This window comes from Parasteatoda tepidariorum, chromosome 7, assembly GCF_982258835.1.
Source record: "Parasteatoda tepidariorum strain Cologne lab strain chromosome 7, Ptep-v5.0, whole genome shotgun sequence".
NCBI classification, from domain to species: Eukaryota; Metazoa; Arthropoda; class Arachnida; order Araneae; family Theridiidae; genus Parasteatoda; species Parasteatoda tepidariorum.
This window is the reverse complement of record NC_141761.1, coordinates 98,685,710-99,262,425: the sequence shown is the minus strand read 5'-3', so window position 1 is coordinate 99,262,425 and position 576,716 is coordinate 98,685,710. Positions and strand designations below refer to the sequence as shown.

The following is a 576,716-nucleotide window of genomic DNA, read 5'->3' as shown; positions in this document are numbered from 1 at the left end:
AGAAATTGATAAAAAATGTTGTATATAAGGAGGTTTTAATTTTATCACTGTTTTTCCTTACTTTTAATTGTTTTTTACTTACTTTGAAAAAATCGATAAGCAGGAAATATTAATAAACTGTTCATATTTGTTTGAGATATTTCTTAAATAATGCATAAAAGTGCAAATCATTGTTACACAAAATGAAGTGAAAAGAAAAATCAATGAAAAATGTACATAGCTATGTATTCAGAGATCTATTGTAAATAATTTTTAATTTTATTGTTTTCACCTTATTTTTTTATAACAATTCAGAGATCTATTGTATATAATTTTTAATTTTATTGTTTTCACCTTATTTTTTTTATAACAATTCAGACGAAAATGTTTATTGGTCATTGATAACATAATTATTTCATTTTACATTTGTTTTTTTATTAGTATTAAACATGACAAAAAAATTAAATTGCTAAATTTAATTTATCGAATTTCAGTTACATAATATGGATCGCTAGTTAAGTATCTACAAAACTTTCTACCAAAAAAGAAAAATAAACCTTTAAAAAAAAAAAATTCATACATTTTTTTATTAGTGGTACACAGCGTTACGGAAAATTTAGAAAGGGTACACAAAAGTCATAAGTTTGGGAAACACTGCCCTATAGTAATGGGTTAAATAATATTGCTTCCTCCCTTTATATAAGTTTATAATATTGTTTGTATTAAAATTGCTTTATATAAGTTTATAATGCTGATAATAAGGACCTCTGACATTTTACAATCCTACCGTATTCTCTCTATGTGATGTTGGTGCAGAAAAATTGCCAACTAATCTCCAAGAAAACGACTTTAATTTTGTTCGCGAAGCGAACAAAAATGTAATTGCTTAGCAATTATCGGGGGTTGGCGAGCGGTAGCGAGAAGGGGGCGGAGCCTTCTAGTATATATATGCATATATATATGAATGATAAAAATAAAAAACGCCAAACAGCGGCGACCGTGTTTCTTTTAACATAGAGGGATTTTTAGACGTTTAGTTTTTATTAAAGGTAATTAATATTTTCATTACATATATGGCCTCCAGCACTCAATTTAAAATAAACTGATCAGATCTTTATAACTTACTCTACATCGTCTAAAATAGCATAGCTTACCATAAAAAAAAATTAACAAAAGCAATATTTTTAAAAAGATCGCTGAAAAATTTCCTTTTAACATCAAAGAATAAGTTAAACACAGGAAGAAAATAAAAACCTTTAAATTGAAAATTATTTTTGAAAGTAAAATTCAACTGAAATGAGAACAAAAATATATAATAATAAATTTTTTTAATAACTTCAAAAAATAACTCAGAAACTGTCGGTATGTTGATAGAACTTCAACGACAACCTCTTAATTAAAAAGACCACTCGGGCGTTGCCACGACTTTAAAAGTCGATGTTTACTTTGAACTTTTTTTTTCATCTTCTAAACCCTAATCATTCTTTCCGGAAGATGATGGATTTTTTTCAGCCCCACACTTTACCACCTCCACCATGTTTGAAGTCGCATTAAAGAGTATATTTAATTACTTTGAAAAAATCAAACCGGCTTCCACAGTTTTCACGCTTAATTTCTTCCACTAAGCTCCAAACATATTAGAAATTAGGGGCGGATATCAGAAAAAAAAAAACTTCTACTCTTAATATCGCCATTGCTGCAAAGTTGACATTGACGAAATCCTTGAATCAACACACTGGGCCCTAAAACTTATTTTTGACCATAGTTAACGCAAATATCCATAACTTTTCGAGTTTTTTTCGTTATTCATGTTTTGAAAATGCATTCCTTGAATTTCGATGGAAGTTAATTCAGTTGAAAAAGTCTCTTTTGACAAGTTGGACATTTTTAATTAATTCTTTCTGAAACTTGAATTTTGCTAAAGCTATAAGTAATTTGAAAAAGTTCGTATTTCTTTGAAGGGAAGTACTTTATCTTTGGTTTGATCTAATTTATGTTTACTTATATGAAAATTTAAACTCCTGTAAACTGATTTAAACCGAAAGTTAAGATTATTAATTTATTATCATTTTTTTTTTTTAATTTTTGGAACCTGAAAAAAAAACAATTTAGATTTTGGAGTCTTTTTACATAAAGACTAGTCGTCTTAATAAAGCTTTACTAAAATTATATAAACATACAATTTTTAAAAAATATATAAATGTATATGGGTGATTCTTTTTAAACATGACAATTCGGACCAAAATATTTCTTCAAATTTAAAGTCTTCAAAATAATCTAAAAATTTTTTTGTATACTCTTTAGTTACACTTATTAATATCTTACAGATAGCAGTGTAGTTTATTGACATTTGCCCGAGAAAAAAAAATAAAATAGAAATTCATCAAATCTTGAATGCAAGGAAAATGACATATTACCTTAGAAGTTTAAAAAACAGTCATTTTAAGTAAATAGCAAGTAACTCAACTTAAGCCTTTATGTTAGATGGACCATAAATTGCTTAAATTAATTCTTTTTCCCCATTGTATAAAGAATCAAAAATGATTTTGTTGCTGATATGTACAGTATAATAATCAATCATTAAATAAATAAATAACTTTGATTACATCCAAGCATATTACAATCATACATAAACTTGGTATTAGGTAAATATTTGCTTTCCCTCCTTACATTATTAGCAGTTAAAAAAAATTTCTGGTAACACTTCAATGTCCTGGCATTCATAAGCCAGGAAAATGACAGCCAGGATAATGACAAATTTGCCATTTTGTTGCATATAACTTTACTTTAATTTAATATTTTGGCCTAAGACGTTTATATTCTGCAGAAAACAACAGGATTTCTTAAAATAACTCAGATAAATCTATGTAGTTTATGTTATTAATGATTTCAAGAAGCCAGGAAAATGATCACACAAAAACCTACTCACCTTGAAAAATTTTTTGAAATAGATTTTGAAGCAAAAAATTGGTTCTTTATTCATGCAACAAGACATGTTCAAATAGGAGGGTATCTAATCTATCTATTAACATAAAATATTGATTGCTGGCTCTATCTATTTTGATTATAAACCACAAAATAAAAGTAGCCAGGAAAATGACAGATTTTATTGTGACAAACAAATTATTGACGGAAAAAAATTATTTTAAATGAAGTTTTTTATATATTCTAGAAATGCTTACACCGGTTGAGATAAAGAAAATTAGATATTGAAAAATTTATGGGATGTTTTGAAGCTAGTTATTATTGGAAATATTGTTTGTGACATACCAGGAAAATGACATTTTGAAATTAAATTAAATTTTTTCAATATTCAAAACAGTCAATGCTAGTGCAAAGTCATTTTAAAATGCTAACAGTAATGCTATTTATTAATTTTCCAAAAAAAAGTTCTTTTAGTATCATAGTATTAGATCTTGGAGCAAGGGACAGTCAATTGTCATATTTCGTGAGAATCTCCCATATAAACTATTATTGTATCCAACAAACTATTTGTCCCGCAGTGGACTGATCGTTAAGACACGGTTCCCAGCAGATCACCGAAGTCAAGCATCACTGGCTGCGGTCAGTGTGCGGGTGGGTGACCACTTGGATCAGTCTGCATAGGGACCGAGGGTGTGCGGTATTGGTCCTCATTAAACTGTTCTACCGTAAAGTGCTCGACTTCGCGAGCAGGTCGCCGGGCTACTGAAGCGGGGGTGCGATCCCCTCTGCAGAGGATCAAAATTGTGATAGCATGTCCTCGCATCATCCTCAGGGATGTTACCCAGACCATCGCCAATAGCCCATTGTGAGACGGAAATGAACTACAACATCAACAAACTATTTATTATGTCCTATCACAGTAATGTGAAAGGCTTAGTAGACGTCACTTTGATTATTGAATTTTTTTTATATTTCCCATGTCCACCTGAGTCAACAGTCAATTCAGGCATTTACATGGCAATTCGAACCCAGAACCTGCCCGATGCAAAGACAGTTCCCCAAACCCCAACACAGTCCGGTCGGCAAAATTATTGAAGTACATAAGAAGACTTCTTTGGTTCTACCTAATTTTTATTTAATCACATAAAAGATTAAACTTCAGGAAACTGATTTAAAATTGAATCATATAAAGATTGTTGAAGCTAAAATTAAAGTGATAGGAAAATTATTCTTTTAAATTGTATTATTATAATATTATTTGACGTAAGTTTTGGAGTAAGAAAAATTATGAGGATGAATGAAGTATTTTTATTCGAAATATTAGATCGCATTGAACAAATGAAATGATAATGCTTCTCATGAGTCCAAAGAAATATAATGTATGCTAAATAGAACGAATCGAAGAAAATATTTTAATTTCGAAACGGTTTAGGGCAGAAAAGTCATCCTTTTTAATAAGAATAAAAACGCCATAAAATTTTTACAATCGTTTAATATCTTCAGTTCACGCTTTGTACTTAAAATAAATGTAATTAACTGAGTGATGACACAACCCATGGAGGGCCAATGTCTATCCCAGTTTTCTTGACTTTCGACTCAGAGGTGCAGGAGCAGTTGTAGTCAACCGAACTCTTGGTGGCTCTTAGGTGGTCAGCCGTGAAACCTGAAAACTTAAAATTAATGAAAACTTGAAATAAAATACGCATTTCTTAAATTTTTTAAGATGACTAAAATTTTTGAAATAAACACCCTTTGGTTTTTTTATGCTTGTTTGTTGGTTTGAGTAGCCAAAGTAAATTAAATTCTCATAAGTTATTTAATTTTTGAAGCTCGCGAAATGTTTTAGAATGAACAATGTTTTATAATGAATGCTTTAGAAGGTTTCGAAATGTTTTAGAATGAATGTTAAGAATGTTTTCAAAATGCTTTAAAATGAAAGTTAAGAATGTTTTCAAAATGCTTTAAAATGAATTGACCAATTCTTCGAAACTTTCACCTACCATCTCTTCGTTCATCATGTTAAATCAGAACGACCCAGAACTCACGTTGAGTTCCACATACAAGGTGATTGCGTTTAAAATATACAATCTTTATTGGTTGACAGAATTTTGTTGAGAAAAACCACCTTTTTACTTTCGAAGATAAACTTCCAAGCTTCGGATTACTTTGAAAAAATCAATTTTATTTTATAACCGTCTTTAAACAGCCGACTCAATTTTGGGTTTACGACTACTAATGTTCAACTTAGGAGCCTTATAAGCTTAAACCCAATCCAAAAGACAAGAGAACTTATGAATAGAGTATTGGGAGAAATTTTGCCTTAGTGGAGGACTTTTTAATGGAGCTAACCAGCATATCTGTTACATGGAGAGGAAACTACGAAAACCTCCCACTGTTAGCTTGATGGCAAGGAGACTCTGACCCATGTCGGTGAGTCCCAGTGCAGACGTAAAATATCACTGAGGATATTTTACGTCAGCACTGTGGTAGGAGTGAGCCAGAAGCGCAATTCGTATTGACCAGCCATTGCTGGGATTCGAACCTGGTTCTATAAATATAAATAAATAAGAAAATTGTCTTAATATTTAATTTTTTTTATGCTTTTTTCCACCTCCTTAAAATTTTTTCGAAACATTTAAAAACACAAACACGAATTCAATTTAAGATTTTTATTAAACTAAGAGGCTCTACCCCCTACTAGCTACGCTCACCAAAGCTCGTGGTAGCCTTGCAATCATCTTTTTTATTTCTTTTAAAGTCGATATATTTCTACGAAAAAGAGATCATTTTATTCATAAAATATATAATTAGTATAACTTTATGCAAAAAAATTTTATTAATATGTTAATCGTAAGAAATTAAACTATTACTTGGACTAAAAAAAAAAAAAAAAAAAAAAAAGAAAAACAATACTTAAAAAAAATATTGACACTTAGAAACAGAGAGTGGTTGACAACACAATAAGAAGTAATAAATACGAGTTACATTTACTTATTAACAATATCTAACGATGACCTTATTTCATGTGGTAGTTCGAATTAATAACAATTTTTATCTCTGTTGAGTCTTTTATATTTTTAAAAACTTCAATACAAATGTCATTATTTATACCTGGCAACATCTATCTTCTTTCTCTTATTTTATTTATTTAATTAATTAATTTGTTTTGTTTGTTTTTTGTTACTTTTGACATTAAATCGAGCGTGTGCTTATAAAGTGAAGATCTCGAGGAAATAAACATAATTTTCTACAACAATTGATAAATAATCGTTATTTAAAGCAAAAAAAGGAAAAATTATTAGTGAAAAAAATACTTAAAATAACAATAACTTTCGGTCAAATTAGGATTTTAAAGTAAATGAAAATGGCTCATTCAGATATTCAATAATTAATTCCTAAATTAATTTCTATAAGATTGAAGCTATAGTTACTCTGTAAGCAAAAATGATTAATACCATAAATTTAAAATAAATAATTACAAATCAACATTAAATGTGCTTCTAGTTCTTACTTTGAAGCTAAGTTACTCAAACAATTTCTTGCTTTTATTTATTTATTTTAAAAAAAAAAAGGAAAAAAAAAGATTTATCGACGACATTTTGTTTTCTTTAAGCATTATTAAAAGTAACATCGGTGAAACTTCTAATTTAAATCTTCAGAATAAAAAAAAGTTATAATAATACGAAATTGGAAATAGAGCATAGATTGAAACAAATTATTATTTTTAAAATCAATATTGGAATTGATTCCATATAAAAGAGAATTTATAATTAGAATTTTATTTTTCATTATAAATATTCATATAAACATTCATATTAATACTATTACTTAAAATATGTAAAACAATTAAAGCACCACTTACTTTTCTGAAAAAAAGGTAACTCATTCCTTATGATTAAAATTAATTAGTTATTTTGAAAGTGAAATTGATTAATCCTATGAATTTAAAACAAATAATACTAGAACAATATTTATAATACAACTAGTTTTTACTTTTAGGCTATCTTACTCTAATATTTTGTTACGTCTATGCTCAAAATAAAAATAAATTTTAATTATCGACAACATTTCTTTTTATTAGGCATCACAAAAAATTCGTATAAAGGAAACAGATATTTCCATCTTTACTTAAGAAGCTTAAGACACTGTTTGTAGGGAAAGAAGAAAAAAAAACATAATCTTATCCAAAATATCACCTCTCCTTAATTCTTTTCCTAAATATCTTAAAAAATACACACCAATTCGTCGTGAAGAAATGATCCAACAGCGATCCAAAATGATATAGAAAAAAAAATGAGATTAAAATAGAATAAAAAAGACAGAAAGTCTTCTCCGTCGATATTATTCCATTTCTCCCTACTCACTTCACTTCTTTCCCCTTTTCTTGTTATCGTTTTCATTTTGTACGCACTAACATTCTCCGATATTACCTTCAGCAGCGAACAACCTAAGTGGGAAAATAGTTTCCTAAAGTGGAGATGGCGATAGAACGAACTACCCATTTTTTAATCTATTACTCCGGCGTCGCGGCTTTACTCTTTTCCTTTCTTTTGCGTGAGGATATATATATAGAGAGATAGATATATCTATATATACCAGAGTGTGAGTATATAAATAAATAAAGGTGGCCTTTGAGGGCTTTATTTCTTAGCAACAATTTAATTGGGAGGCTGCGGTTCTTGGCAGGGGCGGAACCCTAACAGAATCGGCTTATGGTGGTTGGTTGGTCTCCTTTTTTTTTGTTCCCAAAAAGAGGATATCTCGTGGAGTCACGTTGTCAACTTGAAACCTCTTTTTCATTAATCGGAAATCCTCTTGTAAAAGAATGTATTTTTTTCCTTTTTCTGGGATTTTCCGGGAAGTGGGTTTGTGTGTATTTTTCTCCTTTTCCTATAGTGACTGGAAAAACCCGCTTGTTAAATTGCAGTTATGTGACTTTATGATAAGTTTGTTTTAGTGGAATATTATGTTGAATTTTGAGAAATCGTTCGTGGAATTTTAAAACAGGATTTATTAATTATTCTAAGTTATAATTTGAAGGGGAAAAAATTTAGTATGTAAATAAATATAGTAAGAAAGATGCATCCGTGGTGTTCTGTTGTAACCAAACTCTGTATTTACTTTTAAATCTTTATCAAAAATGAAGTCCAAACTTCACATTCATTAGAGGTTACAAATAAATGTGCTAGCATCGCTATTGGGGTTCATGGCAATGTAAACACGCGAAAAGCTGAAGGACAAATATAAGAAGCATCTAGTTTAATCTGGCAATAAAACTGGTTATGAGGTTTTTACTCCCGCCTGCCTTCATTGGGAATGACTTTATATCGATACCGTTTCCAGCATGCTGCTTAACTATAATTTTTTGCATGTTAAATCAGACGGGGTCACAATGCCCTCCAAGTTTCCATAACAAATAAATATCTCCAGGAATTGGAGATTGATCGTTCGCTGATTCAGGTCAAAATTACGGTCTGTGGATTATGATTGGGTCCTCTCTGTAGAACGGACTGGGACTTGTGTGCGGTGGAAGTCGTATTCTTGGCCATAGATGGCGCCACTGAAAAACAAGAAACGCACTCTCTGCCTTAAAAATTCACTTGATTTCCCAAGAAGTCTTGCTTGTATTGGCAAGCTGCATAAGTAAAAACAACAACAGCATGTGGATATAAGCAAAAAATAAACACCTAAATCTTATCATTCCAATATAAGAATTTAAAGCAATAATTCATAAGAAGGGATTCACGACAGACAAACTTTCACTTTCACTTAACTCTGAAACATTTCAGAAGTTGACGTTCGAAAGAACATTTAAGTTCTAGTAGCTTATCCTGCAACCCGGATATAAAACATAAAAGGTGCGACTTGATTTTTGTAAAAAAAAAAAAACCTGCAGACAATGCAATAAAAAAAAGAAAGAAAGAAAGAAAAGAGTTAAAAGCGTCACATGAGCATGTGCATCTCTGTGGACCCCGAAAAAAGGTGAGGCATACCTTGATAAATGGCATTATCGTTCTCTTGACGAGTGGTCTAGGCTAAAGCGACCACCGAGATATATAATTAAAGTGCGATATTATCACGGATGCAACGACGAGATTGCGAACTATTTTACTACACTCAGCCCACGCGAATAAATGCATCAACCGAATGGTAAAGTGGTAAATTGGTTTTATCAAGCCGCGGGGGACATTGCTACATTCGTGATACTTACGTGAACTTTTTTTTTCTCCCTTTAATTTATGTAACATATACAGTTTATTTTATTATGCTCCCTCCGCCACGTTCCCGTTCATAATCTCATCGTGTTCACTGAAGGCAGTTTATTATTAAGTTTCTGTTTCAGTTTTTTCGGTGGAGTGAGCGTCAATAAGAACTGAGAGTTCATCAAAGGGAGTCGGGTTTCAGCTAATATTAAAAAGCTTTGATGCCAGGTTAGATGTCTCTTTTCTGAGAAATTATCAAAACAATTTTCAAAATTTATTTGTTTAAATTCACAAGTATTCTTATAACATTTGTTTAATCACTACTATTCTTATGCCGGGAAGTATATTTTTTTTTATTCTAAACCTAGATATTTGTCATGAAAATATATATATATATGTAAAAAAGGCATCTTTCAAAAAATTTACTCAACAAGTAACTAAAAAAACGTTTGAATTTCTTTTTAAAAAAAAAGCGTTAAAATGTTAACTATAAAACTATAACAAGATAAACAAAAGAAGAAAAGGTTATGAAGATGAAAGCGATAAATCTGGAAATTTAAGTAAAATAAAGTAAATCGCAAAACTTATGCGCCAAATCATTCAAGCAAATCAAATCATGAATTAGACTTTCGTAAAATTGGTATTAAAATTAATCTTTAAGACCTAAAAAAAAATTTTTTTTTGGTTATCCATTTCGTAAAAAAAAGCAAAATCTGTTGAAAATTGAAACTTATAAGAAATAATGAAGTATTTGCAAGTTCAAAGAATGCAAAAATTATATGCTACGATTATGAGAGAATGTTTTCCAAACAACTTTTCACACTGAGAAAAAAAGTTTACAGTGTTTCTGATTTCAAGGGAACTCCAAAAAGCTCGGTAATTTTTACTGAAGTGGTTTGGTAATGAGTTTGGTAAAATTAACAACAAAATATGGTTTCAGAATATATTATAAAATTTGAATGCGTTAAAATTTTGTGGTTTTATCATGCTTCAGAAAATGACATAAAAACAATTTATTCGGTAAAATTTACTTTTCAGTTTTGAATTTTTACTAAATATGTGGTAGTTCGAGCTATAATTTTGAAAACCGTCTTATAAACGGAAAAATTATAAATTTTTTACTGTTGAAGAAATGACACCTTAAAAAAAATTACTCCGGAATCTAAATTTCCATCCTTTATATTGTATTCAGCAAGAGGAAAAAGTTTTTCATGAAATTCTGATAAATTGCGAAAAATTAAAATTGCTTGGCTTTGTTTCCTTGGAAATTGCAATAAGAAAGTTATATCAATAAATCAGCCTTGCGAAATTTTGAAGGAAAATATTTCAAAAAAGTGTCTAAAAGAATTTCTGTTGTGCAGTTTCCTTCTTTCTTTCTTTATTTTCTTTTTTTTTTCGGTTATTTTTTTCCAGTTAATTGAAAGTTGGCAAAAGTTTAGCGTTTTGCAAAAGGAGTAAAAATTTAGTTTTCCAAAAACTCTTTGCGAAAATATAGATATAAGTCGACATGTTTAGTTTTGAATAAAAGCTCTTTTCTGGCTTCGATATCGAAAAGTCAATAATAGAGTTGCAATTTTTTAATAGTTATTATTTTTAAAAGCATAGTTATTGTTTCGTTTCTGCAGCTTTTTCTATTGCATATCATTATTTCAATTTAAAATTGTTTAGTTCAGTAACTCATTTTTGACCAAAAATGTTAACTTTTTAAAGAGGATTTAATTTTAAAGATTTTATTAACTGATTTAAACTTTCAAGATTTTACTCTAGAACACATTAAAAATTGGTTTAACTTAGTGGTGAGCGAAGCGAGCATGGTCTGCAAAGTGTGCATTGCAATCTTCGCATAGCAATTGCATAACAATCTTCGAATAGCAATTGCATAGCAATTGAATGGTTGGGGTTGGAGAGCGTCAGCAAATAGAAGGTGGACTTAGTATTTCCCCACTTAGTATTTCATATTTGCCATTAGCGCTTAAGTTATCATCAGCGTTTAGCTGTAATCAGCGTAACTTTGCCATAGTTTCTTATCAAGCTACGCAAAAAGGTCTTATTGTTTTGTATAAAATTTATTTGGCACACATTGTTGGTATATTTCAGTGAGCACAAAAATTTTAAATATCTGGTAAGATTTTTCAATTACTCTACTACTTTCCTTAAATAAAATCACAGGGCGAGCAATTTATCTCTAAGTTGATGAGAAATCAATAACTTAAAAAAAAATATTTAAACTATAATTTTGTAACCAAAGCGCAATAGACTAAATTTATTTTATATTAAAGTTTTTTTACTAGACAGCATTTGCCTATCAAAATTTCTTTTGCGTTGCTCGTGGCTTTTCTGGCAATTTTCTTATATTAATTTCCATACTCGTTTATCTTGTTCCTGATGTTTTTTATTTGAAAAATTTGGCATAGGTATACAGCATTAATCTTTTTAAAAGAATCTTAAAATCTCATGAGGGCTTTTGCTCCTCTGCATGGACAATATCTTAATCTAAATTATTCAATTAATATTCCACGCCAAGTTTCAGCGACAAATTACAGCAACCAATTAGAAAGGTAGCCGGATGGTCAGAAAGATTAATCTCTTCCTCCTAATCTTAATTTTTGAATGATAATTTTAAGCACGTGACCAATGGAATCACGTTCTCTTTAGCACGTTTCTGTCATTTTCTCCAACTAAGCAATCTAATGGATGTTAAAGTCACTGAAAATTATTTCTCATTTTGAGCATAAAATACTTTCTTCCCTAATTTCCTGTGACTTCAGGAAGTTGATCAGTCCATTAAATTGCGTGTACTGTTGCCACTTTTGAGCCATGTTTTTTTTTTATCGTTTTCAGAAAATCTTGAGAGATGTAAAAACTTATAGTTAAATTAAAAAGTTATATTAAAAGAGAATCTCGATTATTATGTTAAATTTTGCTTGCGTAATCAGAAAACTCTTTAACTGATTTTTATAGTAATTTAGTCACTTAGCTTTATTGATATTAAATCACTGAGACTTTCGAATCCAAGCATTATAAACATTCGAATCATTTTAAGTTCTTAATTTTGAAGTTCTTTTGTCATAGAGCATAGAAAGCTTTTTTGTCGATTGAAACAATAACATTTTTGGAGATTAGTACACATTATATTCTCCTTAACAATATATTTCATAGCTAATGGGGGTCCTTAAAAAGTTACGTTACAGAGTTTTGTCCATCTCCAACCATCGCTTTCTATTACAGATTCTGAAAATCGCGATAAATATCAATATGGAGAAAACCCACATATTTGTGAAAAGGAAAAGCATTTGTGACTCAGTTTTTTTAATATTTTAAAACTTACTCCAACGCTTTAATGTTTGAATTCGTGAAACTGAGCGGAAATTGATAGTTATTATTTGATTTTAATCATTTTATTCTAATTGGAAAAAAATCACGCCTTATTGGTGATTTTAAAATAAAATGTAATAAATTGTTTTTTAAATTTTTAATTTATTTTCAGTTTCAAGGCCGAGACAATTAATTTAGGAAGATGGTAGACAATTAATTTTAGGAAGATGTTACGGTTAAATCTAAAATTTGGTAAATCTTAGTTTCTATCAGCAAAACCTAGTGCCTTGGTAAAAGTCCATTTATGTCTTTGCCATAAAGCCTAGGAGTTACTAAACAACTTTGTTAAATACTAGGTTTTTCCGATAAAACCTATAATTTACCAGACTTCGAAATTTTACTGCTGTTACGGTACTGCTGTTAAGTCTCATAAATCCTAGGTCTTGCTGGTGAAACCCAGCTTTTATCAAAGAAGCTTGGTAAGCTTTAATATGATTCCATTTATCAAGTTTTTGCGGTAAAGCCAGGAAATTACCAAGCTATTTTGGTAAATCTTAGGTTTTAGTGGTTAGAATTTGCGTACTTTGAGCTTTTACAGTAACGTATATAGTATACATTAAATTAACCTACCAATGCACACAGAATAGTTAGTATTTTTATTTATTTATATATTCTAACTTATTTAAAAAAAGTTAAAGCATGACGTTTTGAAAATACTACTTTTACAGCATAAATATTTTTGTTTAATGCATTGAAATTTACATACTAATATATTTGGAAATAGTGTTGCTGTTGGGTACATTCAGATATATGTTGGATATATTTTTATCAAACATTTTTAATTCATATCATTTTGCACATTTCTAGAAAATTATAAGGTAATTAGTAAAAATCGCATGACATTTATTGACATTATTTTCAGATGCTTACGAATTACTCGTGAAAATTATTCCGTCGTAATTTAATTTAAATTATTAATTTTATGCGTCAATCAATGCGTTTAAAAATTATAGTTTTCTTATTTATTTTTAAGGAGAGGTATTTTTTTCAATTATATTAATTAAACAAGAACAATTGATAGTCAAATATAAAATATCTTAAAAAGCAAATTTAAAATCAATTTTTAATGAATGATGTTACAAAAATGAATAAACGTGATCATTTTTGAAATTTTAAGAGTAATGGTTGGTTGCTTTTAAAATCGATTAAAATTTATTTATTAGTGTGAGTTGCCCTGTTGTAGGGCAATAATAAAAAAACTAATAATAATCGAAAATTAAAATTATTTTTCCAATCGCCCCTGGGGAATGATCCTGCGTCATACAGGCATCTGAAAGGTAAACTTGTAAGCCGCTTCTTCAGGGACACCATGTTAGGTGGGCCAACGCTGCTCCCACAGTAAGAACAGATAGTACCGAAAATGAAAGAACATCCATGCCTTGACCGGGATTCGAACCCAGAACCTTTCTGATGCAAGGCCAGTTCCCTGACCTCTGGACAAGCTCGAAAATTAAAGTTATCGACCAGAATTTCCTCTTCATGCTGTAAACAAAAATTTTGAATTTAAAAAAAAGTTTAGTTTTTGAAAACAGCGACACAAGGTTAAAATATTTTTTCTCAAATTTTTTCATCATTTTTAATTTTTAGCTTTAAACAATTGTTTATTAAAACAAAAATTTGTTGAAATATTTTAAAACTCAGTAATTATTTCGTAAAACCAACAAAGTAAAAAAAAAAAATCATTCAGTTTTATACTATTTTGTTTTTTTAATTGTATCAAATGTTAGTAAAATTATTTAAAATTCAAACCTTTTTGTAGAATTCAGATAATTATATAAACAAAATTTTTTTTAGGAAAATTTTGTATTGTTTTAAGAGCGTAAGACAAATGTTTATATTGTAAAATATAAGCTATAGAATTTATAAAGTTTTTTTTATTTTCTTACATAATGATGATATGATTTAATAAAATCATAATACATGTTATTTTAAAGGACCTTATTTGAATGGTGGTTCAACATAATTTTTGTCCATTTTGAGACAAGCAACTTTTAAAGTCTAATAACAATTGTCTCTAGGATGATTTATGATGTCCTTTGCTTAATATTGAAGTGTGGTAAACCATAATATCTCTCGAATTTCTGAAACCTTCATGTTATGCTAAGTTGAGCAATATTATCCTATTCCTTAAACGTAATCAGTCGATATAGTCCCAATTTTAAGAGAGCCTGGTTCAATTTACAACTTATTAACTTTTAACTAAATTTGCACCATATTATGGTTCAAGGTATTCATATTATAGTTCAGAGTTTATTGAATAACAAAATTAAACCATAATATCTTTACATTTTCTTTAATTTTAATATGGAGCTAATTTGAATAATAGTATCGTACTTCTTGAACTTGATTACGTGATACTGTAGTCCCAATTAATGGGAAACGTAGTTAAATTTAACTCTTTATTAACTTTACCTCAAAATTTTGATCGCATTATAGTTCAAGGTATTAGAATTCAAAGTTAAATTTATTTCAAAATTAAACATAATTATATCTTTAAACTTTTTAATAATATCTTTAAACTTTTTAGTAAACTTAATATGGTGCCAATTTGAACCATAATATCGTACTTCATTGACTTTATTACATGATACTATAGTTCCAATTGAAGGGAATTCAGCTTAGTTACTTATCCCCAAAATTTATGGTTCAAGGTGCTGATATTATGGTTCATAGTTAATCAAATTTCAAATTTTAACCATTATATCATTCTAATTTTCTTCAATCTTATCATAGTTGTCGAAGGTTAAGCCATATTATCGAACATTTTGAATTTAATTACCCGATTATAAAGTACCAGATGAACGAATATAAGACTTTATGAATTTAAAACCTTATAAAGTTACTGCAACTGTGCACCGTATTATGTTTCGAAATACGATCATTACGGTTCAAAGTCAGACTGATTTTCCTGAAAGTGTTTGAAGAAATAAATAAGCTATCGAGAGACTATTTTTAAAATATAGAAATGGTTTGTACGAGCATGCAAATGATATTAAATTTATATTCTCTAAGGAGTAATTCACTCAAATTAAATGTGGATTACCGCGTCACACTTTTAAAATAAAGCCTTCATATATTGTCGGCATCGAATGCTTTTTCGAGAGGTTTTTGTAGAAATTTCGCCTAGACGTGGAAACATTCAGAAATGAAATGATTAAAAATATCGGGGTGTGGCACAATTGATGTTTTTTTAAGACAGTCTTGTTTAAAACAAATTATCTGTAAACTAGAATCCCGATGAATGCCAGACGTAAAAAGTCCATCAATTTTTTTCAATCTGTAATTATTCAATAAAAAGCTATTAGGACATAAAAGCTGTTGCGTATCATTTAATTTCCCGATTGCATTTACACACTACGAGTTGAATCCATAAGTAAGAAACCTTCCAGCAAAAATCTCTTCAAATCAAACGTTCAACTCGGTGAAAACATTTTCTCCGATCAATTGTTATTCTTCTTCCCCATAATTATACAATGAAACTAAACATCCCAACAATGAAATGCTGTTGAATTAACAACTTGATAAATCAGTTCCACTTGTCATTCCAGAAGTGGTTCGTAATCTGTGGACCTTTTAAATGAAATAAAAGAGATATTTTTTTTATATCTGCCAGCAATGATGCATTGCATGTCATATTGTTTTAAGAAGTGCAACGACTTCTTTTGTGTTTGTATGTTTTTAAGGTGATGTAAGATTTTGATCTTTCGTGTTGTTTATAACACATAGAGTGCAATTTTTTTTCTTCTTGTCATAATGTGTCCCGTGAATTATATCTTTTTTTTATCTTCAATTTTGTTCAATCATGCCTAATAGGTTGTGCTACCAGGTGATGCTTGAGATACGTGCTCACAGTGGGTCATAACTAAAGCCCGGAATTTCAGGCAATAAAAAATGCAAAAATAGGCAGGCAAAAAGGCATTTAAAAAGCTTGAAATAGGCACTTAAAATTGGAGCAAAATGGTAGTTGGTAATGCCTAAAAGCCCATATAGGTATCCAAGGTATAAAAAAAGTTGCTAGAAGTATCCGGTATACCTACATATATTTATTTCACTCGACTGTCGTAGCAATAGTACAAAAGAAGTGGACATAATTGCACAAAAAAAAACTCAACTGCGTAGGTGCGAAATAAAAATTGAAAACTCGTACTTACAATAATATTGTATGCAGATTTATTCTGATGATTGGTTGTTGTTGCACATCACAACTAGATGCTTTTTCAAATTTTCGAAAGAGAAATTTTGTCTCCTGTCAGTCAATATAGTTTTAAACAAGGAGAAGGATCTTTCTACTTCGACAGAAGTTATGGGCGCGTACCTAAAACAACTTGCCATGGTAGGTCGAATCACCAGAAAGTACTTTCGCAATGTCCTTGATGCATTCAAAGTCTGTATTTGCAGAGATGACGTTTTCACATTTCTTCCTTATTATGTCACCAGATGGTCCAGGCACAGACATTAGTTCTTCAATAGTATTGTCGAAAATCTTTAGTGACTCGGACAAAGACATATTTCTTTTTTCCATGTGTTCAATAGCTCCAGGGAGCTTCCCAAAATAAGTTGAAATAAAAGTCAGTTTATTTTTAATTTTAGAACTGCTAAGCAGATTTTTACTTTTTCTTATGGATATTGCCTCTTCATCCGAAAAACTGGTAAGGACTCGAGTAACTTCCTCAAAATTTGTGCAGTAGTATGAGACTGCTGAAATCCATGTTCCCCATCTCGTAAGGATCGGTTTAGGAAGTAATTGAATGTCTGGTGCAATTTCTTTGAACACTTGAACTCTTGAAGGGGCTTTCACAAATACTTTTTTCACACTAGAAACAAGCGAGTCTGCCTCAGGATAGAGATCTCTTACTTCCTCTGCTATCCTGTGCAATGCATGAGCAAGGCACGATCATATTAGGAAATAAAACTTTTAAGGCATTTCCAGCTTTTTTCATGTAGGAGGCTGCATCTGTAAGAAATAATAGCACTCTTTCATGCTCAGTATCATTTGGCGAAAGTAAAGCCAGTGCATTAGTGAACAACTGTGCTATTGTAGTACTGTTAGTCTTTTGCAACTGTTCAGATGTCAACAAAAAGATTTTATGTTTTTCAAATGGGTCCATAACACCAACAATAACATTCGCAACATATCGTCCAGTTACATCTGTCGTTTCATCTATAGATAGCCATGTGTTTTTCGTTCCGATTTCATTTTGAATAGCTTTAAGAACTTCGATATAACAGTCATCTAAATAAGTTTTCCTTAAAGTTGATTCACAGGGCACACTTTAATTCGTATATTTTTGGAAAAAAGCTCGTATACTTTTTTCAAGTTTCCACAGCGGAATGCCGGCATCTACAAATGATCTGCATAAATCCATTGCAAATTCCGATTGTCGAGAAGATAATTGAAAACAGGTGGGAATCAGAGTCGATGTTTTCCCATCTTTTTTATCTTTTGCTGTTTTATGCTTAGATTTCTTCAAGTGCTGAGATATAAAATACTTCTTCTCAAAATTTACTGACTTCTCGCATGCCTTACAAAACAGAATGCTCCCATCAGTAGAAAACACATCCGACCCAAATTTTTTCACAAAACTGTCCAGTTTTTTGCTTGTGCAGGCTTTTACTTCAGGCATTTTAGAAATAACTAGTATACTAGAAAACTTTTTCGTGCTCCTGCTACAATGTGCTCAACCAGCATGGTGAATTCGTTTTGTAGATAAGAGAGCATACGAGTTATTCGATGGTGTATGGGCCGCAAGTAAGAATAAATTCTATTGACTGTAAGTAAAAATAACTCCAATCTTTTTACTCCCTTTCTCTCTCTCCTTGCAAAGCGCATCGGGCGAAGGTGACGCCACGTTTTCTGACGCCACGACGAAGGTGACGCCACGAAGAGACGGAGAGAAAATATGAATAAGACAAAAGGAATAAAGTCCTAATCTCTATAAATGCATTACAATACGTTGGATGACAGTCAACCATTTCTGTACTTCAAAATTTCTTCATTTTGCGTTTATGCTCGGTCAAAAGCACAAAAAGCTTTGCATAAAAATTTTAAATTAGACAGAAATAGGCATTTATGAACAAAAGGAACGAAAAAGGCATTTTCAGAAGAAAACGTTTAAAAAAGGCAGAAAAGGGCATTTATGGCATTTTGCCTGAACTTCCGGGCTCTAGTCATAACACAAGATTATGTTGTATCAGCGCATTGTATGACGCTATGCATGTTTGTAAATTGAATGCATAACCAAAAACATTACAAATTAAAATCTGGTTTTTACATATGCTGGGTGCTTCGTAAATGCGGTTCTTAATAAGCATTTTTAGATTCCTAATCAAATATGAAAACAAGAAAAGGGCTGTTCATAAATGATGTCACACATTTTGTGTCAAAAGTGTCATACTTTACCGTACCCTCTACCTCCTCTACTCAAGTGTCATGCTATATTGCTTAGATATATACTTGCTGTTAATAAAAGTGCTACTTTACATATAGACCTTTGACCGTTTTATGTTTTATTAACTTATGTTATTTTAAAATAAATTTGATTTTGTATTATTGAAGTTTGCTTGAATAAAAATTAATTCTTTTAATTCAATGAAGTAAACTCTTAAATATTTTTGAAGATTAATCGAAATTGACTTGAAATTTGACTTGTGTACCAGATTTAATTTTCAATATACTTTACCAGTTTTTTTTAATCAAACAAAATATTAACAACGTTTTTAAAGCATAGTAAAATTTTTTAAAAAAAAAGTTCAATTATCTTAGAGGTCCAATTACTAAGAAAGACGCCTTAAATATTTTGTAAAATATATGTATATATTTAAAATATTTTAGACTATTTGCTTAAACAACTTAATTATCCTAACAGATTTGTAGCTTTGTAGTGATTAAAGCTTAATTTCCCGATAAATTTATTAAAGTGCAATGGCATATTTAAAATAAACTTTAAAATTCGATTAAATTAAATCAACAAGTGATTGTATCTTATTTGTAAAATAAAGGCTCTTTCCTTTTCAAAACAATATAAAAATTTAAAAAATACAACATTAATTTTAAGATCCATATAATAAGTAAAACGCGTTAGGTATTTAGCAAATAAAAATTAAAAAATATTTGAATTGACATGTTTTAACATTTTAATTATCTCAGCAGATTTGTTGCTTGAAAGTAATTGAAGTTCTCTGTTCCCTGGTAAATTTCTTAAAGTGCAATATTGTATTTAAAATTAAAATCCAAATTCGAAAAAATGTAATCAATAATTGATTGCATTTCATTTGTTAAAAAAAGGATAAAGCCTCTCATTTGTGAAATTAAAAGATCATCTTCCATTCAAATTTCTATTGTTAATGCAGAGACATTAATTTTTTCATTAATTTTTCGAATAAAAAAACTGCATCTATTGTGTACAAATTTAAAATTCCATGCAAAATATGAAGCATCGTTACAAAATCAACTGCACAATTTCTACGATTTTCCTGCTTTCCTGCCAAACCCCTTTTTTCTCCCGTGAAACATCCAAACGTGGAACACGCGTGTAAAGTGTGTTTGCGGGGAAAGCTTACATAAATTCCAGCTTGCGCATCGTTTGAAGAGAGGGTAACTTTTTTATCCCTTTCCAGAACAGCAAATTTCGGATAAAAATTTTAGTTGTTACTTACGCCACCTGCCAATACCAGCAATCAAACGATTTTTTAATGCAGAAATTGCTTTTCTTGTTTTTTCAGTGACGCCATCTACGGCCAAGAGAATAAAACTTCAGCCACACACAAGTCACAACCCTTTTATAGAGTGGACCCATCCATTCACTCATTCATCCACAGATCGTAATTTTTGACCTCAATCAGAGAACGACCCATCTCCTATTAAGTACCCCCAGAGATTTGTTATGGTAACTTGGAGGAGATTGTGACCCCGACAGATTTAACGTGCAAAAAGATTCAGTTAAGCAACATGTTGGAAACTGCGACCATATGTAAAGAAGATCGTATGTCAATGAAGACTTGAGCCCTTTGTCATTTAAAGAATAGGAATGACTGAAGAAGAACTGTCGTTACTGGCAAATAGTTTTACATATCTAGTGGCTCGTAATATTCTTAGATTAATTGTTGCCAAGCTAGACACACTTCGCCAGAAACGGTTAAATATTTTGTTGAACGCTATCGTGGAAGTCCGGAAAGTTGAGAAATGTAGTGTCGCACACTAATTGAAAATTACAGCATTTCGCAAGTATACGGCAAAACGCCTTACTTTTCACTGCATTTCCTGTTCATCCCATTGCTTCTCAGGCTCATAACAGTTCACCCATATGCCTTTAGGCTAATTATAAAAAGTCCGAAAAAGTACTCAATAATCATGAATTTGCTTAGGTTTACTACAAGGAGTCTTTTACTTAGACGAACAACTTGATTGCAAGCAACTTTGAATAAATCAGGCTCTTAGATGAATATATGATTTATTTTTTCATTAGCCTAAATGTAAATGGGCACATTGTAATAGGGCAACAGGCTGCGAAGCTGATTAGAAAATGCTAGTGGATTTTCCATTTAGTTGGCTAAGTGTCGTCAGTAATTTGCAAATTTTTAGATTTTCCAGTCAATAATATTCATATAGCTTATGTGGTTCATGATTTAGTTAGTGTTTCTTAAAATTGATAATTCTTCCTTTGCTCCAAAATATATTGATATTCAGCGTGTTGAAGATTCAATAAAAAAAACTATTATTATTAACTAGTGGGCTGCGCCCCCTGCTGGCAAACGCTCGTCAACCCCCGAAAATTGTTACGCAATCTTATATGGTTTGCTTCGCAAACCAAGCTCGCTTCGCTCGCTGCTAACTTAGGTACATTGCAAATGCACAAAATTCTAAGAATTCATAACAATCATTCAAATCCATATAACAACTTTTTTTTAAAAAAAAATTACATCTTTTTAGTAAATACTAAGTCATTAAAATAAATTTGAATTCAAATAAATGACATGTAATTCGTTAAACCTATTGGAAATCTGCTATAGCATAAAATCGACTGAGACTTATTTTTCAATGAATAACTAATATCAATAATAAAGCAAATAAATTCGTGACATAAATCAAAAATCGTCAAATAAATTCGTAATATATAAATTCGTGAAAAAAAAAAGCGCTTTCGACAAAATACTAAAATAGAGATCTTTTAACAAAAGCTACTCACTTCTGCCTAGCTTAATAATATGAGATTGCCGCAGCTGATAGGGTGAATTTCGGAAGAGATCACATTTGGTGAGAATGCTTTCTCTGGTTACTTCAGTTTCCGTTTCTAAAAGCGCTATATGTTGAGCCACCTCAGCTAGATTTGGCATGTGACATTTTTAGCGACAATCATTGGTCGATTTTCTAGCGTTGCCATTCGGGGAGTTGTAATGAGGCTTTTTTTGTCGTCGTGTAAGAGAAATATATATATATATATATATATATATATATATATATATATATATATATATATATATATATATATATATATATATATATATATATATATATATATATATATATATATATATATATATATATATATATATATATATATAGATTCGTAATTATAACCCTTCGATATGTGCATAAAGAACGTTGAAATTCGCTCATGTAAGTGTGAAACTATGTCGAGTTTCAAGTCGAGGATGTCGAGTTTCGAGATTTTCGCTCTTTCACAACAGCTTACTAATTTCCTAGGAGAAACCAATAAAACAAGATTTTCTAATAAACCTTGACAGTTTGCTCACTTGATCTAAAAACAAAATGAAAAGAAATTTAGTTCAAAAAAGTAATATCTAATTATTTTCATAAATTTAAGATAATCGTATTATAACGTAATATGCAGTTTTGGCGAGTGATTCTTTTCCGCTGGAAATAAAGAAATATATTTAACTCAATCGTCAAAATTACGTCAAAATGAATTTTCCAACAAATCAATATTTTTTATTTGGTTACAGTAATTTTCGGAAGATACTCCGCATAACCAATTAGAATTGGGTCCAAACAATATAAGCCTGAAACAAACCACTGTGAAATAGTTTTCTATTGGAAAAAAAATATTAATCATGAGTAATTGTTAAGATTTGCATTTGGCGAAGACTTCGAAAATTGGCGAATGCTTTTGATATTTGCCTAATTTACTGGCCAATAAATTGAAACCCTTAGCGCTGGCCCTGAGTAAGGAATCGTATATCTTGAGGATTTCTATTTGCAATTAAAATTTTAACCGAAATGCTCGAAACGAATTTTAAAAAAAGAGAAATAGAAAAAAATTGAGAAAATTGTTTTAGAAAAGAAAAGGAAAAAAAAATATTTAAATTTCAAAAGAGAGAAAATTAAGATCACGTTATTGGCGATCACTGGTTATCCATTGGTCATTTTTTTTTTTTTTTTGATAAACTTTCATAAACAACACATGATTTCAATGCATGGGTTGCAAAAACTGCATCAATTGATGTTTATCAAGTTGTCGTCCAATGAGCTGGATTGGTTTTCATTTCCAGCAAAATATACGTTTCTTAAGACGGAACAAAATTCTTTCCCTTTTTTCAGTATTCATATTTATATTAAAACCGCCGCCAAGGCAGTAATTATGACTAAGTCAATCATAAAAAGAGCCTAAAAATTCTTTAAATTAATATTATGTAAAAATGCTGGTGAAAATAGAAATAAAAAAGACTCAGTCTGGCAAATCGATTCGAAGAAATCATCCGTTTTTTTTTCTTTTCTTCTTTTCTTTCTTTTTCTTGTTGCTATTATTATTATTTCTGCATCTAGTTCTGGTGCTTTTTACTAATACTTATGTTAGCTTGATTTTTTTTTTACTCTTAAATCTCTTTATTTGTGATTATGGTGTTGAAGTTTATCTAGTAGATGAAGTTGATCAAATCGCGGAGTATGCGCACGTGACAACCCCAGAACATCACCCACTTCCCAAATGTGTAAAAGATTAAAAAATTTCTAAAAATGCTTGTTTTTTGATGAAAGTTCGACGCCAAAGGATTTTTTTTTCAATTACTTGCTTCTTATAACGTTTAATTATACATATATCATTAACAAAGAAACTCTCTAGTTATTTCTTTTAAAAATAAAAATTTGATATTATATTAAAAAAAAGATTTTTAAACACAATAAAAAATAATTAAATAGGGTTTTCTCGATAAAAAAGGGGATTTACAGTTTTTTGGATTGAAGCTTATTGTCGTTTTTAAAAATATGCCGGCATGAGCAGTATTTGAAAACGGTCCACACATTTTATGATAAGTGCAGTGCAGATTTTCAAAAAAAAAAATTTATACTTGAGAACATTCTAAGAGCTTCAAGAATTTGTAAAGAAATACACTAAGAGTATTCATTGCGTATCAGTATTACGACAGTACTCTATTGTATTAATGTGCAGCGCTTTTGCTTAAATTTTCGATCCTATCTACAATTTTGATTACTAAATAAGAGCACCGACATAAGTTACAAAAAATATATTGCATCATATTTTATTTGTAATTTTGAAGAGAAAAAAAAAGAAAAAAAATACTGACTTAAAGTCTTCTGCCCATTACTTAAAACTCCATGAATCATAATGGGATACCTGCAAGTGACGTAGTGCGGGTATATCAATCCTGATTGGTTGTTGAAACGTGGCATTTGCTTACGTTAACAACCGTTCTTTCCATATTCTAAATTTTTTAAATTGTGATTCTTTCGCATAGATTTCAATTCTTTCATTACATATTTACCCAGACTCAACACAAAGACAGGCATGAGGTCATGTAAAACATAAACAAGCTAATCATGCATTGAAGCTGTCAGATACACAAAACAAAAATATATTACGGTTACAATAAAATACATAAACAAATAATAAATCTAAGTTAAGTAAAAGAAGCAGACGAGAAAGAATTATATTTCAACTAATTCGATGTGCGATACGGCTCCGAATTTAATTAACTTATCGCTAATTAACATTCTTATTTATGTAGAGAAACTTAGCTCAACTTTAATACTCCATTTTGCTGATAAGGATTAGCTGGCGTCATAGGTCACATGTGTGGGTATGGGAGGTCTTTTTCTTCTTGAAGTGCAGGTACCCAATTGAAACAAAAATGGATGAATGTTTTCATAAAATTTAAGGATGCTTCTCAGTTTCGAGAGGATTAATAATCGCCAAACTATTATTATGCCACCGATTGCTTAGTAATTGTGAAAATAGATCATTCTTATATTGCGGTAATAGGCTTTTTATATTTTTTTAAACGTATGCGTACCTATTAAGATTTTGTTTATTAAGCATTTTCCTCTAAATTTTATGATAAAACATAAGTATTGTTAAATTGATAATTCCACATTGGCCTATATATCTCATTCATTTACGACTCACAAAGATAATTTGCCAATTCTAGCAACCCCATCCTATGCGCGTCAACCAGTGGTCCATGGCGAGCTTGCGATGAGAGACGGCTAATGCAGAGGTCCTAACTAGATTAAGAGAAGACCGCATTTTCCAGGGGCGGCGAGCAAATAATTTAATTTGGAGCAGCGGTGACGACGACGTCGTACTTCCAGGTGCCGCCCCGGCAACGTGTGGACAATGTCACCTGCGCGTCTTGTTCGCCAATAGCAGAAACTCGGCGCTGTCAAAAGTGTTTTAGGGTCCACCTGACATACATTGAGCAGATCACTTCAAACACACCCCCACCAATCTTCTTCAGCAAACGAGCACAAATTAGACACCATGTCGAAGAGTGTGCTCGTGTTGCCAACACAACAAAAAAGTTACAATGCAATTTCCCAAAGAGCGAACAGTGATTTGCCATTTCTCTCCGTGTTATTTTAGGGAATTAGAAGTTTTAAATTGTTTAATGATTGATAAAACTGTTAAATGCAATTTAAAGACTTGGAAATTAAATTAAAACACAATGTGCAAGTTTCATGAAGATATGGTTGATGTTGATTATGAAGCGATAATTAAATAAAAATTATTTCTGTCGAATCCTAATTATACTTAAGACATCTTGTAATTTTGATTTTCAGCTATATTGACTTAATTGGAAAGATATTTTAGTTCTTATTGATTGCAATTTCTGCAATTATTTAAGTAACTTTAAATAAAATTTTAAAAAAATGAAGAGGTATTGAATGTTGATTAAGAATTGATAAATAAATTTAAATTCTTTCTGTCGAATCCTAATTATACTGAAGACGTCTTGTAATTTTGATTTTCAGCTATACTGACTTAATTGGACAGATATTTTAGTTCTTATTGATTGCAATTCCTGCAATTTAAGGAACTTGAAATAAAATTTTAAAAAATGAAGAGTTATTGAATGTTGATTACGAATTCTTTCTGTGGAATCCTAATTTTATTAAGTCTCCTTGTAATTTTTATTTTCAGCTATATTGTCCTAACTAGAAAGATATTTTAACTCTTATCGATTGCAAGCTTTGTAATTTAAAGAATTGGAAATTAAATTAGGACAAATGGTATAAGTTTTACCTTGTAATTTTGATTTTTATCAATGTTGTCTTAATTGAAAAGAGATTTTAACTCTTATTGATTGCAATTTTAAGAGTTGGGAATTAAACTAAGATGCATTGTATAAGTTTAATGAAGATATGGTTGATATTGATTTAGAAGCGATAGTTAAATAAAAATTATTTCTGTCGAATCCTAAGTTTATTTAAGACATCTTGTCATTTTGATTTGCAGCAATGTTGTCTTAACTGGAAAGATATTTTAGCTCTTATTAGTTACAATTTTTGTAATTTAAAGAATTGGGAATTAAATTAGGACAAATGGTATAAGTTTTATAAGCACATGGCTGATGTTGATTTAGAAGCGATAGTTAAGTAAAAATTATTTCTCTGGAATCCTAATTTTTATTAAGACTACTTGTCATTTTCATTTGTATTCTTATTGTTTGGTGATAATTTAGATAACTTCACTTTGCATGCATGATGTGTTTATGTGTATGTGTAATACTATCATATAAGAAGTGTATGGGCATATAAGTATCGATTTAAATACTAAGTAAACATATTTTCGAAAATTTTGAAAATTTAATTTTCTTCATTGAAAATTTTGTAAAGAATATAAGCAGGGCCGCGATTTTCTAATCCAGTGGCTTTTAAAAACGCGAATTTTGAATTATTTTTTTTAAGTTTAAGTAACAAATTTTGAAAAAATAAAAGCTTGCATTATAATTGCGAGAACAATAGCCAAGAGGAAAATCTTCAGTAAAGAGAACGAGGCGTTAAATGCCGTAGGATTGTAAATTAGCAACCGATACCTAGGCAGTGATGTTCATCTTTTCCCTAACTTTGTGTTCGGTCTTGTTACACTCACATATAAATTTGCCATGGGGTATCAGTTTCTATCACTTAAAAAATAAAGAAAGAATTAGAAACTATACACTCATCCGTTTCGCAACCAAAAAAAAATTTATTTCTATATATATGCATACATAAACACCGGAGAAAAAAATGATCTCTTTCATCATTAGTTACCGTAGACGTGACTTTAAGAATCTTTCAACATTTGTCAAAACATTAATATCGCATGACTCAATCAAAACTAAATGTCATGAAAAAAAGCTTAATTTCGCCATTAGTATCTTATCTTCTTTTTTCCTTTTTGTAATTTTTTAAACAGGATGGGCCACGTGTAGGAAAGCATCACACATGTCACCGGTGACAAATAACCGATACTCAAGAACGCTTATTTATGATCAAAGAGTTATTCCTTAAACATGCACATAGCTTTTTTTTTTTTCGTTTTGTTTTAAGTTGCATTTGAATTATAACAAACCTTGACCTGTTAATCACGTGGTTTGCCGAACTCTGAGGGCCATAATTTACAGATATGTCAGTGAGAACTGCTTAAAAAAAGTCAAATTTAAAGTGAAATATATGTTTATCATAATTTCAAGAAAAAAAAATCGTTTACGTAATTGATACGGCATTTAAAAACAAAAATCCTTTACAAAATTTTCATGGAAGTAGTAAGACTTTGAAACCAGTACCAAAACGAATATTATAGAAGAATCCTTTTGAATTTAAATGGGCGTCATACTAACCTAGTATTTTTCCCTCAATGGTAAGTACTCCTTAAACTCGTAGATATTTTTTGTTTCTATTTTATTTTATTACAAATTACTAAGCATTCATTTTTGCGAATGGATATATTTTTACGAAATGAAACCAAAATATTGACTCACTTATATACTTTAAACTTTTATTTTGAATTTTTTTTAATTTATTTCTACTTTTTTAATCGTATGATCCCTTATGGGGCTTTTACTCAGATGTATGCTTTTTTCTTTAATTTTAAAGAATAAATAGCTTTAAACAGCAGTTCTCAAATGGTGTTCCGCTCTATCCCCTGATAGGGTGTTCCTGATAAGGATCGATAGAGTGTTCCGTGAACATGTGACATCACAGCTCGAATAAAAAGATTGAAGTTTATTTATTTTTAACTTCAAAAATAATTTTAACAGCTATAGTGATTGTTTTTACGCCTAGCTTCAGAACAGTTTTTATTAGCTAGTCAAGGAAGTAAATGCGGCCGGTGTGCAGAGTTTATCATCTTGCCACAATCAAGTCATGGGTCTAGAAATTGTGTCGCTTTAATCTCCATGAACCTTTTGAATAACAATTGGACGTTGAGCAGCGGTGGCTTGAGCAATATAGCTTTCGCCTCCCAATGAAGTGATCCAAGTGGCTGGTTGATGCGAATTCTGCTCCCGACTCGTACCGATTATAGTGCTGAAATAAAAAGCATCAGTGGTAGACGATCATGGGTAAAATCCCAGTGCCATCAGGATAACCATGGGACCCGATGTTTTTGCGATTTTCGCCTCCATGGAACGCAAATGTGGGTTAGTTCTATGACAAAGTCCTCCACGAAGGCTAGTTTGTTCTAATACTTGATCCAAGACTTTTTTGTCTTCTTGGTTAGGTTCAAAATTACAAAGCTACGAGTTTGAACATTGATAGTCGTAAACTAAGAATTGGGTTGGCTGCTCGGCACCGGTTACAAAAAAATAAATAAAAAAAACTGGACGTTACAGAACTTGCTGGCCCTTTTTATGAGTGTTTAGTATAATTAGGGATGATAAAACTGTAGTTAAATTATCGCCTAATAAGCATTGATGATCAGTCTTAGCAATTAAATTTATGAAATATATCTATATGGAATATAGAAAGTGTTTGGTTTCATTCAGGGTGTTCTGTAAAGGCCATTCTTTATATGTGTTTTCAGAACCTCTATCAGAAAACTAAACTAAACTCAGTGGCACGACAGCCCTTAGAGGGCCAGGGCCTACTGAGCCCATCTCAGTTTTCCTGACCTTGGGCCCTGGGGTGCAGGAGCAGATATTCCGGTCAGGTGGTCAGCAGAACGCGGTGTCCCCAGTGTTTAGTTCCCAAGCATGCTTGGTACTCATTTATCGACCCACTGAAGGGATGAAAGGCTGAGTCAACCTTGCCCGGCCCGAGGATCGAACCTAGGACCTGAGGCCCGGGAGCGCCTCCACTCAGCCACCGGGCGTAAAGGAAAACAAAAAAATATGCACATTGGGGGTTTCAAGCTAAGATTTAAAGGGTGAAAAATAAAAACTTTAATCCGACAAATCACCGTAAAGAAAGGCACTTTAATAAACTTCAAAACAGTTTTAATTGGAGGTTGAATCTTGAAGGTACTTTTCATAAGCGCTTTTCTACCTTTCTTTCTTTCTTTTCTCCGCAATTAAACTTAACATGTTGTTTATTACATACGCTTTTCTGTACTGTGATCTGACATATTTCGAATGCGTTTTTGTTTTTTCCTTGTTTAAATATCTATTGGTAGGCACCAATGAGTTTTTTTAAAAATTTATAAGAATTCTAAAAATACATATTAAGGAAGGTTTTCACGGAATACCTTGTATTTTTAAATAAACATATACTGTAAAAAATAGTTTTATTCTGCTGTGCTGATTCTTATATTTTTACAAACATATAAATATACATTTTTTGTCTATAATTTTCAAAATAAATAAGGTTTATGCGAATTTCTACTCCGAAATTATGTTTAGCTAAAAATGATCTTCAAAATTCAAAGCAAATACTTTCGTCACACGAAAAAATTTATTCATCAGTCAAAAGATTACAGTTCTTTATTTTTTCCTTCAAAAATGATTTTAGCAGTTAAGGCGATTGTTTCTTCGCCTCTAAAAAAGAATAAATATTAGACGTATGAAAAACAAACAAAAAATTGCAAAATTTCCATGAATTTCCTCTCACTCGGGAAATTTATTTGCTTTTGGAATCGCGCTCCAAGGATGCGAATACTCACTTTCTAATACGCCATTTTCGAACTTTTCTCCGACTTGTTCGAGTGCCTTGGGAATATACTGGCTATTTTTCAGGCATTTATTTGGCGAAAAGCAATCTCAAATTCTTCCATCCTGCTGGTGACCAGCGGCCGAATTCTGCAGACGTGCCAAAACAAGAAAACGTACGATGAGCATAGGGAGAAGAAAGAAAAAAAATTCAAAAATCCTGGAATCCTTCGGGATTCCAGGAGATTTGAATAACTGGAAAAGGGAGTGAATAGGATTAACACCTGGATCCTGAGGGTCGTTTGACCCCTTTTTGGAGGCTCTGATGATATCACATTTTATGTTATTGAGACGTTTTTTTTTCTCCCTCCCTTTCCACCTACGCAATACATTGATGTATCAACCCTAGGGTTACTTCAGTTGGAATGGTAATGCATATTATGGCTCCATATATATTTTTAAACTTCGCCAAGCTTTTTCCAATTGTTCTTCGATAAATCCGTCGCCGTATTTTATGATATTTTAAATTTTTACTGTTGTGGACCAGTATTTATTTATTTTCTTCTATTCGTTTAAATAATTCGTTATTTTTATTTATTATTCATGATTTGTAATACGAGTAATTATGGATTTTGCGTAAAATAAAATTTAAAAAAAAAATAGGTAGAGATTACTTTCTAAAATCAGCTTTTTGCATTTTAATGATACTGATAATTAGTAAGCGTCGGGGGCATAGTGCTGACACTAAATAACACTAAAATAACACTAAGTAACACTAATTATTGTTTTAAATCAATGCCTTCAATTGTTTTAGGAGTTTTCTAGTTCTAACACCGAAGGTATGGTTAGTTTGAGAGCAGTCTAGTGAAAGTATTTCTAAAGGTATAAGTAAATAACTGAATCCTAAGTAACGTATGCGTCATAGGCTAATTGATTAATTAGGCATATCTCAAGCAACCGTCGTTTTTTGTAATGCACCAGGAAAACTGGAAAGCTCTTCAATAGATAATTAATGTCATCAGATAATTTTATGACGGCATGCAATTATCTGATGATCATAATGCCGTCAGATAATTTTACACTTATTTAAATCAGCATTTTAGGCTAATTAGAAAATAGCCGAATTTGAATTAGGCTTATTGCAATCAACTGGATTCAGAGCTATTGAAATCAAATGGATATGTATCAGGCGTATGGCAAAGAGCCAGATTTGCATCAAGCTGATTAAAATAAACCCAGAGAAGTGAAGGCTTATTGTAAATAATTCAGGTAAATAAATTCAGGCTGATTAAATAATTCTTTGCGCAATCCCTAATGATCTTTTCGAGGTTTAGTTCAATTTGGTGTGCTAAGACATAAGTCAAGTTTCGTCGGAAAATGAAATAAAATTTTTTAACTCAAATATCGTGGAAGCTCATTGTGTGCAAATATTGTTATACTTTGAAATTAGATTTCTGTTTTAAAAAATATTTTTGTATTATTTACTTTGATCGTTAAACATAAGATTATAATCGGATTTTTGATTTTTGTTCAGCTTAAATCAGAAAACTTATTATAGAATACATTTCTGAAAATTTACGGTTTAATAAGTTGCCTTTTACAATGTTTTTTTTTCTTCTTCGATAATTTATAATTGCGCATAAGGAATGACAAAAATAGAATAATAAATTTCTAAAGGATTGCAATTCAGTAGGTTGCTTTAAGAAAATCCGGAGAAACTTCTTCAAACAGGAGGTGTAAAAAAAAGCTTCATAAATATGCTAACGATTTTTTAATTATTTTCAAAATATTCCAAAACCGTTTCAGAATTTCTTTGTTTTCAAATATCTATCAATATCCATCAAATACTTTTTTTTAAATCTTCCACATTAAAGCATTTCCTTACTAATTGTATGTACAAAGTTTAACATCACAATATTTTTAAATACTTTGCTCACTGAACGAATTGCGCCAGAATATAAGCATCCCGATACTGATAAATATCGTTTCGGAATTTTTTGTTTTTGTTTTTTTGTTTTACAATATCTTCCTTAAAGCAAATGTAGGTACAAAGTTTAATGTCACAGTTAGCACTTCATAATTTCTGTCTTTTCAAATATCTGGACTTCCCCATTAAAGCTTTTCTCTACCAATTGTATGTACAAAGTTTAACGTCACAATCTTTTTTAATATTTTGCCGACCGAATAAAATTGCGCCAGAGTATAAGCTCCCCAATCGCTCATGTGCTGATAATGTACTAAACGGTAAGCTAATTTACAATCCAATGACCTTTAACGACTCGCTCTCTTTTTTCGAGATTTTCCTCTTGGTTGTAGTTGGTTGCAATTATAATGCAAGATTTCATTTCTTTTAAAATTTGTTACCTGAACAGAAAAAAAAAAAAGCGTCTGGAATCAAGTTAATTTTTATTTAGGAAAATAACAAACAAGAGAGCAGGTCGTTAAAGGTCGTTGGATTGTAAATTAGCTTACCGTTTAGTAATTGTAAATTAGCTTACCGTTTAGCTTACCGTAGTAAATTATCAGTACATGAGCGATCGGGGAGCTTATACTCTTTCGCCACCCGGATTGGGAAATCGCAAAAGGGTATATCTCTCCGGTTAGTCGTCTAATTGTTAGTATTGTATAGAAATGTTTTTCACGCATATTAATCAGGAGACATTTAGAAAGCAGCTTTTTAATTTTTTTTTTAATTCATAACTTTGCTTAATTCAACAGATGTACTTGTGTGTAAAATTATGTCTAAACTAGGAAGTATATGAAGGTGGGAAATATTGGCTATTTAATACAGTTTTTATTAAAATATTTCTGATGAGTAGGCTTTTTTTAGTCTTTCATGGTCTTTTGGTGGTTCTTTGGATCTATTAGGAAACAAATAATAAAATAAAAATTTTCTCATGTGCTTGGGCCATAAATAACATATAGAAAAATGTCAGCATTCAAACTTTTTTTTCTTCCTTTTTATTCGTTTTTTATTCTCTAAGTGAATTCTGTTTTAATATGGAACTTTTTCCCCCTTTTTATTTAATATTTCCTTTAACATAAGTTATCACACTACAGCACATGAAAAACCAATCTCTAAAAGATAATGTGAAACATAATGTGTAGAAGGTAGTCAACAGAAAAGCAGCATTACCAAGGTAATTGTAATAAAACCTCTTAAAAACAATTTCGATGAACTCATCATACTATTTGTGTCGCTTAGAAGTATCGCTAGATGAAAAGATCCATATGCATTATCCACACCCTACTTAAAACCTGAAAAAAGTACATAATAACAGAAAAAATAAGTAATAATTTCAAAATTGCTTTATTATGCATCGATAGAATATCAGCCAAATCTGGTAACCCTATAGCTCATTCTTTTGGACATTAAGCAAACATTTATTCGTGGCCGTCACAACTTTTTTGCCTGACCCCTGCATATCGTTGGCGGATCTAATTTCCCTGCGGAGCGATACCCTTTACTCAGAGTGGACGGATGCGGATGAATACACAGGAAAAGATGAAAAGCAAAAAAATAAGAAATGGGATTGCTGCGTGACTTATGGATTTTGACAGTTGAATCCTACTCTTCTTCACTTTATCCCCCTCACCCCCTCTATCCTTTGGACAAAATTCAATTTAGAATGAAATTTCTACTACCTCCTCACCTCGAATTGTTTTTATCGTCATCCGTCATTGGAAGTCGAGCAAAAAATTGTAAAAGTTGAATTTAAAAAATTTTTTAGAACCTTGAAGAGTTAGAACAGAATAATTATATCCCAAACTTTAACTGAGAAACATAAGAGATTGAAACTAGCACAGGAAAAACAGTTTAAAAAATGTATCCCGATATGTGTTAGGAAAGCCTAAAATTCGAAATTCATCATTCCAATTTTATCACGATTGGAGTTTAAATTACGAGGAAGTTAATGAAGAAGAAATTAATTAAGAAAAACTGACAAATAAGCTTTCATTTTTAAATATAAAGAGTTAGAAAAGAATAATAATATCCCAAACTTTAACTGAGAAACATAAAAGATTGAAACTAGCACAGGAAAAACAGTTTAAAAAATGTATCTCGATATGTGTTAGCAAAGCTTAAAATTCGAAATTCATCATTCCAATTTTATCACGATTGGAGTTTAAATTACGAGGAAGTTAATTAAGACGAAATTAATTAAGAAAAACTGACTAATAAACTTTCATGTTTATATATTCAATGGTTGGAAGTAGTACACTACAAGTAGCGAAGCTTCTGTAGTTAATACTTTTTTCTTAGTCTGTAATGTAGTGTGCTGCTTTAAAAAGAAAATTGTGTGGTGAGTGGTGCTATACCAAAAATAGTAGTTTGAAGCAATTCTTGGCTATGATTTTTTACATTACTTTAGTAAAGGTAGGTACTTTATTTACGTCGCACTAGAGGTGCACGATGAGCTATTGGCGACTGTCTGGGAAACATACCTGAGGATGATCCGAAGACATGCCAACGCAATTTTGATCCTCTGCAGAGGGGATGACTCCCTTGCTTTGGTGGCCCGGTGACCTAGGCGCAAAGTCGAGCACTTTACGGTAGAACTGTTTAACGAAAACCAAAACCGCGCTCTCTCGGTCCTTACTCAGGCAGATCAAAGTGGTCACCCACCCGCACACTGACCGCAGCCAGTGATGCTTGACTTTGGTGATCTGCTGGGAACCGTGTCTTAACGATCAGTCCACTGCGGGACTATTAATATTTAAACTAGCCGTTATGAATAAAAGGTAGTAGTATATCACTTTTTCCAAGTTTTCAAAAATGAATGTACACTCATGAAAAATTGATGGTATATTAGCATATGTATTTTCTCTGTAACTATCGATGTACTTTATTTCTTAGAGGAAATAAAAGAGCATTAAACTCTTAACAAATCGCAAATATTCGATAATTTTCTAGCATTTCTTAAATTAAATATCCGATGTTGGAAAAGGGTTAAGAAATTGGAGGTTAAAAGAAAAGTTGCTCATGTAAACATGAATAAATATTTCTCAATAATTACTCATATAAAATAACTAAATTTTTCATTCAAAACTTTTTTAAACATGGGTGTAAATTAAGTTCTCAATCAAAGTTCGTCCCATAAAAGTAGTGAAGTAGTGACAATATTTCGAAAGTAGTTTTTAATAACTAGTAGTTTTTAATAATATTTAAAAAAAGTAATTGTAGTTAACTATATTGGTAAGAAAATAGATAGTTAACTATATATGCAATAATATATATATATATTACCATGTGTACTATCATCATATATAATTATGCTAATATGTTTGATATGCTTTAATGTTTCGGAGTCTAATAAACATAACTGTAGAGTCGATATATTACTCCGACTGGGGTCGGAAATATTTGTTCGACTTAAGACTATATAAAAAAAATAGGTTTAGAAGATTTTTTTAATTTTTTTAAAGTTTAGATTCTTGTAGAAATTATTTAGACACGTGATTATTTGATCACGTGAACGAAAATATAACTGGAATGAATATTTTAACAATCATTTAAATTAAAAAGAATCTTTATTTTATTTATTATATTTTATAGTTTTTGAGCATATGTTTGATTAAGCAAATGAAAAAAGAAAGCAGACAATTATTTATTAAGTAACTGATATCTACAAAGGAATGTTTAATAGTTTATTCTTGGATTTATAAACTCCAAAACAGAACTTACTAAGCCTAATTACAAAGTTAATTTAAAAAAAACAATGCAAGGGAATTTGATGGATCATTTGTAATAGTTTCTCAATTCATGAATGAATCAAAAACTACAATTTTTAATAAAATGTTTATAGGGTACGTTCGTGCAAGAAATTGAAATCTCTTTTATTATAATGGTTTTGCTGAATTTCAATATTTCTCAAAAATATATTTGTTATAACTTATTTCTTCAACTGTTAATTAAAGTATAAAATGCATTTTTAAATGAAATACCTTCATCTCTATTCCTAAAATAAAAAGAATGAAGCATAAAATTGAAATTAACGTTTTCTTTGTCATAATATTTAAATTTTCCGAAGAAAATTCCGTCAGGCTCTAAAATAAGATAGAAAAAAAAAGCCTGATATAGGAACAATTTCCCATATCGCCAAATAAATGAAATCTACGGATACACTAAGATTTTTTTTCTTATTTAACAGTTGTACCGTATTAAAATATATGCTTTATTTTAAAAATACAATTGACTCTTTCATTAAATTTTCTTAAAATATGCAATAACTAAATAATTCCGCAAAAGAGAAGAAATTAATGAAATACACTTTTCGGAATGATTTGCATGCAACTAAAATTGATAAACGATGAAGTAAAGTGAATTCACGATTTTCTTTTTCCTTTATCCCCTTTTCTACTGAAAAGCTCAAATTAAATGGAACTCGAAAAAAAAACAATAAAATTTAAAAGATCAGAAAGCTAAACTGCTGCAAAAATCTGATAAATAACTCAAAAACGTATAACACAAAAGGAAAAGAACCATTTAAGAAATTATGCTAAAGCAGAAAATGTATCCCAAACTTTGTTACGAAAATAAAATTCAAAAAAAAAGAAAAATAATAATAAAAAATAGGAATCTCAGAGCCAAACAGTAGAAAATATAATCGAAGTAATCTTGAGATTCAGTAGAAAAAGATTTTTTTATTTTTTATTTTGCAGACGATTGAAGCGCTCTTAAGAAGGAAATGAAGTGAAGTAAGGTGGGGTTCATAATGTAATTCTTGCACTCGCTATGTTTGTTTGTGCATTACACAGATAAGACTAATGAAATACTAGTCGAGTTTGGCGCTTAAATGTTCTGTTCGTCTGTTCTCCATTCATTACCCATCATAAGAAACAAAGCAGAGGTAAAAGGGTTGCCGTGGGTTTCTAATCGCCAACAATAAGACACTTTCGCCAACGTCTGAATAGACACTAAATGCTTGCAAACATATTTTTATTTTATAGTAGAAAAGTATATAAATGTAAGATGATTAGTTTTATTTGAAAAAAAAAGTATGATAAAAGTAAAAAACAATAATTATGGGAAAACGTTTCGATTTAAAATAATCCTATAGTTTAAGCGTCAAAATAGGGCGTACTTAAATGCATTGTTCGTATAAAAAACAAGGTTTTACAACTGTACAAGGTTAAAACAACTGTACAAGGTTGAAACAACTGTAAACATATTGTACGCTGCTTGCATGCATAGAGTAATCTTGAAAAACTAAAATTGAGAAATTTTTTGAACATTATAAACCTTTACAGAACTAGCTTGTAATGCTAAACATATTTTTTTCAAAAATAATGTCAAAAATGATATATACAGTCAAAAATGACTGTATAGGGATGAAAGTTGGTCTTTAACATAAGATTCACTTTAAAATGTGCAGGGAAAAAAATTAAAATTTAGAATATATAAACAAATTTCCTTCGTAACACCACGTAATTTAATACAAATTTTTAAAAAAAAAGCATTAAAAGAAATTATAATAATGGGCTTTACATGCATTGAAAATAGGTTAAGGAAAAATATATCTAACTTGGTCGATTGCCGAAACTGCAAATTAGAGGCTTATAATGGTTTTGCTTGGCTATAAACTAATTTACCCAATCACTGACTGATATATTGAATTACGTATTCGTCTACTCACTAATGTCGATTTACTTATTCGCCGATTAGCTGATTCCTTAGTTCCACGATTCTCTATTTGCTGATTCATTTATTTACTGATCTATGACTGACTGATAAACTGAATTACGGATTCTTCTTCTCACTAATAAGATAATTTACTTATTTGCCGATTAGCTGATTCCTTAATATCACGATTTCCCGTTTGCTGATTCATTCATAGCCACGTGAAACCCAAATTACTTAATCAAATCATCAAAATCTAAATTATTTAAATCCAAATCATCCAAAACGAACTATAGTCAAATTAATGGAAAATTAATATTGTTTTGAAAAATTAACGTTCTTGCTATTAAATGATTATTGATGTTAAATGACATTGGCTGAATCAAAGCTTTGGCTTTGTTTGGCTGTGGCAATATTGGCTCTTTCTTACACATTTGCCTCTCAGTCTACCTCTTTTCTACTTAAGAATAACTCAAATTATTTAAAAATATTTTAAAAAAATTTAAAAAGTGTTAAATACTTTCCAAATTACTATTTAATAATTTTATCGAGAGCAATTTTAAGCACAACCATAAATGTATCAATTAATATGAAATTAGGGCATGATCATTCCTCTAGAAACCATTGGAAGGAAAAAGAAGTAAACTACGGTCAAAAACTTTATCAATGAAAATGTAGGAAACAATTAATAGATACAAGTAGACAAATTTTAATCTCCAAATCATAATGTAATCTTCAGTTCAAATAACGAATCATAAAATGAATATTTCGTGGCGATAGTTTTTTGGTTGTTATTTTTAAACAGAGATCAATTTTATTAGAAAAAAAAAGCGATACTTAAAATAATGTGTTCTTTTCAATTGTTTTCAACCATGATATGATCTCATTCATTTTAGCATTCCAACCGAAGACTGCACTTTAATGCCTTTTCTGAATGGCTAAACACTAAACAAGGTTAAAGCAACTTTCTTTGCTAACAGTTCAATTCCTGTAGTGAACAACAGCTCAAAAATTTTAAAAAATATTAAAATTTGTTATTGCAAAAAATTGAACATCTTCTTCTATCAATAATTCCTCAATAGTTCAATCAATAACAATTTTAGCCAAAATATACACAATTTTACAATGATTAATTTATCAATAAGAGCCCGTTCAAATGTTACGTAAGCACCTTGCGGGGGATGGGGTTTCATGATTTGCTTATTTTTGCTGGCAAGGGGGGAGAAGGGGCATGAACTATCCTTACGTAAGCCATTAAAATACCGTTATTTTCCATTTTTTAAAAAAAATCAAAATAAAAATCCTAACAAAACATTACACATGGGAAAATTTCAAATGTGGAATGAAAGCTGAATTCGGAGAAAGAAAAATTGAAAAAGAATTTAGTCGGAGAATTTCAGAGGTCTAGAGTTTTGAACACAAAAGAGAAACACAAAAGATTCCTTAAAAATTATTTGGCACAAAAATTTAAAAAATTGAATTAAAACATAAGCTTGGTTTAATGCATAGTTGCATCTTTTTATGTGAATTCAATCCTAAAACTGGATAGCTATACAATAAGTCAATGTTAATGCCAAAATCAGAAGGGGTGTTGCACCTTTCTCACGTAAGAACGAGAGGTGTTTGCAAATTGATAATTTTTGCTGACAAGGGGCAGTTCGAAATTACCAAAAATATGCTTACGCAATATTTGAATTGGTCCCCCGTAGGAAAATAGTACATACAAAATCAAATTACAATGCTTCATCCAGTCTTTATATTAATTCTTGCTTTTTCTTCCACTAAAATCTGTTAATACGAAAAACGGACAAACATTTTATACCCAGTTGATAACCAAAATAAATGCAGGGCGATGCATTCAAGTTAGTGAAAATGGGAGTTCACATCCAGACGGTGTAGTTAATGATGACTGGCGCACGTTAAATCTGTCAAGTCACAAAAATTACCCCATGTTTCCATAACAAATTATACCTCTGGGGGTACTGTTTTTGAGATTGATCCTTCTCTGGTTCATTACGATCTTTGGATAAATTAATTAGTATACCCTATAAGTGACGTAGTTGATATAAGTTTGCCATAGATGGCGCCACTGGAAAACAAGAACAATCGCATACTTTGCTTTAATGGCCTACGACGACAACAACAACAACAACACTGAAACAAACTTTCTCAATGAAAATATAAACAGTAATAAAGCAAAATTAAGAACATGCAGACAGACAAATTTTAATCTCCAATTCGTAAGGCCGAGTGTAAAACCAAATATAGGGGTCTTTAAAAGAATGTATTCCGTGTTTTTTAATTAAAGACTGCAAATTTTATTATTAAACGAATTATTTAGAAAACGAATCTAAAAAACGCAGACGATTCTTTTCCGTTCCTTTCATGCGTGATGTAAAATCATTCATTTTAACATTCCTCCCAAAGACAACACTTTAATAATGTATTTTGCGGACAGGTAAAAGTCAACGTGGCTGTTGCAGGTTTCTTCGCTTACACATTTGATTTATCTTTCTTCATAATGTAACAACCACTTCTTTTCAAAAGTTTTCAAACGTTTTCGTTCGTTTCGAATTCTATTTATTTTTTCGAATAAAAGAAAGAAGATATGAAGACAAAATTAAAACGCAAGTAGAACAAAATACAACAAATACCAAACTGTGAAAAAGATTCTTAAATTACTTTTTTAAAAATGGAGAAAAAAAAATGAAAAATTCCCTCCCGCATGAAGAAATGAACAACGAAATCTAATCATTTCGTCTTCGCGTTTTGAGCCCCAACCCCCAACCACATTCTATTTGATTTTTCTGTTCTTTTGTAAATAGCTTGCTCTATTCACCCCCATGAAACCGATTCAGAATTCATTAAAAGAATATTAAAGTGGGATTAGAGTTTTCGAAAAAAGGGGGTAGCTAGGTATGGAGGGGTAAAAGAACAATAAAATTTTATGCCTCTACCTGCAAGACTTAGTTTTTAAAGAGGCAAAAATAGAAAAGGCATTGAATAAAAGCAACTGGTATATATCACGTAAAAGAAATTCTTACTAATGTAATCATCTGTTCAGGGGGTACATTTACATAACGCTACTTAAATTCCAAATGAGGCTTGGCGAAAATATTTTGTCTTCATCTTTCTTTTTGGCGAGTTTAACAAGATTTTTTTCAGATATTTATTATTAGTTTTTATTTTTGCATTGTATTGAATTAAAACTAGAAACTTATTTTTCATAATCGAATCGATAAGAAATGGAAGCTGATAAACACATCGCACTATGCGCAAAATAAAAAAATATTACCTTAAATAACTTTTGCTCTTTTATAAAGCAAAATATTTTCGCCAAGCCTCATTCTGTATATTCACAAACTAATTGCCAATCTTAATGATTCAAAATGGTGACTTAAAACAGGCTTATTAATTAGGGAACTATGAAGTTATAGAACCATAGGCAAAAATAAACTTTCTCTGAATCATGACAATCATGTGAAGTAGTTGTTATCTGGAAAACATTGGTCCCAATAGTTTCGACAAAACTTCCGAAAGTTAATTTTTACTTTCTGCGTTGGGGAAATCTTAAAGCGAATCAGAAAAATTTTACACACAAATATAAAATTCTTCCATCTAAAGATAATACCGTTTAAAAACTAATGTTTAATTTTTAAAATTCTTTTTTTAATATTTTTTTAATTATTTTAATGAGGATATAAAAAAAATATTGATATTTATGATACACAAATTTTTAAACTATGTTATTTTCAATGACAAAATAAAATTTGACGAAATCGGTTGAATAGTTTCTGAGAAACCAAATTTCAATAAATCTGTTTCAAAAGTACATTAATTTACAACGAAACAGAAAGAGCTTTGCTTGTTTTAGCTACACAGATTTGTTGAATAAGAGTTATTTTCTAGATAAAATATGAAAAGTCTTATTAAAAATGAAACTAAATGAATTCATGAACTAACTTTTCTCAGTAAAAAATGGCATTTTCTCCATTAATATAAGTTATTTCTTAGGCATTTTTACCTAAAATGTTTCAGTAATATTATTTTAAAAATTATATATTGGCTGATAAAGATATCTGAATCTAGTTACGAACAAAGTTTACAAAAACAAATAAGTTTACTTAATAAATATATTTATAAATATTTTTTTGCAAAAATTGTAGATTGGCTGATTGACAACGATATTTGAATTCTAAGAAAAATGCAAATTCTAAGAAAAAAAAATAAGAAGAAGAAAGCAATCTTGTAAAAAAGGCGAGAAAGTTGTGATCTCATTATTGCGATTACTGATTACTCATATATATATATATATATTTTTCTGCATCGACTATCATAACAGCCACACTTCAAAATCATGAATATGAGTATTTTATACCATGAGTACCAGAGCCACAATGGCTCAGGGGGTAGAGTGTTCGCCTTCCAATGAGGCGAATTGGGTTCGAATCCCAGTCGATACGAATTCTGCATCCGACTTGCATCGACCACAATGAGGACGTGAAATATCCTCAGTGGTAGAGGGATCATAGGTTAGAGTCCCTTTGCCGTCAGGCTAACCGTGAGTGGTTCTCGTGGTCTTCCTCTCTACGTCACGCAAATGAGGGTTAATTCCATCAAAAAAGTTCTCCGCGAAGGCAAATTTCTCCCAGCACTTGATCCAGGAGTTCCCTTGTCTTCTGGATTGGGTTGAAAATTATAGGGCTACGGAGAAGAACGTTAATAGTCGTAAACTCAAAAGATTTTGTCGACTGCTTACCGATGGTTATAAAAAGAATAAAAAGTCATGAGTACCATGAGGAATCAATTGATGTTCATCATTTTGTCGTCCAACAGGCTGGATTGGTCCAATGGACTCACAAAATTCTTCTTCTTTCTCAGTATTTTATTAAAATTGCCGTCAAGACAATAATGACATACCTGCAAGTAACGTAGTGTGGGCACCTAGATTCAGATTGGTTGTTGAAACGTGGCATTTGTTTACGTTAGCAACTGTTTTTTCCATTCCATTTCGAGTAAGCCAAGTCCGCCAAGTATCAATTCTCTTAAGTGATACATCCTATATTCTTACACAAAGGTTTCAATTCTTTCACTATATATTTCTTACTTAACACAAAGACAGGCACGAAGTCATGTAGAACATAGCAAACTAAACTAATTATGCAACGAAGCTGCCAGGTGTACAAAGCAAAAATATATAATGGTTACAGTGAAATACATAAACAAATAATAAATTTCAGTTGTGTAAAAGACGTAGACGAGAAAGAATTATATTTCAACAAAATTCGATGAGCGATACAGCGCTATATTTAATTAACTTCACGTAAATTAACTATCTAACTTATGTGAAGAAAATTAGTTCAACTTGAACGCGTTATTCTGCTTATAAACGATCAGCTGGCTCTGAAATCATGGGTCACATGTGTGGGTATACGTATATATATTTATTACGTGATCTTCTTCTTCTTGAAGTGCAAATATCTAATTAGTAATAAGTTAATCATAAAAATAAAATAAAAGTACTTTAAGATAATATAGTGTCAAAATATTAAAAATGTGCGCTGGTAAAAATAAAAAAATAAAAAAAACTTTGTCTGAAGAACAATCAATTCGAAAATTTTCCTAAATTATCCTCTGCTTACAATTTTTTATTTATTTATTTTTTGCTCTTGTTGTAATGTTTTTTTATATTATTACTATTAATAATGCTTAGATGCTAATCTAATCTTTTAAGACTCTTACTAATCTCTCTTGAATTACTGTTGAATTACTCTCTTTAATTACTCTTGAATATAAAGTCGAAAAGTGTGCGGACATGAACAACATCCATTTTCACAATTGGTAAAAAAATAAAAAAATATCGATTTCTTGTTCAATATGTTTTTATATATATTTATGAAGATATTTTATTTAGTCACTTGAATGGGATGTATAAACTTCAAATTTCTGATTTTAATTTTAAATTATTCTATTTCATAAAGTGTTGAAAGAGTTATTTTCTTTTTCTCGATAATTAATTAAAATATCAACAGGAAATAGCTTACTGTTTTGCAATCTAATAATCTCATAACTTGCTAAAGTTGCAAAAGAACTTGCTGTACTTTGAAGTCCAATAAATTTTTAATGATATATGTTAAATCAAATATGCATTTATTTTCAATGATATACATATTATTTCAATGATATATAAAATGTTGTATAGATTTTGATATGGGTCATTCTCACTGAAAAGGTATAAATAGACTAAAAAATTTTCTAAAATTAAAGTAATTAAAAAAGTGATAAAAATTACATAAATGCCTTTATTTATTTTTGTTATATGTCCTTATAATAATGGTCAAGTCTTCTATTATATTTTTTACAAGATTTAAAATATTTTAAATTCTGCCTTGTCCACGGAGGAGATATAACAGTCAACGGAGGAGACATTTTAAGTTACAAAATATAAAATGTCAATGACTTCTAATTCATTAATTATTGGGTACAACTGATATGAGTTTAACATTAAGTAAATAATAAAATATTTCATTATTGGAGATAGAGCTACTTCAGATTAATCATGCTGCTATGAAAGGAAATATTCATTTTCAACCTAGGTGTACAATTTTTTAAGTAACTCCTACTGAATATTAATAAATTAAAATGTGAAGACTATTGAAATAAAAATTCAGATTCCACGTGAAAGTTGAGTGTTTAGGGTACTCTTTTATGAGCATTTTATGCAAATTAAACATACTGTCATCCAAATAACGTTTTTGTTTTTTCTCTTTTCTTCTTGCTATTGTTTCTTTTTTCCCTGGCCTCAAACGGCTTGCTCTATCAATTTCTAAAAATTTAAGTGCATTTAAACACGATTTTTCTGTTAAACCTTTTTCTGATACAAATTTTAAAGTTTCTTGCTCTTTTTTTTTTTTTTTTTTTTTAAAAAAAAAAAAAACAAACAAACAATATAGGGTTTTCTTTTAATTTCTGTTTAGCTTGTCTCATACTAAGTTTTTTCTGTTCCCTTCTCTTTAGCATTTGAACATTTTAATGCTTTCTTTTTTTACATTTTTTTGTTTTGCCATTTTTTTTCTAAAATTTGAAGAGAAAAAAAATTTTAAACATCACAGAAATTATCTAGAAAAATTTCCAATATTTACTTCTCCGATAAGAAAAAGTTAAACTTAATTGATTTTCTTTAAAAATACAAACAAATTAACACATTTGTTCCACTTTAAAAAATATGAATTAAAAGAAAATAGTTTTTTAATTATAAAAATTGTATTATGGTTATCTAACACATTGTCGCTTCCATTGACTGTGTCTTCTCCTCCGTGGAATTGTCATGTCCACGGAGGAGACAAAAACTAGTTCTTGAATTTTACTGATTTTTAATTTTAAAGTTACAAATATGGGGCAATTCTTTCTATTAAATATACTATTTTTGCAATCTGAAATTCATCGATCAAAAATAAAATAATTTTCTCTTACCTTCTTTATGATGTCCACGGACCGAACTATATTAATTGTCCGTGGAGGGAGATTTCATTTTTGATGGACAAAGTTTACTAATCATTTATTTTATAAAAATAATTTTTTTTTTAAATATTAAAAAAAAAAGGTAATTAGGTAAAACTACAAAAATCATTAAAATAACATTTAAATTGTTTAACAGCAATTAAAAATTATTTTGTGTCACAGACGTAGGGACGTCCACGGAGGGGATATTGAAGTTATGTTTATTAAAAAGTAAGAATGAAATATTAAATACATTTAGCAGAAGTGCATATGATTTGTTAGTTAGAACTTTACGAAAAATGATGAAGAAAAATATTAAGAAATCTGCTGTATTTCCTAATATTTATTACTAAGGGACTTAAAAAATCACCTTTTTGTGAGAATGACCCAAATAAGAACAAAATCGATAAAAAAAATTTTCAATCGATACAAAGATTGGTTTTCAAAAGTTAGGATTGACTTGCTTTAAATAAAATTTATTGCTTACAAAATATTCTTTTTTTAATGTTTATGCAGCAGCTGCTATTTTTTAGTCAAACGATTTTTATTTCATCCCCAGTTGAATATCAATTTTATTTCTCTGCCTAGGTTGCTGTCACAGTGAGATGCAAACTTCAATTGTTTTTCAAACTTCATTACCTATCTAAAATAAGGCAAACGATTTTTTTAGTAATTAAATATCCTTTTGATGAAAATTCGTATTTTTAGTTTCATGTAACACCTGCTGTTAGGTTTTTGTAAGCAATTGCGATGTAGAAGTTTGATTTTATTTTCGATTGTTTGAATAATTACAACTGTGGATATTCAGTAGCACGTTAAATTTCTGTAAGTAATTTCCCTGGTTATTACAAGTTGTTAAAAATCTATCTCTACTACACAAGAATTCATCATAATGATTAAATTATGGTAAATATATTTAGAGCTTCTAATACTTTGATTGGTTTCTTAATTCTTGTGCACATTTATCTCAGTTATTAAAAATATATTCTTTACTTTTTATTTTTAACTTTTTTATATCTTTATACTTTTACTTTTTTATATTTTTGTATTTTATAGTTTTTATATTTTTTACTTTTTATATCTTTTTTAAATTAAGTTCCAAATACTATTTGAAATTATAATATCTCTATTATTTATAAATTTTTTTGCTCAATTTTAGTCTTGATATAAAACATTTATTAAAAAATTTCATTATTCTCAGTCGGATGGCTTAGAAATCTACAAAAAACGTACAGACTGGTATTCATTTTTATATAGAAACGCATGTTTATATTAATTTCATGTAAGCACATTTTATTAATGTATGTATGTATAATGAATACGAAATGAAAAGATAGCTGGATTTGAAAAATAATCAACTGTATTTAAAAAGAAAATGAATAATACAAAATGTGTGATACAATAGGAAGAAATGCTTAAAAAATAAATTTATTTGTTAATATTATAATGATAACCATGTATCATATAACAGATCACATTCGAAATAGTTTTTAGCTCTCTTCAGATTCGATGTTTTTAAAAATTTCGATATAAATGTTTCGAAAAAAAATCTGTCAGCATCTAAGCCCTCTCTTATTTTCTATTTCAAAGTTTTTTTTTTTTTTTTTTTTTTTTGCTTCTTCTGGCACCAAATCAAGCGCGAACTTATAAAATAAATATCATGACAGAGAAAAATTTGTCTACAGCAATGGACAAATAATTGCTATTAACGGTAAAAAATTGAAATAAAAACACGTAAAATTGCATTAACTTTCAAACAAATAGGAATTTTGAAAAAAAAAAAAAAGAACTCTTGTCAAGTTTATAATGTTCCAATCATCAGCACGTCAAATTTCAACTCAACAGTTACATTTCAACAGACAATAGATCAGCTAACATACATTTTTTTCCCCTACAAGTTTAATAGATACTAATTCTCAAACGAATAATCGAATCCTAATTTTTTTAATGTCTTCGAACTCCTTGTACATTTTTATACACACCTTCATATTTTCAAGTTTCTAAGTCTTATAGATTTCGAGCAGCAAAGCAAAATGTAACGTTAAAAAAAAAGGTAAGAAAAAATTCGCAAAAGAGAAAAAAACAACTTAAAATTGCAATAACTTTCGAACAAATAGGAATTTCGAAAGTTCTGAGTTTTCTGTATTAGTTCATAAACAAATATGGTCCTTTCAATCTTACGACCTATAGAGCGACATGCACAGTATTTTATTCCAAGTGTAACTGTTAAGAATTCTCAAACTAATCATCAAAGGTTAATTTCTTTATGCTATCGTTATCCCTGTGCACTTTTCTACTCACCTTAGCGATTTCAATTTTCTAAGTCGGATAATTTTTGCTCAGAAAATTAAGATGTAACGTTAATTTAAACACCCAAAACAGTGGGGGCGACAGAGATAATCTATATTCAGTTCCCTGATATAAAGCTAGGGATCCAAAAGTGGCTTTTTTTCTAATTTTCTCCACTGCATTTGTCTTACTGTACTGAAATATTATTTTAGCTTATTATTATTACTGATTATTTGTTATAATTATTATTACTGTTATTATTATTAATCACTACTACTAGAGACCGGGATAGCCTGGTTGGTAGGGCACTGAGCCAATGTCCAAGAGTTCGTGGGCTCGATCCCCGCCGGCCGAAGACTCCCCGCTTCGTAAATGGTGACTGATGCTCGTTAAATCTCTCGAGTCACAAAGTCCTCCATGTTCCTATAACAAATCTTACCTCTGGAGGTACTGATCCAGGAGTTTCCTTGTCTTCTGGACTGGTTCAAGATTACAAGGCTGCGGAGTTGAACATTAGTAGTCGTAAACCCGAAAATTGGGTCGGCGGCTGTTCAACGATGGATATAAAATCAATACTACTACTACTAATAATAATAAATAACAATATGTGTAAATAATAAGTGTAATACAAGCATTGCCCGTGTATGTATTACACTTTATACGCATTACATTTAGTAAGATTATTATATCTTTTACTATGCATCATAATATAGTCAAAGGCAAATATTAAGTTAAATACTCATTATCGGATTAAAATCTAGAACATAGACTTGAACATTATTGGATATAATGTCCAAGTACATTTTCTGGATAAAAAACTATGACTTTCTCTCGTTTAACATTATGCCAGTTTCGATCAATCAACTATTTGATAACCAAATGCAGTTTTTTTTCCTTACATCAAATCTATCATTACATAAATATCTGACTTATAATTTCATTTGGAATTCTAAAAGTAATACTACAGACATTGTTAATACATAAAGTGCAATGACATTTAAGAAATAAAATTAGTTAAAGAATTGAAAAAAAGTGTTTAAATATTAAGATACTTTTTTAATCTCGTAACTTAAAGCCAAAATATCGACAATTTAGATGCACAAATTTAGATTTTTCTTACTTCTACCATACATTTTTACCAAGATTAGTATTCCTTCGCATAACTATTTTATCGCAAACTTATGAAAAATGGACGTTTCATCATTCAGCTACTACCAATACGTGGTTTTTATTAATAAATTTAAACTTTTAAATTCCAGTTTAAATTCAAAAAATAGGTTTCACAACTGAAAAAAAGCGATAACATTTAATGTATAAAATGGTAAAAAATTTTATTGAAATTGGTTAGCACATCTTAGAGCTTAGTAATTTTCAACCAAAATGTTGTAAACTTATAACTGATCTGTTCAAGTCAAGGACCGAGCTTATATACCAGTGTGCCAAAAATATCCTGTACAACAAAATGATTTTTGCACTTTATGTTGTATCAAGCTTTCAGGATTGGTTAATTTTTCGTAACGATTATTTTTTTTTATTATTATTTTCAAATCTAATCTATACTCGTGTATTTCAAAATTATAAAAAGTGGAATTGGCTACTTTTTGCTAACTGTTTCTCGCAATTACAATTCATTTATTTATTTTTGCTACAACTCTTTTTTGGTTGTGCAACAATTTTTTCCTTATAATTATTTTTCAATGACTTATATTGTTATAGATGTGCTATGAAAAATAAATATTTATATTTATTTTTCATAGCGAATATATTACAATAACAATCCTTTTAAAATATCAATAAATATTATAACTTCAAAGTTTTTAAGCTATTAAATTAAAATTTCTTTTTTATCCTAAAAGTAATATTTCAGATTATCAAGTCTAAAAGGGGCAAAATGTTGAATTTATCATATGTTAAAAATGACTCACCTGTCTGTTTTCAAATATTTATATTTAGCTATTGTAACGAATCTAATAAAATAATTAATCATGCCTATTGAAACATTAATAAGAAATGCAATTTGACAATTTTTAACACTTAAATTATAATTCCGATTTTAATTATAAGAGTAATGCTTTATATTTTCAAAACTAAAAAGTGACACTACATTTAAAATATCAAATTAATTAAACGCTAAAAAATACTTAACCGAGAAAAATGTTTTTAAATTTGAAACACTTCTTGTAATTTTTGAACAAAAATATCGTCAACTCATAATTAATATGTTCAGATTTAGGGTTTTCCAATGTGTCAAAAATGATTAACTAAAGTATGAAATTTAGTGCTAATTACTCATATTCTCCAATTCATTATCAATCACCAATTCGTATGTAGGGTACGATTTTAATTAAATTTGTATTAACTCGGTCAAAAACGATCATTTAAAAAATCTGATGGCATTTTTTATATGCATGTGGGGTGGCAAAAAAAAAAAGAATTTTTTTCTCTTCGACACCCGACCCCTTCTATATTCAACTTTTTTTCACCATTAGCTAGGAGAACATTAATTATTTTAATCTTCTTAGTTTAAATACTTTTTTTCAGAAATAGGGTGGAGTAGTATGTAGGGAAAAAAAATAAACCGAGGGGAAAAGAAGTATCGAATTCTAAAGTAAAGTTTTAAGTTGCTTCAGCGAAAGCTTAAATAATTTAAGGGAAAAAATGCATGAAAACTTCATTTGTAAGAAGTCTTGTTTTCGGAGGAAAAAAAAGACAGGAATGCATGTTTTGAAATTTGAGAAAAGATGACTGTTTTAATAAGTTTGTAATATGTGTGTTTCAAGTTCTGGGTACAAATTACCCAAATGGAAAACATGCTAATTGTGCTTTCGCGAAACGAAGAGAATAAATATATAAGTACAATAACAAAACTCACCAAAAAGCAAGCAGAAACTTCTTCTTTTATAAAATTGAAATAATAACTTAACTTGTTCTTATTTATTCTGATCAAATGTATTTAATGATATGTAAAATTCAGCTTCTTTCAAAACTGAAGCTAGCTTTCTGCACATTTGGATTACTCAAAAAAAAAATTTGAAATTTGTTTATTTACTCCATTTTTCCCTGAATTTCGATTTTTTTTTCCTCTTTTCGCACGTATTTAACTTATTGATTTTTTTATTACCGTAAAATCAAATCACTTACGATCACTTTTGTAAAAGATTTTAATTACTATGAATTCGCTCCTGGTAGTTTTACTTATTTAACGTCGAATTTAATCCAATAATGTGATCTTTTCATTAATTTATCTTTCAATAACTAGCATTGCCCACCAAATCTTTGGCTTCTGGTTTGATTAGCAATGCTTGTCAGTAATTACATTCGCTCATTCAATTATCTGAGAAATAACTTCTTCCAATTAGGATAAATCTATACATAATAATAAACGCGGCTGTGTGTGTGTGTGTGTGTGTGTGTGTGTGTGTGTGTGTGTGTGTGTGTGTGTGTGTGTGTGTGTGTGTGTGTGTGTGTGTGTGTGTGTGTGTGTGTGTGTGTGTGTGTGTGTGTGTGTGTGTGTGTGTGTGTGTGTGTGTGTGTGTGTGTGTGTGTGTGTCTGTAATCACAATCTATCGCCCCAGAAGCCTCGCCCAGGCACGAAACTCGGCACATAATTGTGTTTTGACATAATGAAGAAGTATTTTTTTTCTTTTGCAAAAATTTGGATTAGTTTTTTAGTTATCAGTCATTTTGTAAGAAAATCTATGCTTTTTCGTCTTCAAAGAGCCATATTCAAAAAAATATTAAAAAATGCATATACTTTTCTCCACTCTTATAAATGTATGCTAATTTAATATATATACAGCGGCCTAGGCCAATAGGCCCATACGCCAAATACAATGAATCATTTAAAAGGTCAACAGACCCTTATATAAATAAAATACAAAAATTATATGTATATATACAATACAAAACTTATTAACCCTCATATAAATAGAATACAAAAATTATATATATATATATAATACAAAAATTGTGAACCCTGAGACAACCAGTAAAAACTGAGTGAGCTGTGAGCCAGAGCTGGTGGAACCCTTAATACAAGACAAAAAATCTAACAATTCACCAAAAACCGCCGTAAATACAGCTCATAAAACCGCCAAAAGGTGAAAGGATAAAATGACATAAATGAATATAGTGCTAAAATTGAAAAGTTAAAACTAAGACAAAATCACAGATGTATACACTTGCCAATAGGGCATTGAAAGGATCCAGCCAATCAAGCCAGCTTGAATCCTGCTGGTGGAACCAAAATAGTGAGGGTGAAGTAGTAACAGGTAGTTAAAATGAAGAACAACAAGTAAAGCAGAGTAAATTCAATTAAAGTACAAAAAAACAGAGGACAAAATACCAATAGATACTAAAAGGTAAGAGTTAAAAGGGGTGTATAACAATCTAAAAACCATATATAAAATACAATCGCAATGTAAAATACCAAATGTATTAAAATCCAAAGGTTGTAAACAAACCTAAAGCATGTATAAAATGCAAAGTCCAGTTAAAAGTCAAATTAAAACACTAAAATAGCAATGTGGTCCAAAAAAAAGTTTTGGCAAGGTGGTTAGATTAAGCAGGTTAAAATTTTAGTTATTGTCAATTTTGTTTATTAATTCCATTTGTTCCTCAAGAGTAGTTTTAATGATAATCTTGATAATTTCTCTACAAACCTTGTCTGCAAAAATTTGTTGGTCTGTTTTTTGGAAGAAATAATTTTTTCGGAGTGTTCGGTACCGATCACAATAATATAAAAGATGCTCTATGGTTTGTCTTTGGTTACAGTTAGAGCAAGTATCTGATTTATTAAAAAATTTGTTTTGGTGTACTCCGAACACTCCGTGCCCCGTTAGAAATTGGTTAAAATAGAAATTAGTTTGCAACCTTGTAGTTGACGGGGTCTTAATGAATTTAAATGTATGCCTGCCTTTCTCAGAATTTTCCCAATTGGTTTTCCACCTTGCCATTAAATATTGTTTGATTTCGGTTTTAGCTTGTTTGGGGGTCTTCAGAACCTGGAGATCCACACTGTCAGAACCAATGGCTTCCTTTGCTGCCCTGTCTGCCTCCTCATTGCCCTGGATCCCCACATGTGCTTTTACCCAGTTCAAAATAGTGTTCTTATTCCAAATTTTTTTGATCTCTTCTATGAGTTTGGAACTGGGTTCTGGGTCAGCCAGGGCCTGGAGGGATGATAGTGAGTCTGAAAAAATCGTTGCATGTGTAATATCATGTTGACGTAGCCATATCAGGGCAGACTTGATTGCCAAAAGCTCTGCAATAAATATGTTGGTGTTATCAGTGACTCTGGTGGAGGCTTTGAAAATCGTGATACCGTTGTTCTTAACTATCATTGCGTGTGAAGTCCTGAATTTATTCGGATAATCTGCCTCCATCCGAGAGCCATCAGTGTAGATCTCCACTCCCTGATCTTTAGGGCTGCTATATCCCCAGGGCAAAGCAATGTAATCTGAAGGGTGCCCTAGGGCTGGTTTCTCGAAATCTATGTTATGATCAAGATCAATTGGTAGAGTATAATTTATGTCCTCGAGTCTCCAGCCCCACTTCACCCTTTTGCAAAAGATGTCCTCCACGATTTTCAAACCAATTGGCATAACACCCGCCAGTATCTGGATTGCCTCTGTGCTCGTTGTAGCATAGGCCTTCGTGATGGTTAAGAGTGGTATTCGCTGGATACTGTTTAATTTTTCGTTAATTCTCCTAGTATTTCTGTACCAGACACTGGCGGCATAAAGTATAATTCTTTCACTTGCCTGGAGATATATGCGTTTCAACAATTGTGGTCTGAGACCCCATGTAACTCTGGCGACTCTCCTAATTCCCTGATTAAAACCTGTAATTCTGTCTCTAATATCATTTAAGTGTGGAATCCATGTCAGACCTGGATCGAGGGTCACCCCTAAGTATCTCATCGTACTTACATTTTTAATATTGTTCGTATCATCCGGTCTAAATTTAATACAGGGGAGTCTTCCCATCTTTTTTTTATTTTTTGGAAATGTAATAAGTTGAGTTTTTTCTTTCGAAAAATTTAATTTGTTGTTCTCGGCCCAGTCTGACATGTGGGATAGAATATGAGTCGCCAGTTTATCAAATTTATAGAAAATTGGACCACTTACCAACAGTAAAATATCATCTGCAAATGCAATGATATTGAAATCATCATGGTTAAAATCAATAAATTGGCTAAAATTTATATTACGAACTAAATTAAAAATGTCATTAACCAAGATCAACCACAAAATGGGTCCAAGCGACGAGCCCTGTGGTACACCAATGTTTAAGTTACTTTCTACTAGAGTATCGCCGTTATCTCCTAAAAATTTAGCCTTTCTATCCTTTAGGAAGCTAAAGACACAACCGGCCAAATTGTCGGGCAATGCCAATTTGTTTATTGCGTTCTTCAGGATTGTCCAATCTGCACGGTTGAACGCATTCTCGATGTCCAGAGCCACCCCAATGGTATGCTTATTCTCTGATTTCTTTTCACAGATGATATCAACAACTTTTTTAAGCGCCTCGTCCGTTCCCCTCCCAGCCCTGAAGCCATATTGATTGTCATTGATGAGGTTTCTTTTCTCAAGATGATATGTTAATCTTTTTGTAAGCATTTTATCTAATATTTTTCCCCAGACGGCTAGGAGCGAGATTGGACGGTAATTGTTTGGCAAGTTTAAATTTCTGTTTGATTTAGGTATCAGGGCGACTCTGGCAATCTTCCATGGTCTTGGAAAATAGCAGTTCATAAAACAAATGTTAAAAAGAGTTAGCAACCAATTTCTATTTGTAAAATAAATATCTTTAAAAATTTCGTTTGGTATACCATCAGGGCCCGGCGCCTTGTCTGTTTTAAGACCGTTGATAACCAGCTCCAGCTCACTTACAGTAAAATTTGGCTCACTTACATTTCTTCTCACAATATCAATTTTTTCACAATTCGTCTCCGGGAAGTGGTGCTGCATGATTCCCCGAACTGATTCCTGGAGGGACTCCGCTGCATTTCCATTAATAAGGATTGGATTTATGATTAGTTTCTCATTCAAAGTGCCCTTAGCTATTTTATACGGGTTGGAAAAGGCATTTTCCGTTGGGAGGTTGTTAATATAATTTCTCAAGTTTTCTGCCTTTGCTTTTCTGATAAGTTTCTTGTATTTAGCAAGGGAAGCTTTAAATTTAATCATGAACTGTTGTCTAGTCTCGGGATTTTCCTCTCTTTGAAATCTCCTCCGTAAGGCCCTAGTTTGTTTTCTATGGAGTCCCAGAACTGGTGTCCACCAGGAACAATGCTTTTTGATTAAGATTGGTTTTCGAATTCGCGACTCTTGGCAGGCCGCAATAATTTCATTGCTTACTTTGTCAATAAATTGATCAATTGTTGTTGAGTCGTTTAGCTTATCAAAATTATTTTTTTGAGTAATTTCATAGAGCTTTGGTCTCAATTTCAACCAATTAATGCTATTATATTTAATAGTGTGATGTTGTCTGTTTACATTGCTCTGTTGACAACTGGTATCAATTATGGCGGTGATTAATTCATGGTCAGAGCATGAGACGCCGTCGTGGACCTCAAAATTACCAATACTATTGCAGTTGGTGGCAATAATGTCTATCCAGCTCTGCCCGAGTACTGAATTGAAAGTAGGGGGAGAGTCTGGACTATTAACAATATCCAAGTCGTGTTTTTGCAGAAACTCCACGACAGCATCTCCTCTGGCATCTCTCTTGGGGCCCCAGACAGTGGATTTCGCGTTCAGATCCCCACACAGCACCACAAATTTTCCCCGAGAGGTAGCCATGATTGGCTCGAGAACATTCAGTACCAAGTCAATTCTATCGTTCGGAGGACAATATACAGAGAAGAAAATATAATTATGACAACCAAGTTTAAAATCTATTACACATATGTCCCTGGTGACTAGGACAGGAAAAATATCACATATATCGGGGTGTACCGCAACCGCTGCTCTAGGTTTGTCTTTCTTATAAATTAATCTAACACTGTTAGGAATGCCGGTAATAATACTATCGTTGTTATAATGAGGTTCATTTAGGCTTGCTATTTTAATTTGTTTATTAACGAAGTCATCGCTGAATTGTATGTTTGCAATTGAACTATGGTGAAGGTTTATGTGTCCCAGAATTGTATAATGTGTGGAGTTAGAAACCATAGTCGGTTCTTTTCATTTGATACCTAGCCGCTCTAACATACTGTGGACAGTCCCTGTCAAAGGGGCAGTGTTCGATGTTCAAGTTCAATTTGAATTTACGGTTTGCTGCATCACAGTTTCTACAGAAGCGGTCTTCATGACATTCGTTTTCATTGTGCTGCGTTGAAGAGCAGCACCTACAAATTTTCCCGCTTTTACAATCCCTAGCCACATGACCTATTTCAGCGCATTTGAAACATTGCCTGATGCTTAATGTTTCTTGAAAGCTGTGCCTTCTCCAACCAATATTCAGTTTCTCCCTATATTTGATTTGTCTGAAAGTGACTGGATCCAATTCTATAATTCTGTGGGCCGTACCGTTTCTAGGCTTTAGTTTGGCAACCACTTTGACCTCACCATCCTCCATCTCCGTATGCCATCTCCGTAATGTATGCTAATGCGAACCTTACAATTGAAATATTAATGTTCGACAACTTAAACCAATAATATACGAAGGAATTAATAATTTAATTGTAAGGTTCGCATTAGTTTACATTTATCAAAGTGGAGAAAAGTTTAACTTTTGTGTTAAAAATGTGGCAAACGTAAATAGATTTGATATATTTGATATATTTGTCGCTGTTCATAATTGTTATAATCAGTTTTTCTTCGTCTTTCCACGCTCTATTTTTTTTTTCTTAAGCGAAGACGATAATTTTTGTAGCGATATAGAAATAGAAATTGATACCATAAAAAATTAATTCGTCTTCGTGTTCTTTTCATGTATTTAGCATTTTAGTTTTTTTTTTCTTAAGCGTTGTAGCTATATAATATATAAAATAGGAATTTAATTGTTTTTGAAGGAACGATCACACTTACCTTGGATCTCTTTGGTTTTTCTATTCTTTGTTTTAACAGTTTTTATTAAATGTAATTAGTTATTTTCAGAAAGTTTCAGTTTGCAGGTAAGCACTTAGATTTTAATATTGAAGTTTCATGACTTGCTTTCATAGTAATTGTTGTTCTAAAGTATTCGTTGACTTCTTAAAAACCCGATTACTGACATGGCAAAACTGCCTTCCAAAAAACTTTGTATTTTGTCAAAGAAAAGATATTAAGAGATTCTCAAAGAAGAAGAAGGGCCCAAGAAACGTCTGTGGAACGTCAAAGAGGGAAGGAACATGACCGAATTTCGACAAGCAATTCTTGAGCCCAAGAAGTATCAGAGACGTCAAAGAAGATTAGAAGAGGTTTTCAGCTATTGGCCAATGATGATTTCGAAAGCAACTTTTGGGGTAGACTATACTTGAGGGTGCCCTCGCCAAGCTGCGATCGCGATTGACCGCCAAGCTGGGCGATGTTGAAAACCAATCGTGATTCTGATTAGTTTAGAATTTAGCATTGTTTTTAAATGAATTTTTAAATGTAATTTCAGAGATCCGTTAGTTCTACTTTGGATACCGGCTGGTAAGGTTATTTTTGCTTCTGGTACTAAAAATGAATACTGTCAATAAGATAAATCTAAAGTTTCTGTACGATTTGAATAACAATGAAAAAAAACAGTGATTGACTGGTGTCTGAATGACGGTTTAATTAGTAATAGATATAAATGTCCTGTTTGTGGGTTACCACGGCGTTCCGGGCAAACAAGTATGGCGCCAAACATAAGTCGCCAATTTCGCCAAGGGACACCCTCAAGTATATTTTTCCTGTTATATTATAGGTTAGATTACCATAGATCTTAGGTTACCATAGCAAAGTTACATCTTCAAACATCCTCAAGAGCTATAACACATCTGCAGCAGAACTGGATATGAAGACAAAATTGCAGGACAGGACCACTTTAATTGTCCACTAATCTTTAGATTTCCTGCTATGTTTTAAAAACTTTATTTGTGAAAACCTTTAGCGTGGCGGACAGCTGGCCGCCTTAAGCGGCTAGTTTTAAATAAAAATACCTGAAAATTTAAAAATGCTTTTATTTCCGAATTATCCCATCTGATACAACGAAAATGAAATAATTAGTTTTAAAATTCATTAAAAGCTCGTAATAAATCCTGTAAAATATATGTCAAGCTATGTTCTATAAATTCTATGAAATTCCGCTCTGAGAAAAAAAAATTTCATTTTTTGACCAGAAAGAAATTATGGTCAAAACTGCCAGAGTATGGTAAAATTTACTGTGTTTCTGACTCCATGGGAACGTCAAAAATATATAAGAATGCGGTTTTCTAAATGAGAGAATTTGGTAAATATGGTGTAATTTGGTAATTTTATCATACCTTAAAGCATGGCATAAAAACCATTCATTCGGTAAAATTTAGTTTTCAGTTTTGTATATTTTACTAAATGTCTGGTCATAAGAATTATAATTTTGAAAAACTGAATTTGTGGTAAATCGTTACCATATAAGCGAGAAAAGTTATGGTTCATGCAAATGAATGGCTTAAATACCGTATACTTGTGTTTCAATAACCGGAATTACGATTTTTTTTATTATTACCAGAAATGTCATTACTGTACAGTACGGTAAGTTCACCAAAATTTTATTCACTGTGTGGGTTTTTGTAAAATACGTACCCAGGAGTTGCAACTAACGAGTATGGTTCAGCTTGGTTTTTCCTCACTAGCCTTAGAAATTTTTTGTAAGTTTTTTTTATGACACAAAATAATTTTAAAATGCGGTTTTTAGTTAGTTTCGGAGCAAAGTAACCAAATATAGCCTGCGATTTAATTTAAAATGGATGACGCTTTCAGTTAAAACATCCTATGCTTAGAAATAAACTGCTTAAATATGCCCAAAAATGTTGGTTATTGAAACAATTAAGCGTTATATTTAAATTTCTTGTTTGTGCATATGCTCATACACATGATTTTTTTTGGGATTATGTTCAGAAACGACCCTTTTCTAATGTAAGAGAACAAATTAACATAAAGTGGCACGAGAGAGTCTGCCAATTGAAATAGGAAGAACACGAGTAAAAACGGGCAAAATTCCCCAAATATACAAATAGGTTATGTGTTGGACATATAAATACACTATCTGCTTTATAACAATCTGTTAAAAAGTACAAATAAAAAACAAAATGTACAAATCTAATTCAAGAAATATACACAACGAGTTTTGGCGTATGTATTTCAGCTAAAATATCCATGTTATGTTCCCGATTTCATTCTGTTCACGCGAATTTACTACAAAACGACCCCGTTCCATTTAACCCCCACTTTATCGAACAAGTTTGAAATCACATCGAGGTCTCCCGAAAATTAAATTAAGAAAAACCCAAACAGGGAAGAGGTAAATTTGTTAAATGGTGGGACAGAGTAAGGGATTCAAAATATGCAAAAATAAATTGCTGCCAGAAGATTGTGGGGTAAAGGGTATTTTCTGGAATCAGAACAAATGGATTTGTTTTCAATTCATGCGGCGATTATTCAAAATGTATGTAAGATTAAATGACATGTGGTAGAAGATAGGATTAGTCGTTTCTTTTTTTTTATGGATGATACATTGCTCCAGTTTTAAAAGTTTTTATGAGTTTTATCTTAGATGCTCTGATTAATGATTTCTTTTTATTTCTTTTACTTGTGCTCTGCATGCTTATATTTGGAGAAAAGATCTGTAGGCAGAATTAAACTTTGATAAGATTGGCCATTAAAAAAAAAATTAAATAAAGCCCCATGTTGCCTGAATGTGATATTTTGGTATTATTTTAATTAAATAAACTTAGTGTTTCTTTATATTATTATTTCGAATAAATTTACTCAAAATTTTGAGCAAAAAAATTTAGCACGACTTTATTTATTACATACCTGAAATTTTTAAGTGTACTCTTAATTATTTTTGAATGGTCTAACACTTGATATTCAACCATATATGGCAACGTTACTTTTAAAGAGTAACGAGTAAAAGTACAAGTATTTTTAAAAAAAGTAACGAGTAAAAAGTAAAAAGTTCTTATTTTAAAAAGTAACGAGTAAAAAGTACAAGTAAAAGTACAAGTACTAAACAAAAAAGTAACGATTTAAAAGTACATTTCTAGGAAGTCGAAAATTCAAAGTAACCTAAAATTTTATTGAATAATATTCTTATGTTCTTTAATGTTTTTGCAAAATTGTTGTTATTTATTTAATTATTTTTAATTTTGAAAGTTATGGACATTAATTTATTTTTAAATTCGGAAGAATATTATAATATAATTTTATAATATAATCGTATAATATAATTTTAAAATCAAATATAATTTTAATAACTTTTTATGGATTTGCACGAAAAAGAAATTTAATTTATTGATTTTAATTTTTAGTTTATTATTTTTATTTATTTAAATTGCCATTGATTTAAAATTGCTTTACTCTATAGAAGCGCGTTTTAAAAGCACAAACATAAACAAAGCAAACACGGAGTTTCAGATAGCTTTGTGATCTTTGAGCTAGTCAAAGATAATTGAATGTGCAGTATAAGTTGAAATAAAACAGTCTGCAGTTTTATTTGTAACAATGGCTAATGCTGAAGTCATGAGAGAAAATCATTTTCCGAACATTTTTGCCTAACGAAATAATTAAAATTTGCAAACGAATTTAAATATCAGCGTTTTCAATAGCACAAATAGTTCTGAAGTTCTTAGAGATTTGACTGGGCGTTGTTTGACAAGGTCGGGCATAAACATAATTTTAGTAAAAAATGTACTAGTTAAAAATGTATTTAGTAAGAAATGTATTAAGACAAAAATGTATTATTAGTGAGTTCAAAAAGAAAATTGAAAAACGTAATAACAAAATCCAACATTTTTTATTTAAAATATATTAAAAAAATGCATAAAACTCGAAAATGAATGAAAATAACTTGCTAATTAATATTTTTATTCAGTTTGCAAAATAATTGCATTTCGAAAGTAGTGTCACTGAGTCTGCTGAGAGAATTCTCAGAACGTGCTTACCAACGCTGAATAAGCGCTCCACGGGAGCACTAGAAGGTACTGCAGTATTATATTTCACATATAATTTTTTTACGATTGGATATCGATTCAAAATTGATATGCTTTCCGTTAATTAAAAATAAATCCGTTAATTATTCAATAAATTAAAAAAACATAAGCATTTTTTCAATATTTTTTTTTTTTTTTTTTTTTTTAAATGCTCACCAAGTCTTAGAAAAATGTAACGATTTCATTCGACATTTCCGTTACAAATACTTGTACTTTTTCCCAAAAAAAGTAACGAAAGTACAAGTAAAAGTACTAAATTTAAAAAGTAACGAAGTACAAGTAAAAGTACGTACTTTTTACTTGTACCGGCGTTACAAGTAACGAAAGTAAAAGTACTGCCATATATGTATTCAACTGCACAACTCGTTTATGTTACAGTGGATCCGGGTTTGATTCCGGGCCTAGCGTAGGGTGCTCGTATATTGTTGTCAGCTGACGCTGATCCCAGCGATGATGATAGTTAAGTCGCAATATAAAACTTTATACGTTGCTCAGAACTACCATTGCCTAAATTTTATTCAACGTTGTGGGAAACGAGGAATTTGTTGCTATTTAGTTGATGTTAACTATTAAATTTTTCAAGCATGCTTGTTTTAAAATTATTTTTATAGAGGCAATCAGAAATTAATTAACACCTTATCTTTCTCCTATAAGCTCTACAATTTCTGAAACATCACAAGGAGAATAAAACTTCTGTAAAATTACCGTACAGTATGGTGATGAAATTTCTAGTAAAAAAAAAAATATGGTTCTGGTTAATGAAACCAAAATATACGGTACGGTGTTGCAAATTCAGCTATTTTTATTTTTTATTTGAATAATGTCCTATAAGGTAAGAAAATAGCCAAAGTACAAAACATTTGAAAAAAATGCATTTATCATACATTTCTTTATAGAAATATCACAATAATCCACTTTTTCAAATACTTTTAAACCTCTATTTTAGGGAAATGTAATGTTAGTGTTGCGTGAAATTTTATTGTAATACATCTCTCTGAGTTAAAATCATTTTAAATTAGTAATGACATACAGAAATAAAACACTTTTATTAATTGTTCCCATAAACTAAAAAAAAAAAACGTATTGTTTTCCCTAAAAACCTACATTAAGTTAAAAAGCAAGCTTCTTAAAAGGATGACAAAGATTAGATAGCATCTATACACATTATTAAAAGTGTAATTAAGTTATCTCCTTATCGTAATCGTTACTAAGTGAAGTTACTAAGTGAAGCGCAGAAAACTGGCAAAGGTGGCAGAATTGAGTAAAAATAAAATAAAAAAAATTGTAAATATGAGGAAGAAATGATGCCAGATAAAATGAAGTCTTAGGGAGGAAGGAGATTACACTCCAATGAAACAGATTAAGCCTTCTTAATCAACTCTATCCACCCTCTTAGAACAAGATCATCATGATTATCAGTTCCGATAATAAGCTTCGCCAAGGTAGTAGCAGCCTTTAAAAGCATTTGCGAAGTTTCAATTAAGGGATTCTATGGAAAGTGGAAGAGGGGCAGTAAATAAACGAGTAAAAATCGCCAAAAGCTGGAAGAAAAATCAAAAAAGCTCTTTTTCTGGGCAGAAACGAGTTTGCGATCATCAACACTTTTCTCCAAGATTGGTTTAATGGGGAGTTTTGTATTTAGTAATTACACGAAAAATGAAGTTTTTGTGGGAAGTTAATTTGGCGCAGAAATGACGACAATGTGTAGCGAAAAAGGGTCGTAAGTTAAGAACGAAAAGTGTTTTCCAGAACTTTTTATAAACCAAAAAGCAGCGAAGAAAAATGTCATTTTAATACTTTCTTTCTACAATTTGTATTGAATTATCTGAAATAAAACAATTGGTGTTAGACTACCAGACTGACTATAGTGTGCGTTGAAACTTAAAACATGTAATTTTTAAAGCATTGTTCGAGGACTGTTTTTTAAGGGTCGTTTTGTTGCGCACACTAATAGGTGACGCGTGGTCGCAACCAGTGCTTGCGTCGTGTTTTGGCATTTTTTGGGAACAGCTGTGCTCAGTTACAGCTATGTAGGTAACCTGTACTGTTCCGCGTCTTTAAAATGTTTTTGTTTAAGAAATCGGCCACCACGTATGAGGTACGATCAGTGATGCGTTTTTAGTCGGTAAAAAATCTCTCTGCTCCATGCATTCACCGACAGATTTACGAAGCTTCCGACTAATATGCTGACAGGGTGTTTTGCTACTCCATGACAATGACACTGTCCACAGCTCAGTCCCGAGCTTTATTGAAATCTTTTGGCTGGGAAGTTTCGGACCACCCCTCAATACAGCCTAGACCTTGCGCCTAGTGATTTTCCTCTTTTCCGATGTTTCAAACATCATTTTTAGGGCGACCAGTACAGTGATGATGAAGACGTGAAAACGGCCGCAACCTCTTGGTTATCGGAGCAGGTGACAAGTTACTATGAAGAGGGTATTCTAAATCTAGTTGTAAGGTATGATAAGTATTTAAGCAAACTTGGCAACTATTTTGAAAAAAAGAGAAACGTATGTGGAATCAAAAAATAAATTTACTTTATGAAAATTTTTTTCGTTTGATTTTTATTTTCAAACGGCCCTTACTTAAAAAACAGCACTCCTGATAAGTGTCAGTTCAAGTGCAAACAAAAGGAAACTTATCTTATTTAATTAAAATTTTGGTCTCTCACTCCTCCAGCCATAGAGCTGTAATGTAGTTAGAGCTAGCGCTGCTGGATATTTTCGTCCTCGGAATAAAACCACGTGAGTGGTGGGTAAATTTTCTACTTTTCGTTTCTCCTTGTTATTTCAATAGAAGAAAGTCAATAAGGAATTTTAAAGAAAAAAAATTAAAATATAGTGGTTTCTTGTGCTGCGTTTGATTCTACGGAAAAATATGTTAAAGGCAGACCTAATGCATGTCAGAGGTATGTTAATTGGAACACTTTTTGGAAAAATAATTGCTTGAATTATTATATTAATGAACTTAGCACTTTTAGCATGGGCTTCTTCTCATAATGCACCTTATTTATTCCAGTTATTCCTTGTTTATTCATTCTAAAATCCAAATTTATAACTTTAAAACTATCTTTTAAACGAATATCTATATAAACGAATAAGAACACAACTTGACCATAATATAATGATTATATAGAATTATTTATTTTTCTTTTTTTTTCTTCTTAGTTTAGCGCTAATATATACTAAACAAAGTTTTGGCGACATTGTTTGTTTGTTTCTTTATTCATATTGTATTTATTTTTTTTACTCTAACTAAAATTTTTGAAAGAAAAAAAACTAATATTTTTTTAGTAATTTCAGTAGCTATTTTTGGGTTTGTTTTGCTTATAACTTACATTTGCTCAGAACGAAGAGTGGTTATAAAAGATTACTATAAAACTGTTTGATAAATAAGACTATGAGTAATAAGAATTTTAGAAATCTGTGATCTAGACTCTTTAAAAAAACAACAAAAAAATAAATAAATAAAAACTTTTGCCGATTTAAGAAAAAAACCATACATTATTACGCTATGTTTTTCCAATCAAAATCATTCAAAAATAGTGACCATAATTAAGTAATATTTTAAAAACCTATCGGTGTATTGTTTCTATTGTTTATTTTAGCTGCAATTTTTATTTATTTATTTATCGATTTTTTTGAATTAAACCCCAGTTTTTTTTTCATATTTTAATTGTTTTTCTTAATTTACAAAAAGAAGCGGTCTCTTAGCTCAAAAGGTACCGCTAAAGTGTAGAAACCAGTTCTACTACAGGTTATCTAGTGCAGGTTAACTAGGGTAATCCGTTTAACTGCTCAAAGAAAATTTTCGAAAGGTTACCCATTGGCAAAATGGTTGTTTCTAATTTTTTATTTATTTATTTATTTTTTTATTTATTATTATTATTTTGTCTTGTAAACCAAAGATTTTTGATGCGCATAATTAAAGTTTTAATGATCTTAATAAATGAGTAAAAAATATAGTTACAAACTTTTTCCGTTTTAATATGCGAGTAGGTAACATTGTTACTTGTAGTGGATTTTTCCTTTCAAATTGTAAAAAAAGAGTGATTCATATGAAACCATATAATCATATGCAAGCGAATTATTTTTACACTTCATCTTCAGCATAGTTTTGTTTTATACGATATTGTGGTATGAAGTTACAAAATTATGAAACGAATATACTCAGGAAAATAAAACGAAAAATGTTTTAGAAAATAAAATTTAAAAAAACTCATCAACTTAAATGCATAACAAAATAAAAAGTGAAAAAAAGAATTCCAAAAAGAAAAAAGCAAGGAAACCAATAATAAAATTTTAAAATTAAATTCAAATGTCAGTTCAGAGAGCTCTGAATTAATAAAATGCTTTTAACTAGCACAATACCCGCTCTCCATCAAAATAAAGATCAACCGCATTCAGTATTGTTTGGTAAGATACTTATTGATAGATGCTAATTCATGATAGTCAAAATTTACTCCAATCATGCTATTTTCTTCTGGTCTTAACTATCCCTAAGGGGGTTTAACAAAATCTCATTCCACAGTATCTTTAGTAAAAGTACCGAGTATTGAGACAATTTTAACATGTTCCAAATGTACTAATTGTACCTATTTTAGCATATTTCGTACGTATTGAAATTGCACTTTTTACCATAATAACGCAAGTGCCTATTTCAAAAATTAATACTATTGGCGTAAATAGTAGAATAGATATTTTTCTGAAACCACGCCTGTCATCCACCGTCCAGGTTTCTAGACGCGTAACCGGTTTTTGAATTATAAGACACACACGGGGACATTTATAGCCAGGTTAGCAGGGCGCTGAACTCACGTTTGTAAGAGCGGGAGTTCGAATCCAGCCGGCTGAAGATTCCCCGTTTAGTAAATGGTGACTGGAGATCCATACATTTGTTGGGTTACAAAGTCCTCCATGTAAATTATACCTCTGGGGGTACTGAATGGGAAATTGATCGTCCTGTGGTTCAAAATTACAATCTGTGGATGAATGAATGTGTAAATAGGTTCGCCCTATAAAACGGATGTGACGTATAGGTGTGGCATATGTCGAATTCTTGACCATAGATGGCGCCACTGAAAACAAGAACAATCACAGCTCCACTGCTTTAATGGCTGACTACAACAAGACACTTGATATTTAAATATTTATTTAGCATATCTTATATAAAAAAATATACGTTTATATATTTGAAAATAAGAAACATGATTCTTTTTTCAGTGATGAGCATATTTTTAATATTAGTAATTTTTTTATTTAATTTATTTATTTTAAAAAATACTTCTATTGATATTAAACTGTATTGAATACCGATATAAATCATCTCATAAAAGAATTCAAAGTCAAAAAGCAAAAAATAATAATAATAATAATGATTTCCAGATATTTTTCTGTATTTTAATCTAAATGCTTCTGTATATAATACGGTTAATTGTAATAATTACAGCTGAGAATTTTACATCTTAAATTGTAATACTAATAGAATTAAATAAAAAAACTAAATTAGCAGTTTGAAATTTTTTTTACGTTCCTATTCGTTTAATGCCGAAATTAAGGAAATGTCTTTTTCGAAATGTTGATTCGAAATTCCTTTAAATAAACATAAATAATTTTCACAGATTAAAATAAGCAAATAAGGATATTTTGTAATTCTTTTCTAATCAATACGTTCTTGAAAACACTAAAATTCCATTTCTCGGAATTTAATCTCAAATTTCATAATACACCATAATTTGCGCAAATTATAATCTTCTGGTTAAAAACTTAACCTATTTTTTTTCAAGAATTATTTATTTTCCTTACTATATTTCTAATATATCTTCTTTTGTGGCTTAAATCACAAATAAATTTTGTTTATTTATACATCAACACTTTCCGATCTCCGTCACGCCAAAATGATCGCCAAAATTATACATTTCGTAACCTTACATTTGGCAAAAAAAAAACTCAAAAACACCCTGTGCTTTGAACTTATTTGTTTGCTTAAAGCGGAGTTCAAAAATCTTGATCTAGATAAATCCTTTTGTCGGTGAATAAAATGATTCTCCTCTGCAACTCTTCGTTCTATTGTCTTGTATTGATGAATATATGCAGGAGACACATCATATCGAAAGAAAAACATCGAAAAGAAGACGAAACCATAATTATAGCGATTTAAAAAAAAAAAAAAAAAGAAGAAGAAGTTAATTTAAAGGAAAAAAGAAAAGTTGAGAAAAAAGTATTTTAAGGATTTCTACAAGTGTATTGGACAATGAAATGCAATGTAAAAGTTCATTGCAATCCGATCTCTAATTTCTTTTTTAAAATATAAGGAAAAAGAAGCATTGGCAATATTTTCTTTCTCTGTTTTCTTTTTAAAGAGTTGGCGACAATAGATGAGAATAGAATTTTTATTTGAATGGGGAAAAAATAAATGTGATTTGAATATCTCAAAAGACAATGACTCAAAAAGAGGCAAACTTTGATCTTGAAACAGACCTGAAAGTCAAGGGTTTCAGATTGTTTTTATTATACAAGATAAATTCTATGTTTTTTTATTGGTTTTATCATTCGTTTCGCGATATTCTTTAAACGAGGTCAAGTATTAAATGAACTAAATAAAAGGTGATTTTTTTTATTCTTATATACTTCGGCTTACCCGTAAAGATTAAATAATTAATTATTGTATTTTCGTTTCCTTAGTTTAAAAATATTTAAAGAAAACTTGATATAAATAAGGTTATTTTAGACCAATTTCTTGAGTTTCACAAAGCAATAGAAAAGGTACTTTTATTTTAGTTTCAAGACAAAGATTTATATATTTATTCTGTACTTATGGGAATAAAAAGAAGTTAAACTGGAAAAAATAAGGCTTTAAATTACAATTACAATACAAAATAACACCAGCGATAAAACATTATATAAAACTTTAAGATAATACATGTAACACATGCAATTGTGGTTTCAAATTACAACTATTATTCTGCAAATACTTTTGTACTAGCTAACTTTGGCGATCAACTTAGTCACATTTCAAAATTATCTTGTGAAACTTATAAGCTTTAATGGTACCCGAGCTAAGAATGCACAGCACAACTGTATTTAAATACTTGAATTCTTCAACCCCTTTTCCTATCCTACCACCTTAATTAGTTTTAAACAATGCAACCCACATAACCCACCGTAATAATTAGTTCGGGATTTTTCAGCATAGAAGGCTGCAAAAGTACAAAAGTATTAATATATATTTATATATATATGAAATAATGGTGGAGCCACACCGATATTTTTTAGTTAGTTAAGAGTCAAAGCAGCATGATGAACGAGTCTAGTTTCGGCATAATCTTTTTTATTTACTAACGATGGTGAAAGCATACATCTCTGCCCCCTCCAAGCTGGAGAGGGGAGACCAATATCCCGTCTAAGCTGACGGATTTTAGTTAGGCATGATAAACAACAAAAAGCCATGCAAAAACATTGCTCCTGCGTTTTATAGGATGATTGAAAAGTGTGAAGAGGCCAGTCCTATTGCCTTTTCTGTATTCTTACGCCTCATCAAAACTATTTATTACTCATATCAAATCGCATAATCTTTCCTTATATGGAAGTGAAAGATCTTAAAATAACTTCTCTTTTGAAATATAATTCTAATTATTATTCATTGGCATGTTTTTAGCCTTGATTCCCAAAATAGAATATCTGCATTTTATGAACACGAGTTTTCAATGCTTTTATTAATACAAAAGTATTTAATTTTTGTATTACATATATATATATATATATATATATATATATATATATATATATATATATATATATATATATAGAGAGAGAGAGAGAGAGAGAGAGAGAGAGAGAGATTGAGAAATACCAGACTTTATGTTGCCACATAAGAGAAAGATACGTAGATACGTATATATAGATTATCTAGAACAATCTATGTTCACTATCCTTATGTATTTTCAGGTATATTGTATAAAAATATTTGATAATTCTGAAATTATTATAAGTTATAGAAATATCAAAATTGCTAACATTTGTGGTGACCTCTCGCGACCCCAATTTGGGTCGCGACAACGTGTTTAAGAAACCCTGATTTAAAGCATTGCTATAATGTTACCTCCCGTCTCCACACCTTCAATATTTGAGTTCAATCGGTAGGACAGGCATCTTTGTAATTAAATAATAATATTAATAAGAATTAATAGAAAATTAAAGGAATTAATGCATAATCAAATTATCCAATAATTCAAATTATTCATTTACGAAATAAAATAAAAAATAAAAATTTTAGCCAATTTTTAGACAATCATTCCTGCCAAACGTGAGTCACAGCGCGTTCGATTCAATATCGATTATAACTCACTACATTAAAAAAAAAAATCTCTAAAAGAGTGGATATCTGAAAGTACTTCGCAAATAGAAAAATAGATATAGCAGCTCGTATTGTATCGATAAAATCATCGATGACTGATAGTGGGGTTGTAATACATCAAAATCGTATTTCCCCTTTGTCATTTTGAAAATTTAAAAGAAATTCCAGTTTCCTAGGGATGGGGAGAATTTTCAGCTTCCCGATAGTTTCTCAAAATTAAATTAAATATTTTCAGTACATTTAATTAAATTACAGGATTAAAATGAATATTAAATTATTTTGTTATAAGCCTTAAGGAACATTTTATAATTGAAAAAAAAAAACTGTCATTACAATTGGATGAATGAAATATGTTGTAACAATATGTCACAAATGTCACCATTTTCAGTATGCATGATAAATTTGGAATCCTACTAAAAAGTTCCATTTTAATATTCAGTGTCATTAGATAAATGAATAATAATATTTTTCTCCTCTCAGCTTAAAACAAAATGTTATTACGCTTGTTATTTCACCATATTTTTTTAATTTGGAAGGAATTAGTAAGGTTAAAACCATTGGACTAGATTATAGTAAAAACTTCATTAGATAACTCAAATAGATTGTTGTACAAAATTTTATAAACGTGCGTTATATTAAACTCCTACATATTGTAATTTTTTCTTTTCCATTTTAAGTAACACAGCCTTGACTAATGCTAAATTCCTTTTGGTTTTAAATTCATTATTATTATTATAACTAACATAGCGATTTTGCTCTTCTGTTAAATACTTCTTTTTTCCATGCCAATGAAAAAACCTTTTTTAAATGCATTATTGTCACATCAAGCTTATGCATTAGCATAAGATGTTATTAATTTATTTAATTTGTTACTTTTGAAACTTTTTTAATTCAAAGAAATTCCGAAAAAATTTTTGGCTTGTTTATGAAAATAACTATAAGAAAATCACCTGAATTAAATGATGTCTGCAATTTTTGAAAACAAAAAAATAAATGAAATGTTAATATTGAAAAAAATTAAATACAATATGAAAATTCGAAATTTTTTTGAATTCTGAAAAAAAAATTACTCCTTAAACAATTATAAATTTATACAGGATTGTTTGTACGGAGCCTCAAAACAAATAAATGAATAAATAGGCAAAATAATCTAAAATTCTCTTATAAATATTGAAAATTCAAGATTTTTTTCTTGCCCTCCCAAGATTCAAGACATTTTTCAAATGGAGACGTGATTTGCTGTTTTTAGATAAATCATATTATAATAACAGATTACTGCCCTTTTGATTTAACAACGAAATAAATTTATGTCATTTCAAAATTTTTAAATTATGTTTGCTATTATAGATATTCTGCAAAGTTTGTTGAACTATTTGATAAGTTCATTGACGCATTAAAGACTTCACGAAATTTTAATTAATTTGAAATTTAAATGAGAGTCAATCAACCGTGAATCAATCAATCAATCAATCAGTGGATCAAGAGCAATACAATACGTTAACTCAGAGCTGTTATAAACGATAATGTAATAAACGATAAATCCCATCATGCAGAACCATTTTTATAAATAGAAGTATAAGTTATTGTAATAGCTTTTTCTATAAGCACTGAAAGATTAAAATACATATTTTTGAAATAAACTTCTTGTTGCTGAGAGAAGCTTAAGAAATATTTCATTCCTTGATTTTATATTCCGCATAAAGATTCAATCTTGCAAAAGACTGAAGGACTTCAAAAAAAAATATAAATGTATGATTTTTCTATACTTCAATTGATAATAACATATTGATTAGTCATTTTGAATTCTACGCCTTTTTTCTTGTAAACAAAATACCTCTAATAAATTGTCCAAAATTTCATTTCTGATATGAGGGGGAATTTTTATTAACTAACATGGTAACATTGCTTTTCTATTAATTTTCTTTTACGTTGGAAATTTTACGCCGATGTAGAGATAAGTAAGATACGTCATTTGGGGATTAGTTAGTGATGTAAATAGTAAATAAATTCTTTACTTTTCTTATACTCATCATTATTTTTATGTGGCTTGATAACTGTTTAGTATGTTTACGACAGAAATAGGAAATTGGTTTTAGTATAGAATAGAATTTGTTTAGAGAAGAAAATGGAATAAAAATTTAAGAAAAAATTCTTTGGACCAAGCATTTTTCATACTGTTTTCCTCACATTCAAAAGATAAAACATTTTTTCATGATCAGTTAATAATAATTCAATCAAATCTATCGCTCAATTTAATCAAAAACAGACACAAATAAGTTTTCAAATCACAAAAATGTTTTTTTCATTAAATTGCGAAGAAGAAAAAGCTACCCCAGAAACGAAGAAATTCGAATACTTGTGTGTGGTGGGGTGTGGAAAACGGTAGCATCGTAAATTGCTCTTCATGGGGGAGGATGGGTTAGACGAGAAGCTCGAGATCAACAGAGATGATCCCACAGTCATGTGACTTCATTTGCATGCGGCGACACGGTTATCGTTGTCGTTCATATCGCATCGTCGCCCTTTTCATTTTTTTCCCCTTTTTCAGTTTTCGTTTCACCATTGAATATCAATAGGGTTTAGAAAGCACAAAAAGTGCCACAAAAGCTTCAATTACAATGCAAGCGATAAACACGTCCGATAAAGCGTGCAAGAAAGGAAAAAGTGGAAAAAATGGAAAAAATTAGAATGAAATGCCCGACAATCGAAATTCTCTGGAAAAACGACAACATCCTTTTTAAAAAAATGGATGAAAATAATAGAAAAGTTTTCTTTAGGAGATTTTTCTCACCGAAATTGTTGGATTTACGATGTGTCGATGTTCTGATTCTTATCTGCGAGATTCAAACATGAAACCATCAGTAAAAAAATTGACCAGGATTTGACTGAAGTGTAGTTTCTGCAGAAATTTGCAGCTGCATTTCAATTTCACAAACTCTGATAAAAAAAATAAAACTAAACAGCGACTAAAAAATGTCAGTTTTGAATCTGTTCAAATATTTAACTTTAGGAAATTGGGATATCAGTTTTGTGGTCAACAACAACAATGATATTTATGGCCGTCGGTAAACAGCAAATTCAATTTTGGTTTTGCAACTACTAATGTTCAACTCCGTAGCCTTCTAATTTTGAACCCAATCCAGAAGACAAGGGAACTCCTGGGTCAAGTATTCGGACAAATTTGCCTTCAGGGATGACTTTTTCTGATGGAACTAACCCATATTTGAGCTACATGGAGAGGAAAACCACGAAAACCTCCCACGGTTAGAATGACGGCAAGAGGACTCACACCCATGATCCTTCTACCACTGAGGATATTTTACGTCCGCGCTGTGGTCGGTGTGAGCCGGGTGTGGAATTCGTATCGATCAGCCATCGCTGGGATTTGAACCCAGTTCCCCTCATTGGTAGGCGATCGCTCTATCCCCTGAGCCACCACGGCTCAACAACAATGGTATGTCCATATTTTTATTAATTAAAATTAGGTCTTTTATTAAATAAAAGACCTAAGTAAAGACTCAAATAAAAGGCCTTTGGGTAAAAAAAAAATGAAGTAACTTGGACTTAGTAATGATTTTTTGCGTATTAACGTATAGTCGTGACTTTTAATTTACAAATTCATATTAATCTATTTATGATAAAGCGCAATTTTTGAAAATTCCATACATATGTCTGAGCGTTAAATGCAGTATTTATGACCACGAAATCTGAAACACGGAAAGTGAAAAGTGAGTGAAAAGCTGAAAGAAAATCTGGAATACCAAAATAAATTATCCAGCTGTGAAAATGTGGAAAAATTAATTTAAAGATTCTAGGAGTTGCCTGTCCAGCAACTTTGGCAATTAAAGAATAATATAAAGTTGTGGAAAGCTTATAGCACTGTAAGAAGTATCCGTTGTTTTTCCTGAATTTCTCCGTGTATGTAACGGCTTAAAATCGTTTTGTTCACAGAATGATTTTTTTATCCTAATTTTCATGGGCGGATCGTGAATTTGTGGGGCCCTGGGCTGAAACTACTTTGGGGCCCTAATAGCCATTTTGTCAAAAAACTGTTTTCTATAGTGATGTAGATACGTATATAGAAAAAAATAGGACAATAAAATGATTTATTAATTTTTTTTTTATTTATTTTTATTTGTCTATACAAACAGCAACTGTACAACATTATTGCAAAAGAAATTGACAGGTTATGTGTAGTTATGTTATATAAATTATAAAGCAACCTTTCCGCATTTTGTGCTGCAAATTCCTTTATTTGCTCATCACATTGTAAGTCCTTCGTTAAATCACAATTTATGGAAAGAACTGATAAATGATTTAGTCGATGGTTCGACATTGTTGTCCTATATTTGTTTTCTATCTATGACATCCTGGAGCGCTCAGCTTCACAGCTAGTGATTGGCAAAGTTAAAAAAATCTTTAAGATAGTGTAGCAATTTGGAAAAACATCAACAAATTTCTTTTCATAAATTAGCATAACAATTTCACTGCAAGAGGTGTAAGACTCTGGCTTAAACTGGAGTAAATAAGATTTTAACTGAATGCACTCATTCACTAAATTCTCGTCTACGTCATCTGGATAATAATCAACAATATTACGTACACTTTAGAGATCTATTTTTTCTATATTTTTGTCTTGCAAATCCATTAAAAATTGGAATTTCTTGCTATGCATCTCATAGATTTGGCTCCTTTTATTTAAATCCAAATTTAAATAAAAGGTTTACGCAACGTTTAGCGTGTCTCTTTTAAATTTTTCTGCGCTGTATACTGAGAATTTATCTGTAGACTTATCTGAAAATTTTGGAGTAATGCGTCTCTTGTTTATGTCATTGTAGTCTATTCCCACACTAATACTTAATTTTTTAGCTTTCTCTTCGCATTCAATTAGCTTCTGATCTGATTGGTGCCTTATGTTGTTCACGAAGTCTTTTAATGATACAATTAACTTGTTGCCTTCACAAATAACTTGTTGCCTTCACGTGTCAACCACACTAACTTTGATTTCTTATGTTCATTAGAATTTTCATGATTTTCTAAACAAGTTCCTATGTGTTTCCAATCAGAAAATCCGGTAGTGTATTGAGAAGGAATTTTAGAAAAAAGTTTGCAAGTCAAACAAAAAACAGTACCAATCCTGGTTGAATAACATAACCAAGTTTCCAGTGATAGACCATTTTTCATTTTCTTAATGAAATACCTATTTGAAAATGTTCTGTTTTGTTCTTTGTATTTCTTCACTGAAGCTGAATATATATTTTCGGATCTTTATTTTGAAAGTCAGTTATTTCAAGTAAGAGTATGTCATTAATAAAATCATTATTTAGCAATTCTGGCCACAAGCCCACGTCAACCAACATATTTTTCAAACTTAATATTCTCTAAATTTATTTCCGCCTCGGTATTACCGTCCTCTTGCTGAACACTAATATAGTTTTCAGTGGGATCAGAGGGTTTCTGGTAGTCAAGACAGTTATTAGTAAACTAAACAAGTTTGTCACTTTGACGACGAGAACAAAAAAGCGGGAAAAAAGAATTACGTCGGGCGTTAAGCGGAGCTGCGGGAAGTCCCCCATAATAGACGCGAAAAAATATACTGACCAAAAACAAGTGCCCCGTTCCGTTCGATAGACGCGCACATGCATGTTCGATAGACGCGCATCTCAGGGTTGCCAACCTTATAATGCATATATTTTTTAATATTTTTTTAATTCAAAATATCACCTATTGTTTTCAGTGGGGACTGGGGCCCTTTGTATCCACGGGGCCCTGGGCTGCAGCCCAAAAAGCCCTTAAGTAGATCCGCCCCTGCTAATTTTAAAACGAATTAAGAACGTTAATGAAAATTCTAGTTTTTCTCATGCGTTTCGCGTTCCACAATATGCGTTTACTTTTTTTTAATCATTTTAAATTATTTCCTGTACTTGCTCTTACTTTTTAGCGATTACTTTATGGTGTTCAACATCACATAAATAGAACTGTGATTTGAATGTCAAATTGATAAAGTATTGTAGCGAAATTCTCACTGTCGCAATTTCTTCTTAATGAAACAACTAAGCCTTAGTAGCTCAGAAGACAAAGTACACCCCTCTCACGGAAGTGTCCCAAGTTCGAAATCCAGCGATGATTGGTCGATACTAATTCCGCCGACATAAAATATTCACATCTAGTGCCAGTAGAGATTTACTTCGTAAACTTTCCCAGGGAAAACTGGTTTGCATATGTTAAAAGTTTGTTGAGACATCAGATTCATATTTCTTGTGAAAGCTTGTTTTGTGACGGTAAAAGAATCAGTTTGATGATGGATTTTCATCATAATTTTTACGAAAAAAACTTGTTCGTGAATGAAAAAAAAAACATTTAAGTGGCTGCTTTACTTCGTAAATTTTAGGGTTTTGCACAACCAACTCAGCTTCCGGTTTAAAACCGTTAATTTTAGGGGATTCTGTTTTTTTTACAGTGTAGCTAGAGCCAGAATTGTTTCCCTTGAAGCACACATAAACACATTGTTTTTCGTTGATCTCTATTGAAGGGCAAACAAAGGGAGAATTGGTATATATATATATATATATATATATACATATAATATATATATATATATATATATATATATATATATATATATATATATATATATATATATATATATATATATATATATATATATATATATATATATATATATATATATATATATATATATATATATATATATATATATATATATATATATATATATATATATATATGTTTTATAGAAAGACATTCTTGTTTATCCTTGAATAAAGCGTTCAGTTATTACGCCAATCTAACTGCATCAATTCGTAAATATAATCAAAAATTGTCGATAATATTTCCAAAAAATAGGAAGCAGTATATGGAGAGAAAAAATTTAAAATTCTCAGAAAAAGCCTGCTTTCTGTTGAATACAGATGAATCAGGATTCAATCACGTGAAGTAGATAAGAATAGGAAAGCTCTGTTTAAGGTTTTTAGGGGGTCATAATTCTCCTAGATGAGTGGGGCTGAAATACCCGAAATTTTCACTTCTTAACCCTTTGACACAAAATTTTTATTAAACAAGCTTTTTACTAATTTTTTATTAATTTAGGTCAAAATTGGGAAGGGGGAAATATTAAATTTTACATTTTGATAATTTATGGTTATGAGATACTGTATAAAAAACTGGTATATTTTTCTGTGTTAATGGTTAAATATTCCATGCACGGCTTTTCCATGTAAATGCAGGTAATCAAAAACTTTTGACTATATAGAAAATTTATTTACAAACAAGAAAATCCCAAAACTAATAATATTTCTTTAAAAAAAATTTGCAAATATTTTCCTTTCTCTAAATTCTTAAGAAAATCACGAAAATAATATTTCGTCTTTAAAAATTGATTTCCTTTCCTAAGTTTACTAACTCTACTGCCAAAAGCATGTATGAAGAAATTAATGACATTAAATGAGCTTAAGCAAGTCAGGATGGCCGAGCGGTCTAAGGCGCCAGATTTAAGCTCTGGTTCTCGAAAGAGAGCGTGGGTTCGAACCCCACTTCTGACATTCTTTTTGATACTGTCCAATGCATGATAATTTTAAACCCAAATTGTAAATACATAAAAAAGGGATAAATAAGCATATTTTTTACAGAAAAAAAAATTGGTATTAGACAAAAAAAATTTAATAATACTTTTATAATTTTTTCATTATTTTGTATTAATTTGGGTCAAAATAAAGTAAAATAATATTAGCATTTTAATAATGCTTGGTTATCAATCACAGCATCGGACCCTTTTTAAATTAAAGATAAAATTTTACAAACATGGCTTACTTCCAAACAATAATTTTTCCAATTTGCTTTAATTTGCAGCTATAAAGAGCGAAGAGAAGCAATTATTCATTTGCAAAATTTGCTATTAATAGATTTTGAATATGAATGGAGAAAAAAAAATTTCAAGCTAAATTTTTTGTATTTTATGTTTTAGCACAAATATAATTTCGATAATCTAAGAAATTTTTTTAATAACTATTAGACTGCTTTTTTATAATTAAAAATGTTAAAATATGCTTTTGCTTGTAGTTAGAGAAGAAAGTCCCTTATAAAAAAAAAATCTCTACTAGGGACACCGGTGTTCAATCTGCCTCAAAGGGCTAAGAGTTTCTGGTGGGGTAATTATGATTCAACAACAATCAACAGCCATTTCTTAACAGCCCAAGTCAATTATTAAAAGACATTTTTTTTCTTCTCTTTCTTAAAGAGTAAAAAAAAAAAACAATATCTTCCTAATGAAGTTGAACGGATAAGTATTTTGATCCTTTAGGCGGAAAATGCGTTTAGGAGTGCCACAGACAATAATATTCATTATATACCCCCACTTATAAACACGTTTGTATGATGTAAATATTAAAGCAAAGAACTTCTTATGTGTAAATTAAAATATTTTTCAAACAAAACTAGCACTTCTTTCTCTTCCTCCCTTCCCTTATCCTTCTACCACTGAGGATATTTTACGTCAGCACGGTGGCAAATGCAAGCCGGGTGTGGAATTCGTATCCACCAGCCATTGCTGGGTTTCGAACTCGGTCACATCATTGGAAGGAGAACGTTCTGTTCCCTGAGCCACCCAGACTCCTAATGTTGTGCCTCAAATTTATTTGACTCATTGAATAAAAAATAATTAAGTACTAAAGTGCTAGCAATAAACTCTTTTCTTGATCAAATAAAACTATAGGCTAGCAAATATATCTGGTGTTATGTTTAAAATATTTAAAAATCGAATAGTCTGTAGATAAATTTAAAACGATGGCTCACGCTTAGAAAAACAGATCGCTCTCCCCGGTCCAATGGTTCGTCGTAGAATAATTTAATGTCGACAATGACCTTTCTTAGGCTTCAAACTAACCGTATGCCAAATTTCATCAATTTCGATTGGATGGTTTAGGAGTCTATATAGGACGTATAGACAGACAGATATTTATTTATAGAGATATAGATTGAAAATTTTAAATTTTAAGAGATTGTTATTATTATTGTTGTTGTTGTTTTAATTGCAGACAGAGAAGGATTTTTATTGGCATTTGAGATTCATTCTACTTCCTTACTTTCCACCATTTTAATTTGTATTTACGTCAATTTTCTACCTCAAATAAAATTTTACCCCTGCCATACCTTGCTATATTCTCATTACGATACTTACCCGCGCTAATAGCTATGAGAAGGGAACTTCTTTTCATATTCGATATCAGCGAAGGACGTAAGTGGTTTTCGCTAACTTTCCCTACCCAAACGATCGAAAAATCGGCAAAATTGTGCGACAACTGTCACCGCTACCACGTCGCATCTGGGGGGTTAATAGGGGGAGGGGACACATTTTCTTATGACGTTTCCCAGAATTATTCTTACCCCCCTCCCTCAGCTCAAACTACATTTTCCTCGTAAGCTGGAATGACGGAGACTTTTATTGATTTATTGGAGGCCGAGGCCCGGACCATTACTCGGGTCATTAGGAAACTCACATTTATTTTCGGGATAAAATAATGACACTTTTCTCATTTTGGAGACTCACTCGGCGGACCTAGTCCTCCCTTCCCCCAAACTCGAATCTCTATTCCCCCCCCCCAACCGATCCCAATCCTTTTTGTTGCGTATTCCTCACTTCTTAGCTACTCGTCTTCCGCAAGAGGGGGAAAAAGGGGGAGAGCACGCGGGGGTGCGAAAGGATTGATTTGTCCTCGATTATTGTCGCCTTTCTCTGGTGGGAGACGGTGTCGATTATCGCTTTGCCGATGGGATCCTACAACTTTTCCGTCACGCTTTGTGGTGTTTAGTTTTTCCTTCTTCTTGAAGTTCGACTCGACTGTGAATATTAAATCAAAAAAGGAAGAAGAGTGTAAGTCACAAAAACACGATACGTAAACAAAAAAAATTTTTAGCGAAAAAAATGAAAAGAGAAGACGGAAAGGATTTCACTCAAGGGAAGAAAAAAAAGTAGTGAGATAACACCGCAAACTTTTTTATTCTTCGATATTAACGTCATATTTGTTCACGCATTATTCTTGAAAATTGAAAAAAGAGACAATAGATATTTTTGTTCGTAGCATTAATTTTAAGTTTTCTTTCTTTTTTTAAAAAATTATTTAACCTTTTTTTTCTCATTTATATATTTTTTATTCACATTTTAAAAAAAAAATTTAAAATTTAGAATTTAAACGTAATCTAATTTAAACGTAATTATAAATTTAAGCGCAATCTATAATTCTCACAAAAAGATTCTACTTTTCTCTCTCATGTACTGATTGTATATTCAATTTAAAAAAAAAAAAACTCAATGTAAACATCATTGTACGGTAAACTGGAAAACACCCTGGAACAAACCTGCTTCGTTTAAACATGCACTGTTAGAATTTTCATTCTAAAATTATGGTAAAATAACAAGCAGCAGTTCGTCCATCCGATTAACCGTAAGTTTTACGGTAAAGAACATTTTTTACCTTCATTGTTTTGAAACTATCTACAACTAATATGGTTATGAAATCATAAATGCAAAACTGTACGGATTTTTAACCATTTACAAATAGCATGGTTTCATAAACGTAGAAAAGAAATTTAACTGGACATAGGATCTATTCTTTTGCCAGGTAATGGTCATTGGAGATTGTAAGACACTGGAAACTCTTCATGTATTGAAGGGAATGGAGGAAATAGTGTGGTGTCGACGCCGGGACTCGAACCCCAGTACTGTCGGTCATGAGACAGACAAATTAGCTCTCTTGGTTATAATATGTACTCATATGTTAGGAACTAAGTGGCTTCATTAGATGCGCATATTTGATGCCATAAAATCCTGGTTGTTTAACAGCATTAAGTGAAAGCAGTTAGTAAACTGTTTTTCTCACAGATTATAATTTGGTTATTATCTTATTTATAGTTATTTGACTGTTTTGTTTGATTATGGTAGAATAACAATTAAATAATTTGTCATTTAACCATTTTTTCCGTGAAATTTCTAACAGTGTGGTTGACTCACCTCAGTGTAATTTATGTAATACTATACTACTCATGACTACAGCTCATCTCGACGAATGCTCCGATTTGAGAGACTTGACTATGTACTATGAAAGAGTATTGGAGAATCCGTAGTCAAATGGCATGATAGCCAATAGACTAACATTTGTAATATAAAAATAAAGAAATTAATATCATTGTACCACAGGCTTTAGAAGGTGTTTCGTAATTATCACCCTTAATATATATTTTTAAAATCCTTCTTAAAAACTAAATAAAAAATATGGCTATTGTGAATCTCAAACTGATATTTAAGTGATTAATAAAATAAAAACACAATCGAAACCTCACGAATAACCTTTGAAGAGGCCGGAATTAAAAATATCCAAACTGAGACGACTATTGCGCTGCCATTGGAACGCTAGAACTTCGATGTCAAGCTTTGTGGCTTAATATTTACATCTATATTTAAGGAGAAAGTATTACAAAAGCAAGTTTTTTCTTTAAAAAACAAAATTTTACCCTAGGAAAAACAAAGTTTTACTACAGGTCATTATAATAATGTCATTGAATTTTTTTCTACGATAATAATGTCATATTTTCTCACGCCTTAGTCTTGAATATGAAGAAATAAATTTTTTGCTTGACGTTTTAAATTATAAAATAAACACTAAATTGTTTATCGATAAATAAAAAATTTATTATTTATTTTATTTACTTTGCTGCCAAAATCATCTTTGAATCGTCAAAAAAATACATGGTTCAATGAAAAGTAATAGAAAAACTTAAGATTTTAAACAAGATACAATTGATATGCATTTTAACAACTAAGAATTTAAAACTCTAATGTGAAAAATTTTAATGCTTTTATAATCAGTGCACATAAAAACTAGTGAGCACAAATAAAAATAAGGAATGTGTTATAGATATTAATAATTTATCTAAAAACAATATTGGAATTGAAATAAAATTTCCTGGAATTCCATAATTACTTTAAAATGATAATTTTAAACTCGTCTTCATTGGTAGAAAACATCGAAAGTCCATCACTAAGACCCTTTATTTCTTTATTAAAAAATTTATAAATAAATAAACAAACAAACAAATAAATAAATGCTAGTCTAATGTATCATCAATGTTATTGAAACGGTATGCGTTGGAAAGTCCATGGCAGAAATGACACATGCTGCAAATATTCAAGTTTTTTAAATTTTTTTTATCAAAATATGGCAAAACGTTATCGAGATAAATCAGAAGATATGAATTTCAAATAATAAAATACTATTTATTTGCGAATGAAGCTTAAATGCAATCTTCTTTGTTAATGGACTGTGAAATTCCCTTCCGTTGAAGAAATTGAAAAAATAGCAACATAATTAAAATCTCATCATTATCATAAAATTAAGCATAGTGTCATATTTGTACCATAATATCATATCTCTATCATAATATCATATTAAAATGATTATTAAGATCAATCAAAAGATGTCTTCAAGCTATCAAAAACGAATTTCAGTAATTAAAAAACCAATTTATGTTTTGAAGAAAAGTACGTTTTTATTTCATTGAGAGCAACTTCCAGTTTTGTAAGGCAACTAAATTTGTCTTTGAAGAAATTTGCTCTATCTTTATTTTGATTTTTCTATTAATGGTTTCCCAATTTTTTAAATCGTTTTTTAATTGTCGTTAGCTGACCCAATTTTGGATTTTTGACTACCAATATATATTCAAATTTTACAGCGGCCTAGGCCAATAGGCCCATACGCCAAATACAATGGATCATTAAAATAGGTCAACAGACCCTTATATAAATAAAATACAAAAATTATATATATATAAAATACAAAAATTATTAACCCTTATATAAATAAAATACAAAATTTTTATATATGTAAAATACAAAAATTATTAACCCTGAGACCAGTAAAAACTGAGTGAGCTGTGAGCCAGAGCTGGTGGACCCCTCAATACAAGACAAAAAATCCAACGATTGCACCAAAAACAGCCGTAAATGCAACTCATAAAACCACCAAAAGGTGAAAGGATAAAATAACATAAATGAATATAGTGCTAAAATTGATAGGTTAAAACTGAGACAAAATAATACTAAATACTTTGCGATTACCAATGTTCAACGCAGTAGCCTTGCAATTTTGAACCCAATCTGAAAGACCAGAGAACTCCTAGATCAAGTATTGGGAGAAATTGGCCTTCGTAGTGGACGTTTTATGATGAAAATAACCTACATTTGCATTACATGGAGAGGAAAACCACGAAAACCTCCCACGGTTAGCCTGACGGCAAGGGGACTCTAACCCATGATCCGTCTACCACTGATGATATATTTTACGTCAGCACTGTGGTCAGTGCACGCCGGGTGCGGAATTCGAATCGAACCTGGTTCACCTCATTGAAAGGTAAGAGGGCTATCCTCTGAGCATCCACGGCTCATCTCATAAATTATTAAGATAAGACTTTTTGTGTTTTGAGAAAATTTGCAATGAGTTTTGTCCTCGGGCCCATAAAATCTGCCTCCTGCCTCGGTTCTGGCCCAGTGACGAAGTAAAATAAAATCATGTTAGAACAAACTAATTATGAAAATATGTACAATAGCAAATGTAGGCAAATTTGCTGCTATTTCTTTATTTGAGCACTAATTAATTCAATATATTTTGTGCAGCTTACTCATTTTTAGCTCTAGGCAGTACGGCAGTACATTGCTTAAAAATAACAATTATCATCAACGCCTTAAACACCTTATTCCGAATCGACACACGCTATGTTGTTGTTGTGAGAACAGCAAACTGCGAGTTAAACAGAATGAAATTTTAGCACCGAACAACTATTTAATAAGTTGACAGAATCCCCTTTTCATTTACGAACATGTAAAAAAGTTGCAATATTTTAAAAGTAAGGATATTTTACGAAACTAAGTCCGGGATCGTCAGTGTTCAGAAAGCAAAATCACGTGACAGTTTTTCAGCGATGGCACCCTAACCATGCTGGCACATCCATGGATTAAAAATGGTATCCTAACGTGATTCCATCATGCAAAAAATTCATTAAGAGAAAAACGTTGATTATAATCTCTGGAATTTACTAAGACAGTACCATGTCTTTGTAAATAATACATGTATGGATGGATCACTAACGCATGGTTATAGTCTTATATTCCATGGATGGATTAATTTTTTTGCACTAGTAGTAAAATCAAATTATCCAGCTTTACTAACAATAAAATACTATTTAAGCAAATGCTTGTATTTCATTTGTTGGTTATTTGTGTCACTAATTAGAAATCTTTTCTTCAGATTATTCATTTTTTAAATCGATCAAACAGATAGTCTATAAACAACGCCAATCATCAACACAGCTGTCTCTTTCAACACGACAAACTAGCGAGCTTATCAAAATGAGACTTTGAAAGAAGAATGATTCATAGAATCTCCTTTGCATTTATAAGCACTTATGAAAAAAATTGATCTATAAGGTATGAGGTGAATACTTTGAAAAGTTAAGTCCGGGATCGTCAGCGTTCGAGAAACCAAACAGCATGACAATTTTTCACAGATGAAGCCCTAAACATGCCATGGCTTCACCATGGATTCAAAATGGAATCTTAAAGGAATTCCAAGTTTTAAAGAAATCATGCTGCTCTGTGCCAGTAATAAAATTAAATCATCCTGGTTTCCTAACTATGAACGCAATGTAAAAGCAAGTGGTTGTGTTTCAGTTTTTGGTTCTTTATGTAATTAATGTGAAAAGTTTTATTCAATTTTTATCTGAATCAGGCAGATTGCTTAAAAACAACACCAAACATCAAAGCACAAATATTCTAATCTAAATCGACACGCATTTCCCTATAAGCTGTCTCCGTGAACACGACAAACTGGCGAGCATAGCAAAATGAGATTCTCCCAGTGAACAATGATTAATAGTCCATAGAATCCCCCTTTCATTTACAAACGCGTATTAAAAAAAATGTTCTGTAAGGTATTGCGGGGAGCATATTTCGAGAAACTAAGTCCGGGATCTTCAGCATTCGAGAAGACAAACCACGTGACAGTTTTCCAGAGATGGAACCTTAACCATGCCGGCACGTCCGTGGATTAAAAATGGTATCCTAACGCAATTCCATCATGCAAAGAAATCATAAAAAGAAAAAAGTTTGATTGGACGGGTAGAAATGGGGGATGGCAGAGTAAGGGGGGAGTTAAGGGAGTTCTGTTTATCACCACTAATCGAGTGGCCTTCCCGTCCTGGTAATTTCGTATAGGCTGGTGTGTGCAGGGGGGTCTCCCAAGAAGGGGGGCAGAAGCAATAGAAGGATTCTGTCATTGAACGTCAAGGGCTAGGGGCTCTCCTCATTTATAACCCAGGAAAACAATGACGGAATCCCGGCAGCAGCTGTTCCGATTATCGAACCTTTGGTTCTGTTCACTCGCCGAATTTCGAAAGCACGAACAGATTTTTCGTCGTCAGATCGGGGGCAGGGGGCACGATCAAAGAACGCGAAACGTTGGGGGAAGAGGAATCAAAATTTTAGAAGGGAGAAGGGGAAGACAAAACGTGGCTTTGTTGGTCACGAACTAGCTCTTTCTCTTCTTTTTTTGTTTTGTTTCTTTCCTTGCGAAATAGAGGCTGGAAAAGAGAAGAATTATGAAGATAGCCAGCAACAATTTGAAGTGTGAATAGCGTGTATTTGCTGTGCTATCGAAACAAGGTTGATAGTTTTAAAATTGAATGTTGTGCTACTTGTTATTTCAAGTAAAAAGTTATCAAATGGCTATTTATTTTTGAGGAGGGAAAAAAACAAATAGTATTATTGTTTATTAAATAGAACTCTTAACCTTTTAAGAAAATTTTTTGCTGAATTTTTTAAACTTTTCGACTAAGTAAAGGTAGTCAGGTTTAATTTGAGGGGGGATTTTAGTTTTCCCTATCTTATTTAACTATCAGTATAAATCTTAAATCTAACACGTAAAAAAGAATCAAATTAAAGAAGAAAAAAAAACATTACAACCCATAAAATTACTTTGTTTTTGGATTAAAAACTACTGAATGTCCTGATTTTCAAACTTAAATAAAATAAAATTCTTGTCTCTTGTTATCATCACAAAGAAATGGGATAAACTAGGTTCTAAAGAAAAATGGGTTCAATGGTGATTCATAATATCTGTACATTGAGCCATAATATCGATTTATTGAACCATAAAGCAATGCAAAATTGTTCACCCTTACTAAGGTGGAAAACTCTCCATGTTTCCGTTGAACTATAATATCGTGTAATCAAGTTTAAGATGATTTAATTTGCTCTATAACAAGACTCAGTTGGTACCGTTTTGAGTAAAATGGATGGAAATTTAAAGCTTTCAAGACGATCCATATTGTCACGGTTTATTACGATCCAAAATTATTAACAATGCAAAATTAATGATATTATAAAAGTGCGAAATAAAAATTAGTTATTCATATAATACTAAGTTTTTCTAAATAGTTTCACTTTTTTTAAAAGGAGGAACATACGAATTTCAATTTAATCGCACATTTGGGCTTATCTTTTCTCTTTTATTATTGAACTGAATCTGTGGTATTATTGAAATACAACTGCCGATAATCTGTTATTATTAAAACTGAATGTTAATAAATATTTATTTTAATATTTATATTAATGTTTATCTAAATATTAATTATTATTTCTTCGAATATTTTTTCAATCTAAAATTATCTTTCTTTGAGGGTTTTTGTTAAGTTAAATATTGTTCTGAATTACTAAAATTTTTTCAATCCCTTATTTTTCGAATTTTATTTCTTTATTTGTTTCAGCAATTAGATCTAAAGAATATAGTAAGATATATTTAGATCTTATAATAAGATCTTCTATAATAAGATCTAAAAAAAAAAATTTCAGTAACATTTTACGAAATGAAATGATCTATAATGAACTGTTTTTCTCCATGGTCCATGGTAACAACAATTGTTTTCTTTTCCTTCATTTTTCCATTTCTTATTAATTTATTTATTAATATATTCAATATTTTCAATTTCTGAGCAATAAGATTGTGTTAGATGATAGTATAGTGTATGACAGTGTTTATTTTATAGTGCTAAAATTAAAATGTTTATTAATAAATATTTCTATAATGCATTTCGGTATATATTTCTGGAATTTATTTCATCTAAAGTCTTAGATTTAAAAATTTCTTTACGGTTACGTCCAAATATTACATAAGACATAAGAAACTAAAGGGGATTGGGGTATTGTGATTAACTTTTAGTTGGCAAGGAGGGATTTTACCCATGCTCACGCAAAATATTAAAATCATATTTGTTTTTCAAAATGTATATATATATATATAAGTTCAAAATGAAGAATAAAACAAAGAAAAATTATAGACATATGAAAAAAAGGGAGTGGGAAATAATAAGTAAAAAAATAACAAACATCAAATTATTTAACAAAAAAAAAAAAAAAAAAAAAAAAAAAAAATTTAATTTTAATTAAAAAACCGGAAAAAAGCCGGAAAAAAAAGATATAATCTTTTCTTCAGCCCACACGATTATATCCGCAAAACAGAGTGCTTTCTGATATTGTATCAATAAAGCCAAAGCAAAATATATTAATACAATAGTGTGAGGAGCACTCAAAAAATTTTTTATAAAATAACTACATAAAAATAGATCATAAAAAGTAAAAATAACATGTAAAAACAGATAATAAAATAAAATAAAAAGAAAAAACATTAAAAAGGGGGGACTATAAAGTGAGTAGCAAAATCATAACAACTTACATGGACGGATATTTTTCAAAAATGATTTAAAAATTTTTTCGCAGAAAGATTGCCAGATTACAAAATATGAAAACAAAAGATGAAAGCAAAAGCGCAAATTGAGTGTAACAAGAGGGTTTTAAAGTGTCGTTCTTACTGCACTGCTGAAGTGATTTGTTATTCTGAGTTTTGATTTGTTAGTTACCAAGGATGGTCCCGAAATGGATGTGCGCAAGGTAATATTATACTGGATAATTTTAAAAATTGATCATAAATAGTTTTAGAAGATAGATGTTAATTTAAGAAAAAATATAAAATAGAAAATAGAAAAGAGAAACATAAATTGCCTGCTTTGCAAATAATTTTAGCCACGGATTTGCACGATATGGATTAGCACATAGAAAATTATTTAAATTATCAAAGAAAGAATTTTAATAGATAATTTTAACACGGATTTGCCCGAAATGGATTTGCACATGGAAAAATTAACAAAGAAAAAATTTTTAGCAGATAATTTTAACCACGGATTTGCCCGAAATGGATTTGCACATGGAAAATTGTATAAATTAATAAAGAAATTTTTAGTTTTGTTTTTCTTAACTTTCTTAGTGTTTTCTTGTATTTATTTATTTATTATATATATATATATATATATATATATATATATATATATATATATATATATATATATATATATATATATATATATATATATATATATATATATATATATATATATATATATATATATATATATATATATATATATATATATATATATATATATATAAAGTAAGAATTTAAAATAGAGGTTATTGAATAGAGGAGTATTGAATTTAAAATAGAGGTTAAGCTTGGGGAAAGAAAAAATTAGAAAAACATTTATTCCAGGATTTTCAGGTGTTTAGAATTTTAAACACTGGAGGAAAATACTAGTTAAAAATTATTATAAACATAAATTTTGGTTTCTGCAAAGAGGCATCCTTAATTCGAATGCAATCCTAAAATTAGAAAATTAGATAGGTACTGTAAAACATAATGCTACTTTCTTACCTAAACATAGGAAGGTGTTTGGTTTATGATTTGCTTATTTTTGCTTACAAGAGGGAAGGGAGATAGTCTGAAATTACCAAGAACATGCTTACATAATATTTAAAAGACCCTAATTGAAAGTATTTTTATTAAATATCAATCAAAATTTGAAATTCAGCAAAACATTTAGTTCTTTCTTAAATTTAATTTCATTATTTGTTAGTTTTTCATAATTGTTAAAATAAGTTTAAAAAAAAAAAAAACTTCAGTTAATTCTTATTTCTTCTTTTAATTTGTAATGTCAAACCCAGAGAGAAACTTTAAAAGCCTCATGTCATACGAAGAAATGTCATTGACTCTATAAAAAAATAAATAAATGAAAGAGGAACCGAGTTGGGGGAAAACGAAATTTTCAATTTGAGTCCGCTTTACTTCTTTAATGTCTGTTTCCATTCTTCTGTAGAGACACCTGACCAAATTGGTCAAATAAATCCCCCTGTGTTACAAACTGGCACTTTTTTTTTTAAAAGCCAACAATTTGCTCCTCTCGCCAAACAGTAGAATGACGCGGCCATCACATAGGTTAGACAGGTTAAAAGCCATGAAGAGCTTTTCTTAGCGATTGAGAGCTTAAAAAAATATCTGAGTACCAAGGTTGGTGGTAGGTAAAATGGTAAAAGAAAATAATAATAACAAATAAAATTGGGCTAAAAAGAACGAAAAAAGATTTTTCTAAAAGCAAGATTGTCGCCGTGTATGCCTCTTGTGGATATAAGAAACAGGGTGAGGTGAGAAGCGGCACGAAAAAAAGAATCATTTAGTGTCAGTTATAAGTCAAGTCTTGACTTTTGTGACTTGTAGGTAGCACACGTGACTGTGACGCCGTAGGTTCCTTTTTTGGCGCAATATTGCTCCATAGCATAATGTTCTATTTATTACCTTTGACTCAATATTTAATAAGTAGGTTTAAGAAACATTGAGAGCTTATCTACATATGTGCATAGTTCAATTTGAAGAATTTTAAGGAAATTACCTTCTTAAAAAATTGTTAGCACTTAGATAATTAATTAGATAAATACTGTGTAGTTAAATCTGACCAAAATAAGAATTTTTCCCTCCATTTTTTTTCTCAAAAATGTCCCTCAGAATTATATAGTACTAAAACTCTCAAAGGTTTATATTATAAATGATAATTTATGATGTTCATTATAAATACCTAATGAGTTTGAGTAACTAATTAACTGTTCAAAAAATACCACATTCAACAATGAGGTTTTTTTTCTTCATAATTTAAAACTAATTTAGAGGAAAATGAATATTTTGTAATAAAATTGCATGGAATTTAAATCATTGATAGTTAAAATTTTTAATGCATGTTAAAGATACTTGAACATTAGAAAAATGATTTAAGAACATATAATAAATGTAATCTAGCTTCGCGTTAACAGATTTGTAAACTCTAATAAATGTATCACAAATAAAAACACCTACACTGCTAGAATTTTAATTCCAAAATTATGGCAAATTAACCGGTAGCAGTCTGTCCATCCGATTAACAGTAAAATCTACGGTAAAGAAAATTTTTTATCTGCACGGTTTTGAAAGCATTTTCAATTAGTATGGTTATGAGACAGTGAATACAGAACTATACGGTTTTTTAACCATTTACAACTAGGGTGGTTTCAAAACCGTAAAAAATGAAATTTAATTGGACATAAGAGCTAGGCTTTTCGTTAGGCAATGAGCATTGGAGAGTGTAAGACGCACATTGGGGATCTCAGGACAATGAAAATCTCTTCATCTGTTAAAGAGAACAGAGGAAATATTATTGTGTCAAAGTTGGGATTCGAACCCCAGTACTGTCGGTCGTGAGACTGACAAATTATATCTCTCAGCCGTAATATGCAAGCATTTGCAAGGAACTAAGTGACTTCGTAAGGTAGGCTTATTTGGTGCGTCGAAATTCAGGTTGTTTAACCGTATTAGGCTAAAGTAGTTAATAAACGATTTTTTTCACAGTTCACAATTTGATTACCTTCTTACTTATGGTTATTTTACTATTTAGTTTTAATATGATAAAGTAATAATTAATTAAATTGTTATATGACCATTTTTCCGATAAATTTCTAACAGTCTTAAAAACATTCGCATGTTTGTATATCTTATGACTCGGAAATTCTTTATGATTGTTTGATGTTATTAATACTCTCAGAAATAAAACTCTCCCTTACCACGATTCAGCAATCCTTGAGCTCCCCAATGTGCGTCTTAATTTTATTTATGAGTATTTTTTCCTTAACTTTGAGAGTAATTTCATTACAAAATAGCATGATTTGTGACGAAGCGCGGACTCTCAAATATACGACATAAATGTTTTCCGAACTCAGAATCTCATTGCCGTGTATTATGTGAGATAGGAAACTAAAATGAACACTAGACAATCGGAATTAGAATGACGAAATAAACCGACAGGTTGCTATGGTGGTCAAGGAGTTGATCTCATACCAGGAAGATCCCGGTTTCGAGTCCCGCTTTGGGCATGAATATAATTTTTCTCTTAGTTCTGTTGGTCTTTCTTACGTTGTTGCGGCGACGTTGATCTACCCATATGGTGCTCAACAATACTGCTCGTTAGATAGCATAAGGCACTACGAGTGCTCATGATATTATTATTTATTTTTTTCTATTTTTTTTTTTATTGTAAATAACTTGAAAATATTTTTTATTCATTCATTTAAAGATTTTCCAATTCATTTTTGCTTTCCTAATGTATTCCGGCTTGTTCAATAAATAAATGACATCCATTTTTGATTTAGAATTTCTTAATTTTTGATAGCTAAGCAAACAATAAATAAATAAAAAGAGGAATAAGGCAAAAAGCAAAGCGCAGCAAAATTGAAAAAGAAAATTTCCATATTATATATTTTCTAGATTTTTTATATCATATATAACTCTCTAACTTATCCCAAAAAAAATGTTTTTATTTATTATTTGTTTATTTTATTGTAATATATATCTTGATAAAATTTCCAAATTTTACCACAGTTACCAGATTTTATCACAAGAACCATATTTTATTGTTCATTTTACCACAATCATCACCAAAACGCTTCGAGAAACATTTTTTGGGTCCCATAGAGCCAGAAACATGGTAAATTTTAACGTAATCTAGTAGTTTTGACAATACTTTTTTTCTCATTGTACTATTAATACTTATTTTTCAAAATAATGTAAAATTAAAAATAATTTTAATTTCAGTTAAAAATTACTTCTACTCAATGTGCCATTTGTATTAAAAAATGATTTCCAAAGAAAAGCGAATGCTTCGAATGAGTAGCAAAAAAAAAAAAAAAAAAAAAAACTGTAACCACATTTCATAGCAGGTGGGCATACCTAAAGGTCAAAAAACATTCGAAACACTGCATTTACTGGAGGAGAAAAAAAGTAGGAGTGAATTGATGTGGGGGGTAGGGGTAGCAATCGGGTGAAAGTTTGTGTGTGCCTTTCCCGTCGGTTACAGGGAACAATGAAATCCTTAAGTAGTTGTCGTTAAGTCCAGAGTAAATATCCCACCACCCAACGATGTCAGATTCCGTAGTCTCTGGATTGTTTAGGGAGGGGGAGGACAACCTCAAAAAAAGCGGATGTGTTGTCCAACACAATTTGTGACAAAGTGCTTCCCTTGGTCTACTGGAGCGCTATTAGATGAGAATGGAGGCAATTTTACCTTTGAATGATAGACAATCAAATTTACTTTTATTCCGTCGACAAGTGCATTTATTTTATTCGAGTCTCTATTATATTTCTTACTATTTCCAGATTGAAAGTTTTTAGATATAATTTTGGTTTTTGAACATTATTTTAAATCTGTTGATTGAAGGCTCTGTCATGAAAATAAAAACATTCTGACATGAAATGAGGTCATTTTTACGAATAATTTACTATTTTCACGGTTAATTGCTGCTATTTTCTTTATTTTTTGTTCTGTTACCGGCGTTAAACAGCTGACCCAATTCTGAGTCTGTGACTACCCATGTTCAACTCCATATCCATGTTCAACTCCATATCCATGTTCAACTCCATTGTAATTTTAAACCCAATCCAAAAGACAAGGAAACTCATGGATCATGCAACGGGATAAACTTGTCTTCGTGGAGGACTTTTTGTGAACAAACCCTCATTTGTGTTACATGGACAAGAAAATCAAGAAAACCTACCATGGTTAGCCTGTCGGCAAGGGAATTTTAAAGTATGATCCCTCTACAACTGAGGATATTTTATGTTATAACTGTGGTCAGAGAGATCGAGGATCAGAGTTCATATCGACCAGCCAAAATTGGGATTCGACCCTAGACTTCCTCATTGAGGGACGAGCTCTTTATCTTCTGAGCCTATGCGTCTCGCTGCTACTAGCTTGTAACACTTATTCATAACTGTTAGAACAAGTTTAATTTACCTTTTTATCCATCTGACAAAGCGTCAATAATAAAAAATAAAAAAAATAAAAAAATTAAAATAAAATACAGTTTTGTGAAAATGAAGAGCGTTTGTGATGTACTTTTTAACGTTTAAAAAGTAACTCAATTGCTGCACTATCTGGACTCGTAAAAATTTATAACGATAGAAAATTACTCATTGATTTTGATATATTTCCTCAAGGGGGAAAAAAATCCGCCAAAATCGTGATTTTGAAAAACGTTTAAGAACTTTTAAAATATTTAAGTTACTCGTCCGTTACTTGTCCGTCACAATTAAAAATTAGAGCTTTGTCTCAAATGAACTTGCACTTGAACTGTGGCTTTTTTTATTTTTCGTGACGAAAGAGCTGCGAAAAAACACTGTTGGTACAAAATTGTTACTTTCCTATTTTCAAAATTCCACAAAATACCTATCCTTTAGTAGCTATCCTAGATTTCATATGCGTTCTTTACTTCATTTTTATTGCTAGATAAATATAATACGTAATTTATAATAAAATATTAATTTAGGTACTCAAAAAATGTAAATTTTGCAGAAGGTTGAGATGCGATTAAATTCTGCAACAAATGTACGGTTTTGTCCACTCCGTATTTCCAATGCTAACAGCCTTCATTTTAAAAACTGTGAAAACGGTTTTATATTTAAGGAGAGGGGTTTATAGTACCTTATTTAGAACACTTTAATCTTCTATGAACATTGATAAAAAATATTTTTAATGAAACAACAGATTTATCTCATTAACGAAAGTTTTTTTTTTCATGCCAAATGTGACTTTTTTCAACCCCAAACCGATTATATGTGAACATAATTAAGATATTTTAATGTTTCATTGGTTTCTGTTTTATCACACACTGTTCGAAATTTCTCGGAAAAAATGGTTAAATAACAATTTATTGAATGGTTATTTTACCATATGAAATCAAAACAGTAAAATAACCATAAATAAAATGGAAATCAAACTGTTAAGTTTGAGAAAAACTGTTTATTAACTGCTTTCATCTAATATAGTTAAACAACCAGAATTTTATCGCACCAACTAGAGCCGCCTAATGAAGCTACTTAGTTCTTTACACCTGCTCGGCTACTTACAACTGCGCACTAGCCGAGCGGTTTTATCTGTCAATCTCATGACCGGCAGAACTGGAGTTCGAGAATTTTTTTTTTTTTTTTTACATTTTTGAAAAATACTAGTTGTAAATGGGTAGAAAACCGTATAAATGACGGTTCACAAGAATTTGATTATATATGAAAGTCTTTTTTTTTTCTTCCCCCTTAGGTAAAGTCGCGATATTTAATGTACATATTTCTTTTTACTACATTTTTTGACAAACGGTCTTAAAAAACAATAAAGAAAGTAATACGTTTCATTTACCTAATTATTTTCATCAGAAGGGAAATTATAAACATAATTAAGTAAATAGGCAGTCAAACGCGTCTGCACCTTTGTTGAAATTCTACAATTGTCTAATTCAACTTATATCGTAATTGTAATAGCTTACAAAGATAGTAAAGTTGCAATTGACTGTGATTTTATAGTTTCGAAAAAATTTTGTTCTTTAATTTAAAGTTAAAAAATTTTTTTATTGATTTTTAGCCTTTTGGTTTCTAATGAAATTGTAAATTGATAATGTATTAATTTAGTCTTATTTGCTAACATTAACTTATAGTTTTTCTTAAATTTGCAAGGAACAATTTTAGATAAAGGCTTAAAAAAATAATAATTAAGTGTTAAACTCAGCACAAAGTTCTTTCTATTTTGATGAGCACATTTGGGCTAAAAAATAATATTTTATTATTCTATTTTATTTTAAACATTTACAATGTTGTAAAAAAATTTTTTTGCAGCAATTATTATTTTTAAAGTAAATTATTCAAATAGGAAAAAGTATTTAAAACTGTGTATGAAAATTTAAAAATCACTTACGTTTATTAGAATTTTTTTTTTTTTTTTTTTTTTTGCGTTGTTTTTTAAAAGTTATCATTTTAACGAAATCAATTATTAAAACTAAAGCAAATTTTTTTTTTTTGGTTCCAAAATATTCGGCAAATAAAGAAGTTTAATTGTTGCTATTCTGTAAAGTCATAATTAAAGTTGCGATACAATATTGAGCATTATTAAAGAGATGTTGTTCGGGTTCTAATATGCTTGTTATATTCTAATTTTAAACACTAGAAAGATTAACGAAATGGGTCGATGATCTACAAAATATGTTCAAAAATTTGATACTTAAAAATTAATTTGGAATTTTTAAAAAAACTTATTAATTTAAAATTTAGAAGAAGTTTACTTTTAAAATATTGCAGATTTAGAAAGATGTGCGATAGATAAAGTTTTTTTATTAATTGAATTAAATTTCATTTCATTATCAGCATATCTATTCATATCAACTCATTATCGATTTATCAATTCATATCAAAATACTATTGTAATTGTTTTAAAGTTCTGAGTTTTGGGTGTAACCTTCATCGTATTGCAATGCCATGGGAGCCGTAAGCAGCTTACGTAAGTAAGACGGTTAAAGTTTGTTTATTTTTGTTGGGAAGAAGGCAAGAGGGAGTATTACCAATGCTTACTTAAGACACTAAAATCCTCTTATTTTTTTCTTAGATGAAAAAAATTAACGAAAAATTTAATGAAAATTTCACATTTGAAAATTTTTAAATTCGAAATAAAATTTAAATTTATAGAAAAAAATGAAAAAAATGTCTTCGAGTTAATTTCAATAAAATTTTATTCGATAAAATTTTTTGTGCAAAGTTACAACTTTTATTTGAAATGCATACGTTAATTCTAAAATTATATTACTGCTGCTTAAGTTAGACAGTAAGAGCAAAAAGCAAGGCCACCGCAACTTTCTTAAAAGGAGGAGGTTTGCAATTTGCTTAATTTTTTCATGGGAGATTATTTGTAATTTGCTTATTTTTACTGACATAGTGTTAGGGGAAGTCAGATAAACCAAAAATATGCTTCCGAAATATTCTAATGCCCCCTTACCTACCAACCAATATTTGTTTCAGCCAACAAATTATAACATAAAATACAAAAAAAAATATTATAATAATAAACGCTTTGTTATCTTGCTCTTCCCTTCTGAAAATTATCAAATTAATGAGAAATTTTATTGAAGTTACTCAAATTCTACTTATTAAAGGACTTCTAATAATAACATTCCAGATAACCCCTTTTGAAGTTTACCCATCGTTAAGCGGAAACCAATTAGGAAACTCCATCTGCTCCAAGTGGGTAAAGAGCAACCTGATAGGACACTGAAAAGCGAAGAGCTTGACAAGGACGACAATGTGTCGCTGTGAACTGTCACGTGGTGTCCTCGGTCGCTAAAGAAGGCGGAGCACAACTACTTTCCTATTGGATGTGAACGTGCAGGTAGAAGCCAGGTGAGACCACGCCCAGTTCTTTTGACATGTCCGGTTCTGTGACAACTTTTTTCCTTCCCTTTTTGAGGGAGAAAGAAAATTACTCTAACTGGAGTGGAAAAAGATTCTTTTGAAAACTCCCTTCTGCGCCCCGATTTTGAAGAAGCTTTGTTTCATTTGATTTACATATTCTCGCCATTGGCGCCATAAATATCGCCAGAATTCGGAGTTCTTTTTTTCTTTCTTTCTTTTTTTTTTTCCTATATCGAAACTCAGAAGTTGTTCTTGAACATATATATATATATATATATATATATATATATATATATATATATATATATATATATATATATATATATATATATATATATATATATATATATATATATATATATATATATATATATATATATATATATATATTCATTTCATTCATTTGAATAACGTACTTATGAAGTTACTTTTTTTGGGTATATTTTTTGGAGGTGATCAAATTGAGTAGTCAGCTATAGCTACTAAAATCTTAAAGGAAAAGATATTAAAATTAAAAAAAAGTATTTAAAAAAGGAAAAAAGTACGCTTTTTTTCTTCTTTTTTCTGAGTATTACAATTTTTATACCCTTACTCTATTTATACTTCTTATTGCTATAAATTTTATGAAATCGTGTTTTCAAATTGTGGCAATTTTTTTTTTTTAAGTGTAGATAATTAGTAATTTCGGATATTGTTTTTTAAAGCTGATGCACCGTGTCAAATATCTTGTTTTTTATTTTCCTATTTTTTTTTTCCCCCTCCTTCTTCCTCTTTTTTTTTTTTTTTTTTTTTTTTTTTAATTTTGTTGAGGAAACTTAGAAGATTTAGTTTCAATGTTGCGAGTGGAGTTTGGAGAGGTAGTTAATATAATCTCTCTGCCATCTCGGTTTATTTTGCTTGCATTTCAGAATATCAACATATTTTTCTATAATATTCATTAATATTTCAACGCATTGTATCATTCAAAAAGTAGAAAATCGTGTCAACGTTCCATTTTGTTTAAATGTTATTAAAATTAAAACATTTGTATCATTTGAAAAGTAGAAAATTGAGTTTTTTTTCTGTTTTTTCAATTTATTCTTTTTTAATTTGAAATACATGTTAAAAATGGGAAGAGAAAAAAGAACTAGAAGAAAAATCTTCCAGACGTTTCAAAAAGAAATTTTATTTTTAATAAATCAAAACGCAAGTTTCGTCTTATACTAAGTTATATCTTTTATTTAGTAATCCTAATTTCCTAAAATTCTTAAAATTACAATTAAGTTAAAGTTAAACAACACACAATGGGGGTAGTTGCAAACTTTCTTACGTAGGCAAGGAAGAGGCTTGTAATTTGTCTATTTTTGCTGATAAAGTGGGGTGAGGTCCGAAAGTGCCAAAGAGATGCTTACGTAAAATTTTTGCTATTTTCATTTCAATTATCTACGCAAAATTTTATTTAAATTTTCTTCGCTTCTGAAATATTATAAAATATTCTTGAATTTTTCTCGTTATTTCCCTTTATTATTTTTTCAACAACAAGTGTTATGCAATTATAGCTATGGTTTTCAAACAATGCGTAAAGAACTGTTACGAATTACATTTTAAGCTATCGATTCTGATGGAATTATATTTCTTTTCCAAAAACATAAAAACAGATCGGATAATCTCAATTAATTTGTTGTCTGTTATATCGATCTCTTTTAAACTTTATTTTTTTATTAATATTCTAATCACTTTATTATTTTATTTATCTTGTATGAAGTCTTGGTAATTTAAAAGAGAATAAAATTGATAGTTCGGTAAAACAAGGAAATCTTACATTCTAAAAAATTCCAAATCAAACTATGGTTAGTAGTATTAGCAATTTGGGAACATAATCAGTAAAATTCATTTTACAGTAAAATAGATTTTTACCATCGAATTTAATACCGTAAACTTTAGAGTAGTATTTTAATATTTATTTAATTATATTGATTCAGTGATTTTACAATAAATATTGCAGCAAAAATATTATGTAAGATTTTTTTGTTCTGTAAAATTTTACGGCCAAAATGAATTTTATGGTAAAAATCTTTTAATTCTTCCCATAGAGCCAGAAACACGGTAGATTTTATCATATTTTGAAGTTTTTTACTATACTTTTTTTTTTTCAGTGTATAAAAAGGTATTAAAACTTACAACGCTGACAATATAATAATGAAACTACTCGAATAAATGATAAAGCTTACACCACACTGTTAGAAATTTACCGGAAAAAATGGTTAAATAACAATTTATTTATTTGTTATTTTACCATATTCAAACGAAACAGTAAAAAAAAGCAATAAATAAAATGGTAATCCAACTGTTAACTGTAAAAAAAACATTTTATTATCATTTCACTTAATACTGTTAAACAATCAGTATTTTATAGCACAAACTAAGCCCACTTACTGAACCCACTTAGGTTCTTGCAACTGGGAACGTATTATAGCCAGTCGAGAGGGCTGACTTGTCTGTCTCATGAACGACAGAACTGGGGTTCAAGATCCAGCGCTGACACCACAATATTTCCTCCATTCCCTTCAACACGTGAAGAGTTTGCAGTCTCTTGTCCTCCCCAGTTTGTGTCCCGCTCTCTGCAATTATTACCTAACAAAAAGCCTAGCTCCTATGCCCTGTAAAAAAAAAAAAATTACGGTTTTAAAAACCATGCTAGAAGTAAATGTTTAAATAAACCCGTATAGTTTTGTATCCATGGTCTTATAACCAACCAAACTAAAAGTAGGCGATTTCAAAAACATAAAGATAAAAAATTTTCTTTACCATAAGCTTTACGGTTAATCAGATGGACAAACTTCCGCCTTTTATTTTACCATAATTTCAGACTGAAAATTCTAACAGTGTATGTGTTGTGGTACATTTAGGCTTCGGAGCATAACTTTTTTGTCCCCCCCCCCCTATACAAAGAAACTATGCACCCCACAAAAACAAATTGATAGAAATGTTCCACAGAAACGAATTGAAAGATAAGGCTTTCTGTATTCTAATTTTTCATAATTCGTATTTCCGTCTCTACAGACCCCTCGAGTGGTCCGAGCCACCATCCTGTAGCGTCCATCTTGTAAAAGGGACGCAATCAAAAATTATTTTTAGTTTACAAATTTTGTGGTTGGTTAGGTTTCATTCCTGGAATTTTATTAAATTTAATTCAAAGTTAATATGAAGATGATTACATTTATATGTTCTTAAATTATTTTCCTAACACACATTACAAATTTCCATTATCAATGATTTAAATTGCATGCAATTTTGAAGTGTTATTACGAAGTGTTAATTTTCATCTAAAATAGTTTTAAATAATGAAAAAAGAAAATGTTATTGTTGAATGTGGTATTTTTCGACCAAATAACTCAAGCTAATAACTGAAACTCAAATTCATTAGCTATTCATAATGAATATCATAAATTTTTTACAATGTAAACCAATGAGAACTTTGTGCAATAAAGTTCTGTGGGATGAAATTATTAAATAATTAATATTAGAGGAAATAAATATTAAAATATTTGAGGGAAAAATTCTTATTTTGTCATATTTAACTACACAATATTTATTTATTATGATCATTTGATTAATTATCTAAGTGCTAAAAATTTTTTAAGATGATAATTTCCTTGAAATTCCTAAAATTGAACTGTACACATATGTAGATGAGCCCTCAAAGTTTCTTAAACCTACATTTTAAATATTGAGTCAAAGTTAATAAAAATTAATAAATTGAGCGTTCAATTAACAGCTCAAACTCAAATGCTTCTACTTCATTCATGAGTTATTTTCTAAAATTTTGTCGTTATTTTTTTAAGTTGGACGATTGATATTTTTTGTCTACAACCGAGAAAATGAAAGTTTGATTTCGTCTCGCTAAAAATTTCACAGAAATAAATTCTCATTAAAAAGGTATTCGTGTTTTTAGTTGTATAATGAAGGTAATTCTGTTCTTATAAGAAGATATACATAAATCTGTTAACTAAATAATTTCATAATATTTAGTTTCTGTACACTTCTATTTCGTTAAGCCTAGTTCGAATTCATATTAATACTCTCCCCGTACTACATGTATGTTTGATTAAAGCACTACTTTTATTTTTAAAAATATAGAATGCATGCATCTCTCTTAAATTAATGATTCTTGCTTTAAATGGTATCGTAAAAATAACTTTATTGACTCATATGTGTATCTACTGTAATTTGAAATTTTAGTGTAACTGAATAAGAAAAATGGTGGGACTACTTTGCACCAAAATAGTGTAAAAGAACAGTCTTGGTGTTGTACAACACCTAGATTCAAAAGTTATGAATGGCGTTTCTCCACACAATTTTCATGTAAAGTGGTTGATAGCATTTTCAGCGTTGAGATGCACCAAAATTTGTTACAATGTATTTATTTATTCTAATTAAGATGTTATCAATTTTTCCCAGTTAAAGCTAGAATACTAGCTTGTTTGAAAATTAAAAAGTTTTCCCCACAGCTTTCCGCAGTTTAATAAAAGAAAAGAACAATTTTTTTATAAAATTTTTTTCTCAAAAATTTTTAAAAAAAATCCTTTAAACAGAATAATGTTTCAAATTAATACTAATTTTTGGTTAATGTAGTTTAAAATTCAATAAAAATTATTAATTTAATAAAAATATATATAATTATTATTTTAGGGTGACTTATGAGATGAATTATTTTCCTTCATAATTTTTTTTTATGAAATAAAATATGATTCCATCAATTGAAATATTTTTCAAAAATATTCAGTCAAAAAAATTTCTTTAACACTTTTTGTTAATTTATTTATTTTCATTTATATATATTTACTGATATATTTTCACTTATTTAATTATTTTCAAAAAGAGATCAAATTATCTGGAAAGAATCGCATTTGCAATATGTTTAGAAAATCTACTAACTTCATCTTTGATAAAGAATGAGTTTAAAAAATTATCGTATAACGTCTTTTTTTCACGGATTTCACGTGGACATACTTTTGTTTCAATTTCCCTAGAGTAATAATTGAAGTTTTTTTTCTTTTCCCTTTTTTTTTTTTTTCTTTTAACGGTTTTTATAATATATTCAGGGTTTCTATTCTCGATTCCATTTTATCCCTTATTTCTACGATATTAAACCCTTATGTACTTAATAAGTTTTAAGATGCATTGCTTCCGTTTTTACTCTTTTCTCGGTTTTGTTTTTACTTTTTTAAGGCATGGAAAATTGTCAGAAAGTTTTAAAAAAATCCACTACGGCAAAATCCTTTAGAGTTTTGGAAAAAAAGTTCTACAGTTGCAAAAAATAAATAATCAAATAAATAAAATAAATAGATTCAACGTTGAACCTTAAAATCGTTATCGTAAACCATAATATGGTTCAAATTTGATGCAACCTTAATAAAGTTTTAAATTGAACCATGCTTCGGTTCAAGTTAAAACTGTTTTTTGTATATATCTGTTTTCTACATCGATTCCAATTTGGAAAATATATGAGTTATTTTCTGTTTCCAGTGAGTGAGTTTCAGTATTTTTGCTGCGAACTTTGGAAGTTTTTTTTTTCAGTATTACCTTATACTTGGTGTCAAATAGAACGGCCTGAATAAAACAGAACATAACATATATTTTTCTCAAAAAAGAATCGAACATTTTTTTGGGGGATAAACCGTCTAGACCCCCAAACGAATTTTACCTTACGATACATAACTACCTAACCCTTTCGATAAGCTAAAAAAGTTTTAAAAGAATTTTAGAAATTTTTCCTGTGAAATCTTTAAAAACCGTGAAGCAGCCTCATTGAATTCGAAATGCGCGCGTGAATAAAATACTCACAAAAATTCTCCCCACTCAGCGCTATAACGCCAAATATTGCAATTCACCAACCCGCTCTTCCTGCTCCTCGATAACGCGCGAGAGAGAGGATGTTCTCAGTTCAGATCCTTCATTGCTAAGAATATCATTCAGATTTATTCGGGGGGAAAACAACTCATGCTGGATAAAAACCACGTGGATACGAAAAGAGGCAGATGATGTTTTTCGTAACCCTCTTTTTTTTGTTCGAAAATATATCAACTAAAAAAAAAGAATTTTTTTTTCACCCTCCACCGCAGCAGATAGAAGTCTTTTAATTTAAAGATGAACAATGGATTTGCATGGGAGAATCGCATCGGTGCGATGGAGATGACACCTCGACAAACGATTTCTCCGGACTCACCTGTGATCGGCCACCCCTTCTAGTGACGTCACAAAGTTTGGGGTGTCCAAGCAAGCGTGACGTAAGGGTCCCTGGCGGATGTCGCCAGCGAAGGAGGAGTAAAACGGGGAGTGGCTAAAGTTCCACTTACGACGGTGTGCTGTACGGTCGTGGAACCTCCCCCCTTGGAATCGTTTGTTTTCTATTCCTTTTTCTTTTATTTTTTGTGATCATCCTCCTTACCTTCTTGTCTAACTCTCCCCGGTCGAGAGAAGAGGTCTTCCCCGTCGTTGGCGACAGTGGTTGGCCGTGCTCTTGTGCGTGTGCTTTTTGTCTTCGTTCTGTTTGACTTGGACGGGTTCGTTTTAGGTGACGGCCGCCGTCACCGAGCGTGGACACATGACAACGACGACTTCTTCGGCCGAAAACGGAGGTGGCGGGGGCGCGACAGCTGCTTCGTCACCGTCACCACCTAATTTGCCCTTGCAACTGCCCAGTGCTGCTGGACATCAGAGATTGTGCAATCCGGGACATCCCCCGATGTCACCCCCTGAGGCGCCAACAGGAACGACACAGGTTCAACTGCCAAGACCCACGCTTCTTATGGACGTGGTAAGCATGGTTTACATTTTTATTAACAGTCATTTTTCGGTCGAGTTAGTTCATTAATTTAATTATTGTAAATAACTGTGATCATCAACAACTTCTCTTGTCTTCAACAAAGCAATACCGGAATTCACGTTTGAAAATTAGAAATTCGGCATACATATAAACAACAGCAAAGTAGATTGTAAGTAGTAGTAGTTGTTGTAGTAGTTGTTGTAGATTGTTGTAGTAGTTGTAAGAATAGTTTACACTTTACTAATCAGTCTTTCTTTTTTTTTGGGGGGGGGTGAGTTAGTTCATGCATCTATTTATTACAGGTAGTTGTGATCTCTCTACGCTTAATAAACAATAGGCAATACCAGAAGTCACGTTTGAAAATGAGAACTTCAAATCATACATAAACAAAAACAAAAAATTAGATGAAGAAAGTAGTAAGCATGGTTTACACTTCACTAATCAGTCATTTTTTGTCGAGTTACTTCATTATTCTAATTATTGTAAATAATTATGATCTCTACGCTTGTCTTCAACAAGGCAATACCCTAATTCACTTTTGAACATAAGAACTTTGAATTATATATACCAAAAAGTAGATTGTGAAAGTGGTAAGAATAGTTTACACTTTACTAATCAGACGCTGAACTGTCGAGCTAGCTCGTTTTTGTATTTATTTTAAAAGTTAACGGTTTCCTTCACAAAAAAATTCGTTCACATTTGAGTATTACTTAGTACTTATATAAATAAAATAAAAAAATAGATTTTGAAAGTGGTAAGCACTGTTTACACTTTACCATTCTGTCAATTATCTGCTGAGTTAGTTCATTAATCAAGTCCTTTCAATTGTTTATGTTTTCTACGCCTATCTTTAAAAAAAGTTAATAACTGAGATCACAGTTATGAGAACTTCGTACATAAATGAGCAAAAACAGTTGATCGTGAAAGTGGTTTACACTTTTACGAATCAATCAATTAAGAACCGGAGTACTTCAGTAGTTTATGTTTTATACACATAAATGTTACAAAACATGTGTTCATGATTGAACAAAAGAAGTTGGAGAATAAATTTAAAAAAAGTGGTCTGCGAAAGTGAAATTTCATAAAAAAATATTTGTAATTGTTCTGTCAAACTTTTGGAAAAACTGTATTTCAGTTGTATTTGGCCCTTCATTGCGTACAGTTCTTCAATCTTTGTAAATAATCTCGATTTGGAAAATAAAAAGCATTCTGAATTTTGAGAAAGAGCGACAGTTATTCAACAAAATATTCTCGAAATTTTACGACTTTACGAATGTTTACTTTTAAATTATTAGTTTTGTTTTGGAAAATTTAATTTTAACTTTGTTCCCTTAATAAATTATCAGAGAATTACGTGTGCCCAGCCCATTTCTTCAAAACTGAATATTAATTTTATTTTAATAATTCAACTGAACTGATTTTTAAAAGAATTTTTCCCCTAAATTGCCCCCTCATAGGAATTTAACTTTAAAATTATTCATTACGATTTTCTTACTTACGTATGAAACGAAACTTTTAATGAATGTTAGAAAATATAAATAAGAGTAAAAGTTTTTATTTCAGAAAGTTTCACAAAACAAAATAAAGTTGAACAAGTTATACATTAGTATTTTACGATGCAAGATTAAACTTATCATGTGTTCATTTACAATCAACAAAACAAATATTATAGGTCACTAAGAATATTATAAGATTGTTACATTTAGTTTTTCTTAGATAAAAATAAACCTTACTTAAAATCATATTCTATATATGTATCCTTATTATATAAAGATAGATTTTACATATTTATATAAAAATGTTTTATAGTTTTATTCAAATACTTTATGTGAAAAAATCCTTATTTAAGCCACATTGTTTACATAAAAGTCTACTTTATTAAAGTATTACTTAAACAAAACCTGTATACATAATTTTTATTCAAAATTCTATTTTACAATAGTATCCCTTAAATAAAAACAAGCTTTTCATACACATTCCTTACATAAATGTCTGCTTTACATTAGTATTCTTTAAATTTAAACAAATCACTCAGTCGTATTACGTGAAGATCTATAATTAATACCTTGCATAATAACAAACCTTATATAACACTTAACGTTGGTTACTTCTTACGCAAAAGCAACGATGACGTGATGTACCTTACATAAGTACTCTTTAACTGGTTTAGAACTGTTAAGCATATTTGATTATTTAATTGCAAACTCATAAATATAGTGAATTTGTCATAAAATAGGATATGTATAAACTTTTCTTAAAAGTGAGAAAATACAGAAAACATTTCCTTTGAAATAAGCAATTAAACCATGACACGTTATTATATTAAACTAAGAAAAAAAGTATGGTCAAAACTACCAGAATATTTTAAAATTTATCGAGTTTATGGCTCTATGGGAACATTAAAAATCAAGGTAATTTTTACCGAAGATCTTTGGTAATAATTTTGATAAAATTAACAGTAAAATAACGTTTGGTAATAAGTGTTAAAATTTGATACTTTTATCATTTTACTTTAGAGCGTGGTATGAAAACCATTTATTCAGTTAAATTATTTTTCAGTTTCGTATTTTTTATTAAATGTGTGGTGATGAGAATTATAATTTTAAAAACCAGAATTTTGGGTAAAACGTTCTTATATGAGCCGAAAAATTACTTAGTGAATGGTTTCAATTCCATATATTTTGGTTCCAATAACGGAATAATAGTTTTTTGTTCACCAGTAATGCCTTTATGATATACGGCTGTAATTTTACCAGAATGTTTTTCTCCGTATATGCCCAGTAGCAATTTGTTGCTGATGCTGATGAAAATAAAATTATAATTTTAATAATAATTTTACAGTAATGGTATTTTGAACTTATTGATATAACTATAAGTTATTACTTTTATGTAGTTGATGTTTACAATTGATGAGCTATTGGAAAAGCTGTTCTTGTGCCATTTTAATAAATTTAAGAAAATGAACTTTAATAAACATAGCAACATTAGGACGCTGTTCACAAAACAAACTTTTTTATTAAAAATCCTTTTTTTTTTTTTTAATTACCTGAGAGGAGTAAAGAAGTTAAAACATTCTTACTGACAATAAAAGGTGTCATTGTTAGAGTATGTTATACTAAATCTAAAAATATGCTAGCATAAAAATATTGTAATACTAATTATTTAATAAAATAAAACTTTAGAGCATGAAAGTAATTATTGGTTTTAGAATATTTCAACTAAGGAGATTCGTTTAAAAATTAAATTTAACAGTGTTTAAGTGCAATTAAATATATTTTTCTTTTAGACATCGATTACTCTTAATACACTTATCAGTGATATTGATACGCTTATTTTATATGAGGTATCAGATTGTATCTAAATAACCAAAAATAAAACTATTTTCTCTAAAAATTCTTCTAAAGATCAAATCCTTATCAATCTAAGAGATTACGAATAAAATTTAAAATTTAGTAATTTCTTTGAAGATTTAATTCTTACTATTTCATTTTAAACGTGTTTTGACAGATATATCAAATTTCTGGGAAAATTAAAAAGAAATTATTTTTTAATATAAACATGGGAACTAAACTCATAAAATAATTACAAATTCTTTAAGAATTTAAAATATTGATATCGAAAATTACTTCATTGAAAATTAAGAAAAGCTTGTTTTGCATATTATGTAAAACAATTTTTTTTTCATTATTATTAATTAAGAAATTTAGTTTCTAGTTTCAACATATAAAAGATGGTTTTGTCCCATACATATTTGATTGTTCAACATTTCAGGCAACGAAAACTATTTATTTCTTAAAATAAACAAAGAAACTGAATTCATAGAATAATTTGAAATTTTTTCAATATAAAAATTACTGCATTGAAGAATTGAGAAAACTTATTTTACATAAAATGTGTTTGCAATAGCAAGAAATTGACAAAAATACTTCCTCAATTAGAAATAAATCATGAAATTTTCCAAAATTGCTGCTGCCATATGAAAAATTTTTTTGCATCAGTTTAAGTAATTAATGTGATTTTCTAAATTTGAATATACTATATAATTGGAAAGTTTAAAAACAGCAGTCTTAAAAAAAGTTTTGTATTCATTTCATAATGTTTGTCTTTTCAAATTTTTCAAACAATTAAATTACTTTAAAATATTAATAATTTCTTTTGAAAAGCAATTTTATTTAGATATACAGTGAATGTAATATGATTTGTATTTTAAAAGCATTATTAATTCGTTAAAAAATGGACTTTTATCTTTTCTTTCGTAGTTATTTTCTCCTAAACTATAGAATACACGTTTTTTTCGGGAGGGAATTGTGAAGAATAATGTACTTTTGCATGCAAATTTAAATTTGTTTTGAAAAATGTTGATAGGTTTTTATAACAATCGATTTCTATTTATATTGAGATAATGTCCCTTAAACTTTTTCTTTCACGTTGATAAACAATTCAAATTAAAAAAAAAACTGGTATTTTTAATTTTTTATTTCAAAATATGACTGACAGTAAACTTTATTTTCCATTGTTCGTGCAAACTAAAGGCACTTGAATCAGTTTTTTAACTTACAATTTAAAAAAAAGAAAAACTCTAAAGGATTGTTTTGTTGATGGCAAAATGACGAGTTTGGATTAAAGTATAAGAACTAAATATTCCTTGCTATGTAGTACTGAATTGTTATGCAATCATTTAACTGTGACCTCAAAGATATTTTTCTAACATTAATATGTAAATAAATTTCTTCATTTACATTTTTAATGGGAAGTAAATTAAGTTTTCTTTTGTAGTTAGTTTCAAATGAAATTTGTAATTTCGGAAACTTTAATTTATTGCCAAAGAAGTCTTGATATTAGAAATAGATGCTATTAAAAAAGTACTGAATGAATTTGAGTACTATTATGTATTCAAAATTGTAATTTTTCTTCAAAAAAAAAGAATGAATTTTTATCTATTAATTAGTGTTAGTTTTAATTTAAAAGTTAAAATAAAGTCTGAAAACGTGACAAACATTTTAATTGAAAATAAAATATAAATAATATTAATGTGATTCAAATCATCGAAGAGATTTGATATCATTATTTCAATATCAATTCAAATGAGTTTTTTTAATATGTTGATTTAAATCACTTGATTTAAATCATTTGATTTAAAACTGTTTTTCGTATCTATTGAAATGAATCGAAAATTCGTTAATTTATTTCTAACCTCTTAATCAGAACATATGATGCAAAAAATTATATATTTGATTCAGGGATTCTTACTTATTGATCTAAGTCAGCTTATTTGAATCAGAGATTCGGTTTGTAATTCCAAACAAGGTAACCTTAGTGAATTGTTTCGTTTCGTTCGAAGTACTTTAAGGATTTGTTTTTCCCAGCTGTACTCGAAGAAACTCATGAATGATAACTTTCTGAGCAATTGATTTATTATATATGTGGGCTAAATGATAAATTTTTAAATATATTGAGTTTAATGATGAGTCACCACTTTTTTTAAGGGTGATAAAACTTTAGGGAAATTTGTGTTAATAACTTTTAATTAGTAATCTTATAATTTTTATTTGAGAAGCATGTAAATAATTTTTCTAACTTTAGTTCGAACTTCAAAAATTAGGTGATAATTCTCTCTTACTTTATACCAAATATGCGAGTTTTTTGGTTTCCAATTGAAAATTGTTCTCAGACACTGATTTTCGTTCCTTTCTTTCTGTTATAGCCAAGCTATTCAAAACGTTTCGATTTCATGAATCAAATGCTGTTTCTTTTATTATTATTAATTAATTGAACAGTTATGTTCATTATTGGTTCTAAGACTACTTTCTTTCTAAGATTACTCTGCCCCTTATTTTCCTTCTTTTTTTGTATAGCCAGTCCAGATTTTATGGGAAGATATACAAAATAGCATTTTTATACGGGGAAAAATTTCTGGTAAAATTATCGAACTATATGGTCATGACATTCCTGGTAGAAAAAACCATCGTTAATAAAACCAAAATATATGGTATTTAAACCCATCATTTGTTAATTTCCGTTCATATGACAATGGTTTACCTGAAATTCTGGTTTTTCAAAATTATAATTCTTATTTACCAAGCATTAATTAAAAAGACACGAAACTGACCGAATTAGCCGAATAATTGGTATTTATGCCACGATATAAAGTATCATGATTGTATCATGGCATCATAATAAAATATCATGATTTTATCGCAGTTTAAAAAATTTATTCTCATATTACATTATTTTCTTGTTAATTTTACCAAATTAATTATACCAAGTTAATTTTAACAAAATCATTACCAAAAGATTTCGGTAAAACTCTTTTTAAACCAGAATATGGCCAAAAATACGGCAAATTTTACCATATTTAGGCAGTTTTTAACTTACTTTTTCCCTCAGTGTATAAATTGAATGGTGATTCATTCATTTATTTATTTATTAAACTCTCAAATTCAGTACTTTTTTTTAATACTCCACTTTCAGTTGATTTTGCTGAATTGGTCCAAATTTTCTTCATAAATTTCTTCTTTCTATCATTAAGAAGTTATTTTCGTCTTTTCTTGTCTAAGTCCAAGTTTCACTAAGTAAAAAACTAACCTAGAAAAATTTCAAAAAAAATCATAATAAATAAATAAATAAAAATATCGAACTTGGTGTTTTATTTATATATATTTTATGTATGGATATTTTTTACCAATCTCAATCTTTCTTTTTTCGTTTTATCTCATTAATAATGCATGTGAGCGGTGAAAAACGTTTGCCTTCCTTTGTTTCAATTATTCCATTCTCCACAGATGTTCGAATAGAAGGAATTGCATGTTTTTATCTCGGAAATCATTTTGCATTTATACATATATTTTGAGACTTTATTTTATAGAATACTATTAAAATGTGCTCCCATATGTAGTTTACCGTTTTCAACACTTTATCATACAATAATTTTCGCATGTAAAGAAACTAAAATGCCAACTTTATTTTTCGTGTTAATTTTTTTAAATGAATAAAAGCGCTAAAAGTTTTGGAAAAAGGTTAAAATAGTGATAAAAAATATTTTGTAACTTCATTTTTAGCTATTAAAATATTCCGTGACATGTATTTTATCGTTTTCAGAAGTTTATAACACAATAATTTTCGCTTGTTATGAAACAGAAATTATAATTTTATTTTCAGTGATAAATTTTTTTTAAAATAAATTAAAGCATTTAAAGTTTAAGAAAAGAACCAAAATAGCTTTAAAAATATTTTTGCTATCAAAATGTGCTTTTGCATATACTATTTAACCCTTTCCAACAGTTAATCATATAATAATTTTTGCATATAACTGAAATCTGATGTTTATCTTGTTTTTTGTGCAAATTTTTTTGAAAAGAATTTAAGAGTTAAAAGCATTAAAAGGGAATCAAAATATTTTTTTAATATTTTATAAGTTCAATATCTGCCTATAAAATCTGCTCTCATATGTAGTCTACAACAATTTTACCGCTTACAACAATTTAAGTTTATCATTCTATTCACAAATAAAATTGTTTGATTAAATCAATTTTATTAATTATTTCCTAACTTAAATTTATAAGCTTATAAATTAAAAAGATTAAGTCAATATAATATTAACCTACATATTCAAATAGGAGAGCGTTTTGGGAGAAATAGACAACGATTTATATGTAAACAATAAAAAATATCTATGTATTTGGTGCTCTTTTCAAGTGGAAAATCTGGAAGTTTTTAAAGTATTTATCTGGAATAAATGACTAAGAAAAAATTCGATATAAAAATTTTACATTTGAAAGAAGTGTGGTTTCGTACTATAACACTCCAAACTCTTCAAATATCCAGAAATACACAAAAATTACTTTAGCTTTTATGCTAAGTATGATGTTCAGGAATCGCGAAATTAATGTAGTTGAATTGTTTTAGAAATAAAAGTCTTCTTGTTGAATAATTACAAAATCCCAAATAATAAGTCGCAATAAAAGAAACAATATGAATATGTTTCTGAAATATGGAAAAGGAATTCAATTTACAAAGTCAGTTACAAGCGATTATGATTTGATATATAACGCTGAGTATGTATTTAATGTTTAATAATTTACTATTTCTGTTGTATTTTGGGAGTCATATTGAGCAGAAATACGAATTAAATAGGAATTAAATAATCCTAGATAAAAAAAAACAATTTCAGGATTGTTTAAAAATGTGAATTATCTTTTTTTGAGACTGGAAAAATTTGGTTTTCATTGTTTCATTATGAGACAGTAAAGGTTTTTTTTTATTTTTTTATTCCATTTATTGACTTATTGTAATTTGATTTCATTATTCTATATTCATCCTGACAAGATCACGAATAGAGAAATAAACTAATAAAGTAAAATAAAATATAAGAAAATGAAATCCAAAGATTCTAGTAATTTATTTTTAATGTTTTCATTGTCATAATATAAAGAAAGAAAATCATTTGATTAAATAGACTGACTAATACGAACTCACTGTATAACCAATACTATTTTTTTTTCAAATGTTATAAATACTATGAGGCTCCGTTTACCAACCCCCGTAATTGATTCTCATTCGTCATTGTTTATTTTTTCTCAAACGTCAATAGTTTCCACAAAAACACAGATCATTTTCATTTCAAAATATGCAATTATTATTATGTAAGAACATTTCATTAATCGTAAAGAAATAGAAGATTATATAGATTTAAAAATAGATCATCTGTATTTCAAAATAAGAAGAAAAAAGAAAAAAATTAACCCGAGGAATACAGATGTAAAATTTAATAAGCAGAAACAAATGCGAAGTAATATAATTCATTGAGGACAATTATAACAATTCAGTTCATAACATATAGGGTACGGTTTTTTAACGCTATTGATTAAGTATTTTTTTAAACTTGTACAATGAATGTTAAGATTTATATCTGACAGCTTGTATTCTCTCTCTCTTTTTCCCTGATTTTGATTGACATCTACTCGAGCACGAGCTTTATAAAATAAAGATCACGTGAGGGAAATATAAATTTTCTACTACAATGGATAAATAATCAATATAATCAATCAATAATCAATGGATAAATAATCAAGCAAAAAGATAGAGAAAACAAATCACGAAATGATTTTTAAATTTGCCATAATTTTCGAATAAATGGAAATTTTGAAAAAACTCTAGTTAAATTTATAATATAAAATGGTCCTGTCAGCAAATAAAAATTCAACTCTGTTGTTGCATTTCAGTGGATCAACATGTTTCATTTCAGAACAACCAACATGTTTCATTTCAGATCAACCAACATGTTTTTTTCTTCTTTTTCCAATTTATCAGCTAATAATTCTTGAACTGACAACTGAAATGTAGTTTTTCTTTCACTCCATAGAACTCTTTGTACATTTTCCACATACCTTCGTAATTTCAAGTTTCTCAGTTTGATAGATTTTGAGCAGAATGTAACGTAAATCAAAGAAAAAAAATTTTTTTTTAAAAAAAGGCACTTAAAATTGCAATAACTTTCGAACAAATTTGAATTTCGAAGAACACTGTGAGTTAAATTCGTAAACAAATGTGACCTTTATATATATACACACAATAAAATTTCATCCTTATAGTTACCAATAGTTTCCTGCCTGGTGTTTTAGCAGTTAATAATTCTAGAACAAATTACTCAAAATTAATTTTTTTTTAATTTCGCAGTTATTCCAGTACACTTTTCTACATATGTTAAAAATTTCAAGATTTTAAGTCTGTTATAATTTCTGAGCAGCAAAACAAAATGTGACGTTAGGTTGAACATTCAAAACAACGTCGACCCAATTTTTTTAATGGAGAGAGATTTCATGCTTTTTTCATTTTTTTAAAACGAAATCTCTTATTGTCAAATTCTCAAATACCACGTTTCTAATCTCTGTATCATAAAAAATCTGGAAGGATGCATTTTTTGTACATACTATAGAATCATTAAAAGTTTTACTAGAACTTTCCAACTTTTAAAACTTAATTTTTATCGGAATGGTTTGAAGTTGTTAATGAAACCGAGAAACAATTATTTTTATGAAAAAAAATCTATTGTTACTGCCTGTTATATTTTTAACGTAACAATTTCCTTCCATTAGGAATGTTTGATATACTTACATGTTTTCGAAGATCTAAATAAATTACTAAAAAGGCGTGAAAGAAATGAATTAAATATTTACACAAGAAACTTAAGATAGTAACATATTTTGCAAAGTTGGTTAATTTTAAGATAAACATTTACTTGACCTTTAAAACTATTTAGATTTTATCTTTCAATTGATATTGAATAAATTAAGAATTGATAATATATTTTACAATATTTTAATTATTGATTTTTTATTGATATTACATTACTATTTTTTTATTGATAATATATGATATTAACTTAACGTTTTACGAAACTTTAACTGTTAGGATCAATAGAAAAAAATTGGTATAAGCTCACTCATGACCTAAACATTTTAGAAAAAAATTGATAACCTAGATATAGTGCATCATAAAACAGTATCAGAGGGGGGGGGGGCAGAGACAGAAAAAAACAGATACACAGAAAAAAAGCTCTTTAAAAGTTTTATACTTTTTTGCTGCGTTAAAATAAATTGTATTATTTAAGGCTAAAAAACAATAAATAAAAAATCGATTTTCGAAAATTCCACGTTTTATAACAGTGTTAATAATGTTTTAATTTATAAGAAATACTTAATATAGTTATTTTTAATTTTGTTTAAGTATTCTTTAACGTATAATATGTATCACGTTATATTATGTTTTAAATATATTGTAAAAGACTGTAAGGAAAAATTACTTTTAAAAAATCTCACGTTTTAGGTTTTGAAGAATTTATTGAAAATTGTATTAATAATGTTTTAATTTATAAGGAATACGAGATAATTTTGTTATTTTCAATTATATTTAAGCATTCTGAAAAAGTTATATATCTGATAAGAAATTAGTGGATCACGACGCAGGTATGATTTCCAAAATAAATAAATTAATAAAAATAAAAAGTAATAAAATAGTTTTGCCAAAGTTTTTTATAAAGAAAATAAATTTAATAAAAAGTAAAGTCTTTTTTTTTTCAATTTTTTAATTTATAAAACCTTCAATTTTTTATTACTTAGAATAATTTTTAGTTAGTTCTGAAACTGTGAAATATTAATTACTTTTATGAATTAATATCTATTGTAACTGACTGACTATAACTTTAGCATAAAACTGACTTTCCAATTCAAAACTTTTATCAAATTTGGCATAATAGCCCATAGTGAGTCAAGGTAACCCCTCCTGGATGAGAGAAGGCCTTAGCACGGATCAATTTAGTAGTCTGACGCAATGAACATAAACTGAGCAGTGAAGGAAAATCAGAAAGATGTCATTACGTTTGGACTGCTAAATCAAATTTCTTGCTTATGGTAACCCGTGCTGAGGCCTTCTCTCTTCAGGACGTATTGATCATGGTCTTCCTAGAGAACCTTTCCTTCAAGAAAACATTTTTTTTTTTACCCTAACTACTCTAAAATTTGATTCCATAGAATCGAGCCCTTGTTGTTCTAGTCTTTCTCTTTTTTTCCTACTAGTTAAAGGCTTTGATAAAAAAAAAATCAATAAAAGCATTTAATGAACCACATTAGTCACAGATATTCTAAACTCGTTTAAAACATGATGTTTCGAAAGGATTGCGTGTGTTTAATATATATATGTATATATATACGTATAACATTTTGTTTAAATTTTTTGTTCATATGGTAACAGTTTATCGAAAATTCTTGCTTTCAAAATTATTGTTCTTATTACCACACATGTAGTAACCAAATACAAAACTAAAAAGTAAATTTAATAGAATAAAAAGTTTGTATGCCATGCTCTAAGATATCGTGATAAAATTACAAAATTTTATCTCATACTATAATGCTAAGTTTTATCGCTAATTTTACCAAAATCACTACCGGAGTACTCCGGTAAAAATTACTGAGCTTTTTATGTTCCCATAAAATCAGAATCTCGGTAAATTTTACCATATTTTGGTAGCTTTGATTATATATTTTTTTTCTCAGTAAAATACACTATTTGTACTTAACAATTTTTCGTTGTAGTTTGAAACAAATGTTTTCTTGTCTTCTGAGTTTGGCCTATTGCATATGAAAAAGAAAGCGTAAAAAGAAATAACAAGTTTACTGAACTTAGCTAATTATTATCGTCAGTGGTAAAGGGATAAAAATATGTGCCATCAAACTATTCACTGGAACTAGTAAAGTTAAAAAATTAGTATGAACTCAATTCTCTTAAAAAAAATTATTCATTTAAAACTTGTGTTCGATTTTCTACCAGAATTTTACAAAATAAATAAATGACCTATTGCAATATATTTTTTCTCTCCTTTTTACAATTATTTATTATCAGAATAAATTAAAAACAAACATAGCTAACTATAAATAAATTTCACTGCAGTTGATTTATTTCTTATTTGCGGGTGGAAATAAAAAAAAATAAAAAACTCCACAGAAAATCCAATCTTTCTCAAGGAAAATCAAACAATTGTTTCTGACCTATAAATATCGGAGTACTCCCCGATGATTCCACATCCTCCATCACAAATCACACGATGGGAAATCGGTCCTTTTAAGGGTTCGACCCTCCCCGCACGCACTATCGGCGGTATTCGACTTTGAACACGAATCTTAATTAACGGTCGTGAATTAGGACTTTTCGGCAATTAAATTCATGGCACTCCAAAAAGAGTTCTATGGGTTTTTATTGTGGTCGGTGGCCGAACGGCATTTGTCGTAGCGATTGGTTTATTTATCGGTTACTGAGAATGACGCATCAAATCGGCGGCGTCGGACGACATGAAAGGATGACGGCTCATTACGCTACGACACACAAAAGTCTCCATTAATTTCGGGAACACTTGATTATTGTATTTTCTTTCCCGTGATGCCTTTCCAAAGAATCGGACAATGTGACATCTATTAGAAGGACCGACATGCAAATTTTTTCCTTGTTCTTCTTTGTGAGGTGTCATTCGCTGACAGTTTTTATTGTGATTTACCGTTGTTTTGCAAAAGGATAGCGACATCAAAGTGATGTACGGATTTCACATTAAAACAGGAAGTCGTCAAAAAAGTACAACTTTGTTTTGCTCTCAAGTTGATGCGAATGTTTTTCTATGTGATGGAGGCATTTGCAGATGCTTTAATTATTTAATAGTTATTATTTAAATATTAATTTTCACATTAATTACTTACTAGTTATTTTTTAATAATTTTTATTCTTTAAAAATTAATTTGCACGTTAATTATTTGCTAGCTTTCCATTTAATGGTTCAAATTTGCACCATATTACGGAGTTAATTTGAACAAAATCATTGTTCGACACGCTCCAAAATTTCTAACGACTGCGGTGCATAATTTTATTATTCCAAGTGCGAATTATTGCCTGTTGAACAACAGATAAATTTTTCTCTGAATGCAGCTTTACTTTAAAAAAAAAAAAAAATCTAATATAAATAAATCATATTTATGTTTATTTTATTTTATATGTTTACGTAATTATTTTTTAGTCGTTAATTGAAAATTAAGAATTGCTCAATACAAACTGTTAATGTTGTTTGTATAGTGTTGATATAAAATATATGTTCGTTATTTTCAATATTTTTATATAATTCTTAATTAAATTTGCATCGTAATGACATTTCTGGTTGAAAAAAAAAGAACAATTCTTGTTAATAAAAAAAAAAAAAAACATATGGTATTTAAAGCATTCATTTCGTAAATTTTCCGTTCATATGTTTACGGCTTGATGGAAATTCTGGTTTTCCAAATTACATTTCTTACAAATGTAAAACTTGAAAGTAAATTTAACCAAATAAGTGGTTTTCATGCTATGCTTTAATATAATAATGAAATTACCAAATTTTACCCCAGTGACAAGTTTTATCATACATTATAAAATCATGTTTTATTGTTAATAAACGCTTGTTTCCAAAACGCTTTGTAAAAATTTTCGTGCTTTTTGGCGTCCCCATAAACAAGAAACACTGTGAATTTTACCATATTCTATACTTTTTTTCTCAGTGTGCATCCAATCGCTGTATATACATCGTAAATACCGTGATGGCTCAGGGGATATAGCGTTCGCTTTCCAATGATGTGAACTGGGTACGAATCCCAGCGATGGCTGATCGATACGAATTCCGCATCTGGCTTGCACCGACCATAATGCTGACGTAAAATATTCTCAGTGGTAGACGGATCATGGGATAGAGTCCCCTTGCAGTGAGGCTAATTGTCTAAGTTTTTCGTGGTTTTTCTCACCATGTAACGCAAATGCGGGCTTTTTCCATCAAAAAGTCCTCTACGAAGGCAAATTCCTCCCAATACTTGATCCAGGAGTTCCCTTGTCTTCTGGATAGGGTTTTAAATTACAAGGGTAAGGATTTGAACATTAGCAGTTGTATGTCCAAAAATTGGGTCTGCTTATCAACGACGGTTATAAAATGAAAATATACATAGTAAAAACTTTTTTCAACTCATTTATAATGTTTCTTGATAAATTATGACCGTGATTTCCTGTATTTTTGACTTAATGTCAAATTAATGCCTGTGAATAAGCTACACGATTAGAGATAAGAAGAAGAAAAAAAATCGTACCAATTTTTTTTAATTGCAATAATTGTATTGAGAAAACACACTCAGAGTCACAAATACCGATTGATATCAGTTTTTAAAACGACCATCTAATACCACAGTGATTCAAAGACCGACATTAATATATATAAAAAAAAAATTATAAATAAAAAAAGACAAAAACATCCCTTAAGGGTTTTCGTTCTTTTTTTCCTTCATGATCAGCACTCTGAATTACTACAAATGGTGAGCTTTTCGCGAGAATAATTGGAAAATGTCCGACTTGCATAATTACTTGATGACGAAGGAACCGTTGATTATAGAGGACAGTTTTTTTTTTGTTCTTCGTTCTTTTAATCTTAAAGCTGCAGATTAAATCAATCATTTTCTTCTATAATGAAACTTTCAGTGGTGATATTTCTTCTAAAAGCGTAAAGGAGGAAGAGAGGGCACTTAAAAAAAAGAGATTGTGAATTCCTCCTCAGGGCAATTGCTCTGTTTGATACGAGAGGACTATGGACCCTGTCATCTGATACATGTATTGCAGTGTGTATCTATTGAAACTGTCAGTTTAGGTATGTTTATATGATAATAATTGATAAAGTCGTCTTGCTACAGCCTACTTTGTCCGCTAAGGTCATTTTGGGGATAACATCTGGACATTTTTTTTAAAAACTTTGTTGCTAGAGTGTCGTTTAAGAACAGGCCGCTGAAGTTTGTTTTTCATCTCAATTGATACGATAGTGTACTTCTGTCATCAAATAAGGCTTTTTTTTTTTTTTAACCGGCATCGATTCCATAGAACAATTTCAACATGCAGACTATTTTTATAAAATACCTTTCAAGCACAACTCTCTTTTCTTCATTATTCTATAGATGCTTTTTATTATGACTTAATTATATTTTCTCGAAAATATTTATATCGGATACTACGCAGAAAAACTGTGTATGATCAAAACTACTTGAATATGGTAAAATTTACTTTGTTTCTGGCTCTATGAGAACACTTAAAAGCTGGCTAATTTTTACCGGAGTGATTTGGTAATGATTTTGGTGAAATCAACAATAAAATTTGGTTTTGTAGTATGGTGAATGTGGTAAAGTTTGGTAATTTTATCATAAAAATTAAGCATGTTATAAAAACCATTTATTCGATTACATTTCCTTTTCAATTTCGTATATTTTACTAAGTGGGGGACAATAAGAACTATAATTAATAATAAGAACTTTGGAACTTAATAATACGAACTATAACCGAATTTCATGTAAACCTCTACCATATTTACGAAATAATTACCAAATGATTCCTTTAAATACCGTATGTTCTGTTATTAACCATACTTTTTTTTCTTTCCTTTTAAAGAAACAAACATAAATTTTATTACGATACAGCATCGTAATTGTCCCGGCTTTTTTTCTCTTCCTTTTAGACTTATGAATGATAAATATTTTTACACCGTTTTTTTATGACATTGTAATTCCATAAAATACGGCATTGATTTCAATTTAAATTGTTGATGCTTTTATACAATGCTTATTTATGCTTCAATACAATTCCATAAAATATAATTCCCTTAACTAAAATTCTCGAATACAATTCCAATTTTTCTTTCATTTTCTTTATAGTATTCTTTCAAAAGGTCTACCATACTGGATTATGGTGCATATATGCGGTTGAACTTTTTTTTTAACGTATTGTGATTCTATAGAATTAAGACCTAACTCTAAGATTTTCTTAAATACCTTTTCCCTTTGTTTTCATCTTTTATCAGTATTTCTAACGATGAATTTTCTGACATTTTCTCCGTGTATTAAGTACTAGTTTATTACTGTCATCAAGCATTTTTTAAATTTTTTATTTGACTGAATTTTATGGGGAACAATTGAAATTTTATGGCAAAAAAACCGTATTACAACTCTTTAAAATACCTTTCAAGTACTTCTTCAATGTTTTTTTACGATGAACTTCAATGTACATAAACTAAATGATAGTATACTTCTGTCATCAAATTATTTTAAATATTTCCTAACTAATCTGCAATCATATTTTATGATAAGCATATGCGCAGTAAATAAAACTTAGTATTATTTTTCTTAATTCTTCGTTAATTTCCCTTATCTTTTTTGTTTTTATTGTGTTTAGGCACTTTTTCAGTGTAAAAGAGTTTTTGAATCAATATTCTACAGCAAATTATCTTGTTTCGAATAAGTGTGCAAGTCACCTTTCAATAAATTAAAAGTTTTTCTTCTTCTTTTTTTACCTATTTTAATATTAGGTGACACTATTTAAAGCTAAAATTATTGTTGATCAGTATTAATAGCTTAAAATTTCTTTTAAATGATTATTTTCGTTGCCGAAGTTGAGTTTATTAGCTTACCTTAATCATTCTAATCGGCAATCGCATACCTTATATCCTCTCCTTTTTCGATTAAAACCAAATTAAAAATAAAACAATATCATGCAGATCGTATGAAACGACTGTCTATGAAAGTGCTTCCCAATAGCCAATTCCCCAGGTAAATAGCTTTCGCGTTGTCCTCTTAGAAAATACAATGAGAATCTCCTTCATTATTAATGATGCAGGCTTATTTTGCAGGATGGTGGGTCTTAGAAACGTGATGCCTTCAATCATTAACTTGATTGGCAGGATTCTGTTAAATCGTTTTTGAAAAATTTAGATTAGATGGCGATGGTTATTATTCAAGGTCTTGGCATTACTGCTCGCCAAACTGGATGAAATCAAAATATCACATTGTTGTATTGTTCTGATCTTCGATGTGAATAACCTGTTAAATCGGTTTCACAGTATATGAATTTAACCCCTCTGATAATTTTTTTTTTCTTACTGAGAGTATTGGAACTTTTAATGAATATGTTAGTTTCTCAATCGCAATTATTGTTGCGAACTAGTAATTAGTAAAGTAGTTGGAATAATTTTGATTTTCTCTTTGATGGGAAGAATTTGACTACCTAAAATAAATTCGTTTTGGCCTAAATTAGGAATTTCCAAAGTAGATCATTTTTTTTCCATCCAATTTTACCAAAAAATTTCGTGTGCAGTAATTATCACTTTAATTAACTCTAATTTAATTAATTAATTTCGTATTCTCCACTCTTCACAATTAGTACTGAATGACCTTAAATGAACTGCTTCATGATTGCGTGAATTGTTCCAGTAATCGAAAGAAAATGCAATTTCATTTTATCATACTTTTTTAAAATTTTATTTCTTAGGTTTTTTTTATCTAATCTTTCTTCATTTTGTCAAACGATTTTTTGTCTACATTCAAAAAAATATTCTTTTATTTTTAGCAGACAATATTTTTTTAAAAATAAATTCAGCAATAAAATGTAGGAATAAATAATATCTTAATTCATATAATTCTTTTTTGTCGTTGTCTTTCATTTTGATATAAAATATTTGACTTTCTTCAAATTAGTGACATTCCTTTTTCTAATAATATTTGAGTGGCAACAAGGGTTATTATTTATGAAGCATCCGCCCTTTTAAGAAAAACGCGCTCTTTTGAAAAGACGAACAAAAACTAGTATTAGCAAGCAAACAGACAGTGCAGACACCCGGATGTGTAAACTATGGGGACAAAAATAGTTCTTCGCATCCGGTATTTTGTCTTTGGCTTCAGTCCCTTTTGACAGGGTCTTACTCGCTAGCCAACCTTTCTTAAAAGCAGAAGCAATCACGCGCTAAATCCGATTGTCATCAGTTTTGCATTTTTTTCCCCTTATTGGCATTCGCCGATGGCGAGCAATCACTTTTCAATCCTTCAACGTAGGATGAAAACGCTTTCAATCTTTTTTGATACTAAAAATATTCAAGGGAAAGTTATGAATCTTTTGTGTTAACCCTTTCAGAACACTTTTATCACCAGTTTCACAAAGGGATAATATTAGAAAAGGTTACAAAAACTTTATTGCTAGATTTGTATCCCATTCAAAGAAAGTGCTAATTTTCATAGGAAAAATTATCGTAATCTCTTTTTTCTTTTCTGCTACGAAACCCTAGTTGGTCAACCTTCTTCTTGCGCAACCCCGACTTCGTAAATAAAACTCATAAGTGACTGTGAACATAATGACTAATAAGACCACAAATAATTTTGAAAATAATCAATGTGAAAAGAGAAAGTTACTTTAGTGTCCTATCAATAACAATCTTAATCATCAATAATAACTAATAATATCAATAATAATCTTAACAAAAAATCCGAATAATAATCTTTATAATAAATCCTAGTAATAATGTTAATAAATCCTTATAACATTAGTAATTATCAGTAATAATCAATAATGTCAATAATAATCTGAACAATAAATCCTATTATCTTAATAATAAATCCTAATAATAATCTTGTAATAAATCCTAATAATAATCTTATAATAAATCCTAATAATTATAATAATTTTAAATAACTAATCAGTTTAACGGGCCTGCATTGACATGAAGTCTGGTGCTAAATTTATTTTTGGTGTATCCGTAAACTATATGTCATATTAAAAACAGCTGTAATAAGCTTTAAGAATGGTTTTCAGACAAATATTTTCCTTCATTGTAAAATTTATTTATTTTATTTTTTAAAAAGGTTAACGGGAAAATACTAAAGCAGCCTTTTGCCAGTCCTTTTCTTTTCATAATTCAATCAATATAAATAGTTTATAAGGAGAAATATTGATGTACATATATAAGTTTTTTCACTCACATTTTGTAAAACGCTTAATGGGAAATAAATATTGACTAATGATTGCACTTAAATATAATTAGGTTTACAAATACATTGCTGGTTTAAAAATGTTTCTTATTTGAATTGAAAGTTTTGTAATGAAATAATAACAAGACACCCGAAAGAAAGATTCTTGAGAACATGAAAATGTTCCTTTTTTTCATCAGCAAAACAAAAAAACAGTTCTTCATTCTTTTCATCATAAAACCTTCAGTCGTTTGGAACATAACATTATTAAACATAACAGTCATTAAGCGGTATTTAAATATTTTAATAAATTTTCAAATAAATTTTCCAACATGATAAATCGAATTCATATAAGACAAATTTTCCAAAAATGTTAAATTTTCAAATGTGTTACACTTTTATAGCATTTCATTGCACGTTTAGAACTTTTTATTCTCAGAATAAGTAAAATCTCTAAGTTACAGTAATAATAGGATGTGCTTTGGCTCTTACGATTTACACAAGCACCTACTGAGTCATGTAGCTACCCTCTATTTTGTTATTCTGGTCCATTTCAATGTAAATTACTGCAAAAGTTTTACACCTGTTTATATAGTTCTACATTTATACACAACTGGTATAATTTGAACTTTTTTTCTTCCAGTTTTTGTAAATATATTTCAAAATGTTAAAATGGAGAATATTCTAATTGTGTTCTTTGTTTCGAATCTTTACTGAGAAAGTGTAGTATTTTAAGCTTTAAGCAAAAATCTACGTTATCGCTCCGCCGGGGTCGGTACTTTCAGAGCAATCTAAAAAGATATTCCCCTTAATCTGTTCGGTGGCCTTTAATACCCGACCTACACCACCCTCTTGACTTCCACTTCGCAATCAAATGTACAGGGGTTGAGGCAAGGGGTGAAGGAAGTCAAGAAGATGAAGAAGAGAAGCAATTGCAACACCGACTCCCTGAGAGTCGCAAGAAGAGGTAAGTCGGTAATGATTCATTAGTCAAACCAAGCTTTAGGGCTTATATGGGCTCTGGGAGGCCCATTACGAATCAGGCAGACGAAAAACGATAACAATTACAATTCCCCTCCTTCAACCACCCCCGCATAAAAGGGATATAGCCTTCAGGAACAAGGGGTCTTCGGTCACGAAGAAAGCAATGGCTCTAATGGCAAGGTGTGCTTTGAAAGTTGGAAGGACTTCTTTCGCTTATACAGTCCTGAGGTGTCATTACTTGGAGTGGGAAGGAATCCGGCACTATCCGGTAGTCTTAACCTTTCTGCCGCTCTCTTCACCTCATCCGGTATTCTCCCGGACATTAGCGTCCATTGTGAAAGTCAAATGGGAGTTTTGGGCTTTCTTTTCTCATCACTTTCTTGACGCGAAACTTTTCAAAAGATCCGACGTTGTCCCTCACGATGTCAATTTCTTGTTTCTATCTTTTTTCTTTTTGTTCTTTTTTTTTTTACCAGTTTTCTTCCTTTCCTTCTTTTTTTTCTGTACTAGTTGAGAGATCACTTGATTTTTAGTCGAAGTAAAGACTGTGCAGTTGTTTGAAAAAGTGACGCTGTACTTTCACGGAAAGTGCTTTTTGCGAAGCACGTATCATGGTTCTTCTGTCAAATCAATTCCACTTTTTTTTTCTTCTTCTGCTCTTTTTTCTTTCCTTTTTAGCCCACTTTTCCAAAAGCGTAATTCTCATGAAATAATAAAATGGAAATGGAGAAGGAAAAAAAAAGTTTCGAATTTGGTTCGATTTCAGTTTTGCTACGTGATGCCTTTTTTTCACCCTTCATTTTTTTTTAGTTGATTGTAAATCGCAACTGAAGGTGTATGGAATCCAAAAAGATGTTTGTCTTTAGGTTGATGAATTTTAACACAGCATCGACAATGATGTTAATTAAGTTTAATTTGACTAGTTAGAATTTTTTTAAGCATTTGAAAGACGACCGGTGGATAAATAATTTTTTTTTTAAATTTTTGCAAAATATCCATATTTTGATAACTTTGGCAATATTTTACTATGTAATACATATGCACATACATTTTTAAAAACGACGAATTAAAAAAGTAATGCAAATCTGTCATGGTTTGTAAAATTTGAAGAAATTTCAAAAGTGAAATTTTTTTTTTAAAAAATTGACATGTATTTCTAAAGATTACTCTAGTTGAAATTAGACAATATGCTAGGTGATTTTCAGAATTTTTAACTCTTTTCTTGGGCTCACGCTGAATTACTGGATACAGCTTCTTCAATTGAAGATACAGCAGTGGAAGAATTGAGATAAAGAAATTGCTAGTTAGTCACAACAATTAATCAAAAGAATACGAGAAACGAAATTCGGAATTAGTAGTATAATTAGAGTAAGGTCTTACGTAAGAGGGGAGGGGGGAGGAACAAATATCCTAGGGTCCAGGACCTCTGAAAAACCGTTCAAAATTCCTTTCAAAAACGTAGGTTTCTCTTAAACTAATTTTTTAAAGGAAAGTTCCTGTAAATTCCATTATTTATCTGAAAAAATTACAATTTAGAATAAAGGATCTTAAAAAATTCTATGAAATAAAACTTTTTGTGCTTTTAATAAAGGGTGCCAAATTGATTTTGTCATGGGCCTGTAAAACCTGTATTCAGCCTTGAATAAGAGATATACTGTTTCTTACAATGAAAGTATAATAAGATAATATAAAAAGAGACAAATGTATGATAATATAATAAGCATAATAATATATGTATAATATAAAATATTAGGTATAATAAAATAATAAGTGCAATAATATAATAAAATGATAAGTAGTATTATAAAAGACATAATAATTTTTGATGGCATGCTATGAATAGTTCGTCATCAAACATTATTTTGAAAATAAAGAATAAGAATATAATTTATAAATATTCAAATAGTTTCAGTTTTTCATTCCATTATCTTATTTTTTTTTACATGAATTTACGATAAAAATTCCATAAAATATCAATAAAAATAATTTAAGAACATCTCTATTATCTTCCATTGGTCAATCTGAGGGAATAGAACGATTCCGAAATGCGGTGATGAAATTATCCCTTTCATTCCCCCTTTCCCAGACTCGAGTCATTACCCACTCTAATTCTCCTATTTCCACTTCATTACGTTGCACTCTTCTCACTCAAGATCGCTTGTCGCTTTCCGATAGGCTCTTCAACGTTGCCATCCCTTCCAATTCAAGATATTAATCCAAATGTTTAATATTTCAACAGGCTTTTGATTAATCGTCTGCACATCAGAAGTAGAGAGGAAAAAAAGCTTAGTTACCATTTCATTTTTGTCGGTATCCTGTCATTCGGATAAGTTGAAAGATCTGATAGATTTTTTTTTCCTAGGGGATCTTAGATTTAAACTTAAATGGATTTTTCTTTCATAATCGGAACTCCTGATTTTAAAATCTCTTTGCAAATCAACGCAGTTTAAAAGATCATGTAGCAAACGGCAAATTATTAAAGTTTAGACATTTTCCGTATAAAAAAATATGGAAACCACTGAGAATAAATTTTGTTTCTGGGTCCATAAGACTTTTGCCTTGAATGTATTTGTCGTCTTCCTCCGTTGCACTGCAGCTTTTAGTTATCGTTATTGGTTTCAGTTAGTTATCGTTTTAGAGAGCAGAAGATAATTTTCAAACAATCGAGGTACACAGCCCTACTCCACTCCTCCCTACATATTTGAATAACTTAAGAAGGCGTTATAACGGCGGGAACACGCCCACATAATTAATTTAAAATTTAAAGCATTGAAAAAGTAACTTTTGTTAAACCTTAAAATAATAATAATAATTATATATATATATGTATGTGTGTATGTATATATATATACAGTGGAACATCGTTTATACGACGCCGAAGGGACCACCGAAAAACGTTGTATAAACGATAACGTCGTATAATCGATTTTTACTTCTAAAACTGAAACTCACTCTGTTTTCAGTTAATTTTAATGTTTATCGTGTTGATTTACATAAATTTCTAAATTAGACAAAGCAAAACAAACAATTAACCAAAGAAGAAAAATTGCAGTGAGCAATTTGAATGTATGTTAGCTTTAATTATATTTTCTTGCTATTAGTCTCTACAATGCTTTGAATAGCGAGTTGAACTTATTTCTTTCTACTTGTATGATGCAATTGTAGATTTCTAATCACGGCCAAATCTAACGGCTGAAGTGCACTTGTGCAATTTGCAGGAAAAGAAGAGAGCTTTAGCATTTTCCAAAATAATTAGTATCGATGGGTGCGCTGGACATTGGTTGATGAATAGCAAAATTTTTCGTTTTTGCCTCTTCATAACATTGTTTAGTTTTTTCAGTCATCTAGTAAAAATTACGGTCGTCATCCAACATTCTTGTTGGCACCCTTTTCTGTATCAGTCATGATGGCAAATTACGCCAACACAAGAAAAAATAAATACACAAGAAAAAAGAAAAAAAATTAATGAACGTGAACAAAATCTAAAAACCGACGTATAACCGATTCTGTGCGTCGTATAAACGATATATTTTTACATTAAAATGAATAGGAATGATTTGGGACCACACTAAAACGTCGTATAAATGTAAACGTCGTATAAGTGATCGTCGTATAAACGATGCTCCACTGTATATATATATATATATATATATATATATTTGTATTACTATATATATATATATATATATATATATATATATATATATATATATATATATATATATATATATATATATATATATATATATATATATATATATATATATAGTAATACAAATATATATATATATATATATATATATATATATATATATATATATAGTAATACAAATATATATATATATATATATATATATATATATATATATATATATATAAACAGAATTTGTCATTAAAAGTTTCTTACTTGTTATAGTGTGCTCTTAAGGAATAATTGCAGAAAAATATTATTTTGAAAACTTTTTCAAAACTTCTTTATGTAAAGACACCTTATTTTTTCATATGTTTGCAAAATAGCCCCCCCCCCCCAAATAAAAAAGTGAACATGATTTTGCTTGATACTGCAAGTTTAAAGCAGGTTGGCGACCTGAGAAGTAGCGAAAAAAAAATTCGCCATCTTTGGAAAGAAATCTGATATCATTTCGAATCGAAGTAGTCCAGCAGTCAAGAGATCACTTGTGCTATCCAAATCGAGCTGTCTTGTTCCTCATACCACCTGAGCAAACGACGACACTATTAACTTTAGCAGAGACTTGAGGACCTTCGAAAATGGCTAGTTGCTCACTTGTAAAAAGGTTTTGTCCTTTTTTTTCGATGTCAGAAGTGGTAAAAAGGCGTGTTGTGTTGATATAAGGTCCTATTCAAACTCCCATCTATAAATAGTTTTCTGGGAGGTCCAAAAAGCATTGGCTTGTTGAGACGACGCGTTGTTTACTCCGTGCGTCAAAACGTAGTAAAATGACATTACGAGTTTTATATTCTTCTGTCAAACACCTGGTGTTTCGGTAAAAGGTCCTTGAGATCTGTGCTTTCCCGAAGAGCTGTCATTTCTATATAAATCGAGGCAAATTTAAAGCCAAAATTGAATATGCTTAATTTGAGTGTATGTTGTATGTTTTTAAGAGAAATTTTGCTTAACTGAGGACAGTTAGATTGTTGCGAAAATTATTTATCCATACATCTGAAGAAATCAAATTTTAAAAAATAATAAAATTAATAGTTTTTTTTTATTATTTTATTTGCATTCTGCTTTTTCTTGGTTGTACTGTTGCTGTTTATTACATTTTTATTAATGTGTTCATTTTTTTTCACACTTTATATTTAATCCTGTAAAGGAAAAAGTATTAGATTTTTTTTTCTCAATTAAAAATTGAATATTTATGCGCGTGTGTTTGTTTTTAAGAGAATTGTTACTTAATTAGGTATTTGTGCTGTTTATAAGAGAATTGTTGCTTAATTAGGTATATTAGCGACTCGAGAAGAAGCGAAGTAATTATGACTAGCCATGTGATTTGAATTAGTTTTATTTGGATAACTGTAAGTGGCATCACGCGTGTGTATCGAACCTGATTGGCTTCTGAATTGAAAAATGCAGAATTTAACTTCAATGACATCATTTGCAGGTATCCAATTGAAAAGTCTTATTTCTCTGACGCGTTTTGAATGTAAATAAGATGGGAATGTTACGAGATATTTCTTATTTTACCACAATACTTTTTCATGACTACTAACTCCCCTTGCATTTAAGTATATGTAAATTAAATGATTACACACTAAATTTCTTAAAAAACTGTTGTTTAACTGAAAAATCATATTGTTACTTAAATGTTTTTTACACTTTCTGTAACACAATTTATTGCATTTTATTCTACATTAATTAATTGATTACGCATAAAATTTTTTACTGAATTATAATTTAACTGGAAGGAAAAGTTATAGCGCTGCATAAATATTTTACCCAATTCTATGACGGCTTTAATACACAAAAGTGGAGACATAACCAAATATTGCTCAATTTACCTCAATACGTTTTCATGACCACCATCCTTGCATTTTATAAAACTTTAATTCTATTACAGATTAAATTTATCATAATTTCATCTTAATGGGTTTGGATGCGGAGAAAAGTATTTTTAACGGATGAACACGAAATTAACTTAATTGTTTTTGCTTGTTTGTTTGTTTTAAAGCCGATTTCAGTGAAAACAATAATTAATTCAAAAATTCATAAAGTAACGTGGTTTGAATTCAATAAAAGGATACTACTGCAAATAAAAACAGCCTATTTCTTTTTATTATACTTTTTTCATGACTACCCATAGCATCTCATAGTTTAATTAATGATGCATTAAATTTTTGTAATAATGCTATATTCAGTCTTGGCGTGATACAACTTGGATTCGAACATGACGCCAAACTGGAATGCGTAAACACAGTTTGAATCTATTAAGAGTGGAGACAGGGTATTTGAAAACGAGAATTTGATCATTTATCTATACTCTTTCATGGTTTTATTTATTTATTATTTTTTTTACGCCAATACTTTCACAGGAAATAACTTTATTAAGTAAAGAAAAAAAAACTATACAAATTCTAGATTATAATTCATGTCTTTAGCTTTCATTAATTCTTAATTGCAGAAATTTCAAAGAATTGTTTTTTACATACTCGATAATTAGTCACGTTTTACAAAAGTTATACTTAAAAAAAAATATTGTTATGGGAAAGTCAAAGATTATATTCGTCGATAAAAAAAGTATAGGTAATTAAATGTCCTCGTGTTTCACGAAGCCCTAAACAATTCCACCTCTTTTAACACTTACTTATATCAAGTGATATAGTAAATACTCTGACAAATTTTTTTTTCAACGCTCTTTTCTTCAACCCAATCCTACTTTATGTCTTTATCTATGTCTTGTTTGAATCTTGCTTCGTCGGCTCTATTTGATGTTTTTTTAGGGGTGGGGAAACATATGTATTCCCATACTTGTGTTCTATAGGATAAGGGAAAAAGAGATAGGGGGATGTTTTAATTTTGTTCCGACACGCACATGGCCGGGTGGTGGGCCACCCGATTGAATTTATAATCAACTCAAGTCTTAGTATAAGAAATAAAAAAAAAATGTATTATTTTCCTCCGTATCTCTTTATTATATTTTTTTAAAACTTTTTTTCCGCAATTAGTCTGTAGCAAATGCGTACAACTTTTTCGTTTTTTATTTATTTATTTATTTTTTTGCTTTAATTTGCAAGTTGTCAACATATCTTGACCTTTTTATAACCACTTTCAGTTTATATTTTTTGCAAGATTAAATTAATGTTATTACTCTTTCCTAGAAAAAAAAAAGAAAAGATGTGAAACAAAATGAAGCAAGAATAACTTCAATCAGAAAATACACATAAGCTTGTGAAATAGAAATTTTAGTTTGAGTTGCGAATACGGGAAACGCTAGTTATACTTTGCGTGCGCTATCTTTTTACAGGATATTTTGAATTTTAGTTTGATTAGCAAATATATGAGATACTAGTTATAGATACTTTGACCATGCTTTCTCTTTTATAAGAGGCTTTAAATTTTAGTTTGAATTTCAAATAAAGGAGACATTAGTTACACTTTGCACATGTTTTTACTTTATAGTATATCTGGAATTTCAGTTTGAGCTGCAAATACAGGAGAAATTAGTTACAGATAGATTGAACATGCTTTTACTTCACGAGATGCTTCGAATTTATGCTTGAATTTCACATATTAAAAATTCTAGTTGAAAATGCTTTAATTTTACAGCATACTTTGCATTTCAGTTTGAGTTGCAAATACATGATACACTAGTTACAGATTTTTTCGGACATGCTTTTACTTCGCGAGATACTTCGAATTTCTGTTTGAGTTTCATGTACAGAAGATCCTAGAAGGAAATGCTTTGAACATGTTTTAATCTTACAGGATACTTTGAATTTTAGTTTGAGTTGCAAATATAGGAGACAGTAGCCATAGATCATTTAAATTTTCCTTTGTTTATTTTTTGAAAATTGTGTTCCAAAAGATGACAGTTGGTCCAAGTGTGAAAATGCTTTTAAAGAAGAAAGTAACGAAAGTAACGAAAAATTCGTTTTCAAAATTGATTTTTTTTGTTTACTTATGTTATTTTGCACAGACCGTAATTCAGATTATTTTTTGACTTTGTTTTTAGCAAAATTTTTTACACTAAAATATGTTGTCTTAAAAAAAAGGGGGTGGGGGTGGGGAATGCATTATTGAACTTTGCGATTCAGAAAAAATTAAATAAAGTACTTACAAGAAATTTCAGTAGACTTTTAAACTGAACTCTAAAAAAATTTTATCTGAACTCTATCGCTCTTGCTTTTTACGCTTATAAAAGAACATCGTAGCTGTCTTCAATTACTCTATTATTCATGGATAGAAAAAAAATAGGCATTTGTCCAGATCTTGACCTCTCAATCATTGGCGCGAAGTACCTTTTTTTGAAAAAAAAAAAAATCTGACCATCGATTCTATTGGAGATGTTGTCACGCAGCGAGCTTTAACAGTTTTCCACTGGCCATAAAACTCACGCCAGAAAATTCTTCCAAACCCAGAAGGACCAACTTAACGGATGTCGAGTTTATTTAGTTTTATTTTGTTCCATCTCCCTTCAGTACCTCCTTTCATCTTTATGCAGCAATAGAGCATGTAATACGGCTTATTCTTTGTCATATTTTGGGGGGAGGGCTGAATAATTTTTTTTTTTACAAAAGAACTACTTTGTGTCCTCCACGCATGGAGGCCTGTTTTAAACACTGCCATATATCACAGCAGTCCACCCCCTATTTCAGGTGGAAGTATGCAGGTATGACTAGGCAGTAACAGACGGGCTGTTTTCACGAAGGCTACGTCGCTATGGTAACCAGCGTGCAAGAATGGAGTAAATTTGAGTTGACATTTTTTCGGCGATGCAACTTTTGGAAAGCTGCATAAGGATGATATTGAAACCCATAAAGTCCTATCTTGTTTTCTTACACTTAATTATAGTACTTCCCGAAAAATAGTTTTTTTTTGTTATTTTAATTATTCATTTTTATTATTATTTCATTATTGAAAAAAAATGCCCTATAGTCTTCCAGTAAAATCTTCAAAGTTCAACTAATAAAATTGAATTTTTGACGAGATCTAATAAACTTAGTCTTAGTAAAGAAAAAAGAAGAAGAAAAATATTATTTTCCTCTGTATTAATTAATTTTATTTATTGACTTTTTTTTCACAATAAGTCTGTAGCAATTTGTACGACTTCTTTCTTTTCTTTTTTTTATTCAAAATTCTTACTCTATTCTCATTAATTTTTCTTCTTTTTTTTTTTTACTTTTAATATCCAGAACAAGTATTATTTTACAACAAGTATAATAATTTTTTTCTTCACAAGGGATTAGTTTAGGGAAAATTAATGCACAATTTTATTTGATGGCAAAAAATCTCGAAAACATCTTACGGTTAGCTCAAACGACAATCGAAGATTATCGTAAGAGAACAAAATGGAATAGAATTAAAGAATACTGGTTTAAAACTGGTAATGTTAGTAAATGAATGTGGGATCGTAGCATCATACAACACGGGAATTAAAATAGCTTCATAATTAAAAAGGGGATCATTCAATTATTCCATAATAAAAAATAAATGCATGATTCCATAATTCAAAATTAAATAAGCAAAATAAAATAAATAAAGCAAATAAAATAATTAAATAAATAAATAAGTAAATAAATAAAAAAAAAATAATAAATAAAAAAAAAATAAGAATTTCACACATTACCCAACCATGGCCAAGCACCTAGCCCCATTTTTAGGGCTCTATCTTTTAACAGCTATGGTTGGAGTGCCACGTAATTTTGACCCCGGTTAGGTGACGTGAACAGAGCCTGAACTGGTATCCCTGTCTGCAGCTTCCCAGCCAGCCAACGGTGTGAATTTCATTTAAATATTGTGTTTATTATTATTTAACGTATTGTTATGATAATTAACTCATATCATATTCTTTAAAATCATTTTTAGTATCTAAAGATTGTGATTGTTAACTAATATTAAAGGTTTCATTTTTCTTCCTGCCCTTTTTTGATTTAAAATCGCACATTAAAATTTAATATTGTTATTTAAATCTGCGAATATTGATGATGCCGTTCAAGTTAGTGATTAAACTGATTGAATACAGAATGAACAAAAACTGCAATTCATTTGAAAAAGAAATATACATGTAAATAAAAAGAAATATGATTAATGAGTAATATGTACAAATTATTCATCTTTTATATTGAATATTTGTTTTAAAAAAAAAAGATGTAATTTAAGAAACTCAAATTATAAATTATTATAATAAATAACATGTAACTGGTACCTTAACATAATAATTAAAATTGTCAATTATAGTTAAACCTTTTAAAAGTCATTCATTTTCTCATTATTATTGCTGTCGATGTTCCTATGTATCCAGTTCCTATGGCCACTTGAAACCAACTTTAATCTCTACTGAAAATATTAAACTTATGAAAACTGCATTTTGTTGATGTCCGATTCATGTGGCACTTTAGTAATGTTTTGATAATTGCATACACTTTTAACGTCATAAAAATGGTTTTTTTTTTGTTGCTATTCAATTCTCATGAATACTTGAAACCATCTTTACTGAAAATATTGAACTAAAAAAATTGCATTTTGTTGATATTCGATTGGTATAGCACTTTAAGCCAGTTCTGCTTTTTGTAGAAGATTTTAACGTTAGAAAAACTCCTTTTTGTTGCTATCCAATTCACATGGCCACTTGAAACCAGCTTTAGTGAAAATATTGAATTTATAAATACGGCATTTTGCTGATAAATTGTATAGCACTTTAATCCAGTTTTGATATTTGCAGAAAATTTTAACTTTATAAAAACTTTTTTTTTTGTTGGTATCTAATTCATATGGCACTTAAATCCAGCTTTAACGTCTTATGCAAAGATTAACGTTATAAAAAATACTCTTTGGTGCTATCTGACCCATCTTGGCGGCACTTACTAACTTCTGAATTAAAACCTGCAGAACCATAATCGCCAAAAGGATGCCGACAGCTTTTTATCACACTTCTGCCTCAGTTCCAAATTCTCTAACATAAAGTAAAATAGGTGATCATTCATGAGAAAAAAAAGTTTGTAGAGATCTGGGGGTTAATGCTGACCCCCTCTCCAAATCGCACAGTAGCCAGGACAGATTGTTCTCAGCTATAATTATAGTGGTCCCTCCACCCTAAAAGAAGCCAAATTGGAGCTAAAAACTTTTTAACTTAACCCACGTGCGTGTTTGAATTAAGTCAAAGATTAAATCCTCCGATAGGAAAAGTTTTGCCTCGGGCTAAAAGTATCAAGGGTGACGAAGATTCGGAGAGGTAAATTGAAATAGTCACCAATGATATTTTTATTCTTTATTTTTTTGTCCATTTCGACACCCCCCTTGTATCATTCTAAACCCCCTTTCTTTCATGCACTTCTCTATCTTCATTATAATCATTATATTACTTTTTTTTTTCTTCATTTAATAATCTCGTGCCCAATGCCTGGAGGTAATTTCTTAAATCCATAGCAAGAAAAGCGACGTTCCGTTAAAAGGAAAAGTGGTGGGGGTCGAGATTTAATACTCGGTAAATGGAGTCGAACTCGGGAGTTAATTGCGGGTCGCGGGGACACAGGAAAGCCCGTGAAGCCGCCACTTAGTTCGGCGGTGGTTATTTTCCATCCATGATTATTGTATATTTATATAGGCACACACATACAATCGAAAACCCGGATCTGGTTCTTTTATTTTTGACCCGTCTACCTGACTCCGTCGCGATCGTCACCAGTCAGGTGTCATTAGATTCATGGTCAGGGGATGTCCTACCTGTCCGTGAACTTTTTTTTTCTTCCTCTCGAGGTATTCTTTCTTTGAATAACGTAATTAATACCTAATGGCTCTTTTTGTAGCTTAGAAAACGGTTGCCGAAAGAAGTTAGGGTTTAAGTGATACTCTGTCAAGCGTCAGACGATAAAATGAGTAGGTTTTTCTTTTTATTCGAATTTATATACTTTTTTTTTCTTTCTTGAGGAGTCGTGACAAGTCTAAATCATTAAGGGTAAACTTTCACCTTTTTTTCGAAGAAAGACATTATTCTTAACTGTTTTTACCATAAGATTTCCGAAGTCTAAAGCAATTCGTAACCTTTTAAATGATTCATTGAAAATACTATTCCATGAAAGTCTTAAATGGTTCTTCTTACTTTTAGTAAAAGAAAATAACTCAATGTTTTTATACCATTATTCGGAAATTTAAAGCTAACTGGTGCTCATTACTCCAAAACATCCCATTTTCTTATCAGTTAGTTTTATAAAAAAATGATAACAATAGACTAGATGAAAACATATTTTTTTCGGAGTTATATGCTAACAAGCTAACATGCCGAATTAGTCCGATCTCGTTTCCTGTCTAGCTTCCTGTCCGATTTCCACTTAATTTACATAAAGATCAATTCTTCGCAGGATCTGTCGTAGTATGAATTAAAGCTTTTAGTGAATAAAATGCTATTTTTATAGCTTTAGTGAGTTCGCATTTTCAGCAATTATTACTCGTGGCTGTTCGGTTAGGTTTTGTTCATATTTAGAAAGCACCATCTACGGCTTTAATCATCTGTCGTTTTATTGAAATAACGTATTTTAGTGAAATAATATGCTATTTTTATAACTTTAGTGAATTTGCAACAGTTATTCCTGACTGCTAAGTTAGTTTTGGTCTGTCTTTAAATAGCAACCTCTATGTCTCCAATGCTGTCGTCATATTGAATTAACACTTTTTGGTGAATAATATGCTATTTTTATATTTTTAGCGAATTTGTAACAATTATTCATGACGGTTAAGTTTTATTCCATCTTTTGCTAGTGCCCTCCATGCACAATAATAAAAATGTCGGAAAATGTCAACATAAAGAAAGACCACAGTTTTGGGAAATTGAAAAACGTTTGTGATCTAAATTTTTATATATTTGCAACACTGCACCTCACCTCAACCAACATTGCGAAAACATAACCCCATTTTATGGACTTCTTTCGACAGCCTTGTTGTTCGTTGTCCCATAATCTTGATCCCAATCAGACGATGTTATGGATAGTGTTTTATATGATACCGCCTGCACTTCAGTCGACTTCACTACAACCAATGACAGCACTTAAAGCCAAGACAGATTTAACTTGACCAATGTTGTGTATTCACCAGTTGTTTAGCTGGTTACCATGATCGAACTTTAGACTGAGCTCCAGCTTTCGAATTAGCTCAGCATTGGTTGATTTTATAAAAATTCTCAAAAATTAAGAATTGCTCATTAAATTTAAGGATTTTAATTTGGGTGTAAAAATATCTCCACTTGGGCAGTTTTTCAAAACGTTGAAATAAGTTGAAGATAAAATAAATATTTAATGAGTCTGCATGCTAATTTAAGATACATTAAATCCAACTTTTATTTATTACAAAGAACATATTCGCAATTAAGAGAAAATTGGTAAGTCTAGCTTTAAAGAGATTTGCATGACGGTTTTTCCGTTTTTAAATTCGTGTAAACTGCCAAAACAGAAATAATTTAAACCTGCAATTTCTGAAAGACTTAACTTCAAAATGATAGATGCATTTTAGTGATTACTGGTTTTAATGACTCAAGTCCTGTGATCAGTGTTTAGAACACCAAAAGCTACATTTTTATCTCCGAATACAATTAAACCAGCAATTAAGAGGAAACTTTTCACCATCCATCTTCGACTAGTCACACTAAAAAAAGACACCAGATCGTAAATTTCCACCAAACGTCCAGCGAAATGGCTAAATAATTAAACTCAAACACCTTCTAAAAATACGGCCGACCCCACCCCCGTTTATTTTAAAAAAAGATATCGTTTGACCTCTCGTCGCGACGTTTCGGGAATTTCATTACTCTAGGTATGTCGACGAATGGTCAACGGGGGATATCACTGAGGGTTGGTCCGAATGTTTCAGGTGGGAGGAGGCTGTCAGACGATAGCCGCAGAGCCCCTCAGGGTGGTCCACACTAACTTGGACAGAGTAAATGCATTATGAAAATTAACCGGGGAAACCATGCGTTGAATAAATGAAAGGGGGGATTCCATTAATGCAAATTTCGAAATATTTATACCGGGACGCATGGCTAGACAGGTGAGTTTGACCAATGGACGCATTCTAGACGTCGACCACAGGGGGAAACTAGCGATTGACAAATGACCACATCCTTATATTTGATGCCTCCGCGAAAGTTATTAGCTCGTCCATTACACTTTGTTTGAGTGCTTGGTCCGAAATCTAACCAACAAGTATTAAATTTCGACTCCAGGGGATGGCAGGGAGTGGACGTTATATTTATCTTCACCATTCTAAAACAAGTTGAGCGATAGAGATACAGATATACCACTGGGTTGGATTAAGTCCGCAGAGAATTACGCCAAACGCCAAGCTTAATACTTCCTAGTGCTAACGAGGCCGAATAAAGTGGCGAGTATTTGCGGTTAGGAAAATTTGAAAAAAGGAATTAAATGTAATGAGCGATCCTAAAAGATCAAAAACGAAATTTTATTGACACCTTAATTTTGATAATATGTTGTTAATTAAGTACTTTTAAGTTAATCATAGATATATAAAAATTTCAGCGATGTCATTTAAGTTTTTAAAAGTGTTTTCTGAATAAAATTTAATATTTTTTTTTTTAATTTTGTAAAAATTCTCTTTCCTTTTTTCTTAATAATTTTTTTTTTCTCTTTTAAATTTTTTTCCCCTCTTTTCACTTCATCCCTTTTAAAAAATTGTTTTAAAGAGCGAAAAAGAGGCCATTGAAATAGTAATCCTTTGATAAAAAATTTTATTTTTCATGTTCTTTTACTTTTATTAAAACTAGGGCGAAACTTGTTATTTTATTTTTTATTTATTTTTTAAAATTAAATTTTCACGTAAAAAAATTCGAAGCTCTCTCAACTTCATTTTTTTTCTCCAATGGATGTAATTTGAAGTATTAATGAGAAGTCAGTTAAAGTAAAATAGTTAGCTCATAAAAATATATTAATTTGTTTTAGATCAATTCTGTGATAATAATGCTTAAATTTTTTTACTTACATTTTTTTTTAACAAAAATGTTATTTTTTTAAACTCCAAGTTCCTTTTTATTTTATTTCGCGATTCTTATTTTGGTTTTGGTCTTTGTCTCTTATCTTTCATTACTTTTTAAAGATTTGAGTTGTGAAATAAAATTGTTTCAAAAATATTTTTTATCATCCATTTAATATGCTGTAAATTTGTCTCATATTTGCGCTTTAAAAATTTAAACTCTATTATATTTAGAATGCTTAGATGCTTCCGCGTGGTTTAGACCTGCTCTTACCAATTTTTTTCTGCCGCAGAACCTTAAATAATCAATCTTCTTTCGGCAGAACCCCGTCTTCATAAATAAAGTTTATTAAGATAACTGTGAACGCATTAACCTATAAAAGACTACTTTATTTCTAAAACATTTATTTCGAGGAATGAAGATTTTTCATCATTTTATCATTAATATTCTCAAATTAGGTTTTGTGTCCGACAGATAAATTTTTAGTTCTTGTGCTAAATTTCTAGTTTAGTCTAATTAATTTGAATAAGGCAAAAATGAATTTAAAAAAAATCCGAGTTATAGTTTACTTCGAAATCATAACTAACTAAAAGGAACAGCTATGAACGTTGAAAATGGTTATTATGAAGTCAGATTTCTCTATTATAGAATTTAGGTATTTTATTTTGATTTGAAAAGCGTGACAGCAAATACTAATCCAATATTTTAGAAATGCTTGTTCTTTTCATTAGTTGTTCAATATATTATTAGAAATATCATATTTTGTTTTAAGAAAATCCTATTTCTATCTCATAGGCATTTTTCTAGATATAATTACGTAAACGAAACCGAAAGAGTAAATAAATTATGAAATATAGGTTGGATCTAAATGTAATCAGAGGTTTTAAACTCATCACTTATTATTAGAAGTATTAATTCGCGGAACCCAAGAGTTCCACGGAACCATTTGAGAACCGCTTGATTTACACGATGCTTCCCACGGCGCCGCGACGCACAATTTGGTAAAAAACCATCCACTTCATAAATCTGCATTTTATCCAATTTGTTCTTCGCCACTGGTTGAAAAGTTTCTCAACTATAACGGGTATTTGGTTGAGCAGAGCACAGATCCTATTCCCTGATTGGGCCATCAACCAACGACGCTTGTCATCCTTTTAGTCTTATTGGGCGCGAGGTACACTTGTCACGGTCATGCAGTGTGTCCCCAAAAAACTCTTAGGGTCCACTGTCCGATAACATGTGTGTTTTAGTTCAAGGCCATGGGAATAAAAGCGATAGAGTGTATCATAATTTAAAAACGCCTTTACATCTTCTTATCCAATTGAATGGAAATATTTAAAAATCCTTAATAATAATTGCCAAGGTTCCGTCAGCAGGCTTCTTTTTTTTCTTCTAGTGGTTCATTCACAAGGACTGCTAATGACGTTGACATTGTTGGGTCACTTGTTGATCGAAGAAAAATCTCTCTCTCTTTTTTTATCACTGTAATTGAATTGGCTTGACTTGCGAAACTGTTTTAAGAGCCTTGTGTCCGTAATCTAATTAATATGTACGCTTTAATTGAGACTTTTTTCTTCTTTTTTTTATACTTATCTTAGATATTTATTGCCAATTCTTTCGATTTATCTTGAGTGCTATTTTATATCTATGAAGAATTGAAAGATATTAACAAATAACAATTTTATTTGATTTATATCTTCTGGGTCAAAAAAAAATTTTTTTTTGTTCGTTGACTGTTTTCAAAGGCAAAATGTATGTAACAAATCATGATTAGCTATTATTATTATTTATTTTTCGTTCACAGTTTTACTTATAATTTATAGTTTCTATTGCTCCTTTTATGATTTTTTTATATAATTCTTTTCTTATAAATAGGAAATTACTGTTTCTACTTTCTCAATAAAGTCGATTCAACCTTGAACTATATGATATGAATAGCTTAACCTGTAATACGATGTAAATTTGTAGGGAGCTTAGTAATTAAGTTTAAGTAGTACAAAATTAAGGTTCAACTTATATCAAGCTCCTTCACATTTGAATAATATTATGGTTTAACACGCAGTTTTGTAATTTTCCTTGAAATCAAAACATGAAATTTGTGTTCAGATGTTCATAAATGTGCATTTATAAACATGAAAACAGTTTTACATTCATATGATACAACTTTACGCATTTTTTATTTTTTAATCGTGTGATCCTTTGTTAGCATAATATGTAATATATCTTACTAATTTATTATATGTAAAAATAGCAGCACGTGAGGAAATATTAGCAATGCATTTTCGTTAACTAGCTGTAAATATAGCATATATCCTAAGTGCAAAGTTTTTATTTTATTTAGTTGTTTATATTACCTTGGTTCAAAACGACGGCTCTCTTTGTAACGTTGTCTTTAAATAAATGTGAAAAATAATAATTAATAATCACAGCAAGTTGTGTTATTATTGTTATTATTAAGCATTCACTGTTTTTCTTAATTGACTTTATAATTATATTTAATTACAACATTAGTTTGTTTTATAGATTAACAATAAATGTGAGTCGCGATGGCTCAGTGGTTAAGACAATGATTTGCAGTTGTAAAGAACAGGGGTTCGAGCCCTCGTGGTGGTTTGAAGTCCACCCAGCTGCAAGTCGATGGGTCTGTATTGGGAAGTAAGGACTGATGGTGCGCAATACCGATCACATATCTACAATTATGTGGCTGGTCATGAAATTGTAGAGCCTTGAAGGCCATGAACCTATTAGGCCACATAATGATATGTTGAGGAAATGCTTTACAATAAATAAGAAAAGAAGAAAAATGATGATAGAAAATAAAAGAATCAAGTTTGGAAATTTTAATTCCAAAATTCTCACAACTTTGAAAACTGGTGAAAAATTCTTACTTGTGAAAAATTCTATTTTAAAATAAATAAATAAAAATTAAATTAAATAAAAAAAAAACGTTGGATTCATAAATCTCTTAAGCAGACGAATTTTTTAATCGTTTGCCTGCCTTCGAAATAATTATATATCGTTTGCTGACAAAAGCATTATGGCGGACAATTACAAGCATCCTTGCTCTCTATTCCATGGCTGCAAGAACAGTTTCAGTTTTTTTTTTTAGTTCTTGTTCGGGAAATAGTAAGAAGAATGTGGTGGATAAAAGAGAAAAAAAAAAGTGTTTTTTTGATCCCTCTTCTATCTCTGAATTGGTCATGTTCAACCCTAAGGCCGTGCGTGCTTTGAACATCACGTTTATACGATTTCACCTAGAAAACAAAGAGAAGTTATAGATAGGGGGCACACAGAAGCTACCCCTCATTCTGTCCAATCGAAAGAGTCTATTAGTGCAGCCCCTGCTGGCCAGGTGATCTTTTTGATTTGATCACTTTTTACGTAATAATTTCTTCTTTATGTTTGTTACAGTTTATATCGTGTAAAAATTTTCAGTTAGTAATTATCTAGCTGATTTGCCTTGTACGAAAAGTTGTAAAATACATTTTTGAAAAAGTTTTGTTGAACACATTTAGTACCCTTTTAATATTAGACGAAGGGTCATAATGTATCTTCTTCTTTTAGATTTACAGCCAATTTCTTTTTATTTCAGTGGTTTCTTTCTTATTCTACTTTGTTAGAAATTGTGAAACCATTATTATTCAAATTCGCTACAATCTTAATATAGCGATAAATAGAACGTACTTCTTAAATTTGATTGCTCTTCGCTATGGTTCAACAAATTGAAGCATAAATTACTTTTACGTGCTATTAAGGTTGCTTCAAATTAGAATTATATTATGGTTCAACAGTGGATAAATTTTTTTATTTATTCATCGAAAAAGCATAAATATACAGCTATTCATGAAAACAGTTGTGGATCAACTTGAATGGAAAGATAGTTCAGTTTAACACCTTACTAAGGTTCCACCAAATTATTGTTCAATGTACCGATATTATGTTTAAATGTTCAGAGTTTTCTGAGAGTGTAAATTGTATAATATTGATTCGATTGGAAAAGCATAATTATACAGCTGTTTAAGACAACAGCTATTTGCTAGAAAGCCACTTTAATTACATAAATTGTTCGTCAGAATCATTAATTTTTTTCTTGGGTTCAACTAGAATGGAAAGATGGTTCATCTTATAACATCTTATCGAGATTGCAGCAAGTTTGCACCGAATCGTAGTTTAACTTTGACCGATATTATTTTTTTCACATTGAACCAATTTTTCTAATAAAATCGTTGCAAAAACTTAAACTTCGTGCAAATACAGCTGTTTATAGAAACAGTTGTTTTGCATCCAACCTACTATTATCACATTAATCAATATATCAACATCTCATACCATCACTTGCGATTTCTCAAAATATACTGATACCTATAATTGTCCTCTCAAAGTCCCATTTTCCAATTTCGGAGGAGATAATACCACTTAGGATGAGATCCTTAAATAAGGCACCGCCTTGTTATTCAAGATGTTGTTGTTCGAGAAGACACGCCTTTAACTTTTTAACATTTATACGTTCGTTAAGTGTTCCAAAAAGCTATTTTTATTGATTTGCTATGTTTTGTTAGAAAAGAAAAAATTTTTTTTCCATGTCATATTGTTTTTTTCTTTTTTTTTTTTTCTTTTTTTTGTAATTTTACATTTTACACTTACTTGTTTATGAAGTAGTTATGTTCTAAACAGTACGATAGCGTTGGAATTACATTTTCAATAAATTAATTGTATAGACAAATTTCGATAAGTTAATTGTATGCATATATTAATTGTATTAATTGTATATGGAGCAAATACGTTTAAGATGACTCTGAAAGCGTCCCAGAACTATTAAATCCCTGAAATATTTGACAGCTCTTGTTATTTATTCATTTATCCGGTTGAGATAAATGATTGATAGTGATAGTATTTCATTTCAACCTTTCTTTTCGAGAGAAGTTAACTAATCATAACTAGTACTACTTTTTAATAATTAAAATATATAAATGAAGTAGACTAATTAAAACTAATTCTTTGCAAATCGTTATTTTTTATTATACATATTTATCTCTTGTTATACATACAATAATAAGTCAGTGTTTTCAGAATTATTATAACAAATTGATTTTTTTTCTAAATATCAAGTTTGTAAAATTATTATGTGTTAATATTAACAATGTTAATTGATGATAGATTAAGAAGTCAGGAATTATTTACTTCCTTAAAGTTCATTTATATTTATGTAAATTTCTTATTGAATGTTTGTTAGAAACATTAATCTTGAGAATAATGTCTGTGGGATGTCAGATTTAATAAATGAATGCTGTGACCACTCAAAATTTAATCTAATGATACTGGAGACACACCAAACACTAAAATTGCCGTATAACAGCAGATAATGGCAGACACGTTTTATTAATTATTTCTGTAATTGATTAAAAATGTTTTTTAAAAATAAGAGTATTAGTTCTTGGTTTTGCGTAATAACGTTAAAAATGAAGAAATAATTATTAGATTAATTCGGCCATCATTGTAAAGTAATAAGATAATAAATTTGCTATGTAAATACAATTAATGCAATATATATATATATATATATATATATATATATATATATATATATATATATTGATATGTAATTAAACGAAACACCCTTAATAACTTTTATTCTAATAAAATGATCAGATTTAAACATTCTAGGACTCAATCTTAATAGTCTTAAGGGGTGATCTCAAAATTGCTAATGCAGTGCAGAGGATATTTTAAGTTGCGAAATCAGACTCAAAAAGTACTTTTTCTGAATAAAGGTACTTTTTTTGTGACAGATTTGTGTTCTGTACCCTAAAAATATGGTGGGAGGGGCAGCCGTAATCAGGGAAAGTTTGGCCCAATAGTTTGGCCAGGAGAACTGTCCTAAGTTTGGATCCGTATATGTTAATTTTAATTTTTGTATATTTCGCTATGTCTCAAAAACTTTTAAACTGAATTGAAAATTTTTTTGCACGCAATTATAAAATTCGTTCATCTAAAAGTGATTCCATGCAAAAATAGTTTTTAATAATTATTAATTATTCTTCATTATTTTATGTTATAAGCGTGGAAAAAATTCGAATTCAAAAGTGTACAATTTCTTACATGATTTAAAAATAGGTAATTATGTATGGTAAAATAATTAATTTGAGCAAAATTAATCGAATAATTCCTAAGAAAGCGAATATTTAAAATTTCGTATATTTCCCTGCATCATATTTCCCAGATTGCGGCTACCCCCCATAATTTTGAGGGTAAAGAATCCAAATATGTCGTAAATAAGGAGTGTTCGTATAGATAAAGTACGTTTTAGGGTCTAATTTCGTAACTTAAAATATCGCCAGTGCAAATTAATTAGCATATTTGAGGTCACCCCTGTGAACCATTAAGGTTGAGTCCTGGTGCGTCAAAATCCAATCATTAGATCAAAAGCTATTCAGGGTGCTTTGTTTGCTTGTTTACTTACTTATTTATTTATTTTTTTGCACACTGTGCATAAAGTTATGGAAGTATTTCTTCTTTATTCACTTTAATTTGGAAAAACATAATCAGAAACATTCGATTCTCAAATCAAAACGAAGTACTACTAAATATTTCTGATTGTAGCAGTAGACGTAATCACTTATTGCCTGCCCTATTTGATTTTTGGACACCAATTACCCGGAGATCATTTTCCCGCCGGAGCACACGCGAGTTAGATAATCTTTTTCGGGACTTCGAACATGCATAATTATCGCCGGACGTGGCTCCGATTTAATTACTGGACCTGGGAAAGATTAATAAGAAGGAAAAGGCATTAGCATAGGTTAGTACAAAAGCTGACCACACCTTGCCGAAGATCGCGTTGGAGTGCTAGAAAATGGCTGTGTAGATGATTTGGACACACAAACGTCTTCCGCATACTGATGACCCCTTGTCCGGAATGCGATATCAACCCGATGACTTATTAGGCGCAGGCGGGTCCACAAAAGGAAAGGGTCTGGCATTGTGTCCACTTCTGTCGTATGATTTTTTGGATTTTGTTTCTGTTTGGCTACACTTTGGCGTTCTTGCATATTTAACGACCTGGTTACGATGCATAAATGATGCTCCATAGCGGAGAAAGAAGTTATGTTGGTAACATTTGATTGGCTCGTGGAATGAATGGAGGACGATGCGATTAAGTGTCTTCCCTTGCGGAGAAAGAAAAAAAAATTCTGATTGTTGTAATTTTTTCTTTTCGTACTTTTTTTTTTTTTGTTAATAAATTGATGACCATCACTAAGTCTGCGTGGGTAATTTTTAGAAATGCATGACTGTTAAGATAATTTCGGAAATATCGAAATTAGAATTTTTTTTTGGTTAATGTCTGCCCTTAATTGAATTGTGATTACTGGAAAATATAAGCAAAAAATTGACTAATTGGTTGAAGGTCTTCCATTCCGAAAAAAATCTTAACGTTCAATATGCTTCTTTTCACCCTTTCGTACATTTTTGTTAATAAATTGATGAGCAACACCCAGTCTGAGTGAATTATTTTTAGAAATGCATGACTGTTAAGATAATTTCGGAAATATCGAAATTAGAATTTTTTTTTTGGTTAATGTCTGCCCTTAATTGAATTGTGATTACTGGAAAATATAAGCAAAAAATTGACTAATTGGTTGAAGGTCTTCCATTCCGAAAAAAATCTTAACGTTCAATATGCTTCTTTTCACCCTTTCGTACATTTTTGTTAATAAATTGATGAGCAACACCCAGTCTGAGTGAATTATTTTTAGAAATGCATGACTGTTAAGATAATTTCGGAAATACCGAAACTGCGAATTACTCTTTTCTTAATATCTTCCCTTAATCGGAATGTGCTTAAGGGAAAACATTAAAAAAAATTGGTTAATTGATTGCAGCTTTCCCTTGCGGAAAAATCTGAGTATTGTCATTGCTTTTTTGTCAATAAATTGATGACCAACAACACGTCTGGGTGACTAAGTTTTTTTTTTTTTTCTTCTTCTTCTTTTTTGAAAAAAAAAACGGCATGACTATTAAGAGTACGCCATACCGTGAGAGAAACTTTTCATCGCTAATTCTCTCTCAACTCCATGGATAATTTAAAATGTATGATATAGAAAAAGCGAGTTCGAGCAAACCTAGAATAAGCTTTGAAGTTACAATTGCTGAAAAAAAAATTTAAAATATAAAAATGCATACAAATTATTAAAAGAGAACTTCCTCATTGCGTAATCTTAAGTTAACTTCTCAAAATTTATTTTATTTTTAATACTTAGGAAGTTTCTTTTCAGTATTTTAAACTTCAAGGCTTACTCTAGGTATGTCTGAACTCACTTTTTCTATACCATACATTTTAAATTAGTTATGTAGGTGAAATAGAATTTGGGATGAAAAGTTTCTCCAATGGTATGGCGTCCTTTTAAGATATTTTCAGAAATAACAAAAGTTCAAGTTACTTTTTTTTGGAAAATTTTCATGTAAATTGGAAATTTACTTTTTTTAATTAAAAAATGAATTGAGTGTATATTCTTAAAATAGGGAAATTTTTAACAGGGTAAGAGATTTAACTTTATGATACAAAACCTCAAGAGAAAGATAGAAGAAAATAAGATCATTACATAGTTAAATATTTTGGAGCACATTGAGCCAGGATTATGGAGCAAATTAGCTGAAACTTTTATATGGTGTCAAGGTGAACCATATGCAAATTAATCTTTGAAATTTGATTTCATGGTACTGGGGTTTCATTTAACCAGGAACAATTTAACACTTCATTTGCCATATTAGGATTTTAAAGTACCAATATTATGGTTCAAAATACCAATATTACGGTTCAAAACTTCAAGAGTTTGGCACAGTGTCTAATAATTTTTCTACGTTACAATAAATTCTTGATTCATTTCTTGATTTATAATGAAAGTTTTCTAATTAGAAGGAGAAAAATAAATTAGAAGGAGAAAGAATAACATTTTAAAAATAAATAACGATAGAATTTGTTATTTCACACAAATGCATTGTAGAAAAATATTTTTTTATGATCAATCAAGCCTGTTTTTTCTTTAAATATTCTTTTGCATTTTTGAAGATTATATAAACAGGATGTAAAGCAAGAGTTATTAATACTTATCTCCATTTTTCTTCCCATAAAATTCTAATAAGAGAATATATCAAACAAAATTTAGTAAAATATGATTGTAAGTAATTTCTTTAAAATGTTAAATTGAGCCTTTTTATTTTGCGTTTTAATTTTTTATTATGCTTGTACTAATGCTTTATTATATTAAATGTGCCTGTGATTATAGTGTTAGCTCAAATTTAAGTTATAATTTCATCAAGCATTAAATATTGCAAACTGAAAACTTTTAAACTAATTTAATTTAAATAAATTACAAAGTTAAAATTGCTCTTTGTTCGAATTTTTATTCATATTACCTATAATTGAAAAAAAAATTACATAAAATTGTAAGATTTAACATTTATGTAATATTCTTCAAAAAGAAAATAATGAAACAAGTATATGTATTTATTGCCAACAATGTATATAATTCGTATTCCGTTAAACTGGAAAGTTAATTTTGTGTGGACAGTTCCATTATTTTATATGTAAAAATAAAATAACGGGGGTGACTTTTTGAACGGTGAGTTTATTTTTATGTTTATATTCATGAGTACATCAATGCAACAGATACAATAACTGTAAAATCCAGTCAATTGTTAATCCACGAAGTGTGGAAAAGATTGAACGTTTTATTTCGTGCTAATTCCTCATTGCACGGTTATTCAGATTCGTATACTCAATACAATAAAACTCAGAACAGCGTAACCGAAATAGGTAAATAGTCTTTTATTGTTTATCTACATTCTCCCTCGTTCGGTTTTAGATATCGTTATCGTATCACCATCAGAAGCAAAAGGAACTGGATAACACATTTAACCTTCTGTTTTTGTTGCGTGCTGGTAGCGTCAACGACTTGTCTTTCAGTATTTTTGCCAGATTCTCACTTTGGTATTTCTTCGATTTCTTTCTTTCTTTCTTTCTTTTTTTCTTCTCTTGACTGGTGTCGTTGTTTCAGATCATCGTAAGGCGGTGTTGTTGATGGATTATGTGTGTAAAGGTCTTGTTAAGGTTTGTTTAGGTCCTGGTACTACAGCTTTTTTTTCTTCTTTTTCCCATTTGACGCGACCGATTCCTGTCCAATTCCCTGACAGCTTGTCGGTCGTGGTTGTATAATGTTGCGATATACATCAAGGAGACATTCCTAGGCGATATGTTTCTGCTCTTAACAGAGATCCCGACAACCTGCAAAATATGCTAAGATAGTGTGTTGTTGAATTGATGTTTCTGACATTATTTATGAGATGTTTCTGACAGTATATAAATGAATTTCCCCTTAAGAAATCTGTCTCTTCTTTTACTGTGTTTATATAATTAGTAAAGAATTAAGTAGTTGTAACATGAAATGTAGCTATTACAACTTAGCATGCAATGCTTGTAACTTACTTTATTTGTTTTTGATATGAATTAGATTCACAATGATTGTAACTTCCTTCATTTGCCTTGAAAACCTATTTATTATTATATTATATGTTATTCGTAACATATTTTATTTGTTTTGGAAATCAACTCGACTTGTAATTGTAAATTACTAAATTATGTTTCGAAAATGCCTTAGACTATTTATTTCGCAATTCGAAGAATTTAAATTATGGAGAAATATTATTGATCTGCGTATCTTTTTCCGAATTTAAAAACCCTATTTTGTGAGAAAATTTGTAATATTTTCCATTAAAATAACAATTATTCTGCTTCCTATAAGTGTTCAAGATTATTTATTCAACAGTCGGCTATTTATTTTTGACAACAAACCAAGTTTAATTTGCCCTTTAAGTTTTATCCAGTATAAATACTTAAAAATGTTTCAACTATGATATTCACTTAGCATGACTTCTGCGCCGCTTTTCTAACTCTTGCAATTGTTTTTTTTTTTTTTTTTTTTTTTTTTTAAAATCTCGATTTACTTTAATTTTTATATTTTAAAGAAATATGTTACAAAAATTTCATTGACATTTTTTACAATTCATAAAAAAATACTTTTTTTTTTTTTTACTTATTTTCTTAAAATTTATTCATTTATTTATTTAATTACCTATTTTTAGTTTTTCAAGAAAAAATGGTGAACTATTTTTTTCTTTAAAATTGCTTCCTTTTTTTTCATTAATATATATTTTTTTAAGTAATTTCAAACGTTATCAGAATAAAGTAATTTTAAGTACTGATCTAAATTTACTGATCTAGATTTACTGACCAAGAATACGCAATCTAAATTTACTATTTTAAATATGCTTTGCACAAAATTAGCTCATGAAAAATATTACGGAAACGAAAGTATAATGTGAATTTTATTATTTTTATGATTCACAAATTTACTTCAAAAAGACTCTTTTTCATTTATTATTTCATTTTATATTTTTTATGCATTTATTTGGAAAAAATTACTAAAGTATTTCTATGTATGATTCCTAAATTTACTTTAAAAAGACTCTTTTTCATTTATTATTTCATTTTATATTTTTTATGCATTTATTTGGAAAAAATTACTAAAGTATTTCTTCCCTTAATTTTGTTTTCTTTTTGTTAAAATAAATAAATAAATGAAGTAATTTCGAAGCGTTATTTGACAATTACTAAAGCAGTTTTTCGTATTAGTATTGTGTGTAAATATTTTTTATTCAAACTTACTTACATTTTTAAATTGTTTTGCTTGCTCAAAATCAACACCTGTAAAATATTAGAGAAATAAATATGTCACGAGAATTTTATTTGATTATTTATTTATTTATACTTTTTCTTTTCGTTTTGGAGAAAATTAATGTGGTATTTACCCTATAAATGATTTTCTGTATTTTTTTTTTTTTAAATTGTTTGCAAATATTTATTGCACGCAACTAAAACGCTTATTACAACATAGCCCACCTTTTTCTTATTAATAGTTTATACAACTTGTTTATGCGCGTTTTTTTTTCTTCTCTTTTTTTCTCTATTTTGAGCTCCCGGTCTTTAATCCGGTAAAATTATCCAACGCCATAACTTGGCGGCCTATTTCTTATACAGCATTCACAGAGCAATAAAAATTATTACAAAGACGGCCTCTTCTTTTAACAACACCTAAAAACGACTGTTTCTTTTTCTATGAAGCAGGGACATAATTCCGTATCGTAAAAATGGAGATAAATTCTGAGCTTACTGCCTGATTGTCACGAATTGTCTTCTGGAATGCGAAAAAAAGACATTTTTTGTTTCTACTTTTGCTGAGCGGTAGAGAAATTAAGAAGAGTTTCTGTATAATAATTAAAAGAAGAAAAATAATAAGGATAAAGTCATTTGATTTGGTATGTATTGAATTTTCGAATCGTACATTGACTTGAGGATTATAAAAGAAAAGTATTCCATTAAAGTGGCTACATGCTTGCGTCGAATGTTAATCTGTTTTGTTATATACATTGTATTTTCCAGGAAGTTAAAATTATACATGATTTTGTCATTTTTTTTGAGGGGGGGGGGATATTATTGAGATTCAAGGCAATTGGAATAAATGCACGCCGAACATTAAAACTGTTATCAAAATCGACCAATCATTAAAATCCAAAAATTATCAAAAATTAATTTTTACTTCCTGTTTTGAACTTTATTTTTATGTTTTACGGCATGTATGTAGAAAGTTTAATTATTCTTTATTGGTTTATTATTATTTTTTTTTGCATAAATAAGTTTTTTTGCGACGTGTGGCTATTAGTTTTCAGGTATGATCGAATTACTTCTGAAAATATTACTTGAATTTACCCTTCTTCCCCTTGACTCTTTCTGTTTTACCCTTTGACACAGAATTTTCATTTTTAATAATTTTTCAATGTTTTGTAATAATTTAAGTCAAAACAAGTGACAAATATCATATTTAGTATTTTAATATGATATTTAAGTTCATCGGACATCCGTTTCCATGTTTGCATAAAAGGTAAAATTTTCCAAACATGGCTCACTTCCAAACAATAATTTTTTTCAAATTTGCTCATATTTGAGTTATTTAGATCAAGGCGAAACAGTAATTTATCATTTAAATTTCTTTATTTAACAAAATCAATTATCTGTAAAAGTTTGAATATAAATGAAAAAAAAAACCACACTAGATATTTTTGGATTTTATATTTTAGAGTAAACGTGCTAACCAAATGCAAACGTGCTAACTATAAAGCATGGTAATTTTACACGAATTTTTTTTCTTCTCCGTGAACACATATGTGAAATATCCGAATTTTTATTAATGAACTAGACTATTCAAATGGAATCAGAAGTTATTAATGATAAAAATAGAAATTATTATTCAATTAAACGAAAAAATAACCCAAGTTAAAAATTCATTTTGAATTTAAATCACAATATCGCTTCAACAATGACCCACTAATTATCCTCTTTGTCTTACTTCATGCACTGACTTTCAAATATTTTCCAATATTGAAGTTGTCGTGTGTAAACGAAGAACACCCCTTGTCATGTTCTACCTCAAATAAAGAACAAAAGTTACCTCGATTATGAGGCAGAATAAAAGCAAAGTTCCTTCCTCAAAATTTCGCGTGCAGGAATATTTTGTCCCTTCGAACCTCCCACCGTTCAATACATGTAAACACGACGGTCGTAGTGAAGTAATGCACGCCAAAAAATAAAGCGAAGGGCGAAGAGAATAAAAAAAAAAAAAAAAAATGCTGGGGCGCACGCGATCTCTCGTGATGCAGGGGCGTCGGTGAGGCCACCGCCCCAGCCCCACCGTGGGAATTATCCATTCTAAGTGGCGCTTGGAATAAGCTTTTGATTTCATTTACTTTCTTGCTCAAGATGTCAAAGAGATGCCAGCGTTCTTGTAATGTTTGGCACAGTTTTGATTTGAAGCATTATGATTTGTTTTCGTTGTTTAACAAAACATTATACATTCTTGTTAAAAACAAAAGCAAATAATAATAAGATTTATCGATTTTGATGTAGTTTGAATTTTAATTTGTTTGGGTCAATCAAGCTGTTGAAAATTGTTTATTTCCAAACAGTTCTTGTTAATTTTGAAATCTGAAGACGTTGAAATTGTTTATTTCGAAATTTTTTCCCGCTGTTTGCGAAAAGTCAGATCATATATATTTTTTAAAAATAATTAATAGTTTGTTAAGTGGATAGTTATTATTTTTATTTTGGTGATGGTTGTATTTGATGACTAAATAATATTTATTTTGAAAATTTCGGTTCTAATATTAAGTTTTACGCCGTTTGGTTTGGCGCAATTTTGTTTCGAAGCAGTATAAATGTTTTAGGTGTTAAACAAGACCTTATGCATTTTGATAAAACCAAAAGCATATAATAATAAGATTCATCGATTTTGTGGTAGTTTACAGTTCAATTTAAATCTAGTTGTGTAATCAATTTAAATCTAGTTGGGTAAATCTAGTTGTTAAAAATCACTTATTTTGAAATATTTTCCGTTATTTATTTTTATTAGCTTGCTATTTATTTATTTTGTTATCTTAAAACGATTAAAATTTACTCCATTTTTTTAAAACTATAGGTGATAGTTTTTTTAGGTATAAAATTGTTGATACAGTTTTTATTTTTATAAATTGTTAATGGCGTTATTTGGTGAGAAAGTAATAGTTTTTTTGATAGTTTTAATGCTTATTTTGAGGTTTACACCTTTTGCGTTTAATTTGAAATGCTTGATGGTTAACTTAGTAATGGTTAAGGCTAACAAGGAATGCAAGAAAAAAAATCCTTTACAAAACATAAAAGAAATGAAAACTCATGGTTTATTAAATTAAAAATAATGCCTTAAAGTAAAGAAATAATATTGTCTATAAAAATTTTCATTCGCATTCGGATTTACATTATTACGTATTACATTACTTAAACATTCGTATTACTTTAAATTATAAATGGTAATTTTTATTTATGAACTTTCATATATGAATTTTTATATGTGGTAATTTTTATTTATTAAAAGTATTAAGTAATAATTGAAATGAATATGTTATTTATAAATAAAGTAAAGTGCTGAATAAAGATAAATCATGACATATACATATTGACTTAAAATTTCATAGAATCATCCTAATTTTCTAGATTTGCATTGCATTGTTGAATTTTTTCAACGTTTTTAAAATGAAAACAATGCCTATTATCGCAGAGCATATTCTCATTCTTTGTAGAACTTCGTTCAACATCAACAATTGTTTTTGAAGTCATATTTTAAATAACAGTATTCGGTAATGGAAATGTGTTTTCTACTTCAAATATTTGTTTTACTCCAGGCAAAATGCCCGAAACTTGATCAAAGTTTGAAAGCCAGCATTTCTTTTTTTTTCTACAGCGTTTGTAATTGAGTAATAATTTCCACTTACCTTCTTTTCTCTAGTTTTTCTCAGAATTTTAAACAATTTCCTGACAAAACACACAAATTTTACTAAATAAGAGCTAATTTTGCTTCAATTTTCGCATTAGAAGATAAACATTGAGCAATTCTGTTTTAAAAAAATATTTATTTCGAATAATTAATTATGTTTGAAATTCATTTAGAATGTTTTAATTTAAAGTGTTTAAAGAGAAAATTAAGGTGAAATTTACAGTAATTTACTAAGAGAAACGTTAATTCACCAGCAAAATGTTCTTACGATATTATTCGAAGAGAAAAAATTATAAAAAAAAAGAGAAAAAATTATGAAAAAATTTACGAATTAATTTACCTATAATGGAAAAATTGACAAAAAAAAGTGGAAAAAAAATTGTTAATAATAAATAATATTTATTGTTAATAACCTAATCAGAAATACTATTTTTGAAGTTGTTGAAATTCAAATATTTCAATTTCTATTGGTTTGAACTTACTAAGCTGTGGTGAGATACTTACACGGAAAACAAAATCTGGTAAATTAACCATACTGTATTTACCAGATGCGCTTCTGATAATAAATAAATAAATAAATAAATAAATAAATAAATAAAAACATAATTTTGTTAATAAAACCAAAATTTACTGTTTTTAAACCATTCATTTGGTAGCTTTTCCGTTCCTATGGTAACGGCTTACCGGAAATCCTGGTTTTCAAAATTATAGTTCTTATTGCCATACATTTAGTAAAAAATACAAAATTGAAAACGAAATTTAACCGAATAAATGGTTTTTATTCCACGCCCTAAGGTATCATGATAAAATAACCAAACTACACCACATTTACCAAATTTTATCACTCATTTTAAAACCGTTTATTATTGTTAATTTTTCCATAATCACCACCGTTACTCTGTTTCTTACCCTTCAAACATAATAAAAGTGTTGTTTTTTTTAAATTGTTAACTTTACATTCCATGCCTAAAACATTCTAGCATATTTTTTTATCGAGTGCCTTTTTTATATTCCTGTGGCATATCCTAAACTTCAAACTGACTATGAAACTGCTTGACGAAGTGCAAAGCAGAGATTTAAGCCGAAATTCCATTCAATTTTAACTAGGGTTACTGCAGGATTATAACGCTAACTTAAATGATTCATAAATTCTAACCATACCCGTAAAACTAGTTATAACTGTGACAGGTAATTTCTTCCCGTTTTGATGAACAATTTTCTCGCTTCCCGATGTCCACTCTAAGTCATACCTTGGAGGATTTACCATTTCCCCATGGGAATGTCCACCATCACCATAGAATAGCCTTCTCTGGTAATAACATCGGGAAACCTTTTCTAGGTTGACCAACGGACACATCCACACCTCCCATGTTGTAATCAGAAATTATCCGTCCCTTTCTTTCCGCCACCCCCACTTCTGGTCACTTCGGTTATAGCGGATACAAATATGGCTTTGTTGAGTGCTCTTTGGGGGCACGGTGCCATCAGCACGTCCCATTCCCTGGACGGTCATAACCCCATCCTGCAGCTCTTGTTTGCCGGTGGTTTTTGTGGTTTAACAATCCGAGCTAGATGAAAATGGGAAAACCCGTTAACTATGTCCCGGGAATGAAAGATTCTTCGTTGGACAAGTCTCTGAGGATTTATCCTAATCCCATCCTCCGTGCTCCCGGACAGGTGCCTGCTTAATTACGACCCGTCTGGGATGGAGACAAGTTGGAGTAATGAATTGTTTATTTTTTATATATATTCTTGTAGCTGTGTAGGATTAGTGGGTTACCTACGGAAATTGGTTAAGGCTGTTTTTCCCAAGTAAATTAAAAATTTGCGTTAATTTTTTTTATGGGACTAGCTTTTAAATTTTGTGCAGCTTTTTAACTATTACTGTAAACTAAGTTGTTTCTACCCTAGTATTTGTGCGAAGTCAACATGCTTTTATTTCACTATTAAGGGAGAACGTTGTACCTTTGGACAGTTATACCTTAGGACGAACAGCATAACTCTGTCATTAATTGGCGACTGACTAAACTAACCTGACATGGTTGCTTGTAGAGTAGTTAGTAACTTTAAAGTGAAAGTTGTGGGAGCTAGAAATTAAAAGAAAAAAAAAATTATCGGAAAGTAAATTACTATTATTTTGTTTATTTTTCTCTCAATTTTTTCTTAATTGATTAAATTACTTAATTAAATTGCGTTCTAGTTAATGGTATGGTTAGTTAATCTAAACAACTAACCGCAAACACTTTTACAAGCCATATTTTTAATTTTTTTTTTCAATGTGTTTAACCTTGAATGGGGGACTAAAACTTTTAAAATGGGACCAAACGGAATCTTGTGCTTGTTAGAACGAGAACGAACACTTTTCTTTTAAGAAATGAAACTATATATATGAAATAGAAGAAGCAGAAATAATATGTAATTTGCCTCCACCCTAAGCAACAGGGTCTCCTGTGCGACCGAAGCAATCACTGAATTTCCCTGTGAATTTCAGTACATATGACGGACAGTGCTGACTTAAAATATCCTCAGTGGTTGTCGAATCATGGGTCAGAATCCTTTTGCCGTCAGGCTGACTGTGGGAGTACTCCGTGTAAGAAAAATATCAGTTAGTTCCATCAAAAAGTCCTTCATGAAAGCTAGTCATGTCCCAATGCTTGATTCTAGAGTTCTCTTGTCTTCTTCTTTTTTTTTTTAGTTCAAAATTACAAGGGCACGGAGTTGAACATTGATAATCGTAAACTGAGAATTGGGTCGGTTGTTCAACGCTGGTTTTAAAAATAAAATAAAAAATATTTTTGTATCTAATTTTAAAATTTTTTCAGTTAAAACTGAATTTAAAGTAAAAAACAACTGGTAGCCTGAATGAATGCCATCATAAAATTTAATTAACATTTTGCCGTGTTCGACTCGTAGTTTACAGATTTTTCAAAACTTATTTTTATTTAGTTATAATTGACGAAAACGGAATTTGATCTTCGTAATTTTTTCAATGCTAAGAAGAAATAAGCAAGCAAATTATTAGTAAAAAATCGTATTATTGTAATTTTATTAGAAAATCTAAAGAAATTCTAAAATGGCATTTTTCTCCATTTCTGATTGGATGATGACAGGATTATATGTTTCGAAAGATATTACCGACGAAATTAAACAGCAATTTTCGATTTATTTATGAAAAATAAAGATTATTTAAAACATACTAAGCCTTTTCATCTTGCATCCACATTTGAGTTCTTCCATGACGTCATATAGTCGTGACATCTCTAAATTGCGCGTTAATAATCATAAAATGAGCAAACTTAGTTTCTTAAAAAAAATAATAATTATTGAATGAATGAAAATAATAATAATTGCTCTATATTGCACTAACATTTATAAAACCAAGCAGAAAGTTGCCGCTAGAAAGGCCAATGCAAGAAGCCCAACCACATGCTCAATTTGTATGATAAAATGCATATTAGACCTCTTTTGGCGAAGTTTTGATGGAAATCGGCGCCGTAGGCGATTACACAGTAGCAAAAAAAATGTCACGCACCTTCTCTTACGCATCATATTATTTACCTGGAATCACTGGGGTGGTTAAAAGTGCTTTTTTCCCTCTCCCCTTGTCCTCAAAGGTGATGTAGTCACCCCGTCTGATATCCGGGTTAGTCGGCATAATGGCTGTCATTGCTTTTTGTCCGGGGGCTTTGGTTACGCCCCTTTTTTTACTTTTTATTATTTATCCCCTTGTTTAGAGTGCCATGTCAATGATATCATTTGTTTTAGACTGCTTAAGTGAATTTACCTAATTTACTCTTGCTTTCTGTGGAGATAGTTTCCTGTGTGGTCGAGCAAAATGTAGGAAAAAATTTCGTTCTCCTCTTTGTGTGGTTGTGTGTGTCATAAAGGGTTTTTTTGCTTGTTTTAATGGTTCCCTTTAATTGTTATAAAAAAAAAATTATAGCTGTTTTCTACAGAAAGATGACTTAAATAAATGTTGAATAATTTTTTTAAGTTTTAAAAGTTGTTAGAAGAGTATTTTATAATTGTTTTCGTAGATTATTTATCATTGATTGATTTGTCTAAATATTTGCTTATAAAAATATTTAAGAGAAATGAAGTGCAAAAGAAAATAAATATCGATTTCAAAAAATACAGCACAGATAAATTTTGTTTTGAAAAGTATTATTCTCTATGTGTATTGACTTATATAGGATTTATGTTAAGGTCAGTAAAATAATAATTTATTAATATTTGTTCTTTGCAAAATAAAAATATTATTAATATATACGTATATTCATATATATTAATAATATATATGTTCTTTGCAAAAAAAAAAATGTTTTATGTAGCTTTACTTTAAAATAGTAATACTTAATAAAACACAACAAAAAAAAAATTGCTGTTTTTTTCTGTTTTTGTGAAAGAAATTATTACAATAAGCTTTTGAGGGGATAAAAACCGTCTCAAATATAGCATTACCTAAATATTAATCCCATTTGCTTAATACAAGAAATATTTGTCATTTTCTAAAAACAATAAAATCAAATCGAATTGCCTACAGTTTATTATAACAACTCAAAATTGCAACATCATTTGTTTCTTTCTAATTTGCTGTTTTTTGGAGTTGATTCATATAAAGGTTTTCATTATTGTGGATGCAGCAAGATAAGATTAAAATAAATACATACTGAAATTAGTGTTCACGGAATGGGGTCAGGATATTTGTGTTGTCAACACACTTGACGCTGTCGCAATGCTATAAAAAAATGATTGAAATATCTACAAGATCTTTCGCCACTGTCTGTCTTGCAGAGGACAAGACAAATTGATTTACAATGTCCTAGATGTCGTTGTTGTATTTATAACGAACTGTACATACATTTTAATAATTTCGCTAAGCGATAGCAGCTGTGTTTAGTCATTTAGTTGAATTGTGCTTGTCTAAATTAAAGAATTATTTTGAATACTCTCTACTTTTGTATTGTGTAAAGCTATTTTAAAGAATATAATACTTAAAATTGAATCATACGTTGTTATATATCGTTAAATATATGATTCACGTGTTACTTAACATTTGAGTATGATCATTAAATTTTCATATATATTCAATTTATATTTCTTTAATGTCTAAACTAAAACAACTAACGCTTCCTTTAAGGAGAGTTATTTTAAATACTTATCAATATTTAACTAGCTGTTGCCCAAGGCTTTGCTCTTGCGGAAGTTCACTTAGTTTTCAGATTTAGCTGTTTTCAAGAAATGTGCGTGGAGTCGTGGTGGCTCAGGGTATAGAGTGCTTGCCTACTAATGAGGTAAACAGGGTTCGAATCAAAGAGATTGTTGGTCAATGCGAATTCCGCCCCCGGCTCCCACCGACTACAGTGCTGACGTAAAAATATCCTCAGTGGCAGACGGATCATGGGTTAGAGTCCCCTTGCCGTCGGACTAACCGTGGGAGGTTTTCATGGTTTTTCTCTCTATGTAACGCAAATGGGGGTTAGTTCTATCAAAAAGTTCTCGATGAAGACAAAATTTCATCCATTACTTGATCCAGGAAGAAAAAGGCAAGGCCCGTCGCCAACAATTGGTATGACCAGTATGTGGCACCTTAGCCCCGTTTAAGTTTAAGATTTCTATACAGCTATTTCAGAAAGGATTAAAGATACATCGAAAAGAACTAATGAAATAAGAAAAGAATTATTACAGATGACTTAAGTGTGGCCAATTTAGATCAAGAAATACACGCGTTTTTGATGTCACATAAGAGAAATAAATGTATAGATAATGAATAATTATTTTGAAGGGTAATTACTGAAAAATAATTATTATTAATACACATATTAATTTTAAATACAGTTATTATTTATAATTAATTACAATTAATTATAGTTTATATTAATAATGCATTATATATTGTGTTAATTATTACTTATATAATATTTATTGAAGGATAATTATTTTGAAATCATACTTTATGTAAAACTAATTTATAAAATAGCAACAAACGCTTTCTTTAAAAATAACTATTTTGAATTTATCCTAATTATGTTTATTTTAATAATATGCCAAGAAATATTAATATATTTAAATTCATTAATACGCTTTCATATATTGTTAAAAAAATTGATTACCATAGTTTGTTATTACTAAACCATCTTTTTATAAAATTACTTTATGTATAATTTATTTATATCTTCTAATATCTTGTTATATATTTTTTTAAAAAACACTCAACAGATTAAAGTGATAATATCCTATTTAAAAACTGACAAATATTGATAAGCTTCTTCAGGAAGAACTAATTTCACATTGAGAATGCAAACAAAAGCGAATATCACGGCAGACAAAATAATTTACACCTGAGTCACCCTTCCTCGTCACGTGACTCAAAGTAGAGGCAAACTGAGTACTAAACACCGGTCCCCGAGGGAAGTACCATAACTCGTGACAAAGGACTCTAAGAGGGTGTTGTCCAGCCTGGTGCCGAGATTAACGTGCCGTAATTAGTGGTGGCAGCGGGTAATTAAAGAGGGCCTCATATTTAATTAAGCGACCCTTAATGAGTGGGCCTGCTTTATCGGCACAAATCCTTCTTCGTCATCCCCTCTTTTCCGAGAAAAGGGGTCGATAATTCTACGTCAGATGAGGAATAAAGGGTTGTATGTTTACTACGGATCGTTTGCCAGGTTGGGAATCTGAATTTCGCTTAAAAGTAATTTGATATATATTTTAGGGATATATTTTTTGCAATTGTTTTTATTCATGTAGAAAAAAATAATTATTCATTTTTGTTACTTTTTACTTTGCAACTCAATTGAGAACTTGTATTTTATATTATTATTATTCTGACACTACTAGGAACTTAGTCGTTTATTAAGTTTAGAATTAATTATTTTGCCAATAATATGTGATGCATTTTACTTCTCTTTATGTCAATATTTTGATTTGAGTCGTGATGGCTCAAGGGGTAAAGCGTTCGCGTTCCAATGAGGTGAACCGGGTTCGAATCCCAGCGATGGCTGATAGATGCGAATTCCGCATCCGGCTTGCACCAACCACAGTGCAGACGTAAAATATCCCCAATGGTAGACGGATCATGGGTTAGATTTCCCTTGCCATCAGGCTAACCGTGGGAGGTTTTCGTGGTTTTCCTCTCCATGTAACGCAAATGCGGGTTAGTTCCATCAAATGTTCTCCACGAAGTCAAATACCTCCCAATACTTGATCCAAGAGCCCCCTTGTCTTCTTAATTGGGTTCGAAATTACAAGGCTACGACGTTGAACATTAGTAGTCGTAAATCCAAAAATTGGGTCAGCTGTTCAGCGATGGTTATAAAATAAAATACAATATTTTAGTAGATTATTTTTATTCTATCCTTTTTAAATAAATAAAAAAAATCAAGAAAGAAACGAAACTTTAATTGAAAATTTTTGTTTCATGTTATCATTACCTAGATTTACTAGCAATTAGATCGTTTGATACGTTTGGAAATAAGTAGCTCCATGCAGGCCCAAAAATATGTATTATTTGTTTATTCATTCATTCATATTCCTTCCTTCATACTTCACATTATTATTTTGTAACTCAAATGCGAATTTCTGTTTTGTATTACTGTTCAATTTGATTTTCTTTTACAATGTGATTAAGAAATAAAAATATGCAAATAAATTACTTTTTTCCTGTGTTAAATCACTCGTTTTACTTCAGTATTTCTTTTAGCCTCAATTGAGAAATTCTGTTTTATTTCACCATTTGTCTGGCACGACTAGCGACTGGATCATTTGCGAAGTTATAATTCTGAACCATTAAACTAATCTGGCTGAGATTTTATGTTCACAATTTTTATCTTGTTTTTGAGAATTAAAAGATATGAATATATTGGTTTTTACCTTTTAAGTCCTATAACTTAGTTTAATTATGCTTTAGAAAAAAAATAATAATTCCTCATAATAATTCCTTCTCAAAAGATAGGAATTATTATGAGATAGGAAGATAGGAATTATTCTTTCTATCAATCTTTCTATCAAAACACAAACAGCAGTTAATTATAAACTCTATTTATAATTATCTCATTTGCCCAAATTATCTTAAAATCTTCAAAAACTACTATAATGATGAATAAAAAAGTTTTTAGTGCTTTTTTTTAAATCTATTTAATGTTAAAATAATTGCGAGATTTCGTATGATACGTTCTTTTAAGACTTGTTTCAAAACACTAAATAACTTTTTGTATAATAGGTGTAAATATTTTATGTAAGTTCTATACTCCGCTGTAAGTTAAGAAAAGACCATTGAGGTATAGAATTTAAGTAATCTTCCACGACTGCATATAGTTCCATTTTATTTCGTTATATAATTAAACAAATATGAAACAATATAAAAGATTTTAAAACTTAAACAAGCCAGACAGAAATTTAATTCGTGCCATATTTTACGATATATATCATAGAATTGTTTTTTTTTAAAAAAAGGGTTATTGTTTTGTAGTCTTACCGAAATCCTAGATTTGGCGACATATTTCAATAAATAAGGAAAATAACCGTTCTTGAAAAGAAGACAACTATATGACGTTGCAAGAGCATTGGATTTGATTAGACGCGCGCCTTATCAAATGCGAAATAAAATTTTTTTTACTTTCGTTTCGTTGTAGAAAAATTAGTCTGCACGAAACAATATTTATTATTCTTTCATCCGTTTCTTTAAATACGAACAGAAGGGCGTATAATTGTTGCGAATTTCAGGTATAATTTTTATTAATACATATTACTTGTAAGTTGATTATTTAATAAGTTTTGTTTTCCTCATTTCTCACTATTTAAGAAAGCAAATAAAAAGAAGGCTGTGCAACGTCGTTTCAAGAGTTGGCGATGTTGATATTCGTTCGCGCTTGCTGCTTGGCATCCATTTAGCGTACTCTTAGATGCAAACAGGCTCTCTCCATAGAGATAATGGGTTTTTCTTTACTTGCAACAGAGTGCAGAAGTGAAGTGTTAAAGTAAACTTGAGAAGACGCTATCCCGCGGGAGAAACCCTTCATGACAAATTCTCTTTCCCCTACATAAATAATTTAATATTTAAAGAAGATAAAAAGCGAGTTCAAGTAAACCTAGAATAAACCATAAAGTTTCAAATGCTAAAAATTTATTTTTAAAAATATCAAAATGAAAACAATGGCAAGGGCAAGACTACTCAGAATTAAGGAGCGGGAAAATAATGCTGCATAATTTGTTTATATTTTGATATTTTTAATTTTAATTTTTTCAGCATTTGAAGTTTCATGGTTTACTATAGTTATACCTGCGCTGTAACGAATTCCTGAAGCAAATTCAGGATCAAATTACGGAAAAAAGTACCGGCACTCAAGATACCGGTTCTTTTCAACTTAAAATGAATTTTTACTGGAACATGTTACGGAAAAAAATCTGACTTACAGTAATTTTTACAGTAATAATTACCGCAAGATCACTGAGTCACTCTAATTAAATAAACATTATTGTAAAAATTATAATATAATATTTAGCAGTAAAAATGGAATTTTGGGATGATGAAACCAAAGTGCCAGTACTTTATACCGTAGTTTGAACAGGAATTTAACAGTCTGAGCTCAGTTGTCTTTAAACTTGATATTTCCGAATACCAATACAAGTGAAGCAGAGGCCATGAAAAGTTTCTGACACGATATGGCGTACTTTTTAAACTCTCATTCTTTTTTCAATTTTAATTTGATTAAATCAAATTTAAAAAGAAATAATCTTTTTGTCTATGTTTCTTCTAGTTTGTTTATTAAACTTTTAATATCTATTAAATTGGAGGGAGCAGTGCATAGACTTTAAAACATTTCGTTCTGCAAAAGTGATGAGAAATATTTAAATTTCTTGTACGATAGATGATACATTGTAAAAAATTCCGGATAAAATCACGGTATAAGTACGGCATTTTGAGGGCATCATCCGTAAAATCCATTTTTACCGTAAAATATTACACTATAATTCTTACAGTAATATTAATTTAATTAGAATGATTTAGTGATTTTATGGTAATTATTACTGTAAAAAATATGATATGACAGATTTTTTATTCCGGTAGAAATAGATTTTACGGTAAAAAGTACCGCCACCCTGAATGCCGGTATTTTTACCGTAATTAGATCAGGAATTTCTTAGATTGTAAAAAATATTACACTATAATTCATATAGTAATATGCATTTAATTAGAATGATTTAGTGATTTTATGGTAATTATCACTGTAAAAAATATGGTATATCAGATTTTTTGTTCCGGTAGAAATATATTTTACGGTAAAAAGTACCGCCACCCTGAATGCCTGTATTTTTATCGTAATTAGATCAGGAATTTCTTATATTGTAGATGTAAACATTTTATACAAAGTGCTTGGGCCAGAAATAGTACCCCGATTTGAACCTAACAAAAGCACAAAAGAAATGTAGCCTTCACTGACGACAGCTTTTTACCTCCAAATCCAGAATGACATTTCATTTAGTATCACCGTCCATCAAGGTAATCCCTGGCTTGACCTGTTATCTTAGTTGTCCATGTCTATCAATGGAACTTGTCTGAATGATACCCTAAACCCTTTCTTTCCCTGATCGGGAGGTGGGAGTCAGAAACCAGAGCCTCGTTTGTGTCATCACAAGAACTCCATCTCAACCAGCACCTCGATTAGCTGTGTCATCAAACGAGGAGGGATTGAAAGCATCCCCAATAATCTAGTTTAGGTGTCATCTGCGAGGGTGACGAACATAGACATTTCTTGTCCAACGTAGGCAGGGAATAGGCTTCTGTCTCCTCAATTGAACCTGACATCCCCTTGTATTCGGGGTGAAGGGTCACTGATTCCAGAAACTGATATATCCTCTTGATTTTATTCACCCTTTCCTGGGTAGGCTTTTGGGAGAAGGGCTTTTTTTCCCCTACAATCATGTGTTTCTTTAGTTTCATTTGGGGTTTAATTTTTTTTATAAAGAATTTTTTGATATTGATTTGACTTAATAGTTTCATTAAGTTCAATGCGTTTTTGTAGAATATTATTATTTTAGCGGCATAAAAGTTTTAAAAGTGTTGGATACATTGCAGACATTTCAGATTAGTTTGACTTAATAATTTCATTAGCCTAATCTCTTTTAACAAAAATTATTATTAATGTTATTTGTGCTATATAATTTTTTAAGATTGCTGGATAAGTCCAAGTCTTTTAAGAATTGATTTACTTAACACCCGAGAACTGCTACATTAACAAATGCTCATAATTTAATCAGATACAGCTACTTTGTTTAGCTCATTCGATGAAAATATTATTTATTTAGAATCAGCTCATTTAAATATCTTTACAGTCTTACTTTGAATCTACTATAATAGCATAGTATAGTAATAGTATTGTAACCATTATTTGTTATTAGTTGTACTTTTATTGTTAATAGATATAAACTCTCAGGAAAACAGATTGAATCTTTGAACATTTTATTGATGCATTTCATTTTATATTTTATAACAGTCGTTGAACAGCCGACACAAGTTAGGGCTTACGAGAACTAATGTTCTCCCTCCTTAGCCCTGTAATTTTGAACCCAATCAAGAAGAAAGAGGAACTCCTAGATCAAGTATTGGGAGAAATTTGCTTTCGTGGTGGACTTTTTGATTTCACTAACTCGCATTTGCGCGACATGAAGAGGGAAACCTCCCACGGTTAGCCTAATGGCACGGGTACTCTAACCCCTGATCAGTCTACCACTGAGGATATTTTTCGTTAGCACTGTGGTCAGTGCTAGGCGGGTGTGAAATTCGTATCGACTAGTCATAGCTGGAATTCAAACCCGGTTCACCTTATTAGAAGGTGAAAGCTCTATTCCCTGAGCCACCTCCTCCAATGGCCCTATATTGCAATGATGAGTCGTGGAGACTCAGGGGATAGACACGGATCTCCTCCAATTGCGGTGATCCGGGTTCGAATTCCAACGATGGCTGGTCGAAACGAATTCCACAACCGGCTTGTACCGACCACAGTACTGACGTAAAATATCCTCGGTGTTAGACGGATCATATGCGAGAGTCCCCTAGCCGCCAGGCCAACCGTGGGAGGTTTTCGTGGTTTTCCTCTCCATGTAATGCAAATTTGGGTTAATTCCATCAAAAAGTCCTCCACGAAGATAAGTTTCCCCGAATTCTTGATTGAGGATTTTTCTTATTGATTGGGTTCAAAGCTGCGGAGTTGACATTAGTACTACAATAGTAGTCGTGAATTCAAAACCGCACAGTTAAATTCAGATTTATTTACCTCATTTGTAAGGTTCATTTATGTTATGACAAATTTAGTCTTTTTTTCGTTTTGTAAGTTTCTTTATAATATTTTTAAAAAAAATCCATTATGAAATGATGCAGTCTATATATTTTTTTTTTTTAAAAAAATTTTACACGAAAAGTAAGCAATCTTCAAACCATTCTCCTTTCCAAATTTTCGTCAATCATTTTATTTTATTTATTATTAATATTCTTTATTTATCTGGTAAAGCTAAACATCCCATCTGTCATTCAATACAAGCAAGCATCACAAATATCTTTTGACCCCGTAACCATATTTCAAAAATAAAGTAACATTTTTTTCCCCTTATTCATGTTGTTTTTCTATTTCAGTCTTTTCCGTTGTCCACTCCTCAATTGAGCTGATAAGGATAAGGAACGTGAGGTTAAATTTTATAATAAAGCTGTCATTTTTATAAATTGATAAAAAAAATGTCCTGAAATTGACTCGAGAAAAAAAAAACTTTTTATTTTCAATTTTGGAGATTATTTATCGACTATCTTGTGTCAAGATTTCAACACAATCTCTCACAAATTTAGAGTTTCATGCCGTTTTGATCTAAATGTTATAAATCAGAGATAAAAAGATATTTTTATTCGACATATTTTGAGAATAAGAATACTATTTCTCTAATTGCGTCAAAGTTAAAAATGAAAAGATTCTTATTTTTGGATAAATCAACTGAAACATAAAAATGGCTAAAAACTAATATTAGCAGCTGTAAATCTGAATATATCATAAATTTAAGACATTTTAAGTACCTGAATAACGATGATTTAAATAAATAAGGCCTAAATAATAATGTAAATACTATAAATCCAACTGTAAATCAAATATTAAAAAATATTCTTTATTTACTGCATTTGAAGAATTTTTTGCAATTAGAAATGAAGATATTTTTTATGAATTGATTTAGAAATTTAATTGGAAATAATAACCGTAACTTAATAACTTAATAATAACCGATACCAAACTAAATCATAATTTCTAAGCTTCTTGGTATAAGTAAATAGCGAGGATTTAAATAAATAACGTTTTTACAATTTTTAATTTTGGATTTTTCCATCTGCAATCAATTGAATCATGTCTTAATGCTACTAGCCAATTGAAATAAAATAAAAATATAAATCTCTTTTAGTCATTCAGCTCACAAAAATCAATGAAATTAATCGGATTCGCTCAATAACTTTAAAAAAATGCTACAATTTTTCATAAAATGTTGAAAAACCTATGCTGTTAGAATTCAAAGTTAGAGTTTCATTTTTCTTAATATTGTTCGAGTTAAAAGTTAGTTTCCTCATTTTTTAAGCAAGTGATACTGTTGCTTTAAATACCTTTTTTTTCTATTAATCTTTCCACGCTCCGCACAAAAATAAATATAATTAAAAAGCAAATAAGGAAATAAATAAGTTAATAAATAAATAAATAAATAAATAAATGAGTAAATAAGTAAATAAATAAGTTAATAAATAAATAAGTAAATAAATAAATAGTTTTAAAAAAATCTTAATGAGAATTGAAATAAGCTTGTTTTAGATACATTCTTTTTATTTTTTTGTTTCTTCAGGAATCGTTTTAGCTTGTTTAGTTATTTTTGTTTTAGCTACTCCCAAATAATATAGTAATGGAAAAATAATTAGTAGGAGCATCCCAATGGGATTTTCAATTCAGAAAAAAAAAAAATTTGAATGCTAATAACGCAAAAGATGCTAAAGACAATTTAAAGCAATTCTCCATACATTTCTGATAATTTTTGAATCATATTCAGAAAATTCCTTCAAATATCAAAGTGTAGTTCTCAGCTTCAATTGAAGAAGGAAATTCTCCAAAACTCTAATTTACTTGCAGATTAATTTAAATAAAATTAAATCACTTTAAACGATTAAAAAATTAAAAAAAGAACTTTTTTTTTGTTCGAGAATATTTAACAGAAAAATTTTGTCACGCTGCAGTAACAGTTTGTTTCACCATTATAAAAAAAAAACAAGAGTATGTTTTGTGTCTCACGGGATATTAAGCAACGGGTCTGCTGCTTTAGGATAACCTTAACGCAAGACTACCCCCGACCACCCCAGGGGCGAACCTTCCCCAGGAGCAGACGGAAAAAAAATTTTATCTCAGAAAAAAAGGAAGAGAAGAGAAGAGTATATAAAAACTGAAAGTGTCAAAAAGGATCCACCCCCGCGGGAACGATTAAATCTTTAGTTTGGGACAATTCTCCAAAGAGATTCATGTGGATCGTTGTCTTCTTTAAGGGAACTTTCTCTCATTTTTATAATCCGCTTCATTGTAGAGACCAGACGAATCCTCAAAGTGATTTAAAACAAATGACTCGGTGTTTCAAATTAATGAATCAAAATTCAACATGTATTTGGTTTGCTGTTTCTCATTCAGTTGGCTTAATTAATCAGTTTTGGAGAATGGGGGCAAAGACAACTCATCAAACATGATTCGATCAACTGAATTGTTTTACAAATCGATATCGGTTTACTTAAATCGATACCTCGAATCAGTGAATATACTAATAATTTTTAGGATTTTAAACAATTTTGACTAATTTCGATAAAATGATTATCATTTAGTCAGCTGGCAGTTTAGTCTGTTCTCTTATTTAGCTTGTTCGCAGTAGAGTTAGGCGAGATGATTTATCAACGTGATTCGAATCAACTAAATCAGTTAACTTATCGATATTAGTTATCGGTTTGCAATAATTGGTGCTTGGAATCTGTGAATCAAATAGCAAGTTCTAATGTTTGTAACTATATTTATTTTTATTCTAATTTTTTGGCAAAAATAATTTTTGTTTTGATTCTCCAATTTTTGGCAAAAATAATTTTTGTTTTGTTCTAGTCTGTTCTCTCATACGATTCGCTTCGCAGTAGAGTAGGTCAAAAAATATTATCAAACCGAATCGAATTAACTAAATAGAATATTTCAGTGACTTGAATAGGTAAATAAAAACTTAGCATTTCAATAATTCTCTAGCTTATAATCATCTTCCAATACTGCAATCTTCGCTAACATTTTAATCATAGAAAATACTGCTGAAATGTTTGCATGCCTATTTTATTTTTCGGGATTTGATCATGAAAAATATTGAGCTCACTAATTAAAGAAAAAAAGGTGGTAGAATTAAAAGTCCGCATTTTGTGGAATATATATATATATATATATATATATATATATATATATATATATATATATATATATATATATATATATATATATATATATATATATGCTGAAATGTCCCGAACTCATACTTGCAGTGGTCTGTATGATTTAATTGCTGTCCGACAAGTTTTAAATTATTACTAAAATTAAATAAATAAAAAATAAAAAACTTTAACAATATCTTTGGCATCTCTTGAAAGTTAATCTCTTGCAGTTAATATTGGGATCAAAGTACTTTCGCACTGGCATAGACGCTGGGGTTAATAAATTATTTAAGATCGTTTAGGATTTGAAGAAGGGTTGTAGAATTAGAATATTTAAAACCAGTTGTGCTGTGCATTGGACTTTGTTACCATCGATTTTTTTATGTTGTACAAGATATTTTTAAAAATGAGACCAAGCTGGTCGCCAAACGAGGCTAGTATATTTTTAAATTTACTATTCAATATTTGCAGAAAAATCACTTCATCTTTTTTTCCCCCTCAGCCAAGCTCTCTTCTAGTTTGAGAGCTACGAACAAGACAGTCTCGCAATTTTGCGACGTCCTCTTTTTCTTTCAGAGGACCGCGACGGACGATGTGATCCGATGGGGGTTGGGTAAAGTACCGTGGCACATTTTTATCTCCACCACTATCAGTGTCGCAAAGATGACGAGAGTGAAACTACCCGAATTTTTTTATATCATTTTTCTTTATTAGGTGATACGTTTTTTTCCCCTAGACTTCTCCCCTCTCGAGTACATCGATAAGAGGGGTAAAAGGGCAGATCGGGAAGTCGTGGTACTTTATCTCTAGCCAGCAGATGCCTTGGACCGCCAAGTGATCGACAACAAATTATGACATCCTTTTACACAAGTCCCCGATAATCTCAGAAGAAAAGTCGGTTCCTTTGATGCTTAAATTCTGCGCCCACCCTTTCAGAACTCTCAGAAGGAATATTCTCAAGGAATATTTCTTAAGTGATTCTCACTTTGGCGGCACTTTTTGTTACATTGTTTTATGGATTTCTGACGTCATATTTAATTTTGTGTCGTTAAAAATTACGTTAAATTACGTAAAATAGTTTTTGTTTACTGTTTAATTGTAATATTATGCATAAAGGATTTTGTTGTTGCGCAAACATTTTCTAAAATTAAAATACTTGGGGTAGTAATAGAGAGTTACCAAGGGGAGATTAATTGGCGTGCATATGTCGTTGACCAGTGTATTTCTTATAACTTCTTTCAGTTTGTGCTGTCTATGCATGTTACTTCAAAAAAAAAAAAAAAAAAAAAAATTATAATAATAATCTGGGTAGGTACTTAGCAAATTTTTGTTATTTTCCATATGTAAGAGCACAATACACTAAATCAGATTTTTCACCATAATTAATGTCGTATCTATAATTTTCAGTGATTCGGAAAAATTAATGTCGCATCTATAATTTCTTCTTTCATCACTCTTTGAATGTCATACTCGTATCCATCTAAAAATTATTTTTTCAGTACAATTTGAAAGTCATTGTAGTACCATTAGTTATTTATTTAGCACACTTTGAAAATTATTCTCGTATCTGCAATTTTCCGTGCAAGAATTTTTCTGGTGTCTATAATTTCCGTGCACTTTAAAACTCAATCTCATATTTATAATATTTTCTGTGTGCTAAAAAATTTTTCTCGTCGCCGTAATTTCTTTTTTCGTACACTTTGGAAACATTATCTTCCCTTGTCTATAATTTCTTATGAAAAATTTGCTTATTTATATATATTTTTTTTCCAGGCTATCCGATGCACTTCAGCTAATTGTTCCTGTGATTGCTTCTCACCTTGTAAATCTCGAATTCGAACTTGTGATGGCTGTGGACATGGATGGGTCAGCCACGGTAAAGCAATTTTCACCTATTTGCAAATATATATATATATATATATATATATATATATATATATATATATATATATATATATATATATATATATATATATATATATATATATATATATATATATATATATATATATATATATATATATATATATATATATATATATATATATATATATATATATATATATATATATATATATATACATCAATTCTTCAAGTAAATTGAAAATAAGAGCAGCAAAAATATACCGGAAAATTTAAAGAATAATTATAATTTTGGTAAAATTTAGTTATTTTAACCCCAGATTAAAAGTTTTTTCTTAATAAATTAATACTATAATTAAAAACAACTTCTAACACTAATATTAGAATTAAAATCTAAATTGTCCCATGGTTTATTAAGAAAACTCTCAGAACCTTCCCTCCCTAAAACTCCAAAATCTCCTTTGTTACTTTTTCTTATAATGTAAGCATAAAGTGCATGAGTTCAGAAGGATAATGTATTCATATTCTAAAAATGCATGTAAAGTTATTTGTTGAGCTGAATAAAACTGCGAATGCCAATATCTATTTTCTTTCTTCATGTAATATCAAAGGCCTATTTAATGTTAGTTCGTTATTTGATAAACAGGTGGCACCACAATATCTTAACATTGTAGATCATTTTGGAAGTATTAAAATGATTTAGGATACTTTATGGATATTTTTGATGCTTCAGAAATATAAATTGAACATTTTGATAGTTATCAAAAGAAAAGGGAGGCATCAAGGATGCCTCTTTATTTATTTTATTTTATTTTAATTTATTATTTTTTTTTTATTTCGAGTAGATTTCATGAGGTAAAACATTGATGTGACTTTGAAAGTCTTATTTGTTATTTTTGTCGTAAACCCTATAAAGAGTGCCATTCTTATGGCGTGGCTCATAAAGTATATACAATGAAGAGAATAAAATAATAATATTTACTTATTAAAATAAAATCTTACTGGATACTAAACAAACTATTCCGTTCTTTGTGTACCAAAAAAAAAAAAATTATATATATATATATATATATATATATATATATATATATATATATATATATATATATATATATATATATATACAGATGGGTGACAAAATAATACGAACACCTGTGAAATATCAGAAAATCTTTATTAATAGGGAGTTGGACCACCCTTTGACTGAATTACAGATTTAATACGACGTGGGATCGATGAATAAAGGTCATGGACAGCGTTTAAAGGAATATTAAGCCATTCCTCTTGCAAAGCGGCCTCTAATTCCAAAAGATTTGATGGAGGTGGGAATCGGGAACGAAGTTTAGACTCTAAATAGTGCCGCAAATGTTCAATAATATTTAAGCCCGGAGACTGAGGGGGTCAGGCGAGATGCTCAACTTCATTGTCATGCTCATCGAACCATGTTTGAACGCACCTAGCAGTGTGGATAGGGGCGTTGTCGTCTTGAAAAATCGGTCGCTCTCCAAGGAATACAGTCTGTACAAAAGGATGAACATGGTCAGCTAGAACGCTTAGATAGTCATTAGATCTGATTCTTCCATGCAGACGTACTAGTGGCCCAAGACCACGCCAAGATATGGCCCCCCAAACCATAATGGAGCCACCTCCATGTTTCACAGTTGGTAAGAGGCATTCAGGATCAAACACTTCATTGGGTGATCTCCAGACATAAACGCGTCCGGTGGTCTGAAATAAGGTGAAGGATGATTTATCGGACCATATTACTTGCTGCCACTGCTGTGGAGACCAGCCTATGTGACCTCTGCACCACTGACGGCGCTTGAAAGCATTGGTTGCTGTCACCAAGGGTTTACAAATTGCCACTCTCCCATAAATGTTCGCTGCATGAAGTTCTCTTTGAACAGTTCTTGTTGAAACGGGGTCTTGAAGATGACTGTTTATGTCTGGTGTTATCTCGGATAACGATTGCTTGTGTTTTCGAGCTACTACGCGCTGCAAGACATGTCTATCCCTATCATCAAGCTTTGACTTTCGGCCACTGTTTTGCTTTGAAGACTTCGTCTTACCTTCTTTCATGTATGCTGTCATAACGGCTGATACAGTACTTCTTTCAAACCCAAAAAAGTTAGCTGTTTCTGTCACCGATGCTCCACTTAAACGCGCCCCAACAATCATCCCTCTTTGGAATTCAGACTGGTCAGACATTTTACCTTATAAAAGCTAGTTAGATAAACTCATGCAACACAGGTGACTAATGTTGAGAGACAGATAGCTTCCTCTTCACGCTCACTAGGTGGCAGACTTCTGTTGCAGGTGGCGCGGCTGTACTGCAGGTGTGAAATAAGTCACACTTTTTCACAGGTGTTCGTATTATTTTGCCATCCATCTGTATATATATATATATATATATATATATATATATATATATATATATATATATATATATATATATATATATATATATATATATATATATAAATAAACATTTTTGTAAATATAAGCAGCATTTACGTGCTTTCAACAAACTGAATTATAAACCATGATGTAAGAAAAAAGCATTATTAGAATCAGTACATACTAGAAATAGGTATTATTAGAAATAAAAATTACTTAACATTCATAGTAAACAGCACCATAAATTTTTATTGCAAGTTTATTTATAAACTGTAGACTTGAAAGCAAATTTTATTGCGATCTTACCAACAAAACTAATTATTCATTGTTATTCCCCTCAGCGTTAATCCGTCGATATCACAACTACTTAAAACACAAGAAAAACGTTATCGTGTTTTTAAAATTGCGTGTCGCCAACTTTCGTGTTTCTTTTCTCCGGGCATTTCATTACAGGCAATTAATACCTAGCCCCGAAGAAGTACAAAATACTTATGCTGGACGCCATTTTAATCCTGAGCTTACATGAACATTTAAGGTGGCCTCTGTAACAAGGCGTCTTGTTGGGTCTTTTTTTCTATTGGTCGGGTTCTGCATTTCTTCTTGATCCGCGGGGTCGGTCATCATTTCGTAATCCGATAAGCAGCACCTACCTTTCCTCGGATGGTGTTAGGGCAACACGCAAACATCAAAGACAAAAGCTGGCGCTAAATCATCTGCTTAAAAAAGCATGCATCCAATTGTTATCTTTTTGGACTATATACTTAACACTGACTGTCGGCTGAGTTAACAATCGCATTATTGAATATTGTTTTTTTGGCGATCGTTGGCTTATAAGAAAAAGATAAGAAATGATCTGTAAGAAAAGTTGAAACTATGAAAAAAACTTTAGGTCATGGTCAACTTACTACACAGATTGCTGTGCCATATAGAGTGCTCTAGTCTAAACAACTTATTTACCATTTCCTTCCCTCCTCTTTTTAAAAATTCTTATAAAAGTGTAATAATCATTTGGCTATAGAAAACAGTAGACGATAATAGTAAATATTTATTGGCAAATTTAAAATTGTTGACATATTATAAAATTTACTGACAAATATTTAAAGCAAATGTTTATTGTATCCGGAATTCAAAAGATGATGAATCTTTAGTGTAAAAGATTAATTTATGCCAACTAACTTTGAAATAGTTAAATAATTTGTAACTGACAAGTTTGGTAAAGGAATGAGATAAATTGTAATTTAGATAATTGTAGATAAATTGCCCGAAACTGAATTCGAACTCTTGATCTTCTTGGTGCGAGGTCAATTCCCTGACCACTATACAGAATGTAGGCTTGGTCTGGCTCGTGAGTTTCGACCGTCTAGTCTTCATTCTAATATCGTCATTTTAATTAGCAATCTCCCACAATGCACCACGACGAGGTTTCCAATAAAGGAAACTTTTTAGTCACATATTTGTGAATTAGAACTCCATCACAAATCACGTGATCTCAGGCTCTAAATTAACAAAATACGGCTCAATGATTGCTGAATCGTAAGAAGAGAGAGTTTTAGTTTTGAGAGTTCATTTGTAGCTTCAAGGTATATTCTTGATTTATAATTCCTTTTTTACTATTTTTTAACTTTTAAATTACTTATGGGGGTGAAATAGAAACCCCACATAGACGTGTTTTCAATGATTGTTCTCTTTGTTTTATAAGATGCATGCCATTTTTTAAAATTAAAAATAACTTATGCAGATAAATTTAAACTCACTCAAAAAAAAAATAATAATAAATTTGTTAATAATGAATGCACCAATCTTTCTTTTGAATTATTTAATGACGGAAATAAAACTGGAACTTATTCTAATAGAGTTCCATAAAAGGGAAAAAAAATTGATTTTATTTTTCTGACTCAATTCAATGAATATAATACTTTCTTTCTTTATTTTTTATCATTAACTAAAGAGTATAAATTACTTATTTAAATTTTTTTTTTTGAACTGAAACACAACACTTAAATGAATTTTAAGTTACAAAAAGTAGCTTTTTATTGCTTTTTTTATGGAAGGGAGGATTAAACAAATGTTTAATTATAGAGAGCTTACATCTAAAAAAAATCAGTATTAAAGCAGAAAAACCCAAAAAATCTTCAGGTGCTAGTAAAAACCTCCCGTTTTCCATTCAAATGAATATTATCTTTCGATTTTTTCCCCCCTACTCATTTACTTTTGCAACATTGCATCGTTCGTCCACCCCACCAAGTTTCTGTTTCCTCTTCGAAACTTTAATCCTAAGGTATCCCAAAGAAATTTATTTCATTCTTAAAACTTTGTTTTTATCACCATTCTCTGCGGAGCAATTAGGTACGTACGGCAGGGAAGTCGGACACGAGGTAAGCCCTTTTTAATGATGACCTTGCCCTAACCCCTTGAGGGGGACTTTTATCCATTTAACCCCTTCGACCTAATTTGCATAAGATTTACCCTTACTACCCGTCCGCTCACTGCTAAGTATTGATACGTTTGCGGGGATATCGATACGATAGTCGGATAGTCTCATCTTCATAACACCCGAAGATGGCCTTTTCCCATTACACTCCTCAATTCATCTCTTTCCGCAACAAAGTCGTCCTATTGACCTTCCCTCCCGCCCTGTAGCGAAATTCCGAAATTTTTAACCACTTTGAAGCTAGATCGGGAGAGTACTGGAGCTGCATTTTTTTTCTTCTTTTTTTTTACTCTATCATTCTTGTATCTTTTTTCCCTTCTCGTTTTAAAGCTGCAAGACCAGGAAGATGAGTGTCTCCCTGGTGGACAATCTGACAGGGCATTTTCGGGATTCAGATTTATCGTAGCAGGGCCACGTGCAAATCAATTTTTTATAGAGAGAGTGGGTGTGCGTACGACCCATCCTGCGTCCCGTTTCCTGTTCCATACTAGATGGATAGAGAGTTAGCTGTGTCGAAATTGACAGAAAGTGCTTTTTTTTCCCAGAGACTTTTTCCGTTGCACATTTATTTACTTTTCCACTGCGTTTAAGTCCCTGTATATTTTTTTTCCTCCATCCATAAAGTCCCTTAAGAGAAACGTCGAGAGGACTTAAAAACCTATACATCCCCTTCGTATTACCCCTAGTTCGTAGCTATAGTTATTTTTTTGTACCACTTGGAAAGTAACTTCGGTGTCTATCCAGGAGAAATGGTTTTTTTTCCTTCTTTTTCTTCTACAACTTCTTCAGAGAGTAGAGTAAAAAGGAGGGTTCTTTTCCAAGGAGCTCCGTCTTTTACTTCGCCTAGCTTAATGATTCCACCGGAGGATTTCTTTCTCTATTTTTCGTTTGGACTACTACTTTGTGGTCTAAAAGCAAAGCTTTTTTGTTAGTGTAAAAAGTGGTGGGAAGTTGGCTTGGCAAAACCACCCAATGTAAAAAGCAGCTAGATAAAGGATTATTTTCCCTCTAGTCCTTTTTTACCGACAAGCTATTATTCTTACTTTTCAAGTAAAAGAATTTCAAAAGTGTCAATTTCTTAGAGCGATTTAGATCTTTATGGAAAGTTTAAATTAAGTCACAGAAAAAAATTGATTTCATAGTGATTTCGTAATAATATTTTCCCCGTTTACCTAAATCATTTGACTTGTGGCATAATGTTTTATTAATTTCTAGTATCAGCAAAAACTTCTCTAAATGTATTTTACATTTATAACTTTTTTATGGCTGTAAATGTAGAATATTAGTTCTTTGTTGGTGGTGTTATACTATATCATATACTTTTGTTTCTGATAAGCAAGGATAATTATAATTTATTTTTTTTAAACTCTTTACCACTCTATCTTTCTATTCTTTTCTTTTTGGTCCACTTTTAAGTTTTAGAAAACAAAAGAAATAAGTTTCATTTATTAAAACTGTACTGCGAAAAATAAAATTTATCCCTCTTCCCCTCCAAAAAAATAAAAAAATTTTTTTTAAGAGAATTAAAATTTCTTCACAGAATTTTCTTTTTTACTAGTTTAATATATTTTTTTAAATGCTTTAATAATCATAAAATGAATTTTAATGAACAATGAGCTCAAACTATCAAATCAAATAAGCATTTCTTATCATAGTTGCCTATTCTGTAATCTTTCACAATAACAGTACTAAAAATTGTCTTATTTTAAAATTTCTCCTCTCTCCAGAAGCTTGTGAAACTCGGCTCTTCGACTTTTCCTTCCTAAGATAGCCCCACAATTTGCTCTGGCAAAAAGTCTCTCATTCTACGTGCCCATAAAAAACGAAGAAATAAATAAATAAACAGAAGTATAAAAAAAATAGCAACAAAAAAGATGGCAGACTAGAGGTTAGAAGAGAAAAATTATCCGAGGACCTCAGAGCCGATTACTCTGACCGTAACTGTGGCTGGCATGAGATGTGAGGGGAGGGGGCTAATAAACGTGTCCTTTTCTTCTTCCTGTTTTCTTGTGCCAAGGCAAAAGGTAGGGAAAGTACCTGGTGGTTCGCATCGATTGCTGCTTTTCACTTGCTTCTGCTGCTTCTTATAATAGATGTCTCTTCTCGCCAAGTGTAATTAGGTCCTGGCAGCACACAAGTCCTTTTCTTTCTGTCCAGACACTTTTGGCCTAAGAAATTCTCGCCATCCGGGGACCATCCTGTGTATGATTGAGCTGTATTTGTAGGTTGATAGTCTAGTTCGACGGTTCCTTAATGGTGTTCCGTGGAACCCTACGGTTCTGTGAAAGGGTCACAGGGGTTCCGAATGTTGGAAGTGTTTTTTTCCATCAGCTATTATTTTTAAAACCTGTAATTAAATTTATATCTGATAAATTACCCATTATTGATTTAATATTTTCGTTATTTTTATTAAATTATTCAATTAAATACTTGTAAAAAAAGGCAAAATTAAAAAAACATTCGAATGATATATTGAATGAATAATGAAAAGGACACATTTATGAAAAGTTTAATTTGTAGAAGGGGTTTTTTTTAAACCTGTAATTAAATTTATATCTGATAAATTACCCATTATTTATTTAATATTTTCGTTATTTTTATTAAATTATTCAATTAAATACTTGTGTAAAAAGGCAAAATTAAAGAACTTTTGAATGATATACTGAATGAATAATGAAAAGGACACATTTATGAAAAATTTCATTTGTATTTTGTATTTATAAAAAATAACGAAATTCAGCAATGAAGAAATATATGCCTCTACTAATCAATCTCAACGTTTGTTTCCGTCCTTTTTCGTTTCTATTTCAATGAAAACAAAATTTTAGCTCTTCTATATTTGGTCTATGCTTAGCAAAAATCAAATTAGAGCCGCTCCAGACCTCTAAATTTAACTGTGTGACATAACAGTATTGATAAAGGGATACGATGAAGAAATTTCCTTTTTTATTCATTCATTACTTATTTTCATGATAATCAACAAAATTTGAATCATTAAACATTTTTATTCATTTATAAATTTATTTATTAAGTCTCGGGTTTCTGCGAAAGGATGATCGATCATTTAGGGTTCCATAGCTTAAGAAAATTGGTAACCACTGGTGTAGTTCCCCAATCCACTAAATTACGTTAGAACTCCTCAGTAGGTACTGAATCAGTTATGATTCGAATGAAATAATCATTTTGACACTGATTCAAAGCGTTGATTTGTCAGTTGTTCAAGGATAGCTGTTCAATAAACTAAGTTAAGAATTTCCCTTCTCTGTAGAATTGTGATTTATTGGGTTATTCATTGGAGTAGAAATACGGATGTGATTCGTTGATTTGAATAATAACTAATTCGTGAGTAAGTACGATAGCTGTTCACTAAATTTTGTTAGTCCTGGTGTTGGCAAAAAGTCTCGTAGGGGAAGGTTAAAAATTCCAGCATTTTAGGTAGATTTCTCTTGTTTAAAAAAGGAAAACATGTGTGTAGAGAGGGGTATTTATTCACCATCTGCACCATGAATCGTAAATGATTCTTTTGAATTTATGATGATAGTAGGGGCTTAAAAATGATTTTTAAGTAGATCCCTGGCATTGGTATCACGCGTCAAATAAGTCTGCAACAAGAAATGATCTTGCATAGGTGCACACTCAGCTTCAACTCTTTAACCAATTAAAAGTACACAAAACCAAAATTAAAGACAATTTACGATGTATAAAATATTACCTGAATAAATAGTAAGTCAACAAGTAAAAATTTTTAAAATTAATAAAAATGGAAACTGCGAAATTGACGAATCAGAGTTATTTTATCAAATAACCATTGGGGGTGGGGGTTGAAGTTCTTCACTCCAGCACCCCATTCACTACACCCCTGTAGAGCTTCTACTCCCGTCAGAGTTGCATATTTACGGGGTTATATGATTCACCGAAGTGATTCGTTGATTTGAATAATAATTGATTCGTAAGTTAATATAGCTGATAACTATGCAACGTTTGGGCTCCCATTCCCTTTAAAATTATAGCATTGCGGGTTATTCAAATCACCCAATTAATTCGTTAGTTCTAACAATAAACGATTCTAATAAGTTGATTAAAGTCAACTGTTTCAACCAGTTTATTACATTGAATCTGATTCATTTATGATATATTGAATCTGATTCATTTATGATATATTGAATCTGATTCATTTATGATATATTGAATCTGATTCATTTATGATATATTGAACCTGATTCATTTATGATATATTGAATCTGATTCATTCATGATATATTGAATCTGATTCATTCATGATATATTGAATCTGATTCATTTATGATATATTGAATCTGATTCATTTATGATATAGTATATGGATTTGTTTTTTTACTCTTTTATTTTGCCCTCTCTTTTCTTCTCATTGAAATTTTATTTTTCCCCCCTCTATCTATATATCCATTGAGAATTTTTCAATTTAGCAAAGCAAGCTTGTTCTTTTTTTTCCTCTCTACTATGCTGAGGCATTATCGTCACATATTTCCAGCGACTTTCGAAAACGATAATTTCAAGAATATTTTTTACCATTATTTATCAAAAAAGAGCCATTTTCAACAATAACCGACTTTTGGTCTTGCGAACTTTTTCTTTCTTTTCTATGGAGAGATACCGCAAAATATTTTTACGTCACGAAACATACGATATAAATAAATATTTTATGCAGGTAGATCAACCTTGATATTCAATAAAATCTTACTCATTTATTAAATGGGTTTCCCTTCTTGCAGAAGCTATTTTATCGATTTAAAAAAAAAATTAATCCTTATTCATCAAGAATTTTTAGTTTATCGCTTAACAAAAGTCACTTTGTCGTTCTACAAAGCTCTTCCTGAAAGAAAAAAAAATTTGCAAACCCAACTATCATTCTATTGTTGATAATTCAATTGGACTAGTGCGTGCCTTTGAAGAAAGTCCTACCAATAAATAAGGTCGCTGTCCTCGACTTTTGTCTTCTTTTTTTTTTAAGTACTCTTCTCTGCGACATTCTCAGAGCTATGCATTCATATACATAATTGTTCGTCGAACTGTGCACTATGTACGTATGCACCAAATCCCCTGATGTCTTGTTTGTTAATCTCACCCAAAAAAGTGGAGGCACCCCAGAAAACCTTTGATATTTCGTATAATAGATATGGAAAAGAATATTCTTGTTTTGGTCGGGGTTGTCATTTTATTCCAATGTAACTTGGGTGGTCGGTCTAGTTCGCTTTGTTAATCTGGTGCAAGGTGTTGTGTGCGAACATGGAATACATGAATGAAATTAGAATTTGTGTGGGATTATTTTTAATGAGCTAAAGATTGTCCTAAGCTGATGAGGATTACAGATCTAGGAACATATTCTTATCATAGATTATCTCATTAACTATCTGGATGAAACCGACTAATTGCTGATGCAGTGTAGCTGGTTTTATTTTAATGCTGATGCTCTGTAGCTGGTTTTTATTCCAATCATATTTGATTCCAATTTATTCCATTTATTCCAATCATAAGTTCTTGCATGAGATTCTTTTTAGTTTGAGAGAAATATTGTTCTCAAATTTGAATTTTCATCATTGCAAATGAATTTCATTAAACATATACTCTTATGTAAGTAATTTAATTATAACATTGAAAAATAAAAGAATATAAAAATAAAATTTTGTTACATTATTACTCTACTGGAAATTTTAGAGAGTGCTTAACCATAAAATGGTTTAAATTTACTGAAACCTTTATATGGTGCTAAGTTGAGCCATAGTATCATACTTTTTCAACTTATGAAGATATTATGATTCAACTTGAAGTAAAAATATTATTCAGTTTAACATAGTATTAATACAAGGAAAATTTACTGCTAATATGATTCAGTATTGAGTATATTTTTTTAGAGTACATAATAGTTCTAAAAATCAAGTTTACAACATTCTAAAATTATCATCCGTTCAAACTGGTTCTTCACTTAAATAAATAGAATCGGAAATATTTAAAGAATCAAATCAATTATTCGAATCCCGAAAAAAATCAATCTTTTTTAAATTCCGAATCAACAGATAAAAACTAACAGATCTTATTCAAACCAATTTGTTCTACTCATGATATCAACAATAAATCATTGTAATCGATTGATTTAAGTAAAATAAAATAAATGATATTAACAATAAATCATTGTATTCAATTAATTTAAGTAAATTAAAATAAATCGATTAAAATCATCGATTCGGTGAGGTGCCAAAAGAATTTTATAAAATCAATCCGAATCTCCATTCGAATAATTCCCAAGCGCTTTATTTAATCGTTGAATTTTATTGAAATAAACGAGTTAGAAATTTGAGCAATTAATTTCAACATGCAGGTTAGAATAATCGAATAACATAATTAAATCTAATTGTTAATTAATTAAAATCCTAGCTATTAAAATCAATTGATTAAAAAAATCATTTAAATAACAGAGTAAAGAATATATTCGAGTAAACTATTCATTATTAAAAATATATATTTTTTATTATTAGTTTTCTTTCCACATTTGTCACTTTCAAACCTACTTGACTGTTTATTGTTACTTTTTTTTTTTAACCCGTGTATTTGAGACGTATTAAATGAAGTGTTGGGCTGTCGGCACCAAGCTATAATCATTTAACTCTTTTTATTGTTTCCACGCTTTATTTAATCATATCATATGATTTTAATGAAATAAACGAGTTAGAAATTTGAGCAACTAATTTTAACAAGCATGCATATTAGAATCATCGAGTATCATAACCAAAAGCTAATTGTTAATTAATGAAGCTGTTAAAATAAATAGGTTAGAATAAATTTTTCATATAACAAAGTAAGGATTCAATTCACTAAATTCGAATCAACAATTTATCATGAAAGATATATATTTTTAATTTTGCAAAATTTTTGTCACACGTTTTTTTTTTTTTTTTTTTTTTTTTTTTTTTTTTTTTTAAAAAAAACTCTTGTATTTGAGACGTATTAAATGAAGTGCTGGACTGTCGACGCCAAGCTATAATAATTTAAGCACTTTTTTATTGTTTTCACGGTTGGTTAACGACGAATATTTTCTGTCTTTCAAGCTTGTTAGCTAACAATACCTTTAAAAAACTACCAGATTTTTCTCTACATTTTATGCAATTTCATAAGTAGAGATGTTGTTCAAAATTTATGTTTCATTTTATTTTTAGTTTCGTCTATAATCAATAGAAATATTGTTTAAAATGTGTGAGTTTATTTTCCTTTCGTCTGATGGTGAGTTTAGGATTTCGTCGGATATCGATAAGATTAATAAATTTATTTTCATTTCACTTGAAAACAATAGAGAAATTGTTTGAAATTTGTAAGTTCATCATTTATCTTGATATCAAGAAATAAAGTTTTTTTGAAATTTATGATTTTATTTTTATTTTGTTTGAAATAAATGGTGTTATTATTTACAATTATGAATTCATCATTTCATCTAAATTCAATAGAGATTTTGTTTAAATTTTATGAGTTTATCATTTCGTTTAAAAGCAATGAGATATTGTTAAAATCGTATGAATTTATTTTCATATTGTATGAAATCAATACAAATTAGTTTAAAATTTATAATTTTTTTTTTTTAAATGTAAAAAAATTTATTATTTTGGCTAAATATCAAGAACACGATAGGAATTTCAATTTTCGGAAACTTTGGTAAACATTTCGATTCTTAACATGACAATTGATTTCACACCTCACTTACTTTTATTTAATTATTTCAGTGATAATTTAGATTCGAGAAAACGAATTTCGATCAATTCCAATCAATATATTTTTTAAAGAGCAAGAAATATAAAAAAGGGAAAAAATGTTTCAAGAAATCAAATTTCTCGAATAATATATAATATATATATATATATATATTAAAATTTCTTTGGTGATAGTGAAAGTGTTTTATTTCAAAATTCATTACAGGTTAAGTTACTTGCTTTATAAGAAGAATTTGTATTTATTTATTTATTTATTTATTATTATAATTACTATTATTATTATTATTAGTATTATTATTTTTTGAGAAGATACGAAAATAATTTCTCATTGATTATATGTGGGTTTTAAAGCTAAGCCTAAGTTCTGTCTAAAATTCTTTAAAAATATTCTTCCTTCGATTTTTTTTCTTCTTTATTCTTTTTTTTTTCCTCCAAGAGTCAAAGAAAAACCTTTTAAAATGCATTCCCCTCCCTCTCTGTTGATAACATATTAAATTTTCGAAATATAATATAGACTAGTAATGAATTCTTTTACTAATATACGTGATGTTTTAGAGTTTTAGCGCGATACCAGTTCACCTCGAATATAAATTTAAAAAAAAAAACGCGAATAAAAAAAAAAAAAAAAAAAAATATGAATTTTAAAAAAGTTGCATGAAATAAAAAATAAATTAAAAATTAAATATTAGGTAGTTTTTAAACAAAAAAATTACTCCTTTTTTTTTAATTTTGGGAACCAAAAACTGTTTTAAAATATAAAAACAAGACAAAGATATTCCGATACCTAATCTGCTATTCTACTCAGGTCATAGCGGACTTGTATGAAATATGATACTTTTTTAAATTCTAATTTGTATATGATTCATAAATTACTTTCTTTTCAATTATGGAATGCTAAGTAGAGTAATATTCGTGTTCTCACCAGGAATATGAATTAAAAAAAACAAACATGAATTAAAAAAAGTTATATGGGAAAAAATTAAACATTAATTAATTTTTTAAAAAAAATTCTTTTTTTTTCTTCTGATTTTGTGAATCAAATACAGTTTTAAACTTTAGAAAAAGGCGAAGAGATTTTGACAACTAATCTGCTATTCCATTCAGGTCTTAGCGGACTTGTATAAAATATCGGATTTTTAAGATTCTAGTTTGTATGTGATTCATAAATTACTTTCTTTTCGGCTATATAATGCTAAATAGAGTAATGTTCGTGTTCGGAAGGTTTAAATATTCCACCCACGCGTGAGTCTGTTGCCCTTTTAGTGACGTCATCACATTTTATTCACATCATTATCATCAAAAATTGTCTATGCTGACCACTGATGCTCTTACAAAAAGCAGCATGGTGTCGTCAATCCTTGGCTCTCCAGCTTGTTAGTCTGTCTGGAGAAAAAAAGAAGGACCCCGTTAAGTTTGTTTCCTGCTCTTCATAACGGAAAACCCAAGTAGGTTTTTATGACTTTCTACAACATTAAACAATTAAATGGGTGTACAAGCAGGTAATAGATTTATGCACCGTATATTAGTTAAAGTTAAAAATGACATTCGCATCAAACAAAATTATGCAATAAATTGTCTTGATCTTTAAATAAAACAAGCTTCCTCTGAGGATTGTTAAAATTGGCGAGGATTACTGCAAGGAAATTATTTAAAACTTGCTACCTATAATTAATATTGATTCTGATATTTTAAATAATAGTTATTTGGTAAACGAATTAAAATTCCTGAAAAAAAAATTGTCTATGTCGATCTCGTATCTTCATGTTCTGGGTCATGCTTACCTCGTTTCTCAATGCAATGTTCTGTGTTTAACTCATTCTTGATGCAATTACTCATGTTTTCCCCAATTCCTGATGCAAGTTTCTATTTGTAATGTCCTATGTTTGCATCGCTACTCTTTCTTCGTTTTTTATACAATTGTCCATGTTTACCTCGCCTCTGAAATGTTTGCTCGTTTCTTTATGAAATGGTCCATGTTTTCTTTTGTTCTCAATTCTCTATGCAATGTGATGCATACATAGTTTCTTTATGCAAGGGTCCGTGTTTATCGCGTTTCATTTTACCGTTTCTTTATATATTGTTACATACTTAGCTCGTTTCTCGATGCAATGTTTAACTCATTTCCCTTCGTTCGTTTCTTAAATAATTGTCCATGTTTCCCGCGTCTCTCCTTGCTCTCTTCTTCAAGATATGGTTCATGTTTACCTCTTTTCTCAATTCTATAAGCAATTATTTATGTTTGCGCCGTTTCTTCATGCAATGGTCCATGTTTACCTTTTGCTCAAACCAATTAAGATTCCATAGCAATCGTTAAGATTGCTTCCAACCAATTAAGATTGCATAGCAATCGTTGGGGTTGGGGAGTTAAAATTTAGAACATGAAATAAATTCATTTTGAAATTTTATTGTAACTCATAAGCCATTAAAATTAAATATTTATGTCAAGACTATAATCAATTAAGACAAACAACTAATGGTTTAAGAAAATTTCAACTGTACCAAACTGGCTTATGATCCTTGTGAAGTAGTATTTGTGTCTTTTCAAAATTTGGGTTTAACAGTATACAAATTTTGAAAAAAAAAATTTAATTTCTATCATATTTTTATTCGAATGAACCAATTGAGCTCAAGTTTTGAAATGGTTTTAGTGATTGAAAAGCAGAATTAAAATGTTTTACGATATTTTTTTTTTTGATTAAAAATACCTCCGGCAATTTGTTTCAAATGTACATGTTGTGAAGTAAAATATATTTAAAAAAATTCTCGATAAATAATTTTACATTTTTAATATCATTAATGTAAAATGAAAACTCCCCATTCAAACTTATTTCATTTTGTTATTGCACAAAACTCAATAATGAAAAGGCCAAAAATTGTCTCACTCAGGCATTTTGATCAAGATAAAAAACCGCCAAAAAAATTAAAAATTGCGATAAGACGGTGCAGTGATGAAAAAGGCGAAATATCTTTTGTTTGTTAAAGGGGGAAGCTTGTCGGCGAAACTATTCCATTAAACGCAACAAAGAAAAAGTGAAAATTCATATCCTTCGTGCATAAGAAAAATGAAAGAAAAAAAAACGAGGAAAAAATTGGAACTAAAAAGAAAGATTGGCGTATAATTGTTTACTTCTCTTTATAATAATCACTGTGCAACATCTTAAAAAAAATTAGATTATATATAAACCAAGATCTTCCGGCATACCTGTCCTAACGATAGTTCTCTGGCGTAAGGCGGAGTTTTGGCGCTTTTCTTGATGACTTCACCTTTTTCATTAAGAAAGCCTTTTGTGTATCACTTTCTTTGTAATATTGGCCCTTTGAGGAATTTTTTAAAGGAAGTAATTAGAAAGAAGGAGACTTTAAATAAAACGGGGTACTTTGGGGTTTTATGCGTTCTCCCCGTCTTATGACTTGGCTATGTTTTTGTAATAAACGAGTGAGAAAACAATTTCTCGACCAAAATGGAAGTCATTTTATTTCAACTTTAAAAATGGAAGAAATAATCACCACAGCCTATCGCCAAAGTCGTTGTGGTGAGAAAGATCTTTTATTTATAAGTGCTCCTATTGTTGGCGTAGCTTTGTTACTGGTTGTAATTTGTTTTCCGTTTTGATAAATATTATGCTCTCGCTTTCACACATTAGAAATGTTAATTTTTCATAAAATATTTCATACTTGTATGCTTTGCGTGGTTTTATGTTTATTTTCGTCGTTATTTTGTTACTTCATATGCGTACTACGGGATTTAGTTAATTCAGCATTCGTTTGAAGAAAAATTTAAGCATTTTGTGGACGCGTTTGAGACAACTTTATCAGTGTACGTTTGTTTGCTTACAACTCAAATATTTAGATTCAGATTAACTAAAAATTAGCATTTAATGCTACAAAAAAAAAAAGATTTTTTATTACTAAACAATTATGTAGTTTTTATTTCCCTAAATTTTAGTTTTTATTTCCCCACTTATATCTTTTTTGTAACTCAATTATTGTAAAAATTAACATTTTAATCCTCGAATAAGCATTTAGTTCTTCTAAAAATTAACATTTAATTCTTCTAAAAACTAACATATAGTTCTACCAGAAATCTGGATTTAGTTCGGTTTATTATTCATAAAAACACTTATAATATCATAAATTGATGGTAATATGAATAATAAATTCAGAGTTTGAAATTCTGTTATGTATGAGGAAATCTTTTGCAAAATACAGGTGCAACATTTCCATTGTGGTATTAAGTCTTTTGTTTACTGTATTTTTGGAAAGCCACTTATATATTATTTTTTATTCGTTAATTTTAAAATTAGTTCATGATGATTTATGACTTGCTTTCCGTCCTTATCGATTAAAAAGATTTTATTTACTTCCCAATGTTTAATGACGTGAACTATCAATTATATTAAAACGAAATGCGTAGAATCTGTAGAAACTGCATTTTGCTGAGTCGGGTGGCTCATATAAATTTTAAAACCTCTTACGTTCTATACTTGATGCCATCCCCCGCCCCCCCATGAATTTTTCTTTCCTCTCTAAAAGTGAAGCTATTGTAATAATTCTGAAATATATCTGTTCAAAACATTTGTAATATTGTTGTTTTTGTTGTTGTTTTTTTCTCCAGAAAATCAAAGTTTCAATTTAATTTTTTTATCATACCAATCTAATATTGATCAACACAGAAAGGAAAGCGATACGCAGCAGGGGGGGGGGGAAATGAAGAAAAAAGTGCTTCGTTAGGGCACGGAGAGGAAAAAATTATTTTGCTTTAAATATGACTTAATATCTTCGCAGGATTAATGTCTTCCAATATGGGGAATGATATCGATCGATCTTACACATATTGAATTTTCAGAAGACGAACTATCGATCATTTCTTTATAAACGCTTTTTCATCGATGTTGTGATTCACAGATAGATAAATTAATTAAGACCTTAAAAGTGTTGCCCAAAGACTTACTTGAAGATGATTCATGTACTATCCACTGTGGTGGGATTCCTGTAGGGCGCGATGAGGGCGTGGTCCTGATCAGCCCCCCTTGGCCGGGCCCCAGATCATCCCAGTCAATAAACTCATTACGAAGCAACTGACCCGGCGAGCTTTATGGTCATTAATGATAGGTATTTCATTTCTAGGTTTCATCCCTGTTTGAAGGTAACACCTAGTAAAGCGTTTTATTGATGGTCCAAGATATACGGACTTCCAGGTGTTGGATGTCCCCCATTGCCCCCCCCCCTCAAACCCTAACATCTTTGATAACATCAGGATCTTGATTTGTCATCCCATTTTTTGAAGACCAGAATCTGTCTTCAGCTAAATCTTGAGACAACATTTAATTCTGCTTTGTTCCATGCATCGAACTTATAAAAGAATATGTGTTCCGAATTACCAGCGTATAGATTTGAAAGAAAGAAAAAATTTATTTAGCAGTGTTTTTAAAAGATATAACGCAGACATGTGTTGCAATTATGTATGAAACAACATATTTGAAAATGCTATCTTCTCCTTTGCTGTTTCCTTTATCATTCAAACTTTACTGTCGAATGGGGGGAGACAGGGAGGGAAAATTTTAAATATGATTTTAATCCTTTTCAAAAATAAACTGATAATGGATTATTAATCTATTTGGCACTATATTTCGATACATGTAAAATATAAGACTATCACCCTAATCAAAATTTGAGATGTAAAGCGAGCTGTTTTTTAGATTCTCTATTATTTTCTTCTCACAAAATTATGCCACTGCAATTCTGCAATCAAAAAATTTTGAAAAATATTTAAATAGTTCAAAATTCGGGTTCGATCCCAGGTAGCAGCTTGAATCCTACCCTGCTTCAGATCAATGGGTATCAGCTTGTCTGGGAAGTAAAGGCGGCCTATACGCAGTGCTGACCATTTTACCACAATTATGTCGTTGATTTCGAAACTTTAGAGCCTAAACCTTTATGACCCCCTAGCCCACAATGGACTATTGCGGGAATGTTTATTTAAGTAGTTAACATTTATTAATTTTAGAATTTTAGCAAGTATCTTAATTTTTATGCAATTAACTTTAAACGAAAATTTAAGGGTCCTCTAAATCGTGTTTCCTCAATTTAATCTGCAACAAGATTATGTTTCAAAAGAATTAAAAATCTGATAAACGTGTAGTCTTAAATTACTTACTAAAAACTACAAATCGCATCATTTTAATGCTTTAAAATTTTAAGGAAAATTGTCAAGCGTTATTTCTTCTACTCAAATAAAGCGACCCCTTTATTTTATACCTTTTTCAAAGGTATTCTGTAGTTTAATAATACTGCATCATCAAAAAAAAAAAAAAAAAAAAAAAAATTTAAAAATTCAACCTAGAATTCAATCACGTACAAAAAATTCTGATAAAAAAAAGGAAAATTGTCATATTAAATTTTTAATTAATGTATTTAATTTTGCATGTAATTAAAGTTTTCACATGTAAAAGTGAGCTTACAAGCTTGAGTCACCTGTAGAAGTAAGTGACTTCCTCTCTAGATTCACTTTAACCCTTTCAGATTCAGATCCAACTGATTTTAAAATCGCACCCCTCATATAAATTTTAATGGAAATAAATATTCTGTTTGATAAGTAATAATACCTTAAAATGAAATTAATCGAATACACAATATCATTGAATATTAAATGTATTTTTAAATAATAACTTGTTTAAAAATTTTAATGTTGAAGTTTGCCTACGAAGATATTTTATTTGTCTCATTGACCTTTCCAGACATTTATAGATATGTACTTATTAATCAACGCATTAAATATTTCTATGATAAGTAATAATACATTAATATGTAAATAACAGAATGCACAGTATTATTGAGCATTAAATGTATTTTTAAATAGTAACTTGTTTAAAAAATTTTAAGTTGAAGTTTGTTTACGAAGATATTTAATTTGTCTCATTGTCATATAGACGGGGAGACTTATAGAAATGTATCTATTAATTAAAACATTCTTTGGTAAAATCTGTCGGGTTACCACCTATTGTGCTTTTAATTAATTTTCTCGCTAAATCAATACCGCCAACTGATTCTCAAAGCCATCACTTGAAAGAAGTAAAGGAAAGGATATTTTGCCAATATGAAATGTCTAGAATTTTATTTGTCGCCATAAAAGAAAATCTATTACACTATTTAATGTTAGGTCTTTATGATTTCATTTGTAAATTCTGACAATTTTTTTTTTTTTTTAATAGAAATAAAAATTTTGAGTATTCCTATTAGAAATGCATTAATATTATAAAGTTATGTAGTATCCATCTAAAATGGGTAAAATTTATTTCCGTATCCACTTAAAAGTTTTTTTTTTTGTTTGTTATTTCTATTATATTTTATTCAATATTTTTGATACTTAATTTTTAAAAGGTAATTCTATTTTTTTTTTTTTTAGGGTGTGTGTGTTTGTATATTTAATATAAATGATTGGCCAAGTTCGAGATTCGTCTAGAATATTTTACAAATTTTTAAGCATTGCTTCTTAATAGCTTGATACTTTAAACTTTTCCAAGTGCAAAATGATTTCGATCTAAAAATTACTTGTATTGACTACTTTATCTTTAATGCTAAATTAAAATTTTATGGTTAATATAAGAATCATTTTTGTCCCTTTGGGGTATGGGGCATCGTTGTCCCATTTATTTTTTATTTTTCTGACACTCTAATTGCAAGTAAAAATATATTTTGTTAGTTTTTAATAATAGAAAACAGTATAATAGTTACTAAAAAATTGTTAGATTTTTATTCAAACATTTATCTATAATTGTTCTTGTAAATAAAAGAAATTGCAATGGACAACTGTTCTTTTCTTTTTTTTTTAAAATTTTTAAATAAATACAAATAAGTGCAAATATATTTTTTTTAAAAATAATGTATTGAAGAGATAAAAATATATATTGTCAGAAGTGGGGTTCGAACCCACGCTCTCTTTCGAGAACCAGAGCTTAAATCTGGCGCCTTAGACCGCTCGGCCATCCTGACTTGAAACTTTCCTTGTTGATTTTATACACACAGTTTCAGCTCGCATGCATTGTTCATAAAATATTATTCTTAAGCTTAGGGATAGAAAAATATTTATTTATTAAAATATTTTCTCACTGATTTTTCTTGTTTAGGGATAAATTTTTTCTTATGCATGATTTTCTACAATTAAAGACAATATTAATTTAGATTCAAAGTCAGTCATACACTGAAAAGTAATAAAAGGATAATGTCAGAAGTGGGGTTCGAACCCACGCTCTCTTTCGAGAACCAGAGCTTAAATCTGGCGCCTTAGACCGCTCGGCCATCCTGACTTACTTTGCCAGAATTTATTTTCTATATTGACATTGCACGTAAAGAAATTTAAGTTTTGTTAGTTTCTCGTTCTGAAGTAAATTTTCTAAGCAGTTAAATGTTTCTGCATGTCTGCATTGACTATAGTATCAGTATATAAAGGAAAAATAAATTTTTATTTTACTTAAAGAAAGAATTATTATCATCATGATTCTGTACAGAGAACAAAAATTCTTTTTTTAAAATTAGGTATAATTTTTTTTATTTTATTTCAAATATAATCACACACTAAAAGGCTTTAAGAAAAACTTTTGTTAAGTGTGGGATTTATACTAATTGAATGTGTCCTGTTTTAATTATAAATCTAATCATGATATTAATTAAAATATTTATTCATATATTAATATAATATTATTCTGATTTTCAAATATGATGTTATTCTATGCATCAAGAGACCTGTGATAGGTTCGAATATGTTGAATTCGAACCTACCCTTTCTTTTTTGATCCATGTGACAACGTCGAGTTAAAATTTTAAAGCGAGTTCCGCTTCAAACTTTAATATATCCATTTCATAAAAAAAAGAAGGATTAAATTTCTTATTTAAAATTTAGGTTTTATTTTTCGAACTTTCAAACAAATTATTCGTTAAAAACACACAGACATAAGTAAAAGATTCCTGTTTTATTCACTATGTGTTCCATGATCTGCATTAATGTTCTTAAAAAAAGTCATAATGTCAGTAGTGGAGTTTGAACCAGAATCTCTTTCGAGAATCAGGGTTTAAACCTTGCACCTTAAATGGGTAAGCCATTCTAACAACGCTCTCTTGGAATTTTAAAGTCAGGACAGTTTTAAATATAAATTTAATTTTGAAAAAATGATTAGAATTTCAATTAAAAAATTTAGGACTTGTTTTAATTTTTATAAAATTAAAGTATGATGCACCAAAGCGGCTGACAAAAAAAAATTCCTTGTTTTACGTGCTATGTTTTCTGCGATCTGTACTGCTATACTCAAAAGTAAACGTCATGTCAGGTCTAGGGTTTGAACCCATGCTACTTTTGGGGAACCAGCGGTTGCATCAAGTGCTTTAGACCTCTCGGCAATCGCGACTACTTTTGTAGAATTTCTTTTTCTTTCTAAATAAGCCAGATAAAGTAAAATGTAATAACTTATCATGCATAGATAAGATAGAGATTAAAGAATGCCAGGTTTCACAATTGAAAGGAAGTAATTCGGTATAAAACAATAATCTTACTAGAAAATGTAAGTTTTTTTTAATTTAATTAAAATATTATTCCAATTGAGAGTTATAAAATTATATGTTAGGCAAAAAGCTGATTTAAACACTTGTCTAACTTTCTATTTATCCCTAGCTATGATCTTGACTCCAAATGCGTCGGGGGGACATGATCCACTCGCTGTAAAAAGGAAGTTCATGGCGATTGTAAGATTCGTATCCCCACGTTTCATTTTCATGTATCGTTGCTCCAATGAGCCATTCCTAAAAAATGTTCAATAAATTGAAATCAATAACTTTAAAATTTTAAATTGCTCTATTGAAAATTACCTGTTTGCACTGCAACTATAAAAGCACTTTAATAAAAACTGATTATTTTTTTCTTGGATTTAAAAAAAAAATGACTGATTGCAAAAATAACCCTGAAAAATAATCATCCATGCTTATCAGTGTAAGATTTCAATAGACCTAAGTTCTGCCATGCTCCATTGCCCAAACACTTTCTCTGTCCTTTTTTTCAACTGGATGAAGTCCAGTAACAAGATCGCCATTGAATACTTCTTTTGTGTACCGCTACGGTACACTGGACACTGTTGGTGAAAGGATGGAATCTTATGATCTGATGGTCCTCCCTCTTCATTTTTCTAACTCGACACTCGCGACAGCCAAATTATAAAGTGCCGCCTGAATGACTGATGTCACGCCTTTGTCTAGACCATTGGTGTTTCAGGCACCCTTTCTCTTTCTCTGGGCACTTTAATGCACCGCCTATTTGTGCAACCATAAAAGTTGGTTTTTGTGAGTATTGTTTGCCGGGCGAAGTTTTCTTTATTATTGCCACTTTTTGTAGTGCTGCTCTTTTGTTGAGTGTGGTCAGTGATTGGCACAATAACTTGCTCAGTTATTATTTTCTGTAAAGGTTGGCGCATTTAAAGGGTACTGGCTTGAAGAAGAGTGTGAAGTTTGATAGCTTAGTTTTGTTATCTTATGTAATTATAAAAAAATTCTATATTTCTATCAGCTTTAAAGTTAGAATTAAAAAAAAAAAAATTGGGTCGTCGACTTTTTATTACAAATTATATGATTATTAAGTTATTTTTCATTTACTTTTATTTAAGATTCACTAACTCATCTTGTCAATTATTTGCTTCCATGCATTAATTAACTCATTTACTGATTTACAATTATTGAATTTAACAGAAAATATTAAAAATCTTTAGCATTTTTCAAAGCTTAAAAAATCTGCCGTGAGTAATGCTCTCCCTTTTTGAGAACTGCCAACATTGCATTTATTTTAACATATTCTATATCAGCAATCTTCGATGCAAAAATTAAGCCATCCTAATTTAAACAATATCTTTATATCCATATTTAAATTTCAATACATTTAAGTCAAGAATTGTTGGGAAAAAGTATCCAAATAAATACAAAAAAATTACACAGGCATAAAGAAAATTTAATTCAAACTAGACAATCTTGCAATAATTTTTGTTTATTCCTGTCACTAGACAGAATTATAAACTTACTCTAAAAGTTTTATATTCTCTTTGCCATCGGTCTAACTATGAAAGGTTTTCGTGGTCTTCATCTATATGTAACGCAAATATGGGTTAGTTCCCTCACGAAAATCTCGACGAAGGCTAGTTTGTTCAATGCTTTATTCTGCAGTTCCCTCGTCTTCTAAGTTGGGTTCAAAATTACAAAACTGCGATTGATAGTTGTAAACTCAGATTTGGGTCGGCTGTTCAATGTCGATTATTACATATGAAATGAAAGTTTATTGTGAATTAAGTTTAAACCTTATTGTTTTCAGAGCTCGAAGTATAAATAAATCTGTGTAAGCTGTTCGAGAAATGCTCATATGGCATTTATTTCAAATTCTATTTCACCAAACGCCGATACAAAATTCAGTCAACCAAATACTAGTCACAAGACAATGTCTTTATCTATGCGTTTAATTTTTCAACCGATTAGGCCGAAGAATTGTAGGAAAAAAACATTCATAAAAAAAATAGTGATGATAAAATAAACAGGCATAAAAAAACATAATTTAAAATAGACAATTTTGTTTCTTGAAAAAAAAAAAAAAAAAAAACTTGAATCTGAAATCTTTCGGTCGGTGCTTTTGTCATTCTTAACTAAAATAAAATTCGTCACGGAGTTTGAATCCTTGCGTCCTATTCTGTTATTACTGCGGCTATAAACCTAGAATCACACAATATTAAATAACATGAAAAAGAAAAACATATTTTATGATATGCCGTTTTTACTTGATGATTGTTTTAAGTGGTTCAACCTTTAAATCTTAAATAATTTCTTGCACAAGTTTGTTGATTGCTTGTGCATTTGATTGCCCACTTTTTTACTTGTTAGTTAGTTTTTGGCTGTTTTTTAGCGATCCTTATTGTTTTAGAATATTTTTAAAAAAATAATTTTTAAAGGTAATTTTTGGATTTATCAAAGCGAAAAGTTTGATCACACGTCAGAAGCTGGTAATCTAGAATATGTATATGAAAAATAAATGTAATTTTTTTTAAAAAAAATATTTATAATATTTTGTTTTATTTTATTTTTGCTTATATCCTTTTCAAAATTTCATTATTATCTTTTCTAATCTTTTCTACGAAAAACAAACTTGGTAACTGCTTATTTAGCATTTGTTTAGCTTTAAGGGGACGCTTTACAGGATGAAAATTTTTCATGGCGAATTCAGTTTCCTTCCATTTTAAAAATTAAAATTCAGAAAAAAGTAAGTTCGGGAAAATTAAGAGTGAGTATAGTATAGTTTCAAATGTCGAAACAATTATTTCAAATATCAAAATGTAAACAAAATGTCAGCTCTGCATTACACTGTTTTTCGATGCTCTGTCGCCAAATAAAATAAAAATAGCCATAGTTTAAGTGCCTTATACTCGAAGCAATGCAATGATTCTAAACTATTTAGATAATCTTGCCGTGAAGAATTATCTGGGCTTTAGAACAGACAAATAACTTAAATATTTTAAAGCTATGAAACTTTTTTTTTTAAATTGCCAATTTAACGGCATTTTCCACCTAGATAATAATTATCAATATCACTGCCTTATTTTCAGTTTTTGCAAATTTTTATGAGCCCAAGTAATGCAGCATTGGCGAAATATTAAAAAATTAGACCACAAACGATTTTCATTTTCACAAAACTGTAGCTTTTCTCCATATTGACGTTTTGCACCATTTTTAAAATAAGCGTAGTCAGCTCTAACTTCAGATAGGCTAAACTTGAACTAACAGTCATGAGTAACAGTTGCAAACTTACAACATTTATAAAAATAGCATATTATTCGCAAAAAAAATCATTTCCTATTATGACGAAGCCATAATAGTTTGCATAATAGTACTGCCATAATTTGTTTGCATTTTTATACTTGGAAAACAAGAATTTTTTTTTTTCGCATTTAAAGCTTCATGCTTTACTTTAATCGTATCTTAACTCACTCTCTCTATACTCTAAATTTCTTACTTATATAGGTGAAAGAGAATTTATCATGAAAGGTTTTTCCCGTGGTGTAGCGTCCTGGAAACATCAAAATAAATGTAAATATATATTGCGCAAAGTAAAAAAACGGAACATCTTAATTACTTTTGATTTAATGATTGGTATTTCACACATTGAGATGCCATTTTTAAGGCTTAAGGGGCTAAACTAAATATTCTAAAGTTAAGATACTAGACACAAAAACGCATATTTTCCGAATAAACTTCTTTTTTATTTTGTGTATTTGTACTTTTTATTCTCAAAATATACGGAGTTGCCGCAATCTAGAAAATGCAATCACAATAATTTTGTCAGGAAAGCGGTTGAAAGTCGGCACTCGTGTTACATTTTCTCCATATCACCATATCTTCGGATTTATTTGAAAACATTTTGCACACAGTTATAAAACTCGTTTTATTAGAGAAAATTTCACACAAAAAATTAATTATTTATATGTTTTTTATTATTTAATTTAATAGTAAAGAAAAAAAATTGACTTGCAAGACATACAAAAATTTTTTTTTATCGTTTTTAACTATGTAATTTTAAATGATTAATTACAGTATTTGAACGAGATCAATCTAATAGTTTATGAGGAGAGATAACTTAAAAATTTGACTCTGAAACTTTTTATTATTCAAAAACTATCATTTCTTATCATTTAAAAATGTGAGGCAACACTCGAGGAAGTATTATTTTCAGAATAAAAGGGACATTTGCATAAAAAAGTAACACTTGAACTCTTTTGTTCATTGTTATCATATTCACCTTAAGAGAAAATGCCTGGTGAAAAGATAATTCCTGGAAAAACGCATTACTTGTGTCATTTATCTCAGTGTCTTAAGTAGTTTAAGCATCTAAAATTATCCCCTAATAGACCACCATCACGGCTTTTGGTTTGTGGAGGGGTTCAGTTTCTTACATATGCTATACAACCCTGATAGCAGAAAACCATCAATTTTACGTCAAAATTAGGCAAAAATTGCGTCAAAAATATTTCACCTTTAAATTTACCGAAGCATTTTCGTAAACTTTACGCAAAGCTGAAATGTTGAATTATAGGAAAAATAGTTATCCAAAAAACGTAAAATTACGCATAAATAAATTCGTTTTTTTTCCGACTATTTTACCAACTTCTTCTTACTAGGTAGGAATGAATACGTTAATTTTACATAATATTTACGTCAGCAATGCGTCAAAATGTACGTAAGTGTAAACGTCTAATTATATAAAAAGTTGTTATCCAAAAAACAAAGAGTTTGAGTAAATGAATTCGAACCGCAATTTAAATATCAAATTTGTTGTGTCAATAATACACAAAATACACAGAATCATATTTACTAAATCTAAAAAGAAAATTTTTTTCGAAAATCTTTCGTAAAATATACGAAGGCAATCTTACCGAAGGATAGTTGGTAAATCCATTCCATTAATATTACTTAAAATATACCAAAACTTCTTTACCTAATTTCTCAATGGTAAGGAAGCGTATTGACTTTACCGATTTCCCAAAACTTTATGCTCAATTTAAGTATCATGTTATATGGAAACTAGCCTCCTTTACGAGAGAATAATCTGGTTTAATTCAATAATCTTAAAAACTCTTTCAGTTGCTTTCTTGATCGACTTAATAAGGAGCAACGCTTTAAAATTTTCAGAAAATTAAAAATTGTTTATTGCATTTGTCGATAGTTTATTCGTGAAAAATTATTGTTTTAAAAAATTGTATTGATTTTCGTAAAAAATGTAAAAGTTACAGCATAATGTGCCAAGTTCGGTGCAGGACACGCTGTGACATGTATGATCACGTGAACTTGTACTCTCAGTTGCTTAATGGATTTGCTCTAACTCCTATTAAAATATTTTAGTAAAAATATTATGTTTTCTATTTTATTGAAATAATTCGTTTAAATTGCTTTAGAAAAAGAATTAATGGTACTTTTAATGTAAATAATTGTAATTGCAACTTATTTAGCTGTAATAATATTTTAATGAAGATTACAGAGAGCTATTGACAGTTCATGAACAATTAAAAATAAATGTAGCCAAAGAATAAGCTCGAAATGAAGATGACTGCAAAATTTCGGCTGCTACTCTAAAAACATGTGAAGCGACAAAGAAAAAGAGCTAAACTTGCACTTGAGACTATTAAAAATCATGGAGAAGAAGCATCTTATGGACCTGGTATTAATGTATTAAAGTTCGTTTCAAAATTTTATATGTTTATATGGATAATTGATCACAAAAATTTTAACGGAATTTACTCGAAACTACGTTTCTCTTACTTGTTGTATCTCTAATTAGTACAATTTTCAAACGATTGACTTCATATTTTGACATAATGTTCACGTAGTTTCTTTGCACGTAGGGATTTTTTCTTAAATGGGTTGACTAGTTTTGAGTAATCTACAAACAGGTAAGTTATTTTATGCCATAAATATAAGATATTTTATGCCATCTATTTAAAAAAGGAAGAAAAGAAACACCATTTTGTGGGGAAAAATATTTAAAAAAAATCCTACTTGCAACGAAAACTACAATCATGTAGTTTAAAGCAATCAAAACGGAATTAAATTTAGATGATATTTTTTTCAATTTATGAGTAGCAAGTTATAAATAATTTAAAAAATAAATTATAAACATTTTATTATATAGACATTATATTTTTAAAAATTTTTGGATTTGTAACATAATAGAAGGAAAATTAAAATATTTACAATAAGATAAAGAAAAAAAAAAGTATGAAGTTTGGTTAATCTGAATGGTTTGCAAAATTCGTTATTAAATCCTTCTTTTTTGCTGGATTCTGCTGTGTATAGTTAGCTTTAAAATTTTAGGAAGAGTTTAGATAAGACAGAGTTCCCCTTTTAGGAATCGCACTTTTTCTCCCAGTCCCAAATTTTTGCAGAGAAAATTATCGTTAATTTTTAACTAAATTTTATAATAAATTTATCGACGATTAATTTTTAAGTACACCCCAAAAGAATTAGAATACTTCATGCATGTGAATGTGCAGTAAAAAATAATATTTAAGATGTTGGGAAATCGATATTATTTTTTTCTACAAATCTTCTAACAATTGGATTCGTTAAAGAAAAAATAATTAAATAAACAAAATAAATCCAATATAACTTAACTTCAAAATGAAAGTATATGGCAAAAATAAAATAAAACAAATTAAGAGAGAAAGAAAAGAAAATAGCTAGCTTAGTTGATCAGTATAGAATGACCTAAGTCTAAAAATATTACAGCAATCTTGTTTGTATTGTCATTATTGCAGCACGAACAAGATTACTGCACCGTGGAACACTTTATGGAAACCGTTCCTCTAATGTAGTATTTTGAACACTGCAGAGTAGAATTTAAATCTCCGTTTGATACTCTTCTTGTAATTCTACATGTTATGTAGAAGAGAAAAGAATACAAGAAATATAGATCAATTCCCTCCCAGTTGATCTTTTGCTTATGGCTGGTGCAACATGTGGACCACATGTGATGGTGCAACATGGTGCACCGTAAGTAAAGGGCTAACTCAGAAAAATTTAATAAACTTTGAATATAATATGAGTACTTTGAATGATAAAAAGATGCAAAATTGTTGAAATCTTATTAAGGTGTTAATTTGAACAAAGTTTTTGTTCAATTTGAACCACGCAATCACGTGATCAAGCATAAAAAAAAAACGACAACATGATTCAAATTGGCAATTTTAACGATAGTTTAGTTCAACATGCTCTAAAAATTCGAGCATTGTTTTGACTCTTTTGTCTCGAAGAGTCTAATGGAGCAGTTTGTTTTCAAATTAGATTCAGCCTTTTACTGGAAATAAAACACACAAATGCCGAAACTGAGGGGTAATTTATATTTCCGTTATCTGCAACAGAAGTATCTGTAAATAGCACTTGTCTGGCCATTGTAAAAACCCTCAAGATAATTCTAAATAATTTCATTCCCGTATGAGTGTGTCTTTTGCTAAGATTTGTTCTAGGAATTATGACTCTCAAGCAGTAAAGAAAAAAAAAGGAACGCGAAACTTCATTAAAACTTTTGATCGCCGACTCCTTCTTTATCCGGAACACAGCTCGTGTTGATTATAAGCTTAAAGTCGAGACATTTAATCAGCCGTAAACTTTTATCGCTCCCGAAAAGCGCTGTATGCCTCCTCCCTTCAGTTCCGAAGACGGAATATTCTTCCAAACAAATAGGATCAAGAAACGGAGAATTTTTCGAGTTTTCCTATTGAAAACATCTAGAGCTATCTATCATGTCGTCGATCCTTACACGGGCACGCGGGGGAGATTTATACCCACCCACTTATTTCGAACGTAATCCGAAAACAAGGGAAAGAATATAAAGAATCCAGAACCTTTTCGGAAGGATTTTCCATCGCATTGGTGTTTGCAGCCGTGCTTTTCCTATGTCAAGGTGTTAAAACAGATAATGTAACCATGGGCAAAAGTCAATCTGTCAGAAAGTATGTGGCCTCTAAGACTCCAATGACAGAGCACCCCCATTTAACTCTTCCTGCACTGATCCTGTAAGTATGTGTGATACTACTCGAGGATTAGTTAAAACCATTTGACATTTTGTACTTCCAAATAAAGGGTCTCATTAATCTCTGGCTGGGTCGCGTCTTGGGCGCTTTATCAGTTCAAGTGCACCAGACCTTTACAACCGCTTAGACCCACACACATTTACACATCGCTTTTTAAGCCATTTCGGGTTTGTGTGCTTGGGACTCTTTTTTCCATCTGCGGCTTTCGGAGGATTTTGGAATGTTTTTTGTTCTTCATGGTTTGACGGTCTCGAATCATTTTTCTCATCCACTTAGAGGAGTGTGTTTTGATCTGATTGGAAGGACGGTTTTGTGACTTACTAAGGTTTTATAGTCAGGTTTTTGGATTAGGTTTTATTTTATGTTCCGCTTCATCAATTTACCAATAATACAACTCTTATCTTAGATGGTGAGTTGTTTGGATTTGCTGTTATGCAATGTTGTTTGCACGTCTTAATAGTATTCGCTATATTTTTTTTGTTATTTGATGTTAATTGTTTAGGTGAAAAAGAATGAGTAATCTTGGATATTAGATGTTGTATTGTAAGTTCATTTTAACTATCATAAAAGTCAAATACATAAATACCTTTCAAATACCATAAAAATTAAAATTTTTGCCATTTAAAAAAAATTCCATTTAAAAAAAATCAAGCTTTCCTTAAATGTATTGATTTTTTCAACCTTTTTGCTAAAGTCATTAATAGTAATGAGCGTGGGAGTCAAGTTTATGCTAAGGAGGAAAATATTTATTCAACAATTTTATGTAAGGAACATATATTTATAAATTCTTCATTTGTGACGCCTCCATTACATCTGTCTCTTCTAAATAAAAAGCAAAATGCTTCTTGATTTTTTCGAAGATATTTTACGCCATAAGTAAATTTTTAAAAGCACAGTTTTTTTTTTTTTTTTTAACAAATTGTGACCGGTTGTTTCAGAATTTTTTTTTAAAAAAAATAAATAATAAATAAAAAACTAGATATAGATTTGCAGGTATTTTGTAAGATGTCAAATTTCCCTGAAAATAATTTACATATTTTAATAGAAAATTATCAATAATTTCAGAAATTGTACCCATGTATGTTATAAGCGATTCGAGCTAGAAAATCTATAACTATAATCTATAACTATAATCTATAACTATAATCTATAACTATAATCTATAATCTGTGCACTAATCTTAATTAGCGAGATTAGTGAAAAAAATAGTGATAAAAATGACTCAGTTTGTACAACAAATTTTTAGCACAGGCTCATGACACTAAATAACTAATAGGTAATAAAATTGTAAAAAGCGTATTTTCTCACACCCGAATTAATTTTCATTCCTAATGAAAATTATTTAATGTGCACATTCACCTTCAAGTACATAGTGTTCTCCCTAAGCGTTTTTAGAATGACGATCCACCCTGCCCACCCTTTGATCCCTATAAATGCGCCCTCTTTGCTTTTTTTGTTTGTAAATATAAGCTGCCATCTCTTAAAAAAAAACTGCCTTTTTTATTCATATTCGATTTTTAAGAGAGATTAAATAACTGTTAAAATAATAATAAATCACAAAAATGTTCTGTGTTTATAGGTTCAATTCTGATTACTATTACAAATATTTATTTTGTAAGGATTATTTTCAATTGGTTAAATTTTAATAAGTTTCTTTTTTTTTCAGGGGGGTATATTCATAAATTTTTTAAGTGATTTTAAATTTTTAAAATTATTTTTTAAAATAAAAAAAAAATTTAAGAAAAAAAAGCGTCTTTAAATGTTAATTTTTTAATAATTTTCAGTATAAATTACAGAAAAAAATCTTTTTTAGCTGCTTATCAAAAAGTATATATCTTTTTCGTTTAATTGTTTTTCTTTCTTTCTTTCTTTTTTTTTTTTTTTTTTTCCTTGAAAAAAAAAATGTATGAGGGGAAATTGTCTCCTAGTATGCCTTTAATTATTATTCATAAACTACAAATCTTTCTCTTATTTAGTGAAAATATTACTTTTTGAAATATACACATAAAATTGTATAAGACAGTAACTTAATAATTGTTTAGGATCAAATTCAGTTATTACATGATCTTACACATTTTAATAAACTTTTATGGTGTTAAGTGTGTACCCTTTCAATACTCAAAGTGCCTTTTTCTGTAAGGAAGCACAATGCCCTTTCTTATTCCTAAGAAGAACTGTGAAGTACACATACACATGAAATAATTTAAGTAATAAATAGTAAATTGTGAAAATTGCATTTCAGTGTGTTTTTTCCATAATCTCAAATATGCGAGGGTATTTTTATTAAATTTTATTTCCAACCAAAATAGTTCAGTTTATGCAACAACTTTCTGATGCAAAACCGTAATTATGCACTATCATATAATCGCGGAAATCATCCAGATGGAGGTGGAAAAACTAAATTCTTTGGTGACCTGACATTTTCCAGGATGCTCAATTTTTATTTTTTTATTTTAACAGTCGTAGTATGTATTCGAACAGATATCGCCATATCGCGTGCCGCCTTGGCGATTAGCTTTTGAAACTGCACTCTGATAAATGGATTTGGCAAAGGTGAAAAGAGAGGCGAATTCTTTTGTCTGTTCAGTTCGCTTCTAAGTTCATTAATCTTTCTTTTTCCGCGCCAAGTGCAGCCTTTTTTCCTTTTAAACAAAATTGAACTTTACCGATGGTTTTGTTTACATCCACAGCTCGGGAGAACCGCCTCTTCGATTAAGATTTGACTCTCTTTTTGCTGATGAAGCGAATACTGAATTCTTGATCTGGGTGAAAGAGTAAAATATTCTTGTGTTCTAAACCCGATAGCCATTTTTTTCATTCTATAGTGTTCTGTAAAATTTGTGTAAATAATGAGGTCTAGTATTGTTCTATTTCAGGAAAGTCACTTTATGATTTCATTCGTATTTTTCTCGTCTAATTTTAGGATTAATTTTATGTTTTTTTTAGAATTTGACTTTCCTAATGCTGATGAAGCGAGTACTCAATTCTTGGTCTGGGTGAAAGAATAGAGTTCTAACCCGATAACCATTTTTTTTTTTCATTTTATGAATATTATACCAAATTTGGAGGCACTGATTTCGAAATCCAGGGGCCCTAGACACAGAACTGTAGGAGCCCTAATGGTCCTTAAATTTACATGCTATCCATTAGAGAATGCCTTTAAACTTTTTATTACATAAGCACATTTTGATATACTAGAAAATTTGCGCTGATTTTTATTTCAATCTTTGTTAACTTATAATTCTAAATTACAATTCTTAAAGAAAAATACAAACAAAAAATATTTAAACATTCCGAGAACCCCCAGACATGTGGGAGCCTACGCCCAGACCTCTTAGACCTTATGATAAATCATGCCCTGCAAATTTTTGAAAATAGCGAGTTCTGAGGTTGCTGCAATTTTAAAAAAGTCGCTTTATATTTTTATTGGTTAATTTATTTCTTTGTTAAACTTTTAGGTTAATTACAAAATTTCAGATTTTTTAGAATTTGACTCCTCTTTTGCTGAAGCAAGCACTGAATTTATGTTCGTGGTGAAGGGGAAAAATATTTTGGTGTGTTCTAACCCAATAACCATTTTATTTTCTTTGTAGTGATGCCAAATATGTGAAAATAATCAGGTTTGATGTTGCTGCAATTTTAGAAAAGTCAAATTACATTTTCATTACTTTATTTTCTCGTCAAATTTTTTGGATTAATTTTAGAATTTGAATTTTTTAGAATTTGACTCTCCTTTTGCTGAGAAAATGAGTACTAAATCCTTGTTCCCTAAAGGGAAAAAAAAATTCTGTGTTCTAGCCCAATTACCATTTTTTGTTTTAGAGTATTAGACCAAATTTGTGAAAATAATCAAATTTGATGTTGCTGCAATTTTAGAAATGTCACTTAATGATTTAATGTATTAATTTATTTTGCTCGCCAAATTTTTGGGTTAGTTTCATGATTTTTTATGACGTGTCTTTTCTTTTGTTAATGCAGTGGGTACTGATTTCTTCACATGGGTGAAGGGATAATAAAAGAATAAAATGTTCTTCTGTTCTAAACCAATAAAATTTTTTTGATATTATAGTTTTATGATAAATTCATGAAAATAATGCGGATTAGTGTTGTTGTATTGTTAGAAAACTCACTTTGTAATCTCATTTGTTAATTTACTTTTCTCGACAAATTTGTGGAATAATTTTATGATTTGAATGATCTGTTCGCTACGTGAACTTGGTAAAAGAAATAAAGAATATTCTCCTATTTTTTCCCGAGAAATATTTCTTGTTTTCCTAGTTTTATGTCTAATTTGTGAACATAATGAGGTATGATGTCGCTAAAATTTAAAAAAATTTAATTTATGATTTTATTTGTTAATACATTTTTCACGGAAACTTTTTCATTATTTTTTTTTACATCAGTTAAACATTATATAAAAGTGCGTAGGATGCTAAAAATTAGTATTCATATGATTACAAACTTATATTCATTTTAACAATTATAAGTTTTAAGATAAAATTGCGAAGTGTTTATCATTTATCTTATATTTCCCAATCGATTATCTCAATTAACAAACGAGGAAAAAAAAAGAAATTATTTGATATCGGAAATGAAATAATATCAATTACTTCTAGTTTTGATGTATAATTTTTTTTTTGTCAATTAAATAATATCCTTCATGTGAGGAATATGATGAAAATCGAAAGTGGAATGAGAAAAGAGTTTCAAATAATTACACTATTTTCATCCTTAAAAAACGTTAAAAAATAAATTTAGAAAAAATCTTCATTGTGCATAAAAATCTGTGTGTAAAAAATTATACTTTTATCAGAAAGCATTATTTTTTATTGGATTTATTACCCTTATAAACATTCTACACACATTATTAAAATTCGACACAAAAAATCAGCTTTGTATACAAATTGTTTCCTATAGTTGTTTAATATTTAAGAATCAAATAACTTTTCCAAAATCATATCTAGTTTGATTGTATAGGATATTTATAATGCATATAAAAAAAATAATGTATTGAAGAGCGTGAAAAAGTATATTGTCAGAAGTGGGGTTCGAACCCACGCTCTCTTTCGAGAACCAGAGCTTAAATCAGGCGCCTTAGACCGCTCGGCCATCCTGACTTGTACCTTTCCTTGTTCATTTTATGCATAGACTTTCAGCTCGCATGCATTGCTCATAAAATATTATTCGTAAGTTCAGGGATAGAAAAACTTTAATATATTAAAATATTTTCGTACAGAAATTTCTTTTTTCGGAAATTTTTTTTTGTTTGAAATTATGCATGATTTTCTACAATTAAAGATAATAATAATTTAGATTCAAAGTCCGTCATACACTAAAAGCAGTAAAAGGTTAATTTCAGAAGTGGGGTTCGAGCCCACGCTCTCTTTCGAGAACCAGAGCTCAAATCTGGCACCTTAGACCACTTGGCCATCCTGACTTGAAACTTACCTTGTTCATTTTATACACACAGTTTTAGCTCGCATGCATTGTTCATAAAATATTATTATTAAGCTCAGGGAAAAGAAAATATTTATTTATTGAAATATTATAATTAGGATTTTTCTTGTCTAGAAATAAATTAATTCTTTTAAAATTATGTATGATTTGTATATTGAAAGATATTTATATAAATCCGAAGTCAGATATGCACTAAAAATCAATATAAGACTAGTGTCAGAAGTGGGGTTCGAACCCACGCTCTCTTTCGAGAACCAGAGCTTAAATCTGGCGCCTTAGACCGCTCGGCCATCCTGACTTAAATCTTTCCGTGTTCATTATGCACATATTTTCAGCTTGAATGTATTGCTCATTAAAAAAATTTTTACGGGAAAATATTTATATAGTAAAATATTATCATTGTGAATTTTCTCAATATTGAAATAAATTGTATCTTTTAAAATATTGCACGATTGCCGACAATTAAAGATATTTATAGTTTAGGTCCAAAGTCAGTCATACACTGAAAAGTAATAAAAGGATAATGTCAGAAGTGGGGTTCGAACCCACGCTCTCTTTCGAGAACCAGAGCTTAAATCTGGCGCCTTAGACCGCTCGGCCATCCTGACTCGTTACATTGTTAATTCACCTTATCAATAATCATTGATAAAATTCGCAAAGAGGTGAAAAGTAGAGAGGGTACAAAGGGGAAATGTATGAAACAGATAACAAGTGAAATTCTTTATCTCACATTTCTAAATATAAATTTAATTTTATTTCAATTTTGCTCAAATTAACTTAAATAATGCTTTCTCAAAGTTTATAGTACTTTTGATGAGAATTCCTCACGCAAAGAAAGAAAAAAAAGGACACTATTTGGCGATATTTTTGGTTAAGTATTATTTTGCGAATTTTATTTTAATTTGTCATACTAAGTTGTTTTAATTAAACACAATTCATACATAGCACCTATACCTTTATATCATTATAAGAATTCCTCCTCCTGTTTAGACCAACATGCCAACAAAGCTGAAGCAACTTTTGTACGAAAATTTTCCTTTTCCAGAAATTTTTTTTTTTAAAAAAAAATCACATTTTGTATTAGATTTATTAACTTTGTATTATCTTTATTTTTCGTATTATATTTATGAGTTTTCATAACTAATCCTACAATCCATTCATATGTTCCATTCATATGAAATCGCATTTGCTTCAGAAGAAATTTCAAAATTTCGTTTCATATTTAAACATTGAAATAATCATTGCAATGTTATTTCCAGATAAAATTAAAAATACATCCGTTTGCAAGAAAACTGTAACTTTTCACTACAAATTTTGTTTCTAAATAAAATTGAAAGTTTAAAAAAAAATTTTTTACAAGAAATCACACTTTGTTTTACATTTATTAAGTTCATATTAAATTTATTATTTTTTCCGTATTATACTGATTAGTTTCCGAAAACAACCCAAACTTACATCCGTTTCCGAGGAAGCTGCAGTTGCTTCCTAAACGGAACGACTTACAAATCAGCAGCTGAAGCCGATCTTCAAATGAATTATGAGAAGCTCTCTATTAAAATCAATTTAGACACTCTGCCAAAACAATTGGCGAGTAAAAACACTCGAACAAAGAAAAAAACAAGTATTTATGTATCGCCTTGTACCAATCCTGATAGGCTTTTGCATCTGCTTTTCCATCTCCCCTTCGAAATCCCCCACCGTATACCATCTTTTTCGTGTTTGGCTAACTTCAATAATCATCCACCCCTAATTTTTTTTTCTTCTAAACCATGCCCTGTAGCGACCTCTAATCGGGGTTGTGCACAGAACACATTGTGTGAGAAAGAACCTTTTTGGAGGCATACCTAGTTAGGTGTTCGGCCTTGTTTCGCAAACGAATAATTTTTTCGAGTGGAAACCGTAATTGAAAACATTTAGAACCGGAAGTGAGCTGAACATGGGTGCTCTTCAGGTCTGTCATCACTGTCACATGACGGCTCGTAATAATTTTTTTTTATCGTTTTTACTCTCTATTTTTTTGGCAATGCAATTGAAGATTCTCCCTTTTATTTATTTGCTTTGTGGTGACTCGTAAGTGAAGACTATCACGAAATCATCGTGGCGTGTTAGAGGATTTAAAAAAGTCGATTTTTAGGCTAATGTTGATATTTCCTATTGAATAAATTAGTGTCTATTTAGTGATGACTTAATGTGGTGATGAAAAGTTCATAAGTTAATCATTAAGGTTCACTTAATGCTTTTTACTATTTGGAATACAGATAACTGTTGAAAATATTTATTTTGGAATTAATCGACAAAGGTAATGACGATATTCGCTCGCTGATTTATTGTACTAAATCTTAGTTACATTAAAAAATGTCAGTGAGTTTGCAAGATAAGATAGAGATATATTGCATAAAGTTTGTTTTACGTTAACCGTAAAGCAGACCACACACTGAGGAAGCAAGAGTTAAGAAAAATTCTTCAACTTTTGCATTAGGATGCGCAGAAGTGATGTGCGCATCCTTATGCAAAAGTATGGGAATATGCCTCTCGTATGCCTCTTACCGCTCGCTCCTCAGTGTGAAGCCTGCCTAACTGTAACATTATTTTCTACTCCATAGCAATACCTTGTGATTTGTTGGAAATTTTTACTTTTTTTTAGGAAAATTTAAATTTTTTTAAGGAAAATTTTTAGTTTTTAGGATTGTTGAGCTTAAAAAGAGTTAAGATTAGTATTAGGAAGAACAGTAACGCTTTGCATAATCTACATAATTTTATTCAATTCTTACTAAATACATGGTTGCGATTTTCACACTTGTTAACTCATTAGCTAATTAACACTAGTATTTCATTGCATAATTATGGTGTAAGGCAAAGAAGAGAGACGAAGATTGGATTAGTGGCTATTTAAAAAGGAAACTTCAGCTCAAATATGTTAAAGATTTTTCAAAAAGGTTTCAAAAAATTTTACTCGAATGCTTTAAAAGTCGAAAAATAAAAGAAACATAAAATTGATACCAACTCCATTTTCTCTTAAAATTTGACTTTAAAAAAAAAATCAAATATGTGTCATAAGTAATAACAAAAATGGGATCAAATTCTAATCGAAATAACCTCAAGTATCTAATAAATACCATTATCCAACATGCTTCTCTGTAACCGTCAGATAACCGGGGTGCGATTTCCCGATTCATTGAACTCTTCCAGCGATCCAGGTATTTCATTTTCTTACATAAAAAACAACTTGATTCTAGATAAATTTTGTATAAATGAAATAAAATTTTACATCATAATCGCGATCAGCTACAAGTAAGAAGAAAAATCTAGAAAAAAGAAAAAAAGTTTGTCGTTGATTGCCGCTGGATAATAAATTAGCAACCGGAGTTCTATTTTATACAAGTAAATAATTTTATAAATGGTCTGTAATAAGGCATCTGCCGATTTACCGACCTACTCCTGTTGGTGTCAGTTAATTGGGGCTCTACTTTACATATAGATAGAGCTTCACATAACTTGCAGGCTTGAATAATGTACATAATGGAGCATCTTCCGATTATCCATAGATGCCGGATAATTGGGATTCGACTGTGCTAAAAAATAATTTAATATATAGCTTGTCTGTTAGGGAAATGATCGTAATAAGCATAGCTTGATTATCTAACACATCCTAGTGCCAGATGAAAGTTCTAGTGTAAACATAAATAAAACAGAGCCTAGATTCATAAACGTGCACAATAAAGCACTCTAGCGTACATACAAATCTTTATTAAATATTATGCACATTTTTAAATGAGACTACATTGTTGTACTTTTGAATGTCCTTCAGTTATAAACTACAGTGGCAAGACAACAAAACAAAAAAAATCCCCCTTTGTTTTCCTCTGATAAAACCAGACTTTCTTCACGCTTCTCCTCACCTTTTAACCCAACTCTACTTGAAGCATCTTTCGAAACAAACATTGACATGCCATTTTTTTTTTTTTGCCATCTCCTCCCCATTCCCATATATTTTCCTTTTTGGTAAATGTCGGATACCTCATGGAGGGTCTTCCATCTGCGGCACCATACTCCTTGTAATTAAGTAAAAGAAAGCAACCCAAGACAAAGGAAAAGCAGTCGGTTCTTTTGTGTCTGACCATTTTTCTGACCAGGTAAGAAAAAGGGAGTAATTTGTTACGGGCGTTTGTCATTGTCACTGCCTGGACAGGGAAGTCAGGAACTCTACCGCGGCACTTTGCTGAGATCGGCCCTCCGGCTGATAAGCCCATGATGAGTTTCCATCAAGTTGAATTTTGATTGAAATCCGAAGTAGGGCCACACCTAGAAAAAGATCTTCATTATTGAATGACATTTGTTGAGCAAGACATATGAAAAAAATTAATTGATTTTTGATGGTGGTATCACCTAATAAGGAAAATACAAGGATAGGTTTAACGGTGATTGAAGCTGTGTCTTTTACTCGGTTATATTTTGAGCAATGCGGATAATATATGGGGATTTTCAATAGCTGTAATTTAATTGACAAACCAATCTAAAACACTTAACCTGGGTTAGATTGGAAAATTGAAACTTTTGATGGAGTTGATGGACTTTTGAGCTGAAGTACAGTTTCAAAGAATTTTTTTTAGTCGTTGTTAGATTTTGTTCGAAAATTTTTATTTAGCTATTAACTTTCAATATGGATAGATTTTTGATGCAGTTGCAGTTAATGCTAGATGTAATTTAATTTACGTTACGCATCATTTCATAGAACTACTTCTTCAATAAAAATAGAAATAAATAAAAGTACATAAATAAAAATAAAAGTCATAAAAAGTAAAACTCAAGTTGATGAAAGTCATTAAAAAAAAAGAAAGAAAGAAGGAAACAAAGAAACAAAAGAAAACATTAAAAAAAAATTAGTTAAGAAATAGCGAAGTCTAAATTTTTTAATATATCATTTGTTCATCAATTTATAAAGAATAATTTTTTTTTAAAAAACTAATCAATATTTTAGGATTGACGTTGCACACGAATATCTTTCTCCTACTATGTAATATAGTTAAAGAAATAATTAAAAACTCAATGGAGGATGGTTTTAAGTGTCCCCTTAACGAATTTATGAGCCACAAATTAATGTATAGCGACGGCAAAAAGTTGCTTTGAAACACTCATTTAATGACCTGACTAAGTATAATTCATTTCTATGCATACAATTAACAGATCATTTTGTAATGTCACGTGGGACTTTCTTGAGTCCAACAGCCCACTTAATTTCTCAGAGTTCTTGTTTTTCCTTTATAATAAACCTGTTCTTAAAAGTGAATGATAAACACTGTTAAGTCCAGTGAGTTCCTTTTCAATCGAAAATCGGACTGACCGTGCGAGCTTTTATTGCTTCGGGAAGATTTCCGTATCGTGATCTGCGAGAGAATAATCGCCAAGCCTTGGTCTTTCCAGTCAGCGGCTTTAGAGAAACTTAGAAGAAGAAAAAATTACAGGAGGATTAACTAACTTGAAGAATATAACTCGTAATCACCCTCGGGCAAACCTCTACAAAATATGTTTTTTAAAATTTTTCTTTTTTTTTCTTAATGGCGGGCACTTGGAGCTATTGTCCATTGGCCACAGAAAGTGCCAGAACTGCTAATTCTCTTTTCGTTACCCAGTGGGCACCTGTGGCGAAGCCACGGCGGTGGAACAGCGTCGCCCACGTCACACTACCACAACCCGTTTTATAGGGCGGGTCACATTCACACACAAAGGAGAAAGGACATAGAACACAGATAGAGGGAAAGAAACATCCATGCCTTGCCCGGGATTCGAACCCAGAACCTTTCTGATGCAAGGACAGTTCCCTGCCCCCTACACAGACTGGTCGGCTGTTTTTTAAAATTTCCAAGTTTAAAATCAATTTGGGGCTTTGGCGATTGTTGGTGGCGTGACAGATAACAATACGGAAATATCACCCGCTTCTTCTTACCATGCAGCGAAAATTCAGGGATGTTTGTCACTTAAAAAATCTATTACAACAAATTTACTTTGGAACAATTTACTTTGAGACAAATTTAGTTTTTTTAATTTTTTAAATTTTTTTTAAAATTCTCTGAGTGAAGCTACAAGTTTATTTTACAAGTTATTGCTACTATATGGTTAAGTTTATCGTAGGGGATAAAATAAGCTAAACTAAAAATAAAAACAAATGGTTAAAAAACGTAAATAAAAAATTATCATAAAATAATTTATTCATATAATTCTTTTTTTAATTCATTTTTAAAGAGAAACGTAAATTTAAAGAAAAAAGTAATTATTTGATTATTAAGTGTGCAAATAAACACTTAAAAATCCTTTTTTCAGTCAGAGTCAAAACACCAATTATTGAAAAAACCAGATAAATAGTTTTAATAATAGATATTTTAATCTTAATCTCTAAATATGATCGCATACAAATTTCACCTGCCTTTCGAATGCATCTTCATTTAATTTATCACCTGCTAGGAGTTCGATTTCCTTCACACAGTCCGCTTGTCGTTCTTGTGACAAACAGGTTGTCGTGCAGAGACCCTAGATTGACATTTTCCGGTAATTACTTCGAAGTAAGAGGTGCAATCACGACCCTAACTGGGATTAAATTACATCCCTTAAACCACTAAGTTGCCATTAATAATTGACTGATGTGGTTTTTTCCTTCTTTTAATGTCACCGAACATTTTTTAAGAGAGAAAAAACGGGCAGACGTTATCGGTTTGTCATCGCTGAAATTGAACTGAAGTTTCTTTCTTTGCTACTGCATTTTTTAAATAAATTTTTCCACTTTTATATGGGTTTTTTTAATGCTATTTTGTTTGCAAACATATTAACCACTTCAAATTTCACAAAATATTTATAATTTTTTTTAAATATTGAATTAAGAACTTAATTTTATTATTATTATTAAATTATTATTATTATTATTAAATTATTATTATTATTATTAAATTATTATTATTATTATTATTAAAATTATTAATATTACTATTATTATTGTTATTTTTTTTCTAAATGAAATTTAAATTTGTCTTTCTGAAGGTTTAAATCAGCATTAATATGAATATTTTATTTTAATGAATTGAAAATTGAAACTTATTGAGAGGTAAAAAGGGGCAGAACTCTTCATTTGCTGAAATTAAGCAGAGATTTCTCATTGTTTATTTTAATTATGATTATTTCCTTTTATTTTTATGTTACTTAACTCGCAACTATCTCAACTCCTTTAAATTTTTCTAAATATTTGGAATTGCTTTTTTATTATTTAGTATGAAATGAAATGAAAATTAAATTTTTTGAAATGTTAAACTGAAATTTTACTTTAGCACTCTATATTTTAGTTCATTGCTCAATATTGAGATGCATTTTTTTCTTTTGTTATTTAATTGAAAATTAAGACTTATTGAGAGGAGAAAAAGGGGCGGAAATGTTTGGTTTGTCATCTCTCAAATTATGCTAAAATGTCTCTTTTCAACATTTATTATTATTACTGTTTATTTATTTTATGTTACTTAATCTGCAACTATCTCAACTCCATAAATTTTACGAAATATGTTCAATTACTTTTTCATTTAATATGGAAATGAAAACTAAATGTTTTCAATGTATATAAAACTAAAATTGTTTGCAACACTAATATTTTAATTCTTTAAAATTAAAAGTCGACAAGCTCCAAGTGCCCAAATATAGGCACCTATCTCCCAGAATCTTCCACTGATTGCATAATATTCCATTTAACATATAGTTTAATAAATTAAACCAGGTGTTCATTTAAAAAAAAAAAACATTAAAAGTTTAAAAAAATACAAAATTCCTTTTATGTTTAGCTGTTTAATTGTAAACAATGCTTATTATTGTTTTGAACATATTTGTATGGTTCAGTTTGATTGACTAGAAAGTGACTTGAGTTAAACTATTGGGCTATTGGCGACGGTCTGAGATTCAGTTGTAATAATGACCCGAAGACCATTCTATTACTTGCGCGTGCTACACAACCCCAATTCAGATCGGAGAGGTCATTTCGTGCTGGTAATCCACCTCCGCATCAAGCTGCCCAACCGCCAAATTTTGCTTGGACTTCACCGCCCTGAAACCGACGGGGATATTTTATTACAGGTATATGGGGTATTTCTGAACCACTAGACGTTTTCGGATAAAGTTCAGTTCCTTCAGACCCTCAGCTTTTAACACGAGGAATCTAACCCCGGTCTAAGCCGTGGTAGTCGAATACTAAAATTATATAGTTACCTATAAACTTTTTTTTAAAAAACATTTTATTGTTTAAATGGAATTTATTTATTTATATTTTTTTGTATTAACTGTGCTAAAGCTATCTCTTACTCTTTATCAATTTGGTGACCTACCTTCTTAAAGTTAAAGCTAGTTTTCGAATCTCTCTCAATGACTATATTACAAAAAATCTTAATCAAACTGAGGCACTTAACTTTTAAAATTTAAATATTTCTGCAGAGAAATATTGATTTTTAGATCAAACTATTACTCCTCCCGAATTCACGATAAGCTCATGAAAGATATCTGAATTTTAAGAAAAAGAAAAATCATGTCTAGCATCGTAAATTCAATTTATTTATTCCTCAAACATCCAGTGAAACAAGAAAAGAATAATAATAATGATAAAAAAAAAGGGAAAATAAACGTGAAAAATCCCCAGAAAAAACTTTTCCTACTCTTTTCCCTCCACTATCCCTATTGAATGATATAAATTATTAACGAAACTCATTACATTTGTCAGCCGCAATCCGTAACAAATCCCTCCATTTTGGGTTATAATAACTTTGGATGAGAAAAAACAGGAAATGGAGGGTGGTTGGGGCAGGAAAAAAAAAAGGAAAATATATATTGATAGAAAAAAACTGGGGACGAAGTGCTGATCGGTTGTTCTTTCTTGGTGTCAAGATGCACCCAGCTGTATGCTCCTAACTCCAGCTTAGGATCTTATCGATTCTTCTCATATTCTGAACTCCTTTTTTTTCCCGTTTTTTTTTTCTTTTCTGGAATGGTCAGGAGCTTGTCTAAAATCAGATCGCTCGCCACAAGTGTCCGAATATGCCAAGGGGATAATAGAGATGAATAAAAAAAATAAATAAATATTGTTTGTTGTATGCCATGAAGTCCTCAGATTTGGGAAAGGACAGACAATTTGTGACTTATTCTTCCTTTTTTTTTTCTTCTCTAGATAACGCACTGAAAATATGTTAGGGTACCTTGTTTGTACCATTAAAAGTTTTATTCTATTTTATTTATGTCATTATTTTTCTCAAAAATATAATTAAAATGTCAGCATAACTTAATTTTTACTGAAAATCATACGTTAAAAGTGTTCTATTATTTGTCTCAATCATTGAAATTATCTCAATCAAAAAAAAAAAAAAAAAAAAAAAAAAAAAAATCTTAAAAAATTTTCAAAAAAATTCTGAAGTTAAAAAAAAAAGTCTCAATTAATAAAGAACTTTATATTAAAAAAAATATTAAAATTAAACTGAATTTCAAATGTTCTGTGTATTTCTATCTTTATTATCGAATCATTATTCTTAAAGATAGAAACGAATTTTACTATAGGCAATATTCATATAAAAATTAGCATTTGTACCTTAAATTACCTATTATTCTATTTTTGGTACAAATTCCATTTATTTTATTTAGTATTATTTTTGGTTCTTAAGAGGACGCCATACCATAGTAGAAACTTTTCATTGCAAATTCTCTTTTACCTCCATAAGTTATTAAAAATTTAAAGCATAGAAAATTGAGTTCAGACATTCCTAGAGTAAGTCCTGAAATTTCAAATGATGAAAAGAAATTTTCAAAATATTGAAATGATAACTAGTTCTGAGTGGAAAATTTAGAATAGCGCAATGGGGATGTTCTTTTCGAAAAATTTGCTGGCATTTTAATATTTTTAATTTTTTTTTTCAGCAATTGAAACTTCTTGGCCTACTGTAGGTTTGTTTGAACTCCCTTTTCCGATACTTTAAATTAGTAATAGAGGTGAAAGAGAATTGGCGATGAAAAGTTTCTCCTACGGTATAGCGTCCTTTTAATGTACAAACACGCTCATCGTTATAAGAATTTGGTTTATACAGCATAAACTATTTTCAATTACTGTAAAAGTTCCTGTTTTTTTCCCCCAAAAATTTAAGATATGTACAAAAAAGTAAGAAATCATTATCTTTTATCTATTATCTATTTAATATATGGTAAAAAATAAATAAATGCCTAATGTACAACACCTAGTTATTCTATAGAATGAAAAATTATCTTAAGGCAAGTATGAAATAAGAGAATTTTTACATATTTTGCATAATCATTGTATAAAATAACTAAGCATTCTATAGAATGACAATTACTTTTTAGGCAAAGTATGATATAAGAGAATTATTATATGCTCTGTTTTGTCCTTGTATAGAATATCTAGGCACTCTATAGAACGAAGAAGGCTTTTTGAGCAAAAATATGAGAATTATTACATATTTTGCGTTGTTATTGCATAGAATGCATGTACACTTTTCGTTAGTCATTCTATAGAATGCTAAAGTAATGTATAAAATATTAATTATTTTATACTTGACTAATCAAGTTTATGTATTATATAGAGTAGCTAGTCATTCTAGAGAATACCGGATCGCAAACCTTGACAGTGACATACACAAGAAAACATTTCTCTAACTATCTATAATTTTATTTTTATTTCAATTTAAAATCGTTCAAGGCAGTATTTGTCAAAATAAACAACAACGGAAACGTTCTTTATTGAAGGGATGAAAAATAAAAATTCGAAAAGGCGGAAAAAGATTTTACAAAAAAGGACAAAAACCTTATTTCATAAAATGTTTTTCAGATCATTATGCAGCTGAAAATACATTTTTTGTAAATAAAAAGAAGCATATATTTTCAGACCTGCTCCTTTTCTAATCGTCAAAAAGTTTTCTGAAGTCTTTACTTTTAATGTATTTATTATTATTATTAAAATTTTCTCTCGTCTTTAAAATTCATTTTCTTACAACGAAAAACTTCTTTTTACGGGGCATCATCATCAAGAGCCTGACGCCGTCACCCCGTTGGCTCAGCGAAAACCGTTAGTCGCCAGTTATTCCTCCATCCCCCCCCACCAAACCTTTACACCCCTTCCACTATACTACTCAACAATTTCATTGCGGTTTTTGTTCTCAAAAACTTTCGAAAAAAATTGTTGGAAGAAGCTAAAAATCTTGGGAGGGGGATACGTAACCCTAAATAACCCCTAATAAATCCTTAACTCAAATATAAAGAGATACAACAACGCTTCTTCTAAAGTGTTTTTTTTTTTTTTATTATTATTCTCCCCCCTCCCTTTAAAAAAAAAATTCTTTTTTGGAACAGTTATTTTAAAGGAGTAAGAGAAGGGTGGTGGAAGACAAGAACTCACTATTTGATGTTATTTTAAAGAAAGAAAAACTGAAAGGGGGGATGACACTGGGTCTAGCAGCCAATCATGCTCCAGGCAATTATTGACGTCGTCCTACAAGAAAGGGGGGTGATGATATCTATTGGGATGATGTCCTAGGGGAGGGAATAAGGGGGTAGCTTAAGAGTTTTATGCAAATGAGCATTTGTTTTAAAATTGCGTTCAGTGTCTAATGCTGTAGTAATGCATACTGATCCATTCATTTGAAAATGGTAGTTTGAAGACTCCCCCCCCCGCAAAGACCTCCCCCCCCATCCCTTCTTGAAGATGAGCCAGGTGGTTGTTTTACTTGCATTTTCATTGAAGGGATTTTCACTGTTTGTCTCTTCACTCACTTCTACTGTTTGGTTAATGAGGGTCGGATTGAAATATTCATATTTTGATGGCTGGTGCCACCTGACCCGATTTGGGGGGGAAGGGAGGCAAGAAGTGTGCTTTATGAATTTGTTGAAAATTGTTATTTCTTGATTCCCCCTCTTTTTTTTCCTTTCTCTGCCTTAAACTTTTTGAGGAAACTTTTTATCAATTTAGTGAAGTTTTAATGAGTTACTACCTAAATCAAAATTTCTAAATTAGACGTTTTTTTTTTAGAGACCAAAATGAATTTAACGAACCTTTTTAAAGTATAATGTGGAATCCGAAGTTCTAGTTGGTGGCAAAAATAAATTTAGGTATTGGTAATGTGAAATTCGAATTGCTATTAGGTGACATAAATTGATAAAAGTATGGGTAATGGGGAATTTTAAGAACTATTTGGTGACGTAAATCGATAAACTATGGGTAAAGTGGGATTCGGAGTACTATTTGGTGACGTAAACAAAGAAAAGTATGGGGTATGGGTAATACGGAATTCGGGGTGCTATTTGGTGACATAAATAGATAAAAAATATGGGTAATATGAAATTTGAAATGTTATTTGCTGACACAAGCAGAAAATGATATGGGTATTATGAAATTTATAGTGCTATTTGAAGATATGTATATAATGGAATTAAAAGTGTTACTTTTGACTTAAATAAAGGAATAGATAATATGGAATTCAGAGAGTACTATTTGGTGTTGTAAATAAATAAAAATGTAGGCATTTTATAAACATTGTTATTCGATGAAAAACGGACGTTAGAATATAATGGAAATATTAAATTATATTTTGCTTTTAAGTTTAATGCAAACCTGATAAGGTATCAAATTAAAACATGCTTACGTTCAAGTTAAACCGTAGTATCGTGTCATCTAGCTTAATAAATAGAATGATATGGTTCAAATTAGCACCATATTAAGATTGCAGCAAATTTGAACTATATTATGGTTCAACAAGCACTAAAATTTCTAACCTATTCACCCTTTCCTTGAATTATAATTTTGTATTCTTGGGAGGGGAGTGTAAAACTTATACATAGACAAATATTATCCTGAGAAAAAACTTCTACAGTATCATAGTTTAGTTTTCACATTAGTTTTCAGTTTTAGTTAACCCATTAGTTTTATTTAGTTTTTTTTTTCTTTCGGTTTTTTAAACATTTACAACTAGCATAGTTTCAAAACCGAAGAAAAGAAATTTAACTTCGCATATTGAGCTAGGCTTTTCGTTAGGTAATGGAGAGTACAGAAAGCTGGAAACTCTTCATGTGTAGAAGGGGATGGAGGAAGTATTGAGGTGCCAAAGCTGGGACTCGTACCCCAGTTCTGTGGATCATGAAACGTACAGTCTAGCCCTCTCGGCTGTAATATATACGCAATTGCAAGGAACTAAATAGTTTCATTAGGTGGACTTACTTGGTGCGATAAAATTCTAGTTGTTTAACCGTATTAAGTGAAAACAGTTAATAAACGGTTTTTCTCTCAATTAACAGTTTGATTACCATCTTATTTATGTTTATTGGACTGTTTTGTATGAATATGGTAAAATAGCGATTAAACAAATAGTCATTTCACCATTTTTTTCCTAGAAATTTCTTACAATGTATTTTAAACACTTTACTTTTTCCTGTTATTACTTTTATTTCGGAAAGTTCTACTGCATAAAAAATTAGTTTGCTGTAAGTTTTCTCAATTCCAAAAATATGACAGAAAACGATACTGAAAAAACTGAACTCCTTCATCCCCATTCGAACACAGGGGACTTCAATTTGTAATGATGTTCATTTCAGTCATCATTACAGAAAATAATACTTATGAGCATTTATGTTCTTCTGACTTTTTTTATTTTATAAATTAAGAACGCCAGAAGAAATTTTATAAATAAAGATTCGAGAAAAAGTAAATTCATATTATTAGTTTTAAATCGTAAATAAAAGATAATAACTACAGAGTTCATATCTTATCTTCCAATCTTATCTCTATCTAAGGCTTATTTGATTGTCAGTCGGTGTCAGTGGAAAAAAGCGTCATACCAATCTACTTTTAAATAGTTGTATGACTATGTGAAAAATTTTACAAAAAAATAAATAAATGTTGCAAGGCACGATTCGGAACTCATAGTAGCAGGACCGGATTTTTTAAGAAATGGGTACATATTTGTTACTAATAATTTAGTTTTTATTTAAGAAATTTTTTTAGAAAAATACTGATTTGTAAACAATATTTATACTAAAAGTATTGTTGATAATGATTTTTTTTTTTTTAATCTCTTCATTTTTGAAAATTATTACTTGCAATAATTTTTAGTATTCATAATAAGCCTAGTTCATAAGAAAATTAATGTTTGTAATAATTTCATATTTCCTACAAAAAGTTAATTATTTATACAAGAAAATTGTTATTCACAATAGTTTCTTACTACAAGGAGAAAAAAATTCTTCTAAAATTACCGTATTGTAGTAGGTAATGACATTTCACGCAAATAAAACCATAATATATGGTAATTAAGGCATTCATTGGAAATTTTTCCATTCATATGGTACCGGTTTACCGGAAATTCTAGTTTTCAAAATTATAGTTCTTATTACAGCACATTTAGTACAAAATACCAAGCTGAAAAGTAAATTTAAATGATTAAATTGTTTTATTTCGTTTTCAAGGAAAATTGGCAGATTTTACAGCTTTTATCAAATTTTTTCTTATATAACTACATAACTATTTAATTTATATAACTATATTTTCTTCTTAAGTTTATCAAAATCATTACCAAAGGGTTTCGGTAAAAATTACCAATATTTTTAGTTTTCCAGAAACACTGTAAATTTTACCATATTCTTGTGGTTTTAACCGTAATTTTATTTTCAGTCTACTTATAATACGCTTATTAGATATATAAGAAAGTTATTATTAATGCTAAAACTATTTTCAGAATATTATAACTAAGCTGTTAGAAACGCTGGAGTGTGTTGCACCTTAATATCGTTCAAAAACTTTAATATGGTACTAAGTTTATCCATTTTATTTCTTAAACTTAATTTACGTTATTGAATGTTAACATGGTTCAATTTAACGCCTTATTCAGGTTGCAGCAAATTAGCACCTTATTGAGGTTCAAGATACTGATATTATGGTTCAGTGTTGAACAGATTTTTCCGTTAGGAATTTGGTCTAAATTTCTTAATCTCTTCTACTGAACATTTTTTTAATTTAAAATTTTCAAGCTGATTAAAAAAATCACCCATTAAAAAAATTAAAAAGTGGTGGAATTAGGTTTCCGTAAATGCGGTCAGTAGGTGGTCTTGGCGCAAGTAGGAGCTAGATGAAAAGAAAGGATTTTTAATAACTAATGAATATTTTTGACTAATCAATTTACACTATTCTCAGATAGGTATGATGTTTTAAGTCCAGCGTTGGCTAATTGATACGAATTCCACTTCCGACTCGCTTCGACCACTGTGTTGACATGAAATATCCTCAGTGGTAGAAGGATGATGGGCTGGAATCCCTTGTAGTCGGGCAAACCAGTGGAGTTTTTCATAGTTTTTCTCTCCATGTAACGCAAATGCGGGTTATTTCCAACAAAAAGTCCTCGACGAAATCAAAATTTCATCCCTTTCTTGACCAAGGAGTTCCCTTGTCTTCTGGATTGAGTTCAAAATTACAAGGCTACGGAGTTGAACATTGGTAGCCGTAAACCCAAAATGTGGGTCGGCTGCTCAACGACGGTTATATATATATTATATATATATATGCTAGCTTGTCCTAATGTAGTTCTCTTGTCTTCTGCAGTGGGTTCAAAATTACAAGGCTAATTAGTTGAACATTGATAGTCGTAAAATGAGAATTGAATCGGTTGCTCAACGCTGGTTATAAAACAAAATCAAATAGTTCAAATAAAATGATTATTATTAATTTCAAATTATTACATATGAATAAAATATTCAAAGAATTCTTGTCATTGATATTTCGCAATAAAATAGCTTCTATCCACGAGATAAACGAAAAAAATATCTGGATAAGCATTAATGCGGGATAAGAAGGAGTAGAAAAAAAAAAGAAAAAAAAAAAAAAAAACGAGGGGGTAAGAGGGGTGCACGGAAAAAAAAATCGCCCAATCCTTTTCTGAACTCATTTAAATAAGTGCGCTGAGCTGCTTGCCAGATTGCGGTAATCATTTTCGGTACAAATAGCGTTAGTTCCTGTCTCCTTGTTTTAATAGAAATGCATCTGATGTTGGTCCCGGAATTATAATGATAATAAATAAATTCTATTAAAGTAGGAGAAGGTTGTGGAGAAAAAAAATTTTTTTTTCGTTCCAAACTTTGTTCTGAAGGTAAATAAATTGCCCTTTTTAGTATAAAGCGGGTGGCCGTCTCTCTTCTTAACTTTTAACATTTTTTTTTATTTTTTAAGATTTTTGCCCATTATTGTTTGCTTGTTCTGCATGCATGAAGATGATGGGATAGGATAAAACAAAAACAAAAAAGAAAAAACAATGTGATGTGAAAAACTGTGTTTGTCTCCTTGGGCCGTTGCGTGCTCACAAGACTCTCAGAGAGTCATAAATTCATTTTTTTTTTCGTTCGCTCTTTTTTTTTCACGCATTATCTTGAAGATTGTTGCCTCTGTCGATAAATCGAAGTGTGCAAATATCGATCGTCGTTAATCGAATTTCACAAAAAAGAACTCGAGAAAGCTAGGTGATATCGATATATTTTGACTTATTTTCATATTTTTATATAATTTTTTTCCCTCGTGATATATTTTTCTTTTCTTTTTTATCTGTTGATTAAAACCTGTTGTTGAAGTTAGCTACACAAGAAAAATCTTTTATAAAAAAAAAGTTTTCAGACTAAGTCGTAGAATAAAAAAAGCATCAATACTTGTGACTAATTAGGAATATTTTAAATATATAATGCAGTGCTTTGCACCGATTTTAAGTAAAAAAAAAATCTGAGCACTTATAAAAAACAAAATTGATTAATAATAATACATTATTTGAGTCAAATAATTTTTGTGACCAATAACAACGTGACCAATCGTGAGCTAAAACATACCTAGCCTGCAATACCTTGTCAGAGTCAAAAATTTAAAAATTCTTAGCTCTTCAAATTTAACTTCATTCACTTTTAAAAACTAGATTGCATGTACATCATATACGTTATTTAGTTTTTGAAATGTGTCTAATTATGACCAAAAGAACACATAATCTACAGTCACGTTTAATTTAAGGAGATTCTAGAGCTTAAAGATATTAAACTCTTCAAATCGAACTGCATTCACATATAAAATAATACTATTTGTGTTTCACCCTGTAATAAAGCTGATAACTATTAAAATGTGTCCTAAAACAAAACTAATCTGCGGTCACAGTTAAAAACCAAAACTTAAAAATTTGAAATCTTTCAAATGTAAATGTTTTCACTCGTTTTACAACTTGCATTATCTAAATCAAGTAACTTTTAAAATGTTAAGATCTAAATCCAATTAAGATCTAAAATGGACATAATCATTTAAGGAAGTTTAAAATTCAAAAATAATAATCTTGATCACAATAATTTTGATATTTGTTTAAATATTTTCCTGTTTTTGTGCATTTATAATCCTTGTCTTCTTAAAAAGTTGTGACAACATACTTTTGGGAAGACGAACTTATAATTGGTTTCACGAAATTAGAAAATACAAGAAAAAAAGTACAAGAGAAATCGCCTTAAAAATGTATAACAACTATATTTAAATTTATCAGCCTAAATACTTAATATTGTTTAAAAAACTAACAATAGCCTGCTAACAATGTTTTAATATTGTTAAATAAAGTAATTGAGTATTAATATTTTTAAATGGATTTACAACTATTATGTGGAACGAAGTGAAGTTTTAAGCTGTTCTTTTATTAATTTATTTTTGTTTCTTTTTTTAAAGAGTAATTTTTTCAATGAACGCATCATAGTTTTCTAAGCGTTTTTTTTTATTGTTTAAAAACTTAACAATGTCTACAAAACAATCTTAACAAGCAATGTAACAGAAGTCAACAAAATTTAACAAAATTAAAAGAAATCAAGAAATTTATTAAGTATTAATATTTTTGAATGAAATTACAATTATTAGAATTAAGTGTAGTTTTAAGCTGTACTTTTATTTGTTTCTTATATCTAAATCATTTCCCTTAAGTGTTATTTTTCAACTAACCCATAATAGTTTTTTTTTACTGTTTAAAAAATGATCAATATCTTGCCAACAAGATTTTAATATTGTTAAATAAAGTAATTTATTCAGTAATAATGTTATTAAAATTATTAGAATGAAGTGGAGTTTTAAGCTGTACTTTTATTTGTTTATTTTTTTCTACAAGATTTTTTCCAAAAGTAATTTTTTTAACTAACGCATCATACTTTTCGTTACGTTTTTTTTTCTTCTTCTTCATTCTTTTTTTAGTTGACGAATTTAAAATAAAGTGCTAATTTATTAAAAGTTTTATAAATAGTCGAAGAAAATTCTGAAATATATATTGCTTAGAAACTATTTTTTTATTTTTAAATGGGAAAAGGAAGACACCAAAGAAAAAGTATACATGGTGCTCTGCAAAATATAAATGTAGAAAAATTCTTTGTTCACATTCCATGAGTCATTCTACTGAAAGAATTAAAATTAAAAGAAAAGAGATTTTTCTCTTTGCTACCCTCACCAATACCCCAAAAATGTTCCTTTTCAAGCTCTTTCAGCATGTTCCCCGTAAAATTTGCGTGTTGTTACAATTCACGCGCCATCAACTTTAATGAAATGAAATTCATTACATGTAGAATGCTGTAAAGAAAAAAAAAAATTTCTTGTCGATGAATAGCGGACGATTTTTTGTGTCCTCCACCCTCTTAACAAAGTGAGAAAAAAAGTTACACCGTTGCCCTTTTTTCAACCTTTTTTTTTATCATTGATCCCCCAAGGGGGTGGGGAAATGGGAATTTTAAAAATGAGGTTTAGAATCGTTTTGTGGGGAGTTTAGGATGAGGGGTGTGTGTGGCTGAGGGGTTATCTCACTCCTTTCCCCCCATGTCATGTTGCACTTTTGTCTTCTGTCTAATTTTCTATCTAATTAAGCAATTAGTGAGAGTGGTGTTAACTCTTATTAACCTTTAGAAACAAAAGGTTTAGACGGAATTATATCTTTTTGGTGTACAACAATCTATTGTAAAAAGAAAGAGAATGTACATATTCAAAAAAATAGTTCAAAGTTTAATCCAATTTTTTGAACTTATAAATAGTGATGTAAAATCTAAATAAATAAAGAAAAAAAAAACTTTGATGTTCTAACGCGTTTTTACAAATGATGCTGTCAGTGGAAACGATTCTCTGTCGTTTTCTGTCATAACTCTAAGATTTTGATTATTACATTTGTTACTCATTTTGATTCTTAATTTTTACTACTATAATAATCATATTCATTGGTAAAACTCGAAATCGTCGAAATTTTTAAGATATAAAATAAAATAAGGAAAAACAAAAATGTAAGAAAATTGTAAATAATGATTAAAAGTGTGAGGGAAAAGTAATAAACTGACCTCTCGTTGTTTGAACGCGTTTTTACTAACGATACATGCAGTGGAAACACTATTCTCTGTCATTCGTACAACTATAAGATTTTGATTATTTCATTTGTAAATCATTTTGATTCTTAATTTTTACTACTATACTAATCATATTCATTGATAAAATCCGAAATCGTCCAAATTTTTTAGAAATAAAATAAGAAAAAACAAAAATCAAGGAAGATTGTAAATAGTGGCTGAAAAAGTGAGGAAGAACTAAAAACAAACAAAACAAACCCGGACCTTTCGTTGTTCGAACGCGTTTTTACAAACGATGCTGTCAGTGGGAACAAGATTCTCTGCCATACCTACAACTCTGATAAGGATCTGACAAATACCCCACGTGCCGCAGCTGATTTCTCATCCCCATCACAAATTTTGCCACCCCATCTTCATCTTCCGTGTGATTTTTCTTTTCTCGTACCATTTTTCAAAATCTATATTTTATTCATTTGTTTTTTAACTTATTTTATTTCTTCAATAATTTATCTTGCTAACAACTTTCACTCATTGATATTGATCATTGTTGATACTATATAATATTGTAAAACGAAAATTATCAAAATTTATTGTTTTCAGTAATTTATCTATCTGACAGTTCTTATATAATTGTTATGTAAATGCAATAATCAATATTGTTATATCCTCCTTAGTTCTTGTCTATTATATCATATCCTGTTATATCTTGTTTGTTGTAGCCTATCCTGTTGCGCCATGTTATTTTTTTTTATCTTGTCCTGTTATCTTGTCCTGTTCTGTTACATCTTGCTTGTTAAATCCTGTCCTGTTTTATACTGTTTTCCATATTCTGTTCTGTTACATCCTCCTTTTTTATATCATGTCCTGTTATATCTTGTCCTGTTATATCCTCTTATGATACATACTATCCTGTTATATCCTATTCTGTTATATACTGTTTGTTATATCCTCCAGTTAGCCGAGCTTTGAATAATGGCGAAAGAAGAGACTTTTTTTATAAATATAAATTAATCCAATTCAATTTCCTCAATAATTTATCTGCCTAAAATTTCTCCCATTTGTTCTAAAAATGAGATAATCAATATCCAATGCCTATACAGTAATTTGTTTTACAAAAAAATCTTATCCCAATTCAATTTCCTCACTAATTTATCTACGTAACAGTTTTCAGATATTTGTTACATAAATTGGAGAAATCAGTGCTTATGCTGTTATATCAAAAGAAAATTTATCCCCATTAAATTTCTTCACTAATTTATCTATGTAACAGTTTTCAGACATTTGTTACATAAATTGGGGAAATCAATTATATTATAAGAAAATTGATCTTAACTCAGTTTCTTCATTAATTTATCAATCTAAACATTTTTGCACAAGTATTACCATCACAATTGTGATGAAATGATGAAAATGCTAAAAGCCAATTCTGTCAACTGTAAACAATAAGATACCTTTAAAATTCAGCTATCAAATTCAGAAAGTTATCTATGTGCATTTTTTTTCGCATCAGCTACTGTTACTTTGAGATAAATTTGTGATCCCACTATTCTACTGTTATAAATAAATAATTAAAATAATATAAAGAAAGAAACTGAAACAAAAAGTTCTGTTTTATCTGTATAAGAAAGTTAGCATACACTTTTAATACATATTTTTTTTTTTTTTTTTTTTGTTAATCTTCTTTCCTTTGACTATGTCAATCTTTTTCTTCCTATTTTTTTATCTGCTACAATTTAAATTGCATCAATCAGAAATCTATTCAAATTTCTTTTTGTTAGTTCATGTTCTTCCTTTAATTATTAATTAATAATTATAATAATAATTCTAATTATAATAATAGTAATTATAATACTAATTATAATAATAATTATAATAATAATTATAATAATAATTATAATAATAATTATAATAATAATTATAATAATAATTATAATAATAATTATAATAATAATTAACTTGAATGATTTCCGAGGGATAAATGATTGACTAGATTTTACCACGATAATATAAAAATGATAATATCTGTACGTAAGATATCCGAAAATATAATAAAACTTGACAAAAATAATGAATTTGCTGATTTTTATATCTAACTTTAAGGATAAAATTAATTCGCATATGTTTCTATCAAAATGTATGTTTGTAAAAAAATTTGTATACTTTAGCGTAGTAAAATGAGTAAATGGAAAGTTTTGCGTACCATTGGTTTTACATGTTCATTACACTTGAAGAAGAATTATAAAAGTTGCGAGTCAATATTGAGTAACTTGACTACTTTAGTACTATTTAAAAATTAAGGATATTCGTAAAGTTAAACTAAAAAAAATCGAAGCTAATTTTCCATTCGTAAAATGAAATGGAGGTGCTTATTTCAAAGAGGATAATCCTCAGTGAAAGTTTCAGTGGAATGGAGCGTGAAAAAGGATACGATCATAACTCCGATTCATTTATATTCCTCTCAGGCCCATCGAAACCTGCTCGCGATTGAGGATGTATCGTTGACAAATAGCGATTTAAAAGCAGCTTTTAACCATGATAGATTGAAGAATATGAATAAAGTTTCGACGCAACTTCATCAAGAGAAGGAAAATTTTATTTTCTCTTTCAAACCCACCCGTCAGCTTCTTTTAACTTCTTCATGGCAAGCCTTTTTAATTTTGTTCACAAAGCTGACGATATTGATGAAAAAACTGTTGAGCAACGTGTTATTTTGGGGCGTTTTTGTGGCATTCTTAATTTTGATTTATATCTGTTTTATTATTTAAAGTACTCGTTTTAGAATTCAATGAATTATGTATTGGTTTTTAAGACAGTATGTTTGGGGAAATAATATATACCCCACTACAAAAGAGCGAGTTAAGCATTTTTGACCAATCAATCAAACATTGCCAAAAGAACATTTTATGTAAAAATATATTGGATGTGTTTTAGAACTTTATTGAAAGTAACACAGGATTTCTCTAAACGCAAAGTATATTAGGAATAAAAAAGTTACATCCTTTAGTCCTAAATGTTTTGTATCATCTCTACTATTTCGAAAAAGGCAAACTGAAATAAAGAGTGTTATTGCATTTTTAAAGACTTAATCCAGTTCCTGATACAAATTAACTCTTTCAGTACCGTGATCACACATACATGATCAAGCGATTCTCCCTTTATGGCTCACGGTGGATGGTTGACTGAATGTAAACAAAAACAAGCTTCCTAAAACCGGAAGAAATTTAGAAAACTTCCGGTGTATCCCTCCGCTTATGCTATGCTTGTGAAGTGATATGTGAACAGGCTTAATATTGTAGGATGTTTTATTATTGTTATTTGTGTTTGAATGTGCGCGTAATTTTACAATTCATAAGAGTTTTCTGTAATCTATAAATTCTAACAAGCAGTAAGCCTAAAACAAATTTGACAAAATTAGTGTCACAGAATAAAAAAAAAAGTGTAAGGTTAGCCATATTTTGAATTATATCCCTTATTTGGCTATATTTGTGTAAAATAACACCGTTTGTTATTTTTTGGGTAGCATCATACCAAGCTTGCGGAGTCTTCCGAATTCATTTGTTGTATGTTTTGTTGAAACTTAGATTAATAGAACACGTATATTGAAAATACTACAAGTATATTCAATATTGGATGGCTGGATGGAATATTGGATGGTTAGTCGTAAAAATCAATCGGAAGTAGTAGCCTGAAAGTCTTACGACGAATTTTAACCCCTAGTGCATCTGCGCTTATCTTTACACGGTTAACCATTTATGGAACAAGCTTTTTTGATTCCAACTGTCTATGTTCACATGGACATTGTTTCAATTTGGTACTCTCGTATCACGTCTTGCATTAGTACGTATACGTACTCTTTAGTACTCACAATCTCGGACAGCTAGAGCAGCGATGGCTCAGGGGATAGAACGTTCACTTTCCAATGAGGTGAACTGGGGTTCGATCCTGGTGATGGCTGGTCGATACGAATTCGATCAGGCTTGCACCGACCACAGTGCTGACGTGAAATATCCTCAGTGGTAGACGGATCATGGGTTAGATTCCCCTTGCCGTCAGGCTAACCATGGGTAGTTCCGGTGGTTTTCCTCTCCATGTAACGCAAATGCTGATTAGTTCCATCAAAAAGTCCTCCACGAAGGCAAATTTCTCTCAATATTCGATCCAGGAGTTTCCTTTTCTTCTGGATTGGGTTCAAAATTACAAGACTACGGAGTTGAACATTAGTAGTCGTAAACCCAAAAATTGGGTCAGCTGTTCAACGACGGTTATAAAATTATAATATATAAAATCTCGGAAAGCTAGCCGGTTACAATCTATCCAGCGTCGCAATTATTATGCACGCTGTTTTTTCTGTTATTTTAATGTTACCTGAACTAAGAAAAAGAAATCAAATTTTAAGAAAATTCCAAGCAGGAGAGCGAATTGTTAACAGGGAGATTGGGATTGGAAAATTGCTAAAGAGTTAACAAATGAAACAATTGAAAATACTGCCGAGTCCCAACTACATTTCATTCACCCTATAAGGAAATTAAACGAGGACTTTCCTCGGTTATTTTTGAAATATAAAGTTGATAGTAAATAAAATATGCTCTCCTGTTGTGAGTTTTTAAAACATATCAATTGCAAATGTTCCGAATACTGGTGCCATAGATATTGTATTGTGACAGCCATAATGTGTCATTATAAAGTACCTTTTATGAAGGAGACTTCATGAAGGATAAATATAAATATAAAATTAGAATGAGTTTTTTAAGCTAAAATATATACACTTTAATTCCATTTTAGGAGACAAAAATAAATCTTAAATCCTTAGCTTTAGCGCGTCAAAATTTGATAATTTATATTCCTGAGGGTGAAAAACACGAAAATGCATGATAATTTTTGTCACTGCAACCATATCTGTTTCAACGTTGTGGCATGAATTATTAGAAAACATCTTGAAACATTAGCGCATTGCAGCATGGGGATAGCTGTGTCTATCATTTTTGGCAGTGTACCTTTTTTTCCTTCAACCAAAATTATACTTCAGTTAGTGTTGTCATCTATTGTTGAGAAAATTAATCATCAAAAGGAAAAAAAATTAAAATTCTTAAAACTCATCCTCCCATTTCCCCCTCATTTGCGTAAGAACTGTTATGTGTCGATACTTTATGCTTCACTGATCTATGTTTACGTTTATATATTTTCACTTCTAAGTACTAAATCTTTGTATCATCATCTTAATCTTATTCAATTTTCATGATGTAGTCAAAACATGTAATTTAAATTGAGCTGTTATGACCTATTTTAAGTAGTCTTAACGAATTATAAATAAAATGTAATCATTTCAATCACTGTTAGTCTAATTAACATCGGTGTCATAAGAACCTCTTTTTCATTTCTACCTCCATCCAGTGTTAACAAAAGGAATCATCATAAGTAAAAAAACAACAACTTCAGCTTAAATCTATCAATTATAGAATTAGAACTTTAGCATATCAGTCATAAATAAGTGTAACAGTAATTCATAAATATAAAGTAATTTTTCCATTTGCATCTACCGGTATTTTAATAAATTAATCTAAAATTTTGAGTGGTAAAAAAAATTAATAGCAGTAAATGACTTCGGAAGCATTTTCCAAAATTCTTAATAATTATGGACTTAATTTTGCAAACTTTTTAAGGTAGGTAATGGCGTGGCTTTAATGGAGTTGTCCTCCTTCAGACGTATATTATATATATATATATATATATATATATATATATATATATATATATATATATATATATATATATATATATATATATATATATATATATATATATATATATATATATATATATATATATATATATATATATATATATATACATATATATATATATATACATATATATATATATATATATATATATATATATATATATATATATATATATATATATATATATGTATATATATATCTTGGCCTTGGTTCTTTGTTCGCCAAGATATATATATAGTAATGAAAACTTTTTTATATCTGCAGCCTACTTACTGTGCAATAGCTCGCTTAGATTCCGATTCAATTCAATTCCTTCCTATTCAATTGCCTAAGAACATTATTAACATGGTCAATTAAAAACATTATTTGAGGTAGAATTGTTTTTGTTTAATAACATTTAACATAATTGATATTGTAATAGAAGAGGTTTGTGGAAGAAGATGTTAAGTTGATTTTTAGTAAACGAGCCTTAGAGTTTAACATAAGGAAGATGTTTACAAAATCTTACTTTTTCCCCCCTAACTGTAAACCGTTTTTGTCCTGACAAAGTAAATCTTACAGCCTATCATAAAACACGTCCTTAAACTTTGAAATTAATTGCTTTCAAAACGTCACTTAAAATATTCTTTCACTAAAAACTAAATACATGAAAAATGAAATTGCCGAAACAAGGAAAACAATTCATTAAAGATTTTTCCGAAATATAAAATTTGGTTTGGTTCGATGAGTTTATTTTGATTTTTGCTTTGGCAAAAATCGACTAGATTTACTCCAAAATAACTCAATTTAATTCATTCATTTGGAAAACTAACAAATGAACAAATAAATAATACGTATAATTAAAATTTTAGTTAATGAGATTTGTCCTTTTTTGTTCGCTGATCTGAATCTGATGTTGATAAGATTTATCTTTCAAATGTATGACATTAATTCAAATCAAAGAATTCCCCTGAAAAAAAAATGTATTCTAAATTCGGAAGATCTCATAAATAAAATCTGCATGCAAAAGTTTGAGATACATGCGGTATTTTCTTTCCTGTAGGTGACAGAGACATAAAGGTCCTCTGGCCATCGTCTGAATCTGATATTGCCAAAATTTTTCTGAAATGATGGAACTAGTTTTGAATTCGTCCGTAAAAACCATTAAAGAAAACAATCACAGCACAAAAGATCTCATAAGTAAAAAATATTAATTAGTTAAATGAATAAAATGAATAAAAGTGTAATAATGAGAGTAGTTAGAGATGAAGTTTTTTTTTTATCTTCTATTGACCATAGTGGGCATCATCATCGGGTGTTGACCATCATCTGATTCTAAAATTGATCAGTAGTTGTAATTAGTAGGAGACAGAGACATTAAAATCCTCTGATCATAGTCTGGATCTGATGATGATAAATTGTTTTCTGAAATGAGGGAACAAATTTTTAATTCGACTGTGAGAACAGAAAAAAAAATCACAACAAGAAAGATCTCATAAGTAAAAAATATGGATTAGTTAGTAAAAATTGTAGTTATAAGAACAGTTTAAGATATAAGTTTTTTTTCTTCTATTGACCATAATGCCCATAGTCATCGAGTGTTGACCATCATCGTCTGAATTTGATTGGGAATTTGATGATGAAAAGAGATTTTAAAATGGTGGTCAAATCTAATAACTTGACTGATAATAAAAAAAAAAGTATAACAGAAAAAAAAATCAATAAACATATAATTATTATTATACAGAAGATCTGAGGAAGATCTTCGAAAGTTGTATGTGAGATTTAGTCAGTGATGAGGTATTTTTTTTTTCTGTTGTACTTAGTTGGCCTCAAGCCATCGTCTGAATCTGAAATTGATGAAAACTAACGACTCCATCCAATAAAACAAAGACTTTTTTCCTCCTCGCGCTTGGATCACAAATCCATTTATTATTCAGCCTTGTTCTCATTTTCTTTTAGACACGAAAATTAGACATGGTCATCCAGCGAGTGATAATCGCCAAATGCACACACGAATATGATTTAAATTCCGGGACTCAATTTAAAGATGTGAGGTGCAGTTCTCCGTTTCCAAAGACGCAGTGACCTTTGAGAAAGTCGGTTATCGTTAGGTGATTATCGTGATATAGCCCACCCTCCCGATTCTTGAAGAATGAAATCGTTGATCAGAATAAGGCGGCAAGCTAGAGACGAAAAAGGTAAAAAAAAAAGTTGCCAATGGTCCCAGGGGTCAGCCTATTATCATTTGTTTGTCGGCTGTCGCTCTCGGCCACTCCTTACCTTCAGTGGACATTGCGTCCAAGACTGAAAATGAGCACCCCAAAAACACACGTTCCGGCTTTCAACTTTGTTCTCCTCAAAACCTCCTGAAAGAAATCAAGATTTCGCCATCAGAATTTTAATACTCAGTCAAATTATCAGTGTCTGCTAACTACAAAGCAATCCACGAGAAACTAATTTGGTTTCTTTGGGTTCTTTTCTTGAATAACAATGTTATCCTAAAATGATCACGTCGAGACACTTGTTCTGTGCTGGTGTTTTTTTCCTCTCTTTTTTTTTAAATAATATATCTATATATCTATACATATTTAATATTATGTGATGCTGTAAGAAAATTTAATGAACAAACCTTGATATCTAAGTCTTCTTCATTATTAGGAATAAAGGTATAAGGTTTTAGGTTTGTCGCTTACTGGAAGGTGTCTAAAAAAAATTTTTTTTTTATGCTTTTACTTTTCATCAAAATTTTAGAGTAAAACCAATGTAATGTTCCATTGAAGCGAACAAAATTTCGAAAATTTTGTTTTGAAAAACAGTTGTTTATTGTTGTAGAGAATGGTGTAGTAATTTGAAATTAATTAGTAGTTGCTGTAATTTTGAAAAAAATCGTTATAGATATATATATCCGCTCTAAATGTAAATTTCTCTCTTTACCGTTAATTTAACTTTTTTTTACACACTTTGCTTTTTCTTCTCTTCTTTCTGAAGATTTCGTAATGTTTTATTTTATTTGTGATAATGATCTATTTCTAATTTAGTAATTCCTTGTTCAATTAGATTTGCAATAGATTAAATATTAATAAAGTACTTAAATACCTTTTTTCAAGTTTTTAAATACCTTTTTGTAAATTCCGTTTTTTTTGTTGCTAAAATTATGTCACTGCTATAAATAACTATTAAACTAATCGGATGATTTTAAATCTCTAAATTACCGTTATAAACACACCAGTATTATTGCTCAAAACTTAAGTATCACATTAGATGATAACGCTTAAGAACTAGAATCACACGAAATATTTATTTTAAGCAAATGATTGTACTCCATTAAAATACCATGATTATACATCGTTTTATTCACTTTTTAAGAAAGGAAAGATGATGTTTATACCGGAAATTTTTGCCTTTTAACATGAATATTATCATCATATTATGTTTTAAGTATAACTTTGTTTTTTAAGAAGCAGTGGTTAATATGTCGCAGGAAGGCTGCATTTACAGCATCTGTCTCTCTGTCAGCTGTTTGGGGAGCAACTGAACAGTAGTAGTATTGGTGCGTTTATTGCAGTCATTAAGTTTCCCTTCTTTATTTTCGGGAGTGAAAGTGTCTATTAACCTCGACCCCTGTCTCCATGATAATGATAAAACTTGAGGCTAAATAATATACATTTGGTGATTTTTGGATATTTCAATAGTTATTTATATTTTAAGTTTAGCATGAGAAATGACAAAATATACACAGAATGTATTATTATTTATAACTAAGTTTGAAGAGCTTGCATTGATTAAATTAACGGCAGATTGGATCAAGCTCAATATAACAATAAACGCGTAATATCCTGTTGAGATTCTACGTTCAATATATTAGACAACATTTGGTACGATTTAATCGCAGAATAAAAATTAATAAGTAATTTTTTTTTTTTTTTTTCAGTTCGCATGCTGTCACAAATCAATTGTCTGTGTAAAAATATTATTGGATTTTCCCTTGTAAATTGGAATTTTATAAATACAATGAAAAATTACGTAAAAAAAATTTAAGGAAATCGATTCAAGTCAATTTTTAGACAGTTTTATGACGTCTTATTACTTGAGACGGGTGAATTTTGTTTCATGTCAAAGATTTAAAGAAATATCCTACAAATCAATTGCGAAAAAAGTGCTAAAAACAAAAACTTTTCATTTTCTGTGTAATAATTTAAAATATTTTAAAAAAAAGAGTTTTTTAAGTAAAATAAGTTTTTAACAAGAATATTTTAATGCGTTATAATTTATTTCCTTCTAATAAAATTGCATTAAATGTTGTTCGATGTATTAGAAACTATGCGTCAGGATTTCATATTAACAATTCATCAGTGAATCAAATAAATATATAAATGTATGTACATAAATATATAAATAAATAAATAAATGAGTATATAGTTAAATTGTAAGTGGGGTGTACATTTTGGGAACAAGAGCGTATGCACTTATGATACCGATTTCCCTTACATATTTATATTTTTTTTATGACGCTCTAATCACAAGAAAAATTACATTTTGGTATATTTTTAATTCTAAAACAGTTTAATGGTTAATAAATAAAATCTGACAGATTATCGAAATTATATTTGCACTAAAATATAAAATCCAAAAAAGGTATTGTGAAATTTTTTTAAATTCATATTCAAAAATTTATCAATAATTTATTTTGTAAATTAAAGAAATTTAAATGATGAATAACTGTTTCTCTTAGATCTAAATAACTGCAAATAAATACAAATTTGAAAAACTATAATTTGGAAGTGAGTCGTGCTTTGGAATATTTAACCTTTAACGAAATAAGACACCGGTGTTCCTTGCTGTTTTACATAATCATAAGTTATTAAAATGTTAAATATTATATTTTTCACTTATTTAGACCTAAATTTACACAAAATTAAGAAAAAGCGTATAAACATATGCTTAATACAAATTCTGTGTCAAAGGGATAAAAATGACGAAGTTTAAATAGTACTTCTCCAAAATATTGCATAGGAAATACAAAAGAACACACATAAACTCAAAAAGTGAAGACAATAAATAAATAGTCTGTATATCGTGACTTGAAACAAAAATACTGCCCACTTTCATTACTTTTCTTTAAATAAACAGAAAGACTGATTGGTTTATTTCTTTAAACCAATAATTCTTTTTATTGTCAAATAAAGTTGTTTTGAAAATAATTATTTACGTTTTAAATGTAGTTTGTAAGTTTTAAATGTTGTTTCCATCAATACTTTTTCTTTATTTTTACAATTTTGTAGTAAATGTTACAGTTAATAAATACGCAAGTGGGCGACCTTTGTGCTAAAATACAAACTAAGGCAAAACAACGTTAAAGAGCAATTATTATTATTTTTTTTTTTGTGTTCTTTAATGTTGTTGTGCCTTAGTTTGTTGCAGTTAATAGTTTACTTTGTTTGTCGTAATTCGTAAATGTTGTTTGTTGTAAATCGTTAGTTAAATAAAATAAAATATATAGTATATTGTGAATCAACATCTAAAAATTCTATTCTTAATGCATTTATCAAATAAATAAAAACTGAAAGTGATAATAATGCAGGCACTCTTCGCATCTATTTTTTCATTTTACGATTAACAATTTACGATCCATTTTTATTGAAAGAAATCTAAGTATAAGGTAGTTTTTTTCAAACGATAAATAAAAGTACTTTCTGAAACCAAACGATTTCAGCGAGTATAATTTTAATTAACATAACCGACTTTCAATTTACTACTTACAGTAAAAAATCTCCTTTATACGTAAAATCTAAATTTCAAACTGTAAACATACTGTAAAAATCTTTTTGCTTCTGTTCATGACTGGCAGCCTCACATTATTATTCACAACAAAAGTATTCTTAGAATTTTTCCTCTTCCATGAAAAAAAAGATTTCATGGCGGTGTTTCTTACAAAAGAAATGTTGAAGAAAGGGTTACGTCGAAAGCAAAATAAAGTTCGGATTCACTAAAAAGGGGTTGAAAGAGGGGTGAGGGGCATAGATATCAACAACAACGCGTGCAGTACACTTATATACAGGCTATCAGATTTGGAATCTATACATCTGGGCAAGTCACGAATCTGTTGCTTCGAACGAGAAAACTGCCTCAAATTTTTTCTTTTTTTTCTTCTTTTCTTTATCATTAGGTGTCCCGGAACCAAGTAGTGTCCGGAGGGTATGGGCGGGTCTCTTTCCCCTTGTCCATCCCCCACCCAGTCTCTTTCTTAGCAGGGAATGGATGGCGGACTTTCGGACAAGCTTTGTTTTTGACTCTTGTCCTCTCTTGTGCTTGCACCTTCTTTTAACTTTTGCTTTTTATTGTTTTTTTTCTCCACCCTATTTAAGAAGGGGAGGTAGTGTGTAGTCTGTTTCGAGTAGCTCTTTTTCGGGCATAGAGCTTTGATTTGATTTACGAGTCTCAGTACTTTCATTTAGATTTGTTTCGTTTGTTGTTAACAAAATTATTATAGTGAAACTTTAGAAATAAGTACTATTTATAAGTTGATTTACGCACAACTTTTTTTTAAAAAAAATAATTATCACCAATATTTAGGTAAATAAATTTAGTAATAATTACCAGGTTGTTTAGAGTAACTTTTTTTTAAGAAATAACTAAAATGTCGATTTGATATAATGCCTTTTGGTTTTTCTGTTTGTAATGAGTTTGTTTGTTGTTGTTTGCAAAATTGCTGAAATGAAACTTTAAAAATGAGTAGAAGAGTGTTGTCAGGATCTAGGACCACATTATCTGCTTTATTTACCTTGAACCAGTGTGCCCTCTAGTGGAGAAATTATGAATTTCAGTATATATATAATTGATGCCTGTAAAACCAAGCATTATCTTCTGTGTTGTGGTACCACTTATAGGTTTTCTAGTTCAGTGCTAAAGTACTTCGTTTAATTTTCAATCTTTTAGCACTATTCAGCTTTCACGAGAACTCCTTCCAACTTAGAGGCTGTGGATATATACTGTAGAGAAACAAGTGGGAAATTAGTTCTGTTGAGTAAAGATTGAACAATGACCAGACAACCACCCTATAAACCAATGCGAAACGCTTAACCCCGCACCCCTGTTTGAAATGACTTATCCTTGTAACCACAGTAACTGCCAACAAGTGTGTCTAGTTTCGAAGAGTTCTCGGGACAGCCGGATAGTACTTATAGGAAAACAAAATTTAGTTAACTTGGTTAAGTACTAAATACTTATTCTCTACAAAGTAAAAATATAATTTTTTTGGAGGAAAATAACTTCTTATTTGATAGATCAAGTATAATAATAATAATAAAATGTATGTTTGTTTTACCTCTGAGCAGTGTGAGTGTTGTATCTTGGTGATTTACTTTATCAATAAAATTATTAAAAAAATAAAAAATAAAACATGTAAAATAGTAAGTGGTGAAAAATCAAAAATTTAAAATTTTTTATACATGCATTATCTCTACATCTTGATTGTTAATAAATAAATAAATAAAAATAAATTGCAACTTTTTTTAAACAAAGTTCATCCGACATATTTTGAATTCGTATTAGCTGTCAGGGTGCATTTGTATAAAATATTAGAATTTTTTCAGGAGTAATTATAAAGAGGATTCAGGAGTAATTACCTTCAATCATACGGCTTCAAATTTTTTTTTAATTTAAATATATCAAAGAAGCAAAGTTACAAAATCCGAAAGCAAACAAAAAAAAAAAATTGCGGATAAAAAAAAAAAATTACTAGTGGATTATGGGCAAGAGTCAAAAGGAAGCTGAATTTTTCTTTTTTTCTTTTTTTTTTTTGAAATTTGAGGGTTATTATAAATAAAATAAAATTATAAAAATAAACAAATATATGAATAAAATAAAAAATAAAAATTGCCAGTGGTTTACTGGCTAGAGTCAAAAGGAAACTGAAGAAAATCAGTCGAAAATTTGAAGGTAAAGACTAAAAATTAAAATTTTTTAAAATCAAAAAGTTAACAACAAATCCAAGTTCAGGACCAGGCTCTGATATTTCAACTTTTGTATAGTCTCTCGAATTCGGTCCTAGTTCAAAGTCACCATTTTGGCATTAAATATAAAAATAATATATTTTAAAACTTGAAAGTTATTAATGCTACTTGCCGCATCCAATCAATTGTTACCTTCTAGTGAGGGTCGTCGTCATTTTACAGAAGGTTTCGTGAGTTTTCTCTTCACTTTTAATAAGGGGGCGTTGCCCTACTTCAATAAACGTTCTTTTCTGGAGGATGAGCGCTACGGGTGCTCTGTTACAAGAAAGAATGTCTGCTGATCAAATGGGTGCGACGAAATTATAATTTTTTTTCTTTCTAATTTTTCTTAGAGCAGTTGGTAGTTTTATCACTATTCTATTAATTATCTTTATTCTTATGTGTGTGTCAATATTTCCCCCCCGCAAAGAATAATAATGTTTTGCTTTTCCTGTGCTAGTATGTGAAATAATTTAATTTCTTGTGGTAAATAGCCTTTTAGTTAATAAACTCAAAATATTATTTTTCTTATTGCTTCTTTTAAAACATGCAATAAATAAAGTGATTCATGTTTCTTTTTAATAATTGGTATTGAAAAATCAATCTATCAATTTTAAATTTAAAAATTACAATTTTCTTTCTTTAAATACAAATGAACTAATTCAATTTGTTCAGTTCAGCGAGGAGTGTAACATATATCATATTGCAAAACGTTCTATAGAATGTCCACCCTCCCATATTTTCTAAAGATTTTTGTCCCATCCTTTTATTCCGAACTTCAAAAACTGAAGCTTCCTAGTTTTGATTTATTCTCCACTCTCGATCGAACGTTTCAAAAATTCACTCACCACCCTCCACGCTTCAGCTTCTGCGCGAAGACAGATTCGGACAAAAATACACAAATTTTCCATTTTTCGGGGCTCGGAGAATAAAATAAAATAAAAAAATATTCGAACAAAATAATGGAAACTATTTTGCGATGGCCCATTTCTTTGTTCCTTTCCTCAATGTAAAAAGAGATTTGACGCTATAGTGGGTGACAAAGATAAGTCGCCGGTCATCTGTCTGTAGGCTGACCCCTCGCTTACCCTTGTCGACGGGAAGGACATTCGATTAATAACCGACCCCCCTTTTTAGATTTCCTTTGTCTCCAGCACTCTAAAGGGTCATCTATTTCGCCCTCTGATAATCTGAAAGCACATTTTTATATTTGAAGGTTGGCTGAAGTTAGAAAAAGAAAAAGCTTCCGATTCGTACTATTGTTTGATTTTAAACGACCCGATACTGCCTTTCGAAATAAAATAATATTTCATGTCTTTTGAAACTTAGCTGCAAAATTTTAGTTATGTTACAAGTATGAGTTGATTTTAGAAGAATTGCTAACTAAATTAGTAATTTCAAAATTGTTACACAACTAAATTAAAATAACTAAATTCAATATTAAAAATGTTAGCTCCTTTGGGATATATTTTTCATTTTCTCCAACGCCAACTTTGAGAATGACCTTTCGTCATACAGGCATCTTTGTTGGCCACTCTTCCAGGGGCACCATATAAGGTGGGCCAACGTTGCTCCCATAATAAGGACAGATAGTACAGAGAATGAAAGAACATCCATGCCTTGCCCGGGAATTGAACCCAGAACCTTTCTAACGCAAGGACAGTTCCCAGACCCCTACACAGGCCGGTCGGGCTTTTGAGAGATTTGCTCTCTTAATCTAAACAATGGATCTCCCATCACCAAAGCGTCCATGTGATATTTTCTCATCCTTTTATATTTCTTCTTTTTTAAAGGCAAACTTAGTTCACAACACTGTTTGATCAGATTACCTAGACTAAGTAATGCCTCCAACGTTTGACGCAATGAAGACGATTCAGAATTTTATTCTTTTTAATTATAACTTCATTTAATTGAATTAACCAATTACTTTTGATCTTGTAAGAGCAATATTTCGTTAAAAGGTATTCTCGATATATTCCTGGTAAATGTATCACTGTAAAAAAAATAAAATTAAAAATAAATCCAAAATGATATAAAGTGTGTGGATTTCGGGCAAAAATACTGATTTGGACAATTTTGACCTACGAAAAACCAATAAAATAATTTTAAATTATTTAACCTAAGAAGTAGATTTGAAACAATTAAAATTGGCAAAGGAATTTTAAAATTATTATAGACGACTGATTAATTTGATTGATTGATTGATTTTTACTAAAGCTAATAATAATTATTATAACTGTTATTTGTATTACGAATTTAATTACAATATTGAAAATTGCAATAATTTGAAAAATTTTGACAATTTTAATGATTTAATTATTGATTAAATCAATGCTTAATTTCAATTGTAACATTAAATTAAAATTTCAGAGTGCGTCTATTTTGTTATAACGTACAAAAAGCTGTACTCTGCTATAATGTATGATAGTTATAATATATGCCCCTCGAGGCGGGCCAGTGGTTATTATTAGTTTATGAAATCAATACATATATATTCGATCCGTGAATATTCTAATACTAAATAAAAAAAATTTGGCTACAAAAAATGCTTACTTCTTTTGCAAAAGATAAATAAATAAGCCAGTAGGACATCAATATCAAGTGCAATTATGTTGTAAGATCGTATCAATCAGGCAGTTATTAGGGTGTAATTGGTAATCAGACAAACAGTTGCGAAATTCAGTTTTATACCATGCCACCATTCATTTCCTAATTGAAAATGAGATGGTTTCGGATATGCCCTTAACCACCCTAACAATTTCAAACTTGATTTCTTGTAAAATTTGATCCTTAAATAGCCCTTCGACGTCTATCTATAAGTTTGAAGAAAGATCAGATCGCCAAATCAAGTAGGAGGTTGGCATGATGGAACATCTGTTGCATAGGGAGATCAGCGCCAATGAAATATGACAGCGTAAAAATGAAACGGTTTAATAAGAAAATTGCTCGCCATGCCATGTCCTTTTTTTGATCCCAGGTGCTGGAAGACCACAAAATTTTCTTCGAGTGATGAGCCCCCCCCCCCCCACACACGACATTTTCAATTTGCCTTTTTGTCTGCCGTTTTTAGTGAGAGGTTACAGGCCATGAGAACGTAACCGGAAATTGCTTTTGGCATGAAAAGTTATTTTTTTCCCCCCACTTCTTTTGGCCCACCCCTTGTCTACTTTGTTATTGGGTAATTCGTTTAATGATGTTACTTTGTACTCTTACGCGCGCAAGGTATTTGTAGCACTGACTATTTGTTAATAGGTATTTAACATGGTGGGAAATACATGAAAAAAAAGCATTTAGATTAGAAAATCAAATTTGCATTCTAAGTCAGATTATTAAATTATAATTTAATAATCATATTTATAATCCAAATTGTCAATTTGATTTAATTATTTATTGTCACACATATGCAGGCTTGCGTAGTAACATGGTGGACTGATCGTAAAGACACAGTTCCCAGTAGAAACCCGAAGTCAAGTATCACTGGCTGCTGTCAGTAAGCGGGTTTATGACCTATTTGATCAGCCTGCGTAGGGACTGAGGGTGTGCGTGATATCGATCCTCGTTAAACTGTTCTACCGTTGAGTCCTCAACTGCGCGCAGGTCATCGGGCTACCAAAGCAGGAAAGTCATCTCCTCTACAGAGGATCAAAATTGCGATGGTATGTCTTCGGATCATCCTCAGGGATGTTTCCCAGACCGTCGCCAATAGCCCATTGTGCAGCTCTAGTGACGCAAATAATGTTCCTACCTAGCCAGACTCAAGGAATGGCTTAGAATTACTTGCCAAATTGAAGAACAGATAGCATCAGTCAGAAAAGGATATCACAAAGATACATTCAGGGTTGTAAGGGGGGGGGGATTCGAACCCCTTACCTCCACTATGCAGAACGCTTGTCGAACCATCAAGATCACTCTGCCAGTGATTCCCTCTATGTTGTTTAAAAAGGTTCCCCAATTTTCATATTTTGAGAAGAATTACCTATATTGAAGTGATACAGACACTCGAAATTTAATTAAGTTACTGGTTCTACTTCAATTATGAATTCGAAAGAATTAGAAGTTGCCAAATTGAAGAACAAATATTATAATTTGCAGAATAGCCTCACAACGAAAGAGCGAAATGAAATTCCAGAATCTCAATCTTGCGTGGCGCTTTGTAGCGTGGAGGTAGTGGGCTCGAATCCCGCTGCAACCCTGGACGTATCTTCATGCTACTTCCTTATCTGAATAGCATTATCTTTCTTTCTACTTGACAAAAACTAATAAACCGTATTTATGTTATTGAGTACACAATCGTGCATATATATACCAATAAATAAATAAACAAGTGAAGTTAATGTTTTTACATCGAATAAGTGTTCTTTATTAACAATAATTAACGGGTAAGTATGTTTCAGAGCTCCAAAACTGGTGTACTCAACATCCAGTTGCGTTTTTCATCTTATTTTTACATCTATTCGGTAGCAGCAAGTACAAGATAAAATATAAATCATATTTTTGATTGATCAACAATTTTTCAAAATCTTCTTCAAATTCGGGTGATATTATTTTATTTCCTCACAGGAAGCGATGGTTTTGTTACATTTAAAGTGTACTACAAAGCGATTAAGCTTTATTTTTACGCTATTATTTATCATTATTATTTAACCCACCTCCTTGTAAGAAGACTGCTTAGTGTTGCAGTAATCATCATTTTGATCTGTAACACCTGCTCGTTGATTGTAAACATAGATTAGTTAGAAGCCTTCAGCTGTGTTGTGAATAATTGATGCATTCTATCAACAATGCAGACGGGGATCGAAGCTCATATTAATTAGCCTAATAGTTTATGGAAACCCATAATATTTTTTGGTATTGGATTCATATTTATTTTTATTGGATTTATTTTATAATTATTTCATTTTGGTTTTGGATTCACCTTTCCTCGCCATCTCAGATTTTATTTTAAACTTTTGATTTGCATTTCCTTAAGTTTTTTTTATTTACTTAAACTTTTGATGATAGAATGTCTAAAGAACTATACCTCTCAGAACAAAATTGAAAGTAAAAGGGTCATTTTACTAAATTAGAATAAATGAAGCTTGATGATTTTAGGAACTTCTATAGAATTTTTTTCAAACGTGACGAGTAATAAATTTATACGCGAAGTGTGATTTTGGGTAAGTAATTTAAAACCATAAATTTTTCTATGTTTAGATTGTTTCTAAATTTTTTTTATTGCAATTGAAAACTAATTTTGATAATATATTAAACATATAATATCAAAACATATATTTCGAATGTAAACATATTAAAAATTCATTTCGAAATGCTATTGAATGACGGCCTTTTATTTTACACATTTCGAAAGATACTGCCAAAAAGAGTATATACCAATCAGTTTATTTATGAAAATTGACTAAAAATGAATAAAAGCATGACTTTTACGTCTCCACCACTTCGACAGTTGAGTTCGGTCGAGGGGTTAACTTGTTACATTTAATGAAACAATTTTACGATTATTGTATTCGTTTAGTTAGTTCAATAAATTTCAGAAATTTTACAGATAAGACGACAAAAAAATAAATAAAAAAATAAGTAAAAATAGAATTCTGCCCATGGATTTGAATCTGGATTAATGCAAAGCAGAAAAAAAAGTTTTCAAGAAAACGTGTCTTAATTTTTATATAAATTAAGGTACTGCAACTAGAATTAAGGTAGAAAAAATCTTTTATGAATCACACTACAATATTTAGTATTTTTTGTAATCAAATTAATAATCAAACTATTTAGTATTGCTTTTTATAATTTTCACACAAAAAGTATTTAGTATTTCGTTTTATTTGTTACATTTGGAAATATATTATTGAGAAAGTAAAAAAAAAAAGAAGAGTTATCGAGTTTTTTTTACCTACAATCAGGGCCGGATTAACCTATAGGCACACTAGGCACGTGCCTAGGGCCTACGAAATTCAGGGGCCTACAAAAAACTTGGGAGAAAAAAATTTTTAAAAAAAATCAAACGTAGTGGAATCAGAAAAACAGTTTTGTTTTTCTGATTCCACTGCGTTTGATTTTTTTTTCTTTTCACGATAAATTTCGCACTCAATAAATTCTTTTTATTCATAAATTTTATCATTAGGTTCTTTTTTTTTTTTTTTTTTTAAATTCCGTTGATCTTGCCTTGTTCCGGGTTTTAATATTTATGCTAGTGCCTTTTTTAACTATCGTTTCGGTTCGATAATTTTCAAGTGTTTTGATTTAGATTAATAAGTTTTCCTTTTATTTTATTGTTTCCCCCCCCCCGTTTAATTAGGTATGAAATATATTGCGTTATTTAATCATTGGTTTTGTTTATATAAGTTAATTTAGGAATTGTAATTATTTTTAAAAAATAAATATGAGAATTTTGTATTTTTTAAACTTGTTTTTCTTGTCTAAACTTGTAAATTTTTTATTCTTTTAAATGTTATATTTCTACCATTTTTTTTTTCTCTTTAAAGTTTGGAGTACCTTTCTTTTTTCTCTTACTTTATGCATTACACTTGTCGGTATTGCAGATAAAGTTCGATAAACAAATTCGTAAATTAAAATCCATATTAATAAAAGTGTAAAAAATAAAAAAAAATACGCAAGAAAATTTCTGCATATATAATTTGAAAAGAGGGGAGGAGTGGGGGAAGGAGGGGAGGGCCCAAAAACGGCTATGCCTAGGGCCTACGAAAGGTATAATCCGGCTCTGTGCCTAGGGCCTACGAAAGGTATAATCCGGCTCTGCCTACAATGAATACTGTGCATTTATGGAATAGCTAAATAAAAAGTGAGATTAGATAAACGATGAGTAAGCCATAAAACGGTAAAAAAATATTTTCAAAATATTGAAACTCTAGCTAATTTATACCTCCGCTGCTGATGTTGAATATTCCTGACGTAATTTGTTGCAATTTTGTTTGCAATATTTTTAAAATATTGGAATTCAAACAAATTATGGCAGGATTACATCTTCAATTCGTAATCTTGAATAATCCTGGGATAATTTGCTTGCATTTTATTTGCGTTTTGATTTCCAAAATATCAAAGTGGAAATCAATTATGGCAGGAATACTTCCCTACTACGTAACCTTGAGTAACGCTGCCATAATCGGTTTACATTTTGATAATTAGAAATTTTTTTTTTCAGTATTTGAAACATGGTTTACTTTAGATTTACCTGAACTTACTTTTTTTTTTCTATACTTAAAATTTTAAATTAACAATGCAGTTAAAAAAGAATTTTGCCATGAAGTTAAAATTTATTTACATGGACTGCTTGGAATCCGGATTCTATTTGGATTTCATAATCTTGAATAATCTTGACATAATTCATTTGCATCTTGTTTTCCAAAATATCAAAATGCAAATGAATTATGGCAGGATTACTTTCCCTACTACGTAGTCTTTAATTACCCTGTCATAATTGGTTTGCATTTTGATAATTTGAATATATTTTTCGGAATTTGAAACATCATGGTTTACTTTAAATTTACATGAACTTACTTATTTTCAATACTTTAAATTTTTAATTAACAATGCAGGTGAAAAAGAACTTGTGATGTACTTTTTTCAATACTTTAAATTTTTAATTAACAATGCAGGTGAAAAAGAACTTGCCATGAAGTTAAAATTTATTTACGTGAACTGTTTGTTATCCTTGGATAGTGGGTGAAATCGGATGACATTGCATTTGTCCATATGTCCTTCACTGTGGAAAATTGAATAGACTTATCTTCTCTTGGAATGAATAGTTGGACAGATAATTTTAGCGACGGGTCGTTGTTGCTCTTGAAAACGTGTCCAGCGTGGGAAAAAGGTAGCCATTATGGAACAGGTGTAAGCAGAGCATACAAAGATCGGCTTTTTACAATTGTCACCATCATTATGTTGTCAATATGATTTAAGTACTTCTTGTATTTAAGTCTAATCTTATGACAGAACTATTTCTTTAAAATCTTAAAAGATTTTCATGCATATATGAGAGGAACTGTTATATCAGACTTGAGATTTTCTTATTACTTTCTGATTTTATGTGGAGTTAGGTTATATTTTTCTTCCGTCTATTTTTTTTTCTTTTTTTCCTTTCAAAAAATTTATGAATTATAGAAATTGCAATCGAAAAAAAAAAATTACAGTTTTATAATGAACTAAAATTTAGAAATTTTAATTAAAATACTATGGATATTTTGGGGAATTTTGCTTTTCATTAAAAATCATTAAAAATACTGCTTAAAATCATTTTTTTAAAACGAAAAATCTGGTTAACAATATCAGCAAATCGATATCAGATATCGGAAGTTTTTCAAGAAAATATTTTTTATGGGATTTTCCTTTTTTTAAAAATAAACACTGAGACCTTACGACTTGGAGGTACCCCACTAACATAAATTTTTTTAATCATACTTAGTTTATGACACCGTTTGATTTTGTTGACTGGAAAAAGCAGTTCAAGCTTGATACGATCTATTACTTTAATAAACTCGACGTTTTATTAAACTTATCTGATAATGTCATAAAAAAGAAAACTTTTGAGAGAAATAAAATTTGTAGCTTACCATGAAACTGCACCTAAGTTTAATCACCTAATCATTATTATAATATTGTCAATTTATTAATTCATTTGCGATTTCATTATATTAATGACAGATGTTGTAATGGTTGTTAATTATAATTATTACTGTTCAGTGTAATATTTTGTGCACTTTTAAAATTTTTAATAAGGGATCAAAATTATTTTTATTTATTAATGTCTCTTATTCATATGAAAAAAAGTTGACATTCGGAAGCTTTACTGCATAACATAATGATAATAATAATAAGAAATAATAATTATAATAACAGATACAGAGAAAAGGATACAACTACACTGTTAGAAATTTTGTAGCGTGTTAAACTATAATGAAAAGGATACAACTACACTGTTAGAAATTTTAAAGCGCGTTCAAACTTAATGAAAACTATGCAACTACACTATTAGAAATTTTGGAGCGTGTTCAACCATAACGAAAAGGATACAATTACACTGGTTAAAATTTTGTAGCGTGATAAACCATAATGAAAATGATACAACTGCATTGTTAAAAATTTTAGAGTGTGTTAAAACATGATGTAAAGGATTCAACAACACATAGAAATTTTGGAGTGTGTTAAACCATAAGCTCGTTCAAATTTGTTGCAACATTAATATGAGAACCATAATACGATTCAATTTTGTAATATGGATCTATGGAATTATGTAACTATGTAACGTATGGAACTATGTAATTATTTTAGTTCAAATTTGTTCATCTATAGCTCGTATTACTGTACAATGGTTCGTTCAGTGACTGATATAATGGCTCGACTCTGGACCAATTTTTCCGAGAGTGTATGAACTAAAAGAATAAACATAAGACATAATTAAAAATTGTTCAAATAAAGGAATTTGAGCTGTTAAAAATTATTTAAAATGCAGGATGAGACAAAACATGCGCAGTATAAGAAAATATTTTAAGAAAATTTTATTCCTATAGCCTTAAAGATAACGATTTTTAAGTTTGGAAATTCGCCTTGCATGCAAGTTACACTTTTATTTTGTGTGACAAATTGGGTGGTCTTTAAAACTAGATAAGCTCAAAAATCGATTGTGACGGGCATTGGGACTGAATGAATGTAACGCCTGTGGTGACAGCAGTTGACAGTCAACTTAATCGCTTGTCGTATACTTGTCTCCCATCTTTTGTTCGAAAAGATTTTAATGGCTGTTCTCACTGATTTTATACCTTCTTCTGAGAAAATTCCCATTATCAGAAGTTTGCATTCTATTTTTATTTCCCAGGGGACGTTCCATTCAAGGCCCCATTGCTAACAGAAACATGAAAGACATTTTAGAACTTTTTGTTTGTTTGTATTTCTCGAAATGTAGCGTGCAACACTGACTTAGGGAAGTTCTGTTCTTTTAATACCAATGACAACACTTCTTTTCGAATTTTTTTCTTCTTCCTCTGGATCAAACTTAATTGTAGAAGTTATGTAGAAAGGGAGGAAAAATTATAAATATGCTTTTAAGCCTTTTTATTTAAATTCAATTCCATTTGAAAGCATTCAGAAAATGTAAAATACAAGATTGTCATACAAGGAAATTTGAAATATTTTTTCGGTGCTTTCTATAATAAAATATTATTAAAAGTTTTGTGTTTTTACTCTCCGTACTGATTGGTAAGGCAGGATGAGAAATGATAGTCAATTTGTTTATCTATTGTAGTTAAAAAATGCATCGCCAAAAAGGTGCACTTCTTATTAATCTTTAGCGAAACCAGGGTAATTCACGTAGGTTCTCTTCTCCGAAAAATTAAAAAAAATTTCTGTCCACTTTTCATTATTTTTCAGTTTTAATTCGATCTAACAATTTTATTTTATCACTTCTAAAGCAACCCTATTTATTTTTATTTCATTTTTTAACTGGGAAAAATGTTTGCAATTTCAAACTTTTTTTAAAATTTTTATTTTATTTGTTGCAATTTTTATTTTATTTGTTATTTTATTTGTCTAATATTTTAAAACACTTAAAATACAATTATTGTTCTACTTTCTTTTTGATACTTAGTGCGAATACTTTATCTTGATACCAATCAATATAAAGAGACATAAATAACTTTCTCATGTTTCCAACTTCCCGGAGGTCAATTGGAATTGCCTGAGATAACAGAATATGAAATGATTTCGCGGACAATGCAATTAATGACTCTGAGGTTGATTAAAAAGAGTATATTAAAAAAAATTACTTAGACCCACCACTACGCTTTAATGTATTCTTAATATCATATCCATATTAACGCGGCTTTTTCTTTTGTGTGTGTTTATTTCTAATTTGCTATTTTGATACTAAAGGTAAATAGCTTTAGAAAAGGTGCCGTATAAAAGTTTCAATCTAATAAATAGTAGTCTGAACTAGCAGGTGTATTTTTAATTATCTTGGTTAATTTATGTATATATTTTTTTTTATTGAGAATAGGAGATTGTAACATTCATAGAAAAATGAGTGTTGAATTTGATTAAGATATTTATGAAATTCTTATAATTTGAAATTTTACCCTGGTTGACTCTTTTCAGTTTATGGATTGAATACGGATTTCGCAGAGCATAGTGACCTCTTTTCTGCTTTTGCGTCAGACATAGTTTCTAGCAGTGTTTTATTTTATTACTTAAGCGGGTACTATCGCAAGCTTTTTGAATCTGAATTTAGAGTAGTATAGCCGCATTCAACTATTACAGTTTTTAATTATGCTTTCAATCTTGAGAATTCAAGCAAAACTCAAACGACTTAAGAGCGTCAGGTCTAAATGTTCTTTTTCTCAGTACTTTTCCTAATTTTCATTTTAACTATATTAACTTTCCACTAAAATAAATTTTTTGTATTTTAGCGTAAAATATTTTGGTTGAGAAAAAAAAATGATAAACAGAACAAGAAAAACCAGTGATTGAGAGGGGCAAGTAAAGGGTAAAATGCATTTCCACGTGCTATGGAGAACTGGGGGAAAATTATGATGTGGTTATATAAAATATAATATTGCTTCGTGATTTTGAATACGCTTACGTAATATTCGAATATTTCCCAGTAAAATAAAATTTCTGGAGACTTTCTTTTTTCTTCTTCTATTTTATCCCTTTCAGAACCATTATCACATATATATGAACGTATGAATCTTCCATCACTGCCAATGGTATCACACATAAAACGAGCTTTTCTGACTCCAGCTTCCAAGATCACAAAGAACGTGATCTCAATACGATATTCTCGTATTAGTACGCATACGTATTCTCTTATTAGTACGCATACGTAGTCTCGTATTAGTACGCATTCGTATTATCTTATTAGTACGTATACGCATTCCCGTATTAGTACTCATGCGCTCTCTTATTAGTACGCATCCGCATTTTCGTACTACTTCACATACATATTCTCGTATTCGTTTGCATGCGTATTCTCGTATTAGTACGCATACGTATTCTCCTATTAGTACGCGTGCGTAGGAATACTTTCATAATATGTGGATTTGGAAAAACGCTTTGTTCTTATTCTGCCGGTCATAAAGGGTTTTTTTAAAAAAGGAAGAAACAGAAAGAAAACGTTTTGCACAGACGGATTAAGCCTTCTTCTGACCAAAAAAAGAAATAATAAAAAAAGAAAATTCCACGGATAAACAATCAGAACTCAATGGTTAACTCTTAACAAATGTGCTTTTGAACAGTAATTACAGAGTCGTTTCTCTAGCGAAATATCTAAGCGGAGTGTATCAGAATCGAAAAGTCCTCTTGTGAAAAACAATCTTTATGACATCTGAAATATAGAGTCCGTTTTTTTTTCTTCTTCAGAAAGCCGACAGGAGAACCTGTGATTATCCAGGCATGCGAATTCACATGAAAACAGTTCCCTACTCACACCCTCATCTCTCAGGTCGGGTATTACTGTTTTCGGACTTATCGGCGACATCTTTGAAACCATGACTTTTGATCGGCCCAGACAATTTTCTTTAAACCTCTCTTGTTAAGAAATGTACCTGCTATTGTATTATTTAAAAAGTCAGGTCCGGTTGGGATCTCCGTGCATGTCCGATGATGTCCACGCCTTCCGTTCGGCCCCATAGATCACGAAGACGGAAAGTGAGGTGTGGTGGTCCCCCTTCCCCCTCTTTTACATCTTCAGGTTGATTTTGTAGAGGGTTGTTTTTTCTTACCTGATGTTGAAGATAAATTTTACATTATTTTCATAAGAACTATTTTAGATAATAGCTTTAAGCCTTGCACTTTCATTTTCACACTCTGAAAAATCGATTCAATGTTAAATCGTAATATCGATATTTTAAACAATATTACGATGCAATTTATATAACGTGACCGACGTCCTGATGTTTATATAACGTCCTTGCTTGTCGTATTATTAGAAAGCCAACGTATCTTCAAAGGTGTTGGAATTACAAAAACTATTTAAAAATGCCGGAATATGGGCTATTATCTTTCCATTTGATCCGGCTGTGGGCTATATACATCCGGCTGTTTAACGAAGGGTTAAAATAACTTTAATTAAAATACTGAAAACAGGAGTGTTGCTTAACTTTGTTCTTTTATTAAAAAAAAAAAGTAGATATTAAGTTAATAATTTATTTCAATTCATTTCATATCACTGCTTAGGAAAGATCTGAATTTTCCAGAATAATTTAATAAAATTTTAAATTTTATGAATCATGATTGTTACTAAAACATCAGGATCATTTTTTTTTTCGTTTTTAATTTTAAATAATCTTCTTGTTTATGCAGAATTTAAAATTTTGAAAGCATAACATCGTTTGAAACCATAACTTTAATATAGCATTAGCTGTTGAAAAATTTATTGTTGAATTGTACCACAACCTTGGACCAATATTTCTAAGATTGTAAAGCAAAGATATATTTCCAGATGATCCAATCATAACCACAATAGAAAAGGGGATTTTCATTGATCAATACAGTTGTATTTAATTAAACTTTGAAACATAAGGTGTAGCAAACTTAAACGTTGACAACGTTTCGTAGGCTATTCGTTCTTGCAGTTCTCTTGCCTTCTTCAGGGTCATCGTTTAATTGTCATTGGTTAGTCACCACCCCCTTGGGGTTGAGGGGTCGAACCGTCATTCGTTCTCACGTTGTTACCTTTTGGGACTTTAGTCACTTACAAACAGGTTTTGTTCAAGTGTCGAGTTGTTGAATGAATGTTCACTATTATTCAGAGAAAATACACATGCGGTGTGCTTAGTTTTTGTGGTGTGGTGGATTCTCTGTTGTTACGGATAACTAAAATAAATTCTATCTCATGAGGTATATAACTTCACGTAAGTACATTATTTTTTTATAACGATATAATGAGCATTTTTTTAAGTGTTAAAGCATTATATATTTAGTAATAAAACAAAACATAGACTATTCTACAGAAGCATTTCATACGTGAATTTCAGTAAACAATCTGCATTTCTGAATACATTCTGCTCATGGATTATTTCTTTCTCATCTTTTATTTTAAGCAGTAATAAATGTTACATTGATTATTTTTTTTAATTATTATTATTTTAATTATTATTTTTTTATTATTGCTATTTTTATTAATATTATTATTAATTTTTTTTTCTAAAACTCTGCGTCTTTACTCATAAATGCATGTATATTAATTAATATAGAAACATTAGTACGATATAATGAGCATTTTTTGCATGTTAAAGCATTAAAATATTTAGTAATAAAGCAAAGAATAGATTATTCTACAGAAACATTTCATACGTGAATTTCAGTAAACAATCTGCATTTCTGAATACATTCTTCTAATGGATTATTTGTTTCTCATCTTTTATTTTGAATAATAACGAATGTTATATTGATTAGTTTTGGTTACATTACTTTTTTAATTAATAATGTTAATTTTTTTCTATTAATATTTGCGTCTTTACTCATAAATGTGTGTAAATTAATTAGTATAATAATGTTAGTTAAATAATCGAAAATACATTTTATATAATAGTTTAATTGTCGCTTCCGTAAAGTTCGGTAAAAAAAAAAATCTTTTTCTTGAAATATATTCTGCTTGATTATATTCAATAATAAAAATGAAATGTTATATTAATTTAATCGAAACACATGTATATCTCAAAGAATATTCATTTATATGTTTTGCTTAATTTAAACGAAAATAAAATATTTTATTATAGAATGGTTGTGCAAAACTATAATGTTTCCGTTTTAAATTATACTTTATTTTTTTCTGATTATAACAATATGATTATAAAAAAAAAACTATTTTTAGTCTTTTAACATTAAACAATACTTTTTTTTTAACCAATAAACATTTTCCCAAGAAATAAATAATAATTTTAGTATGAAATAACAAATTTTTATTAACAACTTATGTTAAATTTATATTATAAAAATGCTTTATTTGTGAAATTGTCGGAAATACAGAGTATTCGTTGTAACATAGGCATCAAAGCGTATTTAAATTTTTGTTCCTGCTTTGCAATAATTTATTTGCTAATGAAAAACCAATAAAAATCGCCTTATTGAAAAATAAATTCCTTTATTTTAATATGCATTGAAATGAAAAAGAATTCAAAACTAACTTTTTCATGCTTTTTTTAAAGTTACCTTAAAAAAAATGATACATTTTTCAACTCAGATAGATAGGTACTTTATTTATGTGGTATTAGGGCTGCACAATGGGCTATTGGCGACAGTTTGGGAAACATTCCTGAGGATGATCCGAACATATGCCATCACAATTATGATCCTTTGCAGGGGAGGAGGCTCCTAACTTTGGCAGCCTGGCAACCTGTGCAAGAAGTCAAACACTTAACGGTAGAATATCTTAAGGAGGACCGATACCGCTCACCCTCGGTCCCTACGCAGGCTGATCAAAGTGGTCATCTATCTGCTGATTGACGGCAGCCAGTGAGGCTAACACGTGAATGGGTTAAATTTCTCTTCTATTATTTCAGAAAGTCAATTAATTATAAATTAGCAATAAATAAAAAATATGAAAACTTTTTTGAAGTACTATTTTCTTAGTACATTATATGCTTTTAATCATTGCTAAGTTGTTAACGACCTTAGAATTTTTTAAAAATTCACCACTCTTTATCAATTTCAAATCATCAGCAAAGTGCGAAAACTATATCTTATTATCAGGGCTAGAATGCTAGTAGCTTAAAAATTAAAAGAAAAGAAAAAATCAAAGAAGAACTGTTATCATTAGCATTGGAATGAAAAATATTGTCCTTAAAAGTTTTCTAAAAGATGTTTTATAATAGCTTTTTAATTAACAAAAAATTATAAATCGCAACTTGTATTTATAAATTTATTAAAAAATGAAGCAATAATTTAAATAAATGCGTAATTTAGGAATGTAATGAAAAGTTAAAATATATATATATATATATATATATATATATATATATATATATATATATATATATATATATATATATATATATATATATATATATATATTTATATATATAATAATGATGCATAAATAGGGAATTAATTAGTTTTTAGAAATAAACTTCAAGAACATCAGAATTGCATTGCATTTTTAAATGCTTTTAGATGTTCTTCAAATTGAAAAATTGCCTTTTATTTATTTGACTTTTTTATGCATTTGCCCATTTGCTATTGCTAACAATGGTGGAAAATAGAAATAGCCTTTCTCAAAATGAATAAATAGCACTTCATTCGCATGCTTCTTATCTGTGCTGTGTCCAGTTTTCTTTTATGTTAATCGATAATCAGCAAGAAAATTTCATGTTAAACATGCAAAATACGATAATAATTGATTGCTGTCTCACGTGACCAAACATGTGTTTCACGCAAAGCGATATTTCATGTTCAGTGGTTTCGCGTTAGTGAGGCTCGATTGAAAATGATTTAAAAAGGAAAAAGTCTGAAAATTGAAAAAAAAAAAAAAAAACATTTATTGTTAATATCCTAGCCCCAGTTTAAAACTTATAACAAAACGTGACATAAATTACAAGTTATAGCTTGTATCAATAGACAGTTAATACTGAATTCAACCAACCAGCCACGTTTTTAATATGTTACTAAGCAATCAAAATACAAATGTAGTTTTTAGTGTTCCTCAATTGCAAATATTGTTATTGTTTGTGTTACAATAATGAGTTCTTAAATAAGATTAATTATAAAATCTCCTCAATTTTTAGCTTTGGACAAATTGGGATATCGTCACTTGTACAATTGCCATCAAGTGGAAGTAGTGCAGCCCAGTATTGCTTTTGATGTTGCATCTCTGTTGCTCTATGGTACACAGGCCATACCAGTGCGATTGAAGATACTGCTGGATAGGCTGTTTAGTGTATTGCAGCGAGAAGAAGTTCTACAGGTGCTTCATGGTTTTGGATGGACCTATGAAGATTATGCTAGAGGATATATAGCACAAGTAAGATAATTTTGTTTTACATATGTGAGTGAAAATATAGAGTGTTCACGAAGTTTCCCAACAGCTTAAAGCACTTATTGCAAAAAAAAAAAAAAAAAATTCCTTTACAGCTCTTATTGAAATAAATTTGGACACAGTTCGAAATATGCGTTTACGAAAATGGACACAGTTAATAATGCGTATTTGCGAAAATGGATATAACTAGTTCTAAATACGTGTTCGTGATTTTTTTTTTTTAAGTGCACGAGATTAACTTTCTAAGTAGAGCTGTGGTGTCAGAATTGAAAAAAAATTTGCTGGTCACTGAATTTAAAAAATTCACTCTTGACTCTTGAAAAAAATTGTCCTCATGAACCTTTTCATGCAGATATTTATAAATATGTAAATAAAAAAATCGTTCGAATGAATATTATTTTTAATTATTTCCAATGAATATTATGATGATCAGTTTAAATGTGAAGTGAAACTTAAGCAAACTTGAGAAAATAAGATTTAGAATGTTTAGCAATACCAATAAAATGTCAAGAGTCTTATTCTTTTATTAAATCACTTCCTTGTTAGACTTATTAAAATACCTATATTTTATACTGTTTCTAGTTATTTAAACCAAAAGTTTAGACTATCTAACTTATATTCCATATAGTGATGAATTAGTTATGCATATAATAATTACACTAATTATTACACCATTAAGTGCTTCCACTGCGCTCTTTTCAAATAGCATTTGCATAGAATATCTAACCCTCATAAATCTCGCTGATCATGTTTGGATCAATGATTTTGTAAATTCTTTCAACATATTTTTTTTTAGAATGCTTATGTTAAATATTATATTTGTTCAAATATGAAATTATTCTCCCGATGAAAAGCCAGTAAATACATTTATCCGAGAAACGACCAGAGCATGGAAACAGATGGACCTCCTAACAGTTAAAGTATGCCATTCCTTAGTTCTGGTAGCCATCGTGTATCTCGAACAGCGGTTGTGGTCACCTTACACGAAAATCCCGTTTGCATTCGTCGTATTTTATGCAAATGTTGGCAGAACTGTTGAAAGCCTTGCGTCAAGAACGGCTTTTCCACGGAACAGAGCGGGCAGCCCATTTCGCCATGGCCTTTGGGTCAATTAATTCTGATGGAAGCAGTTGACGGGACAGAAACTGGGTTGACTCGGACTTTTCGCGTGGGAAGAATATTGTTTAAGATGGGGGGCGCTTGTGCCTCTTTCGGACGTTGATGGCCAAACAGTTCGAAGGGTCAGTCACGATAGGCAAAGTGTTTTAGCGTGTGCACCGTCCACTTTGATGTGGATCGTGACGAAGGTCGATTTGGGATCTCTTGTGTCTGGACCATGCCTCCTGCTTTAAGTCACATCATCAACAAGGGGGTGGGGGAAAATGAATAAAAGGGGGGAAGTTACTTAATGGTACACCTTGCTGTTCGAACTTCAGAAATTGTTTGGCAAATCGCGATGGACAGGTTCTGTCCATTTGTTTCCGTTGATGGTGGATAACTGGAACCTGCATCTCTTTGAGATGCATGTCAAAATTTCAAAATGCATGAATTGGTTCATTGTTTGTCTTTTTTTATTTAGAAAAAAAAAAAGTTTGATAGTTTAGGTTAATACATAATGCTTTTTGGCACGCCTAGTTTCTGAAAGATTAACTGTTAAAAAAAATAGTCGTAAGAAAAATATCAATTTGTAAAATAGAATAATGATGTTACCAGAATCTGACTGCCAAATTTTGAAATCAATCAAAGCGAAGGTTAGATTTGAATCTTTAAAAAACAACCTGTTTATTAATCGGTTGAAGATGAAAGTGAAATCTGCTGGAATAGTTTAAAAAAAATCACAGATCCAGAGAGCATTTTTCAAAAAAAAAAACAACATTTTTTTTTAATATTTATTTTCCAATAAAAAAGAAAACATATACGCATTTAAGAGTAAATGCATTTAAGCATTTAAGAGTGTGCATTTAAGCGTAAAAAAACGGTTAACCGAAAAGAAAAACAAAGTAAAGATCCTAAAAATATTTCTTTCTCATTTTTTGTTCTGTTTTATTATATAATTGTGTACTAATATTTAATAATTAATTATTTAGTAATTAATCTGTTAATAAAATGTTTATTTAATAATTAATTTGTTAGTTTTAATAATAAATTTCTATATAATATGCTGCAATATTTTTAATGTCTTTGCAAATTTTAAAAAAAAAACTTTCGTTAATTTTTTTTAAAGGAAACCATATAAATTTGTAATTACATGAATCGTATAAGATGATAAACATTAGTTTACTATTCGAAAGGAAACTAAAGGTACGAAAGGAAAATTTAACTTTTAAAAATTTAAACATTAAAATAATAATTAAAAATATTGTGAAGTTAAAATAGAATAATTAAAAAAATTTTAATTTAGAAATGGAGCAAAAGTGTAATAAAATCATAGGTATTAAAACAATAGACATTATTTAGGCAATTTATCTGGGTATTATGGATTTAGTAAATTTAAAAAAAATATATATTTCTTGCTTTTGATTGATTTAACACAAAATGTTTTGTAATACATTTTTAATCAAAAATGAAACTAATTTGTAATTTCATCTTTGGTATGAAACGATGTTCATTAATGTCATATTCAATTGCAAGGCAATTCATCAGGTTGAAATATTTAAGGTTTTGCCTCGCATCATACGATCAAATGACCTTTACAAATGTCTTTTTAAAAGTGGCTTGCATCACATCTCGAGATACTAAACAGCATCGCTGCCCAGCTTAGCAAGTGGAATCTAAAATACCAAAGTGGTTATTAATTTTTCGTCATAACTCTTAATCCCATGAAAGCTCTTACAAGATAAGAAATTAATATAACCCTGGCGTGTACCTCTCAATTATCCGTCGACGTTTTAATGGCTATAGTGGAGCTCTGTGAGGAAAAGCCGATGTTCCAATCACATGCCGGGCAACTAGGGGATGCTCGATGACAAGCAATATGTTGCAGGCGTTGATATTTTTACTCTTTTTCGCATCTGTGTCTTTGTAGTACACAGGATCTGTAGGAAAACTGTTTTAGATTGCCTTGTGCCTGGACTTTTTTTCTTTTCTTTACAGTCTTTTAGTTTAAAGTAGCAAGAAATATTTACACGTCGCTGTCAGGGTTTAGGAAGATATGTTGGCTATTACCACACATGTCCAGAGTTGATGTCGTAATTTTTTGAGCGAAGGAATAGCAGCGGAACTATTTATAAGTCTTTTTCTTCTTCTTTGTCTTCGCCCGAGTTCCTGACAAAACTATTTCCCACCCACGTAAACAAAGGCCAATTGAATGACAGATGTATTGACTTCTTTTTTTGTTGTTGTTAATTTTTATTTTATTTTTAAAAGTAGTTTATCTACAGTTGGTTCTTTTTAAGTGGTACTTTGTGTGTAGGAGAAGAGATCATTTTTTTACGTGTTGGCTTAAATATTAGTGTGAGGAATCAGTTAATTAATATGTTAGCGCCAGGAAGCAGTTAATTCAAATGCTAGTGTGAGGAATCAGTTAATTCAAATGCTAGTGTGAGGAATCAATTAATTAAAATGATAGTGTGAGGAATCAGCTAATTAAAATGTTAGTGTAATGAATCAGTTAATTAAAATGTTACTGCGAGGAATCGGTTAAGTTAAATGTTACGGCGCGGAATTCGTTAATTAAAATGTTACTGAGAGGAAGCAGTTAATTTAAATGTTACTTTGAGGAATTAGTTAATTTAAATGTTAGTGTGAGGAATTAGTTAATTTATATGTTACTGTGAGGAACCAGTTAATTTAAATGTTAGTGTGAATTTTACCTTTTACTTTTAAAGTTAACTTCCCATTAGCTACTAACTATTTTTCGTACTAAGAGAATATGTGGTATTTTTATATCAGGCATTTCTATAAATTATTTATATTTTCATGAAAATTCATTAATATATGAATAGTTAATTACAATATTGAAAATAATTAATAATATTAATAGTTGTTTTAATAACAATTTAGTTATAATTAAGCTATTTATGAAAATGATAATAATGAGTGATTAAAATAATCATGATTTCTTTTCTTGAGCGTTTCCCTCCTGTGCTTTTGAAACTGAAAGTAATTAGGTCAGATCATTTTACTGCAGACTGGTAAAAAGGACATAAACGTAATAAAATCAAATACATAGCAATATAGTTCATATTTTAAGAATATACATTGAAGCGTGGTAAGTTGACCCCTATTAACAAGAAATTTTTCTTTTAGAAAATGCAATAAAATTTCCCTGAATTAGAGAAATAGCATTAAAATCTAACCTAAGCCCCTTTGTGAGTTAACTACATGAGAAACTATGGAGAACTTTTGTAACAAATACATTTTTAAGTAAACATAACGAAATGAAATTTAAAATTCTGATTAAGTTGACGAACTTTTTAAGTTAACCATTAACCCTTTGAAGGAGAATTTATATTAATTATCTTTTTTATTTTTTTTTCATTATTTTGTATTAACTTTTGTCAAAATATGTTATACGTTATATTAAGCATTTTTTATAATTTATGGTTACAAAAAGTACATCAAGAAACACCGATGTCTTTTTCTGCATAAAAAGTGAAATATTCCAAACACAGCTCACTTCAAAACTATAATTTTTCAAATTTACAGTTATTAAGATTTAAGAGAAACGGTTATTAATTACTAATTTACGAAATCAATTATTGATAATTTTTAAATATGAATGAAAAAAGTATTTTTCAAACTAACTTTTTTCGGATTTTATATTGTAGTACAAATATAATTCTGATAGTATAACAGATTTTTTAGCAACTATCAGTTTTTATTTTATAATTAAAAAATACTAAAATATATTTGTGCTTTTAATTAGAGCGTCACAAAGAACTTAATAAAAGAGACACCGATGTACCATCGGCGTCAAAGGGTTAAAAAAATGTTCCACAACAACCTAAGTTTCCCCTGTATTTTATTAAGTAGAGTTTTCAAGAAAACCATCTCAAACGTAATGAAATTTTTTTTTTAAAAGTGATTCTTTCATTGTTTTTTTTTTCCTACTTCAGTTAGGGAGTGATTGTTTAAAACGCACGAGTTTCACTAAACGGAAACAGGATGTTTAATCCAAAAAAGCGAGTGGCTTCTGACTATCCACTGTGTCTATGGGTGCCCCTCCGTTGACAAAGTGAGTGTTTATGGAAGAAGCACGGGCTCTGTTTATATTAAAAGAGGCTCTCTCTCCTCGTCATCGGGCTAAAAACTGTTGTGTTTATTTGCCCACCGAAGACAGACATCAATAGGCACACCACGTGTCCGTAGCTTCCGACGTGTCTTTTCCAGAACATCCGCCCTATTACGCCATTTTAACAGTGAAGTGTCATTTCTTGTTTGACTAAAAGCTAAATAGAAATGCTGGGTGTTCGTTCTTAACAAAGCAACAATTTACATGTAGTATCTCTTAAACTCTCTGAGGATAGAAAATGCATATTTAGTATTTGAAGGTGTGTTTCACTGAAATTATTATCTGGAAAGGCCCAAGGGGAAGATGGGGACAATCGCCTCGCGGTCTGGGACTGTTAACTGCCCGGTCAAAACTTCTAGCAAAAATGTAGTTTTTTTCAATTCTTTTTTTTTCATTAGAAATTTCCGTGATTTATTTTTACATCTATATAAAGATTGTAATTTCGGATAAAGGTCTTCAAAAAAAGTCTAAAAAATATGGAAATAAAACTAATTGTTCTTTGAGGAAAGGGTCTGCTTTAAATGTCACCTTTTGGCCGCATAACCTGTGTCCAGCTTTGGCAATTAGATACAAAAAAAAAAAAAAAAAAAAAAACCATTTAACTTTAACAGTACTGGATACAATACAAACGCAAATAAAGATATGCACTTTTGTTATTTGGGGACATTGAATTCAGCTGGTTTTGTTTAATAATTTTCTAAAAACACGGCTGTGGCATACTATTTTAGATTTAAGTATAGTGGAAGGGGGAGAAAGAAGAAGGGAGAAAAAAAAATCAAATCAGGGAATCGAAGGATTAAGAAATTTTGTGAATAAGCATAAAAAGAAATTTTGAAAACTCAATATAATTTCACTGGTGTACGAAAAATAAGTATAATTTTACACATTTCCACATACACAAATTATACTTAAGTTTCGGACACCATAGTACTTCACATATCTATACATTCAGCATTTAATACAAACCAAGTTATTTTATTTACTGACAATTTCTGCTAGTTTGAAGTTTGGTATCAATTGCAGTTTTGAGTAGGCGATAATTTTCAAATCATGTAGAAACTAGATAATATTTGAGGAAAGTTTTAAAACATCTTCTGAAAGTTTGTTTTTAGCGGTGACAGGTTAATTTAAAACTTGAACTTAAGAATAACCAAGTATTTTCAAATCTCTTTTGTTATATGAAAGTTTTAATTAAGATTTGATTAGTCGGCCGAAGCCTCCCTGTGTAATAAATAGTGACTGGTGCATGTTAAATATGTCAGGTCGCAAAGTCCTCCATATTTCCGTAATAAATTATATCTCTGAGGGTCCTGAATTGAAGATTGATCGTTCTCTGGTTCAGGTCAAAATTACGATCTGTGGAAAAATGCATGAATGGGTCCGTCCCATAAACCAGTGTGGCAAAAGTCAAATTCTTGGTCATTAATGGCACCATTGGAAAACGACAACAAAACAAGATTCAATTTGTTATATGTTTTTTTATAGCATGACTAACAGTCTAATTTTATTCATCGTCCAATTACTTTGAATAAACATAAGTATTTTCGTTAAAGAATAAAAAAAAGTTAAACTTTGAATTTTTTTAAAATCTTTTCTTGAAATTCCTCTAATTAGTATTCACATTTTTTTCCAGGATCCATCTGGCACCGTTTTGGATAAGTGGTTACTAGCTTCAAAAGAAGAGGAAGTCTTCATTTTTCAACAGTTCCTACGCTTCTCTGAAACTAAATCTATTGCACAACAGTTGCTTTTGCAAGAAAGTGGTGACAAAATTGACTGTGTAGTTACCCCACCGGCTACTGAATCCGATATCAAAAAGTTTATTGAAAGGACTAATAACCGGGGCACACTTTTCAAGCATCATAGCAATAGTTTATACGATTCAACTATATATCCAGCTATGCCCTCAATTGTAAGCCCAAGTAAATCTTTATACAGGCATACGTCAAGTGTCAGCTCTACTCAGTCGAACATTAGTTCTACTGTCTCCTCGCCTATTGATTGCACAAGCCCAATTGCTTTATCACCTCTTAATAGACTTCAGAACATGCAACCTCATGATTATAGAAGAGATAGTCCAGAGTTAGTTCGAAGTGACAAAGATAAAATGTTGTCAGTTGCTGTTCCAGCTCACACCTCTCTGAACTCTCCAACTTCCGTCCCTAATATTTGTTTTACCACTTCTAGTCTCCCACACATCCCCAATACAAATAATTCCTATTACGTCAAAGCCAACTCAGAACGTAGTTTCAACGAGGAAGATGTTTCTGAAGACGATGATGGAGACAGGAGGAATGGTGCCATAAACCTGACTAGACATTCTCTGCCAACGAGCTATATGGACTCTGTTTATGCCGCCAAAAAAATCAGGCATTTGAGAAAGTCAGCCAATCCCATGAAAAGGAAATGGAATCCTACGGTTCTAGCTACTCTTGCTATGAACCCAGCTACTGGTAAGAAACGGGTTCAGTGTGGTGAATGCTACAAAACTTTTTGTGATAAGGGAGCTTTAAAGATTCATTACAGTGCCGTACATCTAAGAGAAATGCATAAATGCACAGTTGAAGGATGCAATATGATGTTTAGTTCAAGGCGAAGCCGGAACAGGCATAGTGCCAATCCTAATCCCAAATTACATACTCCAAATTGTAGAAGAAAAATTAACCCGCACGACGGGAGAACTGCCAATCCCTTTCCTGTTCCTCCAGGTACGTTTGTTGAATTTCCTAATAGTTTTGCTTCCTATCCTCCTGGCCAGATGGAAGGAGAGAGCAATTCTTTCTCCGATGATGATGATCAAATGACTATGGTTCCTAGGGTAAATTCTATGTATGATCATAACGTTAAAGGGTCTTCTCTAATAAAAACAGAAGACAGGTTACCGGAACCTGATGACGTGCCCCTATCTTTAACTAAAAAAATTCGAATGGAGGACGATGTGAACGAGCCATCAAAATGTAACATAAACGAAGGGATTGATTTAAGTTTGAAAGAATGTAGTTCTCGTAGAATAGCTGATGTGAAAGATAGTTTTTCAAAAGAAGATGTAAAGCCTGAACAGAACACATCATCTGAAGAAAAAGCTATAAATGCTTTTAAACAGGAGGATATAGAAGCTGATAAACCAACCACGGAATCAAAAGAAAATTTCAGGATGGAATTGGAAAACGGTAAAATGCATACTTTACCAAATAATCCAGATTCAGAAATTTTATGCTTGAAATCTGAAACCAAAAATTTCACTCCTAAGTCCCAAACTGATAAAGAAATCCGTGAAGCCAGCCATGCATATAAAAAGCTGAAACACTCCGATACTGAATCGTCTCTAATAACCAATCAAGCCAATATGCCATTGATGACAAAAGGTGTTCGGAAGCGTAAAAGTTTGAATCCTATTCGATGCCCTGCTGCAAGTGATGATGATTTGCCTTTCGTATCATCGGATGATTCTTCTAGCGACACTTATATTGATCAAGATAATGATGAGAATGGTTTGCTAGATTCAAAGTCTGATTATCTGACTTCTGATGGGTCAGACTCAATGAATGACTTAGATGAACTGGAAGACAACAGTGCAACTGGTGATAAAAGAGATTGTGCAAACTCTGTCAACAAATCATCCCAAGTGATGACTTCTTCTACTGTTAACTCATCACGGGCTTCAAACTTGAATGACGCCTCCGAACAACGTTTGCGTGACCACGAGCAATACAATGGTTTCTCTGTATCTGATCTCAGCAAGACAAAATCTAGTAATCAAATTAAAAGCGAAGATATAAGTGAGAATCCTCTGAGACATTTGGAATCTCTGTCATTGGGAGCTTTTACCAATATGCTGAATGTAAATAATAGGACTAATTTCAATCAAAGGGGGGTCAGTGTCTCAAGTGGTGTATCTTACCATGCTCCGGGGCTGGGATTAGCTTCTGTCACTACAACCACTGCTCCGAACCGTGCAGAATCTCCTGTTTCAGATGTGATGCCCACTTTAACTCAAAACTCAGTATCACACGCACCACCTCTAACATCAAGCTGTACTTTTAACAATAGTGACACCGATAACTCCATGTCCGAAAACCAACTGCCTATGGTACCGGTTTTTAGAGATGCATCCATGATAGGTTCTCTTGAAATACCTGTTGACAAGGAAAACCCTCGGCGATGCACAGCATGTGGGAAGATTTTCCAAAACCATTTTGGTGTAAAGACTCACTATCAGAATGTTCATCTCAAGGTTATGCACAAGTGTACGGTGGATGGTTGTAACGCTTCATTTCCATCAAAGCGGAGTCGAGATCGCCACAGTTCCAACATGAATCTTCACCGGAAACTGCTTTCGACAACTTCAGATAGATCAAATCTGTACTTCGACAAAGCCAGTGCAGTGTACCCCTTTCATACAGATAGTTACAGCAGGGATTTATTCTCCCGTTTTCATGAGCAAGGTCCTCATCCATTGGCAGCAATGGAATATTACAGTCGACTTCAGCATGATGGTGCAACCCCTACTTTTCTAAACCCGTACACCCACTTGCCAGGTGCGATTCCTGGTTACCATCCAGCTTTTTACAATACATCAGCTTATACGACTTTCAAGAACGATGCGACCACAAGGTACAATCACGAAAACAGTGGTCGCAATAGTTCTCTAAGTTCCATTAGCAACCCATCGTCTCCTGGGCCTTCCTCGGGAGGTTCTCCTAAGGAGCACTCATCCCATCAGAACTCTGTGAAGTTGGATGAAGAGTTATCTCCTGATCATGATGGGAGGTTCGTTTGTACGATTTGTGAGAAAAAGTTTCACGAGAGAGTTGTGCTTAGAGAACATTACGAAAAAAGTCACACAAAAGAACTTCTGGAATGTTCTACGAATGGTTGCAATAAAGTGTTCCTATCAAGGCAATCTAGGAATGTTCACAGTGATAATTTGCACAAAGACAAAAGTGTGGAGGATACGTAGTGATAACTGTAATTCTTGTTACTGCATGTAAAGCAATTCAGAAAAAAAAAATGTGCCAATGTAGTAGAAATTGTGAATTTGAATCATGTCCCCAACAGTTTTTTTTATTTTTATTCATTATGATTTTTTAATTTTAACTCTGTTTGTTAGGTTAGCAATATGGAAAGTTCGAACATTTCGTTTTAAAAAATGTTGTTAATAACTAATGAACTAGTTAAATGCATACATGTTCTTAAAACCAGCAGCTAAGCAGTGTGTAAGTTTTTTTTTTATGGATAAGCAACATAACCTTATGCTATGAAAATTTGAAATATAACTCTATCCTTACAGTATTTTCCGCTTTTTTTTAAAAAGTATTTTCTTTACATTTTATAATATTTATCACTTAATTTACTGAATTAAAATATTATATAACAAGTAAATAGATTTTTTATACTTCAGGCATACTCTTATAATTATTTACAATCAGTAGGAAGTCATTGAATTTCCTTTTCCAAATTTAAATTGATACAACACAAGACACTTGTTTTGAAAATAAAACTGTTTTTAAAGCCAAGTAATTCTCCAAAATCAAATCTGTTCAAGGGATTGATGTAAATTATTCGGAAAATTTTGCTAAAATGAATAAAATTATGTAAAAAGGATTGGAATACCACAGTAAAAATTTTCATAAAAATATTTATTTTATAGCAGGCTTGTTTTTGTCTTATCATTTAATGTTTGATTGAAACACATAAGCATTGAGCATATTTTCTCAGAAGCATTCAAAATTTATAAGAATGTTTATTTAAATTAATAATAAAAGTATTTTAAATCATATTATGGTTATTGATACAATGTCCAACCTATTTAATATATATAATGTTCAAAATTAGTTTTCATGATAGTAGAGAGGTTTTATTTGTGTTTTTGATTTTGTTGAAACATTTGTAATAACTTGATAGACATTAAAGATGAATCAAACTCTTATTTAAGACCAATTTTAAATAATTATCACTCGATACATTTTTAAGTTTTAAATGAAATTACATCAATCTTACTATTAAAATTAATGCAATACAAAAGTGAATTAAGTGACTAAAGATGAAAAAAATCAAACTTCTTTTTAAAAAAAATATAAATTAGGTGAAGTCAGTTAAATAAAAGTTAATTTTTACTACAAATAGAGAAGAATTTTTATATAGGTAATACGTGCTAATCTGTTGCTTTTTCCTCAGATATAAAACATTTAAAAATCTTGAAGATTTTAGTTTTTAAATGTTAAAAAATTATAAGTTTAACTTGTAAAATGTTCAGTTGAAATTCTGTTCAAACATCTTCAATAATTTAAGCATTTATTACATTGAATGAATGTATTTTTTTGCTTTGAATTTGTTTAACCTTTGATTTGGCAGAAAAATACATGAAATTGTTTTTGGAAAAAAGGGAGATTTAAAAAAAAATTGGAATTTTAAAGTGCTGCCTGATTGCAACACTGCCAATTAACGGTTAAACATTTTTTTTTCTATTTGATTTGTTGAATCGAGTTAAGTAACTCGATGTTTAAGAATATTTATACTATTCTATTAAAAATTGTTGGTGTTCATATATATGTAGAGAAAGTGTATATAAGAACATTTTTACTATAGAAATGATTGTTAATTTATTTTGAAATTATGGCGCCAGCTGTTATGTGTAAAAAATGCTGTGCCAACATGTGTATAAAGTTTTTCGCCAAATAAGTTTAATATAACAGTCATTCCTCAAAGCAACAAAAAAAATGTTTCTAATTTTCATTCCCCCCCCCCAAAAAAAAAAGAATGCAAACCTATTTTAATGCAAAAATTGTGAAATTTATTTAATTTTAAAATTGTCATCAGGGGCCGTACAAATATTATGTTAGTATGTTTTTTGACAATTTTGGACTTCCCCTCCCAGTCCCAATAAAAATAAGTAAATTACAAACTCCTTTCCATGCTTGCGTACGCAGCAAGTCCCCTTCTGGTTTTTATTTTTGCTGCAGTAATCTAATTTTAGGATTAAATTCAAATAAACTATGTAACATTACATAGAACAAAATGTACGTTTTAATTCCTTTGATAAAATTTTGAGCAAAGTATTTTTTAGGAAATTCTTGTGCGTTGTTTTAGTGTTCAAAACTTTTGAACCCTGAAACTCCCCAGAGAAAAATTTTTTTCCACTTTTTCCTTATTGATCTAATATTTTGTTACCCATATTCCTTTTTTTTACACATTTACTTCGCCTTTTTTTGCTCTCACCTCACCTTCCCCCTTGTCAGTAAAATTAAAATAAGCAAATCACATACACTTTCCTCCTCTTACGCGCTTGCGCATTGTTTGAACGGCCCCACCAATTTATATATGTTTCAAAGTACATTTTAGTACAGGATGAGCAGTATTTCAGCCAGGATTAAATACTAAAGAAAAATTAAAACTAAGAATCCCAAAAAATCAACAAATTGAAAGAGATTGGGTAAGATAATAATAAGCCACATTTAAAAATTAATCAGATGAGCGTCTTCGATAAACGATACAAAGATTTCTATGTTACCATTCACTTTATCATACTGTTATTCAGTAAAAATTCTCTGGTTATTCCGTGAAAGTATCTATCTGAAAGCATCACTGAAGATCAGTCTAATGTGAAAATACAGTCGTCCCCACTTAATCGCCCCTCGGATAATCGAATAACCCGCTTATATGAATAAAATTTAATGGAACCAATTCATTTTACATTAAACTAATGTTGAACTTCCCCGTTTAAACGGTTATTTGTTGTTTTTTGCCCCCGCTTAATTGCATAAAGAAGTGGTACTGAAATGAAAAAAAATTTGTTAATTTTAGAGAAATATTTCACCAGCTAATATATAATTTCCCTTTTTCAGTTAAGATATGGTTACAATAGGTGGTCATTTCAATAGGGACTTCTTATTATAGTAGGTGCTTGGGATGAAGTTGAAAAATTAACCAAATCTTGCTGCCAGTTATACATTGAAGTAAACGAAGGGGGTTTCACCCCTCTTTGACTTACTTCACTCACACATCATTTAGTATGTAAAAAAGGGATAGAGTGATTTGTTTTTAGGTCAAGACTTGTGGTCTCCTCTTGATGCACTATTAGCTTTGATAAGAAAAAGTTTTAAAAACCTAATACACTAGTGTAAAGAGTGTCTTTTTCTTAAGTGGAATAACGGCTTAATCCAGTGAATAATTTTGAGTTGGTTGCAAGTTGAGCGCGAAAAAGAATGATTTAAATCTATCGGAAAAAAACAATGAATCTTAGAAACAATAAATTTTAAAGAAATCCCCAACTAAAATAGCGCATTAATTAGGAATTTCTCAAGTTTCAAAGATTAAAAGAAAAAAAATTCTGCATGTGTTTGAAAGGAATACGCACAAGTTATGAAAATTTTTGTAGAAACAAAAAGGGAATATCTAATCTTGATAAACTGAAAAATTAAACCGGTATAAAAAAGTCTTCAATTATAGAATTTTTCGGATAGGTTTAAATAATATTTTAGTTCCTACATGATACTTTTTACTAACATTGATTTATTTTTATGTAACTGCAAATGACATTTTTTTATGATACTAAGGAAGAAAGTTTTAATTATAATTATTTATTGATCATATAAGTGAGTTTATTTAATCAAACCGCGATACTAAACCATTAAAAAGTAAAATTTCTTGAAAATTCAGAATTTTAGACTGAATATTGCATTCCCCTTTTAATCGAATAACCCGCTTAATCGCATAGATTTGGCTGGAACCGATGGTATTCCTTTAAGCGGGGTTGACTGTATTCCCTTTCGAAAAAGTGTGGATTATCACTTTATTACTCCTCAACTAAAAAGTAGAAATAAAAAGTGGTTGCAAATTTATGAATTTGTCTGATAATTTATTGTTTTCGCTACCGTTTCAGCTTATAAAAAATCTTGCCAGGAAAATGTTTATTCTAATCTTATGAATTTTTCTAAGAACTAATAAAAAGAAAGTCATTTTTACTATTTTTTCTTTTAAATATTTTATCTGCGATTTATGCCTTTATTTCCCAATATGGCCTCGAAGTAATGCAATAAAAATTATTCTCAATTGTCTTGATCTATATTTGCCTTATCCATTAAAATTTACTTTAAAAGAAAGCTGATTCGAAAGCTGGCACATTTTTATCAAAATCTGTAAAAATCTTAAGTACAAAGCAGGCAACCGATATTTGCCTGTTCTTTGATCAGTGTGATGTGCAATAAAAATTGTTTTCCTATTCATTAAGCAAACATTGCATTTAAAATATCATTGAGGATATTAGGTATGCTGATTTTGTTTAATGGAATTGTGTATTGTGTTTCTATCATTTGTATCATATTTCTCAGATATATTTACTGTTGCAGCTCATTTTTTTGTGGTACTTAAATAAATACTACGATTTATTTCGTTTAGTTTTTCTTACATTTTTTATATGAACATTACACATTTGTAAGTAAGACAATATGCTTTTTTTAATACCGTCGTTGAACAGACGACCCAATTTTAGGTTTACGACTACTAATCTTCAACTCCGTATCCTTGTAATTTTGAGCCCGATCCGGAAGACAAGGGAACTCCTGGTATTGGGAGAAATTTGCCTTCGTGGAGGACTTTTTGATGAAACTAACCCGCATTTACTTTACATGGAGAGGAAGACCACGAGAACCTCCCACGGTTAGCCTGACAAAGGGACTCTCACCCATGATCCGTCTACCATTGAGAATATTTCACGTCAGCACTGTGTTCGGTGCAAGTCGAATGCGGATTCGTATCGATGAGTCATCGCCGGGATTCAAATTCAGTTCACCTCATTGGAAGGCAAACGCGGCTCAAGACAATATGCTGACGTTTATCAGAAGTTAAAGTTGTTATTTGAAAGCTTTGTTGTCGAAAAAAATAACGTTTTTTTTCCCTCCATTTTTAACCAGCACCCTCTATGCTAACTAAAAAGACCACAGTTTTGTAGAAATTGAAAAACGTTTGTAATTAAGTTTTCTACATGCAAAAAGTAAAAAGCTACTCAGCTGCATTATTTGGGTTCATGAAAATTTGGAAAAATTGAGAATTATTCATTAATTTTAATGATTTCTCCTAGGATTTTTAAGAAATTTTAATAACTTCTAAAATGTTTAAGTTATTTGCTCTAAAGTCCAGATAATTCCTTACAGCAAGATGGTATATGATTTTAAAATTATTATTTTGATTCTAGTGCAAGAGAACAAAACTGGGGCTGTTTTACTTTACTTGGCGAAGGAGCTTCGATAAGAGGAATTGTTAAGAAACTGCGGTGAAAGAGTATCGTGTAAAAAAGCAGTTTTTTTTTTCTTGTCTTTTGTCACTGACAAAACAAATTATTTTTTTCTGATGTGACACTGATTAAATAAAAAAAAATCGCTTTTTACAGAAGCAATGATAAAATCGAAAATTATTAAATAAAGAAAAAAATTTCTTACATGATAGTTATTTTCTTTTGCGGTGCTGATAAAATAAAAAATGAATATTTTGAGATGGCATTGGTTAAATAGAAAATCGATTTCCAATGGAGCAATGATGAAATAGAAAATTCATTTTCTAATGTGACAATGATAAAACAGAAAATCCTTTTTTAACGTGGTATTAATAAAATAAAGGACAATATTCTGATGTGGCAATGATAAAATAGAAAGTAACCTAACTTTACAATGGTTTAACGGAAAATTATTTTCTTTTGTGGCACTAATAAAAAAAATACTATTATGTGACATTGGGGTAACTAGAAAATTAATTTCCGATATAGCAATGATAAACTCATTTTCTAATGGACAATAATAAAACAGAAAATCTTTTTCTTACGTAGCACTGCTAAAATAGAAAATAATTTTCTAATGTGGCACCAAAAATGATTTTTTTTAATTTTGCATTAGTAAAATAAATAATTTTCTCATGTGACACTGACAAGAATTTTTTCCTAGTGAGGTACTGTTAAGAAAGGAATTAATTTTGTAGTGCAACCATAATAAAAAAAAAAAAAACAAATTCTGTTCCTGATGTGGCACGTATAAGACTATTGTGGCACAATGATTCTTGTCAACAACATCGAAACAGCTATCATAAATTTAAGACTTACAATTATGCTTCATAAGTTTGTTGCTCACTAATACAATATAAACTACAATCCCTAAAAAATATGCATTTATTTGATCAAAAACAGATTTTGAAAACAATTCTTGTCGCCTTGTACAATGCTAACGCTTGCAAAATGCGCCAAAGCTTGCAAGATACTATTCATTCATGTCTTCAGAATCCGGAAATTCAAATTCACATTTGTCTAAAAACGAAATTTCAAAGGGAAAAAAAAAATACTCAAAAAGTGATTTGTTTCTATCACAAAAGATGATACCTGCGTTTCAAAGAATAATGACTTTTCTGTCAACTTCAAAGAGCAGGTACCTTGACTTATGCCCCCCTGAGGAGCGTCCTTATCCTTCTAACGACGCCTTATACTTTTTATTTATATTTTTTATTCGATCGAAAATCACCTGTGACTTCAAGTGACCTGTTCGCCCACGCGCCTCGTGTCACATGCTCTTCAAATTTGACAGGAAGTCGAAGCAACACAAATTGTCAAGATAGGTTTGCTATAGTTTGGCATATTTCATAAAGATGATGGGGACAATGGATTTCGATTCATGTTGCCACAATTGTCGCCAATCGTTGTGAATTGATTTTTCTTGGTTTAAAATGAGGCAAGCATGTGACATGACAACAAACTATGGAAATTGTGATAAAAAATAATTTTATTTTATGTTTTAAAAAAAGTATTTTTTCAATAAAGTGTTTTATCATATATATCATTCAGCGGGTATTGAATTGATATTTACTTGCACGTATTATCAAAAAAAGTTTTTTCGAAGATTTTTCGCCAACTAATATAAAATAGGCCCATTTTAAGAGCAGTTAAGTGAAGGCATCACCCATTATTTTAAACTGTAAAATATCATCTTACCGTAAAGAATTAACTTGGTTTTAGAATGAATGGATAGCTTAGATAATTATATAAAAAAAAGGAAAAATTACGAAATTTTAAAAACCACCAATTTGGTAAGATTTTTCGAGTCAAAATCAATGAAAAATTCTCAATATTTGCAAATTTTCATGCTCCCACACAATGCAGCGTTAAAGTAACGTTGGCATTTTTTTTTCCTTTTAAAGAAATTAAAGCACTAACTCTTATCATCTTCCAAAAGGAGGCTTTTTATCAGAATTACGCTTTGGGTAATATTTATGATTAGCACAGATGGCGCAGGCTAAGTAGGCTGAACTTTAACAGTCATGAATAATTGTTACGAACGCACAACAGTAATAGAAATAGCTTACTATTCACTTAAAAAAATTTATCTCTGGTGATCACAAAGCATTTGAAAAATAACCTTAGTACGATATTAATATGTTATTATAAAATCTTCAAAAAAGAAAAGAAAAATAAAAACGCTAAATTTCGGAAGCATTTGAAAAGTTTCTATTTACTTATTACAATACAATCGGAATTTTTTACGAACTCTTTCCAAGGTAAAGAGTCTTTGATATTAGATTGGTTTATAATTGCTGTTTCTACTCTTTGGGCCTGGATGGAAATCACTTCATACTTTCAATGAAAGGGTTTCGTAGTAATCCTAAGGACCGCAATACAGGTATGCAATAATTCATTTATAAGATGCTGTAACATATATATTTGTAATTGGTATCTATCTCATTGTACTGGGACATTATCATACCTTCCTTGTAACGAAATAAGTCTCGAATATAAAACTTTGTTCTGAATTATAAAAGTGAAATGTTTTTAAAAGTACCAAGTGGATTATTATTTTAAAATCAATATCACATTTTCATCCACTTATAATCATAAGAAGTCGAAAACATATATTTTATTTCATGTTAAATAATACTCATTACTGTTAAACTTCACAATTTTAAAGACAGATATTCAAAACTAACCACTTTTGCAAACAAGGGTAAATCGAAATTTGAAACCAAAAGAAATTCTCAATTTTGAAAAGATAACATTATTAATGAAAACAAAAGATATATTATGTTTACTTTCTTTGTTGCTGAATACTATTAAGGATAAATGTTGATAGATAGTATTATAATTTCTTACTTCTATTTATTATTTATCAAGATTAATATCTTGAGTATTGAAAATTTAAAACTGCAAAAGAAACTACGAAGACTATCGTTAAGCGACAAATAAAAGACCCAAACAAACAAGCGTTTTCATTCAGACAGGATATTTTCTAAGAACGGTAAATAACTAAATATATTTCACTCGTATTATAATTACTTATTAAAATAGTAATTTAAAATATAATTTGTATGTTGTGTCTGCATGAATTGCTTTGATTTTAGGGCTTTATGATTTTAGTTTTTAAAAATGTTTATTCGTATTTCAAAACAAAACTTACTGAAATTTTGCGATTGCTTATTATTTGCAAAGAGCTTGTTCACGTTATCGAATTCCCAATGTTCAAACTTACTATTCTTTATAATACTGCCTTGTCTTTTGTTATATAGCAAACATAGAACTATGGCATGTCAAACTAAAATGGTTGTGTATCATAGTAAAATTAGAGAAAATTCTAAACATATTTTTCTACAATTTAATTTTCACGAATAAACTGATGATGGATAGATATTCTATTTGGCAGTATCATTCGCTACGTGCAAAATACAAGGCTATCACAAAATCAGACTTGGAGGAATTATTTAAAATTATTTATACGGCATTTTACTGTAAAATAATTTAGACGGTTATTATTATACGCATTTTAGATTCTCTATTAATTTTATTGTGACAAAATTAGGCCAATACAATTCTGTAATCAACAGTTTTTGATAGGTAGTTAAATAGTTTATAGTTGCCTGTTTATAAATTTTTGATCAAGATTTTGTATCTTTTTCATGTAATTGACTTTAAAAGAATTGTTTAGCGTTGTGTGAATTGGTTCTCATCAGTTTAAATTGCAGTAAAATTAGATTTGTAAAAATCTGAAAACTGCAGTTTTAAATTACTTACTCAAAGCAAAATATTGCATAGTTTTATTGTTTTAAAATTTCGGGAAAAAATCCGCTGAAGTTCTGCAAACTATCTAACGCTATTTCTTGTAATCTAATGGAACGACCCTTTCATTTTCTACTTATTTTACGACGCATTGTGCTGGTTAATAATGCAATATCAACAAAAGTTTGTGAAGTACAATAAATTGTCACGAATTCAAAAAATTATCCTAAAATCCAAGATGACGATAGGGTAGAGGCCTTTTAATAAAGTCCACACCTATATTACTTTCGCAATTTAACAATTCGGAACTAATATGAAAAAATAAGCGTATGAAACCATATGGAATTAGAAAAAATCCGCTCAGTAGGAATTTTAAAGCTGTGCTAAAATTTTTGTATTGTCTATGTCCAAGGGAAAATTCAAAAATTGCTTCTCTTGTTGTTGTCTTACGCTACTTGTCAGTACTAACAAGCCTTAAAGCTAAAAAAAGTCTTAAAAAAAGGTAGCGCACGTTTTCTTGTTTTCCAGTTGTGCCGTCTGTGGCCAAGATTTTGACTTCTGCCACACACTTACGTCACAACCTGCTTTAAAGCGAGGATACATTCAGACAAAATCCATCCGCAGATCGTAGTTTTGACCTGAACCACAGCACAATCAATCTCCAGTCCAGTACCCTCAGGGGTATTGATTCGCGATGGAAACTTAGAGTACTTTGTGACCCCAGCAGATTTAGCGTGCACTAGTCAGCATTTCGTACACGAAGAGTCTTTAGTCGGTGGGGATCGAACTCATGAACTCTTTTACATGGGCTCAACGCCTTACCAACCAGGCTCTCTAACACTCTTAGTAGCATGGAAATAATAATGTCTAATAAACTCATTCTATTTAATGTCTAATGTCCATTTTGAAAAATTTAAAATAAATAGAGAGTTTTTACACTTTTAGGTCTCTTCGCCCACGCTCACATAAGAAGTTTAGAGCTGTGCAATTTTTTGCAAAACAATCACGATTCTCTACAAAGCTCACGAAAAACAAACGTGTGAGGGGGACATAAAGTGAAATGCAAAACCTGCACCGCAGTGAAATAATTGTTAAGACACGGTTCACAGTAGATTCCCGAAGTCAAACATCACTGCAGCAGTCAGCGAGAGGAGGGTGACCACTTTAATCAGCCTGCGAAGGGACCGAGGGGGAGCTGATTGGTCCTCGACAAACTTTTCAACTGCAGAGTGCTCAATTAACTCGCAGATTGACATGCTACCAAATCAGGGAAACCATCTCCTATACAAAGAATCGAAATTGTGATGGCATGTCTTCGGATCATCCTCAGGGTCGTTTCCTAGACAGTCTCTAATGGCAAATTGTGCAGCTCTAGTTCTATGCAGATTGAATACTATGATTACGAAATCTATCAAATAAGCGTTTGTATTGCAACAGCAACGATACTTAAATCTCATCAAGCTTCAATTTTTAAATTGCTATTTCAGTTCCCTAAAAATTCATATACTCAATTGAATGGAAATGATATAATAAAGTGTATTTTTAGCAATAATAAAAACTTATTTAACGTACGTTATAAATCTATAAAAATATAAAAGGTAGTAAATTTAGGACCAAGTGCTGTAAATCTATTGAAAAAAACAAATTTTAATGCTATATTTTAAAATTTGATGTAAAACTTTCACTCGCCAAGTTTTGTTAATATCCGCCAAACAGTCTCGCTAAACTTATCGCCAAAACGCACCCATGAATCTTAACAATTTGTAAACAGCAGGACGTCTCAAAGCTATTGAGTTGGACAAATTGTTCATCTGAACAGTCAAAGAAAAAAAAAATCTCTTGAGTTGACGTGTCCGGTTTCAGATACATTTTTTCATACGTACCCCGTTCTCATACATTTTTTCTTCTATTTCTTATTTTTTTTATTTTTTATTCATTCATAATTTGGGAGCTTTACGAATCTTTGACAGATCCAGTTGTCAAAAAAAAAAAAAAAAAAAAAAAAACTGTCTCCTGTGGAGGACAGGATTTGTATTTTGTGATTTCGGACAATCTTGTCCGGTTGGTGACAGTGACAGATTACAACTCAGGCAATCAAAGAAATAGAACGTGAAATTATTTTTAAGAAACTGCAAGACTCATTTTGGGAACGTTCTTGGACGAAAGTTATTTATTTATTTATTTTTTTCAAATTTTTTATTCATTTATTTTTTGCTTATTTCAGGGGAATTTGGTTTAAATGACTTTGATAAATGAGTTAATGTAGCTCTAGCGCAACTTAAATAATTAAACTAAATTAACTGAATTGAAGGGCTAGGATTTTGCGGGGATAAATCATTCAGCCTTTAGCACAGGGAACCGAGCCCCGTCCGATGTTGCTGTAGAAGAGAACTTAACCCCCCACACCGACTGAGAGGCCAATCAATATAATTTAAAATGATTATTCATGTTGAGCAAATCGAAAACCTGAATTCCTGAGCGTGACAGAGAGTTTTGCGAGTTCTGGTTCAAAACCTGAGAACTCAAAAAGTTATGGAATACTCAGATGTAATTTAAATAGATTTTAATTTTTGAAAAACAAATATTCAACAAATTTTGATAATTGTTTACAATCTTTTGTCTTGATTTGTTGCGTTTACATATTTCGACATCATACTTTAAGGAAGAACTTCAAATGCCTTGATCGACCAGATCAAGCTACATCTCTCCGTAAGAGTGAGAAGTCGTGAGTTCGAACTCTTCTAGTCTCGATGTAGAGAATATAAGTCAAACCGGCACCTCAGTTCTGTGCTAAGAAATTGAACACATCATCAGATAGAAAATAAAAGCGCACGTCCCACTAATCGTTTTATTTTATTTTATAACCGTCGTTGAACAGCCGACCCAATTTTGAGTTTACGATTACCAATGTTCAACAACACCATGGCCTTAAGACTTTCAACCCAATCCAAACGACAAGGAAACTCCTGGATTAAGTATTGGGAGAAATTTGCCTCCGTGGAGGACTTTTTGAAGGAACGTTATTTGCGTTAAATGGAGAGGGAAACCATGAAAGCCTCCCATGGTTTGCCTGTCGACAAGGGGGCTCTAACCCATGATTCGTTAACTAGTGAGGATACTTTATGTCAGAGCCTCCCTGACAGAGCGGTATAGCCCACCAAACGCAGTGTGAAGCGTGGAGGTGGCAGGTTCGAATCCCGCCGTAACCCGATATATTCTTCGTGATGTCCTTCTCTAAATTGTTCTTCATGTCTTTCTACTTGACAAAGGTTTATAAGCCTAAATTGAGCAGCAAAGCATGCAAATGTATGTAATTTCAATAAGGCAATATTAAGCAATACGTCAGCCCACTAGGCATTGGGTTTGTCCATAACTTGATTATGCCCTCCTATGCTTTTCGTATCTAAATGCTGAGGTTCTTCAGCAATTTCAGAACAAGAAGGGGCGGTTTGTCGGAGAGGTCATGTCCTTCCACCAAACGCTATGTAGGATGAAGGTAGCGGGTTCGAATTTCACCGTAACCTTGAATGTATCATTACGATGTTCCTCTTTAACTTCAATTTGACAACAACTCATAAGTCGCCCTTTGCAACGATCATACAAGCCTACATTTGTATGCCTAACTATAAATAAATAAATAAGCAAACAGAGCGCGAGCTTGCGTTTATCTTCATTTTGGAACCTTTAGCTCTTAGCCCTCTTCGATATCATGAATTTAGTTTAACGGAAAAGAGCAGATGGAAATATACATAAATACTGTAGTTTACGTGAGGATCTGCAATTTTTATTTTATATATTGGTTTTGTTTTATGCGAAGTTCTACAACTAAACGCATGTGTGATATTAATGCAGTTTTATAGATCGTAAATTTTAATAAAACATAATATTTTCTGTACTTGAATTATCCTTAAATTTAACTAATGGATTGAACCTGTAAGTAAAAACTTTGCTTATGCATTATGAGGAATTTCAGAGCGTGTTAAATCATACTATTATTTAAATTTACTGCAACCATGGCATGATTTTAAGTTTAATCACGTAATTGTACTTCATAAACTTTGTTTCCAAATTTCATTGTTCAAATTGACAGAAAATATGGTTCAGTTTAACGCATTATTATGGTTGCACATAATTTGCATCCTATTATGGTTCAGAGTTCTGATTTTTCGGTGCGAGTCGGTAACACAGTAGATAAAGCAATCTCTTACTCCGTTAGTCAAGAACCGGGGGTTGTGAGTTTGACCCTGGCTGTCGACTCAATAACCAGTGAGTATATGATGCTAGGTACGCATTAAATCTATCGTAGGTGAAAGTTCTTTAGATGGTTATGGTGTGGAAGTTCGGAAAGAGGGATACCAGCTCAGGCGCTGCCCACTTCATCTGACCAAGGACAAAATTGCGCGGTTTTCCTACCATGGCTATCAAAAAATAGCATTAAAAAACGGGGCTGAGTGTTTGCTAGTGCGCTTTGTTTGATTAAATAAATAAAAGCTTAATTAACTGTTGTGCATTGAGCAAAACATTTAAAATATTGTTATTGGTTCTGCTCATTTGAAAAATTTTAGAATTTAGTTTTTGTTGTGCTATGCATTTCAGAATTTCAATTCAAAAAATGTTTCAGAAACATATAAGTATGAAAATTAAATTTAGTTTTAGTTTCATCTTACATCAACCCGTCGAAATACCCACATTACTATCTGTATCCATTAATGGTGAATGTTGGAGCATTCTGCTATAGATAATATCCTTCCAAGAACTTCAGGCATAAACCGCGATGTCCCAAGCCACTAAAAGATACAGTGAATTTAAAATCTAAGAGGAAGTTCCATAGATCGCAGCGTTTAGTAGCTGCCGTAAAAATGTCCGTAAGATAGATGATGGCCTGGCCGTCGGAGAAAATGGAAGCAACGGATGGGATGGCACAAAAAAAAATTAAATAAAAACCAAACAACGTTGAACATTTTCTAAAAACTTTCAAACGTGTTACGACAAGGTTTTTAAAACGCCATCCCTCTCCTTGTCCATTGTCATCTGGGCTTAATGTACTTGAAAAGACTCTAAAATGCTTGTGCGGTCCTCTGGAAATCGAGTTAGGGCTTGCCTCACCCCCCACTCTAACCCTTGGGCAATTACCCCACACCCCGAGTGTTTTTTTATTTTATTTTCTTTTTTAAATTCATTTTTTTCTCTTTATTTTACCCCTGAGTCATTCGAAAAAAGCAACAGTTTTCCCTGCTGGAATGCAAGTCAAAATTTGTTAGTTGGAAAGCGATCAAGAATTTTTGGCATGCAAGGTTGGTTTTTCTCTTGTGTTTGAAAAGCTATTTTCTTTTATTTTTTTTCATTCTCTACCCTCATCATCTTTGAGTTCGAGGGTAAGTCGAGGTGGGTTTGTGAGAGTTGAATAATATACTCAAAAATTTTAAACACAAGAAAATATAATATAATATAAATGCTACTGTAAGTACTTTCCTTGTAAAGAACGACATGTTTGGTCCTAAATTATAATTTTTTTTTTGTTCTACGATCTTATTTACCGGCAATGCTTTGTAGTGGCTTGTGTAAGAAACTTATTAACTTTACACCCTATTATGACTTGTATTTGGGTCTAAATCAAGGCATTCATTTCAATTTTAGAGACGAGCCACACTAGAATTTTTATTCGCTACAATTTAACGTTCATGAAAACAATGAACAATTTCTTTAAAATTTTAACAGACAAACTTCTTTGCTTGCTTCTGAATTCAGGCAAAACGATTATCGCCTGTTAAATGCACTTTGTAAAGGTTAGACCCACTTTTTGAAGTGAAAAAAACTCCCCCCCCCCCCCATATAATCCTAATGAAGAACTTATTGGTGATCCAATTCATAAAAGACTGCAGAAACTTTAAAATCGAAATAAATTTATTGCGTCAAGTTTATAAAATCAAAATAAAGTTTTCTTATGTTTTCAATATAGAGATTTTGCATAGCGTTTGTCTTACACGAACGGTAACGATAACTTTATTTTCTACTCCTCTGAGAAACTGTAATTTATAGAAAAAATTTTGCGCTTGCGCTGTGTAGCTTAAATATAGCGTTCACATTAGAGTTAGGGGGAACCGTAACTATAAGCAAAATCCTTCTAATTTTACCAGAATTAATGATTTTGGAGAGGGAAAGTGGGTGATCCAGCATTTTTTGTTCCAGATAAAAGAAAAACAATATCTCTTGATATTAGAACACTCCCAAACTCCATTTTACTGGAGACACTATAATCTACGAGTATATAGTTTATATAAAATTCAACATTTCAAAAAATGAACCATACTTTACAGTCTTAAATACTGGATCGCCATTGGCGAGCTGGTAAGTGAAAATTTCGCAGCCTGGTCAAAATGTTTTTCCATGAATTCTGATAATGTGGCTGTGGTCATTCGTTTGATATGATACAAGTGGTATAAAACTGCTTGCTAAGTGATTATCTTCTGATAAATACGGGTTCCAAAATTCCGAGGTGACCTAGTGACTTTTCCCAATTTTTCTAGCATGTCTACTGGTTTGTCTTTTCTACATAAATGTGGATTTTTCAACAAACATTTGATTGAGTGGCGTTTTGTTATTTATTATGTATACCTTTTGTTTTATGCATCCCACATAATTTCAACTCTGTCTGTATTAATTACCTTGGGTTAGTATTTTAGTAAATTTTTTAACTTGAGTTTGGCATGCAATAGCACATTTACGTGATTTTGTGTTGCTAAACTATACAGAGTTAACAGGAGAGGGCGATCAAAGGGGACGAGTAGCCAAAAATATTTTTAGATTCTGGTGCTGAAATATATTATTTCAATATTTTCATGCCTCTTTTTTAAAAAAAATTCTGTTTCCAATGAATGCAATTTAGCATACATTAGTTTCAATACAAACTTGCATACGTCAGTTCTAATACTACAGTTTTGCATACATTAGTTTCAATTCATACATTTTTGTTTACAGTAGTTTCAATTCATACATTTTTGTTTACAGTAGTTTCAATTCATACATTTTTGCATACAGTAGTTTCAGTGCATACAATTTTGCCCACATTAATTTCGCCGCATACATTAGTTTCAATGCATACAAACTTGCATACGTTAGTTCCAATGCTATAATATTGCATACATTAGTTTCAATCATTATAATTTTCACATATTAATTCCAATGCATACAATATCAAACAAAGTAATTTCAGAGCATACACTTTTACATACATTAGTTTAAATAGAAACAAACTTTCTTACATAGTTTTAATGCAACAATTTTGACTACATTACTTTCAGAGAATGCAATTTTGTCTACCTTATATTTAATGCAAACAAACCTTCATACATTAATGCCATTGCTACAAATTTTTATACTTTAGTTTTTATTCATACAATTTTGCATAAATTAGTTTCAGTGCATACAATTTTTCATTCATGAGTTACAATGCATACTATTTTGCATACATTAAATTTCAATGCCTACAAATTTGCATACATTAATCTCAGTGCATATAATTTTGTCCATGACTTTCCAAGAGAGGCAATTATAGTCAAATTTTCCGTCAATTTCCGTGAGTATTTTCTTTCAACTAGTTTGAAAAAGACGTATAAATTCCTACACCTATTTTACTGCTACTGCTGCCCCTCCCTTAATTCGGTAATTCACCTCGTCTCAGAGGTTCTCAGTTGGTCAGGCAGGATATAGCATTGGGTTGAACATTTTATCACCATATTAATCTATGGCTTGTCGGTTCTCGCAACATGACGTCCAGCGTCGTCTATATTCTGGAAGTAACATGGGCTCTACCCATAAAACTTTAAAAATGAAGCATATTACATTCAAAATATTGTAGTATAAAAATAGTGAACCGTGGTGGCTCAGGGGATAGATAGAGCGTCAGCCTCCCAATCAGGTGACCCGGTTTCGAATCAAACCGAAGGCTGATCGATGCGAAATCTGTATCCGACTTGCACCAACCACAGTGCTGACGTAAAATAGCCTCAGTGGTAGGCGGATCCTGGGTTAGAGTCCCCTTGCTGTCAGGTCAACCATGGGAGGTTTTCGTGGTTTCCTTCTCCATGTAACGCAAATGCGGGTTAGTTCCATCAAAAGGTCCTCCATGAAGGCACATTTTTTCCTATACTTGGTCCAGTAGTTCACTTATCTTCTGGATTGGGTTCAAAATTACAAGGTTATGGAGTTGAACATCAGTTGTCGTATACCCAAAATTGGGTTGACTGTTATAAAATAATATAAAATATAAAAATAGTGTGAAAATTATTGCTGCTTTCCAAAATTGTGCTGTAGGTGTCGGCATTCAATGTAAATCAAATTGAATCAAGAATCCCGGTTCATACCAGGAGATACGGTCCTAGACCGTAACATGCAGGGAAGTCCAAATGCTTGTGGATAATTAATGAATAGCATGCCACTACAGGCCATACAGGCTACAGCATGTCACTACATAAGTTCACGCCCTTAAAGTACAGCACTCAAGAGAATTAGAATGTCACAATATTTTTGCAGTCTTTAGAAACTTACAAAATGTTACAAAGAACGACATAGTTGAAAGATTCGTTTTGCGTGAGGAAGTAATTTAAAAAAATATTTTTTAAATTAAAAATTTACATTTACATTAAAATTTTAAATTTTTTTAAGATTTGCATTATTTATTGCTGAAATAGTATAGAGGTATTTATTTAAATACCATTCAGTCTTAGGAGAGGGATGGGCACTGATCAGTGGTCACCCTTGAAACCAGTTCGTTGGCATATTTACAAGAGATTAAAAAGTATCTTCGTATGGTACAGCAACCTTCGACCTTCAAATTTTCATTAAACTAGTCAACCACGCTTTTGAATTAAGCAAGTGATTTATGAATTAGACATACATTATCTTTTCTTGACATACTTGTCCTGAGAACGTATTTTAAGGAAAATTTTCCCCATTTCATCGAGGCTTAGTGAAATATTTGAACTGAAAGCTGATAATAATTAACATTATGGTAATCACATTTCGTTAAGTACCATTATGTTGTGTACAGTACACAAATCGAATAGTCCATGAAAAATCGAATTTTAAGGAAATTATTTTTTGAAAAAATCCAATTTCTCAGGAACTATTCGATCGATTTCGCACAAATTTTGTATTTTTCTAAGTTTAAAATTACATTCTTCAAAATAATGTCAAAAATTGTATACCTTTCAGTTCAAAATTTTTTCGAATTTTTTGTTTTTTATCATTTAAATACAATAATAAAAAACAATAAATATTCACTAAAATTGTTTTTGTTGCATGGAATTATCTTTGAATAAACAGATCTTATAATAGGGTGCGGAATTTTTTATATTCGGTTAAAAGTTCACGAGGTATGATGAAATACGCATAAAATGAAATTTAAATTAAGGAGTCTAAACTTGGGACCGCTCTACTGCTCAAAACATTGGAACAATATTTCCCAGATTTTACAGCCCTATATTTTGGGGATCAAAAATCCAAATCAGTGGAAGTTCATCTTACAGTCTAAATCAGTTTATTCAAAAAAGAAAAAAAAAAAAAAATTTTTTTTTGTCTGATTTCGTATTTTAAAATATTGTCTGCAATAATTAATCAACATATTTGAGGTCACCCTCTCGAACCATTAAGATTGAGTTCTAGAACGTGAAGATCCGATCATTAGATCAAAAGTTTGGTTCGTATTTTTTTTCGTACAGTATCCAATACTGTGTATATTGCTAAATTAGGATTGAGCAGAAATCAGAAGTGAGAAAATATTTTTCCAATATTCTTTTATATTATATCAACAATCTTGCCTAGTTTCGTGTGAGAAAATATTCTTTCAATTATCTTACACAATATATCAATAATCTTGATCTGCATATTATTAAATTGAGATAGAGTGAAGTTGAGAAGTAAGAATACATTTTTTATCAATTATCTTGCCCACTATATAAATTATCTTACGATGCCTTAATTATCATAGTTAAATAATTTCAAAAAAAAAAAATTTTCTATCATATTTCAGATTAGAGTAATGTTCCAGGTCATATATTTTGAATTTAAGAGAAGCTTAAAAATATTTTTTTTCTTCTCTGAATAGAAGATTGAAAAGAATAAAAAAACCTTATGCCCGTACAGTTAAAATTTTCAATGCCAATTTCATTGATTTTAGTAAGACTAATTTTAAAAATATGCTGCTCAGATAAGTTTATGTCATACTAAACAAATCAGTTTATACAACTTCAGTTATTTCAATTCAATTTAGAGAGTACTCTAAGCAACATCTTCAGTAAACTTTCCTTTCCAATTACCTTTAATCACAGTAGTAAATAGATTAACGCGTTCAATTGTGCGTGTAAAGGTAACATTAATTTAAACACCGGAAATACCAACATGATTTGGGCACCCCCTGTTGCCTTCCAGAAAAGGAAAAATTTCACATCTTGCTGCTACAGGTGTGCGATTACGATTTAAATTAGATTTCTTATTTTCTTAAAAATTCATTTCATTTGGACTTACAGAGTTAAAAGCTAGCTACCCCGCTGGGGCTTTGGTGGCTAGCCGAAGCATAAGTCATGGGCCCTCATATAGAGCTGACTCTGCAGGGGCCCCTAACCTCGGGGGATCCTCTGAAGCATAAATAAAGCGGCATTTGGAGCGAACAAACAAGTGTTTAGGTGACAGGTTCAGATACTTTTGCTGAAAGATATGCAATGTAAATGGTAGGTCGGTGAAAGGTGACTTACATGTCGCGTCCTTTGGTCAGTGACACAAAAGTGTGTTGGTTTTTCTATTATCAAAATGACCTTAGATATTCCCTTTACTTATTGACGCTCTAAAGATTTTGGTTATTGACCGATTTTAATCTTCTTCGCATATTTCCTCAAAAAAAAAGTTGCTTTTTATATTTTTTTAATAATTATGCATATGATCTTTCGATTTAATATTTTATAACATCTTTTTGTCCCTTTGTGAGGGCATTGTTAGAAAAACTCACAAACTTAGAAAAATAAATAAATAAAAAACAAAGACTAGCATTTAACATAATCTTATGATTTCAATTTTTTTAAATTTATTTTTTAATAAAAAATGATTAAATGGTAATATTTAATATTTTATAACATCTGTTTGAGTGCTTTATCAACACTTCTATTTTGTGATTTGGTGTGCTTGTAGATTTATTTGAAATCAGTGCTACCAATACAAAAACTTTATTGCTAATTATTAATTTACGCTTTATGCCATATTTTACCATAAAAAATTATTTTACATTTTCTATGACATCAATTGCTATTGCTATTTAATTCTCAAAAAGCACTATTCAAAAACGAAGCTTAAATCAGTGTTAATCACTAGCAAAGTTTAAGGAAAAATAAATCATACAGCTTAATTAGTACAAACCGCAATTGCCGTTAAAATTAGCTCTAATTAGAAAGTATGCTAAAATCAGCTCTAGAGCCGAGCCAGCTTAGGGGATAGTTCGTTCGCCTCTCAATGAGGCGAGTCGGGTACGAATCCCAGCGATGGCTTGTTCATAAGAATTCCGGACCCGGCTCGCGTTGGCCACAGTGCTGACGTAAAATATCCTCAGTGGTAAACATATCACGGGCTAGAGACCCCTTGCCCTTAGGCTAACCGTGGGTGGTTTTCGTGGTTTTCCTTACCATGTAACGCAAATGCGGGTTAGTTCCATCAAAAAGTCCTTTACGAAGTCAAATTTCTCCCAATACTCGATTCAGGCAGGAGTTCCCTTGTCTTCCTGATTGGGAATCGGGATCAATAATATTACAAGGCTACGGAGTTGAACATTAGTTGTCGTAAACCCAAAAATTGGGCCAGCTGTTCAACGACAGTTATGTAATATTATATATATATATATATATATATATATATACATATATATATATATATATATATATATATATATATATATATATATATATATATATATATATATATATATATATATATATATATATATATATATATATATATATATATATATATATATATATATATATATATATATATATATATATGTTACGGACGGGGAGTGTCGATGAAGCTTCAAAGCAGTCTAGGGTTGCATTTTAAAGCTTTTATTATGACAAAAAACACTTAAATGGCAGTACAAAATAATTAGAGCTGGAACATCTTAATGAGCTCGCTCCCCGTAGCCGTTAAGTGAGAGAATGTAAGGGAGTCTGCTTACTCACAGGTGGCACTAGGGTGGCGATGCAACACTCTGTTATCCTGACTTAGTCGGTCTCCGACTAATGCTTCAAAGGTAAATATTACACATCACAATAAAAAGAAAATATTGATGACAGAAATATTTTGACAATTGAATATAAAACAATAAATTTATGAAAATTTAAATCTTAACTAATCTGAAATAAGTAATAAAAAGATATTTTCAAATATATAAATCCACAAATTCTTTTATCTCACTTCTGAAAAATACGATCAATATGAATATTTTGATCATTAAAATAGAAATTTGTCATCAATATCAGTTAAATATGTTCAATTAATTTTTGATTTATGTAATAAAATCCAAAATGAAAATTAAAAAAAATTTTTTTTTTTTTAAATTTGAGTCTGTGTAAAAGTTCTTGCACTAAAAATATTTTTAAAAAAAATCGAAAGTCAGTGTAAGAGTTCTTGCACAATTGAAAAGTTCATAGTTCATATGAAAAAAAAAAAGAAAAAGTTTATGGATCTTCCCATGGTTTCATTAAGTCTGCTGATGTGGATGTGACAGTTGGTCCTTCTCCTATACCGATCTTGTGAACATCATATCTATCGTTGGGTCTAATTTTTGTCACTGTGTATGGACCGAAAAATTTTGGTCGAAGTTTCAAACCTGTCCCGAATTGGGTTCGTTTGATGGCAACTCTGTCGTGGAGCTTATACTTCGTTGCTGTCTTTCGTCTAGTATTATAATTGTGCTTTGTTTTTTCTTGCATCTCAAGTATATTGCTTTTTGCTTCTTTTCGCATTTGTTGTTGATTTTCAAGTAAAATATGTATGTGCTCTTCTTCGAGGATTTTCTTGATGTGTATGTCTTCTTTATTTCTCATCTTAACTCCTGTTAAGAGCTCGAAGGGTGTAAAATTTGTTGTTGAAGAAACAGTGCTGTTGATTACACGTTGGACTGCTGGTACATGCTTGAACCATTTGCTGGGGTTGTCAAGGGATAACTTGGTGATGACTGAGATTATCGTAGCATGAAATTTTTCCACCTGTCCATTCCCACGAGGTTGACCTGTGGTGATTGTGATATGATCAATTTGTTCGTCTTCACAGTACTTTTTGAATTCTATTGAGGTGAATGCGGATCCTTTATCTGATATGATTCTTCTTGGATTTCCAAAAGTAATTTGTTGCAGTTGTAGTTTTTCCAAGGCATCTTTAGCTGATGTTGACTTGACTGGATAAATCCATAAGAATTTGGTGAAAGCATCGACGACGGTGTAAATGTATTTATAATTCTTATGTGTACTGGGTAAGGGAAGAAAATCTATGTGGTATGTATCAAGAGGAATGTCTCCTTTTGGGATGGGATGTAAGAAACCTTCTTGTTTTCCTACTTTACGTGATGAGAGTATACATGGAATGCAATTGGAAATTACGTTTTCAACAGTCTTTCGCATGTTTGGAAAATAGAATTGTTGTTTTAGCAAATTTTCCGTTTTATTTATGCCAAAATGTCCTTTAGAATGTTCAAGTTGTACAATTTGTTTTTGCATGTCAAGTGGAACTACCAAAAGTTCTTGATCATTGACTATTTTGTAAAGCACATTGTTTTTTAATGTATAATCAGGTGCTGAAGAATTATTAATTAGTTGCTTTATACTTGCTGTAAACTCATCATTGATTTGTGCTTCTCTGATTTTCTGTGTTGTTTCGTTGTATTGTATTACCATAACTGGATAGCGGCTAAGAGCATCTACATGTTGCATTCGTTTACCTGGCCGATGAAGTATTTCGTAATCAAAATCTTCTAAGAAGAGTGCCCATCGTGCTATTTTGGGTGGTAGATCTTTTTTTGTCATTGTCTTTTGAAACGCCTGGCAATCTGTATATATTTGGAATTTTGTGCCTATTAGATAGTGTCTAAATTTTTTTAATGCTGTAACTATCGCTAAAACTTCTAATTCGTAGCTGGAATATTTCTCTTCTTGGGGAGAAGTTTTACGACTCATGTATTGTATGGGATGGAAATTGTTATCAGAGTCCTTTTGAAGGAGTATAGCACCAAATCCTTTAGCACTGGCATCACAGTGGAGTTGTAATGGAGCACCTTGCTGATAAAGATGTAGAACAGGTTCAGATGATAAAATTTGTTTCAGAGAAATGAAAGCTTGTTTCTGTGCAAGGCCAAAAATAAATTTGACTTTGTCTCGTAAAAGGTCGCTTAAAGGTCTTGCAATTAGTGCATAGTCTTTGATAAATTTTCTAAAGTATCCGGTTAGTCCTAAAAATGATTGAACATGTTGAGTTGTTTTGGGTTCTGGAAAGTTTAATTAAGAAAATAAATGTATTAAATCCTTTTTATGATTCCAGGCATCATTTTTCTAAAACACTGTATCGGGATTAGCACATCATTTAAGACTTTTCAAGAATGATTTATATATATATATATATATATATATATATATATATATATATATATATATATATATATATAAAACACCGCAGCTAGTCTTAAATGATGTGCTAATCCCGATACAGTGTTTTAGAAAAATGATGCCTGGAATCATAAAAAGGATTTAATACATTTATTTTCTTAATTGTGCAAAGCCATACAGAGATCACTAAATTAAAGGGGACTCACAATTCTTCCGATAATAAAAGAACAGCTAAAAACTATACAAATCCTTGCGCTCCATGACAAGAAGCTTTAATCTTCCCGGAGAAAAAAACAGTGCACTTGCAGGAAAACCCCCTTTCCTCCGAGGCGGATATAAAATCCCGAAAATTGCAAAAAGAAACCGGAGGACGTCGTTGCGGTTTGACCAAGAATACTTCCCCACACACACACATATCTAGATAGATACACCTCTTTTTTCTCTCTCTCTCTTCCTTAGCGTCGGAAGGATGCCGTCGAGGTATTCCAAGCACACAAGTATATTGTGCAGGGGCGGTGAAGGAAGCCGGGGCGCAGGATGTTAAAATATTGATGCCGGGACCAGGCGAGTAATGGACATTGCAGCGATGCCTCTCTCCTCCGGGAATGGAAAAAAACCAGCAAATGGGAATGTAATTGCGTTAGAGTGGCACCATATTGAGAAACCTTCCTCGCAGATGTCCCAGAACAGTTGGCCTCAGTAGCGCAATCTTCTCCGGTACCTGTCCGAATTACTGTTCCCGTTATGGTGGTGGCCCCGGAATTATTTTACCTCTGTAATGGACACTTGCAGCATTTTGCCCATACCCTTCCCATGAAAGTTTGATCAAGTTTCCTTCGCTTTTTTTTTTTAATTTTTTCCCCCTTCATTCTTTTCTTGGTTCACTCCTTCTTTGGGACAAGCTGTACTGGACTTTATATGTCTGTGTTTATCCACTTCCCATTTTCCTACCCTGTCCTAATGGGAAAATGGGAGAGGCCTTAAGCAAGACATTTCTTTCCCCCGTTTATTTTAGATAGTTTTTTCCCCGGGAAAAAAAAAAAAGTTTTGTTTTTGTTTGGTTCTCAATATGCAAGGGAATTACGCCCAAGAAAAGAAATTTAGTGAAAAAATGCATGCAGATGTTTTTATGTTGTGTCTTACAAATATTGGTTTGAGTTATCTCGTTTGATTGGTATACTTTTTCTTTCCGTAAGTAATCAATTTACTTTCTAAATAACAAATTTTATTTTTCACAATTTTGCTTCGAGAGTCACTTTCGAAAAGTAAACATAAATCGCACACACATTACCCAGACACAAATCAAAACAACCAAATTTCAATTCATGCACAACAAATATTAACCAAAATTGAGTTGAAGATATTCGGTTTGTGTTCTTTATGCAACTTAAAGCACATGAGATGAACAGGATTTGAACACAGCCACCGAGAAATAAGGCAGTTGAAGTTGAGATCTTCTAAGTTTTTAAGTGACGTCACATACAGTGGAGTATAGCTGACAAGTGACATGCCGCCAATTCCAAATATTTGTCATTCATTGTACAACAGTCCCGCCTGTCCGTCGGATACGTGATTCGTTATAAACAATAATCATAAATATATATACCATTATTATACAACTTTTAATAACGTCATATGCATGAGCAGTCCCAAATTGTGAATTACATAAATGGGCCTAAAGTCTCAGTTTTTAAGTTTTCCAAAAGTGAGGAAATGAAACCAAAATGGATTAATAACATTACACGAGAAAGCTATCAAACAACTGTTAATAAGTGTTATTTATATTTTAATGTTCGTTTTTGCTAACTTTATAATAAGATTTTTGATTATATAATGAAAGAAGTTGTATTTAAGATTTACAATGTTTTGGGTTTTGTTTATTGTTAGCGAATATTATATTATAAAACTAGCAAAGCATTCGTATACTTTCGCAAAACTTTTAGATGTGAAACAAAGCAAATTTAAACATCATTTTTCTTGTTTAAATATAATAAACAAATATCGGATGTCAATAAAGAGTTGAGATTTTTATTATTTAAAAAAAAAATTAGCAAAAAAGCAATTTAGTGGTATTTCTAAAAGAAAGAAAATTTAATAACAATGTTGATTGGCACTTAAAGCTTATTTATTCTTAACGATAGCTTACTTTTATGAGAGTGAAATTTCATAAATATTTATAGTTGAAAGTAAAAAAACACCGAGGTAATAAATGATATTAATAAAATAGGAGTTTAATTCATTGTTAGCCATTTTAATTTTTGTACGTTATAATTTTAGATGAACACAAATGAAACTGTTGTTCATGCTTTATATGGTAGGAATCTCTCTTACACAGCTAAATTGTTTTTGCATAGCTTATGATGATGTCATAATAATAATTTTTTGCACTACTTTATAATGAGTTATTAGATTTTGTAATTTAATTTTAATGCGTCACATTACCAAAGATTATATATATATATATATATATAAAATATATATATATAAATTTCTACTGTTAATTAAAAAATATTAAAAGAGAGAAAACTTTTCAATTAATATTCAATGTAATTCATTCATATTAATGAATCTTCTCAATGTTATTTTTCCGTAAAATTATCCAATCAATATTTCTTCCTTGTAATATCTTTTCGTACAAATCTGGCAACAAAGAAATATTATTATATTGTTATGTTATTATTTTTTTTATTATTTCAAACTGGCGCTATATTTATTTTTGAAAATAATACATACCATTTTAAAGTTTTACAATCTTAAGGATCGAAATATTTTTCTAAGTTATTTATAATTTATTCATTATCATTACTTTATAATTACTATTATTTAAATACTTAGCTAAATTATTTTGCTCTATTTTTATATTATATGCGTTGTTTTTTTGCAAATAATTGCAGTGTTCATGTTTATAATATTCCATTTAGAATTTAAATGTATATTATGTGATTCTGAAAGAATTCTCTAGAACCTATTTTAAAATAGTAGTCTTATAAATGTGCCAATAAAATTATAATTTCGTTATTTGCATCTTTTCTGCTATATTCTTATTTGTCTCATATTCGTTTCTGTATTAAAATGTATCATTTCTTATTTTCAAATGTACGATTAAATCCAATATTTGATTACATATTAGAAAATAGTAAATAATACATTTAAAGGAGGCACATTCTTTTGAGATTAAAAATAGTTATGATGAATCATGATTGAAAATGGCAAGAAAGTATTTCTTATTAAATCAGTTATTTATTGTTTGCTCTTTTTTTATTATAGTTTTCATAGGCTATTTTTTTTATAGTTTTATCTCAATACAAATCTGTATACCGCGGTGGTATGCTAACATTTCCAAGGAAGACGTCACAAACCTACTGAGAAGCCTTGACTCTCGGTGGCTATGGTTCAAATCCCGGCAACGACTTGTTCATTCGAATTCCGCACCTGGCTCGCACCGACCACAGTGGTGACGTAAAATATCCTCAGTGGTATACGGATCGTGGGTTAGTCTCCTTGCCGTCAGGATAACCGTGTGTGGTTTTCGTGGTTTTCCGCTCCATTAGTTCCATCAAAAAGTTCTTAACGAAAGCAAATTTATCCCAATACTTGATCCAGGAGTTCCATTGTCTTTTGGATTGGATTCAAAATTACAAGGCTACGGAGTTGAACAGTCGTACGGAGTTGAAAATTCGGTAGGCTGTTCAAGACGGTTCTAAACTTACAGCGTACTAATTTTTATTTACCTTCAAATTAAGCACCACCATATGTCTCGATATGTTAGTTTAGTTTGTTGAAAGCGATAACAAAAAATAGTCTTGCATCGATTTATTTTACCATTTTCTTTTCTCATATTTAAATTGACGTTTAAGATTATTTTGTGTTACCAACTAATTACTTCTTTTCGGTAAACATTTATGATGATAACTCTGCAGGACAATAGAAAAATCAACATAAAGGGCAAACAAAAGTTGAGATTTTTATATATTTGGCTTCTCTGTATAATTAAGTTAACATCTTTTTTCAAAAATGAATTTTATTTTATCAGTTTTCTGAAATTTTATTTCTTTTATAGCATTAGTAATAGAAAGAAAAAAGTTGTCAAGCCACTTTCTCGGAATCCATCGTGAAGCGCTTTCGTTGTTTTTTCAATTGCGTAGCAGATATAGCCCCTACTGGTATTATTAAAAATGAGTTGATTTAGCTCTGAAATTTCCTTTTATTCTGAATTTCTTTTTATCACAAACGCTAAATGATCTATATTGGCTATTGATGTTCAACTTCTTAGTTGCGTAATTCTGAGCCCAACCCTGAAGACAAGGGATTTCTAGTATCAACCATTGGAATAAATGCGCTTTTATGTAAGATTCTTTGATAATAAACCGCATTTGTGTTATATGGTTAAGAAAGCTACTTAACCTGCTGATGTACGGAGAAGAAATTTTAACTTATCAACCAAAATTGACAGTTTTTGTTTCGAATTTGCCGTTGTGAAATTTAAATACTAATCGTCTTGTAATATTTCTCCCCTGCTAACTTAGATATTAGAAACTATTGGTATTAGAATTGTGTTAATTATAAACTATTTTGTAAGCCAAAATTGACGATTTTTGTTTTGAATTTGCCATTGTGAAATTTATACACGAATCGTCTTGTAATATTTTTTTTCCCTTCTAACTTTGACATTAGAAACTATTGGTATTAGAATTGTGTAAGTTATAAACTATTTTGTAAGCAAAAATTGACGATTTTTGTTTTGAATTTGCCATTGTGAAATTTAAATACGAATCGGCTTGTAATATTTTCCCCCTACTAATTAGATATTAGAAACTATTGGTATTAGAATTGTGTTAGTTATAAACCATTTTGTAAGCAAAAATTGACGATTTTTGTTTTGAATTTGCCATTGTGAAATTTAAATACTAATCGTCTTGTAATATTTCTTCCCTACTAATTAGATATTAGAAACTATTGGTATTAGAATTGTGTTAGTTATAAACTATTTTGTAAGCAAAAATTGACGATTTTTGTTTTGAATTTGCCATTGTGAAATTTAAATACTAATCGTCTTGTAATATTTCTTCCCTACTAATTAGATATTAGAAACTATTGGTATTAGAATTGTGTTAGTTATAAACTATTTTGTAAGCCAAAATTGACGATTTTTGTTTTGAATTTGTCATTGTGAAATTTAAGTACGAATCGTCTTGTAATATTTTTTTCCTACTAATTAGATATTAGAAACTATTAGTATTAGAATTGTGTTAATTATAAACAATTTTGTGAGCCGAAATTGACGATTTTTGTTTTGAATTTGTCATTGTGAAATTTAAGTACGAATCGTCTTGTAATATTTTTTTCCTACTAATTAGATATTAGAAACTATTAGTATTAGAATTGTGTTAATTATAAACAATTTTGTGAGCCGAAATTGACGATTTTCGTTTTGAATTTGCCATTGCGAAATTTAAATACTAATCATCTTGTTACGTTTTTTCCCTAATCCATTAATTTGAAAAAAATTTACAGGGTGCTCTGTAATGATCTCCTTTAACATAACTTTTTAAAATCCTTAACAAAATTGAAAGCATGCATATTACTGATCACCTTATAAATGCTTAAACCAAAATCCAAGGAATCACCGTTGAAGAATGCGAGACTGAAACATCAAATACGATTTGATGGCCGCAGAAAACATGAAGGCGTTCTAAAAAGGTTGTTAAAAACACCTCTAAGTTCCATAAAGCAATCAAACAAATTTCGATGTGTTTGTTATCGTCAATGACCGAAATCAGAAGAATTTAGACTTTCACAGGTGAATGTCCACAATCGCATAATCGCCTTGGTTATTGTTCGAAATATTTGTTATATCCGCTTTGATATTAATTTATTCGTTGATATTGTTATATTCATTCGATAATTTAATATCTGCTGAGGATAGATAAGGAAGAACACCAGGCAGCGTAATATGAAATCATCATGTCATATCAAACCCCTTTGGAAACTAGGTCCAATTACGTGACATAGATGAGAAACTGAGCTAATTACGATATTTCGAAAGCAGTAACCTTGACCAAAAATGGTTAACGTTGAAGAATTGTCTTACAGTAATACTACATCTCTTCGGCTTGCACCGACCACAGTGCTGACATAAAATACCCTCAGTGGTAGACGGATCATGGGTTGAAGTCCCCTTGCCGCCAGGCTGACAGTGGGAGGTTTTCCTCTCCACGTAACGCAAATGCTGGTCAGTTCCATCAAAAAGTCCTCCACGAAGGCAAAATTTCTCCCGATACTTGATCCTGGAGTTCCCTTGTCTTCTGAATTGGGTTCAAAATTACAAGGCAACGGCGTTGAACATTGGTAGGCGTAAACCTAAAATTGCCTCGGCTGTTCAACGACGGTTATAAATATATAGTATATATATATATAAATGCCCAATTACACTTTTGTTTTAAAATAATTTTGCTTTCAGATTTTTTTTTTTTTAAACACGAATTTTAAAATTTTCTGTATGTTAATAGTATCTATTGCTACATAAATAAATTGAAATTTAAGACAATTTTCAAGACAGTAAGTTTTTTTCAGTTGAAAACTTTGAAATTAATGTTACATTCAGTATAAAGTTTACAACGTGAGAAAAAAGTTGTTTATCCACATTAAAAAAAAAAAAAAAAAAAAAAAAAAATCTGCTCTTTTAAGAAAAAACTTATGAGTTTTTTTATTTGTCCTCCACATGCCTTATGCCGCAAAAAATATAGTTAAAAAACAATATCATGGATTTCAACTACTAATCAAAAATGTATTTATATTTAGCCAATCATTTAAAAATAAATGTGGCATATTGATTCTATAATAACATCAATAAAAATTGATTATTTCCAATTCATTTCTTCGTTTTTTTATGTGGTTATTTATGCTTTGAAATTTAAAAAGAAACAGAATAATGAAATAGTTTCTCAGCGGAATGTTTTTTTTTTTTTTTTTTTTTTTTGTCAGGCGTTAAAGGTATCTGTCTTACGTTAAATGTTTACTCTGAATGTGTATAGTTTATATTTAACAGTAAAAACGTAAAAACATTGCGAGGTATGATTATGTTATTGATAGTTGACTAAGCAAAGAACATACAGTTACAAAAGAGGAAAGTAAAAAATGCTGAGTAAAAAGTAAATGTAGACTCATTTAAAAAAAAAAAAAAAAAAAGAAAAAAAAAAAAAAAAGAAAACACTTCGTCCCGCAGTGGACTGATTGTTAAGACACGGTTCCCAGCAGATCACCGAAGTCAAGCATCACTGGCTGCGGTCAGTGTGCGGGTGGGTGACCCACGTGGATCAGTCTGCGTAGGGACCGAGGGTGTGCGGTATTGGTCCTCGTTAAACTGTGCTACCGTAAAGTACTCGACTTCGCGTGCAGGTCGTCGGGCTACCGAAGCGGGGGTGCCATCCCCTCTGCAGAGGATCAAAATCGTGATGGCATGTCTTCGGATCATCCTCAGGAATGTTTCCCAGACCGTCGCCAATAGCCCATTGTGCAGCTCTAGTGCGACGTAAATGAACTACCAACTACAACCAACCAACAAAGAAAACATTTCTTGTTATTAGTTAATTCATCAATTTTGAAAGTTCTGAACAACAAAAAAATAAATAAATAAAAGCATTGGAAAATTGACAATTTGGGGGAAAATAATTCAAAGGAAGAACTTTTGAGAGAGTTTTAAATTATACTAAAATGAAGTAATATTTTAAAAACTAGCTTCGTTTTTGTCCCTTATTGCTTCATTTTAAATAAAGATTATGATTTAAACATTATAAAAACAATGCATTCTTACAAAATTTCAAAATTGAATTCGATAAATATTTTGAAAACACTGTAAATAATTACATCTTTTTTTCTTACTTACATAATTCGATTAAATAACAGTGGACATTTAAATACAGTTTAAAATTAATTTCATTGCAACGATTACAATCTGCTGAAAATAAAAGCTAAAATTCGATAACTAATTCCGGCAGATAAAATAAAAAAAGATCCTATTTCGGTTTTGGAACTTCGTGAATAGTTGGAGTTACTGATGTTGGAACGAGCTATTGATGTTGAAACAAATGATGTTTATATAAAAAAGTTTTTTTTCTTTCTAAAAGATTTGTAGTTTGAACATTTCTTTTGAAAATATGACAAATATTTATGATAAGAAAAACTTTTGAGGGTTGATAGTAGTTACCTTTAAGGCTTTGACTTTTGATTCTATACTTGTATACAAAAACTGAAAAATTGAGAAACGTAAGAAAATTCTTTTCTGAAATTCTGAGCATCATCTACTGTATTTAGATTAGCTGTCATCCCCAACTGTGCTGGCGTATTTTTCCTTTATATATATTCTATGCATTAAGGAATTTAGTTCAATTAAAAGCGCACGATTTATTTGAGTTAATCTTTTTTCAAGCAAGAAAGGGCATGCGTAAAATGTTCTTTATCGCCAATCTTCAAGAAATCACCTAAGTAATCATATCGCATGATGATTTCAAATTACGTTACCGAGCAAATGTATACCGGGCAGTTGCACTGAATCTTAAAAAAATTGATGTAGGGATTACCGGGCAAAGGCATACCGAGCAGTGGCACTTAACTAGACCTAGTATATATTTCGGACATTTACGAAAGCCACGATGTGATTGTCAACATTCACCGGTGGAAGTCAACAGTCACCGATTTCGGTCACTCACAGTGACATGTATACACATTTTACTATTTAACTTCATTTCTTAATTTCAAAGTATATTAAAAGCAGTCACTTCGAAAACATTCTGATCTATCTCGAGACACTCAAGCTTTAAATAATAGCAGAAAAGGCGATTTTTTTTCACTTAGCGTGTAAGCGTAAAAGAAAGTAAACTCATAAATGTGATAAAATATTTAAAAAAAAAATCTGATTAAATAATTTTTTATATTATTTTTAATTTCTACATAAAAAAAAATTAAAAATTTTAATGATTAACATTTTTAACAGTAATATTTTTTCAGTACATTTCTTTAGAAACAAACAAAATTTATATAGCTATGAACCAAAATCCTCTCTACTTAAATAAGATATTTTTATGTTTTTAAACTGTCCAAAAGGTTATCTGAATTAAATTTCTCACATATCTTATAATTTTCATTCTACTTAAGAACTCCGAAAAATGAAGGCAGATATTATATTCCTACATGGTAAAACAATCGCTTAGTTAAGAAATACGAGCATAAAATATCATAAAATGCAATTTTTTAAATGATAAAATAGTACCAAATATGTCAAATATGTTGAATGCTAGATAGCTAGATCCTAAAATAAATGAAAAAAAAAGAAGAAAAAAAGCAATTTTTCACTAGCTTGATATATTTATTATATTTTATGACCATCGTTAAGCAGTTGACCCAATTTTCAGGTTTATGACTACTTATGTTTTTTGGTTTCCGACAACTTACGCAGCCTTGTATTTTGAACCCAATCCATAAGACAAGGGATTTCCTGGATCAAGTATTGGGAAACATTTGCCTTCGTGGAGGACTTTTTGATGGAACTAACCCTCATTTGCGTTACACGGGAAGGAAGACCACCAGAATCTCCCATGGTTAGCATGGCGGATAGGAGGCTCTGTCCAATATATATTTTCCATCTGATATTCTTTCTTTCATTTACATTCCACCATGTATTTTAGACTATTTGCTATTTCGCAAATGACTGCGAATTTTCTTTCAGAACTTAGAAATTCATTTCATATATTCATATAACACCTCTTTTGATAAATTTATCAAATTTTAATCGATTTTTTCAGTCTCTCATTTATTAAATTTTATCCGTTTTTTTCACTCACTCGATATATTTAACAAATTTTAAACTTATAATTTTTTGTTTTTAGAGTAAAACAACTAATGTCCATTTGGTAATTTTATAACAAAGCACCGTATTTTTTCTGTCATTTCCATATCAACACGACCCTAGTCTTGTTTCCATTTCACAAATGGCAGAAAATTTCCCTTCAGAACTTAGAAACAATACATTTCCCTGGAAATATTTATCCGATTTTAAATATGTTTTTACTCGTTCACTTATCAGATTTGTACTTTTTTTTTTAACTCGATTTATTTAGCGCAAATTTCTTACTTATTTTGGGCATATAAAGCAAAATAACGAATATTCATTTGATAATTTTAAATTGGAACACTATTTTCTGTCTGATATTCTTCCTTTCATTTACATATCTCCATGCATTTTAGTCTAGTTACTAACCAACCAGCATTTGCGTTACATGGGGAGGAAGACTACGAGAATCTTCCATGGTTAGTATGATGGCAAGGGGGGCTCTCTGTCCTATATATATTTTCGGTCTGATATTCTTTCATTTACATACCAACATGTATTTTAGACAATTTGCTGTTTCGCAAATGACATGACAGAAAATTTTCCTTCAGAACTTAGAAATTCATTTCATATATTCATATAACGCTTCACTTCATAGATATATCAAATCATAATTAATTTTTTAATTCGCTCATTAATTAAACTTCCTCAGTTTTTCCACTCACTCGATATATTTAACAAATTTTAAACTTATAATTTTTTGTGTTCAGCGTGAAACAACTAATGTCCATTTGGTAATTTTACTATAGTACACTGTATTTTTTCTGTCATTTCCATATCAACATGCCCCTAGTCTTGTTTCAATTTCGCAAATGACAGAAATTTTTTCCTTCGGAACTTAGAAACACTGCACATCTCCGCATACGGCAAGAGAAACGATGTTTTCTGTCGCTGTAACAACCAGCCCTCGTCGTACGTGACTTTTTACCTGACTGCGTTATTCATAGCGACATCGTTAGATTGGTCGTCCAGAGTCGTTAGGCGGCCGCCGCAACGACCAATAAAGCCAGCTTCCGACCGCCAGAAAAACAATCCAGCGACATAGAAAATATGCAACCTAGAGGGATAAAAGAGATAAAAGTTGCATTTCTAGATGACATGTCTGTACTAACCGCCGGATATAGTGGCGCTATATCGAAGCAATCCAATTTGGTGACTCTACCGCAAGGGCTACCAGGGAGATGGGTTCACAAAAAAATTGTTTTAGCGCGTCATTAGCTGCCTGGGTGATTCGATTACTGGAGTAATTTAATATTTTATCGATATACATCAAGGAAATCTTAGATTGGATTATTTTTTGTTGTGAGATTTTTCATTTTGGCTATACAACAATCATTAATCGGAGTAGGTGAGATTGAATCGAGTTTAGTTCAGATGAATTTGATGGCATGAGTTTTGTTTCAGTTTTCTTTTTGGCGATATAAAGTCGTATATTATTATTTACAATAAATAAATTTAAAAAAATGAGTTAATAAGGAAAATTGTGAAACTAATTTGATACTTTAATATTTCATCGATATACGTAAGAAAATCTTAGTTTGGATTTTTTTTTCTGGGATCTTCCATTTTGGTTATTGAATCGAGTTTAGAGATAGATTGATATGCTAGAGATAGTTTTGCTAGTGATAGATTTAAATTTGGTGGTATAAGTTTGAGGTCATTATTTTGGGAATATATATCTTATATTATTTATCCACAATATTTAAATAAAATGAGTTAATAAGGTAAATTATGAAACAAATTTGATACTTTAATATTTCATCGATATGCATAAAAAAATCTTTGGTAGGATTATTTCGTGGGATTTTTCATTTTGGCTGTTGAATCGAGTTTAGAGATAGATTGTTATGCTAGAGATAGTTATATTAGTGATAGATTTGAATTTGGCGGTATGAGTTTTAGCTCATTATTTTGGTGATATATATAGTATATTATTTATATACAAAAAATAAATAAAATGAGTTAATAAGGAAAATCATGAAAAAATTTGAAACTTAAATATTTCATTGATAAATGTCAAGGAAATCTAAGATTGGATTATTTTGTAGAATTTTTCATTTTGGTCATTAATCGGAGTAAGTGAGATTGAATAGAGTTCAGAGATAGATTGTTATGCTACATATAGCTATGCTAGAGATAGTTTTGCTTATGATAGTATATGCCACTAAGTATATTTTACGTCAGCATTGTGGTCGGTGCGAACCGGGTGCAGAATTCGTATCAAACAGCCGTCTCTGAGATTCGAATTCGTGTCACCACATTGGGAGACGAACGCTCTATCGCCTGAGCCACCATGACTCAAGGTTCAACATTTATAAAGAGTACAGAAAAATAATTGCTGAAAATAGAAGTAATTATATTGGTGCTCAATATGTTAGATTTCGCGTTATTTATTAAAGCACAAATGTGGAAAGTAGAGATTAACCCTTTCGCGCCGACTGTCACAAATACGTGACAGCATAAAACCGTATCAATCAGGGTAAAAATATAAAACTGGTAATCAAAGTATTTCTTTAGCAGTTTATTTGTGGGCGGAGTTATAATTGTTTGATTTATTTAATTCACCAATACTTTGTTCAAAATAAAACTATTTAGTTATACTTTGAATTAACGTTGATTATATATATGATTAAACTAACAATAATTAAAGTAAAAGCAAAGTAAGTTTGTCAAATTAGCAACGACTACATTTAAGTTACCGTTTTTTATTTCATTACAACTTCATTCTGATTTTGTACGAATGCTTTTCTGAATCACCCGTCCCCAAGGGGTTAATGTACGAAAAGAAAAGTGGGTTAAGGTTTCAATGGGAAACTTTTTTTTATTAATTTAAGCACTAATACTATTTTTCAAACAAAATTTTAAATATCTCTCAAACAGTTTCTGCCGTTTTGAGTAAATTATCCCTTTTTCAGGGCGCAAATAAATGTTTTTTTATGTGTTTTAAACAATATAAATAAATAAAAATGGAACATTTGAATCATTTTAAATCTTTTGAACAAATTCTGCTGTATAGTTAATATGGTCAAAAATAAGTATTTAAATTTTATTGTTAGTTTTTTCAAGCAATAATCTACGCTGCAAATTAGAAAAAAGACGTACGTAAATTAAACATAGCACGTGAAAAACATGAATTTTTTTTCCAATAAATTCTTGACCTTTTGGATAATAAATTTGGACAGAATAAGGAAAATACGGCATCTATAGTTCAGGCAAGAGATCCGTCGGTAGTTTAACTTTCTAATTGTTTATATTACTTTTTGCATATCTTTGAAATAATTTTAATGGATGAAAATTTTTTTGTTCTCAATTAAATTCGCTTATTAGGAAAGGTAATTACAAAAAAATATTTTTCTTAAATTATTAATTTTAACATGTAATTTATTATTGTTTGAAGCTTATTTTTATTGTAATATGTAGATTACAGCTAATGCTCGAATTACATTACATACAGTGTAAAAAATTTTAGTACATAATTGTCACCATTTTTGTTTTTGTACGTTTAATTTAATTAAAATTTTTATATTTTTGTAGTCATATTTTTTATTTACGTTTCATTGTTAAAGTTTTATTTATTTATTTATTGCATTTTTGTTTGGTTGTTTACTGACAATACATGTTTTCATGCGCAACAGAATCAATTTCATGGCCTTATTGCAAAAATATTTCGTTTCTTTAAGACAATTGTTATTCTGTCAATTTTACACAATTTTTTGCAGAACAACTACAATTCTGTTCCAAAAAATATATTTAAATATGTACTCAATATCAAAAATGTTGACAACTGTACAACAAAACTTTTTAATGTTTACTGTGTAGTTAGTCTGCAGATTAACTGTTTTGCTCTATTAAAGTTCGGAATCAAGAGTTTTTCGTATTTGACCCAAGTATTGTTAGCTAGGTGACAACTTCCGTATTTTTAAAGCTTGAAAGTATGTTTCTCTCATGCTATAAACCAATTCGTTGAACATTTTGACTTCATTCTTAAATATATATATAAAAAAAATAATAATAATAAATAAATAAATGGCATAATATTAATATCCTAAATTGGAAAAATATTTTCAACCGTTTGATTCTTGGTATTATAGTTTTAAAAGTGATTGATGATTGATTTTATCTAGTAATTCGTAGATTGTTTTATTTTAGTAACTTAATTTTTTTAGATATCGAAAAATTAATAAAGATCCACTTTAACGAGTGCTTAGTTAGAGTAATGTGCAGATTACTCTTAAGAAATGAAACAGCTTCTGGCACTATAACGGATAATTAGCTAATTAATCTGCTCATTAACTAGATGATCTGCTCATTAACTAGATAATCTGTTCAATAACTAATTCCAAAACTTTAACAGGAAGATACACAAAGAAAATTCCAAAATTAAAATATAATTGAATAAAGAATATCAGTTATTTTTTAAAATTCTATTTCTCGAAAACTATTAGACTTAATTCGTTTTAAATAGATAATATTCGTTAGTTAGATAATCTGTACAATAATTGCTACACTTTAACAGCAAGATACGCAAAGATAATTTCAAAATTTAATGAAAATTAAATAAATAGTATCAGTTATTTTTTAAAATTTTATTTCTCGAAAATAATTAGTCTTAATTGGTTTTACTTGAACTTTTATCTTGAATTAATTTATTTGAAATATTTTGCATTTAAAGTTATAATTTTTAATTAAAATTATAAATAAATTTAATCATTTTAAATAATACAATTTAATTATTTTAAAAATCATATAAAATCTTGAAAGAATTTGTGTGCAATGAAATTCAAAAGTAGTTTTTAATTATGCAATTAAATAAATAAATACAATGAATGATTATTTTTCGTATCGTTCAGAATTGTCTTTCGATAAACTACTTTTATAATTATGTTTAATGTTTCTTTAATTTGCTTGAAAATAATTTTAGAGATACGTCATCATACGCAAAAGTAAAATTAACAAAGGGCTGAAACTTTAGACAAGTTTTCTGACTTATTCCGTAATTTAATATTTCGTCTGCAATTTTGTTAATAGCACATTTAAAATTTAACTAAAAAAATTAAGATTTCATTTCAATACGTAAAAATACGACCAATAGATCAAAATTTATGGGCATAGCTATAGGTTCAGCCTATGCAAGTTAATTATTAACAACAATTGGAAAGAAATAGCCAGGTACTGTAAAACTGAAAAGGTACGATGTGTATAGGAATGCGTAACATATTATCATATCTTTAAATTGTAATTATAAAGAACTACTTCTTGTCGGCGACGTAAGCTTATATTTTTGAGAGTGGGGCAATTCTCATTTCGCCGAATAAAAATTCGAATTTGACCAAATCTTTAAGCTTCAATAAAAAAATTATTTTGTTTCTAATATTTTCACAATATTGAAATTTTTCCCACCAAAATGTTACTCATTTAGCGACTTTATCCTTAATTATTTTAGTCAGGTTGATCAATGGGTAAGGCATTGCATTGTTGGGAAGAACTGGGGTTCGTTCACCAGAGGCGGCTCGGAGCCCAACCAGCTTCAAATCGAGGGGTACCAGTCTGTCTGGGAAGTGAACGCTACCTGTGCGTAATACTGACCACATTGCAACAATCAGCAATTGTCACATTTTAGAACCTTAGCCTCCATACAAAAGGTTGTTGCAGGTTTGTGTGCCAATGAAAGGTTAGCACATAAAAGGTTGTTGCAGAAGTGCTTTACTTTTATTCTAGACAATAAGCAAAATTAATAATAAATCATTTGATAAACAAATATAAAAAAAGAAAGAAAGAAATTCGCAGCTAAGACGAAGACATAATTCTTCACCATCTCATGAATTTATTTAAAAATGATTTTGTAATCGACCAATCGCGTCAATTCCGGATAGAAATTAAATAGGTATTCTTCGGAGAATCGTGCTTTAAAGTGAAAATATAGTTTCAATAGTTTAAAATTTAAAAAATAAAAGATAAAAATAAAATTAAAAAAAATTAATTATAAATTAAAAGTTTGCTGAACTTATTTAAAATATATTAACATATTTATTTGTGGAATTTAAAACGTTTACATTAATAAAGTAGATAAGGATATAGTCAAAACATCTTTATGCCTAATTTTTCCAGTTAATATATACAATATTTGATAATAATTCAATAAATAAAATAAAACCAACTTATAGACACACAAAGGAAATAAAAATGATTTTTTTAAAAATCACTATTGATAATTCGCAGTCTGAATTTGTTTTCATCTTTCTTTTCCTTCTTTTTCTTGTAGCGTCGAAGGGATTTTGTAAGAATCTCCCACCAATTTGTATGACACCCAATTTCTATCGGTGCTAAGTTCTTAATATTTTCCTTTCTAATCAAAAGAGGGCCTAGATTCCAGCTCGCTATCTCGCTTAACCCCCAAGAACTCTGAAGTAGTTTCCTCAGAGCGGTATTCTCATTCTTTTCTTTTAAATTTTATTTAATACAAAAATTTTTACGTCTTGAATTTTTTTTGAAACTTAATTTTAGTTACGCCCTGTGCTATTTATTTCTCCCCAATCTTCGGAGCCTTACAATTTAAATACTCCAAATAAATTTAAAATTTAAACAAAGACGCTTCGTCCATAATTTCATTTGTGCTATCTGAATAAAATTTAAAAAAAACAAAAGATTTTCAGTAAGTATGCCGAATGGCCTAGCAAAATTTTCCGAATGGTGAAAATGCTTTGGAAATCACAGCCATTTACCATGAGCCCCTGACTGGCTCATGTCAAAATGATTTAGCATATAGTATTTTATTAATCCTAAATTTTTCTTTAAATTTAAGCATCACTCTTTAACGTATAGCTTTTAGCATATCTTTCAAGCGAATTTAGTTGCTTGAATAAATATTTAGTAATATTTTATAGTAACATTTGTGTAATAATGTCTGTGTTTTAATACACCTGATACAATTAAATTGATGTGTACAATCTTCTTTGTATCTTATTTAACTGCAATTAAACCAACTGTTAATTGAAAAAAATTTTAATTTGCCTATTTGTGAAAAATGTGTTAGATGAATATATGTTTGTGCAGCTAATCTAATGTACAATTCTGAAATTAAAAAATCAAACTATTTAACGAATTTTTTTTTCAACTTTGCTTCCCTAATTATTGTATTAAATTATTTCTGTTGAGTTGGCAAAAACGGATTCCATAGCTCCCTGAATGTACAACTTTAAGGTGAGGTAAGAAAATTAAAAATTATATCATAATTACCTGATATAAAAATTATATCATAAATATAATTAGTAAATTTTAATTAATAAATTATATTAATTATATTTAGTAAAATAACAATTTTAAAAATTGTTACTTATGATTAATGAATATTAAGAAAATAAAGTTTTATCAAGGTAAGGATGTTTCATTAACTTTCTTCTCTGTTATTAACATAATTGTTTTAAATATATTGTTTTAAATTTATTGTTTCAATGTTCATTTGATTTTTTAATAGCAAGAGCAAATTATGCTTTTCAGTTTTGTATAAAAACTTCTTTTAAATGCAGTCTACACAAGTAAATTTATTTGCTGTTTCATCGATTTATGTTTTGTAATTTTAATATTGCTAATTTTTCTGATTAAATTTAGACAATAAAAATGAGAAATAAATAAAAAAAATTTCTTTTAAAGATTATGTTATATAAAAGAGGTTTTTTTTCAACTTTAATTTATTTACATTAAATTTAGCATTTTATCACATATTAAGTGTATTAAAAGAAATATAGGCACGTATCAATATTTGTGTGACTAAAATTCAGTAATTTGCAATTTAAAGAACATTTAAAAGTGAGCTCTTTTCCCCTCTGTTGCTAATAACTCACATATTTCTGATATCAAATTATTCCCATTTTTTCTATCACTGCTCGGATTAATAATTCATAACTGGAAAATCATAACTAGTGAGACACGAGACATTGGATTCAGATTTGTAAAGTACTAATCGATGTAGGGAAATTTCAAGTTTTTTTCTTTGTTTAAAATAATTGTGTCACTGAAGGGAAAGAATTCTTTCATTTCGAAGTAAATTTTAGCAATTGTGCTGCCATCTATCGAGTAGTTTTATTACGTTTAATTTTAAATATCCACAAAAATTTAATTTTCGAGGAATTCAGTAACACATCGGTGGGATAGTTAAAAACGTTACTAACGATTACAATAATCTCTGTTTTGATAATATTTAAGTGAATAAGATTATTCCTATTTCTAAATGAATTAATTTTTACATTCTGCATTAATGAATTAATATTTAAAAATAAATTCTTACGCGGATAAATTTAACTAATTTTTATTATGGAAGTAAAGAATGAATTTAAATTTTCGAAAAGCTTTTTAAGAAAATTGTTATTTCTATAAACGTTTGTTTAAATGCATAAGTTAAGAAAACTTCAGTATTTTAATAGATATAGAATTGATTAAATTTTGAAATCCTTTTCTTATTTCTAATTTTGAATTTTTGGTGTAGAATGGAGTTAAGAACTTTCTTTTTTACATTTAACAATGACGTCTTTTGTATTGTGGTATTTATAAAACTAAAAGACTTATAGTGTAATCGGTAGAGGGCAGCACTAAATATATTTCTTTCAATTCTGAAATATGTTAAATGTCTAATGCTAAAATTGCTTACATTTTCCTCTCTATTTTCAATAAAAGTAATCGAGAAAAATAAGCTTTATTTAAAAATGAAATCTTAAAACATTATTTTCTTCTTTAAACGAGTATCTAGTTTTTGAATCAAGTCTCAAATTGTGAGAGGATCACAAAAAATTTAACGCCATCTAGTAAATGAAATCGAAGGCTAATTTCTATCCAAGAAGAATTGACATTTATTATATATTTTAAATAAATAACATAATACAAGACGTTTGAATAATTTCTTTGTTGTACATTATTAAACTGAAACTTTCGTATCAGGTAAAAATTAGTGAGTTTGACAATAATTGTCCCGCACAGAAGCGATTTTCCTCATTTTATTCAAGAGTAAAAAAAATTCCATTTGCATTTTATTTTAATTCCTCTTCAAAATAAGGATTTCACTTTTAATTCAAATGCATAAAATTACTTAATTCTAAATGTAAATAAAACAATAAAGAAAAAACCGCAAATTTTTTTGGAAAAAAAAAAAAGATTTTTATTAACTAGGTACGCTGTTTCCCACGACAACAATGGCAAATTCAATATTTTTTTAAAATTATATTACGAATCTGTCGTTAGTTTACGAAACTAATTTAACGAAACAACGATTGAAGCAGTATTCTCGTATTTTAATAATATAATTCATTCCCCAATTCAATTTTTCTTTCTCCTTAAGATTGATTGATTGAACTATCATAATATACGCTTAAATGTCGAATAGAATTTACATTATTATTGACTTCAAATGCGCTTATCATAGACATAAACCCATATATTACCAGACTTGCGCGCGGTTTGCATTTCCCCGAAGTTAGCACAATCCATCTTAGTGTAAGAAATACGTATGATAACTGATTAAACTGATGGAACAGGATAATCTCTGATTTCTTTTTTGTAATGTAATTAATTTTACTGCTTTTGCTAAAAGCCGTAGTCACACGACATTAATGTCAATTATTTCATTATCACATGTTTCTCACAGAAGTCAAATGCGGCTATATTTATCTCTGAATTTGCATCTAAACACTAATGGCCTGTTTACACGATTCAAGTTTTGCGTTCAAGAAGCGTTCAAGATTGATTGATATTGATGGAAATCTGTTTTCATCGATGTTGTACCGTGTAAACGATTCGTTCAAGATCTTGGATCCACTTCTTGAATGTAGTAGCGCATGTTCTACAAGACATTCAATTTTTTTTCTTCTCCCAGCCAATCATCTTTTAGAATTTTGTGATGTCATAGGAAAACGTCATGAATAGCGGGAGGTATTTGATTTTTACGCATTCGCCGTTTTTTTTACTTTCTACGGGTCCTGTTCAATCGTTTTAAAAAATTTTCATCTGGTGTGTGCTTTTTCGTAAGTATTTATTTGTATTTTAAATTCATATTTCCTCCCTTAATTCTTACTTTTTTAATAAAAATGCCATTATTTGTACCTAGATATTTATAGAATGGAGTGGACTCAGGATCAAGTTTTTAAATTAATAGAAGAAAACGGGAAAGACCCCAATTATGGAATAGCAAATTCCCTGAGTATTCTGATAAAAATCTGCGCCAAAGGCATCTAGAAGAGTTGTCTTTCCTATTCGAAACTGATATAGAGACCATAAGAAATAAAATTTATGGGTTGAGAACTCAGTATCTTAGTGAACAGAAAAAGGTGTTAGATTCTCTAACAAGTGGAAGTGGTAATAAGTTGAATACTTTAATAATAAGAACTTATAATTTTTGCATAAATTTTTAATTCCGTGGCCTTCTTTTCTTTTAGTCTCTTATACATTTCTATATTTTTTTTTCTAAAACCTCCATAAAAAGAATTTAAGTATAAAATATCCATAGTAAAATAAAGAATTGAAAAGTTCATAAATATTGACTGAGACTAAATCTGTCAGAATATTACTGAAAAAATTCATATATAATTAAAATTAGGGAATGTATTAGTATAGTAAGGGATGATAGAAAATCTATTTCGAGTATCGGTATATGCGTGTATCTCTACCATTTGATGCCCTGGTCAGTAAGAAAACAATTAATATGAGCTTCTATATTTATTAATAAACTTAACAATGAAACAAATAATAATTAGACTGAAACAAAACAAAAATATATAAGAAATAGGAGCTTTCAAGAAATGCTCCTTCAGGCATGAGTGCATCGAGAACAACTGACAACAAAAAAATAATTTGATTGGCGACGAATTGACGCCGCCAAAAAGAATTAATTCGTAACAAGGGATGTATGATTCATTTTATTGATGATGTCAATATCTGTAAATCTAGATTCTTTCAAGGGAGAAGAGTGGGACAAAGTCCCCCTCAACTTTTGAGAGAGAAATTATCCCTTTTTTGGTATCTTAAAGAAATTTGCAGAGTTAGTGCTACTCTATAAAACCTATATCATATGAAGATTGTTTATTATTGTCACTTTTTGTTTAAAAATACTTCATTTTAAATCTTAAGTACACTTTTATTATAATTTCAATAACTCAATGAAATTAAGTAATTTCGAAAAATGGTTTTGGTATTATGGTATATATTTATAGGTCAAGTTAACCTAGGTTCTACAAGTTTTATTTAAAATGAAATAAGTGACACAGACAACAATTATGCATACACTACTTAAGCAATGCACAGATTTAAATTTAAAATTATCTTATTTAGCTTATTTAAGAGTGCATATTAGAATGGTAGTCAAGGGAGGCTACACAATTTAACTCTCCTGTTTTTTTAAAAAATAATTTATTTTTCATTTTTTTATGCCCATAGAATATTATAAAACATGAACTTACCAATTATTTGAATCATAATTTATTTATTTATGTATTTCTTTACTGTTGTTGAACAGCCGATCCACTTAGTGGATTTACCCCACTCAGAAGACAAGGGAACTCCTGAGTTAAGTATTGGGACAAGCCCCCATAGCAGAAAATGTGAGACAGGAGACGAGCATCGCAGATTTTTTGTATAGTCTGCAGATTATTTTTAAGAAGCAGCACCTTAAATAATCGGTGTGTTTTCTAGAAATCTTATGACCAAGCAACTACGTTACTTTTAATAATGAATTATGTAATAATGAATTACGTATCATAACTTATCTATCTAAAATAGTGATGCAACGGATGTCAATTTAGCCGGATACTGGATGTTCTGTCAAAAAGACTTCTTTGTAGCCGGATATCCGGCCGGATGCAGTATGTTTCCTTAATTTTTAATTAAAAAAAAAAATCAGCTAAAATTTGAACTGAAATTTTAAAACTGTTGAAGTAAAGCAATCAACATTTTCATTAAGTTTTGTTTTTTATTATTTTCATATAAATAAAAGCCTTGTAACTATAAGTCATTTTTGAGATATCATGTTATATACTCTTTTCTGAGTAGCTAATTGTTATTATTTCAATTGAATTTTAAGTTGCATTAAGCCATTTATTACCTTTTCCATATCATAATTTTTAATTTTACATATATAGTATAGAAATATTTATTTTCTAAATAAAAAGGGTTTCTGAGTGCTTAATATCATATAAGTTTCTGTCACGTAATTGCAGCTTTGCGTTACACTTATCTCTAAAATTAATTTGCAAAAATTATTGTGAACATCCAATTAAGCAACTTTTCATATTAAATCGTCTACATCCATCTTTACTTTAAGTTTTATTTATTGAAATATAAACATTTTTTTCTATTCAGGACATGATGATAGATACGAGCCCAAGTGGCGCTATTATAAGGCACTTTTATTCTTAAGGGAATGCACAATACCTCGTGGCAGCAAAAATAATTTAAAGGTAAATAATAATTGTGTATTGTTTCATTTATATACATATATGTAACATAAAAATACTATCAAATGGTGAATGTTTACCATGGTTTAATAAGTAATTATTTAATATGATGAATTATATATAATTAGAATTTTATTTGATATTAAAAAAAATGTGGTATAAAATTAATTGCAATATAAAAACTTTTTCGTGAAATACTTGCAGAACATTTTTGCTAATTTTTAAGTCTTGTTGAACATTTGAGATTATTCTGCTCCTGGGTAGCGTGTCACCAAAGCTTTTTATAACATAAAAATACTCTATTTAGTCTTTTCGTGTTAAATGTTAAAATTATTTTGTGAAAAAATCGTGTGTATACTTTTTTTTATGCAATTTTACTAGAATAAATAGTTATTTCAATTGCTTTGAGCTGAAATGTGTAATACAAAGTCTTAATTAAATAATTTTTGTGTCACCTATATATAAATATAATCTTATTATCGTGTTATTTAAAATGTATCATATTGATATTATAATTCTAAAAGCTTTTATTTTTAACATTTGGCTGTTATTCGTTACATCCCTACTCAGAAATTAAAAGATGTCTTTCTTAAAATGAAAAAAATAAATAATTGAGATTACCAGAATCATGGTGACCATCTGATCAAAAAATCTGATGGTGACCATCTGATGCAGTCAGGTATGGAATATTTGTTTGCAGAAAGCACAACTGGAAGAGCGGATAGAAGACGGGGAATCAACAGATGAAGACAAAAAAACGTGCAAGATTTAAATGATTCCACTCCCCGCCTCGAAACGGTCAAAAAGAATGAAAGTTTCACAAGAAACTGAGCTAATAGCTGCCGCAACAGCAGCTATTGGAAATGTAGCGAAAAAGGATGTTTTGGACATGTTTGGTGCATACATTGCAGCCGAAATAAAAACATTTCCCTTGGCCACCCAAGATGTTATCAAAACCTCCATTTTAAATACACTTTTTGAATTTAAAGGAAAATAATTTTTAAACTTACATATAATTTAAACTAGCATTTTTATTACAGTTAATAAATTATTAAAAGAAAATTATAAAGGTATTCATCCAGGGGAAATGTTCAAGTGGCAATATGTTTTATTAATTTCTACAAATATTTAATAAAGTTCAAAATTGAAATCTAGCATGATTAATTTTTTAACAATTTCATGTTTGCACTCGTGTGTCAGTATGTTTCTAGTACGCAGTAACTAAAGAAAGAATGATACATAAGCATTTGTTTTCCTGGTATGTTATAATAAACACACACAATTTTTTAATTTAATCATAACTTTTCTTTATTTTATTAAAATTTGATTCAGGTGAGAAAATTGTTCTTAGAATTCTAAAAAGGGATTCATCCAGAGGAAAATGTTCAAGGGACAATATGCTTTTTAATTCATACAACTGAATAATAAAGTTAAAAATTTAATTCTAGCATGTTTAATTTTTTAACAATTTTAAATTCAACTTATATGCATTTTACTTCATTAAATTAAATTTCAAAAATAGTTATGATTGCATAAAATTATTTTAATGTTATGTAGCTAAGATTTATTTTAAAATTACTAATTTATTAAATTTTGTACTGAGAATCATCGATAGAGAACTAATTTTATTTATATACCATAAAAAATACAATTACATAGTTAAAAATGATATACAATATAAATATTTAGTATAGTAAAAAAATAACAATAAAAATAAAATAAAGCTGCAAGAAATAACAATAAAAATATAATTTTTGAGCATAACTATGCTGTTATTAAAGGTCTGTTGAACTTTAAGTACGAGAAAAAAATTTAAATTTGAGGTTAAAATTTAGAATGTACATATACTTTAAGGCGAATTAAATTATTAATGTCATTATTATTTTTTATATTTATAAAATTCAAATTTAGAGAAAGGAAGGGAATTTAATGAATGAATTTGTCTTGCCATGGAATTTTGCCAATACTATTGAAATATGAACAAAGTTGGTCTCTAACATTTCGCGCTTTCATTGAAGAGAATGATGTACCTTGTTGTACAATATCTTTTATACCAGCATAGTTATGCTCTGCCCATTCAGCATTATGTACTTCTCCACTGTCAACATTTTCTCTACAGAAAAAATCTGGTGGAGAATACATATTTGCTGAGGACGTTTTTCTCAAAAAATTGTGCAAAGCACAGCAAGCCATGACAATTTCTTCGACCTTTGAGATGTCTAAAGGATTTGCCCTTTGCAAGATCTGAAACCTTGCTGCCATAATACCAAAGGCGTTTTCAACGCAACGCCTTGCCCGACTTAATCTGTAGTTGAAGGCTTTCTTCAACTGACTAAGCTCCCTTCTTGGGTAAGGTTTCATTAGATAATTTTTTAGAGGGAAAGCTTCATCAGCCACAATTACGTAGGGCAAAATTTCGTTGCTCATAGGTAATTTTGAGGGAGGTGGAATACCTAGGGCATTATTTTCAAGTGCACCACGAAGCTCAGAAATTGAAAAAATGGTGCTGTCTGCCACCCTGCCATTGGTGCCCACATCAATGTAAATAAAATTACAGTCTGCATCAACAAGGGCAAAAAGCACAATACTGTTCGTAAGTTTGTAATTAAAGCATTGTGATCCATATTTTCCTTTGTGGCGCACTATCACATGTTTGCCATCTAGAGCTCCGATGCAGTTAGGAAAGTTCCACCTTTCCTCAAATTTTTTGGCAATGTCTTGCCACTCCTCTTCTGTTGTTGGAACCTAAATATGAAATAAATCTTACATTAAAATCAATTATGTTATGCATCAAAATTACATAAGTTTTGTTACAAATTTATTCAAGAACGACAACTCTTCTTCTTCGTACATTTTTGGTTTTTAAATCAAAACATGCACTTTTGGTGAATTTATATGTGCACTTTTAAATGTTAGTTATATGTATATTGCAGTGCAATTGGATAAGCAACGAAACTTACAAAGGAGAGCTTTTGAGCTTAAGTATTGGCACCTCTTTTATTGGGTGTTCTAACAATGTTACCTCAAAAATGTTTACTCTTATTATATTAGCAATAGAACTACAATAGAAAAGCTGTGAAAAATAAATACAAATCAACAATTTAATGCCAAATATAACCCTATTAAATAGTAACAAAATCAACCTGCATTAGCCTCTGATTATTGTTAAATTAATCATTTTCGTTGATAACTTTTAAGAATGCGAAGTGACCAATTCATAAAAATTAACGAATTTGGCATTCCTGGCTTGATTTTTATTATTAGTATTTATCTCATTTCCTAATGTAATTCAGCTGTTAATTTTTTTACTGTACGTATTCAGAGCCATGTACTTATGTATGTAAAATTTTTAGGCATAAATTATTTTTTTATTCTTTAAAGTTAAGGGTTTCTTAACAACTATACTTAAAAAGCTAATACCTAAAATTTAAATTATAAGATTCCATTTAGAATATAGTTTCTGTTTCCATAGGGCGAATATTGTCAAACTTCAACTAATGATTTGAAAATTTACCACTAAAATCAAAATTTTTAAACATAATAAGCTACTATATTTATAAAAGAATTTAAATTAATTAATTTAATTGCACTTACTTGAATATAGTCTTTTAACACAGAATAAATGGCAATGCACGTTTCTGGAATAAATTTGGAGATAGTTGCCTTATCAATTCTAAACAGGTACTCCATTGAGCCATATGAATCTCCTGAAAAAGTACATAAAATTTTTAAAAATAATCCTACTTCAAGCCTAAAATTCTATAATTTAAAATTTCCAAAAAAAATGCTTACATAATATACGAAAAATTTTGTTTAGAGGCCATTCAAGGTTTCTAAACTAAGTTTTTCGTTTTCTTTGCAACAGTCATAAAAACTTAAGGTTAAATCTTTGGTATTTTTACTACTAAGCTTAAAATAAATATTCTCTACTAGCAGTGTTTATGATAAAAGTGTTATTTAATTTATTTTTGGCAACTGAAAAAAAGTTGATTCCCTGTATTTTATAATTAAAAACGAAAAGGACAGAAAGAGCTTGAGAAAAAAACTCTTTGATTTTGTCTTTCAAAATGTTATTCCAGTCTATCAAGAGGTGCCTCAAAATAAGAGCGACATATCTTATATACCTATTATCAGTGGCGTAGCGAGCTTAACTCGCGCCCGGGGCACAATACCTTTTTAGCGCCCCCCCCCATTCGAAAACCATACAATATAATATGTAAAATATACTCGTAAATTAATGAATAAATAAATAAAGTAAAATAAATAAAGGCATAGGCTCAAGCTAGGCTTTAAATTTGAGACAAAAAATGTTATTGAGAAAACAAGACTAGATTTTGAAATGTATATGGTCATCTGGAATTAGTTCAAAAGATACCTATTATTTATTTTTCATATTTATAAAGATATATTTTAAAAACACGCAGTTTTAAAACAATAAAAAAGTGAATATTTATTATCTCTAAGGCGATACATATATTCAAATGATTATAATACATTAATAAAACTAATTACTATGTATAAATTTTCCTTGCTTTTGATGAAGTAAATGTATCAATAATATCATCAAAGCTGATAATTTCAAATTTTTCTCTTTCCATACTTAAAAATGCTAGGTCACTTAGGTGATCTTGTCCCATCGTTGATCGTAGATATGTCAAAATTAATTTTAATTTGCTGAATGGACGTTCGCAGCTAGCAATTGATACTGAGATAGTCAGGAGTATTTGAAGTGCCACTCTCAGGTTCAGAAAAACATCTTCTCCATACGAGATTATAAAAGTAAGAAATTCTAATGGAGTTTTAGGTTCAATTTTTTTCTACTGCGGAGTAACATTTTGCAGTCACATATTTCGATAACAAGCTCTATTCCATTGAAATCTGTATCATAAAATTCACCCAAATTTTTAAAAACTTTTTCAAGGTCATTGTCAACATTATCCTTGTTTAATAAATTTTCAACGTCTAGTAGAAATGCAAATTTGAAATTAAGGTCACTTAATCGTGTACATATTTCTTGTTGGAGACGATCAAGAACGCTTTCCATAATGCGACAAATTTCACTTTCTGCGGAAATACCAACATCTCTAGCCAATTCTCCTGGCATTTTGCGGCTGTTTTCTTACACGTATTGTTGTATCAATATCTCATTTTTCACAAAGAGGTTTCGCTTTTTCTATTGCCTCTTCACAGAGCTTGTCTCGAATTTCGGCTAGTTCAGTAGTTAATGATTCAAGATCATGGGACGCTTCTCTAAAATTCATTCTAGGATCTTGTAATCTGAGCTGCACACGATCAATCCTCCTTAAGATTTCACACCAGAAATGAACTTAAGTTATGAAACTAAAAGTTAGTATATTTTGCAACAGAATTGTAACTTCACTTCTGGTGTCACTTATAGTGGTAGTGCCCTCTGCTAATTTTTCTATTAGTTCTACTATATTCTCTATCCCATCGACGATAACGCTAACCGCTTGTATTCTGGAGCTCCATCGTACCGTTGAACGTGAGAAAAATAGATATATGTTTTCAATTATTCCAAAACATGTCACAACGACTGGATCTTGTTTAGCTGCAGTAGCTCCTACTGAATTCAATGAATGGTTATCACAATTTACAAATAATGCTTTATGATTTTTCTTCCATTATTCTTTGTTGAACGCCAGATGTGTGACCTGCCATCTCGGCAGCATTATCGTAACATTGTGATCTGCAGTTTGTTAATGAAATTTCATCGGAATTTAATTTTTCTAAAATTGTATTTTTGATCGAGACTGTATCTTTATCGTGTATTTCAATAATACCCAAAAAAGATTCTTTGATGGAAACTTTTTGATTGATAAAATCAACATCTACATACCTAACGACTTGGGACATTTGTTCTCGATGAGAAATATCAGGAGTTAAATCAAACAAAAGTCCATAATATTTATTTCTTTTGATATCGTTTATTAGTTGATTTCGAATTGTAGATGCCAGAAGATGAATGAATTCATTTTGAATCTGTGGTGACAAATATGAGACAGTTTTTGGAGTTTCTGTGGCATGTTTAGGATGATTTGCTAGTAGCGGATCAAACTGAGCTACAAATCTAAATAAAGATAATAGATTTCCTACATTTGTACCATCTTGAAGTGCTAGTTTTTCAACATGGCCACGTAGAGAAAGATTTTGTATAATTAAATACCTCAAGCAAACTAATATTCTTTTAAATGTATTTCGCCACCGTTCTTTTTCGGACTGACTGTTCGCTTCTAATGATACATCATTTCCCGTTCTACTTATTAATCTTCGTTGTTTCTTTCCAATAAGTGTAAGTCCGTTGTAAGTGATTTTCAGTGATTTGGACTTCTTTCGTGGCTAATCAATTCATCTTTTTTCTTCCATTTATTAAAACCAGCAGATGTTACGAATGATGATTGTGTAGCGAAATTTGATGTAATAAACAGTAAGCAACAAAAGCAGTACGCTGCATTATTTTTTGGTGAATATAATAACCAGGATCGGTTAACTTTAGTTCCTTCTTCATTACCGAGAAAACCAAGATTTTGGCATTAGAAGATTAGTTGACCGTGACTGTACATGTAAGTACATTAGAGTGTTATTGTTACTGTTTTAAAATTACAAGCGCAAGCTACCTTGCGTTTATATAAATAAAAAAAAAAAATAGTGTTCTGAAAGGAAGAATGTCTGTACTTTGTACACTGCAAATATTTAATGTAACATATTATTTTATCAGACAAATCAAGAAAGGAGATAATTTATGTAACCACACAGCGCACAGTGGGCCAGCATCCAAGGTTTCGTGGCTAAAATTAATATTTCGATAAAATTTGTTTCAAAATTTGGAGTTTTTTATGTGCAGGTAATTTGAATTCATAGCTGAAATTTTGAAATACACTAAAAATACCAAGAAAAAAACAAGAGTTTAAAAAAAATAATATAGTACGTTTAAATAATTAAATATAGCAATGAAAATATAATAATTTTCGTAATTTTATATTAAAAATGAAAAGCAAATTATATTTCCGAAGTAATATTACAAAATAACGCGAATTAATTACAAAAAAAACGCGAAAACATGAAAAAAAAAACATAACTTTTGTTTTTCGGTATATTTAGTCCACCTTTGCAATATGGGCAAAAATTGGGGCAGATTTTTTCGAAAGAAGAAACATCAAAGAGGACAACAACAAAAAAGTTTAGCTAATTACCTCGTGAAATTTTTTGGAGATAAGTTTCGAAAGTGATTCAAACATTGTAAAATGTCAAATGATAAGATATAAACTATAAGTTTGTCAAGAGTATTAACAAATCCAACAAATTGAAAAATTTTACTATAATTTCAGACTAAATACTCTGATAAAAATGTAACAGTAAGGTGAAATTTTTATATATATTTCTGAAATATAAATTTAAAAGTTACATTAAAAAAAAATTTTTTTTAAACATATTTTTCACTACATTGTACTCTTGTCGGTCCAAAAAGTAAATTATAATGTTTGGAATGATTATGAATACTTAATTTGGGCTATATTGTAACTGCCTACATATATTTTAGTTGAAAATTTAATTTTGACTTTTGGCCAAAGATCATGGTCTTTTGGCCCACTGTGCAGCGTAGATGCCATAGGGAAGTGTTGGCATACACAGGTCGAGTCAAACCTGCCAGTAGAAAAGACGTGCCATTTCTGTTATGAATATATTATTGCAGTTTGATTTAGACTATTAGTGTTCCTTTTTATTTACGAATTAACATTTATTATATTACACTGGCACTAAATTTAAAATGTATTTTCTAGAAACCAATTATAATTAAAAAAAAAATTATCCAGAAATTTTTTGTTTTGTGGACCATTTGGCGCCCCTTTGTGAGTAGCGCCCGGGGCATGATGCCCCCCCTTGCCCACCCCTCGCTACGCCACTGCCTATTATTAATTTAGGATTTAATTTCTGTAATGGAAGCTATGTTACATTACTCCCCTTCTACAATTTTATCTGTGATGGAATTCCAGGTTTGCTACTCTACCTCTGTTAATAGTTTTTTATCTCAAAAAAACAAAAAATGATTATTTATTTATGACTTAAAATTTTTCTGTTTAACTTAAAACAAGACATAAACATTTATATCGTTGGGTTACAATAATGCATTGAAAAAAAAAAGCTTTTAATAATCTGTCTTGAATCACTTATAATATTTTATTATACTAATATGACAACTTACTATAACTACAGAAATTGTTTACTAACCTGACGCCAAATATCGAAGCGTGACAGCCAGTTTTTCTGCTGCTGGGATGCATTCCCTCATCACCGTGTTTTTCTTGCTGATTATGGGGGAAACCTTATTCAAAAGAAACTCGAAAGTTTGTTTGTCCATTCGGACAAAATTTTTAAGGGCTACGGGATCAGATACTTCCAATTCCTTCATCAAGGCATAGTATGCCCCACAGGCTTTCCTCCTTTCGGGAGTTTTCCAGTCTTTTATCCAAGTTGATCTCTTTTTGTTTTTTTGTTTCAAAAGAGAAACCGCCGATAAAGTTAAAATTGACGAAGACAAAACAATAACATCATCAACATCCATGGTTCAAAAGCTTCGCTTTGGCCAAAAACTCAAAACTGCAATCTCTGTGCTGTCACTGTCAACAAAACGAAACGAAAAATAAACAGTCACGCATGCGCAGGTTTATACCTCTGGCCAATCAGCGAGATTGCAGATCTTTTATCGTGTCAACGATTCATATGAGTTCTTGAAGCAGAAATATCAACTCAAGATCTCGAACGGTCTTGAATGGATATTCTTGAATCGTGTAAACAGGCCTTAAAATTGCTTACACTATACTATAAATGTTTGTTATAAAATTGTTTCGAGCTAAGATATTTTTATTGTAGTTCCTGATGTGATCTAACAAATATTTTTCTGTATAACCTTAATTTTGCTATCCAAACACAAAAAACTTCTCTCTCTTGTCTCTATTTTTTTCAAAAAACTTTATATGTCGTCAGTATTTTTTTTTTTTTTTTTAGTCTAGTGAAATTAGATATTTTCTTAAAAAAATTTAATTCCCAAGATTTTGCTACAGAGAAATCTTTGTTATATTTGAATATGAATTCTTTCCAAATGGGCAATTTAGGCATTGTTTTCCGATCTATTCCCCCCCCCCCGCTGAATTGAATAACACGACTTTCGAGACGATCAGACTATTAGTTTAGAAGTTATTAGGGTACTTTGTACAAAAAGAATAAAGTTGTACTTTTCGCGCATGTAGCATATATTTTTTCATACTTAATTGAATGGGATAAAATACAAATCTGTAAGATAAATAGCTAAGAAGTTATCATTTTGTGTTAAAAAAAGTGCATTTTTGTTCTTGGATTTATTTAAACAACTTAATTTTTACATAGAAAAGTAAAGTAACGTTTTCTGTGTATTTTTTTTCCTTACTCAAATGAAATTAAATACGAGTCAAAGGGTCTAGTTTATAAGTTGCAACAGGCTCCTTTAGTATAACGGTTTTGAATTGCACTTATTATGAAGAAATTTCCAAATAACTTTAAGGCTTACTTAACTTTAATTTAATAATGTTATTGACTATAACTTAACTATAACATATAATAATTATAACTTAATGTTATTGATTCAAATTTCACCCGATTTAATTCAGGAAAAAAAGTGCATAAAATATATCTTATGTATGTTTAGACAAGCCCGTAGAGAGCAGAGGAAAAAAAAAGCATTTATAATAAGTACACTTACAAGTACACGTACAATTTATTTCTTGCAAAAGTTCAATTATTCGATCTAACTCGTAAATAGTTTCATTTGATTATACTTTACTGATAATTATTTTGAAATATATGTACTAATGAAAGTACATAGACAAGTTTTACATCATTATAACTATGTACTAATTTGACAGTAAAAATAGAAAGCTTATTACATGTTTGTTATTACTTTTTGACATGTTAACTTCGAAGCATTAAGAATAGCCTTTTTAATTACCTACATTGTAAAAACGAAATAATTTTGACAGGATTTTGAAAATTTTTAAATAAAAAGTAGCTATAAACTCCTACTAAATTGATTTATTTAGTTTACGTAGAAAAAGTAAGTTTAATTAAGAAATCCGATTTAATAATGAATGAAAAATTAAATAATAAAAAAATATCAGATATTGGACCCGCCAAGATTGTCCTTATTGTACATTTGAATTAGATGGAGAAACTTGTAGCATTTTTGTGTTTTTAGATAGTAATCTCTAACTTACCATTTTTATTTACCCTTATTAGTTACCCACGGGTAAAAAAGGACCTAAGTATATGTTACAGTTGGGTGGATAGTTATCAAGAGATAAATTACGAATAAATATGCAGTAAATCGTTTGATTAAATGGTACTTACTGCCATTTTCGCCCACATCATGCCAGAGTCATTTTAGTATGTCTCAAATTAATTTTAATATAGTATATTGATTATAGGAAATTGTCAAAATATAAATATAACTTAAGGCAAAATGAAATAATATTTAAAATTGAACCATTTCTAAATTTCTTTTTCAGATTTGACGAAAATGGTTGCCGTGATAATAGGTAAGTACCGCTTAAATTTATGTTAACGAATTTGTGCTTTACATGAAGTTAATTATTTATACAAAAAAAAATATTGTAAAAACAACTAAAATAAGAACTCTTTTTCAACCTTTGCAATATTTTATTTCATAAATTCTTCAAAAGTAACTTTTACAGAGTAAGTAGTCTAACAATAGTAATACGATTTGGCGATATACAAATACGAATGCCATCATTATGCCAAATAACTAACTTTAAATAAGTGGAATAAATTGCATTATTTTGTGGTTAATAAATAATTCTTTTTCGTTAATAAGACACTAATAATAAAATTTCATTTTAAGCAAGGAAACTTAATAAACTAATATAGACTATAACTATGTAACGAAAAAACCTACTATTTAATGAGGAATTTTTTTTCTTTTTTAAATACTACAATGAATCTTAAAAAGTTATTGGTGAAAAATAATTTATTTCCATGGTTCGGAAAAAGGAAAATATTTTATTTTTATTAGTTTAACATAATTTTTTAAACTCTTATTTTTAATTTGAAGAAATAGATAGAAATATAGATAGTGTTCCCTAAAGACCGCTTTTACTATGTATTTTTAAAATCTTTAGCAAAAATGAAAACAAAAACCTATACACATTTGGGTCCAAAATAAATGTTTAAAAGAGGAAATAACAAAAACGCTATCGAAATCTGGCAAATCACAGTGTGGGAATTCAGGAGTAATAAACAACAAAACAGGTTTCATTGTGGGAGGAAACGCAAAAAGACGATTATTAGAGACACTTTCAAGTTTCGACCTATAATTAAACATGTTTTGATGTTTATAACACGCTCTTCCTCTACTGTAATAGCCAGTGATTTCAATTTTTAATTTTTCTCGCTTAAATTTTAAACTGTGACTCCTAATGTACAAATTACCTTATTTTTCTATTTGGAGGATTCTATAAGGATTCTAAAAATAAATATTAAAGGCGGTTTTTAAGGAATACTTTGACAGTCTTAAAAATGGTTTTTATAAGCTCCTTTAAGAAATTCTCTCTCAAATATTTTGCATTTAAAAGTGAACTAAAGTTCAAGAACTTTTTACTCTTCAAACTATTCAGATAATAATATCTACATAAATATGAACTTTACGTTGGATACAATAAAGGACAATTCAATACGTCTACATTGCAATTTTGATAATGCATAAAATATTTATTTATAAGTTCCAAACATGTCAAAACTATTCAGACGTAGAAATTCCTCGTGGCTTAAGTTTTATAGTTCTCAAAAAGAAAATACCAACTTTAGTTACAATGCCAATAGTTCTCTACGAGTACATAACGAATATAAATTTCAAAATTGCAACTAATATTAGCATTTGCATTAAAGATACGAATTTTGATATCATTTCAAGTTAATCTCAAGCCTAGATATCAATAAGAAGTGTCATATCAATAACGATAACGATATCAATAGCGAATTATATCACAAGTTTCAATAAATCAAAAGCGGTGTTAATGTTGCAGACTTCCAAAAATTAAGCATAGAAAATTTTTTCTTAAATTTTTTGTAAAGATAAATATGTTAAAATAACCCTATGAGTTTTGTACAATCCTCAAACTGTTGTTATAATGCGTATAATTTACATAGAGCTTATACATGAATTGTTTTTATATAAAAAAATCTTTAAATTAAAAGAGATATGTAACTTTATAAACAAACAAGTGTACAGGGTGTCTCGTTATGGCCGTCCTGAATATATAATTTTAGAATATTTGCTAAAAATGTAAATAAAGTATACGTATCGCAAAATAGTATTTAATTTGGGAAAAAACAAAAGCAGTATCGAAATCTCACAAATCACTACTGAAGAAGGTAGGAATGAAAATATCAAAATAGAAATTATAAGGAGATTAATAGATACAACTCTAAGTTTTCAAGAAGTAATAAAACTGGTTTTACCTCATTTTAATCCCTTCTCATTCTCTAGTGATTCGTTAGAGTTCCATAGCGTTTTTCTTTCTTTCTCAATAAAATATTAATTCGCGATTTCTAATGTACATACTTTTTCAATTTAATTTTTGACAAAAATTTAAAAAAAAAAATTCTATAATTAGGACCACAATATAATACGAAAACAGTCATTATGGAACACACTATATGCTAAAATTGAATTTCATCATTTCGAAGTATTAGCAGCAATTTAGTTAGAATTAAATTTAACATATTCCTTACATTGGTTAAGCACAACTTTCTTGTATCGAGATAATTCTTATAAGAAAAAAAATAAATAAATTGAAGCAAAGCTTTAAAAATTTTAACTTAAGGAAGTCGCATTAACACTTTTTAGTTTCTAATTAGCTCCATTTTTACGATCAGCAGAGGCCAAACGCTTATCTATATTCATACTAGTATTAGCTTTGAGGTGTCTATTTTGGCGTCGATATTCCGAGTACTTACCATTGTTATTCGAATTTTTCGAAGGAAATTTGCTAGTTGAATAATTGTTGGCGACCATATTTTGTTTGCTGTAATAATTGCGTGGATCTGACTGATGTGAATAATACCCGTAATTAGCTCTATATGCATAGTTGCTCCTTGGCGCTTGTTGGTTATAGTGATAATACTTTCCGTATTGGTTGCCATTTGGTTCATTCACAGCGTAAATATCAGGAGGGTATTCGGATTTGGGGTAATATTTACCATAAGACATTTTAGGATATGATATGGTTGATTTGTATCTAAAAGATGTCTTCGGTTTGAATCTGTAATATTTGGCGACCAAGGGAACCACAGTCATTTCATTTTCTTTCGGTAAATAACCATCTTCATCTTTCAATGCGCTCAGTGCATCCTTGTAATTTTCAAACTCTACCACGCCAAATGTAGCAGTAGCTATATCACGGTTGAAAAACAAGCACTTTTTGTGATATAAATTGTAATTTTTAGATTTTGTTGTCATAATTTCGGCGTATACGACATTACCAAACTTGCCGAACAGTTCTTTGAGTTGTTCAGAAAATGGGTTTTGGAAAGGGAGGTTGAAAACAAGAACAGTCTTGCCGAAACTTGTATCTTCTATTTTTGGTATTGGCTCAATTCGACGCACTTTCGTTTTTTCAGAATTCAGTTTCAGTACTTTAGAATTGGCCAAAGAGTAAGCTACGACTCGCCAATCTTTAGTAATCGCTTTCACTTTTCGAAAAGAAGTCACCAATTTCAAGCTAATGTACCCTTCTTTGTTTTTGCGAGTATGTTTTAAGAGAAAGTTATTTTTCAAAATATTGAAGTCAGTGAAATAAAACTCTACTCGGTTCATGATTTTAGCGGCGGTTTCTTCATCTGGCTTTATAAATTCCATGTTTTCAGTAGCGTTTCTGAAAGTTTTAGCTGGATTAATTGCCATAAGAGAGTGAGATTTATGAAATGTGGTTTTATAAGTTGTTTTTTCTTCATTTTGCTTTACAAAAGCGATATTATCAGTTGATTTACAATTTGCACTTCCAGCAGCTTTATCTTTGCTTCTTTTGTCAGATTTAGTTGCCATAGCAGACCGAGGTTTGTGTAATGCGGCTGCCTTGTTGCAACTTTTAACCGATTCTGCACCATTTTGAGAATAGGATCGATTTTTATCTTCATCGTTTGTTAGAGACATTTGATTGCCCATTTCAGCACTTTTTTGTAGAAAAACTTCATTTGCTGTTTTTATATCATTTTGGTTTGGAGAAACGCTAGTTTCCTTGTTGTTTTCTTTCGTTAGAATGTTTTCGGAAGTTAGCTTAGTTTCTGGTGCTGGCATTTTTGCGTTTTGTAGTAAGCCATTGTACTCATAGGCAATTCCGTTATTTGAAGTACTTTGGATGCTACCTTTCTTCGTATCGTCATTTTCATCCTCTGAATGTGAAAAAGAAGCATCACAAGAAGACAGCGATGAATTGCTGCTGGAATGATCACTTTCTTCAAATAGTTTTACCGCTTCGTTGCATTCAAAATAAGCTTCCTCATCCTCTTTGTAATTCGGAGATTTTAAACGATGGTAACCGGACGATGGGATATATACAATGTCTTGGCTTTCCAAATTATTATCAGATTTGTTTAGTTCTTGACTACACTTATCGTCATATTCATGGCTGAACTCATTAGAGGTAAGTATATGCTCAGCAAGACCATTCTTGATTACGTTTTGTTTAGCTTTTGGTGACGAAGTAACATTACGTACGTCTTTTGATTCTTCTTCGGATTCGATAGCTTGGAACTGCTTAATTTCAAGTGATCCAGCGTATTCAGCTACAACTACTTCCTTACCATCGTCATGAGCTTCAAGGATACTTTTAATGACATTATATTTGTCTTTTTGCTGAAAGTCGACATCGGAAGTTTGCCTGACAGAAGAATCCATTTTAACGTCAGTTTTGTAAACGCTGTCCATTTCGTTACCACTTTGGGTAATAATTATAGTAACAGCAACCTCAGAAAACTTTTCATGAAAACAACATAATTTAAAAAAACTGTTCTAATGTTTGAATCATAGTTTAATGTGGATTCACGCGGTGTGAAAAATATGATTAGTATTGTGCATGATTTTAAAACACGTGTTTCATTTTTCGAGTAAAATAATGTAACTGTGCTATCTTTTAAAATACGAAACCACATTTCCAAATAAATTTTTTTATAGGATCACATTACCTTATTTATATGGTTGTTCCTAGTTACTTTCAATAATTTGTCAATTTTTCGGAATCGAATTGCGAAGCGCAATTTTATTATAATGTAATATTAAAAAAAGCACCAACATTATAACGATACTCAACGATATATAATATTGATGGAAAAAAAATCATAAATAATAAATAACAGAAAAGAGTCACCTAGAACATACATCGTAGAATGTTGAGATTGGAGTTTCTATAGCTGTATGGTAACGTTAATCCTCACAGTACTCTGTAAATACAAAATACTTCTAGGTAAATGAAATGGGACGCTACAAATTACCCTCATTACAGCCCGAACGTAGCTTCTTTTGATTACCGTATGTTCGATGCCATAAAGAAGTGGTTTGAGGCAAAGAGTTTTACTGATGATAGCAAAATTCAAACCGCAGTGACAGAGGGGTTGAACTTGCAGGTGACAAAATTTTATGAAGAAGGGAAAAATGAAATAAAATACTTTGTAGCGTATCTACCACTACAGAATTACAACTACAATTCACTAGTATATAAGACATGTTAACTCGACTCTATGTCGGGGTACCTTTTCATAGATGACGGTTGACATGGTCTGTAACTACTCTCCCCATATTGGTGACCTTCGGACGGGATGTGAACACGCCCACCTAGGCAGTAACGCCCACTTCGATATGAACACGCCTACCTACGCAGTATCGCCTACTTCGATGGATGATCCACATTGAACAGTTGACTTGCTACTTGTGACAGCAACATCATCAACCTCCTAGCGCTGTTGCTGCTCAGTTTCAATCACACACAACGTACAACGCATACACTCGACTGCTAAAGGCAACACAGGAGCGACAACGACCGTGAAGTTAATACACCTCTCACATTCAGCACTAAAAAAATACGGTGATCTTAATACAGCTCTCCCGGCTTCTCACAAAAAAACAGCAATGAATCAACTAGTGGTATTCGTTCATCGAATTCTATCACAGATATAATTCTAGTGGGGGAGTACTGTAGCGTATCTACCACTACACAATTACAACTACAATTCACTAGTATATAAGACATGTTAACTCGACTCTATGTCGGGGTACCTTTTCATAGATGACGGTTGACATGGTCTGTAACTACTTTCCCCACAACTTATAAGAGCAATGAAAACTAAAGGTCGTATTGTGCAGACTACCCCATAAGTGCTGTTTTAGAATTCTTTTAAAAAATGAAGTCAAAATATTCACGCTAGCGATTGCAAATTAGAGTTTAAGCGAAAAAAAAGAAGGGGAAAAAAAGCGAAAATGAAATAGAGTGGGCTACTGGTTTTAAAACAGTAACCCTGCTTGATTGTTGGAAGACACGGAGGTAGATACACCTTCGAATCCAACAATCAAACTGATGGTTCTGTTATATTTTGCCCACTTTCCTCACTAGTGATTCCACAAATTTTGAAATCATTTTTGTTTTTTCCTCATTTAAATATTAAATTACGACCACTAACCTGCATACTTTTGGGACTTTATTTTCGACAAAATTTCTAAAAATATGTTCTTAGCTCATTTTTTGTGAGCTGTTAATACCGAATTCTATTTTTTATTAAGGCTACAGTGGACCTTTATATTGCCAAAAATTGATAAAAATTTCGTTTTTTTTTTTTTGAACATATTTAGACACTTGTTTTATTGCTTTTTCAACTGAATTTTTTTTTTTTTTTTAAATTTCGTCATTTTTTGAGAAGTTATAGGGTAGTTTCGTTTTCACATTATGAAGCCACGCCCCTTTTCTTACACAAAAAGCTGTTTTTCTCAAAATTGAAATTTTGTTATGTTTCACGTATTCAAAATGTTCCAGTCGACTTTGCTTTCATCCTATTGAGATGAAATTTTTTTCCAGTTATTTATATGTATATTAGATTAAGTTTATGCATTTGTTTCTGTTTTATAACAAGTAATAAAAGAGTTATCGGGTTTCATGTACCTAACGACCTTTATTTTGAAGCAAAAATCTACATAAAATTTGTTTTTTGGTCATAAATTTAAAATAAATTTAGGAAAATTCCTATATAATGCATAAAGCTTTTAACATTTATCTCTAAAAAAAGAATATTAAAAAAAAATAAATAAAAATTTTAATTTAAGCCGCTGGGAGCATTTTAAAATTTATGAATTTTTTTTTAAAAAATTTTAAATTTCTCAAAATTGGTCCAAATATTTTTCACAAAAATTTTTGCAAGGGCATATCTTGATAGAATACATAAGTTATAAAAAAAGTTTTAGTGTAGCATAAAAATTAAAAAAAAATTTTTTGAACGTCCACTGTAGCCTTAATAACGTTTCCAATGCTATCCTTTTGTTTTTGTTTGTCTGCACACAACTAGACCTAAAAATAACCACTCGCCACGTAGCGAGACAATGAAAAAATAGAGGTGACTCAAATTAAATAAGCAACTGGTCACTTTTTCCAATCCCCTTTTTTTTTTTAAATTGTATTATTGCGCATCGACTTTCTCGCACGGTGATGTCAAATCAGTATGTTTCACCAAATTTTGTCACATATTTATGTTATTTTTTAGTATTGAATTAACTTTTTATAGCCGTAGATTATTTCTAATATATTTTTTTTAAAAAAGAAATAACACTTTATGATATAACCCCTTACACTCCGATGTCACCTCTGAGGCGCCGCCAATAGTCACCACTCTAAAATTAAAAATTTTTATAACTAAAAAGGTAGTAAACACATTATTTTAAGAATTTTAAAAATTATGAAAAAAATACTGCATTATGTATTTTAAATGATTTAGTGCTTATATTTGTTCAAACAGTATTTGAAACTACTCGGAGTGCACAGGGTTAATCCAAGCAATACAGGCTATTAAATGAATGGAATTGTGGTGATCCATAATTACTTTCACTTTTCTTTATCTGTCAATCACAATTTTCACGAAGCTTTTAAATTGAAACTGGAACCCAGATTGGGAGAAATTTGCCTTAGTGGAGGGGACATTATATAAAATTCAAAACGATATCTTATGAATTATGTATAATACCATATAGCATAATAGTATAGCATTTTCATAATAGCCTTTTTCTCTCTTAAAAAATAGGTACTTATCCATTTTGACGGTGCAAGTAAATTCTGTTACTTTATTTATTTTTATTCATTTTAAATATTTATTTATTCAAATGCAAAAAAAAAAAAAAAAAAAAAAAAAGGAAAGGAAAAAAATTATAAAAATGAAAAGAAAAAAAAAACAGGAAAAAACCTATCTTAATTTACTACTTTGCATTGTTGTTTTTATTGCTTGCGTTGATAAAAGACAAAATTACCAATAAAAAGATTTTTTTATCCTGCATATTATACGTTTATATAACAAATATTAAATCCGAACAGTAACACAATTGTATATAAGCACAGAAAATTGCGAATTATTATTAATGTGGAATTAAATTTCCTTAAAATTGTAAGTTTAATGTTATTCGCTTTTACAAAAACTGCAGATCAATTAGAAATTCATAACAATTCTCTTCTCACTTCAAAATCTTGTGTTCGAAAATTTTCACTGACTTTCTAAAATGTTGCTAAAAACATATGAATATAGTTTTCGTAACCAACTATTTATTCTGTTAGGACTTTTTATTTAGTACTCGTAAATTAGAACAGTATGATACTATTTTATTTGTACTATTGTAATTCACGTATATAAATTAAAATTATATAATATATTATGTAGCATGTAAATTAAAATAATATAATACTATTTTAATGTATGGTGAGAATCATTACATATAAACATTAGTTGAAGAATAGATTTAATTGAGGAGGTTTCATCTTCTTTTGCATTTTTGAAAACTATGACAAATGTCTTCTGATATAGAAATTCTGCTTATGTTAGGAGGAATTCACGTCAGTGCTCGTCCCGTTAATTGTATAGCTTGTTGACGATGAATTTTCTATAAAATAATTAAAAAGTGTGTGAATTCATAAAAATAATATAAAATAAACAACTTATTTTTATATGAAAAAGTATTTTTTTTTTAAAAATTAAGACTTGTTGGATAAATAAACGTACATCGCATGCAAGAAGAAAGATGTAGGATAGGCAACTAAGTTATCGATGTTTATCTAAAAAAAATTTACGTGTGGGAGCAATCCATTTTCTTTAACAGTTCCTTTGTTGCTTCGTGCGAATTTTCGTGCAAAAGTTCGTTAAATCTGCGTCCATTAACCTCAACTGGACGGCCACAGCGAGGTGTGTCTTTAAGATTAAACTTGGCATATCAATCTCAAATAGTTCTTTCAGCTAAACAGAACTTTCTATTTACAGCACAAATGTCACGAACAGCTTTTATGGCCTTAAAAATCGTGATCAAAAACAAAAAAAAAAAGGTGTCAAAAATGCCATCTTTTTTTTATTGGTGTTTAATTTTTATGAACGAAAAATTAACATAAATTACTTCGAACAAAAAGAAGAAAAAAATTAACTAAACATAGATTCAGGTAAAACAAAACATCCACTTTCGTAAGACTTGAAACATCGAGCAAAAGACATTTGATAGAATGTTGAATGTTAAATTAAAAAATTGTCGGAAACTAAGCTGACATTCCAATATTTTGTTGAATATTTTTTTAGTATTCACTATCAAGTAGCTCCTTAACTTTCTTTTTTATCTCAAAACTTTTTCCGCCATGTTCAAGAACATATATTATTCACCTACTTACTTCAAGCTTTCGTTTGAAATAATTAATGCGTTCTATAGGATGCTTTGTACAGCTATTATTATACACTCTTAGAATTCTTGTCAAAAATGAAAAAAACACTGTCCAAAAAGCAGATACATTATGCATTGCAAATTAACATTTAAACTAGTTAAAAACAAAAGCACCAACAAAATCTAAAGAATCACGACTAAGATAGGCAGAGAAGATCAAAACTTGTTTGATTGCTGGAGAAATTAAGGCGAGTTTAAATCCGATTACTCACAGCACTTAAGAGTTTCTTTAGGCAATCAAACTGTTTTTGATGATTTTCACCCCATTTAGTTGGCCGGGATAGCCTGGTTGGTAGGGCGCTGGGCCCATATCCAAGAGGTCGTGGGTTCGATCCTCGCCGGCCGAAGACTCCCCGTGTAGTAAATGGTGACTGATGAACGTTAAATCTGTCGAGTCTCAAAGTCCTCCTTGTTCCCACAACAAATCAATACCTCTGGGGGTACTGATCCAGAAGTTTCCTTGTCTTCTGGATTGGTTCAAAATTACAAGGCTACGGAGTTGAACGTAAGTAGTCGTAAACCCATGAAATTGGGTCGGCTGTTCAACGACGGTTATAAAATAAAAATAAAATAATAATTCAACAGATTTCAAAAGGTTTTTTCTTCTTTCCTAGTTAAAATATTAGCTCTCTACCTCTAATTTTACATTTTACACACAGATTCTAAAAATATACATCATGGATGATGATTAGAGCCAGGATGGTTCAGTAGTCGATGTTTTTCATTCAATAATACTTCAACAGATTTCAAAAGTTTTTTTTTCTTTCCTCGTTAAAATATTAGCTCTCGACACTCGTTGAACATTTTTGTTATTAAATATCAAGAAGTTCGATTTTACATTTTTGAAACCGATTCTAAAAATATGTATCACGGACGATGATTAGAGCTACGATGGTTCAGTAGTCGATGTCTGCGTCAACATCGTGGAAAACTGAGTTTTAGCCATGGTGTCCACCCTGCTTCAGATTGATGGACACTGCTTTGTCAGGCAATTAAGGCGGTTTTTCGAAGGCTCCGTCGTAATATGAAACCAGACTTTTTTCCGATTAACATGTCATCTTTATAACTGCTGTGAGTTTTCAACAGTTACTCATGACACATAGGTCAAGTATAACTTATTTAAACCCAGCGTTGTCTACGCTTATTTTGAAAATGGTACAAAACTGTGGAGAAAAGCCACAATTTGGTAAGAATGAAAAGCGTTTGTGGTCCAATTTTTTAATATTTAAAAATTTACTCCGATACTGCTTTATCTGGGCTCATAAAAATTTACAAAAACTGAGAATAAGGCAGTGATCTTGATAATTTTCATCGCGATGAAAAAATGTCTCCAAATTGGAGATTTTTAAGAAAGTTTAATTACTTTTAAAATATTTAAGTTATTTGTCTCTTCTATATCCCAGATAATTCTTCACGACAAGATTATACATGTAGCCTAAAATCATCGCATTGCTTTAAGTGTAAGGCTATGGATTTCTTATTTTCCTTGGTGAAACAGTTTCCTTGGTGAAAAGCAGCTCTCAAGTCGCTTTCCACACTTCCACTATTATACAGGTTGTCTCGAAATTGATGAGTCTTAAACTCCATGATTACTCTGGAAAACTATTTGGCAATTGCTGGAGTATTTTAATTATTAGTATTTTAATTTCTGTATCTGATAAAGATTACTTATTTTACTCCACTAAATCCTAGACTACAAGTGGTGAAAGTTTACTACGGTTAGCATATGTGAAATTCTTGATATTTAATGATAACCAACATCCTTTATTTGATGAAATGTAATCTATTTTACTCCAGTCGATCCCAGAATAGAAGTGACGAAAATCCATAACGATTTTCTTCATTTGTAATCAAGACTCTAGTGGAGTGGAATACCTTTACGTCAAATATTTTTTTCATACTGTGCAAAATGGATACCTTGATACAGTATCTAGCCAAAAGTATACGAACACCCACCTACAGTATCGTAGTATAGGGGTGTTTTCATTGCTCGGCCTTTGTCTCTTATTTTCTTTGGTTAGAAATGAAAATTCTATGATGTAAGGGAGAATTCTGGATAATGCTGCTCATCCAAAATTTTGAGAAAGCCCCATTTCTTTTCCAAAAGGATAACAGCTCCTTTCACTTATCGATACACAGCCATCATTTTGCGATATAGATAAAAAAAAACATAACTGACTCAGAAAATTGTTCTAAATCCCATAGAGCATTTTCGGGACCAATTAGAACACAGACTACTAAGACAGTCAAATCGACCATCCTCGCTGCTAGCTCTTACTTCAATTCTAATGGTCACCTATCAGGTAGGTACTTTACGCTGCAATAGAGTTGCACAATGGGCTATTGGCGAAGGTCTGGGAAAAATCCCTGAGAATGAGCCGAAGGCGTGTCATCGCTATTTTGATCCTCTGAAGAAGAGATGACTCCTCTGCTTTGGCAGCCCGACGATTTGCGCGCGAAGTCGAGCACTTTACTGTAGAACAGTTTAACGAGGACCTATACCGAGGATGATCAAAGTGGTGACCCACCCGCTTACTGAGCGCAGCCAGGGATGCTTGACTTCGGTGTTTTATTGGGAACCGTGTCCTTACAATCAGTCCGCTGCGAAATTGGTCACCTGTCAGAAGTTGGTGGAAGAAACTCTCCTTAGACATGTGCAGTCTGTCATCGATGCAAAATGGAACCAACATTATATTAGTGTTTGTCTCAGGAATCTCCGATTTCATACTACTATATGTCCGGATACTTTTCACTAGATTGTGTATGTAATGACTAAACAAAAGTACCATTGGAACTGAAATGTTGAGCAATTATACAGTATAAGAGTATATAATTCATACCATTTGCGTAGTAGTCATAAACTTTAGCCGTTCCAGGTTTGGCATTCGTCACTTTCACAAGCTGTTCAACTTGAAAATTAATGACCTGTACTTTGTTTGAAACCTGTAAAAAATTATTATACATTATTCCATGTGTTAGAAGAATCAATATTTCCAATCAACCCTTTCGTTACGAGCACTGTATTTAATCGTATGACCAGTTTGTACAAGCGCCGTATTAAGACGGTTTTATGATGCCCTACTTTTCCCGACCGAACAAGTCTGTCGAATGAGTTATGATGGGGAGAAGAAATTCGAAATATGCCTTTAATCATTTTTATTTAATTTTCACAAATTAATTTATGGATTAATATATTAATTTACTCAATTTGGCACTATCTTTCGATACATGAAAAATATAAGATCGTCACCCTATCAGATTTGAGATATAAAGGTTGAGGTATTTTCGATTATCCATAAATTTTTTCTCTCAAAATTATGCCAATGCAATTCTTTAGTTTTTAAAATATATTTAAATAGTAAAAATTTATTAGTTTTTAGATTTTTGATAAATATCTTTGTTTTTGTGCTATCAAAGTTAAAGAAAATGTTAAACTATATCCAAATCGTTTTTCACCAATTTAATTAATTTACAATAAGAGTAGATTTAAAATATATAAAAACTGAGAAGCGTGTAGCTTCAAATTGTGTACTTAAAACCACAAATCGTATCATTTTATTTTCAACTTTTTTATTGTATTGTGCTCTCTGAAAATACCATATCAACAAAAGTTTGTTAAATACAAAAAATATCGAGAAAACATAAATTAAAAATTTTACCTAGAATCCAAGGTGACATGGCTAGAGGCTTCATAACGGGATAGCGTTTGACACCCGGCCCAATCTCCTTCAAATCATCGCTGGTACCATTGACCTCTATTGTTTTGAAGCCGAATGCGTTTTTATTTATATTACTTGCGAAATCTCCAAACATATTGTTATTTAATGCTTAAATTAGAAACTCCGAACACTAGCCTACCGACAGGCAATGTGCAAACTTAGCGACGCGATGCATCGTACAGTCGCATCACTGCAACGAAGCTGATTGCCGTAACGAAAGGGTTAATTTATATTATTGATCTAAAATAAAGTAAAAATAATAATTAATGAGCATACAATTTAGAGGAGCACTAAATAATGTCATTCATGTTTCAATAAATGTAATTAAATTAAAAAAATTTCAATAATAAGTAAAATAAATTAACTTACTTCGTCCAAGTAGAGTATGACTTTATTATTTTCCACATCTACTCTCAAAACTTTGTTATCATTGCTAAGTTTCACCTATAATTGTGATTATAATTGTAATTTTAATTCAAATATAATTTAAGTATACTCAATAATATCAAAACTTCAAAACTATTAGTTTTGTTTCTTTATGTAAACAAGGTTTCTTTAGGTATCCGTTTTTTTAGTAAATAGATCCGGTTGTATAAATGTTGAATAATGTGATTTCAAAACAAAGCTTATCTTTTAATTTTTATTTTTTAAGAAACTATTTGACCGATTTAATTAAAAAATTTTATTTTGTCTTTTGAATTACATATTTTTACATTTTTTTACATACATATTTTAACATATTTTTACCATTAACAAATTTTTTGACCATTCAAAATTAAGTTATGATAAACAATAAATAAGTATAAAATATTTTTTTCCTTGAAATAATCTTTGGACAAAGAGTTTTCTAACTTGTTTTCGACGAATTATTTGATGAACTTAAATATTTTTAGAGATATGGTGAAATACGCCTTAAAGTGAGAGTAACATTAAGCAACCCTTATTTTCAACTACTTGGCCAGCTAAACTGTTTGGAATATATTTTCCAGTTTATAGCTATCGTCAAACTTTTTAGGCTCGCGAATCCAAATTCGTAAAAATTTAAGTGCGTTTATATATAAATCGTGTGTTTTCGTGTTTTATTTTTTAGCTTACAACATTATTTGTGCAATTTTATTAGCGCATTTATGATTAGATTTTCGAACTATTTAGATTGCATGTTAGTACGTATTGATTCGATCATTAGATAAAAAGTTATTTTGACGATCTGATTTCCATATTGCGCACTGTATGCCCGCCCTTAAAAATCAAATACCACTGATAATTATTTTGTTTTGATGCTATTAAGGTAAATTTTGTTAGAATAACATCCTCGGAATTGAATTTTTTAATAAAATTTCGTCCTGCCATTGATTGTAATTAACCATATTAAATTCGTCTAAAAAATAATCTTTTACACTTTTTTTTAAATTTTTCTCCCACTTATCGCCATAAGTGTCGCTTTTTAGCGTGGTTTCTTGAAGCTCTTTTACCGAAAAAATAAATAAATAATAAAAAAAAGACACAGTTTAAGTGCCTAACATTTGAGCCAAAAGCCTTAAATTTAAACTATGTATACCATATTACCGAGAAGAATAATCTGGGCTTCAGAACGGACAAATAACTTAAATATACTTAAAAAATTATAAATTTTTTTTAGAAATCCTCAATTGGGCGACATTTTCGACTCAAATTAAAATTATCAAAATCTATGTCTTATTCTAATTTTTACCAAATTTTTATAAGCCCAGATAATACACCACAAACGCTTTACATTTCCCCAAAACCTGGTTTTGACCCTTATTGACGTTTTGGGTCATTTTAGAATAAATATAGCTGGTGCTAGTTATAGATAGGCTAAGCTTGATCTAGCAGTCACGAGTAACTGTTGCCAACTTACAACAGTCTTAAAAACAGCATATTCATCGCTTTCGTCAAATAGTCTTAAAGTGATTACATTATATATTTACAGTATCTATATTTGATTACGTATGAGGAATGCATTTAATTTCCTTTTACCTTATTGATACTTTCTTTCACTGGTACAAATCCGGTGATTAACTTGATTTCTACTATGCTCATGCCCGATTTTAAACCTGTTGGTATATAGCTGTAAAATAAAATATAATTAAATTAATTTCTACACTCTATACTCAAAAAATGAAAATTTTCTGTCAAGATATATTAAAATTAGATTAAACGTATCAAGAAAGAAGATCATGAATACTAATGCAAAACACGATTTAAGATCCATCACGTGATTGATCAACAAAGATCAATCACGTAATAGATTTGAGACAAACATATCTGATGTTTTTAAATAGCTAAATATGGAAATTTTACACAATAAAGCTCAGGGAACGCTGTTTTGATCAGTTAATACAAATAGCTGTTTTAATTATTTGAATGTATAAAAAGCATGAAATAAGCTTTTTTTGGAAAGAGTGCAAATAAATAAAAATAATGTAAACGAAAATAAAAATAAAGAATAACACCGCAAGAGGTATAAATTTTTTTTTGGAGTACTAATTGGTTATAGGGACCATATATTGGCGATTGCTTTTCTAAATTTCACGGACCTTTATCCCTATAACATAGAAATAGAAATTTTGATATCACGATATGATGCCAAAAATATCGATGTCTAAAATTATGGCGATGTTTTTCCCAATTTAATTAATTTATGGTATTTTTATATTGGTTAATAATTTTCGATACACTAATTTATAAACACATTAATATCATATTAAATAACTATCGTTATATATAAAATTCACGTTATTATCTTTTTGATTAATTATGTAATCAGCAATGATCATGGTATTATCGTATTCGATAATCATCGCAATAAATTATTATCACAATTTTGGCGAATTTGATATTTTTGTTACCTTCAGTAGGCTAAATATTATCGAATTTGATACTTCTATGCGTGTTATCGGTTGAAGGTGACTTGCGTAAACTAAAACCAAGTATTGTTCATACGAGTGGGTGAACTTGGGTTTATGTATTGTAAACAGCCGACCCTATTTTATGGGTTTACGGCTACTAATGTTCAACCCCGTAGCTTTGTAATTTTGAACCCAATCCATAAGAAAAGGGAACTCCTGGATCAAGTATTGGGAGAAATTTACCTTCATGGAGGACTTTTTAATGGGGCTAACCCGCATTTGCGTTACGTGGAGAGAAAGAGCACGAGAACCTCCCACGGTTAGCCTGACGGCAAGCGGACTCTAACCCATGATACGTCTACCATTGAGGATATTTCAGGTCGGCACTGTGGTCGGTGCTAGCCGGATGCGGAATTCGTATCGACTGGGATTCCAACCCGTTTCGCCTCATTGGAAGGCGAACGCTCTATCCCCTGAGCCATCGCGGCTTTGAGCTAATGTATTTTATTTCATTTTATAATCGTCGTTGAACAGCCGACCCAATGTTTTGGGTTTACGACTACTAAGGTTCAACTCCGTAACCTTGTAATTTTTGAACCAATCCACAAGACAAGGTAACTCTGGGATCTGTACCCCCAGAGGTATTGATTTATAATGGAAACATGGAGGACTTTGCGACTAGGCAGATTTAACGTGCATCAGTCACCACTTACTACACGGGGAGTCTTCGGTCGGAGGAGATCGAACCCACAAACTCTTTGACATGGGTCCAGTGCCCTACCAACCAGGCTATCCCGGCCCCGGGCTAATGTGTTATGAAAATTGGTGGTGAATGTAAAGGTATTAAAATGTATCTTATTTTCTTACTTAAGCTACCACTTTTGAAATTTTTTAAGGATCGACCGAATGAGGTTTATTGTTTTCGAAATAAATATTTCTAAAATTGTCTGCCGTTTCTCGATAATCTAAAATATTTTAGGCTATGATACTTACCTGACAAAAACATTAATGCTAGCCTTCTTACAATTTGAATCTAGACAATCTCCATTCACTTGAATCGAAAATTTTTTCTCCTCCGGTGGTAATTTTGTGTTATATCTTAAAGTGGTCTACATGCAAGAAAATAACAAGAAATGATTATAAAAAAATTGTCCAAGAGTAAGCGTAATCGATTAAAATGACCTGCATCAATAATACAGCGATAAACTTTTGAGGAAGGTAGCACGCATCATAAGAATTGAAAATTGCACAGAGACCCATGTCCGGTAATGTTATAGTAAGTTAATAATAAATGTTATTGCAGTACACTTATAATGAATATCACAGTAAGCTAAAAATAGGCTTCGTTATACTTCAAATAAATATTATTATTCTCTAACAATAAAACTTATTTTATTCTAATAAATGTTACTTTATTCTAATAATGAAAATCGTTGTAGGCTGATAGTAAATGTCACTTTACTCCAAAGATAAGTATCTTTTTACGATAATATAAAATGTCATTGCACGCTAATAATAAATGTCATTTTACTCTAACAATAAATACCATTTTACAGTATTATAAAATGCCATTTTATGATATAAAATATCGTTTTTTATTATTAAATGTCCTCTTACGCTAATAATATGCTACGCTAATAAAAGTGCCATTTTACGTTAAAAATAAGTTTTGTAATAATAAATATCATTATTTTCTTAAAATAAACGTTTTTTTATTCTAATAAATGTCAGTTTATTTGAATGATGAAATCGTTGTACACTGTTAATAAATGTCATTTTACTCTAATAACAAATATCATTGTACACTTATTTAAAATGTCATTTTACGCTAATGTAAAATGTCATTTTATGCTAATAATAAATGTCATGATACGTTAAAAATAAATTTCGTTATTCTTTAAATAAATATCATTCTTCTCTAATAATAAAACTTATTTTATGCTAATAAATTTCCCTTTACTCCAATAATAAAAATCATTGTATGCTGATAAGAAGAAAGAAAATGTCATTTACTCTTATAAATATAATTTATTACGCTAACTTAAAATGTCACTCTACGCTAATAATGAATGCCAATTTACTGTAATAATAAATGTCATTTTATGCCAGCATAAAATATCAATGCAAGATAGTAATAAATATCATTTTACTCTAATAATAAATATCCTTTTACAATAATATAAAATATTAATCCACGCTATTGATAAACGACATTTTACTCTAATAATAAATGTCATTTTACTCTAATAATAAATGTCATTTTATGCTAATAATAAACGTCATTCTAAGCTGAAAATAAATTTTATTATTCTCCAAATAAAAATCATTATTCTCTAATAATAAAACTTATTTTATGCTAATAAATTTCCCTTTACTCCAATAATAAAAATCATTGTATGCTGATAAAAAGAATGAAAATGTCATTGACTCTTATAAATATAATTTATTACGCTAACTTAAAATGTCACTCTACGCTAATAATGAATGCCAATTTACTCTAATAATAAATGTCATTTTATGCCAGCAGAAAATATCATTGCAAGATAGTAATAAATATCATTTTACTCTAATAATAAATATCCTTTTACAATAAAATAAAATATTAATCCACGCTATTGATAAACGTCATTTTACTCTATTAATAAATGTCATTTTACTCTAATAATAAATGTCATTTTATGCTAATAATAAACGTCATTCTAAGCTGAAAATAAATTTTATTATTCTCCAAATAAAAAATCATTATACTCTAATAATAAAACTTATTTTATGCTATTAAATGTCATTTTACTCCCAATAATAAAAATCGTTGTAAGCTGATAATAAACGTCATTTTACTCTAATAATAAATGTTATTTTGCTGTAATATAATATGTCAATTTACGCAGATAAAAAATATAATTTTACACTTTTAATAGGTGTAATTTTAAGCTATTAATAAATATCCTATTACGCTATTTATAAATGACATTGTACCCTGATAATAAATCCCATAGTAAGCTCTGCATTTAGTGTGATTTTACTGAGTACTAAGCGACTGTGCTGTTAGATGGTCCCCAGGATCACCAGATTTATGAGACTTTTATTTTTTTTCATGAGGAGAGAGTAGAGTTTAGAGTGGAGTTAGACTAGAGCAGTGATTCTCAACCTTGTTTTTTTGTGGCGGCACACTTTTAATGATTTCAAAATTTGACAGCACGCAATGAAAAAAATTAATTTAAAAGCTGCTTACTTAACTATAATACACTGTGTTAAATAGTTTGTGATAATAATTTTAAATGTGAAATAAAATAATATGTACTACAAAAGACGTTTATTAAGGGATTAATTATTTCTTTCGACTAATTGCTTATTAGTTAGTAACAGCTATTTATTTTTTTGCTAGTTATTAATTGTTAGCTTGTTTTCTATAGTTATTAACTGTTAGATTTTTTACATTAATTACTATTTTTTGTGATTTCTTGTTAGTTTTTTTTGCTAATTATTAATTGTTAGCTTTTTTTGTTAGTTATCCTATGTTAATTTGCTTTTATAACTATTAATTGCATAGCTTACTTTAATGATTAGCTTTTATTTCCGTTCGAAAGTTAGTATTTGGCTTGTTTTAGCCTTTGTTAATTAATAATTTTAATAGCCATTCCTACTTATTTCAACATTTTTTTAAAATTGTGTGTCAAAGACAATTTAAACATCCTTCTTATTTTAGCTTATTTTAAGATTGTCAGAAACAAGATAATCGCCCACAAGGTTACTCACTCTGTTAAAGCGTGGAAAAATTATAAAAAGTATAAATAATATTATATATATATATACACTTTTCTTTAATTTAAACTTCACCCGCGATAAAAAAAGCATTATAATTTTTATTGCATCATTTCTAATATATGGCGGCACATTTTAAGAATTTGGCGGCATCCAAAGGTGCCGCGGCACAGTGGTTGAGAATCACTGGACTAGAGAGTGTGATGGATCTCGAGGTAGGACTCATCTGCGCTATATGATTGCGATAGCGAATCGGCTGATTTAAAAAATTTAATCAAGTGAGAATGACTAACCTAAATCACTTTAAATACGACAGAATCCCCAGTAATAAAAATTACTAAAAGGATAAAAATGTGCTGAAGCTAAAATATTTTAAAAATAAGAAAGATTTAATCAGGTGAATAAAACTAAAAAAAAAACTTTATCTTACAAAAATTGCTTTTAAATGCTCACCATTCCTATATACATACTCGGCAAGTCTTCATCTAACATCCCTAATTACCTTTTGCAGCATCTTCACAGTAAGTAGTTACCAATATAAGTATGTTGCACTTCTCTCCACTGGTCCATTGCAACTAAAAATTCTTGAAAATTTTCTACAAGATGGCGTTAGCGTCGTTTTCTTTCTCCCGCCGAATTAAGACAAAAGCTGTTGTCAGCCCGGTTTTACTTCCGCATCAGAGAAAGTCTGAGTGAGTTTGGCCATGTTTTTATCTTCCCCTGACCTGTGACGTTACCCTTTCTTAAATGCTTATCACTACATTTTTGAGACACCCTGTATAAGTAATTTATATAGAACAGTAATGTTACCTGAATAAGACCGCATCCACTGCCCTTAGCTGTAATATTAATTCCTTTGCTAATGTCAGATACTTTGTAACGCTGTACCAAAAGCTTATTTTTATCATTGATTTTTATCATTTGTTTCAGTCCTCCGGATGTTTGAATTTGCAGATCTAGTGGGTCTTTATAAACCAGTTTTGCAAACTGCGAAAGTGCATGTAAACCAACGCAAGTATCCTATTAGAAAAAAAAAAATAATAATCAGTGGTAAACATACATTTGAACATTTAATAATTGGAAAACTTTATTTGAAGAATATGTCAATATCACTGCTTAAAAAAAAAAAACCTCCCGTTCATGTTTATGCAAGTCGTATCTGTTCCAATTCCAAAACTATTTTATGTCCCGCTTAGTTCTGCAGCCAGAAGATACCGTAGATCGGCGAGAATGGATGGTTCACCGAATGTAAACAATAACAAACTTCATAAAATCAGAAGAAATTTAGAAAACTCCGGTGTATCCTTCCGTTTATGTTAGGCTTACGCAGGGCTAAAGAGAATAGAAGGGCTAGTTCACTCCGCTCTTAGAGCTGAAACTACGATTTCCCTCCTCATGACGTCACTGTGTCCACAGATTTCAGAGATCGCAAGCAAAGATATTATGATAACTTTGCATCTTTCTCTTTGTAAAAATAAGTTAGACTTTTTCAGGTTATTAGCTTTCAAACATAGCTCAAAACATAGCTCAATAACATAGCTCAAAAAAACCATAGCTCAAAAAAACCTTCATAGCTCAAAAAAAAAAAAAAAAAAAAACATAGCTCAAAAAAACCTTCTTGGCCATTATATTAAAAAAAATACCATTTTTAAACTTATAAAAATATTTTACTAGTTGGCGAAAATGACACTATAAATACTTTATTTTAAAAAGTTCAGTTTTAACCTTAATTAGTAATAAAAATGAAAGCATATATCGACACTTTTTTATCTACATATTCTTTTATAACAATAAGTTGAGTTAAATTTAGAATCCCTGATTTTAAAATATGCCATTAATTTGTTCATGCTTAATCATTAGGAAACATCAACCTTAAACGCTAATTACTGAAACAAAATAATAATTTAGGCTCATAATGACATTAGAAATTTTACAATTGCTTATAGATATTTAAATTTACGATGATATAATTTAGAGATATTTAAATTTAAGAGAATATAATTTTAAAAAAAATCATAAATATTCAGAATAACTACATTAAAAATATGTTATGAAATTAGAAGAATTTCAACTATATGCTATATATTTATTTATACTTTTAATTTACATTTTAATTTTCTTTGACTTTATCAATTTTTTAATTTTTTTCGCCTATCTTTCTTTATGAAGTAACGAGGCGGTTTCTATTTAGATAATGAATTTTTATAAAAGTTCTGAACGATAAAATAAACGTATTGCTGTTTTATATTAACTGTGTCATTTCGGAATCCATTCTTTGCATAGTTGTTCATTTACTTTAGGGAACAAGCGGAAAATTATATTTTTTCCTTTTGTTTTTCTATCAGAAATTTTGCAAGTTGCAATCGCGCAAGCTGGCATTTCTATAATAGTTTTAAATGTTTGTAAATTCACTGCAAAAACTAAGGAAAGTCATTATAGAAAAAAACAAATGTCTTAGAATATGTCACAAAAAGAAATGTTTCAATATTAGTTAGAGCTATTAAGGCCGAACGCTCCGTTCTTGAAGTAAAAGTGCGAACTTTGCGCCAAAGTGACGTCACTAGAGAAAATCGGAGGATTGGCTCGGCGAGAGTTTCTACAAAGGAGTGAACCAGCCCTTCTGTTCTCCTTAGCCCTGAGGCTTACGAGGCGATATGTGAATAGGCTTAATATTCTAGGAAGTTTTGCTACTGTGATTTTTATGAAATTTACGCAAAATTTTACCATTTATAAGAGTTTCCTGTAATTTAAAAATTCTAACAGGTCGTGAGCCGAAAAAAAAATTTAAGAAAATTAGTATCACATAAATAAAATGAATGGTTTGCCACGTTTTGAATGTTATCGTTAATTCGGCTATAATTGTGTAAAATATCACTGGTTGTTATTTTTTGGTTAGCATCATAACATGCTAGCAAAGTCTTCTGAATTTAATTGTTATTTGTTTCGTTGAAAGTCAAATTGAAAGAGCGCGTAATAGCGTGAAGAGTACAAAAGTATAATAATACTGAATGTCGCGTTTTTCCAAACTTAGGCGTAAAAATCAGTAGGAAGTAGTAACCCAGTAGTTTCATGACGAATTTTAACCGTTAGCTCCATCTGTGCTCAGCTTTACACGGTCAATCATTCATAGGATGGTGACTGATGCACGTTAAATCTGTCGAGTCGCAAAGTCCTCCATGTTTCCATAACAAATCAATACCTCTGGGGGTAAGGATCCAGGAGTTACCTTTTTTCTAGATTGGTTCAAAATAACAAGGATACGGAGTTGAACACTAATCTTCGTAAACCCAAAATTGGGTAGACTGTTCAACGACGGATATAAAATAAAATAAAAACCATTCATAGGAAAACGAACTTAATGACTTTAAAGGTTGTATCTCAAAATAAATAAGAATGAAGTTGTTCCATTATTCAAATAAGGCCTACATCTTGGGAGCTTTGGCACATTATTTGTAAATCCTAGTCGATGTTTCATGCTTATGGTTTATTCAAAAAACTATATGCAAGAGTTAAAGAGCAACACTTTCTAGGGAAATAATGCAAAAGAATTTTAAAATATCTTTTTACATACTTTTGACAAAAGACATTTATTAAGTAGTTATATAAAAATTAAATGCAACATAGCAATATTATTTTTTAAGGAAAATTTCTTAAAAAATTGATAAAAATTTTTCCATTTCAGAGTTAAAATTTTTACTTCCTGAAAAAGCAATTTTTATTACCCATTGGCAAAATGGGTCTTGGTTTGGATTTGATGGCATCCACACACTTTTCAACTGTGTTCAAGAGTAATAGTAAACAGTGCGCATGCGTCGTAATTGCATGCGTTGCTATGGCGACCGCTGCTGTTTTTCTTTTTATTTTCACTAGCAGGCATTTTTAATGTATTTACATAATAATAATTTAAAGTATTTTTATATTCTTTTTTATTATTAACGTATAATTGCTGGCTTGACGGTGATTTCAATATAAATATGAATACTGGAGAAGGAAAAGTATTTTGTGACGTCTTGAAACACGTACCATAGCCAGGAATTAAAAGCCAATCTGACGACAAACATCAATTGAGACAGTTTTTGTAACCCATGATTCGAAATGTTGCGTCGTTTAACGGAGTCAACAAATAAAGAAAAAGCATTTAACCAATGGGTGACCACTGATCGTAATAAGGTGATCACAACTTTTTATTGTTATTTTAGTTAATTTAATTATTTACACAACTCTATTTATCACAACTTTTTATTTTTATTATTATTTTTAGTTAATTTAGTTTTAGTTGTAAAAGTTATTGCGATTTTAAATGTTTTTTCACCCATTTTTTGCCTTGATCACTGACCATATATTCCTCGTTGCCAAAATGAGTTGGAACATTTATTTCTTGATCTTCATTTTATATTCGCTTACTTTTTTTGTTGAAAATGAGGAAAAGAACGGGTTGCCATGGAATTGTCAAGGTTTACCACAATTGCTGTTTATCAACTCATTTTAAAAAAATGGTTTTGATAGCGTTGGCTAGATTTCTAAATTAAATTTAATGGTTTTTAAAGTATACGAAATTGAGGCTGGTGTTTCTAGGAAATGAAGAAGTTTTACATATGTTAAAGTATGTACAGTCCGCAAAAAAAAAAAGATATCACCCTGAATAACTTTCGTTCTAATGATCGGATTTTCACGAACTAAGTGTTAATCTTAATGGTTCCTGGGGGTGACCTCAAATATGCTAATTAATTAGTGCTAACTATTAATTAAGTTACGAAATCAGACACAAAAACGTACTTTCTCTGAATAAACATATATTTTTTCTTGCATATTTGGATTTTTAACCTTCAAAATATAGGGGGTAGCCGCAATCTGGGAAATATGGTCCCCATAGTTTGGTCAGGAGAGCGATCCAAAGTTCGTACCCCTTAATGTTAATTTCACTTTTTACGTTTTTAGTCATATTTTAAAAACTAATAAAGCAATTCGAAGAAAATTTCACCCAGTCATAAAACTCATTTACCCAAAGATAATTTCACGAAAAAAATAATTTTTAATAATTGTTAATTATTTTTTATTATTTTATTAAATTAAGGATGAAAAATTTTTGAATTATAAGGTATAATTTTTTTTATACAATATTAATCTACATATTTTTCAATTGAAAAATCTAAAGTTTCAACTGTTTTTGTTTATTAGAAGCTGAGAAAAATTAAAATTAATTATTTTTAAAAAAATAATTTGGCGACAATGAAGAAATGATTAAATGGGGCGATTAATGTTAAAATGTGATAAACTTGCGAGGAACTTGACTTCGCGCGCTTAGCATAAAATTTCATTCATATTTTTTTCGCTAATAATCGTTTGCTTATCTTTTCATTTTTACTTTTTTAAGCTATAAAATACGATGTTTCTTTTTTAGTCGTCTAAAATTCTATTTGCAATTTAGTAAAGAAATTTGAATAAAACATTTTATTGAATAAAATACATTTTATTCAGAGAATGCGGAGTTTTATAAAAGCATGCTTCTGATAGAATATGATTATACAACAGATTGTGCTTCTTTAATGAGATTATTTTTTATTTTTTAGTTTTTTTTTCTCAATAACTGATAAAATTTCAATAATATACATACGAATGAATAAATTTGGAATAAAATATTCATCAATTTCCTGAATATATATTTTATAAATATTAATAAAAATACGTAGTCAACATTTTTAAGCATCTCTCACAACATCGCAAATTTCTCAAAATCTTATAGGGTAAACTAACCAGTGAAGGAATAATTAAGCTTAGCTTGTCTTTAAAAAAAAATCATAAAAATTTCAAAATTTGTAATTTTAGCTAAATGACGTATTTGTTATTAAATGCATGTCGACATATTTGTTATTAAATGCAAATTATGTAAAAAAAATTTAGATAACTTACATAATATTGTTTTAAGCTTTTGGTGGTTTAAATAATAAGTAGTAAGATAACCAAGTGAAGGAACAGTTCTTAAATTGAATAAACACTAAATTTGCCAGTGAATGAACACTTAATTTTGAGAATGTTTGATGCTCGTTAGGAATCCTTAGGCCACACAGATGTCTGTCGCCCTGTAGATGCCTGAATTGACGGATGTTAACACAGGCGGGCATTAGGAAAAAAAAATCTTTTAAGTTTTCGTGCCCCCATTTCAGTATCTTAAGGGCCTTACGAGCTCTGTTTAAAAAGAGAGTATCATATCAGATATATATATATATATATATATATATATATATATATATATATATATATATAGAGATATATATATATATATATATATATATATATATATATATATATATATATATATATATATATATATATATATATATATATATATATATATATATATATATATATATATATATATATATATATATAAGAAAACAAAAATAATCATAGTAGCAGTATTTGGTGGTAAATGTAGCTTATCGTAATTGAAGAATATGCTGTGCGACATTTTATGGTGAATTTGCGAATGTAAGTTTCAGAATGTATCGAAACATGTGGATGCTATTTGCGAATCATCTTTATCCAAAGAAAACCATGTGACGTAAATATCTAGCAAAATGAAGCAATTTTTTAAACAATGAATCATGCAATATGCAACATATTATTTCAATATCTTATTCTTAAACATAACATATTTCAATGTTTTTAAAATGCCCCTAAACATTCAGAAATTCCTTGAGTTATAGAAAAAAGAAATATCGTAAATTATAGAAAACCTTGTGAATGTGCATTAAAATTACTATACAATCTACATTTTATTTTTCAAGCACTTTTTTTTCCTTCAAACTTTCATGCCTAGAAGACTCGATTAAAGCTGCAAAAATCATTATCCCTAAAATTTTGTATATAGCTATTATAAGTTATGTTAATTTGATTTTAGTATGAAATCCTCGAATAAACATAGCAAAAATAGCATAATCTAAATAATATCAGATAAAAAGTTCATGTATTTAAATTCTAAAAACTTATAAATCGATTCAAATTTTTTTTTCAAAGGAGATTAAAATAATTTTTATTTTGTTTTTTTTTTTTGCTTTTTGGACATAAATGAACTTAAAAATTGTCTATTGCCTAGAAACTTCGAGATGTTTTCTATTAACTATTAATTAAACCTCTCAGAGCAATCACAAAACATTATTTCAATTTTTTTACAGTCAGAAATTGGTTGCCTAGCAACCTAGTAAATTAAGCGTTTCTCTTTTGAATCAGTCAATGGGTTATCTTAAAATATTTATTTGCGCAGGCGACTTTTTTTGGCGGTTTTCTGGACTATCGCCAAATATATAAACCTTTATTGCAACCCAATTTACGACCCAATTGTTTTAAAAAATTTTCTACCCCCCTAATTCAAGTGTCTAGATTCCAAATATGTAAAAAAAAATATATGTTTATTCAAAGAAAGTACGTTTTGTATCTGATTTCGTAACTTAATTAATAGTTAGCACTAATTAATTAGCATATTTGAGGTCACCCCCAGGAACCATTAAGATTGACACTTAGTTCGTGAAAATCGGATCATTAGAACGAAAGTTATTCAGGGTGATATCTTTTTTTTTTGCGGACTGTACCAGCATTAAGCTCTAAGGTACAACATTCTTTTTCCCATTCATTATTTCCCATTATGTATTAAAACATACTTAAACATAATTACCTGCGTTGATGAGAATCCACCGTATGGATTAAAATTGTTAGTCAGATATCGTACGTAAGCCACAACTTCTGAAGATTTTTTTCCAACTGCAAGGGTCGATAATACGGCATATGCATCAGCTTCGATTACGATATTTTTAGTTCCGTTGACAATTATAAAGGAATCCACACCCTCTATAAAAGAAAACTGTATTATAATCTGTTACTTTAACATAATCGTTGCACATGTGAAGAACGTTTCAATGGACATCGCAACTAAAACAAAAAGAGGACAATTAAAGAGAAGAAAAAGATTGGAAATTAAACATGTTAGATGTGGACCCAAAATTAAGTTCCCCAAACAGTTAGAATAGAACATTGTTGTAAATTAACTATGACACCTTGATTAAAGATGGCAACTTGAAATTAAGTTTCTTAAATAGTTAGAATAGACCATTATTGTGAATTAAATTGCAGACATCGACCCGAATTCAAGCTCTTCAATTGGGTATAATATGAAAAAAGCACAACTACTTCCACTTACTAGGAATAACATTTACCTTTTAGTTTAATTAATAAACTGAGTTTTAAATATGCTTACTAAATTCATAAACTTCGGTAAAACAACAATATAAATTATTTCCAAAGGAACTAGACTAATACAATTCCAACCTGGCGAGTAGCGACTTATAAACAAGACACTTCGTTTGATGCTTTTACTTGTTGCTAGAAATCAGGTTCGCAGAAAATGCTGTTTACTAGTTAAATTTAGTAGGAATAACACGATCTGTGACGTAGGCTATAGTATACCCAATTAATTTAAATGCATCATTATTGGAAATTAAATAAATATTAAATTGTCCTTAATTGTTATTGTTACCAGAAATCATGGCATCAAAGTACTTAAAATTCAAACCATTTCGGCTTATTCGTTGTCTAGCTTCATTAATGTGATTCTCAGCAACCTTTTTCTTATCCATCAAAGCCTCAGCATACGCGTACAAGAGTTGAGAGTAAGGGTTAGTTGGGGGGTTTTGTTGCAGACAGTTGAAAGCTTTATTGATAGCAGTTGAATTAGTAGAGTTTGAAATGACGAGTGAAGTTAGAACGTAAGCTGTAATGCTGCCGTTAGATTTCTTCTCTTTCAAACCACCCTGTAAGAAAAAGTAAAAAAAATTTTAAGAGAATTACAGTTAATTTAATATTTGCAAAAAAAGAAAACAATTCTTTTTTTTTTTTTAAACATGCTTGCTTATTTCCCTGCATGCAAAATGAAAGCTGTCACTACAATTTACACTCGATCGTAAAATAAAGAAGGAAGAAAAAAAAGGAAGTTGAATCGTTCCCAGAATAATTATGAACTTTCTCCCAAAATACTCGAAAACTTGCGTGTGGCTCATAATTTCCTTCTGGTGAAATATTTGGTAAGATACCGTTGCCAATTTTTCAAGCAGGGAATGAAGTTTCAACCATACTCTTTGTTCTTTTGAATTTGTCAAAAAGGAGGAACAAAATAGCAGTGAGAGAAACACAACACTATGCATAAGCGCTTACCTATTAACTCACGCTTTCTGCGTAATTGTTTTGTTAAAGTTTCTACTAACCTTACCAAGCGTAAGAAATCTTTACTACGACTACAAGCGGCTTTCCCCTCTTCGTATATCAACTCGGTAAATTCTTCGATTAAAATTGATGCCTTTGAAAAGAGGAATGAAGCACTGTAGGGGAGCAATCCTTATTTTGAATTTATTTTTATGCAAATGTATACTTTCGAGCAATTGAAACATTAAAGCCAGAGACAAAAAATTTAAAATTGAGCTTTTAATAAATTTGGAATTTGTGTATAATATGCTATGTAATACAAAAAAAAATTGTTTCTTTTTTCAAAATTTTTTTTTTTTTTATAAATTTTTTAAAATTTTATTTCAGAGTTTATAGTATCAGTAAGGGAGAGAAAATAGTTAACCATCAGCTTTTCTAAAGATTAATCTGAAAGGATTTACGTTGTTTTCTCAATAGTATATCGTAATATACCGAATACACATACAGCAGTATATCGAAATTTTTTTTTCTAAATAATTTCTAATTATTGCGCTAGAAATTATATTTTTTATTTTCTTTATTTTTAATAAAATGTGCTTAAATTTTCATAAATCTGATAGGCATTTAAATTTTAGTGACCTAACTAATGACATTATAATTTCCTGATAGTAACTTCAAGATTAAAGTTGGAAATTTTGTAAAATAAGCTATGTGACCTATTTTCTTTATTTCCAATAAAATATGTTTAAATCTTCTAATCTGATACATATTTAAGATTTAGTGACCTTACTAATGACAGTAACTTCATGATAGCAACTTCAAGATTAAATCATTTTTAAAATATTTCCCTTAAGCCAAATATTAACCTAACAAGAATTTATTTGCTAAAAAAAGTAGTACTAGAAATCTAGTACCAATCTTAAAGTTTCAGTGTACTTTGACGTCGATAGTATGCTTCTCGGACTAGATGACTAGGACCGTTATTCTCTTTGCTTCTCTCTATGCGAGCCACTGTTGCAGTTAGTTATAAAAATGAATTATTTTTAGCTATTCTTAGGCCCGTGTACAATTTCGTGAATAAGTGCTGAAACTTGTTTTATTCCTTTCCTTGAACATCTAAAAAAGCGAGGGTGCATATCTGAGATCCGCAGCGGGGGAGGGGAGGAAAAACTAATATTGGTGGGATGCTAACTGTATTATAAATAGGCATTATAAACAAAAATAGAATGTTTTAAACGTAAAAACACTCTTAACTTTTGAACAATTAGTTCTATACCTAATATTAAAGTTAGCATAAAAATACCTCACTTGTCTGGGTAGCAAAAATATGGTAATATGAACCTGTAAACTACCAATAAAAAATAATACTTTTTACGTCCTTTTAACTTATAAACTATTTGTTCTATTGACAAGTATTTGGTCTCCCATAATTCAGCGTAAAAACCACACGAATAATAGTCTCTTATGTATATAGAACAAATAAGCATAACTGTGTACGAAATCAGTTTCCTGAATATAGCGATGAAAAAAAAAACGTATTTATTTTATTTGTTACAGTTTCAAAATTTGAATGGGTTTTTAAGAAGCTTTTAACATATCATTGCGCTTTTGTGAAAGCGCCTTTATAGTCGGCTTGTAAAAGTTAAGTGGGTTAATTTACGTTTGCACACTTCATCTACTGGTTTGAATTTAATAGACCCACTTTAATGTATTGACCCATTTTGATGCATTTGTTTCAAATCACTGGTGTGCCATAGCTCAATTAGGAACTTGCAACTCAAGAAGAAGTGAAGTCAGTATGCGGTTGAAATCAGATTTAATTGGATACCTGTAAGCGACGTCACATGTCTGTGTCGAATCTGATTCGCTTCCGAATCTACAAATGTCAGGATTCACCTATGATGACGTCACTGACAGATATCCAGTTATTATGAGGCATAAGCATACATACGATCGTTCTGGTACTTTATAATGAAGAGCTAGAATTTCTGGTATTATAATTTATTCTGGGTCAAAACAAAGATTGGTAGAGAAGAATGAAAGAAGGAAATACAGATTTTCTGTTGATCTTTTGAGCTTTTCCTCTTTCATATTTTGTTTCGACCTAAAAAGAATTGCTATACTACCAAAATGATCGTTGATGCCGATACTAGGTGATCATGTTCGTAGAGGATCCGATGCAGTATTGCATCCCATGCATCCGATTTGTCTGAAATCTAGCTAACGAATGAGTATCACCAATTTTAGTTATTTCTGTACTTTGTGCACGATTGATTTGAAGTATTTTGCTTTGAAAATAGATACTTCAATGTTTTTAACTCACTTTTATACGAGAAATGCTTGCGGAAAGTGTTCTAAGAATCAAAAAACTAACGTAAAGAATTGCACATACTTCTATATCTATATGCACAATCTCTCCATAATTTGGGAAACATCCATCATTCCTTTGTTTGGATACTATCCAATCTTCCATTTGCTTCAGAACATCATCATCAATATAAATGTATTTCTTAGCTTCGTAAAATGAGCGCAAGACAAATGCTGTCAAAAACATACTTCCTTCCTCATCAGAAGTGCCAAATGCACTGAAAGATCCATCACCATGTCGATATGTCAACTCACGCTGATATCCTAGAAGAGACGAAATTTGGTACATTCAAGGTGTTCTGTAGTCACCACCCATCATATATATATATATTAAGTGATCTTGTCAAAAGTGACTTTTGAAAACTGCACTTTAGGGTTTACGAATAGAAGACGGAAAGAAATGAAGAGTTTTCAGAATTCAGCATCATTATTGGGCTGAATCGCAACAAAGGTGGAACTAAAAACATCAAAACTACTTCATTTGTTAAACGAAACTATATAAATAAAGAAATTAAGAGGCTTTATTGGAATTTCTAATTGTTGTGAATAATTTTTATAATTCAATCCTTTAATTTGGAATAATGATATTTAAAGATAATTAAGAAGCATGATTAATAAATATTGCAAGTAAATACTTCAAAATTAGGAATAAAGAAACATTTTTAATTTAAACAATACCTTTATAAATTCTATTAATTTTATTCTGTTGTTAAATAAAGAAATTTGGACCTTATACTAGAAAATTGGATCATACCATGCATTTAATCTGCCCAGTGGTAATGCAAGGGCCACCATTTTTTTTTCACTTGATTTTTGTCGATACTGAAGCAAAATAATAATTATTATTACTTTTGTATTTTGGGCTTATGTATTAAAAAATTATGAAAAATTAAGGACATAAATCGGGCATATTTCAATACTTTAAACTGCTCTCCTTATTTTGTATGTTAAACGCTTGTTTCTGGAAAATAAATGAACAATATTTTAACAATTTTCATGTTAACGTCATAGAGTTAACATAGTAAAATATCACTTTAAAAATAAGTCATCTTGAGAATTAATTTTTTATTTCTCTGACAAAGTATCTAAGGCATAATTAAAAATGGCGTACAAAAATTAATTTAATTTTACAAAAAATATTATGCATAATTTTGAATACAGTTTTGTGAAAGCGTTGCAATTAATAACTGAACAGCTTAGCACGAGACTTTGAGAACGCTTTTGGTGAACATGGGAAAAGCATATTAAAAGCATACTTGTATATACTGTTTTTCTCAAAAATAATTTAAGAAATTATTATTTTTTAACTCTTTTTCTATTACTAGCTGTTTTAGTAGGAGGAAACAAAAATTAATCTCCATTAATTGCAACCTAAAAATATTTTCGAAATAAAAATTTATGTCGTGTTTTGTATGTTTTTTGTGCTTCTACCAGTTCAGGACCGTCGAAAGGAGAAAAAAGCGCTTCCACAGGCAGGCGCGCATAAAAACAATCCTTACAACTACTGGAACTGAATTGAGATTTTGAGAGCCCTGATTGGACTACTGTTTGTGACGTCACTAACAGATCTTGGGGGGGGGGGATCTCAACGGCCGTAATTTCTCGATGGCCATGTTTCATTTCGTTATGGCGTTCGCGAATGGAGAAGCGTGTCATTACGTATATGTGAATCTAATATGCATTGTTAAAATAATAACGGTATACTTACCTGTGTTTAAGTTACGTATAACCTTAGTCTTGATATCTTCCGTGAGTTTACCAATGTGCTTAAGATAGTCTAAAACTAAGTAATTTGGAGTGAATTTGACCATGTTTTGTTCACCACAACCAGTTGGTAAGGAAACTAAATTATCCAAATTGTTGATAGCAGGACCCAAAATATTTCCTAGGACAAATCATACAGATTAGTCTATTTGTACTTAAATGTGAGCCATTTGGATTCAAAATCAATTCATTTCTTTGGGTATTGTTTGCTTAAAAAACGATTAACACTACTTCGAGTATTCCAGTTTTCTTTTCTTTTTTTTTTTTAAATCTTGATTTTTCTTTACTAACGCCAGAGTTAATTTACAGTAGTCCTTTATAAGCTCATCTAAGGAATGTAATCAGCTGTGTAATTGAAAATCAATGGTACTTCACGATTGTTTTCAGGAAAGTACTTCAAAGTACTTCACGATTGTTTTCAAGAAAGTACTTCAAAGTACTTCACGATTGTTTTCAAGAAAAGTGGCTTGTCAACTATTTTCTTTTGATTGCTAATGCTACGAACGCTAAAATAGAATTTCGAAAAATTAGAAAAAAATAAAAAATTGTCGCGATAAGTAGCTTATAATACAAATATGCGAAGTATATAAAAATCTTCATTTTGTATTTTTTGTCGCTTAAGTTGATTTTTCTATTGCAAGACAATAATGATACATTTCGTGCATTGTCGATTCTGACTTTTGTTTCACATAAGTCTACATGCAACTTAACTTATAACCAGCTGAATTCAAACGTTTTTGAAACTAACTTCATGTTGTTTTCAAGGTTTTTTTCTGATCGTTTTAATCCCTTCAGCTATTCTGGTAAAAAAAACTTTCTTTATCTTTAAAAGTATTTTTTTTTTAAAAAATATAATCATTTATCCATCTTAACAATTAAAACATATACAAATCAAACTTAACATATACAAACATATACAAACAACTAAATACAAATGCTAAAAATGACTTTTTTTCGATCGAAAGATTTATAGTTTTTCATAAATAGAACTAAAAAATATTTTTTTCAGACTTTTATTTATTTATTTTTTGAAAGAATCTAACTCAATTACAATGTAAGTCAGATACTAGTGGCTTTAACTATCAAAATTAGCAAATCAAATTTGTCTAGTCTTGAACCTATCTGGAACTAAAATACATTTATTATCTAATATATATAATAGGGTATACTATAGCCTACGTCACAGATCGTGTTATTCCTACTAAATTTAACTAGTAAACAGCATTTTCTGCGAACCTAATTTCTAGCAACAAGTAAAAGCATGTGTCTTGTTATAAGTCGCTACTCGCCAGGTTGGAATCGTATTAGTCTAATTCCTTTGGAAATAATTTATATTGTTGTTTTACCGAAGTTTATGAATTTAGTAAGCATATTTAAAACTCAGTTTATTAATTAAACTGAAAGGTAAATGTTATTCCTAGTAAGTGGAAGTAGTTGTGCTTTTTTCATGTTATACCCAATTCTCTTACGTGGCTCCCAAATTTTGGCTGTATTTCTTTTCCGCCGGTGGCAACGTTTGCTTTGTTTTGTTTACGTTTTGAAAACACCAAAGCATTCTGCCTTTTAGTGATGTGTTTCTGATCTAATATATATAAATTCTCTTACGTGGCTCCCAAATTTTGGCTGAAGTACTTTGCACAACTAAATAGAATTCTTTTCACATCACTTAAATATTTACTTTATTTTCTTCATTTATAGAGAAAACAGTCGGCAAAGAATTCTGTTAGGTTAAAAAATATATCACTAAAAAAATAACGAATTCTAAAAGAAATAAAAATAAACAACATGAAAAATAAAAATGCTGTTGCCAGCCATAGAATTTTTTGAAAGTTACCTTAGCAACATAAATCAAAATGACATAGAAGAGCAACTAGATCAAAATTATGATACCTGAGCGCTTGACGTAACAAATCCTTCAATTCTATAAGTGTTGTATCGCCAAATGCCCAAATTAACAAATGTGTTTTTAAAGAAATTCTATAAAAAGTTTTAAATAAACAACCTACTTCTACAACTGCTTCTTGAAGAACTTGGCTCATTGATTAAAAACATTGTTTTAATTTTACAGTACTAACTTTACCTTTACTTTCATTATTGCTATGACCCTCTTTCATTACATTTTACAACTTCATACTAAATTTTAGGACTTTAAGTTGTTTTGTGCTTGAATACTGACATTTAGAAATGTGTACATAAAAATAATTATATTTAGAGGTGAGGAGTTGCCTCTGAAAAATTTGAATTGTTGACATTTAATTTAACAATGGAAACAATCGTTTTTGTGAAAAATTGAATTGTATTGTTGACATCAAAACTAAAAATATTGTGTTTCAACTTAGCAATACTACCTTGATTTATACTTTAGAATTGCCTCGGAGAAATTTAAATTGTCAGCAGTGACTTAAACAAAACGTTTTATTTTAACTGACAAATACTATATTATAATTTTAACTTTTTCTATGACTATACTCATTTTCTTTGTTTTTTATACATTTTATATTTTTGTGATAAAATAAAAAACTTATAGTTGTTCTGCTTCTGAACACTGATGAAAACACAAAAGGATGGGCTTCGTCAACAATCAAAAATATATACATTTATTTTACAAATTCCATATTATTAGGGTGGCGCCCTACAGAGAATTAAAAATACAAAATTATAGCTATGCGAAGATAGCCCCCGAAAATGAGGAAAATCAAAAATTCAAACTGCATTCGTTTGACCATTTTTTGACCACAAATGACCACCCTTTAAATTTTTTTGACCACCCTTATTTTGGACATAATCCTGAAAATTAAATTCGGGGGCTAACTTCGCATTTTCACGCCAAATGAATAAAAATCAAATTTTTATATTGTATTCGTTTGACCACTTTTTGACCACAAATGACCACCCTTTAACTTTTTTTGACCACCCTTATTTTGGACATAATCCTGAAAATTAAATTCGGGGGCTAACTTCGCATTTTCACGCCATAAGAATAAAAATCAAATTTTTGTATTGTATTCGTTTGAAAACTTTTTGACCACAAATGACCACCCTTTAATTTTTTCTGACCACCCTTATTTTGGACATAATCCTGAAAATTAAATTCGGGGGTTAACTTCGCATTTTCACGCCATAAGAATAAAAATCAAATTTTTATATTGTATTCGTTTGACCACTTTTTGACCACAAATGACCACCCTTTAATTTTTTTTGACCACCCTTATTTTGGACACAATCCTAAAAGTTAAATTCGGGGGCTAACTTCGCATTTTTTCAAAAAATAAATAAGAATCCAATTTTTATATTGTATTCGTTTGACCACTTTTTGACCACAAATGACCACCCTTTAATTTTTTTTTGACCACCCTTATTTTGGACATAATCTTAAAAATTAAATTCGGGGGCTAACTTCGCATTTTTTCAAAAAATAAATAAAAATCCAATTTTTATATTGTTTTTGTTTGACCACTTTTTGACCACAAATGACCACCCTTTAATTTTTTTTGACCACCCTTATTTAGGACTCAATCCCAAAAATTAAATTCGGGGGCTAACTTCGCATTTTTTCGAAAAATATATAAAAATCCAATTTTTATATTGTACTCGTTTGACCACAAATGACCCTTTAATTTTTTTTGACCACCCTTATTTTGGACATATTCCTAACGATAAAACTGGCGTGAAGTTAGTCCCCAAAATTCAGGAAAATAACAAATTTCAACTGCACTCGTTCAACTCGTTCAACTGCACAACATGTTTGACTACAAATGACGACCTTGAAGTTTTCCCGACAATTCTTATTTCAGTCTTTCTTTTAGCGATATCAATATAATATATTTTAATTATAGCTGACATCTAAACGTAGTAATGATCAAAAACTTTTTCTTGCAATATAAAAATTTTAAAAATAAATTCCAAAACGATTATGTACTTCAAATGCAATGATGATAATCCATAAAAACGAGGAATGCTAAAAACTATATGTATAAGTTTTGTTCTCATTAATCGTATCTTTATTTTCTGCAATGTTATTTTAAAATTGTTTTACAAGTAGAAAAATAAAAGTTTAACAAGATGTAGTAAATCTAAAACATTTCTAAAACAATTATTAAGTAGTTATACTGTTTAAAAACATTTTTCTCAATAATGATATATAAAATTTAACATATTTCCTCTATAAAAGAGTAGAAATAGTTTCATAGCAATAAAGTTATTTTAGAAACCAACCATAACACCTTTTTCTCCAGTAGTGTATTAGCTCGCATTAACATTATATATATATAGATAGTAAATAGTAAATAGTTATTCTTCTTTAGCCATGGTACATAAAATTAGTTATATATTAAATTAGCATACAATAACAAGTATTATTTAGCTTTACTATCTAAGAATTATTCATTAGCATTTAGGCATTTTATTTTTAAAAACATTGATTTTTGAAAAATATAGAAATAATTATATACAAAATAGAAACACATATCTAATCACTATATTAAATTACATTCTCAAATCTAAGAGTAGCTAAGAATTCTTCATTAGCATTTAGGCATTTTATTTTTAAAAACATTGATTTTTGTAAAATGTAGAAATAATTATATACAAAATAGAAACACATATCTTATCACTATATTAAATTACATTCTCAAACTGACATAACTTTTATTTATGCAAAAACAATGGAGAAAACAATTTCAAACAAACTGCACAAAACTTACCAATACTATTTACAATCGGGTCTTAATCATTATTAGAATTTTAGCAATTACAAATGGAAAGGTATTTTTTTCACAATGTTGTAACTAAATAAATGTGTTAAATAATTACTCTAATACAAGTAAGAACATATGTAAAGTATGTACAAATGAAATGAGATTAAGACAGATTGTTAAAAGCACTAAGAAAAACATAAAATAGAAGTAAATCCAATAGTGTATTAACACATTTTTCAAAAGGTATTCTTTCATGAATCATTTCGTTACTATTTTAACAATTGAACAATTGGAAGTCTCGTAGACCCATTGAAATTTAAGTTTCAGAAAAGACAAATATTTTAATATTTATAATTTAATATCAAAACTTTCTTTTTCGTATTTTACATTTTAATTAATTTTCAATTGTTAAGAGTCCCAAAGAAAGCGAACACCTTGAAATCTTTTGATCTTATGATCAAATTGAAAGTCCGATTAAATGATCATTAGTTATTAAGAAAATATGTTTTCGTTCTGTGCACTACATTAAACAACTACTTATGAAAAATTCGAACAGTATTTAAAAAGATTAATTCGACTAATCTTCATAATTTGTATAGACCAAAATATGTGGATTAATTTTTTTATTTAATGAATCATTTAAAAGTTTACGTTCACCTAGCATATCATCTCGTATTTCCCAGGAATTCCGTATTCGTCTGCAAAAGGAAATATAATGTCCTATTGAATTGCGTTCGATTGGTCCCATATACTGTACGAATCCAGCTAATATATGCTGCTGTTTCTGAATCAATATTTTTTCTGGTATATCTTGAAGTACCGTCTGTTCATTGTGATGTTGGCGAAACTGTTGAACAATTTCTATGTCGCAGAATATATGGATACCAGGCTCTTTTTTCTTTGTTATATCTGATTCGCAATTGGGACATTTCAGTTTTTTATCCAAGAAATATTGTTCCACAAAGGTTTCAATGTACTCTTTCAAACATAGCTCAATAATTTCATCATAAGGAATTTCAATCAAAGTATAATCTTTCTTCAAAATTCCACAGTGAGGACACATGCCAGTTTCAATTGCTGATGGAGTTACTTTAAACAACTGATTTATAATTGATCCAATATTAATTGCGCAGTTTAAAATATTGCAGTTATCGTTATTTATTATATTCATTAAAATTAGAGCTCTATCTTTGTAGAATTTTCTTGTAAAACCAGCTGTTGCATAATTTTTTATGAATGAAAATATTTGCTCATCATTATTGATATCATTTAATTTTAAAAAATAATGCCTGTTATCCATGTAAGCTGTAGACATTATTTCCACTATGGAATCAAATGCACATGTATTTCGAATTTCCATTAATCTTGTCCCAATATATAGAGCAGACTGAATGTTACCATTCCTTATAATAGAATTTTGTTTTTTTCTGATGGGTCGATTATGTATGAAAGATATTTCTGGACAAGGTGTTAGGTATTTCCCTCTTTTTTTATTATTTTGTTTTAGTGAAATTTTTAAGTTTTCTTCATCTGCATTCGTATTATTGGAATGGCCACATTTTTCTAAAACGGTTTTTTCGCAATAAGTATCCAATAATTTTTCTAGTTTATAGATCTCATTTGTCTTATTTTTGTTTCTCCAATTCTCTTCTGTGAACAGATAGCCAAAATTATCATCAAAAGCTTCACAGGTCGTACTTGTTTTTGCAGTTTTCTCTTTATTCAAATTACATAACTCATAATTTTCTGTATTATGACACGCTTTAGGTAATACTTCTTGCTTATTCGTGTTATCATTATCCACGTTATCAAAAATAATATTTTTTTTATTCGAATCCAATTCATTTGATGCTGTTTGTCCTTCTTTTGAGTTAATTATAATTTCTTTATCAAAAAATTTTTCTTGTTTCGGACGTTTATTACTTGAAAAGTCTGTTTCGTCCTTTATTGTAGTAATACTTCTTTTTCTTTGGGTATTATTTATTGCTCTGTTGTATACACATGCTGATTGAATAGAACTCATATGCTTTACAAAAAATTTGTCAGCTCGAAGTATACTGCCATATCCATCTAAGACAGTTGTTTTTAAGTTTTTGAAATAAGCTTCAACTATTGCTGAAGACGCCACGTCGTAAGTGGAATTAAACGTTTGTTTTAAGATATTAGTTCATAAAACAAAATATTTGGCCAATTTTAGTAAGGGTTTAATTATTTCCGGTAAATAATAGGGGTTAGGATTGTTAGTTTCGTGGCTCTTATCGGCATTCTTTCGAGCACGCTTATGAATTTTTTCTAAAAACTTATCAATAAGCTGCTCATCGCTTGAACCTATTTCATTTTCAAAAACATCGATGTCTGTATAACTTCTTGAGCCCACTCCATCATCTCCACTTTCTTCATCATTATCGAAGGAAACGTGATCCAAATTAATTTCATATGTTCTTATTCTGTCAATTAACAGGCAAATTTTTTTTTGACATTCTATATCTTTTCCGTTGTTATCTTTACCACAGCATTCGCTCAGTGCAACTGTAAAAAGGGCAATTAACAGTTTTTTGAAATCCTTGATTTCGTTACACATAGAAAGAATTCCTAATGATCTTACGTAAAAATCTTTAATTTTGCTCATCTTACGATAAAAAACTTTTTTCGTGCTAAGTATTTTTATTACATGTGCAATATCAACACGCACAAAGCAAAATAATTTATTTGGCCCATCTTCAGCAAATATCATTCTTAAACAGTGCTGCACATATGTTTCTAAACGGCAGCTGTTGAAACTCAAAGTTATTGCATTTAGCAAAGCGAAAGAGAAATCAGACACGCATTCTCTTGGAATTTGCTTCGTATTTTTAGCAAGAACTTGAAGCCAGTACTGTATGCTTATGGTGTCATGTTTCGTAGATATCATTTGAAAAACGGGTAATATTTGTTCTTCCCCTTCGACAACAGTTTGATATAAAAATATATGCTTAGATTTACCATTCAATTTTACAATGGGCTTTGCGATTCCTCCTGTGGCATCAATTACTATACGTTTTCCCCGTTTTATTGCATTTTTATATAAAATTATTTGAGAAGGAGAAAAATAAATACAATAAAAGTCATCTAACCCTATGTCATGAATATAACCAGCAAATTCGCCTTCATATTTTTTATACAGTAAAGATGAAATACAATCTAAATTTTTATTAATATTTAAATCCCTGTTTACAGCCTCTTCACGAGCTTTACGAAGCACGCTCAACGATGGAATATAACTTGGTACAGGTTCACCAAAATGCATACCTCTTGAAGCATCCATTCGCCAGGTGGATGCCTTTTTATGAAGGAGACTTTCGCCAACTTCTGAGCGCCTGTTACCTCTTAAGTGTCTTTTCTGGATGTGCAATATTCCTCTAGTGTCAGACGTTGAAACTTGAATTGAAATTCCACGATCTTGTTTGGGTTCATTCAAGCAATGACCCTTAAGCTGGCAACCACACTCGTTACAGACACCTCCAATTTTCAACCAAACCTTATTTTCAATGTTGGAAATTTTTGCATGTTTGAAACTAAACGCACATGGCAGCTTGGCTATTTCACTGATTTTATGGGTAATTATGTCTGTCCAACCTGTTTGTAATTCCCTATAATTACGAATTCTAGTTTTTTCTCTTCTCAATACATTCGTCTGGGCAATTTTTTTCCATTCTTCTTCTTCCAAATCTATTTGAAAATTCATAGGAGGTAATGCATTCTGTCTTATTGGCTCAGTAACTGAGAAGTCAGAATCTTCCGAAGTCGAAATCGAAACATCGCTAATTTCCTTTACTTCTTCGATTCCACACTTTCGTTTCAGATCTTTCAAAATATCATAACGATTGAGTCTAACGTATACGTTCAGTGTCTTTGCATTTATGTTTAGTAATTCACTTGCTTTATTCCACACTGCATCAGTTCTTGACTTTAAATTTCCAATGGAATCTTTAAAAATATTTACTTCTGATAAAACTTTCACAATATTTTCAGAATTGACAAAAGCTGGTCGAGGCATTTTGTGTAAAATGATATCTTTTAGGGAATTATACCCTGTTTGTTTACTTCCTAGTTACGCCAACTCCATTCGCCAAACTGTAGTCGCCAATATATCACATGACTCCCCAAGGTTATCAGAAAACAACGATAGTTATTTTCGCTATGTTGAATAAAATTAAAAACAGCTTTGCTTTTTGTTCATTAATTTAATTTATTTTTCCCATTTTTGTTAATTGTTTGTTTTTCTTTAAAGTTATGTTTTTTTTTTCTTTTGAAGCAGTATTAAAAAAAGTAGACTTTTCAGAAAACTTTGCAAGTAACAAGATGGTATTTTAAATTTTAAAAAAATTTTGAAATTTAGTAATAAAAAAAGTATAACTTAACAGCATAACTTAAAAGCAACTTAAACGCCAACAGGATGTTTATATTAAAAGCTTGAAAATAATTAATGCTTACAAAAACAAAAATTTTTTATCCGAGACCGAAACATTACTTTTGGAATTTTATTTTTCAGACAAAGTCATAATTAGACGATCAAAATCATTAAACATTGTAGAAAAAGGCTTGGCCAAGATTGACTATAGGCAAATTATGTCCCTTGAATTAAACATTCGAAATCAATTTCAATTTTCTCATTTTAGAAGGATAATTTTATGCTGCTCTTTAGTATAACTTCATTAACAACTATATTTTTTTTATGATTACGGCTGAAAAAAGAGTGGTAAAAAAAACTAAAAAGTGGTAACTTAGGGTCAAAAAATGGTCAAACAAATGGTGTTGAAATTTTTATTTTAACCATTTTCACGGTCTAACTTAACTCTACCCTAAAACTTTATTTTTATAATTACGGCTAAAATAAGAATAGTAAGAAAAAGAGCAAGAGGTTGTTATTTGTAGTCAAAATTGGTCAAACGAATGCACTTGAATTTTTTTAATTTTTCTCATTTTCAAATGGTTCATTTGTGGCCAAACGAATGTTGTTAAGAAAGTAATTTTTCTTATTTTCGGGGGCTAACTTCATGCTTCTCCCAAGTCTTATTTTTAGGATTACGGCATAAATAAGGGTGGTCAACCAGAACTAAAAGATGGTCATTTGTGGGGAAACGAATACAGTATAAAAATTGGATTTTTAATTATTTTTCATTAAAATGCGAAGTTAGCCCCCGAATTTAATTTTTAGGATTATGTCCAAAATAAGGGTGGTCAACAAAATTAAAGGGTGGTCATTTGTGGTCAAAAAGTGGTCAAACGAATACAATATAAAAATTTGATTTTTATTTATATGGCGTAAAAATGCGAAGTTAGCCCCCGAATTTAATTTTTAGGATTATATCCAAAATAAGGGTGGTCAAAAAAAATTAAAGCGTGGTCATTTGTGGTCAAAAAGTGGTCAAACGAATACAATATAAAAATTAGACTTTTATTTATTTTTTGAAAAAATGCGAAGTTAGCCCCCGAATTTAATTTTTAGGATTATGTCCAAAATAAGGGTGGTCAAAAAAAATTAAAGGGTAGTCATTTGTGGTCAAAAAGTGGTCAAACGAATACAATATAAAAATTTGATTTTTATTCATATGGCGTAAAAATGCGAAGTTAGCCCCCGAATTTAATTTTTAGGATTATATCTAAAATAAGGGTGGTCAAAAAAAATTAAAGGGTGGTCATTTGTGGTCAAAAAGTGGTCAAACGAATACAATATAAAAATTGGAATTTTATTTATTTTTCGAAAAAATGTGGAGTTAGCCCCCTAATTTAATTTTTAGGATTATGTCCAAAATAAGGGTGGTCAAAAAAAGTTAAAGGGTGGTCATTTGTGGTCAAAAAGTGGTCAAACGAATACAATATAAAAATTTGATTTTTATTCTTTTGGCGTGAAAATGCGAAGTTAGCCCCCGAATTTAATTTTCATGATTATGTCCAAAATAAGGGTGGTCGAAAAAATTTAAAAGGTGGTCATTTGTGGTCAAAAAATGGTCAAATGAATGCAGTTTGAATTTTTGATTTTCCTCATTTTCGGGGGCTATCTTCGCATAGCTCAAAATTATCTTCATCAAAGCCGATGCTTTACATCCGGCGTTCAGTGGCAGGGGGGGGGGATCATTAAATGAATTGTTATTTTCTTTTCAACTTACTATAAACGTTTTTTTTTCTTTTTAGTTTTTGGATTTGACATGTGTTTTTCATTTTAAACATTTTGAACCCTTATTTTACTTTACGATTACAGTGCTACCTATTAACCAAAGTGAAAAAAAATTGTCGGTCAAACAGTGTTATCTTTTTCTGTAGTATTGAAATCCGCAATAAAAAAGGGTTCTTATTTAATAAGCTGCCTCACCCCCAATGGGTAAGGTTGGAGTTCATTGTTTGGGATCATTTAACTCATCTTTTGAAAATATTTTACACGCATATTTTTATTGGATGCATATTTCTTGAGGTATTTGACCATTTTCATATTTTTCAGAGCCCTTTAAAATGAAATATGCAAAAAAATTTTGTGCTTACCATCAAAGTCTATGTATGCTCTTGCAGAATCGGGTATGAGGTCACTAGGTGTTTTAAGAATCACTGACGTCTTATAAACATTATTACTGCTATCTAAAGAATTCAAAACAAAATGCATATAAGAATTGTGCAATTGTGTGTGTATCGAGAAAATGAAATCGTAAGGGTAATGTTATCTGTTGCACGTAGAATAATTGGTATTTTTAGTTCATGGAGATATATTTTGCAATTTTTAAAAACAGTTTTGTATGATAACATGAAATCAGATGTAAGACCCTACTTTATATGTAATATCCGACTGACTACGTTAAGTGCCTTATATTTTTAACTGTTTAACAAAAACTATCCGAAATATAGTGTATATGTGTTTTTACTAAACTAGAATTCAAACATTGAATTGCTCAACATATAAAAATTGCTCAATAAAATGCATGGGGTAAATTAAATCATAAGGGTTAAATTTTCGGTTATATGTAGAATAATTTACATTTTTAGTTGATGGAAATACATTTTGCAAATTTTAAAAACATTTTTGTGTGATAACACGAAATCAGATGTAACACACGACTTAAAACTATGTTAAGTGCCCTATAGGTCTTACAGTAGCTTGTTTAAAAAAATATCAGAAATATAGCGTAATATTTATTTATTTTTTACAAGACTAAAATTTAATACCAGAATACACAGCTAAATTTAGTTCATCCTGCAGACTATGAACACTATTAGCTGTATAAATTTGCTTCAGTTTAGAACTTTCCTAATTGATCAAAATTTTTAATAATTTCTTTCCATATTAAAAAATTGTAAGGATTACAGACGCAAATTTGGCGTAAAATCTATAACATTTAGAAACTTAAAATTAGTTTTCAGAAACATGCTACAATTGAATAAAACATTAGCATTTAATAGTTAGTTTAAAAATTATTATCTGTTAAATTTATTGGAAAGAATACCATACGGCCGCTTGATAGGCCGTAAAAGTGCAACTGGAGAGAGGGCCATATATGTTTATGAAGTTAGCAAGCAGATTTTTTTCGAAATTACAATTTGTTAGAACATTATTATAATAAGTGCTTTTTTGAGAATTTCATATGATTTTTTCTTTACGGTACGTTTGCTGTCCAGCTCTAAATCTAGTGCAAAATGAATGTAGAAAAATGAGAAGAATTTTGATGGAATAAAAAAAAATACTAAAAATTTATTAGTTTGACAATAATTAAATGTTAAACTTATTGTAGTAAAAAAACTATGCTGGTTCATTTACTGTCTGCTAAAATGCAACTACTCAGTTGAAATTTAACGTGCTGATAGGACGATTTTGAATTATAAACTTTTTTATTTTTTAAATTTTCTTTTTTTGAAAGTCATTGCAATTTTTATGCATTTTTTTCTTTAAATAACAATTATTTATCCATTGTTGTAGAAACAATTTATCTCTTTCACGACTTTCATTTCATAAGCTAGAGCTTGACTGGATGCCAGAAGTAACATCAAATCGTTTCCTTTGATCTTCAATGATGAATGAGAAGCAACCATAGTGATTGGTGAGCGAAGCGAGGAGAGTGTGGAGTTTCCTAGTCCTTTATAAAATACCAAATATCTCTATATAACATAAAATCATAATGGTCTGACACCGTTTTCCATTGTTGTCGGCGCATTTTTATTTCCCGGAAAATCACGTGGTAGGATCCAATTTTCCCCCCATTCATTTCCATATTGTTTAGATTGTCATCAGCTTAAAATTAACAAAAGTCGTAAAGGTATTGTTTTCTTTCAAATATTTTAAAGGAAAACTGATTTAAAGTTATTTTTCAGTACTGCTATTATTAGCGAAAATTTTAAATTATGGTTGAGAACTCATCAAATTTGCTTGAGCAATATAATGTGTTTCATATGGCTTTATTAGGAGTTCAATCCAGAAAATTTGACAGCTCACTGCATCACAAAGGAGCAGAAAAATAACAAAGAAACAATTCAACAATTTATGTATGGTGGACAAAAAAGAACAATAAACATTTGAATCAATAAACATTTCAACAATATAAAATTTTAAAGATTAACATGAAAAAGGTAAAGTTAGTGACAATTCATGAGAGTTCTTGCGTCCCAATACAATTTAGTGACATTCCCACTTTTCTGGGAGTTCCTATCTAGTCCCTTGCACAATAAGAGGTGATCAAAGTTTAATACACCTGTGTCACAAATTGAGCATGCTTTGCTGGGAAGAATTTTTATGTTATATAAATGTTCTGATAAGCAATCGTGGCCAGTTTTAAGCCTAAAATGGGTTACTGCTTCCTTAACGGGGTTGGTAACAGAGAAATTTCCAATTGTCTTGAATATTTTCCCATATTTTGGGAAAATATTCAAGACAATTGGAAACTTCTCTGTACATAACATTTATATTCTTAATACAATATAATGTATTAAGAATATAAATGTTATTTAAGGAAATGATAATTAAAAAAAATCGCTTCTGTTCACCAAGAGATCTAAATGTTTATAATACTAATAGATAGTAATATTTGGACGTGGGAAGTAGAGGCGCAAGAGCGTAAGTAAACAGAATTCCTTTTAGTACATAGATGTTAAGTGAATATTTTTAACTTTAGAAAAACTGTTTTCTGTCAAGAAAAAACTATTATTGCGAATCAATCATTGGGGTTGGTGAGCGGTAGTGAACCGGGGGCTCTGCTCCCTAGTAAGATACATAAAAATTAAAAATAAATTGTACTTTTTTAGGTATAAAACATTAGAAAAAAATTTTTTTTGCATAAAATATTAGAAATAAACTCCATTGATGTATAAAAGTTAAAAATAAATTCTATCTTTTATATGCAATGAGTTGTAAATACCCGGATAAAGTTGTATTTCATTATTATATTTTAATATAAAAATTTATAATCTGATTTAGAACTTCAACGAAAAATTATGCAAAATTTGTAGATTTCAAGTCCATTAAAAGTGATTTTTTAAATCTGCATTCCTTATCATGTATTCAGGGAAATTTCTACAATTTTTGTTAAACCTTTCCTCAAAAATTTATGTTCAGGCTACTAAAGTGAACATAAAAAGAGTATTTATTTTCGAATACAAAAATACTAGTTGCATAAAAATTTCAGCAAACTTCTTTGTTTGATTAAGATCTGGGTAGTTTTGTTGACTAGCATCTTAATTGTAATCCATTTTCTACATTGAATGCAAATAAGACGGGGTGGTTCAGGGTATAGACAGCTCTCCTCCTAATTAGGTGAACTAGGTTCGAATCGCTGAGATGGCTGTTAAACACGAATTGAGCTCCCAGTTCGTACCGACCACAGTGATGGCGTAAGAGATTCTCAGGGGTTGATGGATCATTTCCAGATTCTCGGGTTAACCGTGGAAGGTCTTCGTGATTTCCTTCTTCACATAGTTCAAATATGTGTTAGTTTCATCAAAAAATTTCCACGAATGCAAATTTCTTCAAATACTTGATCCAGGAGTTCCATTGTCTTCCAGATTGGTTTCAAAATTACAAGGCTACATAGTTCAACGTCGGCAGTCGTAAGCCTAAATAGATCGACTGTTCCACGCCGGTTACAGAATTAAATAAATATATAAATTACATACCTGCAGGGCATATCAATGAATTAATGACTTTTTCCTCCGAGAATCCTTCGGCCTACAAAAGTGAAAAAAGATGACAAAAGCTTTATATTGCATTGAGCAGTTGAAATGAAGAATGTTTTAAGTCAAGATAAATAGATTATTAGATTGCAAAACTATCCAATAGGAAAGTTTTGCAATAAATTTTTTGAACTTAAAATTATTTTGCTCTCATTCTAATAAGTATTAAGAATGCGAGAATATCACAAAGTACAAAATATGAGATTTGTATTCAAACGCATTTTGTGGTTATGATTGACGAATTATTTCATAATATATCGATTTATGACACTTTTGGATGCAACTGCTAAAATAATGAAAATAGAAATTAATTCTTTATGAAATTCTGAAAAGTTAATTTTTCATGATTGCTCTAAATTCTAAAATGTTTCATGCTCCAATGTTTTAAGCAGGGAAACACTGAAGTATGAAAATTGGAGTAAAGGTAGAAGAGTTGGATCCAGCTATATAACAACAAATTCAATAATAAAATACTCGGAATAACTGAATAAAATTAGAAACTATGTCTGACACAGAAACAAACAGAAGAAGAGAAAGGAGGAAACAAGCAAATAAATAGTAAAATCACTATTTGTGTTAAACATATATTCATATAAAGATTAACTTTAGAAGGGTTCAGTAATACAGGGTGTACTAGAGTATATGTCCCCAGTTTTTGAATTGCTTTATGCTCACCAGTGCTTTTTTACATGAAAAATGTCTTAATTTCTCTTTAAAGTATAAACATGCTTGTAGTCTAAATTTGCACGGTCAGAATGGATGCCGTTCGAAAGCTCATTCAAAAATTTTATACCAAAAAACTAAGATCTTGTCACATTTTCAAAAAAGTAAGTAAGTTTGTAGTGAGCCATTTTTTGTACTCTGAAAGGAATTAGAAGCACTGGTGACTGTTCAGTTCATTATAGGGGTAGAGCAAAAAGAACGGTTAGGACAGCGAACGTCATCAAAACCGTTAGAGAACGAAATAGGCACTTTCCATGCCAATTTGTTATGGGTATTTAAAAAAAGGATGTGAATATCATCGTCAACGGCGAACAGAATACTCAAATGTTTACAGCTGGAACTATACAAAAAACAACGAATTCATTATCTCACAAAAGTGTGCTACAGTTAAAAGGAGCAAGATGATGCTACATTAACATGCGTGTTGTGACATTCTTTTTTTGGACAGGAAACTTTTTATCCAGCAAGATTTTTCTACTTAACAAGATTATTTTTTATGTAACAAGATATTCTATCCAAGAGGATTTTTTATCTAACAAGATGTTTCTATCTAACAAGATATTTTATCCAGCAAGGTTTTCTTTTAACCAGCAAGACTTTTTATCCCGCAAAATTTCTTATACAGCAGGAATTTTTATCCAAAAAGACTCTTTATCCCGCAAGATTTTTTATACAGCAGGAATTTTTATCCAGCAAGACTTTTTATTCAGCTAAATTTTTTATTCTGCACGACTTTTTATCCAGCAAGGTTTTCTTTAATCCAGCAAGACTTTTTATCCAACAAGATTTTTTATACAGCAAGAGTTTTTATCCAGAAAAACTTTTCATCCAGAAAGACTTTTTTTATCCAGCAAGATATTTTTTATACAGCACTACTGTTACAATCAGCAAAACGATAGCGTTTATGAATCAAGATTTGCCTATATTTCTAAAGAAAAATTGGCTGCAAAACAATATCAAACTGCATCGGAAACGATGGTGCATACAAAAAAAGGAAAAATTCCGGATGGTGCAAAAAAAAGGAAAACTTCCTCTCCTTTTATTGAACCAAGAGTTAAATTCAACGCTGAATACTAACAAGTTTTGAGAATGCATTTTACTGATTCATGTTTTGATTTAATCTAAGGGCAATCATATTGCTTTCAACAAGACTCTACGTTGCCCACAAACCAATAAAGATCCAGGCATGGTGCAGTAGCAACTCACCCGATTTCATTAACACGGAAGAGCAACCTGGCTCTTTGCTATTTTGTTGGGGTATATGCTCTCAAAGATTGAGTGTACGGAACGACTACCTATCGAAAAATTCTCTGAACATTTTTATACAGATTTGGAATCAAGTTACAGAAAAAGCGGTGCACGACAGCTATAATGAGTTCTTCAATCGTTTGCGTATAGTAAGTAATAAATGAAAATAGGGAAAGATTTGAACTTTCATGCAATAAATGAGTCAATTGTCGCAAAAAGATGTTCCTGTTTTCATTCCTTAGACTTTACTTCAGAGACACTTATTCTTATACACCCTGTAAATGGAAGATTCAGCAATGTCTCAGTTTTGTGTGCATAGTTTTCAAAATACAGATAAAATAAGGCACAGCTGAACTTCACTTGCAACGAGCCCTGATTTAACAATTTCGCTGGTACAATGTTAGGTTTAATAAATCGTAGATAGATTTTAATGAGCAAACCGTGGTTTTAGAGATCAATATTTTTATAATTCATAAAATTTCTACTTATTTCCAATTCTCTAGGTCTACCAATCCCTTTGAAAAATACGTTCAATATTCCAAAGACAACTGTAATTTAGTGACAATTCATAAAGCTAGCAAACACGAAAATTTTTCGAAAGCATGATGTATAAATGACAATGATTTTTTTGGTCCCGTGTATTATCCGATAAACAATAACGCATCAAAGAGACACTAGGACAGTTCTAAGCAAATTAAATGAACTTATTTTGTACAGCACATGTAATGTGCAGGTGTACTGAAAAGTATATAAAGTGAGTACTTTTTTCTCAATCAAGTGTTTTAAGAGCACACGGTTATAACATGCGCATATTGCGGTCGTTATAGGCAAGTTCGAATGCATTAATATATTCAAACTATAAAATTTCAGGCAGATGTACCATACCTCAATTTCAAGAGGTTTTCTAATAGCATCTCTGGCGTATGCTTTTGATACAGTTGAATTTCCACAAACAGAACTTTTGGAAGTAGTTTCTGCTCGCACAGTTATATTAACTTTTCCAACTTGAGTACCTTTTAATGTCAGATGAATGCTCGTTTTCCCTTTCGGCTGAATGCACATATTTTCGTTAATAGATCCATTAACAACTGTGAAACCTGTCGGATGATCGAGAGTTACAGTTACCTGCAATAAAATAAACAATTATTATTTAAAGTTTCAAAGTATGCTCGTATACGAGCGTAAAGAAGTTGATTCAAAACTACCTTTTAAACTTTGAAGAGCAATTTCACCTAATATAGAACTGCTATGCAATTGAAAAGTCAACGCAAGTGGCAAAAAAATCAAAATTGAGATTTTTTCTATATAATTGGTTGTTGTTGTTTGCCATTAAGGCTAAGGGTGCGATTGTTCTCGTTGTCCAGTGACGCTATCTAAGGCCAAGAATTCAACTTCTGTCACATCCATTTACAATGCGGACTCATTCATTCCTCCACAGATCGTAATTTTGGCCTGAACCCAATCTCCAATTTAGTACCCCCCAGAGGTATAATTTGTAGTGAGAACAAGAAAGACTTTGTGACGCGACAGATTTAGCGTGTACCAGTCACCATTTACTACGCGGAGAGTTTTCTGCTGGATGGATTTGAATACCCGTTCACACGAACGTTAGTCCGGCGCCCTGCAAACCATTTTATATAATTGGTGTTCTTATATCATAAACTATGTATTTAAAAACAAAAGTTTTATAAAACATCAATTTTGTTTTACGTGTTTTCTTAAGTTCTATTTTACCATTGATAGTATTAGCAAGGGGAATAAAATATTTGTAAAGTTTTTCGAAATCTGTGCTGAAACATTTTCAAATTGCATGGCAGAAATAATCAATTGGATGCAATAAATAATATATTGCTAAAAATTTTGATGACGATCAAACGCAATTTCAGACATTAACTTTGTAAATATATAGCAGCGCAGAGGACAAAAACAAACTCACGCCGACTTGCACTGGACTAACAATTTAAAGACGATATCCAAACTGCACTATCAGTGACGTTTCCGAACTTGAAATAAACTGAAATAAAGCTGTATGTTGTTCAGAATCATATTTGGAGAGATATTACAACACAGTTTTTAAAGAGTACTTTCAGTGTTTCGTATTTTTTTTATTTTTTTTTTTATTTTTTTATTATCGTGTCCACGGACTATTAAATGGCCTCGTGTACCTTCAAAACTGCATCCGCAAGCTCCAATACATCATTACTGTAGAGGATCTCACGAAATTCTGAAGTCAGTGGCACCATACCCAGTTGTAAAACATATGGGGTAAGGGCTGGGTACTCGAGAATGTGATCCGGGGAAAGTTGGATATATATGTGCAGTTCTTACAGGGAATATAAGTTCTTATTTTGTCGGGAAGAATTTTCATCCCTTTAAAGTGGTTTGTTCTTAGTCTTGTAATTGTTCATGTTAAGATTCTGGAACAATCAAAGTCAGTAATGAGGGGTTTCCTGAAGGAATGGGACAGAAATCTGTATCTTGCAACTGCATTTGCGTCTGCAAGCGTGATGGTGGTGCAAAGTTGGTCGGCACCTCTACCTTCCTTAGCCAAGGAGTCCGCACACTCGTTTCCCTCAATATTCACGTGCGCTGGTATCCATTGCAGCAAGCAGGATTTCCCATTGCCGAGCAAGCCATCAAGTAGGACATTTATAGCAGAGGTAGCGTTGATTTCACCATTGTTGATTGCCTCTAAGACCGCTTTTGAGTTAGAGAAGATTACCAATCCCTCAGTTGGGTTTGAAATCCCCTGATTGGTCATATAAAATGTGAGTGCCTCCTTAATCGTAAGAAGTTCACTGGTAAAGTTTGAAACAATTAAGCCTGTGTTGATTTTATGCATATATTTATCTCCAGTTTAGTGTTTCGTATTAAACTTCTATTTCTTCAAACAAAATTTTTATGGATGTAGAAAAATTAAATTAAAAAATGAACTTCATATTTACAGGTAATGCTCCATCAACGTAATTAGATAATGAAACAATAACATCAAATTCTTCTCCTCTTATAGCCGATAATGGTAGAGTATAATCAATAAAAAATGCTTGAAATGCTGTGATATTGGTATCATCGGAGATTCCTAAACCGTCTTCTGTGTTCAAACATACTGCTCGCCCAATCCACTGCGTTATGCTGTCAGGTAATTTCTCTTTTGCTTTAAATATACCATCAGAGCTATAAGTAAAGTTAAAAATTTCAAAATAATCACTTTTAAATTAGAAAATATTAAATGAATTATTATTAATTATATTAATTAGTGTAAAATATGTATTAATTAATATAATTAATTGGTGTTAATTACTATAAAATAACACCTTTACACTTAGTATTCAACACTTGATATTTGATTTTTGGTTTTAGAATAATCTTGCTACTTTATATAACAATAATATAATTAACATTTGTAATGATCTTAATACGCTACAATGCCTCGCCATTTTAGATTTTAAATTAAATTTTTGACATTCATTTTCCTGATTTTTTTTTGTTAATAAGCCTTTGATAGAGGGATATTACTTGGTGACCCTAGACCTTATAAAAAAAGGTTAGACCTCTTACAGATTCTATTTATCAGAAATGTAAAGCGGTTAGTGATTTTACGTAAGTAGTATAGTATACTGCACATTCGCCTGTTTTTAAATTTTTTGGCACACTCAGTCCCCATCAATACGGTCAGTTCCCATCAATATGGAGAAAATCATATGTAGTTGCCATTCCTAAATCAGGTAAGGACCCTATACATCCTACCAATTACCGACCAATCGCTCTTGCCAGTTGTCTTTGCAAACTTCCAGAGGGAATAATAAACGCAAGGCTAATATATTTATTGGAATCTCGATATATTTTATAGCGTATGATCGAACTTGGAGATACGGCACTTTAAGGGGACCTTTTAAATTATGACATTTATGGAAATATGTTTTATCTTATTAAAAACTTTTCAACAGACAGGACATTTCAAGTGAGAATGAATAACACTTTATCTGGGGCTTTTAACCAAAAGGAAGGTGTTCCTCAAGGTTGTGTCATTACTGTAACCCTATTTCTTATTAAAATAAACGATATTTTAACTACACTGGTGGACAAAATTAAGAGATGGAAAGCATTTTCGCACATTCATTCGCACATGCAAGATACCCACACACCGCTCCATGTGTTTGACAGTGGTTCCATGAATGCCCAGAGGTACAGGCAGGAGGTCTTAGAGTCCTATGTGCGTCTTTTCAGGGGCGCTGTTGGCCCTGAGTTCATTTCTATGGACGACAATACGTGACCACATAGGGCTCTCATGGTTGATGAGTATCTGGAAAGCGAGGATATTCAACGGATGGATTGACCAGCCAAATCCTCTGACCTGAATCCAATTGAACATGCTCGGGATGCTCTTGGGAGAGCTATTGCGATGCGCCAACCTCCCCCCAGAGCCACTCTGGAGTTAAAAATTGCTCTGGTGGAAGAATGGGAGGGTCTTCCACAAGTCCTCCTTAACTCCCTTATTAACAGCATGCATACTCGTTGTGCATGCTGTCTGTCTGTCAGGGGTGACCATACACCATACTAGAGGCAACACACACTGTACATGCCTCACTTTTATTGCCATCTTTTATCCTTAAGTTCTGACTACATTGGATTTATTGGCAATAGGTCTTGCCAGTGAATGGCACTTTCATTTTTGTTTTGCATACTGTATTATCATGGAATAAGCTATATCCATACCAAATTTCATTTATTTATATTCAGTATTTTTTGAGATATTTGGGAAAATGTCTTCCATCTCTTAATTTTGTCCGCCAGTGTACATTACCATCTACAGTGGACGGTAGATTATTCGTTGATGATCTGCGGATCTCCTGCAAAGAGTCTCATATGCACACTTTCGAAAGACAATTGCAGCTCACTATTAATAAATTATCCCTATGGGATGAGTTAAATGGTTTTAATTTTTCAACAAATAAGACAACGAGTATACACTTCTGTCGACGACGAGAGCTCCATCTCGATCCTGAGCTATATATCATAAACTTCCATATTCCCGTTTTAAGCGAGACAAAATTTCTTGGTCTGATCTTAGATCTAAACTCACTGTGGCATCTCATATTAAGCACTTAAGAAAAATCTGTGGACTAAAATTAAATTTACTTAAAGTTTTGACAAACTCTTCTTGGGGGGCAGATACAGATGCTATGCTCGAAATTTATAGGTGTATCATTCGATCTAAACTCGACTATGGTTGCGTTGTCTACGGATCAGCTAGAAAAAAATCTGTTCTTAAATATCTTGACACTGTCCATAACTCCGGCATACGTATAGCAACAGGATCATTTCGCAAATCACCCATAAAAAGTTTAAACGCTTTATATCATGGACCAACTCTTGCCGAGCGACGCAATAAGTTAACATTGAGATACTATCTTCATGTCAAAAGCCATCATATACACCCCATGTTTTCAAATGTCATAATTCCATTTTATGAAAGATTATTTAGTAACAGACCCTCTACAATACCGACTTTTGGTTTGAGAGTAAGAAAGCTTTTTTGTGACTTAAACCTAGAAGATTTTAATATTTTACCTGCATGTGAATTAAGAACTCCATGGGTCGTCATTTCTCTCCGAAACTATTGATATTTTTAACAATTTGACAAAAGCACAAACTGCTGCTAGCATTTACTTACAGATTTTTAATTCACACAAAAAATAATATAGTGATATTAATTCCATTTATATAGATGGCTCTAAAGGTCTTGACCATGCTGCAAGAGCTGCTGTTACCCCTATCTATGCAATATCTAAAAAATTACATTCGAAATGCTCCGTATTTACATCTGAATGCCATGTAGTTTATCTGGCTCTCCAATATATTTCCTCTCGAAGTTTAAAAAAATGGATAATATATTCAGATTCAAAAAGTTGCGTCGTTGCCTTACGAAATAAAACACTGAATACACATTCTAATATAAATAATATTTTAAGCCTATACAGCAATTTACTCCTAAAAGAATATGAAATAATTTTCTATTGCGTACCAGGCTATGCTGGCATTTCGGGTAATGAAACAGCAGATAAGGTGGTCTATAAACAACCCTCTAACCGACACAGATATCAAAAATGCGATTGACAATAAACAGTACTTACCCTGGCGAAATGAAATAAATAATAAATTGCATGACATTAAACCTTCCATAGAATCTTATAAAAATCTAAATATTAGTCGAGAGCAAGATGTAATATTAAATCGCTTGAGCATTGGTCACACTCGAATAACCCATGAACATCTTTTATTAAACGAACCTGCACCCGAATGTTCTCATTGTAGAGAACCGCTCACTATTAAGCATATTTTAACCGAGTGTAACAAATTTAAGACATAGAGACAACGCCATTTTGGTAGCTTTAATCCAATATTGACTTCATTATTCATAGATAAACAACACAATAACATTTTTAATTATCTAAGAGACATTGGTTTTCACAAAACAATTTAACTTATTAACTAACACTTTAACTTATAGCAGAATGTTTCTTATAGAACAAGTTGTAAGTGTGGTGTGGCCAAAAATGGCTTTTGCGCCAATAATTCTTAACAAACTGAACCAAACTAAATGTTTTGAAATTTGATTTTGTAATTGTTTAAATTGATGAAAACCGATTATGCTGATACTGGAAAATTTATTCAAAGGAAAATAAATAACTGTATGATACTTTACAACCTTTCAGAAAACGCCAATGACAGAATTGGAAATCAATTTAAATTCTTACATAATTGTAGCATTATTTTCCTTCTTTAATCGGGTATTGTTGCCTGTTTAATTATATACTACTAATTAAAGTAAATATCCAGCAACAACTTATTTATATAAATTAAATGAAGATTATAATCATATTTAAGACTTTTTCACTCCATTTACTTCCTTATGATGGTAGAAACCGTTTTAGAGGAAAGTGGTTTACTTTTCTTTGAATCTGTAAGAAATTCGGCGATTTTGGTATAAGTGCTCTATGTTAAACGGTACTTACCCTGTCATTTCCAATTCAAACAACCAAGTTTCTGGAAAGTCTGTTCTGACATCTGACACTGATTGGGTCGCTGAAAATATACAAAATTATTATTATGTTAAAAATATTTTTCGTAACCTGCATTTGTTAGATCTGAAGCTGAAATGACCGATAGGGCATTGGGGGAACGGAGGAAAGAGAAAGCAAGAAATTTGTGAAAGCTTATTATTTAAAATGGTAATGAAACATGCTTCATGATTGTCTAAATGGTTATAGATTTTTAAGGGTTTAATGCTTATTGTTTCAAAACTTTTTATACACTCTATAGCAAAAAAATCGACGCACCAAGAAGGAGTTGTCCGATTAAAACGAAAATTGGTGGATAGGAAGACAATGTACAGAATAGTAAATGATTAAAATTTCAGAACAATTCAATAATTTATTACAGAGTTACAGTAACAAGTTCAATAAGGTGTTGACCTGCCTCTAGCCTGGATACAAGCTGCCACACGGCGTGGTATAGACCGATAAATCTCCCGGATGGTCTCTTGCGGTATTTCCTGCCAAATTCGATCCAATTGTCGAACGAGGTCATCAACATTCCGTGCCAGATTCAATCGCCTTCCCATCATATCCCAGACAGGATCGATGGGAGAGAGATCTGGTAATCTGGCAGGCCAAGGAAGAGTTTGACAAGCTTGCAGATAGTTTATAGCAACACGTGCCGTATGTGGTCTGGCATTGTCCTGCTGAAAAACCAGCCCAGGGTGCTGCAGAAGGAACGGTAGCAAAACAGGTCTTAGGATGTCGTCGACGTACCGCTGTGCAGTAAATGTACCTCTAATGACGACCAAAGGGGTCCGGCTGTCAAAGGAAATGGTTTTTTTGGTAAATTTTTTTGTTATAGAGTGTAGAATTGAAAAATAGAAAGTAATAGTAATAAGAATATAGTGAAAACTTCTGGAAAGTCCACTTCTATTTAACGACTTTTCTATTTGCGACCACTTTTGGGAGGCATGAAATATTTTTTATATACTTTGTCTCGAAAAAACACTTTTAGGAGAGACCATCAAAAACTCTCCCAGTGAACAGGCAAATCTCTGCGCAGAATGAGGAAAAGGTCAAGTAAGGAAACGCGAAAAAATATCAAAACAAAAAATATTAACGAAGCAAATAAGTAGATCAAGAGGCATTCAAAATATTTGCTCGAAGCTCTTATTTAGAGAGATCTCTGAAAGAGATCTACAACTTCATGTTGCAGTCAGATTGCACTAAAGACTATGCTGTCTATGATTTACTTTAAAAGTTGAAAGTTAAATTAGAAAATAAAGTGTTATTTTAGAAAAAAAACTGAGCATTTCAAGCAAACAAACCTCTTCGCATTTTAACTATTCGCATATTAACTTCGCATATAAACAAAAAGCGTAATTCCTTATTTGTTAATATAATAGTTCTGTCATTCATAATTAGTAAATTTTTTTTACAAGTAATCATATCTGCTGTTGGGATCATTTTTATTTAAGTTAAGTTTTATTCATCAATCCGGTTTTCATGATGCCAACATAAGTGACACTTCTCCACTAAGAAAATGACACAGACTAAAATTAAAATCGTTTGCAAAAAATCATGTCCAGTGCGCAAAAAAAAAAAAAAAAAAAAAAAAAAAAAAAAAAACAAGAACGGATTACTTTGAATAATTTTTTATATAATGATCGGATTTAGGACTTAATCTTAATGCCTGGGATGAGCTCGAATATGCTTATTAATAAGAGCAGACGATATTTCAAGTTACGAAATCAGACATAAAAATCAGGTACAAGCACACGAATTCGGATTTTTGAAGCCTTAAACACATCAATCTGGGAACTATTGTCCCAATTGTTCGGTCAGGAGCGTGCTCAAAAGTTTGAAAAGTTTGAAAGTTGTTAATTTTACTGTTTTCGTGTTTCGCTATATCTCGAGAACTTTTAAAACGAATTGGAAAGTTTTTTGTACACAATTATAAAATGTGTTTATCCAAAGTAAAAAAACGCAAAGCTGCAATGCATGCAAAAAGTAAGTTTTAGTGAATATATATCATTTTTTATTATTTTATTGAAAAATTGTTAAAATATTTCGAATTGCATGGTATACATTTTTGTGCATCATTTTACAGTGTGTAATTTTGTATTTCTAAATACACAAATACGACCCATACCATGATGAATTAGTACGAGACGATCCGGTCATTAGATTAAAAGTTTTTCAGGGTGCTCAGTTTTTTTTTCCGGTAGCCCTTAAAAACCACCAATCATCATTAACGACCATTCGCTCTCGTGAGTTTAACTATAATAATAATTATAATTAATAGTAATAAGCATGATATTTTAAATTTAAGTTGTAAATCAACTAATTTTAATCGCACAATATAATTTGAGTCATTACTTTTTATAAGTAGCTAAGCACCATGCAGGGATAAAATAATTTTATAATTTTTAATATTTTTTCTATTTTAATAATTTAATATTTTTTTCTCTCAAATTAGGATAATAACTTTAAGTTGTCTAAATTTGTTATCAACATGGGATATGGATTAGAAGAGTGAGTGCTCAGAATATCGTAGATTTACGTGACACGAAGATTGAGTAAATTTCAATTACCTGCTTCACCTGAATCGTATTCATAACTAGCGAATTCGCCTGTTAAATATTCTCCGGTAGCGTATTCCGCAGTTATATATTCAGCATCATCAAATTCATCAAAGACAGAAAAATCATATCCATTATTTTTCTTGCATGGCCTCGTAGCTATAAACAAGTCGCTTATGACGAGAAGTTTTGGATTCTGGTTGAAAAGAAGATTTATTTAAGAATACATATTGATAATTTTCTTTTACGTTTCAGAGTTTAAAATGAATACATGAAATTAGCAATAACACTTTAAATTTTATGAAACTAATTTTTTATTCCTTTTCCATTATTTTGTAATAATTTAAGACAAAGTAATGAAAAATATTATATTTACCATTTTAATAATGATAATAATAATAATAATATATATATATATATATATATATATATATATATATATTATATATATATATATATATATATATATTTATATATATATATATATATATATATATATATTTATATATATATATATATATATATATATATATATTTATATATATATATATATATATATATATATATATATATATATTTATATATATATATATACACCGAAAAAATATTACATTATTACCACCCTCCATCTTTAACAATGGGATCGCCCAGGTTTTCATGGTTTCTCGGCCAGGAGCAATATTTTCATGAGGCACATTAGGACCCATAATCCTCATAGAACAATCCCTGACGTCTGTACGCTACTTGAACATAGTGGCAGACCAGATTCACCCATTCATGGCAACAGTTTTTCCTGCTGGGGATGGGGTTTACCAACAGGATAATGCACCATGTCATAAGGGTCGAATCGTCATGGATTGGTTCGAGGAACATTCCAGTGACTTTTAAGTCATGTCTTGGCCCCCAAATTTACCTGACCTTAATCCAATAGAGCATTTGTGATCCTACTTGGAAAACCAAATTGGTGCTGCGACGCTACCCCCTCGCATTGTGAGGGAATTGCAGGACCAGTCGGAGAACGCTTGGTACCAGATACTTCTGACTACCTATCAGCACCTTGTGGAATCAATGCCACGGCGAGTGCTAACAGTTTTAAGGGCTAAATGTGGTCCTACATGTTATTAGAAGGGTGGCCATAATGTAATGTCTCTTCAGTTTGTATATATATATATATATATATAGTACTCTTTTTATTTGTTTTTATGCTTCTTTCTCTTAAATACAAATTTTCCGCTATTGCTCATGCACGTGGTTATTTGTTCAAGAGATATTTTTCTTCCGAATTTTGTATTTATTTAACATAATTTTTGGTCCCCTGCTGATTCAGGTTAGAACCCTGCTTCAGTTTAATCAATTGCTAATAATTCCAATTATAAATTTAATGTACCTAAGGATAATCGATGATTAACCTGCAAATCACTCGTCAGTGCTAATTCTTTTTTAAATTTCCCTCTTTGAAAGGCTACTAGCTGTATCTATAAGATTAAATGTTTAATTGGTGATGTAATATATATTGGCCAAACCTCCCAACCTCTTCACAAAAGAATTAATTTACATAGGTCTTTAACAAGCAAATATAACTCTAATAATAAGAACATTACCCTTGAAATGAAACATTTCTCTAAACACGGGTTTAAAAATATTTTAATAGAGGTTTTGGATTACATTAATTACATTAAAAATCTAAAAAAACGTCTTGGAGCAGAAAATAAATATAGGAACATTAATGATTCTATTTATCTTTACGGTCTAAATACTAACTTCAATTTTAAATCTTTTAATAATAATGAGTGTATTTGTAATCTTTTTAAACTTTTTAAAAATTACAATAATAACAGAGGGAAAAGAGGTAACCACAAAAATAAAATTAATTCTGGCTTTAAAGATTTTGTTAATGATTGCATTAATTGCTATGATCAACCTATTGTTATTAAAACTAGTGAAACTAAGATTTTAGGGATTAAGCTTAGTTTTCATAACAAACTTTCAAATTTTTTAAAGTTAGATCAAATAAAAATGGATTCAAAACAAGAGATTTCAACTTTTTTAAACTTAGTTGAAGATTTAGCTAGTTATAGGTTTAAAAATAATTATAAGCACAAGAATATACCCAAACCAGATAATTTAATTATAGATTTTACTTATAAAATTTTTAATAATCTTAACTTAAACGCAATTCTTGGTAAAAATAAAAACCTTCTTTCTATTAAACTAAATTGCAAACCAACTTTTAGATATGCGAAAAGTTTAAAAAATGTAATTTGCAATTGTAGGGATTTAGCTACAGATAATTTGAACTATGAGTGTAATTGTGATGAGTATAAAAATACTCCTTTTTTTGATACCTTTCACAAACATGTTGTTACCGGGGATTTAGATATTATTGATAATGATGAAATTTAAAAATTTATGTCTTTAGGTTCAAAATTTAGACCATCTTTTCCAACTTCTAAAAATAAAGTAATTTCTATTTTTTTATTAAAAATCTCGATGATTTTATTTCAAAATTATTTTACAAGCATAATTTCCTAATTGAAGGTTTTTTTTGAATGGAGAGAGAATATCATTAAAGGTTTTAAAATCAATATAAAAAGGAACAAATTTGTTTTTCATAAGGATTTAATTTTTAACTACAATTTACTATTATTATTCTATTTTTTTTGTAAGAATGGAATGGTCTCTGGTTTATAAACAACCACCACTGATGAATGCAGGTGATGCGTGTAGATTTTAAAATTATGTAAGGATGTATGAATGAAGGATAAAGTCTATAAACGGCTTTTTATCCATATGCGCAGACCCTGACTTTTAAATAAGTTACCCTATGAATGATGGGATGGAAATGAATGATTTATTCCTTTTTTTAGTCTGTTAATTAAGTTACAACGTTTATCAATTTTTATTATTCATTTATCTATTTATTTATTTTGTAATAAAATTAATAACATTTTCTTCTTATGGCTTTTATTAAATTATTTTTCCGAATAAAATATTTTTACTAGTTTATTTTACATACATACATATATATATATATATATATATATATATATATATATATATATATATATATATATATATATATATATATATATATATATATATATATATATATATATATATATATATTTATATATAATGTTCTATTTTTCTCTTAATATTTAGCGTAGTACATGAATAGTATGTAGGAACAATAGCACGTCTGGTAAAAGTTGCGGCAATTTTCCGCTTAAACCTTTATTAAAGTTGATTTTGTTTCTTACAAGACTCTTGTAAATTAAAGTCCCGAGGGTTTAAGTATAAATCACAAACAACTATGAAAGTATATACTGTAAAAAAATGTTGATGAATAGTCCATCATTTACGGTGTTAGGGTAAACTAGAATTTTTTACAGTGCATTTAGTCACATTTTTATATACTTTTTCACTGCTATAATTTTATTTAATTATTTATTCATTTTGTGACAACATTCGAATAAATTTAATGGCTTTTGGGTAAAAATATTTCATTTAAGAACAAGCACATTTTTGTAATAAAATCGCGCGAATTGTTTCAAACAATTGTTATTTTCCCAATTTTATATAATTATTTACTCGAGTTCTCTACTTAAAAATGTATTTAGTTGACTTCATCATGAAAAATGGGGGCAACAGTACACAAAAATATTTTGTAGTTAAAACAGCAATTTTGAACATTTTGTATTTGTTTAACATTAGGATAGAATACAAATGGAGTAAAAAATGTTAACATTTCGGACACTAGTTTAAAAAATTACAATAGTGGCAATGCAAATAAATATCACTATTGAAGCAATACGTGCGAAAAGGTAACTAATACATACAAATTAAAATTAATAAAAACACTTTTTAGTAACATTCTTATTCAAAAGTGTAAGACAATTTAATAATTAAATATTGGAAAAGTAAAAATTTAAACTGTAACAGATTAAACAATTTTCTTTCCTTTTGCAAAATATATTTACGTAGATGACTTAAAGGTGAAAGTTTACAAGAAGGTGTTCCCTTATTTCACCTATTTCCTTATGTTATTGCGAAAATAGAGAAATTGACTTAAAAGTAAGGTTTTATAATAATAAGAAATCACGAAAAAATAACAAGAAAAAATTAAATTTCATATACACTGTGGTCGAAGCATTCTATTAAAATTTATATAAGTGGAAGAGTTATGAAATTTTTCGTTTATTTTTAGATAAAACGAGGTATTTTTTACTACCACGCCATGGTAACTTTATAAGTAATAATATTTAGTTCTAAAACTCATTATGGTTTTATTTCCTAACTAAAGTGAAAACTAAAAGTAAATTATCTTGTTAGCATTAAACTAAATTAAAATTTCTGTTTGATAGTTTGAAATAAATTGGCTATTATTTTTTAATTTTTTATAGGACACTCTGATCCTCCTGTATACAATAAATCCTGATACAGTACCCAATCCAAGCAGACCTTTATTCATACACTCTAACTGACTGATCGACATTTACTCATTGAATTTCTTTTTAACTTGCGACACTTTATTCGAAAACATTCTTAATGTAGAGGGATTGCTTACTTGAAAAGCGGCTATAGAGTCTACGTAGTTGGAAGACCCATAGACTCCAGCTGGTGGGCGAGTTATGTTTGTAAAAGCGTCATTTGACAAGCCTAATTGAATGGAAATAAAATTAATGACAAATTTTTGCATCTGTTTGGAAATTTAATAGCACAATACAATTTAATCTGTTGTGTATATATATATATTTTGTATTTATAAAAGCATTAAAACTCTTTTCATAAAATGTCTTTGGTAAAGAATAGGTGTAGTGATATTCCATTTTGGGACTTCAAGGCTGAAAACATACCAATGAATTATAATTAGATTTCTGTTTCAAAGGAGGAGTTATTTTAAAATCTTTCACTTCCATATTAGGAAGCATTAAATGATTATCGATGATGGGTGGAGTTACAAGGTATGCAACGACTGAGTCTTTTTACCTCATCTTCTGTTAGTATTTAATGCAAGAACAATAGTTTTTGCGTCACTCTAGAAGTATGCTGTAGACCTGATAAGCTGAGACAGAATCGTCTGAGAGTGTTGTCCATCCCCCTCCAGTGAGGAGAATGGGTGCGTACTGTTATAGCCACCAGCCTACCCTTAAATAAAACTTGCAAAAATGAAACTTGTAAATAATTATTTGGTTCACGACTGAATTGTTTGCGCTAAATACAACTCAAGATATATATATATATATATATATATATATATATATATATATATATATATATATATATATATATATATATATATATATATATATATATATATATATATATATAAATATATATATAAATATATATATATATATATAAATATATAAATATATATATAAATATATATATATATATATAAATATATATATATATATATATATATATATATATATATATATATATATATTTATATATATATATATATATATATATATATATATATATATATATATATATATATAATAAATAAATAAATACAAGAAAACACTAAGAAAGTTAAGAAAAACAATAAGTAACATTTATTGCGCTTAAGCTGCAAGTAAACAGCACTCATTAGATAAGTTCAAAATGAAGAATAAAGCAAAGAAAAATTATAGACATATGAAAAAAAGGGGGTGGGAAATAATAAGTAAAAAAAAACAAAACAACAAACAATATTTTATTTAAAAAAAAAAAAAAAAAAGTGAAATGTTAATACAATATTTCATTCAGATTATGCAATATTTCATGCAAATCCATTTCAGGCCAAAATTCATTGCCAAAATTATTTACTAAATAATTTCTTTGTTAATTTTTGTAAATTTTCCATGTGCAAATCCATTTCGGGCAAATCCGTGGATAAATTGTTTGCTAAAAATTTCTTTATTAATTTATACAATTCCATGTGCAAATCCATTTCGGGCAAATCCGTGGTTAAAATTATCTGCTAAAATTTTTTCTTTGTTAATTTTTCCATGTGCAAATCCATTTCGGGCAAATCCGTGTTAAAAATTATCTATTAAAATTTTTTCTTTGATAATTTAAATAATTTTTCCATGTACTAATCCATATCGTGCAAATCCGCGGCTAAAATTATTTACAAAGCAGGCAATTTATGTTTCTCTTTTCTATTTTATATTTTTTCTTAAATAAACATGTATCTTCTAAAACTATTTATGATCAATTTTTAAAATTATCCAGTATAATATTACCTTGTGCACATCCATTTCGGGCCCATCCTTGGTAACTAACAAATCAAAACTCAGAATAACAAATCACTTCAGCAGTGCAGTAAGAACGACACTTTAGAACCCTTTTGTTACACTCAATTTGCGCTTTTGTTTTCATCTTTTGTTTTCATATTTTGTAATCTGGCAATCTTTCTGCGAAAACATTTTTAAATCATTCTTGAAAAATAACTGTCCATGTAAGTTGTTATGATTTTGCTACTCGCTTTATAGTCCCCCCTTTTTAATGTTTTTTATTTTTTCTTTTTATTTTATTTTATTATCTGTTTTTACATATTATATTTACTTTTTATGATCTTTTTTTACGTAGTTATTTTATAAAAAAAATTTTTTTGAGTGCTCCTCACACTATTGTATTAATATATTTTGCTTTGGCTTTATTGTTACAATATCAGAAAGCACTCTGTTTTGCGGATATAATCGTGTGGGCTGAAGAAAAGATTATATCTTTTTTTTCCGGCTTTTTTTCCGGTTTTTTATTAACATTTCACTTTTATTAACATTTTTTTTTTTTTTTTTAAATAAAATATTGTTTTTTTTTTTTTTTTTTTTTTTTTTTTTTTTTTTTTTTACTTATTATTTCCCACCCCCTTTTTTTCATATGTCTATAATTTTTCTTTGTTTTATTCTTCATTTTGAACTTATATATATATATATATATATATATATATATATATATATATATATATATATATATATATATATATATATATATATATATATATATATATATATGTATGTAGATATATGTATATATATATGTATGTATATATATGTATATATATGTATGTAGATATATGTATATATATATGTATGTAGATATATGTATATATATATGTATGTATATATATGTATATATATATGTATATATATATGTATATATATATGTATATATATATGTATATATATATATGTATATATATATATGTATATATATATATATATATATATATATATATATATATATATATATATATATATATATATATATATATATATATATATATATATATATATATATATAGATATGTATATATATATATATATATATATATATATATATATATATATATATATATATATATATATATATATATATATATATAGGGGAGGAGGGGCGTAGTGTGACCAATGTCGCCGAAGAGTTCGGGATCAACTAAAGTGTTGTTTCTCGTGCTTGGAATGCTTTTAAAACTACTGGTACAGCTGTTCGGAAGGCTGGTGTTTGCCGTCCAAGGAAAACAACACCAAGAGATGACCGTTACATTGTTCTCCAGGCGAAAAGAAACCGTTTTCAGTCAGCGAGCGCCATATCTTAGCAGCTGTGCACAGCCACAGGACGACAAGTATCAAGATTTACAGCGCCTCCACAAAGGTAGCTTTTTTGCTAGACGTCCTGAACACTGCATACCTTTAAAAGTTAGTCATCGGCGGCACCGTTTAGAGTGGTGTAGAGAACTCGAAACCAGGACACCTCATCAATGGAGTTGCGTCCACTTCACAGATGAGAGTCGTTTTAGTGCTACAAGTGATTCTCAACGTCAGTTGATCTAGAGAGAGGTTAGAGCTCGATTTCATCCCAATAACATTGCGGAAAGAGATCGTTACGGTGGTCCTGGAGTTATCATCTGGGGTGGCATTATGTTGAACGGGTGGACTGAGCTTCAGATTTTCGACCGAGGCTCTGTAACTGGAGACCGCTACTGCAATGAGGTAATCCTACCCCATGTGCGTCTGTTCCGAGGGGCCATTGGACCAGACTTCATTTTTATGGATGACAATGCCCGGCCACACTGTACTGCTAATGTTCAAGAGGTACTGGAAAGTTAAGATATCACACGAATGAATTGGCCAGCTTACTCTCCACATCTAAATCCCATAGAGCATGTGTGGGATGCATTAGGGAGACGTCTTGCGACACGACAGTATCCTCCTGGTAACACCCATCAGTTAAAAGATGCGTTAAAGGAGGAATGGAGACGTTTACCCCAAGAACTCCTGGATAATCTGGTGCTTAGCATAGAGAGAGGATGCCAAACAACAATTATAGTAAGAGGAGGGCATATCCCATACTAGGGAACATCTGCCAGTTGTACTTACGCTTCTTCAGGCAATCATGTGTAACGCCACTATAAGTCAAATAAAGCCTTTTTTTGTTCTATACCCTACTTTAAGCTTTATATTCATTTCAGCGCCATTATTCTTTTACCATTGTTTAAGTATAAAATAATGTACATCCTACTCAAATTTCATGTCAATCGGATGATTTCTTGCAGAGTTATGACAAAAAACGCACGTGTTGCTTAAGGTTTGCACACCAGTGTATGATTAGAATAATTGTGACAATATCTTACTGACAACTATATCAAATTGAAATTAAACAATCGTTATAATTGAAATTTTTTAGTCGGAGCGAATTTGTACAATATCATTGTTAATTGTAAACCTGCTACTGCTTCAGCAGATTTAAGCAATACCAATTGAAAATTATGATTAAACAATGCTTTTATAATTTTCAACTTATTAAGGTTACTGTTAGTTTAAACGATACGCTGATTAAAATGGAAATATTACAAAAACTTGGTTTATATCAGGATTCTAATCGACTCATAATTAAAAATACAACGAATTTAAACGATATCATGTTTCGAATTTGTCCGTCTTTTTAAAGGTTTATATTCCTTTCTTATATTGCTAAATTTAAACGTTATATCTAACGGTACAAAATAAATCAGTGAATCAGTATTTTAATGAATTAGTTATTAAATCAGTATTTTGTAAGTACCATTCCATTAATCCCTCGTAATGATATTGTATGAGCCGGAATGGTCTTTAAGGCACTGAACTGTCAGAGTAAAGAACTGGGGTTCGATCCCAGTAGCGACTTGAAGCTCACCCAGCTTCAGGTCGATAGCATATATAGGAAATAAAGGCCACCAGTGCTCAATTCTTACCATAATACCAATATTATTGATTACGAAGTTGTACTTAATCTCCTCGACGAACCAAGTGGCCTACAATGGGCTGCTACAAGAAAACTTAATATTTTACTTCTTTTTTTCATGATATTGTGTAGACGTTATTTTGGTGAAAAATAAATAATTTAAAAATCGTCTTTTTTCAATCTTTGCTTATGTGGCTTAGCAAAAGATATTATCAAAATAATTCAGATCTGCTTATGATTACCTTCATAACATCGCAAAATGCGTATAGAAATGAAAAAGAACTACCTGGTTGCCTTTTGTCACTACATGGGCTACTTGCAAAGTAATAGGTATTAAAAAGATCGTTTCTAAGGTCGAAAACCTGGAAAATAGGATGTTAAAGGTTAACAACTTAACATTTTTATAATATATTTTAGACTCTTCTGAATAAAAACTCACTTTGTCTTTTGTAAGCTGATCATTTGAATCTAGTAAAAGAAGGCTTTTATCCACAGCTCTTATACCACAAAGAGAATTGGGAGAAGCTGAAATCTTGATTTCAGTGCTTAATCCAGGTTGTTTTTGTTTGTCAGCAAAAGAAAAGTTTACCTGTCATGTAAAAGTATTATTATTGTATAACTAAAACAATCTAAATTAAACACTGAAATAAGGATTTCAGTGTTTGTGAAAGTAATATTATTGTATAACTAAAACAATCTAAGCTAAACACTGAAATAAGGATTTTAGTGTTTAACCCAGATTGTTCGTATTTTTTTTGTCAGTAAAAGAAAAGTTTGCCTGTTATGCAAAAGTAATATTCAAGTACATTATTACGTACTCATTAGAATGAAACGATGGAAGAAATAAATAAATAAAAATTGCAGGATGCGTTGTGGGGGGTTTGTATAAATTGCCACTGAAAATTTGCCGCCGACATTTTTGCCCCTCCCCCAATCTTTTTAATATGAGTAAATTCTGGATAATGGTTCAAAGAATGGCTCGAAGGTTCCCCCTTGTCGTCAGGCTAACTGTGGAAAAATTTTAAGGTTTTTCTCTCCATGTAACGCAATTGTGGGTTATTTCTTTAAAAAAAAAATCTTCCACGAAGGCTAGTTTGCCCCTGCTTGATCCAGGAGTTTCCTTGTCTTCTGTCTAAGTGCAAAATTACAAGGATACGGATTTGAACATTGGTAGTTGTAAACTCAGAATTGGTTCGGCTATTCAACACCGGTTGAAAAATAAAGTAAAATTGTCATGACAAAATGATATTAAGCATATTTCAAACTCTCAAAAAAGAAAAAATATTCAAAGAATTTTTACATTGATATTTCAATTAGTTTACCCCAATGCTTAATCCAGGAGTTCCCTTGTCTTTTGAGTTGAATTTAAAATGATAGGGATACTGAGTTGAACTTTGATAGTCGTAAACTTGTAATTGGTTCGGCTATTCAACGCCCGGTTCGCGAAGATAAAATAAAATAAAATGTGAAATAAAATAAAGCATAAAATAAAACAAAATATAAAATAAAGTTAAAAAAAAATCATTAATAAAAGAACTAAGTTTTGATTAGAATAATACACAAAAAGCAAAATAAAAACTACGAGTTACTTAGAATCAATTATGAATTGAGCTATTATGTCTATAATAAAAAACTAAAATCAATGAAAAGAGCCTCCTGAATAACCTTTTAATTTCTTAAATCTTTTAATTTTCTTGTTCAGAACTTCTGTCTTACGGATTTGAATTTGGTACGAGTTAATTTTTGGCAGCCATTAATTAAGTTTGTAATTAATTTTCAGAATAATTGATCACATGAATAATTTTTCTGAACATAATGAGTAATTTCAGGATGTATAAATTTAATATTTCTAAACAAATTAAGATTTTCATAATTACAAGAAAAAAAACCCAACTGATTAATAAGAAGACCATGGTAAAATGCCCGTAAACAATGTGTGGAGTCTTGATAATTTAAAATTTTCTGAGGTATTTATTTCGAAACATTGAATCAGAAATTTTAAGATTAAAAAAATTAGGAAAAGAAAAAGAAAATAAAAAATGTGGTTATGGACAACGTTCTTCAAATAATAGGTTAATAAATTATTTACTTATTTTTAAACTGATTTAAATTGAAATTTTTAGCTTTTAAAATTACCTGTGTAAAATAAAGTATTTTACAAATACGTGGAAAATTTCATCGTATAAAATGCATAACCGAAAAGAAAAACGTTTGTCAGGGTAACGGAAAATATTAAAAATTTTTGCGCAGTTAACTAATGTTTGTTATTAAATGATGTTGTCAAAAATTCACTCTCGCTTGTTTAACATGAGTTAAAAAAATATAAAAAAGTGAGCAAACGTTTCATAAAGAAAGGAATAGGCTGAATGTCAAAAACTGAAAAATCATTTTTTGAATCGTAAAAATAAATCTTGATTCCATCCTCACTATGTTTCCTGCACCCTATAGATTTATGCTTAACGTATAGGTTTTGTTATATTTTAAATACATATTTTTACGATTGCAATTACAAAGTTTGAAACTACGCTCCTCATTCTTTTCCCATATTTGTTTACTAAATCTTTTCGTATTTTAATAAGTAATTTTTAAAAAACGAGACTCTAAACATACCATATTGTTTTATCACCACTTTGTACTCAAATTATCAATTTTCAAAGTATTTTCAGTGAATAAAACATTGAGTAAAATGTCAACCATTCACTAATAATAGGGTTCGAAGAAAAAAAATGTGAAAAAAATCTCGAAATTGAATGTAATATTAGTGACACTGGGGAACAATCTTTTTTTTTTATTTTCTGTTGAATGAGATTTGATAACATATCTCAGATATTTTTGCATTACTGATTTCAAATCTGCAAAAGATTTCGCTCTCCATGCTAGTTTTTTTTTTAAATGACATTCTTAGTCTATCTTTTGTCAAAATGCAGAGGTTCAAAAACTTTATATATAACAGGGGACCGCGTAAATGTTGTGACAAGCTTCTGAAGGAGTTACGGTATATAATCAGGATTAACACTGAATAGGAATCCATGCCTGAAAATGTCGTCATATGCCACTAGGGTGCTTCTCTATTATGAATTATATCTCTGTGTTCTTCTGAACAGATCACAATAAGAAAGTACTCTTAGACGGGAATAACGGCTTTTTTTTGTCATTTGTCTTTTTGCAGTTTTATTCCAATGTGTCCTAACTGTTTAAGTTAGTTGCAACAATTAGGCAGCGCATTGTTGCAGATGTATAACATTTTTAAACTTATATATTTTAACAAAAAATAGATTAGAAATGCCCTTTTAATAGAAAACCTGCAAGAGCAAAAATAATTTCAAATTTTTAATCCCTACACTCAAATTAGATCAGATTATGTATTTGTATAAATGCAACCTAGTGGACCGGAAACTAATTTCGTTTCGGTGCTGTGGGGTTGGAGTTATCGACAATGCCAACCTTCATCTATCAAAAGGTACCTCATGATTGAATCAAGTTAGCATGTCTTATATACCAGTCAATTGATGTTTAATATTCGTAGTGGTAGTTAGGCCACATTGCATTTGATATTTGTCATCAAGATTTTATTTTCAATCAATAAAGTATTCACCCTCATTAGCAACAACCGTACAATGCTGGTTCGAAAATGAATCGAAAAAAATGAATTAGTTTTTAAGACTAACGAATATTTAATGCACCGAAACGACATTACGTTCCGATTCAGCTAGCAATAATGTAAGTTGGTAACTCAATCATTTTTATCAATACCTTATTTTTGAAGCATTTATCAACCTGTACTTCTATAGAATCAGCAACGATTTCTCGGTTATCTTTCACATAATATACTAATATAAAAAACTGAGGAGATAGATTCTGATCTACCTCAACATCAATGTCCACTTCTCCAATGTATGGAAGATACCTGAAAGTAAATGAAATACGCTAAATAAGCCATGAAAAAATACACAAAATTAAATGCGGAAGAAATGAAGATAAGTACAAGGATAATTGACAAGTATTCATCAGTATCAATTATACTGCACGCGTAACTGCAAAGATTAACGATTTTTATTTCTGGTTGTGAAAAAAGTCATTGATTTCATAACTGCAAAGATGTAATTTTTAAATTTCGTCTATGCCTAAAATAACTTTAAATGTTTATTACACATTTTATACGTTCAAATTATTCTAGCGATGGCCAAAATTAATTCAAATAAAAATAATTATATCAAAACTTAAGTCATGAATAAAATTGAAGCATACATTTTGCTATGATGTTCAAGATAAAAATGAAATCTTTTCGCTATGTATAAAGAGTACTATAGTGAAAACTACGTATACACATTGTTGGATAATATCAATCAGATCTAAGATTCTTCAATAAAACAACTATTAAGCAAGGGTAATAAGTAGAGAAGATGGAAGATAAATTTGTGGCAAATACAGCATTAGAATTCCTTTGCATCACAATTCCAGCACTTGGATAAAAAGTGGAGAACGAGGTGGATTGTATTGAGAAATTAGTGGTGAAAATTGTCTTTAACATTTTTACCACCTATTTAATGTAGCATGTCATCAGTTTCTGAAATTTTAAATTTTTATAAATAAATATATAGTGTTTTAGGATTTTAAATTGTTATATGACAAATAATTTACTCACATTTTTTATTATGTTTAAAATGCTCATAGAGCATTGAGATAATATGCATATAAACACGAGGAAATTATTTGTTATAATTATAATTATTGTTAGAAAATACCTTATTTAGAAAATATTAGCGAATTAACTTAACTCTGTATTTAGTACTTGCAGATGGCATTTTTATGTTTTTTTAACTCAAAAAGTTAAGTATTTTCAAAGGTGCTTCTTAACATGCTTATATCAATTATCCAAATTTTATTAAAAATCCAATTATCCAGATATTAAAAATTACACTGGGGAACATTTTTTTGGTTATCTGTTGCATGAGATTTTTTTTTAAACAGATCTCAGATATTTCAATATTGCTGATTTCAAATCTGAAATTGCTTTATCTTACCAAGCTGCAGTTTTTCTAATAACAGTTTTAGTCCATTTTTTGTCGAAATGCACCTGATTAAAAACATCCTATATAACAGGGTGGGAGCATAAAGATTGTGACAAACTTCTAGGGGAGTAAGAGTACATCAATTGGATTAAAATCACATTGGAGCCCATGCCCGGGATTCGCGTCATATGCATCTAAGGGCACTTCCTCTTATGAACTATTACTTCGTCTGCTTCTAAACAGTTTATAATGGGGAAGTGTCCCTAGGCCCGTACGATGACCTTTCCAGCATGGGCTCCTAGGCGATACTAATCCTGCTGATGTTCCCTAACTGTCCTATAAGTTTGTCGCAACATTTACGCAACCCCTTGTTTTATATAACGTTTTTAAACTTTTACATTTCGACAAGAAATAGAATAAAAACTTCATTAAAAAAATCTGTATCCTTAGGAGCAAAGCTAATTTCAGATTTAAAATTCCCACACCTGAATTAGACAAGATCAAGTATTTGCATAAATGCAACAAAAAAGTTGTTCCCTAGTGTTAGCTATATGCTTTGAAATGAATAATGAATGATTATAATATTATTGAAAATTAAAAGGAAATATTTTGACATTCAATTACAACGTAGTTTCAAAGTTTATGTATGCTTTACAGTTTCTTCCTTAATTATATTTTTCAAATAAAAAATAGCATAAATTGTTACATACTTATTTAATTTCAAACATTTTATGAATGCAACAAAAAATTTGTTCCCTAGTGTTAGCTATATGCTTTGAAATGAGTAATGAATGAATACAATATTATTGAAAATTAAAAGGAAATATTTTAATATTAAATTTCAACTTAGTTTCAAAGTTTATGAATGCTTTACAGCTTCTTCCTTAATTATATTTTTCAAATAAAAAATTGCATAAATTGTTACTTACTTATTTAATTTCAAACATTTTATGAATGCAACAAAAAATTTGTTCCCTAGTGTTAGCTATATTCTTTGAAATGAATATAATATTATTGAAAATTAAAAAAAAATATTTTGATGCAACAAAATATTTTAGTTTGTAGTTTCAAAATTTATGTATGTTTTACAGTTTCTTCTTTAACTATAGTTTTCAAATAACAAGTAGCATAAATTGCTACATAACTATTTAATTTCAAACATCTATATATATATTTCTCTTAGAAGGCGACAAAAAAAGCCTCATTACAACTCTCCGAATGGCAACGCTAGAAAATCGACCAATGATTACTGCTAAAAATGTCACATGCCAAATCTAGATGAGGTGGATCAACATATAGCGCTTTTAAAAACGGAAACTGAAGTAACCAGAGAGAGCATTCTCACCAAATGTGATCTCTTCCGAAATTCACCCTATCAGCTGCGGCAATCTCATACAATTAAGCTAAGCAGAAGTGAGTAGTCTTCGTCGATAGATCTCTATTTTACTAATTTGTCGAAAGCGCTTTTTTTCACGAATTTATAAATTACGAATTTATTTGACGAATTTTGATTTATATCACGAATTTATTTGTTTTATTATTGTTATTAGTTATTCATTGAAAAATGAGTCTCAGTCGTGCTGTTACACTTTAAGATTTTATACTATAGCACATTTCTAATAGGTTTAACGAATTGCATGTCATTTATTTGAATTCAAATTTATTTTAATGACTTAGTATTTACTAAAATTCATATAAGATTGCGTAGTAATTTTCGTGGGTTGGCGAGCGTTAGCGAGCAGGGGGCACAGCCCACTAGTTTCATGAAATTTTTAAAATTATATGGAGTTTAAAATCAAACTTACCTCACAGATGGGAAATCGTTTATTGCAGAATGTCCAACAACAGATGAGGGTGGATCCAGTTGCATCTCCATTCCGTCTATAATTTTACTAGCCATTTCATATTTACTCGAAACATCTTTTTCCATACTAAAAGTTTTTGTTGTTGTGTTATGAACCACAATAGTTTCTTCGTGTATCACCTAACACAAGGAAAGGCATAGTTTAAGTATTAAAGTATTCTTGAAAACTATTTATGTAAAATTTACATATTATTCTAAATAAAAAGATAATTTCGAAGCTGATGATATTGAAGGGTTGATCCAAAACAGAGGTAAATCTATATTGAGAGTTTTGAGACTACAATATTTTTAATTTTATGGCAAAACAATAATCTTCTTAATTCCTTATTAAATACTAAATTGGAAAGTTTTTTAATTCACGTTGAAAATATGTTAAAAGACTGTAGTAATAGAACACACACACAACCCAACCATAACAAAAACCTCTTTTTTAGGACTCTATCTCTTAACAGCTGTGTTAAGAATATCACCTAATTTTGGTTCCCTTCGGAAGACGAGGAGAGAGTTTGAGCTCTATTCTACAAACACTAAACACGTGTTGTGGTTCAAGGGATAGATGGCTCACCTCCCAATGAGGTGAACCGGGTTCGAATCCAAGCGACGGATGGTCGATACGAATTCCGTACCCAGTTTGCACCAGTCACAGTGCTGACGAAAAATATCCTCAGTGGTAGACGGATTATGGGTTAGTCTCCATGACGTCAAGCTGACCGTGGGAGGTTTTCATGGTTTTTCTCTTCGTCTAACGCAAATGGGAGTTAGCAAATGCAAAAGTCCTCCCCAAAGGCAAACTTTTCTCAATATTTGATCCAGGAGTTCCTTTGTCTTCTGGATTGGGTTCAAAATTACAAGGCTACAGAGTTGAACATTAGTAGTCGTAGACTCAAAATTGGGTTGGCAATTCAATAATGATTACAAATAAAACTTTAAAAAAATTAATACACCATAACCAACGAGAGGACATTAGGTCACGACAGATTTAATGTGCACGTTGCTGTATATGCATGTCAGTTGTTTAGTTAGCTACAAGGATCGAACTCGGGTCTCCTAGTTCATTTAAAGTATGTTTTTAAAAAAAACGTATTGTTGTCCAAAACATACGAGATTCTTCGACAAATCGAGATCAAAATGAAATGAAAAATAGGCTTAAAAAGGAATAAAAAAATCACATAAGAACATGGGATTGCAATCGTTGTCCCGTGTGTCTAGAGTGGATTTTCTTATTCTGTGTAATATAGATGGACAATAAACGAAAAGTATTCTACGTTATTTTATTTTTAGTGTGCTTCTACATTTTACACATTTAAGACTAATTCCCAACAGAAAATGCTCAAATTTTTAGCTTGTCTACTATTGTTGGTCGTTAGGGTCAAGATCTGGTACATTTGAGAAGGCGTGTAACGGTCCACGCAGCGCCGATGCAAGGAATATTTCCAGGTATTTGGTCAAATCTTTCAGTATACCTTGTAACTGTAATGGCCGTAAATGCGTAATACATGTAGAATAAGTGTAAAACTAAATTTACAAGTCTTCCTAAAATTTGAAAGTCTTCCCTAGAGGAACAGGACAGCGTCCTGGAATCCTCTATTATATATTTTTTTTTTGTTTTGCCTGCTTTGGTTTTCCTTTCATTCCGACAATAAACTTTTGAGCAACCCAGCATGTTTAAAGTAGTAAAAGTTTACCTGATAGTAAAACTTGAATTCTGAGTTACCATCAGCTGTGAATAGAAGCTTGAAGGTTTGCTTGACTCCGCAAGGTAAGGGGTCGTGAACTGGCTGAATTTGAATGAAACTGCCAGATGGCGAATAGAAAGGATCTAAAAATTTTGATGTCCTGGGTTGTTCTAGGCTGAGATTTCTATTTTCAGAAGAGCTGTCGTGATATTTCAAAGATTTCGCCTGTAAATGAAAAAAAATTAATTAAAAAAAATAATTGATATTCATGTCTGACATGAACAATTAATTTATCAAATTCGTTCCCCTGCTTCGTTTTACGACGGTTATTAAACTCAATCTTTCAACATAGAAGAAATGATTGGGTACTTGCAACTCGAGAGGTGAAGGGATTATGCCTATCTGTGGGATTTAAATCAGATTTAATTGTATGTCTGTAAATGACGTCAATCGTGTGTATCGAAGCTGATTAGTTTTTAAATCGACAAATGCTCCAATTTGCCTACGATGACATCATTTACAGGTATTCAATTAGATACTTCAAACTTTATGCATTTTCTGATTGATACTTACTGTTACTTACACGTTTTTTTCTAGTATATTAGTTATAATTCAATTATTCCACTAATTCTCTTTGTTGAAATTCTTGTTCAAATTTATTTAAAACATACCAACCTGCACATTTAATACTGCAGGTAAATTCCGGAAATGTTTATTTCACTCGAAGTGCAATAACGTGATGTTTTCCTCCTGGATACCTTAAACGTGTGATAATATCAAATAAGTTGGTTGCTTCAAATTATTTACGAATCGTAATACGCAGGCTCAGTAAGTTATGACGCAGAGTGTTGTTAAAATAATTTTAGAGATTCGAAAAATTGTTTTTAATTCTTGGCACAAATGCGCTCGTCACATAGGGCAGGTAAATAATAAGAGATAGTCTGGCTTAACAGAGCAACAGAGCGGCAGTGTTCCTTAAAAGAAAATACGAATGTTTCTTTTTTTTTTTTATCTCGAAATGTTTCCATATTTGGAAATCAGTCACAAAACGACATTTTTATTCGTATTAATTCGGTCAAATGTAAGTAAAAAAATTGAATTGAATCTGGTTTTAGTGATGCACTACATAGTCCAATCGGGATACGTGAACTAGTTTATATTATAGATTGCGAACGTTAAATTAGTTATTAAATAAAAATAATTTAAACATAACTTACTTCGAGAGATATAGAGACGTCATCGACATTTTGGGGTAAAATTGTATAAGCAATGATGCCTCTGGCGTTTGACGTAAAGTTGGAGCATATTTCTATCTTCCGCTTTGCAAACCATACTGCTAAAATGCGCTGTTTGTCTATTATGGCACATATCTCTATTGGCTCATTAGGAGCAGGAGTTTTGTCTGGATTTGATACCTTCAGCTGCATAATAAATTTTCAAAAAAATGAATGAGATAATTGAAAAAGTAATTTTATGAAAAATATTTTCACTGTTGGATTACACTAATGAGTAAGAATCTATCTTATTTTTGGTAAACGAAATATAATTTATTATTTCATAATTTGAAAGTAGGATGCATATAGAAATCATACATGCATTTTCAAAGTGAATTCGTCTCTGCTTTAAACACGAAATTCTGTTTGCGTTTAGTACATACTCGTTCTTATAACACTAAACTTTATACTTTCAACTCACTAAGTCGTTTTCGAACAGTGCGTTAATTGTTAGGGCTGTAATATTAATTCGCATATTCTTAACAAGTATTTTGATCAAAAACATAGTTTTAGATTCGTATATATGATTTCTCTTACACGGGTTTGCTGATTTTGCCGAATAATATTAATTATATACAGATCAAAGCACTAACGCAATTTTGAGTAATCCCGAAAAAAGTAGGGTAGGAAAAGCTTTACTACAATATGAATTTTGAATTTATTGTTTTCTATTGTTCTGTCCATAGTTTTCTGGGGATTTAGGACACGCGATCAGTATTTATATTGCATAGGAACCCATAGTCGGAAATGTCGTTGACGCAGATAGGGGAACTTCCGTATTGTAAACTGTTTCTTCCTCATCTTCTGAACACGAATTTTACGTGTGCATGAATTCTTATGCATTTTGGGTACTTGCACTTCGAAAAGAAGAAGATCAAATATACCCGCTTATGTGACCTATAAGGTCAGCTCTTGCCGGTGTTCACTAAACAAAATGGCACGACAAAGTTGTGCTAAGTTTTTCCACATAAAGTTAGAATGTTAATTAACGCGAAGTTAATTAAATACAGTACCATACCGCACATTGAATTCGTTGAAATATAATTCTTTTCTATATTTATTATTTGTTCATGCATTTTATTGTAACATGTGATATATATTTGTGAACCTATCAACTTCAATGCATAATTAGTTTGTTTATGTTCGATATGACTTCATGCCTGTATTTGTGTTAAGTAAGAAATATATAGTGAGAATTGAAATCATTGTGAAAGAATCTTTGCGAAGGATTATACAATGTATCACTTAAGAGAATTGATACTTGACGGGGTAAGTTACCTCAAAATAGAATGGAAAGAACCGTTGATAGCTTGAACAAAGTTACGTTTTAACAACCAATCAGGCTCGAGATACCCACACTACGTCACTTGCAGGCATCCAATTTCAATCTCAGTGATGTGCCCTAACTTCCCCAAAAATATGTTGCTACATTTACGTGATCCCCTGTTATATGTAACGTTTTTAACCTTCTATAATCTGACAAAAATTGAATAAAAATGTCATTTTTTTTAAAAAAAAAAAGTAAATTTAGCTTGGATAGAGACACTGATTGCAGATTTCTAATCAGTGATATGATAGTATCTAAGATCTGTTAAACAATCTCATGCAAAGCTAAAAAAAAAAAAACAGTTCCCAAGAATTATTAATGGTCTTATATTTAGATAAAAGAGTGTAATGGCAATCCGTCAATATCCTTTTGAACACAATGTACACTACATTGGATGAAACTAAGTGAAAAGTATTAAACAAATATTAATTTTAAATTTTACCTTAATTAAAAAAATGAAATTATAGTTTTGTGAAATGTAGTACCACCTTTCCATTATAAGGAAGACCAGGCTTATAATATTCCAGGCCATCGAAAAATTCGAGTTCTAGGGGATGAGTTGTCCGTGAAAGATATTTCGTGTCTTCCTTAAATGTACCTAACAGAATGAAAAAAGAATGCTGAATGCAGGAAATTTAACATACCTTTAGACACGCTACTATATATATAGCCACACTACTATAAAATATACTATTTTAAAATTTAATTTTTTTTCGAATTTGTTATAAGAGATCATTGAGAAATTTCTAAGTAAATAAATACATGAATAAAGATAAAAAAAAATTTAAAAAAATGTAAAATGCATAATTGTGAATATTGTTCTAACAGTATTATTTATAATTCATTTGAATTAGAGAAATGTACTGGTTCTGTATACGTGAAAGTATAATATTTACGAGATTTAAATCACATTTTTCTCAAAAGAAAGTTTTTCATACCAGCACTCAAGATTCATTTTGAAAATCATCAGAGCGCCCCAAAAATTAGAAAAAAAATCAATTAGTAACATAGATGAGATGAAAGAAACATACGGTTTGCTGCATGTTAATTAGATGACCAACTTCCAATTAACAACCTTTAGGAATTTTTTAAAAAGTTTGCTAAAAGATGGAGCTGCTAACGGAGAAAATCTAATAACACGATGTTTTCAAAATAACCACTTTTTTCAAAACAACGTTTGAGGACAAAAATAGCCTATACTTTAAGAATATTTTAGTATTTTAGTTAAATATTTTAGTTGAATGGTCTCGCATATAACAAAAAAAAATACCATTTTGTAGTTTTTCCTGTAGAACACAGCGAATCACACATTTCAATCTCCTTCTGTTTCTCATCCATTGACTCAAATCGTCTGCTATTTGTATGTAATGCTAATGTATAAGATACGTTTCGATTATTTAAATAATAAAACCCGATTTTTGAAAATAAAAGCTTTTAACTTGAACCTTCCTTTATCAAATTGAGACTACCTCAGGGCAGTCCTACATTTGCCAGGGATATAGGTTCTGGACGTAAGACTTCCAGGATTTGATTTTTATCTTTTTCATGTCTTCTTCCACATCCTCAAATTTTTTTCTCTTTTGTGAACCAGATGACCTAAATTGAATCGAACGGTACTTATCGGTTATTGTAGAGACCATGTATTGGTGACTACTAACACGAACAGTGCTCCTAATAACGGATACGTAGAAATCACATATTTCATTCATTCAAAAACATTGCTAATGGTCGGGATAGCCTGGTTGGTAGGACGTTGGGCTTGCGTTCGTGAGAACGTGAGTTTGAATCCCACCGGAATCCCCGTGTAGTAAACGGTGACTGATGCCCGTTAATTCTGTCTGGGTCACACAGTCCTTCAAGTTCCAATAACAAATCAATGTTCCTGGGTTTACTGAATTGGAGATTGATCGTTCTCTGATTCAGGTCAAAGTTTTGATCTGTGGATGAATAAATGGAGTATGATTGGGTCCTTCCTCTAAAACGGGCTGTGACGTGTGTGTGGCTGAAGTCGTGTTTTTGATCGTAGATGGTGCCATTGAAAAACAAAAAACACACATCTTCTGCTTTAAAAATTCACTTTATTTCAAGCAGAATTTGCCTTATGCTCATGAAAAAATACGCTTATGGATTCCATATGCTTAAGGCAAAAGTGTATGGCAAAATCTTACTATAGATAAAATCCCATAGGAATATCCTATCATATTTTTTTATGGCTAACCTATGGAAAATTTTCCTAAATGGCAATTAAATTTCATGGAATTAATTAAAAATTACGAGAGTAATATAATAAAACTTAAATTCAACGGAAACTACTTTAGTGATAACTTTAACATTTTGTAAATCTTCACCTGAACCATCTTCATCAATTTCGCCATCTTCGCCAAATGTTGCATATACATTTATATCAGAATAGTAGTACTTCCCGTCTGGTTCGATATCGGGAACTGATATATTGAAGTTGTAACAACCACTTATCTAAAAAAAAAAAAGAATAAAACTTCTTTAGGTATTTATGAAACAAAATTTTGACTTCAATTATTGCAATTATTGTCAAAAATAAAAGTTATAATTTCGGACAAAAATCAATATGGTTCGTTTCTGTGATGATTGAGATCTATACATACGATTGGAGCTGTAAAAAGCTTTCGTGGCTCTGAGTTGACATACGGTCACAAAGACTTAAATGATATTTAAAATAAATCTCTGTTTGTTTTGTGTCGTCCTTTTGCTTAATAGCAATCATTTCAATTCCATTCTCGCAAAGTGTTTTCATGCACGCAAAAATTTACAAGAATTTGAGTATTCGAAAAGTTTTTACGCTTAAAATTAAAGAATTTTTTTTTTTTTGCGTAGTAATGGTTGCACTATCATCACCTCTAACATACATTTTTAGAATTTTTATCGCTTGATTGTGGTGAATTTCAACTTGGCTGCGATTAATATCTTCGCACAGTTTAGCTTTATGAGCTTAGGCTGGGTACAGTTCCTGATATGAATAGTCTAATCTTTTATCAACATGTATTACTTACTCAAATAGTGCAAAGTCACTATACAATAATAATAGTAATAACAGTAATCATAATAATATTAATAATAATAATAACGTTAATAATAATAATAATAATTGAGAAATGGGATTATTTAAACTCTCGAAATTGTGTCGGTATATGTCTATCTGTTTTGGGTATGATTGTGTAGCCGATTGCTCATGTTCTATTTTTACTTTTTTTCATCCCTTAAAAAGGATCCATAGATAGTTTCATTTAATATTTGCCTTATTTTTTTTACTCTTTCTTTTATCGCATAAGTGTTAATTTTGGAAATAATATATTTTTTTAGAAAGATATTATATTTAATACTTATTGAAATGATAATAACATTTAATAATTCAATATTGAAGTAAATTTTCATACATGCTCAGAAATATTTATTTCTGGTCTTGGTTTCTTCGAATATCTTGAATTATAATAATAATTGTGCATTGAATACACTGTTACATTTAAGAGACCTTGCACTGGTTTGCCGTATGTATACCTGAAATTAAAGTTTTTTTTAGCTACATCGTATTATATGAAAAATAAACTGTATGTTAATAACACAATATTATATATTTTTGAACAACATTATTATGTAATTAAACTATACATTACTAGTTATATAATAGACAAAATAGATAGTTTTGTTTTGATACTTTTGTGAAAACATGTAATTAATACTAATAAAATGCAATGCGAACATGATACTTCTTCTTCTTTATTGACTCAGCAGCCATTCATAGACCATGGCCTTCGTTAGAATCGTATTCCATTCTGCTCTTTTCTTTGCTAACTTAATTTGGGCGTACCTCAAACACGTTTAGAGTATCAGACACAGCTTATGATATTTAAATTCTTCGTGTATTTTTTTTAAAAGTTCTTTTTATTTAAAATTGCTCATGATAGTTTTTATATTAAAAAAATCTCACAAAGTTATCATTTTTCCGAATTGGTCAAATCTACCCTTTTTTGTACCTCATTACAAATCACAATAAATCAAAGTTAGTACTTTATCAACAAAGAAATAATACATATAAGAAACTTCTATGTTTATTATATATACTATAATATCATTGATTAATACGATAAATTAAATAGCATTTCCTCATAAAGATAAATCAACAGTTAGTCAGTGCCATTGAATACTTTTAATGAAGGATCTATTAATAATTATTGAATCTCCTTGTAATTGGAATTATTGTTTCAAGTTCATATTTTGTACATTCGTTGACTTGGTAACGATGTGACAGGTGCTACTCTTTTTATTCACACGTCAGTTGAGGAGTATCAATTGCTCTTAACTGTATATTATTATAATATTAAGGCTATAATATTAAATAAGCAGGGTATGGGAATTGATTTAGAAAAATTGAAGTACTAAGTCGCAGTTTTGTAATAACATTATAAGGTGATAGCTTGAAATATTACTTTCCTTGTCTTTTTTCTATCTATAGCGCTAATTACTACTAATAATCATTCAACTCCACATTAAACTAGGCAGTGTTAACTAAACAGAAGTTGGCTATTATTTGTGACTCTTAATAATCGAGGAGCTGTGTCACATCTTAATAATAGGATAGCGCTGTGAGGCGACCACTATAATAATAGATAGTTTTTTGTATACTATTACCTGTTTAATAAAATTTGAATGATGACCATTTTTTAATATATGAAAAATTAAAACAAGAAATCATTTTTATATCATCACGTGCATTAATGTAGTTCTTTACGCTTGCCTTAGTCTTGTATTGGTTAAGTGTATCGGGGCAAATATTCATTTATTACAACATTTTTGTTATTATATAGTGTAAAATAATCGTGCCTGCAATATTTATTTTAAAAACAAGTGGGGTTCATTATTGCTCTAACTCTACGCTTCGTGTTTATGGAAAAGCTTCGCTGTGCAAGATTTAAAGTAAGTTCAGTCTGCAAAGCTGCGAAAATGTACAAAAGTGATACATAAAATGATTCTTGATATATAAAGCTGGGGATCAAATTTTTTGTTTCATTTATACGAATGCTTGATTTTTCAGAATTCAGGTGCGATAATTTCAAGGGGTTTAACTCAAATTATGAAAGGGTTTAGTTATGAAAGGGGTTATTATGAAAGGGGTTGACTCAGTTATGAAAGGGGTTAGTTTTGACTCAAAAGCTACAGATCAGATTTTATTTTGAAAATCACATTTCTAGTCTATTTTTGCTGTAGAAATTTACAAATTTAAAAATATTTTGTATATCAGAGGTTCACATGAGTGCTGCAACAAATTTCTAGGGGAGTCAGGGCATTCACTATTATGACAGAAACATTCTAAGAAACTCATAATAGGGAAGCGCCCTTTTACAGGTGTATAACGTCCTTTTTAGGCATGGGGGCCTATACAGTTGCAATCCAAATTATGTGTCCTAACTCCCCTAGAAGTTTGTTGCAACATTTGCAAGCAACCAATCATATATAACGTTTTCAAACTTGAATATTTCGAAGAAATTGCAAAAAAGCAGACTGAAATTGTCATTAAAAAACTGTTGCTTAACCCCTTCCTTCTGGCTCCCGTGAAAATGACGGGGTGAGATTTTGCCCGCTATTTCTCACTCCCGTGATATTGGAGGGCTGGAATGTTCAGTAGTAACGCGCCAATAAGAATAAAACTAATTAATTTCTTTTGCCCGGAAAACATTTTATTTTATTTCTAACATTTTACTCATTTTACACACCTGATGGCAGGACCAGGATATTTTTAAAGTAATTGTAAATAATTAGTTTATTTTAAACTAGTTGCAGCACTAATCAAATACGTAATACAAATACAAAAGCCAAAAAAATAGGCACTTTTATGACCGTTTTCTTGAAAATTAACCGATCGTTAAGGGGTTAAAGAGAGAAACTGATTGCACGCCTCAAATCAATATTAAAAATGTATCTAAAATCTGATAAAAAATTTTATGTAACAGAAATTTTTTTTTGCTTTTAAAGTATTTGAAGACAGTGAACAATTGGATGGAAAAAAAATTAAAGCGTAAATACTAGAGTGAAATAAAATAACAGTTAATAAATCTTACTTTGCACAAATTTCTACTGGAATGTTTTCCGCAGTAGATAGTGTGTAAGAAGGGAAATTAATTTTAAGATCATAGGTAGGCAGTTCTATAAATATGAAAAGGAAATATTAAACAAATCACACAAGAATAATACTTAAGTTATATGCATGGGAAGTAACTAAGAAAAAAGTTCTATCAACTCTGTTTTTCATTAGAGTATTCTAGAGTATTATTTTCAGTAGAGTAGAGTCCAAACCGTAAAACATCAAATTAATAGCTTAGAAGTTACAAAAAAAATTATCTATAAAAAGTACCATTTTTAATTTATACATACTTACTTAGCTATTTACGCAAGCACAGAATTGTTTTCTGATTATTTTTACGCCGAATTAAACGAGACCAAATACTAGATGGCAGAATTAATAGCTTACAAATTATGAGAGAGGAATACACGAAAATACACAGTAAAAATTTCTAGATCAAATTTCTAGACATTCAACATGCACTAATGGACACCGCGATTCAAATCTCTTGGATGAAAGCGCATAACAATAAAGAAGGTAATGAGAGAGCGGACGAATTGGCCAAAAAAGCAACATAAAGCATTAAAAATTATTCATTTCCTCTCCCTGTTTCACACCTAAAACAATCTCTTAAAAAATCTTTATCTAGTAATTGGCAAAACCAATGGAATAGACGTCTGTTTAACATCATCAATAATGTCAACTACTTTAATTCAATTCCAATTAAACAAGTCATCTGGTTCCTAACAGGTCACGGCCCTTTTCCTTCTTTCTTTCATTACCTTCATATCTCGGATACAAACCTTTGTACCTGTGGTCATCCAGGTACACCAAAGCATTACTTATCAACTTGTCTTTACACAATATCATGGCATACACGACTTTCAAACATTAATAATTTACATATTTGGCAAAAACACTTTCTTACAAATAAAACATTAAACTCTAAATTAATTAACGTAATGAATTTTCTAGCAGAAAACGATTCCTTATTAAAATTTTAATTAAACCTGACTTTTTATGTAGTCTTGCAAACCTAGGTACGTGTCCACGTCTGGAAGAAAAAGAAAAAAAAAGGCACTCAGGATGCCACCATGGAAACCATTTTTACCGGAACATGTACGAAACAAAACACATGATATACCGCTATTTTTGCTGCAATAATTACCATAAAAATCGCTGAATCGGCATAATTAAACAAATATCGCTGTAAAAATTACGATCTACTATTTTGTAGTAAAAATAGAATTAACACTAAAATGAATTTTACGGTAGATGCACCCAAAGTGCCGGTACTCTATACAATAATTTGATCCTGAATCTTTAAAGTAGAGTATTGTATAATTTTTGACATGCATAAGACACTTATATTTTTAAAACTAATAGTTCTACTGAAATAATTTTAAACTTATTCAATTACAATATTTAATACCATAAAAGAAGGATGTAATTTATTGTTATTAATATTATTTATTTTATTTATTATTAGTTTATTGCATTTACTATTTATTTATTCAATTAAATTAAATGAAATTGGTTAATCATTTTCTGAGATACGTTTGCCACAAAACAGCACAAATTGGTCACGTGACATTAGACACTGAAATATTTATTAATTAGACAAGTAAGTCATATACAATTGGGTTTCTTTGTAACAAATTATGTCCCCTGATGGAAATGTCGAATAGCTTTTTTTCCCATGCTTCAATTGTTTTCCATTTGCTTATAAATATTAAGTATTTATTACTACTATAACTCAATAATCAATATCATACTTCACAGAAGTAAAAAATTGATTTATTTTGTTATCTCAGTAATGATTCTAGAAAGATAAAATGTTTCTGTTTATTCAGTTGCATTATTTGCTCAGCTATTAAGTTTGATAGGTATGCTTTCATTTTATATGAATTGATTGAATTCTTCATGATGCGTCAACTGCAATCATATCGAAGATTTTTTTTTAAAATTTCAGCATTACCTGATTTTGAAAAATCTGAGTCTAATGTCGAAATAGTCCAGTAAAAATATTAACTGAGAACTTCCCACACTTCACTGTAAGTTTCCCCCCTTCTTTTTCTTTGGGGGGGATGGATGTTATTTAATAATATGTTATATAATAATCATTTAGCTATTTAATAATATATTATTTAATAATATATTTTCTAAATTTACGAACCATATTCTGAGACGTGAAATTCCGTAGAATATGAGGAATCTGCTATTTTGACTTCGATTCTCCAGTATCCCAGAACAGGTTCTTCGGATAATGTAAATTCGAATTGAACAATACCTAGAACAATACATTTTTATCAACACAAGCTTGTATAAAAATCACACTTCATAAAATATTTATTAACTTTAACATCAATCTAAATTTTTTTATTAAACATTTTTCTGTATTTCTATTTGTAAACACCAGAATGTAATATTATTGTTAAACTTTATTGCTCATGATTTCAAAAGAGTTTTGCAATAATCGTCTACTAATAAATTGTGTAGATTGTATTGTGTTGAAATTTTTTTTCCCCAATGCTCACTCGGATATTGTCTTTAATCATTCGGGTATCTGAATCGCAAATTTGTTGACCACTCTCACAGCTCCCTGACCTCAAGTCTTAGCTCAAGGCCGGTCGCTTGCGGTGAAAATAAGTAAGAAAAATTTAACCATTTATGCCTAGCGTTCTTTTAAAAGGGGTGTTCTTTCAAAAATCATAGAATTGGTAGTTTAAATGTTTTAATATTGTAATTCAAGTATAATTTCAGTATTTTAAGTATAATAATATTTAGATTCATTTTTGAATTTGAAGTCTAGACACTATTTATTTTTTAAAGATAAAGTAGTAGTAAACAGAAAGATATATTAAATGGCGAAAAACAAAACATAAGTTACCAATTTTTAATGTTAGTGTTTTTCAAATTAAGCCACATTTTTTTGAATGCATTAATGGATTAATAATACTTTTACTTATAAATACAGAAATAAAATGGAATTTTAAGTTCCTATATATATGATACGTTTATCTTTATTAAAGTAAAGCAATCCCGCAACAGCCCGTTGTAGGCCAGGGGGTTCATGGAAGCTAAGGCTCCACAATTGCGATACCAATAACATGATTGTGACAAAGTGGTTAGCATTGCTCACAGGCTATCTTTATTACACATCAATCTGATGCTGGGTAGGCTAGTAATCGAAGACAAGTTTTCACAATGAAAGTTCAGTGCTTAACCACTGAGCCAAATCGGCTCATTTATCCTTATTAAAAATTTGATCTTGAAAATTTTATCGAATGTTGATGTTTATGGACATATAAACTACGTATTTATTTTTTGTCATTATTTTAAGCAACTCAAAAACCATAAAAAAATAGTTTTGTTCACATAAAGTTCATTTAAAGGTTTCAATTTGCTCATTGAAAGAATAATTAATATTAAAAGCGTGTAAAATGCCAGAAAAGAACTATAACAATGCACATCCTGTGGACGTAAACTGTAATAGTATTTGCCATACAGGCACGGTAATCTTATAATGCCTGTACTTTTGTACATTAGTGTGACAAAAATTAAGTACATGGCATAAACATTAAAATAAGTTTTTTTTTACTTAAAAGAAATTCCAATTTTTTTAAAGGACTTAGAAAAAGTGAACAGTTGTATTAAATTAAGCAAATTAAAATACAATTCCGAAAAAAATAATTGTTTAATTTATATGAAATATATATTTTGATCATGATATTAAAAATAATCATCGATCTCTGTTTTCGATCATCGATCTCAAATCCAGAATCTGGTATAATAGATAACACGGTGCAATACAACAGTGTTAACACATTGTTACAGCAACACTGTAAACACACTGTTACAGCAACACTGTTTGATTGTGCCTTTAATTTAGTTCGGAATATTGCGAGAGTTTAGAGCGGAACAACCCATTCTGGCCCCTGTGACCTTTAACGTTTTATTCATACAATTTCGAATAATTTTTATTTTCAGCGTGTGGAGTATATATGGGATACAATGTAAATAAGAAAACTAATTGGTTTAATAAGTTAAAAAAGTTAAAAATTGATTTAATAAGTTTAACCATTAAAAAATTTGACCAAATTACAGAAAACTAAAATTTTTTTTTTTTAGGTTAACATACCTTTCTGAAGATTAATGTCATTGAATTGGAACAAGCGTGTTTGTTTTGGATCAACAACAAATGCATTGGCTATCTAAAAATTCAAAAGTTTTTATCAAATGTTTTTCAATTTAGTAATTTTTTAAATTTCAAATTTAAATTTTTAAAAGTCACTAATAGTTTTAAAATTTCTATGCTGTTGAACAGCATAAAAACTGTGCGGTAAACCCTCACAAATCTTCTATGAATCAGTTTAAAAAGATTATAACTTTTATATAACTAAAAATACCATGTTCAGTTTTTTAGTTTATTTTAAATCAAAATGGTCATATTTTAAATATAAAGCAATTATCTCTAACAGATTTTGATATAAATTTTTTAAAAGTTATATGGATTTGAAAAAAATGATTATACAGAGAAGCAGTTTCAAAGTTTTACCATTACTAGTCGTTCATTTATATCATTTATTTCATTTATTAGATTCCCTTATTTTATTTACAACTTCCTAATTTGAAATAAAAATCACGCAAGCATACTGAAAACTAATGTGGTTTTGCTTGTTATTAAAGTGATGACAAAAACAATTCTGTTACATAAAACATAACCATATTGATTCACCCGATTTATGTTCCTTTCTCTGATTTATTAATTCCCCTAAAAATGTATCTTACCTGGTTCTCAAACTTAGCTCTTAATTTGTGTTTATACGCCTTTCAGATTTGAGCACAATTTCGAAGGGTTTCTCAGTACTTTTCAAGTACTCAGTATATTGATTATTTTCTCTTTTTTCTTTATTTTTTTTATTTACCCCGTTCAGCTTAATTTATTAGTACTAATAAAAATAAGAGCAATTTTAGTCACGGGTGATGTATTTGCGACTGAAAAATAAAACTTATGAATGACTGAAATATAAAACTGATGAAATAAAACTTAGGCAAAAAGTAATGCAATTTAATACTTTTAACTACGTAATTCAGTTCTTCATATGGTATAATACTTACGTTATTCTTATTGGTTGGTTTGAAATCTTTATCCAGTTTCAATATTCTAAATTTCACTGAAAAAATTAAACAGATATCAGAGAAGAAAAAAAAACTAATAACTATCTATAGTTTTTCTTTAAAAAGTAGTTTTTCTACTTTTTGATAATTGAGAATTTTTACATAATATTTTCAGCAAAAAAATTTCCTCCTAAGTTTTTACGAAGTTACCGAGGGCCACACTGAGTCCTCCACTAAATCCTACGAGTCTCACTGACTCCTCCGTCCCGCAGTGGACTGATCGTTGAGACACGGTTCCCACCAGATCACCGAAGTCAAGCATCACTGGCTACGGTCAGTGTTGCGGGTGGGTGACCACTTGGATCAGTCTGCGTAGGGACCGAGGGTGTGCGGTATTGGTCCTCGTTAAACTGTTCTACCGTAAAATGCTCGACTTCGCACGCAGGTCGTCGGACTACCGAAGCGGGGGTGCCATCCCCTCCACACAGGATCAAAATTGTGATGGCATGTCTTCGGATCATCCTCCGGGATGTTTCCCAGACCGTCGCCAATAGCCCATTGTGCAGCTCTAGTGCGACGTAAATTAACAACAACAACAACACTGACTCCTCCACCAATTACTAAGGGATACCCTGATTCCTCTAAAAAAGTAAAGCCTAAAGAGTCAAGACTAAGCAAAAAAGACGTTAGAGGAAAAGGTGACGTTTATCTCTACTTTAGAAGTTGAAACAAACAAAAAAGCTGCTCATTTTTCTTCATATTTGAGAACACTTTAAGAATTTTTCAAATTTTTTATCCGTTTGCTTCACTTCCTGATATAGTGTTTAGAGTATTTTTCTCGAACGATTACCTCTTCATACCAACATATTGTATTTTGGAATTGCACGCAAATTTTTTGATTAAGTAGTAGCCAGTAAGTGTTGCTGAAATGATAATACATACATACTTATTTCATCATTTTACGACTTCTTTCATGCCATTATTTCCAACAAAATGTCCAATTTCTTTATGTCAGTTATTGATTTTCTTATGACTTTTTTAATGACATTCTTTTCGGTATGACAGATTTGATAGCGCGACCCAATATCATAATTCTGGTGCCCCGTTTTCGGTCCGTAAACAGTAGTTTAAAATAATTGACATAATAAAAACCTCTCATTGGAACTTGTACTTATTTTTAATATTTGTGAGATTAATTTGTACCGACAAACCCGTAACGTGAGGCCAAAACTTAAAGTACACTTTCACAGTCTTATTTCATTCATTTTGTTAGCGTTTTTTACTATTCTGAGATTTTTTTAAAACTCAATATGCTACTTATTCTGAATTTAAAACTTCGACAATATATAATAACTTAGTATACCTGTTTGTCCTGGTTGGTACAGGGGTTTGTCAGTTTGAATTATAACTATGCTGTCATCAGGTTTGTCAAACTTTACCTCATCAATGCCATTAAAAGCATAACTTCCGAATTCGCCATTTATTTTTAATTTTCCTTCGTTAGATGCACTTTCAAAATCATCTAAAGGAAAATTTAGTGCTGAATATCTTTCTCCTATAAGAAATAGAAAGTTAGGCTGATCAAGGTTTGCAAGATCAAGTCTCGTCAAATTAACAATTAAGCTTTATAAGATCATACATTATAAGATTAACATTTGTTATCAAAATTTACAATAACTAAGCTTATGATATAATTTAAGAAGCCAATATTTATAAGATAAGGTTTATTTAATTCAAAGTTATGACATTAAAAATATAATATTTATAATATGAGATGAACTTTTGTAAACCTTTTAATCAAAATATGATTTTCAGATTGAGCATGGCTTCCACAGACCTTAATAATTTTAAATATGGTTAGTTACAAAGTTAAGTGAACCAACGCGTAGAAGCATACAGCAAGCAGTGCAACAGAACATGGTTTCCATAGAATTTAACAATTCTAAATATGATTGCAAAGTTAAGTGAACCAAAGCGTAGAAACACACAAACAGTACAACAGAGCATGGTTTCCAAAGACCTTAATAATTATAAATATGGTTACAAAGTCAAGTGAACCAATGCGTATAAACACACAACAAACAGTGCAACAAAGCATGGTTTCCATAGACTTTAATAATTCTAATTATGCTTACAAAGTTAACCAAAGCGTAGAAACAAACAACAAACAGTGTTTATATGAGAACATTTATTTCCTCCCAAAAATATATCTAATCTATGCCAATTCCTCCTTTCTAAACCCTAAAGTGGCAGTTGAAATTAGAAAACTTTTACAAACTTTGTCGTAAATTTACCATTTTTTTAATAATTATTCAGGCACGTGACTTCCTTAAATAAAGATTTATTACGAGAACAATTATTTCAAGGTTTAAATTTTAATCAAATCAAATTTTATTAAAATAAAAATAGTTTTTTTTTACCTTCAGGTACCTGGAATTGTTTAATTACATGTGGATATTCCTCGGCAGAATAGTTTGCTTTGTACAAAAGAGAAATATTTATGAATCCTGACTCCAAGTTTCCAAATCTACGTAAGTGCAATTCATTATTATTTTTCTTCTTTAGAGTTCTTGCACTCGTAAACACATAGCCACTGAAAAATATTTTATTAACATCAATTTTTTATTTTCCCTAATTATGCAGATGTAAGTAAAACTTAACAGATGCATACGTATTGCAGTTATTTTCAGTGAATAAACTAAGCATTTATAGCTAATATATAGCAAATTTATAGCTTCTAAGCTAAGCTAAAAAACCTCACATGCATATATGTTTTGCAGTTATGATTTAAAACAGTCAATACATTTAATAAATTTAACAGTTATCATGATGATAGCTAAGCAATAGATTTTAGAATGTAATAATTTGGATTAAAATTTTTTTTCAACAGTTTCATTTTAAAAAATTAGAAATTTATTTTTGCTATAATTAGTGTATAATTTTAGTTCAATAACGTAAGTACAATACTATACAACATCTTAGCTGCTGTATATCATAGTTTTTTTAATTCTAAATTAAAATAGTTTTTAATCCGAAACAGTAAGCCGAACAAAATGTTTTTGTATTAACTTATCATATTTTGTTTTGTTTCGCACTATTCACATTATATAGTTCTAAAAAGTTTGTTCAAATTTCAATCTTATGTAATTACTATATACAAACTTTTAGAACCTTTTTATTTAAAACCCGTTTAAAGTTGTAATGTAGTTAAGAAAAATATTTTTTTAAAAATGATAATAGTCTCTTATCGAAACATTACATCAATCTAAATATTTCTTTAGAGGCTATAACTATGACCTATGACTATAAATAATATTTTGAGGTATTTTTTATACATTATATGATATATTTGTAAGCATGTTCCTCAGTAAGCATGTTCCTCATATTTTCATTGCAAAAACTGTAGAATCGGCATTTAAAATATCCTTTTCCAATATTAAACGAAAAATAAAACAATCATAACTCAACTTTTTGTGTAAATAATTAAAGAAAAATATTTTTTAAAGATTCAACTTTAATGATCGATATGAATCTACATTTTGTATAAATCTAGGGAAAATTATTATTAGTGATAACACATATAAATGAATATAACATATACAATGATTGACCATAATCTGCACTTACAATAGTACACACAATCTGCACATACTAAGGAAATAATTCTTAATGGCATAATACTCCAATAATGATTGTCCAGAACCTACCTAATTGCTTAGGTAATGTAATAATTTATTGGTATGATTACTCTAAAATAATTGACCAGTATTTATATTTTATAATAGACAGGGAAATTAATTCTTAATGATATGATTTATCAGCACTGATTGATCAGAACTCACTCCTTGTAAATAAAAGAACATGGGAAGTCATTCATAATGATATGATTAATGTGTAAGTAATTGTCAGAACCTACTACTCCTTATAAAAGGCAATGGAAAGTTATTCCTAATTAAATTATGGTTTAGAACCTACAACTTGTAAAAAAAAAGTATGGAAAGTCATTCTTAATATCATGATTCATCTGTAATGATTGATTATAATTTACACCTTGTAAATACGTAAAGTCACACTCAATGATATGATTTATCTGAGATAAATGATTAGAATCAACTCCTCATAAAAAAGTATGTAAAGTCATTCTTAATGACATGATTCATCAGAACTGACTCTTCCTAGAAAAGCATGGAAATTCATTCTTAATGATATGATTTATCTACAATATTAATTAGAACCTACTCCTTGTAAAAGAATATGAAAAGTAATTTTTAATGATGTGATTCATCTATATTATGATTGACCGTGTGACTTGTGGAATAAGTATCGGGCAAATAACGTTTAATAGGAATATCATTCGAAAAAATATGACTTTAAATAATATTATATAATTTTTGCAAAATGTTACGGTGCATACTTCGGCGTGGCTGAATCCTGAGTATAGCAGCATAAGAAGTACGTCCCCAAAACTAGGAAACTGATGATGACGTGCATCACGGTTTTCCCATATAATAGAGTAAGCCCTAAATTTTGAGACAAAAGAAAGGTTATAATTTAATTTATAATCTTATTTCACTCATTGTCAGTTCGTTTGAAATTCTAGTTTAAATGCTCAACATTTAAAACAACGGCAATTTTTTTGCAAGTTAATTTATCTGGATATCCATCATAAATAGTTTCACTGATATACTTGTAAACAACATTGTAAAAAAAAGCACTTTATTGCAAAACTTGTATAAAAAAAACCACTTCAAAATTGAAGGTCAATTCAATTATTGTCAAAATTTACCACAATCAAGTAATTTTTTCAGGTACTTGACCTTTTCGGGTTATCATATAACGTTTACTTCTACGATACTAATTTGTTGTTGTTGTCGTAGGCCATTAAGGCAAAGGCGTGCAATTGCTCTTGTTTTCCAGTGGCGCCATCTATGGCCAAGATTTTGAGTTCTGTCACACCTATACGTCATGCCGTTTATAGGGCATTCATTCATCCACAGATCGTAAATTTGACCTAAACAAGAGAATGATAAATCTCCAATTCAGTACCCAGAGGTAAAATTTGTTATGGGCACATGGAGGACTTAGTGACTGCACAGATTTAACATGTACCTGTCACCATTTATTACACGGGGAGTCTTTCGAACTTCTGTTCTCACAAACGTGAATTCAGCGCCCTGTCAACCAGGGCATCCCAGGCCGCAATACTATTACAAAATACCAATATTAGCATGTTAAGTATTTATTAAAACATCACCTATAACATCAACTCAAGCAGTATTAATTAACAAAATTAATTAGGAATCATTTGCCTCAATAATAGTATGGCAATTTTTACATTCTTTTGTAACGAAATTTTCTCCATTAGTTTTGCTTTTTAGTTCAGAGTCTAATCTTTTATGTTAATTACTGTTGATTTAAAATTAACTAGGAGGCTTCGCCCCCTGCTCGCTGACGCTTCGCAGTTCATTTCGGATAGCTTCGCAATCCGATACTCGCTTTGCTCGCTCATTGGATACGTTCTTAACGTCTAGCTTTTGTATACTTTTTTGAACACTGAAGTTCCGAAAACTTTTCACTGTAGAAAATTCTAAACCTGTGCATTTCAATATTAATTTGAAATTCCAAACAGTTCACATATTTTTCTTAATCACACTATTCTAAATTTCAGTTGCTGAGAATAGTAACTGTTGTAAGCTTTGTTTTAAAGTCTTTCCCACCCGAGGGCTAAAACCATGTGTAGTAAAACAATATGAAATAATACTGAACGCCGGATGTAAAGCATCGGCTTCGATGAAGATAATTTTGTGAGAATTTTTTTGATAATTCGGTGAGAATTCACCCGATCAGACATATGATGCTCACTACGTGCTCTTGCGCGCCGAATCCAATCAATTAAAACGTATTAGCGTTTTATATAATATACGAGTAGATTAGCCATATGATGCTCACTACGTGCTCTTGCGCGCCGAAGCCTATCAATTAAAAAAGAAAACTGTTGCCAGCACGAGAAAAGAAATATCATCGGTTTTATTGATATTTACGTACGTATTAGCGTTTTATATTCGCGATCGCAACGCTCGAGTACGCCATCTAGCGGGAGCCTATAAATATCAGACATTAATTTATCACGTTTTCATTTAGTTCCATCAAAATCATTGACTGAATAAGACGCCATTTTTTAGCAGCAAATAAGAAACAAAATTTCCCTAAGGAAAAGGCCGAAGAACTTGAAAAAAATCTCCAGAATATTAGTAAATCTTTCAGGAACAGAACACGCCAAACATTTGAAGAAAAATTCGTCAATAATTTTTAATTTCTATTATCAACAAACTTGCAACTGATGATTTCCGATTTCGGATACTGTTACAGATGTGTGTATAAAGGTAAAATGCATTTCTTCTGTCTTGAATTCATTACGAATTAAAGTGAAGTCAACATTGCTTTTGTCATTCCAGTGAATAAATATGAATTCAGAACATACAGAATTGTAATAGTTATAACATATTCTTCTTCGTTATGGAATAGTATATATTTCTGTATCCATATAATTCGGAAAACAACAATAAAAAATTATCCAAGTTACTTGAAATAGTGCCATTTGTGCTGATTCTTAATTACTTTTTATCGTTTTCTTGGTAAGTATTTTTTAGTTTTGAAAGAATAAGTTCAACTAGAATTCAGCTATTCTGTTTTTAGCTACATATTCAAATTCATATCAACTATAAAATTTTGCTGTGTAGTATGTTATCTAAAAGTAATGAAGGGTTAAACTATGTATCTATTATTTGAGAATAAAGTTTTCAAACAAGGAACTTATCATTTTGGAATTCTCCGGGAATTATAAATCAGGTAAGTGCAATGATTTTTACAATAAAAAATTTGCTTGTAAATATTTTTTTTTCATTTGATGATGGTTCTCTACAGAATGGTTTCTTACGTCTAATTAAGAACTATAAGAATAATAAAAAAAGAAACAATATGAAAGTTTTTATTTCAATGTAAAGAATTCTTAAAATCGTTTTTTTATCCTAAGAATTCTTTATTTTCCGTTTTTTAGTTTATAATTTTTTGATAAAAATTGTTCTCAAAATACTTTTTTTGAAAAATTAAATGGTATAACATTATGTGTTTATGTATACTTCTTGTATATTCCAATGTTTGAAGTAATATGATTCAGAAAAGTATGGAATAAAAATTCGGTACTTACGCATTAACGCCACCGCCGCTGCAGATTTGGCGGTTTTTAAGTGCCGCCAATCTACACTTAAAATTTTTGCGACAATTCCTTAAAATAAAACACTTTATTTAAAATCAAAATAGTCAATCGGATTTCGGTGGAAAATGAGCCGATATAGAGTTTAGCATAGATTCAAAACAATCATATCGCCATATGAACTCTGATAAATAAGATTTCAAATGCAACAACATTTCCAAAACGTACGTTTACCAAGATAAAGTTTCATGTTGTGGGAATTGGTACATTTTCGTTTTTTCGGTAAAATATTTCCCTCCTGAAAAAATAAAATTGCATCTTGTTTTGTTTTTGGCAAATCCCAAAGACGAATTTTCGTAGCACTAAAAATGGCGACAAAAAAGAATTGATTTTTTGTTTTTGTTTCGTCAGCATTCTTTATTTTACGTTTCTTAGTTTCTAAATAATGATTTTTATTGAAACTTGAAATTTTTTGATAAAAATTGTTGTCAAAAAACTTTGTTTACAAAATTAAATTTCATAAAATTATGAGGCTTATGTATACTTTTTGTTCATTTTAATTTTTGAAGAAATATGATTCTTAAAACTATGAAATGTAAAGTTTAAATAGGCCTTTCATGTTATATCATTAAATTTAGTACAACTATTTCTCGGGCATTAGGTTTTAACTCTTATAAGAATATACATATTTTTTTCTGTTAATGTACAAATATTTTTCCGATGTGTTTTGGATATTCTTTCTCTAATAAAAAGAGATACCATTTTGTTTTCGTTTGCATAAGAAAGAATATCAAGCATTTTTCTTTTTTAAATTTAATTAGCCACAATAAAGAAAAAACGTTGCAATGCTACGTGCTACATTAACGACGTCTCTAGAGTAACTGAATGACTGTTCATATAGAAATCGCAGGTATTAGTCTCATACAACAACGCCCCCTATAGTTCGTTGCGATCGCGAATAATATAGATTTTTAGTCACCCATTTCAAAAGCGTAACCAAGAGCAAAGTAAACACATGGTTTCAAATAATCTAGAATTTTACACTCGGTGGCATTACATCCCTCCCATGTATATCATTGAACTTAACACGAGTAAAAATGATTAAATATTAAAAAAAAAGCATGAAATAAATTCATTTTTTTTATTGAATAGAGCTGTAAGCTAACAATCAGCTTAAATATTTTCTTTTAAATATATGAAGAAACAGTATTGTTTAGAGTTTAACTTATAGCAATTCACCTTTTTCCGAACGTGTTTTATGTTCTCCACGGTAGGGGCAGTATTTGTAAAGGCTGTTTCAACTTCCGGTAGAAGATTCAAGTAGGAGAATTTCTGATGATGTAAACTAAATCGCGTAAATCCACATCTCAATGATCGGGTAATTGCACACCAATGCAGGATAATTTCACAAAGTACTTTTTTTTCATATCTTCATCTGATATTTTAAATTATGAAGAAACCATTTTAACACAAAAATACGACACAATTAAATTCAGAATAATTGAGTGTTCCAAAAATATACAAGCAAATCCGGGACGTCAAAAAAAAAAAAAAAAAAAAAAAACAGTCACGTCAATGCTTTGACGTCAGAAGAGGACTTCAAAATTTCCGGTAGGGTCTGCTTTCTTAGGATAAAGGGTGAATAGTCAATGCTAAACCAATGAGGAAACTTTATTATTCAAACGTTTTTCTCACTCGGACTAATTAAAATTTTTGACGGAATTTTAGTATCAAGAATCTTAGGTTCTAAACTGACCCCTTGCAGCTGCTGTTTAAATTTCAGGACGTTAGCACAAATGGTTCCATAAGAGAATTACACAGAGAAGAGAGATAGGAAATTTGTTTTAACATAGCGGATAAAAAAGTATTACGTAACCTTAAAAAAGAAGTTTAATTAATAAAAGAAATAAAAATAAATCTGTATAATCATGCATAAAATTATTACCTTTTTTGAAGTTTTGATCTAATAGTTTTTACTCTTCTTTCGCTTTAATATCATCCCACAGTTTTCCGAAAAGTGAAGAATGATGTAAAGAATAATATACATTTATAACTCACATTTAAAGCAATAAACAATGTGTTCAAACCCGTTAAAACGAATCGAAGAATTAGGTAATTTATAATGGATGATAGAGTTTAACAGTTTATGATGGCATTAAACGTAAGAAAAAGTAATGAGTGATTGATTTTTATGACACGTGTTGATCTCTTTCTTTTCAAAATCTTTTGTTTTAATTTCTGAAAGGCTTCAGCAATTATTTTTATTAGAAAACAAATAAAGTATTTTTATGTAAGTATCAAAGAAGTAGCGCCAAGTGCAACATAAAATCTTGAAATCAAACATAACTTTTTTATAGATATTGAAGCTTACATTTTGAATTTGTAACTTACTTTCAGGTTTAGTCATTCACAGAAAAACAATCAACGCTGCATAACAGAAGCAAAAAAAGTACAGTTAATAATACAGAAAAAAAATACAGTACACAAACAAAAAATTTCAACAAGTGTACATCACTATCCTTTCAATTCTAAGCTTCTTCTTTATAGCTGTAGATTGCTTAATTTCTTTTGTTGCAGGTGAGTAAAGATATGGGAAGCATGTCTGCCTCTTTACAAATACAGATAGATCAAACAAAATCTATTTTTGATTTCAGAGTTCAGAATTCAGAAATAAAACACTTAAATGACCAAATACATTTGAAAGCATTTAGACGCCTCGAGTTTATCACACTTTGCATTATTGTCATTTATAATTTTAGTAGTTCAGGCACTTTTATTTATTTATTTTACTTCATTTAACTTTACCTGCAGGTGGTTACAAATTTAACACCATTTAAAATTAAAAAAATATCAGTCCAAGGAATATTAGGTAATGGCTCTTTGCCTTAAAACATTAATATAGGGAATACTTTCCTTTTAATAGATTTTCAGAATTCTTGTAAAAATAGACCAAAAAAATTTTAAATTTTGATCAATTACCATTGAAGCCAGTAGGAACACAAAAGGGATAAATTGACTTTGTGCATTATTGACATTTCCAAAAATGTTATGGAACATCATATTTTTAAGGGTTAATTTTAAAATTTTCAGAAATAAAGTTGAAATCAATAGCATCAGTTTTAAATTAAATATTTAATAATTATTCCATTTATGCGTTGAAAATACAAATTTATAATTTTTGATTAGAATTTTTTCGGTAGGTAAGTATTTTGATAAATTAGTTTTCGAAGACAAAATTTAGATTTATCATTTAAAACCTGTTGTTCATACCCTTTTAGACTTATTAAATGCTAAACTAAACTAAATTCAGTACAGTCCATGAACGATCTAAGCCACTGTGACCATCCCAGTTTTCTTGACCTTGCAATCCGAGGTACAAGAACTAATGTTCCAGTCAGCCGAACGTGGAACCACTAGTGTTTAGTTCACAAGCATGCTTGATACCCATTCCTTCGATCCACTAAAGGAATGAAAGCTTTAGTCAACCATGCCCGGTTTAGGGACAGAACAGAAGTGCCAAGCGCAAACACTTAATATGCTATTTACATGCATTTTCATAAGCCTATTAGGTGCTAAAAATATTCTTTCAAAATATTGTTATGACAATTTCAATATTTATGGATGAGGAACAGCGCCAGAATGGACATCGCTTCAAATAACAAATCAGGAAAGTCAAAGGTCTCACGTGACCGCTTTCTGAGCTACAAGATGAACATTTTATGAAAGAGTTTCGATTAAATTGTCGCCACTTCAATTAATAGAAAAAAATCATTTGACTATATAGCAATACAGTATTGGAAAGTTAATAATACATAGTCAACAGAAGATATTTAAAATGTTTTGGTAGAGGTAAATCGATAACAACAATTTTATTGAATCGAAATAAAGTAATCCATTAAATGGTCCTGAATATTCATGTAAACGTGTAATAGTAATGAGAAAAAAAATCGATTTATCAAACTTGATTTCCACTACAAGGGCTTTAAGAGAAAAAAAAATAACTGATGTTTGTTGAGAAACGAAATATTGCTTTAATATAAATTTAAGCGATAGACTTTGATACAAAAACGATGAAAAGTCTGTTAATGCCAAGACGGTGTACTATAATTTGAATAAAAATATACACAAAATAGATGGGGATTTTTCGATTAAATTTATTGTCAAAAATACAATTTTATTTGAATTAACATTTTTTATACAACGAGACACAATTTAAAATACTTTCTTCGTAATGTAAAAAATCACTCATTCAACTGTATAGCTTGTTGATGCGGCATTATCTGCAATAAAAAGGAATTTATGAGTATCACAAAAATTTATTTTAACAAAAAGAATTGATTCTCATGATATTAAACTTGATTTTTAACTATTCCTCGAGATCTATATTAAAACTCTATTACCTAAATTACTAAATTACATTTAAATTTTTATTTATTTCTACAGTGAAAACGGGAAAATGGAAACCTGAAATAAAGCATTCAGTTTCATAGATTTGGAAATATACTGAAGTGTTTCATGTTCATTAGAGTGCCGCGGTTTCCCATTTCCTTTTCAAAGCAAAAATCGTCTATCCATATGCAAATTCCTGATATAATTTTCTTTTTAAAATTAAATAGTATTTTCTATAAGGAGTATTGATTAGAAATTTTGAATGTTTGTGCAAAAAGCAGCAAAATTGCCACAAATTTCAGTTAGATTTAAGCGGTCATATTTTCGGGCTGGAAGATGCCACTTACATTAAAAACTGTCTTTTTATCCTAAACATGCTAATTAAATATATCTTTAAGGAAACAGCGGTCCCCACGAAGTTGAAAAGCGATTGTGGTCTAATTTTTTATTATTTAAAAGCTTACTCTATTGCTGCATAAAAATTTGCAAAAACTGAGAATAAGGCAGCGACTTTACTAATTTTCATCTAGGTCAAAATATGTCGCTAAATTGGAGATTTTTAAAAAGTTTAATCACTTTTAAAATAGTTGAGTTATTCCTTCATTCTAAAGATTAGATAATTCTTCAGAGCAAGATGATATGTAAGTTTAAAATCGTCGTTTTGCTTCAAGTGTAAGGAGCTTAAACTGTGGCTTTTTTATTTTCCTTGACGATAGAGCTTCGAAAAACTAAGTCAATCAAGCACCACTATGAAACCACGGCAAAGACAGATAGAGTGAAAAAGAAAAAGGTTGGAATATCAAAGAGGTTTCTAACCTCCTTTGCCAATTATATAAAATTATGTAACTCACCTTTTGCGTAATATGCATAGACTTTCGCTAATCCTGGTTTTCTATTGTTTACTTCCACAATTTGCTGAATTTGAAAACTAAAACTTTGTTTGTCATTTGTAATCTGAAAAAAATATAATAAGACAAATAATTTTCTCCAATAACGTGTAATATTTACATTGATTTTGCATTTTAAAGAGGTTCAAAGTTTTTAAGATTGCATCTGATTAAATATCGTGAATAAAATGTGGATTTTAATTTAATCGAAGCTGACTATAAATTGTTATATTAAATTAAACTATGTATAAGATCAGTGTTTGGACTCATCGGTATTAAGACTCATAAAAAAATGAAAGTGAAATAGAATGAAATTTTTTTAAGGTTTTTAAAATAATTTACTAAATTTAAAAATTTCGTCTTAAATTATACAGAGTGTTCAATAATTACCCCTCTTTATATACTTCAGCAATTCATGTAAAAACATATTCTACACATTATGAATCAGTTACTAATTTTTAAATCTTTCAAATTCTATAGTGAAAAAAATGGAAGAAAAACAGCAAAACCAATTCGATTGATTAAAATCGTTTTAATAAATCCCCTTTCACTTCCCAATTGATTTGGCGATTTCAATTAAGTCATCCTCAGTTGATTTGACATATTTGGATTACATTCCTGTTTTTATTTCTCATCGAAATATTAATTTGGAGCTCCCAAAGAGTAAACATTTTTCTAGACATATTTGACAATAATTTCATAGGTACATATTAAAAGCGGGAAGATCGTGTTCTATGGCAGAATAATCGCCAACTCTTGGCAACTTCTGGCATCAGCCCTCGAAAAACTGAGAAAATAATAATTTAAAAAAAAATCTAAAAGAAGAGGACCAACTTGAACAGTATTACTCGTAGCCACCTTTGGCAAATATCTACACGTTTTATTTATTTCTTTGTTCTTAAATTTGAAAGTTTTATACCCATTTGGCGTCTTGGCGATTGTAGTTGGAATGCCAGATCAAGATACGGGAAGATCATCGTAAAAGGGTTGATTAAGAAACACAGTGCAGTATATGAGGAATAATTAACATTCTAAGGCTAATTTATATGCCTGAGTATAGTCTTATATTGATTGGAAACTATAAAAGAAGTAAAAAAATTCTTGCTTGCATTAGAAATAACTTAAGGAATTTTTTTTAAAAACTTAACCGTTTATTTCTTTATTTATTTTATCAAATTTAAAGAATAACATAAATTGTTCAATCGGTTATTAAATCGGTTATGTAACCTCTTCATTCTCAAATTTATACTTTACTAACATAGGACACAAGAAATTTTAAACATTCATTAAATTCATTAGCCAAAAATTACAATTACAAATAAAACTTTTAATTTTATAGATTTTCATCAATATTATTTTGCACCAATAATGTCGCGTTGATGAATTTTATTTTTTTATTTTATATCAAAATTTTAAAAATATATGTAATATAAAATAAAAATAATTTCATGTGCGATAAGGGTGTAAAAAATTAGAATGACAGATATTAGAAATTTTTAACGAATAAAAAAACTTATAGTAAAATTATGTGACCTTGCGTAAATATTTCTCCCCAGAGATTCCATTTTCAGTTTTAAAATATTTTCTACAGTCGACGATAGAGCAGCAAGTAGTGACACTGTATATCAAAGAAAAACAATTGCAAATCACATCACAATATACATCACTAAACATCTCAATCAATAGAGTGAACGAAAATCTCTTATGATATTTTCTAATTGTCAACCATCAACGACATATACATGTTGTAATCATAAACCACAATTATTGTTATTTTTTTTAACGCAATTGAAATACGGTGTCAGGGAATTACAGTGTCTTATATCGAAAATGTTATTTATGCCGGAGAATCTAGGAAATTTGCTGCAAGAATTGCTTTTTTTCCGACCTTAATTGTTTTCTTTGAGTTTCTTTGAGTTCTTAACTGTTTATTTTGAAAACCGTAAGTTTACTTTAGATTAACCTGTGTGACCTCATGAAATATATAACTTACTTCTTCAAAGTAGAAGATCACCGAGTTATTTTCAACATCTATTTTTAAGATTTTGCTATCTTCATTTGATTTTACCTAAAAAAGTAAGAAACTTTTCATTAAAATGGGTCATTCATAAAACACATTTTTTAAAATTATTATTATATCAAGTTATCAGTAATTTTAAGTTCCACTGTGGACTGATGATTAAGACACGGTTCCCAGTAGATCAGCGAAGTCAAGCATCACTGGCTGCGGTCAGTGTGCTTGTGGGTAACCAATTGGATCAATTTGCGTTGGAACCGAGGGTGTGCGGTATTGGTCCTCGTTGAACTGTTCTACCATAAAGTGCTCGACTTCGAGTGCAGGTCGTTGGGCTACCGAAGCAGAGGTGCCATCCCCTCTGCAGAGGATGAAAATTGTGATGGCATGTCTTCGGATCATCTTCAGGGATGTTTTCTTTACCGTCGCCAATAGCCCATTGTGCAGTCTAGTGCGACGTAAATGAACTGCAACAACAACTGTAATTTTAAGTTATTTGTAATTTTATTTTCCTCTGTATTGTTATAAATCAATAGTTTGAGTCAAACTTGGTTAACTGACTTTTTGTCTGTAAATTAGATAATTTAGGCTTTTGCATAACTTTCGAAAACCATCCACATATTAAAGAATCAATTAATGAAAACCAGATAGATAACGAATGTTCGGTTTTACCTAGGAAATACGATTTATCCTCACTCTTTTTTGAAATCAGTCATTATTGAGTCCATTTGTAAATTCTGCTTTTTGAAACATTTTGAAACAATTTTTTCTAGTCAGACCATTTCGATGAAATATTCGAGGCAGTTATTGTTAATCTTGTTCTTAACCTGTGCCACGTTGTTGCTGTAAATGGTGGGGACCATTAAAATATGATTTCATAGTTTTTCTTAATTATCTGTTGACAGTCTTTGCTTTTAATTTTGAAATTTGGTGAGAGTAAATTAATTGCTTTCTCAAGCAGCATGCAGCAAACAATACAATTATCTCTTTATGTTTTTCCTTAAATGATTTATATTATAGTTTACACAACTTTTTAATTCCTAAACTAACTCAATGCAAACCAGTTTAAGGGAACTTTTCGTTCCAAATTACTCTGTTGTAATGTTAAAGGTATGGGAACCACGGAAACTCTTACGATTAGTAGCTGTCAATTATAGTATAAACTGTAATTAGCATAGCATATTTTTTATTACTATTTATAAATAGTAACTTTTTTTTGAAGAGTAGTAATTACGTTCAATTTGGTGCTGTGATTCTTTACTAAATAAAACTTTAATTTGACAATTTTTTGGGCAAAATTCTCCGCCGTTTTTTGTAAGTAGAAATTAAATTCACTTAAATAATCGTGCTATTATCTTTCAATCAGGAAAAATAATTTCTAGTCAAGGCAGTTATCTTGACTATCAAATTCACTATAGTGAAATAATGTTAATGTTCATAAAAGCTGACATTTTATTTAAAATTAAACTACCTGAATGCAAACTAACTAAGACAACGTAAAGGAAAGTATAAAAAATACAAATAATGTTACATAAACGGGTGTCTGTACGATCTCCCTTCGGTGTTACATTGAAGCATTATCTTCAGTGTCAATATTATAACACAGAAACTCTTTAATTTCTAAGTAACATTATTTGTACCTTTTGCGCATTATAAACTATCTGATTATAAATAAAGTATGTGATTGTTTCGATACGATATCGATATACGATGCCATTGTTCGAAATATGATTGCTTCGATATGATAATGAAGTAACTTAATCGCCTTTTTGTAAACCAGAAACTTTTAAATTAATGTGAGACATTATTTATGTATTTTGAAAATTGTTTTAGATTATTCATATATGGCACAAAGTTTATCCTTTCCGTATTTTGATCCTCGAATAATTTGTTTTAATCTTCGGATAATAAAATATTTTTTACCTTATATAAACTATCCGTATCAGGTACAAATCCAGTGACTAAATTGATTTCTAGAATGCTCATTCCTGATTGCAAATTTGTGGGCAAATATCTGCAAAATATTAATTACATAATTACTATATTATCATTAAAAATAATAACAACGAAATCAATTTAATATAATATGATTTTTTTCTTAAAAAAACTAGAAAACTATTCCCCATCATTCGAAACAATTTGAGGATTTCAATTTCGTTTGGAGTGAATTATGGAACTATATTTTTTGGAAAAAATTGGAAAATTCTGTTTCTCGACAAAATTTTTTAAATATATTTCTCGAGAAAGCTTAAAGCTTTTAATTTCCTGTAGAATAAATTGAGTATGTCGGTCCAAGCACTTGTTATTTAATTTAATATTTGCAATAAGCAAAACCCTTGAAATACAGATACTTTCCTTGAATTTACTTAAGAGGACTATAAATTCGCTATCTTGTATTTTAGATTAAATTTTATATTTTCGTTTTTTTTTTTGAAAAGCTTTTGATGATAGGTCACTGTACGACTGTACTATGCTGTAAAAACTAAAGAACTAAAATTTATACATGATTTTGTCAAAATAGGATAAATATCATTTTATAACTTAATGAGTTTTGTAATTATTTAACATATCCTTTCATAAGTTACCACTTGGACAAAATATGTATGTTTTTCTTTTCGTAAATTGTAAAGTAATAAAATTATGTGGTTACTGATTTTGGATAGGTTATTTAGTGCAGTACATTTGTCTGTATTTTTAAATTGGTTAAAACTTAACATCATTATTCATACTGATGAAAACCGCCTTTCCTGAAGCTGAAAAAATCTTTTAACTCGAGTTATGAAAACACAAAGATGTTTATCTCAAATTTAAAAACCAAAAACTGTATTATAACAAAATACTTTTCAAAAAATGCTGATGGGAAATTTGTAACCGAAACTTTTTGTCAGAAAAAAATGGAAAATCTAAAACATGTTTTATTTCTCAAATTCTACTTGGCTGAAGGTCTATTTTAGATTGCTATTCATCACTAGAAGCAGGAGCAGTATAATGTTTCAAATAGAATGCAAAGTGCATAGTCCCATTTCACAGAAAGACGCTTGTAAAACATATATGCCTAAAAAATAATAGTTCCTCAGTGAAACTTTGTGAGATAATTTTATTAAATTTTTCCTCGCACCCATTACAATTTTGTCACAATTTTGTGTTATTATTACAGAAAAATTTACAAATCGAATATAAAATGTATGGAACCATTTTGAAAATGTCAGATATTTATGACCTGAAGATAAAGATTCGGTGGTGCAAAACTTGCAAAATTAAAATCTAAATTGTGCACAGTACTTCTAGAATTTTAGTTACAACCTTAGTAGAAAATACAATGTTCTGATGCCGTTTTTCGAAAAAAAATATAAATCGAATGCAAAATGCAGGACAACATTTTAAACAAGGACAACCTTGGTAAATATTTGTTTTAAAATCATTGGTTAATCGATGGAAATTCGTGAAATTAATTTTTAAAATATCTCCTTTGCAACTGCAATTTTATCCCTCAGTAAATACCCATAGCACGTCCTGTAGCTTTTACTGAAAAAAGTTATGTATCAATAGAATGCTATCGTTTAAAGCACCATTTTAAAGAAGAATACTCGTAGTGATATCACTTCATTCAGAGGTTAAAAAATCGTAGAAAACAAACAGTATGAAAAAAATGCAAAAAAATGATTCAACAAACAACTTAACTTTTAGTTCATTCCCTTTCAGTAAATTCGAGATTATTCAGTTATTCTTTCCATACTGAGTTGGTTTCTTTTTTTCTCTTTTATTTTTACTGGTTAACCGGCCTAAGTAGGGTTAATTTTTAGCATTCTCAATTTTTTTCCCGTTGTTTTTCACCAACTATTCTCTAATTCTAACAGTAGGCATTTCTTAAAATCTATTAGGCTAGAAAATACATGCTTCTTTAATAGCTACTTAAAATGAAAACTTCTACTTACGCAACAGAAACATCAATAATTCCATTTTTGCAATTTTTATCTAAACATTTTCCGCTTACTTCAATTGAAAACGTTGTACTTTCTGGTGGCACTTTTGTGTTATAGCGGTGAACAGCCTATGATTAAGAAACATTTAATACATATAATATCATTTTATTGCATAAATTTCCAAATATTAAGGATCGAATCTGACTTACTCATAAAGCCCATTTATTAAATTAAAGATAAAAAAGGGAGTGTGGATGATACCATTACTTTAAAAAATATAATTTTTGCTTCCTAGAGCAATTAAAAAAATGTGAAACTACGATTTTTTCCTATAGCAATTATAAAAAACTATCTTAACACTACATGGTTAGTATGATGGTTGATACACTGTATGTCGTCCATGCGATAAAATACAGATAATTCAACGATTAGACATGCTGAATATCAAATTATACAACTGATATTGGGGAAGATTACTCTATTCTGAAAGCAAAATGCTCTCCGAAATTCCGGCACACACCTAGGAAGTAGTTCATAAGTAGTAACTCGTCGGTTAAGCTTGTCCAACACATGCTGTATTGTAATCAGGGCCGATGAGAATGCTGGCCTTTCCATACGGGGGATATCTTCAGATTGAAAACATTCGCTTAAGATGTTTACCTGGTGAAAACTGGCCTTTTCATCCATAAACCCAAATTCTGCGCCCACGCTAGTTCTAAACAAACGTGCATATTTTTTCATATTGATGCCCCAATAAATTTGGCTTTTCGCAGTTCCGATTTGAATCCACCTATCTGTTCTGGAGTTCAGCATAATTCCACCCCAAAGAAGCAATCCTGCCCAACCGCAATGGTGTCGTTCAGTGATGTTGTCTCGGTGGTAACGGGTATCAAGGGTTCTCCGTATGAAATCCGACATGATTCAAACTGTTAGCTAAACCTGGATTTGTCGGAAAACATCACATAATCCCACTGTTTCGATGTCTTTAGTGCATATTCTCTATTGCAGGCTAATCACTGGTGACAGTGAGTTGCTGTGAGAGGAACGCATCTGACAAGCATGCAAGCATATAGACAAATACTTCCCAAATATCTGCACATGGTTTGCCTTGAAACTGTGGTATCAATGGCTGCAGATAGTTAAAGATACAGATGCGCCTCCTGTGCTGTGCTCTGTCTGCTTAATTTGGCAGTTACTGTCAAATACCATTCTTCATTTAGCATTGTTATTCGGGTGGGGGGTGGGGACCTGTACTGTAACATTATCTTGAAACCGTTTCCAAAAACTACGAATGACACTATGGGCAATTCTTCGGACACTTCCATATGAGTCCGCCTACATCAGGGGGCCTATAACTCTGCCAAGTAAAAAATCCTCCCCATGAGTCCTGTATGTCATAAACATTTGGTTATTGCACTGAGTGGTTTACAGAACGTTTGTGAATAATTTTACTTCAATGCAACCATTCCTCATATACAGCTTTGTCATTGCAACGCATTATTGGTTTCATTCTGACGTAAATCTCATATGATTCCTGAAGATGTATTTCATAATTCTGCTAGCGAAATTTTTTCTTTAGAGTACAATTTCCGTATGATTCATGATTAAATTAAATTTATGGACACGAGTATATTTAAAAACATTAAAATTTTACATTTAGAGCGTTCGTCTTCCAATGAGGTGAATCGGGTCCGAATCACAGGATTGGTTTGTGGATAAGCATTCCTCTTCTTTTTGCACCGACTGCAGTGCTGACGTAAAATATCAACAGCCGGATCATGGGTTAGAGTCCCATTGCCTTTAGGCTAACCGCGGGAGGTTCTTGTGTTCTCCTTCTCCATGTAACGCAAGTTCGAGTTAGTTCCATAGAAAAAAAGGTTATCCACGAAGGCAAATTTCTCCCAATACTTGATTCAGGAGTTCCCTTGTCTTCTGCATTGGGTTCAAAATTATAAGACTACGGAGTTGAGCATCGGTAGTTGTAACCCCAAAAAATTGGACAGACTGTTCAACGAAGGTCGGAAAAAAATTACATTAAGTATATTATTGAGAAATTTTATGAAAGCATTGAATGGTTTCTCTGTTTTCTAGTTTTTTTTATTTCATACATTTTTAGTGTAATTTCATTTAGCGTAAAACCATTGTTACGTCAACATATGGTACTACACTGATAATAGTAATTGGTACTACTGGTTTTCGTGACATGTAAGTAATAGGTGTTGTGGTAAGTAAGTACTTAATATGCTGTTATAGCCAATATGGCAATAGGCATTCTACGACGGTTCAAAACAAATGAGTAGCCTGATTTTATTTTCTATTGTTGTGATTTTCGTATTTTTTTCTAAATAAATATAAAATTTTACGTGGTAATAAATAATTTTTTAAAAAAAATAACTATCTTTTGCTTATGTTACTGATTATCAAGCGATTATTGATTAACAATTTAAGCGACAAAGATCACCATTAGTAAATCACTATAAAAACCACAAATAAAGGAAGTAGTGTTGTAATATCAGTTAAAAATTTCTCTTAAAGCAATCCTACTTAAAATTACTTGGGAAAAAAACTATACAATAAACTTTCCAAGTTATGCAGTTCAAAGAGGATTATATTGGTTTTTTTAGTCTCGTTTTCATTTACTTTCTTAAAAATATTTTGTACAAAACAATGTTTTTTGTGTCCTAGAATATTTTTAAAATATTTTTTTCAAACGTTAGAAAGTTATTTTGTACATGAGCAAAAAATTTATATGTATTATTTATTCTTCTCCATAAAATTGATATTGTTGCCCTTTAAAAATATCAATCGAAGACCGAAGAAATCGAAGATTTTTCTCGATAAAACTATATAGCTGTTGTGATAATCAACTTATATAAAATTTATTGTGAAAAATGTACAAATTTAACATTACTTTGCCCCAAATATAAACTATCACATTTATAATGTGAGATAAAGAACTTATTTCCATTTAATAAACTTTCAATATTTATTATTTTTTTTCATTCTTTATTTATTTTTCTTCTGTCCTTTAATTTTGCTTGCAAAAAACAACATTTGATTAATTTTATATTCTTAATTTTTTAAACCATTACTATAAAGTCGTGGTGGCTCAAGAGATAAAGCGTTCCCCTCCCGATGAAGTGACCTAGGTTTGAGTCCCAGAGGTGGCTGGTGATTAGAATTCTGCTCCCGGCTCGCAGCGAACTAAGTGCTGACGTGAAATATCCTCATTGCTAAACGGATCATGGATCACGGAGAATCCATTTGTCGTCGGGGTAACCGTGGAAAGTTTTCACGATTTTCCTCCCTAAGTTACGCAAATGTGGATTAAAAGCGTCTTGATCCACCAGTCTTCCTGGTTGGATTCTAAATTACAAGGCTACGGAGTTGAATAGTAATATTTGTAAGCCAGAATCGGGGTCCGCTGTCCTATTCAAGTTATAATATAAAATGAAATGAGTGTGTAAACGTTTTGAGAATTTCAAACTTATAGTTTCTTGGTCAAAATTAAGTAAAAACCTGTTCAAGCCGTTGCTTTAAATTAAAAAATAAAACTAATAAGACAGTGCTGAATAAAAAATAAAACTAATAAGACAGTGACAGTGAATTTTGCATTCCTTTGCTCATTAGAAACATTGTTGTTTAAAGGTTGATTAGTGACAAAAATATTTGTTACTGGCATTCAGGTATTTTTTTAATTATTTAGCACCTGATCAGCAATATTGTTATATATTTGTTTCTTAAAAGATTCCCAAGCCACAATTTTACCCTGGCACCAGTTGGGCTTAAAATTGACTCAATAGGGGTCCAATGAGAACAGGCACAGAGGGACCAATATTGAGATGTCTAGAATTTTTAATATTAGTCCTAGAATGGCTTATATAGAGCCTACATTGGCCAATATAGAAACTATATTGGCTAAACAATGGATATAAAATATCAGGTGAATCTGAGAAATCTATATAGGACCAATATCGGAAAAATAACGGGCCTTCGAACCCTTATTGAGCCATTATTGCCAGCCTTATTGAGTTGTGTCATGGGAAATAATGAGTAATGGAATTTTGGCTCACTCATTCTCGTTTCTCACCTGCAAAAGTCCGTAACCGCTGCCTCTTGCTAAAATATTTATTTTACTTGAAGTGTCAGATACTTTGAAACGTTGAATCGAAAACCTGTTGTCATCATTGAGGCTGACAGTTTCTTGTAAACCACCAGTAGTTTCGATTTGAAGGCTAATAGAATCTCCATAAACATATTCTAAAAACTTTGTAAGAGCTTCCAAACCAATACACGTGTCCTAAAATAAAATAAAAAATTGCGAATGATTCAAGAAAATTTTAAGGCTAAGTCATTTGGAATAATTGCTCTGAAACTCTTGGATTTAAAGCAAAAACATAGATAAACTGCGACTTTTTAGAATATACTGAACTAAGAATGCAGATGGAAAAAGGTTTTAGATTTGCGTTTTGAAACACTCTTCTTAATTATTCGAATTTTCTCACTCCTTTACCTAAAATAATATGGTACAATCTATGCAGTTTGTAACAGTTATTCATAATTGTTAGGTTTTATCCATGGCTATAGAAAACGCACTCATTCATCTGAGAAAATATGATACAATATATGGAGAGTTTGTAAAAGTTGTTCTTAATTGTTTGGTTTTGTCCATGACTAGAAAGCGCGCTCACTCATTTGAGGGAATATGATACAATCTGCGGAAAGTTTATAAAAGTTATTCTTATATTTTAGAGTTTGTCCATGTCTAAAAAGCACACTCGTTCATTTGAGAGAATATGATGCAATCTATGGAGAGTTTATGACAGTAGTTCTTAATTGTTTGGTTTTGTCCATGACTAGTAAGCACGCTCGTTCATTTGAGAGAATATTATAAAGCCTGCGTAGAGTTTAAGTCAGTTATATTTAGCTAGTTGTTTTTCGTTTTATTTCGCAAAACAACATTGTTTGTGCCAAAAAATATAAAAAAATTCTGAATTATTCATTAACTTTAATTGCATTTACTAAAGTGAAAATAACTGCCTAACTCGTAATTTATTAAAAAAGTTTAATTTGCTTATAACATTAATTTAAATATTTTAAATTTTAAGAATTAAATGATAAAATACATTAAATAAAAGGTGATATATTATTATTTAAAGAAGGAATTATGAACGAAATTTTGTTTCATAATTTTTAAAGTTTCATTTTTTAACATTTATTACTGCAGCAATTTCCGAAGAGTTGTTAAAATAAAGTATCTTTAATATCTCTAAAATTCTTAAAAATAACAGTAAAATAAAAACCAGTGGCATTCAAATTTAAGCAATAGGTCGTAGGAATTTTCTCGTTTTAACTCGTTTTTTCTCGTTTATTTAATTCCCAATAAAAGGTATGCTATAAAAGAGCAGGTTTAGAGATTTATTTCAACGTTTCATTGCATTTTTTAATTTATTTTATATGAAAGATTTATACTGCAATGTATCCAAACTGATATACAAACAATATTTGCAAAAAATGCATTTAAAATAATTTACAAAGATTGCAACGCTAATAACATTACATTCCACAAAGATGTTTTTTTAAGTACTTCAAATTACCTGAATAAGAAATATCACTTTGAATCATCTTATGTACAACATAAGCGTATGAATTTAGGCAAATTAGTAATTAAAAAAAATGAGCTATGTAAAATGTACGGATGAGGTTATGTTGGGTACCTTTGAGAGTATTTTTGAAGTACATTTGAAGTATTTTTGAAGGAATTTAAAAAAAATGGCGTGTGGCTTAGAAGAACAAATTTAGAGCTTTATCACTCATATAATGAACCTGACATTATTAGCTTTATTAAACGACAAAGAATAAAATGGGCAGGCCACGTTATCAAAATGGATGAAGAACTTACCACAGAAAGAGTCTTTAATGTCAGACCAGTTGGCAAACAAAAAAGAGGCAGGCAGAATTAAGATGAAACGATGGCCTAGAGAAATACCTTATTGTTTTAAAAACTAAAAACCAGAAAACGCTTGCAGGAAAAAAGTTAGCCTGGAAAAAACTTCCTCAGAAGGCCAAGGCCCACCCTGGACTGTCGAGCCATTGAAGATGATGTAAAGTGTATTTTCTAAACATTCTTCACCTGTATTTGTATATATCCAGCACACTGGATTAAACTTTTAATTAGGAATTAACATAGGCAAAAGCAACTGAAAGATCCTTTCGCATTTCAATGACCTCTAATAAATACATTTGCTATATGTATACTTAACATGTATTGTTATGTATCCTATCTACAGGATAAAGCTTTTAATGAAGAAATTAATTTAGAGAAAGGCAAGTGGAGGATCTTTTCCCATTCTAATGAACTATAATAAATATGTATTCTTTACTTGTATTGATATAAATCCTCCATACGGGCTCAAAGTTTTAGTTAAGAAATTAACATATGGAAAGGCAGCTGTAGGATCCTTTCCCATTTCTAACGTTGACAAAACGGCATAGGCAGTTGCTTCTATTTCTTTGGATTTTGTTCCATTCGCTACTGCAAAATAAGCTGCTGCACCTGAAATTAGAAAAATAATTTAAACGTTTAAATATATTAAAATAATTTGAAATATTATATCAAATATGGTATTGGCGCTGTTGTAAAAATGTTTAAATCTTAATTCTGCTAAAGAATAGCAGTATATACAATTAAAGTGATGCAAATCAGTCAATGGGGTGATAAGAGTCCAATTTTTCAATACGATTATTCCATTTGTTTTAGTAAAGCGATATTGCACATAGCGAAAATCGTTCTCATTAATTTCGACACATGCTCGACACATGTATCATGCTCCTATTAAATTACTCTGAACAAAGTTTCAGGCTGGTTGAAGGACAACTATGCATTGCAATTATCCATTATTGCAACTCTCCACTACTGCAACTATTCATTATTGAAACTCTCCATTACTGAAACTCTCCATTATTGAAACTCGCCATTATTGAAACTATCCATTATTGAAACTCTCCAATTATTATTTCAAGTAATTAATGTTTAAACTCAATTCTCATTTTTCTCTGTTAGCTCCTGCAAGGAAAATTCATCAGAATTTTCAAATTTAAATCTGAGCAAAAAATGTAGAGCAATTAGAATATTAAAAATGATTAGGAGTACCCATGTTTGGTACATTTACCATTTAAACTTCAAAAATGTAACTTCTCAAGTATCAAAAAATGCAAAAATATAAAATATTAAAATCAAAGTTCAATTATTTATTTAGTCATACGATTAAAAAAGTAGTGATAGGTGTTGTCATAATAACAGATTATTTCAAGAACATTGCACATGACGTAATTTTTGTCAGGACTAGCCCTTACGGTTTACAGCTCCTTTCGAATAGGAAAGCTGTATTATGATGAAACATCCATTTAAGGTGAAGTAAATTAAAAAATTTAGTCATTTTAAAGATCTACTATCTGCTCCATCTTAATTCATACCAAAAACAACTCTTTCTTTTCTTGGTCAATACTCTCATGCATCCATTTTCGAAATGTCTGATCTCGTTTTGTTCTAAATCTCGTTCTAATTTTCAAATTCTAATTCTTTGTTCTAATTCTCGTTCATATACAGGTATGCTTACTCCACCTGTTAGCCATTCTTCACTTGATTAAAAACTTTATTCGCTTCACAAATATATGAATGGGAAATAGCAAGGGCCAGTCAAAAACAGGGATCAATTTTCAAGACTTGCTAGACTCAAGTAATATCTTACCATTTAAGTTTCTTAGGATTATTTATTTAACTTTCCGTTAATTTAACTTTGCACTCTTTAGTTTCAGTAATCAATATCGAAAACTTCAAATTACTTAGAATTTAATCATTGAAATTTTGTAGCTAGTTCAGAGAAATGTCCTTGTATGCACTGAATTTTATATATATTTTTTTCTCAAATATTAAAAAAAGCAGTATTTTTCGACCTTGTCTGCCTGGGTCACATAGCCCTCCAAGTTCCCATAACAAATCAATACCTGAGGAGTATTGGATTGGAGATTGATCGTGCTCTGGTTAAGGTCAAAATTATGATCAGTGGATAAATGGATGGTGTGCGAATATGTCCTCCCTATAAAACGGATTGGAGCGGATGCGTGTGTGAAGGCATTGAATTCTTGGCCATAGATGGCACCACTGGAAAACAAGAATAAGCACCCCTCTGCCTTAAAAATAGCCTTGTTAGTATTGACAAGTTTCATAAGACGACGACTACAACAACAAAAACTATTATGATAAGAATACAAAAACAGAGCAAATACTACTAAAAATGACCTAGAGTTACTGATACTAAGTAACAAATAATGAGAATGCAATCCATAAATGCATAGATAAAGAATTTAACGAGCATTCGGTTCTAGACTATGAGAAGCACCATTGGTACTTTCCATATTTACAAAACAATCACCTGTCTCTTTTTCGGTGCTTTTATACGTTGACTTCTACTTTTTACAGGACTGTTGCAGCCCAGTGGTAAGAGAATCGGACTTCGGTCCGGAGGGACCTGTGTTCGGTCCTCGACTCCACTAAGCACCATCCACTAAACAACACCGAGTACATGCCTCATGCATGCCTTAAAAATATGTGGAATCCAAAGTCCTGTGGTCAGTCGCTAACCAGTACTATGTGTACAGAGAAAATTTCCTTTTCCTTCAGATCTATGCCCAAATGGAGGAAGTGGTTCCACAAAATTGTGATGGCATGTCTTCGAATCATACTCAGGGATGTATCCCAGACCATTGCCTATAACCTATTGCGCAACTCTAGTGCGACGTCGTAAAGGCAGTACCCACTTCCACTTTATTATAAAAGACGAGTCCAATATTTTGAAAGGAAAGTTTTGCACCAATCACTAAGCAATATTTACTAAACAATACCTGTTTTGTTAAGGTGCCGTCTAGCATCGTCCATGTGCATTTGAGCTTCTTTCAGTTTGTTAATTAGAGCCTCTGTGTATGAGTACATAAGTTGAGTATGAGGATCAGCGGGGTAGTTCTCTTTCAAACATTTAAAAGCTTTATTAATGACAGAAATGTTGTCGAATTCCGTTATAACAAGTGAAGCGAGAACGTAAGCAGTAGTGCTGCCAGTAGAGTTTCCATACGTTAATCCATCCTGAAAGTAAAAGGAAACAATAAATATTAGTTTGGGAATTATTGATATAAGGTAAATGATATAAATATAATTGATATATAAGTTAAATAATATAATTAACTGATATAAAAGTGTAATGTAAGAAGTAGTGTAGTGGAATAATCTAAAACTGATGTAAATTAAATTATACAAAAGTGTAGGCTACTTCTGTAATCAGAAACATTTGAGAATTATTTTAGAAATTCGTAATTCTAGAGAGTAAATGTATAAAGAATATGTATTTAAAGATCAAGAAAATATAAGAAAAGATAAAGAATATATATTTCAAGATAAAGAATATTATTTTACTAAAGATCCAAGATTCAGCAATGCAGGTGCAATGTATGTTTAATGCTCTTGCAATGCATTTATAATACTTTTAAAACCTGTAACTTCCTAAAACCCACGGTACTGTCGGCCACTGTAAAAATGACTTCTTTTTTATTATTTAACTGTTAAAAAAGAAAGAAATTTGATTAATGAAACAGTTTTAAAAACTGCATTTATAGTTTTTTTAATTGAACAATTAGTTAAAATACTGATGCGCTTTAATTTTAAGAACAAGGATGTAAGTAAGGGGAAGCAAAATTGACTATCTACAGATGTTGAGACTTGTAATGTCTGGCAAACACAAGATGAGTCCCATTCCCCAGTAAGTAGCGGTCTCGATGGCAACAGACTGGTTGATTTATTTTTAGGTGAAGATAGGACGTTGAACTGACAACTGGTTTCCGTTTGTTGGTTGTTGACTAATACCCCTATAACTTTAATTACTTCTTTAAATGAGTGAGCCTTTCAGCATCTCTGGAAGTTCCTCATCTCGCAGTCTCCAGACTGTATTCATTTAGGAACCAGATCTTTTCAGGCTAAAAAGACAACGATATCAGGTCGTTTTGTATAAATAGGCAATTTTCTCCGATGAGTAAAGTAACCCAGGGGCTCAGAGAATAGAGCGTTCGCCTCCCATTGTGCTGGCTCAGGTTCGAATATCAGCGGTGGCTGGTTGGTGGGATGGGAAATATGCTCCCAGTTCGCACCGACCACAGTGCTATTGAAAAATATCCTCACTGGTAGATGGATCATGGGTTAGAATTCTCTTGCCGTACGATCAATCATGGGCCTTTTTCGTGGTTTTTGTTTCCATGTAACGCAAATGCGGGTTAGTTCCATCAAAAAGTTCTTAATGAAGGCTAGTTTGTCATAACGCTTGATATAGTCTTCTGGACTGGGTTTAACATTGAACATTGTTGAACATTGATAGGCGTAAACTCAGAATTGGGTGGGCTATTCAACACCGGTTATAAAATAAAATAAAATTGTCGATAGTTTAAAAGCTTACCTGCACATCGAAATCAATAATTTGGCCAGTGTTGGGAAAGCACCCATTATCTAGCTGTTTGGATACGATCCAATCTTGCATCTGCCGGAGAATAGAGTCTTCGATTAAGATATAATCTTGAGCTTCATAAAATGAGCGCAGTACGAAGGCAGTCAGGAACATACTACCCTCCTCATCGGCATCACCGAAAGTACTGAAGGATCCATCGTCATGACGGTATTTCATTTCACGTTGGTATGCTAAAATAAAATAGAGAATAAATAACACCGACAACAATAAGTAAGTCGCAAGAAATGTTTAAACAGATTTTGACTGTAACCAGATTGCAGATTTTAGTTATGAAAACAAACTCCTTTTCTAAGAGTTTATTTTGAAATTCATTGTAAATTATTTGTGAAGTATGTTATTTATACTTCATGTGAAAGATTAACTATTTGTAATTAAGAATTTTTTTTTTTTTTTACCATTATGAATTATTAAAATGCTGACAACTGGAAATTCATTTTAACTTATATGAGAAACATAAAGTTGATACAATTCCTTAAAAAAAATGTTGAAATTTTTGTCCTCTTCCTTTTATTGGAAATTAATTAGTGACTTATTTGTTAAAAATTTGACTGATCGTAAATTCTTAAAAAAAGAGATATGATTGTTGAAATATTCCCTTTTGAAAATATTTTGTTGCTTATTTGTTAAACATTCGACTCATTACAGCTTCCTAAAAAAGGGAAGCAATTGTTTGCCTCTTGCATTGTCAAAATATTGAATTCTTGGATGATCATTGTAACACATCTGTGAAGCACTTGATTTATCCTACTTTTTAAGTGAAAAAGAAATTAATAGCATTTAGAATTTGTTAGCATCTTGAATTGTTGTAATCTTGAAAACTGAAAATTCAATCATCGTTAAAAACATTGTGAATTATATCATATTGCATTATTGAAATATTAATTATTGGAAACATGTTGCAACTTATTTATAACACGTGACCAATTGTAAATACTTAAAATAAGGAAGTGATTGTTTGCTATATGCATTGTTGAAATATAGACTTTTGAAAATTCTATGTAACTCACAGTGAAGCATGTGACTGGTCGTAACTTCTTAAAAAATGATTGATTGCTAGCAATTTGCATTGTTGAAATGTAGACTTTTCTAAAGTTTCTGTAATGTAGTTGTAAAACATATGGCTCATTTAAACTCTATGAAAGAAAGAGTTACTAATGGCGTCAAAGTAGAAGTATTTTATGACATATTCTGTTTATGGCATAAAGTATATAAAACCAGAAAAATAAAAAATAAAAAGCAGATCTGTTTTACCAAAATTTGACTCCTAAATTTTTTAAATTGCTGGTTAAAATCAGAATTTTTCTGGATATTTGTTTATAGGCTTGAGTTGATGAAAAAAAATATTAAATCTCTTTTTAAAGTTCAAACATAATAGTTTCTACATTGTCCAAAATAAATAGAAAAAATAAGCAAGTAAAAACATATGATGAAAATAACCGTTCTCATGTTCGAAGGGGTAGGACGAAAGCCCCTGATATAAATACTTAGAAATCTGGTCATAAGCAAATGTTGAAAATCTCACGCATTAGGGATCAAAAATAATTATTTAAGCAAGGAAAAACATAAATCTCTTTTGAAATCTAACAAATCATTGCCAAGAAAAGTGGGAATAAAACTATCAGAGCCTGCTTGATTGCCGGAAGAAAAAGAGAGGACTTTAAAACACGCCCTAGTTTCATCAAACAATCAAACTGGTTCTGATGTTTTTAACCCTCAAAATATTAACTTGTCAATCGATGGATTTTTTTTCATTTTCACCAGCTGAAATATAATATTAATTTGCGACAGCTAATGCGTATGCTACCATTATGCAAATGTAAACATTTGACAAGCACAATGCATCAAGAGCGGTAGTTACGGCACACCCTATATAATCAGATTATAATGCCGTGAATGATAACACATCAATTTTGAAATGACATTCACTCTGATTTACAAAGACGCTTTTATGAATTTTAATTTACCTGTATTTAAGTTGTTAGTGGCTCTGTTCCTTATATCATTCGTGAGTAGTCCTATTTCAGTTAAGTAGTCTAGGACTAAGTAGTTTGGCACGAAATTGATCATATTTAGTTCTCCTCCCTGAGTTGGTAAACTAACAAGATTTTGTAGGTTATTAATGGCTGGACCTAGTATATCGCCTGTAAAATAATAGAGTTTGAGAAGGTATATTATGCACAGATCATATAATATCAGAATAAATGATGTAGGGCTTATTAAAGTATCGTTAGTTTTTTTTAAAAAAATAAAGAACAAATTAAAGCATTTTGTAGTTTAGTGCAAAGCTATAACTATTTTTACTATACTATACTATTTAATGTAAATAGTATAGAGGGCTCATGCTAAGCATTCGCCACCTAACCAACTGCAATAAAATCGTAAATTTGGCAAATAAAATTGTGTTTTGGCGAAAGTAGTGGTGAATGATTTTTCCCACTGGAAAGAAAAATATTAATTTAACTGGATCTTAAAAATTAAGTCAAAATGAATTTTTCTAAATAAATCAATACTTTTTATTCGATAACAATAATTTTCGGTAGATGCGAAGCATAATCAATTAGACTTGTGTCCAAATAATATAAGACTGAAACAAACAAATAAACAAGCAAAATAGTTTTCTATGGGAAGAAATTAATCATAAATAACTATTATGATTTGCATTTGGCGAAGACTTTCGAAAATTGGCGAATACTTTTGATATTTGGCTAATTTACTGGCTAATAATTTGAAATCCTTATCTCGGGCCCTGAATATTCCAGAAATAATTTTAAAACGCTTATTTTGTGGTTGCATTTGCGCCATGAAAAGGACATAATCAGAAGAAAAATTTACTTATATATAGGCATTCTGGAACGTTTCTTAACACGCAGAATCATGTGATATTTTATTACGCTAAAAAAACACATAATTATAAGTCATTTGTTATGGATTAGAAAACTGTACGAGATTTCAAGGTGCATTGAATAATATGCACAGTGCATATAAATTACAGATGTAAAAAAATGATTCCAGACTGCAAAAACTATGGTATAATATCTCTCCGAATATGATATTGAAAATCCGAAGCAATTATGTGAGGGAACACATTATTACGGGTCAGCATCAAACCATGTGTTTATAAACGTAATTTATATCAAAACTCTTAAAATTGAAAAATGATCATCCGAGAAGTATTTTCACTTCCAAAAATATTAATATTGTCCTGCTTTGAATTTCAAGAAAAGCCAAGTAGAATATCCCCGAGTAGTTTATTTGAAATTTAGAATGAGCTGGTGAGAGCTTGTTGTCATTTTCAGCAATCATATTCATCAAAAGAATCATCATTTGCCTTTAAATAAGTAGGTATCTTTTTAGTTGTGTTATAAGGATAGTTGTATTTTAATTTTTAAGTCACTGAGAATTGCATTGACTGGTTTTATAATACAGAAATTCTATCCTCTTCCAGTCTCTTAAGCCTAATTCCAATCCGTCTTAAGTTTCTCTCTGTTCTACGCTTATGTTTGATTTACAAACTATTTTTATTTCTTAGAATTAGTGTATACAAGCATTTTAAATTAATGATTCTAAATTTGTATTATATCGTAAAAATGACTGTTCTAACAGTTATGTGTAACTTATCTTACTGTGGTTATAAACTTTAATGTTATCGAGTAACGAAAATGGTGGTGGCTACTTTACACCAGGGCCGAAATAGCCTGGTTGGTAGGACGATGGGCTCGTACTCGTGAGATCGTGAGTTCGAATCCCGCCAGCTGAAGTTTCCTCGTGTATTAAATAATGATTTGATCACGTTAAATCTGTCGGGGTCACAAAGTCCTCGCAGTTCCCACAGCAAATCAATACCTCTGGAGGGTACTAAATTAGAGATTGATCCTTCTCTGGTTCAGGACAAAATTACTATCTGTGGATGAATGAAAGGAGTATGAATAAGTCCTCCCAGTTAAACTGGCTGTGACGTGGGTGTAGTTGAAAATCGTATTCTTAGCCATAGATGGGGCCACTGAAAAACAAGAAACTCGCCCTTTACCTTAAAATCGCCTGGTTTCACATACCAGGCACGCTGGTATTGGCAAGTGGCATTAGTAACAACAACAGTTTTGTACCAAGCCTTGAAACACTAGATCCAAGAGTTATATATAAGAATTTTATATATAAGAATTTCCTCTATAACAGTTATACATATATGGCGTTTTATTATACAACTTTAGTGTTAAGTAGTTTCCGTTATTATTTATAGAGATACACTGAAATAGTTTGCAGCATACCTTTTACGTAGATTTATATTTAATTATTAAATAAAATTGATCAATTCGACAATCTTTAAGGACTGATCCTTAACTATCTAATTATAATGACCGATTTAAATTTTTTAAAGAGTTTACTTATTTATTATTTTTAAAACTTATTAAGAGTTCTAATACAGATTTTAATCAATTCGAAATTCTTTTTTTATTCACATGAATAAATTATCAAGTTCTGTTCATGATTGGCAATGGCATGTAATACATTTGAGTTAATATAAAAATCTATGATTTTGAAGGGCCTTTTTATTGCGTTTTTTTCTATTAAAAAGAGCATAAAGGTTAAAAGTTTTCTCAAAATGATAATTCGTTGGTGGCAAGTCAAAAAAAAAGAAGAAAAAAAAGGCTGAGAGAGTATTTCAAATTTTAAACCACACAATTTTTTAATGTGACTTTAATACTATGAGACTTTTGATATTGAGTGGAAAAAAAATATTTTCTATTTTTCAATGCTACGTATGATAATAATAATTTTGGAGCGACAATTTTTCAAATCTTATCAGTATTGTTGCTCAATAATTTTTTAGTTATGGGAAGTTATAAATGATAAATATATGAGTAATTAAAATATCCTTTTATGTATAAAAAAATTTAATATTTAAAGAAAAAATATATAAATGAAGTAACAAGCAATTATTAATTAAGAAATGAAAATAATTCAAAACTGCATTTTATCAAGAAACATAATTTGTAGAATGAAATACAATAATAAGATAAATTTATTACCAACAAAATCCACGTATCCAGTGTCCGAACCCGGAACTACATTTTTGGGAGTAGTAAAAGTGACTTTTGTTTGAAATACGTTTTTTGCACTTACTGAAAACAAACAAAATTAAATATTGTGAAATATAGATTTATTTGGCATAGATAATATTTTTATTGGAATAAATGTCTTTCACAGTAAGTTAATACTCTTGGTGACACTGAATTGGTGATACTAAAAGAAAACAGAATTTTTTTAAATTCTAAATAGATAAAACTTCTTTGAAAAAAAAACGTGCTTACAAGCAGCAGAAATTTCAAAAAAAGATAAATGTAGCAATAAAGGAAGCGAAGGAAATAAAAAGAAACGAAGGAAATAAATATGACTACCGAAGCCGACGTCTTCAGGGGGTACCGGCCCCGGTAGCCATAAAACAAAACCTTTTCTATTGAGGGAGAGGCAAATGCCTAAAGTAACTCCCTCAGTACCCTGAAGGTTTTGTGTAGAAATCCAGGAAAAAACATGAAATACATAGAACCAGTTTAGAAAAGAAACTCAAAGAAAATCATCAGAAAATAAAAACAAAATCATCAGAAAAATTCAGTTTTTTTTCTGATGATTTTGTTTGAGTTTCTTTTCTAAATTGGTTCTATGTATCTCATGTTTTTTCCTGGACTTCCATACATCGTTTTGTTTTATGGCTACCGGGGCTGGTACACCCTGAAGACGTCGGCCTCGGTAGTCATATCGTAATTTTTATTTCCTTCGTTTCTTTTTTTGCTAAATATTGGTGGCACTGAATAAATATATTTTAAATATTGGACAGTAATTTTAAGCTCCATGACATGCTACAATTGAGAATTGTTGTTAGTGAAAATCTAGCAAATTACAATTGATTCTTTCAGCTTTCTAATTTTTCAAAATAAATATTAACTCAGGCAAATTATTTTAATGGATAGTTTTTTCTTATGAGTAAATTTTTAGTTTATTATTTTGCTTATTATTTACACAGTCTATGCTCATTTTCTAATTTTTCTACAATACTAAAAAAAAAGTGTATTTTGTTTTAAAAATCTTAACAGTTTCTAGTAAAGCTGTTAATTTTGTTTTAATTTTTTTAAAAGAATCTGTCTGATAGTTACGAAAAACATAGCTCGATTGCCTAATCGTTTAAACAGCATCCAGTAAAGCTGCAGATTTTGAGGTAATTTTGGAAATAAACAATAGGATGGTCTTATAGTAACGAAAAAATCTCTTGACTTAATCTGTTATCAAACAATCTTAGCAGCTCCCAGCAAAACATTAAATTTTGACCAAATTTTGAAAAACTAAAATTCAGTCCGAATGCCATAACGTAAAAATTTAAAGACCAGCACTTTTATTAAACATTCGAAGTGGTTTTATATACAGAATTCAGTTAATGGGAGGGGGTTGATTAAAGTTCGATTATTCATAGGATCGCATATTAAGGAATTGTTCTTTAAATTTGTTTAAAAATAATAGTTTTTGATTGAAAGAAATGATTTTATTATTGAAAATTATGGGTGTCTCATTTACAAATTAAGATACTATTACCCCTCTCGAGAGCGGAGCCCTCTAGTGTGGTAAGTAATGTCTTAAATTGGAAATGATGAAACAACGGATAATAATAAAACATGGCATTGGTTAATAATGAAACATAAAATTGGATAATAATGCAACAAACAGGATAACTTCGCCATAATTGTCACATAGATAATTGCAACTTCGCCATTAAGATTCGCAATAATTGTTACTTCGCAATTAATATTTATTAGAGAACAAGTTATAATTAATAAATTTGCTCAGTAATACTTTTTTAAAATAACATTAAAAATTAACGGTATATTGTTATAATAAATTCGGTGAGTTCACAGACGTAATTTCATATGTTTGATTACCCAAACGAGCTGATATATTAAATACAATTTGGCATGCATCACATTGTGTATGAAGATGATAATTAAATTCGAATATCTTTAACTGCAATTTACAATTGTGTAATAATGTAGTTTTCACACAAAAAAAATAATTGCAAAAAGGTCAATGAGCTAAGACACTGATTTAAATAAATTTTTCTTAAAATGTAGTATAATAAGGTATAATGATATAACGATGTTATAATAGAAACAAATTTTTTAAGTTTTAAACTCTTAATTTAGATAACAAATGAAGTCATAAGCGCATTAATTGCAGTGTAAAATTAAGAAAATATATATTACAGGTAACTTTTAAATTTGGGACACAAAAATATTTTATAGGAAATCAATAACTTAATGATTTTTAGTAATTTAATGCTGATATAAAATAAAAGTAGCATGTAAATCATTTTGAGAAAACTGTATCATTTCATGTGATTTTTCGACCATTAAAAATGCAACGACTACAATGAAAAATTGTGTTATACCATTATGTTTTTATCTTATACAAAGGAATTATAGTAAATATTATCTTATCATTATCTTAGACATATTAACTTATATTACATTAGAAAGATTATCTATTATCATATCATTATCTAAGACATATTATCTTAAATTATAAATATTATCTTGTTACAAAGACATACTTGATGGATAAGCTAGTATGCTTATTACTTTTTCTACAGGATACCCTTCAGCCTACAAAGTAGAAATATCTAAATAAATTTTCAAGGAAATGTAAATCTAAAATTTTTATACAGTATGGCACAATGAACTATTTTAGATTTACATTTCTTTTATATTTTATTTATATTTAGTTAAAAAATGTTTTCAATCGTTAAAGTAATGTTTCTTTTCCTATAAAGTAGAAATATCTGAATCAACTTTTGAGGAAATGTAAATCTAAAGTTTTTATACAGTGTGGCAGCATGATATATTTATGATTTACATTTCTTTATATTTTATTTATACTTAGTTTAAAAATGTTTTCAATCGTAACAGTAATGTTTCTTCTCCTATAAAGTAGAAATATCTGAATAAATTTTTAGGAAAATGTGAATCTAAAGTTTTCATACAGTATGGCAGCATGATATATTTTAGATTTACATTTCTTCAAACTGTAAAAACTAACTTTTTAAAAACTTTCTGTTTAGTTGTCTTTTAAATAGTTAATTTTAATTAATCCTTAAAATTCATGATAATTGGTATCTTCCAAGATAAGTAAGTCCGCAACAAAAAAAAGAACAATGTCTTATTGAAATGAAGTCAAAACTTTTACTGTACCATAATTTGAATTGGTTTGGTGACTGTATCTTTAGCATTGGTATTTGATATTGACGAACCACCACAGATACCGTGCGTTGAAGTTGTCTCAGCCCGAACTGTTACATTAACTTCTCCCAATTCAGAAGCTTTTAATACGATTGGGAATGTCGTTTTACCTTCTGGATCTACACATACTTCTTTATTGCTTGAAATCTTTGTGAATCCAGGATTATCAACCGTAATGGCAACCTATAGGAATACAAACTGATGCATTAAGAGTAGCTCCAAACATTGCATGCGGATACATTTTGCCACTTTCATTTATATGATTAAAAAAAATAATAAAGGATTCTGCTATATATGCAAATATGCTTAAGGAGATGGTCTTTTATGGGTATACATGACTATATTAAGCCGAAATAATGTAAGGAATATTTCCTCTTTTTTTCATTTTTTTCACGACAGATTAATATTCTAGCTCAGTTTAGTTAGCTTACCTTAGCGTATACGTTATGCCGTTTACCTTTACCACAAAAAATCAGAATATGGCTTTTGTGGCAAAACTTTAGTCTATCTCAAATTTGTATGGGGTCAATTTTAATTGCCCTGAATACATATTTTACAAAACGAATAATCTCTAAAATTTGTACTATTTACCCTTTCAGGACATATTCCCGAAAGCGTCCTCACTGTACTAAATACATATTTTACAAGACCAATAATGACTATTACTGTACTATTTACTTTTTCAAGACATATTCCAGAAAGCATCCTTACTACATTGAATGCAGATTTTACGAAATCATTAATCTCTACAGTCTGTACTATTTACTCTTTCAAGACATATTCTCAAAAGCGTCCTCACTGCACTGAATACATATTTTACAAAATCAATACGCTCTTAAGTTGTACCACGAGATGCATTCTAAAATGGTCACCACTACGCTTAAATCATTTTGAAAGAAAATGATCTCAAACAATTTGTCCCATTGATGGTTGAAAAATGCTATTTAAACCTGGTAAAAGCTAAGGTGATATCAGAATCTGAAAAACACCAATACATGTTTAGATGCCAATTGAATCCTAAATACGTTTTAATAATAATCAGCAATCAATTCCTTACTGTTTTCTCTGGCAACAATACAGATTTTGTTATATTTAATTCCACCTTCTTTAATAAAAAAATTTGAGATTTTGATGGCATTTCAGCTATATTTTTTTCTATAAATATTCTTTTGCGACCAATTCTTTTTGTGTTTCCTGTTTTCGACTTTTTGACTAGCGCTCTAAAATTTGCAGTGATTATAGTACACTTTGTATTTAATTTTAATGTGAATTAGACAAGTCAAGTGACTTGAATAAGTTGTAAAGATTGTAATTTTATGATTTTAATGCTTATCAGTGAAACCAATAATATTTTTAATGCAAAGATAAATAAATTTAAGTTTCAACAAAAGCAATTATATGTGAAATTGTAACTTATTAACATTTTGCTTAGTCATGAAGTCTTTCATTCTTTACCACTTGTTGTACCTGATGTAAGCAACAGATAAAATGTAAGTAAAAATTTTATACTTACTGGCAATGCACCAGATTCATAATTTAATACTGTTACGACTAGTGTTAATTCTTCTCCTCTAATTATAGAAAATGGCAGAGTATAATCAATGGAAAATGATTTGTAAGATGAAATGTAGGTGTCGTTGGATATTCCAAGACCATCTTTAAGATTCAAACAAATTGCTCTTCCTACCCAATCTGTTATGGTGTCTGGTAATTGTTTTTTAGTAATAAATGCACCATCTGGCCTGAAAAAATAATCATTCTTGAATTGAAATGCATTAGTACATTGAATTTCCTAGAATTAAAATTTGTGATCAACATATAAAGTCCGTATTTGAATTGTTCTTCAGCACCGCCAAGAGCACGTTCTTTGCATTACTCAGAAAGAAAAATTATAGATTTTATTCAAGCATAAGAAAAAATATAAGTCACAAAAGGTGTAAAACTAACCACGCAGCATACTATATATACGAATTATTTAGGACTTTTTTCAAAAAAGAAATATTCGAGACAGATATATGTAACGGAATGTGATTGAGTGAATAAGCAAATTTTACTTGAGATACGGTTTGCTTTGGACTTAAGATTTTGTTTTAAGAGTCTTGAAGGACACTCTAAAGAAATATTCTGAGACAGGAATGTCCTGGGGAAATTTCTTAGTGTGACAGAAATATCCTAGTGAGACAGAAATACTCTAATGAAATATTCCTGAGACAGAAATATCCAGAGAAAATTTCTTAGTGAGACAGAAATATTGCAACAAAAATTCTTAGTGTGACAGAAATATCACAGAGAAACGGAAATGCACAAAAGAAATACCTATTCTGAGACAAAAATAGCTTTGTGAAATTTCTTAGTGTGACAGAAATACCTTAGACAAACGGAAGTAATCAAAGGAAATATCCTGGGAAAATTTTTAGTAATACAGAAATATCCAAGCGAGACAGAAATATTGTAACGATATATTCCCGAGACAGAAATATCCTTTGTAAATTTCTTAGTGTGACAGAAATATATAAGCGAAACAGAAATGCTCTACAGAAATATTCCTGAGAAAAAAATATCCTGAGAAAATTTCCTAGTGTGACAGAAATATTATAGCAAAATTTCTTAGTGTGACAGAAATGTCCCAGCGAAACGGAAATGCTCTAAAGAAATATTCCTGAGACAGAAATATCCCGAGAAAATTTCTTAGAGTGACAGCAATATCGAAGTAAGATGGAACAATCCGGACTAGTGAATTGTACTTGACTGATATTTATAGCGAGGAAAAATTCAGCGAATTATTATTGTCGTTATTAAGCTGTATAGGAACGGAAGCGACAAAATTTTTTTACTCTACGTTAGTTATACTTATCAATGAAAGTAGAACATATTAAATAGGAAACAGAGAAGCATAAGTAATTTCGTTTAAAGTAATGAAAGCACTACTATTCATGATTATGAGTATATTATGTTCTGTAAGTATGAAATTAACATAAGATATTACGTAACTATGGATTAAGTACAAAAAAGTGTGTCTAACCAGAAAGATTCTCTACAAGTACATGAACTCACCCAGTCAAATCCATTTCGAACAACCAAGTTTCAGGATTTGTTCTTGCACCTGAAATAATCTGAGTGTCGCTATACATCCGTTCATCTGCAATAATTTAAATGACCATATAATTTACAAAGTTATACAAAATATACATAAATTACGTTTTATTTTTAAATATATTCTATTAGTGAAAGTTTTAGTTTATATTCTATTAGCGTAAAAGTAAATATTTTATTTATTTGTTTGTTTATTATAGTTATATTACACATCTTTGCGCTCGGGAAGTTTTATTTTAATTTTATTACCGTCGTTGAGCAGCTGATCCCTTTTTTGGGTTTACAACTGCTAATGCTCAACCCTGTAGCCTTGTACTTTTGAACCCAATCCACAAGACAAGGGAACTCCTGGATCAAATATTGGAAAAATCTGTCTTCATGGAGGACTTTTTGATGGAACTAACCTGCATTTGCGTTACGAAGGGGGAAAAACAATGAAAACCTCCCACGGTTAGCCTGATGGCAAGGAAACTCTAACACATAATCCGTCTGTCACAGAGGATATTTCACGTCAGCACTGTGGGTCGGAGTTAGGTGGTTGCGAAATTAGTATCGATCAACTATTGCTGGGATTCGAACCCGGTTCACCTCATTGGAAAGCGAAAGCTCTCTTCCCTGAACCATCATGACTCGCTCGGGAAGTTTGCTGCAAAACTGCAGTCGGGAAAAAGATATGGCAATTTATGAAAATGCAATTAAAATTGTAGATGAAAACCTGATTATCATCATTGATAAAGATCTTCCGGCGTCAATTTACGAAAACATAATGAAGTCTACTCTGTCTGACGAAGTGTATCCGGTAAAAAGAGGATTTAGTCGCTTGGTGGTGGTGGTGGGGGTTTGATGATTAGCTCTTGTTACCCAAGATCCTGTGGTTGGAAATATGAACTCGTGGATGTACGGGTCATTCTGGGCATTTCAGCTCCCTCAAAATCTATGGATTTATTCTTTGCCAGCAGGATAACTGTCCCACTTAGAGACGCTAATACATAGAGACATGCGCAGATGACGAAATGTGTGTTCAATAATTAGACTTGCTATCACAGAACCCCGATCTAAATCTAATAGAGCACCTTAACTTAAATTTTCCCAAATTTGTTTATTAAAGTGCTTAGTTCATCGATGGCAGCAGTGAAATATAATTTTTTCTACCAAATGTATTTTTAACAATTATTTTATACCATTTTAGCTATAAGCACTGTTTTATATTTTTTTCTTCTTGGCGAAATTATGTAAACTGTTATATTAGTATATCTATTTTTAAGGCATTTTAAGTTGTACTCCTCGTCTGTAAGTTTGTTTTCTGCTGTCTTTCTTTCATCTCAAACTTATTTTCATTTACATTTCCATTTTTTAGTGACATAGACGCAATATAAAGAGCAATTTGTTTCTTAGGATAATTGTTCTTTATTTTGAAATATTGATATCGCAAAAACACTCGCAAAGGAATGCGTCCTGAAGAGAACCTTTACGTTTTCCCATTAAAAATTTTCTACTTTATATATATATATATATATATATATATATATATATATATATATATATATATATTACGTAATTTTGATCTCAATTCGACGAAATAGAGAACAAAAGCGAAGTAGCTGGCACTCCTTTCTCCAAACTTGGAAGCCCAATTAAAGAGAAGACTTTCAGCCGTGAACTTTAACTTTTTTGAGGTTTAACCCAGCTCTCCACCAGGGAAGTGAGAGTCTCCTTTACCGATTGTGCTACTGGAGCACTATCTATCTTTACATTGAAGTTAAAGTAATGCTTTGAATTAATATGTATCAGAAACAAAAATAAAATAAACTACCTGATTCCGACCCAGAAGTCTCATAATCTTCAGTTCCATAATCTCCATAAGTGTATTCTACAGCAGGAGTTTGACCAAAATAGTCTTCGTTTATGTATTCATCATCATAGTATGACGCGGGATACTTTTTGTTCCTCTTGCAAGGTCTTGTAACAAGGAACAGATCACTGATGACCAGAACACTTGAATCCTAATTCAAAGTGCGCAACAATTCAATATTAAGACCAAGAATTCTATTTCGTCATAAAATACAGTTACAATTGATAGCGTTCAACATTTTGGATATTGGTAACTGAATAGTAAGTAATAACTGAAACTTAATTTCGTTAGATAGCTGATGTAGATTCGTTATTTCGTTAATTTCGTTGGATAGCTGAACTGCAGAAGCGACTTTCTCAAAGTCAATCAAGAACTTTGGTACCCATGCCCTTTGTAAATAGAATAAGCTTCTCAAGGATACGTGATTTCTTCACTCACCACACTTTCTCCCTTTTCGTTACCATGGATTTCGCAAACTTTGATTTTTTTCCCATGGCAGTACATTTCAGTAAGAAACAGGAATATACTGAAGTGTGGAAAAGTAAAATTCGCCGAAACCATGGTAATAGAGAGGAGAAAAGGGTGGAGAGTGGAGAAATCCTGTAAGCTTGCGATGCTTATTTTATTTATAGAGAAGAAAAATAGATAACAGTTGCTTGAGTAATTGTTATCTATCATGTATTGTTATCTGGAAACACATCTATTATTATCTGAAATATAATCTATTATGCTATTGTTATCTGAAATGTTTTGATAGCTTCAAAAAACATAATTCTTGAAAATTTAGAATTAACCAAATATATTTAGTGTTTATAATAAATTCTAATAAATGACTCCATAGAAAATTCGAACTTTTGAAGAAAGTTTTGCATTTAAATTTTGATTCAAATTGCAATGAATACAATGTTATGTTTTAAATGTACTACTTCATTTGTAATTTACAGGAAATATGAGACCAAACTCTAGTTACATAGCATCAGTCACTAACATTAGATAAATAGTTTTCAGATTTTTTGTGTAAAACGCTTTAGAACTAAGTTGTACCGGGTTGATTATCATATCACTGATTCAAGTTGCATTGAAAGTTTCGTAATCTTTTATTAAGTGATCTTGCATGGGATTTAAACACAATATGCTAGGGGGATATACTTACCTGAAATGCAGCAAAAGAATCCACATAATTTGGAGTGCCATATTTTCCTATTGGTGGTCGAGTCATATTCTTGAATGCATTGTTATCAAGACCTAAAAATGTAAAATGTTCTATGTAACAAAGATTTTTATTGCTAATTAAAATAATTGTTTTCATATTATATCGATACTTGATCGATATTTTCCTCGAATTAATATTGAATTTTTATAAATAAGCTACTGTTCGTAATACTCTATTATTAAATACTGAATTATTCCTTGATTATATGCAGAGATTAAGAATTAATCTGATAAACTAATCATTATTAAATTATACAGAGATAAAAAATTATAGATAAAAAGGACCCGAAAAAAGGCCAGTAAAAAACTTTTGAGAAAGTGGTTTAAAAAATTAACACTTAAGTTTCCAGGAGATTAAACTTAAACTTATCTAGGGCTTTACTTGTTATTATATCCCATATTTTTTTTCTCTATATTTCGCTTCTAACTGCATTTGTCTTCAATTTCTCGCCCCAAAAGGAAATATTATTCGCAGAATACTCCCACTATTTTTCGCTTCTAATTGGATTTGTATTCTATTTGTCCCTTCTAAAAGAAGTCATGTTCACAGAATTCTTCCTCAATTTTTCGCTTCTAATTCGATTTATTTGGCTTAGATTTCTCCCTCCTTAAAGAAGTATTGTTCACAGAATTATCACTCTATTTTTTGTTATTAATTGTATGTATTTGTCTTCAATTTTTTCCCTTCTAAAAGAAATATTGTTTACAGATATCTCCCTCCATTTTTCACTTCTAATTAGATTTGTCTTCTATTTCTCCCTTCTAAAAGAAGTTATGTTCACAGAATTCTTCCTCAATTTTTCGCTATTAATTGTATGTATTTGTCTTCAATTTTTTCTCTTCTAAAAGAAATATTGTTAACAGATATCTCCCTCAATTTCTCGCTTCTAATTTGATTTGTCTTCTACTGCGCATTTGTAAAAGAATTATTGCTCACAGATTTCTCCCTCGGTTTTCGTTTCTAATTGGATTCGTCCTCTATTTCTCCCTTCTAAAAGAAGTATTGTTCACACAATTCTCCCTCTATTTATTTCTTCTACATATGTTTTGTTTTCATCCTTCTAAAAAAATTTTTTCATGGTTACCATATGATGCGTAAAATTTTTTTATGTTTACACAGCTTGTCAATTTCGAGTGATTCTGAATCCCAAAAAAGTAATTGGTGAAAGTGATTCTAGTGATTTTTTTACATTTTTATACAATATATTCTCATTTCGTTTGTTACGTTTGCAATAAAGAGTATCGAAATATTTGAAAATTAACTTATTGCTTTTAAAAAAAGTTTTGGAATACAAATTATTATTTCCATCCATATTTTTGATTTTTTTTAAAAAATGGTTGAAATCTTTTTCTTAAACAATGAGAAATGTTTGATTGTTACAAAAGTTTAAATAAGAAATTTAAAATCTCTTATTTCTGCAAATGAAAAATATTTTTCAATCTTAAAATTCAAAAATAACCATAAAAAATGACTTTAAACTAAAACTTCTAAATAAAAATTTGAAAAAAATTTTCGTAGAAGTTCTGAGAGATATTATGTCCTATTACACAACGAAATTTTTAAAATTCCTTGGAAGTTCTGAGAGTTATGTGCAACATATCGAAATCTATAAACACGAAAATTTCTAAGAGAAAGTTTTAAAGTTCCTTAGGAGGTCTGAGAAATATCATGTGCTATTTTCTTTTAAATCTAAAAAAAAAAAAAAAATGAAAGTTTATTTGTCAACTTTTTTGAAAAGTATTTACCATTGCAAAATCAAAATCAAAATCATAATCAAAAGTTTAAAAACTTAAAACAGAAAAAATACAAAGATTAAATGTTTAACATCAAATCCTAGAAGGCGATTGAGGACTTCTATTAAATAATTTAAATAAGTAGGTGGTAAAGTATAAACAAAATATTAAACCGAGAAAAAGTTGAAAAATCATGACAAACCTGGCTGCTTAATATCACTATAACATGGATTAGATGGTCGGTAATAGTCATTAAAGAGACTTGTTCTCAACTGGTAAAGCTATAGAAGAATTTCGAACTTTGAGTCAAAAATTTAAAACATTTTTATCTATCACAAATTGTTGTACTAAACGAATTCTACATTACTTTGTCCGGAGTGATTTGATCCCCGGAATTAACTATAGTGTCACTTTGATCTATTGCTTTTATACCACAAAAAGAATTAGGAGATGCTTTGATGTAGATATCGGTGTCTGATCCCGGTTCTTTTTTCTTGTCTCCAAAAAAGAAGTCAACCTACAAGAACATTATATTTGCATTTGAATTAAGATTTGTATGATAGCAATAACAGATAAATTTTACTGTGTAACAGATAGAAGGAATAACATGTAATATAAGACGACTGCAAAAATTCTTTTCTGATTTAAAACCATATGATATACTACTCATATTTATTAGAAAGGCATTTATTCATCCACTGGTTGTGGTTGTGTGAATGGCGTGGCAGAAGTCGAATTCCTGACCATAGATGGCGTCACTAAAAAACAGGAACAATCGTACCCCCCACTGCCTAAAAACAGGCATACGACAAAAAACAAACAAACTTATTCATCCATAATACACTTTCTTCTGTTATTTCTCTCAATGCTTCACACATTTTTGGAAACATTAATGCATGATTTATCTTAAAAGAAAGCCACAAACGTGGTTTAAATTTCTGCCACAGAATGAGAATTTTTTTTTATATAATTTTGTCGAAAGTGAATATATTTCAATATGAATTTTTTTGCATATCTTGGTTACGTTTCATAAGTTTTTTGTATTGATTTTTTTCTATATTTTGTATTAGTTATCGTTTATTTTGAATGTTTCAATTTTTAGTTTGTCTTGTTTATCATAAGGGATCTAGATTTGTTTTGTTTATATTTAGTTTAATAGATTTCTAATCGATTTTTAAAACTCTATCCTTCAAATCATTAAATTATCATCAAGTAAAATTTTTTTTTTGAATCAATGTCTTGGTTATTTCACTTTAAACATATGTATTATTGATTGTCTTTTTCTCGGCAATTATTTTTTTTTTTATCTTTTATTACCGGTGTAGAACAGAAGAGCCAATTTTGAGTTTACGATTATCAATTCTCAACTTCGTAGCCTTGTAGTTTTGAACCCAACCCAAAAAACAATGGAACTCTTGAATCAAGCAATGGGACTAACTAGCGAGTACGTCCTTTGATTTAACTAACCAGAATTTACGTTATTTGTGTTACATGAAGAGGAAAGTCATGAATCCGTCCACAGTTAGCCCAATGGCAAGGAGATTCTAATTCATGTTCCGTCTACCACTGAGGATATTTTACGTCAGCACAGTGGTCGGTGCGAACCAAGAGCAGCATTTGTACCATCCAACCATAGGCGTATTTGAACGTGGGTCACCTCAAAGGAAGAAGAGCGCTCTATCTGATAAATTGTATTAATTTCAAATATAATTTATTTGCACTTTTAACTTAAAATATTTATCAACAATATGGTTTGTTTTGTTGATTCAGCTCGGTTATTTTCAATATATAGTATTGGTTATCTCTTATATTTAGAATATATTGTGCTTTACTTTTTGTATTTTTGATTTCTAATCGGCTTAGATTACCTTGTTTTTAAAACATTTATCAACTGCGATTTTCATAGAATCAGCAATTATTTCTCTGTTGCCTTTTATGTAATATATGAGGAAAACGAATTCAGGAGCGAGATACTGACGAATCTGTATTGTAACTTCTACTTTTCCAAGATGTGGCTGATAGCTGAAAGTAAACACAGTAACTGAATATGAAATATAAACTAATTGATATTAACTGAAGGAAGATAAAATCTTAAAATACAATGTATCGAGATGATTCTGATTTTTTTGTCAGTTAATTAAAAAAAAATTAAACGGAATGAAACTTTTATGTAAATACTTTGCCAACTCACAGAGATATTAATAATATTATAGTACTAAATAATGACAATAAATAATACCGTTAACTGTAACCCGAAAAATTATTAACGTGCATTTATCATCTTGTTTTTCTAAAAATGTTGTTATTATTAATAATAACTGAAATAACTGTGGTAATTACCTAATTAGAATGTGTGGGACATTTTCCGGTTTACAATTGCCCGGAAATTTTTACACTGATATATTTAAAGGTTAAAAATCTACTGAATGGTTTATACTTGCCAGATATTCCTACATATTCCCTACAATGTTAGAGGCTGCTTACACTTACTGGGATTCCCTACACAGATGTTTTTAGGGTTCAGGATAATTGCCCGATTTACATTAGCTCAGTATTCCCTACACTTTTTTTTCCGATCTTTATATGCCCTTTCTTTCTTTTCCTCATAGGGATATCCCATGGTATTTTTATATGGCGAATTTTCGCCATGAAACTAAGGTGTGCTATAGCTTGTGGAAATTTTTTTCCAAAGGCCATGGTGCATCTTTGCCATACAGCTATGGCGACATTTCTCTATTGGTATTTTACCACAGAGTTATAGATAAAAAAAATAATTACCATTTCTGGGAAACACCTAACAGCATCTACGCAATACCATTAGGTGCACAGTGGAATTACAGTACTTAGATGTAGAGCACCACCTAGGGGCTTACGACATTTTCAGTCATGGCTTGCAGCAATTCTCGATCCTTAACAATGAGCCATAACTACCATAAAAGAGTTCGGGTTAACTTTTTGAGGTGCAAACCCAATCGAGTCTGAAGATTTTATATCTAAGCCACCCAAGACCACTGGGAGTTTTCAGTGTCCAAGCCCGGTGTTCATTCCCGAGATCACAAAGTTTTTTTTTGTGTTCGAGCCCACCCGCGGCCAAAATTCAAATGATAGAAAGCCAAACCTTGCGAACTGGAAATCTCAAGTAAATATATTATTGATTACTAACATAGAGATATAATACTTTATATAATACCTTTTGTATATAATCCCTTTTAAACCTTATAATTATTTAAACATTTTTATATTGTAGCCAACATATTTGTGAAAATTTGTTTATTTTGGAAGTCCTAAGAAAGTACACGAAAACTTTATCACGAGCCAAAAGCTCCCTTCATGTAACGACCTCGAACCCGTGTCGGTCTCAAGCTGAGTCCGTTTTATCTTTATCCACTCTAAAAGTTTCTCACGTCATTTTTTTTCTTCTTTTTTTTTGCTTTAAAAGTTTAACTTTGAGCAGCTAAAACTATTAATTGCATTGACAGTCCATCTTTATTTAAAACTTCATCATGATAAAAATAAACCTACTTTGTTGGTGTATATAAAGAAGAATTAAGAAATTCAGCATTAGACTGATTTCCTATTTCGGCAGAACTTGGTTCGATTTGAAATTCCTCTCCCTTGATAACTGCATTGGAATTCTTGAATTTTTTAAAAATGTCAGCTTGAGGTTTATAACTTTCAGTAACGGAGTCTTCCAGCATTACAGTTTCTTGATATATGATCTAAATAAATAATGCAAATTAAAATGTAGCATAAATAAGTACGAATTAGAAATATTAAAAAAATATTAGAGTAATTGAGGAACAAATTTGACAAATCATTATTTAACGAAGTAAAATTAAAAAAAAATACAAGTTTCTTTAGCTGGCTAAGCATTAAATTCAATTTTTAAAAACCACTGAAGAGGGTAAAATTTAAAGCAAGCAATGGCGAGTGTGGGTATTGAATGTTTCCTTATTAAATTACGAAGGATAAAAAAGGATGACCTTTTTATTTAATAAAAAAAAACTACAATTCATTTCTGAAGAGCTAACTGTTATTAGAAACATAGTAAAAATTGTCAAAAAATAATAAAATATTTAAATAGTAATGTAAGAATAATATGAAAAGTTTTCCGTAGAGGTTACTGTTATTAGAAATTTGGTAAAATTGTCAAAAATTAATAAAAATCATAAGTTATATTATCAGAATAAGACGTGATGAAAGGGTGAAGAAGAGTGAGCAAGAGTTTTTCTGGAAATTTTACTGTTTTTAAACTTGTTTAAAATTGTAAAAAAAGTTATATAATAGGAATAATACAAAGCAAAAGAGAGAGTGAGTGAGAAGTTTTCTGAAAAAGGTTACAATTTTTAGATTCTGCTTAAAAATTGCCAAAAAATAATCAACTTATAAGATACTATACAAGAATAACACGTGGGGAAAAAATAGAAGACGGGTGAAAAAGAGCGTGAGTTAGAGTTTTCTGAAGAGGATACTATTATTAGAAACTTGCTGCAAGTTTTCAAAAAAATATAAAAAATAAAATACATGAGTTGTAATAAAAGAACAATACGAGGTGAAAGTGAGAGTGAGAAGTATTCTTATTGGAAACTGTTATTGGAAACTCGTTAGGCATTACCAAAAATATAATACGACACATAAAATGCAATATGACACATAAAATGCTATAAAAGAATAATACCTCTCAAGAGAGAGTTAGCGATAAGTTTTCTGAAGAGGTTACTGTTATTAGAAACTTGTCAAAAAATAATAAAATACATAAGATAGAGTAAAAGAATAATACGAGAAGAGAAAACTTTTGGATGGAATGTTTCGGTCCAAGAGCTTCATGTCCTCAATTCAAGAATATTTCAATATTTGCCCTGCTACTTGTTTACGGAATTTCTCCGCTAATAAACATTTGCCGTCTAAATCTTAATTTACGTACGTCATGCTTTGAACTCTCAATATAAAATATTCATCACTTCTATAAGTTGTATAAAGTGAACATAAAGATTGTATAAAGCAAACATACCACTGAATAATATTCTAATTGCATTTAATAAAGGTTTTGAGTTTTGACAGTCAATTGCAATTTTTTTTAAACTTTTAAACGACACGTACATACGTTCTACGCACTGCAATAGAAATTTGGTCCGAAGTATAAACACTTCAAAAGTGCTTAACTGGTTACTTGAAATTTCGAATATCAATCAAACAGGTTTCGGTGCTCTTTTTTGTCCCGGTAGTATCAAATCATGGTAGCTTACATTTCTTTAAATAGACATTTTCTAATAATTTTTTTAAAGCAGGATGTATTTACTATTATTTTTATATCACTAGCACTTTATTTTTACTATTATTTACACTATTATTTTTATAACACTATAACACTAGAAAGACGAAACATTGCTATACACCAGTAAGACTGAAGGGGCCAATGTATGCTCTTCAAGATCTTTCGTGTGTAGATCATATAAACACACAAAATCATAAAATCTGTTTTAATTAATTTAATAAAAACTTAATATAGACTTAATAATCGAAATTTCAGGGTATTTTATTCGATTCGGTTAGTAAAAATATTTGATAAACGGAACACTTTCTTTTTAATTATGCGTTAGATTCTTTAGATAATTGAGTTTTCTTTTCTCGATAAAGAGAAATTATAGATATTTTTTTTTTAATGAAACTGTGGTAGCTTATACTTTCCAATGGGTACCTTATACCTACCTGAAGCTATGGGTTAACTACAGAAATACCTAAGGGGCCATTCTGATCCTTCCAGTTGTTTCAGGTATAAAGCTCTATGTATAAGTTTCTGTAAGTCAAACACATGAATGATTCAATAAGCACTTTAATTGATCTTATTTAGATAATTGTTTCCTATTCTCTATAAACAACTATTATGGAAATGTTATTTTTTTAAGAATTATAACTGGGGTACTTAATACTTTTTAAAAAGTACCTTGTACCTAAACCTGTCTGGGGTTATGGGATATCTACCAAAATACCTAAGGGACCACTGTGACTCTTCCAGTCATTTTAGGCATGAGGTTCTATGTATGCGTCTCTATAAGGCTTACACATGAATGATTAAATAAGCACTTAAATTGAATCAAATTATGCAGAAGTCAGAAGTACTCAACTCTTTTAGCAAGTTAATTTTTTGAATTACAGAGAAACAAAACAACGGCCGAATCGGCATCATTCATTTCTCTAGAGTTAAGCTCTTTGATTAAGTGTTATATTTCTACTTAATGAAAACAAAAGATTTTTTTCAGAATTAGCAATGAAAAATACTTAGAATATTAAAATTAGAACAATTATCAACATTAGATCAAGACAATACATCAGACCAAAGGATAAATTATTTACCTGATAAAAAAACTGGAAGTCTGTAGAACTTTCATCTGCTGTGTAAAAAACTTTTAAGGTTTGCTTTGTGCCACACTTAACTGGTTGGTGAAAAGCCTGGATCTGAATATAGCTGTTAGTGGGTGAATAATATGCTTTTAAGTGTTTTGCGGCTGCTGGTTGCTCTAGGCTACTTGCTCTGTAAGTAGTATCACTTGAGTTTTGAGGTAAATAAGCCAACGACTTAGCCTGAGGAAAGAGTTCAGCTCAAATTAAAATCGAAGTTATGCTAAAATAGACATATTTTTATAACTCTATGACTACATCATTCTTTTACCATTGAAAGAGAGTACAAGTACGGCACTGGGTGTCTCAAAAGTTACCGAAGATTTGAATCATAGAAAAAATGACGAGTGCTGCTAAGAAATCAGCGATTTTATTTTCTCCAATTTCTAAAATTAGTTTCAAGACCGTCAAAAAAAATGGCTTAGATCAATAGCAGAAATATAACTATGAAACAATGTTTTCAAAATAGCCACCATTTGCATCATCGACGTATCACAGTTACAGACAAAACTAACATATGCCCTTGTATGTATTTCAGTTCCAATTCCCTGACATTCTGTAGAAAAGCTGTTTTTATGCTTTTTCACCTGAAAAGCGACATCTGTTGGCGATATTCTTAAAACTAGTTTTGAATTTTGATGAAAATAAGCAGACAAACCTAAGCAGACAAACTAAATACGACTGCATTGGTTTTTCAAGCAGTCGGTAATTTTTGGGAAACTCTGTGTTATACGTATTTGCTACAGCTGCTCGCTTTTCGCGTTTTAATACATAATCCTATCAAAAGATTGCGCTAGAATTGCCGACTGTCAAACAATTTTTTAATCAATTTTGTAACTTGATGAGAATAACTCTTCGTTTCCTACGCAGGCCAACTTAATACAACCGCAACAAAATGGCTGAAAATTGTTTCAGCTGTTGATGTATGAGTTGTAGATCTTAATTTTATAACACGATAAAATATTGTGCTAGTAGCGCCATCTGTTTAAGCGATTTTTATCTTATTTAAAACTTGGTGAGAATAACGATGACTTTCTGCACACAACGAACCATACAATTCCGTATCTTTCTATTTTTCCAAAATCCACTTTACAAATTATCAATTATTTTCGAAACTTTAACTATAATAAAAATCGTTACTCTTTAAGTTTCATTGATAACACCACCTATTAAAGTTGAGCAGACTTTCCAGAGCAGCTGATTAGAGTCTCTGTTATAGTTCATGATAAGCTTACTTCAGAAAAACTGTTATTTGTCCCGAGGAACACCCCAATCTATTATCATTCCGAAAAAAAAATTCTACTGCCCATGTTGAAAAATTTCTACATACATAATTATTCATGAAAAGATGAGGCTATTTTTAACTAATAAGAGGAAATTTTTAAGCTTAAGAAATAGCGAATATTGTCTACGTTGACTAGGCACACTCTGTGGTAAATGAACCAAGGTTGAAAGAAATTTTCTTTTAGTTTTCTTCCGTTGCTTGACAACTGCTGAAAGATTTTTCTCTGAAAAATCAATATTTTAAAGAGATCTGTAATTGTTAAAAATTAAAATTCACGGCCTCCCGAAAAAACTTAAAAGACCTATCGCCGTACGTTAAGTACTGGAAAAAATTTTATTGTGTAAAATTTTAAATACCATTTAAATATCATTGCGAGCCATAGCGTCTTTCAAAATTACACAGATGACTCTATTTTGAAGAAATCAATTTCTAAAAACGTGTATTTTCTTAATCTAATAACAAAGTCTCTGACAACAAATAATAAATAAATATTTTCTTTAAATACTTAGCTTTCTTAATTATGTTGGTATAAACTTCTTAATTTTGTGCACGGGGTTGCAGAATGGATAAATTATATTAATTTATGAATTATTTCCTGTTTTACTCAATAAGAAGAATAGGTATTCGGTTAGTATCAAATAAGACATATTTTTTACCGATATGACATTTATATTTAGTTTACCGATATGGCGTTGGTTATTTTTCATAGTTAACAATGAAATTTGTAACGAAATATGTGCTTGTCCGTACCTGTTTACAATACCCAAAGCACTGTCATGGTTTTATAATAGCTAATTTTATGGTATTCGGCTAACTCGGCTTTTATAATACATGACTTTATAATACTTAATTATATATTTAAGTTTTCAAGTTTGCAAACTATTTAAATGTTAAAGAAATGAAAAAGGTAAAAAAATAAAAGTCAGATAGATTAAAAGTAGAGTAAAAAAATAAAGTCAAGATTTTGGTCATAAACACATTAAATACAGCTTTGTATTTTAAAACACTATAATTTTTTTTCCCATCTTACCTTTAAAGTTATCGAAACATCTTCCAGATTTTGTGGCAGAAAAGTGTATAGAATAACTCCCTTCAAATTGGATGTAAAATTTGAGCAAATTTCAATTTCCCTCATGGCATACCATACTGCAATACTGCGTTCTTTATCGATCCAAGTACAGATTTCTATAGTCTCATTTTCCGCAGGAGTATTGTCAGGTTTCAGTACTTTAAGCTGTGTGAATATTTCTTTTGTAATTAACATCATAATTATGACAAGTAATCATTATAAAACTTTATTACAATGAAATATATTATATTTACGGCATTAATTTCATTTCGATTCTATAGGATGTATATGTTAAAGTAATAAATCCGATTATTATTAAGCCTGACGACCTGTGCGCGAAGTCTATTAGATAGAAGATTTTATGGTAGAACAATTTAACTAGGACCGATACCGCACACCTTCTGTTCCAACTCAGGGTTATCAAAGCGGTCAGGCTTATCAAAGTGGTTAATGACCGTAGCCAGCGAGGCTTGACTTCGATGTTCTACTGGGAGAAGTGTCTTTACGATTAGTCCACTAAGGGATGATACAAATATAGCATTATGGGCCAGGGGTGGCCAACCTGCGGCTCGCGAGCCACATACGGCTCTTTGAAGGATTATTTGTGGCTCTCGTTAAATGTATCCGAGTTCCCTTTTAAATTATTACCGTTCCGTATGTGTTTCAAAATGTCTTTTACATTACTGAGAGCAAATATGAAAAACTAAGAGCAACGTTGTTCAATTCAAGGTGAGTTTTCAATTTCCAATATAATTATGACACAATAAGCATCTGGAGAATTAGAATTAATAGAGATGCAAGAAGATCAAGCTCTACAGTTAAAATATAAGTCAACGTCGATTACTGAATTTTGGAAATTTGTACCAGAACCGAAGTATCCTGAATTAGAAAAGGCAGCTTGTCGAATTATTTCAATATTCGGAACAACGTATTTATGTGAATCATTTTATTCCACTTTAAAATTCGGGAAATCCAAACACCAATCAGTATTAACTAACCAGCATCTCAAAGAATTACTGAGAAGTGCTGCCACCAATTATTCACTAAATTTTATAGAATTATCAAGAGAAGTAAAATAAATGTGTTTGATATTTAAATTCAATACACATATTTTGTATTTTTATTCAAATGTTTTCAATAAATATAATTTATGTAAAAAAGAATTTAATACCTTTTTTGCATACCTTTTAAATACGTATTTAATTGTGCTAGCGAAAAATTTCAAATTTTGAAAAATGGCTCGACTATCAAGGAGCTTGGTCACCCCTGTTATAGGCATTAATTTTATTGTCATTCTATATGGTGTATATATATCCATCATAAATTTTTCTAGGTGTTTTTTCATGCTTACTTTAAGCAAATTATTATTAGTATCAATTTTACATTGAATATTTCTAGCTGGATTTCCAGTTTTTTCGATATTTAAGTAAAATACTCAATGTTTAATGGCTCATTGCTTAAATGCTTGACTAAAAGCACTCAATGTTTAAAGTTTCACTTAGAATCTCAAACACCCGTCTCAAAAAGTGAAATTAAAACACTTTCTCAATCAAAATGAGATTTATAGTAACTTCATAATGATTCAACTTTTACTTATGTAAGCATGTATCGCACAGTTCAACTTAATGGAATCATACTAGAAACCTCAAAGATTATTTTAGTAATTTTTATTAGGAATTTTTGAATATTCAGAAGAATGTTTTAAAGAATTTCAGTTATTTCGTATGTGATGCGTTTGAAGTAACACCTTGTCAAACTTGCGGAGTTGTATTGGATTTTAAACAATATATGCAGTTGCATTTGGTAGAAATGAAAAATTTAAACAACTAACTTACTTTTCCATTGTAAGGCATACCAGGTTTATAGTATTCTAATGAATCAAAAAATTCTAGTATTAATGGCATTGTTGTTCTTTCTAAGTACTGTTTTACCTCCATTTTTGCTCCTAAAATATGAAAATTCTATTTAAAATAGAGTTAAAAGAGTTTGGAAAACAAAATGGCTTTTCTATTTTTCAACCTAAAGTTCAAAAAAAATTTTTGTTTAAATTTTATGTAAGAAAAACTTTATTTTTATATAAGTTTTCAATAAAAATAATTTCCCACTTGAATATTTGAAAAAATAATTTCTCAAATTTTTTTATTAAGGCATTTTAACTATTCTTCATGTAATTTTTTACAAAAATATATTAATATAAAAATTAATGTATAAATTAATATACAAAACGATTTTTTAAAAAGCTACCTAAAAATAATATTAAAATGTGCTTAAAAGTTAATTAAAATTTAAGTGTATAGTTATATTTTTTAAAATTTAGTTTTACCAAATGTAAAAATATTTTCTAATAATATAACCACAGAATATATCTAGAATATATATAGAATAATATATAGAATATAACTACTTGTTTTTCAGATTATATGAAAACAGATATTATACATAACTGGAAATTTAAAAACAATTTTTCCAATTATTTTTTAAAAAAAATGTCAATTAAGAAAGGTTAAAAATATTTAATTAAAACTTTAATAAGAAAAATTAAGTATTTTTGCTATAACATATAAGAGTATGAGCATTAAAGACATTAAAAATATAGTCAACCCAAAAGTGGCCTTATATTACAAATCTATAATGATTCTAGATTTATCTAGATCAAATAAATATTGCAAATTTATCATAGAATAAGCTTAAGGTAAAATATTGTTAAGATTATTGACTGAGATAAGACTACGAAAAAATTATTAAGAAAAATTATTACAATATTGCTCTGAAAGACTTTTACGAGAGACTTTTATATTATACATATTTTTATCTGTTCATTTGTTTTATTACATTTTTGATATGGATTCTAAAGTTCATAATAAGGATGGTAAAAACGGAATGGCATAGTACACTATCTAGCCATTAATGACCCGACACTGTGAATTTCGGCGGTGGAGGAATTATGGTGTGGTCCTGTTTCTCATGGTTTGTCCTTGGACCCTTGGTGTTAGTGCGTGGAACCCTGAACGCAGAAGGGTGTAGAGACATCCTGGACAATTCGGCACTTCCCACACTGTGGCAACAGTTCGGTAATGGCCCGTTTGTGTTTCAACACGATAACGCTGCCATTCATAAAGCACATGCCATCACGGACTGGTTTGATGAAATGGGGGTGCAAGAGCTTGACTGGCCTTCCCAAATTCCCGACATCAATCCAATTGAGCATCTCTGGGATGAGTTGGAGCGCCGGTTGAGGGCCAGACCACAACGCCTCAAAACCACCACTCAACTCTTCGCCATGTTACAGGAGGAATGGCGGGCAATACCTGCCGCCGTGTACCAACACCTTGTGGATAGCCTTCCTAGAAGGGTTAAAGCTGTGATTCGGGAGCGTGGCGGCCCTACGCCCTACTGACTTGATACTAGCACCTCATGTATCCGAAATGAGGGGTGTCCGGTCATTAATGGCCAGATAGTGTATATCACAAATCAGTTCCTAATTGCCTATAAAAATCAGTTCCTAATTGCCTAATTGCCTTCGAAATTCAAACTTTTGCTGCTCAATTTTCACACTAAGCTGGCTTTCTCCTAAAGAAATTAGAATATAAATGGAATATTCCATGTTTCTTACCTGTTCCGTCTTCTATAACTTGTGCAGATATTTGTATTTTTGAATAAGTATAAACATTCCCTGGTTCAATTAAAGGCACATATAAATCAACTTGGTAGCAGCCATGAATCTGAAATAATTAAGTTTATTTATTTATTTATTTTTTTTGAATTTCTGCTACCTACTGTGTATTTTATCATTCAGATGCAATAAAGTTTGATGTTTGGTACCCAAAGACACACTAGAGTCATTAGAAAAGAATGTAAAATCTTAGTAGGAATTTAAAGTTTTTGGTCAAATTGATAAAATGATGAATGAGAGAGTACCTTAAAAATTTAAATGAATAAGGTCTGTTCGAAAAGTATTCAACTATAATTTTTTTATCTTGAAGTCTGGAATTTTACGAATATTAGTAGATATATATCTTGCATTGTAAAAACTGTGGAGTAATATCTTATCGAATATGGTGCTGAACAACTCAAAAAATTGTGTGAAGGAACACTTTATTCCTGGTTAACACCATATCAAGCGCTTATATACGAATAAAAGGTGTAATATAAATCTAAACACCTATGATAGAATACGCTTACACTAAATTCTCCCTCATTCAAACAAAACGTAAATTATTTTCCCTTTCAAATTATTGGCGAGCTTTTTAATCGATAGAAGTTGCTTTCGCAATTAGGAGTTGTTGTTTATGAATTATTGCGATTTAAATGAATGATTTGTTATACACCGTTGAAATAGATATGCATGTTTTTAGTTGTGTAAAAAACGAAAATTAAATTTTATTTTTTTAAATCTCTGTGAAATGTATTAAATGATTTTATCAACTGATTAATGATTTTCGACTATTAAATGATTTTATCAATTTTATCAACTTCTATTATGCCTTGCTTGAGTTCGTTTCCATGTGTTGCGCGCTTCGCTGTGTTTCTGCTTGTTGTAAACCTACCAGTACGTGGTTCACGTTCCACTTCTAATTTCCATGTTGTTCAACAGGCCATTTTCAAAGCAATCATATAATTCCTCTACTTGTGTGATGCTTATTACATCATCCTCCAATTTTTTTTTTCATTTTGTGATTTGTCTCCACTTATCACGCAGAAATGAATATTCCAAATATTCACACACGCAAGAATTTGACAAAATTTGATGTTATAGCATTGTTATATTTTTCTGACATTTTGTTCCAAATTAAATTTTTTTGACTCTTATTCAATTTAAAAAAATTTAACCCTCGCCTAAAAATAGTTGTGAATCCCGCTCTCAGGCACATAGTAAAAATATAATTTTAATGTAAATATGCTGTTTTAACTTCTTCAATCCCTTCCTTTTTAATTTCATTTACGTCAAATCATTTAAACTTAAAATTTACAAACTAAAATTAGATAATTTTTCTAAAAAATATTGCAATATTTCTCTAGTTTTCCCAAGAATGTTTCCCACATTGAATGTCCTTTAAATGTTTTCTAAGGTCTGGCGATATATAGTTAGTTACTGAAACTCTAGCTATATGTCTCAAAAAACTTCCTGTAACTTTGAGAAAAGCTCTGATTCTCCCAAGAATGTTTCCCACATTGACTGAATTGACCCACATTGACTTTTTTTGAATGTTCTCTAAAGTTAGGTCGGAAATAAATGTCTGCGATACATGCAGGGCCGGCTCATGCTCGTCTCGCCCCCCCCCTACCGTCTTCTAACTTCCTAATATATTTTTTCGCTAACACAACACTTTATTCATAATTACGCTGTTTTTTACTACATAGGTATATTATCACATTATTCAATAAAAATATTGAATCAAACGAAAAGAATATAAGTAATTAATATATGCATTTAAAAAAAATCATACAATAAGCTTAAATATTAACTCTTCTAACTTTTAGTGTTACAAAATCGTTCAAGACATCCTGAAAGTTAACCTTTTCCAATACATCATTTTCAATTGCCATTATGGCCAATGAATTTAAACTTCACATTTGTCAAGTTCTGTATTAGGTAATAAAATATGAAAAAAATAACAAAACTTACGTATAGTAATTTTAACTTCAGTTTACACTACACGGATTTTTACTCGTCGTTTCACCGATTTTCTCGAAGCCCGAAGCACTTCTGCAGTCTTTATAAATAAATATCCAATACTTAGCTCTAAATTCGTAAGTTTTGAAACACAAACTGTAAAACTCTCTATTCATTCACAGCCGTAAAACTCGCAAACAAATTGCACGAAGTGAAAATTCAACGATTACATTAAAAATGTTTCAAAAATGTTGTCTATGACACAATACAACGTATGTATTTAGCGGATCGGGGAATTTCCCAGTCATGCGGCGAAAGAACTAGTACTGCCAACCTTATTTTTACATACTCTTTGGTAGCTTGGCAATAGAATATACATACCTGTGGTAGGTACCAGAACAGTAACTGTGCATTCACAACGTAGAATTTTGCGCGTTTTTCAAGCGTGTTGTGTTAAAAAAGCTGCTCTTGCTGTATACTCATCTGATTAGTCGGCGTTAAAATTACCGCGATAAAATTGCTTGCTGTTATATTATTGCGTTATATATGAACTAACTACTATAATATTAATATCTAATTTGGAATGCGTTCAGAAATGTACTAAAATAGCGTCGATGTAATGTACAGAGCAAGACAATCGTCATTGAAATTTTGAATTAAATTTTTACTGTTTAAGAAACATTGTCAATTTTTTTCTCTGTAGCACAGGGCCCCTGAACGTGGCGGGGTCCCTAGGCAGTTGCCTACAGTGCCTAATGGATAAAACGGCGCTGGAGTAATCAGCAGTAACTCTAACAATAAGCCTCCAAAATCCACCAGTAACTTTGAGATTACCCAGCATAAAAGAAAACTAGAGAAATTTAAAATATATTTGAAGGATGATTTTACATCTGGAGTAGATGAGAAAAAATTGTACACTCGCACAATTTTCATAATTCAAAACTTTATATTGAACGGAATTACCTGTGTGTAAATATCCATTGTTGGTACTGGCTTTTTAGGTAGTCCGTAATGAGCGTAAAGACTATGTAAAGAAAAAGCCGTGAAATTTAACATTCCAGTGACGGGTAATCCATACTTGTACCTGAAATTGAAAATATCGAAACAAATTTTTAGTTATTAAAATCAGATTGTTACAAGGTATTTATACTAACACCAGTTACAAGATATTAAAGAAAGCTGCAAAATACTTAAATATTGGTAATAACTTTTTGGGAATGTTTCCATAAATATTCTTTTTAGTTTAGTGTTAGCTTTTCGAAATAAAAAGTGTGTACGCTTAATAAAGTAAACTTACTTTTTGTTACGAAAAAAAAAAACATCACAATGTTTAAGCAGAAAAAGATGCCTCTCTTCATTGTGCTGCTATCTAGTGTAAATTTCGAAAATTTTTAAAGTAACTATTTGGAAACAAAGCAGTATTTTTGGAAAAAGTGTGGCTTTTCACTAAATTATTCAAAGCACTTCAATTATGAAATACCAGCCTTATACACTAAAATATGTTTAAAGTTTAACTTGGTATTTCTAATGAATTAAAATTATTACTATAAAATTTATGGCAGTAAAATAAAGTATTTTTGCATGCTATTTGTTTGAAATCATAAAGGCCCAAAGATAGTTATCAGGATCGAACGTCATGGTTTGGTGACTGCTCAGAGGAGATAATTGTTTTTCGAAAATTCAAATAAATCCACTTAGTAGGATAAAAATTTAGAGCTTCATTGAAACAAAAAGTAATTTAGACATTAAGAGAATTTTAAAATAACTATCTTCAGCTTCCACCTTCGACAGAAACAAACCCCAAGATATTCGATATCGTCCGGTTTCAAATCTCACTTTTACCACTCCTTTGTGCAAATTTGCTTCCTCGATCTGTTCTCTTTTCGTTTTCTTTTCTACTGTCGCTGACCACACTAATATTGTCCTTACGTTTTACTTAAATAAATGATAACGATATTTTCGAATCTCTTATAATGTTTTCTAATAGCAGTGTATAAATTTTAAAAATATATATCAAGGACGAATATTTCAGAACTACCCTACATATCTAGAAATATAGAGTGCAGAAATATTCTTACTTTGCACACACTTCTATTAAAATATTTTCTTCAGTTGACAATATGAATGATGGTAAATTCAATTTAACTTCAAACGTAGGTGGGTCTATTATGAGAAAAAAGTAATGATTAAAAGTCATTTTATTATGAAGAAGAATAAATTTTTTTAAAATTATTTTATGGATGATGTTTTCAAGATAAATATAAACAGCAACAATCTCTTGCTCTTGACCTGCTCTATTTCCGGTTGGAAAGTATAGAGCTGCTTACTACAGCTTATTCGGCGAGGTGATATTTTCAAACACATAGTTTTGTTCTTATAATAAAAGAAGTAAATTATATAATTTCTGAGCTTAAATCTACTGTATTCCATAAGATATTAATGATATTAAGTAGTTTTGGTGAGCTTGAAGTGAAAATTTGTTTCAGTTATTTATAGATGCATTGTTAAAAATTGTGATATTATTGGTAGATTTAGAATGAACTCACGTTTTTGGCAGTCACGATTCGCCCTCTTTCAATTTATTTATTACTGTTTGTTCTTGTTGCAAGCTGTGCACCATCATGCGTTAGTGTTAGGCTATGGTTCGAGCAGCGATATAAAGTTCATTTTTCAAATTATCATTTAGGTTTAAATTTCCAAGTTTGTATATTGTTGACAAGTTAAAGTGTTTTACAACCACTCTGTATTTTAAATGGCGATTCTTACGTCTTGAAATGACAGGTTCTTCAAATGACCATTCTTATAACGATTTTCTTTACTATTGAAATACTATTGAAGAGAGTATCAGAATACAATGACCACGTTGTGAGCCAAATGGCCACAAAATACACCGGAAACAATAACCCGGAAGTATAGGCAGTAAAGAGCTTGCAGTGCTCCCTAGTGTAGAAAACACCATCTGTTATAAACTTTGATAACTAGTATTTCACGCTTTTGAAACTGCAATGATTTGTCCAATTAAGGATAGGGAATATTCTGTGCTACGTATATCAACTAAGCAGCGTAAATAAATGAAGCACACTCTACTGTTTCTGTTTCATAAACAAGAACCTTTCTCTATTGAACACAAAATTTAATTCTGTTTCTCATTCTGTGATATTCTGTGTTTCGATAATGAGCTAGGTTCTTTCTATCGGAAGGTTCTTACCACTGTTTCAATTGATTAAATAATAACCTTTTTCACTGTTAAAATAAAGAATATAATTATGTGTTTCATTATGTGTTGTGTTTCATTTTGTGACATTCTGCGTTTCGACAAAGAGGAAGATTTTGCTTATGAGAGGTTCTAACTATTATTTCGTTTCCATGCACAAGAAACTTTCTTTGGTCAAAACGTAGAATGTAATTATGCGTTTTATTGTGTGTTGCGTTTCCTTTTGTGACATTCTGCGTTTCAACAAAGAAGAAGGTTTTGCTTATGAGAGGTTCTAATTATTATTTCGTTTCCATACACAAGAAACTTTCTCTGGTCAAAGCGTAGAATGTAATTATGCGTTTTATTATGTGTTGTGTATCCTTTTGTGATATTCTGCGTTTCAACAAAGAAGAAGGTTTTGCTTATGAGACATTCTAACTATTATTTCGTTTCTCTAAACAAGAAACTTTCTCTGATTGACGCGTAGGATATAATTATGTGTTGTGTTTCATTTTGTGGCATTCTGAGTTTCGACAATGAGGAAGGCTTTGCTTATGAGAGGTTTTAACTATTATTTTGTTTCCATAAACAAGAAACTTTCGCTGGTAAAAACATAAAAGGAAATTAGATGCTTCATTATGTGTTATGTTTCATTTTGTGACATTCTACGTTTCGACAAAGAGGAGGAATGTTTTGTTTGTGAGAGGTTCTAACTATTATTTTGTTTCCATAAACAGAAAACTTTCTCTGGTCAAAACACAGAAAGTAATGTGTTTCATTTGCATTTTGTGATTTCTTCTTTCATTGTGCGATGTTTTGTGTTTCGACATTGAGAAAGATTCCTGTTTATGGAACCGAAACTATAATATACTTGCTTTTTATCACTATTCGTGCTTCATTCCCGTTGTTTAATAATATATTTAAATATTATGATTTATTTAAATGATAAGAAAAGCATATATTATTTTTATTTCATACCAAATTCATCAACAGCAAATTCTGTCGTGTGAAACTCATTTGCTACTGATACGTTAATTGACCAAGTACCCAAGGAAGGCTCCTCCGAAAGTTTAAACTCGTTTTGTGCTATGCCTAGTGAAAAATAAAACACGTTAGATTGAATCAAAACACATAATTATGATAAAAACTATTATAATTTTTTTAAGCAGTGAAAACCGATTACGAATTCGAAAGTAACAAAAAATTGAACATTAATTTTTTTTTAATGAAATAATACGTTATAATTTTACTAACTTCATTAGTAAAACTTAACAAGACATTTAAATTTAGAAACTTTTCTCAAATCTAAAATACTATACTTAGTTTTTTTTCATTTAATTTTACTTTTTTATTTTGCATGTTCCGGCACTTTTTCCCTTAGTAATTATTACTTAATTACTTAGTAATTATGACTGTAATTTCGGTGCATTGTAGCTAATTCAAGCATTTGTGCCATTAACTTCTGTGTCCAATTTTATTCATGCATTATAAATAAAGAGTATTGTTCATTACCTACTTTTTGTGCTTTTAAATCGCTTACAACGATAAAAATAATGATAAATCTGAAAATATCCCTAACTTGTTGACCATTTCGGCATGAGATGGCCTTTCGCTGTAGAAATAAAAACTATTCGGTAACAATCTAAGTGTAGAGTACAGGAGAGTATTTGTTTTATGAAGAATCAGAAATTTTTCGAGTGAAATTAATATTAAGAATAAATTCAGTTAATAATCTTTGGGAATCTGTATTTACTTCTTTATGATATAAAGTTGAAATGATATTTTTAATTTACTTTTATTTTTTTCATTTATTTTTTTTACTTCTTATTTTTAAGGGTATATAGGCTTAAATATTTTGTTTAAAAACATTTACCTTTTACTAATTCTATGTCCTCAAAGTGAAACAGATGTGTTCCCATTGGATCGGCAACATATGCGTTAGCTGTCTGAAAAAAGTGAATTTATTAAAAAAATTATTATTTTTATTCGATTAAAAATAAAGACTCGGTAAATTATTTTGCCTCCAAAATTGAAAATTAAAGAGAACATGTCTAATGAAGATGCTTTAAGGAATTTTTATTGATTTTAAAAAAATATGCCCAAAGCAATTGGTTTTATATTTTACAAAAGAGAGTTTTTCTCTTTTAAATTAATTATGCCTTATACTAAAAGAGTTATTTGTTAAAAATAAAAAAGTTATATTCAGAATGAAGGACAATTTTTGGTAAATTCATTTGAATTATAATTTAAGTGAAATATCAGATTTCAATTAAAAAGAAAAGCAGTTAATTTAAAATTCAATAATAGAAAAATATGGAGATGCCAATGTATGGTTAGGTGCTCACTGTTCAAGAAGCCATGTATTTATTTTTATTTAGCTCCGAAATTCGTTACATAATTTATCCATATTGATACTGTGGACATATTGCTTAAGAAAATAAAATAAATTTTTATTATAGTTGTTTTTAAAATGCCGCAGTTTGATTAAAACAAAATTACATTTTTTATGAAACTTTATTAAGTTTAAGATTATTAAAATGAGTAGGAATTAGTAAAAACGAAAAAAAAGAATACTAATGTGAATGAAAATAAATATTAATGCATAGTATCAAAACTCTAAGAAAAATGTCAATTTATGTGAGCTGTTAATTAAAATGACTCTTATAACATATTTGAGAGCCAAAAAACATACTTACGTTATCTTCATTACCTGGTTTGAAATCTTTGTTCACTTTCAGTATTCTAAATTTTACTGCAAGTAAATATATCATAATAATATTTGTAATATATTTCATAAAATACTCGTAAAATATTACAAAATATTTTTATGCTTAGCGTAGCTAATTTATAGGATGCTAAATTTTTCCCCTTATTTTACTTGCAAACTTTTCCAATTAGGCAATTGTCAAACGGTTGTGAAAAGACAGTCGAAATAAAATTGCCGGTAAATTTTTTTTTGTTAATTTATTAGGGTTATCTATATTCTAGATAACTTGATTATCTAAACTATAGATAGCCTTGACTTACTTACGTGTAGTGGGAATCAAAATCATTCTAAATTCAGCTCAAAAATGAAATACAGCAGAACATTTTCAATGGTTTGCAGTTCGTATTATTCTGGAAAAAGGAATCTAAAGATTATTTGAGTTTTTTAAGTTTTGATAAGAATTATTTTTGTCCAATTAACAAGAAATTTAAATTTTTCTTCTTCTTCTCCTTCAATGGCACTACAGCCCAGGGTGGGCCATGGCCTTTCTCAAATGCAAGTTCCAAGCTTCACTCTTTGTGAGACTGTACCTGTTTATAATTTTGAGAACTCTTAAATCTTTTTCTAGGCAGTCGATCCACCGGATCCAGATAGTTTTGCGAAGAATTTTTTGGTGGCCCGGTAATCATTCATTCTAATCAGTTGTCCTGTCTATTTTATTCTTTGAACTGATATAAATTTTATTTTGTCTGATTCTTTGTTGATCCCATTAATTTCTAAATTTGTTCTTTTTCTCCAACTATCATTGCCCTGTACACCTTCCAAAATGCTTCGCTGTATTTTTCTTTTAAAAACCGCTAAAACTTACTTATCACCTTCAGTCAAGCACGTTTCAGCGTATGTAAATATGGACCTAATCAAAACTTTGTAGAGCAGGAATTTTCTTTTCCTGCTGATGAGACTAGATTTTAAATATTTGTATATTCCATAAAAACATCTGTTACCCAGCTGCTATTCTGTTACGTAATTCTGGCGTTACAAAATGCAAGGAAACAAAATTTAATTCTTAGTACATTTATTATAATTTTGCAAGAGAAATGTTTACGAAACTCATTCCAGAAAGGCATAACTTATATTAGTCATCATTATTTAAATAATACCAGAGCAATGAAATCTCAAGACAAAAAATTAAAAAATAATTAATTTCTTAGAATTAAATAATACTGTATTTCTTGTATTATAGTATATATATATATATATATATATATATATATATATATATATATATATATATATATATATATATATATATATATATATATATATATATATATATATCGATCTCATGAACTACTCGACTAATTGTTTTCAAATTTTGTATTTTTCCTTTTAATATAATTTTTTTTTCTAAATTCATTAAAAGCTTAAGGTCTGGTTTCTTAGGACAAGCGCCTTATCTGGGCGTCAGTGGGACGTCAACGTCCCGCTGACGCCAACAAAATACTGGTTTGTTAGCTCAAGGCCTGGTTTCTTAGAACTAGCGATTTATCTGGGCGTCAGATGAAAGTTGACGTAGAGCTGACGCCAAAAAAATACTATTTTGTTAGCTCAGCGTGAGCAGTCGGTCCAACGCAGACATTATTTCTCATTGCGCATGCGTTAATAACGTAAACAAATATTTATTTTGAATTTGTATTGATTTTGTTATTGTCGACCAGTGTTTTAGAGAACAAATAATGACTTTGTCCAAGAAAAAACACATTATAGCTGAGCTAAATGAAGAGTGCTATGTTTAATGAAGAAGCTATGTTTAATGTCAAAATCAAAATCTTGGCTGATTTCAATGTGCTGTTGGATGTTGTCCGCCATTGCTTCTGTGGTTAACGTCACGCTGTAATCCAACTGCAGTTGAGTTGGACGGCAATTGTAGTTCAAGATGAGCGTTCGATGACGTATGCTATCAAACTCACAAATGGACCAATCAGAGGTTAGCGCTGATTTCCAGCTGACGGCGTCCTGTCCTAAGAAACCAGGCCTTTACACACTTTACAGTTAAATTTTTTTGACTACTATTAAATAAAATATTAAAATATTAAAAGTAATTTAACAAATATTAAGTAAAATATTTAAAATTATTTTTTTCCATAAATTACCGACTGATAAATGAATTTTATTTAGTGCTTTTTGTTTGACTTAAAAATTTCTAGTCATATAGCTAAATGCTTGAAAAGTAAAATCAACCTTAAGTTCAAACTTTTGACCTCTCTCTTGCCTAAAATATTGTTACAAAATTACGGCTATCCTCTATATTTTAAGGGTCACGAATTCAATCGTCCTGAAAAGTATGCTTATTCAGAAAAAGTACGGTTTTGAGTCCCATTCCGTAACTTAAAATACCATCTACCCTAAGTAAATATCATATTTCAAGTTAGGCTGTTGAGCCAATTAGATTAATAATTAGTATACCGTTGTTAAAAATTACGGTACATGTAAATTTTTTGTTTTATAACATATTTCAATAAAAATGGAATGGAATTTACGATTAAAAGTACCGGCACCTTGAATGCCAGTACTTTTTTGCAATTTAATTGCATGTTTGTCCGGATTGGTAAGCTTATATATTTAAATGATAATAATATTTTGCTTTTCGACAAACAAATTTAAAATTATCATCACCTATAAAGGTACAATCTCAAAAAGTAGCATTTATCTATAAAGTTCCTTAGCTGTAATCACTTTAAAATTGTCCGGATGTACATAATTATCTTTCACTGTATATAGTAGTCTTCCGTAATACATTACATATTACTATAATATAAAAATTTGAGTTTCATTTACTTGCCTGTTTGTCCTGGTTGGTATACAGGCTTATCTGTTTGAATGATGACAATATTTGGCTTCGGATAAACAAATTTAACAGTGTCATTACCCGTAAAGCTGTAATCCCCAAAAATTCCGTTTATTTTTAAAGTCCCGTAACTGTAATCAGTTTCAAAGTTGTCCAGAAGCCAGTTAAACGTCGTATATGCTTCACCTGTTAAAATATAAAAGTCGTTTAAAATCTGTTTTAAGAAAAAAATATTTAAATTATAATTATTATTTTACATAGCATTCAATAATCATTATTGCAAAGTTCAAATCTTTTCTTTCGTCATTCTTGCATTTTGTTTGTACTGCACGATTCAATTTAGGTTGTCAAATAATGTGTTCGTATACTATATATTATTAGCACAATTTACACTTATATAACTATAATTCCTATTGATAGCGTAACTTGAATTTACTATTCATAAATTTAAAATATATTTATAGATTTGGAATATATATATTAAGAAATGCTCATAAATTTGAAATATATTTATAAGCACATATTGTTTTGTATCTTTTGAAATCATATTTTGCTCACTTTCTTAATTGTTTTATTTAAATTCTTAAATTACTGTAACTAACTAGCATTAAGCATGCTTAGCATCTACTTATTTATTTAACAAAACACAATTTGATAATTATTCTGAGATGGAAAATAAGTAAAAGGTAAAAGACCACAAAAATAAAAGAAATGACCTCTGATTTTTACATAAACACATTGAAAAATTTATCTATTAACAGAAAAAAAATTCTTACAATGTAACTTTAAACATCCTGACATTCAAAGGTGAATAAAGAATACATTTCTTATTCTTTTTAAATCATAAATGTACACAATATATACGGTGCAGAAGAACACCCCATTTTCCATATGAACTTGTGAGCGAAGAGACATACATTTTATATTATAGAGACTTTAATAAATAATGTAGCGTTTTCATTGAGAAATTGAGGAAGAATAGTTTCTTTTTCGAAAACGAGATGGCGCGTTGACAGCGGAACATGTAGATTAGAATGAAGTGAATTTCTGTGTTGGTTTCTCTGAGAGGCATCGATGTGCTATGGAATATTTATTGTTCTTTTATCAGTTTCTTTAAAATACGAAAAGAAAGACGTATATTTGTTACAATTTTTAGAAAACAATTTTACCAATTTCTATCACTTATTTATTGATTATTATTTTGTGCTAAGTATTGTTAATAAGAAGCCTGCTAAGTATTGTTAATAAGAAAACAAGCAAAAGAAGGCTGCTCAACGTCGTTTCAAGAATTGGTGACGTTGATATACGTTCGCGATGGGACCTTGGAATCCATTTGGCATGTACTTAGCAGGCTCTCTGCATAAGGATAATGGATTTTTCTTAACTCGGAACAGAGTATACTCGTAGTTTTCTACTCTTTTTACAGTTCTGCTACGTTACTAATTTGGATTAGGATGCCTTTCTTAATTTTTTTCTGTGTTTCTTGAAGTTTTTGTTTTTAACAGCTACTAAAACCAGAAAGTCCTAAGTGTTCTCCTTACAATTTAAAGTGCAAATGTTAATGTATCCTTCTGTGCAAAATTTATTATATTACGAAAATTAACAAATATCATTTTTCTCCTAATTTGTAAAGCTTGTGTTAATTCTTCAGTTCTAAAATTACTCATTAGATGGCTTTGTAAGTCATCGCGACTGCTCTATACGATAAGATTTTTAAATGAGTTGCTACTACTCTAATGTACACTTGGGTTATGGAGGTAAAAGCTCTGCAATTTCATGTCCATTGGCATGAATATATGCTATATGATCCGCAATGCGCACAGGTCACATTTACTTCTCGCCAGACAAGCTGCTACCTGGAGGCAGAAATTGAGCAGGGTTTGAACTAACAAATTAAATACAATGATTATTTTAAAAGTTAGAAGAAAATCGAAAATTTTCCTATTACTCTTTTCAATATTAGTTTTCTGCAATACAAATTTCACGTAAGTCTAATCATAAAACTAATTTAATAAATTTAAAAAAAAAAGGAAAATACGTAGACCTAAAAGTATTCCTAAACATGTTTAATAACGTTTTGCAGCTGTTCTATGTCTAACAATATTTCGCTATTATTACATATGTAGAAGGTTAACTTTTAAAATTATTGAGTTAATATTTCTGAGCTTAGGCAGATGTAACACATGGAATTAAAATTCCGTCATCGCTTTTAATGTAGCTCTAATTAAACAACACGATATGGTAATCTATTAGGTAACATAAGTAATATTCTTTATCATTCCTTAAAAAGAAACCTATATCGTATTTGCCATGATTCATTAAAAAAAATGTGTCGCATTCTTCATGATTCATTATCATATCTTGATCGAAATGCAAAGTAAGTTTTTGATTTATACTTAAATAAATTGCAATGTAAATTATAGTGGTAGTTACGATAGAGTAATTAAATGGATTAAATAAATAATGATGGGTAAAAAACTGGCGGAACCTTTCAATTTATCACAGAATCATTTTTGGCTATAGACTTATCTAGTACATAAAACAATGCAAATTGTTAGATGGACTTTTTTAATAGGTATTAAGAAAATACGTATTGACTAAGTTACTCTACAGAAGTTAGAATGTTAATTAACGATAAGCTAATTAAATACGGAACCGTATCTCGCATCGAATTAGTCGAAATATAATTCCTTCTCTTCAACTTCCTTTACTTAACTTAGATTTAGGACATTTTATAGGATCAGTGAAGTTTAAAAAGAGTTTTATTTATTTATTTAATAAATTAAATAAATATTTCACACGTTTTTGGTGTCATGCATCACTGGCTGGGATCAGTAAGCGTGTGGTTGACAACTTTGATCTGCCCGCGTTGGGACGAATGCGATTGTTCTTGTTTTCAAGTGGCCCCATCTATGGCCAAGAATTCGACTTCTGCCACACCCATACGTCATACCCGTTTATTGGATGGACCCATTCATACATCCATTTACAGATCAAAATTTTGACCTGGGTTATAACAGTATTTTTTCCAAAGCCTCTTTCTTGATTAAAAGCATTGAAGTTGTGCAAATAAAATGCATTTGTGCAAATAAAATGCATAGGAATTGAAATAATTTCAATATTCCGTGTTTATCTATTATATGGTCTAATTCAGGGCTCGAAAAAACTCAAAACTTTTACCCGTCCCCGAGGACGGCTTGTCCAATGTACCCGTCCTCCTTTGGAACTAACCCGTCGCTTCTAAATAAATAAAAATATAATTTTCTCTTATTTATTACAAACATTTATATAAATTGCACAATGAATTAGTAGTTACTAGGATTACAAATACTAGGATTGCATTATACAGTAATAAAAGGAATACTAGGTTACTAATAGGAAACCAGTATTTCTTTTATAAAATAATTTATTTCTTTTATGAAATAATTTAAATGTCAAATGTCAAGTTATCTGGAATGTCAATTTATCCGAGGGTACTGCGCTTTTCAAATGAATCAAATATGACGTTTGCCAGTTCCACAATCAAGCTAATGATTTACAGAGGTTTCGCACAAAAATCTGAAAGGGATCTTCCATTTAGGTAGATGTTCATAATTGCGTTTAACGCTTCTTGTTTAAGACCAGTACGTAATGTTTTTTTTTTTTTTTTTTTTTTTTGTAAGTTTATTGCTGAAAAGTCCCTTTCAACCGCTGCAGTACGAGAGAGAGAAAACACCAATTCCACCAATCGCAGTATGTTGCTGTGTTTCTAGATTAGAGGGTTTATTTTAGAAGTGAGGCGCTAGACTCTTGTAAGATAACAAAAATTGAAAAAGTATCACCAACATTAACGGGAAAATGGCCGTCCGCGCGGACGTCGGATTCGAGAAATTCGTTGTCCGCGGCGAATTTTTGACCGCCGAGGACAGGCGGACGGTTGGTTTTTCGAGCCCTGGTCTAATTCATCCTATCGGCGATTTCATATTATCTATCATCTACTTTAATCAATTGAACGAACGTATACAAGTGCAAATCGGTGTCAGCCGCGTGAATGCAAAAGTTAGGTCATGGCTCTCAGCCCATGCAGTCAATTCTCCCATACCACCAGTGCTTATCTCGTCAATTTTATAGAGCACAGACTCTTTCATAAGCAGGGAGACATACATAACTAAATCCAACTTGAAATTAATGGGATTTTAAAAACATTTAAGTATGCATAACACCAAATATATACATAATTAGAATTACAGGTTTAATCATTGTCTTTTAAATGAACGAATTAAATTTAAATTTTTGATGGTCAAGTAATATATTCATTCATGTTGAAATTGCTTTCAGTGGGTTAATACGATTGCGGCATTAGAAGGAGCCATAGATAGCTAGAAAGCTCTTCAATTCAATAGTTGAAAGACTATTTTCAAATTTTAATGTCTTTGAATTGTTTGAAAACATCTGGTCTTTTTTTAAAATGCGACGAAGCATCAAGAATCAGAAATGCACATGTTTTACCTAATGTTGCAGATTTTATCTTGCATGCAAGTGTTCTAAAAAAAATTAACCTTAACAAAATAATTCAAAAACACTGTAGTTGAGAAATTAGCTTCAATATGGCACGCAAAATACTATTGAAGAATAAAAATGTTTCATTCCTGAGAAACCTTTATTGATGTTAACCCTTTGACGCAGAATTTTATTAAACATATTTTTCATATTTCTTTCATTATTTTGTAATAATTTAGGTAAGATTAGGTTTGAAATAATTTAGTAAAGAATATTATATTTAATATTTTAATAAGTTATATAAGTTATGGTTTTGTAATACGGCGTCTTTTTCTGCGTTAAAGGTAAAATCTTCAAACACGGCTCACTTCCAAGCAATCATTTTTCAAATTTGTAGATATTCAAATCACGAGAAAACAGTTAGTCTTCATTAAAATTTCTTCAATTTGTAAAATTAATTATTGATAAACTTTTGAATATGAATGAAAAAAAATCAAACTACTATTTTTTTGGATTTATATATATATATATATATGGGTCATTCTCACGAAAACTGTCATTTTTCAGTTCATAAAATCCCAAAATAGTAAAGTGAATAAAAAGCTCTGAAACTTTTTATATGAATAGAAATATGTAATGGCATTATAAAGAAAGTATATATCCTATAAATTATACTTAATATTTAAATTAATTAATTTTTTAAATAATTAATTTATAATTAATTAATAATTAATTAATTAATTTAATAAATAAATTAATTAATTTAATAAATAAATTAATTAATTTATTAATTTTTCAATTTATTTTTCAAATTAATTAATAAGTAAATTAATTATTTTCACTATTTAAAAAGTGAGGGAATGACACTAATAGTGAGGGAATGATATTTTATTTTAATACATGTTTCTATCTAAGTTACATCTACCTAAAGTGTGAAAATGATAACATACTAAGTATATCTAGTATTTATTATAATTTAGTCTTATATATAAAATAGTTTTTACATGTTTGGGAAATAAAATTGGCTGGCACGATTGAACAAAAAAAAATTTAATAATATACTCATCTTGAATCATTCCCTCACTTCAGCGTCATTCCCTCACTTTATACACTAGTGAGGGAATGACGAATTCAATAAAATTTGAAAATAACAGTTAGGCCTAATTAATTTCTGAAGTCAATCAGATACAATTATATTCATACAAGAAAGCAACATATAATTATCCACTTTCTCGATGAAGTTGTTTTTTATTTTACTCTAAAAAATGACATGAGGGAATGACAAATATAAAAAATTTTACCTGGTTTGATTCATTCAAATTTATTCCACAACAAAGCTTCATTAAGTGGAAGATGGAAACATACTGCAATTTTGTTCTATGATGCCAGTTGTTAACTTCTGAAGTTTTTATTAAAATATTTTTATTCTAAGAAGATTGCAGGTGATAAGAACATTGTTGTGAGCGAATGACGCGAAACACTGGGGACAAAGTTTAAAATAGTGCTGTGTTAATATTTTTATCAGAAATTAAATTTAAAATTGATTTTCTGAATTCTATATTTCAGTAATCTGAAATAAAAAACACGAATTTGTAAAAAAAAAAAATTTGTTTCAGAACGAATTTTTTTCTTTTTTTAAATCAGCAGTGGGGACAAGTGAGGGAATGACATATTGGTATATTTTAATTACCTAAAATAAATAAAAAATGAAAATTGATAATTTTATTTTTATTCTTTTGTTAGCTTGCATTCTGAAGGACACTTTCCCTGAATTTTTTTTTTCGTAAGCTGTAAAACAGACATAAAATATATCGGGGACATGAAAATGACTGTTTTTGTGAGAATGACCCATATATATATATATATATATATATATATATATAATATATATATATATATATATATATATATATATATATATATATATATATATATATATATATATATATAATATATATATATATATATATATATATATATATATATATATATATATATATATATATATGTATATATATATATATATATATATATATATATATATATATATATATAATATATATATATATATATATATATATATATATATATATATATATATATATATATATATATATATATAAAACTGCGTATATAAAGCAGTTTTCTATAATTAAAAACTACCAAAATATATTTTTGTCCGTATTTAGAGAGTCAGAAAAAAATATTTAAAAGGGACACCGGTGTCCAATCTGAGTTAAAGGGATAATAAGAGAAAAATAGATTAAAATCATCAAAAACAGTTCATTTCAGTATATAAATTATGAAAAAGGAAAGAAGGGAAAAGAATTTATTTTAACTCCACTAGTCGGAAAATTTATTAAATATAGTTTCTCAGGATTTCAATCCCTCCTTTTTTTTTCTAAATCAATGAGGAGGGGTCAGAATTTAGAAACAACATTTTTCATTAAAAATTTACTTTATCACACGTAATGGAGAATTTGTTTTTTAATTTTTTCTATAATTATTAAAAATATAAAGATTTGTCAATACGAGACACTATGTATGCGTATTCTACAACCGGTATACTTTTGAAGCAAGAAATACTATTGATATTAATTCTTTTTTATTTAGCTCTAGTTTATAAAATTCAGGTAAAGTTTATTTTTTCTTGCTTGAGATAGCATAGATATCTTTTTGAAGAAAATATATTACCTGAAGGTACTGGAAATTCTTGAGAAATCTGAGGAACATCTACTGAGAAAAAGTCTGACCTGTACAATAAAGTAACATTTAAAGTACCTTCATCCAAATTCCCTATTCTCCTCAAATAAAGTTTGTTTTCCTCTCCTTTTTTAAGTACTTTTGCACTCGTAAAAATATACCCACTGTATAAGAGAAAAAACAAATCAATATTAAGTATCGTAAATTGCAAAATTGTAATGTTGTTTTATCATATTCTAAATAAATGCTGACAATCAGCTAAATTTCAAAGAAAAATAATGAAATTAAAATTTGAAAGATGTTCCGTGAACACCAAACTTAAAATATATTTTTAAAATATCTGTTCAAAATGAAGCTCAAAAATATATGTATAAGGAGTATCGAATTAATCCTGAAGTTGAAAAAGAAACCAAATACGTTATTAAATATGCTGCAAAAGTAACACAGGGAATAGATTATAAGTGTAATTAATAGATTCAAAAATGGTTTTATTTTAAGAAGCCTTTTCTGCTACAGTGATTTTGCTTTAAAGAAAAAAACACAGTTGAAACTTCTGTAAAAAAATAATGCTGAATTTGCAAAAATTGTGAAAACTTAACTTAGTATTTTTTTTTATCTTATTGCACATATTTCAATCTTCATATTGTCATATTGCAGATACAAAACAATTAAAAAAGTTAGTGCTTATGTACTGCAATGTTTATAACTTATTTTTTAATTTGATCACCACTTGCTGTACTCATAAATTTAAAGAAAAATCATTCAGATTTGATTCCATTTTGATTTTTTAAAACTACGAGAAGTAATTTTCGCAGCACGTAGGGTTTTTAAATTAATTTTTTTTAATAAATTTGTATTTTGTAAAAAGAATTAAGAAAGGACATAAAATAAGTTAGTTTTCGTAGATTACTCAAAACCAGTCCATTCAATTAAAAAAATTCGGTCATGCAACAAAAAGTATATTTAGTGTAAACATATTGTCGAAATTTAAATGAAATCAGTTGAAAATTGTTTTAGTTAGAGCACTGCACATTATTCTGTAAATTTTACATTTTAGAAAAATTCAGTAACTTTTCTTTCATTTTTGAAAATTTTACTGCGTTGTTCCCTTTAAATTTTTAACTTTCGTTTTCTCGAGGAATTTTTTTTTCTATGGAAAAAATTTTGATAATAGAATATTACTTGAAAACACTATGCCTCTCCAAAAATAAGTGCCTTGCTTTATTAGATTGCAAAAAAATAGCGATACTAAGAGGTGGCGATCATGTATTTTGGTGTTTTGAAAAAAATAGAAAATATCTCGAAATTTATTTGCATAAATTATATCAGTAACATTTAAAACATTCTTAAAAATTCTCATTCCACATATTCTCCATCCTTCCAAGTCGAGTATGTCAGGTTAAGAGAGGTTTCTAAGAATAGAACTGGAGAACAACGAGAAAGGTACAATCTGATTATCCAAAATGCTATCCAGTTTCATATGCCACTCTCCAACTGATGCTTTTAATACCACTTTCATTTTGATTTACCTTGATAATTATTCTCTTAATTTTCGCCATATTTTTTTCTTTCTTACTTAAGTATTTGTTTTTAATTTATATACATTTCATTTTTGACAAGGAATAAAAAATTTATATTAATGAAGACGATAATTTCACTGGTAACGATAATTGCACTCGTGAACAAGCCTTTTTTTTGTTTTCCATAGCATGAGATTTTTTTTAACGGATATTAGATGTTGTTACGTCGCTGATATCAAGTCTGCTATCTGTTTCTTTCTCCCTGCTGTAGTTTTTCTTGTATATTTCATTCTTTGTCTATTTTCCGAAATATGCAAAATGTTGCATAGCGTTTGAATAAAGTTTATATAATACATAAAGTGATACATAAAATTTAAAAACGTTATATATAACAGTAGGTCGTGAAAATATTGAGATTAATTTCTAAGGGAGTTAAGGCACAGCATCAGGATTGAAATTGCATAGGTACCCGTGCTTTAAAATGTCATCATACGCGTCTAGGGGCACTCCATATTATAACGTTATCAGAAGCTCACAAAAACGGTTCATAATAGAGAAGCGCGTACGACGAGATTTCCAGGCATGAGTTCCTATGCAATTTAATCAAATGATGTGCCTTAAATCCCCTAGAAGTCAGTGCCCTAAATCCCCTAGAGGCCTAGAAGTCACTTATGCGGCGCTCTATTATATTTAACATTTTTAACCATGTATATTTTAAAGAAACATAGACTAAACTGTCATTGAAATGATATCGGCAACTTTTGGAGCAAAATTCATTTGCTCCCCAGCGTTACCAATATACAAATTATTGCTCATTATATGATTACAGAATAGCTTATGGAAATATGGAATATACATTAGATTAATAGTATAGAGTTTGGAAGTATAGGAAGTATGGAATATGCATAACTTGGGAATGGATTAACACTAGTGAAAGTAAATTAATAATTAGACTAGAAAAATATTTCTAAGAAGTGATACAGTTTACTAATTCTTATAAATATGATGCTTAACTAAAAGATTTTAAATACTTGTATTTGAACTTTTGATCTATCATGGTAATCGAAAAAAATTTTTTTAAAGCTTTAGTAAACAAAATTTTTGTACTAAAATGTAAATATTGTTACCTAAATAAAAATTTTCCTCATCGATCATACACGTTGCAAGCTATGAATAATTGATAATTTTCTGCTTAGAAAATAAAGCTGACTTTATACAATCGAAGATACGAACATTTTCTTGATCTAATGAAACAGTAAATATACAACATTTTCTTGATCTATTGAAACAGTAAATATACAACATTTTCTTGATTTAATGAAACAGTAAATGTACAAAATTTTCTTGATCTAATGAAACAGTAAATATACAACTTACTTTTTGGGGTCAGTGTCTTGAGTTAGACAATTAAAAAAAAGAAAAGAAAACACCCAACCATTGATTAAATACCACATTGCATTGACAGTGGTGATATTTCAGACCTGTTTTGAAGAAAATCATGTAATAATTAATACAATATTCGAATAACACATTATATTACATAATACATAAGGCAGTTAGTGAAATATGGACTGGACATCTAACAAGGAGAGTACCTAATACTGGAAAAATAAAGCTTTTACATGATATAGAAAAAAAGCTACCTGCGAATTTGTGTTCATCAACACAAAGAATAGAGTAAAAGAACACTTAGGTTCAAGTTAAATGGAGCTTTTATGTAAAATTTTAAAAGGTGTAGTTAAATCTAAATACCGACACCGAAGAACCATTACATTATGACCACTCTCCATCTATAACAATGGGCTCGCCCAGGTTTTCATGGTTTCTCGCCCAGGAACAATGTTTTCATGGGGCACATTAGGACCCATAATCCTCATAGAACAATCCCTGACGTCTGTAAGCTACTTGAACACAGTTGCAGACCAGGTTCACCCAATCATAGCAACAGTTTTTCCTGCGGGGAATGGTGTTTACCAACAGGATAATGCACCATGTCATACGGGTCGAATCGTCATGGATTGGTTCGAGGAACATTCCAGTGACTTTCAAGTCATGTCTTGGCCCCCAAATTCCCCTGACCTTAATCCAATAGAGCATTTGTGGTCCTACTTGAAAAACCAAATTCGTGCTGCCACGCTACCGCCTCGCAATGTGAGGGAATCGCAGGACCAGTTGGTGAGCGCTTGGTACCAGATACCTCAGACTACCTATCAGCACCTTGTGGAATCTATGCCACGGCGGGTGCTAGCAGTTTTAAGGGCTAAAGGTGGTCCTACGTGTTATTAGCAAGGTAGTCATAAAAAAGTTTAAACCAAGCTCATTCCAAACACAAATGTGTCCGTATTTTGGACATTGTCAGGGGATTGCTTGCAATTAAGTACGCCTGTGAGTGAATTTGTTGCTGTATTCCACGCAGCTTAGAAACAAAAGTTCACCATTAAAATATGCACGTATGTGCAATAAATCTAACTATAATTTAATTTTTAAATGTCTCGGAACTGAATTAAATAATTTTATAATATATAATTTCTGCGCTATCTGTAGAAATAATTTACAAACTAATTTTAATTTTAGAATTAGTGTGACGCTGTTACATTAAATATGTTCTTTTAATATGTTTAAATTGCGTAACCTTACAGACTCTTTTGAATATTCTACTTTATTCTTATAATTAAGTTTAATGTTACTGAACACCAAAAATAACAGCAACTATATTACATCAAAAATAAAGGAATATTAATTTTATAGGAATATTACTTAACAAAGCGATTGTTGTACAGTGCGCAAAAGGAAAAAACGGAATACCCTAAATAATTTTTTATCTAATGATCAGATTTTCACTTTCTATGACTCATTCATAATGATTCGAGGGGCGGACTTCAAGTATGCTATTTAGTTAGTACAAATGATAATAAATAAAAAGCGAACCATCTTCAATAACCTTTGATCTAATGCTCAGATCTTCACGTTCTAGGACTCATTTATAATGGTTCGAGGGACTGACTTCAACTATGCTAATTAATTAGTGCAGACGATAATTTAAGTTATGGAATCAGACTCAAATTTTTTATTAGGTGGTAGATCGTTTTACGCCCGGTGGCTGAGAGGTAGCTCTTCGTATTGTCTTGCCACAGGTTCTTCGTTTTATCCTCGGGCCGGGCAAGGTTGACTCAGTCTTTCATTCCTTCAGTGGGTCGATAAAATGAGTACCAAGCATGCTTGGGAACTAAACACTGGAGGTTCCTCGTTGGGTTGACCACCCTACCGGAACATCTGCTCTTGCACTCTCAGAGACCAATGGTCAAGAGAACAGATGGGCACAGAATGGCCTTGGCCCTCTATGGCCTGTCGCGCCACTGAGCACAGATAACTAAATTTTTTGATTTCTTACACGCTCGTACTTATTTAAAACTTGAAATTATATTAAAGTAGAATAAATTTATTTTATGTATTTTTGTTATTTTCTGAAACAGATAAATATGATGATCATTTTACAGTGAGGTCAAATCATTATAAAAGAGATGATAATGATTTCAAAGTAAATGTGTAGTTTGACATTATTTCTGCTTAATTAAAGCTGCAATATCATGTGCAATAATTGTAGTTGTTATTTTCTAAATATCCTTCGAATACTGAACTGCCAAATGTGATCTCGTTATTGATTTTGCGTTCTTCACTGTAAAAAAATTCCCGAACAAATAACGGTAAAAGTCTTTCACCTTAAAATTCATTTTTACTGGAACAAGTTACGGAACAAAAAATTCTGACCCACAGTAATTTTTACTGTAATAATTACTATAAAATCACTGGATCACTCAAATTAAATAAATATAAACTGTAAGAATTACGATATAATGTTTAGGGGTAAAAATGTTTTACGGTAAAATGGATTTTGTTGATGATGCACTCAAAGTGCCGGTACTTTATATCATAATTTGATAAAGAACTTTTCACAGTGTTTTACTTTATTTTATACCTATCGTTGAACAGCCGACTCAATTTCGTGTTTACAACTACTAAAGCTCAACTCCGTAGCCTCGTTTTCGAACTCAATCCAGAAGACAAAGAAACTCCTGCATCAAGTATTGTGAGAAATTGGCCTTCATGTAGTGTTTTTTTATGAAACTAACCCGTATTTGCGCTACTTGGACAGGACAACCACGTAAACCTTTAACGGTTAGCCTAATTCGTCTGCCACTGAGGACATTTTATGTCAGTATCGTGGTCGGCGTGAGCCTGGTGCCGGATTCGTCTCGATCAGCCATCACTGGGATTCGAACCCGTTTCACCTCATTGGAAAGCGAATGCTCTATCCTATGAGCGACCACGACTCTTTTACAGGGTTTGGTCAAATTTGTTTGTTATATGTTTTATTATTTCTCTCAATAAAACAATAAATAGACTAATAAGCTAGTCGTATATAAACCTCTTCCACGAGTTTTGCACAGTTAACTGCAAATTTTAATTTGGAACATATGTCCTTCGATTGTCTTTTCCATCTTTTCATCAAACTATTATTTTAAACGGAATGACATGATTCGAAGTGCCACGCGTTGAAGACCCCTCTTCTAAATTAAGCCATTGTATGGATTTACTAATGAGAGTCTAACTGTTTGCTATTCCAGTTATATATATATATATATATATATATATATATATATATATATATATATATATATATATATATATATATATGAAAACGGAAAAAAATATAAAGGAATATGATACTTTTATAATTTATATGTTTTATATATGTACACATATTAACATGAATATATTTTGAAATATGTGCATGATTTTTTTCTGGGTACTCAAAACTTCAGTGGGTAATGTATATCAAAACTCTCCTTAACCATCACATTACAAATGCATTAAAAATGCCTAAAACATAAATAGTAATAAATTCTCAAAAAACTTATTTCAGGATCACTTATGTGTGTTGTCTAATTTTGAGTCTAATTAAATTCCTTGAGTCTAATTTGATCGTCTAATTAAATTCCTCAAAAACTAATAATTTAACCAGCATGAATAATTCTAATCATGCTAAGCACAAGCACATGATTAGAATTATAATAAAATAAAATAAAGAGAATTTTACCTCTGCTTCCCAGACATACAATTTTCCATTTATGAGGTTAATGTTATTAAATAATCTACTACATGTACTTTTAGATGGAATGAGGTCATAAACAAATTATATGTCTTTATCTTAATGTCCATTTAAAGGAAACGATTTTCATACGAAAATATCCTGAAAATTCTTTCCAAATGAAGCATAGTATCTAACATTTTTTCTTGTGGTTTAAATTCTTTAAATTCTTCCTGTGGTTATCAAGGCCTTTTCCAATCGTGTCCGAAAAAGAATTAGGAATTGCTGTCAAAAGCCTTAATGATTGCATTTGTTCATAAAGTAGAGATTGTAAGCCTGCAATTTTGATTAGAATAAAATTTTTTGTTAACTTGAGACTTCTTCATCTAGTAAAAGTGATTAATCATTTTATTAATTCATTTAATCACTTTTGCAGTAATTTTTAATTTTGCGATCATTTTAGTTGCGGAATACCACGAATTTTTTTTTAACAGTAAAGTTATTTACGATATCAAAAGTAATAAACAACGTACCACTTCCAAATACAGCTTGTCTATCTCATTCGATGGAAAGATTTAGAGTTTTCACGTTAAAATCGTATGCTCACTTATTCTCACTTAAGTTCTGCACAAGCTCTGTAAAAAAACAAGATTATTTGTCGTAGCTATTCTGCGCAATACTGCGAGTGCGGAATAATCTACGAACGTGTCAAATCTCTCTAATGCGTTGCTAAAGTAAATAATTTTAAGGTCTTGAGACCTAATATGGTACTTTTCCTAAATAAGCATTTACGTTAAGCCTAAAAGGATAATCATTTCCTGATAAGATTTTTTTAAAAGATTTTTTTAATTTTTTTTAAATATCACGTAAGGAGCGATATTGAACATACACCTAATTAGATGTCTTATAACTTATAGTATGCGTATTTATTGGATGTCTTGTTATTTTTGGATATTTTAATTTATTTATAAAATGTATATGTTCTTCATCTATTGACTTGACTTCTGGGAATCGCTCCATGTTTTGAAAAATTCTAATAATTTAGTAAATGAAGAAGCTTCTGGCATCCTATTTCTATCCAATTGTTTTTAAATCTGTTTTAATCTAATTTACGCATTTTGTGCTCCTGGGGTTTCCTCTTATCTCTCTCAGACCTTTTTTTTAAAAAAAAAAAAATCTTTCATCTTTAATTATCTTACTCAAGCCTCTTCCTCTTGTCTATGTTTAAACCTTTTTTATTCAATATTTTAATGTACTTCTCATGCTACTTTCTTTTGTCATTTTGTGTTTCGTCACGATGAACGCCCTTGTTAATGTAATCGAAACTATAATGCGTCGATTTTTGAGTATTTATTTGTGCTTTATTCATACGAAGCCTCATCTGAATATGCTAAACTTAGCTAATAAGCTTTCATTTTATAATTGCATATGATGTTAAATGGTATTCTTAAAACTATTGTATACTGCTGGTTAAAATAAATTTATATAATTGAAATAAATTTATAATAATTTTTGCAAAATAAGACTAATTACTTCTAGTACTTCGTGATTAATGTGTACTTTTCAACACTTGAAGATATCACCGAAGCTAGTAACTTTAGATATTAAGTAAAAATTCAGACACGAAACTTTTATTTTTTGTTGGATTCGGATTTCGATCCTTAAAGTTTGGAGGGGGGGGGGGGAGAGTGTTCGCTGGAAATTTTGAAGGCGTAATTTAAATATCGACACTGTATAGTTTACTTAAATTAAGGATGAAGTAGATCAGAAGCTAAACTGTTACCTATCTGGCTTTCTTAATACCCTCAAATTAATATCTCAATATTGTGACAATAGCAAGGCGTAATTTCTAAGTTAAGTGATGACCTCTTTGTAAATATGGCTAGAACTGTCTTCAATGCTAAATTAATAGTTCTGTTTTCTTATCAAAGTTAATTCATGTAAAGAGAAATATAGATTTTTAAGTTATTTTAAACTATTAAATGTAGCAAAAAATTATTTTTTTTTAACTTTCAAAAATATTTGTATTTTAAATTGATGGGGAAAAAATCTAAAATTTCATAATAATCTAAAAAAAAATTGATACCTTATTTAAATTTTTATATGAATAACTTTCTTCTGAAATGATATCAAATCTGATTCGTGTACATTTTAAACGCTATTTACTTTTATTATTATTCATAAAAACAACAACATACAAACAGAAAAGCACGGTTTTTTACAACACCAAAATCTCTTTTAAGTTTATTAAAATATGTATTTTACTATGGCAACTACATCATATGTTAAAATTCAATATGCTATATAACCCGTCACTTAAGAAAATCTAGGAGGGGCAAGTCACTGCCTCAATTGGATACAAGCAAATGACGTCGCGTGTTGGTCAGTCTATTAGGTTCGAGGCACAGTCTCTTTCAGGCATAAAATTAAATCTTATCCGAAAATGTATTCAATGAAATAATAAACCTTAGCCATGAAGCTGTAAAGCTAACACGTCATGCACAGCCATGTGATTAGACACCATCATGTGATTAGTTGCAAGTATCCAAATCATATGGTTACTAACGCTCCCGTGAATATAGTTGTTTTGTCAGATAAAAATTGAATAATGGTTACGCATGCGTACAAATAGTTTCAATCTAGCTCAATCTAAGTCATAAGACTCATTGGTAATTTTAAACTTATTTTAAATTTTTTAAATCACTTTTGTTAAAACAATTATGCAAACATAAATATTTTTGATATCATTAACCAGACAACTCGCTTACATAAAATTAAATTCAGTATAAAACGATTGTTAAAAGTATATTTTCATTTTGAAATTAAATGCTGGAAAATTATTCACACTATTTTTTCAACAAGTTGAATTGTATAAGTTAGAATGCCAAATCTGCCGTTAAATATTTTTTGAGAAATAAAAATTAAATATAATAAACTAAAAATATTAATTCAAATTGTGAAATGAGTAAAAAATTACTTAAATTTAATAAAACCAAACTCCCCTTGGCTTGATACAATAAGCGTTTAAATTAGCTATTTACAGTAAGCCTTCATTGTATCGGGACTTACGGCAAGATATTCGGACTTAGTGCAAATTATAATGAACAATGAATGATTTCATTTAATTTCTACTTAATTTATAAGTTTGTGAACTCTCTGCAATAAGCCTAAGTAGCATCAGGCTGAACTGGAGTCAATATCAATTAGCCTACCTCATTGAAAATCTAAGGTTGATGTTTGCAAAGTGCGAATTATTCAATTAGCTTACGACGTAAGCATTGTAGAGAATGCAATGACACATATAAATATTTGAATAAAATTTTTTTTATTGCATATAAAATATATTTTTACAATTTAAAATATACAATCATATTTAGCTTAATATAATGACTTTAAAGATGTTAATCTTTTTAATAATTTCTTTCTATGCTTCATTGCTTTCAGTAGTAATTGTGTAGCTGGTCGAAGCAGAATTTTCTAAAATAAATAAAAGTAAGAAATATCAGTGGAATCAGGAAATAACGGTATTCTTACATTTTTAATTACTTTAAAGTTTCATTGTTTAAATCTACATTAAAGAATTAAAAAAAAAGAACTTAAGTTATATATGTTTATTGCTGTAGATAATAGTAGTTTTTTTTACTGATAAACTAGCACTTATAAACTTGTATTTGTAAGCTTGGTAACTTTCTAATTAATTACTCTGCGAAAACCCTTTTTTGATGATTGTTGCAGGAGATTAGCGAATCTTGCATATTTTCACGTTGTTGATTTCAAATCTATAACAGGTTTCTCTCTGCAAACTACAGTTTTTCTAAATAATACATTTAGTCTTTTTATTGTCGAAATTTACAAGTGTACAAACGTTATATATAACAAGAAGCCACATAAATGTTACTATTAATTTCTACGGAAGTTAGGGTTTATCATCAGGATTAAAATTGCATCGGAACCCTTTCCGGAATGTCATCATACGGCTCTAGGGACGCTTCTGTAACGTATCTACCACTACAAAAATACAATTCCAATTCACAGGTATATAAGACATAAAAACTCGATTCTATGGTGGGACATCTTTTCATAGATGAACGTTAATATTGTTGATAACTACTATCCTTACATTGATGACCTTCGGACGTGATGTGAACACGCCTACCTTATCAGAAACTCCTACTTCGATCTGAACACGCCTTTCTTGACAGTAACGCCCACTTCGATCTGAGCACGCTTACTTCGATGGATGGTCCACATTGAACAGTTGACTTGCTACTAGTGACTGCGACATTATTCACCTCCTCGCGCTGTTGCTACTCAGTCTCGATCACACACAACGTCAGCCTGCATACACTCGACTGCTAATGGTAACACAGGACAAACCCCGACCGTGATCTTAATACAGCTCTCCCGGCTTCTCACAAAACAGCAATGAAATAACTAGTGGTGTCCGTTCATCGAATTCTATTTCAGATGTAATTTATTTTAAAGTACTACATTATTTGATTCATATTATTTTCACTTCAGGTTCTTTTTCTTTTAGAAATTTAGTTTGGAAAGACTATAAATTTGTTAATATTTTAGAAAATGGATTTTGTCTAGCTCATCTTTCTGCATAATTTTCACGCGTAAAAAATAATGCAAAAGACGATAGAAAATTCTGAATTTTTAGTATGTAAATCTAAAGAAGAATCCTCGAAATAATCATAACTTATGCCTTTAAAGAGACTATTGACAATATTTAGAGGTTTTCAAAAAAAAAGAGATCTAACTCATGAAAACGTGTGAAATCTTCTTATTTTCAACGTCTGAAGGTTAGTATGTAAAAATTATTATTTTAAAAGTACGTAAATAAAACATGACCTAAACTAAAAATTACCGTTTGCGTAGTAATCATAGACTTTTGCTGTACCAGGTTGAGCATTTTTCACTTCAACAACTTGATTGACATCAAAAGAAATCTTTTCAACTTTATTTGATATCTAATATAGAAAAATACCAGATAAAAAACATGATATAAAAAAGTCACATATTTTTAACAGCTTTCTGAAGGAAAAAAAAAACATTTGTTTTCAACAGTTGGTCCCACTTTTTTGAAACTATTTTCGCAGCAGAAATGCAGTTGAACAGCAGAAGAATTGTTTTTAAAACAAAGTTTTTTTTTACAGTGGTGTAAAACATTGAATTTGTATTTAAATCAGATATTTCTGCCTGAAATAGTTCACGAAATGAATATAGATGGCAGCACTAAGTCACGTGATTAGTAAATGTTAATTTTATGTTATACCTGTGTTGTAGTTTAGTTCTCTATACGTCTAAGTCACGCGGGCAATAAATGTGTCTTTCTAAACCGGTATGGTAATTATTAAATAATTGTTTAACCGAGAAGGGATCGTTTTACAACCAAAAAAAAAAAAAAACAATGAAAAATTCTCACTATTCAATGTGTTTTTTTAACGCGGTACAAGCATTTTTGAAATAAATATGGTATATACAAAAATCATTCTCGTAGTTTATTTGAATTAAGATAAAACAAACCATAATAACTTAAATTTAGTTTCTTTTGAAAGGAAGTATGCTTTGTTTGAATACATTACTCATTCCAATCATAATTACGCTGGCAAATGCCAAAACTAAAACTCTTTATGATTGTATGCTTACCAAGAATAAACAAACGTCACAAACAGTTACAGTTAATTTTAACGGTGAAAGAATAAATATTGTTGTTGGAATAAAAAAAGTTAAATTTTTTTGAATAAATATGTCTAAGTTAGATTTTGCATTACGGATAGTACGAGCTAGGGGGGCCTTTGGGTTACCATAAACAAGAAATCCAAAACTTCAGTAGTCGAAGGTTGTGACATCTTTCTTGTTTCCCCAATTGCGCAATTTATGTTCGTTACGTGGCTGGGTGGCGCAGTTGGTTTGTCGTCGGCCTTCTGAGCTCAAGTCTGCGGGTTCGATCCCCGGCCCAGACACCGGATTTTCGGGATGCAGAAAATCTTCAGCGGCCATGTCGTATAATTATGCGGTATGTAAAAGATCCCTGAAATGCCTTATTGGCTCTTGGCATTTCCGGCAAAATTAAATTCCTAGTGCACTTTGGCATCCAAATAGAGTCTCGGTGCTGCCATCTAGTGTGGCAGAAACTAGACGTCCAAATTAACATGAACAACGGTATCTCACCCATTGTGGTGGTCCTGAAAGAGTGGATACCACCTCTGGAGAACGTACTAGGTCTGCTCATCGGCAAGACCGATTGTGCAGCCCATTGGAAATAAAAATATTCGTTACGTTAGACTGCTAAATCTCTCTGTCTCTCTTCTAAAAGGCGTTGGCCAAAATTACAAAGCATAATTAATAAAAAGAAATTATACTAAACTGGAAATAAATAGCAGAGGAAGAAAAATAATTACGAAACTTCGAATTTTTGGCATCTAATTACTATACCCACAGTTTTTGTAAATAGTTTTTGAACATAAAAAGGTTATATCAAAGGTTTTACAGTGAGCGTATTTTAGTGATTTAAAAGTTATTTAATTGTTATTTAAATGTCAAAATAGTTTGTTATCTATTACCGAATTCCTTAGAGAAATCGGTAAAAAAAATATTAAACTTATCCAATTAAAATATTAACGAATAAAAACATCATAAATATCAACAATATATTTGACTTTTTTTATTGCTTACTTCAGAAAAGTAGATGATGACTGTGTTATCCTGTACATCTACTCTCAATATGTTATTCTTTTTATCAGACTTCAGCTGTAATAAAATAAAATAAAAATATTAATGTACGTAAAATATTAAGTATTTCGGAAATAATATACATGCGTGTAATATTCAAAGAGCTAATATACATTTGATCATCATGATTCATAATTTATCTTAACCCATGTGACTAAGTGTGTCTTATACGTCACTCGAATTCTTCATATTTTAAACAGGACTGTTTTTACATGAAGTAAATATTTTTTATTCTTTTCAAAAATCAAGTAGTAGCTAACAGAAGAAAATATTCATTTTGTGAGAAAAAAAACACTTTCTTAATAGGAGCGAAATATCAATTGCATATATTGATATTTCGCTCTTATTAAATGAGTATCAATTGCATATTATGATATTGCATATGCAATGAGTAACAATTGCATATTATGATATTTCTCATAAAGGCAATTTTTACTCATTTAGATAAGATGTAAGATAGTGTGAGAAACTTTTTCAATACATTTTACTTCGAGCTTTAGAATAAAAAGAAAGGTTTTCAATTATGCACTAAGAAAAAAAGTATGGTTAAATTCAGGGCTCGAAAAACCACCCGTCCGACCGTCCTCGGCGGTCAAAAATTCCCCGCGGACAACGAATTTCTCGAATCCGACGTCCGCGCGGACGGCCCTTTTCACGTTAATGTTGGCGTTACATTTTAAATTTTTGTTATCTTACAAGAGTCTAGCTCCTCACTTCTAAAAGGACCCTCTAATCTAGAAAAACAGCAACATGGTGGAATTGATGTTTTCTCTGTCTCCCGTACTGCAGCGGTTAAAAGGGAATTTTCAGCAATGAACTTACAAAAAAAAAAGAAGAAAACAAAACATTACGTACTGGTCTTAAACAAGAAGCGTTAAACGCAATTATGAACATCTACCTAAATGGAAAACCCCTTTCAGATTTTTGTGCAGAAACCTCTGTAAATCATTAGCTTGATTGTGGAAACTGGAAACGTCATATTTGATTCATTTAAAAAACGCAGTACCCTCGGATAAATTGACATTCCAGACAACTTGACATTTGTCATTTAAATTATTTCATAAAAGAAATAAATTATTTCATAAAAGAAATAAATTATTTCATAAAAGAAATAAATTATTTCATAAAATAAATAAATTATTTTATAAAAGAAATACTGGGTTCCTATTAGTAACTTAGTATTCCTTTTATTACTACGTAATCCAATCCTAGTATTTGTAATCCTAGTAACTACTAATTCATTGTGCAATTTATATAAATGTGTGTAATAAATAAGCGAAAATTATATTTTTTATTTATTTAGAAGCGACGGGTTAGTTTCCAAGGAGGACAGGTACATTGTTGGACAAGCAGTCCTCGGGGACGGGTAAAATTTTTGAGTTTTTTCAAGCCCTGGTTAAATTCATGCATAGTTTAGCCACCGGTAAATTGATTTTCTTTGATATTACGGGGCAAGCAGACATCAGCGAGTGTTATAAGACGAATCTCTTTCTCTCTTGAAGCTGAATATAATTCTTCCAACGGAAAACCCCCATCTGCTTTAAAAATTCAAAAAAATGATTAAATGGCCGCCAATTATAGATCGAGCTTAGCTAAAAGCGTAATCTGCATGTTTATTTCTCTTATGTGGCACCAAAAACGCGGGTATTTCTCTATCTAAAATGGCAGCACTATTGTCTTCTACAATAGTTAATTTTGTTTGGTTGATTTAAGAAATAAATTAAGTAGTGTTAAATAGTTAGCTGTATGGTAAGTATTCATTTTTTTAGGTTATCTTAAATAATAATTTATGTAGCGTTAAATAATTAGTTATACGCTGAGTATTTACCTGTATTTAGAGTACTATTTTTATTGAAATTAAAACTTGGTTACAAGGTAAATATTTAGATTTTTTATTGATACTTTCTAAAGTATCTGTAGAAAAGTTAAACATAAAAGAGGCTATGATATCACTGTCATATCAATGGGATACCTACAAGTGACGTAGTGTGAGTGTCTCGATCCTGATTGGTTGTTGAAACGTGGCATTTATTTATGTTAGAAACTGTTTTTTCCGTTCTATTTCGAGTTCGCCAGGTTCGTCACATATCAATTCTCTTAAGTGACACATTCTATATTCTTTCACAAAGATTCCTTCACTAATATTTCAATTTTTTCACTATATTTATAGAGATTAAGTGTATTCAACAGGTACATATCCCTTACGAGTCCGTAAGACACTTATTTCTGCAGTATCGGCATTAAAACTGCGTGGTATTAGTGCAGTTTTAATAATTATGCAGTTTGCTTACTTAAGACAAAGACAGGCACCAAGCCATGTAGAGTACAAACAAACTAGCAAATCATCGAAGTTGCCAAATACACAAAGCAGAAATATATCACGGTTACAATAAAATACTTAAAGAAACAATAAATCTAAGTTTAGTAAAAGAAGTAGATGAGAAAGAATTATATTTCAACAAAATCGAAAGGCGATACAGCGCTGTATTCAATTAACTTCTCTTTAACTAACATTCTAACTTATGTGAAGAAACGTGTCATTTTGCTTATAAACGATCAGATGCCGCTGTCGTCATAGATCACATGTGTGGGTATTTGTGATCTTTTTCTTCTTGAAGTGATAGTACCCAATTGTTGGTGACGGAGCTTGTCTTTTTTGAACAATAGCATACATATATTATACGATACTGAAGTTGTGGCTCGAGAGGTGAGCGAGGAAGTAGTACAGCGCGTAATTGAGTATTGGGAGGAGTTTTCTATCCTATCTCACAACAGAAAAGGATATAAATTTAATACTTCTACTGCTTAAAATAAGGAAATGTCCTGAACTCATACTTAGGGTGGTATGCGCTATTTAATGACTGTCGAACAGATTATAAAATTAAATACGTAGATACTAAAATTAAATATTACTTCGCCAATATGGGCTTCACATCTCTTGAAAATAATTTAAATTGACATCAAGGCACTTCCGTAGGAGCAAAGCCGCGAGCAACAGCTAGTAATAATATATTTTCAAAAAAAAGAAGAAGAAAAATAGAGATGTTAGAATAGACTTCAGAGCAACTACTATTGACTTGATTATATATCAATTATCACCAAGATCGAATTATTATAGCTGTCATTGTTTAAAAAAAATTTTAAATTGTTGTTTGGATAAATTATTGAACAAGAACTGGAGAAAGGAAAAGACAAATGAATTACATTTTCAAGACTTTGTTTTACTGGTGAAAATCCTGTGACAAGCTTCACTTCTACGATGCTCATTCCTGCTACTTGGCCCTCTGGTAAATAACTATGAGAATAAAGGAAATTTAATTGAATGAAACATATATTTAATATTTAAACATAAAAGCATTTCGTTATTTTTATAATAGCATTTTTTTATTTTCATAAAGCATTTTTTTATTTTCATAAGTGAAATTGTGTACTGGTAAACAAAAACTGGTACTTTTTATAATTTATTATTTTTAAAAATTATGTAAATATAATTATACAATTTTATAAATCATAAAGATATCCTAAAATTTAATTGCCATAAAGCTATTAATTCAACCTAACATTTAAAAAAACGCGGATCACTTTAACATAAAGATTCTATTGCTGTGTGGACCAGCAGGTTGGAAGTTCTGTTTCTTCATTAAAACGCAACGAATATTTACCAGTGTTTCCTACAGTTTGTCTACGGTAAGAACTCCCCCATCACATAGTCTGATGCCGTCTGCTGCTATGGAAACAAGAATAGCACATTTCAGAAAAGGTAGCTTCTCTTCACTCTAGGGCTAACACAGAAGACCGAAGAAAAAGATTCCTTATCTCTCGCCGACCAGAGCCAAAACCTCTCCTAAACAATGACCCCACACCTCAACTTAAATAATTATACCTCGTTACCATAGTCGCCGCCTCGGGACCAGATGAATGGCTAGGGGAGTTATTACTTTAGACAAACTATACTCTTTTCTTGGATTTTGGACGAAACTCGAAACTAAGAAGTGCACTATTTTTTTTAACAAGCATTCCTATTTATTGCTTTAACTATGTATAGTTTTTGAAAGAAAAATTATGTTTTTTCGTACAATGGAAAATTAGTGAATAAATTTGCACATTATATATATGTAGTTTTCATTACCTAGTCAGAACTTCAATGGTAGCAGTATTACATTTTGAATCAGAGCATTGTCCCATTACACCCAATGAGAACTTTTTCTTCTCGGGCGCAACTCTGGTGTTGTATCTTAGATCAGTCTAAACAATAATGCATAAGTTAATTTATTTCCTCTAAAATTGAAAATATCTATGATAGAAAATACATATATATACTAAATAAATAAATTCATGGTAAAAAAAAACAATGTTTGATAAAAAAAAAGCAACAGTGTAGTAAAAATTAAATACGTGCTAAAGTGCATGGAAATAATAACATGGAAAGAAAGGCAACAGACCAATCATTTTCTAATCTTCCCTATTAAGATTAAAGCATACACACTTCTAAATTTTGTATCTACATTTACTCTGAAAAATAAATTTAAATTTAAAATTACATAAAAGGGTTTTTCAAATGCAAGAAAAAGAAGAAAAAATTTCAGCAGAAAAAATTAAAAGCTTTCTGATATTCATGTACTGATATATCTGATGTTCCGTATTGATCATCCTTAATATATTCATTTAAATTGTCAAAAATGAATAAAAGATGTACCCATTAGGGGTTGTTAATCAGCGACGTAGAGACAACGCTGTTAAAATCTAATGAATCACTACTGAAGAAGTCTGGACGAAAAATATGAAAACCTGCTTAATTGCCCGATGATACAGCAAGGAATTATAAAATTCATCAAGCAATCAAACAGCTTTCTAATTGCTCTTTTCTTCCTCTCTGGTTTTTATATTAATTTGCAGTTCATAATGTTTATTATTTGTCTTTTAATTGTTGACAGAGATTCTAACAATATATATTAAGGGCAGTTATTGCAGAACTTCTAGTAAGAACTGATTTTTTAAAAATTTTATATACACTGTATCTTTCCGTTAGACTAACTTTAAAAAACGCACGAAGCTAGATAACGTTAAAGTGGAGAAAAAAATAATTAAGCATGTTTTTCAAAAATTACGGCACTTAAGAGTTGAACTACTGGAAAAATTGCGTAATATTTACATGTTTTTTTGTTTGTTTTTTGATACAATTTCAAGATTATTGCTCTCGATACTATTGTTCGCTTAGTGGATTTCATTCGCAAAGGTTCCATGCTTTCAATTTTTGAATGTGCTTATATACTCCAATATTTTTACTCTTCTTCATCGTTTTCCTCACTATAATAAGGAGCAGGCATTAAATCAGATACAGAAGGAATTGGAAAGTAATGGAAGTGTGTTGCAATTGATGTATACGTTACCTGAATAAGTCCACATCCTGTACCTTCAGCGTTAATATTAATGGTGGTCGATATGTCATCCACTTTAAACCTCTGCACTAAAAGTTTGTTATCATCCGATATTTTGATATTTTTCACTAATCCTCCGCTCACTGTCACAGAAAGATCAAGGGGGTCTTTGTACACCCCCTTAGCGAATTCTGCTAAGGCTTTCAATCCTATGCACGTGTCCTATAAAATAAAACGAAACTCAACAGGTGTTAGTAGTTTATAAGTATAAGCGTAATTCTAATTTTTTAAAATACCTAAATTACTAAATCCAAACAGAGTCTTGAAATGTGTTTTGGCATACTGTAATTGCGAAGGAGTGCGGGTTCGATCCTCAGTGATGGCTTTTAGCTTTAGCCACTTTCTGATACATGGATACCACCTTGTTTGGAAGTAAAGACTGCCTATACTTAGTGCTGTCTACACAACCACAACCGTGCCGTATGTCACAAAATTTTGGTGCCCTAACCTCCATGACCTCCTGATTCACACCGAGTTGTTGTGAAAATAATTGTCTGAGAATACTGAAATGTATTTTTATCGTAGACTGGAAAAACGATAAAAAAGCCTTTTATTTTTTAAATAAAAGAAAAATCTCCTTTTTGGTGTCCTAGTTTGTTTTTATGAGAAAGAATTTAAATGCTATTATTTGATTTTCTCTCAATTGAGGAGACATTTGTTTCAATTGTTTGGTTTAATTAGTTTTTTGGGGCGTATAAATTCATGTTTTCTGAAACATGTAAAATTTCTCGATAACGATTACGATAATAACGATTTTTCTTATCATAATTATGTTTTGCTGATAATTTTAATTTATTGCTGCTTTTTCCTGCTTTTAAAAGTAATATAATTCCATAGAATAATTAGTTTTAAATGATGATTTTTAAATGATGACGCACGAAAAAGCACTAGCCTGAGTTTTTGACGAAATAATTTCGATTAATTTTAAATTAACTAAAATATGATTAAAAAAAATTAGAAACTTTAGCTCTAAAAGACGGTAAAGATGACTTGCTTTATTTGAAGAAGACCAATCCAATCAATTTTGATCAATTAATCAATCAAAATAAAATATTCTGCTACTTAACAATAGCATTCAAAGAATGAGAACTTTCTGAGTTGAAGAAAATCCACTCAGTTAGTTTCGGAAAAAAATTAAATTTTATACAAAAATAAATAACACTATTAATTTATTAATAGCAGATGAAAAAAAACCCCTGCTTGTTTAAAAAAGTTCCACCGTATGAAATTTGCAATAAAAATAACAGAATTTCATAAGAATTCTAAAACTGAAAGATGGCATGCGAAAAAAACCTGCAAGAAAGTCCTGAGTAAAGCTGAAATAAAGTTTAAAATCTAGTAAAAATTAGTAATCTAAGCAGTTAATAATAGCACACGAAAAAGAACTTGCCTGTGTCGAAGAGAAGCCACCATTAGGATTTAGGTTTGTCGTAAGATATCTAACGTAAGGTAAGGCTTCCGAAGCAGTTCCTCCTATGCCAAGTGTAGTTAGCACAGCGTAAGCAACGGTTTCTATTTCTATGGCTTTAGTTCCATTAACTATGATGAAAGATTCCATACCCTCTGAAACAGAAATGGACACGTAACATCTCCGTTGCCAGTTGGTAAATATAAACGAAAAACGGTTATCAGAAATTAATATAACTAATGAAAAGTAGACAAGATAATCTCGAATTGTAGGTATGAATCAACAGTAAACCAGTAATTGGGAAGGAATCTTGATTTTGTTTAAGCTTTAGGGAAGATTATTTAAATATAGCTTATGAGAAAGTGAGAAAGATAATCTACGTTTATAGACACGATTTATCTACTACAGTGGTTCCAAAATAGTGTACTGCGATACCCTAGGGCTCCGTGGATGATTTAAAGGAGTTATGCGAGTTAATACTTTTATAATTAGGGATGAGTTTTAATACATCACATTATATTTAAATACAATCTATATTCCATAATCTTCTCGGCAGATAATAATCTTTCGGTTGCTCTTATGAAATTATTGTAAGTAAAATGCCAAAGATAGTAGCATTTCTTAAAAAAAATACATAATATTTCTAATAACAATATATTAAACTAATTATGAAAAGAACAAGCAATTATAAAATATTCCATTAGTATTGCCCATAACGCTTTTCAAATCAAAAATAAAATAACTAATACCCTTAATGAAGAAATATGTTTCCCTAACAACCATTTACAACGTTAAGTTTTCATTTTGAAGTAAACCCTAATTTGTCTTATTTTATTTGTTTTCAGCATACACCCAAAACAAATTCAAAACTAGATTAGATATATCACAAAGACTACAAATTCAAGTGTCGGACATAAAACATAATTTAAGATTATTGATAATTAAACAATTAAAAGTCTCTTAATCAACAGAACGGGGGTTAGAGTTCCAGCATTGACATCACAATATTTCTTTTCCCTTCAACAGAGTCCTGCATTCCCCAACTAGTCACCCTGGACTATTGGAATAAGAAACTCAATCGCACATAGATGGCAGCACCACAGAATTGCTTAACTCAAAAAGTTTAGTATTTCCAATCTCTCACTATAGATGACACCACTACATAAACTAAACAAGTGACATTATACGGTTCTCTTGACAAAACACTCAAAAACTAACCCAAAATGTGCATTGCCTAATTAAAAGCCTAGCCATATATAATTAAATTTCTTTTTTATTTTACCGTAATTTTAGAAAGAAACTTCACAGTGTACCAGCGAGAGTGTTTTAAAGGAAAGAATCAATACTTTGTTTAAATATTACCAAAAAATATTTCATTGAGTTTACCTGTTCTGTTAATCTTTTGTCTTGCTTCGTCAATAAAATTCTTCGTTTCTGGTGTGTTTTGATCTAGGGAATAGGCATAAGCATACAAAAATTCACCGTATGGGTTCGTGGGTGGATAATCTTTAAGACAACTGAATGCATCGTTTATAATAGTCTTATTGTTATAATTTGCAATAAGAAGTGAAGCCAGGACATAAGCTGTAATACTGCCGGAGGAATTTTCATCTCTAACACCACCCTACAAAGTAGTTCAAATATATAAGTAATTAATAGAAGTATATATTTATTGTACTTAATAAATATTCTACAGAGCGCAAAATAAAAAATGGACCACCCTAAATAACTTTTGATCTAATGATCGGATCTTCACGTTCTAAGAATCCACCTTAATGGCTCGGCTCGAGGGGGCAAATATGCTAATTACTTAGTTCAGACTATATTTTAAGTTACGAAATCAGACACAAAAACGTACTTTCTATGAATAAATATATATTTTTTTCAATGGATTCAGGTTTTTGACCCCCAAATATAGGGGTTAGCCACAATCTAGGAAATATATCCCCCATAGTTTAGTCAGGAGAGCTCTCCGTAGTTTGAACCTTTTAATGTTAATTTCATTCTTTGCGTATTTTGCCATATCTCGAGAAGTTTTAAAGCGAATTGAAAAATTTTGCCCACAATTATTAAATTCGTTTATCCCAAAGTTGTTTATCAATTCGTTTATCCAAGTAAAAAATAAATTTTAGTAAATGTATTCAACTTTTGTTATTTAATTTAATAACAGTAAAATTTTTGAATTGTAAGTATGTAAATTTTTGTATAATTTTAAAGTATCTAATTTTACATGGCAAAATACAAAATTTGACCAATCAGTTGAATAGTTCCTGAGACGTATCTTTTACAAGAATTTTTTTCTTTTGATTGTTTTATATTAAGCTATAAAAAATAAATAAAGAAACAAGTTTTTATTATTATTTTATGCTACAAATTCCATGTTAAACTGTTTACCATATACTGAAATTCTTAGTTAAAACATAATTAAAAAAATTAAAAAATAAGTTTCTGTTATTATTTTCTATTACAAAGTCCGTATTAAATTGCTAACTACACATTGAAATATAAGGATAGCAGTTTAACATAGAATATACGTATATGGCATTTAGATAACATATTAACAGCTAAATTATAAAATTAAATCTTGTATGATTAGCAGTTAAAAGATAGCTTACAAATTAGACAGTTGAATGTGTTTTTGAACTTCAGTATAGCAAACGAAACAGGTATAGCAAAAAAAAAAGTTTAGAATTGAATTTAAAATAAATAAATAAAAATTGAAGTTCGCTGCATTCTGCTTAGGAAACAAATTTTTATCCTCAACAAATTTCAGAATTCCTAACAAAGTGTATTAACAGTAGATGAAACTTACTGAAATGAATTATAAAACAATGCCTTCTACATCATTTCAAATCATTCTGCATTAAATATTTGTTACTTTTGACCTCTGTTTTTGCTACAAGGAGTAGTTATTTTGAAAGCATTGTTTTATATTTTTTTTCTGTTAGCAGCGCATTCTGTCAATGAATCTTTGAAACTGATTTTGAAACTTAGTGAAAATGAATTAACTGGTTTCCTAAGTAGAACGCAGCAATAGTTCCCGTTCGTCGTTTTTGGGACAATTGGTAATTTACTTGTAAGCCGATGTCTACGATGCGACCAATGTTCGGGAAGCAACCATTGGTTGATTGTTTAGAAACGATCCATTCTTGCATCTGCTTTATGAGGTTATCATCGATGTAGATGTATCTCTTTGCTTCGTAAAATGAACGAAGTACAAAAGCTGTTAAGAACATGCTTCCTTCTCTATCTGTTTCTCCAAAGGCACTAAAAGAACCGTCATTGTGGCGGTACCTGAGCTCTCGTTGGTACCCTGAAATATAAATTTGTCGCTTAATTTAGTTATTAATTTTATTAATATGTTATTACTTTTCAACATAAAATTATTCGTTTCTTTGGATTAGCACTCAAACGGTGCCTTTTTATTTTCCTTTTAGAAAAGGCTTCAAAAACCCCTCCTCTCAACCGATCGAAACGGATTTTAAATAATTTATTTTTAAACATTCTCAACAAACTTTTGTTTAAAGACCTTAAAATCTTTCATATAGTTGAAAAAAAATTTGAAAAGGCTATTAATGAAAATATTGGTATCTAAATACCACAATCTAAATTTAATTTATTTATTTACTTAAAAAAAATAAAGGAAGTAAATGTTCAATTTGAAAACTATAGAGTAAAACTGTAACAAATCGTTATGGATTGATTTAACTAATTGCGTTGTAAAGTTGGTCAATTTTTAAATTATGATTAATTATCAGAATTAGAACTACAGCAAAAATTACAATTTTTGGAAAGTTTCTAACTTTAATGTATATATAATTGTTTTTTAGGTTAAAAAAACGATAATTATCGTAGTTCTTAAAAAATAAAAATAGCTTAAAATTTTCAAAATGCTAATTAAAATGTTTGAATTTAAAAAAAATCGTAAAAATACTCTAGAAGTAGAACTGTTTTACCTGTGTTTAGATTCCTGATTGCTTTATTTTTAATGTCATCGGTCAACATGCCAATATCTTGTAAGTAGTCTAGTACCAGGTAATTGGGCGTGAATTTCACCATATTCTGTTCACCACATCCGGTTGGCAAAGAAACGAGATTGTTCAAATTGTTTATTGCTGGCCCCAGTACATTTCCTAAAAGTACACATATTATACGAGAAAAAAAAACATACTGTTTTAGTGTCACGAGAAGAGCTCTCGTCCTCACTGAAAACTCATCTCGTAATTGGATACCTACAAACGACGTCATCAAGGATATCGATCCTGATTGGCTGTTGAAACGTGGCGTTTGTTTATATTAACAACTGTTCTTTCCATTCTATTTCCAGTAAGCCTAACAAATCAAATGTGAATTCTAAGTGACCTAGTAATATGAAGCTCGTTTCTTACTTAACAAAAAGACAGGTACGAATCCTTGTAGAACATAAACAAACTGATAATGCAACAAATTCGCCAGATACACAAAAAAACAAAAATAATCACTGTTACAAAAAATGCAGAAACGAATAATAAATTTACGTTAAATAAATGATGTACGATGTATACAAGAAGGAAACACATTTTAGCAAAGCTAATATACCAAAGCTATAATAACAAAGCTAATATAATAATAGCATTTAATCAACTTCACGTTAGCATTCTAACTTATATGGAGAATCTTAGCTAGACTTCATCTAGCAATATTCAGTATATTAGCACGCACACCATCTTGTTGTTTAACAACCTTCTGGTGCTGAGGTTATAGGTCAGGCGGTTGTGTACCAGCTGGCCACTTCTTTTCGAGTTTAGAGTATCCCATTGCCAAACGATTTTTAAAAGAATTATTTTCTTTATTTTTTATAATATTTTGATTGTCTCAAAAATAGATTGTCCCCTGGGAATAGAATCCCAGCTTTTTAACAATAACAGCTAAGTTTTTTAGCCACTGAGTCAAAGCTGCTCAATTGCTTGGTTCTTACATGATTTTAGGCAATAAACTCACGATCTTTTTTTCTTTTTGCTTAAAATTTCAGTAAAAATTAAGATGTTACTGCAAAATTTTTCAATCCGTTCCTTCTACAAATTGACATTCAATCGCCCTGTATATGAAACTTGTACTTTTAGTATTAACTATAAATATTTTCGAAAATTAGTTTTCAAAATTTGCTCGTATTTAATTTGAAGATAGTCTTATTTATAAAGCTAATCTGAAGGCATATCTAGTGGAAGGAAATATTTTCAATAATGTAAAGACGGTGCTTTTTCAACAAAAGACTGAAGTTGTGAGGAAAAATCTCAGCACACAACAACAGTGACACCATATCCCACTTTAAAAATTTCATAGCGTTCAGAGAGCCATTAGGGGCTAGAGCATTCGCCTTCCAATGAGGGGAAACGAATACAAATCCCAGCGATGGCTGGTCGATACGTGCTGGCATAAATTATCCTCAGTGGTAGACGGATCACGGGTTAGAGTCCCTTTGCCGTTCGGCTAACCGTAGGAGGTTTTCTTGGTTTTTTTTCCCTCCATGTAACGCAAATGTGGGTTAATTCCATAAAAGAATCCTTCAAAAAGTGAAATTTCTCCCGATACTTGATCCAGGTATATCCTCGTCTACTGGATTTGGTTTAAAATTAATTACAAGACTACGGAGTTGAACATAAGTAATAGTAAAACCCTAAAATTTGGTCAGCTGTTCAACGACGGTTATAAAATAGGAAATAAAATAGAGCTGAGGCGGAGCGGGTGTTGAAACGTTTCTCAATTTTGTTTAGAGTTTTGTTGTTAGAGATTTTTTGTTTGAAGCATGTTTCACCGTATGTATGGCTCAATATGCCGAAGGTCAACCTTCATAGTTTGATGTTAGAAAAGAAGAAAAACAAAGTTTGATTTACATTAAATATTAATTCATAATTGTGGCAGTTTTAATATTATAGAGTGCTAAATGTTTTTGTTTTTACGTTTCACATAATTCTCGTATAATAACGTAAATGTACAGTCCGCAAAAAAAAAAAAACGAATCACCCTGAATAACTTTCGTTCTAATGATCGGATTTTCACGAACTAAGTGTCAATCTTAATGGTTCCTGGGGGTGACCTCAAATATGCTAATTAATTAGTTCTAACTATTAGTTAAGTTACGAAATCAGACACAAAAACGTACTTTCTCAGAATAAACATATATTTTTTTTTTACATATTTGGAATCTAGACACTTGAATTAGGGGGGGTAGACAAAATTTTAAAAAAATTGGGTGGTAAATTGCGCAGCAATAAAGGTTTATATATTTGGCGATAGTCCAGAAAACCGCCAAAAAAAGTCGCCTGTGCAAATTAATATTTTATAATAACCCATTGACTAATTCAAAAGAGGAATGCTTCATTTTACTAGGTTGCTAGGCAAACACGCTCTGACTGTAAAAAAAATTGAAATAATGTTTGTGATTGCTGGGAGAGGTTTAATTAATTGTTAACAGTAAATATCTCGAAGTTTCTAGGCAATAGACAATTTTTAAGCTGATTTCTGTCCAAAAAGCAAAAAAAAAAAAAAATTATTTAAATCTCCTTTGAAAAGAAAATTTGTATCGATTTATAAATTATTTATGATTTTCTAAGTTTTTTGAATTTAAATACATGAACTTTTTATCTGATATTATATAGATTATGCTGTTTTTGCTATATTTATTCGAGGATTTCATACTAAAATTAAATTAACATAACTTATTATAGCTATATAAAATTTTTTAGGGATAATCATTTTTATAGCTTTAATCGAGTCTTATAGGCAAGAAAGTTTTAAAAAATGAAAAAAATTATTTAGTAATTCTAATGCAAATTCACAAGGTTTTATATAATTTACGAGATTTCTTTTTTCTATAACTCAAGGAATTGCTGAATGTTTAGTGCCATTATGAAAGCATTGAAATATGTTATGTTTAAGAATAAGATATTGAAATAATATGTTGCAGATTGTATGATTCATTGTTTAAAAAATCACTTCATTCTGCTAGATATTTAGGTTACATGGTTTTCTTTGGATAAAAATGATTAGCAAATAGCATCCTCATGTTTCGTTACATTGTGAAACTTACGTTCGCAAATTGACCATAAAATGTCGCACAGCATATTCTTCAATTAAGATACGCTACATTTACCACCAAATACGGCTACTATGATTAATTTGTTTTCTTATATATATCTGATACTTTCTTTTTAAACAGAGCTCTTAAGATCTTTAAGATACTGAAATGGGGGCACAAAAACTTAAAAGATAAAATATTTAATTTCATTAATTCAAAATATCTGGTCTCAAAATTTTAACTTTTAAGTTAAATATAACTTTTACAATATGGATTCTCTTACGTTTTTAAAGACCACATAAATCCTGTTAAAATATTAAAATGCATATGTTTACTTTAACGAGTGTAAAATCCTTATCAAAATAATGATCAAGACCCAAATGTAAAACAGTATAATTGACGATAAAAACTCAACTGGCTTCAAAACATATGAAGAGGGAAACAAAAGTCAACATGTTTCGAGCGTTCAAATATATTCACCCATTCTCAAGACTTGTCAGGCTTGAATAACTTGTGACTTTTATTATTGGACGCTCAAAACATGTCTATTTTTATTATCATCCATTATTTTTTTAAATCATTGACGTTATTATATTTTCGATTCAGTTTCTTGGGATTATCCATTTAGTTACACAACATATTAAATTATTTCACTCGATATTAAAATAGGTTTTACATAAGTTATAGGCACAGGTTCTTAGATTGAAAAAAATAATAATTCACTACTTTGTAAAAAAAATCAATGCAGTAATTTTTATATATATATATATATATATATATATATATATATATATATATATATATATATATATATATATATATATATATATATATATATATATATATATATATATATATATATATATATATATATATATATATATATATATATATATATATATATATATATATATATATATATATATATATATATATATATATATATTTTATTTTTATTTTTTTGCTACAAGCCTTAACATTTTAATTTAAGGACATCAAAAAATTCCGTTTACAATTGAAATTTATATTATTTATTATCCTCATAAATATAGTGATTAGTTATTACATCATACCTTAGACACCTTACTAAACTATGTTTACTGACTAAATATAATAATAAGAGCTTGAATGGAAAATTTCTTTGCAGGCTTTTGTGCCAATAATTAGCTAAATTTTTATCTTATTGCGGTCTTTAATGTCCTAACGGGAACTGGTAGGAAAAATCCATTTAAGGACAATCATCCAGGTAAAAAATGGGTGAAGCTTTTTTTAAGGTGACATCCAACGATAACTCAGGGCAATGCGAAGATAATTTCAAAAAGCGAAACTTCCCTTAGAGAATAATATTCGAAATACTGATTTTAAGAACTTTAGAAGAATCTTTAAGAGGGAAGTAGCCCTGGCATCCTTTTAGAAAGTGATTGCATTTGCAATGCGGACGAAGCAAGAGTTGAATACTGCCCTTAAACGGGAAAAATATTTGTCCCTAAAAATTATAAGGATTTATATTCCAAAGTACCCAGGAAAGAAAAAGTACCTCCCTTGGTAGTTTTTCCTTACTGAAGAATTCTTTGAGATATTACAGAATCAGTCCCTGCTATATATTTCATTGGAAAAAGCGATTCATGAAATGAAACGATGATCGCAGCAACATTTTACAAATATATTGCAAATGTTTCTACCCATGGCTAATTAAAAATGCTATCAAATTCCCTATTTTGCTTGTTCTGGATAGGTATAAATCTCATATCAATTTGAAACTGAGCAAGTTTTGTTCATCAAAACAAATTTTCTGGTTTACTTTTCTACCTAATTCATTGAAATCTCCCGTTAGATCCTGAAAACAAAAGAATCGTAAAACAATATGTCGAGAAAATTTTACATCCATTTTTAAATAAGATTTTGAGGCATCAACTGGTGAAGTAAAATGCTTTTATGAAATGTGATATTATTCCATTCGATGTAGAAAACGTTGAACAAATGCATGCAAAACAAACACCAAGAGTTAATGAGCAAGACAGCTTATCAACAAAACACATGCTTTGAGAGTAACAATGCACTATTTCTTCAGAAGCTTGAGATGGAAATCTCAGAAGTTATGTTGCAAATTTTTAAAGGAACACTGACAGAAAAATTTAATCTCCCAAATATCCAATAGCCTGTGCTTTTCTCAATATTGAAGAATTTATTTCAAAAAGAACATTTGGTTAATCAAATTTTGGCACTGAAGCTGATACAACTAACATTAATAATGAAAGTATCTTGAAAACTGATTTTGAGATAAGTCCTCTTGAGGCATTGTTAGTTGCAAAAACAATCGGTTCCATAAGTAAATGGTAAGTACTGCTGATGACTCACTAGATATAAGTCAATGAGAGATGGATTTTACTCAAACTTCGAAACTCCTTTTTCTCATTTATTATCTAGTGAGGAATTCTAGAAATGGTACTAGAAAATCAAAAGAAATTTCGAAGATACATTTACATTGGCCAAAAATTTGGAAAAAAGAGGAAGGTTAAATCAAAAGCATTTTTGCATTAATTTCAGAAAAAGAACGAAAATTTAAAGAGATTGAAAGAGCTGAAAAAAAGTTAAAGCAGAAAGTATGACGAAGAGAAAAAAAATACTTAAGATGAAAAAGAAGTTCAAAAAATATGGGGAAAAGAGTAAACAAAAAAGTGATCTAATTATAATAATAATAGTAAAAGCATCATCGGATTACACAATAATAAACATTCATAATTTAGAATTGACTATTAAACTGTGTGGTAAATTTTTTTTTTTTTTTTAAAATTATGTGTTCAAACATATTTTACTTTCCATTCCATGACTGAAAAAAAAGTAACATTTTCCACGTTAACTGTGGTTATATGTTGCAATTCCAAGAAAAAGCTTGTTTTTAGACATTTGTGTGGCCTTTTATGGATTCCTAACGAGCATCAAACATTCTCAAAATTAAGTGTTCATTCACTTGAAAATTTAGTGATTATTCACTGGTAAGAACTGTTCCTTCACTTGGTTATCTTACTACTTATTATTTAAACCACCAAAAGCTTAAAACAATATTATTTAATTTATCTAATTTTTTTTACATAATTTACATTTAATAACAAATTTAGAAATTTTTATGATTTTTTTTTAAAGACAAGCTAAGCTTAAGTGTTCCTTCATTGGTAAGTTTACCCTATAAGATGTTGAGAAATTTGTGATGTTGTGAGAGATGCTGAAAAATGTTGACTACGTATTTTTATTAATATTTATGAAATATATAATCAAGAAATTGATAAATATATTACTTCAAATCTATGCGTACGTATGTATATTATTGAAATTGTATCAGTTATTGAAAAACAAAATCAAAAAAAAATCACATTAAATTAGCACAATCTGGTGTATAATCAATCATATTCTATCAGAAGCACGCTTTTATAAAACTAGACATTCGTATAATAAAGTGTTTTTTATTCAAATTTCTTTACTAAATAGAAAAATAAAATATTAAACGACTAAAAAAGAAATATCCTATTTTATAGTTTGAAAGAAATAAAAATAAAAAGATTAGCAAACGATTATTAGCGAAAAAAATATGAATGAAATTTTACGTTACGCGCGCGAAGTCAAGTTCCTCGCAAGTTTATCACATTTTAATATTAATCGCCCCATTTAATTATTTCTTTACTGTCGCCAAGTTATTTTTTTTAAAAATAATTAGTTTTAATTTTTCTCAGCTTCTAATAAATAAAAACAGTTGAAACTTTAGATTCTTCTATTGAAAAATATGTAGATTAATATTGTATAAAAAAATTCATACCTTATAATTCAAAATTTTTTCATCCTCAATTTAATTAAATAATAAAAAATAATTAATAATTATTAAAAATTATTTTTTTCATGAAATTATCTTTGGGTAATCGAGTTTCATGAGTGGGTGCAATTTTCTTTGAATTTCTTTAATAGTTTTAAAAATATGACTAGAAACGTAAAAAGTGAAATTAACATTAAGGGGTACGAACTTTGGATCGCTCTCCTGACCAAACTATGGGGACCATATTTCCCAGATTGCGGCTACCCCCTATATTTTGAAGGTCAGAAATCCAAATATGTAAAAAAAATATATATGTTTATTCAGAGAAAGTACGTTTTTGTGTCTGATTTCGTAACTTAATTAATAGTTAGAACTAATTAATTAGCATATTTGAGGTCACCCCCAGAAACCATTAAGATTGACACATTGTTCGTGAAAATCCGATCATTAGAACGAAAGTTATTCAGGGTGATTCGTTTTTTTTTTTGCGGACTGTACATCCTTTTTTTATATAATAAAGGCTTCGAATTGTACCCTACTTACAAATGATAATTAATCAAACTTGTATTTATTAATATATTTATGAATTACTATTAAGAATACAATTACATATATGAATTGTATATAAATACACTGGTGGACAAAATTAAGACAACAACAGAATTGGACACAGCTTCAATGAGCTAAAGTTCTCTTCACTGATGAGTCCAGATTCAGTCTACAACCTGATTCTGGACGGTTATTGATATGGAGGGAACCTGTAACCCGATACCATCCCAGCAACATTATCGAAAGGGACCATTATGCTGGTGGAGGACTCATGGTTTGGGCCGGGATCATGTAAGATACCCGCACACCGCTCCATGTGTTTGACAATGGTTCCGTGAATGCCCAGGGGTACAGGCAGGAGGTCCTAGTACCCTATGTGCGTCTTTTCAGGGGCACTGTTGACCCTGAGTTCATTTTCATGGACGACAATGCACGACCACATATGGCTCTCATGGTTGATGAGAATCTGGAAAGCGAGGATATTCAACGAATGGATTGACCAGCCAAATCCCCCGATCTGAATCCTATTGAACATGCTTGGGATACTCTTGGGAGAACTATTGCGATGCGCAAACCTCTCTCCCCCCCCCCCCAGAACCATTCTGGAGTTAAAAATTGCTCTGTTGGAAGATTGGGAGGGTCTTCCACAAGTCCTCCTTAACTCCCATATTAACAGCATACATACTCGTTGTACATGCTCACTGCCTGTCAGGGGTGACCATACACCATACTAGAGGCAACGCATACTGTACAAGTCTCACTTTTATTGTCATCCTTTATCCTTAAGTTCAGACTACATTGGAGTTATTGGCAATAGTTTTTGCCAGCGAATGGCACTTTCATTTTTGTTTTGCATACTTTATTATCATGGAATAAGCTATATCCATACCAAATTTCATTTATTTATATTCAGTATTTTTTGAGATATTTAGGAAAATGTCTTCCATCTCTTAATTTTGTCCACCAGTGTATGTGCTATGATATTTAAAAAGTAAAGTAAAATTAGTGTGAAAAGCATTACCAGTAAAATCCATGTATGCTCTAGAAGAATCAGGAACTACATCATTGGGCAAACTGAGGGTAATTGACGTTTCAAACGAGTTGTCATCATTATCTAAAACAAAAATGAAAAATCATAATTTTTTTTTAACATTGAATTCAAAGATATTACTTTTAAAAATTAGGCATGGCTATCACGAGAGTTTAATGAAGCTATGGCATCCTCTTCCTACATAGCAAAAATATCACGAGCAGCTTTTGCGGATTTAGACTCTTGATTATAATTGAAATGAGAGGTACCGAAAATGCTACTTTATGTAAAGTTGACATTCCATTTTAATGATTAGAAAAGTAACATTAATTAACTCGAACGGAAAAGCAAAACATAGATTACGGTAGAACAAATTATCTCTTTATGAATGACCTAAGACATTATGCCAAAACATTTAATTAAACATGGAATGTTAAAACTAAAATTAAAGAAAAAAAAACTTAGACGGAACCAATATTTCAGAAAACGAGAGTATTTTTCTTAATATTTGAAGAAAAGCGTTTTTAGACACGAAGTTTTTGCTTTTCAGTATGATACGATATTATAATAAAAACCTTACAATCAATTTATTTCGGGATAATAAACATATTGATAACCCTAATTTTTTTCGGGGGAAAATTTAAAATCTATTAGTTAGTCTTGGTTATCTTTTCAACTTCATTCACCTTGTTTTTCGAATTTTTATTAAATTTTTGGTTACAGTAAGGACTCGTTAAATATTTTTGCCAAAGATTTAAAGCTTGACTACTTAATTCTCTAATACCTAGAATCAAAAGTTTTATAGCTCATCTATCGCAAAACACTGCTTGACAGAAGGCCATTGATTCCTCAATTAATGTCGTTCATAAATGTATTTCATGCATTAACCTGAGCTTCTAGGAGAGTTTTCGCTGCCATATATTCCAAACTATACACTACCATACATTCCAAATATTTGGAAATAATGTACATCTTTTTCAAATTTTTCGACTTTCACTGTCAATTTGATGTTATTACTTTTCAACTGTATGCTTATCTCAATTTGTATGACGTAAACTCTGCCAAAATACATTTTCTCTGTTTTGTAATCTTTGTCATTTAATGAAGGTAAACCCATATAATACCAAAACATGTTTATGTTTTTGAAGAGCTTTTTTTTATTACTTCTGATTTTTCTAAATTTTTTTTCCATTCAATTTCACTTATTTTTCATTAATAATTTTAATTGCTAATGTTAGCTGGACGTAGATTTACTTTAAATTTATTATTTATTTATTATACATGTTGTATTTATTATAAATTTATAATTTATTATAAATTTATTATTTATTCATTATCTTTAATATATTTATAATAAATTTATAATTTATTAATTTATTATTTATTTTTCATCTCAATTATATTTATAATAAATTTATAATTTATTATAAATTTATTGTTACTTATGAACTTATAAAGCAAATAAAACTTATTAACTGTTTAATAAATTTAAAACTCTAATAAAATGTCTTTATTGCAAAATATTGAATAAGGTAATTTATTACGATTATTTAATATTAAAGGAATGACACTATAAGTTGTAAACATTTAATTTTAAATAATAATCAAAATCGTGAACGGAATAATAACAAAGAATATATAGTTTATATTTTTATTAGTTAAATATTTCAAATAGATACGTTTAAATAAGGAACAAAAATTTCCAAGTAAAACAAAATTCTAAGCTTTATTTAATGTGAATGCTAGCTAAAGATATTTGGATCCCCTATCTTAATTGAAAACATTTAATTTTCAAATGAGAATGCTCGAAACAAAAATTTCAATCATCTTTTTTTAAATATATATGGAGATATAAAAAGTTTTTAAGCCCATTTTGTTTATTTTTAATATTCTGATTATTAATATTTTATAGAAAGACACTAAATATAAAATAATGTCAGAAATTTATAAGTATTAATTTTAAATTTAGTGAACACGAATAATTTAGTTATATTCATGTATTGCGTACTACAAAATGAAACTGTTCATTTTTTTTGACTGACCGATTAATATAAGTACATTAGTCACCTTTGATTAGTTGATTAATTTATTGATTTTAGTATAATCTTTATATTGAGTCCACGGTAGTTGTAACCGCCCTTCTTTTGTAGTGACACATTATCAACAAATCTAGCAAAATTACAAAACATTAGAGAAAAAAATGCTCGAAAAGAACACTTTTTAAATTACCTGAGGGACAGAATAGAGTGTTGATTACATTGTCATTGAAGAAACCTTCAGCCTGCGAATTTCATAAATTATAAATAAATGCAATAATAATACAGATAACAAAATGGCAAATACCTCGTCAGAAATACAGGATGCATGGAAATTAGTAACAGATCTGCTTTTTTCGCAGAATGACAACTAAAATTAATAGTTATGCTACACTTTTAGTCAAAAATAAGTCGAGGCTTTTTTTACAAGAAGAAGAAAACACCAAGTAAACTAGGAAGCAACTCATGCAAAAGAAATGCTATAAATAATTATAAAAAAATACTAAAAAATTACGAGTAAAAAAAATTATTTGTTGCTATATCTACAAGCAATATTATTTATTAATTATTTTTTTATGTGCCACGGTGCATCAAGCTGCTCAGAAAATTCTCATTTATGCAAAATTACGAATTTTTAAGCAATGTGTACCATAATGATGCTTTTAATAACTAAGCTAAAGTCAGTGGCTCAACGGTCCATGGAGGGCCAAGGCCTACTGCACACATCCCAGTTTTTGTGACCTTCGTCTCTGGGGTGCAGATGCAAATCTTACAGTTGGGTGGTCAGCTAAACGCGGAACTCTCAGTGTTAAGTTACCAATCATGCTTGATACTCATTTTATGAAATCACTGAAAGGCTGAGTCAACATTATGAGAATAAAACTTCGAATTTGCGGTCCGAGAGCATAAAACGTATTTTCGTAAAAAATGATTGACATTCAGGGTATCAATTTAATATGAGGAGCAAAAAACAAAATGCTATCGAAAATTAACGATTTATTATCGAGGAAAGTGGGATTGCCGGCGTGGGTGGGAGAAAAGAGGAGAACGATGACTATTTGTAATACATCCAAATATTATTAGTACCTAATGTTGCTGTCAGATTTGAGAGCATTTTTGCTTTTCTACGCTTAAAAACTAATATCGTAAGCTATTTGAAAAATTCGTTCGTTTTAAAATAGTTTTCTGCAATACAACAGGCTAATTCAAAAAGGCTTCTGTATTTTCTAACTTATCTGGTATTTAAGGTTTATTACAATCAGTCTACAAGCCTTAAAACTACATTAGAAATGCCCGATGAAGTAAACAGAACTAAATTTGCTTAGGCCTATTTCAATAAACGTTTAATAACGCTATTTACAATAAGCCGTCGCTACTTCGGGCTTGTTACAATCTACTTGAAAAAAAATAAGGTTTACAGTCTAACTGAGCAGAGAAGATATCTTTTCTAATTCGTGGGGTGACTGCAACAAGCCCTAGTTGTGTCAGAAAATGTCTCATTGTTTTTCGAATTAGGCTGGCAAAATATCGTTTTGAAAAATGATTGTCACTATAGGTCAGAAAATTCAATTACCTTGCGATGTATGCATAAAGTGCCCCTGTTGTGCATATATTTCTTTATTTTATTTTCACAGGGTGCATACATTTTTATTGTAATTTTTTTAAAAACTTTTATTCTTAAAATATTTATAAAGAGCGGTGATTACGGAGCACTTTGTATGTCATTCCCAAGTTTAAAATACACTTACTTCGACTTCGATTGGTTTCATAATTGCGTCTCTTGCATAAGAGTCCGATGTTGGAGAATCTCCGCAAACCTGACTAGACTGTGCTGTTTCAGCTTTGACGATGATTTGAACTTTACCGACTTTGGTTGCTTTCAGTGTAATAGGTAAATTCACACTGGAATCTGGATGGACACAGATATCACCATTAATAGAATCACCCACAACTTCGAATCCTTCAGGGTCTTCCAATGTTACTGTGATCTGTTGAGAAATAATTTATTTATAAAAATCACTTATTAATAAATATAGTGCGGAAAAAATGGACCACCTTAAATAAATTTTGAATTAATCAATGGATCTTCACGTTCTGGGACTCGATCTAAACCTCAATCACGCTAAATAATCATTACAGATGATATTTCAAGTTATGAAATCAGCCACAAAACGTTATTTTTCTTAATAAACATGACTTTTTTTCAGACGGAATCGGATTTTTTGCCCTCCAATTTCTAGGGGTTAGACGCACTCTGGAAAATGTGATCATAAGAGTTTGATCAGGAGAGAGCGATCCAAAGTTCGGACCCTCACAAAGAGAATCGAAAATTTTTTGCACACAATTACAAATTTCATTTGTACATAGATAATTCCATGAAAAACCTATTTTTTTATAAATATTTCTTATATTTTATTATTTTTTTCTAATAATAGTAGAAACAATTTTAAATTGTAATGTGTACAAGTTTTTACATCATTTTAAGGAATTCAATTTTAAATTTCAAACTATAAAATTTGAGCCAAATTGGGTGAAAGAATCGAATGGGAAGGTAATATGAACGAAGCTGAAAGTCGATTGACGGCTAAAACTTGTCGCCTCTGGATGATGTTTCATTAAATGTTGCCACTATTTTTCAATCTTAACAAAAGTCAATACATAATCAGTGATTCAAAGCTGTAACTACTGTTTACTCACGATATCTCGAACTTCAATAACTCGAAAACCTTGTTATGACAAAAAATATATTTTTCCTTTAGGCATTATATATCAACCTAATGTTCATTTGAATTCTTATGTCGAAAAGTTTCTTCTCAAAACTCTGTTATGTCAAATTTTTTTTCGAAATAAAAATTGAATTTTTTTGCGAAAAATCACTATGTAAGTTTATTGTAAACCAATTCTTTTCTATTTAATGCATATTTTTTTTGTCTTACTTTTCAGAATATTAATGCTTACTTACTTTTCAGAAATAATTTTTAATGCTTACTTTTTATCAATGTTGCATTTAGACTTGTAGTCTACTATCATTACATACATAATTATTAATAGTTATTTAATTTCATGTATCTACTTTTTAGAATAATATTTCTTAGAATATATTTTTCTACTTTTTAGAACATAAATTTGCTCTGATCATGTTATCTCGAAATCTCGCTGTCTCGAAATGTTTTTAGGGTCTCTTCAAGTTGGAGATATGAAAATATACTATACATCACTATAATTTTCAATGCTATAAAATTTTTAATTTTTATTAATTTAAATTTAAGTACTGGCAAAGCTCCTTCAGTGTAACTACAAATATACATACAAATTTAAGTATTATATACTGGTGAAGCTTCTTCAGTATAAATACAAATGTATACAAACATATAAACAAATTTAAGTATTATTTACAAGCAAAAAGCTCCTTCTGTAAAAACAAAAATGTATACAGAAATATAATACAAATTTAAATATTATTTACTGGCAAAGCTAATTCAGCATATATACAAAAGATGTATACAAACTTAAGTATTGTTTACTGGAAAAGCTTCTTCAGTTTAAGCACTAATATATACAAAAACATAAGCAAATTTAAGTATTATTTACGGGCAAAGCTCCTTCTGTATAAATAAAAATATATGCAAAAATATAATACAAATTTAAGTATTATTTACTGGCAAAGCTCCTTCAGTATAACTGGAAATGGAAACAACTACAACGAATTCTTCTCCTCTGATAACTGAAATTGGAAGAGTATAGTCTATGAAAAATGCTTGGAAAGCAGTTATGCTCGTTGTATTTGATATTCCCAAACCGTCTTCACTGTTAACACACACAGCACTGCCTACCCATTTCGTTATTGTGTCCGGCAGCTTGAAATCTTTCTCGAACACTCCATCCTCACTGTAAATAAGAAAAGAGGAGAGAAAAATTAGAGCAGTATTCATGTAAAATATTTATATTAATTCGATGATTGCTGTTTTTTTTTTTAACTTTTGGGTAGTTGCGGTTTTTTTAACTCATGACTATTCTTAAGATATGTTTTGAAAAAATTATAAAAATAAGTTAAAAAGAAATAAGCACGTGAGATGTATAAAAATTGTATTTAAGTAAAAAGACAAAAAAAAATATTTTTTCTTATTCAAACCAATCACTATTGACAGGACGGATTAAGCTCAGGGTGTTTAGTAGTAGCTTAGGGTGTTAAAAAATTGAGTACACACACACACATATATACATATATATATATATATATATATATATATATATATATATATATATATATATATATATATATATATATATATATATATATATATATATATATATATATATATATATATATATATATATATAAACTGCTGTTTGTAGAAAATGCAACACCATGAAAGAATCATCAGAATCAAATGAAATTTAATGCAGAAACGACTTGTACTGATACAAATAAATGATGAAATTTTCAAAACAAAAGAAACAAATTAAGCGTCCGAAATCAGTATTTGGTGCAGCCACCACGCGCTGCAATAAGTGCTGCTATACGACGTGGCATGGAGTCAAACAGATGTTGAATATCTGCTTGAGGAAGAGAATTCCATATCGCTTGTATGCGCAACGAAAGTTCGTCTTTGGAAACTGCAGGACGCGGATCACGAGTGAGACGCCGACCAACCATATCCCACACGTGCTCAATAGGCGACATATCCGGCGAATAAGCAGGCCAAGGAAGAAGTTGCATGCGTTGTGCTGAACAGAAGTCTCTAACAGTCCGCGCAACATGTGGGCGTGCATTATCCTGCTGAAAGATAGCTCCAGGGATGCCTTGAAGGAAAGGAACGACTTCGGGCTGTAGCACTTCACGGACGTATCTGTTGCTATTGAGATTACCCTCAATTCGTATCAAATTGGATCGTCCATGATACGAAATCGCACCCCAGACCATAACTCCGGGTGTTCGACCACTATGTCGTTCAATAATACACTCAGGAAGGCAGCGTTGACCGGCATAACGTCTAACACGAACACGGCCATCATGGGTCCACAAATTGAAGCGTGATTCATCTGAAAAGACAACTTGGTGCCAATCAGCTCGCCAGTCTCTGTGCTCAAGAGCCCACTGCCGACGCAGCCGTCGATGATCCGCCGTGAGGGGAATCCTGTATAATGGCACCCTTGCACGCAATCCACGGCGCAGCAGACGACGACGAATTGACGAAGCCGACAATTGTACACCTGTAGCAGTAGACCAATGTGCTGCCAGCTGCCTGGAGGAAGCTGTGCGATCATTCACCGCCATGCGGAGCAGGTGTCGATCATCGCGCTCTGACGTCACCTTCTGTCGTCCAGTGCCTGTTTTTCGAGTTGTTCGGTGCTCGTCGGTCCACTGCTTCCAAACTCGCATCACTGTGGAACTGTTCCGCTGCATACGAGCTGCTATTGCGCGATAGGAAAATCCTCCTTCTCGAAGGCCGATTATCCTCCCTCGTTCAAACTCCGTAAGTTGCTTGAATTTCTTATTCTTCCGTCGTGGAGGCATACTCAGGTCTCACTAAACGTTTGCCACTAACAAATAATCATAGACTATTTTCAACGTCCCGCTACAGCACTTTATTTATACGCTTTCAGCATCAATTCAGAGGGCGCTGCGCGCGCCACGCACGCGCGATGGCTCTGAAACTTTATTAATTTGCATAATATCCTATAATTGACATTTGCTGCGAATTTCATTTGATTCTGATGATTCCTTCATGGTGTTGCATTTTCTACAAACAGCAGTTTATATATATATATATATATATATATATATATATATATATATATATATATATATATATATATATATATATATATATATATATATATATATATATATATATATATATATATATATATATATATATATATATATATATATATATATATATATATATATATATATATATATATATATATATATATATATATATATATATATATATATATATATATATATGTATATATATATAATGTATGTATATGTATGTATGTATATGTATATATTTAAATCATTCTTGAAAAATTTTCTGTCCATGTAAGTTGATCTGATCTTGCTACTCGCCTTATAGTCCCCTTTTAATGTTTTTTCTTTTTATTTTATTTTATTTTCTGTTTTTGCATGTTATTTTTACTTATTTTTACTTTTTGTGATCTATTTTATTTGTTGTTATTTTTATAAAAAAAGTTTTTGAGTGCTCCTCACACTATTGTATTAATATATTTTGCTTTGGCTTTATTGATACAATATCAGAAAGCACTCTGTTTTGCGGATATAATCGTGTGGGCTGAAGAAAAGATTATATATTTTTTTTCCTGTCTTTTACATAAAATTTCATCCTTTATTTTTTTTTAAATTTTTTTTTTAAACTATTGTTTGTTATTTTTTTACTTATTATTTCCCCCCCCTCTTTTTTCATATGTCAATTATTTTTCTTTGTTTTATTCTTCATTTTGAACTATATAGTATATATATATATATATATATATATTATATATATATATATATATATATATATATATATATATATATATATATATATATATATAGGTGATTCCCACCACGAAATATGACAATTTACAGTCTCTTGCTCCAAAATCTAATACTATACTACTAAAAGAATTTTTTTTTAAAATTTTAATAAATAGCTTGCTGTTAGCATTTTAAAATGACCTGGCACTAGCATTGACTGTTTTGTATATTTAAAAAATGTAATTGAACTTCGAAATGTCATTTTCCTGGTATGTCACAAACAATATTTCCAATAATAACTAGCTTCAAAATGTCCCATAAATTTTTCAATATCTAACTTTATATAACTTTTATATAATATATAATATTAATAATATAATATTAATATAATATAATATAATATTATATTATTATATTATATATTAATATAATATAATAATATAATATTAATAATATATAACTTTTTTTTATCTCGCCCATTCTAAGCATTTCTAGAATATAAGCAGAGGGTAATATGATATTTACAAAAACTTTGTTGAAAATAATTTTTTCTGTCAATAGTTTGCTTGTCACAAGAAAATCTGTCATTTTCCTGGCTACTTTTATTTAGTGATTTATAACCAAAATAGATACCGCCAGCAATCAATATCTAATGTTAATAGATTGATTAGAATACCATCCAATCTGAACATGTCACTTTGCATGAATAAAGAGCCAACTTTCTGGTTCAAAATATAATTCAAAAATTTTTTCAAGGTGAGTGGGTTTTTATGTTGTCATTTTCCTGTCTTCTTGAAATCATTAATAATATAAACTACATAGATTTACCTGAGTTATTTCAAGAAATGCTGTTGTTTTCTGCGGAATGTAAGCGTCTTAGGCCGAAATGGTGAATTAATGTTAAATGCTAATAAATGGCAAATTGTCATTATCCTGGCTGCCATTTTCCTGGCATATGAATGCCAGGACATTGACACAGTTACCAGAAATATTTTTAAACAGTATAAGTAAAGAGGGAAAGCAAGTATTAACCTAATACCAAGTTTATGTAAGATTGTAATATGCTTGAATGTATTCAAAGTTATTATTTTTTATTTAATTATTGATTATTATACACAATTTTATTCTGTACTTATCAGCAAAACAGCATTTTTGATTCTTTCTACAGTGAATGAAAGAATTAATTTAAGCAATTCATGGCCCATCTAACGCAAAGGCTTAAGTTGAGTTACTTACAATTAGCTCAAAATGACTGTTTTTTTTTTAAACTTCTAAGCAATTATGTCATTTTCCTGTCATTCAAAATTTGGTGAATTTCTATTTTATTTTTTTTTTCTTGAGCAAAAGTCAATATTTTTTTCTTGAGCAAAGCTAAACAAAAATAAAATTTTTTTATTTTATTATTCTGAAGACTTTAAATTTTAAGAAATTTTTTGTTCCTAATTGTCATGTTTTCAAAGAATCACCCATATATATATACTATTTTTCAACTAAAGTAAGAATTTGTGACTTAATATAATGTATTTTGACAACATTTTTAACAAAAATTCTTAAAATACACATTAAAAATGGTCACTAAAGAATATGAATCTTATAAAAAGGAATTTTTATGCATTGCCTTCTTTGCGTTTTAGAAATTCTGTCCTAAAATACATAGTTACTTGTATAATAGGGCTCCCACGAAAATATTTAATATCCAAATGCGTAATTATTTATACTTTTCGAATATTTATATTTAAGGTTCATCATTTAAACTTGTTTATTTGAAATTTCATTCACTTTTTTTTTAACTTTACTTATGGTTACTGAGAAGTTGAATATGTTTTTAATCTTCCTCAATTAAGTATTGTTTTGTGACTTATAAAATATCCATAGCTTTTTACTGGATTTTAAGAATGCGTACTACGGGTAGTCATTATGGTACACCCTGTATATCGTTTGAAATGGAGCGAACATTTTGTGGAGAATAGGGAATACGAAACAATACTGATTTTAAACAAAGGGAATGAATATGAAATATTAAAAAAAATTAATAATTAATTTTAACAATTTTTTTAAGCATTTTCGAAAAAATTAGACAAAAATTAAATCTTTAGTTGTATATTATTTTTTTTGAAGAAAAATTCCTTTTAAGAAAATTAATTCAGAGCAAGATTTTCGAGAGTGATTTAGAGAAAATTGATTTTTTTTTACAACTTTTTTTTTTAATATGTTGGATGCCATGGGGGTCACCCGTGACCGGCACTGAGTTTGCTCGTAGCGCCACGGGTGTCACCGGTGACCGGCGAAGCCAAGATTATTAGAAACACATTCGAGTAAATTTTTAATGCTTTTAATTTGTTTATATTATAATCGTTACTAAAATGGTTTGAAGAAATTAATGCAACAAATACTGAGAAAATCATTTTGGCCAAACGGAAAAGTCATGTAAAATTAGCGTGGCATTCAACGTGTTAAAATTGTATTTCTATTTCATGTATTTATCATGGTATAAAAATTTGAGGTAATTTTCTTACTTTGTCATCTCTAAATCAAATAACCATGTTTCTGGGAAATTATTTCTAACATCTGAGATTGATTGAAGTGAGGATGTGCCTGATCCTATACGAACGTTCGAAATTTCAGCGTCAGCCTGAACTATTCCTGGAGTTGTCGCAAAAGCTAGATAAGCGAAAAAGTAAAAATGTGGCTTAAAAGTAGTTCTACAATAAAAAGAAAATGTTTCTATTATGTTGAAAATAATAGTGAACATTCTACTGTAATATCTTTTAAATTTGTAAGTACCATAAAAATGTGCTTGGTTAAATAAGTTGGGTTAGTCTGGTTGGGAAAAAAATATGGCTAAAGTATCATAATTTTTTTTAACTAAAATAATAGTTTTTTGTTGAAAAAATAAAATTTTTTAAGAAAAAAGTGCCAACAAGGACTTTGTTCTTTCAAACTCTGAACTTTAAGGCCATTTTTCAAAACCTGTTTCAAAAGCGTTATTTATTTTTAAGTGAAATAAAGGTCATAAAATGTACGTTTTTCGAGCAAGCTAAAAGGTTAATTTTATATTTTTTATATTTACAAACTAGCACAGACACTGCAAAAAATTCTGGATCAAAGTACGGTAAAAGTATCGGCACTTAAGTTGCCCAGTACTTCTTACCGTAAAATCTTACCGATTTTTCCGCAAATATCACAAAACAAAATATATGATGTACAGTGATTTTTACAGTAATAAGTACAACGAAATCACTGTGAATCACTCAAGTTAATTAAGTATTACTGTGAAATTTACAGTATAATATTGTATGGTAAAAATGGATTTTACCGTAAAATGAATTTCACGGAAGATGCACTCAAGTTCCGACATTTACTTGATCTAGAATTTTTTACAGTGTAGAGTGCACCACTTTCGTAATAACTTTCTATCGATTTCACTTCGGAAACCTCCCTTCCACTTCTTTCAAAACTGACTAGTCCTACGTTTATCTCTTATAGTTTGACAAAGATAAAAGTATTTTATTTATTTTAATCTACTTGGAAAATGTGGCTCATACAGTTTTTGTTTTAATTTATTCTTTGTATTGAAGAGGTTTCAGCAATGGGGAAATACCATTAATAGCTTTCTCTATTGCATTTGCTCAATTTTTCGAAATAGATAAACTTTCTGTTGAAGTCTTACCTTAATCGAAGCTATGAATAATTTAATTTTCAGATAAATTCTTTTGAAGAATATGTAATAATATGCAGAATAAATAATATGAAGAATATAAAATAATATGAATATGATACAATGTATTGATGAAAAAACAGATTTTTTTTTCGTGAAAACAACAAGAAGCTCTATTGTTGTTAAAAAAATATATATTTAGTAGAAAAATTTCAAAAATACAAATTTAGAGTGATGGGCATGAACTAATAGAACACATCTTTCCGATGGAAAAAAAACATAAAAGTAAGCGTGTTATAGATGTTAGAACCTGACTAAGGCATCTATTATTTGGCTAATAAATACTACAAATTATTGCCAATGTCCTAGTCTTAAAACAATTTGTTGGCATGAGGAGGTTAAGAGAAATAATTATAACAATTTATAATCAAAAAAATATTGCAGCAATCAAATAATGGTTTTCAAATTTTACACAAATGTTCCAAGCTTAGTGTTAAAGTAAAAAAAATTCATCAGTGACAAAAGGACTATTGTTTAGACTAATTACGGGAGATTTTCACAAGTTTTCTCTTCATGTAAGGTAAATGCGGGTTAGTTCGCTCAGGAAACCCACAACGACAAGCTAGTTAGTCCCAATGCTTGATCCAGGATTCCTTTGATTTCTGAATTAGGTTTAAAACTATAAGGATGAATATTGATAGCCTTAATTCCAAAAATGTTTCGAAATAAAAAATTTCTAAGTCGCAGCAGAAAGAATCTTAATCGATAACCGATTTCCGTTTGCGCGTCAAAGTTGCTGAGAAAGCGATTGTAATAATGATATTTATTTAGAGAAAAAGGAGTAAATAAAATATAAACTTAATTTTGAATTTTTAGGGGAAAAAAAACGATTTATCATTAATATTACTGAAACTTAAAACAGGTTGGAAATTATGTTCTTCTGTATCGCCTAAATATATTTAGCTTCATATTTAATACACTTTGTTGAAAAAAGCAGGAATCAGTGATAAGTGCGAATTAATTTTTAAATCTTATTTTTTTAACGAAGATAAAAAAAATAAATAGGATACCTTTTCTGTGTAAGTTACCTTTACTTTGGAGCAAAATAGGACGTCCTCCCGGCCCACCCCTGAAACCAGTTTCACATGGTCGAGTAAATACGTACAAATCACTAATAACTAGCAATCCAGAGGTCTGAAAATATAGAAAATAATACTAAGTGACGAATTAGAAGTAACATTTTCTTTTGTAAAACTTCAAAGAATTTGAGAATCTTTGTAGAATATGTAACTTCTACTTTCAAGGCACTATAACCTGTTACGGGTTGAAGCTTTTATATGAACAACATCGGTCGATGTGGATGCAACATCGGTTTACCTATTATGGTGCCCCAGAAAGAGTGGTCACCGATTCTGCTCTTCTGTACCCGAACGACGACTCCCAATATTCGGTTAAGAAAGAAAAGACAAAAAACGTCTACACCGAGTCAAGCCACTTAATTGATGGTCGTCCTCGTTTTCTGTTTCCCATGGTATTAGTAAAAGTAAGCTTTTTGCTTTAACTGGGTTTCATTATTAGATCGAAATAGATGTCCGAGCCACAGGTAATCTATTGCACTTTATGACTTTAAAAATATCAGGCTTCCTGTACTTTTGGTAAATTTCAAAGTTAAACAAGAGTTTTCCGCTATTATTCTCAAGAACGGCACCAAATATTTTCCTTCAGATTTTCTGTTCATAGGTCAATAATTTATTTTCATGCAGCTTGGTTATTGCCCAATATTCATTCTCATAAAGCAGAATTGAATTAGTGTTTTAGTGATGTAGAGCATCTGTATATATATACTATAATGCACATTTAATTGATTTCAGATAACTTATTTCACATATATTTACAGGAAATTAAAATTGATCACATTGATATCCGCTAAGTATTTAACTTATATAGAAACGATATATTTTATTCACCGTCTAGTTGGTATAGTGGAGAGCGTACTCGACTTAAACGGCATGATCAGAGGTTTGATTTCTCAGAATAGAAAAGGTGGTTAAAACTATAGTTCGCTCACCAGGAGTTGGCACTTGGCTCCATCCCGTCGGAAGCAGAATTCATTCAGCTCGGGAGTAAGAGGAGAAGCATCTCCGCTCTTGAAAATGAGATTACCCTTAAAGCGCGCCAAACGCAAACAGTGAATTATTTCTCAGTCATTTACTTCCCTTTATCATTCGCTATTATAAATACCTTTCGTTACTCTAGCTATATTTTGAATTTAAAAACTGCTTTTTTCCCAACAAAATGTCTCAAAAAGAACAAACGATTCACTCAAAAGAGAGAAATATTATCAAAGTTATGAAATATTTAATGCTAAAAAAATGCACATGAAGATTTCGAAATAAATATTTTTGTCATACGATCATCAAATAGCATCTTTGTTCAGGATTGTTCACATCCTTTTGCCAAAAATAGCGAAATAGTATCGTCGGATACCACGTGATGAAGGCTGAGCAAAGTGCCAACTCCTGGTGAATGAACTATACATTTTCGTTACCATGTCTTGAAATCCACTCTAATGGATCCAATGTCCGGAAATTTCAAGACTGGAAAAAATCCAAACACGTTTTGGTGGTTAGGAAGCGTTGTGTTGACTGAATTGTTTTACTAGTATCTGAATTCTCATTCTTTAACAATTCTCTTGCAAGTCACCAATGGTTCGTGGAATATAGGTTGGGGACCGCTTTCATAGTGCGTGGTTAATTTATTCTATTTAGAAATAAATGCACTATCATAATATTAAATTGTTTATTAAATTCAAAGATCAAATTTAAAAGTTCAAAAACTTTAAAAGCTGAATTTAAATCTTTCTTATTTCCTTGTCAATTAAAAAGACGCTAAAAATTATTATAAATGCTGAAATGGCTTAAAAACTAACCTGAAACGCTGATAGAGAATCTTCATAATTTGATGAACTTCCGACTGGTGGAAATGGTATAAACAGTTTTTGAACTGCTGCATTTTCTAAGCCTGAAAACGAAATACATAAGTAATATAAAAGAAGATAAGAACAACATGTCACTAATTTAAACTATAAAGTAATCAAAAGTGGCACTAAATTTTCACAATAAGCAATGCTAATAAAAATGTGCTCCAAAAAGTCACTTTTTATTGTCAATTTAAAATCATTTAAACAATATTAAATAAATAGTTATAGCATTGATAAATTAAATAGTATAAGTTTCAGTTTGATAAAATGTTTCATAAGTAATCAAAACTCCAAATTATTTTGGTAGAAAAGACACAAAAATTCAATTTTATCGTAATTTTTTTAAAGAAAATATTACAAAACTTACTTTCATCCTTTTTCTGTAATTGTAAAAACATGAAATATGAAAACAGTATAAAGAATACATAGCTGACCCATTAAATGAAAACATGTTTTTGCATGTACGTGTAATAAATTCAAGAATGTTTTATAATTTTAAATAGGAATATATAAAATCATTACCTAATTTCGGAGTTCTATTTTAGTTTGTTTATAAACACGACTAAATAATGTTTTTATTATTCGAAGGCAAAGTGCAAATATTTCAAACAATGTGAAATTTAATTTTTGTGCTTATAGATTGTAGATTTATCAGTTACAGTTTTTGTCCTAAAACTAATGTCAGGAAGTTGATTGAAAAACATTTATGGATCAGATTGATACAAAACTTTAAATAATTTCAAATCAGACTGGCAATTCTTCAATGCATTCTAGTGAGATATCCAAGCATATAAGTCATTATGGCATAAATGTCCTTTCGGAATCATGGTGCAATCTTAAATGTCAGAAAAATGTCCTTTCAGTAAAGTTTTCAAGTTCTTATACAGGAAGAAGTCTAATGGAGCGAAGTCATGACTCTGGAGAGGCTAGAGAACCGTTGGAGTCTAAGACTCGACAAGAAAGATGGTAACAAGAAAGGAGGAGTTGCAAAGCTTTTCATTAGCCACTTTTCTCCTCAGCCGATATTACGAATTACAAATTTCGTTCTATTTTTTAAGTAAGAAAATATTTATTTGCAATCGATGAAGAAAAAAACAATTTGGTTTGTGAGAGGTACATAAAAAACGTAGGTAAAAAATGATCCAGTCCAAATTTGCAGTATAATATATACAACGTAAATTTTGTAAAGAATGGTATCAAGATTAATAATAAAAAGTGATTACCTGGCTGTACTTTGCTACGATAGCATGGATTACTTGGGTAATATTGATTAGAATCAAAATTTGCAACCATTTGGAAAACCTGTAATTTTTAACAAAATTGATTTGATATAAATTGAACTGTATTGATTATGAACGACATTAAAGTAAAAGAAAAACAAATTTTCATCAGCCACGTTGAAATTTATACCAAACACTGATATTCTATGCAAAATTCAAAATATAAATTTGAATAAAATGATCTAAATTAGTTAAAAAATTACATTTTACAAATTAAATATTGATTGTTTATTAAATACAAATATTATCTATTAGATACGGATCACGTTTTATTAAAATCAGTAATCAGTCGTATGAATGTATTATGATAAGTTTGTATTATGAAAATTTTGTATAGGAATATTATATATTTTTACTTTGTATTATGATTAAAAATTGCCCTTCCATTCGTATGTTGCCTTTATGGAAATTCAGATTTCTTTTCTGATTAAAAATGAACAGAACATTCAATATTACAAAATTTTAAAAAAAAAAGAAAAGAAAAGAAAAACTTTTTGATTTAGCATCTAAAAATCTCAATTTTTAATTTTTGTTTATTGGACAAATTTAATCAATTCAAAATCAATACAAAAATATTAGGTTGGATTTAAAAATTATGATAATTAGAAGTCAGTTTATTAGAAATATCTTACTTGTTTACTAATATAATCGGAATCATTCTACGCAATTTTCATTTGGGATATATATATTTGGAGTTAACTTCAAAGAAAATGAGTAAAAATGAAAGATCTTTACTTTCAAAATCTGTAATACTTTTAGGCATAGAAGTAATAAATAACTATTTCCACACAAGAATTACCTTTTCTTTTGTGAGCTGGTCACTGTTGTCCAACAAAAGGACACTCTTGTCCACTGCTTTAATGCCACATAAGGAATTAGCTCCAGCTTTTATTGTAACTGGTGTCTCTGCACCTGGCTGTTGCGCATCATAGCCAAACGCAAAATCAACCTAATAGTTTTGTAAAAACAATTTTTATTAATTGAAGAGTTTAATGGCAAAAACGCATTTAAGTTACTTAATTGAAACCACTTGATTGTAAGGATTTCAAAGCAATTAAAAAGTATTTATTGATCGATGGAAAGTTTAAAAAAATGTTTTTTTAATTTTTTATTTACTTTTACTGAAGTAATTTCAATTATACAATTTAAACATGGATTGTATGCAATTTTGCTAAGCGGTTTATAGGGAGGAATTTTAACCATTTCTATGGACAGGCTTTTTCATTAATACGAGTTGATATGGTTTCATAATGTATGATTTTATGAAAATACCATAGACACTGATATTTTTTATGTTTTATGATGATAAAATGTTGTCATAAATCAATATTTATTCCGAACAACTCGATTGATGCATGATTATTCACTTAAAGTAAATATAGATTTACATTATCCACATTATGTAAATTGATAAAGTATTATTCTTCATACAGTAAAGTGGGGTCAGTGGATCCCAATAAAATTTTCTATACTTACCCTCCCTCCTCCCACAGTGAAAAGAAACTAGACTAAAGCAGACAGATAACGAAGAAAAAATTTTCCCCACGTGAGGTGTGGTACATTATCGACTCTGTATAAAAAAAATTTAAAAAAAACTCCACATTTTATAATATTATTTGTGTGCATATAGGACTGTGTATGGTCAGGGAACTGGCCTTGCATCAGAAAGGATTGACGGGTTCAAATCCCGGACAAGATGGATGTTCTTTCATAGTTTTTACAAGTCGCCGTAACTCTTCTTTTTGAAAGTGTATCTGTTTTCATGGGCTTTGGACAAATTCTGGTACTTTTCATCATCACAATATGCTTGTTACCTTTTTTCAATGCTTTTTATTTTTTTGTAATTTTTTTTATTCATGCCTCGTTTATTATGTTTGAACACTCAAGCTCCTAAATTCTATTTTCTGAGTAACTACTTTTGTTAGTTTTAAGATTTCACTAACTTCTTTGAGGCCTTCAGGTTGGGGGCAGGGAATCTTTGGATCTTGGTGAGGTCGCTGCTCTGCGCACGCATCGTCCAACCTACATCAACCAAGGTTTTCCCTGGAGTTGCTTCTGCCTCTCTTGCCCATTTTTCTGACGTGTTGCCATGGATCACCACCATGTCAACCTTTTTGAATCGTCTTTTTCTTTTGCTCAGAGGTCACGTGCGTGCACTTTGAGTCTACAGTAGTCTCCGGATGCCCCCTGACGGGGGCGGGACGGGGTTAAGCTTTGATTCTTTTTACTATCTGCCCTTACTGCGGGTACAACGTTGGCGCACTTAAAATGGTGTCCCTGAAAGAGAGGTCAACAAATTTGCCCTGTAATTGCTTGAATTGACGAAATGTTAACACAGGTGGGCATTGGAAATATAAAAAAAGTATTATTTGTGCTCTAATGATATTTCTCGAGATATGGTCATTACTAGGAATTAGAGAGATCAATCATTAAAAATTTTTTTAGAAAATATGAATAGAAAACTAAAATAAGGTTGATTGCTATTCTATAACTATTTTTGAAATGAAAATTTCAATTTCTCATCTAATAACATACCTTATTTTTGAAACAGTTTTCAATATCGATTTTCATTGAATCCGCTACTACTTCGCCATCATCCCTAACGTAGTAAACAAGCACGTAAATGGTTGGTGATAAGTTGATATCTGCATCTATGGCTATATCAATTTCTCCAAGTGGTGGCAAATATCTATAAATGACATCAGAAAAAAACAGTTTAGTATCCCCTTTTTTTATTTACAATAAATATTTAAGACTGAGATTATATATGTTTTTTTGCATTTTGCGAAATATGAAAACTCAAATACAATTTGCGACTACTTAGTAATGGGAAATGTTAGGATATTTATTAGTATGTAACCTTTTTAACATATTCATTGTAATTATTATAACAGAGGTCGTTAACTTGGGTTCCTCGGAACACAAGGTCCCGTGGAACATTGACTTGGAATCCGCAAGTGATTACTATTTACTTAATCAAAATGCCAAAATTTATGTGAAATTTTAGCTTATCGAAATCTTTGTTTCTTTACAGTTGACTTGTTATTATTTGCCTGTAAAAATAAATATTTAAAAGAAAAACAGAAGAAATTTTGATTTTGTAAATTCACGCGAAAGCACATTAATTATGAGAAGTTTACAAAAAACACTATCGCTGCACATGTAATTTCATAGGATATCTCTCGGAAAAGCGCTGACAAGATTCTAAGAGATGAGGTCAAATATAAAATAAGATTTATCTTATTTGAACATGCATCTTAATAAGCTCAAAAATTAAATGGTGTAATTAGGCTTCGACAAGTTTTGATCTAGCTGTTATTTTTACCTGTTGCAATGAGCTCAACACAGCTTTGCAAGGAACAGTCATCTATATTTTCAAAGTACAATATAAAACTGACGTAACTCTTTTGAATTTTAGCTTTCTGAAATTTTAGCTGGTTAAATGTTTTTCCAATTTGCATAATATTTAGTTCATCTAATCTTGATAGATATTTAAAAATTATTGTGGTCCAGCATTTTTTACATTTGAAAAAAAAATTCTTAAATTTTTTCCTGTTCAAAAACAAAATTATTATTTTAAAAAATCCTTTATGAGACTGAGGCATTCCTGAACTTCCGATTAAAGAAAATTAACTGGAAACTGATACATCAACCGATTAACCGAAAAAACTGATACATCAGCCGTTGAAACTGGAATTTAATTAAGGTGATATTAACCATTTTTGGATTAGACATTAGAAAAGAATATCTTGGAATTGCCAAAAAAAAATCTTTGATACATATAATGTCATTTGTTTCTGTCTATGTACGCAAAATTTTTTTTCCTTGTATATTTGACTGAATACAGAAAGAGATTGGGCGATGAAGATGACACTGGGTTACAGATTTCAACAAGTATTTTAGACCTAAAAGTATGTTGCAGTAAGAAAAAATCACTGCCAAGTCATTAAAAACATCTTTTTTATTAATTTGTTATAATTTAAAGCATTGTTGTTTTTGTTTCTTGACCATAGAAAATATTTCAAAAACCGAGGGAAAAAACCAATAGCTAACTTTTTATTATTTTAATGAGATGTTTGTATTATGATAAATTAAAGATGCATTAATAAGGCTGCAAATTTGAGTAGGATCAACCTTTGATATCCTATTTTTTCTGCTTTGATTTATAAACTCTTTCATAAAAAAGAGCAAAAGGTTCTTCAAATTTTAAAAGGTTGTATACCCCTATATTGCAAATTAGGCAAAATGATGCTTTTTGTAATATAACATCTAAGTTCTCTCACTTGTAATTTATTACTAAGTTATATTATGATATTTTCTCCATTTTTTCGTGTAATATTAATACGAAATAGAAAATGTGTATATCAATTGTGTAAAAGTATCTTAAATTACTTGCATAAATGAACTGAAAAAGGTGAGATGAAGTATCCTCATAGAAATGACCTAGAAGGCAAGATTTCTCATTATTTGCCACACATAAAATTCTTTCTAAGACCAGATATATCGAGGACACGCTATCCTAAAGATGAATTATCCTGCATACAAGCTGAATGTTATTTTTAAAAGCTAAGACACCTCATCTTTAACACGTGTTTCATATTTCTGGACGAAGATTCATCACGGGAAGAATTTTTCTAAAATACGAAACATTTTAACCAAACCATAGATTTAATTGTTCATATTTATTTCAGTCTTGTTTTTATACTCACAATTTTTAAGCATAAAAAATGTTCCACGGTGGCTGTTAGAATCATTCAGTTTTTAATTTGAATTTCTTTTTAAATTATTAGACATCTTCATTATGCCTTGATTATCTAAATAAAAGCGTATAAAATAGTACATAATTACATAGTTAATATGTACATAGTTAATATGTACATACTTACTATGTAAAAAAAACCTTAATTATTTGCATAAATGGATTCAAAAAGACGAGATAAAGTATCCTCATAAAAATGACCTAGAAGAAAAGATTTCTCGTTATTTGCCACATATAAATTCTTTCTAAGACCAGATGTATTGAGGACGCGTTATCTTAAAGACCAAATATTTTGCTTTTAAGCAGAAAATTATTTTTAAAAGCTAAGACATCTCGCCTTTTAAACATTGTAGTACTTTAAGACACATTGTAGTACCTGCCAAATAATCACTCACATAATTATTTTTAAAAGCTAAGACATCTCACCGTTTGTACACTGCAGTACCTTTAGTGCTACTGCAGTACCTTTGTAGTACATTGTAGTACCTGTCAAATAATCAACCATTTTATTCTCGTTCCCAGCAAAAAAATTCTGATGCAATACATACCGACTTTCTTGGGCTTCTGGACACTTATCTACCGACGACTTGGGTACGGTTTCTTTAGGAGGATCTAGTTGGATTTCATCACCATCAATGATTTTATCTTCATCTTCGTACTGGCTGGAAACATCTTTTTCTGACGAAAAGTGAGTCTCCACATAATCTTCAAGGACAATTTTTGATTGCCGCGAAACCTTTATGAGAAATAATAAGGATTATTGAGCAGTTAAACTGATTGAGACGATTAGATAGATTTTTAATAGTTGCAAAACAATCAAACTTATCTGCATGCATTTCGTATCCATGCAGATAATTTTCAATTGTCTTCTAACCTAAGATTTTACGAAAAATTATATTTATTAATTACATATGCAAAAAACTTTTGATTGTTTTGTAAATTATAAGTTTATGAAAAATTCTATTGATTAATAATGCATTTATTACAGCACGCAGATATTTTTTGATTGCTTTGTAACTTGAAGGTTATGAGAAAGTAGATTGTTTCATAATACGTTTTGAATGCATGCTGATTTTAGCATAAAATATAAGCTAATTTAGAAATTTGATTTTTTTTTTTGAATTGAATAAATTTTTTTGTCGAGCATTCTTTTCTGTAGCTGCATTTAAACAATTTAAAAAAGTAATATCTGAAATTTTCAAGGCTTCATTTTTTTTTAATTTTTAGAGGAAATTTAGTTTGAAATTTTATTTATTTATTTGAGTCATAGCCTGTAACTATTAAACTATATACACATTTTTCTTTTCCATTGTATTTTAAACATACACAAAATATTGATATGCAGAACAAACAGCAATTTAATCACGTACCCATATATAATTTTTTTTAAAAAACTTTATTTTTATCACTTCCTCAATTTTTATTAGTTTTTCTTAAAATATGCTTTATCAAAATAAAAATTATTTCCAATAGTTTTTTTATTGTGTGTTCCAAAAAATGTAATTTATTTCGTTGATTTTATTCCATGTGTTTGATGTCCATTCAAATTATGATTATATATTCATAAGAGTTGAATTAACAGGACTACCAACTGCTGCACTTTTTTTATAGAGCAGTAGACGAATGAATAATGACTATTTTTGCCGAAAGCCTCACTACGAAAGATCTGGAACAAAGTAATGTTTTATATGAATTTTTGAACCATTTATATATAGTGGCATGGAAAATAATCTTTAGTAAAATTTACAGAACAAACAAAAAAATCTGGTGCCTGCAAATGTTATCGGCAAATTCAAAGTATCAATCAACTTATTAGAGATTGCCCAAAGTTCCGGGTTCTTTGTTTAAGGCTTTTTAATGGCTTGATTGATCAAGAAAGTTGGATGAAATCACAAGATCAAATCAGAGTCATTAAAACTACTATTTTTTTTTCTTTCCTCCAAGCCCTGAGCATGTACCTAGGTTATGAAAACCCTTAACCATATAGCCCAGGACTTGGCCGCTGGTCCAGCTCCACTCCAGCCTAAATAACATAATATTTAAAAAAAATAAAAAATTTAAAAAAAAAGAGCAGATTTTACTGAAAGTGTGGAATTTAAGGAGAAAAAAGACAAAAAAAATATTATACATGTGAAATGAGAAGTTATTAAAATTTTAATAGATAGTCATTATCCGCTAAGAAGTTCATTACTGTTATTAATCTTTTGTTTAAAGTATTGTTTGTAATAAAAGTTTTCTGCCAAATTTCTAAATTTGTTGGGCTAGGTTGACAACTATGCCAGGAGACAGTGTAGGAACAACTAGTGGGATAATGTTCAGGCGAACCTTGTTGGTCGCAGGTGCAAAGATCAGTATCTGTTATATGCAGGTAATTAAAGAAGGTTGGAAATGGTCCATAATCCGTCAAGAACCAGATGACTTGTTTTGGAGGAATTGTTTTGAAAAAAGTAACATTGTTAATAATTTTGAATAGACGTCTGCCTCTGTCTGAATTATTCCATTGAAATTGCCATTTTGTTAGAAGAGAATCTTTAATACGTCGTTTAAGATATGAAACTGGAAGTGGGTATACATAATTTTTCGGTTGTCTCGTAGATTGTTTAGCTAAATCATTAAAACTACTACTAAAACAAGCTTAGAAGATCTGTTTGGGCCCGACGACCTCTTAGGCTCTATACTCACAGGATACTAACTTGAGCCAGACAAAGCCAATAATTTTCTGTGTTCTTGTTTTTACTTTTACTATTTGACTATCATTCTTGTTATTTTAACTAAAAGATTTTACTTGGTAATTTCGAGTTTTGGTATTAAATTTTGGCTTTTAGACTGTCGATTTTACTAAGATATTTTAACTCTCAGTTCTTTGATTTTAATTGTTTGGTAAAATTTTATTTTTAATCACCAGTGGTTAATTTTCGCTGACTTACTCCTGATTTTTGACTTGATTTTAGAGTTTCTTCTGTCCATTTTAAAACAAAAGGATATGCTGGGTCTCATCACTATATAAATACGTCCATTATGAAACATTTAAGTTTAGAGACTGCGCTTAACTGCCCACTATAAGGCATTACCTGTGTTGTGACCAATGATTAGTCTGATTTTTAAATTGTCCTTTTGCATCGTTTAGTTTTATTGGATTATATTTATGTTTCCAAACATATATTTTAAAGAAACGAAAAATACACTCGTTAAAGAACATTATATTGATGTAATAAGGAATTTGATTGCATAATTGGGAGTGTGCCTATTGCCCTGAATGTATAGTTTGTTTGATTTTGATAAAGCCTTAGGTAGTTGCATAGCCGGGTCGCTTGCTTGGGTAGCTGTTAGACCTGAGCTACTCACGTGGGAGGGAGAGCTCCATCCTCCGGTGAGATTTTTCCTTCGAATACCCCCTGGAGATGAGTGGAGCACTTAAACATGAACTTAGAAGAAATTTTCCCGGATATTGTATAAAAGTTTGGAAACCCTGAATGTACCTGGTAATAAAACTTGAAGTCCGCGTCTTCTTTAGCTGTGAATAATAATTTTAAAGTTTGTTTTGAGCCACATTCAACTGGTTGATGAATTGGCTGAATTTGAATGAAGCTACTAGAGGGTGAAAAGAACGGGCTCAAATAACTGCTTGTTTGGGGTTGGCTTAGAACATTTGGTCCACCAGTGTCGTCAGGAGCATATTTCAAGGATTTTGCCTAAAAAATTAAAAAAATATATAATTAAAAAAAGGAGCTAAAAAATAAGTTAAGTGATCTTCGAAAAAAGTGGATTTGTAAAATTAATTCCCGTTAGAACTCGAAATATATATTTTACTCTAGCATACGTGAATTGTTTGTTTGTTTATTTTGAAGTGAAGAAAATTTTTAATTTTACTTTTGGTTAGGTCAAAAAAAAAAAAAATTTTCAAAAAATCTTGGTTTCTGAATTTTCATTTCATTGATTTTCCGTTCTGGTCTCTTTTCCCATTCAATTCATTTTTCCCCAGAAAAAAGTCACTTAATTCAATGCATCAATTTATTTAATTTAATTTCTCACAATTAAAGGAAAATATTTAACACCATATATAGGCTAATAAGGGTATAGTTAATGGGATAGACTAAAAATATTAAACTCCAGGTTAAATGTTACATCAGATTTGCTGAATTTTGGTTTTAAAAAAAACTTATATAATTGTTTCATAAATAAAATTTTTTTTTAAAGAAAAGCTGTTGAAACATTCTTGAGTAATAACAACTGAAAAAATTCTGTTACTTTTAAAAAATAATTAAATAGAAATAAACATAGGAAAGAAATAGAAAAGTTAAAAAATAGATTTACGTAAAAAAAGTGTATCTTCAGTTAGATAAAAAGTGCATTAAATCTGAATTTAATTGATAATTAGAGTTAGTGAATTAGCAGAATTAAATGGGTGGTGCAACAGCAAGATTTTTAAAAATTCTGTCAACTATTCAGAATTTTTAATGTGTAAAAGATTATTTCATTGCATTGCTAGAAAGCAATCAAACAATCAATATAATTTTTAATTAATTCTCGTCAATAATTAGCAATGGCGAAGATATCGGAGGTAGCCATTAACTACTTCAGACTAATATATATACACACACATCTGAAAAAAGTAAACACGTTGAGGGCTGTTAAACAATCTGCAATTAAAGAAAAACACAAGGAAAATAATGTCTTAAAAATCTGGAGAATCACTGTTAAGAGATGCGTGATTAAAACTTACAAAACCAGTTTAGTAGCCTCATGGTATTCGATGGTGTTTCTGAAAATTTTCTTCTGATCTCCACTCCAATTTCTAAAACAAGTTCTGATATTTTTAATCTCGTCTGTCATGATGAGTCAAATTTTGGAAAATTATATTTTTTATTTTATAATCTATGTAAACATAAAATTTTCAACAGCTATTGAGTTTTTTTCTCTATCTTTTTGACAAGGAAACTAAAAACATACATTAAGGATGGTTTTTTCAGAACAAATTGCTTTGAACAATAAATGCTACTCTGTACTCACATCCAAGTTCATCGAAATGACATCCACGTTTTGTGGTAAAATAGTGTATGAAATCAATCCTTCTTCAGATGAAGTGTAGTTTCTGCACACTTTGATTGTTTTAGTTGCCCACCAGTCCGCAAGAATACGCTTTTTGTTTATTGTAACGCATATCTCTATTGGCTCCTCAGCTGCAACGCTGTTATCCGGATTTGACACTTTTAACTGTAAAAATAAAATAAGTAGCATTTATTTTAACATACAATTAACTCAGGTTATTTAAAAATTTTAAAACTGCGTACTTTTCCATTGTATGGTAAGCCAGGTTTGTAGTAGTTCAGACTATCGATGAAAGATAGACTCAATGGTGACGTTTGGCGATATAGGTACTGCGTATCAGTTTTTTCTACACCTGTAATACCACATTGATTTAAAATTTTATATAGGGGTATATGGTACAGCGATTACAAATTACGAGAGGTGATAGGGCACGTTATAAAATTCGAGAATTGAACCCATTGGCGGAAACCCAATGGCGGTGTAGGGACGCTACCCTTGTTCTCATGCATTCCCGTGTGCGTTTAAGCTGTTACTTTTATTTATCTAAATTATCTCAATTTTCTGTTGCTTTATAATTATGGTCGAAAATAGAATTCGTATAAGCACATAAATAGATGTTTTAAAGTAATATCAGTTAGGATTAAAAACAATTAAACTATAATATTAATGATAGCATGTTTCAACTAAGTATAATTAAAGAAAAAAAATTATCGACTAAACAGTTACGTAATTCATAAGCGATTTTCGTAGAAGAAAATGCGGTGTACCCTCAATGCACTTGAAGTGTATAACTCTTTATAAGGATGTGGGAAGCATGCTTTCCAGCAACTTAAATTTTAAGAGTCGATGGAAAGCTATTTTACCATCTACCATTTGTGCTGCCATTTGTTGACAACTTTGGGAAATAACCCCAAAAAATACTGGCCAAATAATGGGTTTTGTTTACATAAATACAGACAATATTAAAGGATTGCGTGGAATCAAGAATATATTTTTGCTCTTGAGTATTAAGCATTCGTATATTTCATCATTTCCCATTGAGTTCAGTTATGAACACATGATTTATAAATTCGCTCATTTATAGTTGTTGGTTTACGTAGCTCTAGAGCTGCGCAATGAACTATTGGCAACGGTCTGGGAAACATCCCTGAGGATGATCCGAAGATATACCATCACAATTTTGGTCCTTTGGGTACGAGATGGTTCCCCTGATTCGGTACCACAACGACCTGCAATAGGACTGATACCGCACACCCTCGGTCCCCTTGCAGGCTGATCAAAGTGGTTACCCCCTCCCGCTCAAAGTGACCGTAGCCAGTGATTCAATGTTCTACTGGTAACCGTGTCTTAACAATCAGTTCACTGCTTATTTGTGTGCAAAGAATTTTAAGTTCATGACCAAATCTTCACAATAGGAAAAAATTTTGAAAATATAACCCACCTTAATACCAAGAAAAAAAAAGGTCTTCAAAATAAAAATAAATTTTTATTAATTGGCTTAATAATTTCTTTTTGTAAATAAATCTAAGCCACAAAAGTATTTTGACGTAACATTACTAGAAAAAAAGACCTAATAAAGGGTTAAAAGAAAGTTCTAATTGAAACTTTGGAAAATATTGAGGTTTCTTGGAAAGAGATCTATTTTTTTTTATATTTAACTACACAAGAGTGCCAAGTCTTTAAATTTCAATGATCTCAGTAGATAGAGGTACTAAGTGACAGTATTTGACAGTGGATGAAGGTTTTAAGTGCATTTAGCAAAAATTAATCGACGAGTAAGCTTTAAAAATCTTTATTTTTCCTCGAAATTAAAACACCAAGACTAAGAACGCTAAGACGCGAACAATTCAAATGAATGTCAGGGATTTATAGATTCCGCCAACTGTAAGCTTGCGGATAAGAAATAGAGGTCTTTATCGCCAATGGATGAATGTTAACAAAAGTTCTCTTAAAGCCGTCCGTCACTCAGCTTTTTACTCCACCTTACACTTAATAAGATTATTATTATTATTACTACCAGCGGGTGACCGAGCTCCGCTCGGAGAAAACAGGTATCGAAGCTAACTCGAAGATTTAAGTTTTCAATTGTGATTTATCAAAACAATACATGCCATAAGAAAATTTGTGAAACCCTTGGTGAAAAGATAACCGGTTAATGTGCACCACTGTAAACTATCTAAACAAAGTTTGGAAAGGGAACTATTCTACACAAAGGTAAAGTTTGAAAAGTCATAGGAAATAAAATGTAATTGATAACAAAAAATTATACAATTAAAAACACTGTTCACAACGAATTCGTAAATTTGCTTCCGTTCATCTGCTTCTTGAAAATTCTTGTCCAGGAAAAGGCGTCGATGAGAGAGGTATTGTCGAGCATAAAAGACGATGTAAACTCCGCAGGAAGACGCGTCATCCTGGTGGTTGTAAGCGTTGCGAGGTTTCACGATGCATCCTTTCAGCTTTTCATTCGTAACAACGTTATTCAAAACGTGTCGCAGTATTTTTCTCAAAACAGCATCGATGGGCAGCGGGTTGTCGACTGGATCGCAGACTAATAGTTGACGTTCTCCATAGCTTGCTTCGTAAATTCCTAGCATCCAGTGCTCGCCTCTATCCATTTGAGCTCTCTTGTGAATGGGAATGAGTAGCACGTCGAATCCTTGTTGAACGCCGTATAGATAGTTGGAAGCCTTGTTCTGGTCGCTGATATCGTTGAGAAGAGCCATTCCTTCATAAGCGCCATCCGCTGTTGTAACGTAGAAGCGTGCGACAAATTCAGGGTGAAGTACGGCAACTTTGACGGTCGGGTAAGCTTGTTCGGCGTAATGGAGAAGCATTCTGACAATGACGGTATCTTCTAGTTGTCCATTTGCGGGTAGAATTGAGTTGATCGCTTGTTGTTCCAAAATTCCGGCTCCTTGAAGAATTTCATGTAGAGGTGCGTTCTGCATGTTAAAAATGTAGCTTGAAATCTGATGAATGTTGAAATGTTGGACTTTGTTGACGGTGATTTTAACACAAAAGTTAAACTTTTCTCCACTTTGATAAATGTAAACTAATGCGAACCTTACAATTAAATTATTAATTCCTTCGTATATTATTGGTTTAAGTTGTCAAAAATTAATATTTCAATTGTAAGGTTCGCATTAGCATACATTTATAAGAGTGGAGTAAAGTATCTATAGCCATTATGGCGAACTAATAAAGTTTGAAAATATTCTATCTGTAACTCCGAACTGCTCGACCGTAGCGCTTTAAAACCGGCGCCAATCGATTCCTCGTGGCCAAAAACCCCAGACCCCCAAGTTTACCGGAGTTTATTAATTCTGGGGCGATTTTCGACTTGGCAACCATTCCTCGTATTATAGTATAAGATTATTATTATTATAGTTACCTGTTCCTTCTTCTTGAACTTTAACCGCAACCTCGATCCGTCTGTAGTTATAATATGATTGATCACTTTGAATCTTCGTTACATTCAAATCATATGTATAGCAGCCATCGAGCTGAATAATTTATAGATAAAAATGTATAAGGATAAAATAGATAAAAATGAAATGTAGATAGAAAATGTAAAAGATAAAAAATGTAAGGATATCTCAAGAACTGTTTTGTTCAGGTCATTAAAAACTTAATATTTATAAAAGTTCGGATTCGAAGGCTACAAGAAACGTAATTGTTTGGTTGTTTTCAACTTTTTGTACCATAAATTGATTTAGACGCTGGAAATTATTCGCATTTGTTTTTGACAACGTATCGTAAAATATCTATATTTTTCGAATTTATTTTCCGATAATGATATTTTATAATACATTATCAGGGTAGGTCATGATTACCATTTTCAAGATAAATATCGCAATCCTTCCTTCATTTATTCAATTGCTATATCAAAAACTATTTCGTATGTTATGAAAATGGACTGTCGTTATAGTATCAGAAATGATTAAAAAATAGTGAATATCTTAAGAACATATTACGTTAGTATCATATGCAAGAGTGTCATAGCAAACAATAGCTAACTAGCTGAGCCCTTAGGTTTCAAGCCCTATTCCATTTATTGTGAACTTGACAGTGAAATAGAAAAATATTTTAATTAGAAATTTGGAATTTTAGGTAAATGTTTTTACAGGGCTTGTAAAGAACCGATTACTTTAAGAACTTTTAGGGTTTTTAAAAAAGTTTTTATGGATTTTATGGAAGTTATTATGGCTTTGGTTTGAGTTTGTATTTTAACTGTAAATTGAATTTTAGATCAAATTGAATAAAACAACAAAAAAATGTTTTTTTATGGAAGGGAAATAAAATAACCAATTTTCTCGTCACTCTTCATTTCGTAAGAAAGAGAGAGAGAAAAAAAAAGAAAAATTGTTAGATAAGAAACTTAAAACTTTTTTTTTAAAGTTAAAACCATAATTTAAATAAAAAGCAGAAAAAAGCAAGGACAAGGGAAAAAATGAGATATGAATTAATAAGGATCAAAGCATAAAAAATACCATCACGTTACTACAACTGACAAAAATTGAAAGATTTCGTACTTTCACGTAGCATTCCACGAGTTCGTTATACACAAACTTTGCGTATACCGTAAACCGGGGCGAGTCTACCCATCCAGGGGCGAGTCTACCCATTTTAGTTTTATTTCATTTTCACTATTTTAAATTGCAAATAAGAAATTTTTTACCGACGGAGAACTTAGTTCAGACTCTAAGGAAGATGGCGCTGTAGTAGTTTGATCCGTTTTCATTTATTTGGTGTCTTTTTAACCGACCTGTTCAAACGTCTTTTGAGCGATTTGTATTGAAAATCAGCAAACTTTTAGTTGGTGCTCCGTAAGTATATTATTATTATTACTATTTTCACTTTGGTTAAGTGATAAACTTATCTAAGACTAAGATTACATTAATTTTATATGAAAAAAAACAAAAAGAATGCAAGTTTTGCTGTTGTAAGCAAAAAGCCGGAATTCGCGGGGCAAGTCTACCCATTCGTATTTAGTTTTAATAAAGCATAATAATATAATTTAGAACTTTGTTTATATTAAAATTAAGTTATTTTAAATGAATTTGAGTATATTATTTTAATTCTGCATTGATAAATTTATCATTAATAAGAAAATTTATAGGTTAAATATAAATGTAAATATAAAATATGTTTATTTTACCTATTTTTTCAATTTTTATATTACAAAATTAACTTTTTTCATTTAATGCAAGTTAAATAAATTATTATTTATTATTACAGATGATTCGAAATTATATTCGCAAAACAAATGGATTTAAATGTTACAAAAAAATGCCACCTGAGATGGAAAAAGCTATCCAAAGGATAAAAGCCAAACAATAACAATATTAATATTAATTTATTTTTATCAACAATAATCAGAAAAAAATGTTATTTTATAATGTTAATGATTATAAAAACAAAACTGTGATCAAAATGTGATAATCGATCAAATACTCAATTTGTGTTATTTTATGAATAAAAAAATGGAATATATAATAAAGTTATGAATTTTACTTCATAAATATCCTATATAGTAACTAAAATAACATTTAATTGCAAAATTTGATTATTTGCAATGTTAACATTCATTTTAGTAGAATGGGTAGACTCGCCCCATACGAGAGATTTGTCAGCAGTTCTATAAAAATATACAGTAACAGCGTAACTGTTAATATTTTCTAAAATCGATTTCACAGTTCTAAAGAGGGATAAATAGCGATTCCGAAACACCTATTAAAAGCCTTTTTTCTTTAATATTTGCAAAAGTTTGACCACTTGAAAGTTGACAAACTGAAAAAATGGGTAGACTCGCCCCGGTTTACGGTACGTATTTTATACGTATGCAAACTTATACAAACATATATGCAAACTTATAGAAACTTATACGTATGTTATACACAAACTTTGCGTAAAACCGAGATTGCTCTGTATCATACCAACACCTCCTAGAAGAAAGAAGGCCTCAGCACGGGTCAATTTAGTAGTCCGACGTAACGAACATGAACTGCGCAATGGATGTAAATAAGAAAGATGTCACTACGTTTGGACTACTAAAGGATCAAATTTCTTGTTTACGGTTAACCGTGCTGAGGTCTTCTCTTTTCTAGGAGGTTTTGTGCAGAATCAACTATATAGGAAATGACAGATTTTGCAATAATACACTTGATTTGATTTCAGGTGAGGAAATAATAGATGTCATTATTTCTTGCAGGCTTCAAGAAGATTTCTACCGTTTACCAGAATTGGACTTGGCCATGAGGGTTCTCCAATTACGTACATATTCTACTTATGGTAACCTTGATTCGAAAGGTATTGTACCAAAATTCAATAATGTTTTTTTAAAAAAATGGCAATGTTACTTCTGATGTAATTAGAGGAATGCATAAGGATAACATTCTCTGATTGGTTCTGAACTGTAATATACAAAAATGAAACAAAACGAACATTTTCTCGTAGTCATGAACAAGCTATTTTTTTCTAACAGACCTTTAAAAACAGAGGCATATTTTTATTTTATTTTAAAATTAAATTTGAATATTTAAAGTATCTATTACGTATATAAATATAGTTAAATAAAAATATGTTTTGCAAAAAAAAGAAAAAAAAAAAAAAAAGGTTTTTTCAATTGTAATAGTTTTACCTGGAATTTTTATTAAGTCATTAAGTCATTAATGTTTTTATATCCTAAATAAACAGTTATATTATATATATATATTCCTCCATCTATCGGCAACACTAGAATTATTATTATTCATTTTTTTCAGGCTTTTTTAATATTCAAAGTAGAGTTAAGAAATAAGTTCTGCTTTTAGTAATTATTTACATTCATTTTGCATTCATTATACGTGCTGTTTAAAGCATACGCAGTAAATGTGCAGCTTGCTTCGTAAAACTACTTATTCTCTGAAATAAATAAATACCTAATATGCAAAATAAGTCAAAAATAATTGTTCTTATATGGTTTTGAAACCAAATATTACTTTTTCTTTTATAATAATACTTACATTAACTGTCTCCATCAAAATGGGATATTTATTCTCTTTGTTATCTCTCTCATAATAGTATCGTTCGAAAGATGCATTTAGGTTCAGTACTCCTTTAACTGGTTTCCCGTAAGTATAACTGCAGGAATAAAGATATCAAACATTGCATTATAGAATAATATTGTGTACTTTCACGTGTATCACGAATGCTCACGTATATATTGCACAGTGCAGCTACCACGAAAAGATCTCGATATTCTACAGAGCTTGTGAAAAATATACGTAACGGAACATGCAGTAATCTACAATGAGGTTACAAAAATTTTCTATTGTAAATGTAAACAGAGTGTTCCGCAGACTTTGTCCTCAACATATATTTTTGAAAGCTTTGTAAGGAAATTAAATAAAAAGCTTAATAACAGAGGTCGAGAAGCTAAATTTAGAATAAATAACGAGGTTGTCGATGTCTGACGAATCATTATCGACGTGAAACTTAAATGAAAGAAGGTTTAAAATGATAAAAACACGCTTTTTGTCTCGGTTAAAGGGCGTTCGCCTTTCGTTTGAAATTGCTTTTAAAATTTCTCTTGTACGAACTTTAATATCATCAATGTCGGGTACTTAGTGTTTTTAAACTGGGAACTGTCTTTGCATCAGAAAGGTTTTCTGGGTTCGAATCCCGGGCAAGTCATGGATGTTCTTTCCTTCTCTGTACTATGTGTCCTCACTGTGGGAGTGTTGGCCCACATAATATGATGCCCCTGAAAGAGAGGCCAACAAAATCGCCCTATATATGCCTGAATTGACGGATGTTAACACAGGTGGGCATTGGAAAAAATTTTTTTTTTAAACTTTTCCTTCACCTGTTAGACTTTAATAAGCAATCTTCAAACCTTGATAGTATTTTATTCTTCGCTTAAAGGATGATCCTAAGTATTATTCAAGCGATAAAAAACTTAAAGAAAGACACTATACATATATTTTTTTCCTTAAAAAAGGAAAAAATAATTTTATGTTAAAAGCAGTGAAAACAGAACACCTGGCAAATTACACTCCAACCTGAAAGGTTTTGCAACTTATAAACATAGTAAATTGTTGAAAGAAACACAATCAATCTATTCCTTTGATTGTATTATTTAATTTAATTCAAGGTAAAAAAAAATATTGGAAACAATGCCTCAATTGTTAAGACAGTAATTTCAAATGCGTAAATATGTGCAATTACGAAATTATGCTTTAGTTTAGAAAACATTTATAACTCCTAAATATTAGTCTGATTGTTTAAAAATTTATTTCTGTCAATTCAGTGTCAATCAGTTCAGTTGAATCCAGCGTTCAATTCAATTCAGTGTCAAAAATCTATCGGGAATAATGATTTACTTGCCTGCCAGAAAGGAACTCACATCTCCCTTATTTTTCTTCACAAAAGAGGGAAGCGTACAGAGAAAAGTTAGGGAGTTTTTAAGACATAACACGATTTTTGCCAAAAAAAAAAAAAAAAAACAAACAAAAAAAAAGCACATTGTTTATAAATTTTTTCGAAGAAGCACGCTTTTTATTATTGCTGTTATTACTTGTTTATTAAAAGCTTCCTTGTTTTTAGAATGAGAGGCAGGATTTCACAGTCACAGATTTGAATTCTTAATGGTTAGAACATCGGACTTCAGTCCGGGGTAGGCGGGTTCGGTCTAAAAAGCCGCTAAGACATGTGACATTCGTGCTCGTAAAAACTGTGGAATCGAAAGTCCTGAGGTCGGTCACTGAGCAGTACCCTGAGCACTTGGTGCAGGGATGTTGAGAAAATTTATTTTCCCTCCAGATCTATGTTTAAACTGTGAAAGTATTTTCATAAATCAGTGATGCTGCCATCTCTCCAAGGGATTCTGAACTAAGTCGCACTTTCACCCTAGCGGTGCTCTCTTGTCAAATGATAGGCTTCCTGACTTAAGTCATAAGGCCAATGGCTGACGAGCTAGGTTTATTCAAGTGTCATTAGAAACAACAACATGAAAAACTTATGATTGGGACACTGTATTATGAAGCCACATTTACTAATTACTCTGGAAGATGCTTTTGAGGCTTTTGATACTATTTATGTATTTAAAAGTAACAACAACCTTTAAGCAAATGGCAGTGGGAAAAGCCTTTAAATACATCATTGGTTAAAACTGCTCAACAGTCTTTAAATAAATAAAATATGAAAAGATGTTTTTTTAGATGTAAACATCTAAATTAATAAAATTGATTTTGTAGTATATATATATATTTACAAGTAAAAATATGCTGCGTAATATTAAGCATGACAATAAATTGGAAATTCAAAAAAGCGAAGATTGCGCAACTACGTCAAAAATAGTTCAGATTTCATATTAATCATTTTACTTACTTCGCACAAATCTCAACCGGAATTATTTCTGCATTTGCCAGTACGAATGAGGGAAATTTGATTTTTACTTCAAATTTTGGTAGAACTGAAGCAGAAAATAAGTTAAAAATAATATTAGTTCAATTTCATGAAAATAAAAGTAAAAGTTAATATATTTTAAGTAAACAATTCATTCAAATGGTATCTGAAAATTCATATTTGTAATTACTAACTGGTAAAGATGAATATTCAGAAATCATTTGAAGCAAAGATCATTCAAAGGGCTCGTTTCCTAGCTTAGAATTAGATTAAATGAATATTCAGATACTATTTGAATGCATTGTTTATTTCATATGGTGTTTAAATATTCATTTTTCCACTTAGTAATTACTAATATGTATATTTAGCCGTGATAGTTACTAATTTTGAATTCCATTCGAAGACAAGCAGAATATTATCTTTCAAAGTAAAGCATTCGGGAAACAGCCCGTTGTGGGCCGACGGCGTCATTCGTTTTAAAGTTTCGCAATTTCATTAAAGACCGTAAAATTTGGTAGAGAGGTCAGACTTGCACAAAAAGCCGCCTTAACTTATCAGACAAATTAGTATACATAGCATTAGGTTTCAAGCCATCGCTGAGGATCGAAGCCCAGTTCTTCACATTAACAGCTTAGTGCTTTCAGCTATTGGGCCATCATATTTATATCTTCCATTATTATGTTTCAAGAAAACAAAGAACTTCAAGAATTATATTAACACTAACATCTGCATGGAAGATTTTTCGTTTTTATATTAGCTCGATCTATTTCGATTAAATGTTTAGTAGTTTCTTAAAACCCTATTGTCTTTATTTAAACTCTTTGATTCATTCTAATAAAAAGAAACTGCTTGAATTTTTTAAATGTAAAACATGATACGTGAAATAGATATATTACTTTTTTAAAATTGATGGGACATTAACTTATTTCGTTCTTATAGTGCGAATCACATATTTCATATATACATTAAAACATATCATTTTTCTTTTCAACTTCTACCTATATGGTGTGAATAAAATGGATATAAACATTCTTTCAACGCTGTTTATAAAGTACTCACTAGCAATCACAAGATGAGTCTCAGTTAACAACCAGACTGAGAACTCGACTCACGATTGCCAGTCAGTATTGGGGCTAAATAACACAATGGGCAAATCAAAAAAAGACTCTACATTTTTCAAAAATATGTGTATTGTAACTCACCATATTCTTTTACTTCAAAATTCGTTGATTGTTCTGAGTCGCCATTTTTAACTTTAATTGACCATCTTCCCAAAACAGGCTCATCAGACAAAGGAAAATCTCTTTGAACAAGTCCTAAGGAGGTGAAAATGCATCTAACTTATGATATCAATCTTTTTTCAAATTTTTTTAAATTTTATTTTGCCTAAAGAATTTCCCACACTTAGTACATTATAAGTTATAAATTTATTTAATAGTTGAATAAGCTTTTCTACTTCAGGAACATTGGCGAAATAAATGATTACTTAAATCCACCTTTTTATTGACTTCTATTTTCTATTAGGTAGCCAAAATAACCCAATTTTCCTTCCTATTCTATTTTAATTTATGTTAATATTCGGTTGGTTACTAAGTTTCTGTCGTATTTTTCTTTCAAGTTTAGCATTTCACTATATCATTAAATGTTTTTGACAAATTTTTGATCATTCAAAAAAAGTTTTGTTGTACCGGAATCCATGTATCGCTTTTGTGTTTGAGTTACTTTATGTTAATTTTCAGATTATTAAAATTGAATGTCAAGTCAAGCAAAATGAATCTTTTTGACACTTTCTTCTTTTTGCTTTAAATCTTAGGGTTAAGTGTTACGGACGTAAGAGCTACTCGTGACATTTGAGCTGCGTGTAGATAGGGTACTATAGCTGAAAAAACCTCTCGTGATAAATGAAAAATTTGCCCTTAAAGAAGCACCTTGTTTAGGCCATGCAGTGTTTAATGATGAATGGTTAAATCAACTCTTTGTTCGAAAATTCCTGCAAAATGACAGACAAAGCGAAATGCTCCCTTAATTTAAACTTCACAAAATAAATAAATTAGAAAAACCAGAAATTTAGTTTTCAAAGCAATAAAAACACTTTTTTTTTCTTTTTCAGGAAAAAAATGAAACATTCATAAAAATATTTTGAATTTTGACCCATTCTAAAATTTTAAGTGTTTACCTTTTTGCAGATCTAAGTTTTCAAATTGAAACAGACGGGTTCCTTTGGCATCTTCGACATACACCTCAGCACTCTGTTATAAATATTTCCATTATTATAAAATAATACTACATAATGATAATTTTAATAAATAATAATAAGCTTAAAAGGCGTATGGAATAATTATACAAATTAAGTAATCGTATGAATTCAATTATAGTTCTTTCCTTGTTTTGAATAGCAAATGTAAAAGCGAATTAGAAATTAAGAGTAATACTGGAGAAAAAAATAATAATTGAAAAAGTTGTTTGATTTTTGTGATCAATTAAACTGAAACATACACAGATAAAATTCTGATACTAGTAGCAGTTTTGATTCCGGAAAAAATATCAACTGCCGTTTTATTTTCATAATATTAATCAATAATACATCGCTGATAATACTGACATTTGTGAGAAATATTATTCACAGATGCTTCTTCATGGTATCATAATAGATTGGATAATGAAAGTAGCAACTAGTGAAAAAATACTAGAAAGATGATGGATCTTTACAGCTCGCTGTTCTGGTAGATCTGACGATAAAATTTTTGTTTGAGGCAAATATTGGGTTTCCTAATTATCCTGCTGGTTTTCAAAAACGTTTTGGAATAAAAGATAAAAAATACTTTTTTCAGCAAAAACATGAGATTGTCCATATTTTTTCGCCCAAAATTTCTGGGTCTAGTGCGAAATTCATCCGAAAGATGGCGCAGCAAATATCGTTCCATTGCATTTTTAATGCATATACATATTTTGAATGCTTATTTTAAACATATTTTGAATGCTTATGAGAGTGGGTTTGAGTGTCTCAGTGTCGCTATTCTTTAGCTCGATTGCTTGGTTTACGGCAGTTGGTGAACAATTTGAAAATTTTATTAAGTGATTTTCTTTCATTTAAAGTATTTTGAATCTTTTACGTTTGTGATTTTAAATTATTATTTTTTAAATTGATAAATTAACTATCTGTAAAACCCATTAGTTAAAAAAATTAGAACTAAACCAGAAATTTTGGGGGAAAAATTTAATCCCTGTCAAATTTTCCCTTCAAGGACAAAAAAATAATTCTTGATGCCACTTTGCAAAGACTATAAAAATAAATAATTTAATTTTGTGATTTTTTATCAAATGGTATTCAAGGGAAACAGCACAATTGAATTGCTAGGTGCAATATTAGGATAAGCCACATCTTCGAATTTTTAGGTGAGCATTTCTGTTTAAAAACCGAAACCTTCACATATACATTGAAAATTGCCTTCTATTCTATTAAAATGCTTTAAATTTGAATAGTATGCATCTGAAAACCATGCTAATAACCAGTTAGAAGTAAAAATACCACTTGCAGGATAAATGGTATTTTGACTGTCCAAGCTTTTCAATCATTATTTTAAAAATGAAAATAATAAATTATACAATACTTACATTGTTTTTCTCGGTAGGCTTTAAAAACTTGTTCACTTTTAGTACTCTGAATTTTACTAAAATTAAAAAAAAAATTTGTATTAGTGTCTTAAATAAAAAAGTACCTATTTATTACATTATATCATTTGAGCACTTACGATTTATAATATTGGATCTAAATAGTAGAACATAACTTTCGATACACGTTACATAATTTAGCAAGTATTACCCGTATGCCCTAAATTGGGGCAGGTCGGGGTAAATATTTCATAATTTAGCAAGTAGAGCTATACTTAATTCGAAGAGAAAATGTTTATTTTGATGCGGTGATATTTGCAGTGCAAATTTTTGCATTGCCTTTGGACTAAAATAAAGGAAATTGGACAAAAAAAACCATCCTTTTTATTAGATAGCATTTCCAAAATTAGCAAACATTGCAACATTCATGTTTCAAAACTATATTTTGTTAACAAATTAAAAAATTCGACCATCCCTATTTCAGAGACGAAGGTAGTTTTCCTTAAGTATTCATTTTTATGACAATTTTGTAGCACTTTCAATTATCGGAGCCAAAAATCCTTGAATTGATCCAAAAATTGCCACATCCAATATAAAAAAACTCTCAAGTCCTAACGCCAAGAAGTTCAAATTTCTAGAGCATGCATTTTTGTTAACAGACGCTTAGATGCATGCGAGGCGATTCAAAATTTGGCGAACAATTTAATTACCAAAAAGACCGTGAGAATTTAATATAACCCTGTAACCAAACTATCTTTGTGGTTAAGAGAAACAAAGCAGCTTAAAGAAAAATAAAGTTAAAAATAGATTTTGATATTCGTTTTGTCGCCACAGGGAATTAATGTATAAAACATTTAAATTGAAATTAGCCGTTACATAGATTGCTAAGAAAAGAATAATATTATTTAAATTTACTTTTAATAAAATGTGACAAAAATTTAATAATTGATTTAATTAAATTATAACAAGATTAGGAATGTTAAAAAATTAATACTTGACTTAATTATTACAGGATTAAGAAGGATTAAAAAATTAAATAATTGACTTAATTATTACAGGATCAAGAATGTTTAAAAATTAAATAATTGACTTAATTATTACAGAATTAAGAATGATTAAAAAATTAAGTTTATGAAAGTGTGGAAATTTCTAGAGCTAGGAAATATGAAATGCCTATAATGGCATCATATTTAAAACCTTATTTCTTACCTGTTTCTCCAGGCTTGTATAACGGTTTATCAGTCTGGATAATAATTATGCTTTTCTTTCCTTTCGAGAATGAAACGCTGTCACTTCCCGATATTTCATAATCACCGAAACTGCCATTTATTTGAATTCGGCCATTAAAATAATTATCATCGGATATTTTCAGATAAAGATTCAGTATCGATTCCTCTTCTCCTGTAAAAAAAAACAATTATTGCATAATTTATTTTAAATTTATATTTTAATAATTATTTTGTTTTTCAATAATCGTTTATAACCTTCTGGAATTTCAAAATCTTCGGAGGCAGCAACTGTTTCATTCTCTGAGTTGTAATCGTTCCTGTAGAAGACTTGAACTTGAAGATTACCTCCGTCTAAGTTTCCAAATCGTCTGAGGTTTAATTCATTATTCCCGCCATTTTTTAAGGATCTGGGGCTTGTGAATATGTATCCACTGTTTATAGAAATTAAAATAGGCTTGTGAGAAAGAATATGCTTCCACTGCTTATATGAATTGAAACAAAATGTAAACATGAAATATTCTTTTACCTGAACTAAAATATTTTTTCCGTGCATAATATACAATAATTACTTGTTTAATAGATAATTCTTCAATGCATTTGAGGTATTTAGTAATCTTAGCTGAATAACATAAGCTATTTACTTATTAAATTATTTTACTTGAGGCTGTCCCAAGCAGTCCCGAACACATCCTGGACTGTTTGGGACTTTCCAGAGAGGACATATACTCATCCCCCCCCTCTTGGTTCTCGATTTTCTTAGGATCAACGATTTGATGATTCTTATCTGACTTCGTCAGGCATTTTGGAGTATACGCCACAAAAACAACTTCAGGCTGTTTTTTGAAGGCTCTAACATCACACGTAATCACGTGTTTTATTAATAATGTGCTATTTTCATAACTGTTGTGAGTTCACACCAGTCATGACTGTTAGGTTAGGCTTAGTCTATCGATAATTAGCACCCCCTATATTTATTCTAAAAATGGTGCAAAACGTTAATATGGAGAAAAGTCATAATTTTGGGAAAATGAAAAGCGTTTGGGATATAATTTTTTGAAAATGTAAAATCTTACTACAATACTGGATTCAAAAAAATACGCAAAAAATAAGATTAAGGCAATGATTTTGATAATCTTAATCTAGGATTGAAAATGTAGCCAAATTAGCGTACATTAAAAAAGTTTCATAACTTTTAAACTATTGAATCTATTTTCTCGTTCTAAGGACCATTCTGGTGGCAATATAGTATAGGTAATTTATAGTTATAGCTTTGCCTATAGTGCAAGACACTTAAATTCTGACTTTTTTTATTTTCTTTAACGAAAAATCTTTAAAAACCACTGTTAAGAAGAGATTTCCTTTTGAACTTCTATTGATCCCTGCTCAAAAATAAAAAAAGCAATAAAATTATGCAGCTAATAGTTCGGATTGAGTTATTTAATTCTTTGCATTCGTTTGCTTTTAGAATTTTTAAAATTGAATTTTATCATTTTTGAACGAATGAAAACTGATTTGAAAGATGCTTCTCTTTATGTAAATGATGCAACAACAATAGTACTTATCAAAAATCTAAAGTCATGCTACTAAACTAACTTTTAGAAATACTAATTGTATGCGCATAATTTTGCTAGGGAAAAAAATGAATCGAGAATTTAAAATATCGCGCATTATATGTCTCGAATTCTGATGGGATGGAGATCTTGTAATTTTTATCTTACAAAAGACGCTGCACAGTAAAATAAATATTCATCATCAATTTATATGTAAAACTTAAATAAATGATTAAAAGTATATTTCAGAATATCTCTCCTCCGTCAGTTCAGTTCAGTTCGGTTGCGAGAAAAATATTTCTTCATATTTATGAAGCATTAATAAAATGTAATAACTATTACAATGCCATCTTTTGGAGGATTTTTGTACCATTCATTTATTTATTTATTTCGTAAAATCGAGTGTGTCTTCTGAATTATCTGTAATTCATGTTCTATTCTATTTGAACTAATCGAATGTAGTCTTGGTACCTCTGAGGCGAGAAAATTATTTCTTACTGATTCCAAACTATAACGCTTCATTTATAAGGCAGAATTGTCACTAGACAAAAGCTAAATCAAGTATTAAGTCGTGTAAAAGTGCACGAAATTATATATTTATCGAGTACATATAATCTTGCGCATTGTCACAACATTTCGCGTATTGTTTACCGTAAATATTAATAATATTTAATGTTTATATTAAAACTAATTTATTTAATCAACAAATTAATAAGTAAATAATGTTCACAAACTACTTTTTAATTCTTAACTTTTAAATAAAAAAAATTTCAAGATTTTTACCTAGGATTGTTGTTACTGCCATCCTGAATGTTACCATTATCATTATCATCATCTACGCAATTTGTAGAAATGCTGCATGATTAAAATAAGGTTAAGCTTTGCTGAAACTTTTAACTGTAGATAAACAGTTTTGAGGAAGTTGTGCCGTGGTTTTGTTTCATGCAAGAGTATCGAAATTAATGATAGGTGAGAAGTTTCGTGCAATTTAAGTTAGCAAAGTAGTGCAAGATCAGCTGCTTAGAAGAAAATGTGTAGTGCCATCTTTGCATGCATAGACATTGACATTCTAGTTCATGGATAAAATTGCACGATTCGAGTTTGCTAAGATGAGAAAGTTCAGCAATAAAAAATTTATATAATTATATCAGTTGCTGATGCATACGTTTGAATAAAATATGGTGTGACAGTCTCTGTAAGGACTTTAAAACTAAAAATAATTAAGATGCTTTGCACATTTTGAGTTTACAAAATTTCCGAAGCAAATAACTATTTTATTTGCTTTATTTTTCATTATGCACTTTTTGCTTGTTATAAGTAAAATTATAAAATAGAAATTTAATTCTTGATTTCCTTGCGAGAATTCATCACACAATTAGGGTTTTCATAAAGCAGAATAAAAATAACAGTTTAAAATTTTTTTTCATGAGTTTCTTTAAATACTATTCGATTATCATCACCATAAAGGAACTGATGAAGTCAGCATTTTTCAAATTTTAGAAATTGAAATGCTTACATTATAGGCTAATTGGAAAATTCCACACTTTGTAATCTGCCAGTGTCATTTGTTAAATGCACTGAAATGAAACTTTTAAGCACATTGCAAAGTGACGTCAGCAGTGTGCAAAAAGTCGTATTTTCAATTAGCCTACTAGATATATATTTACGAAATTCGTTAGGTTTGAAATACTAATTAATATATTTTAAAAATTAATATAATTGGGAGCAACTTGCAACTCTAATTTGTGAAGTAAAGATATGTTGAAGGAAAAAGTTAAGATTTATGCAAGATTCCAAAGCATGTGCAGTATGAAAACAGAAATCATAGAAACTGATCGGCCAACAGAGCTGTTAATTGTAAAATTATTTGAGACTTGAAAATGAGAAACTATGCAACATTCGCTTGCTTATAAATAAACTAAAATATTTCTGTAATTTTAAATTTAAACTGAATATCATTAAAAACTATAACAACTTATACTAGGAAAAGAAACTCTCTTTCATATATCCAAGCTATAAATGATGTTAAATTTGTCAAAAGATAAAAACAAGTTATTTAAGAAAGTAGTGCTCATTGTTTTCATATATTTTACTTCGAAAGGTAATGGCGATAAAGTGAAAGTATGAAATAGTATTATGTGCAAGACAAAGTTCAAGCAAGTTGAAAATAATATAACCACATAAAAATATAATTAAACCATAATGTAAATAATATAACAAATACTGCAAATATAATATAATCACATAAAATATAATATAACAAATTAAAAATACTGTACCCGCATAAATTTTTACATTTTCTTGATATATTTTGCTTTATTATTCATGCATTGTATTGTAATTGAAATAAAAAGCAATAATGCATGATAGTAAAGTTTAACATATGCTTGTAAAGAAGAAATTCATATTAATATATTATTTACAATTAAATTTGTTTTAATATTTTTACCACAATTTTAGGTTAAGGTAAGGCCTTTGTTCTGCCACACTGATCTCGGTGCGCTGATATTTACAAAGGTAAATGTTGCTCACAATATTTCTTATGGTTCATTACAGCAATTAATAAGCCAAAATGGCAAATTTAGGGAAATAATTTATAGTTTTTACCATTACATATGAGAATAGTAAGAATTTTCATGACATTTAAGGTTGAATACAGGAACTATCAGTCTTAGGATATTAAAAAATTATCGAAAACCATCGATGTCACAGCTTGTCTTGAAGACTGTCGTTTAGAAAAAAAAGTGTATATCTTGTATATTTTTTCTAAAATTAATAATTCGAAAAATTAATTTTGTTACCCTGAAGCATTTACCATAAAATCCGCGTTTTTTTTATCTTAACTACCACGTATCTTAACAGCATATCTTCCACCCAACGGAAAAGCACACTCATTGATTTTGGGACCGTCTCTTCTTTTGGCAACCATTTTGGTGAACTTGGCGACAATCTTATCTACCTCCTCGTGGTTTCAAAGCTCTCAATGCATTATTAATTTTTACGGTACTTCCAAGTAATTCACTAAAGTGAATCGTTGAAAATGATAGCATTTAGAAATCTTTGGTGCCACTCCGTTTGCTTATTCAAGAACTAGACTCGGTATGTATGTACGGAAATTGTTTCTATTAACTTTTTCTCTTCTTACATGCATAACTACTAATTTTATCTAGAAAACTTATAGTATAAATTAAGAGAAAAGAAACTTACTCTTGTTGTTTACCAGCAATATCGCTTAGTAGAGCTGCAATGATCAGTCCAAAATAAAGTAAATACTTCATGTTTCATGCAACTGGTAGCTACTTGTAAGTCCTAATTTAATACGAGTAAAAAATGTAAATACATCTTGATGCATATTTTAATTTTTAAATAACAAAATTATACCGGAGAGAGTCCTTTAAATATCTTGTATTTCAGTCTGTCCTATTAGTTAAATGTTTCTAGATTTATAAATGTCGGCTTTTTCAGCATCTATATTATATAAAACGCTAATACGTACGTACGTATGTATGTATGTATCAATAAAACCGATGATATTTCTTTTCTCGCGCTGGCAACAGTTTTCATTTTTAATTGATTGGATTCGGCGCCCAAGAGCATGTAGTGAGCAACCAGATAACAATAACCAGAGTGAGCATTATCAGGTTGTTCAATTCAGATTCATGCACTAAAAACATGACAATATTTAATTTAAACTCAATTAGGAATTAATTAATTAATTGAAGTGAGAATGCTTTAAAAGGCCGCTGTTGAATTGATATTTTTCTACTGGGAGCTACCTAAACGTCTAAAAAACGTTCAAGTGTTTGTATTGAATGCATTGAATTTTTTTAATATTTCGCGTTTATTTATGCATTGAATTTTCACGCTTTAAAATGCAGAATATTAGTGAAGCAATATTTGATAATTTATTTTGCTAATATTTTTCTTATTTAGCTAATGTTTTGATTTTTCTAATAATATCTAAATATTCAATCTAAATAGCTAATATACTTTTTTAAAAGTCAATAAGAACATTGGTAGAATTCTTCGACATAAGTACAATACTATGTCTTTGATGATAAAATACTATGTCTTTGATGATAATATATTATGTCTTTGTGCTAGAACATTGTGTTCATTGGCGAGCGAATGCAGCGAGCCATGGTTCACGGCGTGAACCACATTGGATTGCGTAGCAATTCTCGGGGGTTGGCGAGCGTTAGCGAGCAGGGGGCGAAGCCTCCTAGTTAATAATAAACACAGATTTTGAAACTTAGATTTGAGTTCGAGTTCATAAAATGAAACGCAAGAATACTTACTACGAGAAATTAAGTCCCTACACCATTTCAGTTGTTTTTAGGAGGCCTCTACCTTCGATATTCTAGATTTTAGGTTTGATATGCGTTTTATTGATATATTTTTTTTTTTTTTTTTTTGCATTTAATAAACGTTTGATGATACAATATTACTCGGAAGCATACTATTTTTTTTAAAAATAATGGAAAATAAAGGGGTCACTTAAATAGATTGGAATAAATGGCATTTAATAATGTTTAGATCTTCTTTAGATTCTTCTTCAAAATTTTCAAACAATAAAATTATGCAGTTTGAGGTTTTGAGTGAGTAAATTAAAACTACACTTCTTTCAGTCTTAATGTTTTTAAAATTAGGTTTTATTGCAGTTAAAATGGATAAAAACCGATTTTGATGATAATAAAGATTATTTTTTGACATTAATTACATTAAAGCAAAAATTTTTATGTTAATAAATTAAAAATTATTATTTAATGAATTATTTAATAAATTAAAAAAAAACAATGTATTCTATTTAACTACATTTTAAAGATTGCTGATTTCAGCAATGTATTGGTATAATATTTTTAGAAAATCTAAAATTCCTCATGCCACCATATCTGATTGGCATACCGCATATTATGTTACATGGTTAAAAATTTATTTTCAAGAAGAATAAATGTTCACTATCAGTTTATTTGTGAAAATTATATAAAAAGTATTTAAAGCAAATTTCGAATCTTCCTCTTTCGTGTCGTCAATCCCTTCGACAGTTGAATTCGGTCAGGATATATCAGGATATATATATATATATATATATATATATATATATATATATATATATATATATATATATATATATATATATATATATATATATATATTCGCTAAATAACTATGATATATGATATTGGCAAAAAATAGTAAGAAGAATATTCTAATGAATAATTTAATAAAATTTTGAAAAAATTCTTTTTTCTTCTTTTTTTGCGCTAAAACTAAATTTGACAAGGAAAATGTAATAATATTTTATATCCTGTCAAATCAAAGAATCCATACATTTCCTTCAAAATTCTCATTATTTCTGAAAAAAAAAACGTCACTGCACTTCAAATTACCACGCAGTGTAAATATTAAAAAAGTCCATTCAGCTGTGTTCTAAGAGGAAAATTGGATAACTTATGAAAAGGGTGAAGCGATTGACATCTACTTGCCTTTTGTTAAATTGGCATGTTGCTCTATTGACGCAGCTTAACAAAAGACAAATACTCACCAGTAAGTAACACAAAATTGTTCAATTGCAATCACTAGATTTGAGATATACCTCGATAGCCTTTAACTGACGAGTTATTGTTGTAGAGATAAAAATATTAAGTCTGCAAGTGGAAATATTTAACATCAGATATTTTAGTAGCGATATGTATGTTATCATAAATTGAGAATGAGATTGTATTTCTCAAAATGTATTTCAAATAAACTAAAGCTTTAATTGTATTCCATTTTACGAGTTTTTTTCTGAAATTACTCATAAGTATATGCTGTAAAATTAACTTTCATTTTATTTTTTCTGAAGTAAATTTTTGAGGAATAAATAATACTCGTTGATAGTTTAAATTAGTTTTTCAAACTGAAATAAATACAATGTAAAAACTTTTATCTATCAAGAATTGGAACGAAAAAAACGTTTTAATCTATCTCGAATAAAGTAGTTAATTTTTTAATCACCAATCATCATGAGTAATTTTTTAACATCACATAATTAATTATCTATAATAATAAAATGAAGTTTTTGTGCGTGTGTCTGCTAATGTTTATTTATTATGCTAATGCTTATTTTTTTTGGTGCAAGACACAATCTCATTTTCTTCCTCGGGTGTATTTTTTTACAACTGTCAACCTCAAAACAACCTTAAAAACACCTTACTTTTTTGCAAGGGATAGGCAAAATCGAAGACGGGTGATGTCAGCAAATTAGTAATTCGGAGAACTATCTAAAACGCATATAAGCAGGTATCAAAGGCGTCCGCCTTCTTACAAGGACAAGGAAAGCCCTGATTGGTGAAAACCGGGCAATGTAAACGAAGCAATGGTCTTTAACATCACAGAAACATCAATTTAGAGAAAACCGTATAAGTGTAAATCGGGTAATTACTCACACATTCCTGACAGGTTATTATCACAGTCATTTATATTAATAATAATCACATCTTGAGTAAAACGTGATAATAAATGCTCATTAATCACTTTGCTCGGTATTCCCTTCACTGTTGAATTTGTAGGCTATGGACTATTTCCTAATATTCCGTATGCCGACATTTTTCCTAAACTTCTAAAACTATAAATACTTTGTACGAATTTTGAAAACTAAAACAAATTTTGTCAGCTTTGTCGTTTACTTAAAAAAAATGTCCTCTATGACCGGGAAAAAAATCTCCATTTCTGTAAGGAGCCAGGTTAAAATTCTAGGACTAGTCTAAGAGTTCAATTTCATGCCACCTCCTTATTTGATGGCGTAGTTTCTTCAGCCAACCAGAGCCTTCACTGTATTTTAGAGATAGCTGGATGACGATGGGTTCTGTATACACGCCAGCCAGTGATAATTTTCTTTACAGTTATGCTTTTGAAATAATGGGTTATTGTAAACCTAAACAGCGAAAAATTAACAGTAAATTGAAATTAAAAAAAGATATTTGCTAGATTGTATACTCATATTGTAAATCGCTTGCTTGAGATAAATGTAGACTGTCATTTGTTGAATGATATTAATAATCAATAGCATTATTTTTGTTTGAATTTTTTGATGATGTTTGTTGTTTGTTAATTTACGTCGCGCTAGAGCTGCACAATGGGCTATTGGCGACGGTTTGGGAAACATCCCGGGGGAATTTTTTGATAAAATGAACTTAAAAAAAAAAAGAAAGAAAGTGTTTTGCTTAATCCTTTAAAGAAAATTAATCGAAAAGTGCAGAAAATATTAATAATGAATATTATAGTTATTTTAGCATTTTTTAATTGTAATGGCATGACTCCTTTCAATCTTAAGTATCATTGCATATCGTTAATAATTACTTCTATATTACTTGCTAACGTTTTGTTTTATCCCTGGCAAAGAACAGGTATTAAGCACTAGGGAAATAGAATAAATGTATGGATATTAAGGTAAATACTTAGATTCATCAAGACAAAAATTGCCCATAAATGCGTTGGATTGAAATCATATTCAAATCGATACTTTTAAGCATATAATCAAAAAAAAGTTTATTTTCGTCAAATCAATGATCCTTGTGGCCATAATGCTCTATAACCACAATGTCCCAAAAAGATAATAATAAATGAAAATTGAATTTAAAGCATACTGTAATATTTTTGCAAGGAGCCAAATTTTGTTTGAGGAATTGTATATATTTTACAAACGTAAACTGAAAAATATTTACATCTAATATGTAAAACACGAAAAAACACCTGTAAAACCTGTGTAATCGAAAAAAATCTCTAATCTATTCTAAAAAACTACATATTTAAATTCTGATTAATTTGAAAAGCTAATTTGCAAATAGTAAAACAATGAGAGAAGAAAAATTTGTCCTAAACAGTAAAAAATGAAATTTTTTAATAAATAATTTTTTAATTGTTATAATTTTTAACAATTAAAACAAACCCAAATAATATAAAAATATCCATGTCTTTCTTTTCCACTTTAATTTAAAAAAATGGTAATTTTGATAAAGTCATAATTTTAGAAATTATTACACAATAACATAGCAGTATTATCAACAAAAACGTTAGGCTATTAAAATTATAATTATATGTCATAAAATTAACTTGTACTATAACGAAACCGAAACAGCTACAAATACGGTACTGCTAATAAAATTATGATTAAGAATTATAAAGCTTAAAATTATGATTAAAAATTATAAAGCTATCCTACACTAAAATAAAGTAGAAACATCAACAAATCGATAATACTGATAAAATTATGATTATCTTAGACGGCAACAAGAAGAAAACATTAACAAATATAGAAATATTGATAAAATTATTAATGCCTGATATAGACGCTTTTACAGCTCAGCAAAACGGAATCATCAACAAAATGGTTATACTGATAGAATCATAATTATCTTGCACTACAGCAAAATGTAAATACTGATAATTTATTTTACTCAACAACAAAACAGAACTATCAGAAAAAATACCATAAAATTATGATATAATTCATTAAAATTATCTTACACTACAACAAAACGGTTATACTGCTAAAATCATAATTATCTAACTCTACGACAAAATGGAAATATTGATAAAATTATTTTACTTCACATCAAAAACGGACTATCCGCAAATGGAATAATTTCATGCAATAAAATTACCTCATACTAACTACAACAAAACGGAATAAAAAAAAGGTGATACTGACAAAAGCATAATTATCTAACACTACAACAAAGCAGAAACATAATTATATACAGTAATGCTGATAGAATTAACATTATAGGTTAAAATTTACCTGTGTCAGATTTCCTCCCTTTTTGACAATTTCTGCCGAAAATTCAAAACTCCAACATTTAAAGCTAAAACCCATTCCATCTTAATTGAGACAATTACTCTTGAATGTGTTCAAACCAATGTTTTTTTCTCGAAAGCATTGTTTCTCATACGATTAAATTGTACACAAACACATTCATTAAGAAAGTCCGGGGTCATAAAAAGATATAGTTTTAGCAATTTTCCGAATATATCATTTTTAGACATCATACTATGCTTTCAGGAACTTCCCGTCATTTCGAATAGAAGAACAAAGAAAAATTAATATTTATTTTCCATAAACATTCAAAAATGTAGTTGCTGCATATTTTTACAACGTAAAAGAAGGACTGAATTCCATATGGAATGTCATTCCAATCTCAATAATCTCATTTACAATTCACTATTACATTCAAAAAAGTCTTTGTTTGACAGCATTTTTCTTTGACTAAAAAGCTGATTCTAAAATACTTTTTATTATATCCTTTTGAGAACCAGCTCTAGCATTCAATAAATTGTACACAATTTTATCACTTACAAAGCAATGTTTTTTTTCAACTTGTATACTTTTGCAAAGTGATTGTTTATGTAAAAATATAACTAGTTTAACAGTCGTTGGTCGGAATGTTTAAATACAGCGAAATATTAGAAGGGTCTGGGACTCAATTCAAGTTAATTTTTGAACAGTTTTATGTCATCTAAATATCTTATTATTTGAATCGGGTAAATTTTGTTTTCTTACCAAAATGCGAAAAAATACTCTCCCAAAATAACATATTCTACGCCTCTATGCTTAAAACACTAAAATTAAAATGTATAAAATTTTTATGCGTTAATTAAAACTATTTAAAAAATTAATTAAGTTTAAATGATATATATATATATATTTCATTGAACGTCTATTAATATCAGTTGAAATAACTTCCAAGAGATTTTTCTTTAAATGATGGACGAAAATTATTACTTTTCAGATTTGGAAAGCAGTCACTTACTTAAATGAAAATTTAGGTATTCAAATTCGTCTCTCTTTCAATTCGTCTCTCTCAAATTCGTCTTTTTGTTTTCATATGTTTAGTTTGTATTCATAAGTCTTGTATTTTGTTTTCAAATACTCAAAGATTTTTTTTTAATAATTTTTAAGCATAAAAATATTTTGAATCAATTATCAAATTTATGTTTGCATTAAAAGAAAACTGATTATTCTTTGTATATAATGTGTATTTATGATACCATAAACACATTATGGTTCATTATAGTTTTGCAATACCTACTTGCTGAATACTTGCTCTTTGAACGCGGTTAAAAAAAGTAAATTATCAATCAATCAGTATAAATTACCATAACGCTATCTTGTACAGAACTGAAAGTAATCAAGAACAGCAAAAAAAATTTCAAATGTTTAAAAAAATATTATTTACTTCCTTTCCTTGAGGCATAATATTAGAAGCGTCCGGTGAATCTTGAGAATGCGCTCTTATTTTTGAGCGTTCGCACCATGCAAACTTTTCCCCCCTTAACAATTTTTGAAACAAATGAATTACATTATCACGTATACAAATGCTGCGTATTTAACTCGAAATTTATTAACTAAGGGAGATAAACATTTCGTAAAACTAGACACTAATTGCATTCTTAAGCTATAAAAACTGACCATAAATATGAAACAAAAACTTATCTTTTGAGTGAAAAACCTGGGAATAAAGACATAGATATTATGCCGAATTTTGAATGGTTGTGAATTATTGTCTTTTGATTGTTAATAATTTAAAGTTGTAATATATAGTCTTTTAACTTCTGGACGTAGATCACGACTATGGCTGTGCAATATTCTCATTTTCCTGCCATTATCGTAAAGTTGCAATTAACAGTTTACTAACTTCTAGGCTATAAACCACGACCAATATATGATGTTTAAGAATACATTGTTGCATATATAACATACAATAATGTATTAATAAGGAAGCTAAAATAAGAATCTTGAGAGCTTAGTTACTTTTTTTATATTCAGTGTGTTTTGACTGAAACCGGTTTGCACTTGTTTACGTTCGTGCATCAGTTGGTTAAATTAGGCGATACATAACATAAATTTGGCGATTGGATAAATTAGACGAAATGTTATATAAATATGGAATATTTATTATAACAGGTATTATTTCTGTATGTTATAATAATTAGACCAAATTATTAGACGCACTGTAGTTTTTTAATAATTACATGCTTTGCACTTGTTTGTAAGCAATACTTTCATATTTAAACATACATGAAATGGGTTTTTATTCAGGAGATTTTTTATAAACTTTCTATTTGCATTTATTTTTAACGTATTGCATTACAATGTCAACCAATTGATACACGAACGTAAATAAATGCAAACCGGTTTCAGCTCCGTGAAAACAATAAAGCTCTATAATATCACCTGATTATTAAGATTTTACATAGAATCTTATAGTGCGTCTAATAATTTGGCTAGGGACTGTATGTATGCTTTTGAGTCTAAGTATTTATTGCGTACAAATAAATATAAATATATCGGCTGCAATTTGTATTCAATAGCACTGAATATAATTTACCTATGAGAAAAATTTCTTCTAGTAAATATTCTTTTTTATCAAAAGAATCAATTTTAACTAGTAATTTTAGTCTCCAAATTAGGATAGGGGCTAAGTTCATGGTCATAGTTTTAAGAAAAAGCATATAGTCATACACAAATTATTGTTTATATTCTTCTAAATATTTAATAATGCTAATTCATATAGAAAATCATAATAGAGAACAAAATACACGTAAATTACAGTTTGTAACTATTTATTATAAAAATTAAGGAAAAACGATCCGAATTTGAATTGAAAACGTTTTTAACATTTATAGATTAAAAAATGCAATAAATTAAACTAGGTAAACTCACCGGAATGAATCAAATTGCAATTTTTATATAAATTTTCTAAACTCTCATAACTAGTTATTCGAAAAAATATTTGTGGAATGAGTGACTGTCAGAATGAAGTGAGTTTATTTATATATAAATTTCTTTATCAGTAACAGCTGATTCAACAAATGCGTCAATCATTCCCACGGAAGACTTTTTTTTAAAGCAATTAAAAATTTCCTTTTTAAATTCGATTGTTTGAAACATTTATTTCAAAACCTGCTCCTTTGTTTTAAAGCAAACAATTAAAATCAGATATGGTATGTTCGTGTACATATAAAAATAAGTAAAATTCATGAATTAATTGAAAAGAAAATTCATAGTATTGAAAGCTGAGCAAACATGTGATACATTTTATCGTTCCTTGCGAATTTAGAAGACCATAAATTCAACCCTTTCAAAGTCAGTTCGCTACTTTATAAATAAAAAAAAAACATCAATTAAAATTATTTTTAATTATTGAAGATGTATAAACCTATGTCAGTCTGGTACGTGAGAATCCTAAGTTTTTCGTTACTATAACGATTGTTAATTTTTTGCTATTGACTCTTACTTTATAAGTTTATTTTTGGTATCAACTTATTTTTAGATGTCTCTGAAAAAAATCCCGTTAATCGTGTAAACATAATATTCACGCCAGAGCTAATTTGCAAGAATTACTATCAGTTAGAATTTCTTAAGCAAATGTTTTTTTTTTTTAAAAAAACCCCATCTTATTGAAGTTCATTGTTTTCACTCTAGCATATTAATATTCCAAGTACATTTTTGCTCTAAATGAATTATAATCAGATTTTTGTTATTATATTTTTCATTCGATTCTTCGAGAATTATTCATTTTTTCTTGTTATTGCATTACTTGAGGTATTGACTTATGCTTAGATTCCTCTGAAAAAATAGCTTGCCTGTCGTGTGACTGTTACCATGAATGTCAGAAATCAAGTAAACGTTGGCTTTCACCGATGAATGTCAATAATCACATAGTCGTTTTGATGAATGTCGGAAATATTTCTTATATCCTATTTGATATTAATTTATTCGTTGATATTATTATATTTATTCGATATTCTTATCAATTCTGCATACTTAAGTAATTAGCTGATTACTCGATTCTCGTACGGGGTGAAAAAAAGAATCAATAAATCAGTGCTGAAAAAAATGCACAAAACTGAAAGACGAATTTTTTTTATTTGTTATTATTTGTTGCCTTTCCTGGTGGCTTTTCGTTATAAGATTAAGTAAAGCACGTATTTATTAGTTAACCCCATTAAAATAACGATTAACTTTCTTTGGTATCATCTGGCATAATGCTGTTG

General features: G+C 30.1%; 5 protein-coding genes and 1 long non-coding RNA gene across 16 annotated transcripts; 2 read left to right on the top strand and 4 right to left on the bottom strand.

Moving 5' to 3' along the window:
* Positions 1-101,298: 101,298 nt before the first annotated feature.
* LOC107450335 (zinc finger protein basonuclin-2) lies at positions 101,299-267,569 on the top strand. 2 transcript variants are annotated; one of them, XM_021145546.4, is made up of 4 exons: positions 101,299-102,202; positions 169,821-169,923; positions 255,344-255,579; positions 262,461-267,569. In XM_021145546.4, the coding sequence occupies exons 1-4, from the start codon at positions 101,990-101,992 to the stop codon at positions 265,785-265,787; spliced, it is 3,879 nt and encodes a 1,292-aa protein (XP_021001205.1). In that variant the 5' UTR covers positions 101,299-101,989; the 3' UTR covers positions 265,788-267,569. The 2 variants fall into 2 exon arrangements, with proteins under 2 accessions (XP_021001205.1, XP_015921588.1); XM_016066102.4 differs by lacking the exons at positions 101,299-102,202; positions 169,821-169,923 and adding an exon at positions 252,307-252,472.
* A 5,736-nt stretch (positions 267,570-273,305) lies between these two features.
* Positions 273,306-312,715, top strand: LOC147807347 (uncharacterized). Of its 3 annotated transcripts, none has more exons than XR_015435627.1 (3): positions 273,306-273,480; positions 311,712-311,809; positions 312,507-312,715. It is a non-coding gene; the product is annotated as an uncharacterized LOC147807347 (long non-coding RNA). The 3 variants fall into 3 exon arrangements; XR_015435628.1 differs by lacking the exon at positions 273,306-273,480 and adding an exon at positions 309,266-309,382 and having other exon boundaries at positions 312,507-312,596; XR_015435629.1 differs by lacking the exon at positions 273,306-273,480 and adding an exon at positions 309,583-309,713 and having other exon boundaries at positions 312,507-312,596.
* A 946-nt stretch (positions 312,716-313,661) lies between these two features.
* LOC122273758 (uncharacterized) lies at positions 313,662-315,564 on the bottom strand. Its single transcript, XM_087168352.1, has 2 exons — positions 315,401-315,564; positions 313,662-314,551 (listed from the first exon to the last, which is right to left on the bottom strand). The coding sequence occupies exons 1-2, from the start codon at positions 315,494-315,496 to the stop codon at positions 313,733-313,735; spliced, it is 915 nt and encodes a 304-aa protein (XP_087024478.1). The 5' UTR covers positions 315,497-315,564; the 3' UTR covers positions 313,662-313,732.
* Positions 315,565-330,783: 15,219 nt separating this feature from the next.
* LOC107450331 (alpha-2-macroglobulin) lies at positions 330,784-423,291 on the bottom strand. 2 transcript variants are annotated; one of them, XM_087168350.1, is made up of 34 exons: positions 423,152-423,291; positions 417,962-418,067; positions 415,968-416,140; positions 414,911-415,102; positions 413,548-413,603; positions 412,568-412,640; positions 410,603-410,716; positions 408,425-408,509; positions 405,746-405,866; positions 404,681-404,807; positions 402,821-402,930; positions 400,949-401,152; positions 399,741-399,956; positions 397,997-398,175; positions 394,933-395,086; positions 391,619-391,768; positions 391,466-391,541; positions 386,531-386,622; positions 381,976-382,159; positions 379,358-379,427; positions 375,287-375,515; positions 373,227-373,466; positions 370,314-370,365; positions 366,705-366,797; positions 355,433-355,609; positions 353,750-353,988; positions 350,732-350,969; positions 349,838-350,010; positions 342,976-343,185; positions 339,397-339,512; positions 337,532-337,622; positions 335,903-335,977; positions 334,655-334,757; positions 330,784-330,995 (listed from the first exon to the last, which is right to left on the bottom strand). In XM_087168350.1, the coding sequence occupies exons 1-34, from the start codon at positions 423,165-423,167 to the stop codon at positions 330,934-330,936; spliced, it is 4,596 nt and encodes a 1,531-aa protein (XP_087024476.1). In that variant the 5' UTR covers positions 423,168-423,291; the 3' UTR covers positions 330,784-330,933. The 2 variants fall into 2 exon arrangements, with proteins under 2 accessions (XP_087024476.1, XP_087024477.1); XM_087168351.1 differs by lacking the exon at positions 423,152-423,291 and adding an exon at positions 422,706-422,844.
* A 1,601-nt stretch (positions 423,292-424,892) lies between these two features.
* LOC107450332 (alpha-1-macroglobulin) lies at positions 424,893-495,729 on the bottom strand. 2 transcript variants are annotated; one of them, XM_043047101.3, is made up of 34 exons: positions 495,630-495,729; positions 491,909-492,012; positions 489,003-489,175; positions 481,824-482,015; positions 478,971-479,026; positions 478,148-478,220; positions 477,253-477,366; positions 475,157-475,241; positions 474,042-474,162; positions 471,078-471,186; positions 469,300-469,409; positions 467,426-467,629; positions 465,066-465,293; positions 462,234-462,430; positions 460,580-460,733; positions 459,079-459,228; positions 458,914-458,992; positions 456,919-457,010; positions 455,727-455,916; positions 453,875-453,959; positions 452,334-452,562; positions 450,773-451,003; positions 450,136-450,187; positions 447,569-447,661; positions 444,506-444,682; positions 442,473-442,711; positions 440,878-441,115; positions 438,357-438,529; positions 436,064-436,273; positions 431,986-432,101; positions 429,974-430,064; positions 428,030-428,104; positions 426,001-426,103; positions 424,893-425,040 (listed from the first exon to the last, which is right to left on the bottom strand). In XM_043047101.3, exons 2-34 carry the CDS (start codon positions 491,983-491,985, stop codon positions 425,006-425,008), a joined length of 4,551 nt encoding a protein of 1,516 aa, XP_042903035.2. In that variant the 5' UTR covers positions 491,986-492,012; positions 495,630-495,729; the 3' UTR covers positions 424,893-425,005. The 2 variants fall into 2 exon arrangements, with proteins under 2 accessions (XP_042903035.2, XP_071039188.2); XM_071183087.2 differs by lacking the exons at positions 489,003-489,175; positions 491,909-492,012; positions 495,630-495,729 and having other exon boundaries at positions 478,148-478,216; positions 481,824-481,841.
* A 3,195-nt stretch (positions 495,730-498,924) lies between these two features.
* Positions 498,925-575,502, bottom strand: LOC107450328 (alpha-2-macroglobulin). 6 transcript variants are annotated; one of them, XM_043047096.3, is made up of 35 exons: positions 575,383-575,502; positions 566,886-566,987; positions 564,462-564,533; positions 562,384-562,559; positions 562,109-562,300; positions 560,903-560,958; positions 559,464-559,536; positions 558,490-558,603; positions 557,270-557,354; positions 554,905-555,022; positions 551,292-551,403; positions 548,140-548,249; positions 547,859-548,062; positions 546,328-546,540; positions 543,397-543,584; positions 540,625-540,778; positions 538,889-539,038; positions 538,033-538,111; positions 536,759-536,850; positions 534,900-535,023; positions 532,688-532,832; positions 527,344-527,572; positions 525,433-525,672; positions 523,878-523,929; positions 521,640-521,732; positions 513,164-513,340; positions 512,282-512,520; positions 510,594-510,831; positions 509,190-509,362; positions 507,752-507,961; positions 506,491-506,606; positions 505,566-505,656; positions 502,305-502,379; positions 500,494-500,596; positions 498,925-499,097 (listed from the first exon to the last, which is right to left on the bottom strand). In XM_043047096.3, the coding sequence occupies exons 2-35, from the start codon at positions 566,954-566,956 to the stop codon at positions 499,045-499,047; spliced, it is 4,617 nt and encodes a 1,538-aa protein (XP_042903030.2). In that variant the 5' UTR covers positions 566,957-566,987; positions 575,383-575,502; the 3' UTR covers positions 498,925-499,044. The 6 variants fall into 6 exon arrangements, with proteins under 6 accessions (XP_042903030.2, XP_042903031.2, XP_042903032.2 ...); XM_043047097.3 differs by having other exon boundaries at positions 534,918-535,023; XM_043047098.3 differs by lacking the exon at positions 564,462-564,533.
* Positions 575,503-576,716: the final 1,214 nt, after the last annotated feature.

What these genes read in the sequence shown, in the direction of transcription:
- LOC107450335 (XM_021145546.4), top strand. Translation starts at nt 101,990, where the DNA reads ATGACAACGACGACTTCTTCGGCCGAAAACGGAGGTGGCGGGGGCGCG. An exon ending in ACATGGATGGGTCAGCCACG is followed by an intron (nt 169,924 to 255,343) that starts GTAAAGCAATTT and finishes CTCAATTTTTAG; the next exon opens with CTTTGGACAAATTGGGATAT. An exon ending in CTAGAGGATATATAGCACAA is followed by an intron (nt 255,580 to 262,460) that starts GTAAGATAATTT and finishes ATTTTTTTCCAG; the next exon opens with GATCCATCTGGCACCGTTTT.
- LOC122273758 (XM_087168352.1), bottom strand. Translation starts at nt 315,496, where the DNA reads ATGGAGTACCTGTTTAGAATTGATAAGGCAACTATCTCCAAATTTATT. An exon ending in TGTTAAAAGACTATATTCAA is followed by an intron (nt 314,552 to 315,400) that starts GTAAGTGCAATT and finishes TTTCATATTTAG; the next exon opens with GTTCCAACAACAGAAGAGGA.
- LOC107450331 (XM_087168350.1), bottom strand. An exon ending in TTCATTGATATGCCCTGCAG is followed by an intron (nt 366,798 to 370,313) that starts GTATGTAATTTA and finishes TGAATTCTTTAG; the next exon opens with ATAGCAGTAATAATGTTTAT. An exon ending in ACAACGAATAAGCCGAAATG is followed by an intron (nt 350,011 to 350,731) that starts GTTTGAATTTTA and finishes TTTCTTTTATAG; the next exon opens with AGGGTGTGGATTCCTTTATA.
- LOC107450332 (XM_043047101.3), bottom strand. Translation starts at nt 491,985, where the DNA reads ATGTGGTATTTAATCAATGGTTGGGTGTTTTCTTTTCTTTTTTTTAAT. An exon ending in GGACATAGAATTAGTAAAAG is followed by an intron (nt 477,367 to 478,147) that starts GTAAATGTTTTT and finishes ATTTTTCACTAG; the next exon opens with GCATAGCACAAAACGAGTTT. An exon ending in CATACTAGCTTATCCATCAA is followed by an intron (nt 447,662 to 450,135) that starts GTATGTCTTTGT and finishes GTTTGTTTTCAG; the next exon opens with TAAGTGCAAAAAACGTATTT.
- LOC107450328 (XM_043047096.3), bottom strand. Translation starts at nt 566,956, where the DNA reads ATGAAGTATTTACTTTATTTTGGACTGATCATTGCAGCTCTACTAAGC. An exon ending in ATTCTCTATCAGCGTTTCAG is followed by an intron (nt 535,024 to 536,758) that starts GTTAGTTTTTAA and finishes CTATATTTTCAG; the next exon opens with ACCTCTGGATTGCTAGTTAT. An exon ending in AATCAGGAATCTAAACACAG is followed by an intron (nt 512,521 to 513,163) that starts GTAAAACAGTTC and finishes TTTATATTTCAG; the next exon opens with GGTACCAACGAGAGCTCAGG.